The 576,716-nt window shown below is 31.7% G+C and overlaps 41 protein-coding genes and 3 long non-coding RNA genes across 67 annotated transcripts; 12 read left to right on the top strand and 32 right to left on the bottom strand.

Moving 5' to 3' along the window:
- Positions 1-23,992: 23,992 nt before the first annotated feature.
- LOC139089777 (uncharacterized) lies at positions 23,993-25,894 on the bottom strand. Its single transcript, XM_070639380.1, has 3 exons — positions 25,197-25,894; positions 24,612-25,143; positions 23,993-24,557 (listed from the first exon to the last, which is right to left on the bottom strand). The coding sequence occupies exons 1-3, from the start codon at positions 25,746-25,748 to the stop codon at positions 24,358-24,360; spliced, it is 1,284 nt and encodes a 427-aa protein (XP_070495481.1). The 5' UTR covers positions 25,749-25,894; the 3' UTR covers positions 23,993-24,357.
- On the bottom strand, positions 25,853-27,656 carry LOC139089775 (uncharacterized). The gene is made up of 3 exons (XM_070639379.1): positions 26,850-27,656; positions 26,265-26,793; positions 25,853-26,208 (listed from the first exon to the last, which is right to left on the bottom strand). Exons 1-3 carry the CDS (start codon positions 27,399-27,401, stop codon positions 26,006-26,008), a joined length of 1,284 nt encoding a protein of 427 aa, XP_070495480.1. The 5' UTR covers positions 27,402-27,656; the 3' UTR covers positions 25,853-26,005.
- Positions 27,657-27,801: 145 nt separating this feature from the next.
- Positions 27,802-29,982, bottom strand: LOC139089773 (uncharacterized). Its single transcript, XM_070639377.1, has 3 exons — positions 29,337-29,982; positions 28,361-28,889; positions 27,802-28,297 (listed from the first exon to the last, which is right to left on the bottom strand). Exons 1-3 carry the CDS (start codon positions 29,886-29,888, stop codon positions 28,062-28,064), a joined length of 1,317 nt encoding a protein of 438 aa, XP_070495478.1. The 5' UTR covers positions 29,889-29,982; the 3' UTR covers positions 27,802-28,061.
- An 11,630-nt stretch (positions 29,983-41,612) lies between these two features.
- Gdh (glutamate dehydrogenase, mitochondrial) lies at positions 41,613-49,999 on the bottom strand. 2 transcript variants are annotated; one of them, XM_070639369.1, is made up of 10 exons: positions 49,678-49,999; positions 49,351-49,588; positions 45,442-45,509; positions 45,225-45,368; positions 45,027-45,156; positions 44,360-44,667; positions 43,992-44,301; positions 43,625-43,663; positions 42,670-42,819; positions 41,613-42,320 (listed from the first exon to the last, which is right to left on the bottom strand). In XM_070639369.1, the coding sequence occupies exons 1-10, from the start codon at positions 49,846-49,848 to the stop codon at positions 42,199-42,201; spliced, it is 1,680 nt and encodes a 559-aa protein (XP_070495470.1). In that variant the 5' UTR covers positions 49,849-49,999; the 3' UTR covers positions 41,613-42,198. The 2 variants fall into 2 exon arrangements, with proteins under 2 accessions (XP_070495470.1, XP_070495471.1); XM_070639370.1 differs by lacking the exon at positions 43,625-43,663 and having other exon boundaries at positions 49,678-49,998.
- A 464-nt stretch (positions 50,000-50,463) lies between these two features.
- Positions 50,464-54,881, bottom strand: yellow-c (L-dopachrome tautomerase yellow-c). The gene is made up of 4 exons (XM_070639378.1): positions 54,585-54,881; positions 51,606-52,008; positions 51,204-51,433; positions 50,464-51,055 (listed from the first exon to the last, which is right to left on the bottom strand). Exons 1-4 carry the CDS (start codon positions 54,794-54,796, stop codon positions 50,602-50,604), a joined length of 1,299 nt encoding a protein of 432 aa, XP_070495479.1. The 5' UTR covers positions 54,797-54,881; the 3' UTR covers positions 50,464-50,601.
- A 1,193-nt stretch (positions 54,882-56,074) lies between these two features.
- On the bottom strand, positions 56,075-58,225 carry LOC139089778 (thioredoxin domain-containing protein 5 homolog). Its single transcript, XM_070639381.1, has 5 exons — positions 57,943-58,225; positions 57,417-57,557; positions 57,096-57,350; positions 56,586-56,984; positions 56,075-56,524 (listed from the first exon to the last, which is right to left on the bottom strand). Exons 1-5 carry the CDS (start codon positions 58,116-58,118, stop codon positions 56,254-56,256), a joined length of 1,242 nt encoding a protein of 413 aa, XP_070495482.1. The 5' UTR covers positions 58,119-58,225; the 3' UTR covers positions 56,075-56,253.
- Positions 58,226-58,439: 214 nt separating this feature from the next.
- Positions 58,440-59,353, bottom strand: LOC139089990 (thioredoxin domain-containing protein 5 homolog). Its single transcript, XM_070639655.1, has 3 exons — positions 59,172-59,353; positions 58,757-59,104; positions 58,440-58,698 (listed from the first exon to the last, which is right to left on the bottom strand). Exons 1-3 carry the CDS (start codon positions 59,351-59,353, stop codon positions 58,440-58,442), a joined length of 789 nt encoding a protein of 262 aa, XP_070495756.1.
- A 701-nt stretch (positions 59,354-60,054) lies between these two features.
- Positions 60,055-64,218, top strand: LOC139089769 (myrosinase 1). Its single transcript, XM_070639373.1, has 9 exons — positions 60,055-60,145; positions 60,681-60,749; positions 60,812-60,941; positions 61,937-62,078; positions 62,137-62,319; positions 62,509-62,661; positions 63,058-63,467; positions 63,599-63,859; positions 63,920-64,218. The coding sequence occupies exons 1-9, from the start codon at positions 60,093-60,095 to the stop codon at positions 64,112-64,114; spliced, it is 1,596 nt and encodes a 531-aa protein (XP_070495474.1). The 5' UTR covers positions 60,055-60,092; the 3' UTR covers positions 64,115-64,218.
- On the bottom strand, positions 64,107-64,938 carry LOC139089783 (deoxycytidylate deaminase). Its single transcript, XM_070639389.1, has 2 exons — positions 64,776-64,938; positions 64,107-64,712 (listed from the first exon to the last, which is right to left on the bottom strand). The coding sequence occupies exons 1-2, from the start codon at positions 64,873-64,875 to the stop codon at positions 64,234-64,236; spliced, it is 579 nt and encodes a 192-aa protein (XP_070495490.1). The 5' UTR covers positions 64,876-64,938; the 3' UTR covers positions 64,107-64,233.
- Positions 64,939-65,290: 352 nt separating this feature from the next.
- On the bottom strand, positions 65,291-93,672 carry IA-2 (tyrosine phosphatase IA-2). Of its 2 annotated transcripts, XM_070639365.1 has the most exons (9): positions 93,639-93,672; positions 92,671-92,942; positions 83,247-83,439; positions 75,835-75,888; positions 74,828-74,885; positions 74,441-74,731; positions 72,255-74,193; positions 71,768-72,186; positions 65,291-71,709 (listed from the first exon to the last, which is right to left on the bottom strand). In XM_070639365.1, the coding sequence occupies exons 3-9, from the start codon at positions 83,356-83,358 to the stop codon at positions 71,364-71,366; spliced, it is 3,219 nt and encodes a 1,072-aa protein (XP_070495466.1). In that variant the 5' UTR covers positions 83,359-83,439; positions 92,671-92,942; positions 93,639-93,672; the 3' UTR covers positions 65,291-71,363. The 2 variants fall into 2 exon arrangements, with proteins under 2 accessions (XP_070495466.1, XP_070495467.1); XM_070639366.1 differs by lacking the exon at positions 93,639-93,672 and having other exon boundaries at positions 92,671-93,273.
- Positions 93,673-103,190: 9,518 nt separating this feature from the next.
- Positions 103,191-127,043, bottom strand: S (EGF receptor activation regulator Star). 2 transcript variants are annotated; one of them, XM_070639385.1, is made up of 6 exons: positions 126,746-127,043; positions 113,597-113,948; positions 104,971-105,115; positions 104,415-104,706; positions 104,177-104,351; positions 103,191-103,981 (listed from the first exon to the last, which is right to left on the bottom strand). In XM_070639385.1, the coding sequence occupies exons 1-6, from the start codon at positions 126,749-126,751 to the stop codon at positions 103,797-103,799; spliced, it is 1,155 nt and encodes a 384-aa protein (XP_070495486.1). In that variant the 5' UTR covers positions 126,752-127,043; the 3' UTR covers positions 103,191-103,796. The 2 variants fall into 2 exon arrangements, with proteins under 2 accessions (XP_070495486.1, XP_070495483.1); XM_070639382.1 differs by lacking the exon at positions 126,746-127,043 and adding an exon at positions 124,154-124,629.
- A 738-nt stretch (positions 127,044-127,781) lies between these two features.
- On the bottom strand, positions 127,782-130,520 carry Tif-IA (RNA polymerase I-specific transcription initiation factor RRN3 homolog Tif-IA). The gene is made up of 4 exons (XM_070639368.1): positions 130,222-130,520; positions 129,666-130,147; positions 129,290-129,605; positions 127,782-129,229 (listed from the first exon to the last, which is right to left on the bottom strand). The coding sequence occupies exons 1-4, from the start codon at positions 130,429-130,431 to the stop codon at positions 128,498-128,500; spliced, it is 1,740 nt and encodes a 579-aa protein (XP_070495469.1). The 5' UTR covers positions 130,432-130,520; the 3' UTR covers positions 127,782-128,497.
- A 312-nt stretch (positions 130,521-130,832) lies between these two features.
- LOC139089989 (zinc finger HIT domain-containing protein 3) lies at positions 130,833-131,440 on the top strand. The gene is made up of 2 exons (XM_070639654.1): positions 130,833-130,900; positions 131,104-131,440. Exons 1-2 carry the CDS (start codon positions 130,833-130,835, stop codon positions 131,438-131,440), a joined length of 405 nt encoding a protein of 134 aa, XP_070495755.1.
- c11.1 (maestro heat like repeat family protein c11.1) lies at positions 131,437-137,655 on the bottom strand. Of its 2 annotated transcripts, XM_070639364.1 has the most exons (6): positions 137,495-137,655; positions 137,102-137,279; positions 135,428-137,037; positions 132,285-135,313; positions 132,006-132,140; positions 131,437-131,854 (listed from the first exon to the last, which is right to left on the bottom strand). In XM_070639364.1, the coding sequence occupies exons 1-6, from the start codon at positions 137,547-137,549 to the stop codon at positions 131,585-131,587; spliced, it is 5,277 nt and encodes a 1,758-aa protein (XP_070495465.1). In that variant the 5' UTR covers positions 137,550-137,655; the 3' UTR covers positions 131,437-131,584. The 2 variants fall into 2 exon arrangements, with proteins under 2 accessions (XP_070495465.1, XP_070495464.1); XM_070639363.1 differs by lacking the exon at positions 137,495-137,655 and having other exon boundaries at positions 137,102-137,398.
- Positions 137,656-138,001: 346 nt separating this feature from the next.
- dor (vacuolar protein sorting-associated protein 18 dor) lies at positions 138,002-141,539 on the top strand. Its single transcript, XM_070639367.1, has 5 exons — positions 138,002-138,481; positions 138,538-138,693; positions 138,750-139,370; positions 139,468-140,935; positions 141,103-141,539. The coding sequence occupies exons 1-5, from the start codon at positions 138,050-138,052 to the stop codon at positions 141,333-141,335; spliced, it is 2,910 nt and encodes a 969-aa protein (XP_070495468.1). The 5' UTR covers positions 138,002-138,049; the 3' UTR covers positions 141,336-141,539.
- Positions 141,032-143,332, bottom strand: LOC139089770 (zinc finger protein 883-like). The gene is made up of 5 exons (XM_070639374.1): positions 142,462-143,332; positions 142,129-142,408; positions 141,953-142,072; positions 141,809-141,892; positions 141,032-141,755 (listed from the first exon to the last, which is right to left on the bottom strand). Exons 1-5 carry the CDS (start codon positions 143,272-143,274, stop codon positions 141,532-141,534), a joined length of 1,521 nt encoding a protein of 506 aa, XP_070495475.1. The 5' UTR covers positions 143,275-143,332; the 3' UTR covers positions 141,032-141,531.
- Positions 143,333-145,070: 1,738 nt separating this feature from the next.
- On the bottom strand, positions 145,071-146,914 carry LOC139089988 (putative gustatory receptor 39b). Its single transcript, XM_070639653.1, has 3 exons — positions 145,432-146,914; positions 145,232-145,348; positions 145,071-145,172 (listed from the first exon to the last, which is right to left on the bottom strand). The coding sequence occupies exons 1-3, from the start codon at positions 146,569-146,571 to the stop codon at positions 145,071-145,073; spliced, it is 1,359 nt and encodes a 452-aa protein (XP_070495754.1). The 5' UTR covers positions 146,572-146,914.
- A 5,321-nt stretch (positions 146,915-152,235) lies between these two features.
- LOC139089847 (histone lysine acetyltransferase CREBBP-like) lies at positions 152,236-154,988 on the bottom strand. Of its 2 annotated transcripts, none has more exons than XM_070639477.1 (3): positions 154,776-154,988; positions 153,171-153,568; positions 152,236-153,101 (listed from the first exon to the last, which is right to left on the bottom strand). In XM_070639477.1, exons 1-3 carry the CDS (start codon positions 154,776-154,778, stop codon positions 152,849-152,851), a joined length of 654 nt encoding a protein of 217 aa, XP_070495578.1. In that variant the 5' UTR covers positions 154,779-154,988; the 3' UTR covers positions 152,236-152,848. The 2 variants fall into 2 exon arrangements, with proteins under 2 accessions (XP_070495578.1, XP_070495579.1); XM_070639478.1 differs by lacking the exon at positions 154,776-154,988 and adding an exon at positions 153,715-154,108.
- Positions 154,989-156,941: 1,953 nt separating this feature from the next.
- Positions 156,942-159,637, bottom strand: LOC139089935 (protein SERAC1-like). The gene is made up of 3 exons (XM_070639588.1): positions 159,254-159,637; positions 158,095-159,144; positions 156,942-157,814 (listed from the first exon to the last, which is right to left on the bottom strand). Exons 1-3 carry the CDS (start codon positions 159,527-159,529, stop codon positions 157,059-157,061), a joined length of 2,082 nt encoding a protein of 693 aa, XP_070495689.1. The 5' UTR covers positions 159,530-159,637; the 3' UTR covers positions 156,942-157,058.
- Positions 159,638-160,039: 402 nt separating this feature from the next.
- Positions 160,040-161,470, top strand: PolG2 (DNA polymerase subunit gamma-2, mitochondrial). Its single transcript, XM_070639481.1, has one exon. It carries the CDS (start codon positions 160,285-160,287, stop codon positions 161,386-161,388), a length of 1,104 nt encoding a protein of 367 aa, XP_070495582.1. The 5' UTR covers positions 160,040-160,284; the 3' UTR covers positions 161,389-161,470.
- A 15,525-nt stretch (positions 161,471-176,995) lies between these two features.
- goe (gone early) lies at positions 176,996-246,677 on the top strand. Its single transcript, XM_070639689.1, has 9 exons — positions 176,996-177,781; positions 210,638-211,513; positions 223,917-224,064; positions 224,429-224,593; positions 243,358-243,551; positions 243,610-244,143; positions 244,206-244,897; positions 244,956-245,270; positions 245,340-246,677. The coding sequence occupies exons 2-9, from the start codon at positions 211,025-211,027 to the stop codon at positions 245,425-245,427; spliced, it is 2,625 nt and encodes an 874-aa protein (XP_070495790.1). The 5' UTR covers positions 176,996-177,781; positions 210,638-211,024; the 3' UTR covers positions 245,428-246,677.
- Positions 226,316-230,951, bottom strand: LOC139090019 (uncharacterized). Its single transcript, XM_070639691.1, has 8 exons — positions 230,830-230,951; positions 228,608-228,647; positions 228,453-228,542; positions 227,773-228,344; positions 227,546-227,692; positions 227,319-227,484; positions 227,016-227,258; positions 226,316-226,959 (listed from the first exon to the last, which is right to left on the bottom strand). Exons 1-8 carry the CDS (start codon positions 230,842-230,844, stop codon positions 226,601-226,603), a joined length of 1,632 nt encoding a protein of 543 aa, XP_070495792.1. The 5' UTR covers positions 230,845-230,951; the 3' UTR covers positions 226,316-226,600.
- LOC139090020 (uncharacterized) lies at positions 237,156-239,586 on the bottom strand. 2 transcript variants are annotated; one of them, XR_011544348.1, is made up of 5 exons: positions 239,503-239,586; positions 239,232-239,435; positions 239,086-239,171; positions 237,508-239,027; positions 237,156-237,431 (listed from the first exon to the last, which is right to left on the bottom strand). It is a non-coding gene; the product is annotated as an uncharacterized lncRNA (long non-coding RNA). The 2 variants fall into 2 exon arrangements; XR_011544347.1 differs by lacking the exon at positions 239,503-239,586 and having other exon boundaries at positions 239,232-239,494.
- A 3,051-nt stretch (positions 246,678-249,728) lies between the features above and the next one.
- Sh (Potassium voltage-gated channel protein Shaker) lies at positions 249,729-439,479 on the bottom strand. 10 transcript variants are annotated; one of them, XM_070639411.1, is made up of 15 exons: positions 439,404-439,479; positions 435,857-436,463; positions 435,352-435,481; positions 276,887-277,010; positions 275,135-275,303; positions 274,824-274,920; positions 272,023-272,218; positions 271,837-271,958; positions 270,929-271,082; positions 270,547-270,718; positions 269,814-269,917; positions 269,664-269,689; positions 262,696-262,886; positions 262,398-262,646; positions 249,729-261,906 (listed from the first exon to the last, which is right to left on the bottom strand). In XM_070639411.1, the coding sequence occupies exons 2-14, from the start codon at positions 435,870-435,872 to the stop codon at positions 262,405-262,407; spliced, it is 1,743 nt and encodes a 580-aa protein (XP_070495512.1). In that variant the 5' UTR covers positions 435,873-436,463; positions 439,404-439,479; the 3' UTR covers positions 249,729-261,906; positions 262,398-262,404. The 10 variants fall into 10 exon arrangements, with proteins under 10 accessions (XP_070495512.1, XP_070495513.1, XP_070495520.1 ...); XM_070639412.1 differs by having other exon boundaries at positions 262,398-262,634; XM_070639419.1 differs by lacking the exons at positions 435,352-435,481; positions 435,857-436,463; positions 439,404-439,479 and adding exons at positions 353,207-353,388; positions 359,267-359,449.
- LOC139089940 (kinase and exchange factor for Rac A-like) lies at positions 380,103-387,820 on the bottom strand. Of its 4 annotated transcripts, none has more exons than XM_070639596.1 (3): positions 387,570-387,820; positions 381,713-382,596; positions 380,103-381,408 (listed from the first exon to the last, which is right to left on the bottom strand). In XM_070639596.1, the coding sequence occupies exons 2-3, from the start codon at positions 382,345-382,347 to the stop codon at positions 381,327-381,329; spliced, it is 717 nt and encodes a 238-aa protein (XP_070495697.1). In that variant the 5' UTR covers positions 382,348-382,596; positions 387,570-387,820; the 3' UTR covers positions 380,103-381,326. The 4 variants fall into 4 exon arrangements, with proteins under 4 accessions (XP_070495697.1, XP_070495698.1, XP_070495694.1 ...); XM_070639597.1 differs by having other exon boundaries at positions 380,103-381,486; positions 387,589-387,820; XM_070639593.1 differs by having other exon boundaries at positions 387,589-387,820.
- Positions 439,480-503,732: 64,253 nt separating the features above from the next.
- Positions 503,733-507,063, bottom strand: LOC139089899 (U21-ctenitoxin-Pn1a-like). 2 transcript variants are annotated; one of them, XM_070639538.1, is made up of 8 exons: positions 506,819-507,063; positions 506,668-506,762; positions 506,470-506,605; positions 505,759-506,193; positions 505,505-505,699; positions 505,306-505,452; positions 504,915-504,966; positions 503,733-503,851 (listed from the first exon to the last, which is right to left on the bottom strand). In XM_070639538.1, the coding sequence occupies exons 1-7, from the start codon at positions 507,024-507,026 to the stop codon at positions 504,935-504,937; spliced, it is 1,248 nt and encodes a 415-aa protein (XP_070495639.1). In that variant the 5' UTR covers positions 507,027-507,063; the 3' UTR covers positions 503,733-503,851; positions 504,915-504,934. The 2 variants fall into 2 exon arrangements, with proteins under 2 accessions (XP_070495639.1, XP_070495638.1); XM_070639537.1 differs by lacking the exon at positions 503,733-503,851 and having other exon boundaries at positions 504,824-504,966.
- A 1,360-nt stretch (positions 507,064-508,423) lies between these two features.
- On the bottom strand, positions 508,424-516,983 carry LOC139089791 (solute carrier family 53 member 1). Of its 2 annotated transcripts, XM_070639401.1 has the most exons (10): positions 516,702-516,983; positions 516,122-516,605; positions 515,348-515,602; positions 511,662-511,955; positions 511,316-511,598; positions 510,771-511,261; positions 510,461-510,713; positions 510,131-510,390; positions 509,778-510,070; positions 508,424-509,713 (listed from the first exon to the last, which is right to left on the bottom strand). In XM_070639401.1, the coding sequence occupies exons 3-10, from the start codon at positions 515,414-515,416 to the stop codon at positions 509,587-509,589; spliced, it is 2,070 nt and encodes a 689-aa protein (XP_070495502.1). In that variant the 5' UTR covers positions 515,417-515,602; positions 516,122-516,605; positions 516,702-516,983; the 3' UTR covers positions 508,424-509,586. The 2 variants fall into 2 exon arrangements, with proteins under 2 accessions (XP_070495502.1, XP_070495501.1); XM_070639400.1 differs by lacking the exon at positions 516,702-516,983 and having other exon boundaries at positions 516,122-516,673.
- A 154-nt stretch (positions 516,984-517,137) lies between these two features.
- Positions 517,138-519,595, bottom strand: Swt1 (Swt1 RNA endoribonuclease). Its single transcript, XM_070639505.1, has 3 exons — positions 519,376-519,595; positions 517,720-519,294; positions 517,138-517,649 (listed from the first exon to the last, which is right to left on the bottom strand). The coding sequence occupies exons 2-3, from the start codon at positions 518,564-518,566 to the stop codon at positions 517,273-517,275; spliced, it is 1,224 nt and encodes a 407-aa protein (XP_070495606.1). The 5' UTR covers positions 518,567-519,294; positions 519,376-519,595; the 3' UTR covers positions 517,138-517,272.
- Positions 519,596-520,287: 692 nt separating this feature from the next.
- On the top strand, positions 520,288-522,856 carry LOC139089792 (transmembrane protein 62-like). Its single transcript, XM_070639402.1, has 3 exons — positions 520,288-520,647; positions 520,726-521,836; positions 521,901-522,856. The coding sequence occupies exons 1-3, from the start codon at positions 520,360-520,362 to the stop codon at positions 522,479-522,481; spliced, it is 1,980 nt and encodes a 659-aa protein (XP_070495503.1). The 5' UTR covers positions 520,288-520,359; the 3' UTR covers positions 522,482-522,856.
- Positions 522,508-524,700, bottom strand: LOC139089793 (GATA zinc finger domain-containing protein 14). The gene is made up of 4 exons (XM_070639403.1): positions 523,363-524,700; positions 523,001-523,213; positions 522,810-522,945; positions 522,508-522,750 (listed from the first exon to the last, which is right to left on the bottom strand). Exons 1-4 carry the CDS (start codon positions 524,380-524,382, stop codon positions 522,611-522,613), a joined length of 1,509 nt encoding a protein of 502 aa, XP_070495504.1. The 5' UTR covers positions 524,383-524,700; the 3' UTR covers positions 522,508-522,610.
- Positions 524,701-524,821: 121 nt separating this feature from the next.
- Positions 524,822-526,604, top strand: LOC139089840 (WW domain-binding protein 11). Its single transcript, XM_070639467.1, has 4 exons — positions 524,822-524,982; positions 525,054-525,179; positions 525,238-526,119; positions 526,246-526,604. Exons 1-4 carry the CDS (start codon positions 524,919-524,921, stop codon positions 526,533-526,535), a joined length of 1,362 nt encoding a protein of 453 aa, XP_070495568.1. The 5' UTR covers positions 524,822-524,918; the 3' UTR covers positions 526,536-526,604.
- Positions 526,605-527,843: 1,239 nt separating this feature from the next.
- On the bottom strand, positions 527,844-529,047 carry LOC139089868 (uncharacterized). The gene is made up of 2 exons (XR_011544335.1): positions 528,390-529,047; positions 527,844-528,324 (listed from the first exon to the last, which is right to left on the bottom strand). It is a non-coding gene; the product is annotated as an uncharacterized lncRNA (long non-coding RNA).
- Positions 529,048-531,177: 2,130 nt separating this feature from the next.
- On the top strand, positions 531,178-532,742 carry LOC139089866 (short-chain dehydrogenase/reductase family 16C member 6-like). Its single transcript, XM_070639500.1, has 4 exons — positions 531,178-531,299; positions 531,359-531,661; positions 531,895-532,258; positions 532,395-532,742. Exons 1-4 carry the CDS (start codon positions 531,289-531,291, stop codon positions 532,653-532,655), a joined length of 939 nt encoding a protein of 312 aa, XP_070495601.1. The 5' UTR covers positions 531,178-531,288; the 3' UTR covers positions 532,656-532,742.
- A 3,353-nt stretch (positions 532,743-536,095) lies between these two features.
- LOC139089906 (uncharacterized) lies at positions 536,096-538,747 on the top strand. Of its 2 annotated transcripts, XM_070639544.1 has the most exons (4): positions 536,119-537,622; positions 537,716-537,887; positions 537,942-538,164; positions 538,225-538,747. In XM_070639544.1, the coding sequence occupies exons 1-4, from the start codon at positions 537,224-537,226 to the stop codon at positions 538,340-538,342; spliced, it is 912 nt and encodes a 303-aa protein (XP_070495645.1). In that variant the 5' UTR covers positions 536,119-537,223; the 3' UTR covers positions 538,343-538,747. The 2 variants fall into 2 exon arrangements, with proteins under 2 accessions (XP_070495644.1, XP_070495645.1); XM_070639543.1 differs by having other exon boundaries at positions 536,096-537,622; positions 537,716-538,164.
- Positions 538,591-540,162, bottom strand: SerRS-m (Seryl-tRNA synthetase, mitochondrial). The gene is made up of 2 exons (XM_070639542.1): positions 539,600-540,162; positions 538,591-539,547 (listed from the first exon to the last, which is right to left on the bottom strand). The coding sequence occupies exons 1-2, from the start codon at positions 540,116-540,118 to the stop codon at positions 538,768-538,770; spliced, it is 1,299 nt and encodes a 432-aa protein (XP_070495643.1). The 5' UTR covers positions 540,119-540,162; the 3' UTR covers positions 538,591-538,767.
- A 61-nt stretch (positions 540,163-540,223) lies between these two features.
- LOC139089987 (phospholipase B1, membrane-associated-like) lies at positions 540,224-541,925 on the bottom strand. Its single transcript, XM_070639651.1, has 6 exons — positions 541,737-541,925; positions 541,363-541,564; positions 541,054-541,295; positions 540,828-540,990; positions 540,664-540,726; positions 540,224-540,603 (listed from the first exon to the last, which is right to left on the bottom strand). The coding sequence occupies exons 1-6, from the start codon at positions 541,923-541,925 to the stop codon at positions 540,224-540,226; spliced, it is 1,239 nt and encodes a 412-aa protein (XP_070495752.1).
- A 1,029-nt stretch (positions 541,926-542,954) lies between these two features.
- Positions 542,955-545,526, bottom strand: AMPKalpha (AMP-activated protein kinase alpha subunit). The gene is made up of 7 exons (XM_070639578.1): positions 545,216-545,526; positions 544,716-545,137; positions 544,628-544,644; positions 544,480-544,552; positions 544,343-544,422; positions 543,519-544,281; positions 542,955-543,458 (listed from the first exon to the last, which is right to left on the bottom strand). The coding sequence occupies exons 1-7, from the start codon at positions 545,280-545,282 to the stop codon at positions 543,264-543,266; spliced, it is 1,617 nt and encodes a 538-aa protein (XP_070495679.1). The 5' UTR covers positions 545,283-545,526; the 3' UTR covers positions 542,955-543,263.
- Positions 545,527-545,839: 313 nt separating this feature from the next.
- MED31 (mediator complex subunit 31) lies at positions 545,840-547,341 on the top strand. The gene is made up of 4 exons (XM_070639516.1): positions 545,840-545,945; positions 546,330-546,412; positions 546,706-546,801; positions 546,870-547,341. Exons 2-4 carry the CDS (start codon positions 546,376-546,378, stop codon positions 547,136-547,138), a joined length of 402 nt encoding a protein of 133 aa, XP_070495617.1. The 5' UTR covers positions 545,840-545,945; positions 546,330-546,375; the 3' UTR covers positions 547,139-547,341.
- Positions 547,342-555,290: 7,949 nt separating this feature from the next.
- On the bottom strand, positions 555,291-557,076 carry LOC139089934 (uncharacterized). 3 transcript variants are annotated; one of them, XM_070639585.1, is made up of 3 exons: positions 556,995-557,076; positions 555,639-556,936; positions 555,291-555,503 (listed from the first exon to the last, which is right to left on the bottom strand). In XM_070639585.1, exons 2-3 carry the CDS (start codon positions 556,929-556,931, stop codon positions 555,465-555,467), a joined length of 1,332 nt encoding a protein of 443 aa, XP_070495686.1. In that variant the 5' UTR covers positions 556,932-556,936; positions 556,995-557,076; the 3' UTR covers positions 555,291-555,464. The 3 variants fall into 3 exon arrangements, with proteins under 3 accessions (XP_070495686.1, XP_070495688.1, XP_070495687.1); XM_070639587.1 differs by having other exon boundaries at positions 555,689-556,936; XM_070639586.1 differs by having other exon boundaries at positions 555,639-556,932; positions 556,995-557,075.
- A 93-nt stretch (positions 557,077-557,169) lies between these two features.
- On the bottom strand, positions 557,170-561,787 carry c12.2 (von Willebrand factor A domain-containing protein c12.2). The gene is made up of 5 exons (XM_070639474.1): positions 561,574-561,787; positions 558,526-561,513; positions 558,322-558,381; positions 557,405-558,263; positions 557,170-557,350 (listed from the first exon to the last, which is right to left on the bottom strand). Exons 1-5 carry the CDS (start codon positions 561,737-561,739, stop codon positions 557,236-557,238), a joined length of 4,188 nt encoding a protein of 1,395 aa, XP_070495575.1. The 5' UTR covers positions 561,740-561,787; the 3' UTR covers positions 557,170-557,235.
- A 424-nt stretch (positions 561,788-562,211) lies between these two features.
- Positions 562,212-564,141, bottom strand: LOC139089839 (BRCA1-associated protein). Its single transcript, XM_070639466.1, has 3 exons — positions 564,001-564,141; positions 563,615-563,912; positions 562,212-563,544 (listed from the first exon to the last, which is right to left on the bottom strand). Exons 1-3 carry the CDS (start codon positions 564,068-564,070, stop codon positions 562,278-562,280), a joined length of 1,635 nt encoding a protein of 544 aa, XP_070495567.1. The 5' UTR covers positions 564,071-564,141; the 3' UTR covers positions 562,212-562,277.
- Positions 564,142-564,472: 331 nt separating this feature from the next.
- On the top strand, positions 564,473-567,117 carry cry (circadian regulator cryptochrome). Its single transcript, XM_070639540.1, has 4 exons — positions 564,473-564,741; positions 564,802-564,899; positions 565,465-566,464; positions 566,547-567,117. The coding sequence occupies exons 1-4, from the start codon at positions 564,701-564,703 to the stop codon at positions 567,022-567,024; spliced, it is 1,617 nt and encodes a 538-aa protein (XP_070495641.1). The 5' UTR covers positions 564,473-564,700; the 3' UTR covers positions 567,025-567,117.
- LOC139089902 (uncharacterized) lies at positions 567,105-567,847 on the bottom strand. The gene is made up of 3 exons (XR_011544340.1): positions 567,742-567,847; positions 567,322-567,687; positions 567,105-567,167 (listed from the first exon to the last, which is right to left on the bottom strand). It is a non-coding gene; the product is annotated as an uncharacterized lncRNA (long non-coding RNA).
- Positions 567,848-567,994: 147 nt separating this feature from the next.
- ScsbetaG (Succinyl-coenzyme A synthetase beta subunit, GDP-forming) lies at positions 567,995-569,717 on the top strand. The gene is made up of 3 exons (XM_070639435.1): positions 567,995-568,254; positions 568,360-568,507; positions 568,573-569,717. Exons 1-3 carry the CDS (start codon positions 568,201-568,203, stop codon positions 569,640-569,642), a joined length of 1,272 nt encoding a protein of 423 aa, XP_070495536.1. The 5' UTR covers positions 567,995-568,200; the 3' UTR covers positions 569,643-569,717.
- The last annotated feature ends 6,999 nt before the right edge of the window (positions 569,718-576,716 follow it).

The raw sequence follows: 576,716 nt of genomic DNA, 5'->3' as shown, positions 1-576,716 counted from the left end.
ATTAAATTAAGCGATATAAAATGAAACCAACTATTATCATTGTCATGAGCAGACCTTGCATGTACAAACGATAGAGAGTGAGTCGAAGAGACAAAACAACAAAATAAAAAAATTAAGCATCGCTGCTTTAGCTTGAATTTTGAGAGAAATGCTGGGATTTCGTCTTGTTTTGTAGCATTGATTGGGTCGTATGAAACTTACGAATCTTGAAGCAATGTGGAGACTCGTGAAGCTTGTTATCCAATTCTTTGACACTTCATGGGACATGATCCAGAAATCCTGATATTCAAAATCCATCGATGTTTTAGTCATCGAGTATTGTGTGGAATTTTGAGTAACTCGAGTACGTAAACTATAAAATATGGAATAAATCTCCAATTCCGAGTAAATTTTATGGAAACTATTGAGTAATTTAAGGATTGAGCTAACAGTTTGCATAAAGTATCAATTTCTGGATCAGCATATATCAATACAATTGTGAATTTTGTTGAAAATTTGTATTTTATAATTGGATCTTTTAAGCATTTTTGTTCATAAAATGGAATGTAAATGCGACGATAGAACTGCAGTCTAGCGACTTCATTGCGGAATTGACAGGACTTGCCAAAAAGATGCCTCCAATTTGGAGTCGCCCCCAATATAGTCCGGACTCCAGTGGAGGAGCCTCCACATTGAAGTCCTACCAACTCACCGTCATTGTGATTCTTGGCTAACATCCAAATGCTGTCTATTAAGGAATTCCATCACCAAATGCTCTCTATATCCTCTAAAATCACAAAAATTGAATTTCCAACTATATCTTCTCCTCCGTTCGGATCATAATTCCCATTCACAGTGTAGAAAATTCCAAACGAATAACAGTACAGCAATAATAGTAGTAGTAGCAAAAAGCATAAGGCAAAAAGGCAATACTTTTCCATTTTATTAGGTTAATTACATGTAATTACACAATTTTAAACATCATTATGTTATCTCATTCTGCGGTTTTTTTCTATGAGAGAGCGAGAAGAAGGCATACTGAAGTGAGATGGTCGATGGGGGAGTTAAAATCGTGTGCACAATTGCGATAGCTGTAAATTATTTGGAGTGTGATGCTGGAATGAGAAGAAAAAAAATTTTTTTTTTAACTCTCGATGCATTTAATGACTTTCGAAGGAGGAAAAAGGCATGGGAAATAAAAAAAAAGAGAGTCGTGCACGAGGAGGTAAAACAGAGGCTGAATGTATATTTGATATCATCATTTTACCATTTTCATTATACTTATTGTGTAATTGATAGCATGAACATTTCTGTGGCTTGGTTAAATATAAAAATCAATAAATTTTAGGCTGCTACAGCTGCTGATGCAAATTTTTGCATTACATTCATATCTCACTTTTTTTTTGGGTGGGGGATGTTGTTACTGTTTTGAATTTGATGATGCAATTTATATTCCTTGTAAATTTCATTATCAAAAATACATTAAATTTGTGCACAATGTGCGGTTGAAATGAGATGCAAAAATTATCCATAGATAAAATTTTATGTTATGCAAATCGCATAGGTGATGGAAGTGTTGATGTTGAATTTTATTAGATCATTTTATGTCTAATTTAAGAGCTTTTGGAATAGGATTGAATTTTTATTGGCAGCTTTGAAAATTTGTAATTTTATGCTGTTTTTATTGATTTTATTTGGAGCTTAAATCAAGTTTAGTTGACTCTGATGTTTGTGAGCTGACTCTGAGTCGACCGGACCTGAAGACAATTTTTCCTGGCCTATTGGTCGACTTCTTCAAGTAGAATCGCTTCAAAGCAATTAAATCTGCTCGAGTCGGCTATAATTCCAGTTCACTTGAGGTAAGCAGAGCTAGAAGTTGATATTTTCATACAAAATCCGGATCGACTTCAAGCTCTGAAGTTAAGTCGACTTCATTTAAATCAAGATGGCATCATTCAATTCAAGTCAACTTCAAGCTCTGATATTATTCATATTAAGAAATTAATCCTATTATCAAAGTGCACAAATCGTGTGAAAAGACCAGCAAGAATATAAAAAAAAATGATATTTCCAATATCATTTAAGAATATTAGTCAATAATTTATCTATTTCAATGGATAAGCTGCAGCTGCTCTTAAATAAATAATCAATGTCGCGAATGACACATATTGATATAAAGCCGACACGAAGATGACGTGAATCTCAATTTGGTTTAGATTTAAAACTAGACTGACTATAAATGCCAAAAAAGCTGCTGCTAAATATTTTATATGTTCACGTGTAGCTTTTGGAAACGATTTGTTGGCTCTGATTCAGTGTTGTTTAAATTGGGTGCCGCGGCATACCTTGGTGGTAAGCAACGAGTAAAACTTAAATGACATGCAGTTCAATGGCATTTGAAATAACATTATTGTACCGCAGCACACAGTTTGGACAACACTGCCCTAATTCATAATCATTAAGATATATGCAAACTCAAGATTGGCTTCAATTTGTCAAATTGTTGAGCTAAGAACTGTTTGGTAGGAACGTATTCAAGAAAGATGAATAAACTCGAATTCCCACCAAAAGAATGTTTAGCATCAAAGAAGTGAATTTGTTAAGATGTTGCCCTGGCAGATTATTGTGATCCGTGACCTTCCAAAGACATCACTTAAAGCAACGCTGACCAACGCTTGCCAATTCAAAATACCAAGAGAAATATTATCAATGATCAATTAGTCCCGAGTTGACAAAATACATATTAAGTAGTAAATGGCAAGTTAGTGTCCAATTGATGTCTAGTTCCAAAACTTTCTAACCAAGTGAATGACCCCATAGTAGACACATAAATTCAAAAATTCCCAAAACTCCAAAAAAAGTAGAATCACATCCAATATTAAATTTCATAACCCAATTCAGACTACTCAGCATTCACATAAATTTATAACTTTAAAACTTGCAGGTACAATGTAAGTAAAATCCAAAGGTCATAAATTAAAATACAGAAATATGCAAATCTCTCAAGTAATGTCTGTGAAAAAATATTTTTAAAACAGAAATTTCAGTAATTTTCATCCAGTTCACGTTCACTTGAAAATATTATGATGATTTTTGTTTAAACGTGTGATATTAAAATATATGAACATACAGTTTTTTTTTTTTTTTTTTTTTAAAATAAACTTTTTATTCATTAAATTTTTAACTTAATTATGTACAAAGTTTGGATACATTTTATTTGTATTTAAATTTTTAAAGGATTCTGACTTATCGCCTTCATCACTTAGTTTTTGATTTTATTTTGAAATTGTTTTGCTTTAATTTATGTTGTGGTTTATTCGGTGTTTCGCGACGCAAGACGAGTGTTGAAATTCGCTTGCAACTTTCCGACGTAGTCCTCAATAGAGGGTATTTTTGCTTCAGTATGTAGATCTGATATCCTTTCATATCTTGTTTTGTTGAGAACAATTCTCAAGAATTTGTTTTGTAGTACTTGTAGTTTTTGTAGATGTGTTTTTGCCATCCGTTCAAATGCTGGACAGCCGTATGTGAAGATGGGTCTCACGGCTAGCTTGTAGATGAGAAGTTTGTTTCGAACGTCGAGATGTGAGTTCCTGCTGATGAGGGGATAAAGTAGTCTTAGTGCAGTGTGAGCTCTGTTGGATGAACATACAGTATTGCTGCTAAAAATATGAAAAAGAAGAAGAAGAAGATGCGGCATAACATTAAATAAAGAGAACCGTCGGAGGTGCGTATACAACTTGAAAATGTACAATAACATACGTTGTATTCATAAAAATTATGATAAACACTAAAAATAAAAAGAAAAAGGCTATAACAGCATCAATTCACATTTACATTATTCTCCCAAGAATTATTAGAAATAACAAAAAAGAAAATTATGGCCAAGATGGGAATTACAGCAGATATAAAAAATAAATGCAAAATTCATAACAGAGAGAATAACCATCATAGAATTGTGGAAGTTGAGGAATTTAAATTTTTCATGGACAACATCGCTGCATGCAGCAATAAAGAGAAACTTCTTAGATGACTTCCAGTGTCTTCACTGGAAATGTGTACGGCAACAAAAAAATAATAATGAGAACGTCTTGAGAGACATAAAAAAATTTGAGAGAGAAAAAAGAAGTAAGAAAATGTTTACGTATACGTTGCGGCATTAGGCATGTTATAACTCTTGTGTGGAGATTGTGATGTGAGTTTTTGGAAAGTGAATGAATGAAGATTGTTCACTTTAAAGTTGCAGACATGGAAAATGTTACATTTTTCTGGCCTTGTATTGTCTTCTACAATCGAAAGTCAACGGCTAAAATTGTCTCTAAAATTGAAGCTAATTGAGCAATTTCGTCAAAATTTGGGAGAAATAATCCATAAACTTGCCCCGAATCTCCTATGGATACTTCCTAGATTCTATATCTTTATCTTTCAATGGAAGTCCAAACCAATTGTGACCCTTGACAACCATTATATATGGTCTGAAACTGGCATTTCCTAGTCACTCTCAAGCACTAATTCTCAGAGAGTCCAATCACTCATGAATTTAAGCATCAATCCACCAGACAAATAATTCTCTATATTTCCTTAGAATCAATTTAGCTAAGTATTTCACGAGAAACGATTCTAAAGATACATAACAGCAAAAAAAATCACTCAAAAAAGCAAGTTGAAATCTCATCCTCAAGAGAAATACTTCATTCAGTAATAAAGACACAAAAGGCATGAGAAGTATTTGCAAAAGAAATATCAATGAACATGATGATGTTGCGTGTGCTGAAAAGAAATCCATAAATCTTCGCCTCAACTTCCTTTCCGATTGTGCACAAAAAAAGAGAGAGAGAATTTTCAGTTGTATAACGACAGGAGAATAAGAAGAAGGAGGCAGCAAAAAAAATGAATGATCAGGGTTGATTTCATTTTCATTTTCATGTACAGTCAGTCTACCACAATAGAATGAGACGGAAAATCCCACCTTTCAAATATAATCCATTTCACGTTCATCCTCATCACATTTAATTTCCTTTCTCCTTTACAATACATTCGATATAGCTGAAATAATGGGATTTGTCTGCCTTACCTCCACACCTCGTGCCTTTGTCTTTTTCATTTTTTGACCCATTTCTTCATACAAGTTAATTTTGCAGAAATAATAAATCGAATGGATTTTTATGCATTAATTTCGTCTTATTTTTATTGAAAAACTTCCTCGTGTGATGCTGTATATTAAATTTATTTATTGGAATTAAACTTTATCCTATAAGCAATTTCAACTTTTGTCGTTCCATCTCACTCTCTATGTACCAAATTGATGCTCAATTTTATGAGCTTCCAATCGATCGAGCGAAATAGATTGCAATATAATAACTCTTAACAGTCATAACATTATGGATAAAATAACCTTCCGATTCGATCCTTTCCATCCCAAAAAATATATATATAACTTTGTTTGCTGTTCTTTATATATCGCAAAACTTTCTTTTCGTTCCATTTCAATTTATTTGATGATGGTTATAAAGGAGCTCATCTCATTTATTGGTCATGACCAAAACTTCTTTATAAGCGTATTAGATGGATGCATGTTGTTGGTGGAAATTTTGTGGGTCCGGTTTGGGTATTTTTGGAGTTTTTAGGAGCTTTAATCAGTTTTGAGATTTTATACTAAAGTACTGTATTTATGCTATGCTCTTTGCATGTCACTAGACTTCAGTGTATCCTGGAAACCTGGAAACATAACTTAAAGATGTTCCCTAAGAAGTGCTTAGGAACCTTCTAGATTGTGTTTAACGTTACAGAACTGGAATTGTGCCTCTAAGGCAGTTCTACTTAAGCTATGATCCATGATTTATTAATGTTTTAGCGATACTAAGGATGTGGATTTGATAAAACTGGTCAAAATTCGACAGATATGTCAAACAGTGCACCATGGCACATTGTTGTGCAGTGGAACCATCTCAGAAGTGCCGTAAAATAAGGTTTGGTAAACCGTAGCTCTTAAATTTTTGGACAAATTTACCCTAGACGGTAGACTTCATTGCCGAATCTAATAAATACTGAATCCAAACTTCAATGTCTAGAAAGGCTGAGAACCACGTTACCCAGGTTTGGCACCTCTTACCTAGTATAAAATGAACAGACAGTACTATAGACAACTCCTCATTGTCTTAACAATCCATCCAAGCACTAACAATCTACACAATTTTAATAATAATTCCCACAAAATACTTGTTGTGTCGCAACTATTTATCCTCGACTCTCTTTCATATTCTCGTTCCCATTTTCAATATTCAATATTTTTGTCTTCTATCCAAGAATGTTTAGTATCAGCATCTAATCGCATAAATACTGCACAAAATAAGAATATTGACTTCATTGTGCATCGCAATTTTCATTTAAGAAAAGGATTTTCTCAAATGCTGTCGAGTTAAAGTGCAATGAGAAGGATACACTTTTAAGACGTTATAAGAAGCATTGTGCATATGGATATGAAGGAATAAAAATATTTTTACGATGCAAATTCCATTTAATGCTTATAAGATTTTTTTAAGTATGTATACAGCTTTGTTATCTTGAGGAAAATGGAACTATCTTTGGTTTGGACGTTTGACAGAATTAGAGCTTGTTTGGGCATGAATAATGTGGTTTAAGGATGCATAAAAGTGGGAAAATAGTTGAAAGGTCTGATTATTATTCAATATGCTTTAATAATGATCCAGTGAATGTTAAATTTTGGTACGGAGACCATGCGAAATTTCAACTTATAGTCTACAGCTATTCAACTGTTACTACCCATAGATTGTTCACTAGTGCAGCAAGATTCTCCAAGAAGATTAGCATCTTCAATGCTCATTCTTCAATTCAACTACAAATGACCCTAACTTGCCTCACATTGCTCGGAGCTTTCTTCCCTATTAGGGACCATTCAGTTATTACGTAATCGAAAAGCAAAACTTTACTCCCTAGACCCGCCCTCATTCCCCTCTGTATTAAAGTTATAAGTATTGTTTGAAGAGTAACACCCTCTAAGTGCGGTACGTAATATGTGATCATCCCCTAACCATAGTTTCATCTCCTCCACAACTAGCCTCATCTATTTCTCTCCTTTTATTCATCCACAAACATTTTTTCCCCTTCATAATTTCATCCCTCATATATAAATATGTTTGTATACTAACAATGTCTTATGAATAGAGGATAGCAACAAAAGAAGAAGGAGTAAAAAAGCAAGAAAAAATTCAATTACATCACATGTTGTTGTTCTTTATGGACGGAGAGCTAGAAGCTCACACACAAAACGAAATGATAATGGAATGAGGAAGTAAAAGTAAAAAAGGCGGACGATTTCTCATTGAGTGGAAAAAGAGATTGATTTATAAGTCACGTCAGACTCAATTAACTGCTATCGTGATTGGTAATTGATACTGACATTGAGTTAACAGAAGGCAATAAGCTTGTAGTTATTAAGTTGTTATGTCATTCAATTTGATCGAAAATTTTGGAAGGATGATGACGTTTTTGGGATGTTAGTGGATGGATGTAATTGAACTCTGGCTTTTCGTAAGGTGAACAGTCGGAGTTGGCAATTTATCTTCTTGTTGCTATGCTGGATATTTAAATACCTCAGAGGTGTAATTACCAATTAGCTTATAAATAATGCTGTGGAAGTTTCGAAGCTATTTGATGACTTTATTGACTTTAACAATTAAATTTCAATAATCATTATCTAGTAGATTCTATTACGAGTCTCTCCACCCAAAACAATCAATATACCAACCCAAAAAATCACCAAAAATCAATTACATTCCTAAAACCACATCCAACACATTTGCAAATTGATCTTGAAAATCTCCTTGTTCATAACACGTGCTTCTATCTATCTATTGACGTCCATACGAATGGAAAAATTATCCTTAATAAATGTGCTATAGGCACGCTTCCACAACTACCATTAGGTAACATAAACACTAATATGCCCACTTACTTAATGTCTCTTATTCGCAATTTATTTCTTAATGTGAAAGTCCTACAAGAATTTTTCTTTTTCGTTTCTGAGTCTCTTAACATATATGAAGGAGGAAGTGAATAAATAGTAAAGGAATTACAAGGAAAATGTGGATTTTTAGGAGTTTTTGTGGGCATTTGAGCGCATTTTGGGAAAATTTGATGGGACGTTTAAGACATTTTGATGCCACTTTTTCAGGATCTACCCTGCATAAAAGACAGTTATTATATCCAGTATGTCCTAAGAATCAGAACTTGAAGTTTACTCGAATCCAGTCGACTTGTCAATACAAAACCCGAGTCAACTTCAAGCTCTGCTAAGAATCCAATACATTCTCATAAAATCCAGTCAGACATAGCAAAATGACTCAAACAACCTCCAAGAATCAATATCCATAAGTTCGAAAAGTACAGCAAGTAACACTTCAATTTATAAATATAGAAAACATAATGTCCATCTTGTATTTAGGCGTCAAAACAAATAAGGCAAGAAAAATATATGTCCATGAGTATGTTATGATAAGAAATAACATTTTAGGGTTAATGGCTGTATGAGTTTCTTTTTCCTTTCGTCCACTTCCACTCAAAGTAAAAATCTCTTCAATAAAAGGTTTAAGTGGAAAACTTAAATGGATTGTTTGCATAGGATACACTCACATATGTCTTATTCTTTTTTTGGTACATATTTGTATACATGTATGTGTACATTTGTATCTATCCTAAGTGAAAACATGATGATCTCTTAATTCCATCGCCCAAAAAGAAGAATGACTGAAAAAAAAATTTTTCGTTCTCAATGTGACAAGCACAAGCTACACAAATGCATAAAACATTTTCTTTACCTTTTGGGACAACAATTGAAAGCTCAACATGAATTTTTTATCAAACCAAACAAAAATATTGCTTGCTTTGACACAAGAGAGAAAGAAATGGATGTGAAAAAATGAGAATTTTGCTTGAGTTTGATGGAAGTGGCTTGTCTAGGTATGCAGTTTGGACTTGATAGTTGGTGGATTATGAGTTGACTCTTGATTCAGCTTAGGATGAATGCCAAATTGTGTCTTTTAGGTCAATAACATGAAAGAGCGTTAGCTTACACGTCATAAGTACGGTTTTGGTACGGTCGTATTCAGGAGTAGCAGGGGATAAGTGTGAGGTCAAAATTTAAAAACACATATTCAGAGCCTATTTTTGAAGCTATTAAGGACTTATACACCAGACAGCATAAGGCTTTGATTGACTGTCACTACACATCATTTGAAAGCTACATCCAGTTCAAAGGACATGTGGATTCAGATGAATTTCCTTGAATTTTGCACAAAATTGAATCAACTTCAACATCCACACTATTCAACATACAAGAAAATGCGCGAAAAAACACCAAAAACTTCAACATCGCAAAGGTTCCGTTTCCTTCAACGAGTACCAAAGCAGTATTTTTGGATGAAGGAAGAAGACAAATAATAATACAGCATGAACAACAACAACAAAGCGACAAACAAAATACAAATTTCTGGTCTCTGTTGAGGATATCAGAAAGAGAGCGAAAGGAAGCGAAGGGATGAGAAGCACAGAAGGAATTTAATGAAGAAGTAGAAAGGAATGGCATGATAAATGGATGTTACATGGCAGCAACTTACTCTTAGAATATCAATGGCACTTTTTTTTCGGTAATTTCGACATAAAGCAGAAGAAGGAACATGGCATATTGAAAATGTATCTTTTACTGACCTGCTCGGTGAACTGAGAATTTTTGTTTCGAGAAGCATAAGCATAAGCATCGCCAATGTTCCGAAATTATAAGAGATAAAACTTTGTTCCTTTTCACAGGAAGATGAAGACACAAAAAAAGTGGTACAAGGTGGAAAAAAGTCGGTGAAAACATTTCACTTACTTCGCTCATAAATTATCGTTATAAATTACAACTTTGTGACCTGGAGAGGTTCCTCTGAGAGATATGGAAACAACATTTACTCTCTTACTTGTTATACTATTTTGCATTAAATTTTTTTGCAGATGGGGGGATGGAATATGCTACTTCTGTTTTATGTTTACTAGATTATGCTTTAAATTATGAAGTGAGGTTAAAGAACTGCATTAATGTTGGTTCTAAGTGACATGAAAATTGATTTGAAAGTAAGTGTGAATTAACACTGACCACGTGGATATGAATTTAAAGTTTGTCATAAATTGAGTCAAGCTATATTAAATTCACGAGATATTTGAAACTGAGTAAGTTTTCCAGAAGGTCTATGATCTAATCCAACTCTCCATTTTCATTATCAGACTAAATATGAGACATGAGGCGGGACTTGCATGTGACACATCAGACATATTTCAAAAAAGAATAAAATAAATACGTGTCAACATGAATATTATAACATAGTTATATAAATAACATTGATAAGTTGATTTCAAATTATTGTATATACTTTATTAAAAATTGTGTAATTTTCACTTCCATACACGTAAGCTTGGTACCGTAAGATACTCATTTAACATATGCTTATATGTTAGGAATTTACTCAAAATAAGTAATTTCCATTAAAATACATTGGTTTAATAATATTTAAGTTGTCCTATCCTCAAAATGTCGCGATTTCTCAAAAAGTTGAAATTTTAGAATTTTGGATTAATTATGAACATTTTAATTTTGGGCTTGAACCCGCCTAATACTGAAATTTTTTTTCTTAATCAGTACTGGAACTGCTTAAAAAAGCATGAAAATCTTTTGTTTACTTTACATTCATTATTTTCATATGATTAATGATTAGAACAGTTTCATTGTACAAAAAAATAACTAAAATAAATCTCTTCTTAATTTTAGACATTACAAATTTTAAAAATTTAGTTCCTTGAATATTAAGGCTCAAAAAAGTATAATAGAACCTCAATATTGTCCCGATATGTTGCAAAAATCCTTTGGTCACGCTTATTTACGGCTGTAGTCCAATACAGATTTAATTACTAGTTTAGAACCATTTGAATCTTCATATTCTACATCTGCATGATGACTCATTCCACTCCTTGAAAAGTTTAATTTTAATTTAATACAGTTTAAATTTCATTTTTATTTATTTACCAGGACAAAATCACAAGATAGATCAATGCAAAGAAAATTACAGGAATGATCTCCTCGATTTTAGGAATCACAGTAAATAAAACTCTCATTTTAATATCAAAAAATAACTTTTTAACAGAACTGAATTCTTGCTTTATTCGAACTGATATTTTAGAACAATACTGATTGATGCGACAGAAATTAACTAGAGCTTAAAGAGTTAGAACTTAAATATGCGCCAATTTTTGAGATGTTCACACTTTATATATAAAACAGTTATGTATATGAATAATTAAGTATTATAAGTATAACAACCAAAAAAATAACATTATTCATTTGTTTTGTAGTAGATCTACATACAAAAATCATGTGATCTGTGCTCATAGATGACTCAGATGTTGTAAATATGCAAAAGCTGACTGCACTTTTAATAAAATCTGAATAAACATTGTGAAATTAAGCTCGAAAAGATTACTACAAAAGGCTTTTCATCTGACTCTATTGTTGGCCTCATGGCAGTCACTTATTAGCCATTTATATGAAATCAGAAGTAAAGTCATGATTCCTCCAAACAAAATAGGCTTTCGAATCAATTTTAGGTCATAAAGCTTCTATTCATTAAGTATCAAAAATGAACAACGCCTTCAAGACGGTAATTTAAAGGAGAAAATTAAATCACGAAACTCGAGCACTTCCAATTCATTAGATGCACAATTCATAACCTACATTTACACATCTTAAAGTTTTGCAGTAATTAAATACATTGAAACTTTTCATCCATAAATGAATACATCATGCAAATTATTTACGTTAATTACTTTACATCTCTCGCATGCTCTATCAAATTATGCATGATGATCGTTCAAAACTTTTGCCTTCATTTCACTCGAAATTAAATTTCTCAAGGAGGAAAATTGCAGTCAATTATTTATTTAATTTCCATCATGTGTATGTATGTATGGATGTATGTAAGATGTTTGTGCCACGTACATTTACTTCGTGTGTCTTTTCTGTCCTTTTCATTTACTCCAAATTGTGTATATATATTTTTTTGTAAATATTTTGTGTCTATATGGAACATCTTGCAGAAAGAACAGAGAAAATTGACTTCTATGTACACGTAAATGACTTTCCTTCGTGACTCACAATAATGAAGAGAAAAACAGCTGTTAACAACATGGAAAAGACATTTTCATGTCCCAATCTTGTATCACAAGTCTCTCATTTATCTCCTCTTAATTTCACTTGATTAAAGACATATTGTATGTTGTAATGGAACTTCCAAAGTCCCGTGTTTCTCTTTAATTTAACAATTTCGATGCTAAAAAGCCTTTTTCATTTTGAATATTTATATATTTTCTTCCTCCATGCCTTCTTTCCTCCCATTCCATCATCTTCATTCTTTTTTCGTCTCGGAAAGATGGAATACGTAATTTATTCTTATTTAACTCTTACCAAATTATTCACATTTCTTTTTTATCCTTTTACACATAGACTTCATGTATTGTTGTGGCTTTCTCGGTATTTGTGTGAAGGAAAATTGAAGATTTTCAAGCTTCCTTGGGAAATTTTTTATGCAAATTTCTTTTCTATTTTTCTAGCAAAAGAATGCTTATATCGTTTACCCGAGGAACTAAGGATTTTGGATTCTAATGACTAAAATCACTTCCTTCATTGATCATATAGAGTCGTTATGATCCATGACTTCACTTCGATGACACAACAACCTGACTGGTATCCTCATGCAATACTGTCTCTATCAAAAGTCTAGTATCTAGTGTCTAGACACTAGTTTCAGTTAGAGACTAGACTCTAGTCTCAAGTCTCTAGTCTCTAGTCTCGAGTCTCTGGTCTCCTCTAGTCTCTAGTCTCTAGTCTCTGGCCTCCCTCCAACCTCTCCAATTTCCAATCTACAGTTCTCAGTCACCAGTTCGTTCCCAGACTTCAGCCTCCAGTACCCAGATTCCAGTCCCCAATCCCCGATCTCCAGTTTCTTGGCCCTTGAATTGAGAACTGAATTACAAAACCACTACTATATTCACATTCAATGCACATCAACTAGCCGTCATGCATGACTCGGTTCACATGTTTATACTTGTATTGCTATTTGTACATCCCTTTCTTCTCCTCTTCCTTTTTTTCTGTAAATAAAATGAAAATATTGATTTTCTGTTCATTTTTCTACAATTCTTTCCTTTCTTATTCTTATCTTATTTTGATGATGCAAGTGTGCATACATTAATGAATGACTATAAAGTAGAAGAAAAATGAGATTTTTCAGCAGAACAAAAAAAAGCACGTTGTGAGCAACGAGATGAATAAGAAATTTGTTATTTCATTAAATTAGTTTTTCATGTGCATTGAATTTTTATCGAAATTAGTTTTTTTTGAGAATCAAAATGGGGAATGAAGGATGATGAATATCATAAAAATGTATATCTATGATATAAGCTTCGATTGAAATGCAATATTTTTTAGCACGAGAATGTGATGAAATTTGATAAAATAATGCAAAGTCAATTGAGTTTCATGTCAGCATGTGTCAATAATATTGAATGCATTTTACTCTATAACCTTTTATGATTCATTTTTTTTTGTATTGGGATTTACTGAACAGGTCAATCGAAATGTCTCGAGTTTCTACTTGTTATGTGTATGGAATTGTATGGATCGAAATAAACAAGTTCAATAAGCAGAAGTTAATCTCTATAAAAATTGAGATATTGAAATGTAAAGTTTTTTTTTGTGATATTGTAGAATGAAATTGGAACAAAGTAATGGAACTACGTGATATTTTGAGTACTGGATCTGCCAAATCTGTTCAGTCCTAATTTTTCATATTTTCAGCAGCAATTTGAGCAGCATGAAGTGACAAATTTCATTTTTTGTCATAGAAATGGACCAAAAAGAGTCATGATGGTGCCTTAAGTGCAACTTAACGTCTTGTCATTAACTTGGAGATGCAGCGATGATCATGCGAATATGCTGTGCTGGTTGGGTAGTCTACATTAAAGGAATTGCTGATTTTAAGTGTTTTAACGGTTAAAAAACAGTGGTTAGGAACCTGTGTGTTGCTTGGAAATGCCATGCATCGTATGTCTTGTGCTGTTTTGGATCTTTGGTGTGTCTCGAAACCCACCGATGGTATAGAGCCTTAATTTTCACTTGCTTTAAATGACTAAAGAACTAAAGCTGCATTCTATCATGATATACTTTCCCTATAGAACTTGATTCAAGCTTTTCACTTCAATTCACAGCATCTTTTGCATCCCTAAATTCAAAAAGTGTTTTAAGAAATTCTAAAATATTATCTAATAACAATTCTCATCCTCTTCATGCACCAAACTTGAACTCATAAAAGTAATCTTCCAAAAATCTTTCTCATTTTCAAGAATTTTCATAAGCAACAACAACAACTTTCCCTTGAAACTTCCAACGAGAAACTTTCTTGAAAGCTTCATCATATCAAAAATTCAAAACTCTATATAAACAGCAATTTTAAAGTAACAAACAACTTCCACTTATTGCAGTTGAAACTATAATTTCAAATACCGCCTTCAACCTATTTCCTTAGCTTCAAACTTCCTCTATTATACCGCACTATGTATATACATCTACAGTATAAACTCTTCATTGCAAGTAACATCACTTTTCATATACAGTATAGAAACTGCATCATCATAAACTTATCATAAATGTCAACACATCTTCCTATACTTGCTTGCCATCTTCATTCCTTGAATTTTTAGCACTCGTTTTTGGAAGCAGTTGTGATCAATTTTGTCATTTGTAGCTACGGAGATGTAGATGAGATTGTTGACACAGGGATCAAGTTACATTTATAGGTTATATACAATGCTGCAGTCATGGAAGGCGTCATGGAGGCTATCATAGAATCTGAGGATTTGGAAACATTAAGGAACAAAGCCAACAACAGAGTCAGATGGAAGTACTCTGGCCTAAATTTCAAATAGGGTCATAGTTACAGTATTGGGGTTTCTACTATGATATGGCTCAAAATTTGCTATAAGGACCAAGCAGCTAACACTTATAACCTACGAACTAGTCAGCTTCAAGCTTAGATTCATGGATATTTTAAAAAATGCGCTCCAACCCATCTCAAGTCCGGAAACTTTCATTCCCAATTTTATTATGTATTATAGCTATGTCACATTTCCATTTATACAGCTTCTATACATATATATACATATTTTCATCTGATTCAGTATGCAGAATAGAACTTCATCAAAGGGGCATGTAAATGTGCAAACAGGAAGGATTAAAATCATTAAATGGAGATAAGGGAGCATCAATGTAAATATTATGTACCTTTTATGTACATTGCACAATATCCCATAGTATGAGAGTAAATTTTTCCTCTGTGTGCACAGAATTATGATGGAATTGCCATGTATATTGACAAACTTTTTATCTCTCATTCTGTTTCCATCTCGAATATACATGAATATTATTTTTTTTTTGGGAGAACCAAGTTTTATGAGCTTGTGAACTTGGATTATAGTAGATTTTTGATGTTTTATGAATCAAAGGAGGAACGTTACATGAAATGGATACACATGATCATGAAACATAAATATTGTCAAAAGCAATATGTGATTTTATGCTTGTAAAAGTATTTAATATTTAGGGATTTTTTTTGGGAAATTTTCAGTCTTATGGCATATTGGATAATATTGTAGGATGTCCTTTGATGCTCAGATTTGTTATTTCCTGGAAGGAACAATTCTGGGAAGGCTTAAAATACATCAAGTGCCTCAATAGCACTGCTTTCATTTGATATCGTACAAAAATGTTGGGAATGAGTGTGAAGGTGTCGAGCTGTTCAACTACTCTTCATTCTGATCACCATTCATCTGATTCATCAGTTCTGACTACTTAATTGGCTCACAGACATTCAAGTAACGACTAAAAGTTCATGACAAAATCATGTCAATATCTAGGGTTACCAGGAATTTCGTTTCCGACGAATTTTGGAAACTGACTGAGAAGTCTTGGTCTCTCATCTATAACTCGATGATCCTTCATCATTTCCTTAATTCCTTAGAGCATCACATTGGATATACCTCATATAAATCCAAATAACGACGATAAATTCAAAACAAATTGAGTCTCTCTGAGCTTTAACCTCATCAATTTCCAAAGACCAAATTTTTGGATCATGCATAATCAAATTATTCCAATATTAATTTCCTCAAGCCACGCAACAAAATTCAAGCAGTGCCAATAAAATTACAAATTCTACATCAAACATCCAACAATGTCTCATTTTACCGTTAAAAAAGACCTTCAAAACCTAATAAAGTTTAGAACGAAAAATTTGAAAGTCATACATCACCGGCATATGCATAATATCATAGCAAGTGCTACATATCATATCTCCACACAGGAGATTAAAAAATATATTTATATTTTGGGAATTGAGATAATATGCAAATGATGTTAGCGATGAAGCAAATTATGTGCGGAAAATCCCTCATTCAACACTCGTTCATTCTATGCATATACATTAGATTGTAGGTGTCTATATTATGAGAGTCAATACCGACACCGTAGGCCGTACGAAGGGAAATTTTCAGTCACGGTAAATGTAGCAAAAGAGGAAAAACTTTGTGTTTGGATGTCGAAAATGAAGTGCTTTATCGTTCACACTTTTTTCGGTTAATGAATATTTTTTTCTTCCTTGCCTGCCTGCCTGCCTCACGAAGGTGGCGGATGAAAATATCTTTCATATTTGATCTCACGAAGTGAAAAAAGAGAGAGAGAAAGACGTTAATGTGGTACTTAAGCTGTTGTAATTTATGAGCGATAATGAAGTGAGATGAAGGAATTAAGGAGGGCCTTTTTATGAGATGGATTTAAAGAACTTTTTTTCACTTCTCCTTCGTCGTCGTCTCCTTTTTCTCGTCAATTCAAGTTTTATGGATGAGAAATTTCAGTTGTCCCAGAAATGAGAATTTAATCGACATTGAATGATGTTTTGGAATTGCATTGGGAATTTAGGAATGGAATTTTAAGAATTTTAGGCATGGGGGCAAAATTGGAAGCATACACAAAGTTACTAATATGTATCGAAAATAATAGAAATTTAAGAACATGTGATCCATAGACAGTAAATCATCTTAACATTTGAACGTCTCCTTATTATCATAATTAATAATGTGTATGTTATAGCTTGTTATAGAAGCAAACATATACAGCATGTAAGGTAATTAACAATTCTAATGAATCTTGTAATAAGATTCAAAATAATTAAAATAATAATGTAAAAGTCAAATGATGTAAAGTCTTTAAAATCTAGTATCAATTTGTATAATCTCCTGACAGACAAAGAGCATGCTTTCATGGTATAGAAATATCACTAAGAAACCTAAAAGCTGTCTCATTGACTGTTAGAGATTGCAATTATGTATCAATCTAAAGTCTTAAAATTGTATCTTCAACATAAATAAGGGCTTGGAGCAGTTATGTGAGTTTATAGAGAAATCGACATGGAACTTAATATTTACTGTACTTACAAACTTTGTTGGCGGTGAAGATTATCTATGATCCATGGGATTTCTCAGTTGGCGTCTGAAACTGGCTTAATCGATGTGTGTCCGTTGCCAAATGCTTCACTGTCTCCATCGACTGCCTCTTTCTGCCCTTGCTGTCCTTGTCATCTGCAAAATCAAACTTAGACTTTATTGATGGAAGCTTCACTAGATCTTGATGGAGCCTATTAAAATTTAATGTAGCAATTTTTATCCGCTGTTCCTCCCAGAACGTAATGACGTAATTAGTGACACCCTTCCCTGAGAATAGAGATTGATAAGTAATTGCCAAGTAACCAACTCTTAATGGATGTCTAGAAATGAGTCTCAAATAAGCAATCCTTTACTATGAATACAACTTGTAAGCATGCAAATCAAAAAACCTTCTCAAAATAAGTTTCAAACTTATTATTCACTATTCATAGCTTTTCAAAGCCAAGATCTCAAACGTCAGTAAGTTCCAAATGAGAATTTTCGAGTATTTTAAAAAGCAATCTTGACATGACCAATTCAAGAAAAACTAAAACAAACAAAAAAATTAAAATTCTGCCAATCAAACATTTCACAAGTCAGAACTTGTCAGAAAATGGTCGGCATGGCAATAAAATAAAATGAGATGAGAAATAAATATTTAAATGAAAGGATTTTTCAGCAACTTTTGAGACAACTTGAAATTCTTTTCTATTTTAACTCCATCCGTATGCCAAAAAAAGTAGTGTTAATATACACAAAAAAAAGAAGTTTTCACTTCCAAAAAAAGTTTTTCTGATGTTTTCGTTGTTGCTCCTTTTTTACGCTTTTATGCTTCATAATGCTAGCATAAAAAAGGGAATCAGAAGTAAGAAAAGAGATAAAAAATAGAAATTATGCAAATGACCTTTTGAAATAACAGTAAGGAAAAATATGCTCCAGCAGAAGATGGGAAAAGTTTTCATTCTTAAGCATTAAAAAACACAAAAGAACTGAGCAAGAATCAAATTCGGAAAGTTTTTTTTTTGCACTTTTTGTTTGTTCAATTTGCCTTTTTTTCAGTGATACTTTCAAGTAGAAAAGTGGGAAAGAATCTTTAAATTTGTTTTTGAACTTGAATTGCTAAGTTTGAAAGGATTGAGGATATCACTGGTGAGAATTGAATTAAATTCACTGGCAACATGAGGAAGTATTTGTCAACTTTTATGCAAATTAAGTAAGATAATCTGCAGAAAAGCAGCAGAGTCGAATTTATAAATGTTATTGCCGTTTGCACTATTTACCTTGGATTCAATCTTTGTTGGCTAGATCTTGCAACATTTAGTGCTAGGCTTTTAGGGAGCAACAAGATTGGATTGTTCATAGACTCGATGCTCTGTAGTTAAGATCCTAATAATGAAGATTTTAAGCAAGTCTATGCGAATTCAAGTCTGATAACGTAATCTAGGCAACCATGATAACACTGACTTTGAACCAAGTCTTCAATTCTCTTTATTGACTCAAATATTCGGCATTCATTGACATCCAAAATACGTCAAACAATTTGTTTACATACCTGCCAAATAGTGAACATCACAAGATTGATCAACCTGAATGAAGCAATTTATAAATTATCTGAAATCTGAACTGTTTATTGCTGAAAAGATCAACTAAAATATCATGTCCAAGCTATCTACGATCGACATTTTTTCCGATATAAAAGGCAATTTTTATACGCTTTTATTTAGGTTGCTCTGTTTAAGACTTTCAAATTTTCAAGTACCTACTTCGACCACTTCTACTTAACTTCAAAGGCTGAAATTTGGCATAGTGGTGTATTATAGGCTAATATAGAACACATTAATAAGATTTTTGAAAAAAATTAAATTTTGCTAAAGTTAGGGCCAAAAAACTAGTTTTTTTACTCAAAATTAAAGGAATTTTCGACATATTAACCACATTCATTATCCGATTGATCTGAAATTTCAACTAAATCTTTCATTAACCATTCTTTATAAAAATAAAAAAGAAATTTGGGAAAAAAAAGAAAGTTGACGATTTTATAATAACAAACCCTAGTTTTTGGCCTGTTTTAAATTATAAATTATAAATTATAAATTACGGAACACAAAATCGAATTTTTTTAAAATTTTTGTAATTTGTTCCATTTAGGACCAATTTCATTTCGAATTCAAATTTAAATTGACATTTAAAAGCGATTTTTAGTCTTCAGTATTAACAATTCGGATACTAACAATTTTTGATAGAGAAAACTAAAAAGTAAAAAATAAAAATATGTAAAAATAAGTTTTTTAAAGATACGCTTTTATTTAGGTGCAATGAAAAGTAGAAAATAATATTTAGATTCCAGTCTCAAATTTAAAAATGACAAATTTTTAAAATTCGACTAAGAAAATTATAATAAAAGCGTGGGCGAATCTACAGAAGCCATTATCAAAGCCCACGCTTTTATTATAATTTTCTTAGTCGAATTTTAAAAATTTGTCATTTTTAAATTTGAGACTGGAATCTAAATATTATTTTCTACTTTTCATTGCACCTAAATAAAAGCGTATCTTTAAAAAACTTTTTTTTACATATTTTTATTCAATAATGAAAAACAAGCGCAATCACACATAAACATCAAAAATATCAGCATCAGCAAAAGTTACATACATCAGGCAGCAAAATATGAGTGAGTAAAAATCATAAAATATTCATGACGAAAGGTTTGTGCAAACACATCGATGCAAAGAAATGAAAGATAATAAATATTTTCTGCTCATTCTCCTCCTTTTTTTCTGCTTACATCTATGAAATATGATTATTTGCATACGTTAAAGCATCATACATTTTTCATGTGCGAAATTCATGATTCAAACAAAAAAAAAAGCAAGCAGACGAAATGGATGAATGTAGCGAAACGATGGAATGTAATATTTCTTATTGCCATTTTTCAGTTCTTTTTATCCAAAAGCCCACAAAAAATTTTCTTTTTTTTTCATTCCTTCCTGGAGATATTTCCATAATTTTTCTTACTTTTGCACTCACTCAGCCAGTTCATATCGAATTTTTATGCTGTAGACTTTAAAGTTTATTATTCACTTTGGGTGATTGGATAGTCAATTTGTTGGAAAATTTGAATTTATGATGGCGGAGTTCTTTTTATCTGATAATATGGAGATGATTTAAGGATGATTGAGCTTTGATAAATATTGGAGAAATTTGCATATTTGGTATGAGATCGTCTAGAAAGTCTAGAGCAGTTGTGGGCAATTTTTGTGTCGCGGAACACTAATGTGCATTCAAAAGTTCTTGGAATTGCCAAGGAAGACAGGAGTAAATTTCGGCTGTATTTCAACTAGAATCTGGGACAATTTTTCCTCCTGCTTAGTTTCTTAAGGAACACATTCCAAAAGTCAAACATTTTTGGATGTGCACATTCCCGATCGGCACATAATGAATTGTTGCCACCACGGCGATGAGGCGTCAGTATACTCGGGACCAATTGGCTGCCAATAAGCTCTGATGTCACAAAGCAACTCTAAGTAACTGTTCCAGCTTTTGTGACACAATGACAACTAAGCAAAACCAAAAACAGCGCTTCAAAAAATCCCCATCCAACCTGTAAAAATCCTACCAATTCCTTCAATGCAGAGCAATAAAAATTCAAATTGAAGCTTTTAGGCGGATGGGCACATGTATGAACGCATGTACACAACACATGAAAAAATGTGAAATTTTCATCTCAATATAAATCGAAAAAGGGAGAGAGAGAGAGATGGAAATGAATGGAAAGGAAAGAATCAACAAACATATTCAAGTCATGAATGTACATGTGTTACAGAACGACGAGCACATGAGATATTGATATTTAAAAAAACACATTCATTTATTGAACATCACGTACAATATATACTCACACATAACAGATCACACAGCCATGCAAGAACATGCTCAGATTATATTGTATCTAGTTTTTTTTTCACCCTTTGCCATTCTCTTTCTCACTTCCTCAGATCGCTTACTTACTCGATTTGATATTATATCAAACTAAATATGGTCAGTTGTGCTGTAAGAACGTGAATGAAATGTAGCGTAAAAAAGGGGATTTCATATTACATTGTGTGCCTTTTCTTCGATCTTAACAATTGAATCTTTATGCTCGCTAAGGGAATTTAAGATGAAAAATTACAAGAACTGGACATACAGTTGAAAATCATGTGAAAAATTAAAGGGATGAAAGGGTTTTTGGCAAGAGTCCTGTGAAAATTTTATATTTTATGGTAAAGCTTGTTTTAGGGATAGAACATGATGTAGATGTGTTATCCGGAAGGTGAGAAAAATTGCAGGAGTTGTAAAGTGTTTAGTTTACTGCCTGAACAGCACGATGCAACACATTTGAATATTTACCATAAAATTGGGTCGGCAACAGCCGTCAAGTTGTCGTCTAGGCATCTTCCTGGAAAACACATGGCGTATAAATCGGTGAAAACATAGATTCATACTAGCTTAACGCTGACCTCAGAGCAGACTCAGTGAAATATGGTCCCAGACTAGAGTCACGCTTGCCTGAAGCCAGATTTTCAAACATTTCTACGCCGTGTGCTTTCTTGACTTACCCCTTGACATAAACTTGATGAGACAGCTGTGCTCAAGCAACTATATTGTGATACTCGGCTAGTATAAAGTTCAGTATAGTTCGAGGTACAGTTCATAAAACTCCAAACTCACATTTCAACTCACTCAATTCCAATATTAATGAACAGTATTGCTTCAGATCTAAAATAAAATATGACAACCTTAACAAACTTTATTTCCATTTCAAAAAAAAAAACTTCCACAGAATTCATTATTACAGAACTTCAGTTTGATTGCATTTTAGTCTGCAATATTAATACAATCATCTTCAAAAAGTTGTTCTTATAAAGAAGACCAAATTACAATTTTAAATGCAACAATCCAATTTATTTTACTTTTCCCATATCGTCTAATAATATGAAAGAAATTGCAGCATAAAAGGAAAAATGCTCGATTCTGTTATTCGTAGATTGTTTCCAATTACACGAAAAAGAAAAACCTGGAAATAAACTTTCCACTCTATTGCTAATATCAAATTTTCAAAAAAATTCAGTCTCGAAAATATAAAAAGGTTGTAGATTGAAAGCAGCAGTAGCAAAGTAGATACACCAGGATCCATAAATGCAACGAACAGAAATAAAAAGACGTGACGATAAAAAGCGATTTTATAAATATGTTTCATTCATGTTTTTTTTACATCCAGCATATGTTTTACAGATAGACTCAATCACTTCTGCCATCATCCTCTCAAAGTACTTTACAATGTGTATGTGTATTGAATTATGGCGCGAAATGTATCAACATTAATTTTCAAAACATCGATCGATTATACAATTTTTCATCTAATCTAACGAGAATGACATGAAAAGAGAGGAAAAAGAGAAGCTCGTCGTATGACAATGTTTAAGTGGCAATTCATGCGACATTGAAAATCATAAAAAACGGAAAGACAGAAGATTTCCCTTAGAATTGTTACTGTCATAAAGTAACAGTAAAATGCAGCAGAAGTCTTACTTACTTACTTCGCTGGCTGTACCGATCAATTGTGATCCATGGTCTCTCTCAGATGTCGCCTGAAACTAGCTTTATTGATGCCTTTTGCATGCCAATTTCAATTGTATTTAATCCTGTCTCATCCTTCCATTAAGTCTTTGCAGTAACTTTACCTAGAGGAAAATCGAGAATTTCCTGCACAATGTGGCGCAAAGCATAGTTTAAGAAGCACTGAATTCTCTAATCATCATCTAGCATCTAGCACCTTAAGGACCGTTCACTCATGTATCGACCTAAGGGTGGGAAAAGTCAAAATGCGGATTTTTTGCGTTACTTAAAAGCTGTACGACCCCATAGTCTTCAAACAAAATTCAACCTTGAGCTATTTAAAGCACATCCCACCTTAAATTGTTGAGAATCTGACAAAACAATCCAAATGGAACCGATCTGTATGTATATAAATGTTGTCGCATCCCATAATACTTTATATGGTGAATGTAGAATGAGCAGCATACGTGAAGTAGTGAAAGAGGAAGAGAACATTTATAAGAATATCATAAATTTTTTATTCGAAATTCATGAGCCGAACGAGTGAGTGGGAGAGAGTGAGAGAGAGAGTGTGAGACGGTAGAGATGTGAAAGATGAAGTAAATCGAATGATGGTATGAATATTGCGGATAAAAGAGAAGAAATTATTTTCCCATGTGCATAAGCACATTCAACTACTTTATGCTCATTTATAATTCAAAAGTCCTGCTGTTGAGGAATGCTGTGGAGAATAAGGAATAAGTGCTTTAAAGTAAAGACTAGTCTATTTAAATTTATTACCTGAAATTTTTTCTCTCAATTCAATAAAATATGAGAAATTTTAAAACCAACTTGATCCACCCTTTATTGTTTGTCATATCATCTGAAACAGACATTTATATGCTTGCCTTTTTATTATCTATCATGTGCATACAATGATTTTTCAGCACCAAATAAATATCCAAAAATAACATTTTGATTTTATTGCAGGACAAGGAAGATTATGACTTCATTTTATTTATTTTCTACTTTTTTGTATCCTGTGTGGTCACCGCAGGCGATTTAAAATATAAAATTGAATATAAATTCTTATTGTGCTGTACACTTTTTTTTATTGGACATGGAAATAGAATTTTAGATTTTATGTAGGAAATTTAATTGAAATTGGATTGATGTTCCCGAGAGGCACAATATAGTTGCTAGGATCCTGCTAGGGAAGTTCTACAACATTCTATCCAAATATCCCCGCTCATTAAACAATGGAAGCCATGCTGTAACTGCTTTCTTGTAAGTTTCATTCCCAAATGTTCGTTCGAAAAATTCTGGATCTTTTTCAACGTCTAGTGTCAGATAATCAAGATCGTACTCCTGATTGGATTCATATTTTGCCGAAATTAGGACATATAGCATCGACATGGCAACTGTAAAGGAAATTTTAAAGAATTTTCAAAATTTAGTAATCAATTATTTGTTACCCATTTCTGATTTATCCAGCAAATCCTCGTACAAGTCATCTAGAGTAGGAATGTATTGATCATACCCTAGTTTCATCAAAGATCCTTCAAATTCATCATGATAATGCTCAATGAATTCATCATAATATTCAACCTTGATGTCATCATGCACAGAAGATATCAAGAAATAATGCAAATCAAGTGACGGAGTTCCCCAATAAGATGACTGGAAATCCAGCATTTGAACATCTTCAGGTTCATTTGAATCGTTGCTCTTGAACATTAGATTGTTAAGCCAGTAATCTCCATGGGTAAGCACAACCATTCCACATTTCATTGGTTCTACTACTCGAATCCAGTTATGTAAAATCTTATCCTTATTCCAGCATAAAATTTTGTCAGCATATTCATCACAATCTCCATATTTTCTCAAATAATCAATAAGAGCTTGATATAGCTGCATTAAAGTTATTCCTAACTTTTCTCTTTCAGGTCGTTTCATCTCAGGTGTGATTGATTTCATCCTTTCTAGACAATCTTGAAGTATCCCGTCCTGAAAGTTTGGAACTTAATTTTTTGGAATATTTAGGAAATTTTAGCACTTACCTTTTGATACCTAACAGCACTAGCTGCATGAAACTTAGCTAGTTTTGTCAATGCAAGCTTAGTTTGACCTGCAGTCAATCCAATTTTCCTGTCCATCATCTCATATCCATTCACTTTCAAATCATCCAATACAATGATTTCATATGGATTTGACTCAATTTTCAAACACTTTGGTGCAAATTGAATGACTTCACCTGCTTTTTCAAGCCAAATCTTCTCTAAACTCAAAATCACATCCTCATACAAGAGACATTCCCTTTCAAAAATCCCAAACTTCCCGAAAATTTCATAAATGGCCAGCAAAACTTTCAAAACAACATCAACATTCAGTCGTTCCTTTGTGTCCAAAATTTCAACTTTAATCTTGACCCGATATACATTTGACATGTAACTATCAGTCTTCGCAACTGCCGGCACCAACAACACTAAACGAACTTTAAATTGATCTCTTGTTATGTTCAGTTTACGTTCCACAATGGAATAGAAGAAATCGTCGTTTACTACATCACTTTCAAGGAAATTCTCAGATTGTACGTCACGTGAAATCAGCATGTTTGACTAGTTTTGTTTACGAAGAACTGCTAAATAATTTTTTGTAGATATTTGAGGTGTGGAATCGTTGACTGCTGAATGTAATCTGAGAGAAACTCTTTAAGTTCTTGGAGTTATATAGGAAAACTTTATTATTTTATGATATGCTGTATTAAGTTACAGTCGACATGAAATTCTGTAGACTTTAAGGATCGAATGGCACATAGGAGTGGTTCGAATCCCCAATATCTTAACATTATTCTGTATAAAATCTCATGTCAACCCATCAAAGCATCCAAGTATCCACGTTCGTCTAGGAAAGGCAGCCACAACTTCAGTGCCTTCTTATAGCTTTCATTTCCATAAATTCTAGTGTAGAATTCTCGATCTTTCTCATAATCAGCTATGACATGCTCCATGTTGATCTCTTGTTCTGACTCATACTTTGTAATGAACAAGATGAAAAGTAGTGAGACTGCAACTAGAGATTAAAACTTATAAATTGCATGTAACAAGTCACTTCTAATCAATACAAACCCATTTCTGATTTATCCAGCATATCCTCATACAGGTCATCCAATGAGGGAACGTACTGACTATATCCTAATTTCTTCAATGATCCTTTAAATTCATCATGATAGTGCTCAATGAACTCATCATAATATTCAACCTTGATGTCATCTTGGACAGAAGATAACAAGAAGTAATGCAAATCGAGTGATGGAGTTCCCCAGCTCGATGACTGAAAATCCAGTATCTGAACATCTTCAGGTTCATTTGAATCATTGAACTTGAACATTAGATTATTCAGCCAATAATCTCCATGGGTCAGCACAACAATTCCACATTTCATTGGATTGACAACAACTAGTGAGTGCCTTGAAAGCTTCTGTTGATTCCATTCGGCGATTTTGTCAACGTAATATTTGCAGTCATCATATTTCCTCAAGCATTCAAGAAATCCATGGTAATCAGCTATCCATCGCTTTGCAAATTGATTGATGTTGCTTTTATTTTCAGGTGTCACTGACAATTTGCGATCGAGGAAGTTTTGAACTGTTCCGTCCTGGAGGTAAAGTTGAACAATCAAAAGATGATCTAATATTAGCACTAAATTCTTACCTTTTGATACCTAACAGCACTAGCAGCATGAAACTTAGCTAGTTTAGTTAATGCAAGCTTTGTTTGAGCTGTTGTCAATCCAACCTTTCTGTCCATCATCTCATATCCATTTGCTTTCAAATCATCCAATACAATAATTTCGAATGGACTTTCCTCACTTTTAAGGCACTTTGGAGCAAACTCAACAACTTCATTGCCTTTGTCAAGCCAAATTTTCTCAAAACTTGGAATCATGTCTTCATACATAAAGCATTCTCTAGCAAAAACATCAAACTTTTTAAATTCCTCAAATATTGGAAGTAGAATTTTGAGGACGATGCTTAAAGTCATTGACTCATTTGTCATAAGAAGTGAAATTTTAATTCTTGATTGAAAGACATTTGACATGTAATTATCGTTCTTATTTGTCACCGATGTCAGCATGACATGATTAATCCTAAAACTTTCTCTGGTCACATTCAACTTCTTCTCGATGATGGAATTGAAAAACTCATCGTCAATTATTTCACCACTGAAAAATTCTTTCAATTGCTGCTCACGAGACTCAGACATTTAATTTCAGTTTGTCCAATTAATTAACAGCAGAAATGCAAACAATAATACCTGACTTCTGGTATTATAGGCTGATAGATGTAAACTGACTGAAAAATTGTTCATGATTGGGCTTATATTGCAGTTCATTATTGGAGTTTTTGATTTATTTGCGAGAGAAACTTGATGCGACAAAGGAGGCTCTGAGGAAATCCAAAGCAGGTGATAGAATGATGTGAGTAACTCCAGAACTTGATCAGTTATAAATCAAATGGTTCTTGAGTGTTGGATTGAAATTTGATGATTTTTGTCAATTGATGTTTATGAGGAGTGGAAGTCAAGCTACTCAAGATCTAAATCCGAAAATCTACAGATCCTGAAAAATGCAGTCAAGGTATCCTATAGAAAAACAAAATAAATATTACTTAGTCATGTTTGTACAAAATTTATTGATCTTATGGCAAAAGGTGAACATAAATATCAATTTTGGTCTATCTAAACTAAGCTATCCTTTTGTATAATTTTAAAAGCTGTATCATATTATTCTTAAAATTTGAACTAAAGCACTTGATCATACAATGGTGGTGATGATTCAAATGGCACAAATCTATAGATACCCAATTGGTAGGCTACATAATTCGGTAAGAGTGTGCCGATCTGGTAAGCATACTTGTCCACCTATCAATTTCCATTTGCCAAATTCTTGTTCTGATCATCAGGTAACATAGAATCCAAATATCCTCGTTCATCCATAAATGGAAGCCATGATTTTAGAGCCTTCTTGTAGTTCTCATTGCAGTAGATTCTGTCGAAAAATTCCTTGTCTTTCTTGTCGCTTGTAAAGAAGTCTTCCATGTTTATCTCCTCAGCACAATCGTATTTGGTGACAAACATGATAATAAGTATTGATCCAGCAGCTGTAGGATTAAACATAATACTTTTAAAAAAATACTTTATATTAAGCATTGTCAATAAATTACCCATTCTAGCTTTGTCTGTCAGGTCGTCATAAAGTTCATCCAATGATGGGATATGCTGATTGTACTTCAACTGCACCAATGATTCAGTAAATTGATCATAATAATGTCTAATAAATTCATCATAGCATGTGATTTTGACATCATCGTGTACAGAAGATGTGATGAAATAATGCAAATCCAGACCAGGACCAGCCCATGACGATCCTTGAAAATCAAGCATCAAGACATCTTCTGGTTCATTAGACTCATTCGACTTAAACATCATATTGTTCAGCCAGAAATCTCCATGTGCCAACACATTTAATCCACATCTCATAGGCTTTGCAACACTAATCCATGAATTTAGCAAATGTGTATGATCCCATTTGGCAATCTTATCAGCATAAAAATCGCAATCTCCATACGACCGAACAGATTCTAGAAATCCTTTGTAAATTGACAAAAAGCTCTTTCCAAATGGTGAATCCTCTGCTAACATTTCAGGTACCATTGAGACACTTCTGTCTAGAAAATCTTGTATGACTCCATCCTGAAATTAGAATATTGAAATTTAAGGTTGGAATGAAGTGATAATGTCTTTAAATCAATAATTCAGTCCAGAAATGGACAACCTTTGTGACGTGAACCATTTTTGGAAATGGCATGAACCGTATGTTAGTGCAGTTTAGGTTAAGACTTACACCAAGATGACATGGCATAAAAAAGGTTGTACAACACTGTTCTAGTCAATATGGATTAATAAAGACTACCTAGTAGCTTGTTGACAAATAATTATCATGAAAAAATGTCAAAATTCATATCAACCAATTTCTAAGTTCCTTCTATGAATGCCCATATAAGGCTCAATTTAGAGTGTCGCGAAGATTAGATCACTATCATCGAATTTAGTTCCATTAACGAAAACAAACATAAACTCAATTAGTTCTCATCAATCTCAATGAGCATAAGCAAGTGAGAGGAATCAAAATTTACTCACCTTTTGATATCTCACAGCACTGGCGGCATGGAACTTGGCAAGCTTAGTGAGAGCAAGTTTTGTCTGTGCTGCGTTCAATCCAACTTTTCTGTCTAACATTTGGTATCCACATGCCTTCAAATCATCCATAACTATAATTTCATATGGATCTGTTTCAACTTTGATACATGCCGGTCCAAATTGAACTACTTCCTTGGTTCTCTCAAGCCATATTTTCTCAAAACTCTTGATTATATCTTCGTATAGGAATCGCTCGCGTGGGAAAACACTAAACTTTTTAAATTCCTCAAGTGTTGACAATAAAGCCTTCATAATCACATCGACACATTTTCGCTCGTGCGACTCTAGCACTTCAATTTTAATCTTTGCACGATAAACGACTGATACAAAATTTTCATTCTTTCCAATTGCTGGAGATAACAAAACCAAACGAATTTTAAAGCTATCTCTTGGTATGTTCAATTTACGTTCGACAATAGAACTGAAAAACTCATCGCCAAGTGTATCACTGTTTAGGAATGCATCCGATTGATCGTCACGCGATACTGACATATTTATAAACTTTTAATTAATGACTGTTAGATACTTAATAATGCTAGGCAATTTAATATTAAATGAGGAGAGTAACGAGTTAGAATCTGTGACTGACGAATGTAAACTGAGAGAATTTAAGTTTAAAATTTTCATTTTTATACTGAATAGAAGTCTCTCAAAAATATTATAGATAATTATTTTTCAAGGTCGTCACAACATGCTGATTATTTGGCTAGAAGTAAGAATGTATCAAAGATTAAGAATAGACGCATTTTTCGTTTGATTCATAGGCATGTCGTTATCTAAGAATCTCAAGAGGAAAGAAGCTTGGCACTAGGTTAGTGTCAAATGTGAAACTGGATTGGGTGAAGAACGGTTCTAATGTTAGGATGACACTGCTGCTACACCAGATTTTATTTCTTTTCAAAGCTTTTCTATGGATTCTATGGACTTGTTACTAAACTATAAAATAGTGAAAGTAGAGCTAGTGGAAGGATGAAACTCTCGAAATTCCCAACATTATGAAATAGACAAAATGAACCTTCATTGCATGACATCCAAAAATGCAAGTGTGAGAAAAAAGAATCATTGTGCATTTGATTATTTATTTGAGTATATTTTTTTTTTGTTCTCACATTCTCTCGAGATAAACAAAGAGAAACGAGTGTGTAGAGTGTGTACATATTTACTCATAATTCAAAAGTTGATAAGAATAAAAAGCCAAGGCATCCAATTTTCGTATCTGTTATTTCTTGGAATACGTATATGGAGATATTTTATCAGGTTCGATTCTGGTGCCGATTTCTATATTATTGTGAAATTAACAGTTATATAATTTTGTTAATCACATATTGTTGTCTTTGAGGAAAACCGAAGAATTCTTGGATTGGATGTGTTGCAAAGGACGCTATAGCGTCCCGAACTTGAAGAAGTTTTAAGACTATACTTCAAAAAAAATCATAATACACAAAAAATGAGCATCGTAATGATCATACAACCGTAAATAATTGAATTGTTTGTATGGAAAAATATTTCAGTTCCAACAATTTAATTTATTGGTGTAACAAATTTTTTCATTCATTTAAAATACATTCGGTAGTCCAATGTTCAATTTTAACAGTGGTGGATAAACTTCTGTATGTCACGGTACTCCTCAGCCTTAGAGTCTTTTGTTCGCAGGACTTACTCATTTACTTATTTTGCTGGTCGTACAGATCAGTTGTGATCCATGATGTTCGCGGCACACATGAGATTTTTCATCACTCTACCGTTTACTGCGATACACAGGTTGTGCATTGCTGATTATTATATATGCCTAAATTACATTTCAGAATAGATTCAAATGAAGCATGTTTATTGATTTTTCAATTACTTCTGTAATGTATTCTGAACAGATCAGCATAGATTTTTCACGTACAACATTTGGTTTCTGAGAGCTATCCAGAAAAAATCTTAAACCACAATGGATTAATACGACTGTTGAGAAGTCAACTAAAGAGTCAAGTCTGATTCCAACCTTCCTACATTCCTATTTAATTCTCCAACATTTCATCTCTTTGTCATTTACTGAACTTACAAAAGTATTCCTTGAATTCCATTAAAAGCTTGCAAATTAAATTTAAAACATTCTTATCCTCCTCAATATCAAGCACAAAATACTGGAATCGTTTAAATCCACTCAAAATTAAAAATAGCATAGCGAACTTAAATTCAGACTAAAAACATCTAATATAAAAATTGATTGGGTACCAAGGTCGTTTCTAAATGATACAAAATTGCTTCTATAAATAAATCTCTAAACTCGAGATAAAATTTCACTTGATTCTTTTAAGCACCGAAAAAGAGATGGAACAATATCATAAAAAAAGCAGGGCAAACAAAGATAGAATGAATAAATTCTTTGCAGACGTCTGATACACTTAAGTGTAACATGAAACATGAACTCTTGAAGTTTTGAATCATGACCCAGGATGAATCATAAAGTAGCGTTGAATTTCAGATATTAAAATTCAATTGAAACTTTTTCCTGTTCTCTTCTGTGTCTTCATCTTCTTCGTATATTTTTGACAATGAAGAAAAAGATACATCAAGAAAGCTTACACTTAGTATTACTGACTAGTCATAAAGATTGAAGGAGTGCTATGAGCAAGAAATATTGATGAAAAGTTGGGGATATTTACTTGTGAAGAGCTAGGGAATATGAAGCTGATACTGCTACTTACTTACTTACTTACTTACTTACTGGAATCTATTGCTGGACTTGTCTCATGGTTTGTACCGATGAAATGGTATCAGTGGCCTAAATGGTAGAGAGTTGGCCTTACGTACCAAAAGTCCTGGGTTCAATCCCAGGTCATGTCTAATTTTTGAAGCTCTTTTCCATTTCATCGTACTAATTACACTAGCTTGATTTGGGTGTCTGGCGCAGTATTGAGGGCATTGTTGAGGTTTTTGGGACATAATGTGTATCCATATACAAGGAAACATCCTTGGGCGGCTCTGTTACATCCCCTAACAGACGAAGAAACCGCTTTTAGGTATTTAAGACTTTCTGATCTTGGTATTAGACAATCTAGTCAATTACAGACTTAAACTGACACCCGAAAAAAAATCATAAACTTCCTCCTTTCAATCCACAAAAAAACTCGGATTTGATAAATTGAGCGAAAAAAAGAAGGAAGCAAAAAAAAACTTTTGCTATGCACTTTACCTCCTTCTTTTTATTATTCACGTTACCGCTGTGAAAATTTTTTTCGTGTCGATTCTCTTTTCTACCGGTGAGAGAAATTCCACTGCTACTTAAATATGTAAAGTGCTACTTCTTGAATATTTATGCTTGCAGTTCTTCTTTCTTATTTTTTCTCATATCTTTTTCATGTTCTATGAAAGCAATATGATTCTATGTTGAGATGTATTTTTTGTGATGCAGCTTATTTTTTTTACATGGATGCAAGGTTTTGTTGTGATGGGGATGCTGCTGTTCTTGGTTTGTCGGGGTTTACTGAATGTTGGGAATCGTTACATTTGGATTTTAAAAGTTGAACCAACTTTATGATATAAATTGAATAGGGGCGATTGAGGCTTGATATTTCGAAATATTCCAGTACATAGATCAGCATTAGGTCAGTTCAAAGCTGACTTTGGCTTGCAATCTGTAACGAATCGGCACCAATATCACATTTTTGTCCATTTTTGCGAAATGAGCCGTCAAAACGAACATTTTATGTTCCTGACTTCAAATCCCTCCCGAGCGGCACGTTGTGTTGGCGCCCAAGCAAACGCTAGGCTACATTGCTGTATTAATGGAAAGATGCAAAGTTGAACTTACAGCACATATTCAACTGATTTTGAGCCGTTTTTACGACAAAAAAAGCAATTTACCGGATTGTGCAGCACTTGATTTGCATTAATGATTTAAAAATGAACACCTGACTCAAAATTCATCCATTCCAGTAACATCTTTAAGCAAATTAAAGTCAATGGTCAAGATGCGTCACATTCATCCTCACTTTAAAAACTCCAACCCCTTTTTTCTTCTACATATATCCATTTCTCATAGCACTTGACAAAGTTTTGTTTTTAAACAGGTTGTAGAAAAGAGGTCAGTTTAAGAAGCACTTTTTAATGTCGCAAAGTTTTGTTCCTTCTTATTCTTTTGTGACGGGAAAAGAAAGTTTCACGGTTTTATGAATTCACAAGAAAAATTCATGAAAAAAAGGTAAATTTTTATCTCATTTTCAAGTTTTGTTTGGAAGTAGTTTTAAGCTTCTCGCTGTCCACAACTTAAATCCTTAAGTGACATTTTAAGTGCATTAATTAAAAACTTTTGTGTTTTTTGTTTTATCTGGATATGCCACAACCATAATTGCATAGTTAAATTTCAAAGAAGAATGAATAATGTTAATGGGACATAATGAGGTTATGGTAATGAGCTAATATGATTGTAATGTAATTTTACTAATAATGCCTATAGTCTATACAATTCTATTACAAATTTCCATACAAACAATCACAAATGCATTCCCTCCACATGACGTAAGCTGATCATTATCTTTCATGGAAAATTTCAATTTTCATTTTAATTTAAATTTGGCTATCAAATAAGTCTTTATTGATTCCATTTTGACACTAATGGAAAAATAAACTTTTTTTCCTGCTGGATGTACAACATTATTTTATCTTCATCAATTCAATGCAGATTAATTGATGTGTCAGAAAACTGAAAATCAATTTTATATGCTTCACTTTCTAAATGAATATTCGCTGACTTGATTGACATGTGCGATAGTACCAAAAGTGCAGCGGATTTTACATATAAAAAAATATTAAAGTTTGGATGACTTGCCATGTAAAATTAAGTAAATGGATGTTTTAGTCAGAGCAGCATATGCAGAAAGCCTCGTTACTAATCCTGGAAATTAAAGAGTTTTTCATTAAGGTGCTATGGACTGACTATCTTGTTTTTCCAGCTTATCTAGCTCACATGAACATCGGACTGACTTCTCGGATACGGCACACAAGGGACGATATGGTAAGGTAAGGTACTGAACGGTAGGGTTCGTTATAGATGCACCTCTGGTATGATACAATATTACACCTGGAATAGCAAACCATACCGTACCAATGCTACACCAGTATTGTACCTGAACCAAACCGTGCCTTACCATACCCTAATAAGACCAGAGAAATTGTCCCCTGAAGCCCAAGGAATATTTTGCATCCATATTGTCCATATGTACCACTATCAAGTCACTTAAGAACTAAAACTCCCAAAAATCACTCAAAAACATCCTAAAAATCCCCAAAACCTTCCAGTCATCATACCAGCCGACAGCCAAGAGACCAATTCCCACCTCACAAATTATTAGTTCCATAAAAGTTGTTAAAAATAAATCAATAAATTTGTTTTGTGTGTGCATTTTTCAACAGAATTATTTTATTTATTTTTTCCACTTGTTTTCTCGAGCACAGCTAATGGAAAGCCAATAAATCTTTGACAACTCTCCGAACATAGAAAAAGTTGGATTCTCTCAGGACAAGTCATGGATACAAGAAACTACTAAAACTAATTAAAATTGATTTATTTTTTAGTGTTAATGCTGACAATCGGTCAATAACTTTATGTTAAAGTTTACATACGATAACATAGCAAGTGTTTGGTATTCTCGGTGGACATTCCACTCGTTGTAGACTACATGACAATGTGACGTGACATATTTTGAAAAAAGTTTTAGTTAGGGATTGTTTGGATGTTCTGTAATGCAGAAACATGCTGAAATTTAGTAGACTGTAGACAGAATTCAATGAAATGCAGCTTCAGGACAGAGTCAGGTCGGCATTCCTCCTTACAATCCCTAAACAGTCGATCACATGGGAAAGGAAGAACAAGAAGTCGTAAACTTTTCCTGACACACAAAACAAGCAAAAGAAGAACCTTAATTGGAAACTAATTACGAATCTTTTAGCTTCATACCTTATTTGCGGTCACAACAAGCTTGAATAAATAATGATTTGGAATTTATTTTTGTTCAAATAGAGATTCTTCTTCCATTTAAGCTTGGCATAGCTTCACGGAATTTGTTTGTATTTGAAAAGCTCTCTAGAATTTATTGGCTAGCCGAACATTTTTGTACGATTTATTTGTGGAATGTTGGAGTTGGAGAATATTTTAGTGAAAGCACTCTCTGCTCAATATTTTAGAGAGAATCTGTTGAGCTTGATGTTATTTGAGATATTTACTTTTGTGTATGATATAAATTTTGGAATAGCTAGTTAATTATTATGGAATGCTTGAAAATTGATAGGAAAATTCGAGAAAATTTGGGATTTGATGGAAAATATGAGTTTATGGGTGGCTAATTAGGCTGCTACTCAGACGTATCGTCGTTTATGGTAGAGCTAATCATTAGATCTGTGTTGTCTAAACGTGTCCAAGCTGTGTGCTGCGAAACATTATTATTAAAATGAATATCGTTTGCGGTTTAAGTCTTGAGTTACAATCAAGATGTGCCACGTGACATTCAAGTTGAGACAGCACTGCATTAGATTGTTCGGTTACATTTTCATTAAACACACTAACACAACTCAGATACCAATTATTTCCCTGCTGTAGATTAATAGTTGGTCAACATTTCAGGCATCTAATCCTATTTCGCGATTCCCATTCGATGTCGATCTCTCAATTATTGAATTTAATAAGCCTGACCACAATGAAATTTAGCAGATCAATCATAAAGAGTATAATTAGAAATAAGCAGCATCTGCTTAGCTTCATATTCAATATTCCAACACATGCAGTAAAAGCTCGTCCGCGAATCACAGCATTCCATTTACCAAAAAATCAGCATCGACACCCAAAAGTCATTGACATTTTAATCAACAGAAGCAAAAATTAATTTAAAATTTATCTCATTTCCATGTCCAAAGCCTAGTAATTCATCATCCAAAAAGTCCATCTGTCTGATTTTCATTTACAGAAAGCTTTTTGACAGGGAATATTAAGTTATTCATGCGTCATCAAAAAGAACTTTCAATGGATTCATTTGAATTCGCGTATGCAAATGGTGTTGATGCATCAAATTAGAGTTTCATTAAAAGCCACACACGCGAAAATGGACGTAGACGAGTTAAAAGTGAGAATATCTGCATAAATGCACGCTTTGCGAAAAAAAAAGTTGTGGATGAAAAAAAAAATCAATAAAATATTTGTCATCTGTTGAACACAGTGAGTCACACTGCGACACATGCACTGCATAGTTCTGTCAGTTATTAACTGAGCTTTTTCTCTATAGAACCGCAGTGGTTCGGTTAAATTGATAGCGGAACAGATTCCTAGAATTCCATTAAATGCTTTTTTGTTCTGTTTTGAGGAAATACCGCAAGCTTCTCTCACGGATGCGATAAAAAATGCTGAATTTCCATTGTTTAAATTCCATTCCGAACGTAATTGAATGTGGAAATATAAAAAAAAGTTTGTTCTTCTTCTTTTTTATGACCATTAAGTTCTTTAAATTTAAATAAACAGAAGGAAAAAGTTCCAACTTTTTTTTTTATTTTATTGACTGAGCTTTTCAACTGAAGTTCATTCACAAATAGCTTCGTAGTGCTTGTAGGATGGAGAATTAAAAATAAATATTCAAGTTAAAGTTAAAGGAAAAAGTTTAGAATAAATAGAAAATAAAAATGTGCTATTAAATTGGAATCGGCCTTTTTTGGGTCTCTTAAATTGTTCCTTTTTATGGCAAGGTGTGATAATGAAAATATTTAGAGTGGAAACTGAATAGATTGTTTGTGACTTTTTTGAATCATTTGGGCAAGTTTGGGTTTGTTTGTTTAAAAAACGAGTCAATGAAGTGCAATTATCCGAGTGACACAAACTAGGAGGATTAATTCGTATAGTCTCTATACTTACTTTATTTTACTTCCTTTGCTGGAACACACGGGATCCATTTCCGAGTTTAGAGAACGTCTGCAGACAGCTCTATCTTTCGATAACTTCTGGCAGTTTAGAATATTGAGAACTCTAGCATCCTTATCCAGGAATTTAACGGTATGACCTTCATACTGATTTCAAATGAACCCCGAATGGAGCCTTATGTGCCCCGGGTTAGACTACTTACTATGGTATCGTCATAATTTTCTGGTTCTTCCCACACCACGAAGAGTATAACTTATAAATAGAACCAAGCGAAATCCTCTAAGCAACAGCTTCTATAAAGAAGTCATATTTTAGTCACAATCAGAGCATTCCTGAATCACGATCAAAATCGACACAGAAGACACACAATCTCTCATTTGAATAAGACAGACATCCATTTTTCGTACTGTAAAGATGAAATTATCAAACAAATCATGATTCTAACGACTCCAATCATCCCTTATTACTCACTTCCGCTTTAAAATTCATTCCTTCACAATAGAAAGTATCATTTCCTTCCTTAATACGCTTATATCAATAGGTCAATGAAATAAAGACGACCTAAAAATCCGTGTTCACCCCATCCACTCAACTTCCATTGAAATATTATATAAAAACGTCTTTATTGACTGTGAGATCATCGATAAGAGCAATAAAAGATGAAAAAGACACTCAAAATGCTTAAAGGGAGGAAGAGGGAAAAAAAAGTTTATCTGGCATCGCATTTCATCTCGTCGGAAAATATTGTGAAATTGCGTCTATTCTTTTTTATGTCATCTTTAATAAAATTTATCGTCTACATCTTTATGTTTATGAATTATTAAAGCTGAGGTGAAAAAGCTCATTTAGCACTCAGACAATGAGAAACTTTCCACCGATGTCCTAAACAAACGGAAGCAAAGGTTAGATAAAAAAAAATTGTTCATTCTCAAGAATTTCAATTAATTTAAAATAAATCCTTAAGGTATGTTCATTTTGTAGAAATGACAAAGAAAATATTGTTTGAGGTATTTTAGACATAATTGAAAACTTTAATTTATTTAGGTATTGTCGGTAAATAGAAGAATTTTCAACTACAGATTGTCCTCAGGTCATTGGTTTGAATTAAAAGGATGAGATATTTGAAATCATTTGATGATGAAGTTCAAAATTTGATGAATTTTAAACGGCTTTTTCAAGTTTAAATTTGCAACTTTTTTAGGTTCAAAAAACACGTTTTTTTATTCCAAAATAAATCAGTGTTAGAAAAAGTCAAATTTTACTATTTTAGCAAGTGATACAGGCCTCAGTTACTAAGGAATCAATAGGAAAACTATCAAAAATCAAGCGCAATATGGAGAAAAGTCAAAAAATTGTGTTTTAGCTCAATTTAAGCACATTTGAAGAAAAATTATTTTAAAAATTGCAAGATAACAAGAAATTCATCCAAATTACTAACTAAATTGACATTTATATCAATCATATAAACACGGAAGCAGCAACAAAAACAAAGGAAACCATTTATCAACAAAGACTTCCAAGAAGCGTTTCAAAAATTGTTTACAATTTCCCAAACAACTTCAACTGTCATAAAATCTACACATAAACAATAGATGCAGCGATTTAAAGCAATATTTGCTTCCCTTTTCAGTTCTACAATCACTTATTTTACATCATCCTAAGCAAAAAAAAAGTAAAGTAGATGTATCAATCAATAAAAACATCAACATCTTTATACACACATCCCATTCATCTTTATCCACTAAATTTTACGATATATAGCTTCATAAATACGGTTATGGCTGATGATTTTGCTCTTTGGGGACGATCTCAATTTTTTGCCTGTTCTTCTTTTTATTCTCATTCATACGGTAAAGAAGAAAAGCCAGAGATGGGGCAAATAAGCCGTAAATCTAAAGGCCAGTTATTCAATAAAATGAAATCCCAAAAGGTTGTTTCAGCATAAATCAAAAAAATTGCTTTGTAAAGCACTTCATGCATGTCCACATTTTCATCTTGTTGACTTTTTTTCTCGTCATGATTGTTTTCCATCCAAAAGCTCGGTGCTCATAAGCTCTTTTTCGATTAAATTATCGTTCATCGAACAATTTACTTTTCCTCTTTACTTTTAAATAAAAATTTCATGATAAGATTGAGCAATTTTGTTCCTTCAAATGCTGTTTCTCTTTATCAAGAATTTAGCTGGATTTTCAGGTCTGTGCTGTTTTGGAGGCTCTTTAAATTGCTGCAGAAAGGCGGATTTCAGCAAATCTAACTTTCCTGTCATAAAATGGCTTGAAAACGGCTGTCATGGTGCCATCAGAACACATCAACGGATATCTTCAGTTAAATAGAGTTAGAAGTGCTTTAAACTCCCAATTGGATATGACTTTCATGACCTCACTCAAGTTAACTCATAGACAAGGTTCAATTCTCAATTTGCGTCTAATGAAACACATCCAGCAACTCATCTGCCGTAAATTCTAACCTAAATTCGCCATAATACAAACATGCGCTTATGTCCCCTCATTTCATATCCATACCATCATCACATCGCAACTTCCATTTCATGTCGAAGCAAAATTACATTACTTATGAATGTAACGACGATGAGAATTCCATTTATTACAAATCGAAAAAGTTTCTTCCTTCTAAGAAGAAAGTTTCAAGTAATTTTTATTATTATTGATGAGAATTAAACTATAGAGAGAGCTTGTATCATCACCATCATACAAGTTAGATAGTATATTGATCTGGTCAATAGTTTTGCTTGACTATGGTTCACTGAAAGATGATTTTGCTGTAATATGAAGTGATACATTTTTTGTATTTATCTAGTTATGACTTTATAGACTCACCCGAGCAACACGAAATCGGAGAAGGAAGCAAAATAGAATCTGACTTCCTACGTAGTCGAGGCACAGAGTTTGGACAACACTGGCAAACATATGCGTGTACGGTGTAGTGATTTAGTGTTTCTGAGAAATACTGCAATATTCTGTCGTAGAGCATAGATTCAGATTAGTCTTGATCGTTGACCTACCATGGTTCACTAGTCGATTTTAATAACACTGGATTCTCATGATTAATTCAGTAGATACTTAATAATCCAATGAATTAACATCACTTTCACTTACAGACATGCTCACGTTCCATCTTCATGACTTATAATCAAACTTATTTGATTAACTGCTAAGCCTTCATCTATAGATAGAAATTTTTAAGAATAATTGATCAGATAAGGGCAAACTTTTCCCATATGTCAATGATACAAGGTATTAACTCTGTTATCTTTGGATCAGTCAGCATCTCATTTTCATCCTAACCAAATTCTCAATACTGTCCAGCATCAAACTCATTCAATTTAAAACAAGATACTTTAAGCATCCATTTTTAATGTCCTATTGACATTTCGGACTAGGAAAACATTCTTCAATCCTGCACATATTTGTTTATGCTTAAAAGAATCACAAAACATGTTGAAAACCCAAACAAAAAAAAAGAAAAAAAGCACAAAACTTTTCTCTTCTATTCCTAACATTTATCACATCATTCTAAAAAGTCAATTAAATTAAAATTTGCTAAAAACAAAATACGAGAATGTGAAAAAAGTTTTATGCTACCCGATAGAGACATGGTCATTATAATTGCAAATTATTTTTTGTGTAGTTTTCTGACAAACTCCATTTTTATGTTATGATGCCCTGTAAGGCACTAAAAGACAAATGTGAAACATTAGGAAACAGAAAAACATTTTTTTTTTTTGGATAGTCTTTGCATAAATTAGGAGATGTTGGGTAAATGTTGAGCTATGTTTTGTGATACTTTTGAATAAGACGAATTAGCACACAAAAATGTTTGACTTGCTTTGGTAGTTTTTAAATAATTTATTTTGTGGATTGTTATTTTCGATGCAGAAATGCATGTCACATGCCCAAAATGGAACCATGAAGTTGTGATTCTCAAACTTTTACTACTGTGACACAGTTTGTCATCTTACTTTATGACTGTCGCGGACTAGCTTTACAAGGAGATGGTTGATGCTATGGTACACTCAATAGAACTGAGTATAATTTTGACTAACTTAAAAAGATGGAAGAACTGAAAATAATTCAAAATTATTTTAACGGTCGAAAAAAATTCAAATCTCAAAAACATTGTATCAAAACATTGCAGTGGGTACGAAACATTCGTAAAACATTGAAATCACTTGTTGCATGAAATTTAAATTCAACGGCTGCAAAATGAATGCAAATTAGAGTCCATTGACTCTAGAGATGAAATCAAGCCAAATTGTCTGCTGTAAAAGATTTATGGCGCTTATAAATAAATAAGAATTTCATCGATTTTGTCTAAAATTAAAACAACAAATCATTCTTTTATTCTCCAAATATTTTTCAAATATTTCTGAGTACATAGTGTAAAAATGTTAGGCTTCATTTGCATTTAAGAGTGTCAGACAGGACAAAAAGTGCTTTAGTTAACAAATTACACAGGGCAAATGAGAAAAAATGCATTAAATTGATAAACTTCCATGCTTAAATTAGGAAGCATCGCTAATTGAGCAACTCCCATATCTCAAAGAAAACATGAAATGATTCCTCGATTTATGGCAACAAAACTACAAATACTTATTGCTAACCAAGATCCACTCTTATTGTGTGGACATTTCTAAGCTACAAATCATATCAATCTAAAGTAAAAAGCCAATAATAATTATGTAACAGAAATTGTTTCATGTTTAATAGATTAAAAAGTACATGGCAGGGTTCACATACATAAATCAGGAGTAATGTCAAAAATTTCGAAAAATAAAAGTTAACAAAGAGGTATAAGAATCAGGAGGAAAAAAAATACGGTTTAAATGTCTTGTTGAAATATAATTTGAATGTGTGTGTATGCTTCATTCTTCAGCATCGATATTCATCATATTTAGAATGCTAATCCAGCATCACGGTATGTTGTGAAGATTTTCTCAATTGAATTAATATAAGCTGCTGTTCTCAAGTCAAGACCAAGGTTGAAGCGTGCAGCGGTTCTCATGATGTTGCGGGCTATAAAGAAAGAATTATTAATATTGCGGTTTTGTGGTTTTTTGCTCACTTAAAATGAATAGGAAGTAATGACTCTCTAACAAAGTATTACAAAAAGATCAGAACTAGCCACAATCTAATATAAATTTAATGATTCACCACAGGAATCAAATTTTATGATTATTTTTCGGTCATTTAATCATGACTAATGACTCTAGATTACGGCTTATTCAATCAAATGTCTCTAACCGCAATCAGTTTGCGGTCCTTATCTATTGAAAACTTATAATCCAAAAATAGAATTGACCCACGTAGAAAATGCATGATTACTTCCATTCATCAAATATATTTTGCATAGAAACAAGCATACCTGAACGTTCCATTGTGTAATCAAGTCCAGAATGTACAATATCTTTTTCTGATGCACCAGAAATTCTCTTTTGGAAGGCTTCTGATGGTGTTACTGGAATTCTTCCACCAACGCGTCCGAAACGTCTTTCTAATGATTCTTGTACACTTTCTGTAGGGATATAGAAAATATTACATTAGCAAATCAATTTATACTCATGCTGCAAACATCTAACTAATTCTGTGAACTTTTTAAGGTGTGATCAACGTTAAGGGTTGAAAGAATATTAATAAAGGAGAGATTAATAAAGGAATTTGTACTTAAAAAGATTAAATAACAAAACTTTCAATTCATAATGAAATTAAGTCAATTTGATCATTCAAACTTGCAAAAAAAGGTTTCTAATATCTAGTTGTCAGTCATTATTTATGGCTAGATAAGGTTGAAATCTCATTTTTAAATCCTTAATCGGATTGATGTTTGTTTGAGTTTGGCGCTTTAAAGCTGTATCTGTAAGCTGTGTGACATATTGATGAGACATGTTTCATGACAAATGTATGTCACACACAACATTTTATCTGTGACAGCACATAAGACACAATCTAAATCACGATACATGTTTCGAAACATTGAACATGTTGTATTCATGTCATATTCAAGTTTTTGACACAATTTATGTTGCAACACACATTTATGACTAATTGTTAGACCAGATTTCATTAAAAAGTTAGTAATTTTGATAAATTTTCCCTAGATTTCCATAATTTCATCCCAATACCAACTGACAGAGAACATATAGACAACAGTAACAATGATTTCAACCTTAACACTTCCGTTTGCTCTTAGCAATTAAATTTGCAAATCCACCAAGAGCAAACTAGCACATAAATCAAGTCTGATTTTCAAGGATCAGGTTCTTTTCAGAAATAATGATGCACAAAATTAGCAAATTTAAACATTGAAACAGATACGTTACTGTCTTGTAGCGCCTTATCAAGAGATTCTTCAATTGAAGCTATATACAATTTAGTTTGCAGTATATATTTTTATATTTGTGCGTAAACCAATTTTCATACATATTTTTTTTTTTGTCAAAAATGGAAGGGAAAAAGAAAAATAAAAACCATTAAAAATATTCTCTGTCAAAAAAAATTCATCTGCGTTGTTTTTGTTTTCGTTTTTGGCAAAATAAGTAAAGCAAAGAATTTTAAACTTAGCGATAGCATATTGAAATATGAAATAAAAATAATAATAAGAGATAAGTGCGATTCCATACTAAACCAAAAAGAAATATTAAGCGTGTATAAAAATAAATTAAAATCAGAAATAAATGTGTTACTCACCTAAAAGGTGATAATTTGATTCACGTTCATATTTGAATGTAAGACGTCCATATGAGACATGATTAAGGTTCTTGAGCCATTCGAAGAAGGAGACTGTTACACCACCAGCGTTAATGTATAAATCGGGAATGACGAGAATGTTACGATCAATGAGGATCTTTTCAGCGGCGGGTGTTGTTGGTCCGTTGGCAGCTTCGGCAATAATCTTTGCCTTAATTTTACCAGCATTTTCGCTTGTAATGACTTTTTCAACTGCAGCTGGGACAAAGATATCACATTCTTCAAACATCAAATTTTCTCCTTCGTATGGCTGAAAAAATAAGAATCAATTAGCAACTAATCTATGACATAAAAATCTTGTGACTTACCTGAGCTCCTGGGAATCCAACAATTGTTCCATTTTCATTACGGTAATCTTCCAATGCCTTTGGGTCAATACCTTGTGGGTTGTAGATTGCGCCATCATATTCAATAACACCAATACAAGCTGCACCAGCTCTTGTCAAATAACGACATGTGTGAAGACCGACATTACCGAAACCTTGAACGATGAATGTCTTTCCACCCCATCCTGGAGTTGTTCCAATTTGGCTCATGTAAGCTGCTTCGTTGATGAAGTTTTCAATACCGTGGAAAACACCACGTCCAGTAGCTGAAACACGTCCGTGAATACCACCTGTTGTGAAAAATAAATTGAAGTAGTATTATAGAAAATTACGAAACATTTTTTGCGATTATTTGCTTGTTGATAAAGCGCAATTCCCCTCCTGCAGTCTATATCCCATTTATTGTGTTTTTCAAATAACAAAATTCAATAATAACCACATATGCATATCATAAATGCAAGTTCATAAGAAAGTCAAGGACTTAATTAAAGAATTACTAATTAAGTTTCGTGTGAGGTCTCATAAAACATCTAAATTGATAAAGAAGCACTCCAAACCCAATGACATCTAATAAAACTTTATCTTCTCGTTGAAGTTACACAAACTTAATGTCCCAAATAGAAATTTAATGAAGGAAATAACAATTTACCTTGGTTGATTGGTTTGCCAGTAACACAGGCATGTGCATTGATATCTTGATATCCAACAGTCTTAGCGTATGTATCAGCGATCCAGCTCATTTCACGTTCGCCAGTTCCCATATCTGGAGCTGGGACATCCTTTAAACAGAAAAAGCAAAGAATGTCATAAAAAAAGTCCAAAAAATTATGAAAGCTTAAGAACTTACAATGCCTGGTGCCAAGAATCCCTTCTTTGCCAATTCAAGGGCAAAACGACGTGTAATTTTCTCCAATTCATGTTCTGAATATTCTTTTGGATTAATCTTAATACCAGCCTTAGCACCACCGAATGGAACATCAACACAAGCGCACTGTGAAATTTTTTAATAAAAAATGTTAGATAAGTTTTGATTCATTTGATTCTAAATGACTTATGTGTGTCACCTTGAATGTCATCAATGCTGACAATGCTTTCACCTCATCACGGCAAACGTCCATTGAGAAGCGAATACCTAAAAAGTGATAAGAAGACGAACAAACAAACAAAAAAATATTCATTAGTATTTTGGCAACAGTGTGCTATATTTTTGAGGAAAATAAACTCAAAATTTTAGCTTCGTTTACGTAAATGCACATAAATTAAAATGTAGGAAAAATATCAGAATATTAAGCATATTCTGCAGAAGATGCCGTAAAAAATTATACATAGGAAGAATTTTTGATACGTTAAATATCAAAAGAATATAAGCATTATCGTCTGAGTTCTCATCGCACAGTTATCATAAAGACAACACATCAAACTATAAATTTAACCCGAAAAGTAAGGAAGGAGGAAAGCAAACAACTCAAAAAGACCTTGAACCTCTTACAATTAAGACATACAGCACAAAAAAAATGTTTAAATTTAGAACAACCGCAATAGTGTTAATGTGAATGTTATAGACATCGAGGAAAATTCAGTCGATAAATGCTCAAAAATGATCATATGATCGAAATAAAATGACGTCACAAACTTTTTCTGACACACCTTCATCATGTTTATATTTCTATTTTCGTTATCGAGCCTCTCGAGCTTATATGTAGAGGAGATTAGACAGTCTTTTTTTATACTCTTTCTGTCTTTTAGACAGTATAAACGTAAAAATTTAATTATGATGTTTACTTCTTCCAGTTTATTTTTTGACAAATTTACATGCGAAGATCACTGATTATACTAAGCATATGTGAGCACTAAGACACTTCTCTTATCACTAAGTCAAGTGTAAATAAGAATCACACGAAATAGGGGCCAATGAATAGTTCTTTTTATGAGGTACACAGATGCCGAGCAATAAAATATATTTTTTTGTATTAAATTTTGTTTTTTTGCTCAATATTTTTTGTGTTAAAGACGGAAAATACGTTTTCGTCGTAAATTGTGTATTTTTGAGGATTATTTATAATCAACACATTTGAAGGCCGTTTAGAAAATAAAGCACATCAAAAACAGAATTGAAAATATTTTGAGAACTTCTGATCTACAGGGCATTCATTTATAAACACTGAAACTAAGTGCGTCCACATTCAATTACAATTTCATTAACCGAGTTTCCTTAAAACTGATAGGAACAACATTCGATTTTTTACGACATAGTTTTCGACATAGCCAAATTACACAGATGTCACATTGTATTTATCTTAACAATGATTCAGCACAATAATCACTTATGGATAAAGTTATCAACGAAATTGATAAGAATGTATTTTTGATTAATTAATCAATTGGATTTGATTTTATCAGTAATCTCGAAACTAATTCTTTAAAACGTCGTAATTTTGTTGCAATCTCAATGTCACACGGTTGCATAAAAGGATTACAGGCTATATTGCATCGCAAAATTCATTTACGAAATGTCACAGATAAAATGAGTCGCAACATTGTGTTGTTGTGTGACACAAAAACTCTCGTTACATGTCAGTTTATTGACCAAATTATGAATTGATAAACATCAATTAGCAACCATATGACAATGACGTAAATAAGTACTTCTAAGGTGATCAACTTTAAAAATTTGAGCCTTCGTGCGTCAATTTGTTTGGAAAATTAGCATCGTCTATACTCAAGTAAATTTTAAACTCAATAAATGCAAGTTTAAGGCTTTTTTTGAAGTCAAAAAGTCCTATCCGGTCATTAACAGTTATTTTTTTGAATATTTTCAAGGTTGCAAATCAGAATATCATCAAAAAAAAAAAACACCGGCCACAGTCCCACAGAAGATGTAATCATAAAAATATATTTTTGTTTATGATCTTTCAGCCAATAGTAACTAAGCCACATGATCATTAAAATCGCATGCGTTGAAGATGAAGATCGTAAGAGAAACCAGTCGTTATCAAATAACACAGTGGAATTTGAGCATGTATGTATGCTGGACGAAAATTAAGCAAAAAGAGAGAATTTAAAAAAATTATTTCATTTCTTCTTTGAATGCAGTTAAGAAGACAAATGACTAATTTTTAGAAATGTCTATGCAAACGGTTTAAAAAGCCAACTCGAAAGTCGTTTGCCCACTTAAATGTCTGTTGACACGTGATTGTCACGCGATAGCTTAAAAACAGTTTTCTGTGCTAATGTTTGCATAGTTTTTTCGTTCGAGGAACTTTCTGTGTGTTTTTGTACTGAATTTAATAATAAAATTGGAGCAAATTTGCAGAAACTTTTTATGTCGATTAAACAGAAGCCTTTACCTGCTTAACAATTTGTCTGGCAGGTATGAAATAAAGTTTATCTGTAATTTTCCTTCATCAATTCGTGATTAGATTTTTACGCCTTTATTGTAACTTCCTAATCCTCTAATCTCTCGAGATAATTCGTATCGTTTTCCTTATTACATCTACAAATGTATGGCTTCTTCTCAATGTTATTGGATACATTTCAATCATATGAACAACTTGCAATCAGTTAGGGCTTCTAAAATTGTTCATTTTCATGTACTTGGCCCTCAAAAAGTCACATCAAATGTATAATCACATTGTAACTGTCACACTCTTCCGTCACTCATGACAAGAATCACTTCTAGTGTACAATAAACCCAACAATAGAATGAATATGCAATCAATTGGAAAATTACATTGACGATACTTATTGCAGTCAAGTATTATCGGAATGGATAACTAAATAAAGTCGTGCCTACAAAATTAATGAAAACAATTTTTACGACATTATCAGCTAAAATTATTCTAATCAAATAAATCTGAGTGATATAAGGCAATAAAATTGCCTTTTTCAAGTGTCGAATGACGATAATCTCACAAGAGGTGTAAACTAATTTTATTTTTAATTTAGAGCACATTTATTTATTTTTTAAAAATGCTTGTACGTCTCATGGACGAAATAATTTTCGTCTGGAGTTGATATGATGCACAAATATTTGTGATAACAATTGTGGAAGTCAACAAATATCAATTGTTACCAAGTGACATAAACATGTCTATTTAACTATTCCATAAATACCATAAACGTGCTAATTGATACTTGAGTGATTTGGCATTAAATGATTTATAGTAAGCAATAGTATTTGATAAATATCGAGTGATTACTTAATCATAATTATTACACACAAAAAATCATTCTTATGTATATTGTCGCGTTATCACCAAATTCGACACATGAATCGAGTTAACAATAATTTTTTTTTTCGGAATGATAACAAATATTATTGTAGTTTTTACACATTTTTCATTCTGCAGGCACTCGAAATATCAATTTCAATGTCAATTTCAAAATATATATGTGGATTATATAATTAGCGACATAATCACTTCCATGTTTTTTTCTATATTTTCATAAAAAGGCAAAAAAAATTAGATGAGCCTGAACCGACATAACGAAAATCGATAATGTAAACATTACTGGGAGTAATTCTATCCTCTCTTCTCATTTTTGAGTGTTCATTTTTATTTTTAAATGCACATGCTCCATCCACCAGACAAATAGAGCTATTTGCAAAGTTTTTTGATGTGCAAATATTTTTATAATACATTTATAGTTTTCTTATGGCTATAAATAGTTTTCCTATTCACACATAGAACATAACACAGGGAAAACAAAATGATTTTCAGCGTTTCCTTTTCACTTTTCTTTTTGGTTAAAAAGAAAATAATTAGCGGGTCTGATAAAAAGAGCAAAAGCATGTGTTTGAATCAAATTTAGAGCACTTGTTTTAATGGGTCATTGAACGAAAACACTTTGTAATAAGTACACACTTCACATTATTCCTACATTTTCGTTTTTGTGATTATGCAACAGCAAAAAGTTCTTAAAATTTTCTTTAAATTAGCCGAAATACATTGAATGACTGTCTCATGACTTACCTCCTTTTGTTGGTGTACGATGGCTTGAATGTTGTGCACGGTATCCTGTGATGTTTTCATAAACACCATTATCACGACGAAGTGGGAAAGTAATTTCAATAATGTGATCGCATGCCTGCATCAAGCTCAAGATACCACGAACTTTGTTGCGTTTCTCTTCTAATGATGATCGTTCCTTCATATTTTCAACCAATGAGTCCTCAACAACTTGACACCCGCGATGGAAGAAATATTCAACCTGTATCATATGACATGATTAATATTTTTTCGAATGGAACATAGAACAGCAAAAAGAGACATTTATAAATTATTAATTCTTATACATACCATATCGAAGAATAATGGATTAGCGGCAGTTGGAATATGTTGTAAACGTTCTGGAATTTGATGTCCTGTATATCCACGGCATTGTTGTTTCGAACTTAAGGCAACTGGCAGAGCTCTTGTGAGTTCCTTGGTGACCAAGGGAGATTTAGCGATATTTTTCAAGTGATACATTTTTTTTTCTTCAAAAAATTTTTAATCTGATTTTTTTTTCACACAAACTTCAAGTTATCTACAAGAATTTTAAACCTAAATAAAATATCCCGGACAATCTGAGCTGGACGACGCGTCTTTACTATCGTAAAGCTACAGAATAAATGAGAAAATAGTCTGAGAAAAAAAAGTTTTTAATTCTCTTTTTATTTTTCCTTACGTCTTGTTTTTCGAATTTTCGAATTGCTATGATTTATTTATGAAACTTACCTTTTTACTGAAACTTTCAATGAAATACTATTTGAATGTATTAGATCTCAGTCTTATATCGTCAATAAATAACTTATTTAACTAATTTAACATAAAAAACACGGATTTTACAATTATTTCTAGAAATTCCTCACAGAAATTTAAAAATAATCCGCCGCGTAGTCACGACCCTTGATTTTTTAAAAATTCAAATTTTTCGAATAACGGTCATTTCATGTAGGTAAGTTGAAAGAAAGTCAACACGTGGTTCGTGATTTAAGTGTGATTTGCGTCAAATGATTATTATTATGGATTGACAATCTACTTAGCATATTGCATTTTACGACAGCATCTGTTAATTTCTGTAAATGTAAATTGCAAACACAGTTTATTAATTTTTGTACGATTCAATCCTCTACAAGAGGTTTATTCCAGTGATAATAGGTAGGATAAAGTTTCAAAATTAAGTTTATCAATCACATTACATGAAATTCACAATGATGACGATGAAATCTTATAATTATATTATACTTCATTTTCACAAGGTGTTCCAACAATCACTTCCTCTGTCTTTCCAGTCATAATTCTATAATTGACTTCAGGTTCCAAATTCTTATAGATGAACAGTGGCATTCTGTCACTCAAAACATATAAATTTCCTTTGTCATCAACTTTCAAGTCATTTGGGAATACAAGTGTATGACTGTCGGAATCAACAAGACCTTGATTTTCTGGTGTGTATGGTTTTTTGATGTTCCAGCATCCAACTGCATCACGGTTAATTTGTGTGTAGAAGATGACATCGGTCTTGTCATCATAGAATTCAGCTGTTGCTTGTGACTTTGTTCCTCTGTCTCCAAGAAGTGAGTATGCATAATAAGAATCACCTGATGTAGCAAAAGTTTCATTCTTAAGGACTGTATTTGAAACTGAGAATTCTTTAGTTGATGCCAATGCATGGAAGTAAACTGTTCGGTCACTGAAAATGTAATAAACAGGTTTAGTTATTATGTCAGCATAAATGTTATTATAAGAAAGAGTATTGCACTTTGTATTGGCATGTTACAGCTAGTTTAAGGCGATGGATTACAAGTTATAAGGAAGTAAAAGAATGCATTCACACTTACCCATGTTCATTTATTGGTTTGCCTAAAGCCATTCCAAAAACTCCGTCAGTCCATTGGAAATTGACTCCACCAACAGTTAAATCACCTTGAAGTGGATCAAAGTGGAAGAAATTGTGCTTAACACGATATGATCTGTCATTTTTAAAGTCATAAACAATGACAGCATATGAACCGAGATCAGGAAGATAAGCGAATGCATTGCTACAGTCTGAAGCTTGTGTGTCAATGATCTGAAATTAATAGATCAGGTACATAATATTAATAATACAGTTAAATGCGGAAATGTGGTTCACTACAAAGTATGTCTAATAAAAGTGATGCTGTAGGAGTTCCATACAACTTCAGACCATCGTACCACCTTTTAGACATCATTTGCAAACTACCAACAATAGAGTTACTTACAATATTAGCAATGAATGAGTCTTCTTTGACTTGATCTTCAGGAATAATGAATCGTCTGATTAATTTATCAGTGTTAAGGTCAAAAACAGCAATTGAATTTGGTGCCCATTGTTTCGGTGATCCAAGAATATCAGCTAATCCACTATCCATGACCCACAATCTATCACAATCATCAGCTCTAATACGGAAGGTCGAAATAATTGTCTCATTATTCATCTCAAGTAAGTTGCCAGCCTTCTCAGCTTCTTTTGCATCTGTTCTACCACCGCCATAATTTGCATCTGTAGTTTGCTCAGTCTCTGGAAGTTGATTAGCTTCCCATGATGGATATGGAATCAAAACTGGTGACTTCTCGTCATTTATTTTGAAATAATTCAATGAACTGGCCACGCCACTCTTCCATCTATAGCAGAGTAAATAGAATGATGTTCAAATTATTAAATTAAATAGCATGACAACGGCAATGACGTCATGTTGTTGATTGCTTGGTTCTATAAATATTATTCTGTTAGTGAGCATATGAATGTAAATCAATTTGACCCACATATTGTCAACTTCTATTGTGAATTGCAAAATTCGGAAGAGGAAGTTCATCTATGATCAGCCTTGAAATCGATCAAAAGATAATTACTGGCAAAAATAATAGAAAAGGAAGTTTGACTACCTATAATAAATTTTTTTGGTTTAGTAGGCATAGATTTGGAAAGGTAAATAAAATTTGCAATTGGGGGTTGTCCATAAATGACGTCTATTTTTTTACGAATTTTACTCTGTTAATAGCAATGTTAAACAAGAATCTCTGTTGAATGAAGGAATTGCCATTTACTGACAGACGTCATTTACGGAAGACTCCCCAAAAGATTAATTGCAATTTGATATTTTTCAATTAAACGCTTCTTGCATGTACAAGCGTTTAAATTCATTCACACAATTACAATCGTCGGCAAATCTAGTCGACTGGTTTATTCTCTGTCTCTCTTTAATCAAGGTCTATTGACTTCTACTTCTATGAATGTTTAGAAGTACTTAGGAAATTTATTATGTATAGAGTTCTTCAACCTCATGCAGAATCAATGATATACTGATTCTCAAGCATTTAACTAATTATTTAATTAAAAATGTTTAGAATATTTGATGACTTTTGTATGTAAATTCTGGATGTGATGAAGATGAATGGCGAAATTAAATATCTATTGTGTCTATTTAGTTCCCAAAGTATCAAGTTGCTTCATTAAACTCGCTAAATGAAATTTACATTTTGGATGATCACAAAAGGAATTTGTCATAGTTGATTAAGCAAGCTTAGCTTGGTCTAGACGTTCTCTTGGTACAAATGAGATATTGCATCCAAATGAAGCAACAGAACTGTTAAATTGACAATAATTCTATTTAGACATGGCACCAACCCTCTCTAATCATTGAACGTCATTTAAGAATGACTCCAAAACCAAATTTCGATGCACAAAACAAAACCAATTAATAAGCATATAATAAATGTCAGATTTGTACTTGACCACTTTATGTCAATTCCTTCCCATTCAATAAATCAAAATAATTCATTTCCGAATGTGAGTCGTAAACAAAATGTTCTTACATAATGCCAAAAAATTGATTGATGTGTGCCAAATCACTTCCAGAATAAATTGACTTTGTTATGTACTTAATGTCCTTCAAAGGTGCTTTTACTGTGGCTAATTTTAGTTTTTACTAGAACTTGATTGATTTCTTAATGTAAATTGAAATTGAAATAAACCTGACATCTGGGGTTTTCGGACAGGTTAGTTCTTTGGATGTTAATGATTCTTAGAAGTAATAATATTATGGTAATATTCAGTATCATCGATGTTAAAGCTTTATACGAGTTTTTTAATTATTTAATGGATTTCGAGAAATTGGGGAAAAATTGTTGATCACACAAGATTCCGTTAAGCAGTTAAAACTTATCAATTTCCATAATCTGGGTTTGGAAATTCCTCAAAGATTTACGTCAGGAATACAAACAATTATGAACTTAGCAAGAATGAGTATTTTCTAAAAAGGAATTTCCAAAGCCTACTTGTTTTTCTGCTAAACATTGAGTAATATGTATTCTTATCAGTCCATATTCTATGTATTTCATTGAACTCTATAGAGATATTCCTCAGCTCGACATTGATGCCGACTTTGTGTTCATTATCACCAATTATCATTAAAATCGTAATCCTTTCAGAAGATCGTTCACAAATGAAAGCAAAACTTTAAAAAAGAGCCCGAAACTTTCATATTTTGGTAGACTTCAATTTTACTTCTGGCGCTATTTTGTCTGAGAAATGTGAGAAAACGTTAACGAGCAATAAATTGGTCTATTGCTAATGTCTAGTCACGATTTTGAGCTCACGCTTTAGTTTTTCATGTGCAAGAATGCGATAATTGATTTATGACTCATAAATTCTTCAAATTAAAGTGAGTTCCTAGTTTGGCTAACTGTAATTGTTGAGGTTAATTGGGAATTATTTGGGTATAACGTCCATCACAAAATTGGGTTTTAGAGACAGACTTTCGATTTTGGTACAATTTGATTTACCCGATCATAGCTGGAAGTTCATTGAACGGGAATCAATCGTGACAGCTCTTAGGGCTGCCCTAATAGCTTTATTGTACCACTTGGTCATATTCAAGTCCCAATCACCTTTAGACCCCTTTTAATGTCAATGACTGACAAAATGTACGTACAACCAATTAAGTCTAATCCTAAACAACATGACAAGCTTGCACACATGCTCCTGTCAAGCCATAAATTACCAAATCAAGCAACAACTTTTTTCACAATTTTTGCATCCAATGAATATCAATTTTTATGCATTTAGAGTCACTAAGCTGATTCTTTGCAGTTTTTATTTATTATTCACGTTTCAAAACGCATATAGGTGCATACGAGAGGTGAATTGAGCACAAAAGTGGAACAGATAGATTATCTAATAAATTATAATAAACATTTACCTAGGCACAGTAATAAACATTTTGTCTTTCCATACTTCCAATCCAAGTGGTAAATTGTGACTTTCAACATATCTTCCAGACTTTATAGCTTCTTGTTTAACTTCCTCTGATGGCCATGCAAAATCCAGTTCCATCCACGAATATTTTTCATCTAATTTCTTTGCATTTATTGTCACAAACAGTACAAAAGCTATAAACAAGATCAACTTCATGGTTCACTAATTTTTAGTTCTTTTTTTTCTCCACACTAACTGACCGGCAAGCTGATCACGACTGAGTGTCTCTCTCAATATGTGCAGTGATTTTATAATCGTATAATTACCAATGCTCTCTAGCTGCCAAAGAGACTCACGACTTGACAAACTGGATTTTTTTTTTCTACAAAAACCTCTTCTTTTTCATATATTCAGAGACAAACAACAAAGCCAGCAGTGCCAGCCATATGATGATGAATAGAGAAAAATAGAGAATGAATATAAAAACAAAAACAGATAATCGATGTAAAAAGAACTAGCGGCTCAGTGGCGGCGAAATGTAAAGTCACGAATAGAACTTTTCTGTCAATTAAAAATTAACATTTTTCGTGGAGATGCTGATTGTTTGTGCTGAAAATTTGTTTAGCAAACGTGATGCTGATGAAATGAGAGACTTAGACATAAATGATTAATCTGAAATTTATGCTAATTTGTTTTTGATTCTTTAAATGGTTTAGAGGTCGTTCAATTACTACATTTGGATTATTTTTTGCAACAACTTGTAAGGGTGAATAGACTTAAGATTGAGGAATCAATGTTGTGGACCGAAGGTTGAAGAAATATTGAGAATTGGCTTTGGTATGATAATAATTGATTGAAATTCGCATGGAATTTTTTTCTGCTGTCACTTGTGAAGTATAACATTTCATACAAATTTTAATCGGTTCTTAGCGAACGGGAGTTAACTTAATTTAGCTTCGACAAAAGTAAAGTAAAGTAAAGTAAAAGTGTTGCATTTAAGGAATTACGTTGTTCCTGTCTGTTTGTTAGGAAACTAATGGTTTTTAAAAACTGTCCATTGATGAAGTTCTGAGAAATAAATCATGTAGAAGGAATCTCCGCCAATTTGGTAAATTCCCAATTTTTTCACTTTTGACCCCGATTCCAAGTGTTAATCAGCATCATACAGTCATTATCATTTTTTGGACTTTACATTTTAACGGTACCAAACTTGCATATGGCGCCATGAAACCAGAATGAGCCAGAATGTATCAAAACAAGCTGTCTAAACCTTCTAGAATAATTCCAATGTCCACTTAGCACGTCATTTGACCTTTTCCAGATCATATGAATAAGTTAAACAGATGTTGTTATTCACATTGTAGAGAATCAAGTCAATTATGGTGATTTTGTGGACCAATTTTCTAAAAATTTCATTAAACATCCAGAAATAAGTCACAACATTTTTTACGAGATCTACAAAAAGATCAATAATTTTATTAATTGAAAAGTATTTCTCTAGTTACCACAAAAATGTCTTTCAAGGAAGTAAATTCTCTATTAAGATATAGTCTAAGTTTTGAGGAAATTAAAACATTCACTTTTAAATGAAAGATAAAGGTAAGAGGTAAATACGAAATGCACGAAATTAAGGTTGTATAAAAAAAATTGAAAACGAGTATAAAAAAAAGAATCTACAATTCATCACGAGACTTTTCAACCGTAAGATGACTCTTGACAAAGTCAAACATATCTTCTAAGCTTCTGTTTCCATTATATTCGGTAATCTTTTCACCATTCTTGTAGATGAAAATGGTTGGGAAACCTTGAACGTCTTGCTCGCTGCATAAATCACGATTCTCAGTCAATGTACAGTCAACTTTAGCGATCTTGACCTTCTCGTCACCGACGAATTTCAAGGCCAATTGTTGCCATGTTGGTTGCATTCTCTTGCAATGTCCGCACCTGAATAAATTCACAAAATTAGGAACAAAATTTTAAAAAGTCAAATTTTAAGGATACTTACCATGGAGCAAAGAATTTGATAAAAGTGAGATCATTCTTGATGACTTGTTGGAAGTTATCAGCAGTTAAAGCAACAACAACATCTCCTTCACCTTCTTCTGTGGCTTCTTTTGGTTTTGGTTTTTCTTCTTCCTTTGCTTCCTTGGCTTCTCCGGTCTTTGATGCTAATCTGTTTTCGACATAAGCCTTTAAGTCTTCAACTGTACGTGGGCCACTGTATTTATCAACCTTCTTTGAATCTTCAATCCATAAAAGTGTTGGATATCCCTTAACATCAAAATCTTTGCAAATTGGACGATATTCAGTACAATCGAGTTTAGCAATGTTGACTGACTCATCATGTTCCAATGCTGTAGCCAAATCATTCCAGATTGGAGCAAGACGTTGGCAATGACCGCACCTAAATGATCCAGAGAAATGTTTTCATTATTGAAGTGTACTTTGATCGAGTACTCAAGTGTACTTTGGTATAAATGATGAATCATTGAATATTAAATGTATATAGACTTACCATGGAGCAAAGAATTTGACGAACCAGTTTCCTTTTGAAGTGAGATCTCCGAAATTCTTGTCATTGAGTTCAATAAGACCCTTTAATGGGCTTGGCACAACTTGTTCCTCACCGGCTTCTTCTTCTTCTGTTTCTTTAAGTGTAGATGTTCCTAATTGTTCGTTAATGAATGCAGTTAATGATGGTAAATCACGTGTTGAACGATATTTAACGGGTTGGTCAGCATTGAGTTTGAAGTATTTCAGTGTTGGATAGCTGAAAAATAAAGAAAAAAGTCAGCATACTTGATAACTGAATACCGGCAGATTAATCTTTGTTTACCTTGTAACTTCGTTATCTGAACAAGTTTTATGATTTTCAGTACAGTCAACTTTGGCAATTCTTACTCGGCTCTCTTCCTGAGTATTAAGCATTTCTGCTAATTGATTCCATGTAGGCTTAAGTTTTACGCAGTGTTGACACCTAAAAAGACAAATTTAATACATATCACATTAACGTACTTTCATTATAATTGATAAGCATTTTTTTTTGTTCGAGTAATGATAAGACATCTGTTTTCTATATAGAAGCGGAAGAGACTTTATGAATATGATAATTTGGAATGTATCAAATTTGACCACGTATTAAATTTTTGAATGACTATTTTTATCATCACGAGAATCATCCTTATACATGCATATGTCTCATTTAGAATAGAAAAAATGTTTACAGTTAGTCTGTATGCCTTACTAACACTTCCAATAAAAATGCCGAAATAAAAATGCTCAATATTTGAAAAGTCATCAATTTTTTGTGCCAAACCTGTCTCATTTAGCTCATCAATCATTATGAACGATCATTTACTTACCATGGTGCAAAGAACATGACAAAGAAATTATTTGTCTGGATTACTCCTTCGAAATTTTCGTCTGTAAGGTTTATTGTTGAATCAGCAACTTCTTCCTCATTATTTTCAATATCATTTTCTTCAGAAAATGCACATGCTACGAGCAAACAAACTAATGCTAGTACTTTAAAGTTCATCTTGGACTAGTTTTATTCACTTTATTTATTATAATTAAATAAATTTCTAGGAGAAAATCAGAAAATTTGCTACCAGTCTCAAAACTCGAAAACTTATCAATGCGGAATGAAATGAATGACACAAAATATCAACTGGAATATTTCCAACTTTCCAAAAATTCCACTGGAAAATGAAAACATGTTTTTTGAATTTAACGGTTTTTTATTGTCAGTTTTTTTTTGTATCATATGGAAAGTTTGATTTTAACATTTTTAAGTATTCGTTGTACTTATTTCCTGTACATTATCAATTTTCAAATAATATTCTTCCATTGTAAACTGCTAGTTACTTTTCTTCGATGCCAATTGGTTTTCGACAAAAGATTTTAACGTTTTGAGTGAAGGACGTCCGTGAAATCTGTCAGTTCTCCTTCCATTTTCAAACCATAATATTGTTGGAGAGTTGACGATAAAGTTTTCTTTACAAGTCGTCCATTCGTACTTGACACAATCAATTTTTCCAATGTTTACTGATGCATCTTGTTCCAATACTGATGATAATTTATCCAAAGTTGGTTCAAGGTTCTTAGCATGAATGCACCTGGAATGTCCAAACTGAATTAAAATTCAAATTTAAAGAGTTTATAATTACATCTTACCAAGGGAAGTAGAAATCAACAATCCAACTTCCGTTTGAAGTTAGTTCCTTAAAGTTTTTATCTGTAAGCTCAACGACATTTTGATCTGTTGCAGGCAAATCTAAATTGTCTTGTATGAATTCCATCACATAATGAATATAGTCACTGTCATTTGTGTATGTTATGTCTTCAACTTCATTCACTTTGTATAGTTTCAGAACATAAGATTTGGAAATATCTGCAGCAATGCCATTATCTAAACACGTTTGATTATTCTCATTACAATCTATATATCCAATTTTCAAATTGGCATTGAAAATTTCTGATAGTAAATGCATTGTGATCCGTATATTATGTGATATTTCATTCCTGAAAGTAAGATCCAGTTAGATCCATAAAGGTACAATCAAAATAGTGTTCAAATCCCAAGACTTACTCTGACCAGTAGAATATCACTAAATAATTGTTATCTTTTACACTTTCTGTAAAATTTTGATCTGTCAGCTCAATTGGAAATGCTAAGTATGCGACGTCATCAGATCTATTGGCAGTCAAGCAACTGTGAAGTCTAAAATGTGACATCACAATCAAAATTGTGAATGCAACAGTTGTCTTCATTTGGGTAGCTTCAAGTGACACACTTTGAGTATAGAATTCACATAAGGTTTTCACTGGCAAACGGCTTGAATGAGACTTAGCTTGAAACTAACATCTCGTGCTTTTATACTGATTTTTCAGTATTGCTGATTGACTGATTTACAAATTACAAATGATAGCAACGTCTGTGTGCATATGTTATCAATTAAGCATTACATATGTTGTAGAACCCTTTCTAATCTGCTAACCTTTTATTAGAAACTAACTATGAAGTAACAAGCTTGTTTTAGTCTAGTCAGGGATTTTTCAGAAAAATGAGGAAACTTTTATTTGCACAAATTGGATTATCCACTTTAGTGACGTAATAACTTTATCCTTTTGGGACTTATCGAAGCCATCTTGTGTAATCTAGCAGAGGTCGAAGTCGAGTCAAGTCGACTTCAAGTGTGTCGACTTCGAGCTTTGGAATCAAAGAATAAAAATGCAAGCATCTCTTATTGGCCCAATTGGAGCCTTTTTGGAAATTACCTAAATCTTTAAAGTTTTAAATGCGAATTCATAGAACAGAATATACAGCATGCATCTAAAAACAAGCTTACAATTTACTGCATGCGAAAAAAATTACAAGATTTAGATTCAGTTTTTCCGTAAGTTGAATCATACAAGTGCATATAAATAAGTCTTGCATCCATTTACTCAAGTTTAGTTTATCTTAAAGAATCAGAACAGTAGCATTAGTTCTCAATAAGCTGCTTGCGTAATGACAAATTTGCTAGGATACTTTTTAAGGATATTGATAGGAATTGTTGGAATGTAAGTAGTGCAGTTGACATTAATGTTAAGGCTTCCTAAAAATAAATGTGCTGCAGATTATGAAATTCGACTGGAACGAAAGTCAAAAGTTTAGTGAATTAGCCAAAAGTATGCCTTAATATATGGAAATAGGTCAAAGACTTTCGTACAGGAAATAACGTTATGACTCAGTCTGACTTATGAAAGTTTTATGAATGGACTATAAATTTCCAATAAATCGAGTAATAAATTGAAGCAAATTGATTGATTCTAAATCAAATTAATTGATGCTTCCGGAATTAAAAGTTATGTGCATATTTAAGTCATTTGAGTATGGGAATCTGGGAAAATCACAGTAAACAACGCTTTCTAAATTAACTAAGCAAATCAGAACAATTGCTTACACATTCTGTACTCTTAATTGAATCTAAATTTGCTGGCTAAATCGCCAGCAAAAAAGCTTTGAGGAACTGAATTTAAGCAACTTGATGATGCTAAGAATCTTTAAAAGGATTCATAGACTTATCTAGTTTAACCTCAAATTCATTCTTTCCAGAACTTCCTTAGTCACGTGCCAACTAAGTTCATTTCCTGAAGATTTCAAGTTTGGAATCGGAACATCCAGGTAAGCTAAACTTTGCCTTCTCTTAAGCTTTTAACAATATCCACCTAATTATATCCACTCAGCTACCAAATTGAAGGCGGCTGGAATGCTGATGGCAAAGGAGAGTCGATTTGGGACCATTTGACTCACACCCGACCAGAAAGTATTGTAGACCAAAGTAATGGCGACGTTACGACTGATAGCTATAAAAATGTAAGAATAAATTACACTTGCATCACCTTTATGAAAATTATACGTGTAATTAAGTAGCATTGATCTATTGTTTTTAAATTAGAAAAGCTATTGCCGGATAATTTAAAATTCATAAATCATTTACTGTATCAGATGTACAATTTTGTTGCGAATCTATCGACATCTGTCATTAAATTATAATTGTTAATGTATGATGAGTTTTGGAATATTTATTGCTACCGAGTAGCACATGGATGTGTGAAGGAGTTAAAGGTTATGTTGACAAATCATCCTGATTGGCACTCGTTGAGGTATTGTCTAGTTGACGGCAATGTGGACATTATAGAATAAGTCATTTGGCTAGGAAGCAACTCATAATTAATGCAAATTATCCTCTCATTCTCATTTGAGGAATATTTGGACATAGCTTAGACAGAGGTCCGATATCTTTACCTCGGTCAACAAGGACGTTGGTTCGAGTCCCACTTGCAGTTGAGTGAGTAAACCATCAAGAAACCTCTCTTTGACCCCTCAAGCTATGGTTTTTATGGTTACTTCCCCTGCCCTGATAACTTGAGATTCATTGTTCGATTTAAGGCTTTCAATCCCAGGATTCAGTATATTGTAATCCCGGGATTAAAATACCTAGTTCGATAATTATTGTTTGTTTTGGCTGCTCTCGTTTGATCTAGTTGTTGATCAAGATCGCGTTCCTTAAAATAAAGCAATTTTAAATACAAACTGGATCTAAGTAAATCAACAGAAATGTATCAGCGAAAATTACCTGTTAATGAGTTTGTTGTCAATTTTTTTATGATCTCGTCAGTGCTTAAGCACTTTTAATATACGAGTCTAAATACTTAATCGATCGATTACTGTATTTATCTAGCACTTAATAATTTGCGGCAAATATTCAGAATGGAAATGATTAAAAATTTTATTAAATAAGTTTATTTTAATATTTAAGGCAGTCTTGACATAATAATCATGCGGATTTTATTGCTTATAATTTTTAGTGGAAACGTGATGTTGAATTAGTTCGAGAGTTGGGTGTTGACATTTATCGATTTTCAATCTCATGGCCAAGAATATTACCAAATGGATATAAAAATCACATCAATAAAGCTGGGATAGATTACTATAATAACATCATTAATGGTAATTCATGCACACCTGATCATGCCATTAATTCCTAACTAATATACTTAATACGCAGCACTTCTTGCTTACAATATAACTCCGATGGTTACTATTTATCATTGGGATTTACCACAGAAGCTTCAAGACGGCCTCGGTGGATGGACGAATTCTGAGATAGTTGATGTCTATGCTGATTATGCGGAAGTTCTATTCGAGCAGTTTGGCGATCGAGTCAAGATGTGGACGACATTCAATGAACGTATGTACTGATTCCATTGCTTATACTTAATGGATATCTACAACTATGCTGTAATTCAATTTGTTGCTTATCTATACAGCATCGGATAGAAACATTCATTTTGTAGCAATAAATTTAGCACCTTCTGTCTTAGCTGTCATCATATCATTAGCAATAACTCACATTGACATTTGCTTATTCCATTCGCAGCATGGCACATCTGTGAACAAGCTTACGGACAACACTACATGGCACCTTCTTTTGATATTCCGGGAATTCCTATTTATTTATGTGGACATAATTTATTGAAAGCACATGCCAAAGTTTACCATATGTACAAACTTAAATTCAAACATCAGAAAGGTATGACTTCCTTAATGATACAGTTCAAGATCATAAAATGAGTTCTTAAAGACTTTGTAATGAATAACACATTAAATTTACAGCAATACCTTAATTAAACTTGTTGGGAAATAATAATGTGATCTCATTAGCCAATATGCTTCTTAGGACGTAATATTGAGTCATGCTTAGGGTGACTATATGCTGGTTATTTGAGGATTTTGTGGGAATCACACGAATGTCCTTAAATAATGTGGATCTGAAGATTGATGACTATTTTCAGATCCATCAATAAGTGACTTGATTCCACAAATATCAATCAGTTCCATAGCTATCTAGACATCCAGCTCAAACTACCGGCAGTTAACGCTAATTAAATAATTAATGATATTGTATTCTTTTAATTATTTGATACAGGTACGATAGGTATAACTGCAGACATTACTACACCTCATCCATTAAAGCATAATGAGCATGATTACGAAGCTGTTGAACGAAATTTTCAGTTCTATATTGGCTGGTTTATGCATCCTATTTACTCCAAAATAGGAAATTATCCAAAGGTAATGATTGAACGTATTAAGGAACTGAGTCATCAACAGGGTTTTTCAAAGTCTCGATTGCCGTCATTTACTGACCATGAAATAAAATTGATACAGAATACATCTGATTTCTTTGGAATCAATACATATACGTCGTTCCTTGTTACACTTAATGATGATGATAAAAATCCAGCTAAACATCGTGTACCGTCATTCCAACATGATATGGGAGTTATTGAGACACAAGATGAAAGTTGGGATAAAAGTGGATCACCTTGGCTAAGAGTAAGTTGTGATTGTCGTCACGTGCGAACGACCCTTTAAATCATCAAATGCTATTTCATGCAAAAAAAGCACTGCAGCATAAATATTAAGCATAATAAATCATACATATTAATCTTTTTGCATAAATGCAGGTTCATCCACCAGGAATACGCCATATGTTAAATTGGATACGAAAAGAATACGACAATCCCGTCGTTTACGTAACAGAAAATGGTGTGAGTGATAAAGGAGGATTGAATGACGTCAAGCGTGTCGAGTATTTCAATTCATATTTGACATCTATTTTAAACGCAATGAATGATGGGTGTAATGTCAGAGGCTATATTGCGTGGAGCTTAATGGATTCTTATGAGTGGAAAGCTGGATATACTGAAAAATTCGGTCTCTATCACGTAAGATAATTTGATTATTTTTAGGTATTGATGCTGACTATAAATATTCAAATTTTGTAGGTCGACTTTAAATCACCTGACAAGACCAGAACACCGAAAATGTCAGCAAAAGTTTATAAAAATATCGTAAAGACGCATAAAGTGGATTGGAATTATATGCCGTATGTGGATGACAAATCAGGAACAACATCGACTAAATTATCTATTCTATTAATATGTATTTTAGTAACTTTAAATGCATTTAAGCTGTCGTGAGGTAAAATTGTCAATTGACTTTTATTTCTTTACATTGTAAGCAGTACTTGTTATTGTCACATTTTTTAAATGCAATAAATTTATCGTCTATCAGAACGGACGTAAGGAACACAATATCGTTAACTTTCATTAATTTTGTCAAAATCGATCACAATTTTCGAGTGATTTGGAACAAATTGTCGGTATTTAATACCTGCTGCTTCTAGTAGTCTCTTTGATGCAATGGTATGTGCTTTGTCAGCGTGTTTATCAGAACAATAAACTACTTCCTTAATGCGTGATTGTATGATGATTTTTGAGCACTCGTTGCATGGAAATAAGGCTACATATAATGTACAGCCTTTAACATCTATACTATTCTTATTAAGAATTGCGTTGACTTCAGCATGGCATACATACATGTATTTATTTTTCAGTGGATCATCAGAATTCTTCGACCAAGGAAAAATGTCATCGCTGCAATTTAATGGCAATCCGTTGTATCCAATTGCGACAATTTTTTTGTCGTCGTCAACAATACATGCACCAACTTGAGTCGCTGGATCTTTACTTCTTTGTGCTGCCAGAAAAGCAATGCCCATGAAATATTCTTCCCATTCTGTGAATTTAATTAAGAATTTTAATGAATTTGTTATTTTTGTTAACAAATTTTATTCATTACCTAAGTAATCTTTCCTTTTTGCACTCTCTTCTTCATCGAAGAATTTTATTTTTGATATATTCATTATCTCGTCAACTGATCCGTTCGTATTAGCTGTCATTATTAATTAATTTAACAAAGAAATAGTTTTATCAAAATTTGATAAACAATAACTACATGTGCTGGAAGTTTTAACTAAAATACTGGAATATTCCAATAAAATTATTTGAATTTCAAAAAACCGTTACGAAAATTTAAAAAAAAGTGAAGTTTTAAAGTGTTGATCAAGTGAAATAAGTTGACAGAATGATTGAAACTGACTGAATAGCAAGGTAAGTAATGTAACTTTGTTATTTATAGATGGATACAATCCAAACATTCGGAAACTTTGTTAAATCATACCTGAAAATTAAATTAAGTAAACATCTGAAAAAACACAAACTTATAGCTGTAAAAAAAGGCCAAATCATTGTTAATCACAACTCAATATCAAGATACAATCTGTAAAATCTCGAATAAGCATGAAAAAGCAGCAATTTTTCTGGTTTTTCTTCTCTTTTTTGTAGGATTTTCTCAGTTCACAAAACTTTATTTCTCTTTTCTTACTGGATGTATTTTAAAGTTCTTCTTGTTTTCTCTGTATCATTCATTTAAATTTTTTTTATTCATTTTATGTTCTGGATGTGAATTTTGTTTCATATACTCTTCAATTTTTATAATATTAAACTCTATTGAAGATGAGAAATGGAACTATGTGAATTTGTAAGTGTGTGATATATTAATTAAGTGCAATAGGATTCTCAAGTGAAAACGGTTGAGGGAGGGGAAAATTGAATGAAAATGGGTTTTATGTTTTGCTTAAAATTTTAATAGGATTTATGATGGTAGAAACAGTCAATCTCTCAAGATATTTATGTGTAATACATTATGGCTGTATATAATCAATTTTGTCATAATAGACATTAATGACACATTTATATTTTTTGAAACAATAAGAAACGAAACAGCAGCGACTGTAAAAATCATCAATTTTTGATCTTAAATATTTATCGTAAAACTTTATGCAGCTCTTTCTTTTCCAAAAATTTTTCTATATATTTTTTTTGTTAATTTTTTTTCACATTATTTTTTATCATAACAACATAAGAGGTCAAGGTAAATATACCTTAAGTGCTCTCATAATGGTGATGGCTTCCTCAAAAGCATGTCTGCTCTGTTAAAAGCTTTGGCATATTTTACCTCGAGAAATAGTCTAATAATAATGATAATGAAACATAAAACATCACATGAATAGTTTTATCAGTGCAATATTCTCTTGATTCAATTACTCGAGCGATGCAGTCTTTAAATTTGTCACGTGACTGTTGCACTTCAGAAGTGTGACATTCGACTGTTGCATAATGTTTGAATTTACAGCATTTTTGACTTTATTTGTGTTGAGTGACAGTCATCAGATTGTCACACAACAGTTGCAACCATGTGTCTGGTTACACAATTAAGATGTGCATTTGTGATAATGTCTTTGCAACATGACAGTAATTAAATTGTCATTCAACAGTGTCGCAACCATGTGACAGTCAAAATCATACAACTTTCATGTTTCTGTCACGTGTCAGGGTATAAAGACTTGCATCTCTCGAATGTGTTTATTTGTGTGAATTGCAGAACTAAGGCAGAAAAGAAAAACTAAAAAGCTCAATATTCTGAACTTTAATTGAACAATTATGCTTATGTTTCAATAAATTTTTTCTTGCAATAATCATTTTTTATTTATAATCTCATTATGTAACCTTATGATTTGTTTTATTTATGTTCATTAGTTCTTTGTAAATCTTCTTCTTCTTCTTGGGGGAGATAGATAAAAGTTAATTATATTATATAATAATTTTCTTTATAAAATTTTAAATACACATGCATAACATTATGATGTCTTAGCTTTTTCCATCTTTTTTTTTTAAGGATAGGATAAAATTCGAAATTTTTCATTCTTTCTTTAGCCTCATCGATAAATCTGAATAATTAATAATAATCTTAATAGAAAATAGTTTTTTTTTCATTTATTTTCAACATTGTTTTCACATTTCTTCATTTTTATTTTCTTTTTTTGTAAAAAATAGTCCCCGAATTGCCATCCAAAGTACATTTCCTTGCCATAATATTATTTTTTATGTTAAAAACTTTCGCAATCTGAATCATTTGATAAGTTTTTGTTTGTGATTTTTTTTTTTTGTTTTATCTTATTTTATTTTTTTATGGCAAAAATATTATAGTAATTGTTCTTAGATAAGTGTACTGATGTGCAATTCGTGACTTGCTAGCTGCCTGTTAAAGGTTCTGATAAAAAGCTCATTGCGACGTGCTTCAGGGCATATACATACATATATACTCATCTGCAACGAGGCAATTCGCTCTAATTTTTCTTATTTTTTTCGTGAAATAATAATCAAAGATTTGATGCTCTTGGGCTGTCGAGATTTCGAATTTACTGACTGAGATGAAAAGTTTTTTTAAAGTTTCTGGAAATACTTTATTTTTCTTGTGTGTAAAATCTTCAATTAATTGAAATTTGATGGTAATTCACTATTAATGCTCTGTAAAATTGGAAATTTGATGGAATTAATCTCCAACTACTGAGAAGCACAACAAAGGAATGTCAATCTAATGTGGCACAACATGTGACATGTAGATTACCACTTCTATGTTGTGCATCTCAGCATACTCATTACTGTAAATTCGAAATCATCAAAATTACACCAAAGGAAGCATCTCAGCCTTGACAGAAAACGTACAAACAATTATTGGATATAAAAAGATGATAAATGATTGCGCATATAATTTATTTCACATGTCCCAAAGAGAGAGATAAAAATTCATGTTTATTATAATTTTTTTTAAATTTTTTCATGTTTAAATAAAGACAATCATATGACAACATGGCAAGATGCAGATAATTAAAGCTGCTAAATGGCTGTTGCATATAGACACAAATTCAAATTACAATAAAAATATATTTGTAAATACTCCATCTTTGCATCATCCATAATTAGTGTTGTAATTCTTAATATTTTGATCAAAAAACACCTTTCGATTATTTTTTTTTTGTAATATTTTTGTTAAAATTCTTATTAATATAGAAATATTTTTTTCTTTATGTATGAATGTTAATTCCATTTGTCCATTGTTCCTTTAGCCATTGTTCGAGCCATTAAATGTTTGTTATCATGAGTTTATCATCATCATTAGTTTTTGAGAGAAAAGGTATTTGTTTGGCGGCAGAAATTAAAAGCTTATGAGACCAAATCTCATTAACATCTTGTAGACTTTTCAATCTGCTAACCAAATATTTTTTAATAATTATTTTTATTTTCTTCAGTCTCATAAAAAATTATTTAAATTAAATTAAAGAATGTTGTCTGTTTAAGAGCTTTCATGAAATTATTTATATTCGTTTTATGACCTCTGATAGTTTTAGAGCAGCAGCTCGATTTCATCATGCTCCTTTGCAGCGCTTTTAAAATTAAAATATGTTTATATAATATTTATCTAAGATGTTCTCGCTTAAAGGTGTGTTCAAGGCTCCATACCCGAGATTATAATCCTTTATCAAGAATTATAGTCTTCAAGGAATGCAGGAGCATTGAATCAATAAGCAACAGTGAATTGAATGAGGTAATGGATCCTAAAATATCCTTTTTTCAGCTTTTGTTTCTAATTCTAACCATAAGCTCCTTAAGTCACATCTTGAGAGTCGTTAATATGTCCTCATTTAGGTATTCAAGAGCTTTGGGCATATCCGATATTTTGTTATTAGAACATGTTTCCAAAAAGGCTCAAAAGTATTAAAATATGACCTTTTGTGTGCCAATTTTGAAAATGTGTGTCTTGTTGGAATTGCTTTAATGTTAAGGAAGCAACGAGAATGTCAAACGTGTGGCAACATTGTTGACAGTATTACAATGAATACTAATGCATTGCTAGTTTTAATTATCAATTAATCTACGATTTGATGCTACTAAATTCCATTTTCATCCCACTGTAACTTGAGCTTACTTAACATTAAAATGTTGCACAATTCAGAACTTTAAGATTTCTTTATTTCATCTCCTAGAGTCTTAAAGGAAAATTACTTCCTTCTCCTCACAAAGAATGCTTTTTCAAAGTTTTAATGCTTCCTTTTTCTTTTTAATTTTAAGTGCATAGCAAATAAAGCTCTAGGATCTAAATTGCCATCATTAATTCACCAGAAGCTGGTCTACCTTGAGCGAGAACAATTTAATCTAAAAAAATTCCAACTTCCATAAACTTTTTCAATTTAACTACTCAACATTTTTTTCCATTTTTAAATAAATTCAAATTCATCAGATATGAAAAATAAAAAATGTAGGAACAAGAATAAACTACAATAAAATGAGCGTTTTCTCTTCGTTTATCTTTTTCATCAAGAAAAAATATATTTCTTTTTGTGCAAAAAAACTTTCCTAATCTGCACAATTCAGTGATGGCATTTTAATGATTGTAGTATGAATGTTGCATTATATGCATTGTTGCAAGGATGATAAATGGCTGACACGGTTGGAATATTGTGGAATTCTTTAGCTACTACGTTGCAACAACATGACAAGCACGTTGTGATAACAAGAAATCTATGTAGCTACAACGTGGCAACCACGTTGCAAGAACATGGAAACCACAAATCTACAATGTGGCAGTCACTTAGAAATCATGCAAAAATGACTTATCTGCGACATTCAAGCAACATCTATTAAAACGCCATTACCATCATTTGCTGATTATTGTTCTTTTTAAAAAATTAAAAACTTGTGCATATAAATAGAGAAAATCTTCAATTATGTATAAGAAAATAAATCTCTACTTCCACTGATTTCAAGAAGATATATAATAATTATCATGATTAATGTATACAATTCTTTATACTTTATGAAGCCATATTTCATTCTTTATTTAGTTTTTTTTTTTTGTGACGGAGCAAAAATCGTCATCATGTTCATGTCATTGTGAATGATTTGCTTTAAAAAAATTATGAAAATTCACAATAATTCCATTATTAAATTTTTTTTGATTGTATGATTCATTTTTTTTTGTATACAAATATAGAGAGAGATATAAAGAGAAAGAGAGAGGTACATGTGTGATTAAATATATAATTTTTTCTTGTTCAATATGTGTGAGTGTATTTAACCATGTGTGTATGTGTGTATGTGTGTCTGTGTGTATTTTAAAAAATAAATTTTTTTAATTTTGTGTTTGCATCCCTGGTTTTAATCATCATTTATCATTTATGCATAATAAATAAATTAATGTATATTTTTATCATCAGGATCTCAAATGTCCCTTCTCATTTTTGACATAGACGTAAAGTGAGAGAGAATATTTCTATTTATTAGTGTCAGGCACTGCAACATTGCAATCCGACCTACATTCAAGCTTGCGGGCTGGATAGACAAAAATGAATGTAGAGATTAATTTGTAAATTGTCACAACCTGTATGATAATTTGAGTATGTCTCTCATCCTCATTGTACTTATCATTATGAAGAAGCTTGAGTCCATCTGACATTAAGTAAGTTTCACATTCAATTACAATTTAAATTCCATTGTTCAATTGATTTGAACAATCCTCAAAAATGGTATGATATATATTAATTTTATGATTTTTTTTTATCCATCATTCTTAAATGTTTTTTCCATTTTTTTTTTTTTGCAATATATAATGAATAAAATACTTGATGCCCTTATTAAGCTAATTAAAGAATATTTTTTTGTGTCTCAGTTTTCTCGACTTTTTTTTTTCCATATTTCTCCAATATTATTCTCAAAATTTTTAAATGGGATAATAAGAATATATACTTTATATAATGTCATAATATAATGACCCTCCCCAAGCATTACGCGAGGAGTATAAGATTAATACATACGTCAACTTACAGAGAGATGTAATAATTTTTTTAAAATGCTGTTTCTTCCATTGTTCAATTGAATTTTTTTTATTTTAAAGATGTTAAATGACTTTTTATGATGCTTGATGGTTTCATTTAGGTGACTTTTAACGTCCGGTATCATCATACCTTTCCATTTCTTTCATTTATCATTTTTAAGCTGTTGTTGTTGTCTGTTGGTCATCAAAAAGGGATTTTTTCTCATTTTTTTTTTGCTTTATAGATTAATATATATATTGGATAATATACACAAACATGTATGCACAACATCAAAATTAAATTGACATAAATATTGATGTGATTTAATCTTCTTTCATTGTTTGTGTACTGTTGGTAATTCTTAACAATTTTTATTCCTCATCTTTTTTTTTTGGATTTTTTTAATTATTTTTTTTTTGAATAGGATACTTTAAGGTCCAGAAATTAGAAGAAATAGAAAGAACGAAACTAAAAACTCACCACTCTAAATGCTTTTTTTTTGTTCAATAATTTTTCATTTTTGAGAAATGTTTTTTTCTGTCCGCGACTTATTGGCGGTACATAAGTAAGTTATGCTTAATGTAATTTATACATTTATTAATTTTTTCATTAATTATTTCATTATATTTAATTATTAATTAAGATTAAGATTAAGTTTTTGTTTTGGTTGCGCCTTATCCTTTTGTTTCGTTAGCCGGTTTGTCATCGTTTTTCTCATTTTGATTCTCTTGCTCTTTTGGGGATGCCTGCTGATCTTTTTGTTGCTGTTGTGGTTTCTCCTTTTCCAAATCACGTTTCTCCGTGCTCTGGGTCTGCGGAAGAGCTTTAAGGATTGCATGAACCTCCTCGGCGACTGCCGTAAGTACAAATTCAAATTGCTGTCGTGTCTCTACAAGGCCTGCTCGTTGATCTCGAAGATGTTCGAGCGTTGCGGCAATATCGATCTCGCGAGCACCTTTATTCATTCGGCCGAGCACAAGATCGAGAAGAATATATGCACCTGTTCGTCCAGCACCATTACTGTGGAATACAAAGTCATTAATATGCTGTAATTTAATGAAAATGTCCTGAAATTTACCTGCTATGAACTACAATTGGACATGATCTACCACGATAGGACTTATTGACTTTCCTTCTAAATTCTAAGAGAGCCTTTGCGGACAAAGGTATACCACCTTGTGGCCACGAAAGGAAGTGGAACTGTGTGACTGTTCGTGTTTCACCAGTTCGAAGATTTTTCAAATAGAATGATCTAACTAAGTATTCATCACACCACACATGCTCGGAAACAAGATGCACTTCATAAATATGATACACTTCGGCGCCTTCCTCAGGCCAATATCGTGCACAAGCACTTTCGCCATTCTCTTGAAGACGACATAAGGCAACAAGAACAACACATCCTTGCTCCCACACCATCTGCCAGAAATGAGCAAGAGTCGATTGTAATGGAGCTTGTGCTGCAATATATGCTGGGGCACGTGGATCATGATCAGTCTGGTGATTAAAGAGAGATTAAATATTAGAAATGTCATGGAATGGAGGTGGAGAATAATAATCCTTACAATTGTTGATGCATTGATGTAATCCATACCCTCAGCATTGGCAAGATGATTAAGTACAACTCTAGAATGATCGAAGGGAAGTGGTGCTCCAATACGATTAAATGATGAGCACTCTTCTTGAAGTGCAGCTTCACGAGCACCGGGTTCAGCTTCATAACGACATAATGCTTCCCATTCTCGCTGTAAACGTCCCTTATTTCGTAAATGATCTTCCATATATGATAATACCATATGTCCAGTAGAAATGTCCATATTTGATAAAGCCGGTTCTTCACTCCATGATGATGTACTTGAACGTGATGATGGTGGTTTTTCGTTCTCCTTTGATAGTGATGCTACACGAGCTGAAGATGTATCATTTTTACCTGCCATGCGAGCACGACATAGTTCTTGATAATCCTTACTTGTCGTTTCCGTTCCAGATAATCCTGCTTGAAGGTTATTTAGCTTATCCTTTCGGTACGAGAAGCGACGATAGACAAGAAGGAGAAGCCCACAGAGAGCGACGGCACATCCAAAGGCAAGCAGAATCATTAAATAAATGATTTTTGTCATATCAGTGCCGTCGGCAATTTCCATTTTTGGGGTATTAATGTCATTCTCGTAATCCTTTACTTTATCACCAACGCCCGCGCGCAATACCAATACACCCAAACGACGAGATAAATTGTTTTTAAATCTGCTATCGTTGATGGATTTGGCAACATCAAGTGCTGTCTTCTTCTCTGGATTTGGTTCTACGCGGAATGATACTTCATGTCTATCGACACGTGTATGTGTGAAGAAGTTCTGAAGGTTTAACATTTCAGCAAGTGCCTGTACAATACGTGCACCATCTTTCCAGTCGTCAATTGAGTTCTTAAGTATGACATGAGCATATTCAGTATCAACTGAATAATTTGCATGATCAAAATCGTTGTGCATTTGTTTCTTCATTTTTGGTAATTCATCGATTTTCATATGTGCTGGTAGATGTTCCAAATTTCTATCATCCATTTTCGGTGGTTCATGTGGTGATTGAGACGATGGTGGGATTTGTGGTGGCTGTGGTCCAGGTTTCTTTACATCCAATCGTTCGTGTCGTTGGAATCCCATGATACTCTGCAAAAGATTTGCTGCTGCATCATTTGATGGATTTGGTACATAGACAAGTCCACCTTCGGTATATACTCCGCCATCACCATTTGTATCGTCACGGAAATTGGCAAGCATGTCACGATGTGACAAATATACTGTTGGTAAATCATTTGCTTCCGCTTCTTCTTCATCATAATCATATACACGACGATGATGGGTGTTTTTACCATTGAAAAAATTAGGTTCAGCATCATCATCCATTTGATACCTTTGGATATTCTTTTCGGGTATATGTTCAGTTTTTGCAACTTCACGGAATGATGTAGATCTTGAATCCTCTGATGCTAATTGCCTTTCAGCATCTTGCACGTCCTCGAAAGCTTCTTCTTGCATTTCATTGAGCATTTCCTTAAGTTCTTCAGCTTTCATTAATTCTTCTTCGTGTTCCTTAAAATGTGATCCACTTCGTCGATTGTCACGTTCAAAATATGGAGGCATTGGCCGTTGTTGCTCTTCAAATTCACCATCTGGTATTATGTCATCGAAAATTGATTCTTTTTGATGATTTTGCTCTTGCATTTTACGACCCTGTTGCTCATATTCAGCCATCATTCGATGTAATTCCATGCGATTCTTTATATCGCTTATTCGATTTTGTAGGTCATTAGACTGCTCTTCCTCAACTTCTGGATCGAACATTTCACGTGCTCCCGATGATGACGATGATGGTTGTTGTAACATTAATTCGCGTTGAAGAAATTCATATTGGTCAGGTGATAGAGTTTCATCCACAGATGGACGTGAATGATGTCGCTGTTGTTGTTGTTGTTGTTGGCGACTTGGTATGGGGATTTGTTCGTATCTAGATTTTAGAAATGATTAAATGAGAAAAGATATGCTTACTGAACTGTAAGTTCTAATTATTTTTTAAGAAGCTTCAATTGCTAGAAAAAATGTCCTCGTTTTGCGCCATTGATTTTGGATTAATTTGTTTTCGAATTTTAGGCATGGCATGGAAACAGTTATGCCAATCAAAAAACAAGATCACTATAGCAACTTGAGATTTTCTCTATCAATTAAAACCCTTTTGTAGAGCATTAATCACGTACTCATAAGATTTCTTCAAAGGCGGATAAAAGTATTCGTCAGCAAAATCGTTAATCGGTTGTGTGAAGCGAATGAATGCAAGAGGATTTGTTGGATCAAGAAATTTCGGCATTATTGGTGGTGGAGCAAGAGATACGCAAGCATCACGTTCCATATCAATTCTATTTCGCATTGCAAAGATTGCGTTCTGCATGCGACATTGAGTAAATGGATGATCCCAATCGAGACCAGCGGCATGGAGTTCTTGCAGCATTTGCTTCAATATGGAAATCTGTTCTTGAGTTAATGGCTCACTGTTGGATAGAAAGACGTAAAACATTAAATCAATTAAAATGGAATTAAATTGAAATCAGAAACGCAATAAAAAGCATTAAAGGTTTATTAATTACCGTTCGAATTGCTGTGGATTCGTTTCATGATAAGGAAGACATTTTCCAAATGCAAAATCTGCAAAGAAATACGCATAAAATTATTCAACAAGTTATTATTTATTTACGGAAGAAAAGCATCTTCCTCCATCATCAATTGGATACTTTTTAAGAATTCAAGTGGGGATTTCTTCTAATATTTAAGTAATCTTGAACAAGGATCTCATTTTACTTTCATGAAATTCAACAAAAGCAAGTAAATCTGTGAAACGCCTCCAGCACAAGAGCAATTCAACTGCCTCTGCTTCTTAACCACATAAATAATTCTTATATTCTTTAAAGGAACATTGAAGTGAATATATTCAAAGCAAAAATGCTCATTTTTAAAGGAAATGAGTTGGAATATGTTGACTTATTTCACAGTAAACAACCAATTATCATAGATAATAGCTTTTGATGAATAGCATTAGATGTTATGTTGTTATTCCTTTTGTAATTGTGGTGGCTGTAGTTTAATTAAAACTACTTCCTCACGGTTTTATAAATAAATGAGATGTTTATTCTTCCGAGTTTAAAAACAGACTGAACTATTTTTATAAATAAGGGGTTTTCAACTATGTACAATAAATATTATTCAAATCCCAAATGAACGTTACAAACAATTGCAGAAAGAATCAAATAAATGAATAGAAATCTCAATATAATAAAGAGAAGGTGTACTCAGATGGATAGAAAATCTCAGATGATCCCTTAACCTCTATCTGGATTTTCATAAAACCACAACCTTCCATAAACAAAAGGTGATAGACGAAGATAAATTAATTCAATACCACGAAGTAAATATTTTCCAAGAATATAAATTTTATTAAATGTACAAAGAAACCCGCACTCAAGAATTTATTCTGCAGCATGAGTAATGCTGCATTAGAGCAAATATTTTCATAGATGAATCTCATATTCCCTTCCTGTGTGCTCATTCAAAGAGCTTTTTTGTAAGCTCCACATATAATTGATTTATGAGAACTTACCATCAAAGCACCATTCCAAATGCGGAATACAAAGTTGCTCGGCAAACAAGCAGCCTGAAATGGAATAAAAAAATACGATTCGTGTTTTATAAAAAGTGGAAATTTATTCTGAGAATATTAAACGTAGATTGTACGAAGCTTGAGGCAATAGCGTAGGATTCAATACTTTTCTACTTTTCTTGTTCATTCTTCATATCTACTAATTTGATCGAACTCATGATGGAACATGTGTATACAATATATAATGTTGACGAAGCCAATCTAATGTGGTTTTTACTTTTCTTGTTTTCTTTTTATAGCATCTATTAAATTTTCTTTAAGACAAAGTTTACTTTTGTTCCTTTTCACTTGGATACGACTTTTCATCTTAATATTTTTACATAATTACAATTACTTACATTTATTTACCGTCATGAACCATTCACGTAGGATGAAATTGGAAAAAAGATTTTTCTTTTGAACTAAGTTCGAAAGGAAAATTCTCTTCCTTGAATGAGTTTTAATAAAGTTTTCACAAGAATTTTATTCAGTCAAGTTCATTAGAATATGAAGAAAAGCATTTTCTTATTTTTGGAACATTGTGTGGATGGAGTCAATTACATAGATTTAATTTCGTTAAAATTTAGATGAATTCGTTAATTGGATATTAAAGAAGAATCGAAATCAGAGACTTGGATACAAAAGTCACTGGAAATTTTGAGTTAGCGACAGTTCTTGAAGATATGATTGAGTTTATTGACATGAATCGCAATATATTGCTATAATTTTGTTACTTTTTGGATATATCCTCTAAAAATCCAATATTTAAGCAACCTAACCTCATCAATTTCGAGAACAATCATAATCATAGATTGATTTATTGATTCCTAATTATGTACCTTCCTCTAAACTAATGACTATATTTCAAGTCACAAATCGCTTATTAACTTAATAAAGCAATTAAAAAGTAAAGTAATTACTTTAAAAAATGAAAAGCATCAATAATTTCAGAATTTAATTGCCTTGTCAATATTCATTTTTACTGTAATTCCGATAATTTGCTATGGGTGGAAAATTTATGCATCGATGATGGAAATTTTCATTTTTAAAGGATATTACCATTTTGTCCTGAATATCAATCAAATTATCAGATTCAGTTCCCATCATGTATAGTAATTGGATAAATATTCTGTATTTTATCCAGAACGTTCAAATTTATGACGAAAAGATTAAATGTTCATTCCGAAAAGTCAGCTTTTTCAAATGAAAAATTGTTATACCCGAACAGCACAGCATGTTCGCTAGGGCACTGGTACGTCGTCGTATTAGTGGAAGTAGGCGAAGTTGCATTGGCTGCAACTGAGGTTCGCCCATCGTGTCGATCGTGTTTACTCACAAGAACGCTCATCTAGATGAGTATGCTCATTGTCAGTTAGGGCTTAAAATCTCTTCCATTGAAGTAATTTTAGAAGTTTATCAAAGGACTTTTTATGCTCTTCTCAGAAACTTTTAACAAGAATTTCCATACATTTTATGTTTTTAAAAAGAAATATGAATAATCAAAGGATGGAAAATGTTCAGCATTTTCTGCTTTGTGTAATTTAAAATCCTTTTTCGTATTTACCTGCTGTTGAAAGGGATTTTTATATTTAAGCAGTTCTAAATGTTTTTTTTAAATAGAAAAAGTGTAGTCAGGCGTGTTTAGGATCAGATCTTAGCAACTGGATATTCTAATTCTTATTAAAGCATCCAAAAACTCCGAATAATTAAGTATGTTCCAAAAATTACACTTGTCCCTACACAGCACATTTCATTAAGCCAAATTGGATAAAAATTAATGTGTGGGTTTTATTTTGGTATATCCATGACTTTATGCGTGGGACAAAATACAGCCATCAGTTATTAAATTCTCAAACAGACGTTCAGAGATGTAAATAAAAATATTTGATTTTGAAATCTGTCTAGGATGATAAGAGTAGATATACATGTGGGTGTAGTCAAATATTCATGACTTCAAAATCCTTTAATTTGAGTACGAAACCCAAAATCACTGAATTTTTTAGGTCTTGTTCTATTTTAAGCACATCCATTCGGAACCATAATAGCATTTTATATTCTTCTTTGCACTTCCTTTATCTTGTGCTTTCGAGTACGGCTGCAGGTACGTAATTCATAAATTCGAACTAAAAATAATTCCATAATCATCAAAAAGGAACAAAGATGAAATTTTCATTGACGTAAAGGCATGATTTTCGAAAGAAAGAAAGAACTTTGAACAATGCAAGACTTCCTCTCTTTATAATCATCATCATAGTCATTTCTGAACTTTCCTTTGTTATTTTTATGGTTCTGAATTTCTTTCATCAAAATTCTTTGGGCTTCTTATTGAAAATTGAGGATGGAACATGGAGTCATTAATTTATGACGTCTGGCATGAACATCATCCAACAGACAGGAAGGCGAGACTATAGCTATGTAGCACTTTAGGTCTAGTCTGACAAATTTTCACAGATTTGTAGATTTCTACAGATTCTGTCACAGATGTCCTATAACTCAAACTAGACAAGTTGTCCGTGACTGTGATAAATATTCAGATACTTAAACTTGATCAACAAGCTTGATAGGATTCACCCTCATTTTTAAACGACTTCCTCAAAGCAGAATGGAATCAAAACTTGCTACGCATCGTTGTTATGGCCCAATGAATTTATCTTCTTGTTTTCACTACGGAATTTTTTATTTCCGAGATTTGCGATGATAAATGGTTAGTCTAAATTGTTCTATTTATTTATGTGAAATGTTGTGGAATTTCCGAAAAATGTAAATTGTTTTTTGGTCTTTAAATTAATAGAAATGTTTCGCTGGGGTTTAAAAGAGAAATGTTGAATAAAGTAGACATTCTGTATATTGAATTAATCAGACAATTAGGTTCATGGATGTAATCAATCATAATTTTTTTAATGCTGGTATCTGAAATGTGATCCGTAATATGATAAGGCATTGAGTGGGACGAAATATTTTGCAGGCTTTCCGATAAAATGAGTATAAATGCAGGAATGAAAAGATTAAATACTTTCACGATTTACAGTGAAAAGCTGCATAGTGTAGGTGGACTTCCTACACTTTACTATTAAATCCGAATTTTCAAGGCTTCAATCCTACTCAACTGGTGTTTAACTTCTTACTTTCTCTTCTTAAATATTTGAAAACATGCTTCCATCTCAAGTTTCTTCTTGGATGTACAAATGTTTCAATTCTTCCTGAACTTTTACTCAAGAATTTATTGAATTTTTAAAGTTGAGTTGTTTTGTTGATCTAAGCTTAGAATCGGAAAAAGGTTTTTGGTGTTGGAATGTCAACTGTCCTTAACTTTGAAGAGGCTTGAATGTGTATTTAATGATATATTGATGGAAGCATTGTAGCACTAATAATTTAAAAGCTTTTTCCATTTGAGCATTTTATGTCAAATATTTATGTGCTGTATGCCAGTAAAATTATAGTAATGAAAATTCAGCGATACAAAAGCAATTCTGAATTTTGTCATAAAGATTATCTTGTTCACATCCACAAATGTTTATGTTAAAGCTTGAATCGTTGACTATACACGTATTGAAACCACATAATGTAATTGCTTACATAACGTGATTTATCAGCATGTATTAATTGAGATAAATTGATGGAGCTTTATGAAGTTATTTACCTCAGAATAAGATTACTTCTACATGAATGTTGTGGCTTTATCTGCTATAAATTGATAGCGGAAAACTGATGTGGGTATTGTCAATGACATTTTCTGATCAAAGTGATGATGACTTGGGTTTGTCACTTATTGGAAATGGATTGAGTATCGGTAAACGGTAGTTAGGGGAAGAGTCAGATTCAGGTGGCATCTTAGTGACGTCATAGATCACAATTGAATTTTTAATGCACATCGGATGGTTTCCCCTGCCTCTTTTAACCCAAATTTACTCTAGAACAATCAAGAAACTTTAATTAGATTCCAATAAGCACAACTTCAAGACTATAAGTAATTAATAAACGATTAATGCATAAATTGTAATCAGATAGACTTTAATGTATTGCCCATAGTCATGGAATGAGAAGTAAAAACAAAAATTGTTTATTTTTATAGTTCAATTAATCGTGAATTATTAATGCCTTAATGAATGTTTACATATAACTTTCGTATATGTTCGGTTAGTCGAGGTTTAATATTGTTGATTATTGTTCTTATATAGCTTGTTGCATGACCTTCAAGTATCGCTTTTTTATTCTGTATTCCATTCATATCCATGACATTTATTATTGTCGTGCAATGTGTGCGTATATATACACAAATTATTGACAGTATTATGAAATTGATGAACGCCATTTTGAAAGCTTTATTCCTCATGGGGGTAGTAAATTGATTGGATTCATTCGCTAGCATGAAATTTTGCAATTTTTCGTGACATTTGCTTTATTTTTGGTTTGGAAATTTATGACCATGTCTTTTGCGATTCACATACCCAATCTCCCATTTTCAGTGATTCTACATAAACAATTTATTTCCAATTTATCAGCCTGTCGATCGTCCTAAAACATATATCAAATTATCAAAATTTTGTCATCGTGAAATAAGGAATGAAATTGACTTGTTGTCATATTTAACGCTACATGATACATAAATTTTACATTTCACTGAAGTTATTTTATCTCATTCTACTTTTAATGGAAAGTTTTCTTATTCGTACGTGCATGTTGTCAAACTTCTTATATGTGACTTTCATACCCAAAGATATTGCCTGATGAAATTATTCAGATACGATGGCGTATGGAATGTTAATGAAGATTTTCTTGAACGCGACGCATTTGAATTTACTTTTGGATGCTTTAGATGGAAATTTTATCAGATGTGAGGCATGGCTCTAAGCTTTTACGAGTTACCTTACCAGGAAAGCATATGGCGTAGAAATGGTTGATCTTCAGATCAGTATGACTCTGGGCTTAGTCTAGATTCAATAAAAGAAATCAAGCTTTAGGCTAGAGTCAAATCGGTCTGGTGTCGGATTTTTGGCAAATTCTACTCCATATGCTTTCCGGGATATAGCAACAATATTTCTTCTTTCTGAATCTCTGAATCTTTAACTACTCGTCGTAGATTTGCATATTTAAGACTTGATGCTCAAGTTTCCACACTGTTCAGAAACCACATTTGTCTTGAAATTATTTGGATTCTAAGATTTAAGGTTTAAACCTCAATCTAAAATAGATTCACATTATTATCATCCAATTTCTCGGTTCGATTTGAAATAGCTTACTTATTCAGTCAAAAATAATACCCAAATCATAATCAAGAAGTAGAGTCTACATACAAAGAAGAATGGAATCAAGGACGTTCAAAGAAAAGTAATAAGAATAAGAAGCTCAAGTTGAAAATTGAATTTTTATTGAAAATAAATACCAAGAAGCACATCCAATATTTTCCATACAATAAAAGTTTGATATCTTACAAACATTGTCAATTCCATAAAAGGATTCTCTAAAGAAAAGTTGTTCCTTTCAATCAGACGTACCTAATAACAACGTATACAATTTTTTTGATTCTATCGTTTATAGAAATCTATTTGAATTCGTTTGTGAATCCAAATGGAATGGATGCCCTTTCTTGTGTATTATTAAATGTCTGCGCTCAGTCGAACGTATCTTTTAATTAAATGTTTGTACCTTTTTTTCCTGTGAATCGAAAGGTTAAATCAATATGTTTTCTTATTCCACTGCAGGCATTGTTAAGCTTTCGTAGGCTGGAACTGAAATTAACTCGTAATTTATTCAGATCTTATTAAATAATTTTTGTTGATTTTACATACTGTAACATGCCAAGAGCTTGTCTTTTCCTTAAAAAAATAGAAAATGCTTCAATTTTTAAGCTTAAACCCAAGAAAATATCAATTAAGCTCTCATTACGTTCGGGTTTGGCTGGAGATTGCAATTAAATTTAATGAGGACTTCAACCTGCCAATCTACGTCTTAATTGAGATTAGAGTCATAATCCGCATCTACCGCATATCCTTGGACAAGAGCTGTATTTTTAATTAAAAAAATTTATAATGCTACTTTGAGGGGTTGTTTAGTGATGATGTCTATTATCGACCAAAATTATTAGACGCTATGACGTTCATATGGGAATTTTCAAGCTAAATGCCATAAAAATTGGCTCCCGTCAATAACTTGTCACATAATTTATGAATCACCCCTCATAAAATTAAACGATAAATAATGAAAACTTATAAAACTCCCATTGATGCTGCAGCATGTGCCAGAGATAAGGAGAAAGTATAAAATCTAAAAGACAAGCATTTACAAGACTTCTGTTCTGTATTTTTAGCGAAGTCAAGCTAACGTGGGTAGAATGACTCAAGTTTCCACGGAAAATTATTATCGGATATTCTCATGTAGCAGCATAAATAGTAAGTCGTAGTCTATTCTCAGAGAATGGATGAAAATGTATTTTTAATCAATTACGGGGGCTTTTGTTTATTTAGGTTTTTAAATTGTATTTATGTTGCTTGGATATTATTAAGCATAAGAACTTCACATGACGTAATAGCAATAATTCTGTTTATTTCTGATGATTTGCCTCATTAGTGTCGTTAAAAGGAATGAATGACTAATGAACTGGAGACGAATTTTTTATTTCGCCTACTGTGCATGATTGATAGGAACTAGAAGTTAAAAGTTTGAATTTTCCAGCTCCAATCAACAGTGTCGTCGAGAATTTAGGTTTAACGTCATGACTATCAAGTGATTAATCCATCAGCAGCTAGAGTGAATGATTAGGAATGATTATATCAACACTTTTTATGCGTACGGTCTTCTATCATTGTCAAGTTTCGGAATATTCGAATCAAATTCAGCACAAAATTATGATATGAATAAAATTTATTACTTAATACCTAATAGAGCATTTCACACCTTGAACGTTGTGTGCATACAGAAACAGTTAATTCGTTATTGTACATGAATCGCATACGAATAAAAAGCTTTTCGTCATAAAGGTCCATTAAAGTTCATTAAGCTTAAGGATATGAAGAAAAATGTTCATTAAAATGTACAATGTAGTTTTTAGAACTTGTTGTTGTTAATATGATGTAGAGAAAGTTTAAGTTACGTGATAAAAAGGGCAGAAAGTCATACAACAAGTAGGTGGTAGAGTCAACACATCTACCACGCCCATTAAGGAAAATATATATACACATACATGAGTTTAGTCGAATAATTTTCAATGTTATGTCGCTTCTATTTGACCGTGACATGAATTTTATTTCTAGAAGTCCATTCAGAACTCGTCGTCCGATAAATTTTCATCAAATGCCATGGGGGAGATGAAGTTTAATTGTCTTAATGCCTCGAAACTAATTACGTTCCTTAATTAAATTTTTCATCGTACTCACCAATATTTTCTTGACCCACAACAATGCTTAGATGATCGTGAATGATGGATGTTAAGAAACTACTAAACAGCAATGCCTTCCACAATTTCATCCATTTGTCAATATTTGACATGACGGTGTTATGATGATTTAATAAAATTGATGGGGTTTGTCTGCTATTGTTACTATTGTTGCTGATGTATGGTGGCCGTAACTGTATTACAATCGTGTGACACCACAGGATTTTTGGTTGATTAATTATAGTTGTCATTATCCAGGCAAACATGAAAAGAAAGAATTGAAAAAGTCAAAAAAAGTTAGTAAATAATTCATCAATCTCGTCTACATATAGTTCTAAAAATAATTTCATTGTCTAGGATGCTAATCCTCTTTAAGCTTTTCAGAATTTTTAATGAAAATTTCCACATTATTATTGTATTTTCATGCGGTTAATACAAATAGCTTCCAGCTGCTACATGGAAAAATATGGAATTAAAATTGGAGTTCCTTGTAATTCGAGATATATTAAGGTGTGTCAGCTTTCACCCACATCAAAAGGGAATTTATTCATACAAAAATATGTTTTTTATTTCGCTTTGTAGCTACTTGAATTACACAATTGATTGGTAAATGTGTTTGAGGTTTTCAATGGGAATATTACATATATGATGTGTAGCTTTTGGTAATTCATAATATTCATAAAATATAACTTCCGCTTGTAACAGGGAAGGCATTTTTGATTGTTAATTACAAAATTTGACCCATTTTTCAAAATTTGTCAAAATTTTAAAGCAATTTAAATATTAAAGTCAGCTCTGACAACAGAGCATTTTTCATCTCCATTGCTCCATGACATTCACATGTCTTTTATGTCGATCAGCTACAACGATTCGATAAAAGCATATAAAAAATGTCAGCTAAAGAGAAAAACATCATCATTACTCTTTTTTAACAAGAAAATAATATCTTATGCATGATGTAGCACCAAAAAAGATGACATAATAAATGAACATGTATGTAACTTTGAAAAGTTCAAGTCACAGGAGATTTTATTAAGTCAAGTTTCTGATTAATGTTTAATAACCAAACTTTTTCAAAAAAACCAAATTAATTTCATTCAGCAACAATTTTCGTTCCTTTACGCCACATGTAAGGAAATTGTTGCTAGGTAATGTCTACTAAGCCTTTTGACAAACCTCACAGCGTACTTTATTTATCATAATTACACAAGGGAGATGAAACTTTTTAACATCAAATAAAATTAAATCTCAAAAGACGGAATGTCTGATGACTAAACATGATAAAAATAATGAATTTGTACATATAGAAGAAAGTTTAAGATCCTTTTTTAATGCAAACAGAAGCTGGATTCTTCAATAAAAGTTAGAATTAATCCCTGTCTGAGCTTCATATCAGAATCCATCAGAATAAGAATGAAAATTAAAACTTAAACCTTTTTAAGCTGTTTTTATATACTTGTATGTTTTTAATGCATGGATGTGCAAGACTTTATTGCATTTACTGAATGGAAATGAACTTGATGGCACTTTAAGGAATTGAATTTTCAATTTTTAATACTTTAAATTGTGTTCTCCAATTTATGAAATTTAATGCTAATCAATAAAAACTAGATCTATGCTAGGGCACATCACTGCGTCGCCATGGTTACGGTAAGACGCGATATTGTTCTGATGGCGCACTCGATGCTTCGATTGTGGCACTCGAGGTCAAGATCTTTGTGGGTTAGGATAAGTTCAATATCCAACAATATCACAATAATCTCAAGCAACAATACAAATTGCTTCCAAGAATTTAATAGACAACAGCTTCCATACTGTAGTCCAAACAAAACCATTTACAGGACATTAACTATTTCAAAATCATGTAAAAGTCTGTGTACGAGATATTATAAGAATCAATTTACATCATATCCATAGAGAAAAATATCGTGTGTATTCATTAGTATGTAATGAGACAAAATAATGAATGATATTTGATACCATAGCTGCGTTATCGTCATGCAGAGTTTGTAAACAACCAAGAATATATTTTTAATGATTCGTGATATAAAAGTAATTCCTGCAAACGAGAACAGAATAAGAAGAAGATGTCATGAATCTTCATTTAAGTCAGAACATGTAGAGTTGAAGGACGTACGATAAGATAAAATATTTTTGTGTCTGGTATGGAGTAAAAAAGCTTTTGAGAAAATTAATAACAGAAAATGCGTCAATTGTAAAGGAAGGAGATAGATGTATTCGTAAAAAATGTCGTTTTATCACTCTTGAACCGTAAAGACGTAAGAGAAGGAGTCAAGAGGATGAAGATTTTTCGGTATTTTTAGACATTGAGAGTTTTACACTTGAGTTGTTATATCTTCATGCTAAAGCTTTAACAGGCGTAAATATTGCATTGAAAATAATTTTGTACCTTTTAGTCTAAAATATTTGGCATTTTATGGTAGATTGCATGATTCACAGAAAATTGATGACTGGAAGGTATCATAATGTTGCTATGTTTATGTCATTGGACTTGCTCTCTAACATATGACAGTATATCTTTTATTTTATTGCTTTAGCTTTCTCTAAAATTCATTCGTAGAGTTATTTGATAATATTTTTGATGATTTTAAGACTTGAAGTGGAAGTTCAATCTATGTCAACTGTCATTTATTATTCAAATTATATTTACAACTACAATTAGTTGATGTTCCCCTTTTGTAGTTGATTACCCCTTCATATGAATATTTTAGTCTGTTTTATAACTTCAAAGAATAAACATCATACTTAAATACAAAAGGAAGTTCTTTAATTATACTTATTTGTAAGTAAACAATCCAAGTTCCACTTGTTTCAATAAATTATACTTATATTCATGTCACTGTATAATTTAAAGAGCAACAAAAAAAACCTTTTAATGAAAATCCAATATCTCTTTAAATCTGTTGTGTTTAATAATTCATACCCTTTTTTCTGTGTTTCGCTCACTGCCTTAGGAGTCACGACAATCACAGCACTCTCTGCTACACAATTAAATTTAGATTATGTGCAAATAATTTTCTCTCCTTATTCAATTTCGCTTTCAATTTGTTATTTTGTTGATGAGACTTGCGTCATTCATTATCTTAGCAACGAATTTAGGGATGTTAAGTAAAGAAAACCCAACGCACAGCAAACAGAGAAAATAATCATGAAGATTATTCAATCAATTGGAAAACTCATTTTGACGTAATCATTAAAACTGTTTTTTTGAACTCTTAAAAAATTATGTAGAATCGATAATCTGTGATTAAAATAAGAAAATTAGATGAGGAACTTTTTCTTTTTGTCAAAATGTCAAAAGACGTGGGCTTTGATTCGAAAACGTGCGCATTATAATTTATGATTTACTGAAAGATTCAAGTTTAATTAAAATTTGAATAATAAATGAAAAAGCAATTTGCCAAATCATACAAATTTGTCCTTTTTTCGATTTCAAGCTTCTTCAAGCTATGAAATTCATAAAATTGAGATCCAGATCACTTGACTACATATCATCAATCTTAAGACACACAGAGAACGTGTACCTTAGTGGTATTACTGTACCATAAAACATGGTCGTTGTATGTTAGGGCATTTGTTGAACCTGTGACCTAAATCATACAATATTCAGGTTCTAACATAATCGTACATCTCCTCAATAATACACAGAACCATAAAGATTTTTTATGGAATAACAACAATCCCTTCAATTCATGACAATAACAACAAAAGATGCATATTGAATAATCAAGATTTATCATCTAATAATATGAATCCTATCTTATATTGCTCATTTTGTTGCTCTTCAAAAGGGATTACATGATTACATATTTCAAAAGCTTCTTTAATACTCAAGAAGCATAAACATAGTAGAATGCTAAAAATAGAATCAAGCTCTAGAGGAATGACTGTTTGTTTTTTTAACATGCACAACACATCCACAACGTCTTATAGTTGAAACTTTCGTTTATAGCTTTCATTCGTTTTAGTGTGTGGGCGAATGTGCTTGAACTTCAGCTATAACATTGCATGAATAGTATGGCAAGCACAAATCACAGATACAAAAAAAGGAAATGAAAATAATATAAAAGTCGTGACGAGGAAAGAAGAAGAAGTACAGGAAAGCTAAAACAACGTCACTAAATGTATCGTGGAGGGATATGGATATAAAACTGCGGATTTAAGGAACACACAGAGAGAAACGAACAACGTTGTCAACCTTATTAATAGGATTAGCTTCATTAACAGACAATAATTGCGAATATGATTGACATTAAATTCATGTTCGGTGCCTTTTGTTGAATTTTGTGCCTTTGAAGGGATTTAATGCGGATAATGAATTTCCTGACTAAATTTGGATGGAATTAAAATGTTTTGGGAAAGGATTTAAATTTCTGCACATTGTCACAGATGCTATATTTACGATTCAGGCACGCAATGTTATTTGGTACCATACAACATCTGTGTTGGAATAGCCACAACAGCATTTCTTGTCAGAAAATATATCAAACCAGTTGACAATCTTAAAAGCTCTTCCAAAAATAATTTCTGAACTGATTAATTCTATTAAGGAAAACTTTTCTGTCAACACTTAGTTCTTCCTCATCAAAAATTCATTCCAAGTACATCCAAAAATAAAAATAGAACGGCCCAGATTTCGATAATTCAATACTTCATTACCATTCAGTTCCTGAATATTCGGATTGAATAAATAAAATAGAAGATTGGGTATGAGACATCTTAAGGCATTTCTTTCCCTACTTCCGACATAAATTCTCTGAAATTATATCTTCTTTTGTAATAATGTTTCTGCTTACAACGGCTCATTAAGAATTTATTGTCAAATTTCAGAGCCAGTAAATCACCTTTCAACATAAAGTTCATCCTTCATATAACTCGCAATGTAATTCAACCCTCAAGCGTTCAGTTTCATTAAACAATTTCTAGAATGTTTAGAAACAAAGCAAGCATTACATAAATCTTAGATGTAATATATATGAGCACATGTGCAGATGCTTTCCTGAGAATCAGGCTCTGTTCTGTGATGTGCTTAGAACTTCAAAGCATAGGATATGCTTGAAGTTGGAATATAATATAATTTTGCAAAGGATTTTATTTAGTCGAAGTGGCTCGGTGGCGGAATGGCTTAGTGCTTCGGTACCTAATTGTTGCAACACCACCCATCGACTATTGGTTCTAGTCATCTTATCTACGTCACCGAAGATAAATTTCTTAATTTCAGGGTGTGCCAAGTATAAAGTTTCAAAAGTATGAACACCAACGGCGAGCACATTGTACCTAAATGTTTTATTTTGAAAATAAAAATAAATCAATATTATGGTCATTTAAAAGGCAGCAATTTCGCATGATTCTAAAAATAGCTCCGTAATCGAAAAAGTTTCTTTCTCTCAACTGCTCATTTTTCGTACAAAAGCTTTCTCGCTCTTATCATATTTACGCAGTATACATCATGTATATTTATGAACGAGTTTTACATTCAAAATACAAGTGACAGACACACAACGAGGAATTCGTTCCATTTTCTTATTATTTTATGGTAAGTAAATAAAGCTAAAAATATTCTTAACGCCTACGGATTTTCTGTAATAAAATCCATAAAGAGGCTAAAAATTTTTGAAAGCTTTTCGCACACATTCACACTCACACACATCTGATGATGATGGTGAATAACACAGAACATACAAAATGTAACGAAAAAAAAGGCTCACTGACTGAATATTCCAAAAATATTCTCCATTCTCTCTTGACTGCTGACGTCATAGAAATCTAGAAATATCATACATCCCATAAGGAAAGAAAGTGCTTTCAAGGAGAGAAGAAATAAGATATTCAAATCACATGAAACGGAATTCGTTGGTGCTGTAAAGGTGGAAAATGTATTTTCGTGTAGATGTTAAGGTAGAGATTAATATTATATAAATAACACATATATTATTTTTATTGTAAATAAAGTGAAGTCTGTCACTTGCATGTGAGGGTGTCAATTTTTGAAAAATATCATCCACACGCAACTTATTGACAGCGGGAAATTGGAATCGAAAACTTTATAATTGAATTTTCATCTCCCAGAAGTAAAATTTTCACTTCAATCCTAAACAAGAATTTGATTAATTCTTTTTATGAATGATTGGCAAATGTATGATGAGCAAGGAGTTTGTAAAGTTTAAGGATTAAATGATTTATTGTGCTTTTAAGTGCTTTTGATGGAGCTTTTTGATATTTAAATGAGGTAGAGTTTGAATTCCCTAGAGTGGAACAGGCTGCAATTAATCGACTATACGTCTAGCTATAAGCTTTTTATTCTATAGAAAGATTGACAACCATAGAATCTTATCGTAACCTGTTCCACTCTCATTAATCATTAAGATTTTGTATGAAAAATTAACTCATGAAATCTAAGTCGACTTTGAATTCAAAATTGAGTTTTTAAATTCAAAATTTTGTTTACTTTCAATCCAAAATAAACAGTTGTGCTAATTAATAACTTTTAAAGAAAGGCAAACTTGATGCTTATCATAATGTTGATCAATTTGCTTCAAATAACACAAAGTTTGGTAATTAAAAGATCCAGTGCTGTTAAAAACCAGCAAAAATGATCCAGTACTGTTAAAAATTCAGTAAAAATGATCCAGTGCTGTTCAATTATCAAAATTATTGCTTTACAATCAGAAAACTCTACATAAAGACACATCAGACACTCAAATAGTTGTAAATTTACAATAAATCATAAAAATATCAAGCATTTCCGAACAAATTTTCAGATTTTACTATTTTACATCTTTATATCCCAACAATCCAACGCACAAGTTCTCAACTAAATCTTTTTATGAGTCTTGTAAATGTCTATTGTAAATTATATGAGGGTTATATCCAATTTTTATTTAACACAACAGTTCAAGCATGGATATACGATTGTTAGATACTTTAAGACGATTGTTTTATGTCAAAACTTTGAGCTAAAGGATATCATGTTTATATCCCCATATAACTTTTATTCAACTCGAATGCTGCAATTTAATTTAATGAAATTTTTTATTCTTTTACAATTTCAGTCAACTTTTGTCTATAAAATGTTCAATACTTAGTAAGGCACTGACAGCAGATACTTTCATCACAAATTCTCAGTAATAGAAATTAATTTCAACAATTTTAATGTACAGCAGGAACCGCAATATAGCCATAACTTGTTGGTAATAACTTTGTTAAGTGACAGTCTGATAGAAACTTTTTACATTTATATGATTGATGCTGCCATATGGTTTTGCAAAATACCAAATGTCAAAAGTTGTTCATGCGTTTATGGCAATTATGCTGCACACACCTAGATTTCGGTTGCTAGATATTCATTGCTAGGATGCAGACATGTAGGCAGATTGTGAAAAAGTAGGAAATTGGCTACAGTCCTAATACAAGGATGCAATCTATTGATTCCTTGCCAGATTGTCAGATACACAGATTACTTCCACCTGTCCCCTATAAGCCTAAGATACCAACATATTGCAACAGATTAAATTTTTTAAGTAGTAGAACAGGTCCGCAAAATCAAATACCAAACTTTCCACTATCCATCCCCAAACTTTTTCTATCCTACTCAATATTTAGATTGATTTGACAGCACTTGATTCTTATTTTTTTATTTCAAGCACTAAAAAACACATTTATGGATTGAAAATTCACAAATTTATTTTTCGATCTGAAAATAGCTCAGCATGCATCGATGCCGAAGGGTTTATCATTGAATTTTTCATCATTTTCCAATGTCGATAGCATATGAGAGCCATTTCCGAGAATTATCTACCCAGAAGGGTGAAGTATTGTGATAGACTGCTGTGGAGGATGTTCCATCGTCTATTTCTAGATATTGACTCAATGGTATCCTTGACATTTAATGCTTGAATTCAATTTTATGATATTAAATTCTTGAAATTTAATGAAAATTTACTTTGTAGATGGAACTACATTGCTGGTTGATTCCTAACTATGCTGTTTATGTCATTAGTGATATTAATGCATTGGCATACTGTATACAAATCATACAAATTATTTGACATCATTTTACCAAAGTTAAGTCCTTTTTGTAGTATTTTCATCATGAAATCCCAACGGCAGACTAAAATCTAAACCACAAACCATAACAAAAGCTGACACAACACGCAAGAGTTCCAGTTACAGTCAAAATATTTTTCACAAGTATGTAAATTCAAATATATTCTGTAATTTGTTAAATAGCCACAAAACATTTTAATGTCAAAGTAAATGAAAACAAAAGATAATAATCGTCGTCCACAATAGACTAAGTACATCCATGGACATAAAAAACTTTTCAAACCCTCTATTTATAAATATTAATTCATAAAAAGGAACGAATATTTTTAATTTCCTCATTAATTGTGAAGTTCCTTGAAAAGTTTGATACTTTTTTCTATTTAGGACAATATGGAAGTGGAAATTTGAATTTCAATGGAAAAGTTTTAGGTTAAGTTTTAAAAATAGAAGTCTAACATTGTTTCAAGTATTATTGTGTTGTTGAGAACCATTGCAGGTGGTTGTAAATGATATTTCCTCAAATTTGGGGTTAAATGCTAATGATGTTGTTCAAAAAATAAATTTTCAGACACACCCTTACACTTTGGGTACGAAATTTTCATATGCAATATCTTGCACAGGATGCTCAAGGCTTTATGAATGATAAACGACACACATACATTAAACCTTAATGTCTCAGTCTTGATAAATTCATAAAACAAAAGATAAATGATAGGAGAACCTAGACATCCCCGGGAAAGCTCAGCCTTGAACAGTGGTGGGCAACTTATGTGCTGTGGCACATCAGTATCATGAACCGTATGCCGAGCATAGCTTCGAGGTTAAGGTGTGTCCCAAAAATAAAAGGTTGCCCAGCACTGGATTTTAATGTCGAGAGAACATAAGGAACAAAAAAATAATTTAACGGAAATTTAAAATTTGAATTTTTCACTTCAATAAGACACAAAAGAATTTCAGAAATGAATATAAAAAGAATAAGCAGCTCAGATAAATGAGCATTCTTGTCGTTCTCGAGAACAATAAAGAATTTCCACATATTTTACGCATTTTCTTTTCATCATCAACAGGTCTCCCCCCATCGCTTATTTTTTTCATTTCCATTCAGTTTACGACAAAAACATGCACATCGATATGGAACCATATTGACGCCATTTTTCTGATCTACATATTCTAAGAGGATTAAAATTCCATCAGGAACGTTAAAATATCCTCAATGATTAATATTCGTGCTAGTAATATCACCTTGAACTACTCAATATTGGAACCGTATGGTTAAAAATGGAAGGAAATGAATTTTTTCACTGCCATATGTTTATAAAATTTTCATGAAAATTCTGAATTTTTCATCATGTACTCACCACTCTATGAATGTTCTGACCATATTAATCCCATTTTATTTCTTGGTTGATGTTAATTCACAAGATTTTGACAGCTTTCCTCAATTCTTTTTTATTTTGTGTATTTTTGTGTACCGTCCAGAAATAAATTTCACTTTAACTTGATTTGATTGATTGACTTCCTCGATTTTTCTCTTGAACTTTATGTTACTTTTCTTATTTGTAGCCAGAAAAACGGGAAACTCAAAAAATGGTTGAAGAACTTAAAAAATTTTAAAACGGGAACTAAAGAACTGCAAAGTAAAGGTTGAAAGAAAAAAAAATGGATTGAAAATAAAAGAAGAATTGACTGAAACTGCTTCTATGGTCCTCCAACGACCATATGTCAAGAGAAAATGTCTCTTGATATGGAAAAGTGAAAATCAGTCTTTTTATTCTTCTTTTTCGTCTTTTTTTTTTTCTTCTGCTTCCCCCTCCTCCTTCCGTCCTTCTTTCCTTGTCTAAATATTACGTGTATGTATGCGCTTTCTCTATTACGACTAAAATTGTCGATATATATTTTATGCTGTATTATTTTTCTTTCTTTTTTTTGGGCGAGATACAACCGTCTCCGAATAGACTACGACACAGAATGTCAGAGAACTTAACGCACTGCCCTTTTTTTCCTTTTGGATATACTTTCATCATGCAAAAAAAAAAAACACGATGTTATATGATAGTAAGCAAGAGCAACCAGCAGCACCAGCGCAAATACAAGTGTGAAAAAAAAATTTCTCTTTTCAGCCTTTATGGGAACTGGCAACAAATGTTGTTGCTTACATATGTACAATAATTACTATTGTTATTATTTTTGGTGCCAAAAAGTACAGCAGGAAATGGACAACTATGAAGTAAAAGCTCTATAGTAATTTTTCAAATCTTTATGGTTGAAGGAATGAGAAGCAGAGGAACTAAGGAACACAAAAAAAAATAAATTCACAGTCACTCACTCGAATTAGACTTTTCACTCGAAAAGCGTCTCGACGAAGACTGAAAAATGATGGTTGAGAATAGTCCACAGAAGAAAGTCTTTTTTTTTCAGGAGATGCGCATTACCCATACAATCATGTTCGTATATCCGCTCAATTTTCTCTCTTTCCTTCTCTTTTTCCGTCACGAAATGCACATTTGTGTGTTTTGCTGGATGAAATTGATTACATTCGCAAAAAATACAGCTACTAGCTAGTAAATAGCTTCATTCATAGTCATCCTTGATAGATTGTAGACCTTGAATGCATGGAATTCTGTCAAGTAATCTCCAAATATTTGGTTAATTACTTAATTAACTTTATCAATATTTGTATCAATGATTTATTTTTATATTATCGTACATCATACAAATACCATAAAATCCATACATAGAATAATCATAATAATACATGAGTGAGAGAGTCGAAGCATCGAGAGCGTGGGCGAGCAACAATTTTCATTTATTTTTTTGTTTTTCTTCTCATAATTTTTATGTACAGTGTGAGTTCGTGATAAGAAGAATTTGAATAATAAACCGATCGATAAGCTTGACGCACGAAGTGGAACTGCCATCATCGCGCATGTCAGAAATATGTAAAAACTTTTTTCCATCTACATTGAGCTTTCGGCTCTCTAGAAAAAGCATTTCAATGCACCTACATACGTTCATACAACATTGACGTTAGCAAAAATACAGCTGCTGATATTGCTTTTATTCCTCCTTATATCTGCTGGTGGTTTATATACGGTCTTGAGAGTTGCATGGACTTGATACAAGCTCTTGCATAAGCAGCAAGGTACACATATTTTTAGCAGCTTGTATATCTATCAAAAAAACTTTCTGTTATGCTGCACATAGTAAATGCGTGGGTTTCAGATTTTCTACGATGGAATTTATTAGTTTTATAAAAGTTTATGGATGATATTTATAGAATACAACATATCAGCGGTTGTGGCACGAGATTGCTTTTTAAGTTTTAAAAGCTTATTTTTGTATGTCGATGATGACACAGCGCTTTTTGATGGCCTTGATAGCTTTGGTAGTCGACATGCTATGTTAGGAATTTTAAAAATTTATTATTGATCATTAAAAGGCTGGGAATGGATATATTTAGCTTTGAAGGGTCTTGCTATATTGATGATAGTTAATTTATACTTTATGTGGCAATTAAGGTACTATTTCAAGGTAGCCTGAATGTTGTATGACAGTGATGGACAACCTTTTATTCTTCACGGCACACTTTGATGGTAAACCTCGACCAAAACCTGACACGGCTTATATGTCGTGATATTTGATGCGACACTAGTGTGTTGCGATACACATGTTGCGCATCACTGTTGTATGTTGTGTATTTGTATTCCGAGCTTTATCAGATGCACGTCACAACTTGGTGATAAACCTCGACGCACACGACTTACAGTTCATCTCACTTAGGGTGTCGCGTCACACAGGTTGCTCATCACTGTTGCATGTAGTGTGCTTGTATTCCAAGCTATATCAGGTGCTTCTCCTAGTTAATCCTAATACGATTGAACACAAACTTTCTAAATTTATCATCCATGTCCAATAAATTGCTCAACATTAATGCTATAACAACAATATTATAAATTGCATTATTATATTGTATATCTAATGTAATAAATTCAATTAATATCCCCGTAGCCGTAGCTCATAATTAGTGAGATCTTAATTATTTTGAACATGATTTTCGTATCATTTTGCTACTCATAGATAAACTGTCTATCCATCAAGGTTTTTTTTTACAATGCAATTGAAATTACTATTTTACCAGAAAAGATAAACTTTGGATATAATTAACTTAAATGCTTATCATCATTTCCATATCTGTAATAATACGTTTTATCAAACACAATTACACCCTTAAGGGTTTTCGATAGAATATCAATTCATATACAGTTATTAATTCCTCAAAATGAATTGACCTTTATTCAAATATTATTGGAACTAATAATTGAAGTGACCAGACATATACTTGAACATTGTTCTGATATTAATAAACATTTTAACCAGATTTATGGTAATTTCAATTTTGATTATCCACACTTATATTTAGAATGAATAATCTAGTATCAATTGCATGTGAATGAAAACGGTGGATTATTATTAGACAAGCGTGGGTAGATCCGGTAATGTCTTTATAAATGATTCATTCATTTTTATTGCTATAATTTGAAATTATAGCGGAAACTTCGGAATGGTGTTTTTGTTGATTTGAAATGGCTATGGCTAAAAGACTTGGAAAGTGGATTTCGGAACAGAAGGGTTGGAGGGTCGAATGTGAGGCACGAGATTGTTGGATTGGTAATGTGGTCCATTAAAATGATAAGAGCTGTGTAAAAAGTACTGGATAGAGAAAGAAGGTTAAAGTGTGAGCTTTGTGTCAAGCTTCCTAACAACTCCGGTAGCTCATTAGCAAGAACATGCGACTGGATATCGTAGAACGTGGGCCTCAGTCCCACCTGAGCTATATTTTGGGGAATGTCCTTTTACTCTAGATCCTTAAAAGTTGTAAGCGCAACAGTTTCTATCAGATCCCGCCTGGACATTGACTATGATGCGACTAGACCCAATTTAACACACATGGCAATCCAGCAACAATTTTTAGAAAATCAAGTTCAATGCATCCTTCGGATTATCAAAGTTATTCCTTATAATTTAGGATATACATCAACAATACCCCAAAATTAACAAATGTTGTAAAAAGTAAGGATTATGTCATATTTTTTCTGCTGCAAAAAGGACATAAAGATGTTTTCCTAACCTGATACATATATCCACAGCAATGTCATAAAACACATGGATTGTGATATGTCAAAATGACCTTTTGTTGTGTCCACACACAAATCTCATCCATTTCATTTAGTCCGGAACTTTCTCAATTATTAAATTACATAATGTGTTTTTGACGCTTCAAAGATATCTTATATATTTGTCTGAGACTCGTGTAAATTATATCCTGTGCATAAGTGTATTGTACTACATCATATTGTTTATAGTCAGTCTTCAAGTTGTTTGTTATTCATATTATTCCTAGTACGGTTGTTAACTTTAATAACATGTTGATATGTAATATGGAAATAAACAACAGCACTGCAACATGTCGCCTCTTATCACTTTTATTGGGTAGGATATGAGGAATCGAAAACACAAATGCGGTAGTGATGATGATGAGATTGTTATACATGGATGTTGCGGGATATTGAAATTTTGCGAATAATCAGTGTTACGTGTTGGAACAAACTTCAATATCATGTAAAAATTTGTTGATTGAGCTATTGCGTTGTATACAAACTTTGAAATTATTATGCTGGATAATTTTCAATGAAAAACTTTTTAAAGTCAATATTTGGGTAGAAAATTTTCGTTTCCGTCAGAAAAGTTTCTTAACTAAATTATCATTAACTCTTCTAGGAAGAAGGAGGCAAATTGATTTCTAGGATGATCAATAAGTTTGTAAGTTTACTCTTTGAATTACTACTAGTTTACTGACTTTTAAATATTGAGGTAATGGCACAGAGTGGAATGTTGGGTATATAGCTATTTGAGAGGAATCTATCAATGCCAGATTAAGGGCTCTGTAGAAACGTGTTTTGCAATACATCGGGAATCTGACATTCTACAAGCCCTAGGAAATCAAACCAATAACAAGTGCAACAAGCTGCAATCAGTCGACCGTGTATCGTGTAATAAACTTGACATTTGTGTAACTTCCCATTAAATGTCAAGTATGTTACAAAACATACAATAACTCTTAACTGTTCCATTCGAAACTAGAAAGGAATGCTCTAATCTAGTGATGTACAATCTTTTTTGTGTCAAGTCACACCTTTGTGGTAAGCCACGACTGAAACTGCACACGACATACAATTTATGACACACAGTTTGGGCAACACTGCTCTAGGCTAGTCTTTGCGAATTCAATATTTAATAGCTGTCAGGCAACCTGAAAAACGTATTTAAAATAATTACGTAAAGTGCTGCAGATGTGACAATGATGCGACATCATGCACACAATTGAATTCCTTTAATACACAAGAATTTCAAAGAAATAGTCCATAATCTTTAATTTCTATACCAAACCTCAAGTATAGGTCTTCCATCAGCATTCTATGTCCATTCAATGTCCATTAAATTTCATTATCTTCATCCTTAACATCATCTTTCCTTTCCATCTCATTACTCATTCAATTTTTGCATTGAAAAGGAAGCAGCAAACGTGATGATAAGATCCTAATATCAAGATTGAACGTCCTCAATGATGAGAATGTATTAAATGTATTATGTGCTTTTGAGTCATCATTGCGGGGGTTGAAAGCCATCATCATCAGACTGCTTTATTAATCATTATTTCATTTTTCTGGTATTTGCAGTATGCCAATGGCAAATTTAATTTATCGCACAAAACACAGAATATGTCAATATCAGATCAATTTCAATGAAATTGTACGCATTCCCTAAAGCCAATAACAGTGAACATTGAACGACAAAATTCAAGTAAGAAGCAACAAAAACAGTTTAAAGTATTTAAGTATGACGTTAATGAGACAACAATTGAGATTTTAAGAGATTCTTTGTCAAATATAGGGACTACGTGGAACTCTATTGAATCTGTAAATTTGACGTCAGGTTCAGTAACAAAATTGTGATGATGAAACATGCTATAGATGTAAAAGGTCATGGCAATTTATATTCAACAAGTGTTCTGAAATGGAAGCATAGCTTTCTTCCTGCTTTTTTTGAACAATGTGCATTGTTAAATTCGCTTTTCATTGGTTTCCTAATTGAACAGGCAAATTGTGGCGATGTCTGATATTTTCAGTATTCAACCTTTTGCTATCCTGTGTTACCGCATTTTGCAGTTAATTGAGTGGAGGTAATTATTTCGTGTTCGTTGTTCTGGCTCAATTAATTCATAAATATTTTTAACACGATTCGTCAGTAATGCCTGCATTTTCAAGTGGGTTTGATAGTCACGAGTTTGAATTTTTGGATATAAATGACGTTCGGGAAGGGCCTCTCTGGAACTAAAATCTAGCCCTATCACGATGTGTTTCTGATTTGGTGCCGGATCCAGTGTATATCCGATACTATTAAAGAGTCTTGCTAGCCTGGTCTGTATGTCTGATTTTGTAGATGACAAGAGATTACGGCTGAAGAACTCTTGGGAAGAGGCTGTTGATAGACACAGTGAAGCATTTGGCATTGGTAATTGGCAAAGGATAGCCAAGGATAAAGCCAGTTTTAGAAGCCTACTGAGACAAGCTATGGATCACAGATGATCTGTACGACAAATACAGAAAGTAAGAAAGTACAGTAGCCTGGTCTAGAAACTTGGATAGATTAACCGACTTGTGTAATTCGAGTACATCCCTAAAGAACCTTTTTGACGTCAATGAAGTTCTGAAAATTCACAATTTCAAGGATAACCTTTTGCAAAATCATAAAGGAAATGCTTCGATAGTTATGATGCAACCATTGTAACAGAAGCTTTTTTACACTCCATTACTTGCTCGATTTTCATCTTCTTTCCTTTCATTTTCATGTCCTTATAAAGTCACAATCAATTTATTCTGAAATAATAAAGAAGTCGAATATTATTACTTGATATTTATGATTATCCCTTTGGCATTTTCAATCTTCTACAACTCGTCAACAACTTTCCATTCCTTCATATTTCATGATGATGATGATGGGTATGTTCAATCTCCTCTCGTCACAAACTGATTGAATTTCCTTACATTTTTATACCTTGTAGAATAAAATATCAGCGAGGTGTAATTTAATAATGAAAAAGGAAAGGTAAAGGGAAGTTCTTTTTTCTGATGTTTAACGGATATTTAGCTGCTGCTGCTATTGCTCTGCTGGAAACGAAAAAAAATTAGATGTTGAAGCCTTACATGAAAATATCAAATTAAATTTTGATCTAACAACAAGAGATTTAAGGCTTCATTATTTTATTTTCGACAATTTTTTTAGGTGACTTTTGACTTTTTGATGCTTGATTTGAATGTTATAAGTCGTTATTAAGGATTAGAGTTCGTTTTAAATTTTTAATGATTTTTTCTAGGGTCGGTAACTTTTGGATCAGATGTAAGGCTCAACCATGAACTGCAGACTTAAATTTCATGCGTTTTAGAGGCGCAGGAGTGGATTGCCTGCGTCTTAAATGTGCAGGCCTACAGTTTTCAGCTATAGCTCATAGTTCGACTAAGCAAACAGGCCTGTAGACCTGTAGTTTTTGACGAACCTTAGAAAAATTGTAAATTTTGCAATTTAACCTTCAAAATTTTAATTTTTACGATGTTAAGTTGAATAAAGACTTAATGATCTTGTGTGGTTGATGCTCATGAGAGTCTTGTTGCTCAATGTAGCTTCCAAATGACTTCCACTAGAAGGTTTGAATCACTCGAGTAGAGAGAATTATCGATGACCAAACCACCTATCCAATCCCTGCCCTAGTCCTAAAGTATCTAGAACATGATGAGATTAGGCAACCTAAAGCAGTTAGAAAAGAAAGAATTGGCTGGTGCTGTAACAGGACTAGGTGGAGTATCCTAGGTTAGTCCTTCCTACTAGGATTACCTTTAATATTCTTCTTAGAAGTATTATTCAAATCGAGTCTTTTTCTTTACTAATTCTCAATTACCTGAACAGAAAATGCTCAGATTTCCATAAATTGCTGAAATCAAATATTTTTTAAGGAGAATGTTCTTACCTTTATTTTCCAAATTGCAAGAACCTTCTGTAAATAAAGTTCAAATCTGATGTAAAAGCTTACAAATGTAATTTAAATGAATAATAATAAGGAACAAGATTTTTTCGTTTAAGTAAATATTTATTTTCAATCAGTACATAATGCTGCTTTTTTTCTTCCAAAAAACGGAATTAAAGAAAGTTTCTACTGCGAAATAATAAAAAAAAAATATCATGCCTTGTTATCTATTGGTTTATATCATTTGGTCATAGTGCATTGTGTAAAATTTTATTTCATCTATAATTTGATGCTATTGTAATTATAGTAAAAATAGTCACTTTACTTTACATTGAATGTGTATTGTGTTGACATTATTAAATAATTTAATTTCCTATAAATAATTAGTGAGTTCATTCTAGTTTTTAACATTTTTAATTTAAATATATATTGCGGGAAGGTAAATTTAATTTAGACTGTTGAAAATTGGGTTAAAGGCAGCACTTTTAGACATGGAAGTGTCACGTGTTGAACAGAAATTATACTGGAGTGGTGAATTGATAGAAATGGAAATTATTGATTTGATTTAATAGCTTTAATTGAATTTAATAGCTTTAATTGAGTGAAAGGCACTTGATCTAAGAGAGACTAAGGTGCTGTATTCTCAAATATTCCCTAAAGTAACCTGAACAGCATAACGTGTTCGCTAGGGCAACTTTAACCCTAACAGACAATGAGCATGCTCAGTTAAATGAGCAAACTCTAGAGTACACTCAAGAGCATCCTAAATGTCTGTTCGGGTAAATCGCCCTATTAATGGTAAGAACTTAAGGGACCAAGACGGCATCGTGACAGCTGTTTTTGCCTATTTTAATGCGAAGTTAGTTCCCTTATGTCGCTTGGATAACCTTAAATTTTAAGACTTAAGACACTCTACACTCTTTTGAATACCTAAAAGTATCCGTAACCCAGAACAGCACACTATATTTGCTAAGGCACCGTGAAGTTGCTCTGATGGCAACGTGAAGGCTTTTGTTTCACCGCATTGTGCTGTTCGAGAATGTACTTTTAGTCATCTCACAGAGTCGACCCAGAAATTACCCTTAGCATCTAATCATTCATGCAATGAATGTCATTAAATTCCAAAATATTACAAAAACTAATATTTCAAATCCTAACCTCAAATTCAGTTCATTTTACATATGACAACTAAATCTCTTGCCATTAAATCAATATTTCCTTTTAAATTCCCTGAATAATCCAAAGATTTATTACATTCTGAGTCTGACAAATGAAATCAAATCAATTCACATTAAAATTTCTTTGTCACATGGGCTTTCACTCTTGATTATGTTTACATCTATTGTGCTTATATAAATAAGAGTATGAAAAGTTTTTCATTTTCATTACATTTTCCTATATAAGTAAGTATGAACGTGATTATTTCTGGAATGTTTACAATTGCTTATTATCATGTGATGTGGATGTAAAGTCTGTTGAGACTATTTGTTTAGGAAAATTTGAAGTCCTAAAGGACAGCATAAAGAATGAATTCACTTTTTTAATGTAATATTTGGAGTGTTTATGTGCTATGGAGACATAAGCTGCATTTTTAAGGAAAATAAGCTTTAAGGGCATTTAATTTTCTTTATTAGAAGAATTGACTGCAAGGATAAGCTCAACAAAAAGCTAAAGAAATTGAAAATGAGACATCCAGAATGGATAGATAAGATCTACTTCCTCTGATTTTTAATATTAATTTATTTTTCTTATATAAAAACTTGATTTTCTTCCTGATTTATTTCCAATCATTTTTGATTTCTCATTTTTTCTTCATTAAATTGCATTTTAATTATTTTCTGTGTAGAAACATCTTTATGACTTAATAAATCTAATCTTTTTTTCATCATATACCTTTGGATTCATTAACAGATGTTTAAAATATTAATTTATTGATGATGGTGCTTTGAATTGAGGAAATTGAAGGTTTAAGGATATTTATGTCCTTCCGGTGGCTAATGAAGTATCTACATCTACATTATCGGTGTATGCAGTTCATGATGAACTAAGTTGAGCGTTTCATGGACTTTATATATGGTACTTTGCCATATAGTCGAATAATCCCCGATAGCTCAGTGGTAGAAGCATGCAACCAAAAATCGTAAGACGTGGGTTCGAGCCCCAGGTTCCTTCAGAGTTCAATTGCTCTGAAAGGCCTGTCAATATAAATATGGAACGTTCAGGAGAGGATGTCATTAATTACTCGTCCATATAGGCCTATTCTGACAACTTATGACAGTCCACACCAGGCAGTAGTCAATTTGAAAACCGAATTGTAAGAATTTACTCATTTTATAGAACAAGTCTGACTCAATTTAATATTATAAGCAGTTCCTCTTTAAATTATTGAAGTCTACGAAACCTTGCAATAATTAAATTTTCAAAGCTATTACATTTCAAAAGGATTAAATAACTTACAGACTTCTTGGTACTAATTTCATCGTATTTAATTCCAATTAAGTAATTCGATTACTAATTAGCAATAATTCTGTCTGCAGATTAATTAGAAACCATTTAAGGACAAACTTTATTTATTTATAAACTTCAGCCATTTTTCAGAACTAATTTTCGCCCCTATTCAAAGCATCATCATCAATAGAACATTCGTTTCTCAAATTTAATCTACGCATTCTATTCATCAATTTTTATGTTCATTTCATATTCAGTCCTTGTTATCTGGGCACATCAGTTATATCTCAATTCAAAATTAGCATCAATACTCAGAATTTATTTCGTAAAAAAAATCGTGAAAATGAAAAGTTGCTTGTTAATAAATTAAATTATGAGATTTTATTCTTAGCTTTTGCACTTCTTCATTTTCATAGATTGAGGTTTACCAGATGGAACTTGTGTGAATTTTCGCTGATCTGGATGATTTGAGATTCAGAATTAAAGGTTTTGAACCAACCAATTCAAAAATATTCAAAGATCCAGATCAGATATTTAGAGAGCTAGACAATCTAGTCTACTTCATAGGCAGTTCCAGTCCAGCAAACTCAACCGTATAATCTCAAAGTTGTATCCTAAATTTTTTTCATACTTTTTCTTCATTTCGTTATCAAAAATAATTATTTTTACAATCTTCATCTGTTTGCATTTCCTATGCAAAATATCATTAAAAATCGATACATTTCGACCAAGACCGGTCACATCATTAACACTTTTCTTTATCTGTACATAATAAAATATTAATTTCATTCATATATATCATTATCATTACATACTATTTAATTAAATATTTGGTATATTGGAAAGAGAAATAATAATATTAATAATAAAAAAATAAATTAATGCTTAATTATATTAATTAAAAATACAGTGTCGAGTAATAAAAATGTTGAAATATCTTTAGACTTTTCACTCAATTTACTGCTGACCATTCGATGAGATTTTCTTAAATACGAAATTTCTTTCATGATTCCACACGAGTTCGTAAGAGAGATCCTCTAAATATTTGATTAATTCACTCGCATAGAGCGGATAATCAATTTTATGTGAGAAGTGGACGAGATGAATGCTAATCACTTCTATTGATATTCTGTCCCATGGTACTAGAAGTAGAAATGAATGGAAAAATTGTAATTTAATAAAATTTGTCGAAATTTTAATAAGATAGCGACGGAAACGCATTTTTAAAGTAGTTTAATGGATCAGATCCAGATCTAGTGTATCTGATACGAAGCCCTTCAACAACCAAAAAACGCGCTTCCTTCAATAAAATACAATCAAAAAGTATCAAAACTTACTCGTTTGTAGGATTTCCAGTTCCTGTCCCTGACATCCTAAACTCAATAAATCGAGTTGTGTTCGATTTAATGCCAATAAGATAGTGTATATTGGAAAGCATTTAATTCTCTCTGGTTCATCATTCATCGTCTCCACTTTAACCTCACTTTCTGTCTCCTCATAATGAAGAGTCACCTATTAAAAAATAAAATTCTTAGTCCAATTTGAAAACTATAGGATTTAAACTTTATATCTTACCTCCTTTGGATACTTCTGAGGTGATAGTGATGCATGGATAATCTTTGTTTCGTCACGCTTTGCATAAAGTTTTCTCAATTGAAAGTATTTTAATGGATCTGGTTCGACAATACATCCGCCCCATTGGAGACTTTCTGTTAGCCATGGTGCTGGAATCATTTTACCATTTGTACCCGTAAGCGATTGGAAGTAATAGCCTGACTTTTTATTTCCAAATAAATCTTTTCCAATGAATTTGGACATTATTGACGGTAGATCACTGCTACTGTTGAAATTGAATTGATCCATTGGTCTGTGGATAGAATTAGAAGTTGATATTATTAAATTGTTGTGGATGAGTGATACATGACCTTAGTCAGTGGAAGGCAACCTTTTTTGTGCCACGGTACAAAAGGACCTTGGTGGCAAGCCACACCGTATCCTAAAGCCGAAGCAGTACAGTAATGTGCCGCGACACACAGGTTGTCAACCCCTGACCCAAGCGCACAGTATTTTTCAGTCACACATTGCCTCTTGTTCGACAAATGTCGGTGCAATAATCAACAAAAATACTCACAATTTAGGTAAATTCATCATCGGGTACTTCTTCATCAGCACTTCCTTCACAAACCATACAAGCTCGCCATTGTCTTGAGGTGTATTAACCATGTCATAGTCTTGCGTTAAATTTTGTCTAATAAATTGTTGATGTCGATATTCAGCTGTAAAGTAACAAAAAAAAGAAGAAGAACATTTTAATGTTTTGTCATAAAATGAAGCTTATTAAGAAATGGAATAAAAAGTAGAAAGCTGCTGTGGAGGTCAATTCAATCTAAACAAATTGATACCAAACAAACTAATTGAAGAAATCGCTTCAAATTTCATCCATAAATCATGTGGAGATAGAATTTAAAAGGAGGTATTCTGAATAAATAAAAATTGAGGTCGTGCATGTGTTCATTCATCCCTTTTCTTCTACATCTATTCAGTCATAATCAATATGTGTACATTATAACAAATAAAGATGAAATAGGTAGGAAAAAGAAATTTGTTGTTAATAAATTCATTGTAATACAATCGGATGTGACAGAACGTAGATGAAGAATAAGAAGAGAGACAAAAGACAATGGAGGTAAAGGAATAAAATGAAATTTCCATAATTCCTCCTTCTAATAAACCTATTCATCATTTTTCAATTCTACCATTTCCTTCTTTTATATATTATTTATTTATTTTAATAATAATACAAATGACATTGATGATGAAGATGATGTCGTTGATGCCAGCTGAGAACTAATGATGAAGTAAGTTGGAAAGTTATCGTAGGTGGATTTTTAAGAGCATTGAGCTACTATGAATTATCATAAATTATTGTAATGTGAAGCGTATTTAACGGTTTTTTGAAATTTGAATTTTAAATTGAAATAAATTTTGGAAATTGGAGATGTTTGAGCCAATATGGTCCAATATGGTCCAATATATTCTGTTCCTATGAATGACAGATGAGGCTCGATATGGATTGAGGCTTTATATTATTATACACTTTAGGCTAATTGCTCATGAATGTACTCGTAAAATTGAGTATCTTCAAGTATACTCATGAGATCACTCATTTATGCTTGAATATAGACTTGCTTGTAAGGATAATCAAATATTAGACTATATAGACGACTAGCATGTCAAAGACAATAAACAAATCCAAAATTCTTATTAGAAAATTATGCTAAAAAAGCAAGCTAGTCTAGCATTGATTCAACAAAAACAAAAGTAAGCCTGAATATTCAAAGCAACATCAAAAGAAATACTCATTTCATGCACAATTGTCATAACAGCGATGACATTGAAAATTACTGTCATTTTGATGCTTACAAAGTTCAGAGAATAGAATAATATTCATCATAAGTAGGAAGGCATGAGTTAGTACTAAGAAAAAAATTATTGAAATTGAGTACAATTAGATTCAAACATGACTTAATCTTTATGCGAGTTGTCATGACATATAGCTTTGCGTCAAAAAATTATCGTAATGGGTGATGAATAAAATATCACACTGGCATTTCTTATTCCTCCTGCTAAGCATAATTCCATATACTTTTTTTGACTGCCTTTGATTATACGCAGATTCATAATTTTTACTTTTAATGGAGAATTTGCTTAGATTACAGCACGGCATGATTCTTGCTTGTTGGCATGTTAATTTGTTTAGATATTTTTTGTGAGCATGAGCGAAAATTTGTGGTTCTTTAAATAGGCGCCGTATGGTTCCGCTCTAATTTAACGGATTTATAAAAAATGTATTTTGTTATGATGAGTTTAGATTAGAGTTGGGAACTGTGACTTGAATTTTTGGGTATGTAGACTTACACATAGAATGTAGAGCAGTATTGTCCAAACTGTGTTACGCGGCATTATTGTCATGTACGGTTCTGATCGAGGCATACCATTAAAGTGTGGCGAGACTCAAAAAGTTTGGACAACACTGATCTAGAGGTTCATAAAGGAAGGTTTACTTAAGTAATATTCCCTATCCAAATTCAGATCCCAAAATCAATTCCAACAATCCACCAAAAAATTATTTGCCTTTAACAGTTCAAAAGAAATTGTTATCGCGATAATCAAGCGATAGCTTTAATCTTATCGATAGTTTACTTTATAGTTCCTTCCCTTCCTCTTCATTTCTCTTTTATGGTTGATTTTCATGTTTAAATTGAATTGACAAAAGGTGCGTTTCCCAGCAATATCAACAAATGTCATATTAATTAACATCGATAATGCTTATCGAGTGTGCGACACGTAACTAACTCAATAAAGTACATATTGTTGCCTTTTTTGCGGTTATAAACTTTACACTTTATTTGTTAAGCTCAAACTTCTTCAGCTTATATTGGCCGTAATCAGCCATTCACACCCATTTGACATGTAATAGCTTTTTTTTTGAGTATTTAAATTGAAATAAATTGAAATGAGGGAAGAAGAAGTAAAAGAAGCCATAAGAAGGTGCGTACAAACCACATGGATATAAACGTAATCTTAATTGGATTGACATTCAACAAAAAAATTGTTTTTATTATTAAAAATCACTTAACCGCTTTACTTCATCCGGTCTTTCATTTCATTTCCGATTTACTCTCAATTCTCTTTTATTTTAATTTCGGATCGAGATGAAAAGTTGGAGATCTTTGAGGATATCGTGGTTGGGGCGCATTTTCGCTATGAGGGCTGTCTTGGGGTAGTCATAGCAAGTTGCCATAACAACTTGGAAGACAATGATCCAGCCATAGCCTCAAAATAACAAGTCAGTCACCAAGATGAAGTCAATATCCAGTTTATTTTGCAAAATTGGCACAAAAATTACTTACAGAAAATAAAAGCAGATTCCAAACAGCATGGAGAGGAAGAATAAGAACAGACACGCAAATCAGTACCATCATCATCATAATAACGGAAGGAAATTAGTGTATAAAAAAGAGAGAATGACTAGAATGAGAGGAAAAAGATCTTAAAGTGTAACAGCAATTGTTCTTCATGACGATATGTGTATTATTATTACAATGGGAAATGGAAATTACTTTCGGGATTTCTCTTCTTCTTCCGTTTTTTGTTTCTCTCTGTTTTCTGTCTTCTTTTCTGCCTCTTAAGACGCTATTTAAAGCGTTAAATCGACACAATTAATGAAAAGAGAGGTGAAAAATTTCTACTAAAATTTTTTTATAACTTTAATCGCTTTTTATAACAAATAAAAAGCCGCAAAAACACATTTTTGAATATTTTTTTTATTGTAAATTAAAGAGCTGATGATGATGGTCGTGATGATAGGGGGTAAATTGCTTTAATCGGCTTAAAAGAATTTGTTAAATGACGTAAATTATGCGATTTTTGAGACGGTTGGTTAAGAAGTTCTAAAACAGGTTGCATTCCTGAATTCTCCAAAATTGATTTCAGTAGTGTTAAGCATGTGCTTTGAATTAATAACTAGAAGTGAAATTTGGGAAATTAAACCTTTAGCTATTCAGATAATTTAGATTCAGAGCTGCGCTAGGGCGATTTGCGATTAACAATTGTTTAACTAGTGGTGGATTCGCCAGATCTTTGCATTTAGTAGATGTATAGTTTACAGTGGATCAGATTTATTCCTTTGGTGACATTACTGTCTGGACTTTAGGATTTGAACATTTTGCAACTTCATGTTCGAAACTAATTTTAGTAGTAGGTAATATTTAAGATTTTTCCAAATTTTACAAAACTTGTATTGAGACAAGAAGAATTATTCAATAAATTTGTTATTTGAAATAGGTTCGAATCTTATTAGATAAATAAAATTATATTTACTTGAAAAAATGGTTTATTTCTTTTTTTTGCAATTTTCCCAACTTCCTAACCCCCTTTAAAGCAGCAAAATAATATTATATCTTCAATGATTTAATAAGAATAAAAGTTATTAATTGTTTCACTCTTAAGATATTTTCAATAAAATCATTCATACAACCACATGAAAAAAAGATCAAATAATAATGGAATTAAATAAATTTAGTACCGCAAAGTAACATACAAAAACCACTAAATTATTATTATACTTGTTTTTATGACTTTAAATAAGAGAATTGAAGATGTAGAGAAAAAGAGAAGAAAAAAAAAATTAATTGTATAATTCCTTTATAAAGTATTAATGTGCTAAAACGAAGCAGAAAGTGTGATAGAGGAAACTCCCCAGTTTTAATTGAGAAAAGCAGTTTCGTCCGTTAATAATAAAGAGTTACAATTAATTTACTTGAATCTTTCTTATCATAATTAATAAATATCTACAAAGTCATCCGTTCCATAATACTTAATTAATTTATGTGAAATATAAGATCGTAACAATGTTGATAAAGTAAATAAAGAATGTCAATCTCCATTAAAGTTGATTATTCGCGAAAAAAGTGAGTAATTTATGGTAAGGTCATTAACTTTAAATAATTATTGTGATGATATTTTGAGGTCTGTTTCAAATAAAAATCTTAAACCGAGAATAAAGTCTCTTTAAGTAGGTGCCAAAAGACTCTTTGTCTGCCTGTTGTATTTATGTGTGAACAAAACTAATTTCCGATTTTTAAATTGTGAGAATTTTTCGCTTCGGTCATTTGTCAAAATATAAAATTAGAGGTTAGGTTGATAATTTTTTGGAAGGATGGACGATTTTATTTGTATAAAAAAACGAAGTATTCCCGAAAACGAGATTTATTTTAAGAAAATACTTAGGATTCGAACCTTATCATTTTGAATTCCATTAGAATTATCTAATTTACAAATTTAAACATGATTTGAATATGACAAAAAGTCCATTTTATGCTCAGAAACCAAGTGAGTTTGGTATGAACCCTGCCTTAGTCTACCTTTGTCTTTAATTAAAAAAGTTTTAACATTTTTGATAAAACTAAAGGAAGTTTCATTACAATTACCAGCAATTCCTTAAATGTTCATTTAATTTAAAATTTGCACGAGATTCACTTGACCAATTAAGATGAATCAAGTACTGAAAGTTTCTCAACTCAATTTATAATGAGTTCGTCTTCAACGTTAATTTTCTCCGTTCATGAAAATAAATTGTATGAAAGATTATTTAATGCTATAAAATAATCATCACAATAACACAGCAAAATTCACAGCTTTTCATTTCATCTTCAGTTGTGTACAGTAAATGTAATAAAAAAAGTCTATAAGATATAACAAGAGGAGAATTAATCGTTCATTTCCGATGTGTCCAGGGCGATACAAATTGACACATAAATAAAATAAAAAATCATCGCGTTTTATTTTCATTCCCTCCCTGGTTGAATCCATTCTATACTCATCATATTATGAAAATTTCTTTTCATTATTGTGCGAAGAATAAAAAGCAAAATTTCAAAGAAGAACCTTTTTAGTTGGAACATAAAGTAAATGTATGTACAGCATCAACACATCAATTCATTTTAATAATAAACTTCCTTTTTATAAATGCTTTATGTATGCCCCACACATATAAGAACTTTTTTTGTAATGTCAATTTTTTTGCTAATTGAATTGGGCGTATATATTCACTTCCTCCTTAATGAATCCTTTATAAGCATAAATTATATATTCTTATGTAAAGTTCATGACCTCAATACCGAAAGAAGAGCACTCACATGCGTACAATCAATCATGAAGGATTTTAGACAAAAGCTGTACTAGAAACTACAATCATTTCCTGAAGCAAATAAGGGATTAAAAAGAATAAATAATGAAAGACAATGTATTGTGGAATCATTGAAGCTGCAAAACAAAGACTGTGCGTAAAGGAAAATAAAAGAAATTAAATACCGTAAAAGTTTTCATTCTTTTTAAGTGCATGGATTTTTTAAAAAGGTTGGAATTGAAATTTGCATTATGGGGATTTATTAGTTATGGACTGTTTCTCATTTTCAATTAGTTTTAACATATTATTGCCCAGCGTAAACGAATAGAAAAACTGACCGTTAATTTTGTACGGTTTTGCAAGAATTTGTAAGGTTTTTAGCACCAAAAATTTGAATAAAAATTTAACGGTAAAAACACGAAATTTTTATTGTTAATATCAATTGATATTTACTGAATTAACCATTTATATAGTATAATTTCTGCAAATTATCAACTAATTAACAGTAAAATTTAAAAGTTATGTTTTTAATTCAAGAAAAAGTTATATTTTTGTAATAATTTTTAACGGTTTTCTAAATTTCAAACGTAAGTGCTAAAACGAATTCTTGAATGCTAAAACGAATTCTCGATCCGTTTACGCTGGATTATTGCATTTTGTCAAAATTATGATTAAGTGAGAAATTAGATTTCTGAAAAATCTTTGCAAATTGTTAAAGTAAATGGTTCAAATCCTAAAGTTTTACTATTGAATTATCACAATTGTGTATCAGTAACCTTTTTTATACATTTATTTTTTTTAAACAAAATTAATGAAAAATAAGAAAAACGAGGTAATAATTAGAAATGCGTTCAATTCCGTAGCTTTTCAGACAATTCTGATTATTATTCATCCAGCTCTTTATCATCGACCCAGTGTGTATTTTAATAAGAAAAGAATTCAAAATTACAATTACACAAAGGAATTCTAAAGAAGAATCTTATAGCAGTACAATTAGAATAGAGAAATGAATGGGCAATTGCACAACTTGCATTCAAATTTTCTCTTTCATATTTCTCGTTTTCCGTTAAACGTTTTCACTATTCAACAATTTCAAACAACAAAAAAAAATAAGAGAGAACCTTAAAAGAATAAGAAGTAGATAAAGAAAGAATGGAAATATTCAATTAAGTCATTTGAGTAATAATAAAAAGAATTGAAAGGCAGTGAAATTGAATAAGCAGTAAAACAAATAAGGAGATTTTTATGCTCTTTCTTATTTCACAAAATTGAATGAGTAACACGCAACGACGTAGTAAGCAGCTAGACAAAAAGAAAAAGAGTAAAGGATGTGATACTTTTGTTAAGATGATGGCATGTATCACACACATGTCAGATTGTATATTAAGGCGACACCACAAAAAGTCATTTACTGTTTGAGACCGAACAGTTATGACGTCTACACAATCCACAGACTAGGATCGAAAAGTCGTACTCCCATGGACGTAATTTATGAATGACTCCTTAGAAGGAAACAAATATAAATGGACATGTCTGGGCTGCAGCTACTGCGTATTTAGAGAAAACAAAACAAGTGTTAATCCTTTGTTGTGACTTTAATGGAATCATGATTTGTCCATTAAGTGCCACATCCATTTTGTAGATGCCATACTCTCATAAATGGAATGCAATTAAAGAATCAGGTAAAGTACAGTAAACTTAATAAATTCAGTGTAAATTGGATTTAAATTGATAGTAAACGATGCACTAGGCATTCTCGTAGAAAATTATGACTGAAATGTACACGATTTATGAACAAATATCGAAAGTAATTTTCATAAATCAGAAATTCAATACCAATTTATAACAATGAAATTTACAGTTCTGTTAATAAGAAAATTTATGTATAAAAAGTTATTTCTGAATAGTTCAAGTTTCTTGCCCTTACTTAAATGAAATAAACCTTGTAAATGCTGATAATGAAGAATAAAAAAAAAAACAAATTTTTCAAGCAACAAAAAGAAATTGAAAGAATCTAAAAAAGATTTAAGTGGAGAAATAAAGAGAAAAAAGAGACATGTAAACAAACATCTTATGATTCACTGCAGCTGGTCATTCATAAGATAAACATTTAAGAAGAAAAATAATGAAAAATTGTAAGATATTCTTTATTCCTTTTACATATTCTCACTAGCTCACTTCTTTTTTTCGTTGATTCATTCAAATGCGAAGGCGTTTTATGTTGTTTTTATGCTCCATTGAATTATTATCGTGGGTGTTTTCTTCTTTATTTAAGAAAAAAAAAATATTGTGATTCTATCGCGTCTACTACACAACAACCTACGACCTGTGAACTTTATTTCTGTTATTAGTTCCACTAAACTACGTTTCTTATAAAGTTATTCTGAAACAATGTTGTTGAAAAATGCACAGCATAGCCATAAAGAAGTTTGAGATCTACGCTAATGAGCAATTTTCATGAATAACTACATGTGGTATTGAGTTATGGAAAGTAAAGCTTTCAGCATCAATTGAGCTCATCTTCTTTAATTCAATATTATTTCATGATCAATTTAGAGGCGCCTGTTCAGCTTCATGTCTAATTTCATTCTTAATATGATCAAATAGGATTATTAAGGAGAGTATCTAGTCATTATAGGTAATTACCAATTGTTAGAAATTATTAAATTGAAAATATTTGAAAATAAACCAAATTGTTGGAGTTCGAATCTCATTGAAAAAAATATTGAATATTCATTTCTGTCGTATTCTGTCTTTGTTTTTTTTTTTTGGTTAAATTTTTAAACTTTGAGATCTTAACTTAAAATTGGACCAGTTGGCAATCTTTAATTTTTACGGCACACCTTGGTGGTAAGCCTTGATCGAAACCGCACACGACATATGGTTCATGCCATATTGTTTAAAATTTATTCCCTTTTGATCCCATTAGAATCTATACTCCTGTTAGAATATCCACAAGATTTACACCACTCAGCCAGAATTTTAAGTCGACTATGAAGCTTAACTTAGAAATCATTAAAATTGAAGTGATATCCCCAAAAAAAAAAATTAAATAAGAGCTACTCACTTGAAGGATCCATGTATAATATTAGTAGACTTAAAACTGTTGCAAATGTGACCAGAAATAAAAGTATTGGAAATAATTGACATAATCTCGATTTTGTAGGCTTCTCTAAGTCACTGTCGATATTACTTCTCATCTTATTATTATCATTTTTAACTTGTGATTTAATAGCATCTTTTGGCGCTTCAATTTTGATAACAATCGGTGATGTTTGAATATTTTTACTGTTTGTGTCAATAACTGCTGCCGCTTTAAGTTCTTTTGTTGCTGCAACAGTCTCATTGGACTTGTTGTCTTTCTCCATTTTTCTATTCCTCTTCTTGCTGCTTTTTATTGTATTTTTCTTGTTAGTAATCTGTAAAGAAAAGAAGGAAAGAAATTTATATAGAATAGAATGAATATGAGGTAATTTGTATGATATACATGCTAGATAATCTCTCTATGGATATGGACCTAGAGGAGCTCTAAAATCTCTATACAAACATTATAAATTTCGAATAACAATGCCGTGTATTTTATATTAGAATGAATAGGACAGAGAATATATACTTTTTTGAAATGAAAATTGTACCGAAAGATTGAGTTACAATGCAAATAAATGTGCTGTACAACAAGCATAAAACCACCTGCCGTATGTTGCAGACTGTAAATTCTTTTGCTTTCTTTTTTTTACATTCTCATTTCAGGATACTGTAAAAATGTGTTTTTTCGATGCTGATCCATCATTTTTTTTTGTTCCTTCATTCTTCTTCTTCTTCCTCGTTCAACATTTGTGCATCATCATATTACATTGACAAGAGTGGCACATCGTATCACATACAAAAAAATTTGAAGAGTCTGAAGTTGAAATTAAGAGCAAACACACGGTGTGCTGCTGAAAATATGTGTATTTGAATGTATACATAACAGCTGTATTATATCATTTTTTTTTTGTTTCTTATTCCATATGAAAAACGCATAAAAATGAAATTTCATTGTTATTATGGCTCACTGTCATCATCAACAGTGCTTTTTCATTCTCATTCTCGCCTTCTTCAATATTGACGATGAAATGAACGAAAAATTATTGAAAAGTATAAAAAAAATTTGTAGCTCCACACGAAAAAGTTAAAAAAATAATTAAGAGAGAAGAAAATAATGTTTAAACGCCTCCATAGTAAGTTTGTTTAAGACTAAGAATTGTTTACTTTAAAACTTTTTTTCTTTTTTTTTGCGGCTGCAGGAAAACTTTTCATTCATTCAATTGATTTCATTCACAACTTTATCTTAATACAATTTGCGTCGTAATTCTTGATGTTTAATTTTACTCTGGGGATCACTCATTAATGAGGTACATCAAGGAATTGGCTGGAGGCCACACTAATGCATCTTTACAGGAAATAGCCCTTTTTCCACTTCTCAATCCGAAAATCTTAATGTTTATAGCTTCAAAACCCCTCCCATATAAATTATTTGGATATTACAAGCGAATGATCACTATAGCGTCATCAAGTATGCTTTTCGCCTTGAGCGTAACTTGATTAAAGCATCAATGAAAGGTCAAAGTGGATTTCTCGTCTTATTCTATCAATTGATGGATTTAGAGAGCGTTGGATGTGAGATAAATTATCAAGCAATTCAATTTGAAACGATTATCTTCGTTTCGAGATGTCTGTGGATTTTGTGAATTATTTGGAAATGATATCCATCATAAAATGGGTTCCTTTCCTCTTCTTTTGTCATTAATGATAATAGGGTTCCAGTTACATGACGTGATGCGAAACCGAAACACTGTCTAATCAATCTTTGGAGTTTTATCATCAATCCTTCTCATTCAACAAAACATTGGACATGAGTAGATTGAGGATGACTTGAGAATTTTCGAAAAAAAAAAAATGTTCAATTCCAACCCACAAAATTTATATTTAACGCGTGCTAGATTTTCTATTTTATGTACAATAAACTAAAATGAAATTAGTTCCAATAACATAGAGTATTTCAATTTCAGAGTTTTAATGAATATTGAATTTTTTATGTGCATCGTCTTAGAAAATTCAATTAAAGCAGTTCCAAAAATGCATGAAATTAAAATTAACGTAAAAATATGAAAAATTTCATTTCCAAGAACTTTTTTATGGTCGTTAAAAATATGTTTAAATATACAATAATTAATATTCAAGACGGCACGTATGTAATAAAGCATTAATGGCTACTAGTCTTTTAATTCCAATACCGGGAGAATAAAGTTTTATGATCTTGATAAAATAAATAAAAATACAAATTAGTCTTTCTTATCCTCTTTTTTCAGTTTTCCCATAAAAAAGTCTTCCTTCATCTCAGACCCTGCTGTAGTTCACACACAAAAAAAAATTATTTATGATCCTCAAACTTCCAATGAAAGAGAAACAGGATAAAAAGAAATGTGAAGAAAAGGATTAAAATTTCAAATTAGGATTTAAGTTAATTAGTTCTATCCATACATTTATTTCCTTCTTCTATCCATGAGAAAGACATGAATAATAGGCAGTAAAATCTACCCGAAAAAGAGCGGTAAGTGCACTATAGTTCTTCTTCTTTTACTACATGTGTGTATTTATTTAGCTTAATGATTTGGATGAACATATATAATGAGCAGATAAGGATGTTCAGTTTGTCTAATCTTGGGGATTAAATGATTTTAATAACTAAAAGATAAAGTTGTTGCTCATTTAAGTTTAATGCTAATCGTTTCGCATGCAAAAATTTAAAGAAAAATAATTGCAAATAAATTTGTCAATAGATCAAGAGTTCAAATCTCATGAAAATACTTAAAATTGTTAATTTCTAAACTATCCACATTTTTAAGTGTATTTTTCTGAAGCATCAGATTGACTTTTTTAATTCTAAAACATAAAATCGTCTCTTAAACGTCTGATCCAAGCAATTCTTAACTTAAAAAATCTTTTTTTTCCTTTCCATTAGCCATCATTAGACGGATAGACACTCATAATGAGTAAAGTCAAAAAAGGAAATGATGCACTTTCGCTTTTTTTCTAACTCATAGACATATTCACATCATAAACATTAAAAGATCATAAATTACCCATTCTTTGAGAACAAAACACCAATTCGATGGTGTGTAGACAGAATTAAAGTGCCATCCGACATGCCTCGTCTGATCTATGAGCTATTAAAAATATTCTCTTACATCCTTCTGTTCGTCATTAAGTTCTTAAAAAAGATATTTTGTGATTTTGTGCGTGTCTCAATCACCATGATGTATAGTTGAAGACACTAATCAAGGATTGAGAAGAAGAAATGAATTTTCCCATGTAAAACATAAAACGGATGGAGTTTTTTGGCTCATTGAAGCCCTATTGAGAGAATAAAATATTCAGAATATGTGGTATAAGTCATTAAGTAAGCTCTCAAAATAAAGGCAGAACTGTAATCGATCAGTCTCTTTGTAATTGAAGCCTTATCATTGCCGTAAGAGCAACTTTAAAGAGTCATGTGAAAAAATTACACCAAATTAAATTGATATTTTCACAAAAAACTGCATACGGGACAATTTAATGAATAATTAGACTTTAAGGCTACTTCCTTTCGGGTCAATTTTCAGTTTCTTTTTTGTATCATAAGAAGAAAAAGTCTCAAGTCATGAGAAGGTTTGACGTTTTCGATTTACAAGCAGTCAATTTATGTTGTCATGACAAATGGTAGGAAAGATTCTTTTGTTAAATTAAAAAAAGAAGAGAATTGATTCTGTAGCGTCACAAAGTTCTTTTTTTACAGAACATTCCACATGTTCACTTCCGTTACAGATTTTTTTTTTCCTTAAAACGTTGAAAAATTTGTCTTTTGTGTCATTTGATGTTAAATTAATTTTCTTCTTTTAAAGACGATGATGATGAAGAAATGCAAGTGAATATTGGTGATTATTGGGAGTTGGTTGGTGCTGGTCAAGGCGCATACTGTACTAAATATGGGAACCGAACGGCACAATGCGGCTAATTGCATTTCTCGACGCAGAAATCGATAAAAATCAGCTGAAATGGTTCTATCAGGGTAAATTTGAGTCTTTCCATTGGGATGCATGTTGGGATGTTCGGGAGAATTTCCTGAATTTAAATGATTCCGTTTATTATTTAAATCTGAACCATGAATTCATAAAACTCCTGTAGCTACTCAAATCCTAACTCAGAATCTAAATATAGAATAAGTACCAAAATGAACTCATCAAGTGCAGCACCAAAGAAATCCGAAAATTCATGCTAAAATGAAACTGTTTAAATAACAACAAACAGTTTAATGTGATCTGCAACGGTTCCCGTAAAAGAATGTTTCATCCATTGTCGTCACATAATATTGGTTATAATAATATTTAGGTAGGAAAAAAATGAGAAGGAGAATGAAACAAGATATAATAAAAATTACACAAAATGCTTTTTTAAAGATTGTGCAAATCGATTATCTCATTTTTTAGGGGGAAGATTCATTTTAGTTTCATAAATATGTAATTATCGCCGCGGGCTCTTTCAGAAGATTCTTATACTTTTCTTATTATATTGAAAAAAAAATGAAGAGAAGAGAACTAAGGGATTTTAAAAATTCTCGGTAGTCTACGACCTACATCATCATCATCATGAGCATGATCAACGCATGTGAAGTGAAACACCTTATTCGAAGAATGAGATTCACAGAGATACCCAAAAAAAGAAATATTTTTCGGCAATCTACAAAACAGCAACAACAATAACAGAAAAAAGTGCACAATTCTTCCTAAAAAAGGAGAGACAGACTCATAAAAGTGCAGCAAAGCATGAGTCACACACCATGAAGTCAATTTTTTGTTTTGTTTTTGCCTTCAAACAATAAAAAATGCTTTTGATCCATTAACCAAGAAAAGAAGTGCGATGATGCACACACAAAAAGAGGAATCACAGTCAAGAAGACACAAGCGACAATGCAATGAATGATTTTGTATTTTTCATTGAGTGCTGCAAATTATTTATTCTCTTTTTTTCTCACTTTGCTTCAGTACTTTTTGGGTCTTGTTGCTTAAAGACGAAAGAAATTCTAAAATTAAAAAAAATGTGCAGTTCGCTCGTTTGCACCATTTTAGGCAATCATCAAATGAATTTTTTAGTTCCCTCTTTGCTCAATTCTGCACGGTCCGGAGATGTAAATTGCTCTTCTTTTTGCCTTTGATTTCTCATCTCGTTAAAATTTATTTGTAAATTAAAAATTCATGCAAATTTTGAAGCTGCTTTTGTCAAGTTTAAGATCAGTTTGTCTTTAATGCTGCAACATGATGTCAGACTTGTAAGACATAAATTAGATAATTGATTTTAAACGTTTTGGAAATACATTCTTAATCTTAACTAAACATTATCTAAGAAATTGTCGTCGCTAGACATTTGGTAGCTATAATTGACCTCAAATTTCGAGTCACTGAAGATCAAAGTTCGTAACAAAATTAAATTTAATTTGATCATTGATTCAGAATCTCATTGGAAAATATATTATGTTACAGTATTGAACAGCTCATGAATTTTTGAAATTCAGTCACTTGGAGATTTTTCTGATCTAATTTTTGAACTTATCGGCAGTCTAGACATATGAATTTAGCTTTAAGCAATTTTTGCTATCAAATTATTGCTGCTTTTTGGATAATTTCGCAGAATCTTTAGTTTTGAGCAAGACATAGCCAAGTTGAACTTATGTCAAAACGGAACTTTACATGGAGTCGACCTTTTTCATTCAAATTCGAGTCGACTTTGAGTTCTGCCTTCAACTCATTTAATCAATTTTGTACAATATAATTTAAAAGAATTGCTCAATAAAATTGCAATTGACAGCTTATTGGCTTGATTGACATCAAATGATTCTAACCCATTTACATGCAAAATGCGCTTCTATTGTATCTGCATTCGCAGTTATTTCCATTTCAACAAAGCATTCAGCAAAATTCTCATACAAAATATAATTTTAAATACTTCTTCATTTTTTATAATTCTTATTTTTTTCGGGTGGGATACAAAAAAAGCCAAAAGAAATTTGCATTTTTGTTGCAATTCCCCTAGTATATTTTAGTTCACCACACCAATTCTTTAATAATGATGCTGCTACAAAAGAATATACGAAGAAATGAATAAAGAGAACGACTGAAACAAAAAAAGAAATTCCCACCGTCTCGTACAGAACCGACTCCGAAAATGAATAAATATTTGGCGTTTAAATGCCTGATGGCAATTACCGAGCAAACACCATTTCAAGATGAAAATGAAAATAAAACAATATTTAAACATTCTTCGTCAATGCTTGTGTTTCTGTTGCCTTAACATGTTAATTAACATACTTAATTAGCTCGTAGTGCAATTGTAAGTTTTGCATGACAAATGTTTACCTCACATATTAATGTCCTTATAACATTCGCGGTGCCACATACAGCAATCAATTATTATTACAAGTTTAAATCATATTTACATGCTAAAGCTAGTAAAATTTGCATCTACTGTAACTTTATACTATATAAATGCAATTAATTTTATTAAAAAGAGCGAAAAAGTCGCAATCACAGCCTGCTCATGTGTGCAAAAACTTTATGAATTGTTCTCTCTTTCTGTCAGCCAGCAGTTTCTAGTCAGACACGAATTTCAAAACTATTCAAGGGCACTCAATCAGGTTTTTTAAATACTTTATTGAATGAATAAAATGACAAAAAAATAACAAGCAGCAGCGAATTGATGAATCAACTTGAACAGTTTTAATTAAGATAGAAGATTTTTACAGAGATATCGCACATCTGTAGATATTGTAACCCGACCCTACCCGCATCTCTCTTTATTATTTTTCCTTCACTCGATTCCATTCAATTTATTATTGCTGTAAAATACTTCTTTTTTTTGTTGTATTGTTTCATCATCTCAAGCATGTAATTTTATCAATGAATTTAATTTCTTTACTCTACATCAGTCTCATCATCATTGTCATCAGCACTATATTTTTCATTATAATAATGTCAGCAAATATTTCTCAGGAAATTTGTATATCATAGTATGCAGTGCTTTTGATATTGGGATTTTGGAGCGCATTTGATCGACGTTGGTATGTAAGAAGTGACTGTATGCTGAATGTTATGTCTTATGAAGTTGAGAAGGTTCAAATCTCACTTTGAGTGATTTTAGAAATATTCTGAAAATTCCAGAATTTACTAGAAATGCATTAAGGATGCCCACAGACATTTGAGTCTTAAATACTCCGTAACTTCAATTCAATGCTACAATTCAGTGCCACACTGATCGCTATGTTTATACATTTCACTGCTTGAGAATTAAAATAAGCAGACAAACAGTCATCAGATAAATGGCCCATTATTCCCAATAAAATGTTTATAAGACGAATAAAAAAAATTTAGATCACTTTGTGGAAATGACGATATGGGATGCGATGATATGAATGAGAATGTGATTATAATGAGTGTATATTGATCAGCAAGACGCAGATATAATTTTTTATATTACATTATTAAGCGACATTTTCATCTCTTATTCATTTTTCTTTTCCTTTCATTACCATCTCCTGGGCTTGTTGTTCTGTTATTCTTGTAGGTAGCAATATGCTCATTAAAAATAAATTACAGCATATTTTATAATTATTATGAGTATATTTAATATGTTGCAAATATACACATGATTCAATTTCTCTGGCACAAGCGATACTTTGCTTCTTACTTTATATTATTTTTTTTTCGTAAATTCTTATTAATGATGTATATAGATATATACAAAATGATATCCGTTACTTGAGGCGATGGAAATGATTATTGGATGGACAATAATAATAACATAACATGTGTCTAACGGAGTAATGTCGCTTCTCTCTCAGTTGTTTTTGTGTCTTGCTGATGCTTTTGAAAATGAATAAAAAAGCCAACCATGAATAATAACAAAGAATAATGAAGAATTTTTTTTGTTCATAATGTAAAAGTTTATAGATGATATTGTCTTCGATGACCCGAAACGTCTATGAAGAGAAGGGACTTAATAATTTTTTTTTTGTTAAGCACAAAAGGCACCTGCCAATAAAAGATTATTTTACATTTTCATGCTCATAAACGGAGTCAATAATCTAATTAAAGTTTATTCACTTTTATTTGCCATTTCAGGTGACGATGATGATGTTCAAATACACCCACTAATCAGAATATCCAAAACATTTTATAGTAATAGCCCAAAAATGGATAAAGCGAGCAATTTATGTGTCTGCTGCTTCTGCTGTATGTGTCAACATCTCATTTATTACTATGACATTTAACAATGATAAATCTTTCTATTCTCATTTTTCTTCATACAAATGGCAAGTTCTATCTTTAGATATTCGATATGAATCATACATAAATCAAAATAAAATTTAATTTCTCATCTCAATAAATTCAAAATTGATTAATATTTATAGAAATACTACAAACGTTTTGGGTAGATGAAATCTTGTTTTCATTATAACTTTGTATATTTACTGTTTTGAATAGCAAAATGCCTTAAAGTCTGTTTGTGCTACTTTTTAATCATAAACTAAACTATTCTTAAGCTAGGAAATTGCTTAATTAGGATGAATTTTTGGAAAAACTTTTTCAGATGAGAAAATGAGACACGTGTTTTTCAAATTTTCAAAGTCTGTTAAAATTTAACTACATAAACTAAGCATGCGCTTTTGTCATTCAAATTACAATAGATTCTCATCTTTCTTAAATTGTTGCGTGGTACTGTATGGAAGTTGGAAAGATGGAAGTGATGATACGTCAATTTGACATGATTGATTGGTAGAAATATAAATAAATAAATATGATACGATTGATATTCCAATTCAAAGAATTGACAGGAAAGAAAATTGACAAGATATAATATTAATTTGAATTTTGAATGTGTTGAAAAATGTCGTTATCAATTATTCAACATTTTATTTATTTATTTTATGTTTGGCCTTTTTTTATTGGAAGAATAAAGTTCATAGACCCGATTTGATTGAATGTATGCTTAACAATCACGACATATTAGGAAGAAAAATGGAAACATTTTAGACACCTAACAAAACAGAATGGAATAATAAGAAAAGAGTTAAAAGGAAAGAAAAGCCATGCCTTAATGTATTTTGATGCTTCATTGTGTTTTAATTATACGGCATGTGTCCAGTATCAAATAGACATTTTAATGATGATGATGGCGATGATGATAATCATTTTGAATCAAGAATTGTCGAGATTGAGGAAAAAAATGGGGAGATTCAGATTACAAGAATGAAAAGAGAAGACTTTTTAGATATGTGAAGCTCATAAATATGGAAAGATCTTTTTTTTCGGGTCCAACTGTGATAACCAGTTTCTTTTTCTTCGTTCAGAGAGTTTTGCGTTTTCAATGCGTATGTTGTCTTATGTTATTTTATATGTTATAAGTGTATCCATCAAAAAGACGAGTAGAAAGGAAAAAAAAAATAACGACAGCAGCAGAGAGTCAATTTGAAATTCCAACTTAGGCCCTTTTTTATCGCTTGGTAAAATGTGCTTCATGCTATGTTTCTTTTATATTATTGTTTTCTAAGAAACCGGGCTGACTGACTGACTGACTAAAGAAAAAAATACACACAATTTTTTTTATTTTTCTTCTTTTCAACTCGCATTTCTCGCATTTGAAATTCCAACTTAAATGCTTTGAAGCCTTTTCAATGCGATAGCGATGATGATTGTTTCTGTTCAAATCATTATCTCTAGAAGAATCCATGAGTGAGATGAAAAATAAGCGCGTAAAAAATTGGTAGTGCAGTCACAGCTGCTGAATGGTTGAAAAGCATTTCTTTTCTAGTATTTAATTTATAGACATCCTTCAAATGTTGAGACATTTGGTACTGGAATGGCAGTAAAGTCTGAGTATTCTATATAGAGTTTTATATGCGGTTTAGCAAAATCAAAAATAATAGTATCAATGGTCTAGTGTGTAGAGAACAGACACGAATCTGTCCCTGCTTCAAAAAGGTCATAGGTTAGATTCCTATCAGTAATTATTAATTTAATCTATGACTGGCCTTCATTTTTTTTTTTTGTTTTCTAATGTTGCTATTTTTTTCTAATTTAGATTATCTTCTTAAGTGCGTAAGCCCTACATGATTCAACTAGGTACCACCGCATTATTCAAATACGCAAGAAATTATACAAATACTCTGTGACTAAAATTTACTTATTGAATCATCAATTACTTGACGGATTTTCACAACATTACTTAACTTTTAAATTGCATCATGTTTAATTCCTAGAAAATTGTATAAATCGATATCAATTGATCCCCAGTTATACAAAGTGACTAAATCACAAGAACTCCCCTAGCAATCATAACAAGCTATCAACGTACAAAGCAAACGATCGTTCTATATCAAAGAATTTAAAAATCACCAAAAAAATGTGCGCGCAAAAAGCGAAACACATAGCAGAAACAGCAAGAAAATTGTTTAAAAGGAAACTCATTAGACAAAACGGACATTGAGATATCCATCCGTTAAATAAGAAAATACAATTAATCATTACATAAGTTGGAATCTGTTATTACTTACAATGTTTATTTTCGTATTCTTGCTCATTCACTTCCACCTTAATATATAATTTTGATATTTCTTTAATATTCTTTTAATTTTTGCAAATTTTTTAAACGTGAACAAAATCTTTGATTAATTCTCCTTTCAATCATACACACTTCAAATATTTCATTTCAATGCACAATCGACAAACAAAATAAAAACTTCAGCTACAAGTCCGATTGAATTATGATCAAAATCATTAATTAATCAATTATTTAAGAGAGAGACTATACACAACAACAAGTCAGTCAGTTGCTGTTTTTCACTTGCATGAATATTAATTTATGTATTTTTTGTGTTATTTATGTACAGTTGATGGATCTTTACCATTGAAATAATTTTCGATAAACAATAATTGGCTACTCTTTCGATTTTTTTTAACTTTTTATATATTTTACGGCCCGGTGATTTGAAAAATATCACGAACGTACAAAACGGTGTTGACGCTTTGATGCACGAAAGAACTCTGAATGGGGAATTTTCAGTTTGTTCGTAGTACGCTTTAAAAAACATTAAAAAAGTATATATACAACATGTAGTCGAAAAAAAATGTAAGAAAAAAGAAAGAACACAGATGATGATGAGTGTGTGTGTGTGTGACGACTATGACGAATTATAGGATCGGTTTTTTCGGAGTATAGAAAGAAAAGAGAAATATTGTAGAATGAAGGAAAATAGAATTGATCTTATTAGATGACTTCAAATACTATCTTAAAGAAGAAAAAAAAAATTACTATTTTTTGAGAGAAAAACAAAATATCGGAATCGGAAGAGCCGATGGGCACAATAGCTCTATAGTTAAGAATCAGCAAATTTATTTCGTCTATAATCAAGTGTGCTTTTTCTAGCCTTATACTTTATTTTACGCAAGCACTTAATTTAATTGAAAAATTACTTCGCCGAATTTATGTTTCATCATTTGAAATGAGGCAAGACATGTAAGTAAGCACGCTCGTAATATGATACAATAGAGAAGAGAAGCGTATGTTGTATGAATCATATGGATGTACATAAAAACCTTTAAGAGAGAAAATAATTAATTGAATCAGCACAACAGGAAGTAGCTGTCTATGGCGATAGGAGCCTTTGAAATTAATCGCTTTAAATTTTCTGATGAAATAAACATTTGAATATATTTCTTTACCCCGGCGATGCTCTCTGATTTCGATATCATTAGAAGATGTGCTCGATTAAGGAATCTATATGGTCATTTAGATACACTTGTGGTTATATATGAATATTGTTTAAAAATTGCCGAAATTCTAAATGTTATTATTATAAGCAATATTAATGATTTTCTTTCTCTTTTTTGCCTCCGACACACAAAAAGCACTTCTTTGTTGGTTTTTCATAATTAGGCAATTTTCGACAATAAGGGTTTATTCTTATTATCGTTGAAAGGCAAGAAGGAGAAGAAAAAAAAATCAATGACCACTTAAGGCTTTGGCTAATGACCACAAAAATATTAAACTATCGTCTACAAACACGATATACAGCAATGCATTAAAGATTATAAACAGCACATTGGTTGCTTTAATAGAAAACGCATTTTGGAATATTAAATGGAATGTCGGTACGATTTAGATTTGTATAAACCAAATTGACATTGAAAGTTCTGTGTGCTGCCAGATTGTTTGAGAATCTATCCAAAAGAATCATGCAAATTAGTTGTTTTGATACAAATCTAATTCAGAAGCTGTTCTTCAGTTTTTAATAAATTATTAAGCGTCAATTCAACACTAAATTCAATCCTGATTATAAATAGTTATCAACTCACACCACAAATCATTGATCAAATTCTGTGATTGATTGACGAAATTATTAGATTCATGCTAGACACTTAAGTGAATCATGTTTGATTGTTGTATAATTCCTACGAAATTCAATCTTTAATTCATATTACTGTCTTCATTATTTAGATCATATTGAAATCGTAGTTGAAAAAGGTCATGTTGAAGTGTTCTTCCGGCTTGAAAATCAGGCAGTATTATGAAATTTTGAATATCGATCAATTGTTAAATCATTCTTGACACAATTCTAAAGCAACGGCGAAGCCGGTTTAGTATATACATGAAAACTCGAACTAGTGCTAGACAAACTGATGCTACATAGACTGTTCATATCAATAGACTGGCTAATAATTAGGCTCTTTTCGATTTATAAATTTTAAGTTGCTTAATGACATAGTTTTGTTTCTCTTCTTCATTATTCTCATTTCTTTACAAAAAAATCATGGTATGGTGTGTTATGGAAGAAGGATGATCGATGGACATATACAAAAAAGGTCCATAGAAACAAAAAAAAAATAACTATCAGTTGAATGGTAATTAATGCCTTCTTTTTAGATGTTTATGTGTTTTCAACATCTGTTATTTTCTAACATATCCACTTTTTCTTTTTCTTCTTCTATGCTACACAACATACTGTGTGTGCTGTATATTTTTGATCACGCACAATTTTTTATTTTTTATTTTCTCTGCTTTAGTCAACCTTCTTTACAAGAATATTTAGTAAGTAATAGAAAAATCGATGAGTCTATCAAGAAGAAGAACTTAAATCTGGACTTACCTTCATTAGAGATTCATTGTTCCAAGCAATTTTCGAAAGTATTTTTGGTATAATTTAAAGCTAATTTGGTGTACTATTTTGGTTAATTAAAGAGAGCATAAAATGTTTTTTTGTATAACAAAACTTTTCCTATTTTATCCATTTTCCTGAGGATTCTCTACACATCTAATATCATTTTTGATTTTTACACAATCTTATCGACACGATTTCATTCACTTCCGTTTTATATTCACTGTTTTTCCATCCGAAATTAATTAATTTATGTTAGTATGAATTTATCCAAAATAAAATAAAAATATTTGCTATTCCCCTACTGAAATTTAAATCTCAATCGGCCGTTATTTTTATGCAAACACATCGACGATTTTATTCGATTCAAGTTGTGCAATATCCGAATACATTTTCATTATCATGTCTGATGTGATTTTTTAATGTTTAATATTTGCCTACCTGAAATATGAAATGAGCATTGAAATTCCATTTTAAGGAACGTGATTTTTCATAATCTTAAAAAATCATTATGAAGCACGTTTTTAACAATTAGAGACGAGCGTACAGAAGGTCTTTAGATTTTTTTTTTTGTTCATTTCCATTTCCTTCCTTCCTGTCCATACACACATCCATATATTGCTGTTAGATCCGGTTTTATTTCCATTCTATAGTATTTATTTATTTTATTACTTTATGTCTTCTACCTTACCTCCTGTTTTATTCTTATACAGGCTTTTTTTCTTCTATTCCTATAACTAATGATCCTCACAACACAAGTTGCAGAATGCATTTCACAGCGAGAGAGACCATAGACAGGTACATAAACAAATAATAACATTTTTTTTGGGGATATATTTTTGTCGGTCATACTGAGCTTTATAATAGGTGTAATAAATTAAGATTTAATTGCATGGGAAACATTTTTTTCTTCTTGTACATGACAAAAAAGTCAAATATGTTGAGGTCGAAATGGATAGAAAGGTGCTGCTAATTTTTACCTAATCACTAGTTCAATCGGAAGAAATAAATCCAACAAAATTGACAGTTAAAAGATAAAACAAAAGCAATTTATTTCCAACAAAATTAAAATTTAATACATTAAATTATGGTATCTATCGAATTAATATCTAGTTTCGATTCATCAGTGCTGCTTAGACTTTATTTTGTGGCACTTTCATTTGTTGTTTCATTTTGATTGTTTTTTGACACAGAAAATATGTTGCGCAACATGAAATTTATGTTGCGTGACAAGAGGTATTGAGGGGTCATTGGTGACAAAACAAGGAATAATGTGATGCTACAACGTGACCTAGTTCCTTCATGATGCTTCATGACTTGAATTCAAATTGTTCTCGTCCTGTCCCACGTGTTCACAACTGTTGCTGTTACAAATTCTTCTAAATTTCTAAGACTAATTTATGTTGTTGCATTCCTAAGCAGCCATAAAAATTCCTTTTTGACAATGATAACTTTTATGTATCCTTCCTGATGCTGTAAAAGTCACGTTTCGAAATGTTGGTCATATGCTGATGCAAATAATACATAAAGGAAGTTAAAGCCATTAGAACTACATCCTTTAAGGAAAATCAATCAATCAATCAGTTTTATTTACAAACTTGACATAAAAATTAAAAAAAACGAGGTAAAAATAACGAATCACGTAGCTAAGTAATTCCTTTAGCTTTTAATTCTATCTTATTTCCTGACATTTGTAGATGTGTAAAAATTTGAGCACCACGATCATTTACAGCATTGATTTAATTAATCTATTGATCCACTTTTGAATTTCTTTGAGGGAATTATGAAAAAGTCATCACATTCAGACTCATTCCTCGTTCTTTTGTGAGCTTTTGGTGAGTTTTGGTGGGATATATCTTCCTCGTCGGATTGATATTCAATATAAATTGGATGGACTTTCTTTCCCGACTTTTTCAATAAATAAGGATCAAATGGAAAGACACTTTCAAGCACTTCCTCTGGATGGTATTCTTCGTTCATAAAAACTGTTGCTAATTTTTTACTGGCATTTTTCACTAATATCGTATGACAATATAAAATTTGATGTCTTGTCATCACATTATCGAATATTGTAGCGATAGCAGGAAGACAATAATTTAATGGATTCAGTGGGTGCTTAACAATTGGAGACAAGTCAAGTGATAAAAGGAACTGCAAATTTCTCGTTGAATTAATCAGATTTAAATCCTTGCTTCTAAAAGCAATAATGTAGAAAATAGCTTGACACGTTGCATGAAAAACTAGATGCGCTCTCGGACTTAAATTGATATTGACTAAATTGCACATTTTTATGTAATCATGAGCAAAATTACTAAGATGTTCGAGGTATTTTTTCATCAGTTCTATTGGGATATATTTAGCACGAGCGAGTAAACTTGAGAGATAGCCAACTGCAGTCTGTCTGATAATCGATGGTTTGTTTCTGTCCAAAATTTTATCTAGAAGATTCCTTAACAGTTCCAATAAGAATGATTTCTGTGAAAATTTGGGACAATTCGTTAGTTTTGGACATGGGAAAATGAAATCATAATTTACCTTAAAGCTTGCGATGTAGAAGAAGATGAAGTGGACGTGCTTACTGTTATGTGTCTTCAGGATATGTTCATCAAAATACTCAAAAATTGCCTTCTCAATCATTTTTTGTTCATTTAGAGGCGTTTTACTTTCAGAACTTAGTTTCGTATAGAAATAGCTGAACATCAGATTCATACAAACATCCAGTGTCTCTGCGACTGGAAGCTTCATTGTTTCACTGTCTGCATTGTTATTTTCGTTCTCTGCTTCATCAATTAGTTCTTCTTCTGCTTCCTCTATATCATTTCTTGATAGACTTAAATCGATTGATAACAATCTGAAATTAATAAGTTCTGGTTAGTTACATTATTTTATGAAATTTATGGATTTTGCTTACGATTCAAAAATTGTGTTTAAAATATCATGCATCATACTTTGACAATTGTCGAGAATCTTTAACAGATTATAAATATATCCAGCGATTTTGTATGTTGACTGTTTATAGTAAGGGAACATGTCTACAATACATTTTCTTAGTGTCACAGGAAGCATTGGAATTGCTTCATAAATTTTTTTAATTAAATTGTGAATTTTATCTAATTTCTCTGCTAGCTCAGCACTTGGAACTCCGTTGTTCCAATCATTTGCTTCATTCTCACCAGGTATGAAGATTGTGAGGATCTTTGAACAGCATTTTGTTAGAAATTCAGGCTTAGCGGTGAGGATATCAATTATAAATCTATGATAAAGCTCTATGATCTCGTCAGACTTGTTAATCCATCGGATATTTAAAATTGTGTCTATAAGAAGTACAAAATCTATTTTAAAAACTTGAACACATCCAATTGATTCCTTCAAGGTCTTGGTAAGCGTTTCATCCTACAAAAGACAAGAAAAACATGCGGAAATTAACCTTTATGATTGAATTAATTAAATATATTAATGATTCTTACTAAAATATTCTCTTGGGACAGCTTGTATATCAAGTCCATATACTCCTTCATGTTCCCATTTTCAGCTTCCAAAAGGATTTCCTTTACACTCGATAAATTTTCTACTTGAAACCTCAACTGTTTTGATTTTCTTATCGTATCTTCCCGAAATGAGGTTGCCGTCTTTAAAATTGACGTGCTGATTGACTTTCTGCTACTTATGATCGACATATTCACAAATTTATCACCTAAATTACATTTATAGAATTAATTTAAGACTTTTTCTTTACGCATAAATGCGTATTATGTTCCTCATGTATAATGTTTGAAGCTGAATTCAGGAAATTGTATTCAGCACTAGGCGTACACACTTCGAATTATAGTTGAATTAATATTCGATTTATTCCTTTTCACATAGCTGTATAGCTCAAAATATTCATGTCTAATGATGTTGTTATTGTTTTTTTAGCATAGTTTGTTTGACCTTGGCCTAATTTTTCATGACTTCCTGTGTCTTTTTTGAGTGTCCATTCCTTGAACTTTTGAGGTTATGTCGACTCAACATAAAACGTAAACAGAAACATTATTTCAAAATATATCAAAACTTTTGTTAATTTCTCGGGAATTTAATCATGACTAACTGCTACGTTTGTGAAAAAGAAGTCTCTAAATACAAATGTCCTGCATGCTCTATACAATAGTAAGTATTTTGTACTAAAAATGAGTTTCAATTGATTTCTAATTATTTCAATGTGATTTTGAGAAAATTTAATATTATTAGCTTAAAAACGACAGTTAAGATTGTCGATGCGCTTGGTGTGAAATTTTAATCAACTGGATCTTGTTAAAAACATCCTGAAACCAATTTAACTAAATTCAATATCTATCAATTTTCATTTTCAGCTGCTCCGTATCCTGCTTCAAGACACATAAAAATGGACAACGCGATGAGTTAGTAAAACAAAACAAATCACAAGACTTTGAAAACACAGTAGTTGAAGACAGGCAACCAGCCAGAGTAATGTTCGAAACAATTGACACACTTCCTACACAGAAGTTAGAGGAACTAAAAGATTCAGAAGGACTTAAAGAACTTTTGAAAAATAAATATTTAAGGGACTTCCTTCAAGAGCTAAATGAAGCCAGAAATCCATGGAAAGCAATGAAAGCAGCAATGAGTGAGCCATTATTCCTAGAATTTGCAGACGAATGCTTAAAAGTAGTTGAAAACGAGACTTAAGCGGTTGAAAGCCACGCATAAACTGGATAATTTTATTAATAAGAACTTTCAATATATAAATGTATAGTTTTATATACGAATAAAATAATTATTACTCGAAATACAATATAAATTCATCAACAAACATCAAAAAAGTTAATATATTTAAGGATTTTCTGATGAGAAAATATTTCCCAGCGCCTCTGCAGCCTTTAATTTTACAGCAACTTGCTCGTCTTTTAAACATGTAATGATTTTTTCACTAGTTGTGGTCTCCAATTCAGTGCGATAATTATCTTCAGTCGTGATTGATCCAAAGTGATGGAGTAAGCCAATATGCTGGATAGCTTGGAGTTGAATTTCTCGCCATTGACTTTTTAAGTAGGGTAAACATGATTCGATGAATGTAGGAACATTGTCTGGTAGCTCGGTGCACTGCAATTAATGGAATATAATTAGGAGAAATTTTTAACGGATTTTTTGAATTTAAACAAGATTTTTGGAAGGTTTCCATTGATTTCCAGTAAAAATTCAAATTTTAAAGAACCGTTGAATTTTAAAGTATTTAGATTCATTAGATACTCACAATAATCCGAATTAATTCATGAATAAAATGATCATAGTTCAATTGTTGATACTCTTGTAGTTCTAGTTGAATCTTTTCGTTCAATTGCTTAGCTCCCAGAATGTTACTAACATTTCTTAATGCTATCTTGCAAGCCTAAAAGGTTTAAACAAATAAATGTATAAAAATTGTGTTATCAGGCATTAGCACTCAATAATAAAATTATTTAAGGTTGATTCATAAATATTATCAGTTTAAATGGATTTCCAGGAATCATATCTAATTTCAAATGTGACTTACCCTAACAATAATCGACTCAGTCTCACACAAATGAAGCAGGAATGGAAATAGATTGGTAATCAACTGTTCCCTCAATGCTTCAGATATATCATCGTTACCCTTCTGATAAAGTTTGGTCTGATAGCATAAATCTCCAAAAAGTAAAATTGCCGATTCTCTTATCTCAACAGAATGATTATCAAAGAAGGGACGAATTCTTATGGTCAGTGAGACTTCAAAGAGATCAAGTTTCTCCTTTGGTATGGATTTAATAACTCTGCTCAGACCTCTTAGAGACTCCAATGGAATGTTTATGAATCTACTTGCATTAAAATCGTCCATTCCTTTTAATAATGCAGCTAACGATAATTCTGAATATTTTTCAATGTCATGCTTATTTAGTTCCGACACATAAGCAAGTCCTCGAATACAAAAAGCACGAACAGATGCTACTGGATCTGATAGAGCTGCTGTTAAATGCAGCATGATTGTACTTGAAATGTCTCCGCATGGTCGCAGAGGAACTAACTGCGAGAAAAATCCAATGAATGCAATTCTGTGTGCATCAACAGTCGATGAACTGTATTTACTTAAATCGTGAATAATATCCTTCATTTCTGATGAATTGATGTTATGACTACTAGCAATTCCAACAGCTAACGGGGTCAAAAATTCCATAAAATTATTCAAGTTTGTACTTGATGACATTTGTGGGAACGACTGCAATACAGTCTTCACATTTTCATTCTCGAGGATATCCATTAATTTAATAAAAGTATCAATTACAATTTGTGAAGGAATAACTTTTACTGGATCTCGATTGGAGATGAATCCAAAGCGAGTTCCTTTTGAATTTTTACTTGCTGAAGACGGAACCTTAATTTTTTCGACATCAACCTGAACTGGCGGTACCATAGACGGAATAGTGTTAATGTATGCAGCAAGTGTAGTTAACAACATTGAGAATATTGGAGCAAAACGTTTCTTAAGTTCTGAAACTGACGACTTATCCTTACTAAAGATTAATTCACGAAAAGCACAAATATTTGCGAATGGACTATGGGTGAGTATTTTCGATGTTTCACTAGATCCTGTAATATTATCATACGGAGGCACTTCATAGATTGTTTCCAAAATATTATCAACAATTGTTCCTGTCAAATTATTGTCTGATGTTAATGAGTGCCAATATTCACATATATTCTCGTCATAAGGAAGTGGCTGCATCAACATTTCAGCACAGACGAGTTTTGGATGAAATTTGGTCAATGAAACTAATGATAAATAAATATTGGTCCTAGTTCCGCTATTGTCACAAACTTTCAATGCATGAAATGAATCCTTGACTAAATCAGGAATTGCATGGAAAATTTCCGAGCCTTTAACTTGAATAAATGAATTAAGTACTAATGCAGCACCAGCCGAAGCACTCCAATCTGGATCATTAAGATTGTAGAGCAATGCCTTAGAAAATGTCACATATTGCTGATTAGAGAGTCTCATAGCAATAATATTGGCAAGTTTCTGTGCCAAAACAATAATTTCATCGTTGTCATTATTTGTTATCTTATCGCGAATATCTTTCAGTTCCTTCATCCAGTCCGTGTTTTCGTCGGCAATTGTCAATGTCTCGTAAATACATGCTAGTTCCAAAATTTTCTTTAAAATGTTGACACAAATTTCACGAACTTTTGCATTTGAGTCAATGCATCGAGGCACAATTTTGCCGAGCATGTTTCCAGTCTGGTGAAACTTTGAAGGTGCTTCACATCCAATTTTGACAGTTTTTATATACGAGTCAAGTGTCTTTTCCATGATTAATGCAGCACAAATTTTAACTTGTGAATTTTTGTCCTTTAACCATTTCTCGAAGATGCTCGAGATGTCATCTAATGCTGACGGCGATGGGTTTCTATCCAATAGTATTTTAATGAATATATTCAGTTCAGGTATTGAACTGTTTATGTGTGGCGCCAAATAACTTTGTTTCGCCTCATCTTCAATGTTTAAGTTCTGCGCAGCAGTGAAAAAGTGCTGTGATGAGATATCCAATAGATTTGTTGCATCCAAATTGCCATTCTCAATTGGTGACAATTTGACGAGATTTGTTGCAAGCTTAATGACTGTTGGATATAGTGGTAAATAGTCATAAAATCCATAATTTCCAAAATTTTGATTATTTGATCCACTTCCCATTGTATTCTCAATTGGGATGTTCAAGATTGATGCCAATAAGTCATTAATATACTTAAAGTCTTTAATCTGTTCCTCAATGTAAATTTCCGTGATTTTCAACAATGTTTCTAAAATTATTTTCTTAATTTGACATTCTCTTATTTCCGACAGCATGCGATTTAAATAATCGATTATTTTGTCATTTAAATCTTCATCATTCTTGATGATATTCTGTGGTGCTGTAGATTGCGTGATGTAGTAAAGACTGAAAATTATCAGAATCTTTAGTCGGTACTTTTCGCCTTCCTTTTGCGAGTCTTTTGTAAAATTCAAGCTTGAAAAGAAGGAGCTTGACTTCTTCATGCCATCCTCAACTATTATGCTTTCAAACTTCTTCATCAACAAATCGAAATGTCCTTTTGAGATGAATCCAAAAGCTTTTGCTGGATCAAAGAACTTTTCTTCAAATTCCTGAAAAGTGGGGACTTTTTCAAGCTTCTCGATTTTGACTTGATTCAAAATTATGTCAATTTTTGTGTCAATTGATGGCGGATCAGTGACATAACAGAGACATAAACCCATTATTCTCATCAACATCCCTCGTTCAGCTCGTAAATTTTGGACAATAAGTTCAGTATTTAGCTGATTCTGATTGCTTGGATGAATACTGTAGACATGGAAAGATGATTGATACAAAATGAATTGGTCTGACATTTTGTTGACTAAAGATTCTGAGAATTTTGGTTCATCGATGTCTTTGATTGTGTCCATAATGAAAATGTTTAGGTCTTTGTAAAATTTATCATCATCATTAATCTTTACAAGTTCCATTAGTTGATTAATTTTTTCTTTCCAAAGAACTTGCAAATGTTTGCCTGTTGAAGAGAAAAACCGTTAGGAATTTATTTGAAATTTATGCTCAGTTTTGTAAATATTTAAATTTTACAAAACCGTTAAAAGTTTAAATTCTACAAAACCGTTATTCTTACCTGACAAATTAGGGCAAAATTGAATCAAGAAATTCAAAATCGACTTGATCCTTTCCTTGTCATCAAAGTTTGCCATTAATACCAAACAACGAACAAAAATAGATTCGGCTGATGGAATTTTCAAGCTATCACCTCCAGTAATCGATTCAGTACTTGCCGCCATACTTTGAGTATCAGTTTCATCGTCTGCAATACTTGCAAACATTTTATCGTCTTTCAAAAATAAAGTTGTTAAGCACTGTGCGAATGTCGTGGTTGCATCTGTGTACTCATATTGCATAAATACATGCAATAATTCGGTCTTGAGTAAATTTTCCAGTCCATTATTCAATGTTCTCGATAATATTTTTAATGTATTATTGCATGACCTTACAAGTTCAGCAGCTTCCTCTTTCGTGCCTTGATCTGTTTGAATTTTAACTAAATGACAGCAATGATGAATAATAAATTTAATGAATATTTTATGCTTGATAAATCCTTTCTGAGCAAATGCAACGATAGAGCGTAGTATAATCTGTTTGGTCTTGAATGTTTTCTCGCTCATTATCATCTGCCGTAAGATTATGAGATATTCATTGACTTTCAATTTTACTACATCTTCCGACGTATTTGTTAAATGTGTTAGAAGAATTAACGCTTTAACTTTTTCACTATCATCGTATGCCTTAAATTTCACCAAAATTAAGTCATTGACCTTATCACCATAATTTCTAGCGACTAAATCATAACATCTCAAAACTTCATTATGTGATCGCACAGCAATCGGCTTCTCAAAATCAGGATTAACACAAATTAAATCAAATATTGCGTTCACAACAGAATCAACTTGCGATTCCAATAATCGTCCATCTAATCGTGATGTAGTATGTATAACACTATTCAAATATATGCTGATCGATGACCTATCTATTGACCTCTTGTACATCATCAACAAAGTATGTATAATCTTGCCAGTATTATCAAGAATTTTTTGAACAGGCAATAGCGGATACATGTAAGATAAGACGATAAGGAATTCAGAGCATAATTTTGAGTTTCTTGTGTTTATCCATTGCTGCATAAAAACATCATAAATTATGCCAACTTCTGCTGATACATCAACTAATTTTGATTTTGGAATTACTTGCGTTTCCGAATCTTCATCTTCACTAGTCACGACGTCCGGCTCACATGAAAGGTGTGAATTATTAGAACTTCTATCGACATTCGTTTGATACTCAGAAATAGCATCACAAAAGTTTTGTATAGCAACGGCATATGATTGCCTTTGGAAATCAGCTTTTAATAAAGAGATCATTGGAATAATCGTTCCTAATATTCCTTTAATGTAAGTTACAGCCTCATCTAAATTTGATCTTGTCAATGTGCCGAGAGTTTCGAGAATCATAAAATGTCCAACTTGATGTGGTTGCAATATTGCAGTTAATTCATCCATAACAAGTTTGCAATGTTCTCGTCCAATTCCGAATAAAATTTCTTTGCATGGCTTTTGAATTGAATGTACTGGCTCATTTTGTCGTGTGATTTCGTTAATTACGAACTTTATTACATTGATTATGACTTCATTGTCCAACTCCCGAATATGAATTGTGATAACATGCTCAATTATCCTGATACAAGCAAAACAAATTAGATTATAAGTATGAATTTTACAGTCGTAAATGCGTAGATTACCTTAAAATTACAGCGATTGTTTGTTCGCTTATTTTCTGATTCTTCTTCTTATAGTTTATGACATAGTTAATTAGTTCATTCGGATTTCGACTTGCAATTCTCACGAGTGAAGCCTCACAAACGCCTTTAACTTGGTCATCTTTGTCATTACATAAATCCAATAAACTTCCAATTGCACCTAAATAAATCACAACAGATTGATCATTACGCAAATCTGGTCTATTAAAAGGATTTTCTATTCTCGCAAACATATTATTACACTAAATACACGTCTACATCTAACGACATTAAACCGATTAATGAGAAAAAATGTATGAGAATGACTCACAATTGAGGAAACGAGAGCTTTTAAGTACAAAAATAATCTAAACATTCAAAAAATACATTACTCACTCTCTAGATTTTTATTTGCTGGCTTCTTTATGAATGTACTGGATGACTCGTCCATCTGTTGGTCTTTGAATATCACTATTAAATGAGAGAATTATCAATTTTATTTTATAAAAATTTGAGACGATCACAAATCAAGAAATTTTTCTCTTATCACTGTTTTGTTTTTGTAAACAAAGGATAGGATATGAGGCACTTTATGGATATCATATATATTCACACGCTATATGATATTTGAGGATAAAATAAAATTAAATGAATTTATTATGCTTTTGTTTACCTTTTTCTTAAAACCAAATTCATATTCCAATATTGGAAATTTCCAATGATAAAACTGGAAAATTTCAAATAAAATTCGAATTATATTTTTCCGTTAATAGTCTTAGTAACATTTGCATTAATTATTGTGAATTTCTTTCCAAAGCATGAATAATATTCAGTTAAATAAACATTATTGTTGACAATTTGACGTGTGGATATAAAATAAAGGAAAGTCTCTACTCAAATTAGTTGTTCATTTTGTTATTTACATTTAATCAGTCTTTAATAATATTAAAAATGTCCTTTAATTTCGATCAATTTAATAGCAATTCGTTGACGCAACGTGAACCAGTGTCTCGTTCGTCAGAGGAAACTCAAATAGTGCCGTCTGGATACGTGCAAATAAAGAAAAATGACGAAACACAAATTTTTCGTAAACAAAAAATGAATATTTCACTTCCAGCGGGCATAAATTTTCTAAATGTCTCAAATGACAACATAGCGATCCTTATGTCTGCTCATCTGCTATTTAGGATGAATATGACACGACCAGATACACAAACGGATGTTTCGCTTGAGAAATTTATTGTTGGACAGCGAGTTTCAAGGATGTTTTTAGATCCAACTGGAAATCACTTACTGCTCTCTTTAGTTCCTAAATCTTCAGGATATAGTGCAGAACTAATGTATTTAAACAGAAACAGCAATAAACCAAAGATTCTGACAAAGGTAAGTTACATGTTATGTCATTTTGAACGAATTAACAATAATTATACTTCATATAGTTTCGTGATCATGAAATCACAGCAATTGGATTTAATTGGGAAAATACATCAAGCATAACAACAGGCAATATATTGTTGGGAACATCAAAAGGATATATATTTGAGGCTGATATTGGCGTCGAAAACGATCGAATAATTCAGAATAATTTCCGTCAGGTAAGACTTATTGATAATTAACTTAACTGGATGTGACAAGAATTTCTTAATTACAGGCATTTGATATTGGGAGAGGAGAAAAAGGGCCAGTAACTGGAATTGGAGTCTACAGAGCTCAGAAAACTAGCAATTTTATTGTTCTTGTGTCTACACTTGACCGTCTCTACAAGTTTCATGAATGTCTTAATGGCGACACATCCTTTTCAAACATTTTTAAGCATTACATGAACGTTCCTGAAGAAGCTAGAGACTATGAACAACAATCTAGTAAATTATCATATTCACAAATGGATTTCATATTGGAAAATAAATATCCAAGAGGATTTGGATGGCTTACCGAGGCTGGAATATTTTACGGAGAATTGAATCAAATCGCCGATAATCCAAATTTCATATTAAGTAAAAAGACCATAACGTTTCCCGAACAAGATAACGACTATCAAACAGCAAGCTACATTTCAAAACACCAAAATTTAGTTCCAACTTCATTCATACTCACAGATTTTCACATATTGCTTCAGTATTCAGATCATGTTACCGCAATATCGCTGATTAGTCATGAAATCGTTTACGATGAATACTTTTCGGATCAACATGGAAAATTAATGGCAATAATTAAGGATGTTAGAAATGGAAATGTCTACACATTCAGCAATAAGACAATATTCAAGTACAAGGTAAATTTTAACGGTTCTGAAAAATTCAAATTTGATAGCAAATTATTAAAGTTCGTTATTTTTCAAAAATAATTTGACCGCTAATTATTAATTCCAGATCCACAACGAAAAACGCAATGTGTGGCGCATATATTTAGATAAGAAAGAATTTGAATTGGCTGAGAAATACAGTCGAGATAATCCAGCACACTATGATATTGTGTTATCAAGAATTGCTGATGACTTTTATGAGAGGAAGCTTTATATGGATTCTGCTCGAGTTTATGCACAGACTAAGAAAAGCTTCGAGGAAGTAACTTTAAAGTTCATGCAAGTTGATGAGAATTTGCCATTGATTTATTATCTGAGAAGTCGATTAAATGACCTAAATCCAGCAACTGAACAGACGCAAATAACCATGCTGGTTGTATGGCTTGTTGATCTCTATTTGACTGAAATAAATAGATCGTCACTGACATCCCTGGAAAGACAAAAGGAATATGATGAATTTCTATTGCATCCACACGTTCAGACTTGCTTAAAAGATAATCGTAAAGTTATATATGATATTATAGCATCGCATGGCGATAATTACAATTTGACAGCATTAACAACAATGAATGAAGATTACGAGGACGTAATTAATCATTATATCCAACAAAATGAGTTTAGAGATGCACTTGATACATTGAAAATCCCTAAACGTGCTGATTTAATTTATCAATTTGCACCAATTATTATGGAGGAACTACCAAAAGAAACAATACAAATGTTTATGGATCGTGGACGTGGCATAAATGCTGTTAAGTTACTGCCTACATTATTATGCTTAAAAAGCGATAAGCATCGTACAGAAGTCGTTAGGTATTTGGAATTTGCCATACATTCACTAAGTGTTCAGGATCAATCTATTCATAATTATTTAATTCAACTATATGCTAAATATAAGGATAGTGACAAGCTTATGAGTTATTTTGAGACACAAGGAAAGGAATTGTCTATGATACATTATGATGTCCATTATGCATTGCGATTATGCAAGGAATTTGAAGTTAAAGAAGCTTGTGTCTTTTTGCTGTGCATTTTAGAGTTTTGGCAACAAGCTGTGGAACTAGCATTGACTTTTGATTCAAAATTAGCACAACAAACAGCTTCGCAGCCTAATGATCGTGATTTAAAGAGAAAGTTGTGGTTAACAATAGCTGAATATGAAATAAGAAGGAAAGAGAATGTGCAAGAGGCTTTAGAATTGCTTAGAACTACAGATCTATTGAGAATTGAAGATTTGTTGCCATTTTTCCCAGATTTTCAGAAAATTGATCACTTTAAAGAGGCAATATGTGATTCTTTAAAAGAATACAATCGAAAGATACAAGAACAGAGAAAGGAAATGGAAGAAAGTGCTGAAGCAGCAGAGAATGTAAGGAAATCAATTCAGGCATTCAAAAATCGATCTGTGACAATTTCCGGACAAGACAAGTGTTCATATTGTGGCTTATTCCTGCTTCTCAAGCCATTCTTCTTGTTTCCATGCAGCCATAAGTTCCACAGTGATTGTCTTGAGAAGAATTTATTGGAGCTATTCAGTAAGTTTTAGATTCTTTTGTTATTTAAATTAATTAACTTTATTTGTGTACGGGATTTTGTATAAAATGTGCTAAGTCCGAAAGGAAACAACTTAGTTTAATACAATACATGATTGTGGTATTCCAACATTTTGTGATACTTATAAATTTATTTTCTTACTTTTTAGAACCAGAAGAAGGCCAGAAACTACAGAAATTAAAACAAAAGTTATCAGCACTATCAACACAAATTGATATATCCAAGAACCAAAACAATTCCATTCCAGAACAAATTGTGGCTGCACGAGATCAACTTAAATTAGATATTGAAAATATATTGGCAGCAGAGTGCACGATGTGTGGAAGTTTAATGATACAGCAACTTGACAAGAAGTTCTCAAGCTCTAATGAACAGTGGTAGAATGCTTTGTCAACAAATAGGGCTTTAATGTCATTTTACGGACCTTTTAATGAATCAAAATGATCTAGGTTTGAAGATATAGCCCGGCAAATAAAGCCACAACAGTCAATATTTACTCATCCTAATTATTATAACATTCATGTCCATTAGCTAAATATTGCTTTATTATAAATTTAAATAAAATAATACGCATTATTTACTCAACATGGAAATCTTCTTCTTCTGGAATGGATGCTTGTTTGTGTACTGCATAATGGTCGCGCAGTAAGCTTTTTAGTCTGAATGATTCGTCACAGTTCTCGTATGTGCATTTGTAAACATTTTCTCCGCCTAAATGGAATTTTCTATGCTTCAATAAGTCATTCGATTGGGCATAAGCTTTGTCACAGCCTGGCTGGTCGCATTTGTATGGTTTTTCGCCTGTAATTGAATTGATGAATTACTGCAATTGATACTATTTGTGGTCGACTTACCGCTATGTGTTCTAAAATGCCTCTTGAGATGTTCAGCACTTGAGAATCTCATAGAACATGTTGAACATGGATGTTCCTTAATGCCTGAAAAATATTTGTGATCAATTACGTGACTTTTGGCATGTCAGTTTGATAGAAGCTTACCTTCATGAATCGTTCGTACATGCTTCTTTAGAGAGCTTCCTTTTGTGAATGAAGATCCACAAATTTGACACGTATGACTTTTGATTCCTTCATGCGATCTGATGTGCGATTGCAAAGATGCTGGAAAATCGAAATAATTAGCTATGAATTCATCAAGTAGACATGAAGTCAAGTACCTTTGCAAGAAAACTTTCCAGGACACAAATGACATTCAAATTCCTTTAAATTCATATGTCTCTTGACATGCTGACGCAGATTTGATGGATTGTTAAAGGATTTGCCACATGTACTGCACAAAAATGGTTTTTCTTGACTGTGAGTTCGGAGATGGTCTTTAAGGGTTGACGACTGTTGAAATGCTTTGTTACACACATGACAAACGTGTGGTCTGACGTTATTGTGACGATTTAAATGATCAATCAGATGTGATCCTTGTGAGAACATTTTTGAACAAATCTACAAACACTTTTATTAATTAAAGCATTAATGGAATTAAAGAAATATCTTACCTGACATTTGTAGTTCTTGTTTTCAGCATGAGTTCTCGAATGTCTGGTCAGCTCATTAAGTTTCTGAAATACTCGATCGCACAAATTACATGGAAATTCAATCTTTTCCATTTCATCCTTGTGAATCCTCATATGCGAAGCCATAGTTGTTTGTGTATCAAATACTTTACCACACATGATGCATGGCCACTCTTTAATGTCAGGACCGATTTTCAATGTCATTCCAGAATGAATGATTTTGTGCCTTTCTAATGATTCAGCAGTTTGAAATCGTTGAAAACAATCTTCACAAGCAAAAGGTCTTCGATTGACATCATGAGTCTTTTCATGTCTGGCAAGTTTTGATGGTTTTTCAAACATTTTCAAGCAAGTTTTGCACTGATGTTTTTTCACTCTTTTTGGCTTTTTGTCTTCATTGATGTCATTACTATCCAATTCATTTGTTCCTTCTATTAATTCAATGTCTGGTTTGACCATTGAAATGTCATGGACCATCATTTTCATACTAAAATCCTCATCATCATCATAATCAATTTGTTCCTGCTTTATAATTACATCAGACAACATCAAATGCAGCTCTCGTTCTGATTGTTCACTTTTTTCGCATAAATCATATGCATTGTGTAGTATATTATAGCAATTTTCACAAATATATTTTGATAATTTGTCATCTCTATGGACAGTAATTTTAAAACAAAATCTTCGCACGACATCAACAACTGCAATCCCTTCTATGTATGAATCAAACAACGATTTAGGACTCTCTGTTATTTCACTGACACAAAGCCTACACAATTCGCTTATTTGGTCCATTTTAAGATTTTTTAATTTTTTCTGATTTTATTGTGTTTACATCTACGATTTGAAGTCTTTCACTAAATATGACGTGCATTTGTAGAAATTCAATGGAGAGAAACATTAAATAATGACCATTTTTGAATTCCTTGTAATTGAAATTCATAACGGCTTTTTGGGGAAAAAAACAATTTAAAATAATTAAAATTGAATTTATCAAGATCCACGATGATTGTCATGCCATAATATGAATTAATTAATGATCTTTGAGCAATTTTACAGTAATTACGATAAATCCAGAGTGTAATTGCTCATTCGTTCTTCAATAAACAAACAAACATGAAGTTCCTTGCATTTCTCGGATATCAGCCGACTGAAAATCAAGGCAGATTAAGCTTCATTTTATGGAGATTGATTCAATTATCTATTTATATTGGATACACAATATTTTTCATTGTCAATCGAGAAAAAATCGTGTATAAAGATGATTTATGGGGACGAAATGCTGATTATTATAAAGCCTACATATCCTTTAGCAGCGCATTCGTTATTATTTTGGAGCCAATATTCAATTATCGTTGGTATAAGGCCTTTCAGGAACGAGTAAAACATTTTAAGTCACTATTCAGTGAGACATTTGATAATTTAGCTGATGTCGAAAAGATCCAGAAGGAAATGTTGATGAAATTAAGGAAGATAATTGTGGTATTTGTGATTATTTATGCTTTTTGCGAATCTAATCACTTCTATCGGTCAATGAATATTGAACAGACTAGAAACATTTATCTGAGTTTCCTCATCATTACAATCGTCCTTTACACAAAAGTTTGGTACATCGTTCATCACTTGCTAATTATTGATGAATGTTTGGTGATTTTGATTAAGGCAATGAAATTTGTTAATCAGGAGCTGGAGAATAATAACAGAATGGATTCAAAGGTCTACAACAAAATGGTTCATGATAAATATCTGGCTGTCATTAAGCTGTACAAGTGTGTCCAAAAACTGGTTGGAATTTTTAACGATTTTGGACTTCCCCAACTTGTCATATTACTAGCCATCAAGTTATACTTGATGGGTGACTTTTATTGGATTTCCTTAGTAACAATGCATAATAGGATTCGTATGGCTGTGACTTATGGTATTAATCACGCTATTAAAGGTCGTTAATTAATGACGTCAGACTTTTTCTTTTCAGTTCTTTTGGTCGCTACTGTTCCCAAGATTTTGATTCTGCTGATTCAAGCTTATTTATCTGAACGGATTAATATTCATGTGAGTATGGTTAAGAATGGCGATCTACCAAGAGTTATGCTCCGTCCTATAAATCTTTCTAGAACTCAAAGATCATAAGCTTGATCCACAAACAGCAAATCATTGATAACAAGCAACAACCACTAACCGAACACTTCATTTACACTATTTTGATGGATAAGCTGGAAATTTACCCTGTAGGAGTCATTAAGTTTGACTACTCAGCATTGCGTGATGTACAATAATTTTTAATTGAATTTTACATGATGACTAAATTAATTTTATTGAATTTCTCTAGGTAGCAATCGACATAATGCAGGCACTCTTCATTTTCATTCAACTTATTCCTATTTACTTTAATTTGTCATAATTGAATTTAGAAAATGTCGAGCAAAGATCTAGAACTTTGTAGATTAGGGTTTGGTGTGACGTGCTTATCGGGCATGTCTAGATGGTTGCAGACTCTGTCGGCTCTGCTACTATAGATCATTTAACATAACCACACATATAAATGTCAATATTTATTCAGCTTAGACTGCACTAAGGATACATAACATAATCTAAAAGTTAAATAAAGGATTTTTAACCGAGAATGTGTATTCATCTGCCACATTTCCACCTCTTTTGTCTGTTGGAATTGATGAAAATTGAATAAAAATAACCTAAAAATGAACCACGTGCAATATAACATTAGCATATTAATTTTAAAGCTTATTGTTACCAAATAAGACAGCAAAGCATTTATGATTGATACAAATAGTCGAACATTAACATCAAACAAACTGCTTGCTCTAAACTTAATCTTCTCTTGATGAATTTGTAGTGAAAAATGGTGAATCTACAATTAATGCACAATTTAATACAAAGGAGTTAAGGACATGGATGTAAATTCTTGTATTGTCCCCGTAGTACCGTACTTACCAGTTTGAAAAGCTTAAAGTCATTCTTATTTTTTCGGATTGAATGTAGCAGCACAGGAATCTTAGATCCTCTTATTTCCACCCTTTCAGCTTCACTAAGGCAAAAATAGATAAAAAGTAACGGAATTGATGCAGATAAAATCACAGCAATGTGTGCATCCTCGCGATAATATTCAGAAAATGCTGTATGCATCCAGTAATAATCACATCCACTCTGAACATACTCATGGATGATAAGTGTAGCCAATGAGAATGCATTGATATCATTAATGATGCAGACTGTTTTATGAAGGATTCTATAAGCATTTTTGAGAGTTTGGACTAGATTTACAATTTCAGGAACGTGGGTTGAGGTTACATTCCAGTATGTAAAATTAACAATCCCTTCCAGTTCATCAATTAAGACTTCAACTTGTAAGTTTACTAGATTTACATAATAAAAATACTGCAAAATTCTTACTCGACATGATAAGACAGGAATAAGGTTGAACAACCAGAAATTCTGCCATTGACGTGAAAATCCAATGCTTGATATGATGACAACTTCCATTGAAATTGAGATGAAGAACATAATTAAGAATTTCCGTCCATAATTGACTCTCAATCTGCGATAATATTTTGGAAAGTTTACTTTAAGGACGGAACATACTTTCTCAAACTTTTGAAGCTTCCGCTGAATTTTTTCATACATTTTTTGATGAATTATAGTTTCAAATAAGCTTACACTGTATGCTAAAAACACTGTGGCAAACTTAAGTCCATCATTTGCTTTTCCAACATAAGAATCAGTCAGAAGGACATCATGAAAATTGACACCAATTCCTGCACTGATAACAATTATGAATAGCAAGATACATGCCCAAAGTTTAAGGTAAAACTTCAATAAAATGTAATTCATCTTGTGTCCTGGCAATGGAATCAAATTGAATCCCATGACTTGAAAAATAATTTTTGAAAACTTCTCGACCCGAAGGAAAAATTTTTCTTGGTTGAATGCTTTGATGTTACGTCTCATGGTTATAGAGTGACAGTGCATTGGAACTAGGAAGCATTCATCTATTAAATTGTTTGAATGAATTCCAGTGACATAGACAAATGTGCATAAAAATTTAATAAATAAAGTGCAGTTTGCGGTTATCATGATCTATAATACATAATTGTTATTTTATGGTTTGGCTTCAAATGTTCAAAGTTATGATAACTGTATTGATATCGTAGCAAATCATCGTCCGACTTGTGGTTATGGAGTATAATGAAATCTGGAGTATAGAGTCATATGTAGGTGAGTCTACCATTGTGCGAATTAAAGCCATAGTGACCGGAATCCTTTATCCATCTCTTATTGAAGAAATAGGTTCGATATCCAGAGACCGACTTCCCAATCATTATATTCTCACAATATTCTTGATTTACAGTATTCAATATAATACAAAAGGATTGATATTACTCTTCAATGAATAAATCGCTTCATTAAGTATGTAACGTCTGACATGACAAACAAGATAATGTGATTTATAAATTGAATTCCTAGAAATATTGTAACTATAGTTACTATGACCATACATTATCAATTCTGTGAAAGAATTTGATTTAAAGAGTTTTTCTTATTAATTCCCAAGCCTATCGTTGAAAATAAAACATTTGAGGAAATGAAGCTCCACATAATAACTACACATTCTTTATCGCCATACATATTCTTGGGATTTTTTTCATCACTTTCGTATAAAAATTTAAAATATTTTTTGGGAGAATTTTGGAATTTCCTCAATTCATTGACTTATGACGATCAATTCCAAAAATTCCATTTTTTTGTCCACATCATGTCTGTTTGAAGGAACAGTGGGGAGTTTCCTTAATGGGGTTCCAGTCATCTTCAGCATCTAATGCAACTTAGAAATACAGGCTGCAATTGGAACAGATCTGTTATCAAACTTTAACTCCCAAGTAAAACTTCTTTAGTCGAGTGAGTAGGGAACAAAGATGGTCTATTGTAACAATCTATTTTATGGGGACATGGATCCGATTCTTACTTGGAGCTGTTCTCAATTTCTATATCTAGTTGCCAGAGTTTATATTAATTCAGCTCAGGTATTAACTAGTTTTAAAATAAATATTTAATAGTCTAATTCCTGGGGATCAATTGCAAAATGTCAAGGATTTGATCTATTCCTAGCGACATTACAGTATCCAACAAGTTACAACTCGAGTATTTAAAATTGGGTTTCTTAAAATAGGATTCACAATTATATTCCTTACTAATTATATTGCTAGTAAGACAGATGATTAATATGTGCTATTTTTCTCATAGCAATATTTGCATCTTACAACATATGCTGTGTTTAATGAAGCCTTTTAATTATGATTTATTGCACAACATCTGCAAATTTAAATAGATGATACACTGATCATTAAAAGGTCGTTTATAGATTCATAAGGTTTACATTATGTTACGTATACGTTCTTCAATACATTTGAACAATGAATTGAATTCTTTATTGTATGATGTATAATTACAAAAATGGATATCAAACGTTATTTTTTTATGGACATGCATATTGTATGTGATTAATTGTGTGCATATGATTTCATATTATTGCACTACAAATATTCAATATTGCAGACTCATTGCTTCAAATTTCAAATTTTTTTGTAAAGTTCTGTTGAAACATGGCACAACTTGATATTTTTTTAAGGATATTCGATTTCATCATATAGTTTTATAGAATGTTTTCCAATGATGAATTCAGAATATGGAATCATCGAAGTGCTATTTAAAATTCGTGAAATACAAAAAATGTTTTAAATATTAGAAAAATTAATGTGAAAATTAATAAATACTTCATTGCTGCCATTACTGATCATTTCTATGAATTGATGAAATCTATCTATTTCTATGAATTAAACTTTTGTAATCTTGTTCAGTTTTTTGTTCCATTCATTTTCATTGTTAAGTGTGTCGAGCACTGTTATGGTTCTCGATTTCATTATTAACTAAATTTTTCAATATTTTTGAGGATTAAGAATATTATTAAGATTTAAATTTCAACAGTACATAGGTAAGAAACTGAATTAGTGAAATCCTTGTAAAAAATTCTAACAAATTTACGAAAAAGATCATTTTCAAAGAATTACGCAATATACTAGGCTAGAGAAATATGTTAACCTCTTATAAGAATCCTTAACTGCAAGGAAACTAGATGTTTAAGTGAAGTACCAACTTAGCACTACAGTCAAAACTCGAAATCAGAAATTTGTGAAAATTTTAAGCAAAAATAAGTTTAGTGCTGGCAATTTGTGTCTTTATGGCTTATTCTAGATAAAAGGCATCTAATTCAAGTCCTTTTCGAACAAAAGTAAATTTTCAAAATGTTTTGAAAATCTTATTAGATTTGTGAAAAGCACAAGTCATCATTTTACTGAAAATCCTATTGCAACATATTAAAATAACAGCTTAATTTCCAAAATTAGTGAAACTGATCTTAAAATTCAATTTTATGAAATACTTTTTATCATCTACAAATTTGATCAACAACTATAACGTCACAAGATAACTCCCCTATTTCATAAAATTATCAAAAATCAGAAATTTAAAACTGCGCAATAAGTCGATCTCTTTTGTGGCTTACGCAATAATGGAAAAATTGAACTAAGAAAAGTTTCATTTTCTTTTGCGTTCAACTTCTTTTCTCCGTAATTGAAGAAAAAATTCCATTGTTATTTACAGCAAAGTGCTAAATTTATTAATTCAGGTGTTTTTCATTTGTATCACATGATGAAATTTAACTCTTTTGTAAGTGCACTTAGTGATGAAATTCACATTAAGAGTTCGCGCTACAATTTTTGAGTAGAATATTTTCCATTTACATGTCATTTACAAGATGATGCAATATCGTTCATTTATGAATAAATTAACTATGATAATGAGGCTTATCTATAGATATAAAATCTTGTTTATCAGATAGTGTCACTTGTAAATTAGGCATGATTCTAATTAGATTATCTGAATATAGTATTAAAAATTCAGTATAAAACATAATTTTTGAACAGATTAGGATTAAGTGTTCAAAAGCTTTTAGATTCTTATTAAGAGCTTTTTAGACAAATTGGCATTGAGAAATAGATACAAACAATTGTGATATAGCAATCTATGAAATTTCATCATTTGAATAATGTATTTATTATGATTAATTGACATAGGAATACTTATCATCTGTAGGTTCATTTAACCATGTCAGATGTAAATAGTATAGAATATTACAAGTAAATTTGATTCTATAGAACTCGTAAAAATGTATTAACATATTATTACAATCCAAATAGTTAATCGATGTATTGTCGGACAAAGTCTAAAACAATATAAACTTTTTTAAAAATGCCTATTTATAATTTTAAGGACGGCTAATGTCTTGTAGATGTGATTTTTCGTTCCTAGAATTAGACAAACAACTATTCAAATAAAAACATGTCTTGTATCAAAACATCCAATGTGATAATGCTTACAAAAAGAGAAGAATTCATCTTAATTTTGCATGACGTGACAGAAAGCAGCTAAGGGAAATATCATAAAAGCAACAACTTTTTTTCGGTGATTCACTTTGTTTATCATATTCTGTTATTCACCAGTGTTGCATAGATGGTAGACTTCGAGTCTATCAGGTAGGCTTTTGATTTAACACTATTAAAGTTTGTTGATCTTTTTCAAATGAATTTGAAATTTAGGGGATTTTTTAAGTTGTTCCAAAAACAAGTTTTATAGCTATATAAAACTATTTTCGGGATTGATCATAAAATGGCGTCAATGAGAAATGGATGTGTTTGATTTTTTGCGCATTTATCATTGAAATTGTAATTCTAGATTTTCAGGTTAAGTACTAAGTTAATATTGAACACAAGAAGCATGCGATCCTTGTGAGAGCAAACAGAACAGCCAATCACGTATTCTATTTAGAATGTGGGAGAATACTACATAAAATAAATTAAGTCGCAGTACAAACTGGTTCATAATCTTAACAACGATTCTGATTCAACTCGATCTGAATATTACTGCATTCTTATTTAATCTAGTATTTTTAGTATAAATTTCCATAAAAAGTCTCAAAACCCATGCGAAATTTTACGCAGATGTAAGGATTTTGAATGAATGAGCAATTTTTCAGTTGATTGAATCAGCGGAGAGAAAATTTAAATTTTGTGTCACCTTAAATACCTAAAAATAGATTCATGTTATGACATTCGCGTTCATTGAATTTAATGAATAATGAGAACAGCCTAATATCTATTTAAAATATATATTGTAACTTAATACTTATCTCATATAATGGCCATAAATGTTCAAATAGGTGTGTCCCGGTTGGGTCATTATTGTTAAAATCCCTTTTCAGAGATTCATCCCTGGCTTCACTTATCAGGTTTCTCTGAAAATTAATTTTGGAACTCAGATTAGATTTGAGGCGGAATTAACCTCAAATCCATACAAAAATTAATTATCAGAGTAAAAAACCACAAATTTAAAATTTTTAAAACATGGAAATCATACTTTTTATTCAGTCTAATGTATTGCAGGTTTAATATTAGTATCACATTTTTGCATACAATACTAGTAATAAGCATAGTCTACGACTACAAAATCATTAATATTAATCAGTGTATATGGCTGAATTATAAATTAATATTACATGCGGTGAGACTAGATGTAATACGTATACGTAAAATTGAGAAAAATTGATGGTGAAATATGGAGAAGTACACGTGTTTACGTTTAACTTTAAATCAGTAATTGCCGATAAGCTTTTTAATGACGTGATGAAATTATATTCGATTGTAAGTTGTATTATTTTAGAAATAATTTGAATTTTGACACAAAAATGAGATTTTAAAGTTTAAAATCATTCATTAGGAACAGGAAGTCAATTTCAAGGATGTTTTCTTATTGATGTATCTCTAACTAATACTGATCATATCAAATAGCTTATTAGAAAACAACATCTTAATTTGCATTGAGACTATTATCAAAATATAACTAAGTTATCAATGTTTACATGCGAATTCCTTCCAGAAACAAGATCTTAGATAAATAAAGGTAAGTGTGAAGAGCAAATAAGGTATTACGTATGGTAGTAATACAGATTTTACGCATTTATTAAGGACTTTGTATTGAAATAATCGAGAATTTTCGAATTGTTCTGCATCAGTCTTCAAGGATCATTAATTCAAATTGGCACAATTGATTGTCAGTAATTATGAATCTCATCAATCTGCAGTCAATAGGTCATCAATGTTCGTAATGAGGCGATCAGAAAGTCAATGTTATTATATAAGCTTATTTCACGCAAACGTGCACGTAACTCCATAAAATAAACAGAGAGTTGGATATATTTCACCATATGATGTGAACTTTTTTTTGTACGTGATAATCGATTGTGTATAAGAAAAGAATAGGGAGAAGCCGTAAAAGGTTTATCTAAAATTAACTTATCACCATCTAATAATTAAATGTCTTACCTTGAAAATGTAATTATCATAAACACTTTGAGTATTGTTTATCACAGTTCACTTTAGGACATTGTAAACACCGATTATTTTTTTTCGACGGTCCATAATGATTTTGCAAAAAAATGCATTGCTCTTAATCACTAAACTAATCCTGCGATCACTGCTTAAATTTTAACACTTAAATATTTACACTTCTAATGTTAATATTAAATAAAGTATATTAGGCTTAATAACTGATTAAAATAAATTATATTAATATTAACTAGAAACTAGGCAACGGAATATACAACAGACTAGTCTTAAAAGTTAAAAATTTAATACATTTATCCAAAATTTCATATCTTTTTATTTTAATCCTATTACAAAGTTCTGATGGCATTTAGAAAGGGTAATCCACAAAAAGCAAGTTTCTGCCAATGAAATCTGTATTGGTTGGTGCTTTTTAAACAAAAACCGGTGTGGAATAAACTTAAAATTTCATTTAAACTAACTCAGAAATTTAATTTCTTATTTTTTGTGTGGATTACTTTGAAATGATCTTGATGCATGGAATTTAATTTAATTATTCTAAATTATAGTAAATAAAGTTTTTTAAAAGTATTTAAACCTTAAATGACATCACAGTGACTCTTGAATCATATTAAAGTTATTCTCGCCGAGAACATTTAAAGAAATCTCAAAATATTAGAATGACATTATTATTATCACTCACAATTCGATGCCATTTAAAAATTATAAGTTTCTAGGTGTTTCTTCCTTTTTTTAACTTTTTAACATTAAACAGTTTCTGAGGAGAGTTTTACAATTTTTTTTCAGTATTTCCATTTTTTTTATGTTGTGTTGACTTGGATTTTTTTAAAAAGAAAAGTGTGCAATGGAAAAAGTTTTCTTGGAAGATTTTTTATCATTTTCAGAAAATGCTATGCTTAAACGGCTGCTTGTGGCTCTTGTAACAAATTACATACATTATTAAAATTAAAATTAGAGTTTTGAGCTTCAATATTACTATGATCGCTGAATGATGATGATGAACTTTCACTATCGTCCAATCTCATTCTCTTTGGTTGCGGTTCAATCATTTCAGGTCCATCATTGATTGATAACGACGGAGATGATGATGATTGTTTTAAAACAGGCGGGTGAAGTGGAGGTATTGGAAATTGATAAACAGGCTTCATACTGAACAATATAATACATATTTATTAATAATCCAGTCAATGTATGATGGTGAAATAAAAAAATACTTACGCTTGAATACTTTGCTTCTGGGCATAGAGTTCATTCAAAGCTTGCAACTTTTTCTTCATGATACGACAGAATGGTACATGACAGACATGTGCACGGCATATTTTCGAATGATAGAAGCACAAATTCATCAATTGAGTACAAATTGAACATCCACGAAAGTTATTATTCTTTCTTGGGCATGTTTTCGTATGCTCGACAACCCGCTTCATCTTCATACATCCATGAGCTTTACACGAGTCGCCGTCCCGGCAGCTTAAAGTATGAATTAAAGAATTGAGGCATCGATTGACTGCTTCTTCACGCGATGTCATAAACCTTCTCACTCGTTGTTCATGATTACTTGATGTCTTTATCATATTGGAGATCACTGAGTCTAAATTTAACATTTTTGAACCGCCCTGTTAAGAAATAAAAAATCGAGTTAATAAAATTTCACAAATTTTATGCGACTTAAATAATGTTTGTTTTCTTTCTGATCACACCACACACAAACACAAGAGATAATGCAGAAACTTATAGAGTAAATATTGTCATTCATTATTACCATATTGACTAAATTCCTTTTGTTTCTAGCGCTTGCTTTTTATATCTTAAAGTCTTTATTAAGTCTTTTGTTTTTGTACTGTTTAAAATCACTAAATTCTTAGAATTTGAGGTAATTCCCGAGGAACTGACTTATGACTAATGTTAATTCACAATTTTATTCATTGGTATAAAAACATGAAAGATAAGCACACTTGTACTAGACTTTCCACAAAGTTGATAACTTAATGAACACTTTTTGCGACGTGTAGTTTTTATTATACTATTATTTTTTTGCTGGATTCGAGCGCAATTTAATGCTCGAATTTCATCATTGTCTTTTTTATTTTTATAAATCTTTAATAAAACTGTAGCACTTTTTTCTTATACTAGGATGTAAACAGAATTGTAAACACTAGTAATTCTTGCGTCATACATATCTAACAGAATATTGAGAACTGACTGCAGAAAATCACGTCCTACATCGTACATATATACGTATTATTTCAATTCTTCTTCTTGTTATTCTTTCTCTCTTTTCTTAGCTATTTTTTATCTCACAAAGCGCTCACTTTGTCCGTCCTTTCCTTGACTTCATATTAACTACTAAAATTAAGCTTTTAACGGATTAATTTTTATAAATGAAAATTTTTGAATTTCAAAATACACGAAAAACCGGTTTCGTTTATGATTGACATTGGATTAGTCATAAAATTTGAATTTCACAAAATCGTTAAATTTTTATTTCACAATAAATTAACTTTTTGAAATCAATCGCTATTAAACTGTTCATAGTTTGCAATTGTATGCTAATTAACCTGTTTATTTGTTTACATTGGATAATATCACTTTTTTCATGGAAAAATTGTTCATCATCGACACTGATTCAAGTTTTTGAAATGAAAAATTAAAGAACATTTTTAAATTTACACCATAATTAATAAAAAGCACTTATGTCACTCTTCTAGAATTTTATACTGGTATTTTCTACATCAATCTATACAGTACTCTATACATCTCTTTCATCGTGTGTTTATTTCCTCTACAAAAACAACAACGCAATATAATGAAATTTTTACTCACCATATTTAATTTTAAAATTATGATATTTCTACCTAGAATCCGTTTTGACTGTTTTTAATACAACTAATTGATGCTCTAACTCGTTATTTTAATTATTAATAAGTATATTTGCACAAAAATGCCACAGAAACAGTGTAATTAATTATATTTTAAAGATATGAAAATGAAAAAAAATTTTTGCGAAGTGAACTTTTCTCTTCGAAAAACCAAAGTCGACTGAACGTATTTTAAACACGCGGGATTATTTGAATTTTTTGTCGTTAATTTTATTTCTTTGTGTTTGTGACTGTGTGTCTGTGACATGCGATTGATGACGTTACTGTTTATCTTGGAAAACTTGATGACGAATTTTTTGGAGTAACTTGATGAAAATTTTTTAAATAAATAATTGTCTTTGGTCAAAACATTACTCTATTATAGCTTGATGGATGTTTTTAAAATGAGAGCAGTTCTAAACATGCTAGTTACTATATAACTTTTCGATACAAAAAAACTGGGAATTACACCACTTCACGAAAATGAAGCTCATACGAAGTTTCATTTAATTTGAGCATTCGATTCTAAGAGAGCAGACAGATAAGAAGCTCGAAGTCATTCTATTACTTAATTATAATACATTAAATAAGATTAAATTTTTGGTTTTTTCAAGGACTTTAATTCAAGAATTCATTGACATTTGGAATGAATGAAAATTTCATTGACTATTATCGGAACTTTTATGTATTTTAGTTGCAACTGTGTGAACATGCTGTTTAAGTCTTTCGTTCGGTGTATTGGTTGTAATTGATATTTAAGCTTTTCTTATGCGATAAAGGATGTCTAGGTGGATCCTTAACTAATTAACTATGTGTAGATCCTAAAAATGATAATCTTAAGGACCATAAATCAAAATCGACTCGAATTTGGATGGAATCGAGTCGAGACTCAAGTCGACTTTTGCGTACAAAATCTGAGTCAACTTTAATCTCTTCTAAGGACTCTTAATTTGATAAACACGAGGAAATAATCGTGGGAACATTTTCATAAATATGACTCGATCAGGAACTGAACATATACAATAGCGCGATGTATTAACAAGCTCCAATCAACAACAAATGAAACTTTCTAGCTATTAATAATATTTGGTAAACAAACACAAACTCCATAAAAATAGTAAGACGCAAAATGATAATGTTGATGTAGGACTTTATAACATACTAGAAAATTCCGGTTCCCCAAATTTTTATTTCATTAAAATTCAACAACTTACTGAGATTAAAACTGTTTAATCAATTATGAATCATAATTGTGGATGAGATTAAGGAGCCTTATTCTATTTAATGACTCAACCAAGGTGACGGAACTCATTGATAATCTCTTGAACCACTTGATAGCTCTAGACTTCATTCATATTGTTTATAATATAAGTACAGACATTATTCAATAACTATTTCCGTTCCACGTGTTGGGTAATTCTAAGGATTGACGATTTGAAAACAATAGAAAAGATTCTGAGTCACTTTGTCGCATGATGAAATTTAAATGATGTACCCAAGTGCCTGGGCATGCTTTTACACGATTTATTGTAATTAAATGTTCATCGATCATCCCCCTTGTACGTCATGTATTACACTGTACTATATTATAACATTGAACTTTCATGACAAGGATCAAGTTTGATTACAGCCATAAAAATTAAGTGCCTAAAGGAATCACCCGTTTTAAAAAGGCTTTATCACCCCAATCGTATTGTGCTGAATTTTAATTACACGAATTCTTAGTAAAAGCAATTTCCTTACATTGAAGTGCTTCAAATGTCAATTAAGTTATTCCCCAAATATAAAATCCTATACATTTTATACTAAATCGCATCAGATTTAGACAAAATTGACTTATAATGATAAGAACCCCCCAAGTTCGTTGAACATGCTTGTTATCAACGCTTATTTGCAAATGATAATTATTCAAGGGTATATGGAATATTTTGATAAATATCCAGTCCTTGTATCAATTAATAATTAAGGCTGTTAAGCTTACCTACAAGTTCACTTCCTGATCATGTTATAATTCATTATGTATATTTACTGATTGCTTATTCTTGAACATGCTTCCATATTCAATAAACTGATAAAATACCAAGAAATCATTTACGGCTGAAAATTTCCCAATATATGTAGGTACTTGACATTATTTGTCATTTAAATAAATATATGTCTCTCTCTTTATTAATTTAATTAAAGCAACAACAAAATGTTAAATAAACTATAAAACTTTTGAATTAAAATCAATTATCACATTGTCTGGTCATATTCCTTTGGTTTCTTTGAGGATATTCTCAAGCATGCTCACGAGAGCAGTATAAATGAAAGAATTTTGTGAAATAGGCTTCGACAGGTTGAGGTGATTTTCGTGTGAAATGTAAAAGTCTCCATATCCAAGATATGCGCTTGATATTGGAACTACGTGTAGCTTAATATTCTGGAATATTTTTGTCGATGTTCCTTCTGCAATTGAGACAATTTTTGTTGGATTTTTCATTTTCATAACATTATCCAAAAATGTTTCGTTGAGTTTGAGCAGTTCCTTTGAATTCTCTTCGAGATCCTGAACTTCAACAGTTGGCCATAAAATTGCAGAAGTTTGATTACTTAATTTAGATATTTTTGAGCCTCGATGTGGACATCCAAGGAAGAAAATTCCACGAGAATTTTCACCGATTTTTCTAATTTCTGGATCTTCACTTGCTAATGCTAAATTTACTATATATTTAACTATAAGTCCTCCCATTGAATGGCAAACCCAAATAATTTCTCGTTGTCCAATTCCTGCTTCTTTGAGTCTTTCCAGGTAGTCCGTTGAAATATTTCGCAATCTTCGTTTATCCTTCTCACACGAACACACTTTTGACGTCCAGTAACTCAATGATGACTCAAACTGCAGACCCAATATTCTAATGTTGGGAAATTGTTGCGGTAGCCAGTCAATCGGCCAACAATAGCTATATTTCTGTTCGTTGATTTTCGTCACAACATGTTTGAGAATCTTCTTTGTAAACTTTAACTGAAATTAGGAAATTGATAATGGTAACTAAGTTGTGAAATTATTCATGACTAACTAAAGTTACTTGAAGCAAGAACATTTGATAAGATAAGAAATATCAAATGTTTATGCTAAGTTTTAACGAAAATTCAACGGTAATTCAATATTTAAATTTGAAAACCTTATAAATTCAGATTAAACTGTACAAATGTTACAATTTCGTCAAAAAATTTGAAGTGTTTTTAAAAAAATTGAAATAATTTTGACCGTTAAATTTTCTAATCCCAAAATTGTAACTCACATCTTCTAGAGAAAGTTTCTCTTCAGCCATCTCATTAACCGCAAAAAGGACATCTTTAGTTGTCTGTTCGGTAATTGTCAAGATTTTACTGGCAGTGCTTGGTTCCATCTGTACAATCTTTTCGTTTTGAAAGACGGCCTCGCCTTGTAAGATTGAATTCCGGACATCATCATCATAAATGTTTCGTTGATCCTTGTCATTTCCATTTCCGATTTTCATCATATCAGCATCCTTTTGTACACGCCATGTAATCCATATTCCACCAAGTAAGCCATGGACGAATACTAAATCGAGATCGGGTTTCTTGAACATTTTTTCTCGAGGATATAGTGGATATACTTTTGGTCTATACTTATACTTAATTGGATCAAATTTATCGAGATTGTTTAACGATGTAGACGCAAATACTTGAACACGAAGATCTTCATCATGCTTCCAATTTGATAACATATAAATCCAACCGCTCTTGAAGAAATAGTCAAGTATGCCTTCACTCCCTGTTGACATATTCGTAACAATCTTTGATAAAATCATTTTAATGTCAATATTGTCTTTGAAGTTCTTATAGATATCAAGTAATATCTCTAGTCCATTATTTTTAGCTATATCTAAGCATGTATCAGGCTGTTTTGTCAAATGTAAGAAGTGGTCAAGTGATTGAATGATATGGTCAGTTTCCGGATGTAATTCATGTAAGCTTGTCTCATGATCTGGATCCTTAAGATTCTCAAAAGCACTTGTAGTGTCTAGAATAAATTTCACACATTTATTGTCTTTCATTGAGTCAAAGAGTGCCTTAATGTCACTAATAATGTCAATATTCGATTTCACATTTCCAAATTCTCTCGGTTTTCGGATCAAATTAGAGTTACAGTTATGTCTCGCTAAGCAAATAGCAGTTGAAGCATTCACATATTGTGATAAAAAGTGGAATTCCCATTCGTCCAAGTCGAGTTTTTGACTTGCTAAATTATTTACAGCTTTTTGACGTAAATAATATGGATGGTCAGGATTTATTGCGACGCGAAGAGTTTTTAGCGCATATTCAAGCTACAAATCATGATAAAATGATTAGCAAACACGTAATTAGGTAAGAAGAAAATGGGTCAGAAGAAATGACTTCCAAGGTCACTTCCGAATTTTGCCTATTTGTACTTACCTTAGTAAATGTCATTCGCTTCTTTAAATTGTACAAGAAACTATAGATTTTGGTCTCTTCTTCAAAGAACTGATTCAGGAAGTCTCTTACTGGGTCACGGAGATAATTATGTTTGATATAAATCCATTCACTTCTATTACTAAATAAACAATTTGTGTTTAGTGGTTTCCTCAGGAATTTATAGGCTTCACTTGTTTCATAGCATGTCCATGAGATAAATGTTGATCCACTGAGTAAACTACACCATTTTAAAATATATCTGGTTCTTAGATTCATCTGTAACTAAATAAATTTTGACAAAATACGAAACGTCGAAAAAAAGAAAAATAATCAAAATAAAAACTGGTAAGAAACTTTTTGCGATGATTAGGTGATGGTTAAGGAGCATTTTAAGTTGTTGTTTGTTCTTCTCATGATTCGTTACTCTTAGTTCTTATTCATTCAAGCAATTGGACAATAATGTAAACAAAATTCAACGGAATTCCAAAATTCAAATTTTGTCAATCATGTTTTCATGGAATTTAATCATATTTTTGAGAATTTTCAGTCATTTAATAACTTATTTATGACTATTTAAGTAATAAATCTTTAATGCATATGTAGCATTCATCAACATAAATATATAAAACGTCAAAAAGCTTTCCTATTTGCTTTAAAATCAACATAATAAGACAAAATGACTGTAAAATGTAAACTTGTACAACTTGTAAACTAGGCTAATGGAATTTGTTGTTGGAATATTTGTTTACTAACTGACAATACATCATCCGATGACTCTAATTTTAAACAAATAAATAGCCAAACTGATAAGACGGAAATTAATAGTCTAAAAATGTTGTAACAAGATCTATATGCGCAATAAGAATAGAGATAGGAAGTAACGAATTGTTTGGTAGTTTTTTGTTGGAAAATGTAAACTTCCAGTGGAATCCGGACTGGAAATAAACTTTTATCTTCTTATTATTCAAATTTTATTCCATCAAAAATAAAAATATAATCTTCAAGAAATTGTCAAAAATTGCGTCTTAGTGATGAAAATAGCCGATAAATTATCAAGAATTAAACAGTTTGCGGATTTAGAACAGAAGAATAATGTTATAACAATTCGAAATGTGACACCGTTATTCAATAACGTGCTCAACAACGTGAAAAATGAATATTTAAAATTCCATACATCCCGTGAACCTAAAATTCGTAGTACTTTTATAGACTCAACGGGTGAAAAAGACGCGAATGATTATGCTGCATATTTACATAATTCGAAATTTATTGATGCATTTGTAGAGCTGAAAGAGAGTCAGGAGCTTCCATTTTGCATATCAGAGGAAATTAAGGAGAAGAATAATCTCATTGAATGTATTGACGATGGTACATTGCGAGTCATATTCCCAAAGCGGTACTTGTTGAGAACCTCGTACTTTGTGAGCAATAATTTCAGTAATGAATCGTTCTATCATATGCAGCGACAACATAAAATCTGGTGGATGAAATATGGCTCATATCCAGGAAAATACAGAATTTCAGACCAGAAGAGCGACTCTAAATTCAAATTTGTAAACATACAGTCAACAGTTACCGATCATTTGTTCAATATAGAAAGCTTCAAATTATTCTCACTAAAAGATTGTATAAAAGACAAGGAAGTGCTCGGTAATTTCTTATCAAAAATTCCAAATCACAAGAAGGAAGTCTTACCTGACGTAATTAAGACTGTCGTAGATCTTAATGGTGCCACAATGGCATTGCTTTTTGATGCTGTCAATCTCACGGACTATTACACTGCCTTTCATAGAAGAATCGCTCCTTATCAATTATCAATTGTCTGCAATGGAAGTAAAGAATACTCGGAAGAATTGACGGACTTGGCACGATATGTGCAACTGCTGATTATGGAGACTGAACCAAGAATTCAGGTATTGAACGAATTAAAGCACAAGTCATATGATGAGGACAAAAGAGTGGATAAGCTTTTCAATGTCTACGATACAATTGGCATTCCTTATAATCTCGTATTAGATGATAATTCCCTCGACGATGGATTCCTTCAACTTCGAAACAGAAACACAACATTGACCGAAAAAGTTCATTTGAGTGATGTGACGAACTATCTGATTAAAGTCTTTACATCTGGTTAATAATCTTAAAATTTACAATATTATTTTTTGTATTTGATAATAAAAGTGTGCCTTTATACGTCTCTTTTTTACCTACCTAAAATGTTCTTGCAGTTTGTTTTTATTAGCCTATTAGCCATGCTCTACCTCAATATATTTGCGGTTTTCTTAATGGCTCTTCAGTCAAAATTTTGTCGATTCTAATTAAAATTGATGATTTTGCTTACGAACAGGTTCTGATGTTGAAGTAATTTTTTTTTTGGCTATGGAAATAGGTCAATCGATTATCGATAAGTTTCAATAAGCTTCTTTTCTTTGTAAGTATTAAAGTCTTCAAACACAAAACATATGGGGTCTGTTTTTTCTATCCCAAAAAAATGTTTGTTCAAAACACTCACATGCCAATCGTCAGGTAGTCTTAAAGCTTGCATTCATTATCATATTTTTTTTCTTGCTTACGAAACTGGAATGATTGTTGAATCATCGTTATATATTCAATATTAATATGTAAATATTTGTCGCGGGATGCAGCGAGTATCGAGTATCAACCTTTGAAGTTTCGTTAACGGAGAGTTTATATTAACGGATTTTGGAATTTTGAAAAACACAATGAATTTGAATTTTGAACTTCATCGAGGTTCAAAAATTTCAAACAAATAAAATCCGTTAGATTTCAAATTTCAAAAAACTGTTATTTCACTAATCCTTTCAAAACAATAGCAAAATTGTTAAATCACTTTGTTTGTTTACTATGTCGACAAAGTTGAATGAAACGTAAATGTTTGAATTGATAATTCCAGATTTTTATATGGACGCACATAGCAAATACAAAATAGTCACGATTATTTAATCACAAGTTTATGCTTAATCTGTTGGAAATTATTTGGAATGATAAGCAGAATTTCGTAATTGGACGTCACATGTTGTGTACAAAATAGCCTAACATGTCATGAGAAATATGCTTCGCATTTACTATGATGTCTAATGGTTGAGTCTTTTGGTTTTGATGGTTATTATGATTCGATGGAAGAATTTTGGATTAAGTTGCTGATCAAAGATTCAAAGGTTGCTTAAATTCCTTGTTTTTATTTGAAAAAAACTTAAATGCTTAGATCAGAAATTGACTAATGTATTGAAAATCAACAAATGGACTCTGAATGCTTAGGTTAAGTAGTTTCATTGCCCTAAATGTAAACAAAAGTTTCAGCAGAATTAATTTCTCGTAATTTGCACTTATTTTGCATACTCAAAGTACATGCTACATTATTATAAATAGTTTAAATTTAATTCATCTACAGTTTATAAAATTAAATCAAGCAGCAAACATCTCTAAAAAGTGAAATAATGAAGATTGTAATATTTGTCACTTTACTGGCAGTTCTTTTGTCTGCAATTGTTGATTGCAGATCAAACCATATCAGAAATGATAGTGAAAGGTAAGAACAGTTAATTTCATAGCTCTGGTTAATTTATAATACATTTCAAATTTTGTGTATTTACATAATTTTCAAGCATTTCAATGTCAGGAGAGTACGGCCGTCCAAATTATTGTACTTTGAACAAAGAGCAAGGCCCATGTGAAGCATATATACCACGCTACTTCTACAATTCTTCAAAACGTACATGTGAACAGTTTATTTATGGAGGGTAAGTAGTTTACATCCTTGACTACTAAGATCCTTATCTTTGTAGATTAGGGTATTTAACATTTTAATTGAACCCGAAGTCAACAATAACATTCATTGTATTTTGCAGGTGTAGCGGCAACCAGAACAATTTCATCTCTAAGAATGCTTGTCTAAGAATGTGTAGACGTTAATCTTAATTGTATGGAAAACTGAATAAAATATCAAAATTATCCAGATTTGGAAATTTTGTAAACATCAAACAAAATTGATTCTAATTATCTTAACCCGATTGCCACTAATTATTCATGGCAGCCAAGTAGTGAGCATATGACGTGATGTCATTAGGACGCTATTTGACTTCCAAGAATAACTTGTACTAATCGACAATCAAGGATAACATATCTTTCCTCCAACATCAATGATATGTCAATCAAATCACAATTAATTCTCAAAATCACAAAAGTAATGACTTACTAATACAAAAATTGATTGAATTTCTGCTCACGACTATTCCAAGAAAAGGAAGTAATCACACGCATTGGTTCTATTGCCATATAAATTAAATTACATAGAATAAGATCAATAATGGTAATTTTCGCATGCGAGAAGAACATCTAAAAAAATTGGGGTAAGTACAATCAATAACATTCAATAAAGGATAAACGCACAACTAAGCATGAAACCAAATGATTTAATTATTAAATCTCTTGCAAATTGTAATACGAAAATTGGTTAATTTTGCTTTATGAATTACAGCTCAATTTGACATTCGACATGTGCTGCCATAATCATGAAAATAGTATTTAGCATTTCTGCAAGAATAAATCACTGCGTTCCGAGTGACAAATGGACTTTCTCATAATTATCATTCCTAATTTATTTTCATTCCCTATTTACCCCCGCACAGCATCCAACAATTTCTTTATTTATGATTTTTTCCTTCTTCTTGGCAGTCATTTTAAGGAGATTATAGTCATGTTTTACCACTACTGTGACTTACATCCCCCAAACAAGCCACCCAGTCATCTTCCCCATGAATGTGTTTTCGAATGCCTTAATCGTGACATTAGTTTCTCCCATTCTGCCTCATTTTAAAATGAGAATAAGAGATATGACTTACTTTTTTTTTTGGATAGCATCATGGCATTGTAGAGCAGCAGTGGTAACAGCAAGCAAGCAAACATTCAATTTTGTTGGAAGTGCATCAAAAAGCAATAAATTACAATTTTTCCTTTTCCTTTTCTCTCTCAACACATTTTTTTCATTGCTTGATACAGATTTTTATTTTTTGGGCAATGGATTTCATCCTTGCCATCTTCATGTTGTTATTCACTTTTTTAGGAAGATAGTTTTTGGGGATAGAAAGGATGCTATTGTGGGCATTATGTCCAACTGTTACGATTATTAACTTTTGAAGATTATTTGAGTTTGATTTAAGGTTTTTCATTACTGTTTGGGCTTTTTGGTGATGTTTGTTGAGGATATATATTCTGTGGATCCTTATATCCTTTATGAATATAAATTTTGCTTTATATTTAGCCTCTGTTATTTCCTTTAGATGTTTTCTTCTTGAGTGTTCAAAATAGAATGAATTTTCTCCCGCCAGATTGGAGTTCAAACTTTGAACTTGCTTTTTGAATTTTGAACTTCCGTTACTTTTTAAATCTTGAATGACCGTTATTTTATTTTGTCTCTAATTTCAATTATCATTAGACAGACGAAACGTCTCAGCGAGTTCTGTATACATGTGTGTAACCATGTCTTACTAGCATTCTTTCAAAACAACAAGAAGTCAAAAGAATAACATGCCACCCTAAAATTTCCCAAAGAATGCGCTCAGGTCAGACACCTACTTCCCCACATTTATTACTATATTTTTATTTTCATTACATTTCTTCTTCTCAGATTTATTCATTTTTTTGTTAAGCACAAAATTTTTCGGTTAAATAATAAATGTTCCTTATTGCTTATTGCCATTCACGCGCTCGCACACGACCTCTTCTCCTCATTTTCAGTGTGTATCATTATTATTTTCTTGGCTTCTTTACACATACTCATTTGAACAGAGAAAAATGCATAAACATGAAAATGAAATTAATGATTAATGAGTTTATATGCCAAAACACATGTTTGTTTGTTTTCCTTCAATAAGCGGGCGGTGAAAAAAAGATTTTCCTTCAGCTCTTTGGAAATGAAAGAAGAAATGTAAGTAAAGAATCGTCTGTAATGTCATTTATCTGGATTTATTCTTTGCTCCAGTTTTTTTTTCTCTTACTTTATGCCGCACTTAATCTTTGAATGAGAAATGCTTCTTTCATTTTCTTATTTCCTTTTTTTGTGCAGCTTTTAGTGATCGAGTGGGCTATTGAATCTATTTTTGCTGGTTGGATGGGCGCTTGATGAGATGTTGTTTTGTTTTGATTGTTGATATTAAGATTTATGGGTTGTTGGATGTATTTTGGATGGAAATTTAATTATTGTAAGTAGAAATAGCAATGAAATGTCTAAAAATGATCGAAAGTTTCATTGTTTACTTTTCCACCTCGCAACTTTGACCTTAAATTTTGGCTTAGTTTTGAATTTTTAAGTAAATTTACATGATCAAAAATGTAAAGCATCAGTGAGCAAAGCTTTATATATCATATTTATTGAATAAATCAATTTGATTAGCTCAAAAACTGCAAATTTCTAAAAAGTGCGGGAAAATTTTACCAGAAATAGTCTATCCAATGCGTCTAATGTCCAGGAATGATTAGAACTTTCCCAACAGCTCCCTTTATTTTGTTTTTCTTGGTAAATAAAATTGACATCAAAATATGACTTAGAAGCACCCATTCAATAAATTAATTTTTCTTCTGTATAAATCTATCAAAGCATTTTGGTCTTTAAGAATTTGTCAGAATATCTCTTATGTTTGTGTAGATTTTCATCCACAACATTGAAATTAATGTGGAGCCAAACGATAAAACATACCAAATAAATAGTTACACTAGCAACAGTGATAGTCAAGAATAAAATTTATGATTATCCATAAGCATACATGTATAAATATATCCACATACGTTACAAGTAAATGCAAAGTGTATTGAAATGATCCATTTGGGAAATTTCCTTCCCATTTTCTTTCATATTTATGTATGAATGTGAACGATGAAAAGAAAATAAGAGAAAGTGAAAGCAAAGAGATTTTTCTTCTCATTTTACGACGACTAGGAATGGAAGAAGATTCTTTGATGACAGCATAACTTAGAATAAAAATGAATGTAATTTGTCGTATCAGTCGACACCTTTGAAATGCTTCATCGTTTCATTCAATTTTAATGAAAATTTACTCCCTCCCCACTATTGCAAATGGATATCATGTCCATTAGATGTCACATGATATTGTATAACATATCATCAGCTATTCAGCAGGTAAATATTAAATTAAATTGCTTAGTTTGTGTCTGTCATTGTTGATTTCTCTTTTCATTAGACATTATTACATTGTATATGTCTTCCTTGTTGTTGGGGTTGCTATACTGTGTATTTCCTAATGAATCCTTCCTTTACGGACAATAAAAATAATTGGGAGTTGATGCCAACAAATCTTGATCTATTATCCTCATTTTCTATTGTTGTGTTGTCGTACTTGGTTATTTAGTGATTAATTGGTGTAATATTCAAGTACATAATGTTGTGGAAATGTTCTTGAATTGATTCCTTGATTGACTTCTATTATTTGAGATTATTGGGGTTTTTTATTAGAGTAGGAATTGAGATTTTATGTGACATTTTAGAATTTTTGTCGAAGAATTAGGAATGAGATGTGATTTAAGTTGTAATCTTGAGAATGAAGTTCAATTGAGTGTGAAAATGGTAGGCTTTGATTTTTAATATTCCCTAGCTACACAATTCAGTGAAACGCATCAAAATCAGACATCATGGGGCCGTCAGGGCAATCACGTCTCTCGTCGTTAATACGGTAACATAGCAGTGCCCAAGCTAATACGTTGTGCTGCTCCGGATTTTCCTAAAAATCCCTTCTGTTTCTATTACTTGCTAATTTGACTGTCACCGGGAGCTAATTTAGATTCAAAATCAAAGTCTTTAACAGTAGATATCCTGATTCCTTCATGTCCATATCCAAAATACCAGCAAAATCCCTCCAAGCCATGTCAAACAAATTCAAATGTAATCCATTAAGAAAATGATTGCTATGACGAGGGTAGAACAGAGCTGTTCATCATCCAACAATTTACAAAATAATTCCTTTAACGATTGCCATAAACCTCCTTAGAAAGTAAGTAAGCACAACTATCGTCGAAAATTTATCTGAACATAATTAGTTCTTCTTATTTTAATGCTGAAAAAAAAAACTTTCGATTCTAGTTTACGGACATCAATAAGGATTAACAGATTACAGATTAGAATTGGCAGTTAAAGTACAATAAATTTGATTCTTCTTGGATGTAAATGGATTAAGCTAATATTATCATGTCGATTTATTTTTCTTTGAATAATGCATTAAGATGAAAAATTTAAGACATTAGGAAAGAAATATTAAGAAGCATTCAAAGTGAATGATTTTCAGCATTAGAACTACCAAAAATTGAAGATTTCTAAATTTAGAGACGCATATCTATATGAATTATGACGCGTTTCTCCCACATAATTTTTCTAAACTTCAGCGCACTTTATATTTCCATTAGTCAAATAAATTATAGAAGCAATAAAAGTTATGGATAACATGTTTAGGGGTTCTAGATACTCTGGGAGTTCATGAATGCTTATGGAATTTAGCTAACGGAAGGTTTCCGTTAGGATCTGTGACTGAGAAGTTTAATTCTTACGCTGAAGATTCTCGATGTCGAGACCGAGACCAAGACTTCCCGGGTAGTCGGGCCATGGCTTCTAGATCTCGAGAATTTGTAAAGAACGAGACTTCAGAAAACCTTACCTTACGCTTCGTAACGTTCAGTTTACTATGTATCAATACAAGCACGTAAATAGATCAGCAAAGAGATTCTTAGTCCACAAAATCCCTAAAATAGCTATCAGAATCAACAATTTAAAAACTTTAAAAATGTTCTAAAGTTCTAGGAAAATAATTTTTTATGACACACATCTAAAGTGCATTAACTTCTCACCCTACTGACTTAGTTCATTTCACTGTCTACCTTCATCCAACAAAACAGAAGAAAATATTATTTTTTATTACATTTTGCCATCATCATATGTAGTTGTTGTCGACAACAACATCATCATCATATTCATTTGCACCATAAAACACTGTAAAGCATTTTAAGATTTTTATCTCAAAAATGCAACATATATCCAACAGTTTTGAAGTAATTTAATGTTCTCACTAGATTAAAAGTGAGTTTATTCCCAGTGGATTTAGAATCTTAAGATCCAGATGTGACAATATAAACTTTATCGCATCCATTCATTCACAAAGAGAGGAGATTATATTCTTTAATGTGAAGAATCTTAATGTTTAGTAATAAACATTTTGAATATTTTAATCTCTTTGCTGTTGTTCGAATTGTTATTGAAGCATAAAGAATTATAATGTCATGAATGAGAAATTCTTTTCGTATTTACGGAAACTTATTTGTTTAAGCAGTGCTGTAACCAATAAGATTTTTGTAAAGAGTTCATCTGGTGGATTTTTTGAGTTATGGAAATTAGGGGAATTTATGAAATTGATAAATATTTTGGTATTTTTTGGATTACTGGAATACTTCTAGGGCTAGTAAGAAGAAGTTCCTGTTGGAGTGTTAATCAGCAATACTTACCCTCAAGGATTTAATTTAATAACAACGATGTTTATTCTTCAGTAATCAGAAACACGCTAAATATTTATATGAAGGGCACTAACAACTGCAAAAGGGTAAAATCAACTAATTGAAGTTGCAAATATTATTTGAATATTAAACGACAGTTGACATATTCTCAACTCATCCAAATAGTTTCAATATAGATCCAAAGAACCACAAACCACTCAATTTTAATCAAATTAACTTATTTTAACAAAAAGTAAAGTTACACGTGTTTTCCCCTGAAGAATCTACTTCAAAACATTATCACAGCAAACTTTGATCGAAACAGATTTAAATATTTTTAAACACATTGTAAAAGTTTTCCTCAACTAACAAATCCTTAAGGATTAAACCAACTCAATTGACAAGCAATAAAGTCAAGGAAAACCACAAGAAGCATAAACAACTCTGCCTGTCTCAGTCATAATAGAATTATAAACATTTTTCAAAGTTACTATGCCATTGGCAGCAATGTTGGCTTGAATCTTATCACTATCAAATAATATCTAAGCTTAAAAACCCGAATAAATGCTTTAAAATCATATTATAGTTTTTGGCTTCAGGCAATAGCAATGGATTAGCAGGTAAATGGCGTGGAAGATAAGACATATAATGGGGTAATGAAGAGAGTTAGAGGAAAGGAAATAAATGTTGAGATAAAAAAGGAAACGGCAAGAATATTTTCCAAGGTCGGAAACTTTTTTAAAGAAAATAAAAGGCAAGAAAAAAAGGGGGAGGAATCGATGTTAAAGTAAGAAATCTATTTACCAGTTCACTTAACATGAATCGAAGAAATTGTATGAATGTCACAATCAAAGTGGCGCCAAGTTCACACAGTTGAAGTCATTTTGCTTGTTACATTCCATCTGTTACTGTCGAGTAATTTTTATTTGAAGACAAAAAAAAAGTTTGAAGGAAGAAAATTTCCATTTTCATTTCCATTCATCGACCGCCCATCGAGATGAAATAAAAAAGTTTTTTTTTCTTTCCATCAAGTCAATAAATCAAAAATCCTCTTTAATGATGTCATATTAGCATCATATCGCATTGTCAACAATAAATCACCGCATGTTCCTTCCGTCGACGATTGTCGCTTGTTGTTGTTGTATTATATTTTTTTCGGCATTCTTGTTGTTGATTTTGAATCGTTGTCAATTTCGTCCCTGATATACATAAAAAATGTTTAAAGTCCTCGTGTTGTTGATTGGGGGACTAAAGCGCATTTTTGATCAGCGATCAGTATTTAGTTAATAGTAATCAGCGGAATCCGCAATAAAAATTTCATAAAAAATAACGGCCAAATTTTATTTGAAAATTAACGGTCAAACAAAATTTAAATTCTTGTCGAGGGGAAACTTTTCTTGGAGAGTTTGTAGATAAAGCAGACAACTCATTAATTAAAGCATTTAGAGATTGTTTATAGCTTCCAGATCAATTTATAAGCTAGTTACTTGATGGACGGAGTAAATGCTCTCAACGATGTCTGGTTGCTGAGATCTCACGCTTTACCCAATCAGCCACCCGAATCGAAGTGATTTTCTTCGATTCGCTAAGAATTCTCTGTATGGAAATATTGAGAGCAGTATGACGTACGCACACAGATGTATACAGTCCTACATCCGAAATCTCCTCTTTTTACAGTAAATAATTGTTTATTTTATATTTATGCACATTTTTCATTCAACATCATTTATATTTTTTTATTTTCGGTCCTATATGTACATACATAAAAATATTTATTTATACACATAAAAAAAAATGTCAGTCGAGAAAATGAAAATAGTTCCAATTTTCTGACTATTGCAGATGTACAGCTCCAAAAAATAATATTTTATTATGCAAAATTACCGATGAAAACAAAAGCATGAACGTCATATGAAATATGGCAAATGGCATATGACATGGCTCGCTAACAAAATTATGCTTTATTTCCTTTCTGTGCATTTCCCCTTACTGTGTCTATTAATATTACTGATTCGCAATTTTTTGGCATTTTTTCCGATTGGATTGTCGTCTCTTAATTGAAATCAAATACAAATACATAAAATATCGTGGAATCGCTTCATTTTTATTTGGCCGGAAGTATAGGATTTTTAATTTATGACTTTTTTGAATTGCGACATTGCTTTGGACGCATTTTTTATGGAAGTCTGAATAGCCTTGAATGTCTAATTGGAATCTTATTGAGATGGAATATCATATGGAATTGTGAATATTAAAAATAAGAATATTCTGGCAATGGATGTTGTGTATGTAGAAAAGATTGATTAATGTGTCCAAAACAAAGCAAAAATACAAGGTCACTACGATAACATACAATCTAGCAAAAATTTAGCAAGTCTTATCTGGACTTTTATCAAAATTCTTATTAAATCATTCCATTGGCCGTGCTTGAAGCTGATTGCATCGTTGGCTAATACCAAATGCAATCCCGACTGGCAATTCATGTCAATGGCAATGATGATGCAGTTGATTACCTTAATCCACAAAGATTTACAATTTAGATTGATAGCTGCTCAAATTACCGTTCATTAGCTATATGATTGTAATTACCACAATTAGCTACTCGGGAATGATTTCTTTATCAGCTTCTGACTGATATCATTAAGCTTAAGATTAATACATTTGCCGTGGTTCCTCTCAGATCAAGTAAATATGAGATAATTGTCGTTATCCAGTCTTACTGTTCTGATTCAAGGAATAAATAGAAATTCCAACACAAAATCATACCTGACGTGTGACGTGTGGCAGCCACATTATCTCCAAAACCCTTGCAAACCACAATACCCTCATTCCCATTTCGTCAATCCATTAAAGACAATGACATAATTACTAAAGCATTTTCTAAATTAATAACTCAATAATATCCATTACAATACCTACATGGAAAAAGTCCTAAATACTTGGAAAAAAGTTAATAGACACGATATCCAATAACAAGCAGACTTACGAATATTATTGTCCCACTTTTCAACTCCCACAGGAAAATCTGTTAACAATACAAAATCGAGCATATATCCATGAAACATAATATTTATGGATGTATGTTAATTAATTCCATTTTCATCTGTAAAATCTATAAATTTTCATATCTGCAATAAAATTCACAGCATTAAAATATTTTTATAGTAAATGATTTTACATCCCAAGGACAAATCTTGTGAAATTGATCCATGGATAATAAAACGATAATCTACTTAATTCGAATTATTGAAGTTTTATGCTTAAAGATGTAATTATGAGGAACAAAAGGGAAAATCAATGCCGACATAACAATAAATTATTATCCCTCAAACATTGATGGATGTATCAAATTACCAAAAAAAGAGAAGTTTTAATTAAATACAGAAATTGGATGGAAGAAATGGAGTGGATATGGTCATGAAAATCATTTTATTATTTGCCAACATTGACATTGTAGCATTGAATTGTTCTCTAAGCTGATTATGTGATTAGACGAGGTTTTTGGGTTAGAGTTGGTAATTGACTGATGGAAATCGATGAAAGACTGCCAAAAAGCATCTATCATCGTCAGTTAACGGCGACTGGTCACTTCTGATAGCCGATGATACATTCAATTGGCAGCTGGCCGGTCGCCGGTAATTGGCAATGGTACCTTCAACCGGAAGCAGGCCGGTCGCCGTTGATCATCCACCAATGGCCGTTGAGACCTTCCATCGAACTCCTCGTGACGTCTTCTACCGGTAGCCGGCCTGTCGCCGTCGACTGCCGATTGTCGGAGACCAAATATGGCCGAAGACAGTCCATTGCCAACTCTTGCTTGTGGTTTCTAATAATTTATCTTAATTTGTTTCATTATGTACATAAAGCATGTACTTGTTTCATTATGTACATAAAGCATGTACATGTGAATATCTTATCGCACTTCCTCCACTGTATGACCCTCAATAGAAGAATGTTCTCGGAAGTATTTACATTTTTTCATCATTCCTGCCTGTTGCAATTTAAAAGAAGAAGAGAAAAGAACAACAACAAAAAAATGCTTTTTTTTATTCATAAATTTTGCGCATAGTGCATGAGTCTGGTATATAGTCAGTCCTGTATTTTTCTATGAACCCAGTCAAGAATGAATTTTTTAAGGCGTTCTTTATTTATGATGCATGTCATTATATTATGGCTGTAAAAAATATATTTTTTTTTCTAAGGAAATTTTTAGTGTACCTAAATATGCTAATTTATTATGCATATAACATGCTTGTTGTTTTAGTAATTTTTTTTTGCAGACACAATACCTTAATGTATATTTAGGTTGAGGACTATTAGAAAAATTGCCTAAATAGTCTACGTGTATGCCTTAATTTGGATGTCTTATCTTTTTTGCTAATTTATTGACTGAAAAGACATTTAAAAATATTAAGTAATGGAAGTTTAGTCACGATTGATGAAGCTTTAAATCACCCACAGGCCAGAACACCCACGCAAATTTTTCCATAACCACCGAAAATGAAAATCACGGGTTTCCAGAAACACCATTTGTAAATGTATGTGGTGGTTCTGGAATGTAGTGAATTTCATAAACACCACATGTATTTCCAAGTGGTGGATAAAATCACACGTGTGATTTTAAACACCACATACATTTGTACGTGGTGTTTCTGAAATCACGTGTGTTTCAAATCACCCACAAAATTTCGTTTGTGGGTGATTTGGGAATTAATGTAATTTTTCATGAAGTACAAAATTACAAATTTCAATACAAAATTTTATTGAAAAAGTTTAAAGTTTTTCTTTAAAATATTTTTTATTTTTAGATATTGAGTAAAAAATTAGAAATTCAATTTTTGATTTATTAGAGTGATTTATTGTGTTATGAACCTTTTTACTATAAGTCGAAAGTATGTAAGCATACATAGACATTCTGACATTCAAGAGGAAGCCCTCAAGTGAAAAAGTTTGGCTGGATAAGTCACACTCTTCGAATGCGAAACACAAGGAAAGCTGTTGTAAGTGGGACCAAAACACAAACTTGTTCTACCACGCTTTGGTGGAATGCACAAGGAAAAAGCCAGGCTCAGAAACTAGGCGGTATCAGTGGTATTTATATGGAATACGGCGGTATTTGTATGGGTATGGCGGTATTTAGCCGTATTTGTATGGATGTTCTCAGCCTGGGGAAAAAGGCGACCTGGTGCTGCAAAAGCAACTTGGCGTAGAACAGTAATACGGGAATGTGAATTAGATGTCAAAACAGAGAATCTGGTCAAGTGATGTGGCCTGTACTTTGTGATGTGACCAGCAATAGAGTCAGATGGATGGCCTTTTGTAATAACCTAGGCTCTAAGTTTGATTAATAGACATATGGCTAATCACTCTTCTATCGTTAGTAAAGTCTCACATTCTGAAAGTTAGTTAGAAGCCAATATGATTGGTTTTCGTGTTAATCAGTAAAAGACTAAGTTTCTTATGGTTGCTGTAACGAAGATATCAAGGTAGCTTGTGGGATCGCATGTAGTTATTGGATATAAGAAATCCCAAGTGGTCACCGACTTTGTCTACTTGAGAATCATTATTAGCAATAACTTTGACACAACACTGGAGGATATTGGCAGCCCAGCTAGTATACTATTTAGTTAGATATCTACTGACGTCGAGAATCTCAAGACATACCAAATTAATCATGTATAAGAAACGAATCCGCCAGGTAGCGCAATGGAATCCGCCAGTATAAATATAGGAGCAACGCAGAACTGCAAGCTGATATTATAAGAAGTGTCAAAGTGAACAGACTTTGATGGGCTAAACATGTTATTATAAGACCTGTAGAAGCTCCACTAAATAAGATCTTCAAATCAGACTTTGTGGATGGTAAGAGAGCTCTTGGGAGAACTAGAAGGAACCTGTCGATATAGGTAGTATTGCATTTCGTATTTGTAATTGGCAGACGGAGTGATAGAGCCAGCTTTATGTGTCATATGAGGTAGGCGATGGATCAAAATTGATATATACGCCAGCTAAGTAAGTAATTATGCTTACATACTTTCGATTTATAGTAAAAAGGCTCATAACACAATAAATCACTCTAATAAATCAAAAATTTAATTTCTGATTTTTTACTCAATATCTAGGCTTGTAACAAAAAATTAAAAATTTTTTAAAGAAAAACTTTAAACTTTTTCAATAAAATTTTGTATTGAAATTTGTAATTTTGTACTTCATGAAAAATTACATTAATTCCCAAATCACCCACAAACGAAATTTTGTGGGTGATTTGAAACACACGTGATTTCAGAAACACCACGTACAAATGTATGTGGTGTTTAAAATCACACGTGTGATTTTATCCACCACTTGGAAATACATGTGGTGTTTATGAAATTCACTACATTCCAGAACCACCACATACATTTACAAATGGTGTTTCTGGAAACCCGTGATTTTCATTTTCGGTGGTTATGGAAAAATTTGCGTGGGTGTTCTGGCCTGTGGGTGATTTAAAGCTTCATCGTCACGATTGAATGACAGGTATTGCTAATTTAGCATTTACTCTACACACGTTGGTTTGAAGCAGTGTTGGACAACCTATTATTTTTCGCGGCTCGTCTTGGTGATTAGAATCGACTAATACCGCAAACGGCATATGGTTCATGAAATTTCCAAAAATATTTGACGGCACACTTTGGTGCCGTGAAACGTAGGTTGGACAGCACTGGTTTAATATCTTGTAATGAAAATTTAGCTCAAGAAACTGATCATGTAGAAGCTAAAACCTTCAAAACTTAAACATATATGACCGAGTAGTAAGAGAACCGACTGAAAATCTAGATCCTTTATCTTTAAAGAAGTAAGTTCAACTCCTACGTCACATGAACACATCCTCAATGTCCACAACTACACTTTGGGAAGCTTCAACTACAAATTTCAAGATTATATCAATTTTGCTCAAAGGAACTATAAGTAGTTGATTAAATCCATAGCTGTAACGTGCCATCTGACTAACTAAATTAACCAGTCCTTTTGGGTACAATCCCAAACATTCTTAAATATCTTCAATCCACTAAGAAGCTCCACAAAGATCACAAAAGCGCATAAAATAAATTATCACCACAACATTTAACATTGTCATGTACATAAGTGCACCCGTGCGCAAGCAAGACATTCCTACTCAGTCTTATACAATCTCGCAAGTAGTTTCAAGGTTAAAAAGAAAGTGAATGAACGAGTAAGTGACTTTAATAAAATGCTAAACAAAAACTTTTAATTTATTTTTCATCATACAATAGTTTCAAGAATTCAAGTCAGCAAGGAACGACTGGAACTGTAGTTCTGCAGAAAAAATAGTAATAAAATTAAATGATAATACATTTTATGTATTTGTATTCAGAATGGCAATCAATGTTGCTGGTCATTTAGATGAAATATGACAATAATATTTCGAAATCCAACAACTTGTTAGTTCCTTTGAGTTGATGGCATGTAAGGAACATTTGTCAAATATAAATTCTATTTTTATGCAAAATATTATCCTTAAATATACATACAATCTCAATTTGTATTGTATGTATTTTAAAGCCACATCTGAATCTTGTCATGGAACTCAATTTTCACTTCATGACAATTTCTGCCTTAATGCTTATCATAAAAGTTAACAAGCATAATAAATTTGCAATAATTTATCCTAATTAACTTGTCCACATATCCAATCTTTCAATAAAATCATTTCCTTTTTTTTGTTTACCAAACAGAAATTAGATTAGCTTCAGTTTTTAAAAACGAAAGGACATAATCATAGCTGGTAGAAATTATCTTATTTGCTGTGGAAGAAGTGAAAATATGAGAGATGTTATCTGTTATCACATATATATGTTGAAAATAATTTCGTTGGCGCCACAAGACATTTTCATTACATGTTGCTACCATGTGACGCGACACATGTCTATGTGACAGTTTACTGTTGTGTGGGATACACACTGCAATGAAGATCAAGTGCAACGCTGGAGAGAAATTTGTTGCTAAAATTATGAAATTTAAAAAAATTAAATTAAAATTGAATTTTTATGAATTTTTCAAAATTTACTAAGGCATTACATGTAGTCATACAGCAGTAAGCAACAGAATATACTTCACCATACCGACTACATTTTCTGAACGCATGCCTTAGAATATTTTTACTCTCTCGAGTCATGTTGCGCTACATTTTTCTATACCAACATTCTGTCAGTTGTTTTTCATCGTTCGTACAGTGAGGATGTACATTCTCGTTCTCAAATCGTGTGCCGGTAGCAAAAAATAATTAAGGAAAGGGTTAATTATCATAACGTTAATGCCAAAATTGCAATTTATGTGTAAATTGTGAAATTTATTTTTAAAATATTAAAAAAGGCAATTTGTGGATAAAAATCAAGTGGAAGTGATTTTTTTGGCAATTTCTAAAAGAAGAAAAAAATCAAAAAAATAAGGCAAGAAGCATAGTGAAGATTAATTGCAAGAAAGAAATCATATTTGAGTGTACGTAGTGAATAAACGATTGAAATCCATCATCAAAAAAAAGTAGTAGAAGTTAACGCGTTGAAATTCTTTCTTGATCACAGGGCGGTCCATAAATAATGCAAAGAATGGAATAAGGAAAAGAAATAATGATACGTGAATATATAAGATGTGAATTTTTTGTTGTTGTTGCTTGCTTTTTTTGCTCACAAGTACATGCAATTGTTCAAATAAGTGAAATGTGAAAAAAGTATATATCTATATATAAAGTGAGTGTACATAAAGATCCAAAAAAGAAAAGAAAAAAAAGAGAAACAAAAACCAGAATTTCAAGAAATAAGGAATAAGAGGAATACCATAAATAAATACATGAACTTCAAGATCATTGTTTAAAAAAGAAATAAGAATTCTCTCATTTATCCATTCTTCACTCTCACCCGACATAGACAGCATAAGAAGTACATAACGAAAAAGACGCAGCATAAAGGCATAATTTTTTATATTTTAAAGGAACTACACTCTCTCGCATTTGAACAGGTAAGATGGAATTTTTATTTTTGTGTACTTTTTGTCCACACTATTGCCTTCGTCGTTGCTTATCTGCTTTCATGTTTATGTTAAACAATAAGAGACTGAATTTTTAAATAACCACAAAAAAATGTTCTGGAATTGACTTAAGAAAAATGAAATTCTGTATGCGGGTTTGAGGTTCTTTTTTTGGAGAAGTCAAGTTGGATTGACAGTTTTTTGATGGAATTTATTCAGGTGTTTTTCGTATGATTAGCTTGATGTAAAGCCAAGGTGTCTGTGAGAGAAATTGATATTTTGGTTGAGCATGAATGAACAGTGAGTTGGGGTGTGTAAGAATTGGAAGTATCGTAAAATTGAATTTTAATCGCCTTGTTAAAAATTGGCTTTTTAATTTTGTGCTGCATTTTTGAGGTTGTTACTCACAGAATTTTAATAGGCTTCTGATAAATTGCCCTGAATCATTCAATTTTATTGAATTATTTACTGGAAATGATTACTATTGTGGGGTGGTTCGTAAATGACGTCTGCAGAAATCTTTTTTTTTTTGGAAATTTTCATTTCTTTGAGGTCAACATAGCTAGTCATGTTGATCAGTCGACGATTTTTCTTAGATGGCGTCTGAAACTGGCTGCATCGCTGGCAACTACTTGCTAATTTTAAGTGCATAATTGGCAATTTGTGTTTACTCCAAGTTTATTCTAGTTATTAAAGTATGCCGATCAATAGAGCATTTTTACAGAAGCTACAAAAGAAACATGTCCATCCCTAGATCCCAAACATCATGAGTGAACAGCTACAGAGACATAACTCGATCGACAGTATAAGTTAGTGCTGTTCAACCTATATTGGCACAATTGTGTACCGTAAATTTGTTTAGATATTCCATGCACCGTATGCCGTATGCAGCTTCAATTGGGGCTTGCCATCATGGTGTACCGCGAAAAAAAAGGTCGTCCATCCTGGAATAACGTTTAAACAAATCAGATATCACGGAATGTTCAATTTTTCTGACAGTTTGCGATATTTTTGACTGAAAATGTTCATCTCTCCTTTTTATCGCCCACTCGTGCGTGTAATTGATGCAAAAATATTTAATTTCTACTCACTTAATATTACTAACAGCATTACAACGTTGATAGGTGTTATCAATAATTGGATCTTTGGTGTTCATGCAGAATTTAGCAAATTTTGATGTTAAGCATTCAAAGGAATTACACATTGTGTATTTTTTTATATTCAATTGCAACTCACGTTCTGGTGAAATCGATACTGTATTTAAAAAAAACTTCAATGGAATTTTAATGACTTACTCTGTACAGACTTGTCGCTGTCTCTCTTACTCCCTTGTGATTTTTATTTTATTTTGATGTTCCTGATTGTTATCATATTAATTAATTTAAAATGAACTCTTCAATGATGATCCACTGTTATTGTGACAATAGCAAACAATAGCTGACTTATTTTGCAATTTAAATTTTATTTATCATATCAGACAGCATGAGAGAATAATTTGTTTGAACATTACAGATGCAACAACAAGAAATTGAATATTTTATGGATATAATTCCATTCCGACTTTACAATTGAAACTTCATTTTTCTTTATCATAAAAGTACTTGTGAAATAAATGCTGGATGTGAAATTGAAACGACATTTTTCCGCTTATTTTCCTTCTCCTTCATCTTCTTCTCTCTTGCATTTAATTTCCATAATCAATGCAGTTCCAATTTTTTCTTTTTTTTGCCTTCTCTCTTTTTATAAACATACAATTGTTTGATGGAGCACACAAAAAAAATTATATTTTGCTTCATTGACTCAAAAATTGGAAATGGTATTGATGGGGTTGTTGGATGAGTTCTGGAAAGGCGCATTTTATATGCTTGATTTTGTTGTGAATTTTCAATTGCGTTGTGGGAATTGAACTGTGGAAAGTGAGTGATTTGTGAGGGTTGTGAGCTAAGTGTATGAGTTATGGATACTGTTGGAGGAAGTTTTGGACGTCAATGTTCATAGCGGAGCTAGATGTCGTCTCGAATCTTATATGGAGTCGAATCGACTTTTTCGTGTTGAATTTGAGTCAATTTCGAGCTCTGGTTTGAACAATTGCATTTTAACTTACATTTACTTACTTACTTCGCCGTACAGATCATCTGTGATCCATTTCCTCTCTCAATTGTCATCTAAACTTAATTCCAATAATAATCTAAAACATCCAGACTCTGATAAACCAGATTATTAACAGTAAATATCTAAAGACGACTAACTTAAGTTACATCCAGTAATTTCTACAAAAATAAATCAGCTATCTCGGGTCATAAAAGAGTAGATTTATGTTTGGCGCAGGAAATTACCAAGGACTTTAATATTGAACTTTTCAACTAATGTAGATAAATTACACATGGTGCTTCTTTATGGATCTATTGATTATTTTGAATCTTCCTTAAAATATGTTATTGGAATCTTTCCTTCAGTTCTAGAAAATTTTATCATTTTTGTGTCTCAAACTAACAATTTTAGAAAGTATGGATATTGAATGCTACATGCAATACTGTTCAACAGTCATTTTGATGCCTGAAACATTTGTTGATTATCATCAATAAACATCCATCAATCAGACAGTCTAAAACTGCAAACAAATCCACACATCAACACAAAAACTTGCATCAATGAAAAGCAATTTTTGGAAGGAGAAATGCAAGAACATTTTAGTCTGATTTTAGAAAAAGGACATAAAGAACTGAGTTATTTGGTGGCAATCGATTTTTTTATTGTTTCAATTTTCAATATTTTTTTCCCAGAACTACAACAAAAAAAAATTATTAAATTTGTTCAAAGGATATATAAGGAAAGGAATAATACAAAAAGTGCAGTGCAATTTATTGCTTAACATTGATGAACAAAAAAAGAACTAAAATAAAATAATAAATTGCAAAATCGAATTTATTGAATTTTCGCTGATGATTTGTATGAAAGCTATTCATCTATTGTCGACAAATAACTCAATGAGATAGATTGGGGGTCAATTTTAAATGATTTCTAATTATTTGGGAGAAAGGTTCAGCTCTAGAATTGGCTTTAATATTCATAATTTATTCTATATTCAGCAGCATAAGGCTATAATCAATATAATTTTTAAAGTTACACACGTGGCAGAATGAACAGTGTAAAAAGAACTAAATGATTTAATGAATTTTCCAATTATGTCAAGCCCAAGTCAAGCCTGTAAATCAGTGTTGTTCAATTTATGATTCATGAAAAGCTAGTGTGTCGGTAAGAGCTTCAGGTATGTCGGGAAATCGTTTAATCAATTAACAAATCTGGTTCAAGGCTGGCGTGCGTCTGGCATGATGCCGGGTTTAAACTGAATTCGGTATCAAGTCAGAGTCATGCTAAACTGGTGCTGAATATAAGATTGACATCTAGTGCCATCAGGCCAGAGCTCGAAGTCGACTCGGTTTTTGTATTAGAAAGTCCACTTATGAAAATTGAGTCGACCTATCCATATAACTGTCCATATGAAAATTGAGTCATCTCGAGTCGACAGTCTAAATTAACCAATGTCAAGTGTCGTGTCCCAAATATTGCACAAAGCTCAACACAATACGGCTGCCACGTGTATTTGAGCTACATATGCCAATTTTAGGGTGAAATCAAATAAATCACAATTCCAGATAGACGTCAATTAAGAATAGCCCCCCATACCCCCCATAGATAGACAGATAGAACCAAAGTTTCAACAACAATACTTTTCAAAATTATTATTAGAGATAGAACAAAAATGCCAATTTTTATAACAGGCAAAAAACTTCCCTTCAACATAAAAACCGATCAAAATCTTTTCATGCTTCCTACAACATATTATAAAAGGATACAAAGTTGGTGCATGGCATGGTGGAGAAAAAATAGCAACATATTTGATACGTGATAAGAAAGCATAATTAAGACACAAAAAAATGGCTCTTCAATAATCGAACATTCATTCATTGCTGTCTTTGTCTGTATGGATTATGTGTGTGTATCATCATCAGCAACTTTATGTATCCGTGATACTTTTTCGCTACTGCTACACTCTATTCACTTGACACATCGTATGTCTTTTTAGCGCTTTTTTGAAAAATGAATTTTGCGGCACCTAAAGAATATACAGAAATATGTACCGGTATTGTGTCTTGTTTATTTACTAGTTAGCATGCATGTTGTGAATGTGGATATTCTTGATTATGTTTATGTAAAAAATTTCGGAATTTTAGCAGTTGCTGTCCTAAATAACAGATGTTTTTGCACATTGCTACCGATATACTCAAGTTTCAAGAATTTCGTCACTAAAAAATGGTGAAAAATTAAAACATGTGGCAGTTCTGTTATGTCTATGAGTCAAGGAATGTCCAGAGATACTCGATGTGACTCAACAAAATTACCCAAACTCGTTTTTATGATTTAAAACGTGCAAAAATGAATGACTGATAATGACTTGTATTTTATGGGTTAAGACTTATAAGGCATGGACTTAAAGTTGTAATTATCGGTTGCTGTTTACTTGGTAATTTTTGGAAAATTAATGTCTGTCTTCCTGTAGAGTAACTGAATAAAATGGAATGCCCAAAATGAGTTTACAGCACTTAAAGACCTGTCTCTGCTGTACTCTGGATCGAATCGAATAATCTGTTCCAAAATCAGTTACTTCCAAAGAATCTAACTCTTCAAGACCAACAATCAACCTCTAAAAACGTGCTAATTTAATTTTCACAATCAAAAATCATCGACAGAACAAATTAGCAAGCACAAGAATCTCAAAATGCGTCATATAATCCATCACATTCCAACATCCACATCCAACTCTTCCTCTTCAATCACAATTTTCTCTTTATTTTCATTTTCACCCTGTAAATTTTCATGAATATGATCGAATCGAGGTTGATATTGTTATTACAAGTACTTCACAGCATATTGCAGTGTCGTTATGTATGAGATGTGAATTACCATTTCCTATCAGCTCCTTCTCATTCTCACAATTCTTAAAGAATATTTTGCATAATTTAATTAAAAATGAAAAGAGAAGAAAAAAAAGTCATCATCATTGTCATTTATTGATATTCAATGAGTGTAGTAAGAGAGAGCATAAGAATCTGTAGAAAAAATCACATCACACACGTTCTTGTGGTTCCAAAGTGGAGTTACATTTACTCAAGGGAACTATATAATATGAAGAAAAAAAAAATTCCCATTAATTCCAAAATGCTTTGAATGAATGATAGGCAGAATAAAGAATAAGAACAGAAAGAATTTATAGAAAACCCATTAAAGTCATTGACCGAATTTAATGTATGAGAGATGCCTCATTATAAAACTATCGTGAATAAGCGAGAAGAGATGGAGAACTGAAAGGGTCTCTTCCAATAATACATACAACACATATCGGAAGGAATAGGAGATAAAGAAGGAATGAAAATATTGAAGTATCTCCATTCTGTTACGGAATATGTGAGTCACATCACGTTCTTGAATCTGAAAATTACTTTTACCATTAATCGATTCCCGGCCATCCACAAAAGACAAATATCCTAACAAACAAAGAAAAAGAATGGAATTGGAAACGAATGAGAGCATAAGAATAACAAAGAAATTGTGGCAAGTGCTATTCCAAACTTCAAAATGAATAGAATGATGAAAGACTTGAAACAAAACAATAAAAATTGTCCATAAAATAAGGATGTTGTCGACAATTAAATCGTGATGCTTTTGAAGGGAGCGACAATGAATAAAAAAATGAAAAATAAGCATGTCTGAAGGGTGTTGATGTTGAACTTCCAGGTTATGTACTTAATTACTTACTTCTTTGATCGTGTATATAAATTATGTGACAATGGCTTACCTAACACGTGCGCTTGATATTTGGCTAAGATTGGATCCTCAGGCATGGCATAAAATTTAGGTAGCAGCTAGTAATGTTGCATATATCTAGCTATATTGCTGGTTCTGGAAAATCATTGAAATAAAGCAATGATCTCAGCTATGACTTTCAACTCGGGTCTGTTAAAAATTGCATGTCTGGTGACAAAATGCAGTCCTGCAGCCTTGGTCGAACTATAGAAAATCCAGGCCATGAGCCATGGAACCCTACTTTGATCTGAAATTTCCACATTAAATCATAGTAGACTGGTGAGAAAATTCATTAAAAAGTCAAAAAATCATTCTCATCAAGTCAGGTATAAAACTGTGAAGCTCAAGTGTCCATAAAATTCTACATCCTTAAGTAATTTATCTTACGTGCATCATAATCCAATTATCAAGCCCTAAAGTAAATTCAAAAATCCCCTCATGGAAGTCAAATAAACTTCATTTCGGAAGGAATAAGAAAGGAAGGAGAAAATTGTAGGAAATGCATAAGACTGGCATAAGACGCAATATGTATGTATAAATGTCTACCATAAATATCACGCATGGATGAGTTTGCTCTCTTTATGTTGTGTTGTTGAATTTTTTAACACACAAAGAAATGAGGAAGACGATGAGGAAGATTGAGACGTAGGGAATGAGGGCAAAAGGCATAGGAGAAAATGTGTTCCTTCTTAGATATAATAACGATGTTTATTCCGAATGAAAGAAAGAAATGAGTGGCATGAGTTCTTCTACGACGCAATTAGCATTTACGATATTTTGATTTTTGCATTCCAAGAGCAATTTCTTCCTTCCACTGTCATGCTTTGCGTACAATTTAATCGGCCCAGTTGTTTTCTATTCTCTTATTCCATTTTATAGTCTTTTGATAGTCATAAGAGGGGTTGTTGACTCTCTTTATTGTCTTTTCATAGTCTTACAATGCTTAGATAATTGGATTTGCCCAACTTTTTGCTTCTTTTTTACTCACTTTTTGTGTGAGACTTCATGAATTTCAATTTCTTGCTTCTTTTTGTTTCATCCTCATCGTCCATTTCAATGTAAATGAACAGAAAAAAAGAGAACCCAAAAATGAGCACAGATGTCTTTATTGTCATTGACAGAACCTGTAGAACTTTTTCCTATCTAATTTACTAAATTATTTTCATGCCAGATCTAGCAAAAAAAAAAAATTGTGATTGAATGTCTAACTTATTTAGTAATCTTGTGCTAGATAATAATGCTGTTGATAATGATGATGATGAAATTAAATTATAGAGTCTTTAGTATCACTTAAGTAGACATTTGTCACTGTGCATCATGTGATAAAGTTTATCTTAATTTTTTATCTTCTTTTTTGATGCTTGTTTAATTTTTTTTTCTCGTTAATTTGAAGAATTTTGAGCGTTAAAATTGTATTTCCTGCTTAAAAGAAGAAGATGATTGTCGAGTTAGTTGAGGAACATCCATAAATGCTTCAAAGTTTGAGAATGTAGGGATTTTTATCAATTTGATCCAAGTTGTTCACATTTATTTGGGGGTATTGCACGCCATGGTGGTCAGCCACGATCAAAACTGCATAAACTGTGGCATACTGTTTGGGCAACCCTGAATTATGCTATATCCATAGCTACAATCCATGCTAATATGGTTTAATGGAGCTTAATGGTGTCTAATGGCACTTGCTATAGTCTGATAAGGTTCAATGTTTTCTAATCCAGTCTAATGTGGTCTGATAGCAGTTAGTAAGGTCTAATGTGGTGCAATATTATTGACAATTCTAACTACGCCTCTAGCTCTGTAGAACTGCTCCTTCAAAACACCCTTTGAAATTCAAAAATACTTATTAGATTCTAGATCAAATTACATCGTAATAAAGGATAAATCTACAAGACGAGTTGATTTTTTACGCACAATTTCGAGGGTGGCAAAGTCATGATATAATTTAATTTGGATTAAAAAATGCTCGGGTTATTAAACTTCACTGCTTCTTATTCAATTTATCCTTTGATTTATTTAATAAAATTAAATTACTTCCTTTTGGATTCACTTACATTAAAAGTCGTCCATAAAACGCGCTACATCATGTTTTTTAAACATTACTTTTTACATCTCATGATTCTTGATGTCTTCTCAGCTGTTTAAATATTTTTCCATCTTTATTAGTCTGTTGACGATAAAAAATGTATCAACATAAAGTTATTCATGTTGAACATTTGTTGATGTAATGATGAAATGCCAAAAAAAGGCGCGAGATAAAGTGTGATTTAATTTTTAAATTATAGCTGCTGTCTGAATCAACTTGCTTATGAATGCAGATGCTAATATTATTATTCACAATTGCAAATTTACTCTGAAAATAAATTCAATATAATTTTCTTCTTATGTATGTAGAAGTTTTTAATCAGATTTAAGCAGTGTGAATTAAATTGATTCTGATCTACAGCACAGTCTTTAGCTTTAGATAGCATTTTGTATGTGAAAAGAAAAAAATGATGCATAATTTTTCATTTATAATTTAACAATAGTTGGGAGAATAAAGAACTTTTTGTAGAACTAGAATACAATAGAGTATGAATATTTTGCGACAATTTAAACCATTGAATAAAGCATGAATCAACTTAAATGCCATTGTTTGTTAAATAGACAGTTAGACATTTTAGACAGGATGTTAAGAACATTTTTATGCAATATTCTGGATGGTTTTTGAGTTGCTGATTAGAAGACACAAGAAGTTGTTGAAGATGCTGCTCATAAATTCTAGAAAATTGAAGGAACTTGCCGATGAGATAGGTTCTTTGACTCAAATTTGAGTGCTGTTCATTAGTTTTTGGGAGCCAATTTTTAATCAACAGTGCGGATCTCATTAAAAAGGCCAATATCCCGGTCAGTATAACTAAACTGCTTCTCTTCCTTTCCAACACAAAGGATGCAGATACAATGAAGCTAGAAGAAACTAGAAGAAGTTAGAAGAGCTAATATCGTCTGGATGCAACCTAACCCATCCATAATACCAACATGACTCCCACCACCACCCACACACAATTCATCCTGAATCATAATCCAGATCTCACATGATGAACCAAGATTACAGTTAAATTTGTTAGCAAATGTATAAAAAGGCATGATTGCTCATCACATTTCACATAAAAAATCTTTCTTATTTCATCAACGATATATTTTAAAGTACTTTTATATCGGAAATTTCATAAGATATTGAGGAAAAGAATGTGTTCCTTTTTTGCATGACGATGAAAGAAAAGAAAATGTTCAGCATCAATTTATATATCTAGAAAAGAAAAAAAATTGCATAAAAAGAACATCATCTTCCCATTCTATTCAGATGAAGCTAAAATTTCCGTATATTGCTGTTCATATTTTCATCGACACAGCACTAGAACATACATTCATACAACAAAAATCAATGAATAGTCTTGATGAGCGTCTTTTCACATGTAAATTATCGCATCTAAGTGATTTCAAATTGTAGCATTAAGTAATGCTGATAGCAATCTTAAGGAGAACATTTTTTACTTTTCATCCATTCTCACCATTCTTTGAATACAAAAAAAGAAGAAGCAGAAGCAGAAGCAAGAAGCACAAAAATCAATTGTGAAATATAAATTTGAATGGAAATGTTATCAGCTAAATTACCCCGATATTACATTACTTGAATAAGGCCGAAGATAAAACGAGTCTAACACACAGAACTTTACATCAAGGCACAAAAAAAAAATTGCTTGCATGCCGTTTGAATATAAAGAATTCGACAATGACAATTGATATCATATAACATTTTGATTCTTCAATCTTCACACCACTTATCTTCTCCCCGCTCTCTCGTTCGCTGCTTATTTTTTTTTTTGGCTGTATGTATGTTTATATATCTTTATGTACTTGCACAGCTGTGGATTGGGACGTGGGTGTACTCAGGGGGGAGTAAGAGTGAGTTTAGGGGTCAATCTGCTTCATCTACTCTGAATTGCTAGCGAAGAGCATGAAATACATCCCCTCTCCCTAAGATTCTGACTACATCCCTGCCCTGAAACATGGAAATGGCACTCATGTCTCATTTCTTCAATTCTATTTCAATTTTTTATTCCTCTCCGCAAGAATGAAAAAAATATTTAAATTCTAAACACGACAATTCTAAATTGATTTTCGATATGTGTTTGTGTGGTGAACTCTTTTCTATTCGTACAGTCCGTGCTGTGCTTCTCATTTCTGTACTTGCTACTAGCATATTGTTGTTGTTGTAATAAAAACAATTGAACTCGACACACACTGAAATATTTAGCAACAATCAATGTGGATGGGAATGAATTTTTAAAATAGTTAATTGTAGTGGCTTATAATTAGACGTTCCGATAGCGTTCGACATGGAAACGATGTCTTTCACGACGACTTTGTATTTTTTTGTATTTTTTTGGAGGGAAATTGAAGATGTTTGTGTATGGAATTATTGATGAATTGATTTCAACTGTCTTAATAGAAATTTATGTAAATCAGATGACTTCCTTCATACAGCCATCAATCAATTGACTATATCATTTTATTAAAAAAAAGTATGTCATTCATACATAGCCGATTAAGTCAATTTTATCTCCCCCAAACTTTTTCCATAAATTATCTGAATATTCGCACTCGGTTCACACAGATTTCTGTCTTCCAGTGACTTAGATGCCACCTGTTTCCAATTTTGCTATGCGAAAAAAAATTGTATTACATGAAAAGTGTTTTGAAAGATAATGAGATTACATCATGGCATCATATGACAGCTTTACATATTTTAACTGCGTAGCAAGTCTATTAGAAAAAAGGGGGCATGAAGTAGACACTAATTTGTTTGGGAAATATTTGTACATGAGGCTGTTTAATGAAATAATAATTTATATTTTGCTGGAGGGTATGGCGGAGGAATTAGAAGATTTTGTGATAAATTGATAATTCTGGAGATGCTAATGACTGAAATCAAGGGCTTTTGCTATTGATCTACATAGATTTCCATCTGTAAGCCTTGAATCCAACAGTTTTGTGCTATAATCTAGTGTAAAAACGAACGTGACTGCTGTAAAGTATGTCATCAGTTTCTACATCCCAGATTAACACTATCCTGAATGTAGGACAGTAAAAAATGAGAAATACGCTCCTTGTGTTAAGCTCCTTGAAAAATTCCCTCAAATTTAAGCTTTATTCCTTCTTTTCCATATGATTCAACATCACTACAACTTCATGTCTTATGAGAAATTTTCTGGTTCACCCAATTCATCCGAATTTCCTACATAAATCAAATTTTAATGCACCACGAATGCATGAACGCATAGAACATGAGAAATATGATATTGCTGATGCTAGCATAAGGCAACTAGAAGCATAAGGCATGAGAGAAACCACATTTTTTAAGGGGAAATGGAATTAAAATATTTTGAAAGCCATGTGAATCATGATGGGCAATACAGTAAGGAACATATTTTTTCTATCCAATTTAAAGTCACTTACAAATGTCTTGGAAAGCAACATTTAATGAACATCATTTCCTTGGTGTAATCCATTGATTAGATCTAAATATCGTGTATCCATAAAAATGACACTTAAAACGTAGTCTCACCTCCTAACGACTCAATATATTCGATACTAAAAGCTACAAAATGAGGAATAAAATTTCCTTCTTGTTCCTTTTTTTATCCAATCTTCATAAAAATTAGCGAATGCTAAAATATGTATCAGATAAATGATAATTACGCAATTTATATTCCGTTATATTGATAACGAGCTAGCTCTTGTTCTGAGCTCAATTTTCTCAATTTATCGATTTTAGGAACAAGCAGCAACACACACCAAAGAAAAAGTCAGCTGAATAAAAAAGAAGCAATTGTCGCAAAAGAGACATAAATTTTTCTCATGAATATTGGCCTTGATAAGTTAAAGTTAAAGTATTTATGTTGTCATATTCAACATACTTTTCGACACATAAATTTATTCGCTATAATCTACGAGACTAATGAGTAATTTATGGTAATTTTTTCCAACTCTTTTTTTGGGAAATGTATGAAAATTGAGAATGAGCTGAAACGTAATGAGGATTTCAGACTTTTTGGTGCTAATTGTGACAGATATAGATGAGGGGTTGTGATTAAATGATGGGAATTGATTTTTGGGGGTAGGATGTAGGGGGGCATGTAGCTAAATCTGGAGATTTCAGCATTTCTAGTGATTCTAGCGATTCCCTAAGTCTAAATCATTGAATTGCTTTTTTTGAGATTTAATATGATCTTTATGAATTCAACTTTGCTATCTCTAAGAGACAATGAGCATACTCACAAGGCACTGTCATGGTTTTATGGTCTGTTAGGGTTTAATCTTAATCTAAACTAACTATAAGTGCTACTGAGAGCTGAAACTTACTAGTTTGGGTTTTTTTAACTATCCATGTCAATAAACCTATTCTTTTATAGATTCCGGGCTTAATGGAAGTATGAATGAATAGACAAAACTTATGGACATCCCCTAATTAGGATTTCTAAATTTTTGGTGCTAATTATAACCAAAATAGACAAGCTTGAATTAGAATTTTATTTTTGTTGCTCAATCAACGTGATTCTGATACGTTTCCATACATAGAACATGAATTTATCATTACATCTACATCCAGCCATTCAATTAACAAACTCACATGATTTAAAATTCAAATGAGAAATGAAAAATTGAAAATGATTTTTAAATTAAGGCATTTATCTATTGTTTCTTCTTTCTTTCTTTTTCCTCTAGAGTCAATAAATCAAATTCAATTACTTACTTACATCCATTATAGTCATTCAGTCGTTACTGAAATTTTTAAGTCTCCCGACATTATGTGACTTATTATTATTATTATTATTGGTATTGTTCTCATACTTTATTGTAATATAACTTAACATACATCCCATAAATATAATGTGACACGAGTGCCATAAGTTCTTCATACTTGCTTATTTGCTTGATGAATATTGATTGAATCAAACATCTTTCAATATATGTAAGAATGAAAAAGTTTCAAAAACAGATTTCTTTCAATGTAAAAATTAATTTCAGTTTTCCCTCCTCGAATAAGCTGGAGCTGGAAGGTTCTTTTCTTCGTTTTAATTTAAAAACTTTGTCGTTTTTTTTGGTGTACGATTCTCAATTTCTTTCTTTTTTGTATGTCACATGAAACTAATTTAATTCTCGCTTACAAGCAAGATAGATTTATGAGACGATGTGCGGTTTTTCTCAGAAATTCTTTTTTTTACATCTTTATTCTTTCGCTTGTGCAGTGTCAATTTTTGTTATAGTTCTGTGGGTAAAAAAAGCTGTATTTTTAAGAAGTTGGAAAATTAAAAAGTTTTAATGCCTTTGAGGTTGCTCTCGGCGCATTTGTCTTTTTTGGGTATATTTCGGGAATGATAAAATGGAAATGTTTGGCTTTTTGGAATGGCAATTGCTACATGGAGGTTTGGAATGGAATTGAAATGATTATTCAGCCTTAAATTGCTTTTCTTTGGGCTAGAGACGTAGTCAGTTACGTTCTGTATGGAGGACTTACATCTTGAGGGGAATTCATGCTGATTAGCTCAATTGTATCAATTTTTGAACAAACTATGAGCTCTAGAAGCCAACTTTAGATGCTATGGTGTAATGCTAGTGCTGCAAAGCAGTACACGTAAATTCCTGCTGCTAACTCTAATGCAACTCTAACCATTACGAATAATAACCTCAAATCAATCATAATAACACCAAACAAATCAATTAAGCAATTTCCACTGCACATTTCTGCATTCAAAAATCCTTGACCCCAAACAACATCTCCAGACCACACAAATTACTCAACAGACAAGCTTCATAATTTAAATCCGCAAATGAAGATTGACGAAGACGTTCTGTAAAATTAATTAAAATGACCCACATATGCAGCGTCAAAATGAGAACAATAATTCACATTATCTCAGAAAGCAGCTACAGTAAAAAAGTAGAAGGAAGCCATAAAAAAATCAAACTTTGCAGATAAAGATTGCAGAAATTCGATCTACAATTTTTTTGTGCTACACTTTACAGTTTTGTTTCTTAATTTTTTGTGATATCTTTCATTTCGAATCATTAAATTCAGAGACTGTGCATGATAAAAAAAAATGAGGGAGCACGAGAGTGAATTAAGTAGGATAAATGAATACAGATTAGGCATATTAATTGAGTTCATTCAGCAAATTAACTCCGGTCTTTACGGAGACGAAAATTCTTAATTGAACTAAATTGTTATGTCATATAAAATCAAAATCTGTGTAGTTCATTCCTTTATTGCCAGATCATTTACCCTACATGTTCTTGAGATTTTTGTTTTGTAGCTGTAACTTCACATGTGACTCATTGAAAAATTCTTCTTTACTTTAATCAAATTTCTTTTCATGCTTTATAGCCACACATATTATTTCTTGTCTTCTTTAAATGTACTTACTTTAAGTAAGAAATATTTATCATCATCATCATCATCATTGAGTAGATTTATGAGTATCGTATAAACAAAAAAATGTACATTCTTTCACTCGAATGTAGATACTTGACGTATATGAATATCTATACCCGAGTAATGTATTATATGGCATGGAGTGATGAGTTTTAAATTTTTGGAGGTTTTGGGAGGCTTTTCAATTTTTTATTGTGATGAATTGAGATTGAAGGGGTTGGGACGGGTGTGTCATTGAGTTTTGGGGGGAAATCCATATGTTATAATGGGCATATTCATGATTTTTAATATGTTAGAACAGAGTATCGTTAGTGATTTTCATTAAGAAGTTGCATAAGGTTAAGGTGATTGGGTCACAACTTGAACAAAGGATTACAAACCTTTCTTATGAGATTCATTCTTATGAGATTTCATTTTTTATGAGATTGGAACTTAAACCAGTTAAAATGAACATTTACCATCACTTACTCGATAATCTTCACCAATTTATCATCCAAAATACTAGTCTAATTTAGGCTATTCATCACTCATATCCATATTAAGATTATTCCTCAAATAAACACTTCCACAAAAGCTCTTCAATATCCCACAACGATCAACATTCATCCATATATGAAACGTGTTAACATCCACACGATCGAAAGCACAATGCAACGTATCGCTCGGACATTTGTATGAAGTTTGATGGATATGAAAAAATGAGGCTCATTTCAGCAATATTGAATTACTTACTTTACATGCGATATCTTTTTATTTCTTATAATTTTTCATATATTTTCTTGCCTTATAACTTGTCATAATTCTTCTAATACATCGAAAAGTTTTTCTCGCTTGACTGGTATTTTGCGGCGGGATATCATCAACGACAATTATTAAATGTTCTGGAAATTCATTCAAGCTTGTGCCGATTTTCCTCTCATTTTATTTCATTCTTTATGTTCCTTTATGTCGTAATATGAGCAAAATACATATATACATAAATATTTCGAGACATATAGACCGAAAAATAATAAGAAAATCAACAAGAGTGAAAGAGAAGGAGGCACAAAAATTTTTGAGCGGAAAAATATGCTGTTTCCTGTTAATGACCACCAAAAAAATAATAAGAAGTGGATAACAATATAAAAAACACAAGAAGAAGAAAAGGCACAGAAAAAAAAATGAAAAATTGTATGTCGTTGTGTTTAATGTTCTTCATTCAAAATGTCTCATTGTGTTGCTTTTAGCGACTATAAAAGCAAATTTACAGCCCATATGATCAAGTTTTTTTGTGTATCACCCTCATTTTCATTCGAATTGGTCTGGCAACATAGCAGAAATAGAACAGAGAAAAACAACAAATGAATAACAGAACACGCTTTTTATGATTTTGCATTTGAATGGGAGACAAGTCTAAAAAATTGTATTTTCTTCCGTAATGAACTAAGAAGGTTCTGGTGTGGGGTGGACTAAGGAGGGAGTTGTAGGGGGAGTCAAACTCCATCGATTAACAGTTGGAAAGCAGTAATAAGAAGGATATGGTAGGGGGTGGAGTAAATAGTATTCTAAGGCATTTAGGGGTACTCGATCAACCCTAACAGACATAGAACCTGCTGATATGTTACGGTAATACCATTAGAGTACCTGAAAATAGTTGGGAGCACAAATTAGAAAATTGTGGCCTTAGATTGTCGTCAAGTCGGTTTAAATTTGGATTCAGGCTAGAATTGGCACATTGTCAGCTCAACGTTGTCTCAATACTGCTATTTTTCTGTCGCGAGCTGTCCAAGAATGAGTTTTTTGGACATAATAATCAAAACATTCCACAACGGTAACAACACCTCTCCCCTTCCTACCTTCTCACTCTGAATTCATTTCATAGATGCAACGAAGCTTCTACTTCGGAAGCTGGAGTTGTTGAAAAGTAGAGTAGCTGTCTAACTCCACCCAATTACATCCCAGTAGCTTCCCTCCATCTCCATTTGTATGTACAAAAGTTTCATTCCTTTTGTGACAATAAAAAGACATAATAATTTTCTACAAACAAATTTATTAAATGCTTATCCTGCGGAGGTGGCAGGATAGTAGTGTTGGTTGATATGCCACATAATGCCGCCTCATTTTCTCCTCTTATTTATGAACAGCAAGGCAACTTGAGCCGACTACAAACTATAATTTTTTTGGCGCACGAGTGAAAAAAGATTCAAGCTGCGTTAGCAAAGAGGGAAAAGTTGTGGATATACACACACAATAGAATAATTTTTTTAAATGATATTTTTCAGTATGTGATCTGACATTAAATGAATCTATGGATAGAGAAAATATATTTTATAAACTGAACATGAACATTGTTGGCCAAAAATTAAACCAGAAATCATTAGAGCATGAACAATAATTCATGTTTTGTGACTTCGATAACTTTTTTTTTTCCACAAGTCATCTTTCTCTGTATATGTACAGTGAGTGAGAGCCGAGAATTTTTTCATGTGTGGACATTTTTTTTTTGGGGTCTACAAAAACAAAGGAATTTTTTTTTTACAACAGCATTAATTTTTGTCAACAGAAATTTCTTACTGGAACGTAAGCATGTGCGTGTTTAAAATTTATAAAATTTACTCAATATGTAGCACAACCAGCATATAGTTTTAAAAATTCATTGATAACACTGTATTGTCGATAATGGCTGAATAGTTTAGTCATTAATTAGCTCTAAACTCAACAAATGTGATTCTATTAAAAATAATTTAAAATTTTAATTCATAAACCGCTGCTGATGTTGGCTGTGCCTGAAAATATATTTATCGAATATTATTAATAAAAAAAGAAATTTTAAAATTTATCATCATAAATAAAAATTTGAATCATAAAATTTCATTGATCTCCGAATATTGTCAATCAAATTATTGAATGATTTATATGCGTAAAATAAATACGAAATTTATATTTATTATCTGTGTGGTTTGATGCAGGGATTTGTGAGATGATCTCATTTTCCTAATTAGAATGTTCAATAGTGGGGTATTGGTTAATGATATTGGATATGGGGGGTGGCATGGGATCAGTGTAGGCTGATATTGACACGGTTTCATAACTTAGCTGGGATTAAACCAATTCAATAGCCTTTTAAGGTCTTAAGCTTTAGAATACCTTTATACAGTAGGTTTCTTGATGTTCTACACAAACTAAATGGTTAGGTAATAGTTTAAAAAGCTATCCTGAATACCACAAATCGATTAAACGGTCAAAAACCCAACCTCAAAGTCATATCGGTCTGGTGCTGGATTTTGGATCAATTAACCAACTTGTGCCATTCGAATAATAAGGCTATGATCGAAGTGCTTTGATACGGCAATTAAGGCATTTAAACTAACAGGGCGGCATTGGTATGTTGAAATACCTAATTATGCCCAGTAGACCATTGCCTAAAACCAAGTATTGCCTTGTTTTCCAACACCTTTATTGAGCCAATTGTTGGTCTGTACTACACATCTGATCCCTAAACATTAACCACAATCTCCCAAACCTCTGAATTTATTCAACTATATTTCGTCATTGTAAAAAATCTACAAAATTAAATTCGCATATTATTTTCACTAGAATCAACTAAATATGGTCGCAAGCATACACAAAAAAATTCTCAAATTTGCTTTCACATTTCATTCTCACATTACAAATGAATTGTTATTCTACATATTTTTTTCTGTCGTGTACATTGTGTATTCGCGGTGAACTTCAACAATTCACAATTTTGAGCATTAACATTTTGTAATTTTGAAACAAAAACAGTTTAGCAAGACGTGACCCAATGACTAAGCAATAGAGAACAAAAAAAATGAATTGCATATTTTCGTTGTGCTGCAAGATGAGTAGATGAGAAGTTTTTTGTTGTTAATTTTCTTGGAAGTGGAAGTGGAAATAAAAAGTTTTGTGTTTAAGAAACTTCAAGTTGAGACTCTCGGCGTTCTTCAATTTCAATCTTATGGAATTTGATTCTTCATAATAAATCTTATTATTTGATATTTCTCAATTAAGTGAGTCAATATCAAGTTCTGAGTGGACGGCAAACTTGATCTTGACTTAGTGGTCTTCAAACTTTGAGAGTTGGAGATTAAATTGATTTTTGAGTGGAGTTGAATTGATTTCCACTTGGTCAGTTGAGAAAGTGCAGTTATGAGAAGTTGCTGAATGACTTCATAGCCATTTTGGGCAACTGCCTTAAATGTCCATCAAAAATTATAGATTTTTTTAACAATTTGTCCTTCAAAACAGTTCTTTTAAGCGCAAGAATACTTTTTGGTAAATCTGGAACACGAGACATATTCCTCAAAATCGTGACTATTTCTAGTAAAAACCCAACAGATGAGAACCCTCATTAATATTCATCTTGGCAAAAACTGGTCGTTTTACAAAAAAGTCAAATTTCCCATCTATAAAAATTCTTCATTTCAACTACTAAGCACGTCCAAAGATACTTAATCTTATAACCTCAAAGAGAATATATTTTTCAGTCCAGATGTGAATTTCCAGCAGATGATATAGCCTGAAATAATAAAGTGTCTAAGGTTTGCAACAAAAAAAGACATTTAATTGCACATTATTTAACCTCATTGTGATGAGCCACGGAAGTTCTATTGTTTCAAAAGGGTCAATAAGGAGGTGATTCATGCTTTATTATTTTCATATTTTACCTAGCAACAAAATGTATTTTGAACGACTATGTGCGAAAAATATCACTTAGGGGAGTTTGAAAGTTTTAAATTATTTAATTTGTATCTGGAACGACAAGGGAATTTGTTTGATGGGAATTGAGGAAGGGTTGCACTTTAAATGCACTAGATTGACATGCTTAATTTAAAACTGTAAAAGAAGACACGAATATTCTTGAATGTAAGTTGAATATTTTAATGAATTTCATTACAACTAAATCTACATGCAAAACACCTCCTTAACCCCACTCCACATACCATAAATGAGCAAAAAAGCAATATTCATTATAACCATATGATTTCCATATCCCGATCCCCACCAATTTCACAGCTGACATTCGCGACAGTAGTTGATGATAATCACAACTACCAAATGTGACAAAGCCGCTTACAGCCGTTTTTTTATTACTAAATGGATGCCTCCTGCTGATAAACAATATAATTTTCCATCTAGCTGTTTGCAGCGCTATGAAGGCAATCATTATGTATGCAAATATTTTTAACACTAAAGTTGAATTGGAATGGAGGGAAAAATCCAATCAAAATTAAAATTCTTGACGCTTTTCAATTGATTAAAATGTATAAATGCTCAACGGCGTCTAGACATTAATATTTTCAGCAGAAAAATGAAAAACAATTACATTCTTGGAATTCTTTGAGTTTCAATTAGGGGTTGTTCATGTAGGATGTACATGAATTTTTTGGAAAATGGGGTGCGGGGGACTATAACATGCTGATTGGACCTATTTGTGGGGTTATTTTTCAATTTTATGGTATATAATCTAGCAAGTTGATGGCCTAGGAAGATGGTCTATGTGGAATATTGTTCTGTAAATTTTGGTGATCGTATCTAGCAAGGATCAGTTTATTGGGTGCAACAAAATCTTATGAGGTTTCCAAGAGTATTTTTGAGGTCAAGTCTCTTTAGGGAAAGGGACGAAATTTGTAAAGTAGTTTATTGACACATGTCCTTAAAGTACATAAGACCTAAAAGTCAATTTTGGATACACATCTCTTAGGAACAACTCCCAAGTTGTTAACATTTCACTCTAATGATTATCATGAAATTTACTCAAGAATGTTATTGCCAGTTATTGCATTATAAGCAATAAACATTAAATACACACTCATAACTGAAATAGGAAATCATCAGGAACACTTCAACTCTTGCACTTTAGCTGGAATTTTTTCGAAAAAAAGCTTGCATAGTAAGTAGTTCAGTACGTTCGTTTTCCTTTCAACCAACCAATTTTTTCATTTATTTTGATGACAAGTTGAAACACCTCGTAACACAAAAATCCATAAAGTACTTCCATACATTTTGGATATAAAAAATAAATTTTTCATTTTAACTCTTTACGAGTGCTTGTTTAAATTATTTGTGAGCGCTTTTAACTCGATTTTCACAAAAGTCACCTCCGTAGTCACGAATAGAAAGCAGCAGCACCATGAGAGGAAGGAGGCAAATAGGAATAAATGTTGTATTGTAGCTAATGGTTTTATGATAACCCACTTTTTTGAAAGCATTCGTAAGCATAAAATCGTGTGCCTCCTTTCATTATTATTTTTATTTTTTTTATCCACTTTTCCGACTTATTACGATTCGTAAGTGCTTTTTACATGCAATAATATGAAAATTAAAGCACAAAATAAAAAGAATTTATTGAGGTAAAGTGATTTTTATTAATTTAATTAATTTGACGTTGGGGCGAGAGAGAGTTGAAGGAAAGAAGTAATTGCGATAACGAATGAAAAATATGAAGCAAGTGAAGGAATTCTCTCGATATTTATAGTAAGATCAGTTAAGGTCATATACCGCACGACTACACATTCAGAAATGTATTGCGAGGGTTCTTCTATATGCATAGCATGATTTTAGCGCATTTTTCATACTTTTTTGTTGGTGTTGAATAATGTTAACATGTAGTCATGATGAAAAGGTAATGGATAGTTTTAGTTAAGGATGAGCTGCTATATTTTAGGACAGTGGGGAAGATAAGGGAATGGGGTTGATTAATATTTTAAGAAAAATGGCTTTAGATCATCCAATACAGAACTGTTCAGGACTTTATTAATGAATATCCAGCTATTTCACATGAGGATCGCTTTCTTAACGTCAAGGACGTAGCAGTCTGTATTTTAAGAATCACTGACCTAGAATTAACAATTCGAAAACAGACTGCATGAAGATTCACATTCCATCTCCAAAGTACAACAATTGACTCAATTCCTCATTCCATACCAACATCACATCCAATAAACAGCCAATAACCCCAAAATAGCAAGCTAACACCAACATCAAAAAGCTAAAAAAACAATTGAACGAAAGAAAAAATTATGTACCCTAACCACGACATGCTTAATTAAGTGAAATTAAAGTTTTAAGTGCTAAAAGGCGAAAAACGGAATAAAAAAAATCGTTGAACTGTGTGAACGGCATTAACTGTTTGTGTTACGAAATGTAAGAATGACAGGAAAATGAGACCAAGATCTCATGATGTCGTTAAGAATATGCAATTAAAATGCAATTATGCATCTTCTACCAAGTCATGGGCTAAAAATAACACAAGGATAGTGTTAATAGCATAATAGTACAGCACTTATCTCAAGTTGTGTCACATGACACAGTAGTTTTGAACTACTTTTTACTCTCTTTTGTGCATCTTCCGCTTGTGAAGTTGTTGTGATTTGTTGAAGACAAGAAGAAGAAGAGAATTTTCCGCTCAACGATGCACAATTTTCTATGGATAAGAATGTTTTTATGATACAATATTACGGGGTTGATGATGTAACTAAATTACACTTTTCTCACCTACATACAACTTCTGCAATCTACCATAATGTTCTGTTCATTTTGCTTCTTATGGGAACAATAATAAGGAAAATTTTCCATCTCTTTTCTTGTGTGGAAATAAAGATGCACGTGAGACAATTTAGCGATAAAAACATTGTCACACATAAGGGGGTTTTTGGAAAAATATATAGGAAATGATGTTGGTTTGAAGAAATGTTGGCTACATAAGTCAACATAACTTTTTTTTGTGTGAACTCTTTTGAGACATGTTAAGAAATCAGAAGACATTTTTAAAAGTACTTATGAACTTTTTGATAAACCAAGAAAAAAAAGTTTAATTTCCGTTATTTATGGCGCGTATCATTATGGCATTGAATTTCCTAGAGTTCTTCTTCTTGTGCTTATTATATCCTTTCATATTTTAGACAGGGTTGAGGATGAATGAGTGTGGATTTGTCTTGTTAAGTCAGAGTGTCTGTCTACTCACTCGTAGTGAACTATGAAGGCTATTGCGGGAACAATTTGGGTACAGCAAGTGATTTTGTTGGAATAGGATTTCTTTATTGACCTTTCAATGGTATATCTTTGGGATATACACCAATATATACTAATATTTAATTTATATATGACACTTTTCCATTCAGTCGAATAGTCTCCAACATCTCGGGTCCCACTTCAGGATCCGCTATTAGAAATTAAACTTGTTCAGTCAGATCAACTGATTTGCCGCCAGTTTTCATACTGAATCCCAATTTTTCACATGACCATCCTGAGTGGACAAAGATACAATACAATTAGTTGATGGCAAGTTAATATCCAATTGATGACTAGTTGTAACTTATTTTGATCCACTCGGGAACAGCTTGGAAGTCAGGATTTCTCCACTATTGCTTCCAAAAACACACAATTATTCCAACCCTGATCCACACAAGTATATCAACTAAATTGTTATTATTTGCTGAATTTTCTTTTGACTTGAGGGTTAAAATTGCTTTGCGGATAAAAAGAGAGAACTAAAATTATTTCTGCATTGAAAGGGAATCATTTGCGCTTTAAAATGTCACGTTGTAAATTTTTTTAGAAAAGGAATGGAAATAAAAATGAAATAAAAAAGTCTTTTTCATACACCGGGAGGAGTGTAGTGAAAAAGGAAGATTTAAGAAGGGATTTATATCATAAAGTAGTTTAAATTCTACTTATATGTTTTTGTAAGACTTTCCCCGCAAAACATACACCATAAAACTTAGTAAAATAATCAAAATGTCAAAAGACAGCAGAACAAAAAATTTAATTTAATTTTTTGCTTTCCCTTTGTTGATGTTTCTCATAACTCAGTCGCAAATATACATAAGTATTGCTGACAAAATAAACTTTTCATTAAAATAGGAATTTGATTCAAAAAGAATTGAAAAATAACTTTATTGCTGCACATGCCTGATGTAAAAATTTTCCAGATGCAAAATTGCATGAAAATTGAATCTTTATGAATTTATTTTACTTAAAAAGAAAAGTATAGAGGAAGGAAAATCATTTATTTCCATTGAGATTAATTTGCTAGCAACAATGATGAAGCATCACATCATGCATTTTAGAATGTCGACAAGATATAGAGAGAGAAAAATAGATTGCTAAATAGATATAAAGCGTAGTATGGGTGATGGAATAAAGGGGGAAGCATGATGAATTTAACGTAATGGAAGTTGTATCATCTTTATGCTATTTATGAATTTTCCTCTTTTGCTCTCTCTTTCCCGTCTTCATTTTTTATACTTGATATATATTTTCTGATTAAGATTGTGGGGTTAGAGGCTTTATTCTGTCTATGTGTTTCTGAAGTTCATAGGATAAGATTCTTTAGATTACCTTTCTAGATAGCTGATCATCTTTAGTGCTATACAAAGTATATTAGACATTGATTCTAATGTTTCAATTATCGTAGTAATTACTTTAAGTTTGTAATAAGCAATGAGAGTCTTATTGGCTCGGTGTAAGAATACAGGGGGGTACAGGAGTAAGGAGGAGTATTCAGGGGGGTTTGGAGGCCCTCATGGCTCCGCTACTGCAAGAATAATTTAGTAAGGCGTTACCTAATTAACACAGAGGTCATAAGGTTTATGCTGTTCGAAGCTTATAAAGAAAAGACTTGAGATTCACTCTTGAACTCCATGCATTTGTGGGTGATATGATGAATTTCATCAGATGTCTGTAAAAAACTACACTAAATTCTGACTAATGGAGACAATTGTGCATCATGAGACTTGTTTGTCGAGTTACTATCGACTGTTATCCACACATGAGTAATTTCTGACTAGTCTCTAAGCTAGAATCATAAATCTATTGCATCAACTCAAAACAATTTATCAACTGAAGCAAATTATCACTAATGTAACATCCTCTTGACTCCAGACACAAATGCGTTTAGGGATGCAGCCCCTCAAAAATCAGAAACTTTCCAAAATTTCTTCTTCATCTTCCTCTTCATGTTTTATGTTAAAAAATGATTTCTCGTTTTTTTTTCTTCATTTTTCTTTATGTTATTACGCGCCTTTTTGATGAGATATTAGGAATGAATGAATCTGTAGTTTTTATATTCTTTCTTTTGCCTTGTCTATAAATAACAAACGACTCATGGAGTAAAGATTTTTTTCCTTTTCTTTTTTTTTGAACTAAAAATGCCAAACAGTGGAAATGCTGATGAATAACAAAAAAAAGAACTCAGCCACTTAACGTATTATTCATCTTTATCCCATTTTTCATATTATACATACATATACAGTCTCTGTGAGCCGTAAAAACTCTTAAGTGATGCGTCTGCAAAACAACTAAAGTGACTTTCTTGATCTCGATTCCTTGAACTGTTCACGATTACTATTTATTATATATTTTCAATTGTAATGTGTTTTCTTCTGGATTTCCTCATTTTTTTTTATATCCATTTTCCTATTTTCTATGGGATTTTGTACAGTTTATTGCCATCCCCCATGAAAAGACTTATTTGCTTAACAATTTGTAACGCTTTTAAGGAAAAATGTTGTTTAATATTTACGGTATATTTATCAAAGCGTGAAAATTAAATGAACTCGTTCTAAGTTTTGCATGAAAAATCAAGCATAACACTCGATAGACGATAAATTCTTAGTAAATTGAAAATAACCCTTAACATTTCTTAATTATTTGAGGAAATATTTTCGATACGCAAGGCTTTATTTATTTTTTTAAATTAAAAGTGTGACTAATGAAAGTCGATAGAATTATGTAAGGAAGTATGAGTTTTATGTGGATATAAAAATAGATGTTTAATGGGAATTTTGGTAGAATTATTGGATAATTTAGAAGGTTCTTTATTTATGTCTAAAGTGCTTTAATTTTTCTCTGTCTAGCAAGTGTATTAGACTTTTTTGGGGGACATTCTTGGAAAATTTGAGAGATTTTTATCAAAGAATCTAATAAGTAGGAGATGTCAGCACATTTTTTCTACTTTAAAGATTCTTTATCAGCATTTTTGTACAGTTTCTTGAACTTGTCATTGGTTTTTACTCAATATTTGGTTCTACAGCTTTAAATGCTCGGTATGAATCATATATTCTCTAGTTCAGTTCATTCATTAATTGCAGAGCTCGAAATCGACACGAATTTAATGTTGAAGTCGACTCGAGTCGATTTGACTTGACTAGATACAAAATTCAAGTCAATTTTGAGCGTTTTGATTATATATTATTAATGTGTGCGTAACAAGCCATAAGATCCGATTGTTCTTAGAATTTCCAAATTTCACCTTCTCCCCCAAAAGTCATAACTAAACGACTCATTTGTGATTTCACAGAAATATATCAGCAAGATCAAAACTGTGACTAACAATTCATTCGTAAAGTGATTTATACAATATCAAAGTTAATCTACGAATCATTCTGAATCTAAAAATCTTTACAATATGACCTTTTTACACCGAGATAAATATTTTACAGTAGCATTATCGTATTTCATTCTATGTGATTTATAGCTGAGTTTTGTGAGTGTTCGACCGACTTAATTTGTCATAGATTAGCTTTTGGTGTCCAGGGGGTATGTAGGGGTGTAAAGATTTTTTAAGATAAAGGATTTAAGGAGGTTGATAAGAATTTATTACTGTACAGTCTATAGTTAAAATTGTCTTGAACCAGCTCAAAGATACTAATTTAGATTCAATATCTGAGCTTAATTCAATACATCAGAGTATTTATATTTAATTTCTTGTTAATTTGCTAATTATTTAGTTGCTATTTGAATCTAAATACTTTAAAATACCAATTTGTGACGCAAATATCAGCTACAAAATTAGCTAAATCCACTACAGATTATATTAGAACGTTTATTTAAGATTAAATTAATGTACAGCTAATTTAGAGGTGTTAAAAATTTTATATCAGTCATAAATACAGCGCAAAAAATCAATTTTACAAACAAAGCCTAAATCAGCTGCTATTTATTTAAAACAATGTTAAAAATAGCCCCACATTTATATACACAGTGATCTCCACTCAATAAATGATACACGTCATTAAACATTTGAATCTCATCAAGAAGAAAATTTCCCAAAAAATGCTTAGTTTCGTCTCAAATATCAAGCCTGTGGATAGCTTGTAATAATATTTACCTTCCATATGTCACATCACTTTCTAACTTGTTGAGCAACAAAACATACACAAAAAAATTAAAAAGAGATTATTTCCCACAAAGTGCTTCTTTTTCTCATTTTCAAAGAACCAAAAATTAACAATAACAATGAAAAACCATGAGTTTACAGTTTTTCTTTTATTTTTTTGTTCCTTCAAACATGAATGAGAGTAGAAATGAGATAAATGGAAAATCTGATTTGTTCACACACAAAAAAAAATAACATGAAATGAAAAACATTTTTTCCGACATATATACACACTCAGTAGAGTTCCGAGAGTATGGAGCAAATGAAAAATTGGTAGAGATGTGGTCACACTTGTGAGGCTGTATAAGCGCATTTTCGAATTGGCATCAATAGATCTAAAAGGAGGTTAATAATATAAGTTGGTATTTTGCACAAGTTCGAAGCTACAAGCGAATTTATCCCATAGGAATATAGTCATATGACTAGAAATTGAAACCTGTAGAAGCAAGCGGGTTCGATTCCCAACTTATGACTTGCCAAAGCAAAATCAATTGCTGGTTTTTATCTTTCCTGGATGACATACAGTGATGAAAAGCCATAAATATGGCATAGAGAAAGCAGTGTGTTGACATAAATTCATTACCATGCCGAATCTGACGATACAACTGCCTGACGCTAGGTTATTGTAGGATTTTCCAATATGTTCCTTCTGGTCTAATGACAATGGCCAACATTTACTCACGAATACGCTGAAAAAGCGATCCTAGAAAACTAACAAGGCTATTTGAGCCACTAAGATAAACTGGAGTATGAACAGACACACAAAATACGGTCCATACCGTCAATATCCTTTTCTAAAACTCTACGCTAAGAGAGAAAAGTATAAAAAATAAAGTGGAAAACTATGCCATCAATTATGTGCTTTAAAAAGAGCCAAAGCAATTGCAATATGCAGTGTGTATGCACCTGTTGGTACTTCTTTCACAATTCAATGTGGATCACTAAATATTTCTGACTTGAGCATCTCGAGTAGTGTTGAAAATGCATTTTCCATGTTTTCTTTTTCACCCTCCAATGACTCATAAAATGCTGATTAGACTCATCGCTTATTTATTTTCATGACAATTTTTAGCGCATTTTTGAAACTTGTTTTCAAAAAGGTAGCTTAATAATACACTTTGTTCGTTCGTTCGTTCGTTCGTTCGTTCGTTCGTTCGTTCGTTCGTTCGGCTGGAACGCGAGATCTCGAAAACTAGACATCGTAGAGAGCTCTGGTTTGTTTTAATAGCTTCGTTCTATCAAGTTATTGGGTTATCGGTCATTTAGAAGTTTCAAATCAATGCATAAATACTATAATTAACAGTTTTTCATTTTCATATACAACAACAACAAAAACAACAACACGTTTTTTCATTGTTTTACAGTGTTTTTCAATGTTTGTCGATGTTTTAACAGTGTTTACTCAATGTTTGAATTTTTTTTGACCGTTATGAGGTTTGAATTATGAAAATCCGTTAAATGATGAAATTCTTAAATTTGTGGAAGTTTTATATGGATCTTGTTTTTAAGATCTGGAAGTGACCTGGATCTTACTGGATCATGTGTTTTAGTTCTGGAAGTGAACTGGATCTTACTGGATCATGTGTTTTAGTTCTGGAAGTGACCTGGATCTTACTGGATCTTGGTTTTTAGGTCTGGAAGTGAACTGGATCTTACTGGATCTTGGTTTTTAGGTCTGGAAGTGACTTATTAATCAATTACTGATCGCTGGGACAAAAATGCGCTTAAGTCCCTCGATCAATAACACGAGGACTTTTGTAATTTTTTTTTGCTGCTGCTGCTTCTCCCCTTGCTCCATTCATTTTTCTTTCCATCGTTTGTTTTGTCGTGTGTGTGTGTGTGTGAATCTATGTGACAAAAATAAAGACAGTGAGCATAAATCATTTGACGAGAAATTATATAATGTTAGCTTCTTGCCTTTTTATGTTGACGAAACGATGAAAAGCTGAGATGACAGTTTTATGCTTAAACTATTCTTTATTTATGTTTCATTTTAATGCTGTCATCAAATGATGCTGTTTTATGTTTATGTATGAAAATAAATGTATCTTTATGATATATACTCTACATAGATAAAGGAGTGATTTCATGTTTATAGACTTATTTAACATATTTTTTTTATGTGCTTTGCATTTTTCGCGTAAATAAACGTAAAGTAAATCCCGGCACGGATTTTTATTCTCGCACCTCTTAATGTGGATTCACATTTCAATAAACATATTCACGTGTATGATCTCATTAAATGTTGAGACTTCATGCTGTATGTACTCATCGAATCATGATAATATCAAATTTATAATCTCTCATCATCAATTGATTTTTCTTTCATCGTCGAGTCATTTTTATTGTAAACAAATCATCATAATTAATAACGAGAGCATTACGTCGAATATAAATTCAAATATTCATTAAGCGGTTCCATTTTTTCGACTTCTCGAAACAGCAGCTATAAATCTCTTTGTGAGTTTTATTAGTTTCAACAGATAATCAATTACAATCTGTACTTTAAATGCCCATAATGTTTTCTCGTGCTGGAATTCCAGAATTATATTTTGTGTGCTGTACTTGCTGTTTGCGGGTGTCATTGCAATGCACGTGCTCATGAACAGCTGATTCTCAATTGCTGCCTTTATTTATGAAGTTAAATATTGCTCTGCTTATGGGAATGTGGGACGAATTTTTGTGCCGTTAATTTTGTTAATGGCTTACTGTCGACTTTTGTTTTATGTTCTGTTTATTTTGAGAGACAAAAGTCACCTGCTGGAATTAAATGGGATGATATTTGGGTTTATATAGAAAAAAAAAGGAGTTAATTTTGGTTTTTGAAGTGATTTCTTGAGTTAGGAACTATGGTTGTCAGATCAATGAGGGATCTGAAGTTGGTTCATGACTATTGCATGACTTTCCAGAGTTGGATGCCGTCTCAGACTTGAATTGAAGTAGATGGCTCAATTGAATAACGAATTGAAGCCTAAATGATATTAAATCTAGTAAAAAGGTGGTTTTATGCATAATATTAATATAATCAAGTGACTTCCAGGTGGCTGTGGGCTCTGCCAAAGACAAAATCTCCATTAATCTCCCGAAAAATAAACGTTTAACCCAAAAAATACTAAATTCGATTCCGACAAAATTCTATCCTCAATCTCAATAACTGAACCCCTAGACTTTCCGCATCAAGCCACTCAGACAGCGAAATCCAAACAAACTCCAATTGAAATGATCTTTATAGCCAAAATAAATAATTTAATGTGAGAATGGAAAAGTTGAAAGAAAATTTATTTAAATCTCATCATAAAAGGATGGAATTTTAAATAAACATCGTTAAAGGCGTGAAATATTCATCAAATTGACCCCGTCTATAATTTTATACATCTCATTCCCAAGCTTAAAACTATTTCTCATTTTAATTTACTTCCCAAACCGTTTATGCATCGTCTTTTAATAATTTGCATTCCAGCAATGGAAGTTAAAATATTGTGGAATTGTTCATTAAATATTCAACTCCAGAAATACTGGTTTGGTTCACACAGCTACCATGCAAAATGTAAATAATTATTCCTGCATAGCTTATATTGCTTAATATACACATTTATAGAAACAACAAAAACATTTAAATAATGCACAAACTACGCTTTTGAATTTATAATAATTCGAACCCTTCTTCTTCCCCAAAATTTTGTGTTTTTTTCCTGCCTTGTGCTGTATTTTTTTTGAAATTTCGTACATAAAAGCAGAGAATAAGAAGAATTGAAATTTATGAGGTGCTGCAGAAATGTGTAAGTAGAAAAAAAAGTAGGGAAGGCTGTTAGCTGTCACATATTCAAGGTCAAAAGGGATAAATGCTCGTGTAGTATGAGTTTCCCATTTATTTTTAAAGTCCGGGAAATGAATGTAAATTTGATAAAAATTTAGTGCCATTTGTCACAATAAAAATTTCCAAATACGCATGTTGAATTTATAACCATGATTACGTGGAATGCCTGATAGTAAGTAAATGATTATGCTATAAAGATGCGTGAAAAGAAAATCCCTTTTTTTGTGCTTGTTCCATATACTCGTGTACCTTATTGACCTGATTTTGCCCTTTATACCATTCTGTCTGTTGAGTTTTTGTGTATACAATTTGAGTATGTATGTGATGGTGTGGGTATGGATATTGACAGTTGTATTTTGCGCATTTGGGGAATTTTGTAGCTGGATATGTAGGAAAAATTGGAAGTTTTTGTTGCAATATTCGAATATCTTGAAATTCCTCGATCTGACGTTATTGTTGTGGAAATTGGAGTATAGTAGCTTTATAGATGATTCAGGACTATTCCAGACACAAACTCGAATGGTGAAGGCTTCGTCAAGGTTCTCCGCTACACGTCTAATGTAAGCTGTCTAAATTTGCAGCCACATGAAGATACACATCCACTAATTAAAAGGACAAACAAATGACAAAATACGACAGGACGTCACCCAATTAGCCACTTCAATTCCAATCAATTTCAGCTTAAACCCACCAGATGTGCATCCTCCATCTGACGACCATAATTACAACTTTGTGCAAACATTTCCTCTCGAGGAAATGAGCTAATAATTATCAACGTCTTATGTCTATACATTACATTTACACACAATCTCTCATTTTGCTCTCCCCACCCTTACACACTGTCTTTAATGTTGAGATATCGATAGAACCAATTATTTATTTTCATCCTTTTCCAATGTCTTATTTTTTGTGCGTTTATGTGAATTTATTATGTAAACATTTACATGTCCGATGAATGATCAGAAATTTCACACATTTGCTCGTTTTTATCTGTTTACTTTCATTTTCCTTACTACCCATTCACTAGTATGCTTGAACATAATCTCAATGTAATATTCCCTATACTGTTATTTTTTTGCTACTGATACTTTCGCTTGTTCTAATAGACGGCATGTACGAGATGTAGATAGATACATAAGCATCCACTTTTTTTTTGTTGCTAAATTAATTAGACGTAGGCAGAACAGAAGATGCGAAAATTTCTTTTTTTTTTTTGCTGTTGCCTTTATTCTTCTCGTTTTGTGTCTTACCCCAATCAGCTTCCTCACGATCTATATATTTTCTTTCTATTTTTTTTATAGTATAAAAATGACTTTATTGATTCATGCAATATCGCTTTGCGTAGTCGAATATCGATTCCGCACGAACTCTTCACAATATTCTAATTGGGAATTTTCATTTTCATCTCAAATTTTTTCTTTTCTTTTCTTTTCATCCAAATATATTTTTTTTGTATTCTCCAAAAAAAGAAGACTGTAATTGTAGATTCTATTTTTACTGTGCTGCAAAAGTCGTTGTCTGTTTCGGCAGTGAATAGATGAAAATATAGAATGAATGGAAAAGATTGGAATGTTTTGTGTTTGAAGATTAGTTTGGGACGCATTTTGGGATTTTGCGGGATTTGGAGCCTAACATCTAGCAAGGAACAAGCAACGTAGTGGTTAGAGTATCGAGTTATCGTTCTTAACTCATTTAATCTCAGGAAAAGTATAGTTGAATTAAGATCCTAACAACTTAAATGATACATGTTGGAACCTGTAACAAGGAGCCGTATGTAACAAGTAGTCACACTGTAATTAGTCACAACTCCGTCTAGACTACAAACATGCGTGCAGCCAGAAGTTTAAAAGTAGGGTTATCGATTTTGTATTGCAAATCCAAGTAAATTCGGGAAATGTGTAAAGTGTAGTGGATTGACCCCAAAAGTTGTAACAAAATTATTGAAACCTATGGTTCAAATCCTTGTGTAATACATAGAGTAATTTTCATTTTTAACTTTTTCTTTTTTGCTTTATTTCTTGAATTTTTTGATTATTTTGCTTAATGCCACGACAAATTGAACTACATCCTCCATTTCTTCTACAAACCCGACCGCTCAAAATATAGAAAAACAAATTTTTGCTTTGTTAGCGAATTTGGATGGAGAAAAAGCAGCAAAATTAATTTTCAAGGTCGCATATCTAGACTCTAAAGCTATATAGAATATGCTAGATACAACAGCATCAGCTTAATAAAAATAAAATAAAAGAAAATAGCTGAATATTCTACATATAGACAGTGAGTGTATTCACACATGCAAACACATGATAGCAAGTTGTGCATTAGTATTCTACAGGAATTTGAAAATTACCGTAATTGAGATTCGATTTTCATTATCAAATTTGAATATGTATCCCCTCCTACGCTCTCTCATCATACTCGAGTCTGTCTTAACAAACATCATGAAACTGCAGAGGCAATAGACTTATTTAATTTATATTCATTTGATTGAGCATATAGCTTAATATAATTTATGCTTTTTTCTCATTCCAGAAGCGACTTAATTAAGACAAAAAGTGAGACGAGGACACGTCAACAAAACAGCAAATAGTGAACTTAATTGATATTTATGCATGTGACAAATGCAACATATGGAATTTATATTAATAGAGACATGATAGATATACTGAAGAAAAATCATGATTGTGAATGTGTCATCAATTAGTTAAAAGTTATAGATATTTATATAGTTAAAGAACAGAGTTTCTATTTCTTGTGATACCCGAGTATAGAATAGAAGAATCAAACATTATTTTCTTACAAATCGATCACAGTCAACGTGTCAAAATTTTAAAGTTTACGCGTTCACCTTTTATTTTTCCCAGCTCATCACCAAGCCACAATATTGATCATTTTAATATACCCACAATAGACGCAACAATGCAGGACAATAACAATAGTACCAATCTTACAAACGGCGATTCCCGTGCTATTGATAAATATGCAAATATCCGAGCAGCTGAGGAGAAGAAATTGTTGGGTAGGAAGAATCCAAACATAAATAAACGTATGATTGATCAGTTAACAAAGATTCCCATACCCGAAGATGTACATGAGGATGCTGAGAAAAATAGTGGACATGAGAGTGGCGGTACAGCATCAACGCCCGTCGATGCTGACAATACAGATTCCGTTCTGCTCAATAAAAGTTCCAATAAAAAGCAAAATCATCCGCGTCGGTATCTGGAAGCAATTTATGACCGTTATGAAATATCAAAAAAATCACGACTGCCGTTCTTAATATTAAGTGTCCTTTGTGCTATTTTATTGCTCACTATCATCATCTTAGCAATCGTATGGCCATACATTCCCAGTTATATGAGATCAGATGTCTGTATTGAACCTGAATGCTTTGATGCCAGTAAGCAGGTGAGAACGATATGTTAAAAATTCAATTATTTCCTTTTCTTCTCGATAATCGAATCAGCTTACGTACAGATTTTATTTTGCTTGGATGTAGATTAAATCGCAAAAAGATTATTATCGGATTGGGGGTTTGTGCGGCAGTGACGTCATGTTTAGAATTTTGATTATTTTTTGGGATTTTAGATTGAATTTTGTGGGTTTTTGAGACATGTGTAAGGGTTCAAGTTCTAATTTTCAAATTGACGTAATTTACGTACAAACCACTCATAGTAGGGACGATGATTTTTTCAACATTAGAAAGCTATTTTCATCTCTTCAATTTATTTTTTATTTAAACATTTTTTTTGTGTGTGTTATTCCGGGGGTACTTAAGATCAGCATAAACAAGTCATTTGTAAGTAGAGAAAATCGGATTTACGATTTTATTTTTCCCCTCCTTGAATAGAATCTTTTGAAGTTTCCTCATTACCATATGTATGTGACGCAATAGAATCAAATCAAAAAGACATACAATGACAAAATCTATATCCACAATGACATATGTATTCACACATATATGACATGTGCGCGTATTGATATGCACTTAGCCACGGTTAGGAAGAAGTTGACGACGACACAAAATAATGTAAGGAATAAATAAATATTTTTAGATCCGCCATCAAAAGCCATCAAAAGAAGAAAAGAAATATATAATTTTTATGGTGAGGGCAGAAGATGCTTATTTTCTTGTTTTTATGTCTCCAAACGTATGAAAACATAAATTTCTTCCCTCAATACTTCCACCAATTTTTTGTTATTCTTTTTTCCTTTATTCTGTGCTGTTTTGGAATTGATGATGACTTTTGGTTGATTTTTAGTTTAGCAATTTTGAATGGGATGTGAGGAGATGATTGGGGTTGTTTTGTCTGGCTAGTTTGAGTTCTGAGAGACATGCTGTTGACGGAGAGATGGCGTAGTGTTTACTAGAATGGAGAGTACCCTATCATGTCATTCTAGTAAAAATTCAGTTGAAGATTGCCATAACAATATGGAAATAGGCAGGTAGAAATGGCCAGCAAGGAGTTTTGAGGCTTCAGTCTCTGATCAGGATGTTCTTTATACATTTCTTAAGGCACACGACGTAGAAATGAGTGAAAATCCTCCTCCAGGTCAGCATGACTCTGATGTTAAGTTAGATTCGATGAAATCCTGTCTCAAGTTAGCATCTGCCTGTGGGTAGATATTCATCCAATTCTAAATCGTGTGCTAGGGTATATTACAACTAGTTCATCATCCAAAAGCCAGTCTAAATTAGGAAAATCCATAAACTCTCATATTTATTATATCCAGCTGACTAAAAGTATAAATTCATAAATATATCTCCATAAAACACCAATCTTCCACATCTAATATCACTTAAAATTAAATTCCCAAACATCCTCCAACATAACTACTCAAGCATCATCACAACTTCATACTTAATTGCCCAAAAAATCACAAACAAACCAAACTCAAAGGTGCCATAAATGACTCAACATTTTCTCAGAAAAGAAATCCCAGCAATTTTCACTCAATTTACTTCCATAATCTTCCACTCATTTAAACATCCGTTATGAAACTCAAGTAATTTCCAAGTTGAGGATCAGTCACTTCCTGATGAAATAACTCAAGCCTACACATTGTGATTATCATAATGTCAGGTTTTCCTTTAAATTCGACGGATAAAATGACTGTAATTATTCATTGGATGAATTGTCCGAAAATATTTTCTTACTTAACGCGGACTAATTTTTATCAGCACAGCAATCAATACGCAAAAAAAATAATAAACTACATGAATTGTTTACGAGAACATTTTATACTTGTTTTGCCTTCTTTTCTTTTATGTCATAACTTTTTTTTTTGTGTTCCGATTTGCCTTTTGTTATGTGCGTGTGGCTTTTTGGAGAATATTGTATGGACATATAGCATGGAAAGTCTATAAAAAAGAAAGAGAATAAGTATAAGGCATAAAGCTGAAAGGGCCTCTTGAGATAATGTTGAATCCCAATTATTATGCTTTATATTTCAAGTTGAAATAAGATCCAAGAGGTCGAACAAATTCGATACATTGCAATTTATATTGGTATCTTTGGTTTGTACGTGTGTACGTCCTTTGAGTAGCGGTTCTTAAGAGTAATAAAATGGAGCAAAAAATTGCAAAAAAAAATTCTTTTCATCTCGAGACATCTCAGGAACAATATTTTTATAGGATTCGAACCTATTAATATTGCACATTTTTACTACTCTTTATTACTTTCATTTAACTGCTACAATTGAAGATTGGCAAAAAATCCTTATTAATTATTGTGAATATAAGGTGATTATTCTGGCCAATGATAGAGCAGTATACATCTGAGAGAGGCCATGGACCACAAATTCATCTGTATTCACCTAATGATTTGTCGTCCATTTAGGAATCGAACCTAAATGGACTTATTAGCCAGCCTACCTGCTCCTAAAATCCATTGTCAATCCAATACACAGCACCAAAATAATCAGTATTCGAATTTGCCCGGGACAATTCCACAACATCAAGTCCCCTGCTATTTACACAGCAATATTATTCCTAAATGTTACTAAATCAAATAATGTTACAGGGAGACGCTCCAAAATATTGGTTCCATAAAGCATATTAAGATTATAAGGTGAAATATGATATTAGTCCCGGAAGGGTTTTTTTCTTACCCAAACCATTTTCTTATGGCCAAAGATATTAAGTAACACACAGATTTCATAAGGTTAAAGTACACAAACAGTTTGTATACATAATAATTTTATGTATGTATCTCTCATGTTGTTGTCGATCAATTAAAGTCATTGTTGTCTGTATAGACAGTGTACAGTAACATAATAGATTTTTGATTTACAGTACATAAAATGCGAATAATGGATTTATTTAAAAAGGAAAAATTATTTTTGATTGAAAGTCGGCAAAAAGTCTAAAATTTCATGGTACGAGGGGATATTTGGAAGTGACGTCTAGTTTGAAATTTTGCTTCCCTGGTCTTAAAATGACGTAGTTTTTATTTTGAGGTTAGGTAACTGTTGCTCTATTTTATACATCCCAGCCAGGATCCTAACAAATTCCATCCAAAAATCCTTAATGGTCCAATTCTCGTCAGCTCCGATTCTAATTGACCTCCTAATAACAGCTCAACATCACTTAAAAATGACCCTAATTTAATAAATCTCCTCACTTTCTGTCTCATTTCCATTCAATCTCTTACTTAGAGAAATGAAGAAAATGTAAACATTTCAGACGGCGTCTTTATGCTGTTTGAAAGCAATTTGCTATTTATTTAAATTGAAAACAAAGAGAAGCGATTGAGAATGAATGTTTATTTGTATAAGAAAGTTAAAAATGATGATGATTCCTCAATGTTGATATATTTAATGTTCAGCGATATTTCTCACGAGCTGCAGTAAAAATAATTCTGTGCCTTATTTGTTTTTGTTTTGGTTTTGCTTGCCTTTTGTTACTGCAGTAAATTATTTCTTTAGAAATGAAAACAAGGAAAAATGGGCTTGAAAGTGCCAATTGAAATCTCCTTTTTTATGTTACCCGATGGGGATATTTATTGAAATTGATTTCTATGCTGCTTCTTAGTGTGGATTCTAAAATTAGATATTTGGTGATTTTGGCGTTCGTTGACATGTTGTTCATTTTTAAAGAATAAAATTTATTGATGTGACTTTCCTTTTTTTATGCTGAAGGTTTGGAAGAGAATTTTTGAAAGGAAAGGTAGAGGGGGAGGTTGGATTGGTGCAAAAAAGAAAATTATTTGTCATAGTGATAGAACAAAAATGACTTTCATGAAATCCTCATTTTTATGAGATTCGAACTCAAGTTTTAGTGATCAATTTATTAATTTATAATTTCCTTATTTAAACATTTCACATAATTTGCATGTTTTAAACTTCCAAATTTTGCGTTGCATTCCTTAAATTTCCAAATAAATTCCTTAAACTCATGCAGCAACTTCCTTAGCAAAAAGCAGTACTGGGCAATCTTTTTTTCGTGGCACAACTTGGTGATAAATCTTGACCAAAACTCAGTATGACATATGGTTCATGGTATTTCCAAACTTGAGTGCCGCGGCACAAAGGTTGTTCACCACTGATCTAACTCAAAATTATGGGTAGGTCGATAATAAATTTATTTTATTTTGATATTTATTCGAGATAAAATAGTAGAAAAATGTTGTCGCTGCTATTTGTTGATCACATTCGTTACTCCACCCGTAAATGTGTACAAAAAATTTTCATCTATGATCCTTATTCATACGGAACTTCAAATATGTTTACGATAAATCCACAGTCAAAAAAAAAGAAAATCCATTTCGTTCACATTATTATTGAAATTTTTTTTCTATGCTTCATTCTTTTGTGGAGAAATCCCAAAGAACTTTATACTTTTTCCAATCTTCTTTGACACATTTTTCCACAAAATAAGCTGAAAAATATGTTTTTTTCTTCCTTTAACAATACACACACAGAAAAAAATGAAAGGAACGAGAAGTTTAAAGGAGAAGAAAAGAAGAAGAAACCTTTAAAAAAACATCGAAAAAAAATGAGAATCAGCCAAGAAAAAAGAAAAGTTCTTTAAGTCACTAAAGTAGACTAAATAGAGAAGAACGAAAGAAGGAACAGAAGTTGATTATTATTATTATTGTTATGTGCTATGGTTATTGAGTGTCAGTGACTGAAAATTGTTATTGTGCTCTTTCCATCCCGAGATTTGTATGGATGTGAACTAAAGTGGGGTGTAGATTGGTGTTGTCGTTTGACTTTCTAAAGTGTCTTAGAAGTACATGAAGGAATGACTAATCTGTAGGGAAATTAAGGTATGTAGGACACTGTCTTGAGCTTTTGGGTGTTTTGTATTGATTTAGACCAGTGATGGGCAACCTTTTATGCACATCATGAGTTTTTCTAAGATTTTTGGCTTCACAATAAGGTGCCGTGGTACACAGATTGTCCTCAACTGATTTAGACACACAAAATCAGCTATACCCTAATACTATGAAAATTCTACCTCTTAAAGCAACTCTTTATCAGAAATAATTGATTGAAATCTTAGTTCCTACCCCAATAATTCACCAGATACAAGCTCAATATTCCATAGACTATAAATTCATATTCATTGTATATCTCGGGCTTTCTGTGTATATTTTCCCCATCATCCTCATTTCTCTTTGCACCACATTTTCATTTTTCGTCTAGCTTTTGGGTATAGGCATAATTTGCCCATAGCAGAAGTAAATTTTCATATAGATCCATTACAACCAAGTAATTTCATTTCTAATGTTTGTAAAATGTTAAAAAAGAATCACGAAATGACACACTATGGGACAGAAATGAATTTTTTTTCCAAAAATTATTTTCTTCGCTTAAATTATTGTCCCTTATATCCCATTTATGGAACTGCTTACGAAATTGGATAATTCGATTCCACTGCGGAGAAATGGCTCTTCAAAGTTTGGTTCAAGTGTCCTTTCTCATCAAACTCAAACGATCGTCACCAGTCACTGGTTTGATAAAAACTTTTGAAATTTTTTTTGTTTGATAGCTATGTATAGGAACTTAATTATAAGATAGAAAAAATTATCCTGCCTTGATTCCCTTAGCGGAATTTTTGAATTTACTCAGAAAATCACATGCATGTTGTGTTTCCGTTTGTCTGAGCCTCAACCAGTGCAACTATGGATTCTAAAAATATTTTTATATTATAGATATGGATATAATCTACAACTTTTATGAACATACTATATAATTTTACTGCAGTTTTGGTGATGAAAAAAATTATTTTCTTCAAAAAAATCGCAATTTTTGGACATAAGTTGCTGTAGCTCTTCAGGAATACCCATAGTAGTGGAATTTTATTGCATATTTAAATAGCTCTTACTTTATGCTATTTGAAAGTGCAGTTAGTTGGAAGTCGGTATATCAGACACTTTCGAGCAATTTGGCTTTGAAGTGATAGTGAAATGGATCCACGAAAATGAAAAAATTGAATAACTTTTTTATAGTCTAACAAAAATTTTTGTTTTTACTGTAGATCAATAGATCTCATCAAGACGCGTATTTTGAGCATAAATATGTTATGCTTTGGTCAAATTTTCTGAGTGAAATGTTAAATTTTCAATTTTGACCAAAATTTTTCAAAAAAAATCACTTTTTTTCAAAAATTCAATGAAACTTGCTGGAATCTTTTTTAAAAGTTCTATTTTTATATCGTAATCAACTTTTGTTCAGCAACTTGTCTCAAATTTACCAAATTGAGGTTGAAATTTGACAAAAACTGATTTTTAGTGCATTTTTTGGGATTTTTTCATACAAATGCTATTAAATCTTATCAAATATCAATTTTTAGCATTATATTATTGATTAACTTTATGTTCTTAAGGATGATCTTTCATTTTCCGGACAGAAACTTATAGGTTATCTAGTAAAAACGTTAAAAAAATGGGTTTAAGTAGTTCGAGTAAAGAGACAAAAATTTTCAAATTCACTTTTTTGCAACTAAAATTATTCAGAAGACTTCCAAACTTTCAGAAACTATAGATTATGATCAAAATTTACTAAATTATTGCTAGTTTGGGCTAGTTTAGGTTTTAAAACGACATTTTTTATCTAATTTCATAGAAAGTGTCAGTCATAGTTTTAATTCATTTTTCTTATCAAATAACTTCATGTTTTGATAGTATTTAGCCGTATTTAGTAATTTCAATAATTTTTCCAATAAAAAAGTTTCATCTAATAATGCAGATTAGGATTTATGTATCATATTTGATTAAATATTTATTTAAAAATTTTCACAAAATTTAGGGTTGATAGGAAGCGATTTTACTGTTATTTGCTTGAAGGAAAATATTTATTATTATCAAAAATATCATTTTTAAAGCAAAATTGAAAATTTTATAGTATATGTGATAGAAATATCTATAAAAGAACTGTTTTAAAATTTAGTTATTTCAGTTTTTAAAATCAGATGAAAAAGCTTATTTTAAAACGTAAACTAGCCCAAATTTGGAATAATTTAGTAAATTTTGATCATAATCTATAGTTTCTGAAAGTTTGGAAGTCTTCTGAATAATTTTAGTTGCAAAAAAGTGAATTTGAAAATTTTTGTCTCTTTACTCGAACTACTTAAACCCATTTTTTTAACGTTTTTACTAGATAACCTATAAGTTTCTGTCCGGAAAATGAAAGATCATCCTTAAGAACATAAAGTTAATCAATAATATAATGCTAAAAATTGATATTTGATAAGATTTAATAGCATTTGTATGAAAAAATCCCAAAAAATGCACTAAAAATCAGTTTTTGTCAAATTTCAACCTCAATTTGGTAAATTTGAGACAAGTTGCTGAACAAAAGTTGATTACGATATAAAAATAGAACTTTTAAAAAAGATTCCAGCAAGTTTCATTGAATTTTTGAAAAAAAGTGATTTTTTTTTGAAAAATTTTGGTCAAAATTGAAAATTTAACATTTCACTCAGAAAATTTGACCAAAGCATAACATATTTATGCTCAAAATACGCGTCTTGATGAGATCTATTGATCTACAGTAAAAACAAAAATTTTTGTTAGACTATAAAAAAGTTATTCAATTTTTTCATTTTCGTGGATCCATTTCACTATCACTTCAAAGCCAAATTGCTCGAAAGTGTCTGATATACCGACTTCCAACTAACTGCACTTTCAAATAGCATAAAGTAAGAGCTATTTAAATATGCAATAAAATTCCACTACTATGGGTATTCCTGAAGAGCTACAGCAACTTATGTCCAAAAATTGCGATTTTTTTGAAGAAAATAATTTTTTTCATCACCAAAACTGCAGTAAAATTATATAGTATGTTCATAAAAGTTGTAGATTATATCCATATCTATAATATAAAAATATTTTTAGAATCCATAGTTGCACTGGTTGAGGCTCAGACAAACGGAAACACAACATGCATGTGATTTTCTGAGTAAATTCAAAAATTCCGCTAAGGGAATCAAGGCAGGATAATTTTTTCTATCTTATAATTAAGTTCCTATACATAGCTATCAAACAAAAAAAATTTCAAAAGTTTTTATCAAACCAGTGACTGGTGACGATCGTTTGAGTTTGATGAGAAAGGACACTTGAACCAAACTTTGAAGAGCCATTTCTCCGCAGTGGAATCGAATTATCCAATTTCGTAAGCAGTTCCATAAATGGGATATAAGGGACAATAATTTAAGCGAAGAAAATAATTTTTGGAAAAAAAATTCATTTCTGTCCCATAGTGTGACATGAGAAGAAGAAAAATTACACTGACTTAAATTAATTTATTTAAATCTCAGTAAAAAGGAACAGAAACAGCAAAATAAATTTCGGTTCCTATTCTTTCCTTCTTATTTGTTTCTTATCGAAGAAAATAAGGCAATAAGAAGAAGCAAGAAAACGAATTTCCGTCACTTCTATTGCGTTTCATACTTTAAGTAGAAAATACTGATTCCTTGTCGCATGCAGAATGACGAATTAATCAGTCCGCCTAGTTCATTTAATAAAATTTTCGTTGATATTTTCCATAACGCACTGAAAGTTCTCTGTGGGAGCTGTGTGGTATGGGAATTGTTTATAAGTAAAGAGTCTCTTGTGTGGGATCATATGTTGTGTGACAATCTAAAGAACTTTGTGGTATGGAAGCATGTAGGAATGACTGATGAGTCAACTTTAAACGCATATCACAAATCGGTTAATCGATCCAAAATATGGCATCAGAGTGACGTGACCCTGACATGGTGCTGGATTGTAACCAAATTTGGCCCTAAGATAGATTCATGTAAATCTGAGGCCAGCCAGCAGGCTAACGTGACTCTAACATGGTGCCGAATTCGGTTACAATTCAGAGTCACAGAGTCCCACCTATCTGGGGTTAGGCACCAGACCTGTCTGTCTGAATCTAGCATCAAATCAGAGTCACGCCTATCTGGGGTCGGACTATTGATTCAAATGTCAAGTGTATAAGCGGAAAAAGGACTAAAAAATTCAGTACTAGCCCTCGTGTACCTTCCTAAATGGTTCCTTGATATCTAAAAATACACCGCTGCATCCCTAAACGAACTATACGATACATCCTAAAGTGTCAGGCCTCCGCATCAAAAATGTAGAAAATGAAGACCTGAAGTTCTTGGACGAACCCTATTTTGAAGACTCACGTCAGTTTAAACATTAGCGCCCTCGATTGAGTCGAGATCCAAAAAATCCCAATTTTCATAGTGAACATCATTTCCACACAACTCCCAAAAATACCAAATGCCATGTAGAATTTTTGATTGAAAAGTCATATCAACTTTGATTAATGAGTAGAACGCCTCATGATCTATAATGTCACACTTTCTGTCACTTTATACTGTGAAATATTATTATTATGTTGATGAGGATTTCAAGTGAATGTGAAGATAGATGATGGGCTATAAATAAATTAAATTATTTAATTAACGAAGAATCAAAAGTCTACGCAATTTACCGTAAAGTAGACAAGCTAGAAAATATATAGTGTTGAATAATAAGAAATAGCCACAAAAACTAATGTTAAGTGTGCTTGCGTGCCATAAAGAATGTTCTACTATTTAATTACCATTTTTATTTTTATATATAATTTTTCATTGTGGAAATCTCAAGCTTTTCATCGCCACGATTAGTGCTTTTTTGAAATATTGTTATGGTTCCATAATGGACACTGTGAAGTAGATAATTTGTGTTGAACAACTCGCTTAATTGTTTTTCTGTATATTGTTAAATGGAAAAAATTTTTTGGCTAGTGACTTTTACTTTAAGGGGCGGATGGAAAAAAGGGGATGGAGATTGAAATTCGATAGCTTTACAGGAAAGAACATTCATATTCATTTATCAAAAAAGCTTGAGTAATTAACTGCTAAGTTTCATGCGTAGGGCTGTCTAAACTGTTTTGTGGCACGGCACAACTTGGTGGTATGCGTTGCCCTTGACCGAAACAGCACTTCCGCACATTTGCTTGTGTAGGGATGAGGATGATGAGTTGTTGAAAACTGCACAAAATGCTGTTTCTCTTCTGTATCTTGAGTTTTTGTTAAGCATGCTTGACACTTGTGTGCTCAAGTATCTTGCTTGCCAACATCTTAGTCTTGGCAACTGCTTGTGCTACATGTGCCACGGTTCATAGTTTTGACACGACTAATTTATACGCTTTTTTAAGTGATTTTTAAACAAATACAGCCTTAAATATCATAAAACTTTGAAATTATGTCCTGATATTCCCGAAAACTTCAACTGATATCCCCAATTAATTATTAATGTACCCAATATTAATGAAATCGATATTGCATTTATATTAATGGAGGAATAATTTTAATCAAATATTATGAACAACTTCAATTAGGTCAGTTTCTATTAAAATGCCATTTATAAAGTTTCAACGGTCTGTGCGTGGATAATTTTTTCGTGAATTTCTTCTACAATAGGAAATTAGGTCAAACAATTTGAGAGGACAAATTTATTTTATTCAAATTTATAAGGCGAGGAAAATATTTTGATTTTGTGAGTTTGTTCTGATTTGATTTTTGGGTATTTTGAGGAATTGAGGGACAGTTTAAGACTTTCTGTCGTTTGACTTTTAAGGTGTCAAAACAAATCAAATTGAGGGATTTTTCCTTCGATTCTCAATACGGATTGTTTTGGAAGATTAAGAGCAGACGCGTATTCAGGCCCACTTCTTTTCCATTCTCAACTTCTCAAAGGATGTCAATAATAAGGGACCATTCAAAAATTACATAACGCTTACACCAGTGTACCAGCAACATTTTTTTGGACCCATGAGTTTTGTGCAGTCTTGATTGAGGCTTAACATTGGCTGAAACAAACGGATTTAGGCCCCCGTTCCTCATCGTAGTCCCCTTATAGAATGTTCCTTAAATGAGCCTATAAGCATCTTTCCAGTTTGAAAACTACTATAGTAGACATTATGAAATCTTATTAAAACTACTCTAAAATGCATTAATGCTCTATAAAAAAAATATCTTCTCATAAAAATAAAATTTTATAAAGTCATAAAAATCTAGTTTCAAAATACAAATTTTCAGCTGATCAGCTTTGTCTGAATAGACAATTAGGTTGAAGCTCATATTCGCCTAATTCACATCCGAATTGAATTTTCCACATGAGAATTTTATAGCTAAAATCTGATAAGCTTTAAATTTATTTTTCTGATTCTTTAGTTTAGTTCGGCCAGAGAATTTTAATTTTTTGAAGCTGCTCACAGCAGTGATATAATGATTTAATTTTGTCACTTAAAGCTCTTAGGAGGAGGGTGTGGGGGGTTAGTCGTGACTTTGTTATGCTTTAAATCAGTGGTAGGGATCCTGAGTGGTGCCAGTAAGCCGTGTAGTATGCCGCCAAAAGTAAAGAGCTGTCCACTACTGCTTTTAACATTGCATGAAGAGGGAGGGGATGTGGAAGGGTCAAAAAAAAGTAAATTTTTGGCGTTACTTAATAAGTGAATAGACCCTTAATTGACTCAAAAAAGAATACAAAAAACCCAGTTAAAGCCTCATAAAGCCAGAATATTTCCTTTAAAATTGCCATCAACGATAAATATTAGCTTATTTATTATTATATTATGTCCATATATATCACCCACAATCAACATCAAAAGTTAAAAATATGAGGAAAAATCAACAAAAATCATGAAAATTCAATTATTATTTTTTCACCACACCAATTTAAAATAATTGAAACCCAACCAGTGACATGTGAAAAACTACGAAAAAAAAAATATGTCAGTATCAAAAATAATTAATAAGTTGTTGCATTATTATTTAATGCATTGAGCAAACATGAACGAATGGGGGAACACAATTTTCAAGTGCATCATCGATGTTCCACTTGTATGTAGGCAAGCGAGAATTGATTTTTAAAGTGCAAACTGCAAAATGTGCACCTGAACAATAAAAAATTGAATTTTTTTATACCTAATATTATGCAATATCTCTAAATGAGAATTGACATTAAGCAGACATAAATTAGCATTCAAATCGAAATGAAAATTAGCTTTAAAAAATGCGGCTTGATATGAATTCACACATATATGTGGGGAAGGCATAAAAAAGAGGCTCATAAGCATATTTACCATACACAGATAATATATTATATCTATTATTTCTTTTCGGGGATCTGTTTTCATGAAAAAAATATGTCTACAAGCTGTTGAATATTTTTTTTATGCTGCCGTTGCTCAAAATCAATAAAACATATTACGGGGTAGGGATGAGAGCGAGAAGAAAAGAAAATAGAAGATAGTCTAATGTGAACATTTATATTCTAATGCGTCACTTAATGATATTTAATTGATTTCCATTTTCTATTCACAGATTGTCGGTTGGGCTGACTTGAAGGAGTCTGTATGTGAGAATCCATATAAATTCACATGCGGTAATTTCATCAATCAATACAAAAGTCATGAATTATATTTGGTTAATAAAGGGGAGTGGGGTGCAAATTCTCATTTTGAATATGAAGGTTAGTATGAATTATTGGATTTTAAGTAGTCTAGGGATGGATGTTGGTTGGAAAATTTGATGGATACTGGTTTGGTGTCTTGCTACTTAGGTATGGAAATGAGGTTTTTGAGGACTAGTGCAGTAGACTACTCGTGTGACGAAATGCTAGCTTAATAGAGTAAGGTACTGTATACTTGAGTAAACTAGAGTATACTAAAGTATACTATAGTATACTAGAGTACACTAGGCACTTATATCCTTCAATTTCAAGACTAAATCTCGAATTTTCCACAAAACTTCCATCCCTTTTCAAACATTAATTTAATTGACAATGATTAATTCCATTGACACACACAACTCTTCTTATTCTTATTTCCCAAAAGATTTAAATGCTATCAATTCGTTTATCTCAAAACTTCCCAATTTACCGAGTCGTAGCTCGATACAACCGATGATAAAGAAGATTTATTCAATATGTATGAACATACGATCGGAGGAGAGGACAAGTGAAAATCTGCAAGTGCTTAAAACAATTTTGGAAAGTGCACGTGAGTACAGTTATCTGCTTAATTTATATTCATAATACTTTATGAGGTTTTACTTGCGAATTGATGAACAAATATAGATAAAATGTTTTTAGTCACCCTGTAAACTTGAGAGTCAGTTATGACTAGCGACATCTGGATGTCATTTCAAGTAAACTGAGACTCAATTTTGATTAAATGGAATTAGAATTGAAGGATATTTAATAGATTAATTATTTTACAAGTTTTCGACAACAATTGAACTGCGTGATGTAATAGCTCTAATAAATTTATAGTAATCGACATTCTATTGATGGTAAACTTGTAAACATCTCCACTTATTTTAGAATAATTGACCAGTCATAATCAATAAATTCCAATAAATGTAAATTATTTCCTGGAAATTCCATATTAAATATTGTGTTTGCATTTAGAGTACAATGAACGATGATGAATAATTGGAATTGATGTCATTGAACGGCTATTGCTCATATTGAGATTCGAACTTCATATTGACATTTAGTTGTCGTTTTTGAAGTTGGACATCAATTAGTCTTAGTATACTAGAATGTCATCATGCGGAAAATTCGATCTTTGGCTATAAAATGGATATAAATCCACCTATACGGCTTGTCATTAAGACGGACCTATACGTGCTCTAGCGACTATGTTGTGCTACTCGGAATACCAATAATAAATTACATTAATTCAAAAATAAATCAAAATTATCAACTTAATATTCACAACTTGAAAATTAGCATTCAATAATGCTAAAACTGATAAAAATCAAACATTCAACTAGCTGCAAGTTCGAAACTATCTTCAAAATGCGATACGCTAATTGACAATTTATTCATAATATTTGCTTAGATATGAACAGCATCTGAATGATTTATGAGAGTTTTTGAGAAATCTGCAGCAATGTGACATTTCAGGAAGAAAGAAATGCAAATTTTATATTAATTGATAAATTGAGCTGTTAAGTTCTGTATATATAAGAGAAACATATAAGCGGCTGACATATAGGAGAAGAGCATTAAAAGATTACTCAAAAAGGATCACAAACTCCATCAATCTACATTAGAGTCCTAATAACTTGATTTGAAACATGATCGCTCATTGCAGACTAAATATGTATCATGTTTCATAAGTATGGCGCTAAAACCCAAAAAATTGATGCTGTCTGCTAGACATAAGTTATATTGTGAAATAGGAACTTTGTTAATTTTTGATGTGATGATTTGAGGCTATTAATTTGCAATATAAATGCATAATTTCTGTTTGGAGAATTCAATTTGCATATGCTGAAGGTCACACAAGCTGTGCAGATCCTATTGATATTAGACTAATATTTAAAAACACATCCATTGATCTGCATTTGATGAAGTTTGATATCAGCAGTCATATGGCCGCCAGACGGAGGCAACTTCCATTTGGAGTTAATAAAAGTGGTTTAACGGAACCTTCTTGGCTTGTGTTGCTCGGGCTTCAAGATCGATTGGAATTAAATTGAATTTTAACTCAAACTTGACTTGCCAATTCATGAATGATCAGTTCCTGCCGTTCAAAATTACAATAAAAACTCGATCAGCAATGTCTCTTGAATTTTTAATTCCATTTTTTGCAATTTTTCAAATTTTTCTGCTCATCAACCTACAAAGCCTTATCGATATGCAAAATCAATGACCACGAAAGTGGAATCACCTTGCATACATCTTCCAAAATCAAGATCAAATAGTCTTCATATTGTGAATTTCAAGTTTTTATTTTTATTAATTTTTTTGCATCTTTATTTACATAAAATCAAAGTTTGATTCACAAAAGCTTAGCTTAATATCATTTGTTACTGCTTATTGCATCAAATGAGGAAATTTTATGGCAAAAAATTTGCATTTTTTGGACATTTCTTATTTAAAAATGATGTCTATAATGTGAGGATAGAGAAAAAGACCACAGCGACTATTTGTGGACGGTCGCGGTGACTTTAACAATTATTTATAGGATGATGAAATAAGTTAGATGTGATGTGGCTTAAAATCTGAATCGTCTGGCATTTGGCGGTAAATATCCTTGTATATCCTTGAATGCTGATTGATTTGGATCAATTTTGATAAATTGTTGTGGGATAAATTCAGCACTGCTTCCACTTGAATCTGATGAGTATGCTGGACCTGTTGGTTGTTCTTGTTGTACGAATTGTCCGCCATTGCTATATTCATTGTATTGAGTTTGTGCGACTGGAGCTCCATTGCCAGCTGAAAGTTGAACAGTTTGTGTCAATTCTTGACTTCCTGTTGGTCCGAAATTGTTAGCTTGGAGGGCAAATTGTCCATTGGATGATCCGATACGGGTTTCACTTGATGCTGATGACGTTGTAATAGTTTGGATTCCTGTTTAGTAAATTCATCATTAGTTCCGGTCGATATTTCAATAATTTATGTCTTACCTGATTCTTGACTGTTACCACCACCAGAAACACCGAAAGCAGTTTCATCAATATCACCATCTTCATCACGGATGTCATCAGGTGTGATTCTTTGATCGAGTCCAGCTTCATCAATTGATCCAGAGCTTGTGACAATGAGATTTCCTGCATCGTTTCCATTTCCATTTCCATTGACTGCACCTCCAATGCTAAGAGCACCAGCTGAAACACCTGATTCTGATTGAGATTCTTGTTGGAATTGAGCTGTTGAGGAAAAAAAGTTTTGGATTATTGATATTAAATTCAGATTTGGCACTTCCTTACATTGGATATTTGCAACAGCATCGGCAGCTTCTTGCTTCGTCTTGTACTTGATGAAGAAGACTTCTGGTTTGTGTGTAACTGCTGGTGGTGGTGTTGGAATCTCGCCAATATCTGAGACGTCATCATTCTTCTTGGACAAGACATAGACAATGGTCTTCTCTTCGTTCTATAAATAGAAATAAGATATAATTAATAATGGCTTATGCTTTTTATAGACATCGACATACCTGTGGATAAACTGGATAATTAGCAGCACTGAGTGATGAGCCAATTGATGGTGCCTTAATGAAGATAATTTTGTATGTTTTTTGTGGTCTGACAATTTGGACCTTCTCTTCAACACGAACATTTTCATCTTCTTCTGGTGCAGCATGCTTAAGATTTCAAGAAAAAAAAAATTATTTATTAATTTTGACTGATCGTTTCCAATTAATCAAAGTAATGAGTATCTTACCACATAGAAGTTTTTGGTAATGATTGGTTCGCCTTGCTTGATGACTGGCTTGTAAACAACTCTTTGTGGTCCGTTTGATCCTCCTGTCAAGTCAAATGATTGAGATTGTCCTTGGATTAAATTGACTCCACCATTTCCATTTGATCCACCGTTTGAGCCTGATGATGTGCTTGAGAATCCACCAGCTGAGCTTTCTGATCCTGAAGAAAATCCGTTTGAACCTCCGTTTGATAAACCATTAGATCCAGCTGAGAATCCATTTGAGCCAGTTGAGAATCCATTTGCACTTCCAGAGAATCCATTAGATCCACCTGACAAACCATTTGATCCAGCTGACAAGCCACTTGATCCAGCTGAGAAACCATTTGATCCAGCTGATACACCGCCATTTGATCCAGCTTCATATCCAGCATCATGTCCATTAGAATGTGTTGAGTATCCTGTTCCAGCAATTCCATTAGCTGATGCACTTGATGAGACTTGTACAGAGACTTCTCCTAATGGTGCTGCTACACCTGATGCACTTGATCCGAATGATGCTGAGTCTGTATAACCTCCTTGATAATTATTTCCTGAAACATATGGTGCATCATAACTAGTAAATCCCATAAAGGTCGACGACAATTCCTCCAAATCGCCTTTGTTATTCAAATTATTTAAGCTTTCAAGTTCATTGTTACCTCCACTGAAGCCTGCTCCTGCATTCGTGAATCCATTTGATGCTCCATTACCTGGTTGATTATACTTATAGCCATTTAAGTGGCTCACATCTAAATTAAGGAATAGATTAATTATAATGATAACACGAGTCTGATTAATTTATCAGGAAATCTACCTGGTCGAGCGAGAACAACGGCCATGAGCGTTGCAAAAATCTGGAAGTGATGAAAAAGGTTGATTAAAATAAGTTTGCGGCTAAAATTGTCTAAATGTCACGTTATTTAAATTAGGATATTAAATTAAAAACTAATTTTCAAGAGCATTTATTGTAAAAATTCATGGATTTGTTGGCGTTCCTATCATTTTGACACGATAGCTTCCAAAAAATATGTTTATTGCCTGTGAATTTGTAGAAATTAAATTCACACTTTGATTATTAATGTGTCTAAATTTTCGCATTCAGCATAACGATCGCATGCAGATTAGCTGAATATTCATTGAAGATGCTACACGAATATTCCTTCGAATTTTGGCATTGAAGTCATTTGATGGTTCATATTTATGATTAAGACGATATTTATTGTTTCAATGACTTTTCTCCTTGATGATGCGTGGAGTGTTTGTATCCTTACCAGCAGAGCTCGAAGTCGACTCAAGCCGACTCGACTCAATATGCAATTTGAGTACGGATCATAAGAAATAGCTGAGCATTGCCAAAATCATGAATGATCATGTGAAATATTCGTGATTAACTAATTGCTATTAGAGTCATATGTATATAGATTTGGCCAACTTCCCTTACGTGACAATAATAATGAGAATTGGATTAAGAATATTGCTAAATATGTGTGGAGAATCTCAAATACAGCTTGTTTGACCCACTTAACAAGAACACAAAAAAATTCTAGTTTGTCTTGAAAACTGGAAATATTATTTTTAATGGGACTCGATTTCCTTAAAATCAGCACCAAATGGCAATAATCATAATTTTCAATTCTTTGTTCAAAGACACATGGAAAATTTAATGTGAAGTCAAGCTTTTGGCTACAAAACTGAACTTATCGCACTAAAAATTCTATTTTGAAGGATTCTGTCTATATCCAACATTCTCTAAGCGACAATTTCCTTCCAAACCACAATTCTTTCCAGATCCAAATCTCATTTAATTTACTACAATTTCAAATTCCACAGCTATCTTTATGATTAATGCACTGTACTCTCTATATCTCTTTTAATTCATGAATCGACCCGATTGTATGAAAACTTTTTGATTTAAATGCCGGATATAATGAGAAGAAGATGGTAATAATGTTCATGTTGAATGAACTGGAAATAATGACCGCATATTCTTTGACTTAAGATTCTTATGGCATATATGTGAGACTAGTTCTGTTCTTTAATAGAGAGTTGATAAAATAATGGAATTGGAAACAGTAAGAAACTAGTGAGATTTGCAGAGAATTTATAAATTATCGGATTTTTTCTGTGATTTCACAGAACTGAACAGCACAATGTGTTGGCTAAGGCACCGCTAGGTCGCTGTATTAAGGAAAACATGAATTGGCGTGGACGGGAACTTGTCCGCTTGCTTTGACTCATTTTTAAGGCAAAAATTGCAGTTCACCGCATTGTGTTGCTCAGAAGATATTGACCATTGAGCCTTAAAGTTTAGATAACCAAATAAAGCCAAGTTAATGACTAGTTCTCAAAGTCTATAATCAATAACCAATGAAGCTTATAATGCACATTGCCAATAATCATCTGCTAAAAAATCTATTAAAACACTCTAAATGCCACCAATTTTTTTCGTATTTTTATAGCCATCAATGACAACTCTCTTTTTGACTATTTTTAACAACATGACTATTGTCTGCGGTGAATGTAAAACATGACTTTGAATGGAACTCATTCAATATCAATTTCGCGCATCATTTCTCTCAAGATGAACTTGATTTGATGTTAATATGGGATTTTTGACAGCTTTAAATTCGGCCAATATGTGATTTTGTTTTCGTAAAACAAAGGATTATGGACGGATTATTGCTTTTGTATCACTTGATTATGGTAGCTTCATGTCTGTAATTTATAGGATTAGGGGATGGAAGAGAGCTTTTGGAATTAACTTATGTAATTTCTATTAAAATATCCATTAAAAGATTCAGGCACTTTATTTTGCAATATTTGGATCATAGATTGATGTTAATGCACTATTGGGTAATACTTTATGTTCAATATTTCTCAAACTAGTTCAAATTCACTTTCGATTGATTCCTCGTGAATCTCCAATTATCACTTAATTTTTTTGTTAGAGACATTTTGTCAATTGTAATCCATAGCATGCAACTTATTGATTATTCCATGTCCATTTTTGTCACTTAGATATTTTTTGACACTCACCACAATCGCACGCATATTTTTAATTAAATATTTTTTTTAGTATTTTAAATAAATAAAATCACAAAATAAGGCACAAAAATCCTAATCTTATATTAGTATATACAGCGCTCGATATGTCTAACAGAACTGAGGTAATTTTCGGCAAACTTTCAATTTTTATACTAAAATCTCAAATCGTAACATCGGTAAAGAAAAAAAGAAACAAAAAGCATCTCGCGGTTTTTCAACACAAGGAGAAGTCGGCAAAGAGTAGACATTAGATGCGTTAGAAGAGTAGGAGAAGCAAATCTCATACTTTTTGTTGTATTCATTTTTCATGTCTGATGCTCAATTCTTTGTGAAAATGATTTTTTAGAATATGATTTGGTCATACATCAATGGTACATCAATTAATTAATTTAATTAGATTTTTGGGGAATTTTTCTAAAGCTAATCTACATATTTAGGGGCAATGTCTGTAATGGCTCGTGCTATGAGCATTTTGAATAATTTAGGGATGTATATCTGCTTAGGGTTTTCTGAAATCTCAGTTTGGATTGATTATTAAGGACAAGGCGTAGCCTAGGAGCCTGTCCGAGGTTGAGTTCGAAATTGAGACTAAGACGGAGACCAGAATTGTGACTGCAAGAGAATTTCCCGGTAAAATTATGGAATTTTCATAAAAAATTCACTTTCTTGGTGTAACTTTTGATGGAATTTCAACTAAACTCTTTGCTGCCGACTACGGCAGACATATAATGTTAGAAGCAAGTTGAATACAAGCTGGAAGACAACAAATCAGATAAGATCTTTATCAAAACATGATGCAGCTTTGTATCATGTTGCATTCAATCGAAATATTCCTGACACTTACTAATATGCACTTTAAGTGTTGCTTCATATAAATAAGTAGTCTAATTTAGGTGTTATTTATAGCTCAAGCAATCGATGTAAATATTTGCAGTTGTTCAAAAATATTCAAACTTGCGGAAGTAAACCTGTGCCTCAGACAATCTTACAATCATTCCTTAAGCAAGTCATTCCTTAAACATTAAGCCCTGTAAGTTACAAAGTACTTAGAACAAATCTTCTACCTTACCATCATCATTACATCGATGTCCGGAACATTAATGATCAGATCATTAGTCATAAGGAAATGTGACGCATTAAGATTCAATTTTTGACGTAAATCCCAGCCAATCCTTAGGGCAAACCTCAACATAATTTAAGTTTGTAAGTTTCTTAAATTGATTTATTCAATCATCAATTTTTTGAATCTAAAATATAATTAAGATGTCTGTTGAATCCTCTTGACTTTATTGTTCTAATGCTGAACCAACAAAAGAATCAATCATACAAGTCCAAATTGATAAATCACCTGCTAAAGAATTTTTCAATGTGGCTAATTGAGTGATATTAATCATAATAAGAATTTTTGTTCCTTTTCAACACGAAAAGTAATCAGAAGTGGATGATGTGAATGATATTTAAGCAATTATCACGTGATCCTCACGTTTTCATGATCAGTCAGTCAGTCAAAAAATTGTTTACCCATTTCTCATGTCAAGGTCATTCAACATGTCAACGTCCACGATAATGTTAGAAATAGGAAGGACTATTTGCGGTGTAAATTAAATTGAGGAAATGTGAAGGCATAAGGGGGAAATGAGCTTAAAATCTCATAGGTATAGTCAACAATTATTTCGCAAGGAAGCCTAAATCTACAAAATAACTACAGCACTTAAGTATGACTGCTTCTGAAATCTATAATGGATGTTGAAATAGAATTGTGATTTATTTCAGCACATTAATCTGAAGCCACGAATCTCCTTGCAAATAAAAATTTCGTTTTACCTAAATTTACATCGAGTTTGGAACCTCCTGTACGGATGGCTTAATGATAAGTCATCAATCACTACCGTATGCTCATGCTCATTGAATTGATATTTTTTTAAAGACGTCTATATTCACATTTTCGTGATCATTTAATTGTTTGGACGTACAACACGAACAATGACTATGTATGGCTGATGATTCGCAGAAGTAGTCACATTTTTTGCACACAAATTTGCTATTAATTTTTTTTGGGGCTAAACACCTGTTGTTCAATCAAAACTGTTGGTTCTACATGTGAAATAAATAATCTTTTAATTTTTGGCATTGCCGAACTTTTTTTCGCAGTGCAATTTAGAACTCAGAAGAATATTACTTTATTTATGCGGCTAGATTGAGTCATCAAGTCAATTGTAATGATTGATCATTTTTGAAGAAGTTAACCATCGATGATTTCTTAATTAAATTAATGCCAAGTCAATAAACATTCATTGCAAAATTTATTTTGATTTTTTTATGATGCAGCTTCTTTGTTTGTGTCAGCAAAAATTATCAAATCATAAAGTTGATGCGTAACCGCATTTTGAATGTGAAAAAGAAAATTCTTTTATCACAGCTTGTGGCTTGTTATATCACTTGATAAGTTTGGTGACATTGTTGTAGATTGTGGAATTGGCGCATTTGTATCTATTAAGGCTATTTGATACAGAGATGAAGACTTTTGGGGACTTCGGGTAATTTTCTTAAAGACCCGGTCTCATGCTCGGTTGCAGTCTCAGTCTCGGTCGCAGTCTCAGTCTCGGTCGCAATCTCAGTCCCAGTTTCAGTCTCAGTCTCAGTCTCAGTCTCAGTCGCAGTCGCAGTCGCAGTCTCAGTCTCAGTATCGGTCGCGCTCTCAAGAAATTGTCACAACCGAGACTTCGAGAAGCCCCCATATCCAGAGCAAGCTGTTAATGTTGAACTTGATAAGGTCGTTTGAAATAAATGAATAAATTCTGCCCAAAATCGACTGTAAGATTTGCGATTGACACTAATCCAGAACTAACCTGATAGAAAAGGTTAAAAATCAACTAAAAATCTGGTTCAAGGACGGATTATACAGAAACTAGCACCAGACTTACCCCAGACCAGACTATTTTTATCTAAAATTAAAACAGAACTAACCACTTAAATACTCAAATTTTTAATAATTTTAATCAATTGACACCTAAGTTTCAAAACAATCATACGAGTATGGTCTAAACATTTTTACAATGCTGAAGTTTCACAAGAAAATATCTGAAGCATCAATTTGTGCGACATTAATTTTAAATAAAATATCAATGAATTTTGCGTAGCTTTAATTTGTCGCAAGGTGATATAATAAAAAGCGTATCCAAAATATGTATGCTATTCGCACACTTAATCTGGTTTTTTAATAATTTTCAAAATATTTGAGTTTTGAATTTTTTATTGCAAATTTGTGCATAATTTTATCATGATCGTAAACTGCTTCCGAGGAATCCACAGATAAAAAAAATCAAAACTAGATTTCGAGCAGCTCTGTGTGAGTATTGGGCGATAGCTTTTATGATGATTAAATTTGTGATTTATTAAGTTTTGATAATTTTGTTAATGAAAGCTAACTGGATTGAGTAAGAAGAGGTATTGGAACTTGACATTGAAATTCGATGAAATGACAATGATCTTGTGATTTCTGAGTTGATGCTCTAGTTTCTAAGAGTTTTTGAGACTAAGATGCACATGGGTCGATTGTTGCAAGTCATGCAAGTCTAAAACTGTCCTATTCATCAAAATCGTCTGCCATTCCAGCATATTAAGGTCCAGGGGAGAGGTCGACTCAGTTAGGGACTCTATCACCTATGCTAGCTCTCACCATGAACCAGATTCCAATATCATCCGACACTCAACTTCAATTACTAAACATCAATCACATCCACAAAGCATAATTAATATGTAGATGTCAAAAAGTTGCAAATTGAAACATTAAATTAATTCTATTAGACCATGTTAATTTAATTGTGCGAAAAATAGTCAGCTACTAAACAAATAGAATTGCTATTAATTTCAATTTTTATCGATGTGAAAATCTAGTCTTTCAATGTTTCAATGTTTCGATATAAATCTTCACCAAAAGTTCATGCTTAAGTGTATGTTTTTTGTCCAGGAAATTACAGACAGGCTTTACTTTTTATTGAATTTATAAAGTGCACTAATGACCAAAAAATACTCTTTTTTGGGGATTTTTATTGACATGGAATTTTAAAAATTTACATAATGAGAATCACACTAAAAATTATTTTATGGTGGATGCTTTTCTGCCATTGCGGAGCTTTTATGATTCATTTTTCTAAGTAATAAAAAACATGTTTTTATGATGGATTTAAGTTTGACATTTGTACAGACAAGGAAGACATTCTGGAGATGCTTAACTAGTTTTGTGGTTTTATGTGGTAGATTTGCGTGGGTCAGGCTTCTATAATTGTAAATTTACCAAGAATAGAGGGGCTTAAGGGATTAAGCTGGATATAACTTGATGTTCTTAAGATTGGGATAGACATGAACGGCAATTCCACTTGCTACACAACTGTATTCCTTACAAAACCACTGTATCCCTTAATACATTTTATATAACTATTATTAATTCCAAATCCAACCTGAATTCCTCTCAAACTTAAGCATTCCTTCAGTAAATACTAGGGGTGTCGATTATTTGGGTTTTCAGGATTTGTACAAATCCCAAATACCCAAATCCTAGGACCCCAAGTACTTGTACAAATCCCAAATCCCAAAGAAGAACAAAATATCAGTATAAATATGCGTATTTTCTGGGATTTTAGGCCAACGCATCCAGATGCAAGTCAAATTTTAGCCATATATTGCTATTTACTACTGTAAATCTTGTTTAAAATCCTTAAAACGGCGATTTTCCACTTGAATTTTCTCGAATAGGTCATAAAACTCTCGAAAACATGAACCTTTATCTTAATTTTTTTTATTTGCAAAAAATGGCCAATTTTGGCCAACATTTTCTTAAAATTTGAAAAATTTTGGAAAGTTATGGCTCTTCACCTCAAATTTCTTTTATCAAAGCGAAAATTTATGGAAAATTGTAAGTTTTTCACTTGATTTTCCTACACTAAATTGAAAAATTCTCGTAAATGGAATTTTCACTATATATATATAATGACTGAAGGGCCCAGCCTTATGAGCTGGAGGCACTGCGATTTTAAATCTGTTGTACCACACCCTTTAGACCTACAGTTTATAGTGGGATCCGAACCACTTGCAAGCTCTGCACATTGCAAAGACACGAGTACGTCATAAGACCTGATGTACCCTGCAATGTACCTAGTTACAATTCATGTGTGCAAGATTTCGTAATGAAAGTCATCCAAATACTAGTATATCCTTGTCTACCTAGCAGTGGAGACACATTGTGTGCCAAAGACCTCAAAACTCTACCCAACACACGAACCGAGCTTCATAACTAGAACGGTGAAATGGAAAAAGAGCTTCGAAAATTAGACATGGCCTGGGATTGAACCCAGGACCTTTGGCACGTAAGGCCAACGCTCTACCATTTAGGCCACTGATGCCATTTCACCGTTTAATTTTCACTATGTTTTACTTATAATTAACCAAAAGAAATTTCCATATATAATAAAAATTCACTTGGATGCATTTTCAACTACGGGCCGGCAAAATAATGCCGATCTGTAGTTTTTTTGGCCAACCCTAGATAGTTCTTAACAAATATTTATGAAAATATTAATGAATAATAAAATTTTGAAGAACTAAAAAAATAATAATATGAAAAAATATAATAATATAGGAAAAATTCTATTTTATAAAGATTTGTACAAGTACTTGGGTCCAAAACCCAAGTATTTGGGGTACCCCAAATCCTTACAAAATACCCCAAATCCCAAATACTTGGGATTTGTAATCGACACCCCTAGTAAATACCATTTATGGTTCCCCAAAAAAGTTATTAAAGTTTTGACATCGACCTTGATCATCGTAATTTCGCTATAAATTTTCAACTAGATTGACTATCTTTACCAAACAAAATCACATTAATTAAGTGTCTAGATATCATTTGGCACACACTGTTTTAGTAATCATCACACGTCAGATAGTTAGCAAAAATTTGAATATTAAGCTTTTTTGGATTTACAAAATTTAAAACCAAAATATTTTCATCATAACATTAGTTATGCGCTGAGTTGTAGCTGAAACTATAAACAAATATCAATTGTTATGCATTATTGGAACTCTTTTGTCTTTCTCCTGCAAATATTGAAACTTCTTTTTATGTTGATGACCTTCATTATCGTCAGTGACAGTTAGTTGATTACACAGCACGTATCATTTTTTGGTTGCTGCTCGCTATTCATATGAAATTATGGTTGATTGTGCTGCTCACCTCACTGTGGCGCCGATTATATGAAAATGACTTTACCGACTGCAGTAGTAATGGCTCTCATTGTGAACCTTAATTGTAACACAAATTGTGCTGTTAATAATTTATCATTTAATGCTTTATTGACCTTAAAAATCTAATTTTTAATAAAAAGCTATAATTTAATTATAATGGGATTGATGACTCGTGACTTGCGGTGTACTAATTTTGAAAGTGCAAACTTTTTACTTCCAAAATGTATCTCAATGTTAACAATCAATTTTGGATCATTAAGTGACATCCTCGAAAGTAAACTTTTCAATTGATTTGAAGGTAAATTCACAAACTTTACGGAAGTTCTTATCGGCTACTGAGATTAAGTAAACTGAAATAAAACAAACAATAACCTAAAAAAGTGTCAATAAACTTCAAAATATCGGAAATGAATAATTCACACATACCACTTGTTCCTCTTTATGCCTGTATTTGGAGCAGCACACAAAAAAAGCTGCGCTGAGACCATTAATCATTTAAGAGAAAATACAAATTGAATTAATTTGGAATCAACAAGAACTTTAACACAGAATCCAATAAAAAAAGGAAGAAGAATCAACAGGATTTGCTGACTGTTATTTTTTGTGCTTTGTGTTAGAACTTGTTCTATCGATTTATAAGAAATATGTGCTAATGAATTCGAAAGCAGCATTTGACCTTAGATTGTGAGATATTTTTGAGATTATGGACTGATGTGCTGTTGCTGTGTAGCTATGATTTTTTGGATTTTTATTTCTGGTTGATTGATTTTAGTGCTAAAATCACTTGGGTCATGCAAAGTGTGGTGGACTTCCGGTTGACGCAAGATAAAATGTTGTATCTAAGTCGGTTAATCGGACAATTGAACGTCAGTCGGTATTGCATGCTTTAGCGACTATATTTCAAATCTCAGCAGCTTGAATCCAGCTTTTCGATCAATATCCAACACATCAATGAATTCCAAGCTTGGAACAGCTAATTTGTAAATCAGCTTATCCAAAATTCATCATAATTTGCATCTCCTGAATACAAAACAAGCTGCCTACCGCTGCGTACTGTGAAAATGTAAATAAACACAAAACAAGCTGTGATAAAGCTTATCAGATGATACATAAGTATGTGAAAATATTGTAACGATTTCTATCTGTACATTTATATCCACTTAAGTATAATTTATTCGAATCATTTTATATCTTTTTGGTCTTGATAATCACCATGTTTTTGGCCATATCTCATAAAATATTGCCCATACGAAGCTAATTTTTTGCAAACAAATATTCCATAAATGTGTTGTAAGTTGACATTGATGTGGTGTATTAATGAGGCTTGGAATAATATTGTAATGTAGTAAATGATTTGTGTATAATAAATTGTTGATTAATATTACATGAATAAATTGTAGTTATTAGCACAAACTATTCTAGGTTTACATACTAGATTGCATTGGATGATAATATTAAGGTTTATGTGATCATCAATCATACTTTTTATGGCTTTGTATTGAAAATATTGTTGGATGTGTGTTGATTGCTTCCAATTATTGAATAGATCCAGTTCCGAGCACTTCCCGACATTTCTAAGCCTTGACTACACTAACAGGCCAAGAGACCTCTTTTAGGTACACGTAGTGATAGTTCTGTACCATAAAAGCATACTCTTTGCCTGTAAGGACTGCACTTAAACCTTAATTTTACTTAAGTCTTAGAATCTAATCCAGCAACCATCCTCAATACACAATATCGACCCTTTTCTCCAATATCCGACTATTTTTCACTTCAGTATAGAAACTAAACAGACACAGCAATGTGTAAATTTCCATAAAAATTGGAAGTATTCCAAAAATTGCCAAAACTCCACTTGCAAGCTTCAAAAAAAATGGCAAAATTATAGAAGTTAAGATAGAAAATATTTTTGAGATTAACATTAATATCATCTTGGAATGGTCGTACTGAAAATAGTAAGAATAAAGTCATTCAACGTTAATTTTAAAAGTAACATTTACTCACGTTGTTGATTCCATTGAGAAAAACAATTCCAGAAAGTAACGTGAAAATTGAATACAGCAATAAAATCACTTGAAGTATCAGGAATTCTACAATAAAAAAAAGTCAATTAAGTTTCTGTTGAGTCATAGCTTTTTTTGAGTAGCTACTTGATTGAAATAATGTGGGAATTTCACTTGAACTTGAAATGCGATAATATCCGCTGATGCAAAGCAAAACAATTGATACGACAATGCCGACAGCACCGATGACTATATTACCATAAGCAGCATTTAATGCTCCTTTTCGCAGACTACAGCAAAAGCAGAAATTCTTAAAAATTGGTTCACGCATTTTTATCAACATTGTTGTCACTAAAATTAAATTATTATAAACTGTAACTAGCTTTTCGTCACATCTGTTTAACGATATTATCCATACTGTACTATTTTCATTCGTTCTATTTGCATTCCGTTGTCTGCCTGCTCGCGCTGAACTACTGAATAATACTATCATAAATAAACTGTGTCTCTTATAATTTTTTAATTTGTGTTATGATAAGATAAATTTATTGTCATTGCAATTGGGATGTTTTCTTAGGAACTATACAAGATAATTTTGTGCTGCTCAGTTTGTGATTCATTTCATGTTGTGCTTCGTAATATTGATAAAAATATATACTGTTTTGCAATCAAAATGTAATACAACGCAATTACCTACATAGATCTTTGATTTTTAAGTAATAATATGAGTAGGATGACTATATATTGGAATTTGGAGTCGATTCTAGTTGCATACTAAGTTTAGTGGATTTTTTCATACAAAATTCTAATTAATTTCGAGTTCCGCAAGGCTTAAGGGTTTGGTAAGCAGACACCAGAGCGACACAAATGAAAAAGGCTCCGCCAAGGACCTAAATAGGCAAAGAGCATATCTTCATGGTCAACATTCTAAAAAGACCACTATGGTACCTAAAAACATCTAACATGGTTTTTTTTGAGACTCCTCTAAACCTCTTTTGGTAACACTCAATGGAAGCCACATCCATATGACATTCAAATGGTTACTATATGGCATCTTCAAAAGCTCCGTAACGAAGCCTTTTCCATTTGTGTCGTTCGGTACAAAACACTTCAAAATATGATTCAAAAACCGATAATGATCGAATATTTCAACAATTTTCATGGCCTTATCTGACATTTTTTACTGTTCTAGTTCATGTCAAGTGAAATACCACAAAACAGTTAATTCAATGACAATTTAGCATTAACTATAGATCTATTTGATAACGGTATATTATTGACATTCATAATGACGATAGTTTTACACCCACTCAGAATTTTGTAACAGCTATAACAATGTTTGCTAAATTGGCAGTTCCAACAAACTGAAAACTAGTAATTCCATTAAAAATCATAAATCATTTGATTTTTGACTCCATAAATCATAAAAACACAAATTTTTTACACAACAATGAAGCAGCTATCATCATAATCCATTCAGCATATCCACTAGACAGTTTATGACTTCTATAAAATTAAAATAATCGTCATAAATGCATTATTATCTATGTATGAATTTTAAAATGTTCATTCATGCTGCTTTTAAAATTTTGTTATTATATAATCCCACGTAATGCGATCACATTGAAAAATGAAGAAGCTCAACCTTCACACGATTTCTTTCTCTTTCACTTTCAAGGTCGATCGTGTGTATTGAGTGTTGCTTTGCATGCATGTTTAGTTTTGTTTTGAATGTCGAGAAGAAAGAGAAGAAAGTAAGAGAAATGGAAATTATGTCTGCGATTTTTGCATCAGCACACAGCACAGAAAGTCTATCAATGTGGCGTCATGCCGACTTGATAGTTTGCACGTTGAATTCGGGTACGCTGTAGTCTGATGCAGGTTTACGGTCAGATTTTTGGCAATTATACTTTATGGACTAGCTGTTGTCTTTAATTTGACAACCTGAAACCTGGACCTTTCTATACCTTAGGCCAAATCCTTCAAACCAGCTCATAAACATCCCATAACATCCAGTCAACCCCAAAAACACTTCAAATTGATTCCAAACTCTTCATGCTAATTGATTTCTTCTTTGTTACCCACAAAAGCTCATCGAGATCTTCCAAAAATGTTCATGACACTGAAACGTATTTTAATGTCAATCGGAAATTAGATGTATTTATTTTACTAAAATGTTAGGACTATTGTCTTAGCACTGACACAATTTAATTGCATCATTTACCATATGATGATGCAATTAAGTTGGTTGTGAATGGATTGAAGGAAGTTGTGCTGATGCATATCTAGAGATTGATGGAGGGAAGAATGCGTTTTGAAGTGAATGATCATCTAAACAATCAAGCTAGACATTTGATCTTTACGAGGATATTTCATGAATTTATCAAATTTTTAAGAATGGAGCCAAAACAAGTCATTGCTACTTGATAAATAGCCAAAATTCCTTGCTAAAAAATAAAATCCACATTTCAAGGAAGACTGAAAAGAAAGGAAGCAATTATCAAAAAAATCGACTTCTTGTTACTAAAACTTAAATTGAGCGTCATTACTCCTTGCCAATATCATTGCCATGATTCCGTTCTGTATAGTAAATAAATTGTACAATAAATACCGCAAAAATTCCGACTTGTTATTTCCAGCTTTGGATAAGTCTAATATTTTATTTCTCCATATGACGTCAAACGGAATATAAATTTACAAGACCTGCAGCTTTACATTGAGGTTTCTATTCATAAAAAACAACAAATTGAAGGGTTTTGAAATAATTTTTATAAATTAATCAAATCTCAATGCGATACAATTGGATATATTATTTTAATTAAATTCCTTATTCGCCAATCCTATTCATCTCCCATTGACTTAATTATTAACAATTTTATAAAGGAGGTAGCAAGTCTGATAGTTTTTTGCGGATCATCAAATCTGACATTTTTGCCATTCTTGTCCATTAAAATTCTACAAACTTAATTATCTTTAAAATGTTGCGCTAAACTGAGACATCCATCAGCGTTGATTGCCGACCATGCAATAATGCAATAAACTTTCAACCTACATGACATTCGGCACTGGATTTGTTTTTAAAAAAAATATTTTAAATATTTCGCAATAAATAATCAAAAATAATTAACACTTTTTTGGGAAATTGTTAAGTATCACGGGGGGATTACAAAGGGGTCAAGAGTAAAGTCAGAAAAGGAACCAGCCAGTGGTACATCCAGAAAATTTAGATTGGGATTTGAGTTTTTTTCACGGAAATTCTTATAAATTGAATGATTCTGTCCTAACACAGAGGGGATCCAACCCCCAAAGCACCCCTCAGTCCCCACTGAATAATCCCCTGAAACCCCTCAATCGTATGCATGCCATCAATAGATTCCCATGCCTAGATTACAACCTATACCTTTAAATTCCATCTTAATTGTCGAACCATTAGCATCTTAGTCTACACGCAACAATAGCAGAGGTGTTGACGATGATTAACTTCCATTCACTTTGTTTGATTGGAACAGGTCAAGTTTATGCATGCGTGATTTATGATGATGTTATCGTTTGATCTATTGTATTTACATATGAGATTGAAATAAATTAGATTTATGATTGTTATTACACATTTTTTTGATGCTTCAGCTGTGTCTTCAATGGAAATTGAGTCATTAATAGTCAATGTGCGTTTTAGTTGATGGAGATTGATACTTAATGAATTGATGAACATTTAAAAAATTAATTAGTTTTGGATATATTTGTAGCTATTTTAAATTGATTTATTGGTGCTGTGATTTTGGGCATGCTTCATGCCGTACGGACAATGTGGTGCCTGGGGACTAAATTGTGTTGCTCGGGGTAAATCAAATTTGATGTTTGTCAAGTCGAACCAAACAGTTATATAATCAGTGCTAATCAAAATTCCATAACAACCTTTCTATCCTCAAACTTAATTCCAAAATCCTTCTTTTCATCCATGCCTCACAATAAGATGTAAATATTATGTAATAGTACAATATTTCAATCGCATTAAATCCAAATGTTAAGTATGTCCAACAATGACTTAAATAATAATAATCATGATTAAAATTGTAAGTAGTAACAGTAGCAGCAGCATCACAGTAATGAGCTGTGATAATAACATCATTAAGGAACAACAAGATTGCTGCTTGTGATTCACATAGGAATCCTTCACATTCCGTTCATCAATTCGCAAATGAAATTTTAATCAATTCCTATTTTAATTTATCAAGCTTTACTAATAACGAACACATAATCTCTCTCTCGACAGGCGGTTGGAATATTTTCGAGCAATCAAGTTCAAATCATCAATGGTCATTATATGATAATCTACCGATTGTACAGGTGAATTTTGGCGTTCATCCATTTTTCAAAGTATCGATTGAGGATGGAAACATCACATTATCGGAAGGTGAACTGGGATTGCCTGATGAGCAGTTGTACTTCTTACATCGAGATCATCCAGTAAGTACATTGACTATTTATGTCCTTAAATCCATTAACCTAATTTTCCCCATTCCAGATTATCATAGCATACAAAGAGCTCATCCGCGATGTCCACAATAGCCTCAAAGCAAGTACAAATTCGGAAGCTGAAAATTTCGTTGACAATCTTTTCGGCTTTGAGCGACGTATCGTAAACGCCATGAAAACAGCACGACAAAAGCACTCAGTTACGAAAATTGTGCGACTTTATGATATTAAAACGCGCACCCACTCGTTGCCAATCGACATAACGGTACAAAATATGTTTTCAAATTATCGTGTTGATGACGATACGCCGATTAAGGTGATGGACCTTGAACTTATCCATCAAATTTCTGTTGTTGCAACATCTACGGAGCCGAAAATTTTAAATGATTTTGTGATGTGGACACTTGCTCGACATTTTTTGCCACTTATGAGTCATAAGATTCGATCGTCGATGGACAACTTTTATAAGAAACTGTATGGTAATCAGTATAGTAATATGCCATGGCACTTCTGTACAGAGTTGACGCACAAGTGGATGAGATTTGGAATTGAAGCATTAAGGCAGAATCCACAGCTGATTGTTGTAAGTTGAACTTGAATTTTATGTCTGAATTGCATTAAAATAATCATAAAAATTATTATCAGGTCGACACAAGCAAGATGAAGCGCGATGAGTACGACGAGGAGTCATCATACGAAGAGAATCTATCCAGGGACCAGCTCAATTACAACGATGCATTCGTGCAAGTTCTCTTTATGCATTTACGTGATACATTCCGTTATGCTATCTCCGATGCATCATGGATAGACTCAAAGTTTGCTGATTATGTAAATTACAGATTGTCAAGTATTCGATTACAAATTGGAATTCCGCAGAGAATTCTCAAGGATCATAACTACATCCAGCAATACTATCGAGAATTTATTATCAATGAAATTAATTTTATGAGAAATATTGAGCAGCATTGGAATATTGAGAAGAAAATTTTAGGGAATCTACTTAAAGGTGACATGACTGAAGAGGACAGAATTGTCTTTGAGATGTTCTCATCATCAAGGCACGATGATAATAGGAAAATTAAATACTTAAAAGATCTCAATATGGTCATTGTTGATCGCGCAGTACTTCGTGAGCCATATTATCACTACAAATATCCATTGCCTGTCAATTTTGCTCGCTTAGGAACTGATCTCGCCAGTATATTGTTAGAAGCTGCATTTGAGATTGGCGAAGCTTACAAGGAACTTCTTTTCCATGAGAATCAATTTAATGCTGAAGAGAAGGACATACTTCATAAAAATACACTGGAAGGAGAGTCACTCAAATGTATCAATAAGTAAGAATGTCCTTAATTGCTTTTGTATCCTCAAAATTAATCAATTCTACTTTCACAGCTTATACAGCATCGACAACAGAACATTTACAACTCCCGGAGCAATCCGCAAAGGACTTTTCTCAACAATGACATCCTCAAATATTGCATATCGAGCTTTGATTTCATTTACAAAGAAGACAGAAGATAATCCAGCACATTTTGATGCACGCTTAATTAAAGAATTGAACATAAATAAACGACAAAATGGATTGATGAAATATACTCAAGAGGAACTATTTAGCTTAACATTTATGCAGAAGCACTGTTCTGTTGTTAGTGATGAATATAAAAATGTTAAAGTATTATCGGAAAGAAAAATGCCAGAACGACAGATGTAAGTAGCATAAAATGACAATTTTACGATTATTGTATGGCAATAAAAATGTATATTTTCTGTCAACAGGTTCGATATCATATGGAAGAATGTTCCAATCATCTCAGAATCATTTGAATGCTCAACAGATGCTAAATTGTGCAACAACATTCTATAAGAGGAAATTGATCATCATAACATTTCATCGATAAGCATTTCACCTTCATATTGAGTTAGTTATTTGATATATCAGTATCATTTTCATGAACATATATTATTTTTTTGGATGGGGAGCTTCGTCATTTATAGTTGTCATTAGGAAGCTCTCTAAGATTCTTAAGATTTTAGTTCTGATGATGTGGACTTGTGGGATTATTTAAAAGAACTGTTGCTGTAAGATGGGTGCATGGGGTTTCAATCAAGGGATTAAATTGTATAGAATTTAAGAAACTTGTGGATATAGCATCAAAAATCTTGGTATAAGCTGGGGTTTCTATAATGCGGTTTTCAGTTCTTGCTCCTTTAGTAAGTACCAAAAAATTGCGGAACTCATCACTCAATTTTTGATAATTCTCGAATAGCTCGATCCAAAATTCATTACTCTCACATGACTCTGGCATGATGCTGAATTTAAACCAAATCTTGAATTTTTGATCGATAAACAGACTTGTGATATTCAGGATCCTTTGATCAATTTTTGAAAATGTGTCAAGCTTTCAATTGAGTTTTTGGACGAATTTTTCATATTTACCAGACCTCGAAGTCAATTCGGACTTTTCTATTGGAAAGTCTACTCGACTCCTGATCAGATTCCTAAGCGACACAAACTAAGAAAGCTTCGATATTCAATTTACTGAGCTTTTTTGGAATAGAAATCCCAAACCCCACCAAACTCTGTAGTCAGCAGATGAATTAAGAGCGTATCCCACCATATCCATTCAGAACTTAAAATACATACATACATAGATAAAAATTCCATCATAATTTTTTTCGCACATCATATGAAATAATTTCTTTAAGTTATTTAAACTTTATCATTAATTCTCATTACTACAACATTATTTTTCGTGATGAAGGACTCAAATCTATAGATGATAAGCAAATGAAAAAATAAGAAAAATTTAATAGAAAAGAAATTATAATTGAAAATAATAAAAGATGTCTATATCTGTCTATTTTTTAGAATCAATTAATTTTTCTTGACAGTTGACGAACAAAAATAAAAAGAAATTGAAAAGAAAAGAGAAAGTTAAAGGAAATATAAAGTTTTCTATCTTATAAGAGAGGAACGGAATGATGAAAATTATTATATTAAGATGAAAGAAATTTATTAAATTGTAATACTGTAAGATGCTGTAAAAAGTTAAAGATTTTTTTTTCTTGTTTTCAGAAGGAAATATGATGAATAAAGTTTTTAGATTTATTGAATTTTATCAAGTTTTTGTCTTTAGTTTATTGAGTATTTTATTTTTAAATTTTGAATTACAGATTATACTTATCACTTAAAAACTAGACTTTTGAGCCTTCTCCTTTCCCCTATACGTGACATTTTCATTGAAATTGTGTAAGGCTTGACTAAAGTTCACCCTCTGTCCCTCGGGCTGCACATCTGAGTGCCTTTAAAGGTAATGTATCTCATTCTATCGTCGGTTAAAAAATTTACCATCTCTAGCCTGATTGTCGAGCTGCCAACCTTCAGAACAGGTACTTTAGATAGGATTCTACTATATACTATAACGTTCTTACCCCGAAACACAGCTCGGTCACTAACGAAGTGCTAATTTAGCAATTTTAGGGAATACCAGTTGTTATTTGGTTAGCTTCGGGGTCGGACTTCGGCTTCTCCATTTTTCTATGGAGTATTGTCTTGGTATACCTACTTACTGTCTTCGTTGGCTGTACAGATCAACCTTGATCGATTGTCTTCTTGAGATGAAGCCCAAAGTTGACTCTATTGCTGGCTTCTGTCTACCAATTGCATACAGAAGTCTTGGTGAACAAAATGGAAATCACACCCTGAATCCTTCACAAACCGAAGGATTGAAAAAAAAAATTGTCTGAAAAGCAAATTCCTGAAATTTCAATAAAATTAAATTCAAAAAAATTAAAACACAAGTCAAGATTTTTTTTTTTTCTTTTTTAATTTTTTACAGAAGGAATTTTTTCGCAGCGAATTTCATATTTTAATGTTTAACGTTTATATAAAACATTTTTATATACTTAACAACGTCATTATATTTATTATTTTTTATGTTAAATTTTTTAATAATGTTTCTCCATTTTTTTTACTTCATTTCTGGTTTTTCTGTTGCTGTTATGAATTAAATTTTCCCATGTATTTTTTTTTCTTCTAGTAAAATTTTCTGTCCAGATTTTTATTTTGTTTTTCTTGTAAAATTAACTCGCCTTGAAAAGTTTTTTCTCTTTTTGCAGTTTAAATCAAACATGTTTGTGGGTATTTTTCTCTTTTGTCATTCGGTATTTATTTTGAAATGATAATTAATATTTTATTACTTTTTCAGTTTTTGAGGAGGGTTTGGGGTTGGTGTGGATGTTGAATTTCGAATCAATTTTGGTTTGGGAATGAATTTTTTTGTTTTTTTTTAAATTCTTTTATCTTTTTAAGATAATTTTTAAATTTTAAAAATTTCGAATTTTAAGATTTTTAGAATTTCTAAAATCAAAAAAAATTCCAAATTTTAAGATTTTGTAATTTTTAAACTTCAAAATTTGAAATTTTAAGATTTTTAAATAAATTTAAAATTTAAAAATTTTAAAAATTTGATTTTTTTAAAAAATTCTAAAATTTCAATTGTAAATTTTATGATTCTTTTGTGAAAAATTTCCCTTTTACGATTTTTACAATCATATTTCTGTTATGAATAGATAATAGATTTTTGAAAATAATCTCAAAAATCTTCAATTCTTATCAAAATTTGTTGAAACTTTAAGATGTTTAAATTGATCAAAATTAATCAAAATTGATCAACCTAAACTTCAATAACCTCAAAATTTATTCAAAATTCATCACACCTCATAAACCAAACCCATGAAGATTGATAATTTGAATTTTTTGCATTTAATTTTCATTAATTTTTTTGTCATATCTACATTTCGATCCGATAAATTTGTCCTATCATTTGTCTATCATCTTCTGTCTTTTCATCTGCATTGATTGAATTTTTCTCCATTGTTTTTTAAATAATTTAAATTTAAATTTAATTATTCTTACTTACTTCACCCAAAAAGTGGAATTGAAAAAGGAAGTTAGAAGGAAAAAAATTTATTTTATTTTTTTATTATTTTTTGTCATTTTTTTTATTCATTGTATATAAGCAAGCTCTCTGACTAAAACCATGACGGGAAAGATTTTTTGCATTTTTTCATTAATTTTTTTTTGTTTCTAAACTAGAGTTCATTTTTTTGAAATTATCTATCTTACATTGAAGCTTTTCATTTTTTTCTGCCTTCTTTTTTTATTATTTATTTAAGAATTTTATGAACATTTCTCATTCATTTATTTATTTTTAATTTACATTTACTGACTCAGTTCGTAACGGCATCTTGAATATATTTTTATTTATTTTTTTTTGAGTATTTTTTAACCTACGGGCTTCTTTTTTTTGCTAATTTTTTATTTCTGTCATCGAACATTCAATACTCACATTACAGCGTTATTAATTTATTTAATTTTATTATTCATAATTTGATATCATTTTTGTGTAATGTATTTTTTTTCTTATTATTGGGCATCCATAGAAATTAATTTATTTCTTTTTTTTTGATTCTCATAAAATAGAGAATTTCATTTGTTTCGTATATTTTGGCGAAGTTTCTTATTTTTTTTTTGTGTCGATGCTACGACATTTATATAAATACTTTTATGTATTACTTTCTATCATTCATCCTCATTTTCTTTTTGCTGCATATTTTTTTAATTCTTTTTTTGATATTTCTAAACAAATTTTTAACATTTTTTTTCTCAACAAAATTTTTCTTAAATCGAACAAAATTTTAAATTTCAAATTTTTTAAAGCTCTTTTTGTGTCTAACAAAAAAATCAAAAATTTTTAATAACGCAACTAGTGTTGGTTGATAAGATGATGAATTGATGGCAATTTGGACTTTAATATGAATTTCAACAATTTTAAAATTTTAAATTTTAATTTAAATAAAATTTTAAAGTTAGATATAAATTTAATAAAATTCTAAACTTAATTTTATAAAAATTGAAAATTTAAGTTTTAAAAAATTAAAATTTAAATTTCAAATCTAAATTTAAATTTCAAATCTAAATTTATATTTTAAATCTAAATTTAAACTTCAAATCTAAATTAAATTTTAAATCTAAATTCAAGTTTCAAAAAATATGAATTTTGAAAATTTTATTCTAAAGTTTAAATTTTTCAATTAAAAAATATTTAAAATTTCTTAATTTCCAATTCTAAAATTTTCTAAATTTTTAAAAAAAGACTCTTAATTATCTTAAAAAAAGTTACCAAGCCAAAGCGATTTAGTCCGAATTTAAATTTTTTATTCTAATTTATTTTAATATTTCCTAACATTTTCCTTGTTTTTCCTCTCAAAATTCTTCAAATTGAAGCTTTAATTTCTCATCAATTTCCAATATTTTCGTACGATCATCATCAAAATTCAGCTACCCACCAACCAACACTCTCAATAATCATTAATATTTTTTAGCATAACAAAATTTAAATTGATGCTTAAAGACATTAAATGCACATCAATTATATATGTAAGTAGCATGGTCCAAAAAACTCAATTGATATGTTTTTCCTTTTTAAATCCATTTTAAACTGGCCGAAAAGTGCAAAAATTTCATTGCCTTTTTTGTATGCTCATTTTCTTCTTTTTTGCTATTTAATTTCAATTAAAATTTAATCAACTTATAAACTTCATCATTTCTAATGGACGGTTGCTTTATAACAATACATATTTCCTAAGAAAAATTAGCTTTGTCGTAAAGAAAATAAAAAGAAAAAAAAATTTGAATGAAAAAATTTACAGCAGCTTGAATTTTATTTTCTTTTGTAAATAAGTTCATTGTTGTACCTACGGAAGCTGTCAGTGATTCTCATTTATTTTTTTTTTATTTTTTTGATGGGCGAACTTCTTTTTCTTCTTATTGATTTGCTCAAAATCCGATCCGAACTCGATTATTTTTTTATTGATTTCATTGAAATTCTTTTGAATTTAACTTCGAGATGTTGTACAGGAGTTTTTGGCAAAGAAGCTGAATAGACAGCTATTTTGTGAATTATTTTGGAGTAAATTGTTTCATATTGAGTCCATGCGAAGTCCCAATAGAGTTCATGCGAAGACTACATGGAGTCCATACGAAGATCCAATTGAGTCCATACGAAGTCCACATGGAGTCCATGCGAAGACCACATGGAGTCCATGCGAAGACCACACAGAGTCCATGCGAAGTCCAAATGGAGTTTATACGAAGACCACATGGAGTCCATGCGAAGACCACATGGAGTCCATGCGAAGACCACATGGAGTCCATGCGAAGACCACATGGAGTCCATGCGAAGACCACATGGAGTCCATGCGAAGACCACATGGAGTCCATGCGAAGACCACATGGAGTCCATGCGAAGACCACATGGAGTCCATGCGAAGACCACATGGAGTCCATGAGAAGATCACATGGAGTCCATGCGAAGTCTGAGTCGCGATCTGAGTGGCAAAATGTGAATTTTTATGGAACTTTTTTCTCAATTTGAGCAACACTTTTGTCATTAAATCATGTTATAATATCCTTGCCTAAGCAGTTGTCATAATTTTCCACAAACCCTCCAGAAACCCCACTCAAAGTAACCCCAAAAAATTCACAATTCTTGCCAAATTTTCATATTTTTTTCACTTTTTACAAACTTTAATTTCACATACAAAAAGGAGATGAGATGAAGAATTTTGGACTCGCTATTATTGAATTTACTTTTACATGCATAATAATAATAAACATGTGTGTCTTTATGTGCTTTATAAAAACTCTTTTTCCGTTCACTTTTTTCATCTGCATTATTCATCTCATAATTTAATTATTTTATTTTGTTCTTATTGTTTTTTTTTATATCAAATTTCTAGTTTTTAATTTAATTTAATATTTCTTGGTGTTTTTCTTTCAGAATTTTCATTTTTTTATTATTTTTTATTTCTCTTTAAAAAATTTATTTTTTTTATTTTGCAAAAATTTTTCAAGATTTTTGAAAAACTTTTCCCGCGATTTTTTTGTAAAATTATTCTTTTTTGCATGGGTTTAGGGAGTTGAAATGGGAATTTAGTTGATTAGGGTGGTAGGGTAGGGTAGATTTGAAATTCAGATTTAATATTAAAATTTCAGAAAAATTAGAAAAATTAGAATTTTAGAAAATACTCAAATTAGAAAATTGCAAATAACTTTGAAATCGCATTACTGGTGTTGAGCTGACTACAGTGCTACTTACAGCTGGTTAGCAGACTTGCAAACACTAAGTTCGAACTACTACTAGACCTTAAAACTGTCTTGGAAAGCACACAGCATATAAATGACCGATAATCTAGCCCCAAGTCGAGTTAACTCTGGCCTAATGACGGATATCATTGAATCTGGCATGTCACTAGAGTCTAGTTACCCTTGAGTCTGACTTTCGGCCATTTCTAGACCGCCCGTTCTTCAAGTGTTCTTTTGAAGCCTTGTTTGGTATTGAAAATTGCCCATAAACTAGGAAGTCAGAATCAAAAGACGCTATAGAATGCAGAAATAATATTCAAAAGTATTCAGCACAAGAACAAAAGGAACTAACAAAAAGTAAAGAAATTTTGTTTTCTATTCCACTCATCAGCTTTAAATCATCTTTGCATTTTCATGTTCAGATTTTTTTTATAATTTTGGCAGTGTATTTTTAATTTTCATTTCTTTACTCTTTTTAAATAGATTTTAATGTAAATTTTTATGCATTTTTTGTTTTTCATAAAAAGGAAGAATAGAAGATGAAATTAAAAATAAAACCTTTTTCTGTTGGATGTGGATGAGATTCCTAAATGTTTTTTTCTTATGTTTGATTCTACAAAGAGACCACAAAAAAGTTCTTTTTTTTATGTAAAGAGTCGCTGGACGGTGCAAAAATTATATAAAGCTTTTATTTATTTATTTTACACTTTTTTATACTCTCATTTTATAATTTTTTTTTTCTCATTTTTTAATTCGTGTATATCATGGATGAGTAATTGAAAAAGACGCTATTAATTCACTTTTTTTTGTTACTTTTTTTTTGTAAAAATTTGAAAAATTAAATTGAAAATTAAAAAAATAACGGAAAAAGTTTGGATAAAGCGAATGTCATTGCGAAGCCTCAGTTTACAATACATTTAAGTATTATAGTTATTTTTTAGTTATTTTGTAGGATTTAGATCCTCTCACTTCTCTGTTTTTTGTATACAACTAATTATTTCATTTATTTTTATTTTCTATTTCCTCTTCATTCTCAGTAATACTGTGTCATTAGGCTTCATATTTACATTTTTGATGACTCTTTTTTTGGAGGGGTGATTTTGAAGATTTTTTTGAGGGGGGTAAGGGGTGTCTTGATGTTTTGTGTTTAAAAATTTCAAAAATTGAGACATTTTTATAAGAAATTCTCGAACTTTGTATCAAAAAATCAACTCGAATTCTTTACAAAATTCGAGTCAAATTTGATCTTTGAATTTGAAGATTTTGTTTAAAAATTCAGAATTTTTCTCAATTTTAAATCATTTTAATGTATTTGATCTAAAAAATTCAAATTATTTCAAATAAAAATTGAATTTCAAAATTTTCTAATAATTTCAGTTAACATGCACCCCTCTAGGGTATCAAATAGACCCCAACCCTCTTCAAAATAACCCTCGAATCTACCTCCAAAAAACTTTCTCTCAATTATTTTTAAATGAAATTTTTTAGATTTTTTGACTCATTTCTTCATCATTAGGGTAAGTGAAATTTTACTTTTATCAATTAATTTTTCTTATTCATGACGGAAAAAGGTTTACCGCATCAATTAGATTCAAAGCTTTTTCATTTTTTTAGAGACTTGAAAAAATTATGCACTTATTCTAAATTTTTTTCACTTTTTTTTTTTAAATTTAATTTATATTTTTTAATTTTAGTCATAAGAACTTTGTAAGTTTCTTTAAAATATTCTTTTATTCTTTTTAATTTTATTCTTTATTCATCTTGTTCATGGGATGGATGATACTTTTTGATTCTTTTTGGGGGTAGTAAATTAATTAAAATAAATTTTGATTAACAACAAATGTTTTTGGATTGAATTTTTTAAATTTAAAAGGTTTTTGGACATTAACAAAAAAGTTTAAAAATTTGCAGTTTTTTACTCAAAATTGTCTTAACTTTTCAAAATATTTGTCAAAAAATTCTGTCAATTATAGAAGAAATTATCATTTAATGTGTCTTAATGTGTGGTCTTGTCTGTGATTTAAGCGAAAAGTTTTTTTTTGTGAATTTCTTTAATAAAAATTTGTACTTAGCAAAAGTGACGAAAATTATTTTTTTCCTTCTTGTTTTATTTTGGATATAAAAATGTTTTATTCTTTGGAAGATTGTTGAAGCATTTTCTTTATTATTATGAAGCTATATGTAAAGTCAAAGTGATGCTGCAGCTGTAATCTTCAAGACATATTGTTCCAAAAATGTCAGCTGAAGCATCACTTGATTTACTGGGTTAAATGATAGTCAATGATGATTATAGGTTTTTGGAAACGTGCGGATATATCTTAAATATTATAAAATTAGGAAAATAAAATTATCCATTTGGATTATCTTAATTGACTGTATATGAAGAAGTATATCTCAAAATTAGGTAATGATTGATAATAGCTTGATAATTTGTTGTGATTCTTGATATCAGAGCTTGAAGTCGACTTGAATTTTGTATGTAAAAGTCGACATTAGTCGACTCGACTTCATATAAAGTTTGAATTGACTTCGAGCTCTGTTTGATATTGTTTTAAAATTATCTCATTCAGAAGTTGAAGTCGACAACGATTTTCAATGGATTTCCATCAAAAAGTCATATTCAATTTCAAATTCTAAATTCTTATTGATTGATAAATCAGCAATTGATTATTAAAAAATCAAAATTTTATCTCATAAAATTATTTCCATTAAATAAAATGTGTGTTCGTGTAGAGCGTGTTGCATAGTTTTTAGGAGATCATAAAAATCAAATTAATCTGTTAATACATTATTGGATATTTTGAATTGTAACACAGCATTTTGAACATAGGATTGTCATGATAGATATAAAATAAAGTTTGTACTTGAAAGCTATGATTTTGAACTTTATTGGGGTTTAGATTTAGGTAATGATGATTCTTGAGATTTCTTGAATAGCACACTCTGACATGACGTTTGATTCGGTTTAAATCTGACACTATTCTAGAGTCATGTCCTGTCAAGATAATTTCACTAGAGACATAGTTAAATAGATTGAGATTATGTAAAATTTATGCTTAATTATTTCAAGAACAATAGTTCAAGGACCAAAATGACATTAAATGCCTTGATTTTATAAATTTTAACTTGCATTGTGACAAGGATTTGAAAATCAGAATTTAAAAATTTGATATTTTGAATCAAAGTTTCTACTTTTTCAAATTAGTTTAAACACTAGATTATTAGGGCATATACAGGTGTTTTTAACGATCATCGACCAATAGGGCAACGTAGCGATACCCCGACAATTATGATATTCAGTTTGAAACTGATTTAATTCATCAGTAATTTTACGTTTAATTCAAATTTTTTATATGAATTTAAAATTTTGAAAATCAAATCAAATCAATTCAAAATCTCTAGAATTCAAAACTTCAAACAATCTCAAGATCATCATATTCCAACTGAATTCCCCCAAATAAAACTCAATCCTCAACTCAAAAATCTGAAACCAAATATTTCAAAAATTAAAAAAATTTCCAAATTAAAAAAAGTAGTAAAAAATAAAAACAAATTTGTGGTTTAATTGTTTTATATAAAAATATTTTTCGTGTCTTTCATGATTTTTTTTTCTTTGAATTTCTTCACTTTTTTTAGAATAAATATTTTACATTTGATGCTAATCATAAAATTTATAACAAATTATCTCAAGAAAAACAGAAATAAAAACAATTTTTTTCTCATATTTTCTTTCAATTTGGATCATGTTTATGTTCTAGTGACACAAAATTGTTGATTCAGCCACTCGTTGGTCAAATATTTGGCAGATAATAATGGTATAAATGGCAAGTGGCCTAGATTCGAGCCACAAGTTGCTGAATATTAATTTTATTGATGGACTGAATGTCAATTTTTATGATAATTGATCTAAATTTGAGTATTTAAGTAGAAGGAACTTATGTCTTAGTAACAAAATGTTGCTAGTTCCATCAAAAAAATCATTTTGTGTCTCTAGCACATAAAGGCATGATCCATGAGCATTTAATAGAAACAATAAAAGAATTTCAAGGAACAGAATATAACTTCAACATATTTAAAACTTAAACATTCTTTCAACATTAATTTAATTAATTATTGATTCACTTTTTCATCATTAAATTTGTTTATTAATTTTTTTTTTCATTATTTAGGATATAAGAAGTCTTTGAACACTTAATCATTGATGATATTTTTTTTTTTGATAATAATTTTCTTTTTCACTTGCGAACTAAAAGTACATTCACATTTTGAGAGCTACATCTTCTCCTACTATTCATTTAACATTGAGTTCTTGTCGTTATTTAGCTTGTAAATTGAGTAAAAACTGAAAATAGTTTCGATTGAGTAATTTTAATGAGAAAAATTAATTTTTAACAAAAAATTTTGTGATTGTAATAATAATGTTTGGTGTTCGAAGGTTTTGGATGAGATAACAGAAGGGTTTCCTGACTAGATTTAAATTCATTGAAAAGGTTTGGAATTTTTTGAAATTTTTAAATTATTTAGAGATTTTTTTTAAATTTCTCTAATTAAGATTGAATATTTAATATTGCAATTCGGTCTTAAAAGTTAACTAGTGATGGCTAGAGAAAGACCCAGTTCCAGGCGCCATCTGAGAGATGCCATCAATCACAATTGATATGTATGGCGTGCGAAAAAAGTAAGTCAGTAAGTATATTAAGATTGAAAGTTTTCTTGAATTTAGATTGATGAAGATTCTGAGAGCCCAGGAACAAAACTATTTTTTAGGAACCAGTTATTAATTACTGATCACTTATATGCAGGGTTGATGAATTCGTAAGACATCGTGCTTTGTTGAGTAGCTCATGAACTCGTCTACTTTGTAGACAGTAATTACAGAATTAACAGTATTGAACTTGGTAGCCATTGAAAGTGGTAGTTTAGATCAAATCTTATGGATACTTTGGATAACAATCAAACTGTTTGATCATCTGATTTAACAACTTTACTAAAGTTGCCTCTCTAATCCAAATTAAGACTAGATTTCTCAAAACTGACCCACTACTTGCCCACTTACTCCTCACAAAACCTTCATACACCAATTCAAAATAAAAAGATAATTATTTTACATTGTCATGAGTTGAATTAAGTAAGCGTCTGTCATTTTTTTTAATTAGAAGGTAAAGCAGTTCTTTCATGAATTTAAAGTTTTTCCTTAATTATGTGTGAGTGAGTGAGTTTTTTTTTGATGCCTTTTTTTATTTAAAAAATGATTTTTTCTTCTTAACTTGCTGTTGTTTTTTGTCAAAATGGAGATAACATTTTTCATTATTCATTTCATTTATTAATATCGATGGATAATTTTTTTTTCTTATTAAATTAGTCATTATTATTATTTTTTTACGTTTATGCATTGAACAGATTTCATTTTTTTATTATTTTTTTCATATTTTTTTACGGTATTTCTTAACGCTATTTTACAAAATTTACAAAGCGGACTTTTTTGTAATTTTTTGACATTTTTTTTGTAATTTTAAAAAAATATAATAACATACCTAGTCTATATGCAGCAAAATCAATCCTTCAATTTTTTTTTTCATTTATACAATTTTTTTTAATGATAATTATAATATTTTTCACTTTTTTATCTCTTAAATTATTAATTTCATGCACCGAATTTTTGTGTAGATTTTTTAATATTTTTCTTTTTAAATTTTATTTGGAGTTTAAAAATTAAACTATTTAAACTTATTTGTTCTTTTTTATTTCTTATTATTCTCTTTTTTGTTTTCAATCAAATAAGAAAATTTTTTCATCATTTTTTTCGTTTTTCTTTTCAGATTTTTTAAACCTCATTTAATGGATCATCTAACTTAACGTATCACAATTTGAACTATATATTCTTTTAAATATACTCCTTAATTATCATTTTTTTACTTTATTATTTTTAACTCTTTTTTAGAAAATATATTCACTTTCTAAACTAAACTTAGAATATTTTCAGGCTGACTGCAAGAGTTTTTATTTTTTTTTGTTCACTTTTTCCTAATTTCGCTTCTCATTTTTTATACTCTTTTGGATTTTTTTTTCATCTTTTTTTCTCTTCAATTTTTTAAACTAAAATTTTTGCTACAAATTGATCGATTTTTATTCTTCTTTTTATTTCTTTTGGTAAATGCCAATTGCAGATTTCATCTTTAAATTATATGTTTTTGTAGGTTATTGTTTGATAAAATATTTAAATAGGAAGATTGTTGAATTGAATTTTGAATGTGAATTTTGAATTTTTGAAATTTAAATGGAAAAATTTTGATAATTTTTGATAACTGAATTACTCAAATTTTGAGAATTTTTATGTGAAATTCTTTAAATTTGATCATATTCACGCAATTTGAAAATTTAGTTTATAAAAGATTTGATGTTTTTAAGCATCTCCTTGAATTTCTTTCAATTTCTTGCTCAAAACTAATTTTAATATGAGAAATCTTAGGATTAAATGAATTTTTCTCAATTTTCATCAGAAAATTTCATTAAAATCATTTTTATTTCTTCCGAATCAACTTTTTGTAATTCGTGAGAATTTGAACATTTTAGAATCATAGAACGAATTTGGAACATTTCAATTCAAACTCGAAGTTGATTTGAATTTAACAACATTTCTTACTAATTCTGAGTAGACTTTGAGCTTTGCTTAAAGTTGATTTAACTTTATTATTGATTCTTTGAATCAACTTGAGTCAAATTTGAGTTCTGACTAAAGTTTTGAAATATATTTTTTTAAATTTCCACCTCGAGTCTGTCTGATAACTCTGATAGCATGACCTCAAAAACCTTCTCATCCTAAAGATTCCTGACCTAATTCCATTCAAATTTTCTCCAATTCCAAATTCACACCCAAATCCTTCAAATTCAATATTTTTTTTAAGAGAATTGTCATTTTTGAAATGATTGTTGTAAGCTTTATTTATCAGATAATTCTGTGTGTAGATAAAAATAAATGTGTCAATAAAGTTTAATAGACAAAATATTTCAACAGAATTTTCATCTCTTAATTAAAAAGGAATAGAAAAATTGTCAACTAGACAAGAAACAAAACTTTAACGACCAATAAATGTCGTTTGATTATGCTTTTGTCTAGTCTACATCCCTCAAAGGCAATCAACTAGTCTATAAAATGTTTATAGACATGCAGACTGCTTTTGTGAGGGCAATAAATAAATTTTTAACTCTCTTGCATTGCATTTTGATTGATAAATTGGAAATAAGTATAATTATCTATTGGTCATTGATTACGTTTTCATTGTCTGGACTAGACTCACACTTCTCATTTTTTACACTATTAACTTCTCATTGGTATTATCTCGAAGGAATTTTCTATCTCATCTCTATGATATGCTTGAAAGATAGTCTTTCATTAGTCAAAGAAGAACTAAATTAGTCAACAAAAGATTTAATTTTTTTCAGCCTAGACGGATTGTGAGTATTTTAGCAGATCCATGATTTTTGTTAGTTTTTGTATCTAAATTGTAGCATTAAAAACTCTTTGATTTTTTAGAAAATTTTGTAGCAAAGGAATTCATTTTAATTCATTGTTTTGTGATAAAGCTCAATAGAATTTTCTTCATATGTAAAGATTTTAATTAGGCAAATGGGCAAATAATATTGTTGATGATATTGAGGATATGCAGTACCCCAATAAATTTTGAATTTTCTCTAGTTATAGACGAGCTACAAAATAATATTTTTTTTCTCAGTTTTTGGCAGGTTTTTTTTTAATTATTTTTTTAAATATAAAATCTCTAAAAAGTTTGACGGAACAAAGTTGCATGACTTGAACTTAAAATAAGTTTTAGAATTGAAAATCTACTTGAATTATGTATTTTTTTATTTATTTTTCCATAAAGCTTTTGCCCATCCATACTTTAATCTAACTCTCAATAAGTTTTACTAAGTTTTTTTTTTAATAAGCCATTACCTTGATAATCTCCTCTCAATTTTTTTCTATACAAGTGTTGAAAAGAGAATTTATTTTTTTAATTTTTAGAAAAATTTTGTTCAGTCGTGAAATCCTTTTTAATTACAATTAATGAATTTTAGAGAAAAAATTCGATTTTTTTTTTGAGAATAGTTTTTAGTAAAAATGGGGGGCATTAGAAAAATTTAGAAATAAGTTTTATGAAATTTATTTTTTTAAGTGTTTTAAAGAATTTTTTTTAAAGTGAAAAAGTTTTGAAAAATTGAGACAGACTTGAGTCGCTAATTGTTAAAATAGAAATTAATTTTTTCTGATTTTAAATTGTGTTTTTGGGAAGTTATCTGAGGCTATGGGGGATGATATTGATGGATATTGATATTATCATATGTCTTTAAGTTTAAATCTTCAATTTTCAAAAATTAACAAAATGAAATTTTTGAAAAGATTTGAGACTCTTTTACCAAATTTGAATGAAGTTGCTCTCCTGCAACAGTCAAAGACCATTGAAAAATTGCAATTTGTTCAAAATTTAAATTGTCATTTTTGCAAATTTATTTAAAAATTCATTTCAAATTTTCTTAAAAATTCATAAAATTTGAAATTTTTAAATTCATGAAATTTAAAATTTTTAAGATTGTTATGTCTAAATTTGTTTCTTGAATTCATCCTAACTTCTTCTAAAGCTTAAGACCTTAGTTAGTCAATGACAAAAGATTGAATCAATAAGAATGTGCAAATATATTTTAGTCACCAAATCAAATTTCGAAATTTTTATAAAATTTCAAGATTTAATTTTAAAGAGTTTATAAATCTCTCAATCAATTCTACAGACATATGATAACATTTCCCATAATCAATTTGAATCATCCCCCAGAGCTCAATAACAATCCACCAAACTTCTAAAAACAATTTTTCAACAATTATTATAAAGACAGAGTTAGTAACAAAAATTAAAATAGTAACGGCATAATCAACAAATTTTTCAAACAATTTTTTTGTTTAAGATAATAAATTTTCATACATAGCAGTGGTAAAATGAGTCGCTTGGAATGTTGTCTTTAATTATTTTGATCGATATTGCCGAATTATGAAAAAAAACAAAAAACTTAAAAATTGTACAAAAATTTTTCATCTTCTATTTTTTTAAAAAATAAATTAAACTTTTTCATTACATATTTACAAAAACAACATCCGATCAACAGTCTAAGTCGGTCCCGTTATAATTTTTAAAAATTAAATTTTTTTTTATTATTTTTTTTTAAACTTGCATCATGTCCCAAGCGTAATTTCACTATTATTTTTCATCATTTAGGTATGTTATGTAAATATGAATGAGCTTTTTTCATCATTTTTTTGTGTATATGTATGTGTATGTCTAAAAAGATTTTTTTTTATTTTCATTTGAAGGAGGAGCGTCTCAGAGCATTAAATTAAAGGCAGTTTTATATTTTCATCCTCAATACGCCACTACAGCTTGTTATTTTTTTTTTCTTTGTTTAATCTACAATGACCGAATTTTTTGTTATTAAATTTATTATAAATTCTATGCAAAGCTTTTTTCATCAAGTTAGAGTTTTTTTTTTTTTTTTTGTTGGATGTCTAACTATAATAACAAGCGTATACTGTGGATTTTTACTCTCGGTGCTGTTCACTGTGATATTAAATTAAATTTAGTGGAAAAGAAAGAAAAGTTCCCTTCTTTTATTTGATTTACTGAGATGCCCCTAATGCTTCAACTACTTTACTGGCTTCTGCTTCATTTCTTCTTGTTCTGTTGCTCTTTTTTTACTATTTTCACTTTTTTTTTTGTTTTCTATTCTCTTTTTGTGTAATTTTTTCATTATGCTTGATTTCACATTTCTCCATTTTTTTATACAAAGTTCATTAATTGATAATTGGATGAATTAATTCTTATTCACTTTTTTTTTGAGTATTTTTCGTTTTCAATTTTTTAACATTTTGTTTTGTTTTTTATCTCCTCTTGTTGTCCTTGTTGCTTCTTCTTCTTCTTCTTCCTTCTTGCAGGATAATTTTTTGTTATAAATAATTTTTTTTTTCATTATCTAAATGTTTCACTTTTTTTTAATAATTTTTTAATTTTATTAATTTATTAATTAAATTAAGTTTCTTTAAGGTAAAAACTCGATGTTTGTTTTGCGATCAAACAGCTTTAGGTGAGACTGGGAGACAGCGTATAATATCAGATGGTGGCCAAAAAATAGCGCGAAGTGTCCTTTTCACTAAAATAGATTTGAAATTGAAATTTAATTAATTTTGAATTTAGAACTATTGAAGTTTGTTGAGGTTAGCACTCGAATAGCACAAATCGGTAAATAGATCGAAGATCCGGCCCCAAGCTAGCGTGTTAATGACTTGGTGTCGAATATAAGGGTCATACCAGCTTGGTGCCAAATTTTGATCAATTGACCGACTTGTTCTATTCAGATTAATGCTATAAAAGCAGACAAACAGCTGGCAACAGCTGGTCTTTCAAGCTCTGCCTTAAATATAGAGTTGATAACTGATGGATCCCGTTGATATTTGTCCTTGATCAATATTGTCCAATTTCGGCTCATGTTCTTGGAAATCATTCGATGCTAAGGATTCATACTGATCTCTTACAAACTCTTAATAATTGCCCTTGTTTGCTAAATACTCCTCAGAACAAATCCTATCCTCTCTCTCAGCATACCATAAATCCCCAAATAACAATAACCAAAAGTCAACTCACCCAGTAGTCAGACATCTGTCTCGATACTAACGGCTAAAGCGCTATTGTGTCGTTGCTGTAAATTTTGTCCACTTGGTTTACAGCAATTTTGCTGTTGCTTATCATTTAAATTATGTGCTCCTAAAAACGGAACTATACGAGTTTGATCACCTATTAAGCCAGGCGTCGATTCTACACCATCTTCTAAATCCATCTCCGATGAGGACTCAGAAAGTGATGCCTTCTTTAAGTGTTGACCTGAAAGATTAACTTTATAGTAATTAAAAAATTAGTTCATTATAAGGATGTAGAAGCTAACCTAGGGTTCCTGGCAGATACGGGCAACTAGTAACATGATTAAAGTTCTGACTCTGCATTTCCTCTTGATCCGTCTCACGGTGATAGAAGTAATTGAAATTGCTCACGATAACGGGAACAGGTAACGCGATGGTCAGCACACCAGCAATGGCACATAAACTTCCAACAATCTTTCCCCACACACCAACCGGTCTGTGTTATTTTAGTTAATTCGATGAAAAATTTTTCATTTTAATTTATTGAATAATATTTTATTTTAAAAATTTAAATTTCGAAAATTTTGTTAAATAAATAAAATTAAAATTAATTAAAAATCAACTTAAAATCAAACAAAATTAAAAATTTATTTTATAAATCAAATTATAAATGAATTGTTATGTTTAACACACCAAACTACATGCAATTATGATAGTCAGATGTAGGATACATGAATGATACATCTTTTGAAATTAAATAGTTTTGAAATGTTCGCTGTGATTTCTTTTTTATATTGAAGAATGTTATGACAACTGTTATGCTTGTCATACAATATGTCGACAGTTTTGGATCAAAGGGTTCTTTTTTTTCTTGTTCTTTAATTTTGTTTTAAATTTGTTTAAAGGACAGAATTTATATTGCAAATATTTTATCAATTCTACAACTTTAATAAATTTTAATATTTGAAAAATAAAGAAATTTATTTCAACTTTAAATATTTTCAGAATTTTGGATCAATTTTCCTTATCAAACAATTTCAAAACTAATTTATTTTCAAAACTATTGAAGCTACAATACATTAATTAGATGCATTTAATTTATCAGAACTATATTTTTGGAAATATCTACTATTATGTACATTTAGAAAATTGTTTCAATTATTGAATTAAGTTTTTGGATTAAATTTCAAATTTGAATTAGAAAAAATTTGAGTTGAAATTTCAATTTTGGAATCAAATTTGAAACCACATTTAAAAGGTTGGACATTTTTTGGTCTAAAAATAAATTTTACTAAGTTTTGCTAAAAATTTTTGATCTCAATTTTGAGCATTCATTCTCAAAGATTTTAAATTTTAAAATTTAGGAAAGAGTTTCTGACTAATTTTCTACCTAAAATCCTTACTGCTTCACTACAATATGACATCTAGTTCCCTGAAAAACTTACAATATTCTACAGTAAATTTAATACAATTTTAATAAGTTCGTATATTTCTTAATAATTCTTAAATCAAAGCGCAGAAACTTAGGATGAATCTAAAAGTATCCTTTTGAAATGCCTTAATGAATTTACATGTCAAAAAATAAATTTCTTAATGAATTTACATGTTATTAACCATGCTTTTTTGGAACTAATTTTATATTTATTAGTTTCCACTAAGGCTTTTCGAGATTTGTCAAGACCGAGATTTCAAAGAATACCTTTATAGTCTCGGTCTCCAAAATTCGTTGAAAACGAGACCTTGGCAAACCTTACATTCCGCGCTTTATAAATTCTTTTTAAAGAATTTCCAATTCTTAATTCCGATTTAAAATAAGCAATAATTTCATAATTTTCTTTGTGTACACTCCAATCCAAAAAATTAATTGCTGATAAAATCACACAAACAAAAAAAAAGTCAACACAATCCTGATTATGATAGCGAGTAACATTCATGCCTAATTCACCAGCATTAGTTAAAAACACACACAAACACGTTCATGCTTAGTAGTAATATAATAAAAAGTATTTAGAATTTAGATTAGATATAGCTAAAGAAAGCAAGACATTGAAAAATAGCAGTTAAAAGCAGATTTGTCATGAGGAACAAAAGGAAAATTAAAATCTCCCAATTTGTTTGAATTAATTGTTCTTGTTGATTAAAATGATAAAAAGTTGGCATTAATTTTCCATGTTAAACGACTTTTCATTCTTTCTGATCATCTGCTGAAACTCATTATTGGATATAAGTACTAAAATGATGATTCTATATGAATGTAATGCAAATGTATTTCTGGTGTATGCGAATTAATTTCAATTGTTATGTTAGTAATAAACAATTAAGCTATTAACAAACTCTCTCTATATGCTAAGTAGTTAAAATTTTATTCAATTTTACTGAAAAAATTATGAAAAAATTTTCATTCATCAAGTGCATGATAAAGAAATTTAATCAATAAAATATCAAATGGAATTAAATTTGTCTATATAAAATTTCGAATTAATGGCAAAAAAGCGATTTTGACACAGTCAGATAAAGATGGTTGGATATGCAAAAAGGATTCTCTTGATTATATCGCGACTAGACTAAAACGTGATTCTATTCTAGTTTCAGATTATGTTCAGCTAATCTGACTGTCTCTCTAATTGATGTGAATTTTGTGAATTGAATTAAATTTTGAGAATAAAAAGAAAATAATAAAATTCATGAAGAAATTCAAATTTTAATTATAATCAAGTGATGTGGTGTGGTGGTTCAAATTAATTAAAATGTTCAAATGTTAAGTGAATTTTGATTTTCTTTCAAATTATTTGTTGATTTATGAATTGATTAAACAACTTTTTTTGGTTAATAAAAAACGGAAAGGAAAATTATTTAAATTTCAATTTTTATGGCAGTTTTTTTGCTTGTTTTGTCGTTTTTGTTACTATAGTACAAGCTACGTAATGGTGGAAATTCATGTAAATTCAACAACAGTTACAAACTATGAAATTTCTTTAAAATATTTTAGGATCCCAATTTTAGAGTAAATGTTGATTTTCGTAATTTCTCATAAATCCCTTGAATTTTCTGTACACTAGTTTGTAATGCTTCCAAGTCGGATTTAGGAAAACAGAGCTTCTGGCTCTTCGATTTGAGGAGTTAAATACCCAAAATGACATACTAGACTAAAAAAGCCAATAATGTAGCATATGGAAAACGTCATTCTGTCATTTAATCAATTTGACACCTAATTTGTCCCTAATATCGACCTTGTGCTGGTCTCTTGACTATATTTTCCTTTGTTCTTATCAAGATAAGTTAAATGTAATCAGAGTTATTTTTGAGGAATTTTTAGAAACAAGTAACGAGAACATATTTTAGCTTCTTTTGCATAAAGTCACATCAAACCCACTATAATGATCATTGATAGGTCTTTAACTAATTATGAAGTTTGGATTGATTTCTAAATGTTTCTATCGGTTTGATAGAATGACGATAGTGTCTGATTGCTAATAGATGACGTGAAAATTTAGAGAAAATTCTAGTTCAACCCTAATTTAGAAGAATGTTCAAGTTATCACACTAGCTATCTAAAAATCTTCAATTCCTTCATTATGAACACCCTATACTGCCCTAGTCAATTCCAATAAACATTCAATAAACCCCATCAGTAGTCCAAAACAACGAAATTAACTGCCATAAGCTCAAAATCCAAAGAATTTTCCCAGAAGAAAAGAACAAAATCATAACTTTGATGTTAAATAAAGATCACAAAAAATAAAAACAAAATCGAATTAAAACCAAATTTTGCTCAATAAAAAAAGTTAGTTTATGCTTTATGAAAATCAAAATTGATACCCACGTCTATTAAATTTTATTTTATTTCATTATTCATAGCAGTGATGGTGGTTCATGGTGGCAATTAAAAGGTATTTTTTCGATATTTTTTTATATAGTCACAGTTTTTGTCAATCAAGACAATGAACAGAGGAAATTAAAGGGTAATATGTAACATGAAAGTAGGGAAAGAAAAGAGACATTTTTTGTTTTGTTTTAATATAAAATAAAAATCTATAATTATAAAAAGATCCCACCATATCACCGTAACTAGAAAGAGAGAGAATAATAAGAGAAAATGGTTAGGAATTGTCAGTTAAAAAATAAGTAAATAATAAATATGCCCCACATACCCCACGGTCGTCTGTTCGAGTAAATTTTTTTATAAAATTTCGCATACATGGTGGCACGTAGTAGGTTGATAGTAGATGAACATTGTTGCATTACATTTTTTCAACATTTTTTTTTAAATTAAAAATCATAAAGTCACATAAAAGAAAAAGAGAGAGAGAGAAAGAGAGAGATAAAGTTCGCTCATTATGATAAAAAATTAAAATGTTGATCAAAGCCCACCATGGTAACAACGGCCCACCAGAAGGCGTCCGGTATGGACTTGAAGAAAGAACTTTCGCTTCCAGCTTCCGCAAAATAAACGGCTGACGAGAAGAGAACAACGCCTGGAAGCAAGACACATAGACATTCACAGTTTTTTTTTTGTTTGCAATTTGTAGGGAAAATTTTTGTTATTTTATTGATGAAAAATGAGACATTGATGATTTCTCTGATTTATAGTCTGAATGGCCAAATGAGTTAAGATGAAGTTTTTGCATTTTTTGGATGAAAAATGTTAGTCTATGAGAGAATTAATTTTCTGATTCAAAGATTCGACAAATTGAAATGAAATTTTTTTTTAGTTATTTTCCTTTTGACATACATATGAAAAATGTTTAGATCATCTGAAAGGAAGGAAAAGATTTTTTTTTCTGTGTGTTCATGCAAATAAAATATTTTTTTTTTTTGTACATATTTACAGGAAATTTTAAGCCAATTTTGTTGTGTTTTCCAGATTATTTTCTTATTATTGAATTAGAGAATTTTATTAAATTATAAAATTTTGGATTTTGTTTTTGTAGATTTTATAAGGAGGTTTTGGAAGGGGGTGGGGTATCCTTTTTGGGTTTAAAATTTGTTTCATTACTTAATCGGTTCTGCAAGCTTAGAAATCTTGAAATAAAGCTGTTGATAGAGTAGAGAAATAGTGTTGCACTTAGGATTGGAAATTGACAATTTGAAGCCAGTGATAGAGCCAGCTTAAGTTGACATCTTTGGGAAGTTATGTATCTCCTTAGAATTAGACTAGGATAATTCGGTAACTTGTATCAATTCTACTTCAACAGGCATCCAAAGTGGATTCTTAGTTTAGGCTTATAAATTGGCAAACCAAATCAAAAGAAGTGATTTGTAAAGTGCCGTGGTTCGAAAAAAGTTGGATGAAAGTGGCTTAAAGCATGATGAATTTGAATTAGAATATATAGTGGATATACCAAAGATTAATCCCCTATTCATGCTCAATACTCAGTTTTCGAAATATTCAAGTACTGGTTCAAGTACTAAGCAATTGATCGAGTATCATTTCATCTTGAGCATGCCTTGAAGTCTGCTAAATTTTAGTTTTATCAATTTCAAATCCAAAAACGACACCCCCACCCTATTCAGGTTTGGAAAAAATTATTAGGAACCAAAAGAATTCAAGGTATCAAAATATAAAATTTCAAGTGTATATCATATGTTAAGTGTGTATTAAAAATGAAAATAAGGGAACAAAAATCAAAGCATATTGCGTCCGACAACTTTTTTAGCAACAAAGTCTATTTGGAGGACATCAATTTAATAAAAAAAAAGTTTTTGCTCTTTTGCTTATGTTTTGCTTCCCATACCATAACATTTAGAGCATAGAAGAAGTGTGAATAGATTTTTCTGCAGAAAATTTTGAGATTTTTGAAAGAATTGGAAGTTAAACAGAAGGAGGAAAAGAGAGAGAGACAGAGACAGTAGGAGAGTAAGATTGAGAGTAAGGAAGACGGAAAGAAAAACTTAAAAAACTGTAAATAAAAAAATAAACCATCTGCTAGAAATAAGTAAGTAAGTATAATATATAGTATGCAAAATACATGATAAGAATACTTCATATATATTTATATATGCATATGTATATATTTTGAGAAACGACATCATTACAACATCAATTTATAATATCAAAAAATTTCATCGACAACATCATAAAAGATATTTATATATATTTATATGTATATAGAGTATACGCAAGGTTTTAGCAGGTAAAGAATCATCATCATCATCGCCATATATATAAATATAATATAATTAAAAATATTTATACGTCCATTTAAACATAAAAAAGAGGAAATTATGAAAGAAAAATAAACAAACAACTTTCAACAATCAACTAAAAATCAACTTAAAAGATTTCCACGTTACACCTTTCGCACGTACAATAAGAAGTAAAAAACTTCCATGCGAGGATTTCCACTTTTTTACTTCTTGACCTAAACAATTTTTCCAAAAAATTAATTTAAATTAAACTTTTTATTCGAGTTTGAAAAATATTTAGTTTTGATGTTGTGTTTCCCTATATTGAGGATTGCTTGAAGGACTCAGTTGCTTTATTAAGTTGGATAAGTTATGGTTTATCCAAATAGTTGAATCGATTCAACTCTCGAAATTGACTCAACTTCATATAAATTTCGAGTCGATTTGGAGCTCTAACAAAAAGATCAATTAGGTTCTTTTAAAGTTAGCAATTTTTCGGATCATATCCTATGAAAAACGTCCAATATCAAGAGTTGCTTATGAAGATAGAGTCCATGACAGCTCCTCGTGAACATTAGAACCAACTAAAATGCATGATACCCTCAAGTTGGGATAGGAAGTGATTCAATTAGCTGAATAAGACTCAAAGGACTTAAACTCGAACAACATGAAGTGGAAAATTTCATTTTTCGTCGCGAAAATGAGTCGAATTTGGCGTCAGGTCACTCTCACGTCTTGTCGCCAATGAAGCGACACAGTGACTCCGTTATGCTGTTCGATAGAGTGACTATAATCAGTATATTATCTAAATTAACTAAATATTTTTCAAATCTCATATTAAATTTTGATCTAAAATAAAAAAGTATAAATTATCCAGTTCTCTATATCCAAACAGTACGACTTTCATCAATCAACATAAAAAATCACCAAATGCATACAAAAACGAAAATGATAACTTTATATTAAAAATAATCCAATTCGCTATGTTTTGCGTCTTTTTCAGTTTTTATACATAGGACAATTTGGAACTAAAAGATATTTGAATTTAAAAAAATTAGGGAAATTATGAGAAAAAAATTGAAAATTATAAGAAGAACTGATTTTTTTAGAATCTAAAAAAATTTAGATTTTGTATTGCGACTTGTACCTCATATCCCCGTAACCAACAGTGGTCTACAATGAACATTTTGGAGAAGAAAGTAAAAGAAGAATTTTTGAAGTTTACAAATTTTAAAAATTTTTTTCGACATTAAAAAAAGAAATTTTAATTTAATCAAATTTTGTTTCTAAGACCAACCATTGTAACAACAGCCCACCAAAAAGCGTCCGGTATGGATTTAAAGAATGACATTTCAGTACCAGCCTCAGCAAAATATACGGCCGATGAGAATAGGACAACACCTTTAAATAATTATTATGCGTGTGAATAAGAATAAAAATTGTAAATTTTTTAACAAAAATTATAATAAAAAATTTGTAAATTTTTCTCGTTTCCTTTTAGACGAACAACATAACAAAATTTTAAACATCAGCAAATATCGAATCGGAGCTTAAAAATGTTGACTTCAAACCTTTCTCTTTCAATTATTGTCGAATGGTTAGTGATGAGGATTGATGAAATTTTATTTATAAGTGTTAAAAATTTATGATTCAAATTAGATCATTTTTTGGATGTTTAAGGGATATTATATGGATTTAAAGGAAGGTGACGATATGATTTGTTCGGAACTTGGATTTGACTTGGATTTTGCATGAATTTGAATCGTCTTTTGGACTAAAATTGAAATTTTTACAATTTTTTGAATAAAAAATTGCGAATTTTCACGATTCTTGACTTGACAAAAATTGTAAAAATCTCAAAAATGTCCAACCCTCAACTATAGTCAATTCCTCCAAACAAAACCTCATTCAAATTCAAGTTCCAAATTTTGTTTTTGATTTTCACTTATTTTTTTGAGATGAAAAGAGGAATTTTTTAATATTTTTTATATAAAAATTCATCACAAGGGTAAAATTGGATCTGGACTTACCTATGAATAGGAAAAATATAAGTAAGCCTAATTCTCGCATCGATGCTTTTAAAGTTCTTCCTAAAATTTGTAATCCTTTCGAATGTCTAGATAATTTGAATATTCGAAACACTCGAACTAAACGTATCACCCGCAATATTGCTAAGGACATAGCCTGATTCGTTGACTTGTCCTAAAAATAAGAATAGAGAATAAAAAGTTCAAACATTAATTTTATTGAATAATGTGTAGGCATAGGAGAGTAAAAAAGGGATACAAAAGATTTATAAAGAGCTATCAATTCTCAATGCGGCAATATCCGCAACAATATCATTTTTCTTTGACTTAACTGCATATACAAATACAAATGTACGCAGTTCCACACACACACACAATACATTACCTGTGGACTAACTGGTGCCTTGGGAAGATTTAACGTATCTTCTTCTTCAGCGACAACAGTTGCTAATGTAATAAAATAAGGAATGATTGCGATAATATCGATTATATTCATAACATCCCTGAAGAAATTTAACTTATTCGGACAAGCAAGGAACCTTTAATAAAGAAGAGAAAGAACAAAAAAAGTTGAAATGAGCATGTTTGTTTGTTTGTGTAATAATAAATTTTGTAAAATATTGAGTTGAGAATTTGGGATATTTGGGAATTCTGACCTTTGTTTTGTGATACAGTTCAAGGGGTAATGATTTTTATAAATTTTTGCATGACATTCCGAAGCTCATTTTGTACTGAATTTATATTGAAAATGTAGACTACAGGAGTTTTAATTGGTTTCCATGTTTTGAACTAATAAATGCTGCTTTGAATGGCTAACATGCTCTGGCATGTGTACACTCAGCACCTGCTTGTTATACTTCTCTATTTTTGAATTTAAAACAGCCTGGAACTTGATATTTTTTTATTTAAAAACTAAAAAATTGACCATTGTTTTATGAATTTTAACCAAGCCTACTTGTTGGTCTCTAAGTGTATTCTGAGCGACACAAATGAAAAAGGCTTCATCACAACCCCATTAGGGCTCCGTAAGACATTAACGCAGCCATTTGAAACCAAAAAAGGAAGGTCATTGATCATAATGAATCATAATGGCCAGCTAGTTATCTAAGTAAGTAAAATGTCCGTAACTCCTCACTAAAAATAATTCCAAAAAGTTTCCACCCCTTGATCACATCCTCAACAATTGACTGTCTAATTCCCACATATCCAAAAATTCAATTTTAATCCCATATTAATTACATTCACTAATTGTCGACAAGCGCTGCACACTCACGTGTAAAGTACCAAACTCACCTGACACTAAGTTCGAATGTAAACCATATAATACATATCGTTTCTATTAGGAAGAAGGGATCTGTTATGTCAGGTACCTCATCTTCCTCAATTTTTGTGCCATTGGTTGTTGTATTGAACACCTAAAATGGTACAGATTTATTAGAAATATATCATACAAAATAAAGGAATGTCATTGGATCTAACCTTATAATGTTTAAATTCGGGTAAAGTTTCTAGACAGAAAATAACAATTGATAAAAGAATAACAAATACACTAATTATGGCTACGACTCTGGCCGCTTGCGAACTTTCCGGATACTCGAATAGCAGCCACACTTTCTTTTGGTTTTCATTTTCAGGCAAAGGCTTCTCCTCTTCCTTAATGAAGCCTTCATCCTCTCTGTTGTATATTATATGAATAATTTTATTCAAGCGTAAATGTGAAGGAATAAAAAGACAGAGAAATAAGAAAGAAAAAAATTCGATTACAAATACTGTTATAAGGAACTTCGTTTTGCGTCTTGGCATCTCAAGAAAGAGAGAGGAAAATAAAAATTGGAAGATTAGCAAATGCAAGAAGCTTTATGATGAAGGATAAAAGAGATATTTTTATTTTGATAGAGGAGAGATGGATAGACAGGTAAAGTACATTTATGGCATATAAATAGTTGGATAAAATGTAACCAAAATCAGGTGGGATAGAGAAAGTAAATGGAATAAAATAACAATATAAAATAATGGCAATAGATAAGGTCGTGTCACTTGAAAGTCCTTTTGGATTGTTTTTTGAGGTTTACATGACAGACGCAGTTGCTGATTATTTGGATTTCTAGATGCGTCCTTGGTAAATGCTCATGCTTAGGTCACTAAGCCAGCTCAGTGTCTAATTATACCCCATCCTCACTTTAGTAGTCACCTTACTAAAGTAAACTCATCCCTTATTATTGATTATTACAATATTTTTAACTCAAACTTCACAAAAAACAGAAATCAGGTATATGAAAACTTAATGAATCCTGTACTAATTTTGATATAGTAATGAAGTAACATTTTGTGAGGGCTATATCGTTTTTAATTAAAATATTCAGAACACCTGTTAGATTAATAAAAAATACATTGAGCATTTGCTATTCTGTCCCAATATTCTTCATTGGTTAAAAAATAAATTGGACGTAATTCAATAGTATGCACGTTGTTCTGACGTTAATTTGGTTGTCTTGTATTCTAGTGAATTTTTAGTATGTAAGAAATTTCATTAAAATATGGACAGTATTATTAGCATCTATATTTGAATCAATCAACAAAACTGACCAAGGTGGCACTCAGCGGAGACAACATTGTGCCGAATTAATGCCTTATCTAACCGAGTAAGGTTTTAATTCAAACGTATTTCGAGGCTTGATGTCAGTTTTTCCCATTTATGCTTTGGATGAGATTTCATTCAATTTTATAAACAGTGGCCTAAAACGTCTAGACGAATCGAGTCTTTTAAGCAAAGTTAACTAAAAATTCATATAAATTAGAGTATATCCCTAATCTTCAGATATATATTTCCTCTCTTATTTTGCATTTAAAATTTTTTTATAGAGTAAATTAAGGACGAATATAGAAAAAGAATTACATAGAAACTCAGAAACCTGCTATGGACTCGTAATTGATTAAATGTGTCATCAGAAAGATACGATAAAAGACAATCATGCTTGAAAATATCATTGACATGATACAAACATGGTGCTAGTCGTAATTGAAAAGAGAGGGTATTCCAGATGTTGGTGTCGACTAAGATTTTATATGAAGCAATTGAGTCGATTTCATAGGTTTAATGGTCTGCTTACTAGGAAAATGTATCAACCCTCTTTATTTGGAATCCAAAAGAGCATTAATCAGCTGTGCCCCAACAAATATTCAATTTGAAATCACATCTGAAAATTCAATTCCTAACAGCCCTTATTCATAGAAAATTTCAGAAAATAGTAAGGAAATTCCCACAATAAAGTAATGATTTTCCAATAAATAAATGCACGACCTACTAAAACTCCAACCTTGAAGCCATGAAAGCATAGCGATACTAAAAAAAGACAAAATTCTTTAGAAATTTCTATACTTTCACTAGAAGTAAAAAAAATATACAAGACGTGTACAACACCTCAACATTATTGAATATATCCAAAAATTATTTTCAAAATGCCAAAACCTTCCCATTATAGCAATAAGAATAAAACACAAAAAAGGCAAAAAAAGACTATAATTCGATAAGAGAGCATTAAAGCGGAACTAGCGGCAATAGTAGGATTGGATATCTATAAATATTGATTGACTGAGCTATACATAATTTGTAATATACTCATGAGTATCGAAATATCTACGTAGAAAGTGTTTCTTATTCGTGTTCATTTACAACAATTGCGCCATGCGTTGCTCATGTTGTTCTATAAATTGAGGTAGTATCATATAGCCAAAGTAGAAATTATTTATGTCATCTCCAGTCCTACCACCGCTATTATTGCTGTATATTGTCCGCCAAAATGTAAATTATAATGTGTTATTTTAGGTACGAAAAGAAGAAAAGTTTTATTTTTTTATTGCAGAAATTAAGTTAAGGCAGTGGTGGGCAACCTTTGTGACGCGGGACATCAAATGGAACTCTAAGACAAAGAGTATACTCCGAGTATGCTCATTTGTATGAAAACAGCATTTTTTGAGTATGATCATTAATATGAGCATGCTCTTTGTATGTTAGGGAGAGCAAATGCCATGAGTCGTATGTCATGGTCATGGCTTACCACCAAGGCATGCCGCGATAGACAAAAGGTTGCGCATCACTGAGTTAAAGCGAAAATAAGGTTTAATAGAAAAAGACATAAAGTTATTTGCAACAAATAGTTCTAGTTAATTAATTATAAATCATGTGGATAGAAGAAAAGTTTTGTGTTAGAGAAACATTGCCAAGGATAAGGTCAATATGAGAGTTGGGGAATTTATGCAAATAATGGACGATAGTTTACCTGAATTTGTTAATTGCTTGTTCACCTAATTCATAAAATTTTATTTCTTCACTAAATACATCTAAAGGTACATTCACTGGTCTCCGCAATCGACCGCCTTAATTTTTTGTGATTTTTTTATTTTATTTTGTATAAAATTAAATTTTCATCCAAAATTTGAAAAAAAGTAGAAAAAAATAATTAAAAAATTTATATCTTAATTGAACTAGATGAGATTGATATTTTATATTAAAAAAATTTAGTGTAAAGACAAAAAAGAAATTTTCTAAGAATATATAAAAAAAGGTTTAAGTCATGTGATGAGAACTTACCGCTTTGATAGTAGTAAAGTATCGCATCAAAACTTGGTCTATTCCGATCAAAAAAATATTCATTCCGCAACGGATCAAAGTATCGTAACCTCCTCTCCGGATCACCCAATAACGTATCCGGAAATTGGTTTAACGTTCTTAACTGCGTCTCGAACCTTAAACCACTAACCTGTAAAGTTGAAATGGATTGGACAAAAGTTTGAGATTTTGGAGGGAGGTTGCAACTTTCTCAATTTTTCATTTTTATTTTTTTGTGAAAAAATTTGAAATTTCTTTTAATTTTTTAAGTTTAATCACACTTAGATAAGGACATAAAAACTTATATGTTACAGAGAGAAGAAAGAGATAGACACAGACGGAGGTAAAGAATTATAAGAAAAATAGAAGAAACTCTCTAAAACTTTTTCATTACTTTATAATCATTTTTTATTTCTCACAGTGTGCTTGAATCATATTTTATGGATCTTCTTTTTAATCTAAAAATGCAAATGAAATGAGGAAAAAGTGTGACTAATGAGACTAGTATGAACTAATTTTAATTTTTTTTTTCTCTCCAGAAACGTGTGCTACTAAGAATTGATGAACAAACTTTCTATTGGGAAACTTTTTTCTGTGATTCATAGTTAATTCCGTTTTTGTAGTTTTCAATGAGTTTGCTCAAGAAATTAAAAATAGGAGATAGACAAACTTTGGCTGGAAACAAATTGAAACTTTGCTTCTGTGTTTGAATCAAAGTGTTGTCTGGCCTTTTAAAGTTCACTAAGGTCTTCTAAACTTTTCTTAGGAATGCAGCTTAATCGAAAGTAGACTACTAAGTTTCTTGTAAAATAGATAGAATTCAAGAAAGACATAGGATTAGTCTGAATACTAAGTGACCGCTGTTTTGTAGCCATTAGGAGTATGCCTCTTAGATTTGTATTTCTCATTGTGAACTTAAGAATGACAGGGTTTTATGAACTGGACATGTTGTAAGAAGGTTTGTTGAAGCTCTTTTAAATAAAGCTTTCGAGACTGACTTCGTAAGTAGCAAAGAATTACGTGGACAACCTAAAAATTTATGGAAGTAAGCTGTAGACAGAGACAGTAATGTATTTGGTATTGGAAACTGGTATGTGGCATCTTAGGGAGGTTATGAGGATCACGATTGACCTTTTTCAGAAAATTTGAATTTATATTGGAATCATCCAAAGTTTGTAGGACCTTAGGAGTCCAGACTCTTGTTCTTTGAAGTCCATGACTCTGAAATCAACTCGCATCACAGATCAATGTCTTTATCTTGGAAGGATTAGATTCAACTTACACTATTAATGTAGAGATTTATGAAAATTCAATCCATGAATCAATTTGCTAAGTTGTTACAAAGGTTTATATATAAAAGTTCTGTTAAACACAGAAAATGTCTGTCAACTATGATTCCAACAATATCTCAATAATCTTAGTAGCACAATTTCCATCAATTTATCAAATCATCCTGTGATTCTAAGAATCAAAAATTCAATTCTAAAATCCTCAAATAACTTTGATATTAAAATCATTCCTATATTAAAAGTTAAAAAGATAATTGCACTAAAAATCATCTCATTTAAAACTTATTCCTAAACCTTTCATTCTATTAATAACGAAATGAAAATCTAGTTAAATAAATTCTTCATCTTTAAAAAAAAGTCTAAAAAACTTTCAAAATTTTTCACTAAAAAACAATTTCGTAACTCAAAATTCATCAAACTTAGGCATTAAGAGTAGTCAACTTACATTTATAACAACTCTTTCGCAAAAATCGTGATCGTGTGGAATCGGTTCGAAGTGATTTAGGCCCCCGCCGAACTGATGTCCCGCCCCCCCTTCTTCATCTTGACTGCTCAATTTGGGTAGAGACCTGAAAGGTAGGAAAAAGGAAGAGAAAAAAAATTGTTTCATAAATAAAAAATGTCTCATTTTTTTGTAATTAAAAACTATCGCCTAAGGATGCATTACTTAGGCTCTTTGTTGTGCCTTACAAATAAAAGATTTATATTTTTTGTTATATTCATTCACAATGCATAAAAAGTGTGCTGCTGTGGACAACAATGAGAAATTAAAAACAAACAAAAACAGAAAATTTTCTACTACAATGTGCTGCAATAACCTGCAGTAAATGATGATAAAAAAATCATCTTTCCTTTTGTTCCTTAATATTCTAAGAATGAATGATCGTAAATAATGCCTTTAACAATCATATACACATCTATTTTGTTTTCAATGCATTTCTCCCATTTTTTGAACTTATGCTGTTCAACCATAAACTATGTGATTCTAGGTCATGACGGAATGACGTCATTGTATGACCTATTTATTTTCTCGTGTGGCAAAAAAGCATTCATTCCTTTCCTCCCGATTGTTATATATATACATGCATATACTAAAATAAATGCATTGATTCCGTCTCTCTTTTATGTTTGTGTATATAAAGTACTAAAAACCGAGTAAAGAAAATGGCATTAAATTCTTGTGAATGAGTGCAATGGCTCACGTATTTTCATCTCCATACGAGAATGCTTGCTGTATGAGAATATATAAAAAATCTCTAAATTAAATGCCATGGATTTAAAGCTTTACAGGCATTACTAATTAAGATGTTTTCATAAGTATCAAATTCCATTATATTTTTTTTTTGTGTACAATTGAATGTCTGTCTGCACTTTTTCAAGATGGATTAATTGGAGAATGAAAAGAAGTTTAAGAGTGAAAAAGTTCTCGAGATAAGATTTAAAGACTAAACGTTTTTATATGCGATTCTGAATGCAATTTTCAAGTGACATAAAACAGTATTTGCTCTTCAAAATGTAGATACAAGTACTTTACGCAAATTTACAGACTTGAATGATGAGATTGGAATTTACATGATGTGTTGAATTGGTTGGATGTTGTTACTTAAAGTTTGAATTATTTTTATGAGATTCCTGAATTATTCGATGCGGTGAACTTCATTTTTAGCAGTAAAAGCATCGTCGGTGGTGGATGACGTAGAGCTGCCATAACGAAAAGATAATGTTGTTCGAGATTAGGATCAATTAATGCTATATTCAATTTATTGGGTGACCCAAAAGAAACAACCTGTTCGCTAAGGCTGGGTCTACGTCGTCGTTTCACATTCACTGAGAGGGTCCATGGATTCCAACTGATCTGTATGGCCAGCGAAGTAAGCAAGTAAGTGAGTATGATGACAAAAAATGTGGTTCTTCGCATTGTGCCGCTCAAGTGAAGAGTTAGGCAAGGAGAGGAGCCCACCGTCAAAATCATAATTCATTCAAAATTGTCAATTCACAAAGACGACAACAGGATGGTTGTCCAAAATATATTAAAAATACAATTAATTCCTTTGAACTTCAATTATATCTACAATACAATCGAAAAGCAAATAAAAATCAACAATTTCAGCTCATGTTTCACAACTATAACACTTTCAAATAAAATAAAAGAAAGAAAAAACTTCAATTTCCTCTCCGAATACCTAATAAAAGAAGCACACAGAAAGATCCACAAACGGAAACCGAGAAGAAGAAACAAAAATAATTACAATTCCCCTTGAAATTTACTAATTTATATTATAATCGGTCGTTGTCGTGCTGAGGGTTTCAAGTGCTTTCATCTGGTCTTTTAATAGATTTTTCCATTACATTTTCTTACTCAATAATGATAAAAATTGTTTTATATGAATATTTTCATCTCATTCTATTTCTTTTTCTTCACTTCTATCGCATTACCCCCCATCATCTAATTTTAGACTCAAAAGAATTCTGCTGCTTATTTATGAAAGTTTTCTTTCTCTTTCAATTATTGTTTTTTTCTATTCGCATGTCATGCAACTGTAGTGGTGAGAATATGTGTGCGCTATCTCAATAAACTGCACAACTTATGTGTATATACATCCCAAACCGATAAACGTGTATTGTGTAGATCTGTTGAATTTTTTTTTTCGCAAAACGCACGTCATCACTAAGTAGTGTGCTATATAAAAAGTTCAATGATGGCATGGGAAAAAGAAGGAAAAAAAGGAAAAAAAGTGCTGTTTTTAACAAGCATTCAGCATCATCAGCAATATGGAAATGTAAATTACGAAAAGTGCAGAATAATATTGAAAGAAATGAAGGAGATAAACACGTTTCGTAGATGTTTCAAAAGCGCCGGTGATGAAGTAAAAGCATTCATGTTATGACTTTTATGACTGCTATGAATAGATGGATTTTTTTTCTTTTTAACTGTTTCTGCAGGAATGGTTTAAAGTGCTTTAGAAAATAACATTGGATGGTGTGAAAGGAATCGAGTTGGAAATGAGTTTTTGAGTCTGAATTTTCATTTGATTATTTTTTTTGCGATAGTTCAAAATTTTCTTTGAAGGATAGCTGTTGATGGAGTTATATTAGACATTAACAAGGTCAGAAGCTGGAAAACATGTGTTGATCAAGTTTTTATTTTTGACTAAGATCCGAATATACTGAATTTAAAGGTCAAAGTCAATTTTAGTCAATATATCTATTGTAATTAATAATTATGTTCATTTTTCTACACAATTCAATGAATTAATTTATAAAAGAAAAAACCAATTTTTTATTGTGCAATTATTTTCTTGTAATTTTGTTTCTGAAGATGGTTCATAACTGAACCGAAATATATATTAAACGCAGTTTAAATACATTGCACAATAAAAAATTGGTTTTTTCTTTTATAAATTAATATCTATTGTAAATCTAAGTTGACTTTCAGTTCTGGTGTAGCGTCCAATCGTAGAGGGTTCACTCAGTAGCTCTATTCCATAACAGACAAAGGGCATGAATTCAAAATTTAGCTTGCTAATTATGTTCGATTTACTTGAGACAGACATCAGAAACTAACCTAAAAATTGTACAGATCACGGCTCAGATGAATGTCTAAGCTTAATGACCCCAAAGGACATAAGGGCAAATAGTCTAACTTGGGCTTGCTATGTCAGATTTGCAGTTACATAAATCCAGTTACAAGCTGGCACTTCACCGGTTTTATGTCGGATTATTGTGAATTTTAAGCAAGTAAATGCATTTTTTTTATAAATCATGTTTTAAATTGAATTAATTTAATGTATATAGTGTGACCTGATACATAAAGCTTCGTAAAATACATTAACAGATTAAGCAGTCGTGGTATATAATGTTTTGGTCACATTAACCCCAACTCTTCTGTCTACAAACTATAGAAAATTTTGATCAGCTTCCAAATAAAATTGCAGTAAAAATTCCAAATAAATTTCCATTCAAAAATGTAGCACAAAGCAATTACTCTCAATTCCCTGTCAAATTACGTACTTCGTTCTCCATGAAATAATTTTTATAGTTTATTAAAATCTCAGAAAAAGTTAGTAATTCTTGAGCCAAATGAGAAATTCAATCTGTTTTCGAGAAGTAAACAAAATTTAGCACTTAACAATAACTGTTTCCGGTTCCTTTTGATTATCTTCTCTGACGTGAAGTTTTCACTTTAAATTACACATTATACTGTATCTATATTTAACCATAAAACGATGACAGCTTATGTAGAGATGAAATTATTTTCATAATTTTATTTATCCAAGAGTAAAGTTCAAGACTACATATATTTTTGAAGTCTCGATCTTGAGAATAACAGAGAAGAAAAGGAAAAGAAGACGATTCTAAAAATAAAACAGTGAGAAAAAATCTCCGCATTATGATGTGGCGAGAAAGCTGTTAAATGGAAAATGAGCGTAAAAATTACTATATGTAGATAGTAGGCATGCATGAGATGGGGGAGGGGACATAATCACATGTCTCATCGTTTTTCATAACCATCATCATTAGTTTATAGACTACACACATGTGGATAATAAAGATATTCACTAATACACTCATGAGACTTAGCTCAGCTCCTCAAGACGTAATAACGATTTCGCATATTTTTTATTTCACTTATTTGTGCCGCACACAAAACAAAAAAAAATTTGTGTATAGCAATAAGAAGAATTGGAATAAATAATGAAATCATTTATGGTCAGGAAATTACGCTTTTACTTACACATACACAAAGCTATAAATCAATTGGGTTTATTGTAACAAGACTTTTTGCGATAATTAATTGTTATGTAAACACATTCTTCTATCTTCGATCTCTCTTGCCTTGATTCTTATCGTAACAAACAGAATAGGAAGTGCATGTTTTTTACTTCTTGATGCTTTAAATTAAACAAATAAAATTTTATATCCATGTAATGTCGATAAGTGTAGATTAAATAAATTTTTCATTCAATGTTTTTGAACTTTTTTTTCATTGTTTTGGAAGTATTCAGTTTAATTGGTGCTGGTGAGAAAATGGGTTACTAATGTTCATTTAATTTGATGTAAATTGGATTTGGTAGCTAAGGATCAACCCAAGCACGCGTGGAAGTTAGAAATATCGCCCCAGACCGGCGTGAATCTAGGTGTGCGTTGGATTCGGTGAAATCAGGGCTTAAGTCCCTAAGTTTCACTTTGTCTTCTTCGTGTGTCTTTCAGACCTGTTTATAAGTTTAAAATCTGGTTCACTAGTTAAGTGTCCTGCTTTCTAGTTTGAGTTCAAGTTTAAAAACTTGTGTCTATTTCATTATTGCCTAGTATTAACTTGGCACTTGGCTGTACCTTAATATCACCTTAGATTCCAATCTATCTCACACAAAAACAACCCATTTACAAACACCTAACTTAATCCTTGAATCAGCAAAACAATTTTCTAGAGAATATTTCCAAAATCAATAAATAAGCATTAATAATTACTGCCAAATTAATTAGCAGAATCTTGAACATGATTTTCGAGAAAACAACAAGTCTTTCTTAGATATTAATGTATGCATTTCGATAACAATTGATTTACAATTTAGGTTAATCTTAATATGTGCTACTTTAATCCTCATGTTTATTTAAATTTCCATTATTATCTAGAAGTTTAGGATCAATATTCTATCGGATTTGATGATGACATAAAGATATTGAATAATTTAAGTTGAATGAGGATTTATTTGCATTTTCAATAAACTAGTGATGATTCAGGTTTGAATTTGATATTTGAAATGGATTTAAAAGGTTTGAAAAGAATGAAACAATTTTGTGTGGCTGGTCAGGATGTACATTTTGTATGAATCATGATCCAGATTATGATACATGCAATGTTTAAGTTTTGATACTTTTTGTAGTTTCTTAAGTTGGACCATTTAAAGTATTTTGAACTGGGTTACAACTGGGTATTTTAATGTTTGTAGATATTTGGAGATCCGAAGTTATGGTTAAAGGTCCTAAGAAGGATAACAGTCTTGCTTCTGGGTGTAATTAAAGCGGCACTAGTTAAATTGGTCTCCGTGACACACTGGTGAATTGCTCATGAGAAGTAGGAAGATTAAACTTAATTTCGTGATTAATTGCTAAAAATTCAACTTCCTCAACTGCTATTAAAGCTCCACAATTCACAGTAAATCAATTGGAACTAAAAGTCATCAATTATAGAAATTTAAAGTTCATTTTCACAAAGTTTTTATCATTAATTGTAAAATTTACATCCTTAAGCACAGCAAACTCCAATATTACAATTGAGATCACTGAAAATTCATCAAGACATTATTCTCATTGCACTTACAGAACTGATAACATAGCATAGCAAATATTTAAATAAAATTTATTCAAACATCTTAATAAGCTATGTATTCTATAGAGATATAAGCTAATACCAACAATGTACCATGACATAGCACATCCAGAATGCACTGAGTCGAAACAACAAAATTCTCTAATGAAAAGTTTAGAGGCGTTTTGTTTTCAATATAATTGGAGCATAAGGAATGAATGTTGAATTACGTAAGTTTATCGTCTTAAAATTAAAAATGCTATGATGGGATGGAAAATTGGAAGAATTTTTATCATCATCATGAAGACTCAAAACTGTTTGTTCCATGCACAAGCTTCAACATTCTTCTTAAACTACATCACATAAAAATGAGAAAGAAACTTTTAAAACTTTACTTATTTTTCTTCTTTTTCTTATGAATTTTATGCGCATCGACTGGTAAACAAAGAAGCCAATATTTGTCACCCATTTAGACATTTATTCATCTCTTCCAATATTCTCTCAAAAACTTTTTCACTCTTTTAGAATTGCACTGCAAAACTTTTTTCATATTTCAAACTTTTTTTTATTTTTATTAATTTCCCTCGTCACACACCGACCCCTACACAGACAATAAACATGTTCGATCACCGAGGTGTTCAGTCTGATACTGCAAAATATTATATATTATTTTTTTTTTTGTATTCAGATTCTCCCTGCTTGTTAACTCTATCTCAATGGTCTGAATGCTCAACAACATATTTTTCTTTCACTGAGTAACAATGATGAGGGGTTGGTTGGATGTTATGTGACTTTGTAGACTGCTTTGTTTCATTTTAAGGCTGTTCCTTGACTTGACACTGTTTTTGAGATGACTAGTCATGGAACTCGAGTTTTATATGGTGTTAAGTCGACCTAATTATCCAAAATTCGAATCGACTTCAAGCTTTGGGACTAGATAAGACTAGACACAATACAGGCCCTAATGTCATCAAAGAAGTCGTTCCAATCCCACTATAAACAGTAGGCCTTCTTAGAGCAGAGATCTAACGCACTCTCATTCCTTAAACAATATAAGCCACAAATCGCCCAAGCTCAGCTCTGGATCTCAATGATCTGAATATCAAAAGGTTTTGTTTCAGCTCTACGTCACATCCAAATGACCCCCGAGAATTGTGAGGAAAAAAAATTGCTGATTATGGAAATATAAAATTGAGTGAAGATCACTTGAAGAACTATTGAGAGAAAATTGCATGGAGTGAATGACTTTTTTATACAAAAAATAGCATTTTAAGGATTATGAGCTGCTATTGTTTGCGGATATTGAGATTAAATTCTTTTTTTTTTTCGATGCCATCAAGTATCTGGAATTTTCAATTTAATTGCATTCATGATAAATGCTTTGGTGCATTCATATTTGATTACAACAAATAACTTTTTTAATATTCACAATATCCATTTGTGCATTACAAAGACAAAGAGGAATGGAAACTTTGAAAAGGAAGCAATGCTGCTGATGTTTGACTTTTTTACCCTCAAGCACCGAGCAGAATCCTCATAATTTATTTTGATAGATATGAATTTACATTTTATTTTCCTTCTTCCTTCTTCTGCTTCTTTTGAAATTGTATCAAATATGGAATGTATATGCATAAAAAATAGAGAAGAAATTCCATTTCCGTCAATTGAAAAAAAAAAGTTTCACACAGAGAGACAAAAAATTCTTGCATAAGTTGGTTAGGATGGGGTTGAAAAATTGTGGCAGTGTCCCTTGTAGAGACATTTGGATTTGAAGTTTCGTAGCTTTAGCTTCAAGGCTTAATATCTAGTTGTTCTATATCCCTAACAGATAAGAAGCAAGCTCACTTAAATGAGCATGTTCAAGAGTATATTCTATTAGCATAATTGAGCATGCTCAAATTTGAGACTTCACTCATAAGGATGCTTCATGTCTGTTTGGGACACACTATCAATGGAGTGGAGATATAGATCAGACAGATTTGTTCTTCAGAATCTCATGCTCTCTTATTCAGATTTGTATTTCAGTATTCAGCCAAATATTCAGCATATTCCATAGAACAGCAGGTTCAAATCATAAAAATCCAGCATTTTATCCAGCACTATCAGCTTTAAAACTTAAAAAAAAATCAACATCATCAAAATCTGACGAAATTCTTACTAGAACCTCTCATCCCACACACAGTATAAAAAAATACGAAACAATCCTTAAAGAAGTCAAAAAGCATATTTGAATTCACTTTTAGAGAGTCTCAAATCGGCACTACTATAGTCATTGACCATCATCATCAACATTTTTTTGGCAACAACAAATACTATACACAGATACTTCATGATGATGATGATGATTTTTTTTGTGAATTTAGACACATTTTTATTGTTGTTGTTGGCATTGCCACTGGATGATGTTCACTCACTAGCCAGCATTTCCATACAATTTTTGCCGTATTGTTGCACATGCGCTACCATTACAGAAGGAATCAAGAGGAGATACTTGAATGTATACTTATATACATTATTTATATTATTTTCTTTTCATTCTTTTTTTTGTTCCTTTGTCGTGCAAGACATGATGAAGGAAGTAAGATAAATCTACAATTTCTCATCTTTAACATTTATTTGTAAAAAGTAACAAAAAAAAAAAATAAAGCTAGAATAAATAACATTTATTACCTGTCGGTATAAAGAGGGGGCGGCAAACTATTTTGACTTTCACCGCAACTTGGCGGATCTTGTCGTGGCTCGAGAACGGGTGTGAGGCCCCATTTACCTATTAAGTCTATACGAGAAATGGCTAAATTAACAACTCACACCCGCAAGTTCTGTCAACTTTTTTTTCTTTATGTTATCTCCTTGAGATAATTTGTTCAATTTGCATTTAAATCGATGTTTAATGCGATGATGATGATATTGGTCATGTTGGACTTGATTATAACACTTTTTTAATTGCCAAGTACTTCCGTGAATTATTTTTTAACTGAACTTGAATATTTTTTTACTTTTTTTTTCGTTTATTTAATCTCTACTCAGACTTGATAAATATGTATATGCATCACATTCACATTTATATAGGCTAGTAACAACACTCATACACATACACAGATGAAGCTTTTATTTTTTATGCTGTTTATTTATAATTTTTCCACCTTAAATTAATTTCACTTTTTTTGTTTTGATCCCCGTGTTTTCTTTGAGGGCGCAACTGTGTAAATAATAATTTTAAACTTTATGTAAATCTTGATGGATGTGGCAACAAACAAAAAATATCCTCAAATGTAGTTCTTGCATGTTAATGCAATTCAAGTTTAAAATGTGACGACAGGTAAAACATACAATCGTGTGATTTTTATAAGAACTTGACATAGCATGATTTTCGGTAATATTTTAGTGCTCTTTATGTCAATTTGAACAACTGAGAGTTTAAAGTACAAATTGAAAAAGTTTGTTCTGCAAAGGTCAGGAAAAAGAGAGAATTTAAGTCATAACAATGATATCATTTTGTATACATATGAAATTACATGAAGAACCTTGAAAAATATTCGCAGATTATACAAAAGTGAGTTTTCATTTTGGAATTGAAGAATTGGCGACTTGAGACTGGAAATATATCAAAGGAAGTAGAATTGTCATCTCGTCATGGTCAAATACTAATCAATTCTATGAGATGGCCTAAATCTTACAGCAATAACACAACATGATTCTTTGAAAATTCAGGGACTCGGCAATAACACTCAGAATAATCAGAATCCATAAGGAAGTCATTTAAGGGTATGAAATGTTTCCACATACTGAGCAATTTATGATTATGACTACGATTTGAGTGAAATTCAAGGACTTGTTTACAATCTAAGTTGAAGATTTGTGGACTTATTGTAGCAGAGAATGGGAAGTTGTTATTGCTTATTGAATGGGTAAGTTCTGAGCTTCAGTAAATCAATTCCACCTGGAACTCAGAAAATGGAAGCTCAACTTCATCAGTCTCAAAGTTTTACATGATTGCCTGAGTCTTTCCCGACTTAATATCCAAAAATGAACTCCAAAAAGTCATAACCAACAATTTAAATCCTCAACCATCAATTTCCCTACTCAATAATCACTACACATATCCCCCTGTACAATAAACTACCACCTGAACATCCACAATCAACTTCAAAAGTAAAGTGAGAGTTTATTGATCGAAGAAAAGCAATCTCACACCTCAAATTGGCTACACAAATTCGAACATCACGAAAAGGCATTCATCATGTAGAAGATACAAGATAAATTACTTCAATGGTCAGTGATAAAAGCACCAGACGGGAGAAATTATTGAGCTAAAATGAGAATAAAAGTTGAATTGATAAATTTTGGGCAATATCTGACAATTATGATGTAAAGTCAATCATGCAACAGTAGAAAGAGATATTACCGCAAATGAATGGTCTTTGGTGGTTGTTTAATTGGATGTATTGATGATGTGATGACTGACTGAGTAATTTTGAGGGGTTTTGGATGGGTTTAAGGGAAGCTAGAGGTAGGGACGTAGTCAGATGATTTTTGAGTAATTTGGTCGAGAATTCGAAGACATTTTCAATCAATTTTGAGGTTATGCTCATAAAAATCAAACCTGACTACGCCTCAAGGAAGGAACAATGACTATAACTCGAATATATATCCACATAACCTCAAATACAGAATTAATCTTATTAAAATGCATCACACTTCATGATAATCACACAAATATCAAAACTTTCATTGCCTCACAGATTATGTCATATCCAAAATTATCAAAACCTAAACAAATTATTTCGTACACCACCCTCATCAGTTATTAAAGTCAAAACTCCAACAAACTAAGTAAACACGAATCCTCAATATGTTTACACAATTTAAAATACTTTCTTTTTTTCTAGAAAATCCATTTGGAAATCCGAAACCATTGAATTTTTTAGATATTTATTTTGCAATCTTCTAGAAATTCCAAAGAATTGCAAAATGCCGAAAAAGAATTTCTCATGACACAATCAATGTCAAAAGTATTTTGCCATTTGAATACTTAAGCAGCATCTTTAATGGCAATAAAATTTATTTTTTTTTCCTTTATTTATTTCAATCGGAACGAGTCGAGTCTTGCAACTGTAAAAATCTGCTGAAAGATGGTGGAAATTAAATTTTCTCACAACAAGAAAAATCATCATCGATAAATCAAACAACGGCATCGAATGTGTTTTTTTTTCGAGTCATCAATTGAGCACTTAAATCACATGATTTTTAAGCAAGCACAAATTAATGGCAATATTACGTATTTTAATTGGTAATGAAATCATTACGCAATAGCAAAACAACAGAAGGTTTTTTAAAGGAGGAATAGAGAGTACTGAGTAGTATTGTAGAGGATGGAAAGAAGGAAAAATTTAAATTTCGTCACTGTCGACGTGAAAGTTTGCTTTCTCGCCTGGACTAAGAAGAAAAGAAAGAATCCGTAATCGAATTTCTTTCTTGTGATTCAGAAAAGAGATTCTTTTTTTTGAGACTTTTTCTTAGGGCGGGGGTCGATTGGTAGGAATGTCTATGGATATTGGGAGTTTTTGGGAACTTAATGCAGTTGTTCGTGCCTTTTAATGGACTTTAAGTTTGATTCCTTTCTGAAAATCCCCAATATTTGCCTATTCCCTCATGGTATCCCCTTTAAGGCCTTCAAATCTACATGTCAGACATTATGGCTCAATTGGAAGGATTCCTAGTAAGCAACGTGGCATTTTGAAGCAAATTATAACAGAAACTAGCCAATTTAAGACAAAAGTACCAACATTATGACAGAATGTACCAAAAAACTCCTTCAATCGATTGAAATCATGGATCATCTTGCCAATCATGTCTCTCACATTTTACATCATTCTCTCAAACTTCCACAATATGTTCATTTGTGCCTTTATAATTCGTGAAATAAATTTAATAGCGATAAAACCGCAGAAAAAATTTTCCACAAATTAATTAAGCCACATTGAAAGAAATTAGAGAAAGATGAAGAGCGATGGGTGGAAGGAAGTAATGCTACTGATGATGTTGCCATAATAGCGACATTGTCAATTTTTTCCATACTTTCTCTCGCTTCCTCTCTCTCTCATTTTCTCCATCCATTTTTTTCCTTACAATTTTCACGTCACTCCATTTCTCTTTCGTCTTGATATGTTATGGTATGGCAAACAATTTGCCATGAAAAATTGGCATACGAGGCATAACAACATGAAGATAATTAAAAGGAAAAGAAAAGGAGAAGAAAAATGTGCAACATATAACATATGCGCATTTGGGTCCGAAGAGGAAAAAAAAATTATTCACCAGAAGCATTTTTTTACCCACTCAAAAAAGAAGAAGAAGAAGAAGAAGTAGGAAAGGAAGGAAGATGGAGAGAAAGAGAGATTTTTTTTCTTTTTGGCTAAATTTAGAATCAATTAAAGATTTATTCGTAAGGCATGAAAAGAAATTGATGAGTTTTAAATGAAAGTTATTATTTTTCTTCACATGACCCTGACTCTCATCCTCTCCCGACACATTCACTTCCATAATTATTTGTTTTGTGGAAGAAAAAAAAATTTTTTTTTGCCACATTTTAACTCATTTTGAGGACATTTTTGTTGGTTGCTCATCCCAAAAATTCACACTTGTACACTGTACACCATTTGCATTACACACACTTTATATCCACCAAGGAGTATGTCCTCCCCTTTTTTGTATAATTTTCTGACAAGCTGGAAAATCTGTTTATCCTGAATTTTTTATTTTATTTTGTTAACTCCATTTGGATCTCGCCCTGTTATCAAATTTCACTATAATGAGAAAAAGGAAAATTTCCATGTATTTTGGCGAGGAATGGAGAAAGGAATGACTTTTTTTTTCACTCTGTCAAATCTCTCCTTTTTTGTGTGTACTTATGTCTGATGAATTTTGAATTTTTTTACAATTGTTGATCTATTTGATTCTGTTCTATCCAAATTAATTATTATCTTATTTTCTATTTAGTTCCATTTTGACACACTATTGTGAATTAATTTAATGCCTTGTCTTTCACTGAAAAAAATTTACTTTTTTCCTTCTTTTTTTTTATTCTCGGGGAACAAATAAATTTCTCGTTTTGCTGGGAAAACGAATACTGGTTAAGTTTTTGCTTTAGTACTGCGAAAAATGTGAAAAAATTTTTTTTTTACCGAAAGGAATTGGAAGAAAAATTGAGACAATGATTTTAGCTGAGCATGCGTATCGTGTGTTATCAGAGCTTTATCATGTATAATGAGCTTTCACTTATAACATCGTGCTTATCAATTACATCAAATTTTGTTCTAAAATTTCACTCAAATTTAAAATTTTTTATTAACTTTAATTATTAAGTATGAAATGGACAATATTTGCTAGTTTTCTGGTTACCTTGAAATATCTCACGATACAATGAGAGGAAAAAGAAAAATTGAAATTTGTAATTGGAATAATGAGAGAGCTTTCATGTGAGAGTAAAGCATGTGAGAAAAATGAGTAACTTTTCCATACTATTTTCTCTAAACAAGAAAAAAAGAAAATAACTTAAAAAAAAAGATAAATTCTGTCAGGGAAATTCCTCATTGAATTTATTATAGCTGGAGGCACATGCCTAGTATATTATTTACTAAACCCAAACCTCTCAGTAACAACTTTTATTTCGTCTCTCAATAGTAAATATTAACAATAGTTTCTATTCATGACATTATGCGAGCGGGTCGCATTTAGTACAAAATTTTTTAAATCTTTTTTAAATGAAAACAAAAAAAAAGTTGAATTTTCTGTTCTCACAAAACTGAGCGAAAAATGCGCAAGACACATGAGAACAGAAATTTTTTTTTCCTCACTGGCTGTATGATCACAAGGCAGTGTTGGTTTTTGTTGGGCGAAAAAAATATTGAAATTCTCGACTGACTGTGTAAAAAAACAGGCAAAACAATTTCCATTCCGACTAAGCTGAGATAAATTTATGATACCTTTTAAATTTTATGTGAATTTTTTTTCCTGCTTTGCTTTCTTTCATTCTCATGTTTGTACTTTAAAGTTCAAGATTTTCTTTTTATTTCTATTTTAAAATTGTGTATCGTGATGGAAAGAGAGAGCGAAAGAGAAAGTAGTGTAAGGGAAGTAATGGAATTTTGTTAGGTGTGGTTAGTTTAGGCGCATTTCTAAGGATGGTTTGGGGGACTTTTTTGGGATGCAAATTGGTACAATTGGTACCCGAGTGACACAAGTGAAGAATGCTACGCCACCGAACCTTCAACGTTCTGTATCATTTGATGAATAATAATACAGTAGAGTCAAATAAAGAGTTGGAATTATCTGGCAAAATCCATGAAATTTTTAAAATCCCAAATTTCTATAAATCCACAGTTATTCATCCCGAACAACAAATCGTGTTCGCTCAGGCATTGCTCCATACATCGCTATATTAACGGTAAGACGCAAAGTTGCCCTGAAGACACCGAATCAGTGGATTTCGATCTATTTTTATGATAAAAATGCGGTTCGCAAAATTGTGCTGCTCGGGCATGAATTTCATATATTTTATCAAATAGCAGCCAAATGAAAAATTCCAGACAATAATTCCCAAAGTGTCTTTCCCTTGTCACCCATCCCCCAATAAACCCCCTCTTTTAAGTCGACATCAATAATTGTAAATTTTTTACAGTAATTCAAAGTGAAAAGTGAAAAAATCACTATCGTTTATTGGATTCATTTATTCATTCTTCTGTGTTTGTTCCACATTATTCTTCTTGTTGCTCAAAATTCATATCTGCTAGACCTGTTTGCACATCGTCACTATCCAAACATGAAAAATAAAATCTATCTGTTGCATATGAATAAAATTTCTATTAGTTCTTCTTGCAATAAAATTAGGCATCATTATTTTTCAAAAATGTCCCTCGAGTGTGACACATCACACAATTTTGGCAAACACTACGCTCTAAAAGGATCATGTTTGAAAGCAAGCGAGCAACAGAAAAAGAGAAACAAAAAAAGAAATTTATAATGAAAAGAAAAAATAAATTGACACGAGCTTGTCATTAGAAACTATAAGCTCATTTAGAGAATCATAATAGCAGACACGTCTCGATTAAGTTGAATATTTATCAAATCAAATTATTTAGAGTAAATGAAAAAGTTCATCATCAGAATGTCTGGGCTTGTCTAAAATCATTGTGCCTTTTTGTAGTTCGGAAATTATTGCATTTTCAGGTTAATATTGGATTGAATGTAAATAATGTGTGAAAGACTAAGGAACTCGGGATTAATACTGACAACATGGTCGTTATGGTGCTTTATGTTGATATGGATCCATACAGTCCATAGATTTCACGTATTAATTCATAATTTCCATGGATTCTATTGATTCATAAATTTATCCATGGATTCCATGATTTCCATAAATTCATTGGATTCAATGGAATTTATAGTTTCCGCCAGATAATCTGCACTCGCCCTGAAGTCATCGCGAAAGATGTTTTTGACCCATGCTGACCCGATGAATTTCAAATGTACATATTTAGTGACTACCAACTAGATTCACAGTTTCCACACCTTGTCAACATGTTAATTGCACTAATTCAAATTTATGGACCTAAAATATATATCCTAAATTTAAATAACAATTGTACTTAATGACTTTTAGTTGTCATAGTTGACATTAATTTGTTTCTGGTAATGAAATTTTATTTGTGCTTTGACCTGGATGAGAATGCATTGGGGAGAAAGGAAATTTGGTCCCGAGAGGATGTAAATGAGGCATTTCTATGTGTGGGATAGGAAATATTTCTGAGGTAATTAGTAGATTTGCTATAGATTTCTAATTGACTAATATATCGATAAATGATCATTAAAGTAAGTCTTGCATTAGATGACGACACGCCCTAATTCATAACCAACTGTTAGATTCACCCCAGTTGTAAAACTTTTTCAGATGCTACAGATTCCTCAAATACCATAGAAAAGCACTATTAGTTGCTAATTTGAAAAAGTTCAATTATTCATCCATAACAGCATAGCGGAGGGGGTCCTTTATGCACGAATAATTACAATTCAATTAATCAAATAACATTTTTTTCGATTTAGACACTTCGTTGCCTTTAATTCACAAACATTTAATGCTAGAGGAAAGAAAAACTTAATCAATTTATTCTTGGAATAATCAAGAAATTCTCTTTTATTACAATTTGACATTCCATTTCTTATAATATGTGCCAATCGCCCACCTAATCGTATTTTACCTTCAACCAAAATAGATAAAATGTGAATACATGAACTTTAATAAACATCTCCCTAATTTTCTTAATGCTTTCATTTCATTTCATTTTCATTTTATTGTGTATAGTACATGTATGTATATGTATAGCATATACATTCGGTCACATACGGACACTGACAGAAGCTCAAGAAATGGAATTAAGTGAGAGAATGAGAAGATAGTGAGTGAGACAGAGTGTGCGACAGGGTGAAAGAATTGTGGATGATGAAGAAAAATTGTGGACTTCCATTTGGATTTTTTGTGGATTCACAATGTGACTCATATGATGCACAAGCGGTCAGTTTCTCAATTCCAAATGCCTCATGACCAGCTCCAGAACCGCAATTTTCATCATATAATACCCAACAATCCGAAAAGTTCCAAATAAAAAGCATTCAAAAAAGCTCATCAACCCGAATGTCATCAAGATACCCAAGCCTTCCTTATAGCCGCACACAAAAACCGCATAGTAATCAGTAATCACCTCCAAAAGTGCGAGTTAAATGAAAAAGAATATTTTGTTCTATACTATATTACAGCCAGAAATTCCGTAAGAGACAGTGAGAAAAGGGATGGAATGAAAGAAGGTGTTGGAAGTAATAACTTTTTTTTCTGTTCTGTGTGAGCATTATCTTAATGTTTTATTTATTTTTCCGTCAATATGCTGTCATTGATATGAAATAAATTACTTCCATCCTTGCAATACATACACACAACCAGCAGCAGAAATATTAAAATATACATGCCATAATCAGCGCTGTAACAAGCGCATTTTGCTTATGCTGCACATGTGTATATTATCATCCTTATTAAGTAATAATATGACAATATTATATGAATATATGTACATAATAAATACACACAGACACAGCATGTTTCAAATGACTTGCTGATTGTCTCATGGATGAAAAGGAAACGAGTTGAACTATTTCTCATCATATTTTGTGGCAAATTTAGATGTAAAATCTTCATACATTCATTTTGCAACAAAAAAAAATTTGTGATGATGTTGCAACAATCAATATTATGAGATAAAAAAGTGAGAGAGAAAGAGAATTGAGCGAGAGACAGCACGTTAGGAAATTTTTCAATATTTTTCCAGAAATTCTAACTTTTAGTGATTATGATAGACCCTTATGTCTAGTATATGAAACCGTAAAGAAAAAATTTTTTCAACCCATGGCTGACGAGATATAGGGTTTTGAAAATTGGAAAAGTGTATCGACCACTTTTACTAAAAATGCTCTAACTTTTTAAGGTTTACATCAATTTCATTCAAATAACTTTTATTTAGTAGATATAATTAGAAACTATATTTATAGCAACAATTTTGAAAATTTCAAGTTCCTTATTGCCTCTAAAACTTAGATTTATTGAAAAAATGAGAATTGTTCATACTTACATTCACTTTTCTCAGGTCGAATAGTGCCGATTTTATTAAAAGTGATTTTGTGTGTTAAGTACTAACAATATCTACCAAATATTATAAAAATTATTTTTTTCGACTCCGGTTTATGTAGACAAAAATGGACTTTTTCCTCAAAAAATAGCGTTTTTTCGACATTTTCGAGTATAGCTCTAAAATAAGGGTGCATGGTACGGTATATTATTGCAATTTTGAATAGTTCGTATATTATGCTACAAGATTATGGAAAAATATGTGCAACTTTATCTGCGCGTTTTCGAGAAAAATGACAAAGTATCTATTTTCTTGCAACATTTTTATAAAAAAATTATTCTAAAAACGCCTAATGACATTTTATGAGGTAATACATATGTTTTTTCAACATTTTATGATAGAACTAGATTATATGATAATGATTCTATAAAAAATTTGGAGCTTTTTTCTAACCTATGCTGGTTGCTTAGCTCAGAAATCTACTATGTATTCAAACCTCTACTGTTCAGCACTGTTGCAATATTTTTTATTTCTGTCTTAAATTATGTTTAGCTAAGGTCAAGAGCTTTCCAACGATATATAATACTTATATGTACAGTCTTTTATTAGTGGCTAAATAGTCAAAAGTTTAAAATTTCAATTTTTCGACCTCATTTTTTAAATCAAATTTTCATTAATTGATGTTTGGGAAGGTTTTATAAGATAATATGTAATTTAATATAATAACTAAATAAAAGTTATTTGAATGAAATTGATATAAACCTTAAAAAGTTAGAGCATTTTTAGTAAAAGTGGTCGATACACTTTTCCAATTTTCAAAACCCTATATCTCGTCAGCCATGGGTTGAAAAAATTTTTTCTTTACGGTTTCATATACTAGACATAAGGGTCTATCATAATCACTAAAAGTTAGAATTTCTGGAAAAATATTGAAAAATTTCCTAACGTGGACAGTTAGCATATGAAGAGCATTTGCTGATAGTATTTTGCTCCGCTTGTTACTTTCAAATGATGACAAATAATAATGATGGCAAATTTTCCACAAAATTTGCGATAAATTGACATACTTATGCTTATGTATGAATGTTCTTGGGATGAGTAGTTTGAGGTTAGAAATATTTTTTGAGGATTATTGCATATTCGCCTTATTCAGACAGTCTTGATCCTTCAAAGCTGTACCTACCATTTAATCCAATCCACCAGGATCATGGTTCAATCAATTGTGACAATTGCTGCCACAAAATCTGTCCATCCTTCCCACAGAACCCCATATTATCATATTACATGCATGGTATGCACCTTGCATTCATCAACATCTCCTGTTACAATGTAAAGCATGCATATATATCTCCAGACTAGGATTTTACATCATGATAACCTCACACAGTCATGCATATACATGGAGCATTCACATATGAATAAGAAAATAAGGGGTAAAAAAATTGCTTGAGATGTAAAGTAGTCATTATCGTATTAAGATGGAATTCCTCTTTTTCGTGCTTGATGGAATTTCCATTATGCACTGAGGAGAATTATTTTTTTTTATATCATGCACAATGTTTTCTTTTCCATCTTGAGCACTTGAAAAAAATTGACATGATTGATTGAATAATTGAAAAGGGTTTAAGAAGTTGTGTAAAGCTTTAAGTTGTTTATAGGATAAACGGGATGGAATTATGTAGAGGAAAAAAAATTAGAAATTGACAAATTTGGGAATTTAATTTCGGATGTAAATATTGCTTGAAATTAGAATATTGTGTGGGCTGGTAATTGAATATGTGGAAGTTCTAAAGCTGTGTATCATGATGAATCGGTTATAGGCTTAGCATATGATATGAGTGGGATTGACGGGAATTTAGGGATTGATTAAATGTTTTAGAGTCTAGTGCTACTCAATCTATGGTCTGGAGAGTCTGACTTAATAGATGACTAGATTCTGGCTACATATCATGGATCACAATGGATCAGTATGACTGCGAATGCCTGTATTTCCACAAGAAGTCGCCCTACCCAAAGTGTATGCAAATGTCAAAATTTTAGTATCCATGCCAAACCATGAAATCTAATTCCAATATGGTAAATCAATTCCATGAATCCAAAAATCCTAATGAACCTTTAATTGACTTCTACCCTGAAATCCTCAACATCACAATCATCTAAGCTATTATTCCTTAATTAAATTTATTAGAAAAACTTGAATCATGCAATCATCAAATTTCAAAGAAATGACATGAATCAGAGCATAATATTCTTAATCTACTCCACAAATAATTCAATAACTTTCATGCACAACAACTTCCTTTCATCTTAAGCGAGTCATTTAGAGTAAATGGGAATTTTTTTTTCAACAACTAGAAAATCTCTTAAAACTCATTTATTAACATTTAAAGTGGATTTATTCATTTCCTTATTTCATCTCCACCACGAATCATCTCGTTCCCCAACATCCATTCAGTCGACGAGATTTAATGAACCACCCCGCAACCTCACTCGCTGATTTTATATAGATATATTCATAAATGATTTATATATTCATAAATCCCTTAACAATTTTATTATGATTATTATGCAATTTTTTTCAAGAAAAAACGGATGAAGAAAAAGAGGAATTTATTGACATTTGTGGAAAGAATGGAAATAAATGAAAAGAGACTTCATCTCTTCCATTATTGAATTTCCTCTCAAACAAAGTGAAATAAAATTTAATCTTTAATCAACTTTTAACTGTTCATTCTCATACAAATCATATTGAGGATTGAGGATTGGATTTTCACCAAAGTCATCTGAACGACAATTGAGGGATGGGAAGAGGACGAAAAGTATTGGGATAGAGACAGAAAACCAATAAATAAAGCAAAAGTAAATAAACAAAATACGGAAGCTCATAAAGTAAGCTCAAGTAAGTAAATAAAATTGCAATTGCCATGAGCTTCAATATTGCTGTTTTGCTTTTACAAAAATTTTACTTTTTTATTTCACCATTTTTATGATATTGAGTTTGGATGGTGTCACATGTTTGACCGACTAAAATGATGAATTTCCCTGGAAATGTTAATTAAATGGGGATGAAGTGGTGGATGGAGTTGAAGATGCTGCTTTGCTTTTATGAGGCTTGCTTTATGAATTGGTTGGTGGAACAGACTCTTTAAGGTGAGAGCATTTAAGGTATTAAGTAAGTTGTGGTGTAAAATTAAAGAGATTCTATCTGTTTTAGACGTAACTGTCTGTATTTCTGAAATATAGGCAAATTGTCCCATTTCGGTTAATCGAACGACCCCGGGCTGTCATGATACTGACGGCCCTTGGCTGTCTTGTCCATACCAGAATCACGCAGGCTTAATTCTGAATTTTGGATCGATTTATGCTATTCAAGCTAATTTTCACCAAATTTTAGCAAGTGAGGATTAACATCCATTTCATTTTTAATCATTCCTCAATTTTCGAATCCCCAAAAAAACAACAATCCTTCAATCAAAGAAGAATCGACTCCAAAACCCCCAATATCCAACAAATCAAGCGTTTCATTCATTTTTACTGATCTAGTAACAATCCTGACTTGCATTATTTTATTTCCAAGAACAGTATTGATTTATCAAAACGATTGAGCGAATATAAAATTTCATTGGTTTATACCTTAACATGAATAAATACTCAAAATCGATCGATTTATTATTAATCATAATGGACGACTGTGTTGATTGTTGAGGAAGTAAAACGAGAGTGAAGCAGAAATAAAATAGGAAATAGAAAAAAAATTGTAACACGGATGGAAGTAATTTGCATGGAAGTTCATAACATCAAAAGAGAAGTACAGAGGAGGAGAAATAATCATGAGAACTTCCAGTACTTTGAATTTTATAATGACATAATTTTCATATTCATTCATTTTTCATTGTTGAGAGGCATTTTCAGAGCTTTTTTTCATTAAAAGGCACCCAGAAGAAGAAATGAAAAAAAGTACGAAGAAAATTTTCTTTTTTTATTTCCGGACTTGAAAGCTTTCTTTATGTCTGTCAAATGCATTCCGATTTGTTTATTTTTGTGCTGCATAAAATGAACATTTTTTTGCTTGTTTTTATATTAGAAGTGCCTGCTTCAAGTTCATGGGTACTGATTTTTATGGCCTGATGTTTGCATTTCTCAATAAATAATATTATGTCCTCAAATATTATTTAAATGTTGCGGACGGGAATTTTTTTCGTATCTAGAAAGTTGGTAGTGATTTAAAGCCTATCAGAGGGCATCAAGGGCTATCTAGGGAGCTAAATCCATTCATCGCCCTCAAAATGAACAAAAAACCACTATCTGTATGCTGAGTCTACAGAACCTTAAGATGATCATGATGCTTTTGACCGAAGAACTCGAATTTCTTGTGAAAAAGTGGCAGGAGTCAAAATAGAGTCTAGTCTAGTAGTGTAGGGTTTTCATTCGATTGTAGTTGTCTCACATTGACATTGAGCTCTGCCACTGATCCACTAAGCTACGACAATTGAGCTTGTATCCTAAAATCTCACAAAATATCAAACCATAACATGCTATAAAATTAAAATTCAAATCCCCAAATGCACATGAAATGCAACAATAAATGAAACAAATTCGAACAAATTCCATGTAAATCCCACAGAACCAAAAAAAGTCATCCACAAATACAGAAATTCTTTTAAAAATTCCTTTTCGCACAGTTTAAATAAATGAAAAAAATTTCACACCCTATCTGTGCATTCACTTCATTTTCTGAATAAAGGAATAACCTTGAAAATTTTACACACCGAAAAAAATCTTAGTGCTACGTCCAAAAATGCCTTTTTATGATCATAAGGAACTTTGTGTGTACTTTTCGTATTGTTCACGATATGTACGTGAAAATTTTCCCGCATTATTAGTTAGTTCTCGCATGCTCCATGCAAATTTTATAGGAAAAATTCTACTTTTTTTCATAAACAAATTTCCCGCAAATATCAACAAAAGATTGAGAATGTGTTGGTGTGTCGGTCCTTATATACTTAATGAATGTATCAATGTATTAGTGCGTATATTACACACTAGTAAAATTCATTCTAGTACTTCTTGCATTCAATTCTGTCAATGTATTGAGAGCTTTCAAAAGCTTCTTCATTTTCAATTATGAGTACGTACTAGATGATGTCGAAAAGTTCATCAAAAAGGACTTGTCATGAAAGCTTCCAACTCTAAATATAAACTGCACTTCCATACATTTTTTCAACTTTTTTTATATCTTCACTCTTGAGAAAACTTTTTTTCCAGTTTAACTTTCTTCTTGCCGTGAAAAAAAAAGGAATCGAGTGATTCAACAAAAGATTATTATTTCAGTTCCGCAAACTATGCTTCTGTGCATACTTTAAAAAAGTTTTATTCCCATTCTTTTATTTGCAAGAAAAAGTGCATAAGGAAATTGAAATGAGAAAAAAGCTTTTGAAAAGCTTAAACAATAATGTTGTATATGAAACAATCGGAAGTGACGATAGTTGGGATGAGGCAGGTTGGTGGATTATTTTTGAAATTGCATGATGGATTTTTTTACTCATATTTTGTGATTTATATGTTATTCATTTTAACTGACATGAAATATAAGTCATACATATATGACTTGAATATTATTTCAACTAATAATTGGCAATTTGGAGACATAACATAGACACATGCATAGCATAGAAACAAGCAACTCATACCGAATGGGGCGGTATTTTTAGAAATACAAATATGAAAAACATACCGGATTTACATTAGTCTAAATAAACACTGATTATTGAAATCGATTGCGATGAATAATTACTTTGGGGTTATGTGGATGTTACTTGATGGCTTTGTAAGGGGAGGTTGTTGGAACCTAGAATTGGATCTTGAGTGTTGTACATAAATAAGCTCAAAATCAATTAAAACCTGTGGGCCGAGTTCCAATTAAATATGTTTCAATAAATTTCCCATGCTGAGTCTCGAACCCAAGACCGCAGGGTCGGTATTGCAATAATTATGTACCGATGTACTAAACCATTTCACCACCGAGCCATATTGACTCACCAAATCATATAACCTCATTTAAATAATTCCTTTATAAATCTTCAAACCTTAAAAAATTGGATGAACCCTCAAAATCAAACCTAATCCACATAGCATCCCGTAACATCCAAATGACCCCCTCCAAATTTAGTTAGTATTTTTTGTTTCTAATTCACTAAATAAACATTGGACATATGAGCGATTGATTTCGTTAGTCAATTATCATCAGTTTATGAATACTTTTTTTGTGTTTCTGTCTCTTCCTGAATTAAATTCATTTTCTGTTTACGCGTGCTTATGATGTCAATTTATAAACGATTTAAATTCTTTTTTAATAAATCATTTCCATTATCAACATTATGTTGTTCAATAATTTATTGTATCGGAATTGATTTTACTCCGAAAATATGTTAATCCTCAACCATGTTTTATGTCGTTTTGTCTTTTTTGTTCTGTCCTGTCTCCCTTCATTATTTTCAAACATAAATCTATTAAGTTTCGAAATGAGTAAATTATGTAATATTTTATGGGGAATATATTGAACAATTTTGTTATAAATGGGAATGAAAAATCAAATGAAATATTTACGAAACAACTACAAGCTATGAAAAATTAATTAGAAGGAATGAAAATGATGGGAATGTGAACATTTTGACTTTGTGAACTTATATGTTGTATGTGCTTGTTGAAGTTATGTTTTCAGTGATTTTAAAGCTTTTTGAGGCTTTAATGGGAACGAATGGAGTTGGAAATGGTTAAGGATTGTCAGTCCACTCAACCAGAGAGTCACTCTGTTCTAATATGTTCAAATGACAGTCCTTAAGTTAGTCAAAGCTCTTCTGGTCCTTTAAATACCAAAATTCTTAAAAGCTCCCCAATTACGACCCTGAAACACACCAATAAAGTTATTAAGTCCCTAAAACATTCATGACTACCTTCAAAATTTGAAAATCATGTACTACAAAATTAAAATATTTTCACGTCCACTTCAAAACTAAAAATTAACCTTGAATGAATGTTGTTCATTCCCAATTGATCTCATTATGCTTAATCATTTATTGATTTTAACCACTTTTAAAAGTATTCAATTTTAATTTCACAAGTGTTGAGGTGATTTATAGGAAAGGGTTTGGTTCGGTTGCCCGCTGATCACTTGCCCACTGATTGTTTGCCCACTGACATTTTCCCACTGGTCTTTTTCCCACTGGTACGTTTGCCCACTGGTACTTTTATCCATTGATTCTTTCCCCATTGATTTTTTGCCCACTGGTACGTTTGACCACTGGAAGTTTTGCCCACTGGTACTTTTTCCCACTGATTATTTTCCCACTAGCTTTTTGCCCACTCGTACGTTTGCCCACTAATATTTTTCCCCACTGGTACGTTTGCCCACTGATTATATTCCTTCAAAAGCAAAGCGTTTGAAGCACTTAGAGACTTCGGTGTTTTTGCATTCAATAGCTCAAAATTCGTAGAAGTGGTAAACACTTTGGGTTTTTTGTACTTGATTATTCTTAACTTTATTGTTTTTAGTGGTAACATCATTGATAAGTAAGTAAGTAAGTATATCAACTGGATCAATAAAGTTAAGGATAATCAAGTAAAAAAAACCAAAAGTGTTTACCACTTCTACTAATTTTGAGCTATTGAATGCAAAAACCCCGAAGTCTCTAAGTGCTTCAAACGCATTGCTTTTGAAGGAATATAATCAGTGGGCAAACGTACTAGTGGGCAAACGTACGAGTGGGCAAAAAGCTAGTGGGAAAATAATCAGTGGGGAAAAGTACCAGTGGGCAAAGAAGCAGTGGGCAAAACTTCCAGTGGTCAAACGTACCAGTGGGCAAAAAATCAATGGGGAAAGAATCAATGGGCAAAAGTACCAGTGGGCAAACGTACCAATGGGAAAAAGACCAGTGGGAAAATGTCAGTGGGCAAACAATCAGTGGGCAAGTAAAAATGGGCAATCGACATAATCCCATAGGAAAGTACTTGACAGAACATGAGGCTGCAAAATATCAGTTTTGTGTATTTATGAAAGAATAAAAGTGACACAAAAATGAGATTTTGATGCTTCAAAAAAGAACCAACAGGAATTATTTTTCGAGATAAAATTCTCTCTTGTCATTTTGGTGTCAAATGAAAACTTGATTGAAGTATGTATGTAGGAATTAAAATCGGCACAACATAAAAGTGAGTGAGAGGGACTTCCGAGTAGCATATGTCATTATTCGGTGTCTAAAGGGTTGATATCAGGTAAACGGGCGTATAAGCGACTCTTCATGTCCAGATCAAGTCATCGTCCGTCTTGGTCATGATCATTTCGTCATCAAGAAGTCATAGCGAATCCATCTACAACGCCATCGTCATAATGTGTCGCTCTAGACCATTTCACGCATTTATAACTTAACAATCCCCAAAACTACACTGATCTGCTCGGGATTAGTCGAAACAAGTCGACAAGGAAGCTGTGTCACAGTTTATGCTGAGAAATAATTTAAAAAGGACTGTGGTGATGCGAATTTAGGTCACAACAGAGAGTGGCTATCAATAATCAAAGTAATACAAGTGCAATGTGCCAAGACGAAGCAATGCGAGTAGCGGAGAAAAATTGTAACATTGCCAAAAAAAAAATATTGAAATTTGCTGGCTCCATTCGACTTCGAATTCCCATAGAATGCAATTTTCACCGCCCATAAAAAAAAGGAATTTAAAACTATAAAAAATAAAAGTTTTTATCATGTTGAAAAGTTGCATCATTTTATTTATTCGTGATTCTCTTTGTTTTTTAACTCTACACAGTTCAAATTCAATAAACCCTTGTTGTGCACTCTCTCAAGTCGTTTGTAAAGAACAGCAATAAAAGTAATAATAGCAATATTAACAATAACTTTATTGCATAAAATACTAAATTATTTATTACTCTTATTTCTTTAAATAATATGGATAAAATTGCTAATAGAAAATTCATGAGGGTAATCAAATGAAAATGAATTGTGGAACTTGTAAATCTGATGACAGGAGCATTTACAGATGCAAAAGTTTCTTTCCTTTTTTTGGGGGTATTTAATGCGAATAAAAAACTTTCTCTAGACAAAAATGCTTTCCGGATGTTGAATATTTATCATGAGAACAAAGAAAGCATTATGGGATGGAACGTTAATCATAAAATGACACGAGTGACCTCAATTAAAGATCACTGACCTTATTGTTATGAGATTTGTGATTTGGCTTTATCTGCAGAGAAATTCAGCAGTAGTATTGCTATCTTAAGTACTGGATGTGTGCTAGATGTTGGTTTTGTTAGTATCAGAGTAAATTTCTGAATTTGTTCCTGATTTCATGAGTTTAACGAGACAGATATCATGAGATTTGAATCTGTATCTTCAATAGACACGATCCACTAAATCAAATATACTCGGCATGCCAAAGAAGTTAATTTATATAAAGATTAAATAGCAATTAAGCTATTTATCATCCATATTGGTCATTTATTGAACTTCATCTTGAACCACATGCTTTATTCTTTTTTGGTCTATCTACCTAATATTTGATCTATTTCCGAATATATCAGCTGTAATCTTAAATTAGTAGTGAACATAATTTTGCGATTAAGTAGTTCAGGTCTGGATCAATTGACTCAAATGTCCAATACAAATCACCACGCAAGTTCCTTAATTGCTGTACTAAGACAGTCCAAGTAAGGATCGACACAATCCCCCATGCGAGTCACTTCAACTCATAGTTCATTAGCCAATATTTAGATTGCACCTAACACCCCTTCCCCATAAATTCAATCTACATCCAAGGTCACTTCCTCTAAACACCAAAATAAATTAAAAATTCCCCATCACAATCAACATAAATCTACACAAAACAAAAAAATTCTTTGGAACCGCTAGACGCATACTAATAACAAAACTAAAAACACAGCAGGCACATTTGGTGCCTATAGCTTGTTTTCAGTCTCACAAAAAAATATTCATGTTCATTTGGGGTGTTTTTTTCATGTTTCTTTTTGGACAGCAGTAAGAAAATTTTCTTCCTCTTCTTCCTTTTGTGGATGAAGAAAGAATTTAGCTTTTTGGAATGAAATAAATTTCAGACGCATAAATAAACATGCAAGCATACTGTGTGTGCTGAAAAGTTTTTTTTTGGGGGGATATAAATTTTGGAAATAATTTATGTGGTTTTATTAAGTCTGGATGTCTGTCTGTAAGTTAAAAGGGTTGGATGAGGATGGGATGGTGATTTTTGGGGATAGCTGTGTGGTTTGGCATGATGACTGAATGGAATTGATGCAGAAATTCAGCTTTATGTGTTTATACGATCGTAATTGATATGATTAGAATGTAGCTTAAACGCTGTGACAAAATGTACCGATCCATACCCAAAACTAACAATTTTTCGGTTCTAGCTCTAAGTTGTTATCATTTTGGACAAGACTGATGGCATTAGACTCCAATCATCTCATCAGACCAAGATGCCAGGTCCATTCCAATAAATTTCCCTCAATTAAGCAACAAATATGTTCCAAACCAGAATTAAAAATGCGCCCAAAAAACCCAAATCCACAACCGCTTCCATACATATCTACAGCATTCACTGGATAACATATGGTGATACAAATGAAAAAAAAGGAGATGAAAGAAGAAACAAAGCAAAAGAGAGGAAAAACGGAAACACAATTCTAATTTAATTCTTCGATTTGTAGTCAGAAGCAAGAAAAAGAAGAACATTTTTTATCTCTAAATTTTTGTTTCCACTTCTATCCAATTCAGATCATATGAGAGATATCTTTTACAACTTAGAGGTTTTTTAGTTGTGTGTATACATTCGAATTTTAAGAGAAGCTTTTAAGAATTGAAAATAATGCAATGAATATGAATTGAATTTTAATACAACAATTCTATTGATTTTTATAAAGCTACTTGCTATTATCATAAAGACGATACAAATGGCTGGATGAGTGTTTTGAGGATGGAAATGTGTAGAAAACACATGCTTACATGGCATAATTTAGATATAGTTTTGAGAATGATGACTATTGATTTTGAAATGCTTTTCATTTCTATGTCATAAATTGTATCAGAATTTCTGACTTCCGGCACTTAAAATAGTCGATATGTTAGTAGAATGGCTAGAATAATTTCCTAAAAATTCTTGGATATTTCCATAAATTTGAATATAATTTTGAGGAACATAGGAATATAAAAATTCAGGATAAGGAACAAACCCGGAGAACATTAACATATTGAGGATAGTCCAGAAAATGCTAAACTTTTTGAGGAACGGCGACTTGACATTATTACACCCCAAATGCCCGTAATAAGCAAATGATCCCTAATATGACTATCACATCCATTAACCCTCAAAATTACTAAACACTCAATGCATTACACAATAACTCATCGACTCTATAAATTATTCATCAAACTACCTACTTATCAATTTCTCTAAATGCTTCTTATTACACTCAATTAGCTTCAATTCTTCAAAATATACTTATGCCTTAGTCCAAAAGAAATTCCTCAAAATTCCAGCAATATAGCAGAATAAACAAAAACAAAGGTGTGACTGTTGTCAACTGCTTTTAAGTCTGTTCAATTTTTTTATGTCCTTCAATTTTTATTATAGTAGATTGTTGTGGATTGAAAGGAATTTTTAGGAGTGGGACTGAAAATATTCAACAAAATTGTTTAAAAATCTATAGAAAAATGTTGTTGATGAATTGGCTTATAGTTTGAGGCATTTGTGGACATTGAAGAATTTCAAGGATAGAATTCTTTGGGCATAACACTTTGTTTAAGGGCAGTCAACTGAAATTATTATGGAGGCCACTTCTAGTAAGTACAAATCAAATAAAAACGGCATGAGAATTAGTCTAAAAGCCTAAAGTTTAGAGCCAGTAGCTTAAGACTAGTATAAAGCTGGATTTGGTATAAGACAGACAACTTTAATGATAATTCTAGAAAATACCACAAAGAGAACTGCATTAAAAGTCCTAAAGCATTTCGACAATTTTGATGTCTCAACCAAACCAATAAATAACACAATATTAAATTTCCAAACATCCACTTTTGGGGAAGGAGGAAAACGTGAATCCAATATATCTTATTCGTTATTTCTTCTCGAAAACGAAAACGTGAAGCCATCAACTAGGAAAGAAAATATGATGACCTTATTATTATCCTTAATAGCCATAATAAACCATATGATGTCACGCATCATAGAACTCTCATGTGAAGGACATTTTAATCGATTTGGATATGAAAACTTGATGATTTTGTTGTTGGACATCAAATAGTCCCAATGAAACCGAAGGAAGTACAAAATAAGGTTTTTGACAGTTAAATGAATCAAAATTTGTAAATTTTGCAGTTTTAAATTGAAAATTGTTAATGCTGTTTAGCTCACGAGTCAGCTACTAAGGGATGTCATGGATCATGAATGGTTTAGACGTCCAGCATGCTCAAAATATTCATAGCTTTACATTATTGCCAAAATGAATTTTCATTCCCAAAATAATTTGCATTCCAATCAATCGAAAATCCTCATTCGCAAGCCTCTAACATAGTTAGTGTCAAACAGCAACATTTGTTATATTTCATTAAGGTTTACGAGCATTTGCAATTGAAATGAATTCATGTTTATGTCAATAACTTAAAATTTATCATTAGAGATTTTCACATTTGGGATTAGTTGAGAGTTTTAATCAGGATATGGGTTTGAATATCACGAAGCAATTCATCATGTTGATTTGTGTGCTATGTACAGAATTTTTGAGGGTTATTGTCAATGCTGAAATTATTATAGCCTTCAAAAAGTTTCAATTTATTGATTTTAAATTCTAATTAATTCCTACGTCATAAATTATTAAGAAAATTTTCAAAATTTTCTAGCTTTTTCCCACACGTCAGCCTACAATGTTTCCAAAAAAACATTATAAAGCTTATTAATATTCGAACCCAATTTAACGACCGCAAGATCAACAATGAAAATTATATGTTTAACATTTATTGAAAAAACAAACTTACATCCAACATGAAATCAATAAATTTCATTAAAATTTAATGAAAAGGTTATTCAGAAGTTATGTTCAGCATGTGGGATGGGAGGCTAGATTGTGAGTGTGGAAGCTTGAAAAGCACAAATCGATTACTCGATCAATCATACGACTCCGAGTCTCACTTGGTACCAGATTTGAATTGAATTCATGAATGATGCATTCAACCGGCCTTGGTACCGAATTTCGGAACAATTAATCAACATGCCCGTCAGTTTCACACCCTTTTTTAGGTGATATAAAGCAGGACGTCAATTATAAATCACTTTAAATGAGAAAACGACCACCAGAAAATAAAAAATAAAGATTTTAATTAGCAAATTGACGTTAAAAAGCTTTTAATAATGACACATGCAATTTACTGAATTGTTGGAACGAGAATTGAAATTTGCATGCTAAATATTTCATTGTAGAAAAGAGATTTCCACAAGATAACGATGAATTCCCATATGATAATGAACTGAAATTATTGCCTTTTATGCTTTCGAATACGAACATAATGTGGTGGGGAATTAAATCAATAACAAGATAGCTCTAGATTGTAACAGAATGAACTCCTAAGTCAGTCAATTGCTTTTGTGTTTTTGAAGGAAATTAAAAACTTTTTTTGTTTTATTTAACTTTACGCCTCAACTGCCACGATAGTAAACGTAAGTTGCATGAAATTTCATCGATTTTTGCCTTGCGGTATTTTCCTCATAAAGCTTTGCGCTTTTTTTTTCTTTCATCCTGAACCGTATTAGATGCGTGTGTGTGTATGTGTGTAAAAGTAAAAAAACCCCAACTAAAAAACCCAACGCAGCAGCAACGATGAATACAAGAAGAAAAATCGATAAGCGCGAAGCAGAAAATTTTTTTTCATAACTTTACTGGAACATGAAAAAAAAGCAATCCGAAAAAAATTAACACACAGCAGCAAGCTCAATTTTTGAGCATGCAGGAGAGGGATGGAAGAAATGAGAGAATTTTCAATGTTTCAATGCAATGCGTTACTCGCAGGTAACGTTCACTTCCATCACCGAAATGTAGAATGGTAAAACTTACTTATTACTGAATGTCATGTGCTTTTTTTTTCATACAATCAGTTGAAATTACTACCTTCTAATTCTCTCGTTCTCTGTCATACTCATTCCATCCTTGCTCTATATTGTGTGAATGTTTTACAAGGAAATGTTGATTGTTGTTGTTTATAAAGGAAGCTTTCTTACCGGTTTGAGGATGTTTTACAATGTTGCACTAACTAGAAAAGTTTTAAACCACAAAATCTCATTGCGACTATACAACTTTATAGTTTACTTGTCATGGCTATGAACACATTCTTCAAACATAACTTTGGAATGGGATTTAAAATTTTATAAAACATGCATAAGACTGTTTGTAGAGTTGGATGTACATAATTGAATATTTTGTTACAAGAGAGAAGCTTCAATGGTCGAATAGTTTGGGAAATGAGCAGTTCATTCCAAAAACTAGCATTTTATTAGATACAGTCGTCCATTATGCAAATTACTTACTAATCGCACTAGCCATACAAATCAATTGTGACTCATGGCCTAAATTTTCTATTTTTGCAGCAGTGCTTAATATTTGTCGCCATTTATCATCAGATTCTAAATTTATAGGCTACCTGAATATACCCAATTTTCTATGCTTTCTAGTTAACAGCCGAAAATAATTCCATTAAGTCATTCGAAAGTCAATTTTTCATTCAACTCTTTTACAACAACTAAATGCAACCAGTCACCCACTCTAAAAGCTCCTCTCTCTTTGTTCAACCTAAAAATACCCACAACAAAAACCAAAAAATGATTTTTTTGTTGAACACATGAATGAAGACACGATAAAATAATGAATTGAATAGAGAAAGGGAGAGGTCGAATGAGGAAGTGAATGAGGGATATGCGAATGGATATTCAATAGACGGAAAGAAAACTAGAAATAAATACATTCTATATAGAATATGAAAAAAAAGCATGAAAGTCTATTGTGTTCATGTTACCGAGTGAATTCGAGTGACACGAAAGCTTAACCACAGCCTATGGCTGTTTATAGTGGAAGCGAAAATAAAGGAGTAAAGGGAGAACAATTTAGTAAATCGGAAATAGCAGTTGAATTCTTAATTTCAATGTCATAAGGCCAAAAGTATTTGAATTTCTGTTCCTTTTTCTTGTTTTTTTATGAGTGAAAAATGGAATTTTATGCTCTACTTTATGGCTCATGAAGTTGATGAATGAATTGATGGATTTTTTGTGTAGTGTATTCATGTTAATTATGCATGCAAAAATCTCAGTGTGAAATATTCATATATCGACTTATTTAGAATTCTATTGAAATCTATGCGAACAACTAGGATGTAGTTTTTATGGAAATTGCTGAATAAGTAAGTCGTTATAGAACTGACGGAAGAGTTTTGGCATATGGAAGGACTTACAAATGAATAGAATAAAATCTAAACGAGGATTTGCCTTAAAATTCAATCTCTTTTGGACTAGCTTTGTGGTCATTCAAATTCCTAAGTACAAGTGGACTTCATGTGCTGCTCTGATTGAAAAATGTAAATTCCACATTTTAATCAATTTTTCAATTGAATTTTAAAATATTAAAAACACGATTTACAATAAAATGATTAGATTTCAATTGCATGCTATCAAGTATGTGTAAGTGAGTTGTACAATCCGTTTTTCAGACACAAATCAGAATTGCTGATCAGTAATGGTACATCGATTTAGAAGACAGCTCATGGATTATAATTGATTGGAGATTTAGAATTTTTGTCTCGAAAGCTCGGTAGCAGCAATCATGGGATAGTTTACATATTACGGAATGTTAAAATGGACTTTTTGACTCTCCAAACTATAAGGTACACCCGAATACTGCAGGTCTAAAGACCCAGCAAATGCAACTTAGAAATTCTTGTCTGATCCCTAGTTAATTCCAGTACTTTTACAGCTTTAAATCAATTTTTCCCATAGCAATAATTGAAAAAATAATTTATATCCCACAAAAGCATAATTTAGTAGTAACTATAAATCAACATTTCACTACATACCTAACGTTTTTAAATGCTTACGTGACAGAAAGCCAATAAACAAACAACTGGACAGTAAAAAAAGTTCAAAGTGGCTTTTATTGATTTTAACCTTCGAAAATGTGAAGGAAATAATTAAAATAAGCCTTGACCCACAACTAAGGTATTATTATAGCTGGAAAATTCACTTTTTAAAAATTTATGTTCCTTTAAATTTCATGGCACATAAAAAAAAACTTTCAATTCTATTAAATCATTCGGTTCTGAGGTCATAAATTTTAAAGGAAAAAATCTCAACCAAAACCAATTTTTTACATTGAACTATTCATGATGTCTGAAATCGTCTTGAATGTCTGATTCAGAGCACAAAAAAGGAAAAATGTAAAGATATGCAAATTTCTTCCTTTCCTCAAAAAAATGAATTATTTATCATTGTGCAAGCAAACTACATAAAAAAATGAAATTCATCTCATTTCTGTTGATTCTTTACTGCTTTTCAGCTCGTGTATTTACATCCTCTTACTCATTTTTCATGATCTTTAGTTTATGTCAATATGCTCCTTTGTAATATTCATTCTCATCCCTTTTTTTGAAGATACAATAAGGAGTGAAAAAAGCTCTTTTTGTGCATGCAAATATTGACTTTTGGGCATGCTTGTGTGTGTGTTTGTTGGCTTGCACCTTTCATCCCTCTTAATTTGGAATTTTTAATGAGAAAATGTCTTTGGTAAATGGTAAATAGGGAGGAGATACTTTTAATCTAACACTACTGTTACATCCTTAAAAATTACAATTATGTTTTATAAAGATAATATTGATTCAAGATCTTCATATGAGTCAGGATTATGTGTTTTGTATGTGCAATCTGGCAGTTTTCATTGGAATATGATTATGCAAAGTAATGACGATAAGTCAAGTGTTCAGAAGTTATGTATTTTGGAATCTCTGTGAAATCACACACTTTAAGTAATGACATAAATTTCTTGGGATGGTGCCTGGACATAATCCCTGTCGACAGTGCTGAATAGACTGGAAATATAGATTGGGCAGCATTTCTTAGGCCAGTGTAACTTAAATATTCTAGATTGTTAATAGGAAGACGTGGCGTGTTCCTTAGTGAACACTTTGTGCTGATCGGCATACTTTTGATTGACTTTTGGCTTAAACATAAAATTGATCTTTACAGCTTTTTTGTATAGCTCACACTACAAGATTGGCCAGTATGTTAAGTCATTAAAAGAAGGTTAATCACTTCCGTAAAGAAGCTTACTTGATTTCAAGCTTTTGTCTTTTTATAGACCATTTCAAAATAAAGCTGATCATTATTTCTGGCAAAACATGACTAAATGACACCTTTAGCCTCATTTAAAATTGAAATATGTTCCTTAATCCCATTCACAACTAAAAATATACAAAACTTCTCACAATGGCTTGCAAAACTAAATTTTCAAAAAATTTCATTTCATTTGCTTGACTGCATTGTCTGTTGTAATATCTGCAGCAGCTTAGTTGTATACAACGGTAATAACCATAAACATTGTATTAAACCTGGCACATTCCAAAGAAGCATAAATGCAAAACTTAGTGTAACTTGAGGAATCTAGTCTCAAAGAAATTACATTAAAATTCCTTAAATCAGAAAATGACAAGAGAATGCCATCACCTAAGCAGCATGTATTCCACTATTTTTGTCATTGCTGCATACAGCTTAAGATTCCGAATATACTTAGAATGTTACAAATCGATTTATCAATTCACGTGAAAAACGTAAAGGCATGATAACATTTGAGCAATAAATATGAAATGAAGCATGGCAGGAATGACATAAAAATTTATAGGAAATGATAAGTAAGTGGAAATAGCATCAAGAAATGAAAATTTCCTTTGATGAATTTCAATAAAAAATGTTATCATGCATGAACAGCCAAGTTTAAATCCATTAAAAATTTAAAATATTTACTGCAGTAATTTTGGAATTAACTGCATTTACAAGTGTCGTCTATCAGTGGAAGTCCAGCACCATAAAATTGTAACTACAAATCTCCATGATAATAAATAAGATTAAATAAGGATTTGTTGGGGATTACACGTTGAATCTAGGAAAGGTCATTGTCATTACGACACAAAATCGAAAGAGATTCTGTAACAGTAAATGCAATAGATGAAAATATCGACGTAGATTAAGGCAGGGAAAATAAATTTATTAGTCAAGTCCACAAGAATTACATTGTGTTGTTACAAGATATAAGAAGGAATTGTGACTCGAATTTTGTTGTCAGTTCCTCCTGATTTTAACACCAGTTACTGTATATTTATAGAATATTTAAGGAAATTGATTTTTGTATCCAAAACTTTCTTCAAGCTGCTTACACAGACAATAGAAATGGTCAATATTTGCTTCGTTATCTCCTTTAATTGCTATCACGAGAATATAAATCTGGTGATCCAAATTGACGATAGAAATCTAAAATTATCTTTAACGATCCTTTATTATTGGAATTTAATTCCCGTGATGATTCTGGTTGTTGCAATAAATTTGATTTTATTGGGAGATTGAAGATTGGGTAAATTTTGTTATTTGTCTAGTCTCTTTCATGGGGGTGGATTTGAGATGGCTTGAATCTTTTGTGATCTGTTGTGTAGGTATCAATCGGGTGTGATTAGGATGAACAAGTTCAATTATTGGTCGTGGATTAGAATTGATCAGTATGAGCAGCGATATGAGTAAGGAAGTTAAATCAATTGTTTACTGGGTCTGTAAATTGTACTCTTGGATGACTAGAGTCTCTAAGAATCAATTCCAAACCATTCAACTCTAAAGTTCACCGTTCTAAAGTTTTCATTCCTTTCCAAAGCCACAAAAGCACAACTGAAACAAATTCCACAACAGACAAACATCAGGTCAATGAAAAGTTACTTAAAATTGGCTCCAAGTCAGCATGACGCTGTCTCATACCAAAGATATTTGATATTTTTGGCGCTGTGCACCATCAATGCAGACATTCCTAAGTGTCTTAGTAGTAATCACCTAACTAAATCAGGTTGCAGGTGTGGTGTCGGCGTTTGATTGTATTTTGATTGTTTGATATAATTTAATTGTTATTTAAAAAAAAAAAAAGGACCTAAATAAATAATAGAAAAAAGGTTCATTTTATTAGTTGTGTTAAAATAAAAAAAAAAAGAAAAAAAAAAAAAATATAAAAAGTTTAAATAAAAGAAAAAATAATTTTTTTTTCTTATGTGTTTGGGTCTTTTTAAAATCGAATGAGTTGTTTATGACTATGTTAAAAAGGATCATTTTTTTTTCTTGTGAATTCTTAAGGTCCTTTTTTAAAAAAGAATAAAAACAAATGTAATAAACTCCAAGGTCTTGTGCTGTGTAAAAAAAAAAAGATTTTATTTTTTAAAGAAATTTAATTGGTTATTGGTTAGAAAAAAAGTTTACGCCTTTTTTATATGTTTTAGAATTAAGAAAAAATAAAAAAAATGTCGCTCAACATATATTTCGGTTTTTATATTAGAGTGAAAAAAAAAATGCCTTTTATAAAAGGACCTGAATTGTTGGTATCGTAAATTATTAACTGTTTGAATTTACAAAGTTGTAAGTTAAAATCAAAAATGTCTAAGAAAGTGTTTGACTGGGATGCCATTTATAAGGATTGGTTTGGTGATACTTATGAAGGATGTAGAATGGACTTGCCCGAATATGAATTTAAGGAAGCTCAGGAATTCCAAAAACTATGTGCTGAGTTGGATGATGAAAAAAGTTTAAAACATTCAGAAAATTACAACCTAGGGGCATCGACAAGTGGTCAAACGTCAAGAAGTCAAGACGACTTGTTGAATGCTCTTGAAGTGCCTGAGATCTTAAGAGCCGTGGATTTTAATCACACACCCGACTTATTTAATGAAAATTTCTTAAACCGTTTTGTAACTGATGCAAGTGAGCTTAAACCCTTATCTCAAGTATTTGAAAGTGAGTGTTTGCTACGTGATGAGGATTGTGAGCGTTTAAGTGAAAAATTATTTGATAGTGATTTTTTAAAAACATTTGAATTGACTGGTCAAGGGTTGAATTTGGAACAAACGCAACGAGTGCACGCTGAAATTGTTGACACATTTCTGGATACTCAAAACATTATTAAAGAACAAAATGCTGAACTAGAAAAAAAATATCCAAAACCGGTCATTATACCTCAAAATTATAGCTGTTTGGAACCTGAAATTAAAAAAGTTGTCGAAAAATTCAAATATGTGACATTTATGTTATCGAGAAATTCTCAGGAATGGCAATCATGCTTGTTAAAAAAGAAAAGTTATTTTAATTTAAATGCACAAGATCCTGCTGAGTTTGTAAAGGCTCTTGAAGAAATTGTGACATTTATAAAAACCGGTAAGTTATTTTTATAATTAAAAACATTTTTTTAAATTTTTTTTTAAAACTAAACAAAAAAAAAATTCACTTTTTTTTTTCTTAAAGTCAGTCAAAATTTTACACATGTGGGACTTCGATTTAAATTGAGTAATGATAAAAACGATTCTGGAATATATATATCGCCCAGAAGAGTTGATCAAATAAACACAACAGTAATCTTAGATCGTTTTGCATATGTAGCGCAATCAAATGAAACATTTTATGCAACCTCATATATAGAGATTCATGTCGATTTAATTAAAAATATAGCCACTGGGATGCGCATAAAGCCCAATCAACCAACGTTTAATTTAAGAGCTTTAGTAATTAGAAAAACATCACTTATTGTACCCGATCCATTTATGAAGGCCGACGCTTTTAATTGTCTTCAAGTTGCGGTGGCGATTGGAATTCTAGCCAGTAAAAATATTTATCCACCCACTACATACAAAACACAAAGCATTCAAAGATTAAAAAAAACTTTCAACGGTCAAGCGGTGGAGACTCCATTTTACGCCTATTTTAAACGTCTTGAATTTCAAATGCACAATTTAGCGAAACTCTCAAACATCGATTTTTCACGCTATAATGAAGATTATCTAACATCGTTCGAGGAGTTTAAGAAATTGCAAGACATTTTATTGAATTATATTTATTGTGAAAGTGAGACTTCACAAATCAAAAGTATTGAAAATTATAGATTAGTTATATATCAGGCCGATAAAAAAGTAGTTTTTCAAGGCGTTACCGCAAAACTCCGAAACAATACAATCAATTTATTTTTGGCAGATAAACATATGTATTTTATACGTTCGTTAGCGGGTTTGTTTGTGAAAAATTATTTTTGTGAATACTGCTGTCGAGGATATGATCGGCAAACAGAACATACAACATGTATTTTTTCCTGCAATGCTTGCTATACAATACCACCATGTCAACATGAATCAGAAATTTTAAGTTTTCGAGAGTCTTGTAATGAATGTAATAGGCAGTTTTTTTCCCAAAAATGTTTAGCTAATCATTATATTAATAAAACGTGTAAAAATGTACGATTTTGTAAAATGTGTAGCCAGCTTGAGCTTAAAGATCACGCCTGCGGCTTCATGTATTGTAGAATGTGTGAAAAACAGGTGGAAATCGAACATGTGTGTTATATTCCTGTTTATGATCCAAAACCTAGTCAAATAAAAAAACATAAATATGTTTTTTGGGACTTAGAATGTCTAACTGTACCTATGGATGGGCCTGGTGTAATTTTAACGCCTAACTTATGTGTATCTGAAACAGTTTGTGAAGATTGTTTTGAAGAAGAAAGTTCTGATTTTCAATGTTCTGAATGTTTACAAAGACAACATGTATTTAAAGACAATCAACAATCCGACCTGATTACACAATTCTTAAACTACTTGTTTGATTTATCAAACAGTTGTAGGGTTACTGTAATCGCACATTGTTCTGGAGCATTTGATGGCCATTATATTTTGGAGAAAATTTTTGCCACACCACAAGTACTTAAACCTCAAATAGTATGTCAGGGGAATAAAATTTATTTAATAAAATATGGAAATTTAAGATTCATCGATTCATTCAATTACTTTACATGCAGTTTAAGTAAAATACCTAAATTAATGGGGTTCGAAGCCCTTGAAAATAAAGGTTTTTCCCCCATTTATTCAATACAAGAGAAAATGAATCCTATATTGGAACGTGGCCTCATATTAAATACTATAATATAGACAGTTTGAAGAAAAATGAACGTTTGGAGTTATTAAAGTGGTATGAAGGTGTTAAAAATGGTTTGTTTGACCTGCATAAGGAACTTGTGAGGTATTGTAAACAAGATGTTCGTGTTTTAAGACTCGGTTGTTGTAAATTTGAACGTGAAATGTATGCTGATTGCGGGTTTTACATTTTACAACAAAGCGTTACGATAAGTTCAGCCGTGAATAAAATTTACCGCAAGAATTTTTATGATGGAAAAATAGCCATATCACCAAAAAATTCATTTAGGCTTAACGATAAACAATCTAAAATTGCACTTGTTTATTTATTATATATGGAATCAAAATTTAAATGTGAAATTCAGAGTAGTTTCCGCGGAAATGAAAAAATTCTAATTTGCCGGCCTAGAGCTATCTTCAAAGTAGACGGCTATCTAGAACTGGATAATGAAAAACATGTGTTTGAATTTCAAGTGAGTAAACAAAAAAAAATTTATAAATAAATTTAAAATTTAAAAAAAAAAAAAATTTTAAATTTTTTAAAATTTTAAAAATTTTTAACCCCAGCTGTTTGGGGGGTCAAACCCCAATGGTTCTATTATTCTAGGGTTGTCACTGGCACGGTCATATGTGTAATGGTATTAGTACAAACACACACATTCAAAACGAAAAGTTCGAACTGCAACATTTAAGACGTGAAAAAACTGCACGAAAAATTACGGCCTTGAGATCTGAACACTATGTGGTGCATGAAATGTGGGAATGTGAGTTCAAGAAAATAATGCAAGAAAATCCGGAAGTCAAAAAGATTTACGCTCAATTAAATGAAATGCCTTTAAATTTGCAAGATAGTTTTTGCGGAGGTCGTGTGAACTGCAGTTCAATTTTCTTTGAAGCCTCAAAAAATCAAGTTATAAGGTATTTTTGGTTTAAATAAAGTTATTATAGATTTTTTTTTACAAGTTTAAAATTTCATATTATAGACATTACGACATTCGATCATTATATCCGACAGTTCTTGCAAAAGACCCTTGTGCTATTGAACCGGTTCGTGTAATTATCGGTAACGAAAAATGTCAAGTCATAAATCGTCAACAGTTCGAAGGTTTTTAAAAATAACCGTTTTACCACCGAAAAATCTATTTTTTCCGATTTTACCTTTGAAAATAAATAATAAACTAACCTTTACACTATGCTACACGTGTGCTGTCACAAGTAGTACTGAGGTATGTACTCATGACGACCCAGCAAGAGCGTTTATAGGTACGTTTGCTGCACCCGAGGTCAAATTAGCTGAGCGATATGGATATAAAATTTTATGGATTCATGAACTGGTTGAATATAAAGTCGTTATAGGCTATTTTTCAAATTTCATTAATCATTATTATTTAAATAAACTTTATTCTTCGGGGTTACCAGACGTGGCTGATTTAGATCAATTCCTAGCTGAATATAAATTTAGAGACGGTGTTGTTCTAGACAAAACGAAATTTATAGATAATGCTGCGAAAAGGGCCCTATCAAAAAATATTTTAAACACTTTATGGGGTATGTAACAGAATGTCTTTTTATTTTTTGTGATTTTTTTTTAAAAAAAAAACTTGTGTCGTTTTTAGGTAAATTTGGTGAACGTTCAAAATCAAAAACAGAAGTTATACAAAGTGCAGAAGCATTTGTAAAAATCCTCACAGATACAAGCATACAAATAAATGGCTTGAACATTATAAATAGCACAAGTTTAATTGTTAGCTATGATTGTGTTGAGGCCCCGGTACTTAAAACGACAAGTTTGGCTGTCGCTTCATACACAACCAGCAATGCAAGAGTCCGGCTGTATAATATGTTAGCTATGCTTCAAAAAGATGTTCTTTATTATGATACAGGTACTGGCCAAACATATTAGGTTTAATGTAATATAATAGAATTTTTTTCCTTTTTTTAGATTCAATAATCTTTAAATCAAGTCATTGTGATCAAAGAGTGAAAACAGGTCCGTTTTTGGGGGACTGGGCATGTGAATTGAAGGATTATGGTTCGGATGCCTACATAACCGCGTTTTGTAGTGGAGGTTCTAAGAATTATGCATATACGTAATTTCTCCCTCAAAAAAAAAGACTTATGAGTGCGTGAAGATTAAAGGCATAACATTAAATTATAAAAATTCACAAATTATAAATTTTAAGACGGTGTTGGCTATGGTACAGAATACAAATACAGATAAAGTGTTCGTAGAAGATCACATTTTTATTAGAAATTGTGGCCGGCCAATTAAAATTCTCAAACGCAAAAAGGAATATAGGGCGGTTATAGATAAACGTCTAAGAATAGGCAATCGAACTTATCCGTTCGGTTATGATAAAAATCTTATTTATGATATAGATTAGGCCAAACTTTTTTATTATTTTTATATTTTTTAAAAAATTATTTGTAAAATAAAAAAAAAACAATGTATTTTTACCTTAAAATGAATTTTCATGGCATTTATTATTTGGGTTCCAAGAATTTATTTTTATTTCAGATAATTTTATTTATTTTTTTTTTTGTTTGTAAATCATAAAAAAAGCCAAGGGTTCAAAATAAAAATAAATAAAATAGATACAATAGAAAAAAAAATCAACTAATATTTAGAGACCAATCGTGAGACTTCGTTTTCTTTAAAAGGCGTTTCTATAGATTTTTATTTTTTGTTTCACAAAAACATTTTTTTAACTATAAAAGGTTGCGTAAAATTATTAACAAAACTAGAATTAGTGAAGCAGTTCAAGTAAAAAGTTATTTACAGTTTCGAAAAGTTTTATATCATACTAAAGACTCAAAAAATGATGCAATTTGACTCAGAGTTCGATTTATCCATCGACACAAACACAAACAACGCAATTACACCGATTAACAAACAACCTTCTCAAATACAACGTCAAAAAACTCAAACATCGAATAAGATAATCCCAAAAGATTTACTAAAAAGTGTTAGAAAAACAAGTTTAATTGAAAAAATTCATACCGTTATTGATTCTGATACTGACGACGATTTGTTGCACAACAGCAGTTTTGTAAGTATTTTAAATATTTATATGTATATATATCTATATATATATATATATATAACGTTTGAACTAAAAAAAAACATTATTTTCTTCTTAGAATTCTGATCTTCAAACACCAAAACGTCAAAAGATTATGACCCTCAATACTCCAGACGGTGTTGAAGGTCTATTGAACCCCAACGAAGCGACATCGCTCGATGCTGAATACGACGAAGAATTAAAACTGTTAAATGCGGTAGATGGAGCTTCGTTACCCATGAAAAAATTACGGGATCTGGAGGTCAACGTTCCATATATGGCTGAAACGATGTCTTTACTTTCCACAAAGTACGGAGATGCTTATATGGTTAAATCCAATGAATTTTCATTGTTTCTACCGCGTCGTTATACCGCGGTCATAAAAGTATCTCCGTATATGAAAAATCGTAAATTCATCATCAAAAGTTGGATTGGTCAAGGCATTCATCGAACACCAACAATTCAATTTGTACGTTAAATAAGATAACTTTTTTTATTGTAATTTTCAAAAAAAGTTCTGATTAAAATAAATTTTTTTTTTTAATTCTAAATATTTTATTTTTTATTAATATTGTTATGGTCTTTTAAAAAAATTTTACAGGTTTTTTTTTTCTATTTTAAAAATTAAAAACTTACTTTCTATTTAAATTTAAATACATTTTTTCAATAATATTATCATTAAAAAATAAATTTGTTGAAAAAATTTTTAAAAATGTATCAAAGGGTTGTTTATTTAGCATGAAATACACAAAAACAGCACAGTAAAAACCACATGTGCGACTTTCTATTTGCTGTAATTGTTGGGTGTTCCAGTTGTATGATTTACAATGTAAACGTATAAATAACTTAATATGTTTATTTTGCGGTTTCAAGCCGTAAGAGTCGAAATAAGAACCAAAACCTTTAGCATTTATATGTAAGGCTACCCAATGTGTGCCGGTCGTTAGCGCTTTGCTAGTATTTATAATGAAAGCAGCCGGAAGTTTAAAATTATTTGGTAATAAGTCACATGGAGTTACAAACGTATTTATACCGTCAATATTTTTATTTAAAAATTTTTTAATTTCATATAAATACATTTTTTTTTTTTTTTTTTTTTTTTGTGTCAAATTTAACTCGTATAATCCGTAAAAACCTCGCGATGTCTATCAATTTCGATTAAATTTGAAAATTCTAAATATACGATCGCTACGATGGTTTCGAGAAGGGGTTTTGTAAATTGTAAGTCTATTTTTAAACAACCTGTCCTTGGTAAATGCCAGTAACCCAATGACGATGATTCGTCTGATGTTAGATCGAAAATACAAAAATTATAACCGTTTGAATACTCTTTATATGATATATCTGAGCCACCATTACTATAACCAATACCAGTTCCAAAGAATAAGGTATTGTAGGCGGCCATATACTGTTGTTTTTTAAAATCCGCTTTAAGTGCAGTAGTATGGATGCTAGAATCCCCGACCACATTCATAAAATTGAAGTCAAAATGTTGCATATTAAAAGGATTTTTTTTTAAATTCCCGTTAAAACTTGAGGCTTCTACTAAACTTACAATAACCCTTTTCGGCAACTGGCCAAAAGTTAAACCATCTAGTACAGTACTCTGTATGCCTTTAGAAATCGTTATATGCTTCAACTCACATCTAGTTATGGGATATTTAGCAGTATGTTTCTGCATTGTTAAATTATGGGCTGTTAGAATTGAGGGATTTATTTTTATTTTTCTAATCACCAGAAATGCTGAGGTAATTTTAATCAAATATTTATTAGTATCTTCAATTGTGGTTATCAATGCAAACTCAGGATTTGCACGATACAGTTTAACTAAAATTTGAACACCATTAAGCATAAATCTGTCTAAATTAAATATTTCATTATGTAAACAACTTTCCATCTCTATTTCATTACTATTCATGGACTTTCTAATGACATAACCCTGATTTTCGGGTACCGCGGTCATAAACCCCGCGGTATCCTTGTAATATAGGGATGTATTAAGATGTGTGTTTTTACTCTCACGTGAATAATTCAGTGTATTTTCTATATAAGCTCGATATTGATATAAATTTGTCGTAGGTGTTACACATTTCTGATTTAATTCCACAGATAACTTCGAAAAAATTGAATGGATAAAATTTGCTACTGGTGCCACCGGTGCATTTAATGGTAATTCACTACCATTTTCCAATAAAATCTTTACTTTCAACCTCAGCCGGGTTTGTGACAAGTCAAGATATTCACGCTCACTAGCACTAAACAAGAATTCTAACGGGGCTTGCGACCCACTGTCCAAACTAGCCACAGGTCTGACCTCTGAATAATATCCATCCTCGCAGGTGCGGTTAATGGGGGGTAGTGAAAAAAGATCACACGCTGAACTTATTGTAGGTTTTGAATTAACGTTGATGAATGCCATTGTAGACTTTTAAAATGAATCGAAAAAATCTTTTTGTTTGATCGTGAGATTTCGTATTTTTTTACAATTTTTTCTTGCTTTTAAGGTTTTAGTTTTTTTTTTCTTTTTTTGGGCACTTTTAGCTTTCTTAACTGGCTTACGTTCGTCTATTGACTGATTAATATGTAATTTTTGTCGCTTATTTTTATACCCCCGACCCGACATTTTTGAGATAGCTTTTGTTTTAATTGTATTTAACAGGTCGCCACTACGACTTTTTAAAGAATTTTTAAATTCTATTTGGTTGTCCACGTCGCTCAAAACATCACTAGCGGATTTCAAAAGCTCTTTACCCAAATAAACTGAGCTTTGCTTTAATAATGGAAACACAAATCTAGCCAAACCACCTAACCATTGTCCAATACCTAAAATAAAAAAAGATTATGGTTAAAAATTTTAAAGACTTTTTTTTTTTTAATTACTCACCATGACCTCGTTGGTACATTGACCCTTCATAGAGTGATGGCTGACCACCACCACTACCAGCCTGGTTTAAATAATACCTTAATAAGGTATCTAGTTCATCAGTTAACTGCATTTTATAATCGATTTTTTTTTTAAGCTTTACAGAAGTGGAGTTGAACGATACACTGCCCAAATAAGAATGGCATCAAAACACCCATGTTATCACGTATATCAATTTGAATCTCGGAAATATATTTTTGAGAGATTTTAACATAATCTCTGACAGCATATTCATGAATTAAATTTTGTCCAAAAAAAGTATCACGCTCCAGAGTCGGAATAATTTTTAAAATTTGCGCAAATGTGTGTCCTACAATTTGAGATTCAATTATACTACAATAAAGATAGATATTTGAACCCACCCCATGATTGACATGGGGGTAAAAGCGAGCTTGAACGTCTGTGTCTTTCAAAAAATTGTGTAATTCTGGTTCGAAGCCTAAAACTTGTGCAAGACGTCCCTTAAGATATAACTTGGTGACTTTACAACCTAAAGTGTCGGTCGTATTTGAGTTTTCGAATTCGCTCAAAAAAAAATCTCTAGCCTTTACATCAATTGAAACTTTTTTTAATGATTCATCAACAAAAAAAATATTTTTTAACGTTGGATTTGCGAGTTCTAGCCGAATATTTTCATTTAAAACATCTATTATTTCATAAACAGACCCATATAGATCAACGGGTATTTTAATTTCAACATTGGTTTGTTTAAAATATTCTTCTTGATGTATTTCATGCTCGACAATCTCTAAAACAAGTACATTATTGTTTTCAGAAACATTCTGAATTGTGTTTGGATATGATATACTGGCTAAACCCACTTTCCAGGCGGCTGATAAATCCAAAATTTTCGGTAATTTCACTTTAAAACTACATGTTTTATTTTCAGGGTAAAAATTTAGGGATGCGTCAGAAAGTAGCGTCACAAAAAAGTCCTTACTTTTTACGTTATTATTCATCGTGAACTAAATTACGTGCAGCAATCCAAGAATTATTTTTATGTCCTTTCCAACTAACATATAATTCCTTAATGCCGCGACGTACCCGAGAGTCCAATATGGCATCAATTCGATAAATTAATTCTTCACAGTTTGTGATTTTTTGTAACTCTTGTCCATAAAAACAACCCTCAATTACTTTATTTTCAAAATCCTTTATTTTATATGTTGTTTGTTTGTGTGCATTTTTTTTTACAATTTGATACACAGCATCGGACCATGAGGGAGTGTAGCCTTTGTCACCAAGGTCAATCTTGGGTTTAGAAATTCGAACAAAATCGTCAACCTTAAATTGCTTTTTATATGGTTTTGATTTTTCAAACATTTTATTAAATTTTGAATATTCCCAAACTTGTAACAAATTTTTTTCATTAACCGACTTAGGACTACAACCTATCATACGGTTGAATTTTGAGTTCATAGACCTCGTTAGAATTTGTAATTTGTCGATATATCTAAATTGCATCGTCGCTGTTAAGTATTTAAATAAAACATTCTTAAATGTACGAATACCTCGTTCGGCCATACAGGCCTTATGAATATCATTATGGGGAAAAAATTGCTTTACTTTTATACTTTGTAAATATCGGGCTAATTTACAATTTTTAAATTCACCGCCATTATCACTAGCGAATATACGTGGTTTGATTTTCGAACTTTCAATTATGTCCTTAAGAGCCATTAAAACTTCTGTGGATTGTTTTTTTTAAAGGTCTAGTTCTTACAAATTTACTAAACGCGTCAATTACAAATAAAATATATTTAAACCCATCGTTTTCAAAACCCAAATCCGTCAAATCGATGAGATCAGCCTGCCATTGTTCGTTAAGATTATCAATCACATAGGGATTGCGCTTAATTGACTTAAAACGAGGCTTATGTAGTGTGTATGCAATTTGAATACCTAACCATGACGCTATAATTTTTTTAGGTATTTTTTTGTTTAGGGCTTGATAAATATTTTCAACTGTCGAAAATGAAGCTGGTTTTTCTAAATTATAATAAATTTTTTCTATTTGTTTTGCACATTTTTGCGGGATCTCAACTCCCATTTTTTGATAATGTCCCGTGGTCCCACCTGTTTTGTACTTTTTTTACCTCTTTTTGCAGTCTTTATTAGTGAATGATCAATCTTGCGTTTTGGTAAGCGCGTTCTTTGAGGGGTCTTAAATGAATATGAGTCATTATTACTACTGTGTGGTATATTTATTTCTGAAATATCCATACTGTCAAGCTGATCTGAGAGTTTATTAATCCTTAAGGATGTTCTAGGGGTTGATGCATTTGTCTCAACATTAACACTTGTAATTCGAGATTGTAACTTTTTAATTTTTTCATTTAAAGATATAAAAGATTGTAAAATTTCATTTTTCTGGGGGGTTTCTTTTGAAATTGTTAGTGGATTTTTTTTTCGGGTCTTAACGACCCCCGAAAATTCAACTTTGTTTAATGGGTTTATTGTCGAATCAACATTGGTGTCGTCAATATTAATCATTGGATTAACAAAATTAGTTGTTTTATGAGCTACACCCTCTTGGGGTTGCTTATTTGTACTAAAAGGCTTATCTGTTAAAATTTTTTTCAACAATAACATTTTTTCTTGTTGGGCTTTTTGTTTGAGTACCTTTTCATTTTGGACTTGTTGTCGATATTGATGTAAAAGAAAGTTATATTGGGCCAGTTTGGACGACTCATCTAAAGAAGCATCATTAAGTGTATGGTCCAAAGCCTGGTCAAATTTTTTGGGGTCCGACTTATAAACCGTTGATTTAATATCGAATATTTTATTTTCAACTCCTAAATTGACGTCTAAACCAGCTTTTTTGGCTTCATCAAAGTCCACAAGCATCATTTTTCGAGTATTTATCATTTTTTTTGAGCTTGTTTCGCAAAATAACTAATTAATTCACTAACAACTGGTGTAAGTAACGCCAAAAAAAAACCTCGTCCCTTTAGATTTAAAAGTTGTTTTTTTTTGTCAATACTTTTTAAAAAGTTTTTTGAAAATGAACCGTTTTTTTTTCTTTGAAAACCGTTGTGAATTTTTGCTAGTTTTCGAATACACTTTTTGTGTTTCTTCAAGGTCGTGTATCTCGAATTATCACAATCAATATTACCTCGCAGATAGTTGAAACAGAGTTCTGAAATTGATTCAATCAATTGCGGATCCGCCGAATGAATTATAAATTCTCGAAGTTCAGGTGTTGCGGTACTTAAGAGTCTAAGTTTTTTAAGTTGCCCTTCTATACACTTTGACATCTCTGAAACAAGTGATTAAAACGGTATTCCAAACATACTTATTTAAATATTTTTCCTTGTTTTTACGGGTATATAGACTGTTGTACAACCGTGATCATCTGGGAATATATTGGTTCGAAACCGTAGCGGTTCAGGACAAGACTGGGTCATGTCTAGTAGTAAGTATGAATGCGCTTTTTGACAACTGTCTTCAAATGTTGATAAAAAAAATTTGTGATTTTGTGGTGAAACCTGCCTGGCTAAAACCGAGATTTGATCTTTTGCTCTCGGACTTTTGAAAACGACTATGTAGTGTGAATTAAGTGAAATTGTACGAAAATATGGATTGGCACTAAAAACATTCTGACTTAACACGATAATCGAAATATTGAAATGATGAGAACCTCTTGTAAACATTTGTGCAACTTCTGTAGTACAGTCATCGACTTGATCGTCTATTATTAACAACCGTGATTTTTTGTCTTGAAAATTCTCAAAACTTGGTATACCTTTGTGAATTATAATTTGTTTGTCACTCACCACGTGTTCAGGCATATAGATTTGTTGGTTTGGCGGTATTGAGTAAATAATTTGTTCAAACGGTTTATCAAACATCACATCCCGATGTTTTAATAGATTAAACACAAACGTTGATTTACCACAACTTGTAGGACCAGCACACACACAGGTTAACGGCACTTTAAATGGTATAAAACCCATTTCTTTATTATTATATTTCGACCTCTAAAAAAATTTAAAGGTTTTTTCACAGTTTTTTTTTTAAAAATTATTATCAAACGGCAAAACACCTTTTCAAACAAACACATCTCGCGATAATGAATTATCGCGAAAAAACACTGTCCTTTATATAGATTTCTAAGTATGTTTACAACTTAGGTATTCAGGTATTCAATACATTTTTCTTTTTTAAAAAAGTTTATTAATTTAAGATTTCCGAAACTTAATAAGACATTTTTTGAAACTATTATAAAATATTAATTTACTAAACATCTAAAAAGACGTAAACTTTTTAACGGTTATTTTTTTGGGCTCCAATAGACCGTTAAATTTCTTTAAAAAATAAAATCTTTTTTTTACACAGCACAAGACCTTGGAGTTTATTACATGTTTTTTCTTTTTTTTAAAAAAAGGGGACTTAAGAATTCACAAGAAATGATCCTTTTTAACATAGTCATAAACAACTCATTCGATTTTAAAAAGACCCAAACACATAAGAAAAAAAAATTATTTTTTCTTTTATTTAAACTTTTTATATTTTTTTTTTTCTTTTTTTTTTTTATTTTAACACAACTAATAAAATGAACCTTTTTTCTATTATTTATTTAGGTCCTTTTTTTTTTTTAAATAACAATTAAATTATATCAAACAATCAAAATACAATCAAACGCCGACACCACACCTGCAACCTGATTTAGTTAGGTGATTACTACTTGTCTTAACATAAATGAAGATTTAAGATCAATTTAAGCTAATCTACAGAGTTTCAACATCAAAACATAAATTTACAAAGATTTATCAATTCATGCTGCATGCCTAATCACATTCATTCGCTCAAATTACCCGAAATAAATTGAAAAAAAAAAATCTCCTCAACATCAAAAAGTTTCAAGTCATTCAAATTTAATGCATCCCCATAATTTTGTATTATCTTATTCCTCATGAGCTTTGTTTCTACTTGTTCATTGTCTATTCACTGACATTACAAGAGTTAAAAATGAAAATAAAAATAAAAATAATAAATAACGTTCTCATATCTCCAATATGTATTTTCTTGCTTTGCCAGCATGGCAAGATACAAGCAAAAATCTATAAAAATCAACTGTTTGTACGTGAATTGCATTAGCAAGAAATTTTTATTGTTACGGAAGCGACTTTCTTGTTTCCATTTCAGTGAATTTTAAGTCTTTATTTTTCATATTGCATAAAATCATTTTTGCTCCATCGTCTGCTGTTCATTCATTTATAATTGGATATGGAGAGATTAACATGAGATAAATTGCTTCAAAAAGGATAAAACTTCTTTGAGGAACTTATCATTACCGTGATGCAATATCTACATAGTTATGAAAAATTGCATCGGGACTTAGGATTAAAATGACATATTGTGTATCTATGCGGCATTTTAATGGTCAGCTTAGGTGTTTTGTAACTCACTGCATTCATAAATCTGTTGTAACGAGTATGTAACAAAGGATATTTTTGATAAAGGGCGATGTTGTGGAATATTATCAATATTGTCAGTATTGTTGGGTTTGGAAATTGTTGGATCATCAAAAAAGTAAGAAGTTCAGCATTATATTTATGTACATTCCATTTTTGAATTTATGTGTCCTTATTTTGTTGTGTAGCATACATCATACCCCAAAAAATCTCGACAAACGTCCACAACATAAAGATTCAGTTTGACCTCGACAACAACCCATCAACATATAAAAACCACAAGCTTGCAATAATCCATTCTACTTATATTAAAATCCAACTCATTTCCTAGTTCACATTCATAGCACGCTTCCTCATTCACAGCTAGTCAATGGATTATTATAATGGTTTTAATTTACAAGACTACATAGTACAAATCCACCCCATAATAATGAGATTCAGCAATTTATTTGCATATATTTTTTATATCTGAACTTTTTATTTCGTAAATGAGTTCTTCAATGAAACATGAATGTAATTATAATGGCAAGTGTTGGATGGCTATCAGTTGTTGACCACAATTATGGCTGTGAATTAATAAATTATTCAGATTTTTTTTTGGACACCACAATAATTTAATTAAATGAATGAACCAATTTCTGAAGTTGAATATGAACATGTAGGCATCCAAGCTTCACACGATCACAAAAATAATAAAAATTGAGAGAAAAATTTCGAGACAGAATCAAAATCTAATTGACAAATTTTACGTCTGTGATGATTTTGTGAAAATTACGAAATTCAATCAGGCTAGCATCAAGCCAATAATTAAAATGAATTTTTATAATAAATCTCAGACTCATTTCTGATGACAAATCAAAGATGTTGAAACATGAAAATTAATTTTAGATGAAAAAAAATCAATAAAATCTCATTTTCTTTCATTAAAATTTCTCATGTTTCAAAAAAATTGAAATTTAGTTCACAAGATGTTTGCATGTTATATAAACAACAAAGTCATAAAAGTGCTTAGAAAATGTTTTTGAGATGCTAAAAGTGTTGAGGTAGCATAAAAAATTTATCTATTTGAGGGACTTGACAAAATTGAGAATTTTTAAGTTCAAAATCAGCACAAATTTTCATGCAGATGAAAATAAGGAGATCAATACAGGGATGTAGCCTCTAGAGAGGTACGTGGAGTACAAAAGGGGTAAAGTCTTGACTCAGGATGTCGTGACTTTGGCATGATGTCGTATTTCAGCAAATCTGACCTCAGGTCAGAGTCATAGTGGTATTAAGTCGAATTTATCGCCATTTCTATAACGAGAATCTTAAATTTGGCAGAAGAGCTGCAAGGAAGGCACAAGAACTCAAGTAAAGAAGCTGTCGAACAAGATAGTGGCATTTGGTGTCGGTAATTGGCAGATTAAGCCAACAAAAGAACAAACTTTAGAAGATGTCTAAGGTAGGTCATGTAAGGAATGGGCTCTGTGCTTATAAGTATTTGAGAGAAAAGTGATGACCCAAATCAGTTTTGTCAGATTCAGCCCTTCCTCTACTAAACAGAGTTAATAATCAAATGTACAAAAGCAATATTTTTATGTTAGCTCTAAAATTCTCATTTCTGGGCTTGTTGCCAATCTATAAACATAAAAATATCAAAACTAGCAAATGAATTCTTCTTGTTCCTTTAATTATCAACTGTGCCCCTGAATACACTCCCTGAGCCCAAAAGGCTGTCATAACATAATACTAAATATTGATTAAAGTTTTTTTGGTTCAGAGCTAATATATAATGATCAATAATTAATGTTCAGCATGTTTTATCAATGTAAGAATTTTTGACTTTATTTATAGATGCTTCAGACATCCCCAATGTATGGTATAATATTTATAGTATGTGAGAAAGTAGGCAAGTTTGTCTTTCTGTCTTCTATAAATTAACAACAAAACTAATAAATATTCTTATTCTTCTCTTACGTTCAGCTCGAATGAATCGACATAAATTTTCCCTCTTTTGTATTTCACCACCTTATACTCGGAAATTCCTTCTTTCCACTTAATAATATAAATTTTTATCGTCAGTAGAAATTAAATAAAAAGAATAAAAATTCACCACTCGATTTCATCACTAGACTGTGCGTTGAATTTTACTATTGTATAAAAATGTCTGTACACGTGCTTATGGATGTATATGTGTGGGAATTTTAAGAATTGAAGATAGTAATCAGAGTGAGAAATCTAGCAGCAGAGTTGATTATTTTGTGATTTTTCGTTGAATTTTTATCATGACATCTAAGGCTGTGGATGTACAAATGTTGAGTCTAACTTCTAGTCAGCCTTCTCGTAGTAGATTCCCTGCTACCACTAAATGTATCGAGACAGCCGAGCACTGTGCCAAAATAGGTAATTTAAAGGATTTGAGCCTATCTAAACCTTACCTGAAGGTGGCAGTACCACAAAGAAACCAAAGGAATGCAGATAGGACTGGACTAACACTGACAACCCAACGTAAACGACAATAGATCATCAATTACAGTTGAAGTCATCAAAAGCTCAATACCCTCAATGATTGCTCTTTTAATCATCCTTAACATATGATTTATAGGTGTAAACCTAATCCATACTCAATATTCAGTCAAGCATAATCAACAAATCATCAAACCAATCCCAAAAATCCATAAAGCACAGCAATCAATCACCACCTCTGAAATCAAAATCGCGAGAAGAAAAATAAATGCAAAACCTGGTTATCGCCGACTGGGGAAATGGCTGTTAATGTTTGGTTTAACAACATATCAACCACAGCGAACAGTAAATTGAGTAGAATGAATTGAATGAAGAGAAAAGAAGGTTGACAGAAAAAAATTTCCTTTTTCTTTGACTTCCTATTTTACTTTCTCTCAAGCTGACTTTGCATGTAAAAACAGCAGTCATTCATTAGCAAATTATAATCCTTTTTATATTGTTGTTATTTTTTATTGCCATCGTGTATTTAGCATATTATCAAGGGGAAATTTTTTTAAGTCAATTTCCTTTGTGTACGTGTGGACAAAGAACTGACTGTAAGTTAAATAAAAATGACAAAAATATTACTTTTTAAGTAAAACTTTGTGAGGCATGAAAATGTTGCTAATGTGTGGTATTAAGGAAGATATAAAATGCGAATAGCAAAGAAGGAACCATCAAAAGCCTACACATCATCAATAGTTCAAACACCCTTCACCGATCTGACATGCTGACTGTAAATTGCCACATTTATGATAAGTAATATCTCACGTTTCTCGCATGACTGCATTTAAAGTGACTTTTTGACAGCTTGTATTACTCAAATGTTAAATTCGATCTTTATCGAGAATTTATGAATAGGATATAAAGATAAGAATCAGCAGAGAAAATTACAGCGATAAACAAATCATCGGAACAGCTAGATTTCCGATATGACTATAGATTAGCTAATTGGAAGTGAAAACAATCTGTAGACTGTCAAATAATTATAGGATTAATGGCATTTGGTGATTGACTGAGAATGTGAAGATGAGAGGCTGTCTGAAGACTTTAATGATGGCATATATTTCAGAACAGGGCAGGATTGATGATTTTAGGATTTTGTGAATGACTCAACTGCAGTGATGGACATCTTTTATAGCTTTTTAGACTAAATGACCTTTTTTGGACTCATGGCAACAATTCAGAAGAAATGCAATTCTGCAGATAATTCTAGAAAATATCTATGATACAAATCTGCCGTGGTTATATCTCCTCAAACACAATCATCATTATCACAAGCAGTTTGCATCCACAAAACCTCCAATCAACCTTTAAATGATCAGTAAATTGCTATCTTATGAGATTACGATAACATTACGACTAAGTTACACCAAAGCTTCACTATCAAAACAGTTGTGATGCAAATTGTCGTCTCATATATTATGCATAGGATGTCCATCGATTTTCTATCAAAAATTTGACGTTCTCAGAAGAAGACTATATTGGAGTCATGGTAAAGTCATACGAAGATCGTAAAATTTTACAACTTTATTTAAGAAATTGATGAATATTCGGAGATATTTTGAGAGGAATGGAACTTTTGGATCAAGTTTGAGGAAAGAATTTTGTAGTTTTGGAATTGTATTTAAAGCTTAAACTAAATTGAATTCTTTTAAAAACTTAAAATTCACAAATTCCTGTGAAGTCATTTGGAAGAAATTTTAATTTAAATTATGAATTGCTTTGCATAACTTCTTCTGGTACAAATAGCTTCCAAAATTAATTTAAGGGTCATTCACTTATAACGTCCATACCCAAACAGCATAGCGTGTTCGGTAAGACTAGTGCGTCGCCATAAGTCAACAATATGTCGCCGTATGAACGGTAAAACAGTAAATTGCCCTTACGACTTTGTGACTGATTTTGAAACATTTTGAGGCCAAATTGTGCTGCTCGGGCTTAATAAAGGACATCATGACTGAATGTCCCCTTATTAATATTCAAAACTCCATGCAGAATTGCTTCAATGAGTTAACCACAACAAAAATAATTACAATACCAATATAAGCTAGTCCAAACACCCGAAAAAAAATTCATGCTTAATTTTAGTAATTTCTTATCTTGATCATGAATTTATTATGGCCATTTGTGTTGTAAATAGCTTCATACATATATGAAAATTTAATTTTTCATACAAAACTAAAGCTTTCTTCTATAACTACCATAGCTCGTAACTAACTTAATATTATAGCAATTAAAAACTATGGAAAATGGTTCCTTTGTATAGAGCATGAAATTCATAAATCTAGAATAAATTCTAAAAACTCTTGTAAAATGTGCATTCTCATATTCATAAAAGCAATAAGTCAAGTCAAAGTTGAGGTTTAGACAATAGTCCATGATTTAATAATATTTTCTGCAGGCAGAAGGACAAATGACATAAAAAAAGTTCAAAATGTCATGAAGAAATATGTGACATTCTCATGACAGCGGAAAGCTCATCAACTCATTCGTAAAAATCATGCACGAATGTCAGACATAAAGTCATACATAAATTCCCCATGACATTTAAAAGGAATTTCTTTCGACACTTTTCGTAAATTTTTCATACACTTTTTTTTCCTTCCTTTATTAGCTTTTACTATATTTAATCGACCCCGAAACTTTTTGTTTATTTTCTTTTTCCAACCCCAACCTCCCTTCCCCCTCCGTCACCTACCCATTATGATCAATTCGGAAAATCATTTTTTCCTATGTACATTTAACTTCGAGTCATGTGCTTAAATGTATTAGTAATAAAAAATAATACATTAGATAGGTTATTTTTACAAGATATACTCGACTTATTGAAAATCGATTAGGTGAAATGGATAGAAAATTCAAACTTTTGTCGATCCGCAAAATTTCATTCTTCCTATCCTTTTTTCATTTTTTTATATTCTTTTATCAATTACTTGTGTCACGACAGACAGTAAAATGTTAAAAAAGCATTTCTTTTCCCATCAAAGAGAAGTAAAATGAATGGGAAGTAAGGAGTTGCTGATTGAGGTGTGTTTGAGGTGCATTTATGAATGATAGTGCTGATTGATACGCCACAATCAGATCTTTGGGAAATATCTGCGCACAAATAGAATTTTGAGTATCAATTCAGTGATTCTAAGGGAACTTTGTAGCCATATACTGCTAAATATTTGGGATTAAACGTTGGTCTTTAGCTTCACACGTCTATAGAAAGGTTCAAAACTTGAGAAATTGGTGCTAAAGATCAGATTTTGATCATCACTTGATACTCGAGTACTAGGAAATTGATCGAATATCAATCCCTATCTGCCGACCTGTACAATACTGTACGACTTTTTCTTCGAGATTCTCGCAAGTTTGTAGACTGCAATACACCATAGGCATACAGACTAAATTTAAGTAGATTCAGCTACTACTCTGAATACTCTTTTAGATTGCCTCTAAAAACCACCATCATACTCTTACACAATCCCTTAGTCATTATACCAGCAAAAGCTTCTAAATATCGCATGTTTAAACTAGTGTATCGGGTAGAAACCCAATGCGGATATATTCACACCGTTCCATAAAAAGTCTCGCGGGTAGGCCAAGCTTCGCTTGGCACATGTTTGAGGAGTCAGGCTCCAGCGGGTAGGCCAAGCTTCGCTTGGCACATGTTTGAGGAATCAGACTCCAGCGGGTAGGCCAAGCTTCGCTTGGCACATGTTTGAAGAGTCAGGCTCCAGCGAGTAGGCCCAGGTTTGGTTGGCACATGTTTGAGGAATCAGGCTCCAGCGGGTGGGCCAAGCTTCGTTTGGCACATGTTTGAAGAGTCAGGCTCCAGCGGGTAGGCCAAGCTTCGCTTGGCACATGTTTGAGGAATCAGGCTCCAGCGGGTAGGCCAAGCTTCGCTTGGCACATGTTTGAAGAGTCAGGCTCCAGCGGGTAGGCCAAGCTTCGCTTGGCACATGTTTGAGGAATCAGGCTCCAGCGGGTAGGCCAAGCTTCGCTTGGCACATGTTTGAAGAGTCAGGCTCCAGCGGGTAGGCCAAGCTTCGCTTGGCACATGTTTGAGGAATCAGGCTCCAGCGGGTAGGCCAAGCTTCGCTTGGCACATGTTTGAGGAATCAGGCTCCAGCGGGTAGGCCAAGCTTCGCTTGGCACATGTTTGAGGAATCAGGCTCCAGCGGGTAGGCCAAGCTTCGCTTGGCACATGTTTGAAGAGTCAGGCTCCAGCGGGTAGGCCAAGCTTCGCTTGGCAATTGTTTGAGGAGTCAATTTTCATGCAATGTTCAATGTTTCAAAAATCATAATAACCATTGGTTTTAAAAATTTGTATGAAAACGAAAGTTTTTTGCTTTTTCTGAAGCATCGGCTGTTCCTGCCATGCCCAAAAACTAATCAGCTCTTCTGTAGAGCAGCACGGATCGATTGCAAAAAACTAGAAGTCTCTACGATATCTCGTTATTGAGATTTCTTGATGATTAACTTGCTTGTTTGCTTGTTTGCTTGCTTACAGAATGCATATTTTTACGGTTTTCTCAGCAACGCGTCAACCAATTTCAAATCTGTTTTTTGATTATGATGTGAAATTCCAGGCACAATCTTATTGTAATAGAACACAACTTGTCATTATGCTTAGTTTTGCTGGAAAATCCAAAAAACTGGTTTTCCAATCTGAACAAATTCAATACATTCACACGTGAAAACGGTGTGAATATAAAAAGCTTCATCATCATCCCACATAGACACAATTAGGACAATCCTGTCACTCGGACTGATTCTTTATAAAAAAATACTATAAAAAAAAGAAGGAAAAGTTTCGTGACATATTGGACTCCTGACATGAAAAAGAAAATTTTGGGAAGAAAGTTTGGAACGAGTACATAACTATATAGTATATACAAAAATGAAATATAATGGCAATAGGAAACTAGCTAAAGGTAATGACGGAACAAAGAACGAAAAAAAAATACACACAGCCACGAAAGAGGAAATATGACAATTTTTCACACCGCTTGATTACATTTGTAAGCGAAAGTTTTATTATTCTTTTCCGTCTTCTTTCTCTGATGTGCCATTTCATCCACAATAACTCATTTCTTTGTAAAGAAAAGTTTACCGAACAAAACCGATAACACATTATTGAATGAACTTTATATTTTTTAAAAATATGAAGAAGATGTCATAGAAGAATTTATGGAGTCTCGTGCAATAAAGAATATTTATTTTGCCTATACACTATACAGCACGAATGTGTCACAAAGTTAATTTTGCAACACGTCAATTAATTTACATCACACTTCGATCTTTTGATGTTGATGATGATGATAATGATGATGATGATACTCGAAAGATGAGAAATTTGTTCCTCCTTTAACGTTTCGCACAACGGAGCAACGGATGGAGAAATTTATATGTAAATTGAATGCGAGGAAATTGTAATGTTATTGGTATGGAAGGATATATATTTCAGCATTAAATAAGCATTAGAAGTGTAATGTAAGTGACATCGTGAATGACTTTAAATTATTTTTCATTCTTCTTCCTGTCCCTTTTTCATTAAGTCACTGAGTACACTTGAGTAATATTAATTTTATGTCGGTTATGTTGTGCATATTTATGTTGTATTTCTTTTTTGTAATTAACTTTAAAGTTAAGGTTGACGTGAGGAATTTCTTTTTTACGAAGTGCTTATGGTGTGCTGATGTCAATACGAACGACTATGATGTTTAATTGCAATTTAAATAAATGAGAAAATGCAATTTTATTGCTCTGTAAATTATTTTGAATTGTTTAATGAAAAAATTCTTCATTTGATCTCGAACTAAGTTACTGTAGAGTATAAATATTGTAGGATACAATGTTGGAGCAAGAAGTTTTATGTACTGAACGTTGGACTGTACTAAAATCAACAATTTGACGTCCTATATAAGTTTCTGAGCTTTACGACATAACTTAGGAGACAAGGGACATGTGGACTTCAAACGAATAACAAATGGACTCTGGTAGGCTTCCAAATGGATGCCGAATAGAAGCATGTGTCGCACGGCAGCAAAATTTATTTATCTAGTCCTGACTGTATGAATTGAAGCAAAATTTAATTTTTAAATTGGAAACCAGACAAATATATATTTTTTATGTTTAGAACTCATAAGCAAATTTATGTATAGAAACAATATCTTATATGATTAGTCTAATGTGCTTGTTTAAGACATTTCAAGTTGTATTTTTGGCATATTGATTTTAAGAAATTCTCAAAATCAACTCATCATTTCTCAATTAATCTTCAATTTATCTTCAACATTTAAAATGAATTTAAAGTGTATTTAAATTCTTCACTAGCTAGCCCGGAAAGCACACAGTGAAGAAATGATTGATAATCTGGCCAAGGCAGATTTGATTTTAGTTTTAGGCCGAAATTCATTAAATCTGGCCTGAAGTAAGAGTTTCGCTGTCGTATGATCGGATTTTAAGATTTTTCTACATCGTGTCCCTTCCAAGAAGGTCATTCACTCAAAATTTCTACCATTTAGTAAGGAAAAAGTTCAGTAGCTGTGTGGCAACTAAAATATCAATTTTCTTAAGCTAGATATTTGGTTAGCAGTTTCATTCTTTCTCTAGAGATCAGAAAATCTAATTTCAACTGGACATCATATCTGAATCACCTCTAAACATTCAACCATAATCATAAACCAAATTCCTTTTCAAAATATTTTTCAAATAATTTTTTTGTACACTCATTTAATATTCAATTTTCACTTGATCAGCATTAGCAATAAATTATTCAATAAAAACACAATTATGCTTTTAAATAAATTAAAATTAATTTTTAAAATATATGAGCAAACATTTTCATCAAGTGTATGGTTGCAGAAATTATTAATATTTTGTGGCACATTATTGCGTGATTGTGTGGTGCAAATGTGTGAAAAGTTTAATCCTCAAAATGTTGACCCATTTATCAATATTTATAGAACAACATAATAAAAATGTTGATAACGTTTTTATTGAAATCAACGATGATGATCGATTTATAATCAGACTGACAATGCAGCAAGATTGATGCTTGAATGAATACAAAGGCTCTTTTGTTTTATATAATTTATTTTAATGGGGGACTTTTTTGTTGCTAAAACTGTGCAAATTGTGGATTAAATGTGAAAATTTATGTTTTAATAGTTTTTGGTGAATTGAGGAAGTGGAGGCAAAATTTTCAAAATTTGATGATATGCTCTTTATGAGTTCGATTGTTATTCACACAGCAACTACTTCGTTGAAAACCGGGACCTTTAAGTTTATATGCTCTTTAGTTTACCTTTAGCAACTGAACATGAGGAAGGCTCAAGAAATGTCAACTGAAAGAACCTGTCGATAGAGATAGAATAGCAAGACAGAAGCTAGTAATAAAGCCAGTTATAGAAAACGTCTAAAAGATATCATGGCTGATCTGCACGACCAGCAAAGTAAAAATTAAGTAATTATGAATTCCATCTTAGTAGAACATATGGATAAAATCTCAAATATATTGCAGCTTAACAAAGAAAATTGCTTGCATCTTACTTGAATATTGCAAATATCTAGGAAAAATTCTAGCTATACTTGAGGATGTTGTGAGTATTTCAGATATAACCCTAGCTTAACTGACGAATATTGTTGTTTTGAGAGTGAAATCTAGTTATAGTCTAACTGTACAAAGGAATATAGACAATATGATGAGAATATTCAAGCATTGCTAGAGAATATGATTCAAATTCTAGTATATGAGCTATATCCAAGCTTTATGTTCTCGAAAAATATGAAAAATGATTCGAAACTGTCACAAATATTTAAGTGAATATTCCACCGAAATGGCGAACTGTGAACCAAAACATCAACGTTATTAGCACATCCACAAATAAAATATAATGTGAAGTCTAATCACCACAGTTATAAATATTGAATAATTTTTTATTCACATTCATCTTGAGCCTTCTTTTTAAATTTAATTTATTGTACGGGTCGGAAATTATTGTTATTTGACAATAAATTTCATTATATAATGGACGAAGGATGATGACACACGACATTAATATAATTTTTTTTTTTGGGAGTACATACACACTCACACACTTAAAAACACAACCACATAAGAAACATTAATATATTTTAAATATCCACCAGAAACTCACCATCATAAATGTTGGAAAAAGTTTATTTTATTATGTTTAATTATATTTTTTTCAGATTGCATTTTTGTGAATTTTTAAAGAGAAGAAAAATAATTTATTTTCGTTGATATGCGAACGAAAAGTTTTCAGATGCAGCAACAAAAATTGTTTTTTAAAAAAAAATTGAAGCATAAATTAAAAAGAAAAAAAAATTATTAAAGAAATTTTCTCAAATAAAATGAACCCAATTAGCATATGAGGGGATATGGCAGTCATTTTGAGGTCATATAAATAATGTCTCTCGACTCCCAGCTAATGCCTGCCATTCCTAATCAACATTAATCGAGTTCAATGATAAATTTGAAAATTATTCGGGCTTTCTTACGGTTCGCTCAGCCCATCGGGTGTTTGCATAGATTTCTCATGCTGTTGTTGTTGCTGCTGCTGCTGTTGCCCACGACGCCGTTGATGGCCTCGATCGTCTGGACCGAGACCATATAATCCAGCTACAGCCGCCATTGGTGGCTTATTTGAATAATTTTTAAAACAACTATATTCCTCACTAATATGCTTCTCTTAACTACTGCTAATTCATTCCTTTTCTTTTGACAAATTGCATTTTTTCCGCTTCTGTTTGTGCTTCATTTACATTATGTAAATTTTTTTCTTATATTTTCACTGATGCTCATTTTTTTTATTTATTATTTATGTCGTAAGGAGAATGAGAAACTATTTTTGATTATATTAAACTTTATATATTTTGCAAAAGTTATATTTCATATCACAAAGTTTTCATCATTATTTCATCCATCTTCAAAGGAACTTTCTGTTTCCCTTGACTTGTTTCATAAGAACGGACAGAAGAAGTTTCACTGTTTAATCTTGCACAATATAATTAAATTTATTTAGTAAATTTTTTTCCTCATAATTAAATCTAGATCCACTTTAAAAAAAAATCACATTTATTTTTTGATAAATTATTATATATCCATGTCTAAATTATTAAATAACTTGAGAGAGCGCACAAGACGACGACATAACATTTACACAGAAATATAAAATAAGTTTTTTTAAATTTTTTCCTTTCCTTATTTTTCTAAATTTTTAATAAGGTCAAAACATGTGAAGAAAACTGGTGCTGCTTCTGCTTCTGTACGAAATAAAACAATAATAAAGCAGAAAGGGAAGCAAACTGAGCACAGTCGGATTTCACATTATTTGCTCTCTTTAAAACTTGTCTGAGGATGTGAAACTTTATTTGTGTGAGGGAATTTCTTTTAAAATTTTGCGAAAGAAGAAGAGAAAAAAATTTGTAAAAGTTTCAATGTGCACGTGGTATGTTTAGCGTAATTCTCATATATATTCATGTGACTAATATTTTCAAAAGATTGTCTGCTGCCGAGTTGACAGTATGAAAAAATATGAAGGATTTTAATGAGTTTTGACAGATTTTTTTTATGTGCGGATTAACATGACACGAGCAAAGTTTTGTATTTAGGTTAAATTTACGATAAAAACTAAGTACGTAATGTATATATGCCAAGTATTATTATAGATCAAATATCCTATTACCCAAATATCCACTTGTAAATTTGATAGTTGATATTAAAGCTTGATGATCCAATAAATTAGTGCTTGTAAAATCAAAAGACTTTATGTTCGAAGCTCTGCAATTTAAGCTACGGATGCCAGAACTTCTACTTAGTTAACTTTCGACTGACATGTCATGACATTTAGCTAAATTTAAACGATTTTGGTTAGGTTTGGGGTTAACTTGTGTTGAAGCATGATTGCATCAACTTTGAAGCGATCAAGCTTGCCTAAGGCTCTATCTAAATCAGGTCGAAAATCATCACAATTGATTTTTAAACCCAAAAAAGTTAATTTACTGCACCAGACTGCAGAATTTTGAGAAGAAACTTAAAACACCCCCAAAAAATCGAAAATCCCATCCCTTTGAAATTTTCTAGCTACACCCCTGAAAAGAGGCTATGTACAAGCACAAATATTCATCAACTAAATGAATATAGTCAATGAGACAACATGGAAACTCTCAGTCACCTCAATTCCTCACAGATCCAAATAACGACAGTGTTGACCCCCCTCATAGTGCCTGTAAATGTGACATTTATGTGCAATCTGCTTGACGTCAAGTAACAATTTTTTTTTCTCGACCAACATTTTTCCGTCATTTTGTATAAATCAATATGATTTTTGTGAGGATAGAATGAGCAAAAAAGAAAAACAATTTTAATTTCACGACATGGGGAAAATGTCTTACAAATTAATTGATTTGAAAGCTATTAAAATGACTTTTCGAAGATTGATGAGCTAGCTCGACTTTTTGGCATTAAAAGAACTTTTTTTTATATTTTAGTTGAGCAATTTCTTGCTAATTTTAACAAAATAAAGTGAAGAAAATAATGTCACAATTTTCAGATAGTTAAACTATTTCTATTTATTCTTTGTGTCGTGGCACTCGTGTTGAATTTAAAAACTCATTATTCAGCTGTGGTTGCCTTAACAGATTTTTTTCTTTCTTCATATTTCACATTTTTTATTGTTTTTAGTGTGCACACGCTCTTCCATTATACAAGGACATGCTACCACATGTCATCATACATTTGTATTTTACACACAACTACACTTACATGTGGACATAAATATTCATAATACGTGTGAAATAGAGAATTTATGGAAAGCTTTTGAATATTTTAGATTCATGAAATTTCTAAGAATCTAATTGAGCACATTAAAGGGTTTCTGGAGAAGTAGGAGCGTAGTCAGGAGGGAATTGTGTTTTCGAGAGGTAAATATGCCCTTTACAGACTGTAATGTCCTAAAAAATGCCAAATTTCGTAGTTCCAACAATACTTTTTAAGCCCCTAATCCATCCAAAAATGCTTGCTTCATAATAGCCTTTCAGAAATTTTAACATAGTTTCAAACAAGCTGAATTTCCCACTTTTATAAATAATTCTACATCTACGTCCAAATACGGAAACTTTTTATCGCCAAGGAAACTTTTATGAAAACGAGAATTAATTTCATATTACGAGACAAAAAGCTTTACGGACCAGTTAAATGACAAACTCAAAAATACATGAAAAATCGTATGAAAAATTTAGAAGGTATTAATTAATTAAATCCCAGTATAAAATGACTGCTGTTGGAATTGTCTACCCACATTATGCTCAACTTGTTCTTTGTCAATGTTCATTAAAACAGCTTTTTTTTCAATTGTAAAACTGTAAAAATTTTGGGTTTTTCATATAAAGTTTTTTAATTGATTGTAATGGCTACATTTTATGGTTATGCAGTGGATTTAAGTTGCTTTGCAATTATTCAGGAATAATAGAAAACTATTTAACTTTTTTTGTTATCAATTGAGTTGACGAACTGTGGGATTAATTAAAATTCAGCTTAATTTGCAAGTTTATATGGAGTCATGGGGGATTGGGGAAGACGACTCGAGTCTCACGCTTGCAGGATGACATGCCCTCAAACAAGCTAGGGATAATAGGCTTCCAACTTGCAATGTCCAACCCCAACCTGTACAAAGAAGACTAAGACAGGATATGTAGCTATGCCTAGCTTGAATAATCATTTGAATTCTTAATTTTGAGGATCCTTTAACAGCACTTTGAAGATGCAATATTTGAAAATAAAAGCAGGATCTGATCCAGTAAAGAAATCCTGTCGCATTTTCCACTTCAAATATTTTTAAAATTCCCACATCCTATATCTATTCATAAACACGTTCCATTCTTACTTATATGAATGTCTTCTGCAACAATAAATAGGAAAAAATATATATCTGGATTGTCTGGTACAAAAGATGGTAAAAAAGGATATTTCCTTTCACTTTAAAAACTCTTCCGGGAGAGACATGGAAAAAAAATTTACATTTCTATAGAACAGGATCTAGCTCAACTTTTCTGTATCATTTCAATGGAAAGGAAGTTTTTTTCTCCTGATTTGTGTGGAAATCCTATGGTTATTTATAAATGAAAGGTCAGGACTGCAGCAAATTTAAGGAAGAAATTCTTAAAAACTTTTAAATTTTTTAAATAGATTTTCTGTGAAGCTTTTAGGGGAATTGAGTCATTTTGATTCAAATTTATCAGGAATATTTCCTAGAAATTGCAATTACTCTCTCGAATCTAAGTTTGATTGCAAACAAGGATCATGAACTTTAGTGAGCAATCTTCATAAATGCAAATTTTTCTAATGAAATACTTTAAAAGACTTGAAAAACTCTAGGAAGAATATTAAATTTTAAAGGCAATTTTAATAAAATCTCATTTTAAGATTTCACCTTTTTTCAGATTTTACAATCTAAACTTGATATTAAGCATAGAATATCCACAATCCGAGTTTCGCAAATAGTCTTCGTAAAAGTCAAAAATCTAATTTTAAATACATTCGATTTCATATAGAGTATGAGATTTCTAGAATCAAAGCATTGATTTGAAATTCAAATGTTCAGCATCATTAAGCCCGATCTGCACAATGTCTAATATTTCTGTCAAAACTCAAAAAAAAAGCAGACGGAAGTCAGCTTTAGGGGCCATTTGAGAGTGGCAAGGGATCACAATTGATTTGTGAATAATCAGCAAAATAAGTAAAGTAAATTGTCATTTAATCCACAATTGATTCTTGTACATCCACAAAATGACATTAAATATTTTTCAGATCCAGCACAACCCGAGCATTCATAAAAATCAATTTAAACTCAACAGTAAGTTTTAAATCACACATGAATTCCATTCGATAGTCTTCACTGTCACTCGGGAAGCAATCTAAACAACTTCTTCTTCACAATTCCTCTCCTGCTCAATGAGCGTTCAATTTTATTCACAAAGGACGACTGTTATATTTTTGTGTATTGGATAAATTAATTTCAGCATTGCACATTTTTCGAAAAGTGATTTTTTTTATAATATTGACAGAAGAAATCCACACAAATGTAGTCAGTCGCTTCACACACAGCTCTTTGTGACCAATAAAATTTTATGTTTTTGAATTGCTCTGTTTAGTCGCTTTATGCTTGATTGTTGGCAACATAAAATTTCAATGCATGAGAAAATAAAGTTTTATGCTGTTAAAAACCAATGCGAATCTGCTAAAAGTGTAAAAAAATTGAATGCTATCAATGAGCATGATTCACATTTCATTGTATATATCACTATATAAAATTATTTGGTGTGTGGCGTAAGCAGAAATACGTAGACCCGAGCGACACATGTGATGGAGGGTCTTCGAAGGTGCCAAACCTTTATTTGGAGTCCATTTGACTCCCAGAAATGAGAGCCTTCCAGTTGGGATTAATGAAAGAGGTCCATGACGGATCCTTCATCACATGTGTCGCTCGGAATTGAATATTAGCACATGAAAATAATATTAAATGTATGTCTGAGATTTTCAAATTCAGTCCCCTTCGTTGATGACTTTCGGAAATTCAATTAGCAAAAAATATGTCCTATACATTCTGTGTCGATTAATTAAATTGTGTAATTGCTCAATAAAATTATTTTTTATGCCAAAATGCATAATTAAAGGGGAGAAATATATTTTATTTTTTATATTTTTTTTATTCAGCACTGCAATTGGTGTTGACGTCAATTCAAATAGCTTTTCGATGTTGATTAATTTTGTATTTTTCCTTTTTTTGTGTACTTATTTCATCACATTTCACAGCCACTTCTGGGCACTGATGTTATGCAAAACACAAAAAAAAAATTAATATTGAATAATTTAATGCATGCACTATTCACCACACAGTAGTCCCTTGTATAAATTTAATGGTCAGCACTTATTATTATTAAGTATAATTACCGGTTAAAATGAAAAATTACGTTTAAGATATTTTCTTTTTTTTTCGTCCAAAGCAAATGTGAAGCACCACATTAGCGACTACTATTGGCTATAGTCGTAGTAATAGCATGTACAGAAAAAGGCAAATGAAGTCGGGTGCATTGCAGATAATATTTTTTTTTATGCTGCCTTCTACCCTTTCTTTTCCTCTTCCTCTCTCCGACCCCGAAAAATATACATGTACGTACATATAAATTCTTTTCTACATGAATAAATGCATGAGCATGAGGAACGGAGGGACATCAATTTCACATTTATTGTTGGATATGCAGCACACACTATATCTCACTTCACATTTATAGATTTGAATTAAGAGCATGTAGTAAATTAAAAAAAAAAGAATTTTTTGGCATTGTCATCCGAATGAAATTTTTCTCATTTTCATGCCATAACTTTGTGGAAATCCATTCTTTAGCACTCTCTCTCAAGCTTTTTCCATTTTCCAAAAGTTTTCACTTTCACAAAAATATACATTAAATCCTTACTGATAAAACTTTTTTGTTTCACAAGTTTATTAAAAATTAATTTTTCTATAAAAGCGAATGCAAAACCGCAATAAATTAAGGAAAGAAACACAAAAAATGAAAATTATCAACTTTATATTAATATTTTTCAGTTATAATATTAACACACGACGTAGTTATAGTACTACGGACTAAACCAAAGTGAAACAACAATACGATTGTTGATATTTCATTATGTTATTTTTTTCGGCTCCCTTCTTTTCCTTCATTCTTTTACGCTCCGTTTGTATGTGTGTTGTGTTGAGGAGGAAAAACATTTCATAGTGAAAAAGCTTTTTTGGGTAAAACTGCATGCATGTAAGGGGGTTTTGCTTAAGTTCTTCTCTCAAATGTATTGTTGTTGAATGTTTTCATCGAATGTTTTACTCAATGTTTTAAAGCACAAGGAACGTCACAAAGAGAGTAAAAAATATTATGAAAAATCCATGAGTAAGGTCGACCTGAGTATAAAGTTTATGAAATCGTGTGTAAAGCAGTATAAAAAGGAAAAAAAAAGTTAAAAACAAAATTACTTATGCAGCAATTTAAGGTTCTCTTTTATGGAGAACGACGTACATATATTTTAATGCTGAATAAATGCTGATGAAAATTTTCTTTACATGAAAAACTTTATTTTTTGGAAAAATTCCTCTTTTTTTTGACGGTAACGCAAAGAAGATGGAAACGAACATTAATGAAAAGGTATTTACATGAATGAATTGACTTGTTTGAGTTTTTACGCTTTCAGGTTATTAATAGCATAAATCAACGTTACATTTCATTAGAGGTCTTTTTTTTTCATGCTTCCTTTCGAGAAATGGCACCGCATGAATTTTTTAAAGGAAACTACTGCAAAACAGTAAGCACAAATTTTTCAAGTAAACATGAATGGAAGGAGGGATAAGGAAAAGTTTTCAGCACTTAAACTACTTCTCTCTTAATCATAAAATATGTATGATTATGGCACAAGTTTCGAGCAAATTGTATGCACAGATTGAAAATGTTGAGAATATTATTGGAAGGGAATTAAACATAACTAAGGGGGTAAGTGTAATAACGTGATGCTGTGCAAGTTCTAGTCGTATTAACAACATTATTGCTAACACTGAGAGATCTTCTGCCAGTGGCACTTAAATTTAGTTCTATCCAAAGAGAGTCAAAGGAAGTCACATAACTACTCGTTTATAGATGCTGTTACTTCACATTGGCAACTATGCTTGCATACAACTCCGCAGAAATGTTTCAGTTCCATCAAAAATTAATGAATAATACTCAGTGCCGTGACGATATGTTTTTACCCCAATTAACATCAAAATATGAGATTTTCTGCAGCATGTTGCCCTAAAATTTAGAAAATGCATTTAAATGTCCATAAATTGATGACCTCAAATTATTGTAAACTCAATAAAATTCCTATTAATCCCATAAATATCCTCAAAAGCTCCTCACCAATTTCCCCGGAAGATAAACTTTTTCTAAGCTATTTATTACATCCGTAATATCATCAGCATCGAGCATCATGTGGATCTTAGATGCGATAAATAAATAAATCAAATTTAGAAGCAGTTGTGGCATTCAAGACTTTATAGCATATAGGAGGGAAAAGTAAAAAACATGTAATTTATAAAGTCAAATGAATTTTCGGAATGTTTACATGTCTGATCTTACAATTTATACTTCTATATGCTCAAAAGAAAAATTTCTGTTGGAAAGAAGATAAAACATGATTTATTAGCCAGTGTGAAACTTTAAGTTTCCCATTTAATATTTAATAGCATGCAGCATTCAATGAGCTCAAAGTTCATCATTTTTCAATCTCATATTTGCACTTTTTGACTTTTTTCAATTTTAATTTTCACTTGAAAAAATATATATTCAGCATATATGCTTTGAGATCTTTTTATAGACTGAATGGATAAATAACGTGATGCATATTAAATATTGCCAAATTGATTTTTGTTGCTGGGAGGAGAAAGTTTTGCTGATTTTTTTTATATCGTATGATAAAAATATAATGAAATGTTTCTGACAGGCAATCTGGTGGATAACGGTGTGATTTCACAGAAATATTTAAAGCCGAAAATGTGAATTTTGAAGGGAAATTTATTAAATTTATTGAATTTTGAGAATTTTGTGTGTACACCGAGTGATCAATTCACAATTGGCCAAAAACAGACGTTGCGATGCCTTCGGGGTCTTTAAACATTGAAGTTGAGTCATCATCAAGGTTATAATATGGTGCCTTATACACCCAGATATTTAACCCTAGTGATACACTCAAAATTAACCAAATACAGCAGTTTTGATGACTTCAGGGCTTTTTAGTATCACTTTCATGTTTGGTCATCAACTAGGCAATACAGCGGTGCCGTAGTGAGTTCAGATGCAATTTAAGATGGCTTAATATCATCCAATAATGATTGAGCGTCCTAAAAATGACTAAAACATACAAAACCCCATGAAAAATCCACAATAATCAGTTCCTGACATTCAACAATATATTCTCAAAATACATATCGATCCCACTTCGAAATTCCCATTGAAATAACTCTTCGTACATATAAATATTCCCAAAAATTCCATCCAAAAGATGCCTCAGCATTAAAATCAACTATAATTGCCGATAATATCACATTACACTTTCAACAATTACAAATTTTCCATAAACTGCAAAATGATACTTTAATCGATCAACAATTTATCGTCACAATATTTGGAATAACAGCAATACTTAATTGCTTTCACTGGAATTTGATATCAGTAATTAAATTATTAAAGAAAACATTTTTGAGTGTGCAATATTTTTTACAACATGGAAGACATTAATTGCTGTCTGAATTATACACTGTAAAATTCTCTTTAATATGAGTTATGTGCTGTCATAAGTCATGCAAATGTGCTGTCAAGTCTGATGTTTTTGTAGTTTCTGTTTTGATTTATAACCTAAAGTTTTAATTTTTGTAGCTTCTAAAAATTTATTTTTATGTTTTTTGAAATGTTTTGGATATGAATGAATTTATGTGGATTTGGTGCTGAGTTGAGTCAGTGATGGGTAACCCTAGAGCTTTGCAGGAATGTCTTTAATCGACACTAGATGATGAAATTTCATCTATCAATTCATAAACCCTTCCAGCTTCCCCAACCTCTCCAAAAATTCATCATCCAAGCACAAAACCATCCAAGCCTCATTAACTTTCAAAGCATTCATGAGTTCATGATCCAAATGAATATTTCGTATTCAAAGCCAAGTCAAATCGTTCATCACAAAAAACTACAATAAATATCATAAAACATCCATTATCATAAATGTTCAATCTTTCAACAATCTCTCAAAACTATAATCATTTTTATCAAGGGAAATGAAATTTCCATAAGCTGTATATGTCGCACTTTTTTGTGTTGATTCTCTTCCTTTTCATCAAATTTCATATTCACAAATATAAAACTTATACATACATACTCACATTTATTAATAACATCATGTCTATGACATTGAACAATCTGTCACATGATAAATGAACAAGTAAGAATGGATGAGTGAGATATGTTGGATAGAAGGGAAAAATGAGTGTGTGAAATATATATATAATAGGTAAGGTCAAGAATATCATATGACATGATGAATGAATATGAAGAGAATTTTTTATATTTTCAGTTATGCTTTTTTTTTGGGGCAATGGAAATGTGAAGGACTACTTTTTTACGATTTATGAATATTTTTTCACACAGTGGCTTTAAAGTGGTGATGATGTGAGATTAATCTGAAATTTGATGGGGGTTTATATGACTTAAATAAATTATGTGAACGATTGTGAGATTAAAATTGTACAGGAGCTCTTTTAATGTTATAGGAAGTGCCGGTGCTGTTAAAAATTCTGATGAAATTTATTTTAGTCTTGATCTAGGTCAGTTAGAATGAGTCAAATTCAAGTTTAGAGTCCATTTTCTTGAGTTGAATCGAACTGTCTACTTTGAGTTTTATAGCCCGAAAATCAGACTTCCAAAAGTCTGTTTAGGGAAATTGCCGAGACTCCAGGTTCCCTTTTGGGAATTTCAAGGTAATCTTGGTCCCTGTCTCTAGACAGAGACTTCAGAAATCCAAAGATGAACACTCAACTCTAGTCAACTTCAACTGCATCAGCCTCGAGCTCTTCAGAGTCACCTGCCCTCGCACAATCTCAACAAACACAAATATGTCAATAAACAACATAAAACAGATCGTTTAAATAATATGAAATTTTATGTCACAGACACTGTCTCACTAGGATGCAATAGATGAAAATCAGTAACAAAAAATTTATCACTGATTTGAAATTCGATTACTTTTTATGCATTGCTTAAGGCAAAAACTCAATTTCACTTTTAGGAAGCTATAAAAAGGATGCCAAAGACTTCATAAACTCTAGACAACTCAATTAAAAATGTCGATTTTATGTTCAGAATGATCTGAAAATTTTGTTCACTTTGAAATTGAATTGCATCCTTCAGACATGCTCGATTGAAACTATTTTGCATACATATTCCAATCATATTTTGAAAACATGAAAGGAATAGCGGCAAACATCCATGAAAATGATGTTAAACAACATTCAAGATCCAAATGGATTCTCATTTAGAATGAGCAAAATAAATAAGCAATAGTCGTGTATATCACAGCCATCAGTGGCAATTGTGAGGAGGAATAAGCATGTGGGTAGACGAAAAAAATTCAATTTGATATAATCAGAGCGATAAGATGATTTTCCACAAGATGAAACAAAAAATTGCACATTTTTAGATTCCTTTTTTGCTATTTTCAGCATAGAAATTTCGTTTAGTGCCAACAATTTTCATTTTTATTCGATTTATATCCAACATTAGATATTTTACCTCAATTTCCGTTTCCCATCCTAATATTATTATTATGCATAAGTCGGGAGGAAATCAGAGTGAAATTTTTATTCCTGTTTTCCTTGAAATCTTTGAGAATTTAATTGAAAAAGTTTCAATCTGTACTCCTTGTTGTTATTTAGTTTTTGATACTTGCGCATAATCTTTATGAATATGTTTTGAGAAACTTTTGATGAATTTTTGAGGAAGAAGTTCCAATTGTGTACTTTTGAAAAAAGATCTGAAGATTCGAACCTTTGTCTATTAAAGATGTTGAATTGAATTTGGTAAAAAAAAATATAATATTAAGCTCTGGGTTCAATTTATGCTCTTTAAAAATCTTTTAAAAAGAAGGATTTGAACCTTCAAAAAAAGAGAAAGTCCAGGAATATAAATTTCTTCTAGTTGCTCTAATGCAAAAAGACTACAGTTCTGAACTTCTTGTATCATTATTATTGCTAAAATCCTTTTTTTATGATAAGCGTTTCAATAATTTCTATTAATTCCATTAACTTTAACTATCATTTATTCAAATAACGATGTAGCTGAAGTGACTGTAGATCCTGCTCAATTTTATCTTTGAAAATTACATCAAAATTTTAAAAAAATCGCAAAAAAAGAGTTCATAAGATTCGAACACTGGCATTTCGACCAATAACCAGCTTATTCGTTCCTTTCAGCACTCTATCGTGTCTGAAAATCTACTAAAAGGTTGAACTGAGTTAGTTTTGGGCGTACTAACGATAGTAAAATTTGGCTAAAAGTCATTATGTTCTTTCAAGTTTAAAAAAAATTAAAAATAATGTAAAAAAGTTCGAAGAGTTCGAATATTAAATATCATTTTTTTTTTTTGTTTTTTTGTATTTTTTTGTCTTCATATAAGAAGAAGTGAAGCTGATACAACTTCTATTCTTTTTGATTTGCAATGCAAAATTCTTTTCAATAGAGTACGGATTGAACCTGTACGGACAATTAGTACAATTTCTTTCCCATCTATGATAAGAAACCACTGATATCCCCTTCGAACTATCGCTGGCAAGCCAGCTTTGAGCACAGATTGACATAAGTGCAATTTGAATAACGTTTCGGAGGTTTGAAATTAAAAATAATTACCCAAAAATTTTTTAAATCCTGATTCATCTGAATTTAATAAAATAGCCGAGTCTATTTAATATACTTTGAATAAGTAATGGCAAAAAAGGGTTCGAAGAGTTATTACTAAATATCAATTTTTTTTTTTTTATTTTTTTGTATTTTATTTTTTTTGTTATAAGCGAAGGAAATGCATCTTCTAAACTTTTATTTTGCTGTGCAAAATTCTTTTTCAATAGGTAACACGGATTAGAACCTGTACAGTAATTAGTACAATTTCTTTTCCATCATCTATTATAAGAATCCACTGATATCATATCCTCTTCGAACTATCGCTGGTAAGCCAGCTTTAAGCACGAATTGACAAAAGTGCAATTTGAGTAATGTTTCGGAGATTGAAAAATAAAAATAATTACTCGTCTAAAAATCCAAAAAAAACTCTTTAAATCCTGAATTTAATGTAATATAGTTGGATCTAATTGATATATTTCTGAAATTGGCAAATGTCCTACTTAAACTACAAAATTTGAAAATTCGTCTTGTGAAGTTTATAAAAAATGCAAAAAAGATTCGCGAGTGATGTTTTAGTTGAGTGATTTTAGCTTTGAAAGTTCAATATGAATTAGATTTTTTTTCATTTCCTCAAATAGAAATAAATCTACTGATCTCTACGAACCAGCACAGCCAATGCAGTGTTGAAAATGAAGTTGCTAATCGGAGATCACATTGAAAAATATTTAAAAGTTCTCAAAAAAAATATTGAAAAATTGAGGGAAAAGTTTGGCTAAAGTTGGTATTTAAACTACTCATTTTGAATATTCCTCTTGTGAAGTATAAAGAAAATATGAAATATGTACTAAAATTAGTATTTTTTTTTCGGATTTTTAGCTATTTTCATGATATTTAATTGTTAAGGAAGAGCTTGAAGTCGATTTACATTTCATAATCATTCACTCCAACCGTCTGAAAATGTATTATAAATAAGAAATCTATTTCAACACGGCTATTGCACTATAACGTAAACAAGAAGTCTTTGAGCATCAAAAACTCATCAGAAATAGAGGAAAAGAAAATTCCCAACAAGCTTATACCTTGCCAAATGTCATAAATCTTATTTGCACATTTCAACAAAAAAAAAAAATAATAATAATAATAATAATTTATTGAAAACATGTGTCAATATTCATACCCATATAATCGTCATAGACAATTTAGTATCAGGTCAACAGATTTTCCGATCATTTTAATGACTCAAGTTTACATAAATTTCAATTACATAACTAAAATTCTCAATGAATGGATGTATGTGTAGCATATGAACATGTTTTGCGGTTTTCACATAAGTTGTTCCTTGCACACACATATCATGAAGCTTACACATGTGTATGCATTGGCTAAACGTGCTGGTGACGATGATGATGAGAAAACATTGAAAAATTCAAAATTCGAAAAAAGAAAATCAAAAAAAAAGAAAAAAATGTTGAATGTTTGAAGGAAGCACGAGAACATGCTGTTGTTGTTGTTATGTATAGCATGAGGAGGAAGAAGAAGAGGAAAAAAAACTGAAATCGATGGTGATCATGCAAATTTAATATGTGAAAGGGAGCAGCAGTAGCTGAGAGGAAAACTGAATTTTCCGAGAGAGAAAATTGAGAACATGAAAAATAAGTCAATGCTCGATGTTAATGACGATGATGATAATAGAAGTAATTTTATATAAACGAAGAATTTACGCAAAATCCAAAAGGAAGAAGAAAAACTTGCATGACTGGAAGGAAATTCCCGAAAAACACCCAAGACGAATTTTCTTTTCAGCATCAAAAAATTTTTCATTTTTCACATCCAAAATAAATTTTCAAAAACAGAATCGCTCACATGACCATCAGCAGCAAGCTACATACACATATACATAAATACACATACACAGACAACTAGCTACAATACATAGAAAAATGGAAAATTTCCAATTAAGAAGAAGAAAAAGGTTCTCATCATTTAGTTCAATTGACGAAAACGAGACGGATGGAATCGATTGGAAGAATCATATGATTTTTTCACACACATAAACAGCACATCTTCTTCTTCTTATTTTCATTCCATTTCCAATCTCATGTATATACACAAATATTGGAAAATGCATTTTTTTTTTATTTCCTTTCAGTGGAAACACAAACTCACCCGCCAGCGACTAATATCATCTGCATGTCTCCGCTCTATGGTGGTCTCATTTCTGTTTCTCCATAATGAAATATTTTTTTGCTCTTTTTAGAATCATCATTTTTATGAATGCACATTCACACACAAATTACTTCCTTTTTTTGTTTGATTTTTCTCACATAATGACACATTATGGTTCATGACTTATTTTTTTTTGTAACTTCCGATAATGACAATGAATTTATTTTTTTTTTTTGTTCACCAATTTTTTTATGCTTCTTGCTTCTTTTTTATTGCAATTCAATTCAATTATTCAATTAGTTTTAATGCAAATGTATGACTAAATGACTAAATGATTTTTTTTCTGTAAGTTGGTGTATATGTACATGAGTGTATATACTCAGTTCTTTATTTACAAGTAACAATGCATTGACTTGGAAATTTATGCTGGAATTTTAATTTAATTTTCTCCTTCTTGGCAAAACTACAGAATTTCCATTTGGTCTCTAAAATGAAAATGGCATTTTATTTATCATTTTTGAAAAATTCCGCATCACAATTCACATCAACAGATTTTTTGTTGTCCTTTTTATTGCCTCTTAATCTCTCTATCTCTCTCACTCTCCACAGTGTGTCTTTTTATGAGATATAAAGCTTTTTGAAATTTATTTTTCATTTAATTTCTTCTTCTTTTTTTGCACTACGAATTAAACTAATCCTTTGGTTATTTACTATTTTAAGCAACTTCAGTAATTGAAGTTGTAGTTTTAGGGATTCATATGACATGTTAATGGACACATGACAGGGTGTGAGAAGTAGGGTTGGGCAAATATTCGAATATATTCGAATATATTCGCATATGAACAAAAAAATATTCGAATATATTCGAATGCATATTCGAATATGCATTATTCAAAAAATTCCGTTGTATTTGATTTATTGAAAGAGTCATTTCTTATCGTTTTTGTGAAGTATGTAATTTCATACAAAAGTTGATCAATAATCCTTTTTTTGCTTATTTTTGGCAAAAAATGATAAAATCTTAGTTAATTTGTGTTAAAATATGTATCTATGACTCGGAATAATGTTCTTATGAAAGAATGATGATGCATTAATGCAATTTTATTGAGAATTTCTAATTTTTTGCCTGAAATATGCAAAAAAAGGATTTTTGATCAACTTTTGTATGAAATTACATACTTCACAAATGTGATTAGAAATTACTCTTTGAAGAAACCAAATGCAACGGAATTTTTTTGAAAAATGCATATTCGAATATGCATTCGAATATATTCGCATAAAATATTCGAATATTTGTATTCGAATATATTCGAATACGATTCTGCCCAACCCTAGTGAGAAGATTTTGTTAAGAAGAAAGTATTGAGAATTTCTTGGATTAATGTCTGATGTGATAATTAAAAGACTTTTATTGTTCATGGCCCTGTTACAAGGTAGCCAAGGTAGTTCCCTCTTAGTTTTTGAGTGTCTAGTGAGCAGCCTGTCTACTAGAACAGTCTGGCTAGTAAACAGCCTGTCTACTAGAATAGTCTGTCTACTATAGCAGCCTGTACGCTGGAGCAGCCAGTCTGCTAGAGAAACCTGTATAATCGAGCAGCCTGTCTTTTCCGATCGTATTTCATTACCTGAACCGAAAACCTTAAGAAATTCATGAACAATCAGATAACTGACTAGAGGATGTCTAAGGTATAAACCCCACTTTTATCTTGCATTGACAACTATTTAAAATTGGCCAAGAATTGCAATATTGCATTTCCTGCATTTTAAATGCCCAAATCTGCATTTTTGGATTATACCTAATATTTGATCCAAGTCTACAGGTCTTCATTTTATGTCCTGTAATTTTGAACGAACTCCTTTTTGAAATTGATTTAAAATCCATTTGCACAGACTGGATTATGGCTAATTTCCTGATAATCAACATCATCTCCTATACAAATATTTAATGTCATTGATGAATAAGCTTAATATTTCTTTGAATGTGATACTTGCTCACATTGAAATATTTATTTTAAAATTGCATATCCAGACTTTGTGCAAGCAAAAAACCACAAAATGTCTTTTCTCTCTCAAAAGTGGTTAAAGATTTAAATCCGAGAATGTATTTTTGCATCAATAAGTTGTCATATCCATACAAATAACATAAATTGCTTTTAAATAGCTTGATTTTAATTTCCTCACAAATTCCTCAAGGCAACCCGGCAAAACCCTAGCAATTAGCACCCTTCATCAAATGTATGACTCACTCAAAATACCTCGATGCTTTATGTGTTTTTCCTCATGTTTATTTTCGAATACGACTGATCCAAAAATAGCTGACTTTTTCATTTATTTAATCTTCTATATTTTAGAATTTACTGATGACTTGACTGTCAGGAAGGAAAATAATTTTTGAACGGGAATGAATCTAAGTATATGCAAGTACATAACAATAATCCTTTCCAATGAAATAAATCGATTTATTTTTCTTACTTATTACGTATTTTCTCATATTTATTCATGTTTATGTTAAAGTTTAGTCGATTCAGCAGAATCTTAGTACAAGTCAGTCATCCATAAGGAAAAGTAAGTGGAATTAAATATAAAAGTTTCGTTTCCAGTTCACAAAACTTTGAAATACCTTTGTTGGTTTTATAAGATTTAAAAGAGTTTTATCCAGGGATGCAGTCAAGGTACTGAGACTTGGGAAGTATCTAAGAGAATCAGAAGCTGTCAATTTATAGGAAATACAATTCATAACCTGTGATTCTGCCAGGAATATGACACTTAAGGGAGCAATTTGTGTTTTCATGCAATTTGGCACTAATTCCATAAATTACACACCTCTGGAAGGAGTGAGAATGTCCAAAGATCAATACTATGTCTGACTGCACTCCTTATATTAAGGCAGACATTCATCTCAGACGAAATTATCTCATCTTCAAGCATTTGTTGCCCCTGAAATTTCTTGACATTTGAAATTCCACATACTGTGTGATTTCAGCCTTAAAAGCTTTTCCCCGAAAAAGAAATCTTCTGTCAATTACATCCCCTACGTGAATCGACATAAAATCCCTTTATCTACAAGTAAGAATAAGATTTAAGACATAAATGACTTTAAAGCTTTATGAGTCACTTAATTACAAATCCTTTTGTCCCTTTTTCATCAATTTCTTATTACATCTTGTGAGTGAGGCACATGTGTACAGATCCTTTCAATATATATTGAGGTATGAAATTGAATTAGGGATTATCATAAAATAGAGACGGCAATAGCAACAAAAGGTATTTCCACATTTTTAACCTTGAAAATTTTTTATTTTCTCATTTTTTTCACATTTTTTCTTTTTCAATATTTTGGATATCCGAATGCAACAACAACAACGACAAAAATTGCATCCGAAAAGTGAATAAACAACAAAAAAGTTCGTTGTCGTCGTGTAATCACTGACAGTTCACAACCGAAACTGAGTTTGTTGTTTCTTATGAACCAAAATATGAACAGATAATAATAAAAATAATATATATGTGCGGCATATAAACACAAAAAATACTTTTTTTTCTCCTCATGTATATAAAAACAACCGTCAACTCTTACTATAACATTCTTGCTGGCAAGAATCATCAGAAAGTGTCTGTTGGATTTTTAAACTGTGATTTTCAATTGAGGGGCAATTGATGATATGTGAAGACTGTCAGTCTGTCTGTCTAGGGTAGAGTGAGCATTAATCTCAGGAAAACTGAAGAAATTTTCAAGTTTATTTGAGTTTTGGGAGTCATTAGTGAGCAATTTGGTGAAATTCTGCAGTTTTTGGGTTCTAAATAGAGGTTATTGGCGTATATTCCCCAAAAAAAGAGGGCACTGAAGTCAAAAGAGGACAATCTTCTGTAAAACTAAGCAACCCGCTATTTGAGTTGGCCCTAATTATAAATTCATGTTTGATATACCCCAGTGTACCCTACTAATTAGCCATTCAAGAGTATTTCAGGAAAACTCATGGAAAACTCCTAATCATATGTTCAAGAGTAGCTAGAATCTATCCTACAAAACAGTAACTATAACATTCTTTATGCCTTTTCAGAAATTCACTAAAATTATCATTCAAAAAATCTTTATCTAGACAAGAATGCGCTTCAAATTCCCTCAACCCAGGACTTTCTAACTTGCTTTTTTCTTCTCACTTATTTTTCGCGATTTGAGTGAAGCGTCGTGTGTGCGTGAGAGAAATAGAAACAAACACGACGGAATTTGTCAATCAGTTGCGGCTTTTCCTCCAATACAAATTCAATAGACGCTCTTGTGTGCTTTAACCAACCTCACATTATAGACATTTGTTGCCCGCATGGCAAAAAAAATATAGGAAAATTGTGCGAAACGAGAGTGAGTGAGAGAGGAAAATGAATGAAAATTTGTGTTTATTTTTATAGTTTTCTTCTCTGAGGTTCGTTTATTTTTGAGTAGGTAACGAAGGTCTCGAGCAACTGTGTTGCTGCAAGGAAAACCTGTTAATTCACGATATAAATACTAATATCTCTATATAATCCACTCCGTTGTGTATTTATACATATTTACTTTGTAATAATTATATTTTTTGAGAGTTATTTATACACTTTAAACAACGAACTGTGCAGCTCCACAATAAATTAGACTGTGTCGATTGTAAATGATGAGAGAATGTACCGAAGGATAAAATGGAATCGCAAAAATAATGGAAAATATTTTACATAATGTTTGTACATAGTCAAAGCCATTTCCCATAGTCTATAACTTTTGTGCATTAAGAACTTTCAAACTCTAATTTAGTAAAAGATTTACTGCTTAATAGTGGCAATAAAATGGCATTAAACTAATATTTTACAAGCCTATAATAACTAAACGTGTGATTTCTCCAAATTAATATATTTACATTTCCAACAGCATAGAGAAAGGTAGCAAGTATATAAATTCTATGTATATAAACTAGCAAAAAGTCAGTGACTTTGAATTCCTTCCTATTCACACGTTTATAATATTTTTTTTTTCTCACTGTTTGTTTTCGAATTATTTTTTGCTGAATTTATGTTGTGGTCGAGACACACTTTGGGCGGTTAAATGAGTTGATTGGCAGTGGTTTTGGTAACGAGCATTTTAATTGCTCTTTGTTGGATGAAATTTAAAGCATTCACAATTAATTATTGCATCATTTACTACATAACAATTTAAATAATTACTTTTGTGACTTTTCACAATGAAAATTACATAAATTCAATGTTCCAGAATTAAGGATTAACTACTATAGTGAAATGAACTCGAAATCATGGATGAAACTACTTATACATTGGTATCGATACTGAAACCCACTTTCCAACCATTTATCCATTCTGAAACTGATTTTCTTCTCTATTTTGATCGACTCTACTTCCTATTAATATACTCATAAAATAAGAAGGATACTTGACCTCTTTCCTTCTTCCTTTTACTATTTCCATTTAGTTTTTCAAAAGTTTTCTGAATTTTTAAAAGATTGGAAAAGTTTTCTCTATAGACAGAACTGTAAAGATTGAGATTCTTTAAATTTCTATAGAAATAAGCTTATGCATAGATTTGTATCTTGGAATCAAAGCATATTCTTGACGATAATTCCGAAAAGAGATCGTTCACTCAGTCATCCTCCCCTACTTCCCTTCCTTCACATCCTTCTCCCCCTGAACGTAATTAGTGAACGGCCGTGAATTAAATGATCGAATTTTAGTATTTTAAATCTCAAAAGCTATTCTTCATGAATAGAGAATTCAATTGTCAACTCAAAATTAAGGTCAATGTCCGTTTTTACGTCATAGCTATATTGATAGTTTTCAAAAGAATTTAAATCTAGTTTCATCAGTCAAAACACAAATATACAGTGTCTACCTTTAGAAAAGGGTGCACTGCCAAGTCTCTTTCTAGATACAAAATTCCTCAAAAATTTAGGGTTTTGTATTGAAATTAACAAAATTTAAGTCAGGATTAGTCTTAATAAACATGATCTTAATTAAATTTAAGCTAAGAAGCATTTGAAAATTATTTAAATTTCCTTCAAAAAATCAACTCAATGTCATTACTCATAACTAGTCATTTCAATAAAATATTCACAAATAACAACCCTGCCTGTGCTTTAAAATTCCGGAAATTCCGATTTAATATGCGCTTTATAAACTATCCAAAAAAAAATAACAAAAAATTTTCACTTTCACAACGCTGCTCATTTAATAATAATCTCCAATGCTCATCGCACGGCGCTACAAAGTCAAAGATGTAGAAATACTATTTTTCTCTGATATTATTAGCAATGACTTTTCAAATGCGACACGATTGCCGTCGAATGAGATGTAAAAATAGAGTTTCGCACAAAATTGAGAGATTTGTTGTCTCATTTTCATTTACTCTCACTTCTTATTATCCACGTTGTTACTTATTAAATACATAAATCTTTTGTATATTAAATACTATAAACCATCAAGATGATGCCTTTTTCACTCATGACTAGTGGAATGGAAAATTTGCTTAAAATTCATTTCCCCTTGTTTTGCAAAAAAGGAAAAGAAAAGGAAAAATCGCAAATCGATAATTTTTATTTTAGCTTATTTTGTTAGTCATGTTACACTCCTCATGGGGCTTCGATTGCTGATTGTGTACACATCAGGAGTGAAGCGGGATCTTACAAGATTTAAGGTTATCCAACCCGGAAAGGACACATGGTGTTGAAATGGCCACCATGACTCTTGCCACAGGTCAGATAAGATGATATCCGGCCTTAGGCCAGAATCAAGTTGAATTGTGCTTGCCAGACAAGTCAAGGCTATACAACAAAGGGCTACAATCCTAAATAGATCCCTAGCTACAAGCCTGTTACCCAAAATATTCACAATCATTCACCAAAAAAGAATATTTCATCTATCGATTGATCAAAAAGGAACAAGAAGAAAAAATAAAAGAATTCATTTCGCAATCATTGACTTGATGAATGATGAATTTTGTTGTAAATAATCGTGACGTCAACATAAATTGATCGCAACATGCACGACACACTAGTATGAGAAATATATCTTCAATATCCCAAAAGATTTTCTAGTTTCAAGAGAGAGTCACACAACAATAAGAAAATAGAGAGATAAAAAAGTCAGGCACAATGGCATCAGTTGTACGATGTCATGACGAGTTAGGGTAACCATTGAGATGTATTGATGTATATAGATTAAGGAGTGATCAAAGAATTTTATCGCATATTCGTGTAGACATAAAAAATTATCAGACACACCAAAAAAAAACTTTTCTCTGACTGTGACTATAACGATGATTAACAAGCGAGAAAGTAATTAGTCGTAGCTGGTTATTTAATTTGTAGATATTGTTGAAAAAAAACTTATTTAAATATAATTTATTCATCCAATTTTGTCAGCCTTGTTGTTGTGACTTTCTTTAATTTTTCATTTCATTCTCGGCAATTTAATTTGTTTATTTTTTTTAATTTTTCATTCCACTAATTTACAGATATGACGATGACGACGACAACAATGAGGAATTCGAATGATGACGATGATGTTGTTGAATTCGTATTCGATTCATGTGATAATGAATGAGTCATGATGGGAAAAATCATAATTAAAATTGATTGAAGGCTTGAGCGCATTTTATGGTTTGGATGGATAAATATGAGTGGATCAAGTGCATTGTACTGATTTGGTTCTGATTTTGAAGCGTTTTTGGAATGAATTTTTGCATGATGTGCTTTGGATGGCATTCCTATTCAAGGATATGCTTGTTGTTGATTTGATCGATTTTTGAGTAATTACTTTTAGGACTCTTTGACTACCCAAAGCCGACTTGACCCTAATTTCAGGACAGATTCAATGAAATTTGGCTTCAGGGCAGATTCAAGTCGGGCTAGAGCTGGATTTTCTGTCATTTCTACGATGTGTGTTTTCTGAACTAAATCCAGCACCAAAACTAATTTTGAATAAAAAAATCAGCCAAAATCCCATCCACTAAAATCTCATCTAGCACAGCATCACCAACTTCAAAAGCTATAATAGCTTCACGCTCGAATAAATGATAATTAAAGCTCGGAAATGAAACACAAAAAAAAAGTTTTCCTCTCGTTGATTTTTATTGCTTTTTATCCCTCTGTAAGCATTGAAACTTATTAAATCATCGTTCGATCGCTCGAGAATCTATTGGACATAATCATGGAAATTATTGCTTCATTTAAGTGATATATTGTAGATGTATGTGAGACAATAATGTGCTATCATTGAAAATATTGTCTATAATTATTGCACAATGAATCTATACGACAATGCTATCATTAGCATTCTTGGAATATATCACTGTATTTGTGATGGATATAAATTATCTGATGAAACTGAAAGACTTCTTTATTATTTTCTATGGCTAATTGATTTATATTGTTTTGTATTGCCTCTCTCAACATAATTGAGTTTCCCATTGCTTTTTATATAATCAACCAGAAGACATTGTTGGCTTTGAATTCAATTATGTGGCTAGTGAGAATTTGTTGAAGGAAATGTGCTCTATATTGCGATAATTATGATAAAGTTTATTTATTTTTTTGTGTGGGAAACTCAAGCTGTTATCACAAGCTGATTTTTGTGCCGATGGGGACTTGAATGTTTCTAGGATTTAACTTTAAAGTAACAAAAGTTGGAAAATTTTATTTTGTTTGCTTTATGCAGTACTTGTGGGTATATGTGATTAACATATTGCTCAGTGCCTTTAACATGCTGCTTTAAATCCATTACAAATTTTTTCGGCTTCAAAATTTGCCAAACAACTTTAAAAAGGCTTAAATCATGGCATGAGGACCAAGATGTCCCAGTTTCACGTTGATTCTAGCTTAACACCGACTAGACGCCAGCCTGGTGCCAGATTAATTCCAGATGTGTCTCCTGGGAACTAAAAGTCTACTTTACTACAATTTTCCATAGTTCAGACCTCAAATCAACAGTGTTTCTCGTGTTCCTAAATATAAATCAAGACATTAACTACCCATAAAGATATTACAATTGACATTTTCACAACGATCGTCAGACCTTACTCATAATCCCCGATAAGATCAAAATGATTCTATTAATAGAAGAAAAAGATATCAAATAGGAAGTTAACCCCACTTTTTAATGGTGAGAATATTTAATTCTTTTATATTTTCTGATGACGCAAAAGTTTCATAAAATGACGTAAAAATGTTTCTTCTTCCTCTGACCCAACAGAGACTGCTGCTTCTTTTGTGTATCAGAAGTTTTGACGTTAAAGTTAAAAATGTAATTTTTGCAAAAAAAAACTTTTTCATTCCCTTTTGTCTTCTTTATAATAACAAATAAAGATTTTTCATCTTGTGATATTTAACGTCTCAAACGAGAAATAGCATTTAAGTTTCTGTAGGCTGCCTACTCTCGTGTGTATGATGCAAATAAATTTACGACTTTAGAATGTGCAATTAAAAAACAATAAACATTTTTTAAGTTCACGCGTGGGATTTCCTACTACGTAATAAATCATGTGTAATTCTCATTCATTCCACCCGCGTCACGTGCTAAAGGTCAATCACACGAAAGTCATTGGATCAATCAATGTATCCTTTAAATATACATCAGTATAAACTCAAATTGAAGCTTCATTATTCCAATGAAAAAACTTTTCCAACTTTTCCGTATTCAACTTTGTCTTACTTCTTTTTGATTGTTGGCTATGGAAGATAAATCACTGCTTTGAGGAGCAATAGGGATTTATGCTGAGTAGAGTTCATTTTCAATATGATTCTATGGTTTTTGAACAATGCTACTCGAAGAATGTTCGAAGCAGAGATTGAAGTCGGTTTGAATTTAATATGCAGTTAAGATTGACTAATTCATCCAAAATCTTAGTCGACTTTAAGGTCTGACTTAAGCTATGTGCACAATTTATGAGTATGTCTTGGAATTAAAGAATGTCAAAATTTGTGTGGGTTAAAGGTTGACTAAAATTGAATCAAGCTTAACTAGAACTCAATCAACCTTTTTTAAATACTCGGAAGGCTCAAGATGTAGACAATTTCAAGCATGTTTCCACAGACCGGCGTAAATTTGACAAATTCCACTGAATTCCAAATGTTTTAGGAAAGTGTTGCTAACTCCTGTCAGGGATACAACGGCCTGTGACCACATTTAACACCATGTCTATCTTTTATGCCTTCCGAGAAAGTGAAAACCACAGAATCTCTAATATTTAAGCTCTCTGAAGCACAAAATTCACCCATAATTCCCGATAGAATGTAAATGCCATTTGACGACCAAACAATCACTAGTCATTTGATCGATAAAGTAAACTTTGATGCACTGGAGATTAAAAAATAAAATTTATGAGTCAAGTTTCTCCTCTCGAAGGTTTTTTTCTACGTTTTAGATTGAAACAATTGAACTAAATTTCCAGTTCAATTCATAGAGATTTTTATATTGTATTTACACATTGTATGAATAGTGATGGCGCTTTCAAATCCAGACTATCGTCATTAAATCACCTCTTTCCATTTTAAACGAGTATAAAAAAAATCGATTAATCCATCAATTATTGCACAAAACTTTAACACCTCGTCTCTCACTACATCCGAATGTCAAACTAAGTTTTCTCATTTTTCAATATATAAAATCGTGAAAAATTTTCATCTACAAGTTTTCCATTCCTTCATTTTTCACATCAGTTATCAAAACTTTGAACAATTGTGTGTGTCTTTACCAACTTCACGTATTATTTCTGACATAACTAAAGCTAGGTTAGTGAATATGCACATGAAACTAGTTTATTATTATATTTTTGTAAGCACTTTATCCTTCTCACTTTATACTATACTTCCTTCCTGTCTTATATTGCTTTTAACACTCTTCACAAATCCATGAAAATGGAATTTTTCTTTTCCTTCTTTCTTTTCATTATATCTTATAGAATATAAATTAAAGTTGATAGTAAGATATCTCATGTGCTTTTGTGCCTCGTCTTGTGAAATTTTTATTTTTTTATTCGCATTCGAAGTTTACAAGACCGAGACGAAAATTTGTTTGAGAGAAAAAATAAAAGTAAAGTTACATACCGAGAGAAAGATGGATATAGTGAGAGAGTAAGGAATAGAGAGAGATTATTATAAAAATTGAGATGATTTATTAATGAAAATTTCTTTGGAAAAATTATTATTTTTTTCAATTTTCACATTACTTCCTGCTTCGTACACAACAAATAAAATAACATTTACGTGCGATCTGATAGATGTTTATGTATAAATCAATGTAATTGAGTATGCAATGTTGATAATCGAGCTAGGAGGAGGGGATAGAACTTGTCTATGTAAATTTAAACATTGTTTATCCATAATCATTCACTCAGTCAGTCGGCCGATTAAAATTCAACACAATCATGTGTAAATGTGTAGAATGAGAGCTCGACATAAAAAAAAATGCAAAAAATGGGAAAAATTTTCACTCATTTCCGCGCATAATCCAAAAAACACAGAAATTTTTCAGCATGCATTTTATTTTTTTTTTGTAAGTCACATACAACATTACACTATGGGATGTAGGAGAAACTATGTAATATGCATGCACGTGAAAGCATCAGTTTGTTGTGATTTTCGGAACCAAAACAAAAAAGTTTGAATCCCAAATTTGCTGAATTTCTATTATGGCATGGCCGTTTAGAAATTCACACTCAGTAATTTGAAGTTAAAGGCATTTTTCTCCTTAGTTGGACTTTTTAGGATCACTTTTGATAGTTATTATTGTAGAAATTCATAAAACCAACATTTTGGTATATAATTTGCTATGATTAGTGCTTTAATTAATGCAAAAATTCAAAAAATATCTCAATTACTGAGTGTGAATTTTTGTTCCATTTTTTAAAACTTTTCAGAAAAATTAATAAAAATCGCTAAATTTATGTATTTATTATGATTTAAATTTTGGGAGCATAAAGATTTTATGTTCCTTTTTAAGATTAGATTACTCTACGGAAGCAAATCATGCTTTAAATTAGTTTAATTAACATAATTAGTAATCTGTTTTTGAAAAAAATTATTTTTTTTCGTTGAAATTTTGAAAAAAAATGGAACGTTATTTGCGTCCAAGCCCATTAACATATTCTCATAAAATTTTAATCCTCAAAACCACAGTAAATCCTCTTCCTCAAAATTCATCTATTGTTTTCTCAAACTAAAAACTTACTCTTGCATGTATTTGTGAATGATATAGCTACAGACAAGACATACATTTTAAATTTATATGCTACTCATTTTTCAAAGTTTATATTGATGGTGCCTTTTGCATTAAATAAGTCAATATAATTCTATACACACGACTATACTTATTATTAATGCTGCCTGCCACTATACTATTGGCTTTTGTGGTATCGTACATTCTATTTTAGCGAAAAATGTTCCCTTTCGACAGGGTGTCGCCGCACATAGATTTCATTAACAAGCCAGTATGCCACATGATGGCACGCCAATAATTTTTTTCAGAACTACATCAGAATTCTTTTTGAGTGATGTAGAATAAGGCACAAGTTAACATCATTGGAGATGAGAAAGAAGAATTGAAAAAATTTTTGAAATAAAGACAGACGAGTTTAATATACAGCATAATACAGAGAGAAGATATAAAAAGGATAGGAAGTGGCAGTTGGGTTAAAGCATAGAAGGTTATAGCAGATAATTAATCTCCAAAGAATTATAAATATAAAAAAAAAGTTACACAGTCAGTATCTCGCATTTATTTTTAGAGGTTCTAATTTAAAAAGCTTTTTGTTGCTGCTACGTACAATTTGGGATAGCTAGTCGATCAACACGTGATGTAATGCAATAATCATACAGAATAAACAATCATCCATGAAATTGTAAGACCAACACAATCTATTCTTACAATAAATTTAGTTCCTTCCGAGAAACTTGTTCAAATCTCTCAATAGACAAGATTTTGAGGAAGCTGACAGATTATAATGAGAAAAAAGGGCTTTTGAGATTTCTCAGGAAAGACGGTCATTTGATGCCTTTTGATAATCGAATTCTTTGATTATCTAGAGATTTGGGACGATAAAGTTGTTTGATTGGACATATTTGACAGTTCTGGGTTAGAATTTCTTGGAGTTGTGAATTCGGAATAAGTCTATTTTTAATGCATTGAAGCTCTTCACAGCTTCAGAAAAATATATCTAGATACCCAACTTATTCTACTTATACATTATATCAGATTAATTACTATTCATTATGTCAGGTTGTCCATACGGACATGGTAAAGATGACAACTAACCTACTTGCTGAAAGTTTCCTTAAGCTAACTTTCGACCTGCTTTTAGCTTCATATTGCCGATTAGTTTGATTACTGAAGCACATAATCAAAAATTCAATCAGATAGTCACCCTACAAATAATACACATGCTGCATGTTTTTAATTATTTAATAAAATATTCAATTTCATTTCTGAATATTCATGATCGATCCCTAATTATTAATTAAAATGGATATGCAAATTTTGAAACCAGAAAATGAGTTGAGTACACTGAATTAGTTCATTGACCGAGTAATAGGGGTTCAGTTAGAAGTTTGTCGAGATGGCAATTTTCATATTTTATATTGAGATTTTTACTTTTCTTCTCATTTTAGTCGTAGGTGTTTTGATCCCAAAGGCTAACCTTACGTCAATAAGTTTCGGCTTTTAAGATTTAATTACTTCAGAGCATTCATTAGGTTCTTAGATTTGTCATCAAACAATTTTTAATGCCTAATCTTTCAAATAATGTATAATGAAATCGCAGCTCGCTCACAACCTCCGCTTGTAACCTACAGAAGGTTATGTCGTCATGGGATTAATTCTTAAATATAGACTTGATTGTGTTGATCTTGCGAATTCCCACATGTTTAGATATTATTAGCCTTATTGCCAGGGATTGATACTCGATCGGATTTACATTAATCGAGGATTAAGTATTCAATTCCTGCTTTTAGCATATAAAGTGGTCAATATTAAGTGTGCTCAGTCAATAGAATTGAGCATGCAACTTGTCTGTTCGGTTAGTAACAAAAGAGCATCATTAGTCTAGTATATGACTAGACCATACGATTAGAAGCATATTTCCATACAATAAGATTATAAATTATTATGAATTTTTAAATTTCATCCTCCTAATTACTATTTACAACCCAAATTTCCCCAACTCCCTTTTCTCATTCCATCCAATGACCATTTCAGAACAAAAAATATCCGGCAACTTAGAATCACCATTCACATCATGCCCACTGTTTTATTTTATTCTCATTATTATTGTTGTTTGCTTCAAATATCGATCGTGACTGAGAAGAAAAATGCTTCTGCTGTTTTACAACTTCTTGCCTTTTTTTACTACTCATAATCAAAATTTACATCCTCTAAGTTCTTCTTACTTCTTTATTTTAACTGTTCCGCAAAAAATATATTGTGTATAAATAAAGAGCACACGACTAAATCACTTGGGAGATCTGAGCGAGAGAGAGATAGAGATAGAGAGATAATATGATGTGTAGATATGAGGTGAATAAACATAATTCACAGAAAATAGTTGTACTACGAAAAGCTTTTAAAGCCTCACACACAATAAATTTTTCGGCACTCAACCGAAAAAGGTTTTTTTGGATGCTGCTTAATTACTCTCACTCACACTCAACATTTTTCTTGCTTCTTACACTTTCATTTTTATTTTTTATGTATTAAATAAAGCACAAGCTGAAGGGAGGTCTGATAAAGGGTTATAAGGGATTAAATTACAGATATAACATACAGTTCAGTTTTAAGTTTATTTTTGAGGTTTAAATCACTTTTCCTTACGCACAGAGAGTCTCTTTAAAGTCCATGAACTTTCTTCTTTTTAGCGCATTTTCCTTACATCCACCAAAACTTAATAAATCTCATTTTAATTACTCAAACGAGAGTATTATTTATTTAATAGAGATTTATTGAGGCAATAAAGAGGAGCCTTGCATGATATCTACAACAATAACAATAACAACAAACATTGACAGCAATGTAATTGCCAATCTATCACCGCACCACCACCACTACACATTCACATCATGTATCTCGTTGCACTCAACTTTTTTTAGTCACATTTTAACAAATTTTTAGCAATTGTTGAATTAAATTTTGAATTAAATATCAAAGCTAACTAAGTTATCAATAAGATTATAACAATTTTCACTTTATAAACTCTTTCCGTTCATGTTAAAATAAATTTTTGAGTGCGAGGCGAAAAATATTTCCTTTCGGATACACAATCCGCCATATTGCTACTGCCGGGTTTTATATTTTTCGCCTCCGATTTTTTTTTTCCTTCTTTATACTTTTTTTTTCTTCCTTTTTTACACAATGCTCTGTATATATGCTTTTTTTGCTATTGCTGCTGCTGTGTGTATACTTTCTTTTCCATTTCTATACAGCACATCGTAGAAGCACACATATAGTAGACGAGAAGAGAGTGAAAATTAATACGGCAACATGAAATGTTGAGCTTTTATCAGTTTCCATTACAAATAAAATAAATTTATTAAAAAGTCTTGTGTGCAGCCTGCCAAAAAATATATTTTCGACATTTTTGTGCTTTTATGTCTACCACTTTGCCTTTCTCACGCTGTTCTGTGGACGATACAAGCTGGAAATTAATGACTTGTCTCCGATAATTATTTGCCATGGACGAAGAGATGAAACGGAAGGAGAAAAAAATAATAATAATGAATGAGTGCGTGGACGGGATGGATGGATGGAACGAGTTTCAGTTTGTTACTTAAAGCTATCTCAAATGATGAGTATTGATGAGCTTTAGGGGTAGTTTATTAAGTTTCTTATTTGGCCAGACACAAAAAATGATGACGTGCTTCATCATCATTGCCATAATATGCCGTTTGGGCACCACGTGCAGTTAATGGCAACTTCTGGCTTTTTTAATGGTGTGAAAAAATTTATGGATGGTTTTACTAAAGTGGATTACTGTGATTTATAAATCAAAAGGATTCTTAAAGTAGTCATTGCATTCTCAATAGACAATAAGGCACTCAATAAGTACTACACAAAGTGATGAAAATAAATACATTTTAAAGGAGTAAATGGATGCTTAATCTTTGATCTTAATGGATATCACTTATGTTTCAAGAGCATGAGATTGTTGTGAGCCGAGCAATACAATCTAAGTGCTTTGAATATTGAAAGTTTAATATTTCAAGCAGATTTTGAAATTAACACTCGATACGGAATATCGGATATCATTTCAATGGCATTGGTATGCTATAAAATATTAAGTGCCTGTGTCAGTTATCAATGATTCAAAAAGGAAATGCTCAGATATCTGAATTTTGATGAAAGAAATCAATGTCTTGAATGGGGTGTTGAATATAGAGTTGACTATGTGTCGGATTGACTTTAAGGCAATTTAACATGACCTTGAAGTCGATTCCTGGGGCAATTAGGGAATAGGTCTAGTTACTAAGCTAGATGAAATAGTAATTAGTAGACATAGAATCGAATAGGAACGAAATATGACTATGGACAGCCTAGCCCTTCTTCCTTCATCTCTTCAACCCTTTAATTCCATCTTACTAAGCACTCTTTATGGATGCATTCTAAAATTGTAATCGCTAGACCAACAGAACTATGAAAATCAGCAATTATAACCAAAAAATCAATCAAAATCATCCATAAAATCCCAAATTACAGACCATCCAAATGAAAATTATCCACCGCATGTAATCAAAGCGCAATCAATTTTCGTGCATATTCCAATCCATCAGACAAGTTCCAAAAAGAAACTCTCCACGCCTTTCGATCGTTTGAAATTTCAATTAGAAAGTAATTATCACCTCGTCCATCTCCATTTAACCTAACACAAATTGATTTGATTACTTTTTAATTAAGCCATGATTTAAACCAATAACAATATTTTGCCATGGTATAGCCAAGTCTGACTTAGAAATGATGACAATAATATTCTTGAATTAATGCCAAGAAAATATTATGGATGGAAATTAAAAAGGTGTTGATTTGTGAATTTGATCTTTATTGGAATTGACAATATTAAATCAATGTTAAATGAATCTCATAAGAGATGTTATGAAGGTTCAGGCAAACATTTTTTGATTTTTATATTCAAATTTTATGAATCGTAAATTGTAAGTCATTTAAACATCCATAAATGTCAATAAACTGACATTTAGGAATAAATTTGCTGTAAATTTATTAGAGGATCTAGGCAAGATGGTGGATATGAAAAAAGGGTTTAAAATGGTTGATTGTTCAAGGATAATTGGATAAATATAGCAATTTGCAGAGGATGGTTCCTTTATTGTATTCTAAATTATCCTTGAGCTACCTTTATACTCCCATTATTAACCATCAGAACAACAATTCGGCGAAATATTTGTTTGTGAACTTTCATGGTCGTTGTTATGTAGCAGAGATGGGCAGGTAAATTTCTCAGTACTCAAAACTCCTCATTACTTCTTAAACTTTTGATTCCCGTCATTAGCTCCTTAAGACTCTCAGCATGGGATCCTTAACATCCTCATCATTGACTTATAAATTCCCATCTTCCTTCTTGGAAGATATCTCGTGAAAAACAAAATTATTATGGACGAATTTAAGAATAAATCTACAGAGAGTACACACTCATCGTATGCTGTGTGCTGTTTAATGCAAATTCCATCCTTGTATAATTTAATTACATCTCGTTAGGGTATTATTGTCTTATCTCTACATTTAAATAGCTGCTTTTTATTATTTTCATATTTTTGAAGATTTGTTTGCATTTCCTGGGGAGCTGTTGACTTACTATGTTATGCCAAAAATATGGCATCCTAGCGAATATGCTGAGTCCTTTGGAAATGCCTTAAGAACCAACAATTCTCCTGAAACCCGGTCGTACCTAGTCAATCCACTCTAATTTCAAGAAAATCTAACATCCCGCCAAACTTAAAGCACCCACCAATTCTAGTAAGTCCTTGAATGTCTTCTCAAAATTGCAACAACAACAAAAGCTTCCCCCAGTGGAGCCTTCATCATTCAAAAGCTGTATTTTGAGAGACAATCGTCTTGTGTGTGAATGTTCCGTTAAAAGCAAAAGCATGAAATGCTTTTTTGATCTTGCTTTTCTCTCATTCTCCTCCATAAATAAATAATGACAATGAATTTACATCCTTTAAATTTTCTATGTCATTTCTTACTTTCTTATTATTATTATTGTCTTTCCGTTATTCATTTATGAGTATGTATGTGTATGTGTATAACATGAAAAGTTTGTAGGATGAAATTTTTGTTGAAGAGGATGAAGATGTAAAGAGGAAGAAGATGAAAATGACAAGCATAAAGACAAAAGATAATGCTTGATGTACATACGACAGAATGACAATAAATGAAACCCACCGTCAAGTGCCGTCGTCTTACATTAACAGTTATCATAATGGTGTGAAAAGCGCAACACACAAGAGAGCAGCTTCCTTTAATCGTTTTCCGTTGCCTTCTTGTATCTATACTCGACAAGAAGTATCTATAGAATTAGCAAATAGGTAGACACAAAAGCACACACGACACCACGAGGAGAAGGGAAACAAAAATGTATCAAAATTTATTGCCATAACTTTTGATGCGTCTCTCTTACTCTTCTCCTATGACTATAATATGATATACACACATGGTTATCAGTTACACATTTTTATTCCATTTTTATTTATTTATGAGATTTCGACACCGATGTGACATTTTGCGCGAATATTATACACATATGTACGTAATGAAATTTGATATAAACACACCAAGAACTGTTTTGTGACTCGGTGCTGAAGCAACCGATGATGAAGGATACACAAAAAAAAATTGTATTCTCTGTAACTTGTCGATGAGAATATTAGAATGTGCTGCTGCTACTTTGCTTCATACTGCTTAGTTTTTTGCGTATTTTGAAGCGCATGTCTCTTCCATCACACACATTCATTCCTTTCCATAAACTTTTTTTTTGTGCTCTGTTGTTTTTCTTTTGAACTTCTGCCTTTTATGTAGCTTTAGCATAACATTGAAAGTTTCTTTTTTTACTATAATCTCTCACTGTTTATCGTTTACATATATCAATATCCATATGTATCTATTCCAAATAATCATAAATTCGTTCATGTTCATCATATACAGTCAGACACAAAATATTCAATTTTCTGCGACAAAAAAAGTATCAGAATAAATAATGTGTAACATATAGATCGAGAAATGGAGATGATGAAGAGGAATGAGCTTAATACGATTAGATGGGATACGATTTACATCCAACAGTAAGCATTTACATACTCAGAGAAGAGACAAAGTTACAGAGAGAGGAACAAAAAAAATATATTTCCATTTCCATTTTATGCATGCTTTCCTATTGCATAAGATTCAAACATTGTTCGATGATCAAACATTGACTGTAAAACAATGAATTGTTGTTTTTGCGACAAGCGTTGACGACGATGACAAAAGGTAAAAGAATTTTTCTTTTTTTTTGTGTGGACGTTAAGAAGAAAAATCATTTTATGGCTTATGACAGAAGCAATTTCATTACACAGAAATGGGAAATAGAAGGCTTTATGTACATCAAATTCTATATTTTCATTGAATATTCTTTTTCTTGCTCTGTTTTTTTTTGCTCCATTTTTTTAGCTTTTCGCAATAGCTTTTTATTGTCCTACCCCTCATCCCTGCGACAAGTTCTTCTTCTACTCCATATTTTTATTTCCATTTCCAAGCCATTGAATGATAATAGCTAAGGCATGAAAAAAATATTTGAAAATGAGTCTTGGGGATGGGTGGATTGAGCGCATTTTTGAATTTTACTGTGTCATTTACGAAAGAGTTAAGGATCAAAAGTCTAAACGATCACAAATCAACCTATGCTGGCGTGATTCTGAATTGGAGTCGGTTTAAATCTGGTACCATACCAGAGATACACCGGAATGGTTGTGGATTTTGGATCGATTAACCTTTATTTCTCAATGACTATAAGGCAGCCTCGAGTGAACATATAACTAGGTAAAGATTTGGCTCATTTACTCCCCCCATCAATCACTAGCGATTTATCGATGTACTAGCCTTTGCAACTTGAGTTAAGGACGATTAATGACATATTTGAAAAATTATATGGAGAGTCCTTATGTCTAGTTGCTATAAAGTTCCATTGATTAACGTCAAGTTAAATGACTAATTAAATCACGTCTAATACTAGATATTACCTAGCTATGTCCACTTAGCAGGAGAAGCTTTACTGTTCTATAATAATAACCAATAGTCAACCAGACAAAGTCATCGCATTCACCCCATTTCCATCACAAAAATCCCCAAAAAAAAAAACAAAAATTTCTCTTTCATTTGAATTAAATTTGAAGGAAAAATGCGGAAATAATAAAAGAAGCCAACAAGTTCTTTTTTATGCCATTATTTTGCTAATATTGAGATTATTATAAATAAAAATAAATCAAACGATATAGCAATTGAACAATGTATACAGACAAAAGAGAAAAGGAAAGATAAGATTAGGTACATACATATATATGTGTATACACAAGAAGCATAATCGAGAGATGATAGAAGAGAATATTGAAGGTCAAATGGATGAGGAATGGCATTTCTTCGTATTTTTTTTATTTTTTGTTATATTTGCAATGTCAATTGATGATGGAATAAATACAGAATGAAGAAATAAAGGAAAGGGAAAGAATTGAATGAGAAAATTGAGAACCGACGATGATGAGACGACTTTTTTTTGCCATGAGAAGAATAATTGACGATTTTTTGTGTCCCATTTTCCTTAAATTTTATTTGATAAACGATCTCGTTTCTCTAAAAAATTCAAGTGAAATTTGAGATTCAAGATGACAGTTGAATCCATAAATGGAAAATAAAAATGAGGGGAGAAATGAAAATTCGATTTGTCATAAAAACTATCGTCTCTGCTTATTATGGCTGTAAATCTTTAGTGTCTCTCACTGCATAGCTTATTGTCTAATAGAAGACAAACCAATTTTCATTTTTTGAATTGCTGTGTAAGATATTGAATTGGGGGTGGAATGTTTAGATGCTTAAATTCTAGAGCACAAGGAGTTTGATGGAGAGATTTTGAATGATGCTGAGTTAGAGTGTATGCTGATGAGTTCGATAGATAGATTTTTATTTAAAATACATGAACCTTGAAAGCACACAGCGTGGAACGGGGGAACTATTTGGATCCAAGTTCCACTCTAGGCTGGCGTGAGATTGACCATGTACTGTATTTTACCGAATCTGCCCTAGGCCATACTGCGCAGGTGGGAGTTTTGGAGATTTTGTATGAAAATGTCGACTTGGGTCCGTAAGAAACTCAAGTCGACTTCAAGCTCTGCTTTTGGGCTTAGAAATGGTAAGTATCGATCGAAATTGTCCTCTTCATAATGTACTAGGACATAGTTTGGACAACACCTCAAAATTGATGGAAGAAAATTTCCAAAAATAAGCTTTTACTCTTCAAAAATCAAAAATGCCACCCAGAATCCAATTCAAAAAGTCACAAGCTTTAAAAACTTCAACAAAAAGTAATTTAGCCTCCCCAAATCAAATCGTCCGTAAACTTTAAGTACACCAATTTCCCCACTCATCCACCTGAGCACAGAAAATTTTCACCATCCATATAAAAATATGCAGATTTCCAAAACGAACTAGATATCGCCCTACTTGAAAAAATAAAATCTCTATCTGAATGAACATTTCAGTTCCAATCCAGCACCCTCAACAAAATTTTTGAATTTTCAAGATGAAAAAGCTTCGATTCATCGAATAAATTCTTTGGGGAGAGAGAGAAGGAGCAGAAATGAAAGATTCAAATCGCATGTGTATCATAAAGTACATGAATATAATCAGTTCAATCGTTCTCATTGTTGCTGTTACAATCATGACCATCACCCTATTTTACAAACTATTATAAAGCACAAATTCTGTTCACATATATGAAATGAGTTAGAGAGAAATAGAAATTGCTCAAGGTTGTTCAAAGAATTAGCTGAATGTGGAGCAGTTCATTCGAAACTCTTCTTTTTTGTTGCTCAATGGTTCAATTTTTTTGAACTTTAACATAACTTTACTGTTTCCACATCTACCATTTTTTGCGAATGCGAAAAAAATTAAAACGAGGAAAAATGGAAAATAGGGAAAAAGTAAGAATCCCTTATTGATTTAATAGTTACACTCATTGCACATTATACTTTATGAAAGCATTTATGCGCACGAGTGCTACTTTTGGTTTATCGCTTACTGAATGTGCAAATTTTCTATCGGAATGAATGGTAGGATGATGGAGAGAATGAAACATAACATCAGAGATGAGAGAAGAAGCAATTAAAGCGATATGAATATTCATTGACTCCTGCCCATTAACATTTTCATCGTACAGCATCCCTAACTTAACGCAATGTTGAAGTATCTTCTAAAAGCACTCAATATGTACACAAAAAAAGTATTGTAATGTTAATTATTCCTCTTTTTTTGTGCATCAAAAGCTCTTCAGCTTTTATCACGTAAAATTCAAGAGAGATAGTCTTGCTTTTTTTGTAATTAAAACCACTCGCTGTATGTAACATTTAAGCAAATATTCTGTATATATCTTGACATTCTCAAGATATTTTAATCTTACATACACTTTACATCAATTCCGCTTCTTCTTCTTTTAATTCTTTATATAAATATTGATCAAAAAAGTTTCTTTCATTCTTTTTTTTTGTATAAAAACAAACACAATTTCGAGTGGTTTTCATCAATTAGGATGTGATGAGGAGAATAAAAAAATGTTTAATATGCTCTATAAAAAATTTTAATCATATTAAGGAGATTATTTATTTTTTGGGAATATTTGGAATTGTTTTAAATTTTATGATTTTGTTAATGTAGTTTTCAGATGGATGTACAGGAGGTAGGCGAGATGTTGAGGACTTACGAGAGACAATTGGCATAGAAAGGGCTGATATTAGTGATCGTAGAGAATTAGGCTCCACACTAGAGTCACAAGCGCCTAAAATATTATATTTGGCTTTTCTACAAAAATGCAAGATTTGAAATTACCCATAATAGACAAAGCTTAGCTGTTAGGGTCAGACTAGGCAACCCTTCATTGTGAAATTGCCTCTTTTGGAGGCTTATCAATCTCTCTGGTTAGGGTGTATAAACATGTTCTAAATTGTCTACTGGATAATTGTTGTAATACAAACTAGCAAAGGGTTGCTAAGGGGGAGTGGAAGGACAATTTCAAGCCCAGAACTCAAATCATCACGAATTTCATAAGGATTCGAATTTGTCATTACAACTCAGAATCGACTTTAATCAGCTGTTATAATCCATACACCTTAATCAGCTCCAATTTAGACCCTAATCAATTTAATTGAAATACTACAATTCAATTTAAATACTACAAGAAAAACATCAAATTCTACATAGCTCAAGCCTCCTTAACCATCCCACAAAATCCAATTAAAATACATCATCAAGTAATTCAAAACTGTCAATTCTAATTGAAATTAAAAAACTTCCGCTTCTCTTTGTTGTAAACTTTCTGAGAAGTTGTTTAATAAAAAAATTATAGAAGATAGATCAAGTTTTACTCAACTTTATCTGTACAATTATTTAATCCTATCTGTAGCTGTGTGTATTTTTTTTTTTCATCCTCCTTCATTTATATGGCTTAGTTCCTCAACTCAAACTCAAACCATATAAATTCTATTCATTCATGCTGATGTGAGAAAATTTGTTTCAATTAAATATTTTTTCCCTTCTTCCCGTCACAGCTTTTTTTACTGTAAATTTCATTTCACTTCCCATTTTGACACAGCAAATGGCCTACAACGCTTTCAAATTTAATCATCATCATCAACCGATGTGAACTGTGATAAATTGACATAGCTTTATGAGCAAATTCAGTCGCTATGAATACAGATGTATGAATGCGGGAGAAAATATTATGTGTGAGGATATCATGCATATACATAGTGTGATGAGGAAATCTAACAGCAAAAAAAAATGTCTCAATTAATGTTTAAGCATGCGGAAAGCTAGTATTTTAAGGGGTAATTTATCATATTTTACAATCGTTTGCATTTTTTGTAGATTTTTTAAATGATATTTTCAGGGTTGTATCTTTGATATGACTGTGGTTAGAGAAGATGTGACTTGAGAGGCTCGTGTCTAAGCATATGTATTTGGTGTGATTGATTCTTGACTGATCCACGGGTTTTGGGTCTTTTTTGATTGTGAAAAATTCAACAAGTTGTTCACATACATGAGGAGCTCACAATTTCCAGTTAATTCGAGTCGACATCCAGCTCTGCTGCTTGTGCAGCAGCAATTAGGAACCGAAACCTGAAATTTCGCTTCATTGACGCCTTTCAGCTTACACTAACACTTTCATGTTCATACAAATTTTCTAGTAAATTTCCAACAGATACCCAGAATCACAGTCTACATCACCAACCCTGTCAATTTCTTCTTTATACATATTTTGATTATGTGAATTGGTTTGAACATGAAAAAAAGAAAATATTTGGTAGCACAAAAAGAAATCTTGAATGTGATGAAAAATATGTATAACATACACTTATGCTTATAATCTTATACACATAATATGGATCTCCTCCTTCATCATATAAAAGTACTTCATCTTGTTGACCTGATGGATTAAAAGTTTGATACGTTTCCTTTTCATGTCTGCATGTGTGTTGTTATTGCAATAAGAAGCTTAAATCTTTTGAGATAATTTTGATGATGCTAGAGAGGAAAAGAATTCGAGGACTTTATGTTATTTGTTTGCATTGCTGCTTTAATAAATTGGAATTAAAAATTTTGCTTGCCTTGGAAAAAATAATTTATGTAAATTTATGGGCTTCATGTATTGATTTTGGGTTTATTATTCAGAATGTTATTGTTTCATTTCTGTGAAAATAAATTAGATGACGTAAATTGACAGACTTTAGGGTTTGAAAGTTATTTCATGTTTTTGCGCAATTTCTGAATGTCTTGAACAGTCTTGAGATTCTATTGATTTTGATATCAATCCATACAATGTCATCCATGAAAGAATTGACCGAAATTCAGTCCAAAATCAAGTGTCAGTTCCGATTAGCCTTAATAATATAGAAAAAAGGTTAATCTATGCCTGTTCATTGACTTTTCTGACCTTAATGTGTCTGATATGTTTTATTGTCAATATAATTTATCTTATTCCTTCCAACAATATCATATTGTATAATTTTAAGGCACATACTCATCATACCATGACTCATCAATATTCAATCACTTACTTCATTTACCAAAATCAATTTTATGCGGAAATTCCAAGAAAAAATAAATAGATATCCTTTATTACTATATTTTTTCATAAAAACCCAAAAATATTTCCTCGTTACCCAAAAAAAAGAAAAAATCCATCCACAACTCAACTATAAATAGATCACGTCCCAAGATAGTATTAAAGTCTTCATATCGATATAATTTAATATCAAGATGCATGACGTACAGAAAAATGTAAGAAAAGGACGAAAAAAAACTGATAATTAATAACATATCCACAATAGACTTATACAGTCATTGAGTGTAAATAGTAACAGCAGCAAGAAAAAAAACAATTTTAATCAGACCCACACAATATGAAGTTGTAGCGAGCATTCCACATACAGCAAATATTCGCACATACAGTCTCATGTGAATTATTTATTGTGTCAATATTGATAAACATATGAACCTTTATCCATAGGTATATCCTATATCCAATACAACAAAAAATGAATACAACGTAACGAATGAGGGTGATAATGCGAATATAAAATATATATGCACGATGTCGTCAAACTGTTGGAATGAGTTAAAGGTAAGCGTAAATATGTAAACAATTTCGAAAACATTTCCTTTGTAGACCTAACAAGTAGCAACAATAATACACTGTGAGGCACATTGTAAGGTAGCCATAATTGTTTAACACACCAACAGGAAATCGGAAATGTTTGAATTAGACTTTTTTATTATAATCGTGACGTTAATCCATTTTCTATTTGTATAAATGAGGTTTTGTGGAATTTTTTGATCGGGAATGTCTTTAGCACTGTAGGATGACAAGATTGGTGTGACTGAACATGCAAAATTTTGGAATTTTTACTCACTTTTCCACAAAGAGCGTGCTCGCAAGAGCAGGTTATGTCTGTTAGGGTATTATTGACATAGTTTAGGATTTTTTGGCATTTTTTGAATGTTTACCGTGTTCCTTATTAAAATGTTTGGAAACCACTGCTCTATGGACTGTAAAAGACCATAAGAGCAGAACTAGTGATTAAAGCTTGTTAAAACCACAAGATTAAGTATATTAAGTGCAAAATACATAAAATCAGTAAATCATGTTCGATGATAAACAGGAATTCAACACCTATATTCATCAAACATCCAGTATAGACACCCCAAACCCCTCACAATTGTAAAATATATCATATTAATATAAATTCAGTAAGTATACTTACATGTGATGCTAAATTATAATTTATGTTTAAATATTAATGTATTTTTTTTTTATTCTACACACATAAAACAAAAACTTTTCTTGGCAAATAGCAGCATAACGAAGAAGAAATCAGCAGCCGATTTAACTCATACATATAAAAACCATGCCTCAATGGCGACAATTTTCAATTTTTGTGGTGAAATTAATTTCTTCTTTTTTCCTGCTTTGCTTCTGTAACTGACCATTGGCAAACAATTTTTACATGTCACACTTCCATTACTGTTGTAAAAAAAATTCAATATTTAAATGAAAATGAAAATGCAAAGGCAGGCATACATCAGGCTAAATGTTGCGTGCAAAATAAATAAAAGCATTTTTGAGTCGGTTTTTTTTCCTCATTTTTATTATTTTTTATACAATTCTCATGATATGGTCATATATGATGTCTAACAACAATGTATGTGGATATAGAAACAATAACAGCAATAACTTTTGTAATCAGTAGGGAGCTATTTAATTTCAATATGAATATATAATGAATTAAATTGTATGTTAAAAATGGAATTGTGGGGAAAACCATGTGAGTTGACATTGGAATGAAGATTGCATTAATATGGCGTTAAGTTGTAGCTTGACTTTTAATTTTTTAGTCTGTAATCTGATAGAGCTTTGGGTACGGACCAATATAAATTCTTCCCGAATATCACAAATTGATTAATCAATCAAAAATCCAGTTTCAGTGACTCTGAGTAGGTCGTGACTGCCTATTGTCGGATTTCAGGTCAATCAACCGACTTAAGGCATTAGGGCTGGTAGTATCCTTACCATAAATACCCATCTTTACTCTAATCATACCCGAAATTCTTGAATGTAGCCATAAACAGATCCCAGATCATCCCACTTAAATCCCTTTCAAACCACACAACAAATCATCCTTAAACCCCAATAATCATCCCAAACATCAAAAGTCACTCAAAATGCATTGAAATCGTGACAATTCTCACGTATGTATTCCATAATTTGATTCAACTGTTATTGCGTCTTAGGCATAAATGTAGGCTCTTTGTTGCCTTAGTATGCAATTATACGATTACAGAGCAAGAATGTCGTAATCAAGGCCGTTCTCAAGGATATACGTGTTAGCCGCATATAACGTAAAATAAATATTAACATTGTATCGTTCCGGACATGTAGGAGGTTGTGATCATGTAGGGAGTAAGTAAGAATCTCCATTCTAATGTCAACTAAAAATTCAAATCCAAAAGATGACCAAAAAATAATAAAACTCAATCACTAACAACTAATTATAATTTTTACAGCTGATGGTTCCACCACAAATGCAGTCTCTGCTTACACGATGACTCATAATTGCCGCTGTCACGTTATCAGTTGTGCTTTTAAAATTAGACGAATGTCCATGGATATGATGAATGAATTAACACAAGAGATTCATGATGATGATTGATTGACTGATTGATACACATTCATATAATTTATGTATAAAAAGCCGGTGAAATTTTTTTGATTCGACTCGTCAGGCAGTGAGGCAAAAATTAAGGTACATTTTATGTTTTTTTGTGAAGCCACAGCACAGCCACAGCGCAATTAAAGAAGAAAAAACTTTTTTATTCCTATTTTGCGTCTTGGATGAATAAAGAGCAAACGATTGTGAGTCGAGAGGGGAGAACTGAGAGGGAGAGAGAAGAATAGACAAAAGAGAAATCATTATCTGTGATTGTGTGTGCGAGAAAAAACAATCCCCTCTCTGTACAGTCATACATTTTTGCGAAGCATGAAAATATATCAAAAAAAAGAAAAAGAAAAAAAAGCATAAAAAGCTCTCACCATTGAAAAGCTTTCAGCAATAAAAATGAGCTTTTTTTCTTCTTCGTCTGCACACATCAAGGACTTGCTTGCAAATGTGTATGTGTGCGAGAGAGAGGAAAAAAAAGAGAAACAGCAGCAATAAGGAATAAAAAGCTTTTTCATACTTCTCTGCCTTGTCTTTGAGCTTTCGTCTCGGTCGTCTCATGAGTTGATCTTGCTCGGCCATTCCTCGTCCACGTCCACCAGCATTTCCGCCACCGCTCGGTGCTCGCGGTGCTTTTGGCTTCTCCTTTTTCTTCTTCTTCTTTTCATTCTCTTTTACGATTTTCTCATTCAGGTTCTGCTTCTTTGGACTCTTTTTTGGACTCTCTTTCACTTGCATTTTCTTTTTCTCACTATTGCTGATGACGTCCCCTCCGGTGTTACTTAATATCCTATTATTTATACTATTAGTTAAGGCTGATTGATTTTGCTGTTGCAGTTGCTGCTTATTCTTATTATTATTATCACTAATGCCGTTGTTGAGTCTTAAAGCTGTTGCAGTAGTTGTGGTTGATGTGGGCGTATAAGCAACCGTTAGGTAATTATGATTGATTAGTGTCGTATTATTATTAAGCAAGTCACATTCATCAACAAATGTTATAAAACGCTCATGTGGATTTACAAAAATATGATTATTATTATTCTCGACATCCTGGACATTCAAGCGTGGCGGTTGCTGCTCTTCTTGATGCTGCTGTTGCTCAACATCATTCTGTTCAGTCGGTGACTTCGCCCTAACTGCACTTGATGCCCCCATTCGAATTTGTAGTTTTCTTATGGCTTCCTTAAATTATTTCCTTCCACTTCCAAAATTCACCTCAAATCTTTCTCAGTTTTTTTCTTGTGCTGCTCACTTTCAGTTTTTTTACTCCTTTTTTGTGTGTGTCTGTCTTCTTATTGCTCCTGTTTTTCTTGTTCCTTCAAACATCAATGCAGTACTTTTAACGATTTTTTTAGCTTTTTTTACAGTCACAGTTTATTTTTTTCTTTATTTCACATTGGGGTCCTTTTTATCGTCATTGATTGCATTCAAAGTGTGGCAAAAAATAAAATTATGTTTTTTGAGTAACCCCGGAGAAAGCGGGTAAGAGAGAGAAACAGAGAGAGAGAGAGAAAATCAAGGGAGGAAGAGAGAGGGATGAAAGAAGAAACAAGAAAATGTCACAGAAAGGCCAAAGTGATTATTAGACAGTTTTTTTTTCCTTCTGTGTCTACGTGCTCATAAGAAATCTCTCAATTCTTCATCGACATCAGCATCGCCAATTAATTAATTTTAGTTTGCTTCTTATTGGCTTCTAATTAGCTGATTTTGAACGAAGAAATGAAAAAGAAAATATTATTGAATGAATGAGAGAAACCCGAGCTGTATATGATGACTTTTGGAGTCATGATATTGGATTGTGGAAGAGGACATGCCACAAAATGATCAAATAGCTCCAGAGGCTTATACAATCAGACGGAATCAGACATTTATGGAGTTTTCTGATGCAACATGTCAAAGACCAATCTTTTCTGAGTACGATGCAGTAAATCACTTAGCAAAGGTATCGTGGAGCATACATTGAGAAGCACTGACATAGGCCATCATGGACATGACTGACATGACCTGTCAAACTACCTGCAGTCCCACATAAACTCGTAGAAATTCCCATTTAACCCACAAACATCCTCAAAGTCACAACAAATCAAACCAACACCACCCGATTCTCATACAAATAAGCATGAATAACAGAGAAAAAGACATCCAACAAAAATAATGGCAATAATCCAAACGAGCATTAGAAAAGTGACTTTATTCATTGCTAATTCATTGAAATATTTTCTTTTGTCATTTTCTTATATTAAAGATCGACAAGACTTGGGCTTCTTACTCTGTGCAACAACAAAATTTCATCTATCTACATATTTCTTATTTTTAGCAATTCTCTTGCCTTTCTCTTTCACGTATGAATAATTCAACAACTTTCACTGAATCTAAATGTTTATAGAACTTTTATTTTGTGCCATCAAACTTTTACATGTGGATGAAATTTTGTTGTTCTACTCGCTCTAGGTCGTTTGTTTTGCCCTTAGAGCATCGTAAATGCGTATCATATTCTCACTCGTACATCTTGTCTTGTTTTGCTGTTTTCAGCTGATATGATAATGATGAAATATTAAGGACGCACGGCGTGGCATTTTCTTGCGATTTTGAGGCTTATTTCTCAGCTCTTAATGAGGATATTTATATTCTTGAGTTTTTATGTCAGTATAAAGTCTTTCCATTGGTTAATATGGATTATTATTAGTGACTTTGAAAGTTTGCAATATGAAGAAATTTGAAGGACATTTATTTTATGTGAAATGTGGCTGATTAAAGTTTTATGGGGTATTTTTTCTATAATTTTAGTTGCTTGATATTTGACATAAAGATTGGTGATTCTAAGGTGAATTACTGTAAAATGATTATTTGCTGACAGGTGATCGACTGGACGTTAAAGCTTTAAAAGTTTTAATTCAAGTTTTTGAAAATTTTGGGCTATTTTATGTAATTGGATCCTTAATTTTCTTAGTTTTCTACATTTCTACTTCTATACCAGTGGTGCGCAACTTTTTTTTGAGACACGGCACACTTCAGTTCTAGAAAAATGTTGGCAGCTCAAGATTCTTCGCGGAACACCAGTTTGCCGCAGCACACTGGTTGCCTACAACTGATCAATACATCCCATAAAATAACAAGAATTAATTATGCTGAAAGCTTTATTTCCAACATAAATCATAGATTTCTTGAACTATTAGCAGCATATTTTATAGACCATTGAAAATGAATTATTGATTTTTCGTGAATTATTTGAAATACTCTGTTGCTCAAAAAACGGGATAGTTTTATATCTATTGGGTATAGTCATAAAATTCTGATTTAATAAGCTTATAGCAACAAAAAGTCGAGGCTGGGACATAAAAAAGAGTTTGATGGTTGTAATCCGCAAGAGTACGGACAAAAACACAGATATTAAATTAAAAAAGGACACTTCATACTTCACTAGTTACATAGGAACTCTAAATCATAACAAATGACAGAGAATTCTGCTATGTTCAGGAATATCAAATCAGAACGAGTGCATAAGAGACTAGAAATGCCTGATATTCAAGCCTAACTCATTTGTCATATTGATTCTATTTGTCATCACTGCAGGTATGAAAATAGAAACGAGCAGCACGTTCCGTACACATATTTAGATAATTCATTTTACAAATTAGTGAGATATCTCCAAAAAAAGTCATTTTTCATGCTGTCTATCAGCAATGCACACTCATATAGAAAATCAGAACACGATTTTACTCAAATTCTTCTTCATATAATAAAATTGATCCAATAATTCATCACAATCACAATAAAGCATTAACAATGTTCATTCCGATATTCATATTAATGTCTATTCTTCTTTATTTTAGTCTTGAAAATAACAAAAACAAAAGAATCAGCTTGTTTGAATAAATAAACACGTATTGGCAATATCATTATGTTTATTGCACTTCCGAACGAACTCATTTCATGCTGAATCAAGTTCAAGGACTAACTTAGAAGCACAGAAAAAAATCAATTCACTTTAAATCACATTTGCGATAGCATTATGAGGATTATTAGCACTTGAGGATTTAATTTCACATTAAGGACTGGAAAGAAATCCACATAGATTATAGTCGTGGACGTAAGTGCTTATTTGCTGATGAATACATTAAGGAACAAAATTAGAATTAAAATTGTAGCTTGATGTTTGCTATGAAATTGCTTGATGACCTCAATTATTGATTTTATAATCTCTTAGGAACTAGAAGTCTACAGCTGCTTCCATCAAAAAAATTTCTGCAACATCATGTATGTAACAAAACATGACATTTGAGACAGCAATGTATTACAAAAGACATCAGCATCATAATATGAAAATAAGACCATAACTTTTGAAATTCATGACTGTCTATGGTACATGGAAATAAACATGAGGAGTCCGCATTCTAAAATATTCTCATTGTTATACTGTATGTAGATTTACGTTCCATTTTGCATCTTTATGGTGCTTAAAAAATTTATCACTGTCCCTTCTAGACTTTATTGCAATTACTGACATTTTTTATTCTAATGGATAATGCTTTGGGTCAAATTGGATGGAAAGTTTTTGCATATTGTCGGAGCTTTCAGAGATTCTTCTTCGGAAGTGTTACTTGAACTGTACTCTACATGTGGCTATCCGAAGTCTCGTTTTCAGAAGCTACATATTACAGAGCTAGCTTGAAGTTCTTTAACGGTATCTTCAACTATACAATGAGAAAGCATAACATTATAGCCACATGCTCTCATCCTAACAACTTCACAAACATTATCTAAATCCACAAACAGCATTTAATCGAAAAACTAATAGAAAATGTTGAATGACTGCCTCATTCAGATCCATAGCAGATAACAAAAACTAATTAAAAGTTAATTCGACTTTAATTTAATTTTTATCCGGCTTTTCGATCAATATGACTGGCTTTATATGCTCAACGAATCAAGAACACAGGACAAATCAATACTTTTTTACTTCCACTAAGTCACTAGCATTTTTGATTAAATCTTTATCACACTTCGCACCTGTAACGTTGATGAGATGGCAATGAAAAGTTGGTGATAAGAGTCAGGCGGCTCATCAATTAATAATTTGATCATTCCGCAGTGCCTCCAGTTGAGGACCAAGAAGAAGAGGTGAAAATGTGAATCATTTTTTCATGTTTTCTTCAGTCGCGACATTTTCTAGTTTTTTTGTGTGAATGAGTAAGTTTCGGTGCTGTAGAATCGTTTTGTAAATTCGTTGAGATTGTTTTTTGGGTGGAAATCTATTAATAGGCATTAATGGCTTGAGTTTTGGAACTAAATTCAGACAAAATAGTCTCAAGTACTCTGAAGTGACTATGTTCCTAAAATGACATAAACCAAGAATATCTAGACAAATTACTCCCTTGAATTCAGACTCAAAATCAGCCCTACGATCAATAAAATTCCAATTATGCACCAAGTTATCACCTGCCCAATACTTTGCACCCATGCCATGCGGAACCAAATTTATGGAACTTTTACATTCATCCAAACACACTTTATTGAACACAATAGCACTAACATCAAGCAAGGATTCCCATTTTGTCTTCATATTCTTCATCGATACTTTTGTCTGATAGACAGTCTATGTTGCTAGAATAGACAATAGCAGTTCTTCATTCTAGGTTTTACGTGCGAAACAACATGAAAATCTTAAGAATTTCCGCGTAGATTTTTCTCGAAGGAGCTTTAAACGCTTTCAGATTCACAAGTTCACCTTGATGAGGATCAAAAATTTTAGACAGTCTGCGTAGAGAGCTGGGATATAATTTGACAGAAACACCTTTTTTGGTGAGAAATGGAAAGCAATTTGCAGACGTCAGCAAGTTTTCTTGTTCATTAAGATTCAAGGATCTAGAAAAGTTTTGCTGAATTTTTAAGACAGAGACTTAGTTAATCATTTCAGACACAGACGATTCACAATTTTATGCAAGAACGTCATCACTAACCCATCCGCAATCCCCAAGAAAGCAATCAAAATCACATCAAAGCTCAGTTTCCTTTCCACAATTTAAATTTATATCCAAATCTATTCCGACAGTCGACACACTTGCATCATTCACTTAAACTTCATGTCCTCTTTATTCATTCATCTGTTCATGGGGATTAAACTGTTCCTTTAACTGTGACTTTTTTCTTTTCCGCTGGTTTTTCCACAACTTCTTCTTTTTTATCATCAACATTTTTATGATTTTTTCTTTTTTTGTGCACAGAATGAGATTCTTGTCTCATATGGAATGGAAAGGGATATTGTACATATGTGAATGTAGCAACAGCACAAATAAAAAATAATTCTTATCGATAAAAAGAAGGAATTTTAAATAAGTATCGTCCTCTCTCACTTTCTCTCTCTATATCTCTCTTACTTATTCGTGAATAACTTACGATGATGATTATTCGATAAGATATAATCACAACCCTCTTCCGTTTACTTCTTACAATTTAATAAGAATAATCGATGCACATTACATTACAATGTAAGTAAGTCCTTTAGGTATGTATATATAAAAAGTATATTTTCCTTCCTTCCGATGACTTTGTTTTTTTAAATAGAATTCACAATTTTTTTTTTTGTTCAATCACAGTGAGTAATGTACACATTTATGTATACGGAATACACGATAGAACAACGAAAAGCATACACGAGAAATTATATCACAGAACTAAGCACCGATATGGCAACAGCAAAATTTTTACTTCACGGAAAAGCTCTCGATTGAAATTTCTCTCTTTGCTCAAAAAGCTTTAAAAAAGCTCACTTCCTTATTTCCTTAGTTGCTGAGAGTTTAGTTCTCTCACATAGGCAGCTGCGGCATTAACAACAACAACAAATACACTTTCTCTTCCGGCTTTTTATTTAAGCTTTGATATGCGTACAATCATGATATGAAATCTGATATTTCCTTTCTGCTTTTGTCATTTATTCACTTGTGTAATCCTATAAGAATGTCATTGGATATTTTTGATGTATAAAAAGTTAATCTCCGGAGGATGAATTTCCTAGACTTGAAAGTTTTGGTCTCTTCGATAATGAAGTGAAGATTATTATTTTTTTAAGGTGTGAATTTACTTCTTTTTGTTGGATTTTCTCACGTGCGGACGATAATGCAGAGATTATTGGTCATTAGATAATCATTGTGTGAGGAAATGGAGTGAACGCTTAATTGGATTTATCACAAAGAGTTTTGTAATGGACGTATTAATTGGAATTGATTTTTAAATTTGAATTTTTATGTTGAATAAGCTGAATTTTTGAGTTATAAAATTGCAATTTTTGAAAATTTTCACTTTGATGTTAAGCTTGGCATTAAAATTGAGTTTGTTAAGGTTTAAAAATTTTCTGGACTTTTTACTTTAATTTACAGTCTTTCACTTTGAATTTTGTGTATTTTTGCATAATACTTAGCACTTGAAATTCAATTTTTAAAAGATTTTATTTTAAGTTCCACTTTAGTTTTTCAGAATTTTTCCAAAACTTTTCATTAATAACATTTTAATTTTTTATAATTTTTTGAAGTTTTGTTCACAAAAGTTTCATTTATTTTTAAGAATTCTTTCAATTCTTCTTCATCTTTAATTAATTTGATATGTTAATTCACTCGATGATTCCAGTCTCTGCATTTGATAATTTATTGAATTTTTGAGAGTTTTAATAGTTCTTGAATCCTTTGTTTTGATAAACTAGTGTCAAATTTCAAATTTAAAATATTTTAAATTCCAACAAATTTTTTAAATTTCTTCACAAATTTCCATTCAACAATTCTTCAATTTCACAAAATGCTCGAAAATTTTCTCACGTATCACTTCCAAATGCAAAAATCCTTATAATTTCATTTTTCACCTTAACCCTTTTTCATTCATGCATACTAAGTTCCATACAGTATGTTTGCATCAATTTCATTTTTTCCAAGTCACAGATTTCACAAATTAAATCCAATGATCAATTTTTATATTTTATTCAAAAACAACACAATTTTTTGTCCTTTAAGATTAATAATCTCCTGCAAGTGCCAATAGGAAATAGAACATCTGCTGCTAAATCCTTTTAAATATTCATTTTTATCATTCTACTCAGTTCTTTATAATTTTTCAAATTCTATGTTAGCACAAAAACATGTTTTTATGAAATTTTCACTAGATAGCATGAGGATAGATCCTTGAACCCCTTTTTTCTTGATTTATTGAGTTTATGAATCGTTTTGCACAAATGGTTAGGTGGACGGTTGTGTGACACAGAATTGTCGTCTCATGAAATTTGATAGGATTGGCCGGATGCTTTCAAAAATTGTGTAAAGTCAGCACTAGAGTTCAATTATGTTCAACATGAAATTCAAGTCAATCTCCTCATTTACAAAATCATGCAACATCAAGTATATCAGTTAATGTCAACAATTTATCTGTACACAGCACAGCAAACAATAGAATCGGAACAAATATCATGTAATCCGTGCAAAAAAGCTTTTTATTTTAATCACAACCTATTTATTTCATAATAAAGCTTGTAATTTCATAAAGCACTGTCAGAACTTTTCACGTAGTATGTGAGAATTTTATGTGAGCACTATTAGGGTTTTATGCACGATATTCAATAAATTGCAATGCTTTTTGTTGTTTTCGGTTTTTTTAGTAAATAATAGTTTAGTCTGTTTTGTTTTAATAGATAATTGTGATTGTCCGTTATGTGACACACTTGATGGTTGTACTGTTTGTTTTTAGTACACTAATTGCCACTTAGTTTGCTGATTTTATTTGTCAAATTGACGTAATTTGCATTATTTTTAATTTTGTCCATTTTACAATATTCACTGTTTATTGCTCTATAGGTCATTAAGGTTTGATGCTATTCCTAACTTTCACACTAAATACTATGCAAAATGTCCAATAATGTCTCTTAAATGAGATCCAAGTAGAAAATAGTCAAAACTGAGCTATTCTATTAGCAACTTTGCAAAAATATTAAATGTTCCATCTTGCAGTCATAATGTCTAGTAAATGTCACAATTCCTCAAACCACATCACAAGTCATAAAAAAGCAAAGCCACACAATTGACTCCAATCGAACAAAACGTCAAGAAAAATTTTATTTCCAAGAATTTTCTTCCTTAACTGTTGCACAGACACAAAAAAATCAATTTCCACTAGACTGTCTAGAGAGTCGAATCAATAATATTATTTTGCAAAAATATTCACAGATTTTAGTCACATAGAACTGGTTAATATTCCTTATCATAATCACAAATTTACTAAAATTATCACCAACAATTAAGAATGTCCTTCAGACTGTACACCAAAAAATAAAATCCATAAAGTACAGCACAACTTGAGTTTGACAATAAAATTTAATCTAAATTACGCACGTGGCTTCACACCTCATTACGTTATCGTTAAAATTACATCAAATTTTATGTTAATGTTCATTAAACTTCCGGTTATTTCAAATCAGATAGTCATGTAGATAGTCTTTGCTTTTGGAATACTAAGCGAGCACTTAAAAAATCGTCTAGAATGGCAAACAAAAGCAAAAATGAGAAAACTTTCCAGTTCTCAATTCACTTCTTTCCTCTTATTTGTCTTGAATATGACGACAAAAGGCACTGCTGTTTTATATTCACACACTACAACAATAACAATGACAGTGAGTGCTTTTGAATTCCAAAAAAGTTCATTTTATTATGATAATCATGGAAAACTATATAAAAAATTGTCTTTTTTTCCGCTGGATTCCAAACAGAATTGTTATGACTTACGAGCATGCCGAATGGCAGTGATAGTAAGCAACACACACGAAAACAGTCTCTACTTTTGTTTTAGTTCCTGTCTCTATGCGAACTTTTTTTTTGTTGGATTTCCAAAAAATATAATTAAAAAGAAGAAAATTTTCCTTTTTGTCGACGTTGCTTGCGAGAGAGTCTGCTTATTGTTGACTACGACTGCAGAATCTGTTAGAATAACAACCGTTCAGCAGGAAATTCAAGAGCTTTCTACTCCTGCCGTAGAAAAAAAAAAGTTTTTCTCTTCTCCATTTTTCATTCGATGTTAAACATTTTGTTGGCCTTTCCGCCGCTTTTCATTTCTGCAACTAATACACTCAATGGTACATTGAGCACAGAACAGGAAAGGAAAAGGCAATGAAGAAGGAAACACAAAAAAAAAATGGAGACGATGGCTGCCCTGCTTTTTATTTTATTTTATATTTTATCATACTTTTTACATTTATTCTTTTATTGTATGTGCTCTCTAACTATGTAATTTCGTGCACGATAATTCCTTTACATAGAGCTTGTCTCTGTCTCTAAGCTTTTTTTGGTTTTTGGTGTGTCTACCTTCTTCTCTCTTTGAGAACCGAGCTGTTATCACGATATATTTGTTGAATGCGAATTGACTTCATTTGGGAAAGTTTTCATTGTCTTGGAATCAATTTTTAGTGTCCTAAAGGGTGGTTTTGGGGTTGAAGCTGGCAGATTGAATATGGAATTGTATGGAAATTCTAATTATTTTGAAATGGGAGCTTAGAATCCTGAATGATTAGAACAGTTTTACAAATCTTGAGTATTTATATCAAATATGCTTTACACAGCTGTTATGACGTCATAACGGCAACTTTAAGCCTCTTTGAGCTTGATGAGTCAAGATGAGTACTGTAAGAGTTGCTTAGAGCTTACTTAAAGCTAGATTTAGTCTAATCGGTATAGCTACATGTGATCCAAGACAACAGTGGATAGAATCCACCGAGTATGACTATATACTTCAGTTACGCTGGTCTAGGGACTAGTTTTGGCTATTCTACTTTAATTGAGCCTCTTTAAGAATCAGTACTGGTTCCAAAAACTTAATGAAAATCAATGATTAGTGAGCTTAATTAGCTTGATTGCATTCTGAATTTAATTGCTCACCTCGCTAAACGTTTCATCAAAGGTTCCTTAATATCCCTCAATATAAACCAGCAACAACATTCAAACTACAAATTTCCGCAAGGATATTATTCATAATTACAATTTGACAAGAATTTAATGAATTATATCATTCCCATACAATCACAGTCACAGTGGCAATAAAAAAAATTTCCACTTGAACAGAACAGAAAAATCTGCATTTTTATGTATATACATACAGAGACGCATTTACATATGCTATACATACACTTATGTTCACATCTGTATGTTGAGCGTGACACATTTCTTTCCAATTCAATGTCATCAGATTGCATGTTTTACTACAGAAACATGTGGTTGTTAACTTTTTTTCCTTCTTTCTCCCATCGACCGCCCAGCGATCCTTTCTCCTTCCTTAATATCACATTCACTTCCTTTCCGCTTATTCTTGCCTCCTTCTTACATATACTTAGAAAATATAAAATACATTCATCAAATCACATTCCGAATATAAATGCATTCATAATGCAGGAAGGAAATATATTCTCTCCGTTAGGTTTCTGTATTATTATTTATACTAAATTGAATGTGAAATGAAAGAGAAAGCAAGAAATTGTTGAGGCAATTTGCGATGGATTTTCTGCTTTACATGACGATTACGTTCGACAAAAGTTTTTGAAGGTAAAATTTTACATAAGAATAGGCTTTTTAGGAGAGACAATGGGAGTTGAATAAACTTTGAGTGTGCCATTGACTGTCTATGAATGATGAGAAATTGTTAGGAATAATAGTTCAATGGATTTATGAGATTTTGTATGTGTGGGTGGGGGTAATGCTGGTTTCATGGATTTTGATGTCATTTTTAGGTTTGATTGATAAAGACGCATCCTTGTGGAGGCTATTGATGGAGACAGTGTTGCACTTGGCATTGGAAATTGGCAAATGGATGCCAGCTTCAGGTCAACATCTATGAGAGTTCATAGAATTCACAATTGATTTGCACGACCAGCGAAGTAAGTAAAATCCAGCAGTAACTCTATTATGACCCACATATCCTGCATGACACTACACAACCCCAAAACCCAAAAAAATCCTATCAAATCATTAAAAATTCAAATCTCATTCAATTCAAAAACATGATAAAATTGTCATGCATGCTCAAACAATACCTGACCCACCGCACATGCAAACACATACATGCACATAAATTCATTTCACCCCAATTTTAAAACAGAACAAAAAACTTTATTTCGCATAATTTAATGAAAAAAAAATGTAATTTGGTGACACGAGAACGAACGAAAAATGGAGCATTGCGAAATTAAATTAAAAACTTTCCATATCATGGTCACAAAAAAATAGTGAGACAGAAGCAACGGAATAACTTGAACAAACAAACTTTTGAAACATGTTTCAAATGGAATCAAATTTGAGAATTTTTATGCAGACGAACTAAGAGACAGAAGTGCATTTTGGGCTAGAAATGAATGTGACAAAAGTGTGAGCAACGAACGGATAGAAAATTTTAATTCCTCAGCTGCTTTATTTGCTCATTTTTTTGATTCATGAAGCTACGTGATGTGATTTATCGACGAAAGTAGTCAAAATGTTACCAACAAAAATGATGAATAAAAGAAAATAAATTGAGCATCATCATAGCAAAAGTAGCATAGCTTATTATGATTGTTATAAGAGAAAGTTCTTCTTCTATTGCCAAGAACCGTATTGTATTCAAGATGACAACAACAATCATTGAGCTTTTTTTATATATTGTCTTGCTGAATAATGACAAGCAATGCTGCCACAATAATTCAGATACAAAAAACTACTCAGTCATCAATCTAACTTGAAATTGAGTGATAAACAAAATCAGGCAGATGACATAAGTTGTTTCAGGAGTTGTTTTATGGAAAAGATAGAGTTTTATGATGTGGTGGGGATGGCTATATTGAGTGATGAGTGAGATGAAGTTTAGAACTATTCCTAACAGGCAATTAGTATGTTTTTGAGAGCCTGTTAGGCTATGCAAAACTCGAAGTCGACTTGAATTTTAAAATTGAGTCAATTCAACCAGAATTATACAAAATCTGAGTCGCCTTCAAACTCTGGAACTATGTGTCGTCTTCCAGTCACTAGTTTATAACTTATTCCAAGCCATGTGCCATTTGGAATTGGAATGATAGCGGACATTAATCCTGATTCTAATTCAAAAACCAAATTGAACTCTCAACCCACTATATCTCACATCCATACCTAAAATTGAGTCATACCAAGGCATACCCCTCCAAAAAACTATTTCCACAGTCAACTATTAACTCAAATTTTCACCCATAAAATTCAAGGTCCACAAAATTGCCTCAAAAAACATAACTTAAAAGAGCTCATACATGGCACCATAAAAACTCACCCCAAGCTGAACAAAACGGAATCTACTTCATATCCATCATGGTCATTTTCACATATTCATATACAATTAGTACTTTTACTATGAACATGAATATGAAAACAAAAAAAAAGCATAAAAGAGGTCGGTCGTGGGGAGTTTTCATGATTAAGGCAAATTAAAAAAAGGAATAAATGCATGTAGCATGTTTTAAGCATGAATAAGTAAAAAGTAGAATAGAACAGAGTAAAAATATATTGAAGGTTTCATCGGCAATTTTCAGGCATTCAATGTAAAAATGTAATATGTGTCAATGGGTCACATGATGACGTCAAACAGCACGTTGCATGCGAGTTGAAATTGAATTTTTTTGCCAAATAATTTTTTTTCTTTGAACTTTCTCTTTAAATGCGAATATAAAAAGTTTCTTATGTGCTGCAATGCTTTGTCGGAAGCTTTTGCCTTTTTATGTACGGATGTACATCTTATAAATCATTGTTTAGCAGATGTTTGGGTGATGGCTGTTTAATTCCATACTGCAGAAATGTTAGAGAATATCTTTCATATGGTTATCTTTTAATACAATTGGCAAGAGCATTCGGAAACATGGAGAGATAAATGTTGGATATTTGAGATGTGGAACTGAAGCTTAATAAGACTTTTTATGTTGTTTTGTGGTTGATTGAGAGGATATACAGAAATATTTGTTGAATAAATGAATGTTGATTAGTTTGGATGAACAGATGGTGAAGTTTGGGGATGATTAGGATGAAGAATTGTTGTCAGAGGCATGTGAATAGGCTATCATATTCTGTGCATTCATTTGCATCATTGTGTGTATGGAACAAGTGGCAAACTAGTCAATTTCAGTCAAAATCTTGGAAAACCCTCAAAAATACTCCAAAAACCAGCAAATGTGCTACATAAAAATCCATAAACTCACAACAACCTTCCCATCCAATCAAAATATTTCCATCACATCAAAATCTTTTCCATTTCATGAATATTTACATCATCCTCAATCTATGAGCACATTCAATTTAATAGAAAATAAATTGTGTTCACAAATACCTCCCATATGGGCATGCATCCGTACACTGTGCAACAAATATTCTCATAATAAAAATGGAATTTAGGATGGGTAAAGAAGTAAATATTTATCTCATTGATGTGAAATATTCATTAAAATATATTTCTTATCGTGCTTACGAAAGCACTTTTTTTCGTCTACATCTCATCGCATATACGGAATGATGCCAGATAACTTTCCAACTTATTGAATATGAAAAATCTTTGAATTTGAATGTTTACAAATGAAGGAGATTGAGATTGAATTTTTTTCATCGCTGATATTGTCATGCAGTATTGAGAACAGCAGTGAATGAAAATATTATGAATGCTAAAACGTCAAAAAAAGAAAAATAAACACATAAGCACGAGATATGCGATAAATTCTTGAGATTGTTAAGTCTCTCATATCCACACACATGTGTAGATGATGTGTCATGGCTGATGATGATTTAGGACTAATAATAAAAGTTAATAAATCATATAAAAATTTACATCATAAATAAACAAAGAACTACATGTTTATGACGTTAATCAAAATTATTAAACTCGTCAACAATCAACTTAAAATCATCGTCATTAATTTTGCATAATAGATGAGAAAATTTATGTATTTTTATTGGATATATACATGAGAAGGATGTTGTGTTATTATTGATGAAAAAATTTATGTTTGAACATCAATAAGCTTGTTTGCTGTCGTTTCAAGCAGTTTAAGTTGACATATGTTGTTAAAAAGACGGGAGAATGTAGATGCAGCAAGAAATGGGAATAAATAGTTGTTAGAAGATGAAAATCGATCCGGAAAGCACATGACATAGAAATAACCGAAAATCTTGGTCCAGTCCAATACGACTCTGGCTTGAGATCGGATTTAATCGATTCTGATCTGACATCATTGTCACGCTGTCCTGTGGTCAAATTTACGGTCATTTCTAAGTCGTGAGCCTCCCAGACGGGTTTGTTCGAAAATTCAGGATCATAACAGAGGGATTGGAAGACAGTTCACTCTGAAACAGATCAAATGCTTAACATACCCCTTTTCAAACACTTAACTAGCTATTAGCCAAGATACAGACATTTATGATTTAATTAAAAGGAAGATGATAAGTCAAAACCAAACCCAAGATTTTAATTAACCAGAAGCAAGTTAATGCATTCCAATTAGCCAATACACTTAGCTGAATCAACAACTTCCAATAAACATCAAAATAAAAATTAATTCCTGCCACAATCCCCATCAAAATTAAATCTTCAAAGAGGATAATTCATCTTGTGTACATCCCAGAAAATACAGTAAATTATAAACATTTTCCAAATCCCACCCAAAGATCTATCAAAACATCTCAAAGTTATCCAATAAACACCATCAAAAATAAATTAAATCCCGAAAACTTTCCCAGAATCAATTCAAAATAAATGTATATCCAGAAAGGTCATTCAATGACGGCAATTCCAAAATAACGAACGCATTTTGTTTACCTTATTTTTAATAGAATATTACGTACGCGAATATCAGATGAAGTTCCAGATGAATAGACATATAAATAAAATTATATTCACTGTACGATGAGTAAATCATTTCCGCAATCTAAATACTCCACTCATATGAGCACCGAGACTGTATATGTGTATTTGAAGATCAAGTTTGTGTATTTTGTGTTTCTTTCCTTCCTTCGTGTACGCGTTACTGACGGCATACAAAATAAAATCTTTATATAAAATTCTGCATTAGCTAGATCGTAGACGATGGTTTTGAGTTTCACATGTGAGGCGAGAGATCTTTTTAATGTGATTTTTTTCTCTGTGGTTTTTGAGATTTTTTTTAAGAAGTTTATCATAAAAAGAGCTTACGAAACAATCAATATTACCCCAAGAGTGTGAAAATAAATTTTATAGCATTTTATATTAACGACTTGTGTGCTGTTTTGCTTCAGTGAAACAAACATACTCCTATATACATAATATGTAATAAATAAAACTAAAGTTGTGGCTTCTACAACGGTTGAGGTCGCGTAAATGAAATTTAATTCTATTTATTTTAATGTCTCGTCGACACAAGAGACTCGCTCTTAATTATGATGATTATACACAGAATTAACTTAATTATGCTATAACTCTCTTATTCACTTTAGTTAAGTGAGGCACTTACACGGATTTTTATTTGTGATGCTGTGGGAGAGACTATGAAGAGGAAAAAAGAGTCAATTGTGTGCCAAGTCCATTGATGAAGATGTAATGATGGTGATTATGTTCGATTGAATTATATTGGGATAAATTGTTGCAATGTTTTGGGTGTTTGGGACTTTACATTGTCATTAGGATGTTAATGTCGCCTAAGAGGGTGTCAAGGAGGATTCTCGCTATTTTTAGGGTTTTTTAAGCTTAGTATGTTATACGGTCTCTCCAAAAATCACAGGCAGGCTATAGCTCTGGTAATCCTCAAGTACATCCTCCCCAGGAGGTATACAGCGTTGAAATAACAAAGAATCATGTGCTAGACCCCTTGTGAAATCAGATTCAGTGAAATACGATCTAAGGACATTAGATGTAGGTTCAGATTTTCCACCTTTTCTACAGCATGAGCATACCTGTTTAGCGCAACACTAATCTAATCTCATTTCATCAATAACATCTGCCTAAGATCTTACAATTAAAATTTCATTAAAAATCAAAATTGCGAATAAAAAAATTTCAACCTTAGACATCACAAATAATTCAATATAAATACACCAAAACACTCGACTTCTTATTGCTATTTTTAAAACAGCTCATGAAAATCTTTGCGTTCATTCAAGTGTTTTCAATAATCATCCTATAATTGATTCCCACATCTCTCCTTCATGCTCATTAAGTCGTTTAATTTTATGATGCACAATTTTAGCATCACTAAATGAGACTATAATTATGCTAATGAAATACAAATGTTTAAGAAGATGATGGAATGATGCTCATTACATGATAGACTATTATTTGAATAGACACGAATAATGAGAAAAGTTTTTTGTGTCTGTGAAATTAATTGAAATGAATGAAATGTCTTAATTGTAGAGTCAACAATGAAAATTGAGTTTTTCACGCCCAATTTACTTTAAATAATTAGTAAGTACTTATTATGAAGAATTGTCGCAGTTCTGTTTGTTTTCCTTTGATTGAATGTTGTCTGGCACAATTTTGGTGCGTTACTTTGTCTGCTGTGAGGATTAATCATTTTAAATCATAAAATGCACATTTGGATACTTTGTCATGCAATTTTAAGCCACTTTGGTCACTTAAACAATTAATCTCTGTCATCGAGTCTGTTGCTACCGCTGTTAGCATTCATCACCTATTCTAGTCGCTATCATCATGCCAGATCTGAAATCTAACTCGCCGTCATCCCAAATCATCGCAACAATGACTTGTATCTAATTCCTCCCAATTAAAATCTATCTTTATCTCCCACATAAGCACCCATAAATATTATTAAAACAAATTAATCACATTCCTGGCACAATAAAATAAAATAACAATCAAGCTAGATCACGTCCAACAAACATCAAGACGATGGTTATCGTAAAATTTATGAGACGATTGTATGATAGGCTAATGACACAAAAAGCCAAAACAAAGGAACGAAAATGATCGTTACGGTAATAGAAATAGAAAAGTAAAGTCAAAAGGGATTGTCTAGCTTGGCAAATAAACATTTCTTTTCTTTCTTTTTTATATGTTGCAAAACGAACGAGAATGAAAATGCCTGAAAAATTGCCAAACTATACGATTAACAAGTTGAAAAATCTTTTTTGGATTATGATGCATATTTTTGATCATTTAAATAATATATGAGGAATATTTTAATTTTTATGGTAAGAGGTTTGCGTAGCTTTACACCTACGATGTACAAGATAAATTAAATTGTGAGGTGTTTACAATACCAAAATGACTTCTGGATCATAATTTTTGGTAATTCTGACATTTTATTTAGAAAAGTGGTCAATTTATTTATTTTTGAGGTTAATGGGTTTGTTCTCGTGACGTCATAGAGATTCATAAATATGGCTGGGTTTACTAAATGAGTAAAGTACAATAGAACGTGAATTTCCACAATTCTTATACAATTTTCATATAATTGAATTTTGATAAACTAAACAAAGAGAATAGAGTTTGTAGTCGCTCTTGAAGATCTATCACATAGACAGTCAATGAAATGTTGTCCATACGATGGACAAACCTACAATAAAATCAGTAACTGTCGACATCCTAGAGTCTGAAAAGTAACTTTCACTGTCCAAAGGATGCAGCTTGAGTCTTGTTATATGTATTGTCTGCTTGGCTGCCTTATTGACAACATTTCATCGTGTGTCGATCTGACTTTAATCGAACTACAAATGACAAATCGAACTTCTCAACATACAAAAGTTCCAAAACTTTGGCGATAATAGCTAGCAAAGAATGTCCTTTACTAGTGACAAAAGCAAGATAACAATGTTTTTGATCACATTTCTAAGTAGTTCGAATGTGATTTTTATTGAACTATATTCGACAAAATGTCTTTTATGTAAATATCTTTGGAACTGTTTCATTGTTAAGTTTATTATAAGATTATTGAGGAATGATTTAGCAATGACGTTTATACACACAATTGATACATAGAATCCAAACTATGGTCTGATTATGGCTTCCATGTAGGCTTTGTTACATCGCTCCTTAACCATATCCTTGGAACATTCCACTTAGAGAACTCATATCACTTAAACAACATCATAAGTGAACAACCCCTCCAAGTTCAACATGATAAGTCATCACATGATCAAACTTTATTGAGTGTGATAAATCAAATATTGGCAAAATATTATTATAGAGTTGATTAGATGCTATTGTACAAAATAAATCAATAATCCTTCCCAAAAATCATCAGCATTGCTTAGCCGTCGAGAAGAAAATAAATCATTCCGCATCATAAAAAGCTCTCATCCGAGGCTTATTAAAATATCTGCAATATTTACTCTCTCAACAGAGAAAACAAAAATTTCAAGTCAACACTCGAGATCAATAATGAAAAATCATAGCTCAATGCCGAGTGTCTTGAAATATAAATTAGCCCACTCAATGAAAATCAAAAAATATTTCTCATTGCTGATCAATGCAGCATAAAAATTAAATTAATAAAAATTACCTTATGGCACCCGTATTTGATCCACTCTGTGCTGATATGTAAGCCATTAGTACAAGTACAATCCATTGGAATGCAATCACACCAGCAATGAAGAGATGCTTGCTCATACACCACAACATAGGCAAATGTGCACTTCACTTTCTTTTTTATTTTTTTATTTCTTTGCTTTTCTTTTCCTTCTTCAGCTACTTATAGATATTATAAATACATTTTTCCTTTCATCTTCATATACATATAATATTTTTAGCTATCTATTCTTTCACTTATTACTTTTTTAGCATTCATATATGCTATGATTATTTATTTTTCTTTCCTTTCACTTTACTTCACTTTACTTTGTATTGTATGTAAACATTTTCTCACTCTAAACTTCTCTGTGTATACTTTTTTGTTTTTTGTGTGCACTCCACACTTTTAGAGGATCATCTTCCACGTTTGGAAGTGCATTGCGAGGTGTCGAATTACCTTTTTGAGATTTTTGAGTTTAGAGGGTTTTGTGGGAATTTTTGATTTTAATGGGTTTTGAAGCTTATGAACTTGTTAGACAAATGTTGAAATCATACAATGTTTGGGGAACAAGCTAAGCTATGCTAAGCTCTTGAAACTAATTTAGACTTTGAAAGTAAAACAGATTTGTCTTTGAGATCAGCTATTTTAGTCGGAAATACAGACTATGATCCTATTTTTGGTAAGAACCGGATTGTCAGGTAGTCTCAAGATGGAGACATTATTCATACCATAGATAATGGCTAAGACATGCTTAAGAAGCTAGTCAGAATGTTTATATTTTAATTTGAAATTCTACACTCAAGTTTAAACCGTTCAATTTGGTTGTAAAGCTTCGGAGGTCAAATTAAGTTGACAATACTAGACTCAAATGAAGTCGACTCAAATCAAGGATCAGCACTTTCATAAAAATTGTGATTGTAACAATTTTTATGCGAAAAAATCAAATCATTGAAAATTGCAACTTTAATGATTTTTACCATAGTGTCTAGCCCTAGACTCAGGTCCCTTTTGTTAGCTTAAGTCTCGGGGTAGACTCGAGAAAATCAAATCAACTTGAGTCGACTCTGAGTCTTTTGAAGAAGAATCGAGCCGGCTCGAATCGATTCGATTCCACTACAAGCTCTAGGCTATAACAAATAGGATTTTTATATGAAATTGAGTTGAATTAACTAGCTAGCATCCTAACAAATTGAACATTCATAGAAAAACATGAAACAAGATCCATAAAACCATCAAAAATTCCCACATTCCCCTCATCAAAACATGGAAGTTCTCTATTTTCTCACAACAAACATATTTTCATGCTTCTTGTTCCCAAGTAAAAAAAATTAAGAAAATGATTTCAAAGTGGATTAAATCCTCTCAAAATATACACGGATATACACATATTTATATATTTACTTACTACCTATGATACCGATGATTGTGATTATTTCTTTTTCGAAGAATTTCTCACTTCAAAAACAGCAAGAAAGAAAAGATTTTGTTCCCACATATTTTTTCCACTTCATTTTCAAGTGCTTGTGATAAAATTTAAGATATTTTAAAAATTTCACATGATGATGAAATTTAATCATCCCTTAATAAGACCACGATGACCATGATTTTATTTTCATTTTCATTTTTCACTTCACATTTGTTTCTAATATTTTTTCATCTCTTAATTGAACACATGTGAGCATCTTAAAGCACTTCCATCGTCATTTCGTTATTGAGTTTTCCACTCAATTTACGCGGTTCCTTTAGAAAATTTCAACACCGTGAAATGTGTGTGCGTGTTTATTACACTTTTCTTCTCTCTTTCTCTCTCACTCTCAAGTACTGACACTTCAAACAGTGTCTATCGATATACAACTTTTGCTTGTTTCTAGTTTCGTCAGTGACAATACTAATTAGCACAAAAGAATTATTTTATTTAATTTCATTTTTCCTTCAAAAAAGACACAAGAAAAAAAAATCTAATTAAAACAACAAGCAGATTGAAGACTCGCGAGAGCTCAAATGTACGTAGAATAATAGCGGTATAGCTCCGTGTAAATGAAAGAAAAGTAGTAAGGAGGAAAGAAGAAACACAAGAAAAAAAATCTGTTTTTTTAACGATCGCCGCACATCGTCACACACTGAACTTATAGATTTTCTTTTTCATACTGAGATTGAAAAAAGAGATTCTTTTTTTTCTTATATTTCTTTGTATCATGCACATTGATGATGATGATGAAACCCGATGATGACGAGAGGTATCCGTAGTGAGTAAAGAAAGGGAGGAAGGATAAGACAAAAACTGTATGACAATCTCAAAAAATTGTTTTGTATACATATAAACTACATAGTAACAATGATGATAAGAACAATAGCCGCTGCTCTCGTGTGCATTCATCTTTTTTTTTTTTTTACTCTCATTTCACTTCCATTTGTATGTAATTCATGTTAATACATGTACAGCTTTTTTTCATCATCGTTCACCTTTATATCATCTAATTCCTATACAGGTAATGGAAGTACTTCATTTATACCATAGGAATGTGCAATTTGAGATATTGAAAAAGAGAGTAAGGAATGATTCTCATGATGATGAAATACTGCAAGGTGTCTCATTCAGATGACTTGATTATTGAGCATAAGGAATAGAGCATAAGCAAAGAAACTATTTCAATATTTAAATAATTTATCAAAAGATTAAAAAGAAATTGTCATATTTTATTATTTATATCCTGTTTCTATGCTGCATAAATCTAGATGCAAAGAGGTTTGGTTTTTCAACATGGAAATTGATTTGACATAGTTTATTGAGAAAATGCTGCATTAAAAGTTTTTTGTTGGAGATGATTGTGAGGTTTGCATTCTCAATCATTGCTGTTGTTATTGCTTAAGAGGGTGATGACCTTCGTGACTGATAGAAAAATATTCAGACTGAAAAAATTGTATTGACAGTTATCTGATTGGGTGATGATAGATTGGGTATTGTTGGAAGAATATGAGGATTTTTAAGCATATGAGTGGATTGTTTGCAATTTTGGATGTTTTTTTAATTGTTTCAGAGCAAAGCTTGCAGCCGATTCAAATTTCATTTGGAGTCGTGTCGATTTAAGTCGATTTTTCCATTCAAAGTACAAGTCGACATCGAGCTCCGTTTTAAATTATCTAGAAATCTGAATATGATGTTTATTGCTCAACAGATTACAGATTCCTTTGGGTCTTCAGCAAACTCCTCAGGTGGAATTGATAGTTCTAACCACACCTTCGCCTCTATCCTATCGAGAAAAACTCGACTCGATTCCATATGAAATTTAAGTTGACTGTGTCGTTGTTCTTGTTGATCCAAATCATATTCCCCAAATCAATCCACCTGAATCCCTAATCCTCCTTGAATTGATATGCGGTATTCAACCTTCGAAGTAAGTCCACCCTAAAAGATTTTGGCGACAGTTTTTCCTTCCACAAATTCATGCAATTATTTCCATAACCACGAGTCCTTCAACCCATTACACAAAACATACACATGCATGCCGACAAATATAAAAAAAAAATCATTAGTTAGGCTCTAATATTATACAACAAAATGCAGTAAGAAGTGAATATGTTCACATACAGAATATTTTTATATACAAAAACAGAGAAAAAAAAGGTGAAAAAAAGAAGAAAGACAAAAAGAAAGAAAGAAAAAATCTTTGTCGTCCCAGGGTTTGAATAAGTATTAATAGACCACTTATTTATTTTTATATGTTTAAATAATTCTTTTTTCGCGCATTTCTCATGTTCTATTCATCCCTGTCTGGCCACGACATGCAAATGTATAAAACGAGAGAGAGCAACTTCTACTTCATTTATTCTATAAAAAGTAGTTCCATTTGTATACTTTTTTCTCATAAATATGAGATATAAGAGAATGAGCACTTAAGCATGTAGGAATGGCAAAGATGTTTATATAATAAAAATACATACATTTTGCAAACTTGTGGATGTGAATAAGGAATCTGCTGCCTAGATTCAACCACGAGATAATCGTGATATTCAGTCGCATTTGTGAAACAATATTTTCGTTTTGTTGTCGAGGAGATGCCGCAGTCCTACTCTCAAATTTCATTCGGTGATAATTTTCTTTTCTACATCTTCTAAGGTCGTTATGGTTTTAAAAATTAACACGTCATAAATGACACTCATGAAAAATAATCAACGTGAAAATGAAAGAAAATTGAATTTTGAGAAGTGAAAGAAAAAAATTAATAAATAAGGAAGGGGAGGTCTTTTCAATGTTTGAGATGACGTGAAGAGATTATTAACGTGAATATTATGAATATTTGCGTAATTTCAAGGTTGGATTGGAACAAAAGATGAGGAAAATTTGGAAAAATTGGAAGACTGAAGGTGAATAATTGAACAATCGTATATTGAGCAACTAATTGTAAATGGTGGAGGCTGTTGGAGTTCATGGATCAATATTGATCTGTACGGCCAGCAAAGGAAGCAGAACTAAAATTGTCAAAGCTTACAATCAACCTGTTTTGAGTTCATCAGGCCCAAATACATCAATATTTGGATCCTAATGACGTTATCAACTGGAAAATTACAGTCAAATCTTTCAAGGATAGAATCTGACTTACAATTTCTAATTTGAAGGCGGATGTGGATCCAGACATTCTTAACTACATCCATGATCCAAATCACACTTTAATACAGAAAAGAGTCACAAGCAAATTAAGCATGCCAATAATTATTTTATAATTTCCATAGAAAATACCAAAAAACAAGATTAATCATCCAAAAAATGACAAAATTTCCCTTCCTAATTTCCTCAATAAATTTACTTTTCCACCAAAAAATAAATCATTAAATCGTCATTAAGTTCCTACAAAAATCAATATTGCCGCAAAATTCTTTTTATATGCAATCTGTGATACCCAAAAAAAACAGAGCTAATACCATAAATAAGCCATCCACAAAAACATCATCATCATTTCTACATTTACTGTATGCAAGTAGCCACATGATGAAGGTCAATGATGTGTAGCTATACATCCTCATCCAAATCAATAATCATAAAATAGAAAATTCTTTTTGAGACCTTTTAGGCAAATTTCATTTATTTGTGCCATAAAACAGCACAGTATAGTGCAGCATGAAACTGAAAGCCTATTGACTAGACGATAAAGAAAGAAAAGGAGGAAAAAGAGGCAGAAAAAAGTTAACCGCATTGCTTGTTTCTTCTTCAAAGAGAAATACTAAACCTAAATTTTCAGCAGTGCTCAAAAGTCCTAATGACGTCAATTGAAAAATAAAACAAATTTTTCTTTCTTACTTTACTCAACCGATATGTGTGAAATGAAAATTAGAGCACGACAGTGAAGTGTGAGACATGAAAATGTGAGAAACTATTATGCTCGACGAAAGTGCCAGTGTCCAATGGCTATTTATAGAACGATTAACTTAAAAATAAATCATTATTTTTAAATTGACTTTCATTTTTCTCGTGTGCCTACCTGAATGGAATCACACGCAATTTATCCTCAAATCTTAGTCCATAAGTCAATTCATGTACTTAATAATGTCTAAACATCATGTCCTAATAGGAAATAATCATAAGTCTTGAGAAATTATGTCATGAAATAAATTTTTGGGAACCTATGACAATAAATTTCTGATTCTTGGTGGGCTTTCCATTCCTCTAATAACGTGAAAAATGCTCTTCAAGGTCGTTTATCTAGTTTATGCTTTTCTTCTTCATTTTCAACAATTATAAATAATTTTCCGTTGGAGAAAATTTTGAAAATTTTTCTTTTCTTTTGTTACAGCAGTGAAAGCGTTCTAGCAGATTTTCATGGTGTATTGTAGTCGAGACACATTTTAGGGGAAATTTTTGAGTTTTTCAGTAACGGAAAATTCAGACATAGATAAAGTATGACTAGATTTGTTGGGAATTGAGTGGTTTATGAGGAATCAACTCATCCATTGACTTTCTGACCTTCGGACTGTCTGACTATCGGACTGGCTGACTATCGAACTGTCTGACTATCGGACTCTCTGATTATCGGACTGTCTGACTATCGGACTGTCTGACTATCGGACTGTCTGACTATCGGACTGTCTGACTATCGGACTGTCTGACTATCGGACTGTCTGACTAAAAGATGTAAATGTGAACAGCCTTACTAGACCTTAATAGACGTCATTAGCGAACAACCCCTATTCGAAATTGCAAAAGTTTTTGACAAGTTTAATAATTATTCTCAAAGATGTCACTAAGATTCATAAGCATAACATCCACATGATACTTCTGAGCATCACTTCCAACTTTGTTCCAACCTCAAATCTTCTTCATTTATCATTAAATCACACGTGTAAAATTGTTTATTAAGAAATTCACAATAGAATGTAATTTCATCCATAAAGCTTCAAAGCTTTGTGAAACAAAAAGTCAATAAAATTAAAAATCAAGCACTAAATGCAATTAGAAGATTGTCTTTTGAAACTCAATACTAGAGAAAAAAGCTTTTATTGCTTACTCTCACAAAGACACTTTTCAATAAAGTTTAAATCACAAGATTCATTCCATATTTACACATTCAGAACATGAGAAGGAAGAAGAAGAAGTTTCTCAAAAACTGCCACATAACTTAAAGAGGGTGCATAAAATACCTTTATTGCTTGTTCCTTGTGATGATTCTGTGATTGTGTCAGATATGTACGTAAATAGATTGAATGGTGTTGATTCAGATTTTATTGTCTGCATTTATCAAACTTTATCGAGTATGACATGAGAATCAAATCAAATAATTGAAAATTGGTACTTTGTAATAGCTATTGCGAGTGAAACTAAAAGGATTGTACTTTCTGATGCAGTTCTTCTCAATCTTTAGTTTGGAACACATTTAACAGTTGTCAAAGCCTTTTTGTGTGTCACCAAATCTACTAGGAATGATATATTGCACTAAATAGGCAGCTTTATGTTTCACCCTTGAAGAAGATTGAAAAACACTATACATTAAAGTGCTGTGGAGCAAAGATTGAGCAGCACTGGTGTAAGGTAATATAAAAACAATCAAATTTCAGTTGCAAGGATTTAAAATGAATAAATCAAGAGACAAAACAGTCGTAAATGGCATCTAAAATTTCAAATTCCAACAGTTGCACTCTTGTATGGTTCAAGTTCCTTGTATGATGCACAACTGTTCCCTCTTTTATCATTCAAATCAAGTAATCTTACTCATCCGAAAATGACACACAATAGACATCATTTCAGCATAACCTCTCAAAGTAAATCCTATTTCAAATAAAATTTGAGATGCAGCAACACTTGATGTGAATCTTAAATCAACAGAAAATCAAATAGACTTGATGAAATCAATCAAATTTTCTGCAAATTTCCAAGTATTCAAAATAATTTTCGCAAACATAATTTTCCAGAAAATCAAAGCATTTCCCAGAAATGAAAACAAATTTTCCTCAACAGCTACTAGTGTGAAAATTAAAGAAAAACACTCTTAAAGTCGTGGGTTGAATCATTTACATCAAGTGTTTGTAAAAACGCTACATTATCAAAATTTACACAGCATAGAAATTCATCAAAAATCTCTAAATTTAGAAAATATTTTGCAAGCATCAGCATTGACTGTCTGTTCATTCAATTAAATTGAAGTTATTGAATTTTATTTACGTCGGTGCTCAAAAATAGACTTTAATTAATGTAAATGCTTCTTTTTTTGTGTAATCCAATATTTAAATCCAACAATGATTGTTGCTTCCGTCGAAATATTTATTTTTGGATGAACGAAGGGATTTCCTGATGAGTCTGATTTTATCGAGCATTTTTTTCAAATGTTAAGTTCTCTCATGGGGCGTTGGTCTATAAATTTTTCGTAAGCTGAGGATTTTTTATGTCGAAAATTATGTGTATACTGGGATGGATTCAGAAATTGGTTGAGTCTAAGTATTGGATGAGTTTTGTCAGACAATTGAAGCCAACTTGGACATGCCCACTAAGATTTGAGCTTTGATTCTGACTAAATGATGAAAATTTGCGTAGATACTCCTTGATCCATATCTGTGATTATTTATTTTGGAGATAACCTTTGAGCCTGGGGTGTTTTAACAATAAATTTTGATAATTTCTTTGCTAGTTTATCTAATATTTTCGAATATTCAGTTCGGAAATTTGAAGATGGAAAGTTTTGGGTCAGCTTATTTTTCGAGTAGCACAAGTCAGTCACTAGGATGTCGCTGCATCGCCGCATTGTGTCAAAGACTTTAGTTTGCCTTAATTGATTCATAACTGCGTATTAATGTTACAAAAATGAAAGCAATTAAGTATATAAAACCAACCAGAGAATTTACCCTGTAGACAGTGATGAGCATGCTTTATAGTGCCATAGTGTGCTTGGCTGTTGTAAATAAAGACTCTACTAGAAAAACCTCACAATTTACCCCAAAACTTGACTAACTAAATCAAATTCAATTAACTGTAACCGCATCAAATCAATTAATCCACCAAAATTCATCACCAAACATCAAATAACAGGACATCAAATGGCAATTTTAATACCACATGAATGGATTATTCAATGAAAATTCCATTAGCGATTATCCCCTTTCCACTTAATATTGACCTCTCAACCCCTCAATCAATCAAATTACCAATATTGTAATTATCAAGCATTTAATATCCAATTAAATACTTCCATTAAATTCCTAACAACATCTCACATATCTATTATTTGTGGATTATGTTACCAACCACTTCTAATTACTCAAAATCCATTCATCAATCTTGGAATGATCAATCACATGAAATTCAAATATTTGATTTAAACAGTTTTTATTGCTCATTGCAAATTATCAAGCAGATCCAATACAGATTTTTTTGGTTAAATGATATTGTTTACATAAACTTACTGTCAGAAGTAACAAAATGAGGCCACACACCTTATGGCAAATACATAGCATGTGCGAGCAGTATGAGAATGTCTAAACATTATCAATAAAATTCTCATCCATCTTGAACATCCCATCCATGTCAAATGAGGAGAAGAAAAAAAATCCACAACATAAACGCATGACCTTTCAGCCATAAAAGCAACATTTCTTTTTTTTGTGCGAAATTTTGTACGCATTGCGGGCATTTACACGCTTCAATAATGTCAGTAATAAAGCAATTAATCGATAAAGTTGATTGCCTTAAAAATTACTTTTTCACACTCTAATCATTCATCATTTTCATTTACAGTTCATAAATGAAATTAAAGTGTGAGTGAATGTGAAATTTTTTTTTCTACAAATCATTTAGTGTTTATGTTAGATTTCCATTTTTATAATTGAAAGGAGTCGAGTCGGTTGGTGAACTCAAGGTGGAATTAGAAAAAAAAAATGCTATAAAATTTGCTTAATCACGTGAGAAGTCAGAAAATTTTATTATTTTATGATTTTCTTTTGAAATTTTTTTTTATTGGATGGATGTAAAAGTTATTAATTTTCGATGTATTAAGCTGTTTTATTACTGCTATAGACTTTGGGGTGCTTCAAAAATGACGTTTGTTGGGGATTTGAAATTAAAGTCAATCAATTATCTAAAGGAAGCTGTTGATAGAGACAGAATTGCATATGGTATTGACAATTAACAGTCGGAAACCGGCGATAGGACCTGCTTAAGGTGACATCTAAGGGAAGCCATGATACATAGTTGAACTTTACGGCCATCGAAGTAAATGAGCAAGTAAATGTCTAAATGTAGGTTGTAATAAGGTGTACTAACTATACCAACATCCACAATTGATTTTAAGGCAGACACAAAGCTGCAATTCACAGTTTTACCCTAATTGCAACCCTAAGGCACCTTAGTTCCACATTCAGAAGCATAAAACGAATCTATTTCAAGAAATCTTCTCTACCTCCCTTTGCCAACAAATGCACCTAATATCCAACAAAACTCCAAATCCCCCAAGATTAATCTAATCAATCCTAACCCATAATTAACTACCATAGACCAATATATCAACACATAAACCCATCCAAAGTAAGTTACTCAGTATCACCATCAACAATCACTTCACATTACCTCCAATGTGCATCAACCATACTTAAAAAGTCATAAAACTGAAATGACATGTTAGAGTCGATGTGTTAGAGACAAGAGAAAATACTATGTATATTGAAGACTTAATATCAATGGATTGAAAACTACGTACAGATAGGTGATTGTACATGACGTTGAATAGAATTAAGTATAACGATATTACTGCTGCTGCTTATGAATCAAAGTTAAATTGAAAATCACATTTTATGTACACAAATCTAACAAATAAACATTTATGAATGATAGCAGCAAAGTGTGTGTGTTTGTGAGTTTGTAGTCGATGAATGAAATCCTTGAAGAATAAATTGGAATCACAGACAATGTACTCTCGTGATAATTGTGAATTGAGACGAAGTGCAAGGCGATTGCATGTCGAAAAGTGAAAATCGATAAAAAGCAATATATGCCGCTAGCATTAGCTTCTGGGATTGAGAACAAGTTGGAAATTAGGGATGGCTGATGAGTTTTGGAGCGCATTTTAGTCTGATCTTGATGTCTACTGAGATTTTGTATGAAAAAGATGAATAAATGCATGCAAATTTCTTGTTAGCTTTTCGATCTGAATTTTTGGAGGTTTCAACTTCATAGTGTCTTCATGACGTTCGAGGAAAGCAGGATTGGATCAAATAAGGACCTGAGGTCAGTTTCTCATTTAGTACTTGCGTATATCATAGCTATTGTCCCTAGAATGGCAAGAATACACTCGAAAAGTCAAGCTCTAAAATATTGGATGTCATGACGAGTCAAATCAGCAACTGAGACCATCCCAAGGCCATCCATGCCATTCCAATCTATAGTTCAAGTATCTCAAACCCAAAATGCAAGCTTAAGTGCATCCCATGCTCATAAACCCTCGCTAAAGAGAATAAATCAGGATACGAGAGAAGGAAATGTTCTATCGAGGTGGAGTAATACATGCGAAAAAGGAAAGGCAGAAAAAAAATTCAGACACGAAATGCCAAAAACAGAAAAAAGAGATATTTTTATTGAGTTTTTGTGTAAAAAAATTACACACGAACGTTTCCATTCTTCTGGTGTAATGAGTTGAGCTGAATTTGAAGAATTTCCTATCATTTACAGACGATTGTGCAATTCTTGCAGAGGAAAATTTAGTAGAATCAAATTCATGATCCATGAGATATATTCAGAATCAATTCCTTCTCATATTCTCTATAATTCAATATCCAAACTTCCATTGTACTCAATGTTCTCGTGTATTTCGCCCCGAAAAAGTTTTCCAGCATACAATTTACTAATGAAATCACGATACATGCATTAGTTCCCCACAATCAATTTGAGACTTCCTAAATTAAACTACCTACTGTCTAAATGAACTTTACTTCTATTCAATCTTTATTATTACATAAAATCTATACGGATTAGGATATAATACCTAGCTATATACAGGTATTGATGACATGGTTGTTGAAATTGAGACGTCCGAACGTAGTCGATTGATTAGAATTTTGAGGGACTTTTTGAAGGGTGAAATGAACTTGATTGGAAATGCAAATATAAAGTCATTCTAATAGTCATTCTGAGCAGCACAATGCAATAAATTGCTGTAAAAAGGAACTGAAATCAGTCTTCATGTAACAGGAAGGGCACCCGCTTGTCTAGCCAAAAGTCGTAAAATCCCAAATTTTGTCTAGCTTAACATCCCCCTTCGTAAATTTTCCCACGACACAGCAGACACCATGGTGCCTCTATTGACATAAAACACATCTTTGTTCTCTATTCGATGAGCAAAAAGAGAGAAAATTTCAAAGCTTTCGTCCACAACTCACAAAAAAAGGAAGCAAAATTGCAGTCATTTCTCATCTGTCAATATATCTCGATCCATTCACTAAATGCACATCATATTTCATGTGCTTGCCATTTTTTACAATGACTGCTTTCAAGCTTTTTTTCACCAGATTTCCTCGTCTCCAATTGATTCAATTTGATGTAATTAGAAAATTGTTCTTCTAGTTTTCATCATCAATTTTGTACCTAATGCACAATTTCTTTTTTTGCTTCTCTTATGTGGCTCTTGGTATATAAATTTATAGTAATTTATATAAACTAATGTTCCGTAACATGCAAGAGCTAAAGGAATAGTTGAAGAAATGTTTAAAGTGCTTTGTGATAAGTTTTACATTAGAGAATCTAGTCGGAATTACTTTTGAGGGTATTATTGAATCGGAAGTGCTGTAAAGTAAAGTTTCGTAGTTAAAACTGAGTTTTTAATGAAATTTGTTAACGGATTTTCAAATTTTCAATCTTAACGGTTTTTTTAAGAATTTGAAATTTAACGGATTCTTGAAATTTGGATTATTTCCTCATGTGTAACCCTTCTAGCCACAATCTAGACTCAAAAGCTAATCAGAATCTCCATTCACCCCAAATATATTCTCCATTTCCGTTCTGTACTTGATTAAGCCATAAATCAACAACAGCCGAGCTTCATTTCATCACTCTTAGAAAAAAATTTAATAATTTGTTATTAAAACGTTATTGATAAAAGGTTTAGTAAAAAAATACTAAATTTTAAAAATTTTAAAAAAAATTATTAAATTTTAAAAAAAATTTTTAAAATTTAAAAATCATTTATTAAAATTTAATAAAAGTTACTAAAGTTTTTCAGCATTTTGTGCTGTTATAGGTTTCTTATCAAAAAATACAAAATTCGTAAGGTTTCAATACATTTATATACTTCATAAACCTATGCAGAAATGACTGTTACAAGTATGATGATAATTCCCTTATAAAGTCATATAAGATGTTAATTCCCTTATGCGACACAAATGGTGTCAAATGTTCCCTTCTTTGATGAACCTTAAGAAATGATCTCAGTTATGACCCCAAAAGCTCACTGCTGTTTGCAAACCACAGTAAAAAGCATTTTTTTTTGAAAAACTTTCATACAAAATTTTACTAACTTCTTACTAAAACCTTCGAACAAATTTAATAAAAAATAATAAAAATACATCTTACTAACTTATTATTAAATTTTAGTAAAAAATTTATTAAAATTTTGTAAACACAAAATTATTTTAATAATTTTTATTAAATTTTAATAAAAGTTAGTAAGATGTATATTTATTAACTTTTATTAAAAATTTTCATACATTTTTAGTAAAAGTTATTAACTTTTTTCTATGAGTGATGTAGCTACACATACCGTATGTAAAGTACAATGAAGGAACAGAGCACAAAAATAAAAATAATAATTTCCATAATTTAATTTCATCGACATGGATATAAATAATCCATTCATGATTGTGAAAATGATAGCATTGCCACATACATTTATCACTAAAGTGCTTCCAACGTGCATTCATTCAACTTTTGTATATTTGTTGATTGTAAATTAAATATTTATGCAATATAATTATATGTACGAGAATAGTTCACAGAAAATGGTTTTATAAATTGCTTTAAATTACACTTTGATTTTCATCCATAGAATAGTATTACTCAGATCCATAAAGATAAAGAGATATATCGTATATATGTACACTTTATTTATGGTGCATATACATGAAAGCTCAAATGCTCGGAGAGAATTGCTATTGTAGATATGTAGTTTGGTAGGGGTTACGAATTGTTATTGTGATTTTGCATCCAGAAAAATTTAACGAACTTATGAAATTTGAATTTTATCAATTTTCAAAATTTTGGATATCAACGGTTTTAGAATATTTGAATTCTACAGTAGTTTGTAAAATTTGTAAAATCAGAACATTAACGGTTTTGTAAAATTCAAATGTGTACAATTTAATTTTTAAAGTATTTTAGTTTAAATTTTGAAAAACCGTTAAATTTTCATAACAAAATTTCACATTTGAAGCACCCAGAAACCCCTAAAAATATACCAAAGATTTAATGTTATGTACATAAATGAATGAAATAAATATAACACTAAGGATATATTGACTAGAGAAGATAGTAAGATACAGGTATAAGGTAACAAACACCATACAGATGTGGCTACGGAAATAAAATATCTACATTAATAAACATAGATGTATACATTCATTTATGAGCACATGAACAGAATTTCTAACTTTTCCATTTTTATACTCATACAGCACAACAAGTAATTGGAATGTTAGAAAGATATAAGGTGGAGATGACCCTTGACATGAATGAATAAAATGAAAAATTTTCCTTTTTTTGGGTGATAAAAACTATTTTTAGAATGTGACTAATTAAGTAAGGATTTTCTAATGATTAATTGTTAATTAATCCCAAAGACTTCGATCGTCTCAAGTGCCACATAGGCATCCTTGTCAAGAATATTTACTTGATAATTTATGTGCATAATTTTCAATAAAGGTATCGTAAAATATTCATTTGTTGTATCCTTAAAATTCATCAATGTTTAAAGCCCTTTCAGCATTAAGTAACAAGAAACAGAACCGCCTTCGATTTTGAATAAATTGATCGAATTTTCAACAATATATCACTTCCATCAGGGCTTTCCGTAATAAAATATGAATAAATTTTCACCAAAAACCATCATTGTTATATTCCGCTTCCATTTTGTACTTCATTTTGATGGAAGAAGATGAAATGTTGGGAAATAAGCTGAATTGAGATGCTGTGTGTAGGATTAAAGTGGAGATATTAAGATTCGGAAAGTAATTGGTGTATTGTTGGGCTAGAATGTGATTAAATATTGTTTTTTGAAGAGTTTAAGGATTTATTGGAAATAATCAGTGATCATGGAGTGGAATTGGCATACTGGATATGAGACTTATGAGGACTAAGCATCCAGGATACCTTCGGAGGATCAAAAGTTCGAATTAATATAACTACAGCTAACTGTAAGCAAGTTAGAAGTTAATTTAGGTTATTCAGGTCATGCTTAATACACTTTGAGTCCCCCTTCCTACTTCCATTCTCCTAAGAGATTAACGCAATAAGTGAACGACCACAAAAATCACTTTAGCTACTAGCAATACCCAAAAGTCAGAAATTATGCATCAAGACTAGATCGTAATGACCCACTAAGCTTAAAGTGAATTTCCACTAGAAATAACATTGTTTAAAGTTCCTCCCAGTTCCAACAAATCAGGAACCACCCGACTATATAATGAATTAAATGAAAATCCCAACATCAACATTAAAACTATCCAAACTGCATCAAATACATATTTAAATCCATTTTTGCATATCATGTAGACCCAATTAAAATGAAATTTTGGATTTATTTTTACGATAACAGCATAGCTTGTTATGTACTAGAAATACAACTTTTTCATTCAGTCAGACCAGTGGTGGGCAACCTTTTAATATTCGTTGCATACCTTGGTTGTAAGCTTTGATATAGCACAAGACATACGGCTCATGACATGGGAGGGCCATTGGGACCCCTGGCTCATGACATTTCCAACATTTATTGACGATACTCGAGAGTGCCGCAGCACACAGGTTGCCCATCACTGAGTTAGACTGAATGTTTTTACTCTCATCATTATATTCAGCATATAAGCTATAAATACTAAAAATTCTCTTCCAATATTACACCTCAATAAATATTAATAATATTTCAATTTTATGCGAATTGTATAGCTTTCAACTACACACGCTTCCAACAGAAATTTATGTATGTACATGGATGTGTATCTTGTAACGATCAAAATAAATAGGAAAAACCACATTGTGGCATTTAATCATAAACCTCTCAATGATTTTTATGCTCAAAATTTTATAAAATAAAATGAAAAGTATGAAATAAATTGGCAGCATAGAAAATCTTTTTTGGCATGAACATGAATTTGAAATTTAAGAAGATAAAAGGATTTTTTAAAGAGAATATAAATGAACTTGAAGAACTTACCATCTGCAGCATTTACTTTACTCACATGTGAATGTAATATTCATATAAATCGTTTTAGGTTTGTAAGACAACAGAAAATGTTAAAAGGTCAAGTTATGTGACTTACCTAAAATGAAAAGAAAGAAGACAGAAAATTTTTGTAAAAGAATTTTTCTTATTTTTTGGAGAAAAAGTTTTATTTTTGTGGAAAATTTTTGTTGACACATTCAGAGTGGAATTTCAAATAATGTGGGGAGCTTTGTGATGAAAAATTCTGAAATTCATGTAGAGATAAGCATGAATAATTAAATTTTGAACTGGTTTGAAGGTTTCAAAGAAAAGAGTCGACTTAAGAAGGACTTTACGTACGCCAATGGAGATTTGTGTGCCCTGAAAACAAAAATAAGCTTTGAGAAAGACCTAGACTAGAAATAAAAGCTTCGTGAATCATGACAAGCCAATTATAATCCGTAGCTGGCACTTGAAACAAATACTATAGCTGACTAGATACCTAGAGACGTAAAATGAGATATTTTAGGGAAGCTGGTGCTTATTTCGTGTGAATCCGAAAAATTTAGGGAGTTTTTGGAACTTTGTATCGAAAAGCCTTACTAAATTGATCAAAACATGTTCAAAAAGAGACTTTAATCTCAAAACTGCAATTTAAGGAAGATTATGCCCCTGGAGCTACCTAATTGCACCCAGTTTAAGACTTCTTTATCAGCAGTGTCTCTAAATAAGTTATATTGTCGAACTGAGAGCCTTCTTTTATGAGTTAAATGGTTTGCATTCATTATTGGACATTCACAAGTGACCACATGTACACTACTCAAAACTGCAACCAAAAAACACAACATACATACCTCAAAATACATCAAAAAGTCACAACATCTCTCAACAATAACTAATTCTCTTCCTCCTTCCCAAAATCTCCTTAATTTCATTCTTCCTTATCGCAAACTTTCCTCTCATATGTCAACCCTATTTTTTGTCAACAGCAACAAAAAATAATATAATAACAAGAAAAGAATCCTTTCTACATGCTCACAAATAAGCCAACAAACATAAAATTCTGCTTTCATAATGATAAGACTCCCGAACATCAGCAGAAAATTCTTTTTTCAAGCCAAACACTCGAAGTAAAAATTTATGTCTATTTTGTTACAACTCAACGCGCATTACATCCTTCACATTTCCTTAATCTAATCTCTCTTTCATACTCCTTCTTGTTCCTTCATACACATCTTTTCATGTTGATTCAAATAGAAAAATATATGTATATATATTTAATTTTTTTCCTGCTATAAACACATGCGAACAAGCTGACAACCTGTATGATTTTTTTTTGGCATAATACTTGAAAAATACTCGAAAAAAATGTTTGGAACTGGTTGGAAGTAAATAAAAAGAAAGGAAAATTAATTTTTTTTTTTTTGGGTAGTTTGAAACAATTTATGTCGAGCATGTATTTTTTGTTACTGAACCAGCATAATAGCAATAACATTTCCGAGTGCCATAAATCTTAACAGATTCCCTTCCATATACATATACATACTGTAATATTCAAGTTATTTTTCGATCCTATAACAAGAAACAATAATATTTTTTTCAAGGGCTCAAAAAGGATTTTCCAAGCACTCGAAAACGTTCAAGATTTCCTTGCCTTTTATGTTTTTTTAATGCTACCACATGTGTCAGGGGTGGGCAACCTATGTGCCGCGACACATTAGTCTTTGGAATTTTTGGAAGTGTTATGAACCGTCAATTCGATCAAGGCTTAATTCCAATTTGTGCCCCAAAAGCAAAAGATTGTCCACTACTGCCAAACATTTTTTTATCAAGCATCTGACTCATACACAAAAAAATGAGAAAAATATATTACCTAATTGTATGAAAATTTTCTATCATACAGCATAAAAAGTCGGTGAACCGCACGAGAGTTGCACACAGAAAAAAAAATTGTTGTTTCTCATTTTGGTGGATTTTTACAGCAAATGCTTGTGAGATGAACGATAATTGCCATTAAAATGAACTGCAAGACATTATGGGGAAATGAAATTTTTGGGGCAGCTGCATGGCTGGAAATAATGGCTTTTGAGGAATTGTGTAATTATGTTAGTTAACCAATCAGAACGATTTGGGAAAAAGTTGGCAGTGGAGTTGTTTTATTTATGGATAGTTGTGGACGTTTTAAATTGGATAAAGCTAATTGCAGGACAAATGAATGTCTACCACTGTAGTTTTCAGACCTGAGGTAAAGCTAGCAGAATCTTAACTCAATTTTTTTATTCAAGTCAGTCATCAAGAGTCATTGAAATTAGAGAGAGTACATGGAGGTACAGTTCTTCAAAATATTGTTTCTTACGACGTTCAAGCTAGACATGCTACAACAAACCATCAAAATCTTCAAATTAAAGCTTAAGACACCTCATGGCACTTAGCTGAAGACTTAAAATCAATGAAATCCCAAAAACAAATTGCCAAACTATTGATATTCCAATTGAAACTTTTACTACATAGCTTCAAGCTGATCTCAAGCAATGAAGAATATTTCAATCGGATTATATACTTTCAATATATTTTATAAGCTCATTTCTTTCTTTAATATTCTACAAAATTTCCACTTTATTTTAATATTTCCATCCTACATTATCATCATCGTCGAGTCTTACTGTAAAAACTTTTTCCTTCAAAACTTTTCAAATTGCTTCGCTCAATAAAAAAATTTCTGAATATTCAATGAATTGATGAAGGCAAAGTTCCTGGTGAATCTTTACATCTTATGAAGGTATTCTCAATTTGCAGCCATTTATCTTCTCAAAAAATATATTTTAATATTAAGGCAAGAAAACTTTCCTCAGCCATTATAAATTTTCTCATCTTTCAATCACCTTTTTTTACCTCTCGCATTTTCAGTTCCTCAGCTCAAAAAAGTTATTTCTCAACTCTTGGAAACAAAAAAAAAAATCTCATATAATCATGTAGCTTCTATAATAAAACACTTTCATTACTGTAGAAGGAAAAGCAGAAATATTTTCAAGATTAAAATTTTTCCTAATTAATTACTCGAGATGCTTGTGCTTCACAAAACTCTCTTTTTATTTTCATTCTTGGAAAAGTTAAAAACAGAAGAAAAAAATTTGTGTTTTTGTTGCCATAAGAAGCTTATGTATTTTAAGAAATGTGGTTTTGTAGGAATTTTAATATTTAATTTCGACCGGAAAGGATTGCAGCTGATTTTTCTGGATTATTAAATTAGTTGATATTTGGATTTTGATAGGAATGCATGAAAAGAATGTCATTGGTCTCAAATTCATCAATATTAATAAAGACCTATTTTTTAATGACCATGCCTAGTTTCAATAAAGGCTGTATGAAATACAGAATACTAAACACCTACGTGAGAAATGCTGATGTTCAGGGTAAGCCATTGACAAATTAGATTAAACGACTCTGGCATACAAGGACCCCATGAAACCGAAATGTTCAAAATGTATTACATTAATATTCCTTAGGACCGTTACTAAAAAAGCATAATGAACGTTTTGGTTAAATTAGACATATCTTGTATTTGTGTAGCACAGGATGACGCTGCGCATGTGGAACTATATAGTCGTAAATGGAACAGATTGCGATTATTTCATTTTATTCATTCTAGTTTTAAACTTGAGATCTGTATAACTTGCCACTAAATTGACGGACGGTCCACTTACTAATCAAGGTCTGTTCTACTCGAAGAAGTACTTTATTTATCTTATGGTAAAAATATACCCTTGGTTATATCCATGAGTATATGCTAGGGGTCATTCACTGGCTCCTTTCCAATTACATTACGTCATAAATGAATTGCCTAAGGTACCAATCAAAATTGTAACCAACTTTGTATATTCCAGCTAGGTATGACCGACAAAAATATTCCCTGAAGCTTCATCTATTAATTCCAAAATTCTTACATCCAACAATTCCATTTAATCGTCTCAAAAATTATTTAATTAACAAGAAAAACTTCCTATTTAGTCTTCATCTCCATAAAACTACAGGAAAGTTTTTCTTTTAAACAAAAACAAGGAAAAATTATGAAAATATAAATTCACAAAAAAAAAAACTTTAATTGACTGTAGACAGTTGCGACAAAAATTCTCATAAAAAGAGTCATACTCAGCTGAGAAAATGACGAAGCATTAAAATTTGTCATTAAAATAATTTTTGCTAAGCAATTTCACCTAGTTTGTGTAATTAAAAATAAAATGAGAGCAATTAAGGAAATTAATGCGACAAATTTTGTTTTTAAAAGAGTCTGTGTGAGCATGTAAAGTCAGGAATGTAGAATTTCTAAAATAAAAAAGTTTACCAACTTAACTTCATGAAAATTACATTCAATTTTATGGAAGTTTCTATTGCAAAGAGTTAATAGAATTGTCATTTACTTTTTTTATGTAACTTTCTCCTTTCAAGCGGAAAACTAAGTGCCATCATTTTATTTTATGTCTGTCTTTCTAACTCTCATACTAACATAGAAAAAAAAAATATCAATTGAAATATACTTTTATGGCATTAAAGTTGTCACGATGACAGTTTTTATGATCGCGTTAATAAATGTGTTTGCATTATTCTATATTTGAGTATGTAGGAACGGAATTTGATGAAGAAAAAAATCATATTCATATTTTTGTGTAAACCAGAACTTGTTCATGATTCTTAAAGTGTTTCCCCTTCTTTTTACATCCTATGTGCAGCATAGTAAAAAAAATTCTTTTCGATTTAAGAAGCAGCTACAATAATAATAATGAATACATGAATGGAACTGAATGTTGGAATAAAATCATGGAGCCAGAGATGTAGCCAGAAATTGTACGAAACAGGATGTCTATCGACACACTTCGGCAAACTTCATTGTTCATCAAAAACAGCAGTCACGGAGTCATCAGGGCACCTATACGTCTTGCCGTCGATGCGAAGACGAAACTTTGCAAAAGCAACTACATCGGGAATTACAGAGTCACAATTGCCAGGTGCCGGATATAGCATCAATTAACCGACTTGAGTTATTCGGAATTTTTACTAAAAATTGAACAATTTCTCATCAAGTTGAGGACCAATTTACCTCTGTCTACACTGTTTTATGTACAACGTTGAGTACAAGAAGCATGATTACGCTGTCTTTGATTGTAAAATTAAATTTAATGAACATTTTCTTTCTCTCAGACTATGCTGTATTGACATTTTTATGCTTTTTTTCCATAGTTATCATGAAGTGGAAATTTTAATGATGATTTTAAAAAATTCTCCGGATTTGTGCTTTAAAAATGCTTGAATATTGTACTGTATTTAAATAATGTTTCGATTGTTGGGATGAAGCTTGAGCTTCCGCTTGCTAAAAAATATGATAGATAAGGTAGGATACTCTAAAAATCAGTATTTGCTCTCCTTAATTCTCATTTTGTTAGACTTAACGATCATGACCTGACACTTCACTAAGATGACGCTTTAAACTGGCTGCCATTTATTCAAAAAAGAGCCACAAGCCTGCAAATCCTGCATTTTAGACACCCAAGCTGCAGGCCTGCGTTTTTTACCTGCAAGCCTGCAATTTTGGACGAACGATATAATAATTAATCCAAAAATTTTAAAATCCGATGCCGAAATTTAAAACTCAAAAACATGGTCACCGCAACCAAAATCTATGTAAATAAGTAAACAGCCATCTCCTTAGCAATAATCTTTCTACATCCAAATAAAACATTAAATAACAAATTTCAAGATTCACACCATAAACAGCTCAAAACCAACAAAATGCCACGACCCGAGAAAGTTTCAATTTTTTTTATGTTATTGCGAATCCATAAAAAATTTTAATATGACCATCGTCGCACATTTAAGCAGTAAATTTACCACAAAATATGTTTCAAATACAGATTTTACCCTCATGTTTCGATTTGCTGCTTAATATCCTTCCATGTAACAATTTAACAGCTGAGTAAAAGCAGAAAGGAACGTGGACTGTAGACTAAACACCAAACTTCGCAAGGAGAAAATGAAGAAATATGATTAATGACCAAAACATAATTTTCACAAGACTACTTCCTTACTCAACTCGTTAATTCAAAGCATAATTGCCACTATATGTGATTATTTGACTTCATAATCGACCTTTAATTGAGAACTCCTTAAAAGCAGCAATAAATAACTATTGAGACTCATGTAGACATAAAAGCAAGTGCCAATCAATTATTAGCATTATAGTCAGAAGCATGTGCTTGTGCATCTACATTAATATTCAATTTATTCCATGCTGATTTAAGAGTATAGAAGAAGATAAATTGGAAGTGATTGAAAAATGTGTGAAGCATGAAAAAGTTTTATTGGGGTAAGCAGCAATATTCGGTAATACAATCGAAATAGGGTGAATCTACGAACATACAAGGAAGAGCTGCTAACCGGCTTACACCAAGGGTAGCATTGCTTTAGGGATCATCTCCTCGATTAGCGTCTTATAAGCTGTAGTGTATAGATTATGGCAGTAATGAGCCATCTTTTATTTTTTGCGGTTTAACTAGGCGGAATGCCTTGATCAAAACTCGCACATATCGACACACAGGCTGCCTACCACTGAGTTATGGTACAACATCAATTCCCTGAATCCTTTCATCTTCCAGACCCTTCAAAAACCCCTTCAAGTCCTTCACATAACCCATCAACCACTCAGGATGAAAAGAAAGGGAAAAAGTGCGACAAGACAAGCACATTGTTATGATTTTATTGAGTGCGAATATGAATGTGGAAAGATAAAAGTTTATGCATTCAATGACAAAACTCATCTAAGCTTCTGCACAATTGTTTCCCATCCTTTCGTCTCGCTTTTCTTGCATAATTCCCATGATAATTACATTAATTCAACCATGAGATGGATATGAATGTATAAATGAGTGCAATAGAGCTGCATTGAAGAGGATAAATGGCACTCTTTGGGGATAAATAAAAGTCTAAAGTCCCCCAAAGGCACTGAAGTTTTTTCTTGTTGCAAACCAAGTTGTCAATTATCCGTCAATTCACATTTTAGCTTCCATTTTTCTCTCGTCTCGTTTCTCTTTTGAGATTCATTGTGCGGAAATGGAAGTAAGATTAAATTTTATGGAATATTGAAGGATATTTTTAGAAAAATGACGATGAAAAAAGTTTAATGACTTTAGAGGATAAAGCAGGGGATAAAGTTTTATGCTTTTGTATTTCATAGACTTTTCAATTATGGGAATCAAAGCGAGTCTATTGAAACTTTTGTTTATGCTTTGACTAATGGGACTGAGAGGTTTATGAAACACAAAGTTAATTTAACTTTTGGATATAGTTGCTTTTATTGGGAAAATTATTTAATGTCCAAAGTTCTTACAAAGGGCGAAAATGTCAATGATCCTGTTAGGTTAAATAAATTGTTAGTGATGCATGTAATCTGTTTTTAAATGACTTTTCATGTCTTTTAAATTAGATTGTAAATTGCTATCGTGTGAATTGTTTCTTTGTGCTTTCAATTACGACATGCAGGCCGGCATGTTTCTTGCTTGATGTCAGACAAAAATTAATCTAATTTTAACTCAGGATCTGAATTTTTTTCGCCATTTCTAAGTCGTGTGCCTTCCAGATAAGATAATACACTTGAGCAAATTGAGCTGGTTCCCTAAAATATACAAAAAATGCGCTTTCGTCACTCATTTCTCAGTAATTTTCTTACTTGTCAAGCATCAATTCTTCAATTTAGAGATACAAAAACTTCTCAAAAAAACTTAAAAGCTGCCATAAATGCATTAAAACGTCTCACATGAACTATTAAACGTGTGAAATCTCAAACTCCTTAAAATCTCAACACATCCTCTAAACTATCATCAAGTGCACAAAACTTTTCTAAAGAACAATATACCCTCCTTAGACAAAATAAAGTTATTCACTTAAATCTTTGAAAAACTCTCAAGAGGAACTCCATAAATGCATTTAAAAACTTTTAAGCTTCTCTCAAAAAAATTTAATTAATTTCTGCACAATTTCTCAATTTTTTTCATCTTCACCATAAAGTTGTACCTTATTTTCATCATAAAAAGTCTTTAATGATAAACAGCAACAACCCAAAAATGTTGATTAAAGTTCTAAGATGAATTGAATCTATAAAGCTATGGTGTTTGTAGATTTAACTACAAATGACTCAATTGAAAAATTTACCTTTGAGCTTCTTCTTGTTTTTGGGTTGAAAGTTTGTGGATCTTTAAGGGATTGAAATGCTTTTCTTATTATTATGAATGTTGGGTATGGTAAGAAATTATGTTAAGGTTAGGGACTTTCAAAAGTATTGTTTGTTCTGCACAAATTAAGCGATTTCCAATTATTTGTTTAATTTAATTGCTGTAGCTACAAATTTGTCACTAGACGCTATAAAAATGGGTCGAAAACAGCATTAATATTGGAATCAAGGCACCCATATGTCTTGCCGTCAATCCATCGATCTAACGGTACCCTAGCGACATAATGGTTTCCTAGCGACTAACTTGTAATGCCCAGGAATTGCGAATCATCCTAATAATCAAGGATCAATTCAGGAATGCATTCAGACTCTAGCACAAGCACATGATTAATTGGATAAGCTTTCGACCAAAAAAGCCATCAAAGCCATTATCAATCCAATGATGCAATGAACTGCAAAAAGTGTCATGTGGTCATTCTTTATTCATTCATACTCTTTCGTTATGCACTGCGGTTGTGGTTAGCGTAGGATGTCTGGAAAAATCTACGTAAAAATTCAAATTAAAGTTGAAAAAGTTATTCATGTCTGAATAAATTGCTTGGTTAAAAGTCATGATTTATATTAGCATGTGTGAGGAATAGTAGATTTAGTTTATGTGTTGATAATCAGGCTCGGAGTCAGTGAAAATTTCAGAAAATTAGAACAGCTGTTGAGAATGTCTACAATTAAAGCAAAACCTGTGCACTTGAAGTGCAATTAACAACCTCGTATTATTTCCTCATTCTTCCTTCATTCCTTGCTAAATACCCTTCAATCTTCCCTATGGAACAATTAATTCTATGAAAAACAATAAAGGCACTTAAAAGCTTTATTTGTATTAAACTTGCAAAAATCTTTCAGCTAGATCATGAATCTTTGTCAAAACTTTTAATTACTTTTTTCATACCTAATTGTAAACTTTATTTTCAGCACATTCTGCTGCTCATTGTATTATGGAAAATAAATGTCCATCATATCATAAACTTTCACGTTTTTATTACACAATTTATTATCACGGAGAATGGTTGTAGGCAGGGATTGAGGATGGAAAAGCTCTCAAAAAGCTTTCGAAATTTTGAAAGCTTTCCAAAATGTTCAAAAAAAATTTCCAGACTTCTTTGAGTTTTTAAAAAATTCAAAAGCTTTCAAAGCTTTCAAACTTTTTCAAAAAGCTCGCGAAATTCAAAAATATTTCAAAAATTCAAAAATGTCGATAATTTTCAAAAGCTTTAAAAAATCATAAAACCTCTCAAAATATTTAGTTATTTTGTAGCAAAAGCTTCACTTATTCAATTTTCACCCTTAATGCACCTTTACTAGCATTTCATTGCCACTTCGTAATCTCATTAAAAGCTTCTTTTAAAACCTCTTCTTCCTCCTTACTCAACCGTCATAAAAATATACAAAACTTTTTTTATGGCACATCTGATGACTGCTTGAATTGCGTTCAAGTTTTTAAACTGTTTGTTGAGGTAAATGAAATCTGTTCACGATGTTGAAAGATTTCAGCATAAAGGAGGTGTGGATGTTGGAGATGTATGGTTAGAATTAGTGATGGTTAACTCATTTTTAATTACCGATTATCATGAGCCATAAGGAGAAAGAAGACTAAAATGTATGAAAAAAGTTTTTCTTTTTTACTTCCTTTATGCTTATCATAAATATTTAAAAGTAGGTTAAAGCTAATGTTTTGTGGTGAAAACTGTAAACTTTTGGCATGTTCATGTTCTGAACTGAAAATTTTTTTGTAGAAGCTTTCTGTGTGAATTTTGTGGTTTTAAAAGGTAATAAAATTCTATGTTGTACACCTACCTTTTGGGAATCAATTAAGCAAAAGTGGAACTTAAGGATAAAAAAAACTAAATCCTTTTGGTTTAAAAGCTTTCAATTAGAGTGTTTTTGAAGGTAAATTAATTGTTTAACACTGTAACTTGAGGGAGATCATTTCAACAGAATCAGTGCGTTAATGAAAATTCAAGAGCTGCTTTTAGGGGTCGTTCATAAATGATGACTATTGAATATGAGAAATATCAAGCCATACTTGACAAAAATTGAAGTATTTATGTATTTTTAGATACTTTAACAGATTAATGTACTAAGTAGCTCGATTGACGTTGATCTGGCTACTCACTTCCTTCAATGGAGAAATCAGTGAGAGGGTCACGATTTGGATCGGACTGAATCGCTCAAAAAGGCTGGTTGTGATGAATAACAACACTATGTTATCATTTTTTATGAGACAGAACATAGCCGATAAGTTGCCATGTTGACGGCAGAACTCTGGAGAATTTAGACTTATGCTAAGCTCTGTAGAAACCTAACTTGTGTCATAACTCTGGAGAATAGAAAATCCGACAGCTCTGAGTGACACCAATATGCCAAAATCAAGTACAGCTACCCTAAAAGCATCATGACGTCTATTTTTGACCATTTTACAAGTTCAGAGAATAAGATCCATCTCAGCGTGTTGCTCGTAAACAACTCACAACCGAAAAGAAGTCCACAAAACATTTTCAAGGTATCTCCAATAAACATCATCTTAAATCAACAAATAAGAAGCTCTTTAAGGTCATTTTTCCCATCTAAAAGCAATAAAAACAGTTCAACAAAAATAATTGGATTCAATTCAATTTCAAGTTGAAGGTCTAGTTCCAAAAAAATATTCAACTGCTCAACAACAAGTACTTAACTGAGTGCTTCCTTTTGTAGTGAGAGAATTGCAACTTTCTATGTCTCGCATACAAATTTCCTTCTGTATTTATTTGGGTATTTAAATCTTAATAACATCTTCTTGCTGTTCTTCCGTTCAAAACATGTCAGTCGAGCTGAATCCTCTTTCTCTGTTTTCTTTCAAAACAATGGACATTAAAAACAAACTTTTGGCAGAGTCTGTTTATGATGAAATTTCTTTTCTATCCTTGAAAGCGACCGTCCACATTTATTGGACAAAAGAAGTATGGAAAAAGGCAAGCAGAAGGACATAAACACTTTTATATGCAAATTACAATCATTCACGCATAAAAACCTTTTTTTGTCTGTTTCCATTTCCTAATATCTACTTATTTGTCCTACGAATATACACTTTACTGTGCCTGAATGTTTGTTGTTTCAGCAATTGTATGCTTTTTGGTCTTATTTTCTTTTGGAATGTTGTTATTATGGACCGTAATTAGAGCTTCCAAATGAAAAGTTTTGATATGAAATTTCGGATGTGTCAAATGGAATTGTTTTGGTCATTTTTAAGATAATATGGAAGGGGTTAGAGATTTATGGAGAATTCTTAAGGAGTGACTCTAAACTGAATATCTAGATTTAGGTGCGGTTTCTTGGAGAGTCTTAACTTGTGAAATTAGTAGCTGCTAAACATGTTCATACAGAAGTTCCTTTAAATAAGGTCTTTAAGACCTTGTAGGCGGCAAAAGTCATTAGAACTGCCACAGAATTCATGAAAGGAAACTGTTGACAGAGACAGTATTGCATTTGGTATTGAAAATTGACAAGCGAGTGCCAGTCGACTTCTGAGGGAGGCAATGGATCACAATTGATCTCAATAACGTCCACAAGCAAAGCATCTTTGAACGCATGAATCAAGAAAGTCAATGGAACTAGAAATTGAGTTCAAACCTCAAAACTGGAGCAAAACCCTTAATTTTTCCAAATTTCAACTTCCTTTCATCACAAAATTATGATTGACAAAAGCACTTATCCATAAATTCCAAACATACATCCCCCCATCTGGCACCAAACAGATAAAAATATTACTTCCACTCCATTAAATCCTCTTGCCTCTTTATCTCACCGAAAATTCATTTCACTTAATTTATTCAATAATGATGATGTGTAGGAATCGAACGATCATATAAACAGTTTCAAACCTCTCCTTGTAACATACATTTATAAACTGAACTTGTCATTTCACACTTTTTCAAATTGCCATTGATTATGTCAGCAACATTTTCGTTCTCTTCCTCATGGTTTCGTAACTCTTTCCAGTAGACTATCATACACAAAATATCTGTCTAAATATACACATATAATGCATGAAAATATTGTGGAAATGTAAAAAAAGTGCTTCTGTTTTTTGTAGCTCTGTGGGGCATCGAACGGTTCAATCATTCCTTTCATGTGGCATGTAGATAAAAATAAAAAAATCGAGAATCTCGTTTCGGACAAACTTTTTATTTTTATGAGCATTTAACATGCTCATGATTTTGAAACATAAAGCCGATTAAATATAGACAAAAGGCATTAAAAATGTTATTTTTCAATTACTTTACATTTACTTAATTAGCACAGATTTAAAAATAATCTCAGACATGTGAAAATGTTTATCTTTGTTTGTTTAATGCTTAAATATGACGAATAATGTTTATTTTAAACCTTTTGAGCCATTTTGTGTTTGCTTTTCAGAGGAGATTTATGGATAAGGTATGGGAATGTTTGGGATCATTCTGGAGATTGTTTAGTTATGATTTGTGACTTTATTGGGTAAAGAGCCTTTTAATGAAGTAATCAGCTTGAAAGAGATGAGATTAGGTTCGGAATAGGTGAGGAAACTCGATTGGACTTAATATAACATTCAAAATCTAGTTCTTAACCATTCCGGATAGTGACATACTTAAGCGTTGCTTCTAGGGCGACAGTATACATTAGAGCTAAGTACCAATTAATGAGAAATTTGGTTGTTTCCGCCAAATGACTGCCACTAGCTCTAGTCGCATCCTCTCCGTAGTGGCAATACTCTAATATTTGCGATTCAGGCCTGATTCAAAGAAAATCTTGGAAAAGCATTCAAAAATTCCCATTAACTGCACTGATGCCTTGCACACTTTCAACAACATCCATCAATACATCCACCTGTTAAGTACATCCGCTTATATTTTTCCTAGTAATTTAAAAGCTATAAAGTGCACAAAAAAATGTGCAAAAATCAGCAGATTGCAGAAATTTTTATAGTTTTAGCAAATTTATTATTGAAGTTCCTTGATTTATTCTACAGTCCATTTACTCTAAAAGAAACAGATGTTTTAGATAATTTGTAGAATATATTGATATTTTTAGCAATCAATATTTTCTTTAAATTGAATTTTTAAGTACAAAATCTGCAAAATCTCAAGTTATGATATGTTTTATTTTGCTTCTCAGAAGACATTGGATTTTATGGATCATATGTAAGTGGGAAGGTGAGTAAGGAATTTTTATGACTTTAAAATTTCGAGAAAATCGGATGTTTTTAAAAAGAGAAAGTCTGAAATTAATTGGAATTGAATGGTCTCAGACTGAGATGACTATGACTTAATAGCAGATTCAGCTTAAATTTGTGAACATGCTTGAGTCACGCTTGTCTGGTGTCGGATTAAGGATTGAATAATCGATTTGTGCTACTCGGATAAGGACAAGTACAGCAACCTTCAACATCCGATTCAACTCGACAAAAAATCACATCCATACATAAATTGAAAACCCACATCCAGCATATCTTTCAATATATCCAATGAAATATTTATTATGTGATCAATAAATTAATTTTAAGAGCAAACAAAAAGCTCCACATAATTATCGTAGCATAAAAAATTAATATTCATAAGCAGAACAACACATAAAATTAGCAATTAATGCCAAAATAAACATGAAACTTATCGTAATTCCATACAACAGTCTTTTTTTGTTTATTCTGTCAGATTTTTCATACTGCCTTTTATCTCTACAATTATTGATAATTCCTCTATAAAAAAACTTCGCGTAAAAACATCTGCAACTTATTCCTCGTCAGCAATAAAAGTCGTATTGCTATTGAATATGAATACCGAATATTAATATCTTATTTAATAAGAAGTGAGCCTACATATTAACAATTTGTGAATGTTGCATAAAATCCTCTCATCTGCTTTTCATTCATATGACGATAATGTTACGTACGAAAATGAAAAAAGACTCTTTTTTTGATGACTAAAGAAGATTTACGTACAGAAAATCAGACACAAAAAGAAAGAAAATAGAAAAGATCATAAAGAATACATTCATTTCTTTTTGGAATGTCTAATTTTAGGATAAATGATAAATAAATGTAGCATTGAGAAAGTTTGAAGGTGACGTGTGGAGGCGCATTTTACGATTGATACAGATGTGACTTGGCATGTTGAAAAAAATGTTGTTATGGAGGATTTTATTCAGACATTGATGATACTTTGATTAAGGTTATTGTGATGACGACGAGCGGAGCTAGATATTTCTTGGCAGTTTCCTTATTGTGCTTCTAGTATTGAATTATACAAGGTGATGTTACTTTGATATTCATGCATAATCAGATTCTGACTCAATTCTAAATAATTATTGACCGTCCAGAGGTCATTTAATCTAAACTCATATAAGCTTAGCCATTGGAGCTAAATAATAAAGAGATTCAAATTTTGAACTGTAACTTGTAATAAAATTCAATTTTTCGTCGTAAAAATGGGTCAAAGTCAGCAGTTGCGTAGTTGTTAGGGCAAACACACTTCTTGATGTTAACATAACAACGTAGTGGTCTTCTTCAGACTACATTTTGCTGCTTGGAAATGAAACATTTAAAGACATGTCTGTTATCTTACTGCGAAACACCAGGGCAGTGTCTCGACTACAAAGTCAACTTAAGACACAGAACAGTCATTAATTTAATACGAATACTTTTCCAAAAGAATAAAGTCATGATCTAGTTCAGTGGTTACACTTGGACTCTAAAATAATTTTGATGACAGATCTACTAATTTATTAAGAGACACGTGTAGTTTAACACCCTTCCGCACTAGTCAAGATACCCTAGCAATTCATTTCTAAATCATCTGATGTCTAACTGCGACATTACATACTTAATATATGATCTTGATAAATATCTATGATTTAAAATATTCCAGACATATGGGTCAGTAATACCACATACATATCCTGAATTATATGACTCATTTTCTTCTTAATCTTCCTTCATAAAGTCCCCCATAAATCACCAACAAACTTCCAAAAATCCAATAATTTATCATCAAAACTTCTTCCTTTTCTCTCTCTTTACAGTAAATCCTACCAAAATTATTATCTTACTCACTCATTGTAAATAACATAGGTGAACTAGTGCCAAAAATAAAACGTGAAGTATACACAAAAAAAAACTCATAAAAATATTTTGTTTCTTCTCACAAAAAGAAAAAAGGAACAAAAAGAAAATATTATTTTCTTATTTAGAAATTCATTGCCAATTCGATGTTATCTCACATTTCTCTATGCCTTTTTGTTATTGTTGATATATATTTTTTTCACACTACATTGTGTCTATGTCTATTTCGTCTGTTGTGGTTAATGAGTTTTAATGATTTGTGTGACACTTGATGTCAAAGAAACATAATAGTGAACATGATTTAAAGCTGTTTTCATTAGCGTAAATTTGTATACGAAAACCTCAAACATTTTGTGAGAGGATATAAAGAAGCAGGGAATATGTGAAAAATTCACCGCACGATTTTCTTCGACAGCACTTTTCTTTGTGAGAATTTTTTCTTTTGCTTTTTGATACAGTTATAGTGGTTTTATTGAGGAAAATAGGGGTATGGTGGATGTGTTGCCAGGTTGAGTGAATATTGGAATTATGTGTCATTGGCTTTAGCAGCATGCTTAATTCTTGGATATCAAAATAGGCCAAAAACAGCCTTCATAGTGCCTATCAAGGCAGCTCACATCATTTTGACGTCTTGCCGTCAATACGGTGACTTGTTGGTGTCCTAGCAACTTCATTGTGTTTTGGAGAAGTATCCTACAATGAACTCCTTAAGAAATCTGCAACAACCCCTTAACATCAGCTTCCTCAACTTAGCTAATCAAATACTCATCAAAGGATTCCCGATTCTTCTTCAATTTCTCTTCAAAACTTCACATACAAGCACTTCCATTCAACCCTCTTTACACAACTCAAGCTGTTCTCTCATTTGTAAACGATTATCTCCAGCTCCGAGTAGCACAGCGCTGTCGCTATGTCACCATATTAACGGCAAGATATGAATGTATCCTAACTATACCATGACGACTGCTTTTGACCCATTTTACTACAAAAGTATGGAATTTTCCATTTGGGAATTCAACTCTTTGTAAAGTCAACATTGAAGTTTAAGGAATTTAACTCTAAAAGCATGCGGTTGTAAAATATCACCAAGGATAAATGTTAGTAATGTAATTCATCATCAGTTATGTCATATTCAACAATATAAATTTTATAGTTTGAAAAGGTTGATGCATTCATAAATGTTTACGTTCTTAAGGGTTATTCATACAAGAACTTTCAATCTTCTTCCTTTTCAAAGTCAACAGACATGAAATCACTGCTAAAGTAAAATGTATGAAGCAAATTTTTTTTAGAATTGAATCAGAAAATTTCTTTCAATAAATCATTCTTGGCATTTCTTTCATATTCTCAAGGATCTTCTCCCTGCTTCTTACTTATTGCCTGCCATAAAACTTTAGCTCATGAACAAATACATGAACATATTTTTCGGAGGGTTAGGATATGTATATGAATATAAGATTTGTCTCATGTGGAAAATTTTCCTTCTTTCATGCTCCATGGCTGCATATTTTAGCGTCTTAAGGCATGAAGAAATATTTTTTTATGCCAGTAAAATATCAGCAGCAGTAACAGTAGCAAGATCGAAATTTATTTATGATATGGATGCTTCAAAGTTTCATTAAAAATGTGAAAAGATATATGTTGCTTTATATTTGCATTGCAGTCAGTTTCAAAAGTTGCTGTCTTTTTTTTCATCATCATCGCCACTGTCATGTACGAAAGAGAGCTCAAAACGAGTGAAAAAGGCGGAAATTGGAAGGAAGAAGCTTAAGTTCTTTATGCACCATTTCAATTTCATTGGATGCACAATCTTGAGAATACTTCTACCATAAAAATGATGCTAATTTGGCACGACATGATGCTTTCCTCATTTTCAAATGCAGATTTTTCTAAGGATTGAGTTTTTAGTTTTTGTTTGTGTACGGATGAGTGAGGTTGTGGATTCAGTTTGATCTTATTCATGAGTTTAAGAACTTAATTTAAAACTCTGATTTGGAATTTAAAAAATTCAAATTGAAAAGTTTTGGTTTGTAGCTTTTGGATGTTTTGTAGAAATTTTGAATGTTTTTCAGATGTTTTAAAAGAAGCTTTCAATGTTTTTGCCCATATTTCGGACATTTAAGAAGTTTTTTAAATGTTTTGATTCAATTTTTGACTGTTTTGAATGTTTTTACAGAAGTTATGAATGTTTTGCTATGAAAAACCAAAAAAGCTCATCAATCCACCAACTCAATAACAATCCAGCTTCCCAACTTGTTCAATTTCTCTTCAAGCTCCACTTCTTCAAACTACAAATCTATTCATTTCCCTTACACATTTTTCTAGAGCTGAACAATGATACAAGAAGCTCAACTTGAATAATAATTAAATGTTCAACATATAAGAAAATTAGCTGAGAAAGAAACATTTTTAAAATTGTTCATTTTTCAACATCGTAACAGCTTAAAGTATTCTCAGGACCGACAATTGTGCTCTTTTTAATGTCAGGCGAACGTAATTGCTTGCATTATGTGAAGAGCATGAATGCTAATAAAATAACAAGGAAGACAATAAATTTAATAAAAATATTTATATTTTCAGTTTAGAAAATAATTTCGGAGCAGTATTCAGCATAAGTATATCTCTATGAAAATGACAACGCCATAAAAATTAAGGCATTGAAATATATTATCATAAATTCAAACATAAGTGGGTGGCATTAGAAGCTTTTAATGTATTTAAGAATAATTTTAATATTTGCATTTATTTCAGCAGCAGTTTAAGGTATTGGAAATGAATGAAGGTCTGGTTCAATGAAGGCATTTTAAAAGCTATTCAATTTTCAAAATGAATGTAAATTTTTCGATTGAATTTTATGGTAGGAGCTTGGATAGGAGCAAAAAATTTAAATTTATATTAGCAATTTTGGCTTTGACGGATTTACTTGCATAACTTTATGGCAATGAAATGTATGGAATGAAGTAATTTTGGAATGGAAATTGCGGAATAACATTGATTAAGAGATGAAGTCTGCTTTTATCTCAATTAGAGGAAGTCAGGTGGAATTCTATTGATTTAATTAAATATCTTCGATATCCGTTGCTGACGTTTGTCATTCAAAGGAGTTTGAGGGATATATGAGTAATAAAACATGTTTCATACCTTCTTAAAGGTAATTTCCTCCCATAAATACATAGGTATTAAAGTAATTCCACATTATGATCATCAGCCACATTCATAAACGACAAACTTTTCTTTTATTACTTCAACATTTCCTAACAATTCATTTCATGTACTCAATATATCATCTCAACGACCATACATCTATCTTATGGAACATTCATTCTTATTCAACAAACGTTATACCTAAACATTTCCTTATTCGTTTTTCTCTAGCATTCAACGGTAAGCATTATTATAATAGGATAAAAGGAAGTGGATGTTAAATTTGACTTACATGTTAAGAGTCCTCTCATTTGATCCGCTTTGACTAGTGGGATTCTCATGGCGTCGCTCTTTATGGGACACAATACCCATAAGTTTCATCCATGGATTGTTTCCTTGGGTTCCGTGGCCCATAGAGCCACCTGTAAATGAGAGAATGATAAAATATGGTTTTTATTAAGTATTTCTATTGTTGGAGGTGGAATTTTGGGGGATGTAGAGTTGGAGATTGTTGTGAGGTAGAGAAATTGTGTTTTCAGAATAAATTCGACTCAATTGAGTCAACTTAGAATCAATGCGATCATTTCTCGAGCGGAAATGATTGAAAATTGGACCGAAATCACCCGTCAAGGTACAATCAGGATCCTAAATGTTAGTTCAACAACGAAAGGGTGTCCTAGTGACTGCTTTGTGTACTGTTTGGATTTCAGACGTGATTTTATCTGTCCTGAGTAGATTAAGTCAATTTCAGAATCTCTCCAACCCACAATAACCTCCAACTCTGGTCATTAACTTACCTTGCCACATAGTCATGGTGCTGGCTTTATTTTTTCTACCGTTTATTGATTATAAAAATGCGATATTGTGTGACTTTCTTATTATAAATCTATTATAATTTGGTCCTTTTCCTTTAATTTTTTATTTTTCTTTTCTACTCGCTTTGTTCCGCTTCGTGTGTATTTTATGCAAATTAATTTAACCTTATTGGCATTTTTTCATCCTTCGTGGATGATTTCTTTTTTTTGCCTTGCCGCCTTATCTTTATTTTACTTTCAATCTCCCACCCTTCTTCTTTTGAATAATTCAATTAAATATTTTCTTTTCTTCTTTCTACGTCTATCCGATAAAGCTCAACGAACGGGTGGATTTGCTTTTGAATTTAAAACTTAAAAGAATTTCAGCCTTTTTTTTTTGCTTGGTTTTTGTGGCTGACTCGTAATTAAGCGACAGTGAATAAATTATGTTGTGTACGAAGAAGATCTATGCTTCTTATTTCTATTATTATTTTATTTATTATTATTTCTTGTTGGAACAAAAAAATGGAAGCGAAAGAAAATCTTTGAAGAATTTTTTTGCTTCCTTCTTTTCTTCTTTGAGTTATCGTACGTCCTCTGCTTGATAAGTCTGAAAATAGAAAAATGGAGATTTTCTTTAATGTCATTTGATTCTTATGTCCAATAAATTATGTTTAATTAGCATCTTTCCATCTCCGTCTCTCATTCTATGCTCTATAGAATTTCATGTCTTTTTAGTCTGAGCTTGATAATTTATTAATTCATTTGGGGATGGTTTGGATATTATGTGTGATGTTGTGGAAGATTGCAATCTTGGATATCAAGCTATTTTAAAACTAATCTGTCTACGATCTTTGATAAGAAGTTCTGTGTGGATGAGTGACAAGGCAACAGATTAAGAACGTTGGTTTGATTCTCTCCAGAGACTAATCATTGCTTTAGTGCATAATATCCTGCCAATATTTTAAAGATTTGATGTTTTTGGGCTTCCATTACATAGCTCCTTAATAAAATCTTTAGGAACCGGACAATTAAAATGTCAAACAGAGCTATAGGCTAGTCTTATGTAAATAAATTAATCGAATTTGGCTTTAGGCTTCATGAAAAGCACACATGTGTAACGCAATATCCAACGGACTCCCAAATCCTAAGATAACAGTAATTAAGGAAATCTTTGTGATTTATGGTTGATTTAGTTCTTTTGTTTGCTTTAATTAAGTTGCGTTTGTTGAAACTTTAAAGGAGAATTTGAAGATTATTTGAAAATTTAATTAAGATAATTATTTTAGATACATATTTGAAGATATTCATGATATGATCAAGTTTAATTGAGACAATATCTAGAAATTTAATGAATTAATTTAGTTGTGGTTCTGTTGACGATATGTATCTAATCTGGTTAATAGGGCTCCACATGACAGTCATTCGGAAGCCACACGGTTTATTATAGTGTAAAGTGGATTCATAAGGAATCCAAATGTATTTCATATAGATGTTCGCGATCACTTATTCGATTGGACGGACTATGATTTGTTGACCTTATGTCTAGTTTTAAACTTGATATTCTTAACAAGTTTGCAACTAGACATACACCTGACTAATATTAGGTCTACACAGTTTGTTTCACACGGGTTTGTGTCTCTTACATCAATATGTTTCCTACAGCTTGAATCATAAGACACACAAATGGCACATTATCTTGATTACCTCATCATCATTTCCTGCCTGATTTCCTTTCATTGTTCAATAAATTTAAACGTTTTCTTTCACAACACAACAATTGCATCAAAACTAAATTTCTATTTTTTTTTTCACAATAAAAGTTTGCTATGATTGAGAAATCAATTTGTGTTCAAAAATCGCCAATAAATTTTCATTTTCGATTTCTTCATTAAAGTAGACTATGATGTGAAATTTAATTGGCAACAAAAATGGCACAAAATGAAAAATTATGATTTCAAAACAGTTGAATTTAATGTCTATTATATGCAATGTTGCCAGTAGGATATAGACTAATTAATGATGAACTAGTCAAATAAAGACAAATTTGAATTGCATACTAGGATGCAGTTTTTATTGAATAATTCATTTCAGAAATTTATTTCCTGGCATCTATTGAGTCCCGTGACGGTTAATATAATAACGGTCAGGACAGTCCATGACTCTTTGATGCTTCAAACCATGGTGACATAGTGAATACATCACATCACTCGGGTCATGCTTTAAATTTCAAGAAAAAACTCGCAAAAAATTCAAGCACCACAAAAATTTGATTCATAGCAGCATAGCAACAAATTAGCATCATTACTACAGATTCAATAAATCAATTTTATTTCCTCCTCATTTATTATGATTTTCAGTTATTACCGTAGTCATTATAGAATTAAAATACCTATATTATTGATGACATTAATCAATAATTTATTGCTAAACAGTCAGCTTATGGCGCTTTTTAGTTAAATTTATAAATTTATTGCCGATTTCCCCATTTCATTGGTCAATAGCGCCACAATGAAAATGAAAATGTTAATCTGAATTTTATTGGAAAACTTTTATGGATTCGGGGTTGTTGTTTAGAATTTGTGTACAGTAAAGAATTTGATTAAGGTGCTTAACATGATTATTGCTGTCAAGAGTTTTCATAATTGTGTCATATTAGGTTAGTTTTGTTAGACATTTATGGTGATTTGTGAAGTTGTGGATAAAAATTTAGTTTTTTTGTAGATTAAATTGGTTGTGGTGGATTATTAGGTATCGGAAAGGGGTACGGAGGGGTAAGTAAATATGGATTCTGATTATTATAGAAGTCTACAACTGTAATTGTATCATTTGCACCAATAATGTTGAAGGATTATTTGTCTATTGTAGATTTATTCAAAAACATCCATCAAGTGACCCTCCTCAGTATTAAACTAGAACTGCCTTGAACTGATATCAAGTCGACAAAGAATTATCTCAAAGCTACACCTCAACTTTTTGGCCCCTAATGTCATCCAAAAAGTCAAATTCAATATGTGCTCCATCCATAAACAAAGCATTCCATCCTCCCACCATCACTTACCCTTGTTCATGATAATTCTTGCATAAAATTTACAAGAGATAATCTCTAATGTAAAATTCAAAATATTATTGTTACTTTTTTATGGTCCAAGATGATTTATTTACAGAACAACTGTCATTATGTGCCGACAATTAAGCGTAAAATTACGTCAGACATGAAAATTTTATAGAGCAGGGAATTTATTGCGACAAAAAATGCTTCATAGCAGTGGTGGGCAACTTTTTGTTTTGTGAGGGGCACATCACTTAAGGAAGAGAAGGGAAGAGTTGGGGAAGAGATGGGGAAGAGATGGAGGAAGAGATGGGGGAAGAGATGGGGGAAGAGATGGGGGAAGAGATGGGGTAGAGATTAGGGAAGAGATGGAGGGAAGAGAAGGGAAGTACCGCATCACGCAGGTGGCGCACCACTGCCTTAAAGCTTTAATTGTTCATTAAATTTACTTTTTTTATGCGCACATTAAAAAAAAAAGTTTAAAAATAAATTTCTTACCTTGTTAAAAACTTTTATTGTTGAAAATAAGAAATTCCATCGATAAAATTTGATTTTCTTCAATTTTCAATTTGCTTTATTAGGTAGTATTATGATGATGAGTATTATAAATATTATTATTTATTATTATGATACTTCAGCGAACACTCGTAAAATTTTATTCAAATTTTTTTTTATTATTTAAAATTTTAATTTTAATTATGTTTTTTTTTATTACTATTTATGGAGCAAAAATTGGAAAAAAATTCTTTTTTTATAAAAATTGAATTTTTATTGATAAAAAAAATTATTTTTTCATATTTTTTTGATGAAATTCGGAAAGAAACGAGATTATTGAATTTTTATTGCGATTCTCGATTCACAACCCTATAAGCCTAAAGTTATTAAATATGAAGAGTAATGGAAATTATTGAAGTAGATTCCTTTCTTTTTCAATTATCAAATTTTCTTCTTTTTGGTTTACTTCCGTTTTTTACTTCTTTTTTTAATTTATTTTCTATCCTATCTTCTTACTCCTACTTTGTGCCTTAGTTTGCACAAAACTATATATATGAAACAAATTGCTGTAATTTAGTACTCGTGAAGATTAAAAACGGAAATCATAAAAGTGCAGTCGAATCATTTTCTTCTACTTCTACAAAATATTATTTATGCTTCTTTTTTTTTACTCTCGTTCAGTATTAATCGCCTGACTCAAGTTTTTTCCTCATCATTCCACACTACTGAAGTCATTGTCAGTTGATTTCTGCTGTAATCCACTCTGCAAATAATGAAGAAAGATAAAAAAACGGAATGGAATCATTATTAAGTGTTATATCATCTTTGTATACATATTGTCATCGTTATCATGTTTGGATGGTGAATTTTTTGGTATAATTTATTCATAAAAATAGTGAAACTTGCTGACATCAACAACAGTCTTTCTTTTGGGAGAATTGTGTATATTGAAGAGTATATTGTGAATAATGAGAACTAGGAGCGTAGTTTTAACGAAAGCAGTGACAAATTAAGAAAGTTGACGCTCAGCTTACATCCCCCTTCCCCCAACCTTTTTGGGAAAAAAATCCAAAATTCTAAATTCTTGCGGTCTAAACGCAACAAAACCCTAGTATACGGAACACCCCTCCCCCTCCTCTTTTCCCTTAAAAAAGCAAGCATAATAAGTAAACGACTTTCTAGGAAATGTATGAAATTTTCATGTCGACGGGGTTTGACCCCAAACTGCATTTCTGTATCTCCTTAATTATCATATCTGTCAAACGCTCCTATCGAATCTCATCTAAAATCTACATAAAACTGATTATATCGCATACGATGAGATGCAATTCCAATTACCACCAACGCTGCCACTAATATCATTCGGATATACCAAAAGAACATGTTTGCGAACAGCATTATGGATGATAATAACTAATGATGATGCATCCCAAAAACAAACATCAAGAAGAATTCAACACAAAAATAATCTCGGATTATGACGATTATTTTCATATTTTTGTATCATTGTTTTATTGATATTGAGGATTATTGTACAATTGCTGTTGACGCTGAGCTTTTTGTATTGTTGATATGATCAAATAAGTCGGAAGCAACATTTAAATGATAATCGGAATCAATTACGTTGGTGGAAAGAATGCAGAAAAAGTTCAAACTTAATCGTATTAAATGGCTATGTTATGCATTAAATTCATATCCAGCAGAGATAATTATGATGCGGAACTGTTAGAGCAACAATGAAGAATCATTATGGTAATTTTTAAAATTAATCATTAATATGTCACATAAATCATAATGTAAATGACACTATCAAATTGGCAATAATTAACAGATGAAATATAGTTATTGTGGCAGTCACTGATCTATTAAAACAGATTAGTTGTGATTTCTATGAACATATTGTGTGGACTTGATTATCAAATGATTTATGGACAGATTTTTGGGATTTGAAGAACTGCAGATTTATGGCTGTCGAGAACAATGTCACTCGGGTTTGCCAATAGATGATGCCAATCATGTATACATATCCACAAGCTAAACATTATCCTTAATTGAACCCAATAAAAAAGTCAAAAATTTGCATATTAAAATTGTGTATCTCTATTCCCTGATTACTAGTCACCCCCTAACCCTCAACACAACAGCAGTTGAAGTGAGAATTCATGTTAGTGCAAACATCATAAAACAATAAAAAACATACATATTTTTTATTTATTTATATCCATTTCATTTTATATGAAAGCATTTATCAAAAGGTAGCAAAAAATACCAAAAATTTACCACGTACAACTAATAAATTTAATATTTTATTTACGTTGCATTCAAAAAAAATTAATTAAATTTTGCAACTATATACAATTCGGTTGGAAAACATAAAGGTTGATTTGTGGGAAAATTACGGAGATTTTTGGATGAAACGCATTATAAGTAAGAGTGTTTTGACCCTAATTTGGCAGCTATGTTGAGTTATCTATCTTACCAAGGGTGTAGCCAGGCTATCGAGTTTACTAACTTTATTTAGGGTTCATCTAAAGCTGCAAGTCTTCAGACAAGAAATGCAAGTAAACAGCCTTAGACTAAAACTGTAGGCTTGCGAATCTAAAATGCATAAAATGCAGGTCTCATTTTACTTTAAAGCTGTAACCTTTCAGACACAATTACCAGAATGCAGCAGCAGACAAAAACTAAAGGCCGAAAATCTAAACTAAACTAAAACGCATGAAATGCAGGTCTGCACTGAAAAATCGAGACAAACTCGTACAAAAATCCAAAATTTAATTTTGAATTTTCATGACAATACTTTCCAACATACAATGAATTATCCACATCAGCCAGTGTTGGACAATTAGTATGCCACGACACTCAAGCCGATAAGCCAATGGCGGTACACTGGTGAAAAATGTTTGGAAATGCCCTGCACAACCATTTGCCGTGTTGGTTTCAATCAAGTCTAACCACCAAGAGATACCACAAAACTAAAAGATTCCCCACTACTGAATCACTGAGATAAGCAAACTGACATACAACATGTCATCCTACCAATTAATTGCTAAAATATATTTTATTGTGAAAATATAAAAAAATTGTTTAAATTGTCGAAAAATATAATTTTTTATTCCAGGCTAAACCAACAACCAAACATCCTATAAATAATTTATAATATGCTCATGAAAGTCACACGTCATCACGATATTGTTTTTTTTTTCACTTTTGTTCTCTCCCTCATATGTATGATAAATGTTTAAATGCATTCGTACAAATATATGTAGGTAAAATGCATCGGAACTGAGCACAAACTTTACGGTGTCATGAATAAAAAAAATTCCCATTGCACGGTTGGAAGAAGTTGTTCATTCAGGAGACAACTCATAATTTAATTTAAACACATAAACGATGAGAACTAAGTTCAACAAAAGGATGAAGGAAGACAAAAAAATTATTAACGTTTTTGAAATAAACAAAGAAACTTTTTCGTGCTATTAAAAATGCTCAACTTTTGTACTTTTCGAAACAATAAATTTCAATTGTTTAAGCATTCGGATATGAAAGTGATGAGAAAGAGTTTCATGATTCTTATTTTATTTTCACTCGACTTGCCATGGTTAGTTGCTGCACAAAGTTTTTTTTTATCCAACAAAGTTTCATTTAAGTTCTGTCATAATCCCTCGAGTGATGCTTGCTGCTATTTTCTGTAGTTTTATTTTATTTTTGTTCTGTTCAGTTGTGTAGTAAGGAGCAAATTGGCATATAGAAGCCAACATGGAGAGTACCGATTTAACCCTTGAAGCTATAGGGTATCATACCCAAAGAGACATTCAAAGGTTTGCCCAAAAAATCAACCTGACTAGCTCAAATCAGTAAATCGATTGAAAATCCAGCACCAGGCCAAAGTGACTCTAGTATGGTTCCAGATTTAAACAGAATCCAATGCCAAGTCAGAATCATGCTAAGGCCAGGTTTAAACCGAATCCCCCTAACAGGCAAAGAGACCGCTTTTAAATACCGTAGTGAGATTTCTGTACTATGAAAGCATCCTCTGTGCCTGTTAGTGTCCAGTGCCAAATCAGGGTCACTCAGACATTTGTCCGGATTTTCGATCAATTACCCATTTTGTTCTACTCAACCAAGGAATCAAGCACAAAAACATTTAAACAACAAAATCTCCTAACTCCCCAACTGCTTTTCGTTATTGTGCAATTTTTTATGTGATAAAAGCAGCAAATAAATAAATTGTTAAAATAATCAATAGAATTTTGCTTCATGCTGAAGTTAAGAACGATAATCTATTGTGATTTGATTGATTGTTATGAGAAATTTGAGTGGACTGTTAATAATGGAATAATCTACGAAGAAATAACAGACTTAAAAAATTGTTTGTGTAAAATGGAAGATGAGATTTATGTTTTTTTGATTTTTACAGTTCATTAAGCATTTTAGATACATAGAATGATGGAAGCAGGGCTTTAGCTGGTCAAAACTCTACAAATATGAGGCTTGAACATTATTAAAGTCAGCAAGTCAGCCCTGAACACGATATTTACAATACTCTTCCAGTTCCCAACAGTCAAATGGGCCGCTTTTAGGAAGCATGACTGTTGATGCTCTTTGCTTGTTAGAGTCTTCTTCTAGGTCAATAATCTAGCTCCTTGATTACTCATAATAATTTTAGTCATGCATTGAGTTTTAAGGTATTCCCCAAAAAAACGACGTTACATCAATCTACAAAGCAACCTTCCACCAGACACCTGGACGACAATATCCTGCTAATAAGCTTACAATTATTCATCCCATTACTTAATTTTCACTCAAATTTACACCTTATATCAACACTCTACAAATGTGTAAGAAGATGAACGTAAGCATTTGAAGTGATAATTATGAAATATTTAACTTCATGTCAAGTAATTAGTACACTCGTATCTTATGTCTCAAAATGACTTTCCACCTCTACTGTAGACTAATAGCATAGGTGTCAAAATATTTTGTAGGATGTCAAAAATGAGTCAGTCAGAATTTCGTGTGTTTTTTTTAAATTATTTTAAGTGTAGTGCTGGATAAATTTTGTTGTTATTTGGAGTTCAAATAGTATTTTGAAGGAATGAAAATCTATTAATCCTTGGATAATTTGAATTAGTTGACTTTGATCCGATCAGACATGGAGCATGCTGATGATTATGCTGACTAAATTGAGCATGCTTATAATTAAGTATACTCATGAGTGCACTCATTAAGGTAAGTATGCTCATTATATGTTAGGATGCGTTCTGATTACTGGCAATAATCTAAAAAGTTCTCATCTCCAAGTCAATACTTAAATACAGGAAGTACTTATGTCATCCTAATTAATTAGCAAATAAATGCTGAATCAGTCTCAAATAGCACCATCAACAAACCCTTTACAATATCATCACTCAAAATTGAATTAATCAAGAGTAAAGCAAACAATTGCATAAAGCATAAATCACTACATGCACTAAATCAATAAGAGGACTGAAATTTATATTCATTATACTCTGACCCATTTAAACAAAAACAAAAAAATAGTTGTCTATTTATTCAGAAACTATATATGCTAGTAAAATATCGAATGTTCACATTACACAGTCAATGGTCAAATAAATTTGTATTCAAATTAGCTCACGCTGTAAGTGTAACTTTATTTTCAAATAATTTGTCATTCTGTCATCGTGTTTTACATCACATGCTTTAGAAATAGAAATTTAGTAGTTTTTGTGCATTACTGTAAATATTTATGAAGTTCTTTGCGAGTCATTGACTTGAAATTTTCAGAATTTTATACAGGGAAGGTATGCACTGATTTCAAGTTGACTAAAATAGCTTTGAGATGACTAATCAGATTTAGATGCTTATGTTCAACCAAAGATCAACCAGTCAATCCGCTCAGATGCCCACTCAAGTTTGTGACAGATGAAGGAGAGCAATAAAAAAATTGAATTTTTAATCGACGTCATATTTTAACCAGTCCTTGAAAAAACGATTTCCACTCAGCATCAGAAAAAAACTTAATTTCTTCATTTAGAGCTCATCTTTCAATAAACCTTCATTAGTCCTACGTCAAAGATTCAATTTTATTGACACAAATTTTCTTAGAAATGCTGTAAAAAAAGTATATTTTCAATATCAAAGAATATTGTAGATCGAGGGTGTATCTAGAGGAGTTTTGGGGGTCAAAATCACCGTCCCCCTCCCCTCTCTAATTTCAAGCTACGGCCTTGCAGTCTCAAATAGCACAAATCGGTCAATTGATTCAAAATCCGGCACTACATTGGCTTGACTCTGACATGATGCCAAATTTATACTAAATCCAGCAACAAGTTAGAGTCACTCAAACCTTGGATTGGATTTTTGATCGATTAACCGATTTATGCTATCGGTGATGATATTGCTATAGATGTGGATCTTTATTAAACTATTCCAAGTTTTGGCATGTTGATGTCTAGCTGAAGACTAGTCAAACTTATTTATGCCCAATCGGGCTGAGCCAACTAGCAAACCTGTCTTCTCATTGCTGTCTCAATGCCTTAATGCCTCCAATATTATTTTTAAAAATCCCTTCAATATTTTCTATCATTTGATTCACATTGAAGTGATGTCTCATCTTTCAAGTATAATTAAAAATTTTATAGATCAAAAAATACGTCACGATCAAGAGCAATAAGCTAAGGTAGAAATAGATATGTCACATGTTTTCACGCGAGAAGTGTAGGATGCCTCTACACTTTACTATACTTTTTTTCTTCATTTTATCATATGAGTGTATCAAAAAAAGAGCGTGGCACAAACAGCAACAAACATGACAAGGTCAATGAAATCGCTTTTAAAAGAGTAGAAAATAAAAAGATTTTCGGCATCATCTCAAGTCAAGTGAGGGTGGATGTACATTAGTTGAATGGAAAAAAGTTAAAATTTATTCTTAATAGAAAATTTGTCATTTTTTTTCACTTTTATTTTCTCATAAAAAATTGAGATGAAAAACAATTTTCTAAATGCGCGTATAGAGATGAGATGGAAATGGAAGGTCGCTTGTTAATTTCAAATGTGTTAATTATTCGACATTGAAAGATTGTGCGAAAAAAATACAAATTTTCACGTTTGTCAGTTTGGTATGTAGTGCTTGAACTTGTGGTTTGTACAATTTTGTGTGATTCTATGGCCTTTCAGTTCTGTCGATGTATCAATCATCTAACCAGCAAATCATTCATTCAATCAACAAGGCAGTTATGTATCCAGTTTATTGCCATCTTTTGAAATATAAGATTTAATCGAATTTTGGAAGCACTTAGAGGAACATTTTTGTGTCGTTCTTAAATGATAGTCAATGTTTTGTGGTTCAATGAATGTTTGATGTTTTAGAGCAGCATAGATCGAGGATGGCTAGGAAGTTGGGAAAGCCGAAATCTATTTGACCTATTGGTATCTGTGTATCTTCTCGTGGGATCCCCTGACATCGTTTAATACACTACTGTCGGCCGAGCAATGTGCATAGGTAAGAACGGTAAAGGATTGAGTTAAAGCCTATCTTAAGCACCTCGTCTGAAGGGTGGCACAGATGGTAAGGCTTACAACCGACCATTTTAAAAATCAGGACTGAAATAACAATGAAGGTGGAACCAAAAATTCAAATTCAAGTGTGGGAAATTGTCGTTGAAAATCCTGTTAAATTGAAGAATTTCGTCCACAGAAGTATACGCCCCTGACCTTCCTCTATCACTTCATATCCGAACCCAACAACTGAACAACCTCCATCACATAATCACTTAATTTCATTATACCATCCATAAATCTCCAGTCACCTTAGTAACATACACTCAGCAAAGTAATTGACCACTTAATCATCCAGTCAGCATACCAAAATTAATATTTTATTTCAATGTTTCTACACAAAAATTCTCAGAAATATGTCCTCACTCTCTCAATTGATTCAATGACCGAACTAAAACATTCGAATGCCTATAACATTTGGCATAGTCCTGGCAATAAAAGAACCGATTTCATTATCTTCTGACATGTACAGTTAAAATATTTATTACGCATTGTTCATCACAATGTGCCTATTTATATCAGCTGTATTTTAGTTTTTCTAAAGCATAAATCACTGATCGAATGAAAATGATATCGTGGGAACTCTAAAAATACTCAAAATGTATCGACTGATGTTTATAAAAAAATTGGAAGTTCTCTGATTGATTAATGGTAAACACAATTTTTGCTGTGCACTACTATAACTTGATATTATATCCAGTTATAAAATGAGAGATGCCTTTATTATATATTTATGTACAAACGAAAAGCAATCTCGGTTATTGATGATTGGAATGCTTCATACGAGCTTCAGATAAAAACAAATGTTTGATGCAAAATTTATTTCACTTTTTGAATGATGCTTTTACGTACTTTTTGGCTAGGTGAAATATTAATGAGAGTGATTGGACTTCCGGATTGATTTGTTTTAATTGATAGAAATTTTACGGATTTAGAGTAGGCGATTTTATTGCTAGCAAAACGCGTATGGCATTTGAATTGTAAAATAAGCAGGATTTGTTAGTTTAGTAATCAAATTAGTGCATCTTAGGGATCAATCAAGAATATTTTGGTATGGAGATCTATTCGGAAACTTACTACTCATTAGGTTATGGAGATAAAAAGTAAATCTATCCACAACATAGTTAGAGAGTAGGACACGATTCCACGTCTTCCGATCATATGCTCCTCCAACTGAGCTACGGGGTCTGGAAGTGATCGTGGCACAAAGCACCCTTAAACCTCTATCCAGCTCTCATCGTTGAAGCGGATCATATCACAAATCCAAAAAGTTTGTAAAGCTGACCAACTAGCTAAAATTGACTCAACTTAATGGAATATTTGATAATCCACACATCCACATCAGTTTACAACACCAAAGCTACATACATCACCCCAGATTTCAATTTCCTTGCACATTCATCATATCTAACAGCTTTAAATGAGACAATAAGAATGCATCTAATGCCTCATAAATATTCTCATCTAAAATTATTTATTAGCTTATGATTTAATGCATTTAAAACTCATAATCGTTTCCCTCCTCGTCTCATTCTTATTGATGTTTTCACAGAAGACAATCCTAAATGCATCACATACAGAAGACATCAATAAATTTGCTATTTTATTTATTTTTTCAAACGAAACGAAAGAAAATATAAAATGAAAAGGCAGAAATACGAGACTGAGGAATCACATCAAAATATTTTCAACAATCCTCTTTCATATTTTCTTCTCTTCTTCAATCAATTTCTTCATTTCAATATTTTTATATATGCATATATCTTTAGCATGATATTGTAGGGTTGTTGTGTTCGGAATGTCTGGGGATGGTTGGGTTAAGATATGTTCTACGAACTCAAAGCTACTTGAAGTTGACTTGACAAGGTGATTGACTCCAGTTGCCGATTTCAAGCTCTGATTAAGGCTATAACTTAGCTCTAACGGCAGAGACATGTATATTTGAGACTGGGACGCTCCTTGCGAAATATGTGTTGTAACTCTTCTTCTCGAACTGCACAATATATTCGCAAGGGCACAGCTACATCGCCGTATTAATTTGGTATTAACGGTAAGACCCAAAATTGCCCTGACGACACCATGACGGCGGATTGCGGTCTATTTATTACCGAAAAAGGTGACTCGTCAAATTTTGCAGCTTGATCTTATGGCCTTATCGGACATCTTTTCATAATTTAACTGAAGTTGCCTGAAGTCGACTCAATCTTATGCTAGATCACTATCCAAAGGATACCTCAGTTCAGATCGAGTTACTCATTTTTGAACCTTATTTAAAAACGTGAGTGAAAGACGAGAGAAGGACATTCCCTGATTTTCATAATTTTTATCAAGCAGTCCAGATTAGTCCATATTAGTCCGCATTAGCACCATTATTTCCCTTAGAATTGCCCGAGGTATCAGTTTCCCAAAAGCATGACTCATAGTACAACTGCGCTCACATAGTCCACATATTGTCACGACACTTTTACTGATCTATTTTATACAGCTATATATTCTTTTTTTCTCTCTCATGATCTTTTGATAGATCTAAAAATACGTGCTGTGAAGAATGAATAAGGAAAGTAAAGCATATGAGATGAGAATGACATATGAACGAGTTATTATAAATGATCTTTCACAAAATATCTATTTCTCTTCTTTTTCCTGTTGCAGACACACGAAGAGCGATGGAAAGACGATGACTTTAAAATTGCGACGATAGATGTAAAAATTATTAGAAAAATATGTGTATGCTTAACGTAATAAATATGTTTAATTAAAGATGCTTCTCATCCGCACAATATGAAAATGTTGTAAGGAATAAAAATTTTATAGATTTATCGCAGTCTGTGCAAATACACTTGGACATATTCCAATTTATGTAATAATCTTCCTTCTTGCTTCTCATTTTTCACAATTTCAGTTCAATAAGATTAATTTCATGATGTACGACAATATAAAAATAATTTTTGTCACGACTTTTTACTTTCTTTGTTCGGTCGCAAATCATTTTTTTAAGCATCTCCATGCTGTGCTGCAAACAATTTAATGAGAGGCGGAAAACGCACCGCCTTTAAAAATATAGTAAAAAATTTCTTTATTTGCGAGTTTAATGCTTAACGCCATTTCCGTATCGTATTTTCCATCGACATGAGTTTCAACAATGGGAAAAGAAGTCGCTGGGGATGTTTGTATATGATGTCTCATTTTTTGGAGGGGGACAGGGTGGTTTTGAGAGTTTAGAACCGGTTTTTTGGAATGAAACCTAAGTATTGCCTTACTGTGCATCAAACAAAACCTTGTTGCAAACCTGAGCATTCTCAGGTGCAATCAACATCACTTAAGAACATCCCCATTCAAAATTGGCAAAACAAGACGAAAACAGGAGGCAGCCTTGTGTGCTGTAACACACATTTCATCATCAAAACCTTTGTGCGGAACAAAAGAATTCTTTCCTTTTTTGTGATTGCTTTCTTTCTTTTTTTACACTTTACATTCATTTATGTGGAAGTACAAAAGTGGTAAAGAATAAGAAGCAGAATCGAGTTAAGCAGAGCGCATATTATGGTATTTTTATAATTTCGGCATTTTCTGAGCCAGAAAATCAATCAATGAAAGAGAAATTTTAATGGATATGAAGAATAGAAAATTTGGAACTGAATTTTTATTGTGCAAATCAGAATAATCTCCAATTTTTCTGATTCAATAGCTAATCGCCATTAATTTAAGACAAGATATTGCAAGCTTAACATTTCTAAATGACAAACTTTTTATGATTATTCAACTGCACAGCTTTAGCAATAGGAAAATTTGAGTTTTATGATGTTGAGTCATTCAATCGGAACTGAACTGAAATGAATATGATGCTATTTTGTGTATTTAATGGACTCTAGTTTTGATTAGATTATAGTTAAATTGTTTGGAATCGGAAGCTGCAACAATAATGTATTGAACCTACTCGATCGGTATAAATTATTGATGGCAGCCAAGTAGCAATTTTCAGGTTGACTGACATAAATGTTGCCACTCGGATGCCATGTGGCATGTCGTCATGTGAATGCCCTGAAAAACTAATGCCGATCAGGCAAGAGTCCCAATTTTATGTATTTTTGATCAATTTACTGCTATTCTTTTCTTCCGGAACTGCCGTGTTCTGACAAAACTTCAAAATGTCCCTGATATCCAATACAAAATTACAGGTAATCAGTATTATAGCTGTGATGACTTCATCAATCCAAAAAGTCAATAATCATCCCACAAAGTGAGCATATTCTTAACAGAGAATCCAAACTTAGTGACAAAACAGCCACTTCATCTAAACTTTTTCAAACTTTCCATGTTCAAAATAATCCCCAAAAAGTAAAATATAGGAAGTACAGCAAAACAAAAAAAAAGGTAAAATCTTTCTGCTTTCCAACCGAGTGTAGTCATCATGCGATGTTGTTAGTTTATCAAAATTTATGGTTTAATATTAACTCCGGAAACTCGTAAAGAACGAAAACCAAAAGTTTAAAGTCATGATAATTTTTAATTTTTTTTATGTTCTACACCCACTGTGGCTGTATTGCTGTTATTAAAGAAGAAAGCGTTGGATTTAAAGTGATTTTAATGACTTTGCCGTGAGTTTTTGAGTTAAGGAATGAATGGAGTTTTTTTTTGTAAATGGATGTGGAGATTGTACAATGAAGAAGTTTGTGCTGAATAAAAATGGAATGGATTATAACTTGGGATATGCTGTGTCTTGAATATTGTGAATGAAATTGAATAGGGAAATAAAATGCTTTAAAAGTTTTTAAAGGAATTGCTGAAGAATGAAATGGAATTTTAATGTTGTGAATTGTAGAATTTGGGTGTAAATGTGGAAATGAGCTATTTTAGCTGCTTGAACTACAAAGAGTTAGATCCGAGTGACTACAATGAAGAAGGCTCAGCTAATACTTTTTTGAATTCCAAATTTAGGCGACTTGCATTTAGTGTTAACAAAAAAGTTTTAGTGGAGCCCTAAAGCTCCTTGTCGAAGCCTTCCCCATTTGTGTAGCTCAGGAGATAAGTGTCTAATCCTCGAATTTGCCAAGATTTCTCGAAACACAAACCCAAAAAGCTTCTGAATTGTAGCTCAATTTTCATTACCCAAAAAACTTTTCATTCTTTACAGCTTTTGACAATCAAGAATAAATCTTTTGAGTATCTAAAAAACATTCTCAATTTCATACATCAACAAAAACTCCTTAAAGGGTTAGCAAACTTTTTTGAATTGCTTCGGAAGAAAAGTCTAATTCAACAGCGTAGCTGCTTAAATATTTATTTTAATATTTTCCATTTGAGAATTTTTAATTTTCACAGATTTCGAGGGGAGAAGTTCTTGTTAAGTAGCGTTGAAGAAAGAAGGAGGAGGATAAGCTTCATATAGAAACATGGCAACAGTAGCTTAAATAAGAAAATTTTGGAAATTCTTTGTTTTAATGTCAAGTTTATTGTCATTTTAGGCCAGTTGTAGACAACCTGTGTGACGCGGCAAATGGCGCACTCGAAGCTTATTACCAAGGTGTGTCACTGTACAAAGGATGCCTTAGACAGTTGAGGATCTGAAAATATAAACTTCAAGTGATACAAAAGCTCAACACGACCCCTAGAAAATAGAAGCTTTTTCCAATTTATTTCTGTTTGCTCAAAAGCCTTACAAGATAAGCAATTCCAACAAAATCATAACTTCAAGAGCTTTTCAAGATACAAAAAGCAGCGCCATAAATTAAAACACAAGTTTCTGCATAAATGTCTTTCAAAAAATCCAGATTTTAAGAGACATGGATTAAACCTAAGTCAACATATTTCTTTATTTAGAGTATAAATTCCGCATGAATGTTTAATGGTAAGTACACAACATAAAAAATTCCATTTAATGCTTCATGACTTCCTCTAGTATAAAGTCTTAAAAAAAGATGTTTAAAAAACGTTTAATTTTCTTCGTTCCACATAAAATAAAACATTATATTAAATTATAGGAAGTGAGATGAAGAGATTTATGAAAAAGGCTGCACATGCTATAAAGATAAAATGATAGGTATGACAGCAACAGCAACAGCAAAATTGTAGTGTTGTATCATAAAAACTTGTCTTTTTTCACTTCATACCGTTGTGTACGATACAGTTAGACACTGAGCAAGGCTTGAAATTTATTTTTTGTTTTAACAAGCTTTTAGTTTCTCGCATGACATGGACTTAATTAACATCCAAAAAACGTGAGGTCTCTTTTTTATTGTTAAACTAAATTTTGTTAGTCAAAGTCAAATTTATGCTGCAGCATGTCATAAATTTCTTGTCAACATAAAGCCTAAAATCGATTATTTTGTTCGATTATTGTCATAGCTGCTGTTGCCAATATTGCTTGCTGAAAAATTCATCATGTTTACTCTTGATTTACATGACGTCGAGTAAGAAGCAACATAAATCAGAGCTTAAAGCCCGCTCATAAAACTTTAATGGAAGAAAATTTATTTTCAACAACATAAATATTTGAAGGAAAGCGTTAAGCATAAAGTACATAAGGGGAAGATGTTCATTCGCATGGAAGAGAATTGGATGAAAATTCAACATACTGACAGCTGCAGATATGTGTAAGTAACACGAAATTTTCGGGTTTTGACACCTTTATAATGTGGGTTCTTTTTTGGTGGAAGGAATAATTGAAAGGCTTCTTTGGATTAATCAATCAAACACCTCTGACACTCGTTAACAAATGGTGGTATTTAAAGAGGTCATGTTCATACTCATGTCAGCATTCGTTAAGGCTTCTTTTGTCATATGTAACAAATCTTTCAAGTGTCTTCACATTTAATTTCATAATTTATGAGGGACTGTCACATATCAGGCATTAGAGGAGCTGTAGTACTTAGCAGAGCTCTAAATCGACTCAGGTCCCTAAGAATCTGGTATATTACATGCTTATCAAAAAGTTCATAGATTGCATGTGTTGAAAAGGACGCTAGAGTCCTTAATATCCCGAAATGGCAGAAGGTTTCGGAGGATAGAGTTGTCTTCAGACATTCCCTACGCGCGGCAATGGGCCCTCGTGCGCCCCAGCCAAGGATGTAATTAAGTATCAAAAAGTTAGAACTAAGAACATCGAATTTACTGCAATCTTGTGTGTGTACTCACTGTGCTGTGTACCGTAAATTTACTGTCAATCCCGAATCATATGACTGGCTCCAATAAGCACAATTGCCCAAAATACGGCTTGAAGCTGGTTTAAAGCCTAATACAGCGCGATGTTAGTTTAAAGTCTAATTCAGCAAGAACCTGGCACAACGCTGTAACCAGGCCACATTTGGTAAGTAAACTCCAGCATTAAACCCAAAAATTTCAAATCCTCTAATGCACTTCCAACATCATCGTTCAAAAACTCATCTAAAGCTCCCACAGAAGCTTAACACCATAAATATATATTTCTCAATTCTATATCAAATAACATAATAACATAGACATGATTCATACATCAACACAAAGAGAACTAGAAAGTAGCAAAATTGATAATAAGAAGGAAAGAAAGAATTTTTTTTCGTATGTGACAAGCAGAAACAGTAAATGTTCATGTCAGAGTAAAGAACAAGAAGGATCAGAGTAAATACGATAGATAACATAATTCACATTGAATCGAATGTCTACTTTATTCCATCATTATTTATGAGTATAGAAAGTACGGAAATAGATTTTTTTTTCTGTACACAAAAAGATATTGAATGTGACAAAATTGTATAATAGTGATGAATGCATGGCTTATGGCTCCCATGATGCTCGTAACAAAAAAGTTGGGGAAATCTGATTGAATATCCTCAAAAAAGAAACTATCAATAGGTACTTAATGGAGTTTCCGAAACATCAGAATTAATAATGATTCTTACATCTACAGCTGTCCACCCATCTTTCAATAAGAATCAAGCAAGTCAACATTAAAGAGAACTTGAAACATGATGAAAAGGAGGTTAGTTCCACCTACTTTTTATGTGCTAGAACATAAAATATATGAATTATTTTGTAAGCAGCTTTTTCCCATCAATAAGCTCATGCTGAACATGAAAATTGAATTTTTTATATTTCCACATGTTAGTTACTGCTCATTCCACCCATAATCCTGTCCATAACCTCTTCATTGTCAATTTTGCAATTTAAAAAAACATCGTGTTCATGTTCATGGCTTCATATTTGCTTTAGTGTCTCAATTGTACATTTCTACAATTTTTTAACTTGCTGACTCCTGTCATGCAATGGCTAATTATTCAGTCTGACCGAAAAAGTCGTGTGATATGCATGAAATTTTACAAATACAAATAAAATATAAAGTTTCAAGGCAAAATGTCAGTTTGTGGCAATGAATAAATCTAGAAAATCTTTTTTCACGAGCCACAAAATTGGTCAGATAAGCCACAAATCAAATCGTGGCAATTGCTGTGCTGTATTTACATACTTTCTATGTTGATATCCATAAAAATTAATCAAAATGATTTTATTTTATCATCGTTATTGCCGCTGGACTTTCACCAGATAAATATAAATTTTATGGTGCTCAACAATGGTTGAATTTTATATCCTCATAATTATTTACGGACCGGGAAGCACATGATGCATTTGAGAATTGATATTTTTCAATTTTATATTCGAAAAACCGTTAAAATTTTTTGAAATTTTCTGATCGTTAAAATAATTTAAATTTTATTTGACCGTTAAAATATTTAAAATTCAAAAAACCGTTGCATATTCATATCTTTCCTTAACACATGATTGTACATCAAGCATACTCAAATTATGTTCTCAAAACCCACATCAACACACTTAAAAGACCTCACATCATGTGTCTCTCGGTCATAAAATCACTAAACCTAGCCATCATTAAGATTGTGATTCTCACACCCACACACCAGCACATAAATGTGCTATGATAGATAACATCATTTGAATAACAAATTAATTCTTCTAAGCACAAACAATAAAGTTCTTTTTTTGTCGGAAAATAAAAGAAACTTACGCACGAACTAATGGTTCTGGGATTGCATTATAGATGTGTAAGTTACATAAATAGAATAGAATTGTGAATATAATAAAAGGCAGAAAATAGATATAAAAATCATGAGAGTGCTGAATATATGTTCATGTATATTAAAGTCTATATAGACACAACCCGCACATTATTCCAATAAGCTCATCAAGTTCACTTCTTTTATTCTGTTCTATTCTATTCCAATTTTGCTTCTGACCCCGAGATTAACTAAAATGGTGAAGAAGAAGGCCAAACGGAAAAAGCTCAAAGAAGGATATTAAATGACAAAAGAGACGGAAAATATAAAAGAGATTGATTAAGTTGTGTCACGTTACTTATGTGCAGAAGTTGTATGAAATATTAAATTAAAGTTGAACTTTTGTTTTGTTCTTTTTGAAGGCTGAAAGACTTACACTCAGGGAAATCAAATTTTATGAGTCAAAGCCTACTTGGATATTGATTGACATGACTGGATCTCGCTCTTAATCGTTGTTGGAACCAGTTTGTTGAGATTATTCTTTAATGGTCAGATTTACGGAGGCATGCCTTATGGCATGCCCAAAAGCTCTACCCCAGGCATGTCCTTAGACATCCCTTAGTCTTCTTCCATCCCTAAATGTTGCATCTAGTCTCTCAGTCAAGTCTGTCACTTCACCATACCAAAATCAACCTCCATACAAACTTTAAAAATAGCAACAAATTGCATTACCCCAAAAAGCCAAACTTCATCTACCAAACAAACTTGACTACAATGCCACTCATGAGTAAATTTCCCCGAGGGTTCATCAAAATAGAAAAGAAGGTCAAATGAAATTTTATATTCCAATTATTCTTTTTCCTCTTCTCATTATAAGCATAATGTTCATTTTAGCATGTTCTTTTTCACAGTGGATTAATGTGAATAAGTAAGAAAGTTTCATGATTTATCCACAAGACGAGAGAGGAGTTAAACGCAAGGCATGACAAGTAAGTTAACCCTTGAAGAATAAACTTTTACCTTTCGTATGTCAATGAAAGTTTTACTTTGACGTAACTGATACTCAACTCCTTCTTTGCCAAGAGATTATATTCATTATATTCATCTTATGGCGTTCGAGTAAACAACAACATAGGAAGAAGATGTAAGAGATCGAGGCATTGAAAAGTTTTAGAAATAATTCTTTTGAAACTTGATTTTTTAAAGATATTCATGAAATAGGTAGAAGGGGTATGGAACTGAATTTGTGGATGGATTTAAAGGTATTGTTGATTTTAAAGTGAAGTTTGATCTTCAGGATTCAAAATTTCCTATAAAAAATTTGGCATTTTCTATAAAATTTACTTTTCTATAAAAAAAGAGTTTTCCAATAAAATATAAATTCTTTAAAAATCTTGAATTCATTTGAAATTTCCTATAAAAATAGAAATTTCCTATAAAAGGAGCTTTGCTATAAAAAAAATAGAGCTTTCCTATAAAAATAGAGCTTTCCTATAAAAATAGAGCTTTCCTATAAAAATAGAGCTTTCCTATAAAATAGAGCTTTTCTATAAAATTTATAATTTTCTGTAAAAATGTTGAATTTTCAACTGATGCCCAAACTCAAAGGATAATGGATATAAAAATGATCCAGTTGACAAATCACTTACAATCCTCTTACCTCCCATAAATTCGCCCATCACAAAATGGAAAAAGTCTTTGGAAAGAAGAAGACGAAAAAATTTCTTTTTATTCATTTTTCAAGATAGAAAAGCTTGAAGACAATTTAAAAGCTTTGGGAAAAGGATTTCACATTTCCAAGGCAACAGACAATTTTTTGAGAAACTAAAAGATATATAGATAGTCAGGAGATAAGTGTGAAGGTAGATGAATAATCTCAGCTCCAAGTGAATGCATTTTTAAGGATGCCGTGGAAAAAAAATCAATAAATTCGAAAGCTAAGAAGAATGGATATAAAATCTCATACATTGAATGCCTCAAGCAGTCTGCCTTACATACATCTTATACGGTACACATTACGGATAAAGAAGCGAGAACGGAAATGACTAAGAATTTAATTTAATGATATGAATGATAAAAATTTATGTCACATTCATTGGATGCGACAATTTTTGTTCTCCGTACAGCACTCCGCCTGCCCGCCTTGGAGATAAATCGCTATTGGAATTGACAAATTTCTTTCCGCCTCTAAAAGACGAACGATAGAACTGAATCCATGTTTCTAAAGAGACAAACGAATGTCATAAGCTCAGGAGGGACTTTATCTACTTAATTTTGCATGAAGAATTTATTTTAATGTCAAGCATAAAAAGGTGAGACTTGAAAAAAGGGTTTGGGCCAAAAAAAAAATAATTTCCATCTCGTCATTCACTCGGAAAATTCTTTTCCGACAAGTTTGACATGCTGTGCAATATTAAATCTCAATGTTCTTGGAGAGATAATAATGATCGCATCTGGGATGAAAAAAAGTTTTAAGTGAAATTTTAGGAAGTGACAAAAAAATGCTCAGCATCATAAATCATGTCAGCGCTAATGGAGTTAATCAGTTTTGAAGGATGTCATAAAATAAAGTTTTGTGCAACTTTGCAACAGTTTGTTTAGAGACCAACTTTCTCTGCGTTATGATTTATGCTAGACTGCATTTCTTGTCTTGACTGCGTAGCTTGTCTTATTTGTCACCAACACCCTATTTGCAAGAGTTCTATGGCCGGCCAGATCATGAGTAAGTCCAGCAAATGTGTGAATTTATATGAAAAGAAGCTGACGTTGAAAAACTCAATATTCAAAGGAGACTGAAGCATAAAGACAGTCTGGCACTTCACACATGCGACATTAGGTCTCCTCGCAGCCCAGCCAAAGAATAAGAACCTTAGAATATTTAGCAATAATCGTCACATTCGATTACTTCCATTCATGCCACATCCATAAAGAATGAGGCACAACAACAAATAAATGAAAAATCGCAAAAGTTGCCATTTTAGGCAAAAATATTCAACGGCATTGCCATCATTAACATTAGATCAATAAGAACTAATCATGTGGCATCCACAGATATGCCAGCCTAATATTTACTTAATGATGAGCATCAAATACATGAAAAATATCTCATTCCTCTCAAAAATCAACAAAACATTGTGACTTACATCAAGCGAGAGCAGAGAACATAAAAATTTAGCATGTATGCGACTCTAAATATACTCGAATGTGTAAGATAAGCCTTGAGATGAGATTTGTTTATGTTTATAATTTTCTTCATTTTTCTTTTACGGAAAGCATCTTAAAAGAGACTCTTTTTTCATGTAGAGCATGGATTACTGAGAAATTGAAATATGATTCTTTTTAGGGATGAGTTGGAAAAGTTTGATTAAAAATTTCAAAATCCATTGTTAAGGTTAATCTTAAACTCTTGGAAAGATTATGGTAGAGTTTCGTGGAAGGTATTAGTTTGCATGCTTCTTGGATTATTTGATGAAGCTCAACACACTCAACATTTTTTACCTACTTTAAGACACTTGGATCTGTTTAAAGTGTTGTGAATCATAGACCCTAATTTCGAATTGCCACTTGATATCAATCTATTTGTTCCTAGCAGACAAAGAGTGAGGCTAAGGGTATGAGCACGGTCGCCAGCAGGATCAATTAGTATATTGAATTAGAGTCAGCTTTTGAGAGCATACTCATTGATTTTAGGGTAATTTTCATGTATTTGATAGAAATGTGTGCAAAAGGCGTCAGAAATTGCTTTAAATAGCCTTTCAGATAGATCTAATGTCACTTTGGCAATTTTATGCCACAAGAGCAAGCCTACCATACCAAGCCATTGCAACATTCTAGTTTAAAAAAGCATTCCTCAACTCATATTTTATGACATTTTCTTTCTAAAATAAATTTTCTCATTTTCCGTCAGTAATTTTACTTTATTTTCTCATGCCATGCATGAGCATTTAGGTGTAAGCACAAGATATCATTTTGTATATTTTTTTACAGCATGATATAACAATAACAGAAACATGAAAATGGGCTTTAAATTCCGCTTCACTTAACAAACACTCACTTCATTTCTTTGATGTTACGGTTGAGCGTTTTCCTTCTGTATTTTTATAGTATGTCTCCCATCCCCACTCATATAATTTTATGTTAAGCAAGACTAAACTCTTTGTGCAATATATAGCTATAAATTTTTGTAAATTCAGCACAAAGGCAAAAGGAAAAGATTGAGACTTTTACATTTTATTTTTATGGGAACTCATTCAGAACTTCTTCATGGTTCCTTAGTTATTGATGATTCTATGCATGTCCTAGGTGATGGATAGGAAATTTGATGATGATGAGAATAATAATGTCATTTTTTTGTGGATGATTTATTGAGATTAATCGAAGCATTATTGGAATTTGATTAGATACCTTTAAGGAAGGATGTCGTGAGTGAGTTGTGGATGGCAAGGAATGGGCAACCTGAATTATACCAAAATGTATGAAAAATTCACAGATAACCTCAAAATGAGTCATAAAATCCAAACAAGACTGACAAGAGGATTACCCCAAAAATAACAAGCTTTATCACTAATCCAGTCATTCAAATTGAGACTAGATCAATTAAATTGACACACTCTAGCTCACACTAGACAATATAATCAAGCCACTTGCCATAAGATAACAAATCTTGACTTCATATTGTCCTGTCCTACCTCATCCACCTCTAATCACAATCCCCCAAGCTACTCTTCAGACAGAACACAAATTTATTCACATGTTATCCTCAATTGTATGTCAGAAACACTCACAACATGCCAGCACGACAAAAAATCTATGCTTAAAAGCTTGTTTGACATCAATTTCCTCATCATATGTCTCAATTGTGTTCAAATATGCCACACTAAAACATCAGCAGACACAGAAAAATATTCCCAATGTGAATAAGGAAGACAAAAAATTGTTTTTGACCGAATTTTATAAAAGTAAGGAACAAAAGAAGGACAACAAGTTGCCGATTGACAAATCTAAAATTCATTATGTATTCCGTAAATAGACACGGATAGACAGAAGTTGTCACAATTGCTTTTTTAAGAATTCATCATGCGAAAAATTGCCTAGACTTTAATGCAGTCACTAACAAGTTTTGGCACGTTTACATTTTGGCTACAATCCTATTAATTATTATTCAAACACATGTTCAATGAATCTATTACATGATGATGTTAATTCATATGTGCTTAATTAAAAATTGTATTTTTATTGAAATTTATTGCATTTGTAATTGTATTCAGCATTCAATTTCCGCATCATGTATGTGAGTCATCTACTATCCCCTTCTTTATTGCCCCCATATTGATGAAAGTGATTTATTAAAAATTCAATTTTAAATCAACAAATGTCTGTATTGAATTGAAATGGAGAGAAAATGCAATGTAAATTGTGGAGTAATTGCTGTACATGCTACATGATGATGAGTTTTTAATTGGATGTTTGATGGGTCAAGTTGGAAATATTTTGATTGATTTAGTGTATAAGGTGCATATTGGTGGGAATTTTTAGATGAGGTCGATGTAGGGATCAATACAGTGGTTTAGTCGGGTAGTTTGTACATACTCTGTGATAAGGCCAGCAATAGAGTCAGATGGAAAGCCTTTTGTAGTATCCTAAGCTTCCTGGAAATCAGAGCTTGGTCCCAGTAAGTTTGTAAGTAATTAAGGAATTGTTCCTGCAAATTCAATGAATTGGGTTGGACTCTGGTTTGAAAGTTTTGGGTTTACAGGGGTTTTTGGATTTTTTGTCATAAAAATAATTGGAATTTGAAGATTTTTGTCTATTTTGTTTCCTTATAGGAAGTCAATTCAGCTAAGGAACTAAGTTTTGTTAATAAACGAGTGTAAGTCAACTTTTAATCAACCCGAGCAGCACAATTCAGTCACTAGTGCACCATTATATCCCTGAGTTGACTTTAAGACATAAAGGTCCCTTTACGAAAACATGACAGCAGTTTCCGGCCAATTTTTACGACTAGCAAGTATATACGCTTCATCATGCTGTTCGAACAATACAAAAGTATCCCAAAATTATAAATCCAGCTTATTTCCAGCTTACTTTATTTACAAAAATAACTTTATTAATTAAAAATAAATCGAGTCCATAACTGCAAATGAAGGGATGATAATGACACGCCTGGGGCCGAAATACAATTACACTCAACCAGTGCTGCTATTTTTATATCAAAAAATATTCGCATCCAGTAAAATATTTTCAATAAATGAGCCAGAACCCAATGCCTTTCTTCATTTTAATGATCCGTACATTTTACAACATGATGTTTATTGATTTTTTCAATATAAATACATTTGGGTTTTTTTCATCCTCATCCTCTCCATCACGCGAGAAAAGGCTAGAAATTCATTTATATACCCATATAAAAAAAGGGTTCAATAAATCATCAGAAAAGGAAAAATTCTTGCGTTCCACAGCATAATGAAAGTGTTATATAAATTGCTATTTTCTCTCTGAATATATTATTATGCCTTCTTAAAGATTTTTTTATGTTTTGGGCCAAAAATTTTCCTTTGTTGTTGTTCCTGAACATTTTTGAATTTCCACACCTAAGTTTATTATTATTTTGCCAATAAATTTTCCTCCTTTTGCTACTTCCTGTGTCATTTCTCTTTTCTTTTGGATTCCTTATTCAATAACACAAAATAAAGTTCTTTTCGCTGTATCTTTTGAAGGCTATTCTTGTCAGGGATAGAGGTTGCAATTTGTAGAAAACTAATGGGGTTCAAATGGATCAATATAGGTACACTTAGAGGTAGTCAAGGGGTTGTTTGAGATCTCTTGGTTAGAGATATCTAGAACCAAAGCAGCACAAGGCGGGAAACTGCGTTTCAGCTGTAACTTGTCGTTAATAAGGCAACATACCGATACCCTAATGAAGACATTGCGCACTTTAAGGAAATTCAGCAAAAACTTGATTTTTTCAGTCTAAGCTGACCCAAATCACCTAAATCCTTCCCTTTCTCCCTACCTACTAATCCAATGCACATCCCTGACTCTACCAAAATTTTGCATCAGCAAGAATGTTCAATAAAACTGAATTAATTTACAGACAAAGTCCATATTTAATTCTAATAATAGAAATGAAAATTTATGTGATATGATTATAGGCTAACTCTCAGTTGTAAGCTTAGTCCAATTTATTTCATTAAAATGAATCGCTATAAACGTGCATTTAATTTTAGTAATGACATCGTGCTGCTTTGCTTGTGATTCATAGATCGGATAAACGCTTTTGAACAAAATTTACTCATGTGCGAAAGGATGTATATTGTAGTACAGGTTGAACTGCCTAAAATAACCTGTGACCTTTATAGAAATTGAAATTGTCTATGAAATCAGCTAATTGTGTAGATATACATGGGAAATTTATTTTTAACAATTCTATTGAAGTATCCCTCAATATCCTAAAAATAGGATTGATTCTGCTTCGTCCTCAAAATGAGAAAATCGCGTTTATTGACATTTCTTATAGCATAAAGCATATTGTTGAGAATTTTTTCATTCAAATGATTTTTTGTATCCTTTTTTACCATCCTGTTATTGGATATTTTTTATGACGGATAGGAACTCTCATCGGTATAAGTTGACAATCCGGTAGTCTCTCGAGGGGTGTTAGGATGGTTTTTGTAATGACTCAACGAGTGGCATCCTCTCTTGGATCTACGAGTTTTAGGTAGGATGTTCCTCAAATCTACGAATTCTAGGTAGGATGTGCCTTGGATCTTTGAATTCTAAGTAGGATGTCCCACAGATGTAAGAATTCCAAGTAGGATGTAGCAGTTGGGATTTTCGAGAATTTAGTACAACTTATTGTACAGCACATACAATAATCACTTAAATTCCCAAAAAATCGGTCTCATCGATGCATATCAACCCACATATCATGCTCAAAACAAAGAATCACCTTAACCTCCTTACAAATGACTCACAATGTAAACAATCGTGTAATGTCATGCCAGTAGAAATACCGCAGATTTTAAAACATTCGATTGAAATATTTTTAACATGACACAAAAGACTAAAGGAATCTACGTGTCACGAGCATTCTCAGAGTCAGTGAAAATTTTATCTCGTTTTTCGAATCACAATGAAATGCTCAGACACACCGGATACGCTATATTTCTCACACTTCCACTTTGTATATGTGTGGATTTATTTGCAGCACACAAAAGTAAAAGAATTCGTCGTCGGTATTTAAAGACATACATTCCAGATTAAGCGGGGTTCAACATAAAATTTTATGTTTGCCTGGGCATTTTTATGAGTTTTCGAGTAAGTGTGATGGAAGCACGCATGTGGATATGTGGAATAGAAATGGTTCCTTTATAAAAAATTATGAATAAAATTCTCATAATCCACAGACATACGCTCATCATCACATCTACACAATATTGTGTGTGTATTTACTACATCTCATTTTAATTAATCATGCCGTTACCTCTCTCTATTGTTTAAGGATTTGGTTTAAATTTGGTAGAAATGGTTCCTTTATAAAAAATTATGAATAAAATTCTCATAATCCACAGACATACGCTCATCATCACATCTACACAATATTGTGTGTGTATTTACTACATCTCATTTTAATTAATCATGCCGTTACCTCTCTCTATTGTTTAAGGATTTCCATACAAATAGACGTGACATGAAATTTAAATTGCCAATTTTTTTGTGCCTTAAATAGTCCCCCCAACTGTGAAGGAATTATCATGCAAAAGAGACTTTATTTCTATCTTTCTCACTTATTTGATTATTTGCTTATTGTGTTCCTTTATTATTAGGTTGTGGGAGGATGTATAAAGGATGGGGTGGGGTTAGAAGATTAACCTTCCTTCTTCACTCACATTACAATAGAATTTTCTTTTATTTGTCGAAAATTTACTCATTATTGTGCCTTTTTTGATGAGTTTTGTGTGGTTTTGTATCTTTTTAGACAGCACCTCCCTAAAATTCCAGCTTAGTCACTTTATTGTCGGGAAAATTGTACGAATACTTGCAATATGAATGGTACTCTATGTGGTGATTCTGGTAGGAATCGAACCCACATTCCTACTCACGTGCAGTTCACATGTGTTTAAGTTATCTGGTCTTTTGTCTAACCTTTCCACCTTAGAGGCCTTACTCAAGCATTTACAGTTTCACCGACTAATTACTCAATATCCCAGACACCACATTGACTTCCTCGCTATACCAAATTCCTAGCCTTCCATCCCCCTTTCCAATTTCCCTCGGTTCTATCTCTTCTAATTCAGCTTCTGATTGTCTTCTTATCTCCTCTATTCATCCAATATAGACTCCTTTTTTTGGGGAAAGTGAAAAGTTGAATGAATCGTGACTCAATTTTATTCAATATAATTCTCTCCAGAAAAACAAATGGTCGGAATGAATGGAAGTGTCATGCTGATTAAATATCAATGAAATGAACAAAAGGAGAATGGAGATATTTAATTATTGATGAATTGCTTGCCTATTTTATAGGTTGAAAGAAGAATAATTTTTTTTTATTGTTTAATGGATGTTCATGATGATAGAGAGAAGGAAGGGGCGCCTTTTGAAAATTTGATGAGCTTGCAAAAAAAAAACTTTTAAGGTCTTTTTAAAATTTTATTGATTTTTCTTTGTGTTTATTTAGACGATAATTTTATGGAAATTTACTCGACGTTCTGGTGGTTTTGATAGTTTTTAAGTGAAAATTTTTGGAAGCAGCGGACGTGAGGATAGTGAAAATTTTGATTAATTAAAAGCTGAAAGGAAGTGAATTTTAATTTTCAAAGCTTCAACAGGGCTTGAATTTGATGAATTGATGAATGAGATAGTCTGGATGGAATGGTGATTATCCTCAATTATAGCAAGAAGTAGTGGATAATAAGCTCGGCTACTTTTAGGATTAATTTTGAATATTCTTGCTGTAGCAGGCAAGTATCTAAACGGTTTCAGATACCGTATCGGTCTTTCTGTTCCATGAAAGCATGCTCTTTGCCTGCTATGATTATTTAATGGAACTGGATACTCAGAATTAGAGTTCGGATCCCCACTTCCTTTTTGGGAAATAAACTTAAATTTGCTAGAGGATTTCATAAGAAAATTTCGTGAGGGAATTATGGATTCCTATATATTTTGACGATCAATACAATAAAGCGCACCACCCCCACTCCAACCCACATTCAAAATGTTTGACTAAGCCCCTAATGAATCTATAAGAATTTTTAATATCCCAGATAAATTCACCGCACATTTACCTTCAAATTTTCACGAATTTACACTTAAAGCTGCTCATTAATAACAAATTCATTCTATCCCCCACTTGAGAACCTTATTCTGTTTTCCATCAGATAAAAGTTCTTGTTGTTCTATGCAAATTCAAAATAAGAGTAAACACTTCATGAAATTTTCATCAGAAAAATGCTAACAAAATTCAAAACAAACTCAATTTTCGTATCTCCATAAAAAATGCAATGAAAACCGCCAGAACAAACAAATTTTTTTTATTCCTCACAATCTATTTAAAAATGGAGGAAAAAAACTCCACAGACGAAAACAAACAAATTAATTAATGCATAAAATTCACAGAATTTGAACAAACAATTGTTTGTTTGGCGAAGAAAATTGAAAAATAAAAAGGAACGCAAGCAATGGAAATTTATTGAATTAGATCTTTGGGATTTGATGTAAATAAATATTGATGATGACTGGATATTGAATAAATTAATTGAGACAATTTTAAGGCTTTTGTGGGAAAAGTTCTTGGAAAATTGTTGGATGTATTGAATAAAAGCTTTTTAAGGATATTCCTAGGCAAAGACTGGTACTGACAAGGACGCAGGTGGACCAATTGCCGAGCGGAGTGACTATCTAAAGCCGATTCTATCCTTCGAGACTTCTGGAAGTTCGGAATGTTAAGGATTTCAGCTTTCTTTTCTATACACCCAATCCTGGAATTCTTTGGAGGAATTACACTACGTAGAAACACTACGGTACCTAACAGTGGTATCTTCGCCTGTTTAAGAGGTCTTAAAATCATGTTTATTCATAAACAGCCCCCTAAAATAATCAAAAGCATGTTCAACTTTCTCATTATAATCATAACGTGGACATTAAATTCAAAAATAATTTTTAATGTCCGACAACTTCCCATAAATGATAAAAATTCAGATAAAATCGGGAATTCTCGGCAGAATTATGACCAACACAAATTTCCTCTCTGATATTTATATCATTATGTCTACATAAATTCTCATTTATGTGTACCACAAAAATTTAATATCATAAATTATGATATAAAACTCAATAAAATGATGATGATGAAGAGAAAGTTCGGCAACCTTTTTCCTGAATTATTTATGAAATTTAGTTCCATTTGTTTTATCATTTAAAAGTGTATGAAATATGTATCACATATGCTTTCATAAACAATCCTTTGAGAAAGGGAATTAGGCTTGGTAGCCCGAGCGACACATGTTAAGAATGGTCCGTCAGGAAGTCTTTAAGGCTCTTTTCTTAACACTAAATGGAAGCAGCCGCGTCATGAGCTTTAAATACTCGATTTGTTGGCCCGAGCGACACACATACTCGTCAGGAAGCCTTTAAGGCTCCACCATAGCTCTTGAATCAACACTAAATGGAAGCAGCCTCAACATGAGCCCAAATGCTCCATGATGGAGCCTTGCTTGGAGACATACTCCATTTGTGTCGCTCGGCATGGAAAACTTTTTCCCATTTTTATGTCACATAAAGCTAGCAGTGAAAAAAAAACTTTCTTTCCTCCTTATTTTGTTGACATATTTCACCCATCATGATTCTTACTAAAACATTTTATTTACAAAACATCAAACTTATTTTTTGTCATTTGGCTTGAGGATGAAGACTGGGAAATTTTCTTTTTTCATTTTCCCTTACTTTGCATTCGTTGGAAATAAATAAAAAAAATATCTCACAATAGGACGTCCACATGCATACACATAAAATTGTTTGCAATGCTTAAGACCACATCCTGTGTGTGGCATCGAATTTAGAATGAAAAAAAAAACTTGTCTTCCAGCACATTTATCACATAGACTGGATAAATTTAACTAAAATGGTTTTAATTTTTATGCACAAAAAATAAATGGAGTTTATTGGAAATTGTTTACATAGACTGGATTGTTTAAAATTGGTCAGCATGTTTGGTCAACAAATTCATCAAAATGTGTCACCAAAATGCAATTTTTAATCGAAAAATTTTGCATCTGTTATCAATTTTTATTCAGTTTTGAGCCTGGAAATTTGTTGAAAATTCCACGATTTGATGATTGCTGATGCAGATGAAATGCTACGCAACATTTGTGCCTGGTTTTCAAATATGAAAGAATTTTACTTTCTGGATATATTCCTCCTGGATTTTACTATTCTGAACGGTAAAAGAGCTCGAGGACGTCCAAAAAACTCTTGGAAGGAAGCTGTCGATAGAGATACTATTGTACTTGGTATCGGAAATTGGCAAATGGAAGCCAGCGATAAAACCAGCTTCAGATGACTCCTGTGGGAAGTTATGGATTCAACAGATCTGTACGACCAGAGAAGAAGAAGGAGGGTCGAACTAATATACACCGGAAACAAAGAATTGCTTCAGGGTCACGCTAACCTGGTGCTGGATTTTTGGTTATTTTTACGCCATGTGCATTCTTGTTCAATAGCACGATAGAGAATAGTGGGTGGGGGTCATACTAACATATACTGGAAATGAAGACTAGCATGCATATAAAATGCTTTACTGCTCAAGCTACTGGATAATTCTGGTTGATTTTCCATTTCACCATTAAGTCCATAACTTCAAGAATGACTGAACGAACCCCTAACATCTAAAATTCAACCTAAATTCAAAAGTCCCAAAAATATCCAGAAAAGAAATGCGTCATTCCATCACCTCCAATCATTGACACTTTTTCATCATTCTTTACCATCTCCCCAAATGCTTCCAAATTCTCTAGTGATTCGAAATAAATTTCCTATCTGATGATGTTTTCTTGTTGTTATGTTTTGAGCATAAAAAAAATGTAAAGACAAAGAAGACATTCACTGTGAATTTTTAGATATCTTCTTCTTCTTTATTTGATTTTGAGACGAACAAAAAAAAAGTCATTCGAACACAAAAAATTTGTCTATCCATTCTTTGCTGAAATTAAGTACGTGTCTAGTTGAATTTTTAGAGACTATGCTGTTGCTATGTATGCGAATGATATCAAGAATTTGAAATGAAAAAGCAGAACTGCAAAAAGAAAACACAAAAAATTCTGTCCTTATTTTTATGCCTTGCATTGCATCAATATTGAATGAGAAATGAAGGTTGTGTTCCAGTGGGATAGAAGATGTAACTTTTCGCCTTCAAAGTCAGAATTTTCTTTTACATCTGATCTTAAATGTATGAAAAATACAGCACTGAGATAAAAATGTTTTGCGATAGAATCTTAAAATGTTGGGAGGGAGAAGTATATCCACTGGAGCATGAAGAAGAACAAACTTTAAAGTGAAATTTTTTTAAGGAAAATATTTTCTCATAAAAATGTTTTTCTTCTCCGAGGAAAATGTATAGTAAGAACAAAAAAGTATGAAAATTTAATAAACGAAAACGGTCCTTCCATAAATTGAGAAAAATAAGAAGCCGTATCACAATGGATGATTTAAACGCATTTTTTATTTAATTACGATAAAAGAAATTTATTTGTTTTGGACGTTCGAGACCGAGTGACACAAATGGTGATGGCTTTGTCACGGATCTTTCAAGGGTTTGTGGCATCCAAAAAGCTGACAATTAGATGTAGCTTCTCTCTAGCTAAATCAGAGCGTTGTCGGATCCGTAGAGAAGCCTTATTCATTTGTTCCGCTCTGGAAGACACCCAGAAGGCAGACAACGTTGAACTGGTCTAAAATCCAGCTTCTGACTGGCTTGACTCTAGCCTAAGGTCAGATTTCATCGAATTTTTCCTAAGCCTGAAATCACGTTGGACTGAGACTGAATTTTCGACCATTTATATGCTATCTGCCTTCCATCTGGTCTAAGTCGGAATTCACGTTGGTCTTGGTCTGAATTATCTGCCATGTGCCTTACAGATCAATAACAAGATAAGAAATTGAATGCAAGTTATGTCCCATGGAAGCTCGAAGGAGCCCTAAAGTCACATTTTTGACCTTCTAAATTGAAGATCAAACCTTAAAGATTTTCCATCACATTCTCATCACTTTCTAGAATACTTTAAAATTAAGCTCAACCCAATATATTGAATTGTTGCTATGAAATAATCTCCTTTCAATAAGCCCATACCATAAGGCAAACACGTACTTAATTTAAATTTCAAAAACATACATGTGAACCTCGATGATAATTTTTTGATATTATTTGTCATCACAACATGTAAATCCTCTTGTCAAATTTAACATGATTTTACAGAGTTCCAAATAAAATTTTTTGTTTAAATCCGCATGTGTCTCGTTATCATACAAGAACAGACATCTGATATCAAAAAAAACAAGGAAACTTCAGACAAATAAAAAAGTTTTCTTCCAAAAAAAACTGTGAAGGGGAACGTTCGGAAGTTACGGTACGCAATGCTAATTAATAATGAGTTTTGTGATCCCCATCCCTACTGTGAAGCTTTGGATCAAGCTACTCCGAAACATAATTGTAAGGAAAATGGTGGGAGGGGTACCTTACAATCTGGGTCATGCAGCTTGCAGAGTTGGGAAAAGCAAAAGAACCACTAGGACAAAAACAGCCAACATGATGGAAGGGGTATCCTTACGAATTACGGAACTCCCGTACTGTCCCCAAAATATAAATAAACTTCGTACCATGAGACGATAAAGAATTGTCAAACAATTAAAAAATATTTCTTTGTGATATCGTTAGGCACATTTCCTGTCCTTAAAAGCTTTTATCATTCATTTATGTATTTGGTTCCCATGGGAAAACTTAAAGCCTTGTGAATAATTAAAGCTATGGATTAAAAGAAAGGAGAGATCGTTCTCACATTTGACAAATTTGTATTCATTCATTATTTAAAATTGATGGAAATCATCTTCATTTGGAGACAATAGAAGCGACAATAACGATGATAATAACAATAACGTAACGATGATGGGTGTTATTAGTGTCGAAAATAGAAAATTACAGAATGGGGATTTAAATTAATTTTTGAGCTCAAATTTTGAGAAGATGTTGAGTTTGGTTTTGCAGGATGTCGGAGGATTTTGATGGAGGAAAAATTTAAATTTGATACTTTTTGGGTGGATTTTGTTTCAGATTTAGAAGAAATTTTTGTGGAATCTATATTTGGTTGGAATTGGATATTCGTCATGAAATAAATCAAAATTTCTTAGCTCAATATTTTGATTTTTTACATTTTTGGAGTATTCAAGGTCAGCATACTCCCTACCCCCTCCCCGTTCTTCTTCATTAAAAAATTCATCAATTTGTTTGGAGTTTTCGTTAATTTTTTGAGATTCATACGAAAAACTTCAAATTCCACGTCCTCCTTTACCCCTCTTGTTGAAAATTTCTGACTTTACACTTGGTCTGCCCCTGAACTTTTAAAGTTTGTAATAATTTTTCTCTAATTTCAACCCAATAATCTCAAAATTCTAGGGTTCGACAAATGCATGTCGATGTAATTGACTCCAATTTAAAGCAAAGGTTTCAACAAAAGACCTTCCATCTGACTCCATTGCTAGCCTTTTCACAAAGTTTATACGAATTATCCGTTTTTGCATCTCTACCTACATAATTCTATATAGAATTCTAAACACAATTCTAAATGTTAGTCTGCATAAGAACGAATATCCCTTAATTTTCTGAATATATATTGGGGTAGGTCCAATGTATGATTTTTAAAAAAGTTCTTAAATTAGAGAATAATCTTGATCTAAAAATGATGGTAAGCCATACCAGATATATTCAGCACACACAAGGTTTACCGCTCCAAAAAAATTGAAAAATTTCCAAAATTTCCAGTTAAAAATATCCAAAAATTCTAATAAAAGTGTCAAAAAAGACGTCTCATCCACAATACACCGACACCTCATCCAAACTCCCCGTTCTTTTTCAATTTTCCCACTGAACCAGACATGATAACGATGAGGGTATTGTTATGAGAAATATTCATCCATAGATAAAAATTGCCATATCTATAAATTTTATACTGTAACCCAATACTTACTCGCTCTAGACAAAAATGTAATCCTTATTGAAATGAGGAAGTTCTTGATCATATCCATAGCATCTAACTAGAGAAATTTATTACATTTCTTGGTGTTTTGAATTTCACTTAATTAAAAAAAATTTTTCACTTTTTTTCACTTTAAAAACTCTTTTTTTTATATATTTTTTTTTTATATTCACACATTAAAGCATTTGAATGGAGATAAATATCATAAGCACAGATGCACGGTTGATAATTTTTTCCCTTTTCTGCCTTTACCTAATGGAAATTATCATCATCATTATGCACTTCTTTTTATTACGATTATAAGGGGATACGACTATATTTATAATTATTATTATTATTTTTATTATTATTTTAAAAAGGGGTAAAAGAGACACCTTAAGAGGAGGATGCAAACCTTCAATTACTAATTTTTATTATTATTATTATTATTATGTGGATAGAAGCAAATTATCCATCGGAACTGATATTTCTTTTTTTCATTAATTATAAATATTTATTTTTAATTTGCACCATAAAACGGCTGAAGCGAATATGAGAAGGAAAATGATTGAAAAAGTTTTTCACACATTATTCGCTTGGAGAATTAAAATTTTCTTTTTATATTGCCCGGATTTTCTTATTTTTTCTTCTCTTTTTTGCATTTGCTGGAAAATTTTAAATTTTTCCTTTTATTTTTTTACGTTTTTTCACATTTTTCACGTATTTTTGAATTTTCAAAGATTGCTACAAAAATTATGTTTTTTTTTCACGTCACTAACTTCGTGTAACTTTCACTTATTTATTGTTTTTCTCACAAAATTTTCATAATTTTTCATTAGAAAATCCCCGAAGAAAAAATAAGAAGAGAAAAGGAAACTAAAAGCCTAAATTATATGTACAACAAAATGTATTGAAAATAAATAAAATTTATAAACATTGATCTTAACATCACGAGAGTTAAACTACAACTGCCTTGCAAAATACTTTGTATAGCCCTTGATCGAGTTGACCAGAACGAGACGGCATGATTTTTGCGAAATGAAAATTTTGTTTGTAGATCTAAAATTGAGATTCTTACTTTTTTCAGAGATGAGAGATGTTTGTGTTACTTGGTCGCAAATGCAAGAAGAGGTTCCTTTTTGGGATGCAGACTTGAGGTCAATTATGGAAATCCAACGAATTTTCCATTCACATGACCTTAAAATTCATCAATTTTCCATCAAAAATCATCGAAATTTCCACCAAAAATCCACAAAAAATCGAATTTTCCCATGCCGCATTGAAAATTTTCCTCTCATTTTCTCTCTCAAAGCAATTTTCCTCTCTCGAAAATCAACAGTTTTCCGTGTAGATTCCTTTCATTCGTCTCAAAGCACATTGCATTATACACAGATCCCAAGCAGTCTAGTATTTCCATTTAGGAAAAATGCTTTGCAAAACAAAAGGAAGTTTTGAGGCAAGGAAAATCTCTTTTCAATATTTGCATTTCTTGTCGACTTATTTTTAGGAGTGAGAGGACATTGGAGCAGCTGTTTTAGATCTCACATGGAAGATTTTTTAAGATATAAAATAATTTTTTATCGGTTTGTTGAATTTTCTTTTGTTTTTAATGCAAACAATAGGAAAAGCCTTGTTGGTTTATCAAAAATGTATGAGTAATATGATGGGGATATTCAGTTATGACATTCATAATTTTGGTGGTCATTGCGGGATTCCAGTAATGGCGATAAATTTGGTTGATATTTCAGATGTCTCGAATATCTTCTTAATGGAGTCTGTAGTATTGCTTACTTACATCGCTGGCCGTACAGAGCAATTGCAATCCAAGATCTCTTTCAGATGTCGCCTAAAACTAGCTCCATCGTCGGCTACCGCTTGCCTACTTCTCATTCCGTTAATATCTCTATCAACAGCTCCTTTTCATTAAGAATTTTGTATTGGTAATTGACAAAGGACAGTCAGCTATAGAGCCAGTTTTAGGTGCCACCTGAGATAGTCCATGAGCTGTACAGCCAGCGAATTCAATAATCAGTCAGTCAGATGTACATTTTCACCCAGAATTTCAAGACAGCTCCTCAGCCCATATTCGAGATTCAGTAACTGAATCAAAATTGACATCACTTCCCAATGACCCCCAACATTTTCGACGATACTTATGCTCCACTGTCTATATAATTTTATCTCAAATCCCACAGAAAAAAAATTTGAGATAAAAATATTTTTAATAATAGGAACTGTATTGTCCTGTACGTAATAACATCCTCAACATCCCTTTTTGTATATAAATTGTCAGGAGAGGAACGAAAAAAAAATTTACAATTTATATTTTCAACGATTCTGTGTTCTGCATTGCAGGCGTAGTACACTGAATGAATGTTGCAGGAGCTTTAGCACTTCTGGGGAAAAAAAAATTATAAATGCACAATAATAATAAAAAGTCATTCAGACGACGACATTGAGCTTGCGGATTTTATGGCTTATGGATATGTTGCGTACACTATGTAGCATCAAATGGCTTCAAATGTTTCAAAATTCAAATGAAAATGAAGTTTTTATTACAGACAACGACGCTCAGTCAACCACAAAAATGGCAATGGCAGCAAAAAAAAAAATTGGAAATGAATAAAATTTTATTCATGAATTTGTTATCAATTATTAATTAAAATAATGACATAGCTTCATGATGGGGTTTTTACTGTCAACATCAAGCTACATTATCATATTCTTGTTTTTATTTTCTGTTAATTAATTAAAATTTATTTGAAATTTGTTCAGCTTTTTGGAGCGGAAATTTGAAACTTTTTCGGAAAGTTGATCATGCTTAATAAAGCATGAGAATCTATTGGAACTGAAGTGTTTGTGTGTACAATATTAGAGCTTTTTTGGAATTTCATGACATACATCCTAAAGCAAGGTTTTAGAACAGCAATAAAATGAGCTAGAAGATGTAGATGTTAAAGCCCGAAATGGAGGCTAGAACACAGCTTTCCAGGAAGACATACAGCGTAGAAATGGAAGAAAGTTGGGTCCCAGTCTAGCTTAACTCTGAACACAATCCAGATTCGATGAAATTTGGTCTAAGATCAAAGTCATGTTAAGCAATGGCCGGTATTTCGGCCTTATCTATGCTCTGTGCCTTCCAGGTTACCTAAGGATTGTTTAGTGATGAATCAGACACTTAAAAGTTAAGCTTTCAAAACTTTCAACTAAAGAAGCTTTTTGAAATCATAAGTTTGTCTTGAAAATCCAGAGTCTTTACATTTCCCTCAATTAAACTTCTAAAGCTCTGTCACAAGATGTACATCCTTAACAAGATTAGATTCCAAAACCTCAAACCATCCAAGAAATGGTCAAATATGACATTACAAATTTATTATAATCCAGGGTAAACGGATAGTGTCCTGCTTTTAGCATTCTTATTTTAGCAGTGTCCTACTTTTAGCACTTATGTTTGAAATTTGAAAAACCGTTTGAAATTTTCACAAAATAATTAATTTATTCTTGAACTTAATGCATAAATTTCAGTTCTTATCGATAATTAGTTGAGAACATCAAGAAGTATTATCAATTTACTTGATTAATTCAGCAAATATCACTTAATATTACCGTTAAAAATTTTGTGTTTTTACCGTTAATTTTTTATTCAAATTTCAAATGCTAAAAACAGTACAAATTCTTGTAGAACCGTACAAAAATAACTGTCACTTTTTCTATGCGTTTACCCTGGATTATAATATAAAAAAGCACAAGAGAGGAATTAATGAGCTTTTATGTCAGCACAACAGTTTAGCCTTCAGCTACCTTCCATCCAACAAGCATTCTCATCTCAAAAAATTCTCCCATGTCATTCACGATAATAAATTAAACAACAACCTGTTAACATTTCCTTCCATCTCCTTACCACTAAAGCTTAATATCGTGAAATTTATCACAATTTTATTAAAGTAACCACAGCATTTCTCATGATGTAATGAGAATGATTCATCTGAAAGGAACCAACATGAATTTTTCTCATGATTAATTAATTTTGGAATTAAAGAGAAATTCATTTGCTGATTATGATCAAATAGAATCAGAGGAAATTTGTTCGGTGAAGGAAAGCTATTTCATATAATATTAAATCAGCATCTCCATTCAGAATTGTCGAATAAATTAATAAGTAAGAGGAGCGAAAAGCCATGCCTCTTTGTCATAATGAATTATTCATTGAAACAAGTCGGTTTTTTCTGTAGGAAACTTATGGTCTTAATATACATTCTCATGCTAAAGATTCGTAGATGGAGAAACATCTTCTTCTGATAAAACATGTAAAATTTGTAGTGTGGATTATGTTTAAGAACCAAATTGAAAAGTTTCAGTATGAATCGTGGTTTGTGTAAAGTTTTCATGAAGAGAATTTAATGCTTTATCATGAAATTTAATTAGAAAGTTTCTTGTTTAATGGATTTATACATTTAGAAAGGATTTAAATTATTAACGGTTAAAAATAATTTGAAATTTCAATCATCTTACATAAAATTACACATCTCGGTAAAAAAATCAAGTCATCTTAGAAAATTTTGTAAAAATAACTCAAATATAAATTTGTCACGTGAAAAATTAAGTTTTGGCAAGAACACAGCACTTGCGAATCACCTGCAACATGTGGAACTTCATATATTTACTTAAAACAACAAGAAGACGAAAAAGTTTCAAACAATCAGCGGAAAAGAGGTAGAAAATATTCAAATGTCGACAATAAGTGATACACAAAAAGAAATTTTAATCAACATTTTCCTCTTGATCTTGACGATGATATAAAAAGCAAGATATGAATTGCCACAGGCACATTGTACAAACGAAATAAATTACCATAATCATGGATAAACGAAAAGAAAAAATGTAAGCATGCAAGCAGCCATAACAGATGAAAAGATGACAACGACACACTGTTGAAATATCTCTACCGATAGCAATGTCATGAAAATAATGAATGGTGAGCAACAATCTGAAGTTTATTACTGGACATTAGTATCATAGAGAGAATTTTCGACATGCGTTTTGTGGAAATTGCAAAAAATCGGAAGTACCATAAATAAGTCCAGAAATGTTTAGCGCTTTATATCAATGATGAATTCTCTTCCGGTAGAATGCAATGGAAAAAATTACAGGAAACTTTACGACCGAGTAGCACATTTTCCGAACATTAAGCTATAATGAGCTATTATGGCTGCGTTGTCCGTAATGCTGCCTGCTCTTGCAGCATAGGGTAATTTTGGAACAATTGTCTTCTTTTCCGAGCAATAGCCATGTAAAAATTTCCAATTCGATCCCCAAAATGGAAAAGGAAGTGCGCTTTTTTACCAAAACTCAGTTCCATCCCTAAATGAATAGAATAGAAATGGCAGAAAAAAGTTACTGATTCACATTTTATTTCATTGTCTCATGAATAATTCATGTGAATTCATTCAAAGGAATTTCGAATCGAATGAAATAAGTATACATATGTGTATGTATCATAAAGAAGGTTAAAAAAGCATAAGTTTCCCATAAAAAAGAATCCCTCAAATGAGAAGACAAAGAATCTCATGCATATTATTGAAAGCAGATTCAAATTATAATCTCTTGCGTTTTTCGTCAGCTTTTGTCATTAAGCTTATTCATGTCATATCTCAACGTGATACCTTTATATTCACATCTTATGTCGCTTCTTTTTATTGAAATACAAATGATAATGGATGCATAATTCTATGAGCAGGAAGATGGCAGGAGAATCAGATGTGTCTTGGAAGCTATGGTAATAGGAGAGTGAGGATATACGTTCAGGATATCCGTAAATCAAACGGCGTAAAAATGTGCACTAATATTGCCCCAGGGTAATGTGACTCTTAACCCAGGTTAGATATAGGATGAAGCTTTCCGATCTCAGACCAGAGTCTGTCTGGAGCAGGATTTTCGGTCATTTCTATGGCGTATACCATCCGGGATAAAGATTCAAAGCATTCAAAATTTAAATATTAGTAAAATTAAGCAAGCTCATCTATTAGTCATAGTTGAACGACCCCATGCAACGCTTTCCATAATTTGTGGATATAAACTTTAACCAGGATTCCGAATTAATTTCTCACATGTCCAAAACATTAGTCTGCACCCATAGAAACTGAATTATTTAATGATTCTCGCATCTCTCTGAAACCACAAATTTTAATGGAAACTCCTCTATACTGTGAGAGACTGCACGTACTACTTCTAAATTTAAACCAAAACGTTGGATGCGCTCAAACAAAAAAAAAACTTTTTTTTGCAACAGCCAGAAATAATTTCTATATTATAGCTTTCCATGCGGCATCTATAAAAGAGAGTATAAAAGGAACATATGCCACACACAATGTTTTCATTACGTTATCTCCATCATTCGTCGGTGAAATGAAATGAAATGGATAAATATAATATTTCAATTTACGAAAAAAATAAAAATAACGCTTTATACTTCACAACTTATGTCTAATATTAGATTTGTTGATGCTAAAAATATTTTTTTTTTCTACTTTTCAAAAAAGTAAAGAATGAAAAATGAGCGAAAGTAACTTAAAACCGGTGCATTGTTTACTTTAAACTTAAAGTCTACAAAGCGGATGTTTAGTTTTTTACTAGGACGAGGCACAAGACATGTTGAAGTGGAAAATGTTTGGACACGATCCAAGGTCATGAGATTTATTAAGTTAAAAATGTTTTTAGTGATATTTTCTCAATTATCAGAATTTAAAGCTGTTTGGGTTTGGAAGCTGCTTGGATTTATTTGTTGATGAAATTTATATGAGTTATATTTTTAATAATTTTTGATGTGATCATTTTTCGAGGTCAGTTTTGAGATTTGTGTGTTTTTGGGGATTTTACAAGTTGTTGATGCTTAGACGTAGACTTTGGCTTGATATACATATTTTTGCCAAATGTTAGCAAGGGTGTACAATAGAGATTTGAAAAATAGAATGTCCCCTAACTGGCAAAAACACCGCTTTTAGGTACCGTATTAGTCTTTCTGTAACATGAAATGCTCTAAGTCTGTTAGGGTTCGAGACAGTTGTTACTGACTTAATCAGTATGAATAACTGTCAAGGTCTAAATTACCACACATTTACTTTCCAAGACTCGGGTTTATAAGGAAAATAGGGATTTTTGTGACTGCATGGCTGGAAAATTGACTGGTTCTTCAATGTTCATAAGCTTTGATTGAATTAATATTAAATCCTTGCCATGATGAACGCTAATTAGGTTTTATAGTTTCAGTATTTCTAGATCTTACCCAAAAGGCTCATCCTAGATCCTTAATTCAATTATTCTTTTGAAATACGAGGCTTCAGTGACTCGATATTATGTCAGGAATATGTTCATAGTAGCATTACTAGGTAGGCTGTGAACCGAGAACACCTCAGACAAAGCAGACCTGAACCAACTAATCATCTGAAATTTAATTGAATCTTCCATCACACAATAAAGTCAACAACCTAAAACCAGTAATAAATTCTATTTTAAGCTAGTGATAATGAAGTCATAAAAAATTTAATTACGACCATGACCGCCACACCGTTTAGCCAACATGTTTATTGTCAAACTAATTAAACTTTGTCCAACCCTTGAAAAAACAAGAGACTTAAAACAAGTTTTATTACATCGCGTGAAATAAACATAATAATAATAATTTGTTAAAGTGTTTATATTCAACCTAACTGCCCACTTCATTCTTACTTACTTACACTCATCGATGCTTTTACTTTTCTTTCTCTTTCTCCGCCAGTTCCAACGATTTACAAAAATAAATTCAATTTGCTATTTATAAATTATCCGGAAATTTTCAAGTATTTTTATTTCTCTCATGTGCCTTACACTTAATTCCATTCATCACGATACAAATGAAAACAAGTAAGTTTTTTTTTGGGTATGTTGTATGTTTTGGTGGGGATTATAAATGCACACATAAAATATTTGGCAACGCGTAAAGAAAACATTTGTATTCAAATGACGTAGAAAAAAGCTGAGAACCTTTTATTGCTATTTATTTAAAGGTTGTTGAGTGAGCAGACATGCTACTCAATTAAATTTCTACCTCTGTATTTTACTTTCGTCCCGAAAAATGTTACTGACTTACTTACGTTTTATTTCAGCCTCATAAATTTTCTGCTCTTTAATCACAATGATTGAGTGCTAAAGATTAAATTTATGTTAGTCGAAATTTGTAGCAAGCTATTTAAAAATACAATTTTTTGTGTACGTTTTTACAGTTTGTGGCAGTTGAACATAACTCATTTAATTAATTTGAATTTGATAATATGGGAAAAATCATCGAAGCATTTAGAGAAATGGGTTGAGGCAGTTGTGGGCAACCTTTGTCCTGCGGCACGATAATATGTCAGGGAAATGTCATGAACCAAATGTCCTGTGCAGTTGCGATCGTGGCTTACCACCGAGGTTTGCCGCGACACACAGGTTGGTCAACACTGGATTAAAAAAACAAAATCAGTTGGAATTAGCTCGGACATGACTGAAATTATTCAAGGCAGGATAATAAATGTTTAAAGTCATAGTTACCTTATTTCCATCAGTAAGTACTTCCGTACCAAAAGGTCCAAACAATCAGCATGCTTATAGCTTTGATATCTTAATCAACTGAAACATTTTAATACAGAAATGACATAAAAATAAAATTTCCAATTCATTTCTTCCTGAAGATTTAGTTTGCCCACAATCTTAAGGTCAGTCGACATCCATCAACCCTTAAAACCAAGAAAAAGGAGATTCCACTGTCAAAATTAATTTAAAGATAACAAACAGAAAAAGATATATCGGCCCAAAATGTCAATTCAATATTTATCAAAAAAGAAATTGGACCTTAAAGATTTAAGCATTAATACCGTAACGATGAAAATTTCTCGTTTCCATCCAAGTCCCATGATATCAAGTATTATATTTTTGCTTCCTTTTTCATCTTTCGCTTTATGTTTAAGCATGAGAGCTTTCAATCAGATATGAGATAACATTTGGAGGGAAATAGAAACCAAGGAATGGAAATGCGGCTTTGCGGAGCGAAAGGAAGGAAAGAGAATTGCACGATTTGCCTAGCAACAAGTCATTGCTTTAAGCTACATGGAATATAAATCTGTAAATTTTCATACTTTTGTGAGTTTTGTAATTAAAAAAATGTTAAATAATTTCGTATTTTGATGTCGGGAGGAGTTGCTGGAAGGGAAGTAAATTATTGATTTAATTATGTTTTTTGAATGAATGACTCGAAATTGATTCAAATTGGATGTTGGATGAAAACATCAATAGCAATAGCTTAAAATTGCCAAAATTATCCCGAACAGCACAATGTGCTATCTAGCCGTCTTAACAGTGGGACACGAAGTTGCCCTGACTGTACAGTGATGATTGATTTTGACCCGTGCCTGATTGTGCTGCTCGGATAAATTTGTTGATTTTATCATTTACCTTAAATAAATTTTAATGGCAGTCATGCCTACATCAATAAACTAAATATCATAGCAATAGCTTCCCACCTTGATACACGCTCAATAAATTACGCAGTCATGCTCAAAGTAAGACACAAAAAAATCCTTTACTACCAATTTAATTAGTCAAAAGTTAATTATGTTTCTTAATAAATTTCTTAGTAAATTCTCACTGACATTTTTTAATCTCTTTAATAGACAGCAGCAGAAAAAAAAATAATAATTTATGCTGAATACTTAAGCATAATCCTGTCCGAAGATAGAAAATGAAATTTATTATTCTCATATTTTCAGGTTTACATTTGCTAGCCATTTGATATTTGAATCTGTTGTTGATTTAATTTTTGAAAATATTTATGTACATATCAATGAGAACATGAATATTTACAAGGATTAATTAATGAGTGTGGATAAGTTAGTAGTAATTTTTGTGATTTTGAGTGACTTGTGGATAATTTTACATGACACGTGCGTGACAATCTTTGCTGGTCAGTTGGGAATCTGAAACTTTTAGTTACACTTAATTATCAATTTTGGACTGGAAGGTCTTAAAGGAGAGGGGATTCGGTAATTTGCAAATTAAAGCCAGCTATAGAAGCAGCTGCAGACGGATTTTAATGGAATTTATGTGGTTTTCTGAGATTATCTTCTTACAAAACCTTAGCAATTTCCCCAGAGAGAGTAGGTATGATTCTTAAGGAAACCTCCTGGCTAGGCCCATAACTCAAAGTCAGGAAGGTCAGGGTTAAGCACCATAAACACCTTCATCTAGCCTACATCACAAAAATCACCCAATAATTTAATTGCCTCTAATCTAAGACAGCCAATCATCACATCCTGTAATTTTTTTCTATGTCCAAAAATCCAACACATCAATTCTATGCATCCACAGTAAACCGAAAAATCAGCTAAGTCCTAAAAAATCCTTTTTAAATGCAAGCAAATTCACTCAAACTCTCAGGTGCACCACATGCCAAAACATTCCATTCAATTCTTTTAAAAGAACTCGAATCCATTTGAAAATTAAAATACTCTGGCCGTCCATTCAGACTAAATTAAAATAAAATAAAATTTCATTGTCAATCGCCAGCCAGCTAGTCCAATGGATATTTCATTCTATCAATAGACGATCATATCGTTCCATTATCAACAGTATATAGAGTTAATATTTTTATCCTTTATGTCTAACAGCTCTAATGGCTTTCGCTTACAATTTTCGCCTGCTTCTACCGTTCATCTGTCTTTTCCTTTTTTTGTGCTGCATTCACAGCAAGTGAGAAAAACGATTGTGAAAATGAAAAAGGATTTATTAAATGACACTACAATGTGAGGACGGAGAAGAAAAAAAAGGCAGCAAAGAGTAGGAAGACTGAATGAAATGAGAAATCCCATATGTGTATGGCGATTATAGAGCAGTAACAGCAATGTATTGAATGTCAAGAGATTTTCTTGCTCATAAACGTTTGATTTATTAAAAATCATACAGAACTTGATATGATGACAGGATGTGGATAATGTTAATTGTAATGTATATGCTACAGGTATCTGAAATGTGTAAATTTAAGCAGTTCTCCTACATCTGCTATATTGAGTGTACAAGAGAACTGCTTGCTTTTCATTAAAATCCATTTGATCTTTTTAAATACTCATGGATGTATTTTTTGATTAAAAATCCATTGATATCCTATTTCAAAAAGGCCATTATTGGCCTATAACATCACATGCTAAAAAACAATTTCCGAACCTATAAACGATTTAGAAGGCATTTACAGTGCTTTTTTGTCATTGAAACAAAATATTAAGCGTTTATAATCCCCAAATCTACAATAGCACTCGTAGTCACATCTATTGTTTCATTTATTAGTGCTGCTCCAGCTACTGCAGTAACAAAATTGTGCGCAAGTTCCAGTTCAGACGGTATCAACAGTAAAAGCAATAAAGTGACGTCATTATGACGCAATTGCTGCTAATATGTATACTTTAAAGCTCATTTTAGTGCTTTCGAAAAACTTAAATGAAAAGTTATATTAAGACAGCAATTTTAAAAATAAGTACAGCACTTCACACAATGCTGGTGCTGTATGTCTGTTGCCTCAAAAGCTTTTAACGTTTATTTAATTTTCATTACCATCATCATCATCATGCACAGCAGTGATGATTAATTAATCAGTTTTTTTACTCTCACAATGAACAGACATTATCGGCATTTCCTCTTATCAACTAGCACTGCTGGCATAATAAATTCATTCCCAACACCATGGATATTTAAATCATGATGAAAATTGTCGATTGAGGAACAAAAAATAAAGAGTATTTGCGATAACATAAAAATGAAGCTTCATCCACAATCTCATCTCAATATTGACACAATGCTCATGTTAATGACTTTCTCTGAACCTTAAAGAATGGATGATACAGAGGAGAGAATGAAGATGAGGAAAATTTATTTTATTTTGAACAAGAAAAGCAACAAACAAGTAAGATGTGGGGAAGATAGTTCGGTAAGTAAATTTAGAAGGCGCTTTTTTGACTATAAAAGCTTGTTTTGGTTTTACATCAAAGCTCAAATTTGTCACATTACACATTTGATTTTGTCGTACCACAAGATTTACTTTGTTGCACCACAAACTCAATTTTATCATACAAATCCAACTTTGTCGTACAACATGACTTAAATTTGTCACACCACAAATTTGTCTTTATCACATCAAAAGCTCAACTAAGTTGCACAACAAATTTGAATTTTCCTTTCAAAAGCTCAATCATGTAAAATCTAGAACTTTACTCCGTCACACCGAATTAATTTGACTTTGTCACACCACAAAATTTGACTTTGTTGCATCAGAACTTTGACTTTGTCACACAGCAAAGCTCAATTATGTCTCACTACAATTTCAATTGTTGTCAAACTAAATGCTTGACTGTGTCATATCACATGCACGAATCTGTCATGTCACATGCACAACTTTATCATGTCACGAACTATTTTCAGTTAAACCACAGTTCGGCGTTGACACTGATCACTCACCTATGTCACATTTAAAGCTCATTGAGCTACAGTAAACTCTGTAGAGGTACAAACTATCCAACAAATGCCTATTTACATCAAAATAAGCTATAATATGAGAAAAAAGTTCACAAACAAGAAGACTGCAAGACAAGAAAATAAGAAATGAGAAAGAAACTTTTTCCATCAATGAACCATCAGCCATCATCATCATCATCGGGGTAGAGCTATATATATTATTGTGAGCAATAGATAACAGCAACAATAACAAAGCACCATAGAGGAATAGGGTAAGAAAATATGATTTGACTATGAAAATTAAATTAACATTTTTTGTGCTTATCCTTCTTATGAGAATCTCAATCTCAATTTAAGAGGCGAGGAAGCAAGTTATAAGTTTTATCAATAACTGCTCGAAACATTTCTGACAGCTCCTTCTATGATATTCATGATAATAACAATAATAATTCAGTAGAATCATAATTCCTTCTTTCTATATCTCAATGCCTTGACGTTTAACTTTCTCGACTAAATTGAGCTCAATTTCAGATGTTGATTGGATAGACACAAAGAACATTCAAGCTATTTACGGTTGGGGAAATAATTACAAATTTTACGAATGCACACATTTTTAGTGCATTTATATTTTTGGTATTTAGATGCAAATATCCGATATATTCATGATGTTGTCACAGGCTGTAGTTGAGAATGGAATTTTTTTATAAAATGAAAATCGCATTTTTTGTGCTATATCGGAATATTGAATTTTTATTAAGCACAGCTGGATGCTCGTGAATAATTTTTGTGTGGATGAAAAAAAAATTAATAAATTTTCATGGATTTATCTAATCTTGATTGTATTGTGGAAATTGAGGTTTTCATCTGATTTATCTGATCCTGTATTTTGTGGGCTGTGTTGCGTTTGTGCTTTTGTTGATGCTTTAAAGGTTTTTTATGGCTGTCCATAGATTGGCATTGAATTTTTAGAAAAAATTCAAATTTTGCTGATTATAGTCATCATGATAGTCCAGGTCGAACCTTAAAGTAGTCAATATCGCATAGTTTTAACTCCTTAAGCAGCCTGCAAACTTAATGCCCAGACATCCAAGTATAATGCTTAATAAAGACGTCAAAACAAAGCTTTAGCCATGACAATCAATTTCTTATGGCACCACACGTGCTTCAACAAGCTAATGTTCCCATAGCAAAAAGGTCAATCTCACGTCGTATTTGCTTCAGTCTTAATAATCAAAATTAGTCACTTCTTGCTAACAACTTTGTTGTGATTAATGAAGTAATGCGTTATAAGAATTAATAAGTCACGCGATTAAATGTTTCATCATATTACAATAGCTGGTTAAACGTGCATACATAGAGGTGGAAAATAAGTAATTGCTTAATTTTCTTGGACAAACAGTTGTTAGAAGTCATTATTGGTTACTACAGAGGAATAGGGGATTTCCTTCTTATTTAGATCCCCTTATTAGGACATAATACTTCAATTTAGTAGAATGAGCAATCAATGTCAAGCCACAGTATAAATATGAAAGCATCTTTTGTCACGAAAATGTTGAGACATTCATGACCTTCATCACAACATGTCATAGCTGTCTCTTATTAATATAAAAATAGAACTGTCCCAAATAAGAAAGTTCTTAAAAATGTCTTCTTATCACTTGAGATAAGACAAACTGATATTATTATAGCTGTAATTTTCGCAGGTACAAAGTACCTTAAAAACTTTTTCCACCCTACAATAAATTTTATTTTTATTTTTCTCTCTCAGTTACAGTGAAATTGTAACAAAGAAGTTCTTTATGCTGAATTCTTTTTGTGTAAATCAGTGGTGGGCAACCTTTGTGATGTGGCACACTAATGTGCAGCCAAAAATATTTTGAAATGACATGAACAGAGTATGAAATCGACTCGAACTATCAATGGGGTTAAGTCGACTTCATACAAAAATCAGGTCGACTTCCAGCTCTAACCATGAACCGTACGTCATGTGCAATATCGGTCGAGGCAAAAACTAAGGTGTGCCGCGAAAAATCAAAGTTTGCCCACCACTGCTATAAATAGTAAATTTTTCCATGTTGATGCTAAAAATATGCAGCAAAAAAATGTAATTCCAGATGATGCTCACAGCATCGGGTACGAGAGAATCAATATGCAGTGAGAAAACTGTTGACTTACATCTCCTAAACTCCTAGTTCTTCTTACTTTTTATAGTAAATTTTATTCCATTTCTAAGTTTTTTAACTCCCGAGTATAGCTGTAAAGTTGCAAATTCAGTCTATGTCTAACTAAGAGCATGAAAATCAGGCAAAGAGAATGAGAAAAAAATTTTCTCTCTCGCTGAAAATTTGCACATTTTCTATTTCACATGCGGCACCAGAAAGAGACGGCTGGATGTACACTTGTAGATCAAAAAAAGTATTCCTTGCATTTAAATTTTTGTTTCGAGCCAAAAAGAAGCTTTAATCTTCTTTGTATGCTGAAATGGAAAAAAATGAAAAATTCAACAAATGGAATCTACCTGAAAAATATTAATTCGAAGAAGAAGCATAAACAGCACGGATGTAAGCTTATTTTTTTAATATAGACAGAATGTTTAAATATCAAGAGCGCATAAAGGAATAAAGGAACAGAAATTAAACATCAGTCGGTATTTTTACATTTATAGAATCAACATCAAGTTAACGAGAGCTATATACTTAAAATTCTTTGATGTCTTATTTACCTTCATCATGTATAACGACATCAAATGTAGTAAAAGGGTAGAAATTAACTGCTTTTTTACCAAAGCGTAAAATAGAAGTGAAATCTCGTTAAGGTCTCACTCAACCCACTTTACTCATTATGACAATAATACTCATCTTAAGTATAAGTAAGTAGTTTGTGATTCCGCGTACATAACACTATCTTCAACTCGAGGTTCCTATAAATAAAACGTAAATCGTAAAATAAGAATGAAGGAAGCATGAACATTGAAGATTCTTGATATTAACAATATGAATCAGTTAAATGTCAAGGGGAACATTGAGCGAGGTTTTTTCATTTCCATGAAATAAACTAATGTCTGTATAGCAAGCCAGGAAATATATTGAGGAAAATTTATTTCAAGTACTTTTTTGATTTTTTTTCCTTTACTTTGCTGTTTTTCCTTTATTCCTTGATTCTATTCAGATAATGTGATGAACAATGCATATGCAGAGACTTAAGCGCATGTTAGCCATTGAGTTTGGTTCTTTGGATCGAATTGTTGAAACTTTACTCTAGTATTACCACAAAACAGCAAAAAACCTAGATACCTAGCGCTATGTAGGGATAGAGACAGGGAAGGGTAGATGAATTACCTTAGGTTAGCCTCATCTACCCGAGTAGGCTAAGAAACCAACTCCAGACTGTCCCAAATATACCAAAACATACATCCACTCCAGCCATCATCACAAAATGCATCCCCAATCTCTCCAGTTCCCTAAAATATTCACCTTTAAAACGTATCTGCCATTTAGCTCGTCACAGAGTGCGAATTACATTAGCAAATTGTGTTTTTTTCTTCTGTGCCTTCACACAGATACTTCAATATATTACTCTTGTTCTTGTGCTGGATGTATGATTTCATACACCATTGTACGTACGCTCGCAAAAAAGAGAAGCTTACAACTAACGTAAGCTATAAATTTCATTCTCAGGAATGACTCTGATGGATGAATTGGCTGTAAAGTTTTATATTCACTTTCGCACATTCATTTGTTCTGTGTGTGTGAGTTACAAAGATGAGATGAAATGTATGAACATGATAATAGTATTACAGTCATAATAAATTGTACATTTATAATGGCGCGAAATGAAAATTTTGCTGCGAAAAGTCGTTGACATGTTATATTAAGGAAGTAAATCATTTTTCACATGATTCACGGTGAATAGTATTTACTGCCAAAAAATTGGATCAAAATCAGTTATTACGGTGCCGTCAGAGCATTTTCGCTTCTTATATAGGATCTCATTCGATTTCAATCGAATATACAGTGCCAATTTGTTTAAGACACAAGTTCTCCTCAAATTTGCTCACATCCATCCTTACAGATACTGAAATATTGCAAAATAAATTCCGACACTGATCTACGATAACAGTTTTCTCACATTTTGTTTACAAACATATTGAAAAGAATGATAGTATGATGAGGATGATTATTATTGAAGCACCATTTCTGGGAATCACTGCCATAACATGTTTACTTGCTTGCATTAGCTGAGATAAATGAATAATGATAGGAAAGAAAACATCTTAATGGGAAGTTCCTCGATGTTTTCACACAAATTAACAGGTTTAAGGTTTCTGGCATCTAATTATGTTTACATATAAATAAATTGATAATCTACGCAAGTGTCAGTCACTAGTTTTGGTTGTTTATTTCTTGAAATGGTTAAATATCTCGATGTCCTGCTGACAATCGGTTTCTAGAGTTCATAAGAAGGACATCCCTTTGTAGGCTTCTCAAATAGGATGGTTAGGCCTCTAACCCTAATAGATAATGAGCATGCTCACCTAAGTAAGCGTACTAATGAGTATACTCAATCAATATATTTGAGCACGCTCAATTTTGTGGACATCCTCTTGAGTCTGTCCAGGTAAGACAGTAAAGTTAAGCATCAATAAATTAAAATTCATCCCCTCAAAACATCAACCTTGCAGTCACGATCACAAGCTTAATTTTTTTAACATTTCGACCATAAAAGCTCGCTTGAATAAAATTATGATAGCAATAGCCATAAATTTCCATCCAATGTATAATAACTAGCATAATTCATGAAAATATCTCCAATAAAAGAATTTCACCTAAACTTTGTGGCACTATTCAACTGCTGCAGTGCTTTTGTTCTCTTATTGCACAATCTATTCTCTGCAGGACGGTAATAAATACTTCTTTGTTTGTTTGATGACATTATAAGCTACTTACTCAGGGATAGTAGTATTTTAGATATGGAAGTCCCAAACAAAAAGCAAGAATTAATCACAATAAATTAAAATTAATGGGATTACATCTCTAAAGTAATTGCTATTGTTTCTCGGTTGTCAAAAAAAAATCATCATCATTTAGAATTTTCTGTTCTTGAGAAGCATGAATGCGCACTTTTTTCATGAAAAAAATATAAAGTAACATTTTTGGTTGATACTTCTTTATACTTTTCTTGACATCGACCTTGGAGAGAATAAAGATAAGAATAACAAAAAGTTATAAATTCACCTCTCATCTTTTCATCATTGAATCATGATGAATTGAATGTAGTCGATGGGAAAAGGTTTCATTTATTCATGTGCTTGTTATTGTGAAGTAGGGATTTTGTGATTGCGGCACTTGAAGTGAAAACTGTTGAAATAGTGATTTGTTAGGATTTTGGGTTAAATTTGCTAACTAATTCAAAAGTCATGGGTGCGAATCCTTCTAAATTTGAAGAATTTTAAGTCTATTTTCAAAGGCCTGATCAAGGGTTAGTTCCAAATCCTTATCAAAGAACAAATCAAAATTTCCTCAGATTGTGCGCTTTATAAATTTGTACAAACTTTAGGATAAGGTTAGCAGTATAACAGATAGAAAGCCTATGTAGTAACCTAGACACATCGAAACATGGTTCCAATAAGGAACTAAGTAAGTACACTTCCCGAAAAAAGCATAAATCGGTTAATCGATCAAAATTCCGGATCCAGAGCGGCGTGACTCTGAATTAGTATCAAATTCGGTTTAAATCCGGCACCAGACAGACCGACGATGATTTTAGATTTCAGGTCAATTAACCGACTTGTATTACTCGTGCTCATCCTCAATTTCCAAGATTCGGTTAACATCGAATCTAGTTCCTTAAAACTCCGTCAAGTGATCCCCTAAATTACCCATATCCTTCCATATATGATGCATCTAAAAGTAAAAAGAAGATTTATCACTGTCAATTTTCCTTGTCATCATCACAATATTTTTTTAAAACGAGTAGAATAAAAAAAATGCTGCATGAATGATGAGACTACAAAATATTTAATAGAGTTCAGATAGTCATCACATCGTTTGGTTAAAAGCAATGTCAATTTCACTCACTTATTTAAATGGAAATTCTACAACAATGACTAAAACAAATGGGCAATGACAATATGCATGTATGGATATGTACGGTAAATATGTTTGCATATAAACACAATCAAATTATATACAAAAAAAAGCCATCTAAATTAATTAAATTTCAATCAGTGGAACATAATCAATGTTCACACAATTTTATCACTCGCAAGTAGTTTAATTGAATTTACCAATAAACATTTATTGTGTGAGAGCGAGAGAATGAATGGAAAAAAGGAGCTTGAGTGTTCAGTAGATGGAAGCGACATGGATTTTATGTATGAGGCTATAGATATGCTGCATATATATAGAATGTTATGTTCATTAATTGAAATGTTTATCGTTCTTGTGATTTTTTTCCTCTCCACTTCTGCTTGTTGTTCATCCTCATCGGCTTTACTTCTTTATATTCACATGTGAATACTCACGATAATGTATGGAATAAAGGAACAGAAGAATAAGCAACAAAAGTTTGATAAAACTTCCTGATGTTGACAAATTTTTTAGGGGAAATGAATTTGGAACTGCATTGAGAAATGGAAACAATTTTCATTAAACTTTTTCCTGTAAATAATCCACATTGCAGAATTTTCATTGACTGTGGATGTAAGGAATTAAAATGTGGGGATAAGAAAAGTTTTTGGAAACAGACAGTTCGAATAGAAAAAGTTTTGGATATACAAGATTTGTGGATAAATATTTTTGTAAGATATATTCGAATTCCTGACATGCAGAAAAGTTTTTTTACTGAGTCTGCACTGACTGTTTGCTCTTTAGTATCTCTGGATTATTTAATCAAATTAGCAATTAGAAATGCAATTTTAAATTTCTGTGATGTCTTCAGAAGAATTCCCGAATGAGACATGATGGCAAGTGACATTTGACTTGATCAAAGCACATATGAAGCATCAACATGCATGTTAGTCGGACCCGAGCAATCAAGGAGCAATCTTCTTGGAAAGCATAATATATACAGTGACTATATTTTCGGTCATTTCTATACTATATGCCTTCCGGAATAGGCAACTCATTCAAAATCGGGAATTAGTAAGCTATAGTCAGCGTTAGAGCTAGTTTTAGGCGACATCTATGTGAGGTTATGGATCATAATTGATCTGAACGGTCAGCGAAGTTAGTACCTTCTGGGCTTAGTGTAATTACAACTCATATGAACTCATGTATGACTATTGGAACAACACATTACAGTGCAACTTTATGTGCTGCTCGGTAAGCAACTTCAAAAATCACAAACTAACATGATGAGAAATTCTTTTGATCCAATAAGCGCAACTACAACTTGAAACGATATTCAGTTCCATGTAATATAATCCAGAACCCCTTCAAAAAAATACTGGAACATATGAGCAGCATACAACTTCCGCAGAAGAATCCATTTAATTAAATTTTTCTTTTATCTTGGTGATCAATCCACTTCCCATTCCTCTATATAATCCGAGATGTCAAACAAATTTCTACGAACATCCACAAAGAAATAATGATAAAAAAAAGTTATTCCATCTCCGTCTCCACAGCAATATGATCCAATTTGAGAATTTATAAAAGGACAATCCAAAATCATCCCTCAAAAAAAAATTTATTGAAGTTTTACACGCGCTTCCATAAAATTTTTAAATGAATAAGAAAAATTCCTTTCAGCCTTTTTTTTTTTTTATTTTGGAAACGAATTTTCCTCATGAACGTTCCTCAAAAGCAAGCAAATTATTTTGTCTTAAAAGTCTTCAAATGAAATGAAAGGAAAAAAAATTGAGAAAATTTTCTCTTTGATTTTATTTTATGCTTCAAAAAATTTTCCGACATTTTTCACCGAATTTTCCTTTTTTTGGTGAGCTTTAAAAATAATAAAGTCAAGGAGAAGCTTTTAAAGCTTAATTGGTTTAGTGAAAATTATTTTCTCATTCAGGAATAAAATTTTTTTTTTGTTCTTGTTCTGCTTATTGCTTTAAGGCCAATTATTTTTAAACGGTCGTGCCAGATGAACATTTTTTTTTGTTGGAGGTATAAAAAGTTTGGAATTTTTTAAAAGTTCATTAAATGAAATTTTTATGCTGTCGAGAGGAGATTAGTTATGTTTGCTTCTGTAGCACTAGACTGTTGTACTTTTTTAGAAATTTTGATGTTATTCTCATTTTATTGCTGATAAAACTGCAATTGATGTTGCTTATTACTTTTCGGTCTTTGGAGTCAAACTCAATCTTTTATGGCAGACGTTTGCTAAAAACTGATTGAAATTTGTATGAAATGTTATACTTCGCAAGTGAAAGCAGAACAAAATGCATGGAAATTTTATCGGTTTTTAGCGTATTCATGACACGAATCCCGAAACACCTCAACCTCAATCTTCTAGTTCGTATCTCACAAAGTTGTCGAGACTGTGACTTCCAAGAATTCCCTTATAGTCTCGTTCCGCTCTAGAACTCAGTCTTAGTCTCAAAAATCCATCGAATCAGATACTTCCAAAACCCCTGCTTCAACAAAGCTTTAAGATTCTCTTATAATTACTTCCTTAATTTCTGATACATAATGTAAATTGAGTAGGATCATGCCTAATTTAATTAAGACAAATAAAAATAGAAAAATATGCAGGCTGCCTTTTCTTCAAGATATCCCTCATTCAATTACAAAACAAATCTTCATTTTCATTTACACATTAATTCCATTAAGTGCAGTCAATTCCATTGCAAATAATGAAATATCCAAATTAAGGATGAGGAAAGCTCGTGACGGGATTAAGCAACTGTAAATCACATGACATTTTGTACGTAATTATTAAAAGCTTAAGTATGAGAAATGAGTAAATCCAAAAATACCACAATATTTAAAGAAGGCATTTCCTCTAACCAACAGCACAACGATTACCTACAGTAAACATATAAAGCATTAACTTTTGTCACGTAAAAAACTCAACGAAGTCATTACTCAGTTAGTAATTGTGACTTAAAATGTTGCCATTAAAGCAACGTACAGGAAGACGAGGAGGATTTAATGAAGCCAAAGTTAGCAGGATGAAGATAATTTGATAAATTTTTTCTAGCTTTATGCTCTCATTTCACACGTTCTGCTCTTATAAACATCATAAAAATTCTCACTTTCAACAAACCTATTCATTATCATTTTTCATACCCTCCTTCCATCCGATAAAAAAAATTCACATCCATCTAGTATCGAAGCTGTACTTTAAAAGCTTTAATTCACACAAAAAAAAGTCTACACACAGAAGTAATTATTTTCCTGTTCTTATTTTCTTTACTTTTTATGTGGGGCTGTTCATTTATTATGTTTTTGCCAAGTTTTTGCTTTTTAAGGGACATGCTTTTAGATGAGGAAGGCTAGTTGCTGGTAGGGTTTCTGAATCCTCGATTTAGGCAGATTCTCGAGTTCGAATCCTAGACCGAGACTACAAGGGAATTTCTCTGCATCGGAAACACATAATTGCTAGATATACTAAGACACCTAAGGACCCTAAGTTCTAGATTAGTGGAGTCATGCAAATTAACAACCAAATTAGAGCAAAACAAGACTGTTCTAAGAACTTTCTTAAGATAAGGTTTTCAGTTGTTTAGGGATTTTATACCTCTCTTGGCTACGCACTCGACACCAAGCAGCCCAGTTCTGAAGCATATGATTTATGACTTACTTACTTTGCTGGTCGTACAGATCAGCTGTGATTAATAGCTTCTCTCAGTTGGCGTCTAAACTTGGCTCTATCGTAGTTTTCCCTTTGCCAATTACCAATTACAAATCCTTAACTGTCTCTATCAGCAGCATCTTCCTAAGAGTTCATATACCGTCATTTATGATTAACCCCCTAACACAAAAGAGCCTAAAATTGTTTAAAATTTTACATTATAATATGTTCAATCCCCATCTGACTTGTTCTTTCCTTTTTCTCTTATATTAGTCTTGTTTTTTAAACAATGAATATCCCAGGATGAACAGCAAGGCACTGTACACTGAAAAAAAAACATTAAACCACAAACACACACACACAACATGTGCAAAAAAAAATTAATTAATGTAAATTTTCTTTAGTCTTGAATAGAACTTTCCTCTAACGCAGCAACAAAAAAAGTAATAACAAAGGAATGTACAGTTTTTGCTCATTTGCATAACGCAAAGTATAAAAATAAAGCCTCGAAAGGGCAATGAACAAAGTTTTCAACAAACAATTTAAGTACTGTATTGTGAAAAAAGTCTATAACACAGAACTGAAGTTGAATACATTAAAGCTCAGCTTTTTATGCATTTTAAATTTGTCACAGCAGACAGAATTTTAGTGCTGCTCGGACACTCATGGAAAAAAAATTTAAACAGATTTCAAACATTTTATATTCATTTTGAGCATTAAAAGCTTGTTTTTACTGTTTTGAAATCAGTTCCAAATTTAAAACAAGCAACAAAAACAATCCACTTGGTACTCCAGAGGTGAGCAACCTTTAACTTCACATGGCACACCATGATGACTCTCAGCACAGGATACATTCTTATCCTCAATCGAATCTCCTTACGACAAACAGTTCATGGTACGATACCAATGTTACGCGACACATAGGTTGTCTACCACCACACAACATCAGCTGTTCCAAAAAACAACAGTCCAGGTTTCATTCATCATCAACAATCATGAATTTTAAAATTCTAATTAAAGACTTTCCTATTGTCTAACGAAGCAATCAACGGACTTGGAACTAAAAATTCTTAATTGAAAAAATATTTTCAGGTTGGTAAACAATTGTGGAAAATTAAGTAAGAGCATCAAACTACCTATGCCATTGTGTAATCAAATCAACTCATTGTTCATCAGTTTTTATTATGATTGCATTCAAATAACGTTTGACTATTGTACAGACCAGCCAGTTCCACTTCAATTTAAATTAAAGCTCCTGCAGCAGCCACATATATACAAATTTAATTTTAAACCAAACATTTTATTCATATAAATTGAAATTCAATTTAAACATCATAGTAGGTATTGCAAAATTGGAAAAAAACGTTCATGGCATTTCATTTTTATTATTTTTTAAGTGCTTAATAAAGTTCTTTCTTCTTCCAATTTCAATTCCGTCTCTCTCGCCATTTCACTCAATGATGTTTACAGAGATTGCATGTCAGCACAACATAAACAGATGTGTTTAAAAAATGAATAATTTAAAGCGGAAACTGTCACTTTTGCATTCAGTAGTAATTTACAACCCTTTTTGAGTAAGCATACAAATAAACAAAGAAAAATGGAAGTGAGCGTTTATGGGTGGGAGGTAGTAGCATGTCGAACATGAATAAAGCTAACTTGCTTTACGCTTTTGCATTGTAGAATGTTAATAAAGAAGAGATTGGAAATGTCTTGGAGACTGCTAAGTGTTTCTGGCGCATTTTTTGTCTACTGGATATTATAAGTCAATGATTGCTAGGATTCAGGAGGTAGCTAAAGGGAGTTGGAATAGATTTTGGTGGTTTTCATCCCTTCCTGCTCCTCTTATCTCAATAGTTTCAGGAGTAACTCTCTGAAGCTAATCTTGGAACATTCCCAAACATCTTCGTCCTTAATACCAGGTTCACATCAAGGTTCCTGAGCTGTACACTCATAAAAATATTTGTATTATTTTCATATTAGATTTGTATTAAACAATATTCTAATATTTTTTATTAGATTCTAATAGTTTTTTATTAGCTTTTTGTAAACAATCCAAAAGTTTTAAAATTTTCTATTGAATTTTAATACCACCATATATAAATTTAATATTTTGGTTTAAAATTTAATATTTTAATATTAAAATTTGATATTTTAGTTTTAAAATTTAATATTTTAATATTAAAATTTAATATTTTAATATTAAAATTTAATATTTTAGTATTAAAACTTATGTTTATATTAAAATTTAATATTTTAGTATTAAATTTTAATATATTTCTATTAGTAAAAATATTGTGAAGTGTCATTACAATTTGAGGCATAATAACTGAAATAATTAAAATGCCATATTTTAAAGAAAAGTGCAAGAAGTATTTAAGTGAAATTATAGATTATGAAGAGCATCTACAAATAAAGCATAGTAAAGATATAACCAGGTAAGTTTTGATTGAAATTTTTAAAAATTCATGTGCTAATTAAAATTTTCTTTTTAGCAAATAAATCCGATCTGGCATTTGATGAACATTCTATGGAAAAGTAGAGAACATCGATCGTAATGAGTCGACAAATTCAATAGCATTGATTGATTCAAGGTATAATATATTTAAGATAATATAATGAACGATTCTAATTTTAATAATCATATTTTTTTCTAAATAGTGTGCTGTGGACTTAGGACATTCATTCGGACATTTCATTGACTACACAGAAGAAAGAAAACATTTTACAAAAAGGCACACAAAAGACAAAATTATTGTGTCACATCTTATCTTAAATAAACTCGTTTTTATAAATTAAGGACATAAGCAAAGTTTAATAAAATTTTATTTGAATCGAATAAAAAAATATTAGATTTTATAATTTCAAACGGATTTTTCAGGTTTAAAAAATTAAGAAATTTAATATGTGAATATTAAATTTTAATACAATTGTATTAAATTTTTAATGATCACAACGGTTATTTTCTTTTTAAAATTTTCCCCTTAAAAAAATTAATACAAATCTATTAAAATCTAATATTTTTGCATTTGAGGAAAATCTAATATTTTGTATTAGATTTTCTCATACAAATCTAATACAAAATATTAAATTATTTTTATCAGTGTATGATGGCAAGTAAATCCATCATTAAAATCTCAAAGTCCTGTGCTTCTCAAAACATTGCCCCTCAAAAGACTGCATTCATTCTAAAGTGCAGTAAAGAAAAGAAAAATGAACAGCACAAAGGTAAACAATCATACGACAGCAATAATTCCTTCATAAATATTTATTCGCATGATGCATTACAATAAAAGACATGCCTCATCCTCCACATCTGCACATCCAATAAATGAAAACTTTGTTATAAGAATTTTTTCATTCTTTTCATCTTTTGTGCTGTATAAGAAATAAAATTGAATTATCCAACATGAAGGAAGGAGCAAAGAAGACCGAAAGCGTAGTGATAAGACATCCATCTTATATTCTCTTTGTGGATGTATTATGTCAAATATAAACAAACGGAATAGAACAGAAAGACAGTAGAGAATGAAATAAAAATAAATTACAAGAGATTAGCTGTTCTTCTTGCTTATGGATGATGATGAGTATTAAATGTATGCATCCTTAAATGGAATGGAATTGGATGTAATGTATATTATTGTTTTGGAACTTAATTAGATGCAATCATCTTTCGAAATTGGGTTAATAATCACCATTGCTGTGAAATTTTGATGGGGCAGGAGGGGAACTGATGTATTTTGAAGACATGCTGTGCTTTTACACTTGGCCTATGCTCACATCAAATTCGAATCTTCATCTAGTAGTATTTTAATTGTATGCGTACAGTATAATCCACTTTATATATCTGTTGTCTAGAAGTATTAGCCTATAGACTAGTTAAAGCAGTGCTGGTCATCCCTTCATTTTCCGCAGCACCTTAGTGCTTAGCATTAACTGAAATCATACACAGCATACGGTTCATGGCATTTCCAAGAACTTTTGGCTGCAAACTAATGTGTCGTGGCACCCAGGTTGTCCATCACTGAGGTAAAAGATTGTATCCCAAATAACCGGCCTCTGAATTGGAATTAAAACAAAAATAACGAATCTATAGTCAAAACATTACAATCAGATTATTGCCAACTAACCTCAATTCTTCAAAACTTCCTAGATCCATCCTTCATCTATACCTTAACAATCTCATGTCATCCACTCATAATTCATTTTAAAATACGGATTGAGTTGGAAAATTTTTGTTTGCATAATCATGTATGCACATACAATCCATCGACAAACATCACCTCAAGCTTTTGTGCACGTAAGCATAGAAATACACTTATTCGGTTGACTGGTACACATGTATACATCCTTAATTTGATGTCTCACTAAAATTGGCATTTCAATCAATCTGTTCAAGGCATGAAAAAGGAAGGAAAAGAAAAAAGTGAATGAAAATAGAAGCATTCTTAATACAAAATCAATTTTATTATGTATCGTGCGTCCATTTGAGCTCGACATAATCATTTCACGATTGTATAGAGATACATGTGTTGTTATTGCTACTCACATTGAATGGACAACAGCATTCAATGCTAAAAAGTGTCTGGCAATAAAAAGAGAAATAGAAGAAGAAGAAAATGGAACTAAAAAGCATTTATCTTGCCGTTATTTACTTTTGTATAGGATAAAAGGAGGGGATGAAAAAAAAGGTAGCAGAAGCAAAAAAAGGAACAAAAATTCCACATTCGATTAATTTCTATTTCATCGAATTTTCGAACGTGTGTTTTGATATCATCACGATAAGGAATAAGGAGCTATCTGCTCTTGAATTCTTGATATATCGTGTTGAATTATAAAAGGTCTTCCAGCACAACGTTAAAGTTTAAGGTCGTAAAATAAATTTTTTTATTCATCCACACTTTAATTTGATATTTGTTTGTCGTGAAAGGGAGCAAAAGGGATGAAAAAGTTGAGGATGGATTAAAAGGTAATTTAATTGTCAAGAAAATTGTGAAGTTTTCTGGAAGTTTTATGTCGATTTTTAAAGGAAATTGAAGTTTGATGGTGATAGGTTAAGGAGCAATGACAAACTTGATAGTCGTCAATTTTTAGGAAATTCAAGTTCGATCTTATGGGATTTCTAGCTGGATTCTGGTACATTTTCTATATTCTAGACCAGAGTTAGCAGGACTCCATTGTGGATGCACCTATTTGGACTTTTGGAATCCGGACCCCCAAAATTCTGTCAACTCTGTTTTAGACATTCCGACTGAAATTGTCAAATTCACAACTTCACGAATTGTGGCTAAAAATCTTTAATTGACGTACCCATGGTCATGTAATTCTATTAATTTGGGAATCAATCATGTTCAGTGATTTATCAAACAATGTAGTAAGAATCAAGCAGCGTCCGCTTAATAGTGGCTTATAAGTGACTACCAAATGACTGCTGAGTTCGTCCCACTGTGAAGTGGATTTCATTAGAAGGTGATATATTCAGCAACTTATGGTAATCGGGCGTAAAAGTTCCAATTTTGAATATTATTTACTAAACCTTTTACAAGCTCCTGCCAGATATGTCTCACTATCGTATTCCTTTCCATACAATTAGTCATAGTTAAATGAATCAATCAAGCTTGATCCTTATTTGACATCATTATAAACACTAGAAGAATGATACTCAAATTTCTCAATTTCCTCACTACTTCCCCTTTAATAAATCTACCAGCTCCCAAAAAATCCATAACCATAATTTAAATGTCTTGAAATTAATTCAAGAGAGGTTGGAAGTTGAAAATTTGTAAAACGATAAGATAAGATGTGATGTCAATTGACAGCAGCAAAACATTTTGGTATGAGTGAGTGTAAATGTGAATCATTTCATGTAATACAGACACGCTCTTCATCTGCTTCTTTTCCTACTCGAGTGCGTACTTGAATGACTAAATTTTCTGTTGACGGATGAAGAAGAAGTAAAAGGGAATTGAAAATTAAATAATCAGAGACTCGTAAGATATGTTCTTATCATGTTCACAAACATTACTTCATTTCCATGATAATACTCGTGAGGATGAAGATGACGTCAGTCAAATTAATAGGAATTAATTTCAAATAAGAGTAATTATATCGAGGCATAACCGCCAGGGGATATTTATTAATTAAGTATAAATTCATGGGATGAACAGTCTCTTTCAGCAAACTTATCTAATTACAATACGTGTTATCAGCAGTATTTTTGTGTCTCATTCAATAAACTGCTAAGACATCCGAGTTTGTCAGGAAAAGTTTTTCATGTACGACACGATGTAGGTCTTGTGTGCTTTAATGTAAAAGTTTGTAAATAGTTGGATGTTTATTAGTTGATGAAGTTTGGTAAAAAAACATTGAAACTCTAATTACGACATTATTTATTATATATACAAACAGTAAACAGGAGTGACTCTATATTTGGAAGAAATTTCTTTGTTTTATCACTAAGTTGTGGCAGGGGATCACGTAGGCTGTTATAAAATTCATGGAAATGGAGCTGTTGATAGAGACGCGTGGCATTAATAAATAGCAAGTAATAGATAGCAATTTAGGCACTATTTCTAACAGGCAAAGACACCATTTTTAGGTACCGTAGTGGTATTTTTATATCTTGAAAGGATGCTCTTTGTCAATTAGGGTATCTTAGGTGCAATTATAGGATAGATCGCAATCATTAGGCGGCCAACACCACGACGTTACGGTTCCATTTGGAATATGCCCAATTAAGTCAATAGCCGTTAATAAGTAAGATAGTAAGGAGATTCTCATTACTTCTTTGTGAAGAGCATTGAGTCTGGATTTGATGATATTGCATGGTCATCATTCTGTGGATATATACATTATGAGCATACAGAGCATCATTCGGTCATGATAATGATACAGAACCAACTTCATTGACAATTTCTATGTCTATAATTCACAATGTCAGCCATCGAGCTTTGGATATAATCCCTTTTATCTTCAAAAAGGTCCAGATATCTTGCAGAGATTCAAACCCAAAAATGAAGGTCTTTAGACGGTCTTTAAAGCTCAAGCTGATTCTACAGAAACATTAAGAATCCAGCTATCCTTTAAAATCGCAAAAAAGCTTCAGCATTAAAGTAAACTCGCATTCATGAGATGCTATAAAATGTCTTACAATATAGCTTTTGGCAATAAAAACACTGTATGAGATCCAAAAGCTTCATTTATCTAACATTCCATGTTATAATTATCCTAGCTTTTTTTAACATCCCCTAAAATTACCAGAGCTTTGAAAAAACAAAAAGTTGAAATAATTAGATCATGATAACATCCGTACTAATGAACATTCTTAACACAAGTCTTCATGTTCAATTTCAATTCTTGTTCCTTAAAGCAATTAGATTGTTTAATTTTTAATTAATTCGCTCATGCTCTTTTCATCGGAAGGAGAACTTTTCATTGCCATATGTGTAGTAAAATTTTATTTCACACCTTTAAAAAGGCACGCACATGCTTCAACCTTCACACCTTCATCTCTTATTTTGTGCTTTAAAGTATGTGTGAAAATTTTTTTTGCTGCTTCCCCTTTTCAATGTTCTAATATAATATTATTATAGCTGTATACTTGTACTTCATCTGCTAATTTTTTTAGCGCATAAGGTTGAAGAAACAAGATGGTTTGGTCTGAAATTTGTCTGTGTTTGCATATCATCTTGCTCATTTGACTTAATAATGAATGGATTGGGATGTAAGCTGAAGTGGCTTGGAGGTGTAGATAGTTTCAGGCTGTGTCACTCAATTACAGAAGACAATCAGAATAATCATGGAAATAAAGCTTAAAGCATTCTCTTATGAACTGCAGATGCAAATAGAAATATCATCAAAAGAGCAGCTCGGATCCCATCATAAACTTGAGAATCTCTATTATTTGTTGCCTCTAAGCCTGCTACTCATGTAACGCATAGTCTTCGGTCTTAATGTCTCAGCATTCAATGATTCTTTAATTTAGAGGAATACGTAAAGCAGCCTTAGTGATGAACCTAAATGTGACTGAAAAGCAAATGCAATAAAGATGAACTCAGGCCTGGAATCTCCAGAATATTTGGGAACTGTTAACAACTTCATAAAAATTTCAAAATCTTCCATGATCCATTCAGGAGCTTCCTAATCAAATCAGTACTTAAACTTTCAAACTTCCTTGCCAAAAAATGCGCCCTAATCACAAATTCCTAATGTCTTCCCAACTTATTTCTTCTCGTTTGTTAATAATATTCTCAGCTCCTGCATCGTTATTTCCAACATTTAAATTACAAAAAATAAAAAACGAGAAAATGTTGCCGCGAAGCATGTTCCATTCATTCAACAGAATCACTTTGAGCTGTGAGAGAAAAAAGGCAGACGAGAGATGTAACAAGCAACGATTGTGTTTACTTTGGTAATGAAGAGAATACACACGAATGTCAGTCAGTGTTGATGAAGCAATAAGGTAGAAGAAATGTTCTGCAATGTCAAGTTAAAGGCAAACAGCATAAAAGGAAGAACAAAATTAAATTAAAAAATCCTGTATGTACAAAAAATTTAAATTAAAGTGACATTTTGCCATTAGACATATCGTCTTTCACAAGCTCGTATGTAATTTCACCACATACTGTTATTGTTCATCCCAAGAGTTACACAGAAAGTACAAGAAATGCCATATATACATGCGGTCATGTAGTAAAAGTATTTCATTTAAGCATATCCTTTTGTTTATCACAACGATCACATATCCGTAAGCAACATCTAAAATTTATCTCTCTGTTCCTATGTCTTCCTACTCATTCGGTGCTCAGGGATGTTATTTTAGCACAGGATTAAAATTTTACTGCTGACTGATAATTCTGGTTGATAAAGGAACTTATGTGGAAGAAAAGCTTAGCTATGCTTCTTTAAAATATCTCGAACATTTGTGCGTGATATTAAGTTATGAATTGAGTTGAGGATGCATAAGGTTTGAGGAAATGAAGATGTCAATAGCAGAAATATGTAGACATTCAAAATTGAAAACTTTGCAAATTTAATTCACAATTTTGTCAGAAAACTGGTTGTTCAGTGTTGGAGTTAAAATCCTAACTGTGCTTAGAATTTTGGACTCAATGCTGGTTTATGTTGTTTAATTAAAACGACTTCCTCATGGATTTATAACTAAATTTGATGTTTATTTATCCGAGTTCAAATAGAAACTGAGCAAGGGGTTTTCAACTGAGTGCAATAAATATTATTCAAATTTCAAATGAACGTTACAATACATAATTCTTGTTGAAACAAAATAAGCATTGTTCACAGCATTAAAAACTAGATTCATCAGATATTCAATTTGCAAAAGTTCCATACAACAACACTGCATTGCCCGTACACAAAAATGAGTGTGCCTTCATCCAAACTTGCAATAAATTAAATTCTCTTCTTTTTCATCCTTCAACGTACGATGTGCGAAAGATTACCATTGGGATCGATTTATAAAAGGCAGCAATAGAACAAGAAAGAAAAAAAATCTTGAACTTTAAGCATAAAAGTTTCGTCATCATGGATGAATAAAGGGGATGGAAGACGAGGAACAAAACTAGATTAAATTTTCAAAAGACGTGACACAAAATTGAGTCGAGAAAATTGTTTTACAGCACTTTACCCCCTTTTCTTCTTGTGACATGAAAAATTAATTTGGACTCTCTCTTTTCATGTTCTGTTCAATCAATGGAATTATTTGTCTTTACCATCCATATTTATGCCAATCCACTTGTGGATTGTAGGTTTGTGATAAATAAAACATAAAAATTTACTCAACTTGTGGATATTATTGTTTTATTAACTTCCGCGTGGATTAGGGATGGTACTTTTTCATGGATTGTCCACTTAGCTAATTATTGGGCAAGGATACTTCCCCTAATTATTGGCTTTGATTCTCAGAGTACTGTAATCTACCCCATTAACCAGAACAGCCAAAAATAAATCCACAGTTAACTGTAGCTTACTTTCAGCAAGAAAACAGAAAACTATGGTTACTGAAACTATCATTAGTCAAGTGCGGAAGTCATTGACTTCCATCCTAAGTCAACCTTTTTTGACTTCTTCATACCTATATAATTTGCATGGAGGGGTATAATTAGAATTTTCCTATCAAAGCCAGAAGTGAATCCATTTCAAATACACAACTGCTGTAGATTATGAATGAAAATAATCATAAATTTTAAGCTCAATCGAGCTAACTGTATGAGAGGAAGTAGAAGAAATGAGGTCTGAGACTAATTGGAATTGTTTCATGATTGATAGGATGTACGTGATTGAGCTATGGATTCGTTCTTCACACATTGATGTTTGCTAGAGCTTTTGGGGTATTTTGTGCACTCATGAAAAAATCAGAATTAGGAACTTTAAAGCTATTCAGGTGTGAAAATAAATTGTTTATTAAATGCTTCATAATTTGAATAATTTATCAATTATAGTTCAATAAAGGCACAGGTAGTTGTATCCAAATATACCTATTAATTTTTGATAATCATCAATTATCGCTGATACGTTTATCAATCCAGTCTATCAAATAAAAGGCAAAATTATTAATTAATTATTTAATATACCAGATAATGAGCATGTTTGTATGACATGATAGCATATTAATGATTTTGGGGCATATACTATCATCAAACGAGGATCAAAATTAATTGGAACGTTTAATTTTTGGTACACGGCTCATAATTAAATGCATAACTATTCCTTAATTTCTCGCTCGTTGCGTTTATGAATTGTGAGCAAAACCCGACCGTCACCTTACCATTACTTGACCATTATGACGACAAGACGACAGTGTACTTAGCAGTAAGTGACAGTCAACTGACTAAATCGACCAAATTCACCTCTTCATGCTTAACTTACCCAAATATTTAGCAACATCCGTGAACAGTGCATAATTATCATCACTACAAGTTGGATTGACTATCGATGAGTCAGCATTAGGCTTTGTATTGGATACAATTCCTTTTAAAATCCAAAGTCCTTTAGAGTATACAAACAGTCCACCTCCTGAAATTGAAGGAATCAGTAAGCAATCATAGATCACATGACAAGCATATACCAGAATCTCCACTACAAACTCCAAATCCCCTTTTTCCAGCACAAAAGTTTGTGTCAAATAAGTGTCTGGCAAAAAATGCTGGATCACTATCACGACATTCATCCTTTTGAATGATTGGAAGCTTTGTCTCGAGTAAAATTCTTGAAGCATTCAGATGTCTGTCAGTTGAACCAAATCCAACCACAAATCCTTCATCTGAAATTTCAATTATATTATTTCTCATGCTTGATCTGAAAATTGCATCATAAATTTACTGGGAAAATTTGTCTTTCCATTCGGTGGTAAACAAATTGCTCGGATATTCTTGCTATGAACAATGTCAATGGATGTCTCAAGTATCAATATAGCTATGTCATTCTCATATGTTTCATGGCTATAACGTTCATGTACAAGTATTCGAAATACTTTGTATTGATATTTTGTTGATTCAAACAGCTTTCCATCCTCCTCAAATCTCACAATAAGCTTATTTTCATGCAATTTTTGATTCTTGTATGTCACACAATGCGCAGCAGTTATAATTTTATTGTCACGAATCAGAGATGCTCCACATTTATATTGTAGATTTGACGATTCGTAATGATAGATTGTCATATGCCATGGATACATGTAATGAGTTTTAACTTCCGTTCCGCCTCTAATTAGTGCCGCAGCAGGTTCTAATCTCTGTCCGCAGAATGGACATGCATCTATATTTTAGGAAAGTAAAGTTCAAGTGAATTTTATATTTTGAGAATTTGCTGTATTGTGCGTATTATAGAGTGTAAAATGATGCATGTTGCGCGTTATAGGACAGTAAACGGGATGACGTGCGTATTGCAGTGAAGAAAATGTATTGGTCTACATATAATGCGCGCATTATAGGGATGGATTTATTTCATCCTGCGCAGTAAAGTAAGAAAATAATAATCTACGAATTTCCGCCGTTTGCAATAAATTAACCCACATATAAAATACAAACTTACCTTGACCATTGAGTTCAAAGCCAAATATTTGTGGAATTGTCACATTGCCAGTTGGAACAACAACAATAAATGAAGATTTAAATACAGCAGATGATTCAAAGACTCCTCTTGCAATATTTGCATTTTTAATGCCAAACTATATGAAAAAGTATCTCAGAGACTTAAAAACTGGAAATGAGTAATAAGAATTAAACTTACGGCATTGATTGTGAATTTCTCATGAGAGAACCAAAGTTTAAATTTGAGTTTTTGATCTTGAGCTTTTTCAAAAGATATACACATGAAGTTTTGTCCTAAAGATGTATAAAGCACTTAAGAAAAGTCGATAAATTTTTCCAATTGATTTCACCTGAATACGGAGCTTCCATATTTGCAATTTGATAGTCAAAATCATCATCAAAATTCTCCTTTTCACAAATGTGCTTTTCACGCTTTTTTGGCAAATTTTTTATGTTCATTCGACATTGAATGAGCATATCATCGTGACTTTCATTAAATGAGGAATCACATGGCTGGAAAAAGGGCAGAATTGCGATAAATAAAATTGAAAATCTCATTTCTATTGACTGCCACTGCGTGTATGTATTGATGGAATGAGAGTTGTCTATAAACTGAAAACTGTTCTCAAAAGTCGATGATGATTGTGGAATATTCTCTTGATGATTAATTACAGCATATTCTTAAGTCTCAATTTTGTTATTCTCTATAGAGATGAGATGTGCTTGATAATGCAGAATTTTAAGCATAAACGGGGATTTCTTTTAAAATTTAAGAGAATTATCGAGAATTGAAATTTATTTGTAGACAAAAGTCAGTTCGACACATGCTTAATATTAGATATTTTTAAGTGCCGTATATTGATGAGTAAATTCTTTATTTTTACTAAAACGCACGAAGGTTGACAACAATGGGCGATTATTTTGAAGAGTTGAATTTTGAAAAAAGAGCTTTTTTAATCCAAGGTCATTTGAATTTGAGTGCTAAAAAATGTTTTCATGAAAATCCTTCTTAATTTAATGTTTTGATAGCTTTAATTAACTTTAATCAGTCATTCAACATTAATTCTTACTAAATTATCAGTTATTTGACATTGAAATGCTAAAATAAGACGAAAAATTAAAGTTTTCTGAAATTTTCATTTGGTATTTTTCTGCACGGATTAGGAAAAAAAAGCTCAAAAAAATTACTGTCACCCAAAAAATCAAGCAAATAATCGAAATATCTCATTAATTAACGATATTTGGAACATAATCTTATAATGAAAACATAGCTTAACTCGAATACTATATTCCTGTATGTTTATTATGTGAAATTTCCCTTTAGTTTCTTCGGAATTTCGATTATTCGGATGAATTTCGATTTTGGGTGACAGTAATTTCGACACAAGAATTCAAATAACTTAATTAATGATGAGTTTAAATGACTGTAGTAGAGAAATTACAATAGTATTTGCCATTTTGCATCGAACCATACATAAACATCATGCTTCGTAATGCAAAAATTATGAGAAAAATCGATTCTTCGGATAGTTTTCAAAAAACGCATCCAAAATAATCGCCCAATGTCTTTAGTTATTTATAAATTAACCTTTTTAAGTAGGATGCATTATTTCGTCATCTGTAAGTAGATTAATACTCATTAGGTAAGATCAGCTGATGACTACTTTGTTGCTGTCTACCTTTGGCGTAGTATTTTAGCAAATATTTCGAAAATTCTGAAATTTTTATGGAAAATTTGAATTGTCAAAAAGCTCAAAATTTTTTAAAAACTTTGAATAATGTCAAAAAGCTCTTTTTTAGAAAGCTTTACTTTTTTCAAAAAGCTCAAAACCTTCTAAAAACTTTAATTTTACCAAAACTGAAACTTTCAAAATTTTGAAAATGTCAAAAAGCTTTAAAAAGCTCTAAATTTTCAAAAAGCCTTTATTTCTGCCAACAGTAAAAGCCACCAAAACTTATGTCAAAATAGTATTTTTCCTTTATTTAATCAATATTTCCAAAATGTCTAACAAATTTTATTTCAAATCTTTTTTACCTAAGATGATTTCTCCTTAAAATTTTAATACTGCTATACTAACGTGCTACATATGAATATCGCATCTTTTTTTTATAATCCTATTTAAAGCCTATGAAAGAATAAAATCGAATAATGCGATATGTAATCCTAATTCGGTAAAAAAAAAATTAAATTTCCAACGTGTTTTATCAACAAAGTTGATGCAATATTAATAAAATGGAAGTACATCATATAGTAAGGCCTTATTTCCCAAAACGACACAGTATTTTATTAGACTCAAGTCAAACAGAACTGATTATTTGATCAGAATCTTGTTACACGTACTGATTTATTAAGATTGTGCTTTATTGTGATGCACAGTTGTCTATACTATGACTAATAGCTTGTAGGTACGAAAACAAGACTTTGATCAAATAATCTATCAAAACTTTAACAAATCGTATGACACAACTGTCCAAAACTGTTCTTAACAAGTCTTAAAGCTAACTTTACAGCAAGTCAATTTAACACAGTTTTGCACAGAAGTGTCTCAAAAATCACAATTTCCACTCATAACTCCCAGATTATAATCAAAATGTGTCTTTTGGGCTTCAATCCGTTTTGTTATATTCCTAGACATAGGAAGCATTTGCATATTACACAATGCTTTATAAAGACATCAGTTTAACTTTTATAAAGTGCAAAGACAATATCAAGCAATTAGTAACATACAATCGCTCCCGTACTCAACAATCTTTAGTTCCTTTCCATTCTCTTAGGCACAATTATTATAATTTATTGAAAATTTTCTTCCTAATTTAAATATGTCTTTTTAGTCTTTTATATGTATTTATGCAAACAGTATTTAGCACCAGTATTCCTTTAATAATTAATAGGTAACTTTGCTTTTCATTCCACACATAGAATCATAGATTCTCATCCTCATTCATCCTAATCTAATAATAAAATGTACAGTAATTCTTGAATTAAATTTAAATGCTAAACTTTTTATATAGTAACTGTATAATGCCTTGTTTGAGAATTAAAATAATCAAACGTCATTGAGCATAAAATTAACAAAAGTACATTAATTTAAAATAATTATACAATAAATAGCGAACATCATAATCGTTTTGTGCCTTGCATATCAATCGTTAAGTCATTCATTGATGATCTGAATGCTTGTAGGAGCTGCTTCTTCTCTGGATCTTTCGATTTCTTCGTCTTTGGTCGATTCTGTTTGTTATGTCTGAGGATATGATGAATTTAAGATATTAGTCATTGGAAATGAACCTAAACTGTTACATCCTTACCTATTCTGCACAAAATCACCATCGTCATCCATCATTCTTAAAATCGTTGTTTGATCAGACGAGTCTATAGGTGCAATAGAAATATCTCGAACAGCTCTGAACTGACCACAATTATTCAAGTGCTCGTTCTCAAGACGGAAGAAGTTCCATACAAATCGTCTAAACACCTCAAGCATAGCTTGAAGAGATGTTAAGAAATCCGTGCTGAGAACTTTATTTTCAGTTAAGACAAATGAAACTATCCAAATAAATCTAAGCATTATGTCTTCGATAATGGCAAAATAATAGAATGACTGAAAGTAAAAATAAGCATTAAGTCACGCACAAAAGATACAAATGAACATCACGCTTACCGCTGACGAATAGACAATTTCCTCGCGTAATAAAGTATTTTCACCAGCATTTTTATCAAACAATCCCCAATCCATCTTTAAATCCCACGTAAGGGCATAGAAGGAACTGATAATTTGACTAATCATCCATGCGTATGTATACGGATTATCAAAGGCTGACTCATATTTATCAGCATGAAAGTTCCTTAACGTTGCAAAAACTACGACGAAAAATGTCGTTGAATATTTTCCAGCATTAACTAAATGAGGAAATGCTTCATCTATTGCAGGAGGTCAAAAAGGAAAGATTCAGTAAATATTTTGATTAATTTAATTAATTCATTATCTTACGTGAATCGCGATAACGTCGTATGCATTGTGCAAATCGAAACCAGGCAGGTAAACAATTTACTATCGGACGAAAAATAAAATCTTTTTCCATGCAATGTTCAGTGGCTTTAAAGTTCATCCAATCGTTGCTTGTGAAATAGAAACAAGTAAGGAATTGGAGGTCCATTAATGCTATCACAAGGGAATTTGCTTGATCAGCAAGCCAGAAATCAGCGAATTGTACAGCAAAGAAAGGTGCTGACACCATACGACCCTAAATAAATTATAATAATTAGCAATACAACTGAATGAGGAGCTTTTAATGCCTTACAATTTTCCTCAGCAGCCAAAATCGTGCCTCCCATCGAAAGACTTTCACAGGATTACACAGAAATATAATCATCACTACAACTAATACTAATGGATTTATAAACGGTGGAATTGATAGACTTTTAGCATACAAAAAGCTCAGCACACTTATCGCCCAAACGACCCCAAATATTCCAGCTAATTCCATTAAATGCTGTTCGCTCAAATGATTCCTTGGATCGAGTTCAAAAATAAGCACATGATTAACACCCGCACTTCTCCATCCATAAATATTGATGCCAATAAGAAATATAAACAGCACAAATATGAATGGTGCACGATATAATCGAAAGGCAATTTTTAGAGTCTCAATTTGCTGATCATTATCATCATTATTATTATTTGGAATATCAGAATAAAATATTGCAGAAAGAATCACAGCTATAAACAGGATAATAAAGCTCCCGGAGAAGAGGCCAACTTTGAATGTCGTCCATGGACTTTGCTGTTCACCTATGGAATAAATTGATTTAATTCTAGCTCAAAATAAGTAAAAGTTCAGCATACCTATTGGCGGCACCCTCAGTCTCTTCATTGCTTTTTGACGATCACCATCTTCCAATTCAGTAGTGACAGTATGCTCCGTCTCATGAATCAGCTTATCAATATCACGATTTGTAAAGAAATGTGAAGCTTCGACTTTCTCCTTTTGCCATTTTCCACCAATATCAACACGTAATAGCTTATCATGCTTCTTAAGGATCTTCCTGAACCCTGTATGATTGAGATTTTGATAGTTTTGAAGAAGAACTAACGATAAATAAAATTCACTGTATGCAAGTTTAAATTCCTATAAAAGAAGCAAACGGACCATAAATCATCAATTAATTAAAATTAATTAACATGACCATACTTGTGCCTTTTTACTCGGAAGCGTCCGCTTTTTCAGCATATGGTGTGGTTTGGTTTTTGTTTTCTGGTTTACTTCCTCTAATGCAATTTTTAACTCATTGCTGAGCGTAGCAAACTTTCTGGTCGCTTCTGCCAATTTTTCAGCATAGAATGTATTGATCTTCTTCAATTCCTTGTCACAAAAGTTAAAAAATGTCTCATCAAAATTGGCAAAATGTCTTTTAAGTATGTCTTCTTCAACACTTTCGACTGCTGGTGCTTCCTCGACTGCTTGATACAGCATCGCTTTCATTTCCTGGAAATTAATTTGGAAATGAGATGAATTAGTTAATTGGTGATGGAAGTAAATTACAGTATAGACAGACATTAATTATGGTAAATGGAATTACATAATTGCATATTTATGACGAATATCACTTCTATTGAATGCATTTATACCCGAAACTCATCAGCATTACTAATATGCTTACGAATTGATTTGGAAAGTCACAATATTGATATCGCATTAATTATAATAGAAATGAATCATTGCTTTATGTTTGAACTTGTTTGAACTAAACAATTGGTATTTAAATATGAATCAACAATGTTCAATCACATGAACATTTATCATTCCGATTCCCTAAAAAAACCCCTAAGGTTAATTATAGAATATTACATTATTCTTAGTCTTTTAAGTACCAACCAATTCCAATCAATTCAAGTCAACTTTTATCTCGATTTTAATGAATTACAATCCAGCTCTTAAGTCATTTTTCAAGTGCTGTTGAGAATGAAGTTGCAAAAAGAAATGAAAATTGTGGACATTTGTCCTTAGTGACAAGCACGAGATGACGTTATGGTAGAAACTATTTTAATCATGATGTGTAAAGTCATAAATCTTAAAAAGTGGCAAAAAATCAAACAATATTCTTTATCAATTATGTTTTGACAATATTTATAATCTTTTCTGCACCCAATTGTGCTTCTAAGTTAAGTCAATACACTTTTTAGTGATAATAAGCCACTTCTAGTAATCTAATCTAATCTTTATACTCAATGAGAGGAAAAAACCAGAGAAGTTCTGGAATAAAATTACCTAGAAAACCAGTTATTTATTTGCACAAGACTGAGCAATCTTAAGACACGAGTCCAAAAAATCGCATGACTGGCTAATAGCATATATTTTGGATTTAAGAACTTTGATCCCATATTATTGATGGTTTGGGCGAGGAATCACGAGTTTTTTGAACTCTTGTTGTGGAATTTTTTGGGAATTCACATTAAAGTCGCTGCTTGTGACATAAAATCCCATAAAATTGATCATAAAACTGAATAGCAGCTACAAAAATAAGGAAATGAATTTAACGTATTCAAATTATTTGAAATTTAACGGTTTTAGAGAATTCAAAATTTTTGATTTTTTACTGAACGATCTTTTTTGAAAAGCGTTGATTTAAAATTCAACGGATTTTGAAAATTCAAATTTTTCCCATTGAACAAACAATCTTTAAAATTTTTAAATCACGTTAGCCTCTACACAGTATCAATCTTCAATCAATATTTAATTTATCTCAAATTTTAAAGCTTTTTCATTACTTTGACGTTACCGCATATGTAAGCAATTGCGATTATTCATCAAACAGATGCTCAAACAAAAAATAAGCAATATCATCAGATATTCACAGAAAAAGTCAATCATGCGATATATTTTCCCTCGTGACAATCACGAAATTCAGTTCTATTAAAAACGTGATAGATACCAATGAAAATTGATAGGAAAATAAGCCTCACAAGCAGAGTATCAAGAATGTCTCATTATCGACATGTGTAATTGTGAAAAATCAAAAAATCAAAGCCACATCGATCATATTACAGCTCGAGCAATTAAATGTGTCAAAACTGCCAAAGTAAACACAAAGCGTATATCGTCTTCAAAGAGAATACGAACGAAAGTAAAATGTCGATAATAATTATCAAACATTTATTGACAGTTCAAGTACTCGTAAAACATTCTTGTCAATTTGTTTGACTAACTGAACAGATACTAATATCTGTTCTCACGTTATAGAAATCGCGAATATCAAAATGACGTCAAATTTGCAGTTGGGGATTCCCATACAATTTTCAGATCGTTACTCGAAGCATTAAAATTATTCTTTTTTTAAGAAAATAAGTTACATACTACGATTGTTTTAAACCTGTTGAATCTTTTATATATTTATATTTATATTCCTTCTTATTACTTCACACTTTTATTGTTATTAATCCTCAAAACCCACACTTGAAATTTAAATGCGGAATAAGAAAGTGGTAATAAAAATAAGTAAAACATTTTTTGCATATCATCGTAGGAATCTCAATGAGAATTCATTAATTGACCATAAGTTACTGTGATTATAGCAATTATATTCAAATAAATTTGAAACTTGAGATGTACTTTGTTGGCAGTATATAGCGAGAATTTTAATAAATATGAGAGTATCGAGTGATAAGAGACTTGCGATAAAGCAATAAAGTGCATTTAGTTGTATGTGGATATCCATGGAGAGTTTCCGTGATTTCAATGTGAAGTTTTAATATATACAATGCGATGTGTTTCCACAGTAATGACGCTTTATTCCCTTAACAACTTTGTTTATAATGTAAATTGCACAACTAAGACATATTTATTGTATATTAATAATGTGCTGTAACTGGAACCAGGTGTAACGGTTTTTGAATTTAAAGTGAGAGGATGATGTTTATCGGTATAACTGTTTTGGATACGGGACATGAAAGATTTTGTGTCACAAAGAAAGGTTTCTAATTTTGCTTAGAAATAAATTGCCTTTTAACGGACATTTTAAATTCAAATTTTCATTACTGAACCCAACTTCATGTCAAACAAATTCAAATGTTTTTTGCAACGGACTTTCCTTTAATTAATCTGAAGCTTTTAAGAACACAATCTACACCTCAAATTACAATACACAGCCTTCTAAATACCACTCCTTTGACTTTTTCTATCTCTATAGTTTTCCATTCACCGCCATGCATGTGTAAACAATTTTCATATGATTTCAATGTCTCAGTTTCAATGCGATTTTCAGGAATATAAAAAAAATCGATGAATGTCATTGAAAAACATGTTAAAGAATATGCCCAAGGCCTCATAATTTACAGACATTTTAAATAGAATTTGATACATAATAGTATGAAAATTTTCCACTAATTATCGGGTCAGATTATTATTTTTATTCGTAAATATTTCTTTCCCATACATCTTTTTAGAGTCAATGAATTAATGTGTCTCACGTTGTAGACAACTTTGTTATTTTTAGTTTTACTCTCATCGTCGTTTTCGTGGATTTAAATGTAGCTTTATAATATGCAAAAAAAGAGAAAGAATATCATTGATTTAATGATACAGAAACAGAGCTAAGTGAAAAAGAAGAAGAAAATGTCTTATAGCACAGATTTGCATACTAAGAATATTTTTGAAAGATTTATATGACATGGCGATGATGATTGCTTGCAGGATGCAGTGCATTAAGATAGAAAAACAAAATAAATAAATAAAAATTATAAGAAAATAACTCAAAGATGTGATATTCATCATTTAATATGAAATAAAGACCTCAACTAGGTTTCCATAGAAAGAAAGAAAATAAAGGAAATAGATTTTACAGATTTTTGCATGAATGAATGAATGAATGAATGACTCACCTCATACGAGACATATTGATGCTTCCACGTTGGAGTGATGTGAGTTGCTAGATGTCCTGAAAATTTCATGTTGATTACTTTTTGGTTGCGAGTTTTGGAAGTGGATTTATTTATCTTATTTCGTCAACAATCATTGAGTGTTTAGAGAATCTAGATGAAAACTAGCAACTGCCGCAATAAATTTACTTCTTTTTCTTTTATTTTTTTCTATTACAACAACGTTTAAAGGCAAGCAGATCCACAAAGTCATGTATTCTAATTGAAAAGCAGCATAAACAAATAATTCGGTTTATTTTTTGATTAAACAAGCATAGCTTTGTTTTGTCTCAACAAGTGCGGGTCGTATATTAATTAAGATTTCAATAAAAACTCTTTGAATGCTGAATACCAATGATTCATCTCATCACTTACTCCACTGGTTTTCAATTTTTCTGTATAAACCATAATTACTCATGATCGGCTCTTTAAACAACGTTAATTTAACGTGAAATTGATGAAGATAAAACTAGTAGTTACAGAGCAAATAAATGGATGTTTATTGTATACGCTATGACACTTATAATTAATTAATTAACACAAAGAGAAACTTGAACAAAAATTTCTAAAATAAACAAAGAATTTTTGAACCAAAATTTGAATTTTTGAAAACCGTTAAAAGTTTTGAATTCTTGAAAATCGTTATAAAACCAGTGAAGCATAGATTTCACACAATCCAGCATAATTCGACCAGCACTTGTCAAAACAAAATCAATTCACTTCAATCTAAATTATTACATTTATATCTTCACTACCAGCATTCGCAAATTAATAACTTTTTATTATGTTTATCACTTTTTAGCTACAATATACAATTCACTGTATGTACTTGGAAGCATATAGAACAGAATAGTGCACTGACAAAATGAGGACAATGTCATTGTTACTTTCGTATTTTTTTTTCGCAAAAATAAAATTTAATTTTATTGCATTTGAAAGAGTTCCTTTTGTGAGTTATAATAAAAATCATATACTTTATGATCCACGGATTTATCGGATTTCTTGTTGATAGGTAATTAATGATTATTTTCAAGATAACGTTAAGATTCACGCCACTCTAATTCACATATTTCGTCTCTTATTGTTGATAAGAAACCTCTTTTATTTCTATTGTTCTATTTTTATTCAATTTTTCACTTTTTTCACTTCCACAATTTTATGGTTGCACCTTAATTAAATACACACAATTAATTATACTAGGCACTTAGACTATGTAAACTATCTAGATATTAAAATAATAAATAAATTAAAATTCTGTCGATTAAGACATGTTGAAGCAAAGAAAAACCGAGAAGAACTGAAGTTTTTTTGTGTTTACCTCAAGGGCTGTAAACTTGCACTGAATTATTGGATACTTTTTTCACTGATTGCTGTGATTTAAAAGGCAAGACAATAATTTATTTACATTTTATTCTTGAAACTGTTGGTCAAATGAGAATACTATTCTAGCAAGCCTGACAAATGACCCTCAAGTCACCACAATCAGCTGATATTAATTCCTTTCAAAAGTTACGGTTCCTTGGACCGTTTTTCTTCTTAACCCTTTATTGCATAACACAACTATTCAAATCCAATTAATATGTTAATAATTATAACTTAGCATCTCGACAATTCCGAAGAAAATGTGAATCCAAATCAACAATTCATGCTTTTTATATCCTATTCATGATTATCTTTTAAACAAATATTTTTATGGATTCTAATTAAATCATTTATTGACTTTAGGTATTCTTCAAATATATAAAAAAGTTTCTATGATGTAAAAATAGTGTTTAATTAATTTGCACCACGATAAATATTATTTTAGAGCATTCACGAGCCTTCATCGATTGTTTACTTAATAATATATATACAGCAAAGTAAGTGCTAATTCGATAATAACATAATTGTCATTCAAATTTTATCGTATTATTAACATTATAATCAGCATAATTTAGCGTATCGGAGGAAAATGCATCAAATCCGTTCACAAAGGCTTTGTTTCGCAAGTTTTTGTCATTGCTCAGCAGAATTATTTTTGATGTTGATTCCTTCATTTGTAAAGCACTGTTAATTATATAATCATCACCAGAATCAATCTCAATGAGCTCTCGTGAACTCTCTATGGCATTTTGACCTAACAGAAATTCATCTTTTGCCTTGAAGCAGTCATCTATGAAGGATATAGCTGTTCTTGCTAATCGGGCAATGCTTTCTTCGCGCATTTTCAGTCGATCTAATTCACATAAGACTATATATGGAAGATAAATGTATGCACGACCGATATCTAGAAATAAATATTTGATTAATTTAAATAAACAGAGAAGCACGATTATGTTTGTTGTTGATGTTATTACCTTTAAATAGCTTACTCTTGATCTCTTTCACGAACGTTAGATTCGATAGCAGTACATTTGTGTCCACAATAATATAGAAATCGTTCTTGGATAATTTTTTGGCTACTGGACTAGCTGCAAAAGAGCAAGTTGACCTTAAATTTAATTTGGTACGAATATTATGGACTTCCTTGACAACAAGCTTCTGATCAATATCCTCCCACTCCATTGGTTCCTCAAAATCAATAAGAGAATCTGTGGTCTTTTCAAGTTGATCATCTACAAGCTGCTCATCTACATCCATTTTAAAGCTTTCATCATCATCAAATGTTGTATTGCTATTGTTAATGATATTTTCTTGTGTTTTTGATGTATTTCCTTGTGATGTATGGCCATTGACTTTTACTGGATCTTTGATTTTTGACTTTATTGCTGTTCCTGAGATTATTGCATCAACTTCTTCACGTGAAATTAATTTTATTGAGGATTTTTTTATTATTGCATTATTTTCTATAGGTACATGCTGCTTATTGGGTTCTCTATTAGGCTTGAATTTACTCTTGTCGACCTTGCCACGTTTTGCTTCTTCTTTTAACGAAGTTTGAAGATTTTTAAGTCGTTCTTCTGCTAAATTACGCTTTCCAATAACTAACGAATTATTTGATAGTCTCGATTCCTTTTTTGGTGACCTCTTGGGTGTTTTAGATTGGGACGAACTTTTTACTGGCTGTATCTTTGATTCATCTTTACAGTCACTCAATTTCCAAACAGATATTTTCTTGTCTTTATTGTAATAATAGAACTTATCAGCCCTTGTTTTTGACTTTACCCTGATCCAACCATGTGGAACTTTCTCTTCTCTATCCATTTTACACTAATTTATACGACAATTTAATGAAATTTGCAAAATTTTTGAATTTCATTATTTTAAGTTTTTTGTTTATTTTTGTGACTTGATTTTTAAATTTTAAAAGTCCGTTGAGATTTTCTTTAAAATTTTATGTTCATTTTCTTTGTCGGTTTTTTCACAATTTTAGGTGGAACTTCCTTAGGTTCCTCTATTTCTTTTGTTTCTAATTCCTGACTATCATCTAATTGCTCGAATTTCAACTCATTGTGCAATGCAATTTGCCTCTTCACAGCCCTTTGTGAAGTAGATTTTGATGATGTCTGTGACTTTACTTGTTCAACAGGTATTTGATCACTATTGTCACTTTTAGACGCAATGTCGCCACCAATGAATTGACATAATTCGGAAAGATTGCTATCATTGACTTTGAAAGTTGCTTCAAATGATGTTTTCGGTATATTTATACTAAACTTTTCACTTCCATTGATTTTCACTTTTTCCTCAATTATTGTTTTTAATAATCCAGTAAAGAATAATTCACCAATTTCTGGAATTGATTTACACTCTTCTAATATGAATTTGACTTTGAAGGAATCATTCAGGTTCTTGTTCAATGTGATTTGAAATTTAAGCACTAAGCTGAGAGTACTTCCCGAGACCTTTATTTCACTGTCACTTGCCGGTTCTTCTTCTTGAATTATTTTTATGATTTTAGGTAGCTTAAGCATTACTCTTGTGATTGATTCCTTTAGAAAAGACCAATTAATAATCATTAAAAGAAGTCATTGCAGCAGCATTGCTGTCGATAAAGCGTAAAATGTACTTACATTAAACATTTCTTGGATAACTTCTGAAGTAATTCCTTTTTGGACATAAAACTGCTTCAAATTTGTTGCCAATATCATAAACTCATCATCCTTGACTTTAGAAAACGATATAAGGAACCTGTCACTTTCATTCTTCACTATATAACTCATTTTTATTGATTGCTTAAATTTTTAATGAATTTGTTTTGTTTTTAGCTTACTTTTTGAGAAAAATTAGATGAGTCTCAATTTGTCTGATGTCATATTTTTTCATAGATCATCTGATTGTTAAACGACAGTTGTTAGGCAATAAGAGTCGCTGATTTTAATAATTTTGAAATATATATTCTGTATTTTAATTACAACCCATCTCACAGCTGAGCTCTAAAAGAAATCACACAAAATCTTCTCAAGTCATCATTGATAATGGATCAAATATTCAAATATTTTAATTTCGTTATTTTTCAAAAAAAAAAAAAATATTATTATACTATAGATGCGTTTCTTATTTCATATTAACAAAGTTTGTATATTTGCTTATCAATTTTATAACAGTCTCACGCAGCTCATATATTGAGAATAATTTTAAATCTTCATAGATATTATAACAAAAATGAACCGTTAGATCTCATATTTGATGAAGACAAGCATACATTAAGTACATCAAAATCATCATATTTGATGAAGACAAGCATAAGGCAACAAGTATATCATGTGTCTAAAAAGCATTTATGCTTTGATTATCATTGCAAAAATATGTGTATTAAAATTTTTTTGATTAAATTTTAACCGTTTTCAAAAATTTGAAATTTATGATTAGAAAAAATTTGAAAATTGTTTACAAAAATCCTAAAATTTTGATTTTCATAGAATAAGAACATAATCAGCAATAAACAATAGGCCAAAGTGAACGAACAAGAACAGTCATATCATAAAATAGGAGGCTAATAAAGTGATTAAATCGTTATAAATAAACAAAAAGGTTTTTCTGTATTTCTATGAAAAATGAGTCTAATTAAGTGTATTTTAGCATTATTTATTTTATCAGTGTCAGTATTTCTTTTAATTTTCGCAAATCTATATGATGTTAGTGCTGAAAACACGAATAATGTAAAGAACAATGAAGTCATAGCAGATAACATCAAGAATGGTAAATTAGACGACAATCCACAAAATCTCTTTTGGTTCGTACAAATCAGTGACTTGCATATATCCAAGTTCAGAGAACCGAAGAGAATTGATGATTTCCGGAAGTTTTGCTCTGAAGCCCTTGATGTAATTAAGCCGAAAATTGTAAGTTCTTGAAAAAGAATATAAATTTACCACGTATGTTTTTACCAAGTTTTTACTTAATTTCACAATAACTCACAGGTGATTGCAAGTGGTGACTTGACCGATGCAAAGGATACGATTTTGGGAAGTGAGCAATATGTGGAGGAATGGAAGGCATATTATAATGCATTAGTTGAAACTGGAGTTTTTGGGAAGACTAAATGGCTAGATCTGCGAGGAAATCATGACAATTTCAATGTTCCTGAATTGCACGGCAAAAATGATTTATTCAGGAATTTTTCATCACAAGGACGGTATCACAAAAAATCGTACATTCAGCAAATCACTGATAGTGAAGTTACGTATAACTTTATTGGCCTAGATTGCAGTATTGAGCCTGGTTCAAAAAGACCTTACAATTTCATTGGAATGATTGATGATGCTGAATTACAGCATGTGAAGGATATTGTAGACAAGAATAAAGCTGATTACTCAATATGGTTCGCTCATTATCCAACGTCAACAATCATGACACCAGCAAATCATCCAAATATCAGAAAATTTGTCGGTAAATTTGACAATTCGATCCTGTTCATTGCTGGACATTTGCATACATTAGGAAGATTAGTCAATCGAATGTACACGTTGCATCCTGAAGGATTTTTAGAACTTGAATTAGGAGATTTTATGAGAACTCGTAGATTTCGTATTGCAGCCATTGATCATGGATTGTTGACAATTATTGATAGACCATTAGACACATACCCTATTGCCTTAATAACAAATCCCAAAAATATGCTGTTCAATAATCCATTTAAAGAAAATATTAATTTAATTAAGGAATCAACTCATATAAGAATATTGGCTTTCTCTAAATCAGCAATAACTTTATGTCAAATTGACATTGATGATGAAGGTTGGAAGAAATGTGAACAGAAAAATGACAACTTCTTCGTTGTTCCTTGGAATCCGGCAAAATACAGTAGTGGAAAGCATAAGATCAAAATACATGTTGTCGATGCTGACGGCGGAACTTTTGAGGATGAGCAATATTTTGCAACTGATGGAACTACGATTTCCTTTGACTTTCTAGCAAGATTCATTCTCATGTCGGACTTAACGACTGTTTTCCAAATTGGATATATTATTGCACTGATTGCATGCTCACTTCCGCTAGTTGTTTTCAAGATATGGCAAATGCTTCTAAAATGTAAGTCAATGATCAGACTTAAATTTTTAATCCGATGGATTTAATTTTAATCTTATCATTTCAGATCGATATATTCAGAAGCCAAGAATCAAGTCAAATTATTGGAGAAGATTTGTACAAAAATACATAATTTTATGCGGCATTAATCGCATTTACTTCGGATTAGTGATAACATTGATTTGGACAACAATTGGTCCTTGGTCATTCCATGAAATTCTCGACGGCTACAGAGGATACATCTTTTTATGGGGAATATTCGTTAAAGGACAATTTGTTCCGGGAACATTGAATTATTGGTATGGAATTCATCAACTTGCATGGTTCCAATTCCCATTGACAATCATATTAGCTGGAGTTGTCAAACGAAGCTTCAATAGATTTGTGACTGGACAGACGGCTCAAGAAAATTTCCTTAAAGTTATTAAATCAAATTTACCATTCCTTGCATTAGTGATAGCTGAAGTTTTATTGGCTATATTTTATCTTATTCAAAATGGCTTGATTGCATTCTTTATTGCTCCACTTCGGGTATGGAGTCTTATTTACTGTATATATTTATTTTATCAAGCACATTACAAGATTCCTGATAATTGCTTCAAAAGTTCTGTAAGAATATTCATCGAAGATGAACCTAAGCAATCTTAAAGATGCTAATAAAAATAACTAGTCAATTCTTTAGCAATGCTTAATAATTATTATATTTTAAGACTTAATGTAAATAAATTATTTACAAATGATTATGGTATAAAAGTATCAATCCGTACATCCAAATGTCTAAGTTGGATGTCGGGTTGTTATTGTTATATATCCAGAAACATAAAATTGAGGAATTTTTATCGTCTCATCCTCACGAAATATTGTTGACGGAGGTTTCTGGTTGTTATTCAACCTCCGTATGATGTAAACGAGCTTTCCTAAAATGGAAAATTCTTACTAAATTAAAAAGCACGTTAATGAACATTGTTTAACTTACCAAGTACATTAGTTTGAATAAAGTACTTATTCTTGATATTAACCAAAGGTGATAAATCTGTCTGTGGATTCCATCTCTTAACAATTTCACTTACTTCTATGTCAATCATTTCAGGTGTCGTCGAGAAGAAATCGAGCTACAAAAACCAGTCATTATAGGAAATATCTACAAAAATTATGAAATTTACTTACCGGATAAAAGTTAATATCAAATTTCTTCGTACCATACTCATCATGATAGTCATTAACACAAGAATTTTCAATTAATTCTATTATTTTCAGGTAATTGCAGTTCTTTTTCGACCTATAAATTATATAGTCAATCAGTCCAAGTTGCGGAACCATTTTTGATTTGTTGAAATAATTCAAAATTATCTCGCGATCAGGTTTCAGCTTTAAGGATGTCTGCAAATAATCAAGTTTCATGAATATAGTTTAAAAACCCTACAAATGTCACTGAAATCCATACAAATTATATCTCAAAACTCTACAAATAGTTGATTGTTTTATGGTTCTAGAAATAAATTTATACAGTTTTGCAGCACAAGACTTACCAATGCATCCATTAGAATCTTCTCATCACAATTTGAAGTGTAGATTGTTACAGAATTTCTGGGCTTAATAGGTTCAATTTCAAAAAGAAACTGATCATTCTGTTCCTCATGAAGTCTTTGCTGCTTATGATTATGACTGGATGATTTAGATGGAGATTTATGTTGTTTTACGTAATTAGTGTCAAGATTATGTGGTCGATGATATGGTCGTTCACTATTTAGTGAATATCGTGAACAAGAGGCACCAATATTATATGAATCTTCATCCTTTTGCTGCTGCTGCTTTGATGATGATGAAGATTCTGTGTTTGGATATAAATGTCCTGTAATTTTAAACGTATTATCTCCATCGGATATATGTTGTGGATTTTGTTTTGGAGATTTCAAATTGCGGCATGAAGAAAATTGTTTTGGCTTTGCACCTGTATTTCGAATACTAATATTATGATTTTGATTTCCATGTTCATTTAATGACTGATTGATATTAAAATTAAGATGATTCTGTAAGGGAAGCTGCTGATTTTCAGGTAAATTATTATGGCCATTTCTTAAATTCTCATAATTTAAATTAAATCGTCCTTCATTGTCATTTTCTATCTCAGAATTAGTGTCTGGCTCAAAATCCATTTCAAGAAAATCAGTTTCTTCTTCTTCTTGTTGATTTTGTTGAATATTGTGATTATTTGCTTGATGATTTTCATTTTGTAGTGGATAATTAAATTGATTATTTGGAGCGTCATTTCGTTCCATAAAGTTAATGCCAAGTCGTCCTCGATATGCATACCAGCGTAACTCGTCATCGCCTGAATTTGATGGAGAACTAAATGAATTAATATACTGATCGCCGTCATCAGAATCACTAAAATTATTCTCTAAATCTTCATCATTCTCAATCAAATTTTGATAATCCTCTTTCGGCACGACATTCTCTGGCTGTGCCGATAATCCTGCATCAATTTCCTGTACCACATTGCTATTATTTATCGAACTTTTTTCGGTCTCAAAAACTTCTGATTGCATTTTTACTTAATTTACGATTTTTTCACTTAACTTTTTATAAACTTCATAACGATGATTATGAATTATTTTTAGAGCCTGGCATGTACTTTATAACACTCAGATATTTACAGATAATCTATATTCAGACGACACAATATTTTTATTAAAAAAATTTTCTTTCCACAGTAAGAATAAATCAAGGGGTGAACATATGTTGTTCTATTTGACAAAATTGTTCTTTTACACAAAATACGAGTGGTCTTACGATGACAGACTCGGTTTTTACAGGCACATGTCACTTCTTTCTGTACATAATCAATTCTATTTAAACAGATTCCTCAGACTCAAATTTAAAGTAAATAAACTTTTCAATGTGAATAATTAGTGTGTTGCCCCCTTGGAGTAAATAAAATAAATCCGTGTCACTGTGAATTCGGTAATTTTTCGAACGGAATTTTGTTTTGAAAAAATCAGCTAAGCTTGTTTTGTTTTGATTTTCATTGAGCAAAATAAATTAATATTTTTCGTGGAAATAGGCTTAATTAAATACACTAAAGATGGGTAGACGATCAATAAATACCACGAAAAGTGGAAAATATATGAATCCAACGGATCAAGCTAGTAAGTTTAATAAATTATTGATTTTCCGAAAAATTTTCATTATTTTAAAAATTCGTCTTAATGTTATTAAGGAAAGGAAGCTCGAAAAAAGGAGCTGAAGAAGAACAAGAAGCAAAGGCAAATGGTAAGGCAGGCTGTGCTGAAAAATAAAGATCCAGGACAGTTATTAGAAGAAATGGAAAAAATTGATGAAATGGGTAAGTAATTTGCACAAACATCCAGTAGGTCCGTATTAATCACTTCTATTGATTACAGAATACAATGTTCTACAACCATCTCCACTAAATGAGAAAGTATTAAAGGAAAAACGTAAAAAGTTAAAGGAAACATTTGATCGAGTAATGAGATTGTTGCATGAAGATGATCCAGAAACGTTCTCAGAAATGAAAAGGAAGGAAGTAGATTATGAAAAGAGGAAATATAAAAGAGTGCAGTACTTTGAGAGTGTAAGACATGCTGAACAAGTATCTATTGAAGATATTCCCCTGCCGTCAGCAACAAATGAAAAACCTTTGCCAGCAACAATCCCTAAAATAAATCTGCCACCTCCTGTTTTATTAACAAATTTACCTCCAATAATACCGCTAAAGAAACCAGATGAAATTGTTGAGACACAAGAAAATAAAGAAAAGGAACCGCCAGGAGTTCCACCGCAATATCCACCAAATATCAATGAAATGCGTGAATTAGACTCGGATTATGAAAGCAGTGAAGAATCTGAAAAGGAAGAGGATGCAATAACATCAAAGGATGAGCCATCAAAAGATAAGCATGACAAAAATATCGAGGAATTTATGAAGGAAGTAGAGTCTGTGCAAAAGAAAAAGGAAGAAGAGAAAATACTAGAATTGAGAATAGATCCTACACCAGATGTAGACATGGGCAATGAAGAATCAATTGAAGATGAGCAACCAGAAAGACCACAGATTCCACCTGAAAAGGTTGAAGTTCCGAAAATGCCATCAGAACAACCAATAATATTACCTTCACAGCCAATGCAACCCATGGCTTTACCAAGAATGCCTCATCCTTTAATGTTTAGACCACCACCTCTTAGAGGACATTTAAATATGGGAATTAGAATGCCTCCAGGTCCACCGCCTGGTCCACGACCAGGAATGCTTCGAATGGCACCAGGTATATACTTTTTAATTTATTTCAAAATTCAACGACTTTCAAAAATTCAAATTTTAAATTTTTGAAAACAGTTAAAATTTAAATTTCAAAAAGCCGGTAAAATAATTATTTTAATTTTTCAATCAGGTCCACCACCAAGACATAAGCATCATGATAGAAACCAGATGATGCCACCAAAGCAAACAACAACAACAATTACAGCAAAACCACAAATAAGAAATCTATCGGCAGATGTGACACGATTCGTGCCATCAACATTACGGTCAAAACGTGACGAACCGAGAAAAACAAAACCCAAATCTTACATCAGTGAAACTCAAATGCAACAGGTAACAATGCAAAAACAACAGCAAAAAATGCAAACAAAGGACGATGCTTATCATCAATTTATGAATGAACTTCAAGATTTACTATAAGTCAATGAAATTTTATTTTAAAAAATTAGACAGCAAATAAAGCTTTCAGATTTGTGAGTAATTTAAAAATCTTTGTGTATTTTATTGGCAACAAATCAGCATCAATCTAAACAAATTGTCAAAACTCGTGTGTAACAAGCATTTATCATTTTATATCTTATAAATTTTTAAATACTTTTCCTATCAAATTGATCAGCAAGCACGTACGATGAAATAATCCGAAAGCATCTATTAGAAAGAAAGCGTTTTACCAAATTTAATCGGATGTAAGAAGAGCACGCGATACACACAGTAAGGATGCGTGAATGAGAAGAAAATTCATACAATAAGCTTCAGTTCATTCGCAGTCATCTCCGTGAACAGAACGATGCGAGTTGTTTTGTGCTTTTGTTGGGGAATTTTTTGAAAGGTGGGGATTAAATCTGTTAAAATTTGATAGATTATTGTTGCTACTTTTGATATAAAAGTAAGTATTTAAGGATTAAGAAAGATTGTGATGAGTTATTAGACACGATAGTGTGGAAATGTCAAAAGTCAAGTTACACAATGTATTAAAATGTAATGCTTTGAACAAAATGCCTTAAAGCTTAGTTAAATCGAGCTTTTATACATACATGCTGATTTTGTTTAAAGCTTCTTTTTAAATTCAGTGAAATTTTTTTGTTTAGAAAGGTAAAAGTTTAAACAATGGAAAAGTTTTTGGTGCCAAATAAAAAGGTTTATCATGCCTAAAGCTTCTTGTGGATAAAATACAGGGTTGTTCCACGATTAACTGAAAATTCATCATTAAAAGGATTACAATATCTTAGAAAAATTGAATGTATGTTAATTAGAAAAGAACCAACGCAAACAAAGTTTCAGAACTTGCAAAAAGCTCATAAATCTTAAAGATCCTGTGATTACTCAATATTACAAAACAATAAAATTCAAAGAAATTTCAATTAAAGTCGGATCCAAAACAGAATATCAAATAGTTTAAATTAAGATTATGTCTAAAACCATAAGATTCAATTAACCTTTGGCAAAACGTAATTTTATACACATCGACGGAATTTGAATATTTACAGCTGAATTATATTGTGAGAGCTTTAAGATATACATCATTAAAAAGTAAGAAAAACAGAAAATCCTTTCATATTTCATCATTTCGCATGAAAGATTCTTAAATTTCAAAAATAATTGTTTTGCATATGTATTGCAAAAATGTTAGCAGATGATGCAGCATAAATTCTAGAAAAACCAAATTATGTAGGTATTCACATCAAACAAAATTAAGAGAAAATATTTCATTAAGGAATTGTTATCAAGTAAATTTTAATAGAACATGTCATTTTATTCAATACACGTACAAGTAGGCGGTGGTTAATATTAGAGATATCAGATAATTGATTATAAAAGCTTTTCATTAAATTACATACCATAATACCTAATGAAATTTATATAATTATTTTACATAAAACCAGCTATAGTCAGCTGAACCTTAAAATATTTCAGAATCATCAATTTCCGGTTTTTCGGTAGTTCCAACAGGAGTTTTATCAAACATATCCCTAAGGATTGGAATTTGATCAATATTTTCAACTCTAAGGGGCCCCCTTGCTATATCTGCTTCAAACTTATTATCATCATCTGAAATATCATAGTCACTATCATTTTCATCCATAAGTTGATCAATAAAGCTTCGATTTCGATTTCCACCATCTACTATAATGTTGATGATTATTGAACTATTTATAATATTGTTGCCATGAATCAAGCTACTTTTCTGATGAATTCCAAATGTTGAACCCTTCAAATTAAACGTTTCATTTCCTATAATTCTGATTTCACATTTTTATATTTTTTCGCACATACCAAAACTATTATATATGATATAAATATTGTTGCTGCCATCACAGTTCCAATAAAGCAAAATCTCTTTTTCATATGATGATGATGGTCTGGATGATGATAGTGATGATGATCTGGATGATATTTGTTATTATCCTCTTGTGAAGGAATCAAAAGAATTTTGTCGTCTTTCATGTTTATTTTTTAAGGTATAACTTTAGTCACGAATGAAGAATTACTGAATCGAATTGTTTTTTCGTATACAATTGAAATAACAATTTTTTATCATATTTCGCAATTCTACCTGATAAGTGCCTTTTATGAATGTTTACAAGTCTGATAAAACCTTATCAATGTAGATTAATGCGCCGTATCAGTTCATTCTTTATTAGTCATCAACTTCGTTTTACTTTAATTTCCTTATCAATTTTTAGAAAATAAATGAATCCTTTGATAGACATAACTATAATTGACTTGCAATTTGGGAAAATTTTAATGCATTACAACGAAATAATGTAGTAAATTTACTAGTCCATTTCAACTTTGCATGAATTAATATTGATTGTGACATCCGGAAAACTTTCGTATGCTCTAATTGAATTGGACATAATATGAATAAATGAAGTCAAGGATGCTTATTTGATGTGAAAAACACATTTAAGGATTAAAAATGCAACAAAATATTTTTTTGCATTTTTTATAGGAAAAACAAATGATGCAAAACCCAATTGAAAGATGCAAAAAATTCAAATTCCAAAAAGACGTTACAAATTAAAACTCATACGACTTTTCTTACAAAATTTAATTGAATTTTTTATCAACATCACACCTCCTCATCTTAAAATCATTTCTTCTCTTTTTCGATTTTCCTTCTTAGAAATTCCTGATGACTTCCAAGTATGCTAAGATAAAACATTCATTCATACAAAACAATAAGGTGTTATAAAAACAAACATCATTAAAGTCACTAATAACAACATACAGAGATTAAAACAATAAAAAGTAAGTAATAAAATTAAAAAGTTTTCCATCTGTAAAGAACAATGCCTCGAGCGACATCGAAAATTTTCACCAAGCCCGGTGCAGTATTTGATACTCTACATCAACAAAATATGAACAAAGAAATTATATTGATATGCATCATAATGGCATGTACAATTGCTGTGTTGATAGTTATATCATTGTGTTATATTGCGTATGAAAAGTGGAAACGACATCAGGATTTAAATAGTAATCAGATGTAGTTGGGTCATAATGACTGTTATTCATGAATGCATCTATTAAAGGAGAAGCTGCCGTATAATTCCATAAATAATTTCTAATACGATGGACAATACGAAATGCATTTCATTGGATATTTATGGATCTGCATTATCACCATAGAATCTCATCGTGATAAAACCTCATTGTTCCACGTAAATCGTCGGATCCTCAATAGCACTCTATGCTATAATAATTTAAAATTATATGTCCACACAAATCCATAGCATATAAAAAATCAAATGTGATGTCCAAACCAGATATTTATTGTATATCCTATACTCTTGGTAGTAACCAGCATCTCGTGTACGAGTAAAATAAAAGTTTTAAGCTATAACAAATATGGAAATATATATTTTTAAATCAAGAGAAAATTTATTTCAACAAAAGAACAAAAAAGTAGTTAACTTTTCATTCCTCTAAGGAATATACCCACTCTAGAAACATTAAAGAACTCTAATGTAACATGAGCTTGTCATAAAGGTTTACATTTGAAGTCAAAATCATAAAGTTAAAAGCACAATCATGTGAATATTAAATTAAATGTTATTTTTGTGATGACTTTGTAAATTAGACAAAATAAAGAAATAAAGGAGATGATTATTGATATAAAATGTATACTGCACTTGAACTTTTTTTTATTAAAGCTTTAATCAAAATACCACAAGCTCTTCAACTTTACTTTAATATTTAGTCGCTCTCATATGATTTTTAATGCGATTTTAAAAATATTTATGATGTTAGGAGTATCAAAGGATGAATTTGTCATATTGAAGGATGCATTCCGCATGGAATTGTTCACTTATTATGTAATATTTTAGAGATTTTGTCAATTCATTTGAAGGATTTGTGACGAATTTTCTGATTTTAAAACTGAATTTTTTCCTAAATTTCAAAATTTCGTAGTTTTAGCCCCTTTTAAAAACGTGAGAAAAAGTAACAAAAATCATTATTTTGTCATCTTTCAAGCTAGACAGACGTTCATTAGGTAAAACAATTAAACTTTCATATCTATCAATTCACATTCATCTACACACACACGTTCAATTTGATTCAAACTTTTACATCAATTGTTTATATTACAAAGTTATAAATTACAAATTGACATGCATATTTTAAACAAATCGAAATAAATGGAAATACAAATGTACAACAAAATATTCATTATGCACATAATTTGTATAAAATTTCATGCTTTATAATTCTAAATTGATGTAATTTTTGAAATTTATTGGAAAATATTCTCTCGTTCTTTTTAAACACTTGTTTTGGCATTGAATATTAGTAGAATAGTAGAATTCTAGATCAGTATAAAACTTCGATTCGTATTCAGTTCAACACTCAGCAAAGTCATGCAATTATTATTATTTTTTTAATGAACTGAGAATTAAATAGAATACAAAGTCCTGATAAAGTTCAAGTGAATGTATGTTTAGACAAACAAGCGTGCCGTTTGTAATAGAGATGGAACTGTGCGTAAACCAAACAAGAGTTGATAGAAGAGAGAGATTATTTAAAAAGCTGATAGGTATTTTGTTATCAGTAAAAAAAAAGTGATAACCTTGTTTAGTATAAAATTTTCTGCGAGAACGACTCTCATGAAAACATCAGTCACGATTTGGCAATCGGCTAGTGTGGATCACAGATTGTTTGCATCATTAAAATGGCTGAACCGTAAATATTCTTTTGTAAATCAATTAACTCATTGTGATATATTGAATATACTTTTATAGATCCGACAATTTTCTTACGATCATCTACAATGTACTATGTCTCATTGTTGAGATAATTTACACTATCGGCAAGTTCTGGTACCTCGTAATTGAAGGATTTCTTCAAGTATTCACAGCACAGGAACGAAGTGTAAAGGGAGATATTGTACTGGTTACCGGGGCTGGCCATGGAATGGGCCGACAACTCGCAATACAATATGCAGATCTTGGAGCTACAGTTGTATGTTGGGATATTAACGAACAATTGAACCTTGATACTGTTAAATTAATCAAGTCCAAAGGGAAAAAAGCTTATGGCTATACGTAAGTACGGTTATCTTATCAATATAATTCCCTTTTTCTTCTATTTAAGAGCTATTTTGAGTCTACTGCATATACTAAATATTTAAACAAACAATGCAGATAATTTCTTGTGAATTTATAACCAATCTAAGATTATTATTATCGGATTGAAAAGAGTCAAATTCCAAATTCCTTTTATTGCTAGGAAACTCAATCTAAAAATATTTACTTATTTTCTTTCCAATTTATTTTAGTGTCGATGTCACGAACCGCGAAAAGGTTTTGGAAACCGGCAACAAAGTATTGAAAGATGTTGGAGCTGTCACAATTTTAGTTAACAATGCAGGAATTATGCCCCAACATGATCTCCTTAAGCATACAGAAAATGAAATCAGAACAATCTTTGAAGTTAATACTCTTGCCCACTTTTGGATGTTTGAAGCATTCTTGCCTAAAATGATTGCCAATAACAATGGCCATATTGTAGCTTTGTCATCAATGGCTGGAATGTTGGGTTTGCGTAACTTAGTTCCATATTGTGGCTCCAAATTCGCTGTTCGTGGTATTCAAGAAGCTCTTTCTGAAGAACTTAGAACATCTACAAAAGGCAAATCACAGGTATGACTTTTTAATTCTTTTAAGCTTAACAGAATTAGTTTTATCAGAAATCGTAGAATTACTGAACCGAGATAGTTCTAATCACAGTGGGATTATGGCTCATTAATTATTGTTATCATTTTTTCAAAAATTGTAGATAAAATTCACAACAGTCTTCCCATACATGGTAGACACCGGTCTTTGCAAATCAATGTCTATCCGATTTGAGAAACTCATGCCAGCTGTTGATCCAGAAAGTGCAGCAGCATCAATTATTTCAGCACAAAGAAAAGGAATTGAAGAACTTACCATTCCAAGACATTTGTTGCATCTTAATCGTGTATTAAGAGTTTTCCCAAATAAGGCCTCAAAAGTATTGGCTGACTTCTTAGAAGCATATGTACCATCCGACAAATAAATCCTCACATTTTGATCATGTTTTAAGTTTTGATAAAAAATCAATTTTTTTAAGGTTGAATAAAAAAAAATGTTAAATATGAAATAACGACTAACTTACATTCATTGATTAGCATACAGAATTACAGTCATTAGTTTCAGATTGTATGAAATTTGAGTAATACTGTACATTTAATTACATCCGCGTTTCAATAGATAATTTGTGAAAAATATTTATTCAACAGAGTTAAGCTGAATTCTGAAGTCATTGTTAAGTTGACCTGAAGTCAAGTCGAATTTTTCATACAAAATCTAAGTCAACTTCGCCCTATGGATTTAAAAATAAAGCTTTAGCACTTTCCAAAAAGCTTATTCAAGTCACTTTTTAATGATTACTGCAAGCTTTTAAAGGAATCTTAGATTTTAAAAGTTTCAAATCAAATATTATTCCAGATTTATCAATTTGGTCAATGCTCTTATCAGGCAAATTGTTATCTTATTCAAAATGAAACCTTTATGACTAATATGTAAGTTTGTCTTCCGATTTTTTTAAGATAATCAAATCCTCCTCGTGGCTATAAGTTCAAAACATTGACGTCAAATTTTTTATCAATGAAAATGTCCAAAAGTTTATCAATGTGAATAGGTTTAAATAGATTGGGTTAAAAAATGTTAGTAATTTAAGGATTTTCGTAAAGTAAACACAGACAGTTTGTTGCAGAACTTCCAAAAATGCGTTTCGTGTAAATAACTATAAATTAATTTAATTAATTAAGGTGCTTAATCAATTATTATTTCCAGATTTCTTTTAATTCTTGCCGTTTTGGCATTGACAGATTCAAAGTCGATTGAATTCAAAAATACTTTGGAAGATGCTGAAAAGTCCCTTCAAGTTGCACAATCATCTGATGAAAATGCAACTGACGGAAATGAACTGAACATTGAAGATGTTGAAGATCAACGAGGAGGAAAAGGTGGAAGAGGCGGAAGTGGTGGACGAGGAACTGCTTCTTCAATTTTTAACTTCAAGATCATAGCAGCAATAATACCTATTGTTTTGATAAACATTGGCATCAATTTCTAAAAATGTTTTATATATTCCAAAATATCTTGATAGTCACATGTAGTCACTGTAGAAATAGAAAGAAATAAAGGTTTATTTGAGCAAAAATTAGGAGAATATTGAATTTTTAAAATACACGGTCCGAAATAGCTTTTCGCAAAAAGCCTTTAATCTTACAAAAAATTACTTTCTTATCTTGGAAATCCGTTCGATCTTATCAGTCAAAGTCTTGATTTTATATAAATTGTTTGTAAATTTCATAGCGCACATTATATTAAGCAAACAATAAGAATACATTTGATCAGTTACTGGTTATAAAAAACATCTGAAAAATGAGAATTGTGTAAGATTAAGCTTCAATGTAAAATTAATTGATAATAATACAATTTTCTTTAGATTTTTGGTATTAACTTGCTTGATATTAGTTCATGGTCGAGAAATCGGGATAAGCCAGCAAGTCTGGGGCACTAGTGATTTTACTAGCAATGTCCTTCTTAATGATAATGATGTTGAACTACCATTGAAATCAGTCAAAACAGATGAAAATTCATCACTGCATCAAGAAAAGATTGACACCGATCCTGCTAGAAGACCACCTAACCCTCCAGCACCGAGACCTCCTGGATCTAACGCTGGTATTTTATATAATAGTAGAATTTTAGCATTCATGATTTCTACTGCATTTGTATGCATTTTATTTAATATGTAGTCGAAGCCTACTAGATGAAATAAATATTATCTACAGCATGCACGTGCATCTATTTTGTTTTAAATATCATATGATATACACATAAGCTTTAAAGCTCAAGAATTCATGCGTATGTGTGCAGTGTATAATATTGCATAATGGATGACTAAGTCGTTAATACGCTTTTGTTGATAACTATTTTTAAAATTTTATGGCTGCAAAACAAAGCTATTGACGCATTTATTCTTATCAGGGAATTCTCATACGTCTTTTATCGTCCACAAAACAGAATAAAATGTGTGAACTTCAAATAATGTTAAGTCATTAATATGATCAATGAACTTCAAATAATGTTAAGTCATTAAGCTTTACAAATTTAATTGTAAATCTTAAACTTGAAATTTAAACTTAAGGGACTTAATACGTCTTTTATCGTTCACAAAATACAACCTAATTAGCAGCAATTTGGCAGAATATCAATCGATGCATATTAAGTAAGAAATTAATTTTTTTTATAAGGTTCAATTGCAATAAAATTGCATGTTTTATTTTAGAATATTCCTACTTGTTCTAACTATCACATTACTTGAAGCTAAAGTTATTTACTTCCATCAAGAAGATTTTCAACATTTGAATAGCTCGGTTACGTCTCTTGATAATGGACATGAATCAAAAGTAAATGAGACTGTATCATTAGTCCCAAACATTGAGGATATCGAAGTTCAACGTTACAGACCTAGACCACCAAGACCAGTACCATCAAGACCAGGAAGTGCAAGCTCTATTTTCAGCACTAAACTTATTGCTGTAATGATGCCTATCGTTTTAATAAATGTTTTCATTAAATTCTGACAAAACCTTTGTTGATGATTCTTTTGAGTTATTTATGTCTAATTAATTTGGAGGTGTGGCTTCAAAAATTACTTTTCCCAGACAAAACAGAGGCTTTAAGGAATGTGAATCAAGAGTATCTGACAAAAATGGTTTATCTTTGGAATCGTGACGTATATCTTGGGTTATCTTAATGGCTGGATTAAGAATATGATTTAAAAGAAAATGAAATTTGGCAAAATGTCTCAAAATAAGTTCAGCATTCAAAGCCGTACTTCAATAGTGAAATATTTCAGCCATCTGTTTAAACTCTAATTAGCTTGATAACAACAATATTTTGATGAATACAAAAACATTTTGGATAATCACACTCATTGCTGTACTATCATCATCTACAAGCAAATCAGCTGTATTGAACGCCAATGATCAAAATTTTGATACTACTACTGGATATTTGGATATTACATCGCTAAGAGTAACAACTCGAAGGACTACCACAAGAAATCAGTTGCCGCCAGTCACAATTCCACCACCACAAACAACAACCCCATCATTTAGACCACCGATAGTTACTACAACTGAGAACTACACAACTACTACAGTAAATTATACTACAGAGTATACAACCTATGACTATACACACAGTGTGACTACACCAAGAATGCCAGGCAACGGATCGAGAGGATTAATGAATGAATTTCATTTCGCAATGTGTCTGCTGTTTGTTTCTGTAGTTAAATTTATGTAAAGATTGAGTCGATGGATTATAGAAGTGCTGTTAAAAGTTGATCAGTTTTGTGAAATGCAGTTCTATTTAAAATAAAGTAGTGTTTAGATATTTCTAGGTTAGAAACATTATTGTTGGTTTGAGCCGGTTTAAGCATCAATCAATCAATTAGAACATAGAAATGCTTAATAAGAGGAACAAAATCTAATTGCAGCAATCAATTCCAAATTATATTTTTATCTTCATCTAATGCTATCGAAATTTCAATGATAAAGTGATAAGACAGGTCTATTTATTTACACAACTGTACATATACCACCAACAAGACAGAACAATTTCATAGTTCAGTTTACACTTGCGAAAATGCAGTCTGGGTATAAACACACGTGATAATGAGTTATCTAACTTTGATAAGATAAGAAGCACTGATACCGATAAAATTTCGTTCTCATTTCATCATACAAAGTTAGTTGCAAGTTGAGTTTGTATGGACGTGCTTATTACTTCCTAAACAAATCAGTTTTAAGGATTAAAGGATGGAAAACGCACACATTTGGATAGAAGTGATTTGGATAACAACACTAATAGTAGTGCTCCTATGTTTTGCAGCATTAATAGCATTTATGATGGACGTATTTATAAATCCAATGAAGAAAAAGCCCACACGAATATCATATGAGAAGATTGACCTCTACTAGTGATCAGAGCATGAACAATAATCCATAATTTATAGGAAATTAGATCATAAATAAATTCCTCAATAAGTGTATTTAGCTATAAGAAATCAATTAAAATTAATTTAAAAAAATCACATCATGTCAGTGAGCAGCAACAATGAAATTGTATGTGTGCTGGAATATATTTTGACATAATATGTAATAAATTCGGTTATAAGTTTTCAATTGTTATACTTAGAACTGCTTAATACAAAAAAAAATAAACATTTCTTCGCCCAATATGTGGAATTAAATGAACCACAACGAATAAGCACGACGAACTGAGACATTACATAGAAATTTGCTGTCATGAATGAGATTCTACGTGTACTCATGAGTGAATTATGGGCAGATGCGAATTGTAAGCACATTGCAATTGATATTTTCTCATTTGAAGACGCTCCTGATCACATATTCGCATTACATAAATTGACTATAAAAGAAATCATCCTCAACTATTGTTCTTTCAGTCATACGCGAATCATCGGTAGCTTAAAATCTGGATTTATAAAAAAAATCTTATAGTTTGTTGGAAGTGGTGTCATATTAAGTTAAGAAAGTAGATATGAGTTATATTGGTTCTGATGCCGAGCAAGATAAGCCTGCTAATTTGGCTGATTTTAGACGTCAACGCAGTTCAAGTAATTTAATGAACAAAGCAATGGAAGCATCAAAACTTCAACAGCAAAATATGTGGAATGATAAACAGAATAATGACGATACAGACTCGGAAATATCTGATTCTGGACAATTTCTTGCTAAAGGTGCATTCCTATTGACACCATCGCATGAGCTGACGATGGATCGTGCCGCGATGATTTGCGAAAAGATGAACTTCAAGGGATGCTTTAGTCTTACAAAAACGGCAACTGGAATTTTATTTAAATTCTCTCATCCTGAAGACTACCAGATTGTCTTCAAAAAAGGTTTTCATAAAGTTACTGGCGCAAGATTTTACAAAAAGGTAAGTCAACATATTTGTCATTTAATTTTAGTTAAAGTGAAGCCAATTGAGGTGTATCGTTGTCAAATACACTTGGACAATTCTCTCGATCAGGTTGCGATTCCATGTCGCCCCCAAAAGACATTTACTTTATATGTATTTGATGTGCCCGATGATCTTCCCGAAGAGGACATACGACATTCATTGTATAAATTTAATTCTGTTGTGGAAGTTGTTAGGCTTGTCGTGTTTTACAAGAATAATGAGGCAGACCCTAATCCTAGTGGTAAGTTCCAACTTCCTACCCTCTATACTTTCTATATTAATGTCAATCATGCAGGAATGCTAACACCAAGCTTAAAGAAAGTAGCACCAAAGATTGATGAGCAGGATGTCGCAAATAAGATTGAAGCTCCACCAGCACCAATTCGAATTACTCTTGCATCATTAGAAGAATATAATTATTTATTACAAAATGGATTAGACTTCTATGGTGCCACATTCTTTCCAACGGAAGCTAATCTTCCAGCAAATGCTGCAAAAATTGCAACTAAGAAGGGAACGTAAGTATCAAAGCTATAAACAGACTTAGAATATAAATCATGTATGCTAATTCATTTCAGTCGATTGGTTGACGGCTCCATTCCCGGACGCGTTCGAGAATTATTGCCAGTTTTTGATACACATGGATTTACGAAAATTCCACCTCCAGTACATAAGACAATCAAGCCACGCCCGTAAAAGCGATATATCTATTGTTCTTACACAAATTAAAAATTTCCATCATCGCAATTTTTTAAAGCTTCTTATTATTCTCCCCATCCAAAATCACCAACAACAATACAAAACTGCTGCCGTCGTCATAAATAAAAGAGAAAAATCAACGACGAATAAATCTTTTTTTTTATACTTTTTCGCGCATCATTTAACATTAAAATCGCAAGGCTGAAGAAAAACTATTTTTTAAGCCAAATTCCATACCTTGCGTATCATATCCATTTTTGTGAAATTTAATTAATACTTTTTGTTCCTACATAATTTTAATTTTATTATTTTTATATGAACGCATATTTTTGTCATACCTTACAAGATGCACAAGAAAATAATAAACTTTCTTTATACATCCATAGGACTTATACTAATTTATATCCAGTCAGTTTTACTCACTATTTAATTGCATGCTTAATAAGTTTTAATTCCGGCAGAATCTTCTGTCTTGATATTTTATCTTTTTTCATGTAGGGTCTCAGCTCTTTTGGAATTGGAATTGTACCGTCTTCCTTCTGAAAAGTCTCAATCAGAGCTATTAACATTCTTGGAACTGCACATGCTGTGCCATTAACAGTGTGTGCAAACTCGTCATCAACTTTTATATTTAGTCGTCTAGATTGATAATCAGTACAATTGCTGCAACTTGAAATTTCTCCCCACATTTTTCTGCCTGGCATCCATGCTTCGATATCGTACTTCCGATATGCTGGCGCACCTAACTCGTGCGGTGGCATATCGAGAAGCTTAAAGTGAAGGCCAAGTTTATTGAATAAATTAATTTCGATATTTTTGAATTCATCAAGCATGGCTTCTGATTGTGATGAATGACATACTGAAAACATTTCGACTTTTGTGAATTGATGAACTCTATAAATGCCTTTTTCCTCAGTCAATCCAGACGTTTCCGCTCTAAAACAGCGACTTACTGCTGCCACTTTAATTGGCATTTCGTTTCTCGATAATTTAGTTCCAGCAAAATATCCAGCAAGTGCCATTTCAGATGTTCCAGACAGACAGAGATTTGATGGAATTAATTTATAGACTTGATTTCTTTCACCTTCAGTCTGCATTCCACAAGACTGAATGACTTTGGCTGGTAGAATGTCTGGAACTGATGTGAGCTTGAATCCGTGACTTAATATCTCTTTCGTTGTGTATCTTATTAGAGCTTGTTCCTAGTATGAAAATAATGAATTACTGTGCTTTAGAAAAGATTGTTTTGCTTACCAATTCAACTAGATCGTGCATCAAATAGTAAGTTTTGTGACCGGAAAAGTTCCCAAGATGATCAGTTCGTAAAAGATTCAATTTCTTGCAGATTTCAGAAAATTCTAATGGTTTATGTTTGAATGAAGGCTCTTCATTGTAAAATTTCACAGCTATTGGATCTTCACCGTAATTTCTAACTTCTGGATGTGTATCATTTGGAATTTTTCTCATCTCTTCATGTAATTGAGTTTCGAGAGATTTTCTTGTCTCTGGATCTAATGATTTGTCCTGTAACTTATTGTTGATATCATGGACTAAGAAAATGTCACCAACACCTTTTCTCCGCAGTATATTTTCATTGATTTTTTCAATATTTTTTACATCCAAAAGATAATTTTCTTCTAGCGTTGGTTTCGACAGTAAAAATTTATGCCGATTTGAGGTAACATTCTCTTGACATCTACTTGCTGCTAGTGCTTGAAGATTTGTGGATGTTTTCAAACCTCTTACAATGTTTAAATTCCTTAAAATATTCATAATTACACTGTAATTTAAGATTTTAATTCAATGTTTACTTTGTGATTTTTGTTTAGTTCTAAAAATGTGTTCTAAAAAAGTTCTAAAGTTTGAATTTTGGCAGTTTTATTTTGAATTAACACGTGTTGCTAAGTATGGAAAATCGTCAGTAGGACACAATAAATTATAAGGATTTTTCCAATCCCAATTATTTGATTTTAAACCTTCTTTTTGGAGCATATTATTCCAAAGTGCCACTGTAGCTAATGCATATCCTTTTTGTGACAGATGAAAGCAGTCAAATGTCATGTAAGAATAATCAGTTACTCCTTTAGACAAAGGAAATTCTAATTTTGTTGTAAATGGTTGAATGTTTATTGTAAAGTCATCTCGATTAAACTCATCGCGGCTTGCCGTTCTTATCAACACATCTGTCCAATCTTGCATGATTTTATAATAAAGTGGTTTATGTTTTTGAAATTTAGCACCGAAGAAGCACGGACATTCTGAATACAAAAGAACATAATTAGTATATTATGAAAATTATATGTATTAAAATATTCTACCAAAGTGATGTGTAGTCTCACATTCTGGTTTCTTGCCAGTGAATTCAACTAGAACTTTCACACCTGAAATTAAATGCAAATAAAAATTTAATCTCAGGATTTATTTTAATCCTAGGATTTAATTAATCTCAAGATCGAACTAAACTGTTTTGATGGTTACTTACTGGGTGGAGGAACTACATTAAGCATTACTCTAGGTATATTATCTCTAATTAATCGAAAAACTTTAAGTAGATCCTGTTCATGCTGCTTGATAATTTCTGTTGGGTTCTGATGATAGCACATGTCTAGACAAAAGTCATTGGATCCTATGAGAAAGGTAATTAGCTGAAAATATTTTATTTATTGTGAGAATAGTTTAACATTTTAGTAGTCGCACTTGAATCAAACCTTCCAATGATGCGGCTTTACGTTTTTATCCGCATGCATTCTTTGTATTAATACTTTTGTCATGTGTGGTGTATCTCGACTCATAGCACCCAATTCAGCAACATTTAATTTAGAGCTTTTATGAATTGATAATCCAACTGATTCAGAATAGCCGTACAAATTTGGATTGTATTCTTTTAATAAATTTGGTATCGTCAAATATTCTCTAAATGTTTTCTCGCCTCCAATGGAGAATGAAACACCTAAGTATGAAAAGAATTACGAACATTTAATTTATGATTAACAAAATATGCATAACAACTTAATTGCCTTTGTATTCAAGTGTAACTTGCAGTACATTTACTGCCAGTCCTCCATTGCCTGCTGTCAAACTATCGCCGATGGATGCAATTATGTCTATATCTCCCGGCATAAGTTTATGAACTGAGGTCGGAGTTTCATTACTTCTTCGACCGGGTCCATTTACATCACAAAAAAATGGTTCATTTGGCTTAAAAGTTTTTTGGAGTTTCTGTGAAAAAAGAAATTAAAAATTATTCAAAATTTAACGGATTTTGAAGATTTTGAAAAAATGTCAAAAAATTTTTAAAGAAAATTTTAAATTCAAAATTACAGTTAGAAATAAAGGTTTTATTTCCAGCATAATTAAAATAATAAAATGTAATAAGCTAGCATTTACTTACACCCAATTTCCTTGATATTTTTTCAACTTGTTCATCTGAACGTGATCTGGTAAAGTCAAATAAAAAGTTCCTGAATAATCTATACATCGGCCTAAAAATTGGTGCATCTAGAATTGTAACTTGTGCATTACATTCCTTATTAATTAACGTAGCAATGATGATGGATACAATGTAAGCACTAAACTTCATGATTAACTCTCAATGATGTGTTACAAGTATGATCCTATAATAAAAACATAAATTTTTAACATCCAGACAAGCTTAAAGACATTTTTATTAAGGTGTGAAAACTCAAGCAGTCATAGCGGCTACTTGATAATAGATAATCAGACTATTATTGTCATAAAATATTGAAGTGGAAATCAATGACAATATCAAGGTGAGCAGGCATGCGAAAAATTGATTTCAGTTTTGAGAATACAATGTAACATGTTGAATATGAGCTTTAATTTATGCAGTATTTAGATGATATATGATTCGATGACGCGAATCAAAAGGAAATGAAAAAGATCGGAAGAAATGACACGTGCGGCAACTCTACGTTATGTTTTATGGAAATTTCTTGTATGTTTTGGTCAAATATGTTATTGATAGGAACGACTGATAACTATTTATGTTTATCACAATCTATCACTTCTATACTGTTATTATGTATGGAAATTTCAAGGACCTTTTAACTTCTGATGCACAAATTTTGTCGGTTCCGCCAATTTTTGATTTACTTCTATTGCACTTATTATGATCTAGTAGGCAGTTCTAATTAACTAATTTTGACGATTTTCCAAACACTGATCAGTCAAACGACTGTTAATTAGTTGAAGTCACGTTTAACACTGATATCGTAGCTGAGAAGTAAGCAGAGAAAATAATTTTTTATAGACAATCGATCTTGGAATACAAACGAGTTTTTGTGACAATTTGTGCATGAGATGAAACATAAGATCAATCAGTGTTCTAAATACTGTCGTGTGCTAGTCATGATTAAATTTGCAAGTTGAATTAGCTAATAAATTTAGTTACATACCTTGAAACGGTTTATTTGGTATTAGAAAACTATTTACAATAAAATTTGTGGGGACATCTCATTAATGGATGTAACCATTAGGTCATGAACTATTAGTTAAACTGACAATTCAATGATTATTGCCATTTATTTGAATAATAGTAACTAATGTGATTTCTGAAATCTTTAAATCTAAGCAATCAAAACAATTCATATAATTTTTTCTATGCATTTATTATACAGATAATTTTATTGGATATTAATGGTCACATAAGTATCATCTACAACACAAAAAGTTACTAAAAATTTATACCTTTGCGGAATAGAAGTCATTTAAAAAATCAAATTCATTAAAACCTTACAAAATTGAATTGTTCAGCTGAAAACCGTACAAATTCTAGCTTAACATTTGTATGCTTTTCCAGCACAATCAATTGAATCAAGTCATATCAATAGCTTTTTTCAATAATTTCCAATCCCTAATTTTAAGCTTTAAAAACAATAACAATAAAATACCATTTCATTTAACGTGCTAATTGAATAATTAAAGATGCACACATTTCAAAGAACTCCATAGTATGATGTCCAGAAATTTGAGGCTGAGTTGTAATTTGCTGTTGTCCAACTGTTGGTGGTGTCAAGCTAATCATATCATCACTTTGTTCTACTTCTTCGTTTGTAAGGCTCTTGAAGTCAACAAGATATGATTTTGGATCAACCTAATAGGAAGAATAAATCATGTCAATAAGCATGTATGTCATTAATTTTGTGCTATTTACCTGATACAGTTGCAACGACATTTTAACGTATCGTTCATCCTTATTCATCTTTCGGACTCGTACATGATATGGATTAATGACTTTCCATTCATAATCTAAAGCCTTCATTGCACGATAAACCTCTAACATAATATCATTCGGCTTACTTTGTGACCGAATACCTAAATGCCATTTTGCACGTTTGACTGGTGTTCCACGATACTTTTCTTGTGTTACAACACGATCAGCTGCAACAGTACTTCCTTCTGTTGGATAGCTTGAAGCATGATTAGATAATGTTCTTTCGCGTAATGGCGCAATACGTTCTGGATGTGGTTTTGATGGGTCGCTATTTTGATGATGAACTGGCTGTGGAACTATAATAGGCTGTGGTGGCGGCGATGATGCGACATAAAAATCTTTAATTTCTGCTTTTGCAGCTTCATCCATTCTTCGATTATCAATAATCAAGTGATAAGCAATAGCTAATTGATCATGAGGATCACCAGATAATAATGCATTGTGAACTTCCATTTCCTTTACACCGAATTTTTCACAAACTTCCGATATAGCTCCAGTGTCTATAAGGGACGAATCTTGTTCAACAGGCGATGGAAATAGATAAGCAGGCAAATCTTTTTGGAACCATTCGTGCTTCTTAATTTCTTCAACTGTTGCACGTTTTAGTGGATCTACTTGCAACATTTGACATAATAATGACACGACTTGCTTATTTAAATATTCGGGAATTGGAAAGATTCCACTTTTGATCTTACGGAATAGTCTGAAATGTTTATTGGATGTGATTAATATGTAATTTATGCTTAGAACCAATATTAACTTACGTAGGAACATGTTCATCATCAAATGGCAAAGATCCGCAAAGTAAAGCATATAGAATAACACCGCAAGACCAAATATCAACCTAGAATGAAAATTAGCGATTAATTATTAGAAATATCATTAACATAATTGCACATACTTCAGGTCCAGCATAAAGTTTTCCAGAAATGACTTCTGGTGCTGCATAATTTGGAGATCCACATGATGTTCGTCTATTGTATTCAATAAAGAACAATTAACCATGAGAATATTATTTAGGTCATATTAATGAATGTGCGTATACTTACAAAAATTCTCCATCCAACTATGTAAACAAAAAATTGAGAATGTAAATTAGTCAGCGTACATGTTTAAAGTAAAAACAAAATAATTTACCATCATGTTACTAAGCCCAAAATCGGCAATTTTGACATGCATATTGTGATCGAGTAGAAGATTTTCAGGCTTCAAATCGCGATGAACAATCATGTGACGATGACAATAATCAACTCCGGAGATAATTTGCTGGAAAAATTTGCGAGCTTCAGATTCTTGTAATTTTCCTTGTTTGACAATATAATCGAACAATTCACCGCCGCTAACAAATTCCATTATCATAAAGATATCTGTTGGAGTTGATATCACTTGATACAGTTTAATAATATGTGGATGTCTGAAAAGTTTGAGATTTTGAATCTCTCGACGAATTTTTCCGACAACATCCAGACTTTTTATCTTTTGACGATTTAAGATTTTAATTGCAACTTTATGCTTAGTCACAATATGCTCTCCTATCTTTACTTTGCCGAACGTACCATCTAGTTGATTAAATTAAGTAATTAATAAAAAATTTCTTTATTTACGTCGCAATATTGAAAATTTTGTGAAATACTTACTTCCAAGCGTTCTGCCTAACGTGTAATGACCGATTTTTATTAACGGAGTAGCCGTGCTCTCAGACATGGTTATTGTAGGAAGTTTTAAGGTTTAATGATTAAATCAGGAAGTTAATTTTATTTTTTTGAATGTCATATAAAAAACAGACAAAGCACTTTTATTATTTTACTTATTTAACATTTATGCAATTTTCTGGAGATTATAAATCTATTTTAATGATTTCATCACAAACTTAAAAGCAGATTATAGAATATTTAAATTTTATTAATTAGTGTTTCTTGTTCAATGACTTTTTTCCAAATATTTTTATAAATACAAGGTGTCTTCGGTTTGAAAAATTGTTTTGTTTTGAAAATTTTCAACAATTTTTCAACGGTCAAAACTATTTTAAAAACATCTCAAATAAATTTGTAAACATGTGTGAAGTTGGCTTCGTCAAAAAACACCCAGAACTTAGAGGAATTTTGTAAGCGATTGGCATGTCCTTAAGCCTTGAAAATTCAAAAACTTCTTTTAAATATAGTCCTTTACAGACTGTGTCTGATTCACATTACCTGCTATCATCGTTTTTGAAATAGCATACCGGTCAAATTAGATTCAAATCAAAAACCAATTTTTCAAACCGAAGACACCTTGTATTTTTATCTAAAATAGTGTCTGAAACTTAATCTTTAAAATTCATCCTTAATTAACAGTTTTCTTGACTTAAATAAATGTCACACTTTAATTGTAAGTGATAGTTAAGATTATTATCATTCAGTGGACACATTCAAGACACATTTTGTATTCTTTTTTAGAAAAAAATAAATTTAGTGCTTGAAAAGTTTTGTTTATGGTTTTAAAATACTTAATTAATCTATAATAGAGGAAGGATATTTTTGTTTAAATCTTACACGAACATTTTAAAATACAAATTGTGTTAAGGACATCTGTATTCACTCTTCTTTCTTAAATATATACATATTTATTTTTCACTGGATGTTTGTCTTGTTGTAAATACTCGCACTTCCAGATCATTTTCTATTATCCCTTTGAGACAATATTATACTATATAATAATATTATATCAATTTTGCACTATCCATCCAACAAACTTTACCACCTACATCTTTAGAAAAACCCCCAAAAAATACCTTTTGTAAATTCATATTTTATAAGTAATGGCTAATAAGAAAGGAACAAACAAAGCAAAGGATCGTGAGTAAACTTTAATTCTACTATATTTTATTGATATTTTCATTACAATAATAATACTTTATGAGAATAAGTGAAATATATCCAAAAATATATTGTGTACAATAATTTGGTAATGGTCAATTTCTCTTTTTCTGTTGTGTGCTATTCCCAAAATTACTTTTTATGTCATTCAATATTATTATTTTACCTCATTACTCATCATTGATAATACGACGGGTGTGATACATTCATCCACTCAAGAATATATTAACATATTTTAAACAGCAAATTTTTCCATTTCGTTTGTCATTTAGCTTTGCAAAATCTGGAAAGTGATGATCAGCAGCGTATGAGATTTCAAGTGGAACTAGAATTTATTCAATGCCTGTCGAATCCCAATTATTTGCACTGTATGTCGATTCATTTGTGCCTATTTCTTCTTTCATTTTGACCGATTTTCTTTCTCAATCTTCAACAGTTCTTGCACAACGTGATTACTTCAAAGATCCAGCATTTGTGAACTACCTGAATTACCTGCAGTATTGGAAAAAGCCAGAATATGCCAAATTTATAAAATATCCAATGTGTCTCTACTTCCTCGACCTGCTACAAAGTGAAGAATTCAGAAGGAAAATTGTTAGTGCTCAGTGCTGTAAATTCATTGATGATCAGTCGATTCTATTATGGCAACATTATACCCGACGAAGGACGAGAACGTTGGCTGATAAAGGAAAATTTAAGCAGTAGAAATTTAAGACTTAATTATGTTTCTCATGGATTTCAATCAATTTTGCTACCGGCAACATAATTATCGCTGATTTATGGCAAAATAAAAGACATGGTGATTTATGAAAACTCCTCAAGAAGCATAAACCTATAAATCATGTAACAAACAAAAAACTAATAAATTAAATCTCATTAAACTTTTATTTACGTGGAAAGATAAAAAAGTATTGTCTGTAATTGAGCATGTTTTACAGATTACAGTTAGTCGTGACTAAAGAGTTCCATATACTTCGTTAAGTAATTTCCAGCAAGGTTGATACTCTTGAAATTTTCCTTTCGTCCGGATCAGCAAAATAGAAAGTAAAAAAAGAAAAGTTCATCAATTCTGCACAAAAATTTGCCCGCATATATGCTGGGAATTCTATTGGACATCATTAATCTCGATTATGGTTTAAAAATATGATTTTTGGCAATAGAAAAACATCAATTTATATTCACAAATTTCATTTCAATCTCATTTATTAATAAATTATTTAAATTACAACTTTTTTTCTCTATTTATAAATACAATAAATAAATAAAAGAGCACCTCATGTCTGTTAATCCTAATAAAATACATAACATTTAAATAATTTATTTTTCGCTAAATTCCATCATCATGCATATCTTTCAAAATATGATTTTCACTTCTTGGTAATGTGAAATCATGTAAAATTATCTACGTGCGATCTGTAAGTGCTTCAATCAATTACTAATCAGATATGTCGGAAAAGTACAAATTTTCACTTTGAGCTTATCAAGCAAGAAAATTTAACGGTTAAATAACGAATTTTTAAAATTTTGAAAGTTACCGGTCAAGTCAAGTTCAAAAATAACGACTAAGTCAAGTTCAAAAATTCAAGGTAAGGGCCAAATTAAATTCAAATTTTCAAAATAACGGTTTTCAATTTTAATTTCAAATTCAAAAAGACCGTTATCATAATTCAAATGCTATCTATTAGTTGTTCCCGGTCAATCAACCATCAAAAAGAAAACTCGAATATTTCGCGAATGAAATCAAATCAACTGTTTACAAGAAAGTAAATGCATTCTTTAATGCATGTTAACCCAAATATATATTTGTATTATTTCATTTTAAATGGTTATCAAATTAAAAAAGAAGTTTAATTACATACTTGCTTGGCACTTGTCAATTATCAGTTAAGTTTCGAAAACTATAAAATATTATTTTATGAGTCCGCATACGATTAACGGTAGCTACATAAAAATTGAGTATTATGATAAAATACTGTCCAGGATGTATTTTGTATATCCAAAAGTTATCTCATATTTTTTGCCAAATTTTGCATATAGACACCAAAACAGGAAGAAGATATGAATTTCACATTCATTCCCAAGAAATAAATTCATTAGCATAATTAACATGATTTTGTGGGGCTTTCTCTGTCTGTAAGGTGAGAAGCGCTTATTTATCGTCATCTATTTGGGCTCGTGTATGTGATGAAGAGATTATTGAATGCATAATGTATTCAAATTTACAATTCAAAAGTAAACAAACAATCACGTCCGAAAGGGCTAGATTATGTTCAATGCACTAAGAAATTACAGCTATCTACAGCTATAACAAAAGAAATTTCTTTAAAAAGTGTTAAAAAACAATAATTTAAAGCCAAACAGACATTTAAATTAAAGCAGCAGTAATGAATGAGCACAAAATAAGCACCCAAAATGTATCCGGAATATATGTAAATAGCCCAAAATTGCGTGACGTTGTAAATTTGACCAATTAATAAGAGATTCATTAACATGATTTTGTGCATAAAGACATGCGTAAATAATGTTTATTTTGTTTAGTTTTCTCATCGCTGTGTGATTCAATTAAGAGCAATTCATGAATTAACTTATATTGTTCATGCTGTTTTATGGCCTGTTAATGCCTTTCCCTTTGATAATAGTATTAATGATGCATTAATAATGATTTATGTTGAGAAAACTAAAATTGATTTAGATTGTAACGTATTTTGAATTTTTGAATTGTATAACCCTACAAATTATTTGAGAACCGTACAAAGGCAAAATTTTGTTTCTTTTCAATAAATAGTAAATTTTTTTAATTTTCAAGCTATTTAACATACAATCTAATCACAAATTAGTGGGAAGTCATCAACAAAGCTAGTCAAACACGCATTATCGAGAAAACTCAAAAATTGCAAAATTAAGTCTGCATTTTGGAAAATTTTAAGTTTGGTTAAAATTTTAAAAATATTGTCAGATAAATTGGCACAGATGCAACTGTGTCTGTATGTAAACAAAAAAATGAGTGATCTTTCAACGAGCCAAGATATTAAACATTGCAAAAATATTAATATTTTACCGCCTTCAGAAAATATCTTAAGAAGAAGACAAGTGACACATTTAAAGGCTATTAAAGAACAGTTTTACGATAAAAATGCACAACTTATAGAAATAAGCATGGTTAACTCGTACCATTGTATTCAAATCAGAGACGTTCCTTTAAGACAATCTGATAATATTGGGATCACAAATTACATTTAACAGAGCATTTCAATAGCTCAACATTTTGTCATACACACCAAACACATGACATTCGATCAATTTTGTTTGCATTTAGCACATTCGATGTCAAAACTTTCTTTATAAATATTCAAAATCAATCCATCTCATAATTTCACTAAGTAAACTAGTCATAATTAGAAAGATTAATTTAAGTAAACAATGAAATAGTTGGAATGGTACAACAGATGTCTAAATAATTAAGTTTGTTGACTGTATGTCCACTTTTTCTTTCAACTTGCTTGCTTGCTTGCTCTATGACTCATTTGTACCTACATTTTTTTGCGGTGTTAAGATCATTAAAGAACAATTTCAATGTGAAAATCTTATAGCGGGCTATTCTTCTGTCAAAATACTCTCGACGATATACATCTCTGACATAACGTGTTTATTCAATAGACAATTTAACCTAATTTAATTCTTCATCCTCGATAATGATCTATGCCTTAAGTGTGCATAAATATCATAATTTCATTTTCATTTTACACCAAATCAAATGTGAGGCAATCATTTCTTACTGCTTACTGCTCACTTCTTACATTACATTTTTAAATTATTCTGAACAGCTAAGTGTAAGAGTTAAGTAGAATGAAGCTCTTTCGTCGATCGCACGTCGACGTATGTATAAAAATAATAATTCTTTTTTAAATAACTTGTACTGTTATTGTCTTTAGTTTCAATAATAATTCAATATAAAGCACTTCTATCCATCAATAGAATCTAATTTGACTTATGGAGTGTGCCGTTTCCTCCAACTATTTTTGGGGCTGTTCACTTATGATGTCTATAATTTAGAATGGGTGGGGGTGATACTTCATATAAACAGAAGCTTAAAGTGGGTTGCTATAATCTCAATTTTGAATTGGACGTCATAAGTGAACGACCCCACACATAATTTTTGTTTGTTATCATTCATTACACATATACATTAGTTAAATTAAACCGTTTGATATTGACATGCACATCAGGTTGCTGATTTTCATTTAAAGAATCCACTCAATCATTTATATTAGTTAGGAAATACGTTTTTAACAATAAATTTAAGTATGTGGTTCACTTATCGAGCTCAAAATAATAGAAAATTGGATAACAAATAATTGAGAATCCATTAAAAACTTAACAATCTTCACTTTGTGTTATTTTCTCTTTAGAATCATCCAAAAAACCAATTATTGGTTGCTGTTGTTGCTTAATTATTTTAAGAGAATCAAAATTTACAGATTATCATCAAACAAAAGATTTAAACGGTTCTTTTTCTCGGGAAGAAGCGAAACCTAAATTTAATTCTGTACACAAAACTCCCATGAATTCCATTTAAATGAAAATGACTGGACTGATTTTCATGTCGCTGTTCCTGAGTGAGCAAAATAATTAATTACATTTTATAGTCCCAAATCATAGTCATCATCTCCGCCACCGAATGGTGCACTAAAGAATCCATAATCTCCATCATCAGCATTTGGCGGTGATAAGAAGCCTGGCAGTCTATCCTCAAATCCCATTTGTGTTGCTAGTCCATAAACTAACCGTAACAGTAAAAGTGTCACGAAACTTGGCGGTGAAGTCTCACGTGTCTCATACAATAATTGCTTCTGACTTTTAAGCTTTGGCAATTTTGGATTTCTAATATTATTTTTTTGGGGCTGCTTCAGTTTGAGACGTGACGGAATTCTTCGCTTCTTTGCCTCGCATAAACAAATTACAAACAATATAACAATTATGAGGATGATAAGCTTTTTGTTCCACTTCATTTTTGTTCACTTATTTAATTTAATGGTTCGTATAAACAGTTAATAGAATGAGCGCACTTGGTGTCTTTTCTTTCTCAATATCGAGATAATAGACATAGAAGAAAACTCGATGAATATAACAGAATTTCTATCAATAACAAAGTCACTTAGCCGGCACGATTCAATTTGAACGTCTTGAGCGGTCGATAGCCGAAACAGAAATGAGCAGCAGCAATAACAGAAATGCAAAAAAAAATGTTTACATTTTCCCAATCGTACCTATTTCTTCTTACTTTCCATACTTTTTCGCGCTCACCTTCTGTTTGCCTTTTCTCCATCGATTTAGCATTCAGATGATGATGAGATATGAGAATAAAAAAAATTGAGAGAGGAACTAACTTATTTGGTTGTTTTTCTTACTCATAAACAGTATAGACCAATTTATGGATAATTACTTGTTATTTTGCAACGGTCTGAGAATGACTAGAGAATTTTTCTCATAGTCTTGTTATTCTATATTAAATAAGCTATGCCGGTGATTAATTAATGCTCAAAAGTGTTGGATTGCTATCAACTAAATCATGATTATCAGGAAATTAGACATGAATATGAATTTTTTGGCAAATTAGCTTTACGGTGCATGTGAATTTTAATCTAGTTCTGTGAATAGTGGGTTGGCTATTTAGATTGATGCTTCTAGAGCTTGTTATAAGGCATTAGTTGCAGTATTGAGTGCAAAACCATAATGTAAACAACAAGAAAGCATCCCGAGAAGATGCAATTATTTCCAAGATGATATAACTTTTTCAGGAATTTCAAAATTCAAAAATCCGTTACAAATGAAATCAGTGACTTCAAAAATTCCCACAAAACTGCCAAACTACTCGAAGCTACTCATTTAAATTCAAAACATGTAGCACCAAACTTCTCTAATTTCACTTGACAAAAGGCACTTCACATCTCTTTATTAAATAAACACTACAGTTCATTGATTCTAGTACCATGTATAGCACTCAGTGCATGTAAGTAAAAGTGGAAAATGTAAGAACAATAATTACTAACTATTGTTGAAAGTTCAGTAGGAGATAAGAGAAGAGATTCCGTTAATGATGCGTTTTATTAACCATAAAAAATTTAGTTTGGATCATGAGGCATTCTTTGTGTATTAATCCAATAATGTTCGGTATAGATAGCACTTCAAAACAGTTAAACAGCGAAATTCATCACGAACTATTATAATATTACTAACGTAATGCCTGAGATTTTTTGCGCATGATGAATTGCTCAGCATGATGACGGTGGTAATTTTATTTATTGGCTACTACTGCAAAAAGTTATGCTTGAGATATTTTATTGAATAGATAATTTATTTAGACGCATTCGAGATTATGCTTGTTAGTTCAAGGAAAATAGAAGGAAAATAAAGTTCTGATTTTTAACGTTTTTTAAATATTCAAATTCATTAAAGTTCAAAAACAAGACTATTAAAGTTCAAAAATTGAAAAACCGTTAAAATTTTATTTTAATTTAGTAACTCAGACAAAGTGAAGCTTAAAGTTTTTACATAGAAGCTTCATAATTTTCACAAATATGACAAATTTAACATTTGTTATGGACTTAAGTACCACAAGTTTAACTTTCATGATTTTTGGCGAATATCAATTTTACTTTAATGATAATGTTTTTACGGTCATTAATTTAAGCATTAAAAGGTGTTTAAGGAAGAGGCTTATTTTAATTGTTACCATTGCTACTCTCATCATTAATTTCAATTCGTTGATTGAGACGTTTTCTTCTTTTCTTTTTCAATGACTTACTACACAGCGCACCTTTTGTTATTTTTTGTCTATAAAATTTATTAATGACCACATGAAACAACAAGCTGACTAAAGCTCTGAAGAACTCTCACACATCAGGAATCACTTTAGTGAAATTACTTAAAATATATGAAAATATTCAGAAAGCAGCACGACATTTGTAATGAAAGAGAGATTTTTCCCATTCCGCAGTCAGTCGCAGCTATTGAAATTGCCGGAAAATTAAACTGACCAACAATAAATAATATGTCATCATCTGTAGCTGAAAAGTATTACCGAAAAATTAAAAAATAATCTCTGTAATCAGGTCGTTGGTGCTGCATGAAGTGACTGTGGCGCTTTTTACATCTATTTGAGTAGGCGTTGATTTTTTTTAATCCCAGGAATAAATCTGTGGATTTAATTTTAATCCTAGGATTAAATTTTGAATCTTTTAATCAATTTTCAACTTACTCCTTGCCTGATCACCTAGATATCCCAAAATAATCTCAATCTACCCGAAGTGCCTGACATTCTCACATTCTCACCGACTCAAAAGAAAAATGTAGAAAATTATGCGTCTATTAGTTGGGAAATCATGTGGAAGTAAAAGTGGTCTGTTATGGGTCAATAAATGTCTTGCCATTGAGCTACCTAATGTTTTATGCTCACTTCTGCCAAAAAATGAAGAAACAGAAATTTCACTTTGCACAGCATTTTGAATATATTTCATTGAGATGATGATGATGGTTTGTCGATCTTCTAAATGATGGTAATAAGCGGGCGGATCTCTCATGACAAGATACATGCGTCCAAAACAACAAGTGGCGTTTTCTCTTCTCATCGTGTACTTTTCCTCAGTTTGTTAGAAATTTTAAAATCTTTATGACAGATTATAATAACTGGTCATTTTAATTCATTATCAAGGTATACGCCTATAACAATTTCAATTGTCTGGGAAATGAAAAGATTAGTGCCTTTTAGAAGGTAATTGATAGCAAGTAGGGTTTCTGAAAAACGGCATTTTTAAAAAACGGCCGTTTCCGTTTTTTTCTGAAAAACGGCCGTTAACGGGTCCGTTTTTTTAATGTAAGGGAAACAATACGTTGCATTCAAATTGAAGTCCTTTTTGATATGCCAAGATATGTACATGAAAAATTTACTTCCTAAAGTATACCGCAGGCTAAAAAATTGACGAATATTAATTTTCTTAGTTTAAATTATTATTTAAAAAAAATTTTTGAGTCAAAAAATTAATAAAATCTTTGAAAATTTTCCAAATATTCAGAGGAAAAGTCATATTAAAAACGGAAAAACGGCTAGCAAAAAACGGCCGTTTTCCGTTTTTATTTTTTCGAAAAAAAGGCCCGTTTTCCGTTTTCGTTAACGGCATCAGAAACCCTAATAGCAACCAAATTGGTAATATTTCTTTCTGTTTTGCCGCGAAACAATTAACACTCTATGAGTTTTATTGACTCATGTGAGCTTGATTTGTGGTTTTGGAAGCACTTTGACTGACTGAATGTAGAGGAAGAAAATTTAAAGCTTTCAAAATTTATGGAAAGTTAACGGCTTTCTAAAATTCAAATCGAAATTTTAGAACCAAAATTCGAATTTTTGAAAATCGTTAAGTTTTTGAATTTTTTAAAACCGTTAAATTTTTAAAATGAAGATCAACAGAACTAAAATGCGTTATATCCATCCATTTCTTACTACTTTTCAACGCCTCTTCCTAGTGTCACTGATTGAATATTAGGAAATTTATGTACAGCACACGACACATTAACTTCTTTCCTCTCGATATTAATAGGAGGGACTTTGTATACACTGGCAACAAAACGATGAATGGAATCGAGTAATCAAGAAGAAAAATCCAATGATCATTTATAGGCTTTGTAAAGTCATGATTATTTTTATTATTTTCATAGAATAGAGAAGGAAGAAATTGTTTAAATAGAAAGGTGAATAGAGATTTTTCACTTTACATGCTGTATATACCTTTTGTAAATCTGCATCTGAAAAGTATGTCATTGTCAATCGCAAATTCTTTTCTCATGGTTATTAATATGGGAATATAGGATCTTTTTATTTAATTTTTTTGATCACATTAATCGAAAGTGAATTAAGCATGTATAGTATTATAAGAAGAAACTTACTTAAATTTATGTTACATTACTAAAAATATACGGTATAAAAAATGAAGAAATTATTGTATTTGCACCTTCTTCTCTGGATTAGCGACTGAACTTATGTTGGCTTCAATGCGTTCTCATACTTGTGCGATATCTGTGGGGGAATTAGAGAGTGTCATTAATACATGAGCTTTAAATCATTTAGACTAAGATAGTCAAGCAGTCATCGATTTTCAAATCGAGGAACTTAACATATCTTGGATTAGTAGATTAATAATACCAAACTAACCGTATGATTAGCAAATTCCAGAACGTCCGTAAACTTTTTTCCACACTCACATTTTAAAGTTTTCTTGGGCGTTATCATAATTCCAGATTTATTAAGCGTTTGACGTCGTGTTGCTTGCTTTTTTGGAACTGTTGGTGCTACAAATACAGTTCTTCTTTTGTTGTCATTAGTTGGATTCGCCTTGTCTTGCTGTGCTAATAATTTACGCTTTTCAGTAAATGAAATTTTTGTGCATTTATCAATCATGTGAGATGTAAGAGCATTATTCAGTTCAAATAGCTTGTCACACCATTTACATTTGAAAGTTGGATGACTTGATGAGCTAGTGCTAGTGCTTGGATTGTGTGTTTTTTGATGTTGTTCTAATAATCTCTCAGTACGAAACTCTCGGAGACATCCAGAGGTTGGACACTTATGCATAACTGGTTTTGGGGCTGTAATCTTACTTTGAGCTGTAGTCTTGCTTTGGACTGTAGTTTTACTTAGAACTGGTTGAATAACTTGTGGTTTTGGCTTTTGAATAACTGTACTGCGAGTTTCATAAATTGTTCGACGAGGATTTCCAGGTTTTATGATATTTTTTGATTTCTTATCAAGAGAAGCTCTTCGAGCTGGAGAATGAAGATGAGTACGCTTTGGAATTTTACTTGCTGACTTTTTCGTCACTTCCAAGACTTTTCTCTTTATTATTTTATCTGTTTCGATTGATTCACGACCTTCAGATGATTCAATTGAACTTCTCGGATTACTTTGATTAATTTCACTCATTGTAAAAGGATTAATAAGATTCTCGTTTGGATCTTCAACAATGATTGTGGGAATATTTAAACTATTCTCAGACATGCCAATCAAACTATTAGAAATCTCAGGTATTTGTTTATCGTCAGAAACTTTTTGATCTACGTGACCTGTATCGTGTTCCTTTGTATCGTCATTTATTATTATTACTGAATCATCAATATCCATTTTTTCATCATCTTCCTCTATTTTTGATACTGTCTCTTCTGTTTTCTTGACATCCTCTTCAGGACTACTCTGGATATCAATGTGTTTCATAATTACTGTATTTTCCTTATCGTCAACTTCACTTATCAAACTAACATCCTGATCATGTGTATTTTCAACAGCAGAACTGTCGAAATCTTTTGTTGAATTATTTGTGAATGAATAATATAGAGAATTGTCGGAATCTTCTGCTGCTGATTCGTAAATTGAAGCTGCAGAATTATTCAATGAGCAAAATGAAGAGTCTTGAAGCGGTTTTTTCAAAAGAATTGCTTTCCTTAAATCCATACTGTCTGGAAACAAGTTTATTTGTTTTACTGTCAATTTATTGTAGTTAATAAGTGTTTATACCTTATTATAAGCCACTGTATCTGATGTTATCAATTAATTATATCGTTTAAAATTGAAAATAATAGTCTTTGAAACTTCTTCAACATAAACAAGAATTTTTGATTCAAAATAACGAACTTTCTCGAATAGTTTCTGACCCCTGAAATTGAAAAGTTCAAAATTTCAAACATAGATGTCGTTAGTATGTTATGCAGCATAAAATATTTATTTCTCAACAACTATATACACAATTATACATTTTTTAGAATGATTGTCTCAAAAGTGATGCTTGGAAAATTGTTTTAAGGATTTTTGGAAGCTCGCCGATGTCTTCTGTACATAAAAATGCCTTTCCTTGGGGCATCGTTTTCTTAATCCTGTAATAAAGTCACATGAATTTATGAATATCACTTAAAACATTGTATACTCACATTGCAGCTTCTTCTCCCAAACTTCCAATAAATATGATATGTCCATGTACTTTTGGTTCCTGTTTAGTAAGCATCTCTGATAACTTCTTTGGAGGGATTGCATAACGGCTTAAATTGGCATCACTCAAGACTATGACAATAGCTTCATCGCATTCTTCTTTCGCAATATCATCCACAGCTATTCTAGTCGAACTTAATGTATTGTCTCCAGACCAACAATATTGACTGTGTGTATACATTAATTTAAGGACATCCAGTCTAGCTTTATCATCTTTTGGTGGATTTTTATAGTCAACAAATGAAATTTTTGGACTCTCTCCGCTATGTCCAACTACTTGATATTGAATTTTGTTATCAAATCCTTCAAATGCTTCCATAATCATTGTAACAGCTTCCAGTTCTCGATCTAATCTTCCATCATATCCATTAAATCGATACATAGAACCACTGACGTCGACAACAATGCTGAGTAATTTTGGTTTCTCTTGAACACTTCCTGGCTCAGGATCTAAATCCTTTCTCATCTTGTAAATATTTTTCTCGCCTGTAATTCCTTCAATAATCTTAGTATCGTCCAATTCTCCTGATGTCACATGCTTCTGCCAATGTCTCTCCTTTGCCTTTGCTTCCAATGTGCTCAGAATATTCCTCAATGTAGTAACATGTGGCTTAACTGGATTACTGAATTGCTGATACAGATTAAAATCAAATGATGACATTTTGATTTCCTTCAATTTTTCCTCAAATGCTTTTCTGTTCATTGCACGTGCTGCACGTTTCACATCTTCTGGAATATCTTCCTTCTCTTGATCAGATAATTGATGAACTGGATTCCCAGATGATAATCGATAAGGTCCACCTGTTGAGGAAATTAATTAATTTTAGGTCTATGAATTAGTTTGAGATTGAATGCATACCTTTTCCACCTAAACCAGCAGTATCTCGTCCTCCACTTCCTCCGGCCCATGTATTTCCTCCTATAAATCAAGAAAAATTCGTGTTGAAATCAAAAAATTCCTTCTAAAACCATACAAATGCAATTTATGACCGTTAAATTCAATTTTAAAATTTCAAAACCGTACAATTCCAATCAATAATTTGTAAGGTTTTCAAGCACTTACCAACATGTGGATCATTGTTCGGATCAACTTTTCCATGCTTTGGAGATGATACATCTTTTCCACTGTAATGATTTACAGTAACTTGCAACTTCTTCTGCCTTCTAAATTCTGTCAATTCATTGTTTGCATAAGTTCCTATGTCCAATCCATGTTTAATCAAGACATTCGTGACTTGTTCCAATGATTCCGGTGCATGACGATCAAAATCAAATACGTTTCCTATTAATTCGCTAAGATTCTCGTCAGGATATTTGTTTAAATGCTTTACAATATTTACAACTTCTCGTGTAGAGTAAGGATATGATATTTTCGAGGTGTCTGCCATTGATCGCAGCTCACTAAATGCATTAACTAACTTTTTAATCACTTTAATATCAACATTTGGTCCATATTGCTGAAGAAGTTTAATCTCTGAGTCAGCTTCAGGATTGTCAATAGATGAACATGCAAATAAGTGACCCATTGAAGCAAAGAAGTCATTTCCAAGGAATGGAAAGCCTGGACGATTAGCAAGCACGACTATTCTGAATCCTGGATGTGTCTTGATGATCTTTCCATCCGATTCGTCGACATCATTATCAGATGACACAATTTTACGTCCATCAGATAGCCACATCTCACCAGTTTCCACTAAACTCTTAAGGATGCATGTAACATTGATTGGTGCTTTATCAATCTCATCAATAACCAACACATAGCCATGCTTAACAGCTTTAACTAATGGTGAATCTTCAGCAATTACTTTTCCGTCCTCAACTTTAAATTGTACTGTCAATGTTTGTACTGTTGTGTCCCTGTGTAGCTGTATATATTCTCGTGGATAATTCAAAAGATACAGCAATCGATCAATAAGCTTATTCTTTCCAACACCTTGATTACCAATTAAGCATAAATGATATCCAAGTAGGAAGTCTTGAAGGATTCTTTCCAAAAGGACAACATAATGCGGCGTGTCATAGAATAAAGTTTCAGGTACTTTCATAGAATGTGTCAAGTCTTTTGGATGAACTTTCGCTTGGGTCTTTCCAATCCTCAAATCTGTGTCTGTTTTATCAATTTCAATATTTTTCGACAAGCTTCTTTGTACTGGATTGATGTCGTGTTGCTTTAAGGTACTTTCAAGAACTTCTCGTGGCAATGAAGGCAAAAATTTCGATAAAAAGACACTTTGGACAATATCATAGATGGATGCATCATCACCATTTTCAGAATATTTGGATAGACGATGAGCAATTCGAAGGAGTTGCCTTGTTGACAAAGATTCAGCAAAGTTCTTGAATATTGGATCTTTTGCAGCCTTTGAGCGTAATGTTTGTGACAATTCAATGATTTTACTCATTGACGGATGAATTGAGCCAAAAAGTTTTGTGATTATTTCCAGTTCCTCTTGTTTTGTTAAGCTGTTGACTTCATGGAACATGAATGTGCTAAGAACTTCAGGTGTCAGCCAGTTTGTTGCATCTAATTTTGGTGGTTCCGCTAATGCAATAATTCTGAATGCTGGATGAATCTTGTAAATGCCTTTTTCCAAAAGCTGCTCATCTGTCATTCCCAAACTCTTTAAATCTTCATATTTGTCACTTCTCATCAATCTTGAACCATCATAAAGTTGCAGTTCTCTATCATGAATTAATCGATGAAGAATGGACATAGTGCTTGAATGAAGTCTATGAAGACCATCAAGAATGATGACAGTTCCATTTTTAGCAGCTTTTACAAGACTAGAATCAATCCATTCCGTATCTCCGTTAGGTTTTGTGTTACGGCTTTGAATTAATTCTCTTGCACTCATGTCCTTATATAATGTTACTTGCTCGAATGGTTGATTCAGTATTTTACATAGCTGCATAGTAATTGCACTTTTACCTGATCCTCTAGCTCCTAACAAGCACAAATCTCCAACAGCATACGTTTGCATTAAATCAGCTAATAAATTCGATTGGGATTCAACTTCAATAAAACTTTCATTGTTTAATTTGTATGGATGTGTGCTAGCTGGAATGTTGATTGCAACGTCTGAAGACATAATCCAGCCTGATCGTTTGATATTGACTATTGAATGATCTGATTTATGCTCAACACTAGATATTTTCTGCTTAATTGGCTTTGATGGAACTTCAATTTTAAGTGATTCCATTAAAGTTTTAACAGATGCCTTCTGTGCTGGAGAAAGTATTGTTTCTATTGGATACAGCCGATTAATAAGTTCATATTCAGAAAGGTTTGGATTATTCGAAAGAATTTTCCCAGCTTCAATGAAATTATCTAACGGAAAATCTGGAAATGTCATTGTAGAGGAGTCGCTGGACATTAATCCATAACCAAATGAAACTACTTTCTTTAAAGTATCAACAGGTGCTTGCGGACATTCATTCAGCACATCTTCAACGACTTCATGGTATGTTAAATTGGCAATGTCTCTCGATTGAAATCTTGATCTTAAAGGAGGATCCAGTGCTGATCCACGATATTTTGGAACTGGAAGACCAATGGCAATGACTCGGAAATTCTCGGATACTCTTACTAAACCCATCTTTTCTAAAGCTTCTTGTCCATGCTCCTTTTGAAGATTATCATAGTGCTGGGAACTGACAAGGAACTTTCCATCTTCTGTATGCATTTCTCGATTTTCCAGCAAGTTGTTCAAAATTGGCAAAATATTACGTTCTGCCTTCTCAATTCCATCAATAATCAATATCCGAGAGTTCTTTGCTGCCTTAACTGCTGCTTGATCAATGAACATTGAAGTACCATTAAGAATTTCTCGTCGTTGCTTAAGATCAGACTCGGTTGTGTCTCGTGACAAGCTTACATATTCACATTCTTGATTTGTCAACTGTAAATAAGTCATAACAATTTGTCTCTTGTACTTTCCAGGTCGTCCAATCAGGAAAATGTCTTGTTTAAGATTATCCTTTTGTATCATCCATCTCAAGTGATGTAAAGTAGTATTTGGGATCTTTTGAATACCATCACTAGTAAAGTCAACTGGAAGTGCCAATTATTTAATGAAATTTTTAAGATTTTTATAAATTTGCAAAAACTTACTAAATTTTTTTGGAACATATTCTGGATTTTTAGCTATAGTGCTTTTTTCATAAGTGACATTCCCAATAGTAACTTTTCTGGCATCATTGTGGCACCTCCGAAGCACTCTTATTAAATTTAAATTACTTAAACTCGATTTAAAAATGTAAAAATTCTTAGGCAACATTTCACATTCACATTACACGCAACATGGACTTTGAGCTATTCCATATTATCAAATGTAGTAATAAAGGCACTGTTATGTTTTGAGCGCATTTTTTAATGCTGGATTATCAATGTTGTTAAATTATAATGTTTTGGCAATGTTTCAATGCTGTCTTGATGTTTTTCTTTGAAAATTTCTGAATTTCATCAATTTTTGGAGTAATTTTACTATTTTTTGAGTTTTCTTCATTTTGTTACTGTTAAACTAGCTTTGTTGATGACTTTCCACTGATTTGTGACTGGAATACACTTAGTTAAACCAATAAATCTGAAATTTAACCTACCAGTCAATGTGCTCTATTTTAAGCGCAATTTTCTAAAATGAGACAAAATGATGTATCTAGAACAGATGTATGTGATGATAAAGTGCCTCTTAATATGGACTGTAAAACAGCTGATTACAAATACAAGTAAAAGATAGAAAACACCTGATATTCAGTCACAAGAAAAATGTTTATGTTTATTTATTGATAAATATAGAAAAAAATTGATTAATGGATTTACTTCTTCTTACGTCGATTCTTACTTTTATTTCCACTCGATTCACCGACGATGATTGAGCCTTCAGCAATTTCATCCTTTAATTCAGATTTTGAGATTGTATTTTGTGCCTCCATATAAAACATCAAATCCTTTACTTGATCCTTAAGCTCGACTATTTCCGCTTCCTTTTCTTTATACTGCTTTTCAAGATTGGAATATTTTGTTTGCCATGAATTATGGTTCAATTGAAGAGTTTTAGAAAATTGCCTTTCCTCTGATAAGTCTTTAAGTACGATAGCAAGACGGCTACTCAATGCAGTCATTCTCTTCTCAATTGCCTGCTTTTCCTTAATCACAGTATTCAATTTTTGCTCCATTTGAGCATTACTTTCTTTAAGTTGTTCAGTTTCCATCAGAATGTTTTGCTTATCATTAGCCATTGCTGCTTCTATCCTTGCTAATCTATCTTCAAAATGTTGTCGTTGAGTATCAAGCTGCGATGTCAACAGATAAGTAAATTCCAATTGCATCGAATCAATCTTCTCTTCTCCAGCACCTTCATTTTGTGGCGATTGAGTAGCAACAAGCTTGCCATCTGATTTATTCTGCAAAAGTCTATGAACGAAATTATCACCAGCATAATCCCATACACGATTAGTGCCTAATTGAAGAGCATAAGTGTGATTTGTTGAACGATAATGTTTCGCAGCATGTCCGCCTTGATAACGTCCACAACCAATATGACCACAAATTAAGCAAATCCATAATGCTTCAGTTCCTTCACATTCCATACAAACTGAACTTTGAATAATTTCAGGCGTTTGAACATATCGACAAATTGGACATGTAGAATCACCCCATTTCAATAAACAGCCACAATGGAAAGTATGATTACATAAAATTGTCAATATTCCATCAACACTTTCATCCATACGATCTAAACAGACTGGACATACGGGAAGTTCTGTATGATTTGGTGGCGTTGAATCATCATTATCCCAAGCAATAGCTGAAACCCAAAGCGCATGACATAATTGCTCTGGTTCAAGGCTGTTATATGGAGCTCCATTAAAAGTTTGATAAAATTCAAAAGCATCTTCTGCAGCACGAAAATCGAGGATTACCATATATTGATTTGGTGATCCATCGCGAATGATTCTAACATGACTAATGACTGAATGACATGGAGCAATAAAATTGAGAATATCGTGACAACTCAATGTTGCCGGCACAGCTAATAAGCATAATGTTTGAGAAAGACCGTCTTGAATGTTGTCGCGTTCACTGTTCATAAATAGAGAGAGTAATAATGTATTATATAAAAATCGTTAAAATGAGTCATACACGAACATACTTCTTCTTGTAAAGATGTAAAATTCCATTCGTCTGTTCCACAAATGGATTTCCAGAGAAAAATTTCACTTCTGTAGGTGTATCTGGAACAGAGCCACACATAATATCTGATGTTGATGATTCATCTAGTGGAGTCTGTTCCCGTGAATTCTTACTTTTTGGCAAGACTCCTTTGGTTTTTTCGTCACCATTCAGAACATTTGCATATGTCTCAATTTGTATTTTCTTTGGTTTTCTTTGACCACGACGTTCTTTTCGGATAGTTGGTGACTCCAATGAAGATGCTGTAGCTTGTGAGCCTTTATTGCGAATATTAATTATTTTTATAAATTTAGACAACAAAGAAAATTTGTATTTTAAGAAAATTTAGGGATTTTTCACACATACCGTCTTCATTTTCCATATCTTCGACTGTTTCGATCTTTATTGTACACAGAGTAACTAGAATATTGGACATCGATCACATTGAATTTAATTAAAATTGGGATTTTTATGTAGATCAACTTTTTTGTTTACTTTTTATGTGGGGTAAATAGCTTATAACAAAGTTGTATGCCCCTCGAAATTTCAAATATTTCAAGTAAAATGTGTCCAACGGTCACGACTTTTTCATGGCTTATTTGATGTGTCTGCAAATAATTTAATTAAAGATATTGCACATACGCTATAAATATCAAATGACAGTTTATTCAACCGCAACTTAGTCATGATAATGAATTTTGCAAAATATTATTTTTTTCAATGTCAAATAGAATTATCTAGTAAGCTTTGCACACATGTATACATACTTTTCTCTCTCATTCTGACTGGAAAACTATTCACTGCACATTTACATTTTTAATTTAAGGTGAATCGTAATCAGACGTATATTTTTGTATTGATACAGAATAGCACATATGTTGAGTAATATTGACAGAATTTAATGCTAATTTTTGAGACTCTTCAGCTGCTTTCTTTGTGACGTAGAAGATATTCTTTGATAACTTACAAGTGCTTAACAGGAAAAACAAATTTAGAAACACAGTCATTCCTCGGTTAGACGTTGATTTGAAAGGACATAGAAAGTCAATCGCAAATAAGAATTTAAATGGCAGAAAAATCAATTTTGTGGTTCCGTCATGGATTAAGGTAATTAATATTTTATTTCATTGTGCTGTACTTAATTAAATATTCAAAATATAATCTCAGATTACATGATAATCCAGCATTAAATGAAGCCTTAAGGTCAAATGGAGCCCAAAAAACTACATTTTATCCAGTTTTCATTTTTGATGGATGTTCAGCAGGTGAGCATGAAAAATTAATTATCAATAATTACCAGTACAAACCTATCGCTGTGAGAATCACAATAAAACATTTATAATAATGAAAATATGTATTGAAAGCTACTCGCGAGATGTTGTGCTTCAAAAACAGATACCTATCAATTTCTATGTATTTTGTTTAGAACGTAATAGATGTTTTGTATACCAATACACAATCCAATCATTCTAGGAAATTAAAGCGCATTTTTCATAATTTTAAGGAAAATTAGTCAAATTAAATTTTTAATCCTAGGATTAAATTTTCAAGATTAATTAAATCCTTCGATTTATTTAAGCCGATTTTTCCGGATTCAAATGACAAATCCCAATAAATTGAGACTATTTTCAACTCTTCCTGCACACTCCATCCAAAAATAAATTATCTAATATACTTTTTGCCAAAAACACGCGAAAACATACAATAACTCATAGTAAATTGCATAAGACACGTGAATTTCTCTCCCCCATTCTGTTACAAACACGTGGATTAGGTACGGAAAATTACATCTTATTGTTTTTCATTTCCTTTTCTTCTCAAAATATAAAGGAACACAACATGTCGGTTACAATCGTATGAAATTCTTAATTGAATCATTAGAAGATTTAGACAAGCAATTTAAGGAATTAGGTGGAAATGGATTGTTTATATTTCGCGGAGATCCAGTAGACATATTCCGGAAAATGCGGCAAGAATTAGGAATTACAAAAATATGCTACGAACAAGATTGTGAGCCAATATGGAATGAAAGAGATAAGCGAGTCGAAAATGTATGCAGAGAATTTGGAATCAAGACAGTTGAGAAAATATCACATACTTTATGGGATCCAATGAAGATTATTGCTGTTAACGGAGGATTTCCACCATTAACATATCAAATGTTCTTACACACGATTAATGTAATTGGATATCCGTCAAGACCATGTGAGACTCCTGACTTTACATACACTGATTTTGGTGACATTCCAATGCATTTACATCTGCAGCTCGGATTAATGAATGGAATACCAAAACCTGAAGATTTCGGAATTTACCATGAAAAGACAGGATCTGAAGTATATATGAAGTGGAAAGGCGGTGAAAAAAGGGCGTTAAAACAATTAGAGCTACGATTAGCAATTGAACAAGATGCATTTAGGAACGGCACTTATTTACCTAATCAAGCAAATCCTGACTTACTCGGTGTCTCAACTTCGATGTCTGCAGCACTTAGATTCGGTTGTTTATCAGTAAGGAAGTTCTATTATGATATACATGACTTGTTCGCAAGTGTACAGGAGATATTACCAAATAAACATCCTTATGGACATCACATAACTGGTCAATTAATATGGCGTGAATATTTCTACACAATGTCGATAAAGAATCCAAATTATGGCCAGATGAAGAACAATCCAATATGCTTGAACATTCCATGGTCCACCCCTAACAAAGAAGATGTATTAAAATGGAAACAAGGAAAAACAGGATTTCCAATAATCGATGCTGCTATGAGACAATTATTAACTGAAGGATGGCTACATCATACTCTACGAAACATCACCGCAACGTAAGTAATTTATTGCTAATTGATTCTGTATTCTTTTCTGGTATCTAATATCCAACCGGTTCTTATAAAAATATCTTTAAAGGTTCTTGACACGCTCTGGTCTATGGATAAGTTGGGAAGTTGGTCTCGATCATTATTTAAAATATCTTTTGGATGCTGACTGGTCTGTATGTTCTGGAAATTGGATGTGGGTATCGTCAAGTGCTTTTGAGAAACTTTTAGACTCGTCAAATTTCAGCATCATAGCACTTGCATATCGTCTTGATCCGAATGGAGATTACGTGAAAAGATACATACCCGAATTACGTCATTTCCCAAGAAAATATATTCATGAGCCATGGAAAGCACCAAAGCAGGTACAAGAAGCGTGTGAATGCATTATTGGAGAAGATTATTCCGAACCGATGATTGACTTAAAGCGAGCAATGCAAATTAATTCAAATCGTATGAAAGAAATAAGAGATTCATTGATTGACAATAAGCCACATGTACGTCCATCAAATGAAGATGAAATTCGAACGTTCTTTTGGATTAATGATGACGTAAGCGTTAAAGCATAAGTGATATTGTTTTATGTATATTGTGTAATTTAGATTGAAAGTCGTATTGTGTATATTTCATAATAAATTTATTGGATATTATTTAATTTACAATTTGCTTGATTTCTTATTTTCATGACTTTTTGGAGGATTTTTGCAGTATCCTGAAAAATATGTGAAAAAAACGGTCATTTTGAATTCGAATAAAATTTACTGGAAGTTTTTTGGAATATTCCATTAAATTTTTGGAAGTTTCCAGAAAAAATCCTGGAATTTTCAAAATTTTGAAATATTTAACGTATTTTATCAAATGCATACCTTCAACTCTATACTTTAAAGGCCTGCGAGTTCGCCCAACAGGAATAAATTCATCTCTAACAGTCGTTGTTGTCATTAATGTTGTTGTAGAAGTGGTTGTTGGAGTCTCAGTTGTTGCATAAATTATTATTGGTGGTAATTGTTGAGGTGGTGGAGTTTTTCCTAAACTTTGTCTGTTGAAAAGCCACTGCCATAAATATTGTACAGGAGTTAAGACATTATCACGTGAAATTATTGTTCTAAAGTCATCAGAGACAGTTTCTTCATAATCCACAGGAAACATGAGATTTTTGTCAAAAATATAGTTTTGATTGGTCCAAGTGTCTGTTGGACGTGGGCTCTTTATTTTGCAGTCATGTAGGTTTACTGGAATTAAAGAGATTAGTCTTTTTCATAATTAGTTTCTCTAATTTTATTCACCTGACACAAAAATTAGCAAAATAAACAAATTCAATCCTTTCTTATCCATTGCGAACTTACAAATGACAAGATATAGTTGAGAATGTAGTCATAGAAGAAATTTCTTTCTCTAGAACCTGTTTATGCTAATCAGTAAAGGTAAAAAAAAATAAACAGTTAATAACGGTTTTGAAATATTCAAATTTTTCAGCAACATTGCTGAGTGAAATACAGTCAGTTCTCTACAAATACAGACTTTTTCATATATATCATGATTTCTTGCCTGCTTTACTGAGTACTTCCTGTAGTGTTGATTATATTCCGGCGTGTAATAACATTTAATTCTCGACACTTAATCCTCAATAACATAGTACAAAAACTTCATAATCAGCTTCGAGACCAATAAAATATTATAAATAATTAAATTTGGAACATACAGGATCATTTAAAAACATAAATTAAGCATACAAAGTTTCCGCCATGTCAAGCATAATTTTAAGACAATTGAACAATAAAATACCTAGAATAAACAAAGTGAGTAATGTTTATAGATGCTATATCACATGATGATAATTAAATAATTGATAATCAGTAATAGAACATTGACCAAATTGTCTATCTTATCGGTTCTATTTTTAGATTTTTGTTACTTCATTAATACAGCAGAAAAGGCATTTAAACTTATTAGAATTTCAAAGTAAGAAATTATTAGACGAAGCAGGAGTTGCCATCCAGAAATTCCGAGTGTTGGAATCAAAAAATGACGAAAAGGTTTTAGAGGATTTTAGTGAGTAATTTATGATTTTATCTTCTTCTTCCTTTATGTAACAATTCCATAAATCATTTAAACAGATGTTAAAGAATATGTTATTAAGGCACAAATCTTGGCCGGTGGACGTGGTAAAGGTCATTTTGATAATGGCTTCAAAGGAGGTGTTCACTTGACGACAGACAAAAGTCAGGCCCTAGAATTGGTTAATAAAATGCTGGGACATAAATTAATCACAAACCAAACGCCAACTGATGGAATTGAAGTCAAGAAAGTCATGGTTGCTGATTCCGTCAATATTGTCAGAGAAACTTACTTCTGTATCGTATTGGATCGTGAACATAATGGTCCAGTAATTATTGCTAGCCCCGATGGTGGAATGGACATTGAAAAAGTAGCCAAAGAGACTCCAGAACGAGTAAAGACAGTAGCTGTAAATTCAGTTACAGGATTATCACACCAAACAGCAGTTGAATTAGCTCAATTCCTTCAATTCAAAGGAGCATTAGTTGAAAAAGCAGCACATCAAATTGAAAGACTTTATGATTTATTCTCAAAAGTGGACGCAACACAAATTGAAATTAATCCATTAGCCGAAACAGACGACGAAAGAGTCATTGCAGTCGATGCCAAATTAAATTTTGATGACAATGCACAGTTTAGACAAAAGGCTATTTTCGAGATGGAAGATACGAGTGAAAGTGATCCAAAAGAGGTAGAAGCAAGCAAATATCAACTTAATTACATTTCAATGGAAGGAGGTAATATCGGATGTATGGTAAATGGCGCTGGATTAGCCATGGCAACTATGGATATTATTAAACTACATGGAGGTGAACCAGCAAATTTCTTGGATGTCGGTGGCGGTGCACGTGAAGATCAGGTTCTTAAGGCATTCCATATCATCACAAGTGATAAAAATGTTAAAGCAATTCTCGTCAATGTATTCGGCGGTATCGTAAATTGCGCTACAATTGCCAACGGAATCATCAAAGCATGTCAATCAATCAATCTTACCGTGCCTTTAATCGTTCGTCTCGAAGGAAATAATGTCGATGCAGCCAAGAAACTTTTAAGTGAGTCCGGTTTGAATATTCAAACTGCAGAGGATTTAGATACTGCCGCTGAGAAGGCAGTATCAGCAATAAAGTAAATAGATTATCATAAATAATTCAATGTATGGAACGGGGTAGAAGAAGTAAATAAAACTTATGGAATAACTATAACATTTCATGGCTTTTTGTTATGACATGACGGTGATTCTTTCTTTTCATCTTCAATGTACAGTCATGTTCAAATATTAAAAAGGAAGAGGATGGCACAAAAAAAAGAATGTGATTGCGTGTGGTTAGCAGCAGCTCTCAGTTGACTACAATAAATTACATTCATTTTTTTGTTCGCGATATTTTTCCTCTTTTTTTGTGTTCTCTCCTATCCATGTATACCATACACAAAATAAAGTGGGTGAGAGGAAAATTGCGAAGAAAATGAAATGCCACCCACCCTCGCTCGTTTTTTCCGTTGTGATTTGATGTGGATTGCGAACCTTAATTTTCATTCTCTTTCCAGCAAAGAAGCTTTTTTTTTCAAACAATTTCACGAATGACCATTTGTTATAAAAAAAGAGGAAGATCTTCCCCTTAATTAAGTGCCCATACCACGTCACACAGCCAACTATGGTATTCGCAAGGATGCTTTGTCCTGGCATTTTCCATGAACTCATTTAGCACAAAAAAAGGAAAGAAGGAAAAAAAATTGTTTTTCCTTTCATTTTCTTTTTCTCTTCTTTTCTTGTTTTTTCGACAAATATTGTGAGGAACAAAAAAAAAGACTGTATAAAAAGTATAGGAAAAAAATTTTTAATTAAAAAAAAGAAACGAGCAAAAAAATGAAAGTCCCTGAAATGAAAGAATACAAAAAAGAGCTTTTCTCATTTTTTTTAAATCAATACAGAACTCATCAGCAGAACAGGGAAAGTTCATTGAGATAAAGTTGAAAAAAAGTACATCTTTGCGATCAATGATCATGCATGGGGATTTTCACTGGCTTCTATTTCTTGTTCTAGAGATATACACGTGTACACAACATTTCTTAGAATTATTCAGTCTGGTACAAATGGTATTTTTACGCTTTTATTGCATTTCGTGGGAGCTCTGGTTTATTATAAATGTTTATGGAAATTCCTTCATAATGGAAAAAGTGAGTGATGGTTTAAATTCATCAACATTGATCATTTTAACGGTCTTTCAGTTTTTTAAAATTCTTCCAATTTTTTGAAGTTCAAATTTTGAACTTTGAATTTTTGTAAATTACTTAAAAGCAGAACATTCTTTAAAATTATTAATTACAGTGGTTTGTGCTTGAATTTAAACAATATTTTGACTTTATGGATCTATTAACAGCAGGTGAGTTTTGTCTAATATGAAAATAACAAGGTTTAAAATTTAGAAACATCAGAATTTCTAAAACAATTGGAAAAATTCTAATTTAAGTCGTTGCTTCGATTTTTGTCTTCAAACTAAAATTGAACAATGAAACTAAAGCAATGCTGTATTTTTGATGAAAGAATGAATCATCGCTTCTAATTTATTGCGGAAACTTTGTTTTACTCCAAACAAATTTGTCATCATTGGATAAAATTAATTTATCCCTTAGGTTGCAGCGTAAAAAATTTCGAATTGCGTATATTTTTGCTACATGACTAAAGTCAATGTCGTCAAATAAGTGGTTTAACCCGAAAATAAGCGTAGATTTTGCAGTTCGGTAGAATAGCGATTCTCCGTTCTTCTCTTTAAACTTTCAAAATAAACTGATTCTAAATGCTGAATGCACCGTCGATGATTTTTATAGGATTTTCCTGATATTTTTTTCCGTGATTCCTGGAATATTTCTTTAAATGTTTTCTTGAAAGGATTTTTGGAAATACCAAAAATATAACTTGATACCACGGTCATGACGATTATACTTTCAAAGAATAAACGCACGTTTGTTCAAAATTTCTTAATTTCTGGATGTCTTACGATATGTGTTTTTCCGGTATTACTTTCTCTTCTGAATAAACGCCTACTACGTAAATTAATCAACAAAAAAATATTCTTACACGTGTACCAGAATTCCTAAAATGATCCTAACATTTTTTTCATAATTTGATAAAAAAGGAAAAAAAAAAAAATAAGAAAAAATTGAGGAAAATTTTTCACCATCACAAAAAAAATGGGGTAGAAGATGAGGATGAAAAATTTGCTTTCCTCCAATAAGGGAAAATCTATAGATTCCGTCAACAAAAATCACCGTCCACATTCTATAGGTGGAAAAAAAATTCATCGAGTTTGTTATTGAATATCTAAAGTAAATAAATATTTAGGGAAAGAAAAATGATTCAGCATGTTGACCAGGAATGACCTAAAAATACAGAGCCCCTTAAGGAACGTATTTTAAAAAAGATTCTTCCGTCTTTCGATTTATTTTTGGGAGGTATAGCAAAAAAAAAATACATTAAGGAGGGAGAGAGGACGACGATAACAGAACCAAGAAAATAAAGGAAAAAATTCACTCGCTTTTTTTCTTCTTTCAAAAAAGGGGTTTGCATCCTAAAAGAAGTAGAAAAAAAGAATCGAGAGACGATAAGAACGAAGTGGAAAGTCAGGTCAATTCTTAACATCTTTTCCTTTCTTCAGGCACGATTTTCTTCATACAGAAAGCACACACAAAAAAAAATGTTTTTCAAGTTGAAAAAAGGACGTCAACGAACAGAAAGGAAAAATGTATATATATATATAGAAAAAAAAAATCCGAGAAAAATCTCATCCTGCCTGCGGGAGGATACTCTCATTTCTTTTATTTTTTTTTTTTTATCCTGATGTGAAATGATGAGAGCATAGTACAGAGTAGAATAAAGAAAGAAAAGAAATTCTATAACGACAGCAAAAAACATCGGAGCAGAAAAAAAGAATAAATAAATTTCAAAAAATATACATTTTGAAAAATGGCACGAAAGAAAGGAGGATGAGGAGCTGAAGATGATAATTTTTTTCTATTAGAAGCACAGCAGTAAGGGGTGTGAGGAAGGATGATGTGCTAAAGGAATATAAAAAAAATAAAAAAAAGAGATGAAAAAAAAAATGAAAAAATGAAAAAAGGGCTTGTGGAATGAGGAATGGGATATTCTATGGGACGGGGATTAAAAGAAGCGAATAAAAAATGGGAAAATATGCTTTCATGCAGTGAATCTGAGTTGCCTGATAGCTCGTCTCATGATGAAAGATTTATACGGAGGTAGATCTTGCGACATTCTTTTTTTTTTAATCCACGTCTCATTTAAATGGAATTCATTATAATGGCTTGCTACTTTGTCTGCTTTTCCGCGAATTACGTTAATGGGCAGTATAATGACGTAAGCATTGGTCAAAATCTTGTTGACTTTTCGAGTGGAAATTGAAAAACTAAAATTTGATGGGAATGTTGTCTACTTCTGTCATTTTAGAGCAGATTTGTCCAAACTGGAAATGACACGAACCGCATAATACTCGTTTATTTGACGTCTTGTCTTGACTTCCAGTTTAATCTTGATTTGGTACATTGAACAGTTCTAAACTTCGGAAAAATACTTCCTAAATAGCAGGATTCGAACTGGCGACCTATAAGCCAATGAACTAAGTTTGGACTTGACGGCACCTGACAAACTGTTTCAAAAAATAACTTAGCTGCTATAATATATCCTCTATTAGGCAACCATACAAAATTTCAACATTGCCACATGCAATGTAATGACTGAGACAGCGACCGTGACCGTCTACAAAATGCTGTTTGCAATCTACCTAACATCAAATAATTCCAAACTTATTCTTCCTTCCACAAAATTATTTTTTTTTACATTATACACATACATACAAACACGTATATTTCGACAATTTTTATTTTTGAAGAGTGACCCAAAAAAAAAAGAAAAAAAATATTAAAAGCATTTAATAAAATTAGGGAAAAAATTTACAAAATGTCATGGTTAGTCGTCTTAGGTAGGGGGCCTTCCGAAATAATTTTTCTTCTTTCATTGAATAATAATACAGCATGAAAAATACAGTATAAGAAGCAAGGAAAAAAAAAGAAATGATAATGGACTGTATAATAATTTTCTCCGTCTCTCCTCGCCTTTTCATTTCCAATTTTTTTTTTTTATTTTGAAAATATAGATATGAATATAGGAAAGGAAGCAGCAAAATATCCATCAGCACTTTTCAGTAGCACATCAAAGAAACATTTCAATTTCTTGAAATCTTTTGTTGCTTTGTTGAGCTTTCTTTTCCGTCATTCTATTTCATACTGTATAGATTCAGACATTTTCATTCTCGTCCTGCTTATAGATTATGATGTAGAATAGAAAAATGTCTTTCGTCTATTCAACACTTTCCTTTTTTTTCATATGAGATGATACATCATTAAAAATTGCATGGATTTATGACACATCTTTGATCTGACATGGACAATGCTTCAAAGAGATGCTTTTAACAATGCAAAATTTTCCGTCTTTTGAAGACTTCTGGATCTTTTAATTTAAAAAACTGGTCTAGAATCACTTTTGATATTGATTAAAATTTGTGGTGTTCAGGGTTGACACCTGTGCAATTGTTAGATAGCTTGAATTGAGACATTTACGCAAACTGATTCATAGTCTGTATAATTCTATGACTAAGGATAGTAATAAAGTATACCTAGTCATAATGTGTGTAGCTATATTCCACAAACCGAATTTGAATGACTAGAATGATGAAAAGCCACATAGATGAGTCAAACCTAGGTCATCAGCGTTGAAGTTGATATATTCGGTTGAATTAAGTCTCAGGCTGCACTAAGACTACTTTATCCCCTCATCAGTTGGAACACATCATTCGACGTACGAAACAAAAGGGTTGATCGATCACATATCCGGCCCCAGATCGGCGTGACTCTGACTTGGTGCTGGATTCGATTTAAATGTCTGAATCAGGACGTTCTTGCTTCGGATCCGACTTGTGCTATTCGGGTCCTTTTACCATCCATACTTGAATCAAATCTACTTCCTTAATATGTGTATGTAATACCAAGCAATATACACTCATCATTTTATAAATTCATAAGATAATTTTCAAATCATCGCATTGAGGTAGTAACTGAACTCGGAAATCCATTGAGACTTTCAATTTTTAGACAGCATGCACGTGCCTGCTTGCGAATTAATATAACATATCGTGATTTTATATTCTCAAATCTACTTTTTATCATTTTATGTGAAGACACTTGATTTAAAAGTCAAGGATGTACATCATATGCAACTGTTTAACAAAAAAATCAATCGGAATTGAGTAGAATGTACAATTAAGCAATTGGAATGTCATGTAAACAGATTATGGATATGGAAAAATAGCAATTTTTGCTAGCGACTAACGGGATACATACAATATGACATTTTTTATTGTTGTGGCATAAATTTTTTAGTTTTTTGAATGCTTTTTAGCCATGAAATTTTGTGAAAAAAAATAAGTCACAGAGAGATTGTTTATATCCATTTGTAACACAGATTAAAGATTAGTGAATTTTCTTCCTCATGAGGACGGTTCTCATTTTTATTTTAAATATTATACCGAACGATAAGTAGGGTGAGTAGCAGCAAAAAAATTTCAACTGATAAAAACGAGGCATTTTTCATGTTGCCAGAGAGCAGCACAAAAAAAAAATATATATAAAGACATAAAAAATGATTCATAATTCACATTTTCCATTTTTTTGTATTCCTGAAAAATTCAACATGAAAAATTCTGAAAAAAAAAAAATATTCATTCCATCCCGGGTAGAATGAATAAAGCAAGCAAAAAAAAAATCTTCCAGCCACCATCAACGCCATACACCCTCTTTAATTTTTCATCTGTTATTTTCGTGATAAAAATTTTTTTGTTATACGCTTTTTTTTTTTATTTTTATAATTCTCGAAAAGCATAAAAAAAAAATTCTCGAAAAAAAATGTATAAAAAACGTTTTTACAGTGATGACTACGTTCAAGTGACACGGGAGGAATGATTATGATAAACAGAAAATAAATTCATTCCCATAAAAAGTGTGGATATATGTGGATGGATATGAGATTGTAAATATGTAAACGGCAAAGAATGTCAAGCGACATAGAGAAAGTCAGTATTCATCTGACACTCACTGTACTCACTTTTTTATAAAGATACATATATATACATACATCCGAGGATATACAAAAAAAAAGTACGGAATGGAGGAAAAAAAGCTGAGCTGAAAAGGGCGAGTTTTTTTGCCAAAAAATAAACTTGGATGATATTTTTGGATTTTTTTTTATTAAAAATACAAAATCGATAAGCGTCATTTTCCTGAATTCATATCCTGAAATGGTAGAGAGGAAAATTTTCCATAAAATATACGTACAATTTATTCTTTTTTTTTTACTAGAAGCAAAATTCTTTTTTCATCTCAGAGGAAATATTTTCTTTTTTTTTTTGCAAACAGCAGCAGCATTGGCGATAGACAACAATCTGGGGGAAGGAGAGAAACCCAGAATGAGGCAGAAAAAAAAAGTTCCAGTACCTGAACACAAACGGCACATGTTAAATCTCCATTCTTATTTAGTCTAAAAGGGTCAGCGGAATTTTTCCAATCAACTGATCCTGAATTGTTTGTTACACAGAGGAAGCAGAGGAGGCAGAGAGAGATGGAGATGGAAAGAAAGAGCACACAAAAAAGGTTCATGTAAAAAATAATATTTGATCATATTGCAAGCAATTTCATTTTTTAAAATCATTGAGGCATTATCAAAAGCTTTTCGGTAAATGATCAGCATGAGCGCTGTACCTTTTTTTTTGTATATTCGACGACTGCATGGATACTTTATAACAACGACAAAAAATATTTTTTAGCACATTTTTTCCAAATTGAGGGTGATTTCAATTGCTTTTTATCCACAAGTACATTTTTCATTCGATTTATTTTGTAGTCAATTTATTGACTTATTCATATAGGAGGTTAATCCATTTGTAGCTCTACTTCTGTGTGACATATTTGACCGCAACATTATGAATGAATGTTTTAGCTTTGAGGGAAGTAAGGATTGGTGTTTTTTGTGAAACTCTTTTAGGTTAGTTCTTGGGTCAAAAAAGGACTACTCTAGTGATGCAGTCAGAAGTTTTTATGACATCTAATTCACAGCTTAAGAAGGCTTTAAGGAAAACTAATA

Source organism: Chironomus tepperi, unplaced genomic scaffold (genome assembly GCF_022539635.2).
Source record: "Chironomus tepperi strain 1889 unplaced genomic scaffold, CSIRO-AGI_Ctep_v1 contig_196, whole genome shotgun sequence".
In the NCBI taxonomy this organism is placed as follows: Eukaryota; Metazoa; Arthropoda; class Insecta; order Diptera; family Chironomidae; genus Chironomus; species Chironomus tepperi.
This window is presented reverse-complemented; position numbering and strand designations above follow the sequence as displayed.

Coding starts and splice junctions, on each gene's coding strand:
- LOC139089847 (XM_070639477.1), bottom strand. Junction 153,102..153,170: donor CAGAAGCAAAGTATTCAAGC/GTAAGTATTTTT, acceptor TATATTGTTCAG/TATGAAGCCTGTTTATCAAT.
- goe (XM_070639689.1), top strand. CDS start 211,025: ATGCAGGACAATAACAATAGTACCAATCTTACAAACGGCGATTCCCGT. Junction 224,065..224,428: donor TTCTCATTTTGAATATGAAG/GTTAGTATGAAT, acceptor ATTTCCCAAAAG/ATTTAAATGCTATCAATTCG. Junction 244,144..244,205: donor AGAATCCACAGCTGATTGTT/GTAAGTTGAACT, acceptor AATTATTATCAG/GTCGACACAAGCAAGATGAA.
- LOC139089987 (XM_070639651.1), bottom strand. CDS start 541,925: ATGAAGTTTAGTGCTTACATTGTATCCATCATCATTGCTACGTTAATT. Junction 541,565..541,736: donor AAATATCAAGGAAATTGGGT/GTAAGTAAATGC, acceptor CTTTTTTCACAG/AAACTCCAAAAAACTTTTAA. Junction 540,604..540,663: donor TGAGACTACACATCACTTTG/GTAGAATATTTT, acceptor TTTTGTATTCAG/AATGTCCGTGCTTCTTCGGT.
- LOC139089791 (XM_070639401.1), bottom strand. CDS start 515,416: ATGAAATTTTCAGGACATCTAGCAACTCACATCACTCCAACGTGGAAG. Junction 510,071..510,130: donor AAATTGTCTATTCGTCAGCG/GTAAGCGTGATG, acceptor TTTTACTTTCAG/TCATTCTATTATTTTGCCAT. Junction 509,714..509,777: donor GGTGATTTTGTGCAGAATAG/GTAAGGATGTAA, acceptor TCATATCCTCAG/ACATAACAAACAGAATCGAC.
- LOC139089934 (XM_070639585.1), bottom strand. CDS start 556,931: ATGGATTTAAGGAAAGCAATTCTTTTGAAAAAACCGCTTCAAGACTCT. Junction 555,504..555,638: donor TGGAATTTGCTAATCATACG/GTTAGTTTGGTA, acceptor ATTCCCCCACAG/ATATCGCACAAGTATGAGAA.
- LOC139090019 (XM_070639691.1), bottom strand. Junction 228,345..228,452: donor AGGAGCAGGCTTCAGTGGAG/GTAACAATGAAC, acceptor CATATGTTTCAG/GAAATAATTATCAAGGAGGT. Junction 226,960..227,015: donor TGGTAACAGTCAAGAATCAG/GTAAGACATAAA, acceptor TTTACTAAACAG/GAATCCAAACTATTACAACG.
- MED31 (XM_070639516.1), top strand. CDS start 546,376: ATGGCTAATAAGAAAGGAACAAACAAAGCAAAGGATC. Junction 546,413..546,705: donor AACAAACAAAGCAAAGGATC/GTGAGTAAACTT, acceptor TTTGTCATTTAG/CTTTGCAAAATCTGGAAAGT. Junction 546,802..546,869: donor GAATCCCAATTATTTGCACT/GTATGTCGATTC, acceptor AATCTTCAACAG/TTCTTGCACAACGTGATTAC.
- S (XM_070639382.1), bottom strand. CDS start 124,180: ATGAGCAAGAATACGAAAATAAACATT. Junction 104,707..104,970: donor ATGATGAATTTACCTAAATT/GTGAGTATTTTT, acceptor TTCTATCCACAG/ACCAATGGATCAATTCAATT. Junction 104,352..104,414: donor CTCAGAAGTATCCAAAGGAG/GTAAGATATAAA, acceptor ATTTTTTAATAG/GTGACTCTTCATTATGAGGA.
- c12.2 (XM_070639474.1), bottom strand. CDS start 561,739: ATGTTGCCTAAGAATTTTTACATTTTTAAATCGAGTTTAAGTAATTTA. Junction 561,514..561,573: donor ATATGTTCCAAAAAAATTTA/GTAAGTTTTTGC, acceptor TGGCACTTCCAG/TTGACTTTACTAGTGATGGT. Junction 558,264..558,321: donor TGCTGGTTTAGGTGGAAAAG/GTATGCATTCAA, acceptor TTTCCTCAACAG/GTGGACCTTATCGATTATCA.
- ScsbetaG (XM_070639435.1), top strand. CDS start 568,201: ATGTCAAGCATAATTTTAAGACAATTGAACAATAAAATACCTAGAATA. Junction 568,255..568,359: donor AAATACCTAGAATAAACAAA/GTGAGTAATGTT, acceptor TTCTATTTTTAG/ATTTTTGTTACTTCATTAAT. Junction 568,508..568,572: donor AAAGGTTTTAGAGGATTTTA/GTGAGTAATTTA, acceptor TCATTTAAACAG/ATGTTAAAGAATATGTTATT.
- LOC139089839 (XM_070639466.1), bottom strand. CDS start 564,070: ATGTCCAATATTCTAGTTACTCTGTGTACAATAAAGATCGAAACAGTC. Junction 563,913..564,000: donor AGATATGGAAAATGAAGACG/GTATGTGTGAAA, acceptor TTCGCAATAAAG/GCTCACAAGCTACAGCATCT. Junction 563,545..563,614: donor TTACATCTTTACAAGAAGAA/GTATGTTCGTGT, acceptor ATTTATGAACAG/TGAACGCGACAACATTCAAG.
- Swt1 (XM_070639505.1), bottom strand. CDS start 518,566: ATGGATAGAGAAGAGAAAGTTCCACATGGTTGGATCAGGGTAAAGTCA. Junction 517,650..517,719: donor CAAGAGTAAGCTATTTAAAG/GTAATAACATCA, acceptor ATTTATTTCTAG/ATATCGGTCGTGCATACATT.
- LOC139089778 (XM_070639381.1), bottom strand. CDS start 58,118: ATGAACTTTAAAGTACTAGCATTAGTTTGTTTGCTCGTAGCATGTGCA. Junction 57,351..57,416: donor TCAGATAACGAAGTTACAAG/GTAAACAAAGAT, acceptor TTTATTTTTCAG/CTATCCAACACTGAAATACT. Junction 56,985..57,095: donor GTCAAATTCTTTGCTCCATG/GTAAGTCTATAT, acceptor TGGATCATTTAG/GTGCGGTCATTGCCAACGTC.
- LOC139089793 (XM_070639403.1), bottom strand. CDS start 524,382: ATGCAATCAGAAGTTTTTGAGACCGAAAAAAGTTCGATAAATAATAGC. Junction 522,946..523,000: donor TTGATATTAACTTTTATCCG/GTAAGTAAATTT, acceptor TGGTTTTTGTAG/CTCGATTTCTTCTCGACGAC. Junction 522,751..522,809: donor TATTCAAACTAATGTACTTG/GTAAGTTAAACA, acceptor TTTCCATTTTAG/GAAAGCTCGTTTACATCATA.
- LOC139089773 (XM_070639377.1), bottom strand. CDS start 29,888: ATGTCAGTATCGCGTGACGATCAATCGGATGCATTCCTAAACAGTGAT. Junction 28,890..29,336: donor GTGCTGTGAGATATCAAAAG/GTGAGTAAATTT, acceptor TTCTAATTTCAG/GATGGAGTCATACAAGATTT. Junction 28,298..28,360: donor GACAGACAAAGCTAGAATGG/GTAATTTATTGA, acceptor TTAATCCTACAG/CTGCTGGATCAATACTTATT.
- LOC139089988 (XM_070639653.1), bottom strand. CDS start 146,571: ATGATAACCGCAAACTGCACTTTATTTATTAAATTTTTATGCACATTT. Junction 145,349..145,431: donor ACTTTAAGCTTTTCAAACTG/GTAAGTACGGTA, acceptor CATTAATTGTAG/ATTCACCATTTTTCACTACA. Junction 145,173..145,231: donor ATGCTTTGCTGTCTTATTTG/GTAACAATAAGC, acceptor GTTCATTTTTAG/GTTATTTTTATTCAATTTTC.
- Gdh (XM_070639369.1), bottom strand. CDS start 49,848: ATGTATCACTTGAAAAATATCGCTAAATCTCCCTTGGTCACCAAGGAA. Junction 45,157..45,224: donor GATTCTTGGCACCAGGCATT/GTAAGTTCTTAA, acceptor TTCTGTTTAAAG/GATGTCCCAGCTCCAGATAT. Junction 42,321..42,669: donor TTACACAATGGAACGTTCAG/GTATGCTTGTTT, acceptor CTTTCTTTATAG/CCCGCAACATCATGAGAACC.
- LOC139089840 (XM_070639467.1), top strand. CDS start 524,919: ATGGGTAGACGATCAATAAATACCACGAAAAGTGGAAAATATATGAAT. Junction 524,983..525,053: donor GAATCCAACGGATCAAGCTA/GTAAGTTTAATA, acceptor AATGTTATTAAG/GAAAGGAAGCTCGAAAAAAG. Junction 525,180..525,237: donor GGAAAAAATTGATGAAATGG/GTAAGTAATTTG, acceptor TATTGATTACAG/AATACAATGTTCTACAACCA.
- cry (XM_070639540.1), top strand. CDS start 564,701: ATGGCAGAAAAATCAATTTTGTGGTTCCGTCATGGATTAAG. Junction 564,742..564,801: donor TGGTTCCGTCATGGATTAAG/GTAATTAATATT, acceptor ATATAATCTCAG/ATTACATGATAATCCAGCAT. Junction 564,900..565,464: donor TTTTGATGGATGTTCAGCAG/GTGAGCATGAAA, acceptor CAAAATATAAAG/GAACACAACATGTCGGTTAC.
- LOC139089783 (XM_070639389.1), bottom strand. CDS start 64,875: ATGACAGCTAATACGAACGGATCAGTTGACGAGATAATGAATATATCA. Junction 64,713..64,775: donor AAAAAGGAAAGATTACTTAG/GTAATGAATAAA, acceptor TTAAATTCACAG/AATGGGAAGAATATTTCATG.
- LOC139089769 (XM_070639373.1), top strand. CDS start 60,093: ATGACAAATTTGCTAGGATACTTTTTAAGGATATTGATAGGAATTGTT. Junction 60,146..60,680: donor TTGATAGGAATTGTTGGAAT/GTAAGTAGTGCA, acceptor CATTCTTTCCAG/AACTTCCTTAGTCACGTGCC. Junction 62,662..63,057: donor TAAATTCAAACATCAGAAAG/GTATGACTTCCT, acceptor TATTTGATACAG/GTACGATAGGTATAACTGCA.
- yellow-c (XM_070639378.1), bottom strand. CDS start 54,796: ATGAAGTTGATCTTGTTTATAGCTTTTGTACTGTTTGTGACAATAAAT. Junction 52,009..54,584: donor ATGTTTATTACTGTGCCTAG/GTAAATGTTTAT, acceptor ACTCTGCTATAG/ATGGAAGAGTGGCGTGGCCA. Junction 51,434..51,605: donor ACTCATTCATTGCTAATATT/GTAAGTAACTCT, acceptor TATTAATTTCAG/ATCATTGACACACAAGCTTC.
- LOC139089777 (XM_070639380.1), bottom strand. CDS start 25,748: ATGCTGATTTCACGTGACGTACAATCTGAGAATTTCCTTGAAAGTGAT. Junction 25,144..25,196: donor GTGCTGTTAGGTATCAAAAG/GTAAGTGCTAAA, acceptor CCAAACTTTCAG/GACGGGATACTTCAAGATTG. Junction 24,558..24,611: donor GCTGGATAAATCAGAAATGG/GTAACAAATAAT, acceptor TTTCCTTTACAG/TTGCCATGTCGATGCTATAT.
- LOC139089990 (XM_070639655.1), bottom strand. CDS start 59,353: ATGAAGACAACTGTTGCATTCACAATTTTGATTGTGATGTCACATTTT. Junction 59,105..59,171: donor GTGATATTCTACTGGTCAGA/GTAAGTCTTGGG, acceptor TCTTACTTTCAG/GAATGAAATATCACATAATA. Junction 58,699..58,756: donor GTTGATTTCTACTTCCCTTG/GTAAGATGTAAT, acceptor TGGACATTCCAG/GTGCATTCATGCTAAGAACC.
- LOC139089935 (XM_070639588.1), bottom strand. CDS start 159,529: ATGAATCTAAGAACCAGATATATTTTAAAATGGTGTAGTTTACTCAGT. Junction 159,145..159,253: donor AGCGAATGACATTTACTAAG/GTAAGTACAAAT, acceptor CATGATTTGTAG/CTTGAATATGCGCTAAAAAC. Junction 157,815..158,094: donor AGAAACTTTCTCTAGAAGAT/GTGAGTTACAAT, acceptor TCCTAATTTCAG/TTAAAGTTTACAAAGAAGAT.
- LOC139089989 (XM_070639654.1), top strand. CDS start 130,833: ATGACTAACTGCTACGTTTGTGAAAAAGAAGTCTCTAAATACAAATGT. Junction 130,901..131,103: donor CCTGCATGCTCTATACAATA/GTAAGTATTTTG, acceptor TTTCATTTTCAG/CTGCTCCGTATCCTGCTTCA.
- c11.1 (XM_070639363.1), bottom strand. CDS start 137,352: ATGTTTGCGAGAATAGAAAATCCTTTTAATAGACCAGATTTGCGTAAT. Junction 137,038..137,101: donor ACAATCGCTGTAATTTTAAG/GTAATCTACGCA, acceptor TGCTTGTATCAG/GATAATTGAGCATGTTATCA. Junction 132,141..132,284: donor CTGAGTCGATTATTGTTAGG/GTAAGTCACATT, acceptor TAAACCTTTTAG/GCTTGCAAGATAGCATTAAG.
- Tif-IA (XM_070639368.1), bottom strand. CDS start 130,431: ATGTCGATCATAAGTAGCAGAAAGTCAATCAGCACGTCAATTTTAAAG. Junction 129,606..129,665: donor TTAAACACAATTTTTGAATC/GTAAGCAAAATC, acceptor TATTAATTTCAG/ATTGTTATCAATCGATTTAA. Junction 129,230..129,289: donor TCTACATCGCAAGCTTTAAG/GTAAATTATGAT, acceptor AAATTTTCACAG/AAATCATTCTTATTGGAACT.
- LOC139089792 (XM_070639402.1), top strand. CDS start 520,360: ATGAGTCTAATTAAGTGTATTTTAGCATTATTTATTTTATCAGTGTCA. Junction 520,648..520,725: donor ATGTAATTAAGCCGAAAATT/GTAAGTTCTTGA, acceptor AATAACTCACAG/GTGATTGCAAGTGGTGACTT. Junction 521,837..521,900: donor ATGGCAAATGCTTCTAAAAT/GTAAGTCAATGA, acceptor TTATCATTTCAG/ATCGATATATTCAGAAGCCA.
- LOC139089866 (XM_070639500.1), top strand. Junction 531,662..531,894: donor AAAAAAGCTTATGGCTATAC/GTAAGTACGGTT, acceptor AATTTATTTTAG/TGTCGATGTCACGAACCGCG. Junction 532,259..532,394: donor CTACAAAAGGCAAATCACAG/GTATGACTTTTT, acceptor CAAAAATTGTAG/ATAAAATTCACAACAGTCTT.
- LOC139089899 (XM_070639538.1), bottom strand. CDS start 507,026: ATGAGATTTTCAATTTTATTTATCGCAATTCTGCCCTTTTTCCAGCCA. Junction 506,606..506,667: donor AGAAATTCACAATCAATGCC/GTAAGTTTAATT, acceptor TTTTTCATATAG/TTTGGCATTAAAAATGCAAA. Junction 505,700..505,758: donor TGGAAAGACAAATTTTCCCA/GTAAATTTATGA, acceptor TTGAAATTTCAG/ATGAAGGATTTGTGGTTGGA.
- SerRS-m (XM_070639542.1), bottom strand. CDS start 540,118: ATGAATATTTTAAGGAATTTAAACATTGTAAGAGGTTTGAAAACATCC. Junction 539,548..539,599: donor TGCACGATCTAGTTGAATTG/GTAAGCAAAACA, acceptor TTTTCATACTAG/GAACAAGCTCTAATAAGATA.
- LOC139089940 (XM_070639596.1), bottom strand. CDS start 382,347: ATGGGGGCATCAAGTGCAGTTAGGGCGAAGTCACCGACTGAACAGAAT. Junction 381,409..381,712: donor CTCAAAGACAAGGCAGAGAA/GTATGAAAAAGC, acceptor TCTCCCTCTCAG/TTCTCCCCTCTCGACTCACA.
- IA-2 (XM_070639365.1), bottom strand. CDS start 83,358: ATGTCAAATATTGACAAATGGATGAAATTGTGGAAGGCATTGCTGTTT. Junction 75,889..83,246: donor TGTGGGTCAAGAAAATATTG/GTGAGTACGATG, acceptor ATTCCATTTCAG/GCTGCTTGTTTGCCGAGCAA. Junction 74,732..74,827: donor AATCCACAGCAATTCGAACG/GTAATTAATAAA, acceptor TCTATCCAACAG/TGAGCCATTAACTCAAGAAC.
- LOC139089770 (XM_070639374.1), bottom strand. CDS start 143,274: ATGGACCAAATAAGCGAATTGTGTAGGCTTTGTGTCAGTGAAATAACA. Junction 142,073..142,128: donor TGGAAAGTTTTCTTGCAAAG/GTACTTGACTTC, acceptor TCGATTTTCCAG/CATCTTTGCAATCGCACATC. Junction 141,893..141,952: donor TGTACGAACGATTCATGAAG/GTAAGCTTCTAT, acceptor AATATTTTTCAG/GCATTAAGGAACATCCATGT.
- LOC139089906 (XM_070639543.1), top strand. CDS start 537,224: ATGAGTTATATTGGTTCTGATGCCGAGCAAGATAAGCCTGCTAATTTG. Junction 537,623..537,715: donor GCGCAAGATTTTACAAAAAG/GTAAGTCAACAT, acceptor TCTCTCGATCAG/GTTGCGATTCCATGTCGCCC. Junction 538,165..538,224: donor ATTGCAACTAAGAAGGGAAC/GTAAGTATCAAA, acceptor AATTCATTTCAG/TCGATTGGTTGACGGCTCCA.
- dor (XM_070639367.1), top strand. CDS start 138,050: ATGTCCTTTAATTTCGATCAATTTAATAGCAATTCGTTGACGCAACGT. Junction 138,482..138,537: donor AACCAAAGATTCTGACAAAG/GTAAGTTACATG, acceptor TACTTCATATAG/TTTCGTGATCATGAAATCAC. Junction 139,371..139,467: donor AGACAATATTCAAGTACAAG/GTAAATTTTAAC, acceptor TATTAATTCCAG/ATCCACAACGAAAAACGCAA.
- Sh (XM_070639411.1), bottom strand. Junction 270,719..270,928: donor AGGCACCAGTTAGTCCACAG/GTAATGTATTGT, acceptor TCTTATTTTTAG/GACAAGTCAACGAATCAGGC. Junction 262,647..262,695: donor GTATCTGCCAGGAACCCTAG/GTTAGCTTCTAC, acceptor ATTACTATAAAG/TTAATCTTTCAGGTCAACAC.
- AMPKalpha (XM_070639578.1), bottom strand. CDS start 545,282: ATGTCTGAGAGCACGGCTACTCCGTTAATAAAAATCGGTCATTACACG. Junction 544,282..544,342: donor GATGATGAACATGTTCCTAC/GTAAGTTAATAT, acceptor TAAACATTTCAG/ACTATTCCGTAAGATCAAAA. Junction 543,459..543,518: donor TGTCGTTGCAACTGTATCAG/GTAAATAGCACA, acceptor TCTTCCTATTAG/GTTGATCCAAAATCATATCT.
- PolG2 (XM_070639481.1), top strand. CDS start 160,285: ATGAAAATAGCCGATAAATTATCAAGAATTAAACAGTTTGCGGATTTA.
- LOC139089775 (XM_070639379.1), bottom strand. CDS start 27,401: ATGTCTGAGTCTCGTGAGCAGCAATTGAAAGAATTTTTCAGTGGTGAA. Junction 26,794..26,849: donor GTGCTGTTAGGTATCAAAAG/GTAAGAATTTAG, acceptor CTTTACCTCCAG/GACGGAACAGTTCAAAACTT. Junction 26,209..26,264: donor GCTGGATAAATCAGAAATGG/GTTTGTATTGAT, acceptor TTTAATCTCTAG/TTGCAGTCTCACTACTTTTC.